The sequence below is a fragment of the Symphalangus syndactylus genome, chromosome 3 (genome assembly GCF_028878055.3).
Source record: "Symphalangus syndactylus isolate Jambi chromosome 3, NHGRI_mSymSyn1-v2.1_pri, whole genome shotgun sequence".
In the NCBI taxonomy this organism is placed as follows: domain Eukaryota; kingdom Metazoa; phylum Chordata; class Mammalia; order Primates; family Hylobatidae; genus Symphalangus; species Symphalangus syndactylus.
Window position 1 is genome coordinate 139,643,411 of NC_072425.2, and position 493,983 is coordinate 140,137,393.

At 44.1% G+C, this 493,983-nt stretch overlaps 5 protein-coding genes, 2 long non-coding RNA genes, 5 other non-coding genes and 3 pseudogenes across 38 annotated transcripts; 7 read left to right on the top strand and 8 right to left on the bottom strand.

Annotated features, from left to right (window-relative positions):
* Positions 1-14,375: 14,375 nt before the first annotated feature.
* LOC129479897 (U6 spliceosomal RNA) lies at positions 14,376-14,478 on the bottom strand. Its single transcript, XR_008656827.1, has one exon. It is a non-coding gene; the product is annotated as a U6 spliceosomal RNA (small nuclear RNA).
* A 33,371-nt stretch (positions 14,479-47,849) lies between these two features.
* On the bottom strand, positions 47,850-49,136 carry LOC129478414 (glutamine synthetase-like; annotated as a pseudogene).
* Positions 49,137-90,810: 41,674 nt separating this feature from the next.
* On the top strand, positions 90,811-247,857 carry UBASH3B (ubiquitin associated and SH3 domain containing B). 10 transcript variants are annotated; one of them, XM_055273529.2, is made up of 15 exons: positions 137,826-141,684; positions 145,563-145,738; positions 209,018-209,071; positions 209,823-210,009; positions 212,334-212,532; positions 215,885-216,054; positions 221,904-222,112; positions 227,569-227,701; positions 229,055-229,175; positions 229,810-229,932; positions 231,801-231,893; positions 234,337-234,481; positions 239,759-239,865; positions 241,422-241,531; positions 243,122-247,857. In XM_055273529.2, exons 2-15 carry the CDS (start codon positions 145,731-145,733, stop codon positions 243,257-243,259), a joined length of 1,797 nt encoding a protein of 598 aa, XP_055129504.1. In that variant the 5' UTR covers positions 137,826-141,684; positions 145,563-145,730; the 3' UTR covers positions 243,260-247,857. The 10 variants fall into 10 exon arrangements, with proteins under 10 accessions (XP_055129500.1, XP_055129499.1, XP_063492671.1 ...); XM_055273525.2 differs by lacking the exons at positions 137,826-141,684; positions 145,563-145,738 and adding an exon at positions 90,811-92,364 and having other exon boundaries at positions 209,018-209,075; XM_055273524.2 differs by lacking the exons at positions 137,826-141,684; positions 145,563-145,738 and adding an exon at positions 90,812-92,364.
* On the bottom strand, positions 160,035-160,138 carry LOC129479984 (small nucleolar RNA U13). The gene has a single exon (XR_008656898.1). It is a non-coding gene; the product is annotated as a small nucleolar RNA U13 (small nucleolar RNA).
* Positions 212,480-295,516, bottom strand: LOC129479800 (uncharacterized). 2 transcript variants are annotated; one of them, XR_008656796.2, is made up of 3 exons: positions 294,152-295,516; positions 293,129-293,217; positions 212,480-212,565 (listed from the first exon to the last, which is right to left on the bottom strand). It is a non-coding gene; the product is annotated as an uncharacterized lncRNA (long non-coding RNA). The 2 variants fall into 2 exon arrangements; XR_010120118.1 differs by lacking the exon at positions 212,480-212,565 and adding an exon at positions 245,457-245,539.
* CRTAM (cytotoxic and regulatory T cell molecule) lies at positions 267,692-301,877 on the top strand. The gene is made up of 10 exons (XM_055273534.2): positions 267,692-267,785; positions 279,192-279,335; positions 280,812-280,964; positions 283,088-283,231; positions 285,141-285,302; positions 291,844-291,924; positions 293,908-293,991; positions 296,979-297,125; positions 297,587-297,673; positions 300,486-301,877. The coding sequence occupies exons 1-10, from the start codon at positions 267,740-267,742 to the stop codon at positions 300,614-300,616; spliced, it is 1,179 nt and encodes a 392-aa protein (XP_055129509.2). The 5' UTR covers positions 267,692-267,739; the 3' UTR covers positions 300,617-301,877.
* Positions 301,878-312,720: 10,843 nt separating this feature from the next.
* Positions 312,721-404,882, top strand: JHY (junctional cadherin complex regulator). Of its 16 annotated transcripts, none has more exons than XR_008656792.2 (12): positions 312,721-312,881; positions 315,701-316,131; positions 333,833-334,352; positions 351,112-351,225; positions 360,647-361,293; positions 373,238-373,532; positions 383,197-383,277; positions 384,058-384,186; positions 390,702-390,770; positions 392,042-392,171; positions 403,090-403,142; positions 404,480-404,882. XR_008656792.2 is itself a non-coding variant. In XM_055273519.2 (9 exons), the coding sequence occupies exons 2-9, from the start codon at positions 315,788-315,790 to the stop codon at positions 386,161-386,163; spliced, it is 2,304 nt and encodes a 767-aa protein (XP_055129494.1). In that variant the 5' UTR covers positions 312,722-312,881; positions 315,701-315,787; the 3' UTR covers positions 386,164-386,441. The 16 variants fall into 16 exon arrangements, 13 of the variants coding, with proteins under 13 accessions (XP_055129494.1, XP_055129495.1, XP_055129490.1 ...); XR_008656793.2 differs by having other exon boundaries at positions 392,064-392,171; XR_008656794.2 differs by lacking the exon at positions 392,042-392,171.
* On the top strand, positions 353,235-353,374 carry LOC129480028 (U4 spliceosomal RNA). Its single transcript, XR_008656921.1, has one exon. It is a non-coding gene; the product is annotated as a U4 spliceosomal RNA (small nuclear RNA).
* On the top strand, positions 386,521-389,841 carry LOC134736224 (ATP synthase F(0) complex subunit B1, mitochondrial-like; annotated as a pseudogene).
* On the bottom strand, positions 404,517-408,792 carry BSX (brain specific homeobox). The gene is made up of 3 exons (XM_055273535.1): positions 408,368-408,792; positions 406,207-406,403; positions 404,517-404,838 (listed from the first exon to the last, which is right to left on the bottom strand). Exons 1-3 carry the CDS (start codon positions 408,627-408,629, stop codon positions 404,596-404,598), a joined length of 702 nt encoding a protein of 233 aa, XP_055129510.1. The 5' UTR covers positions 408,630-408,792; the 3' UTR covers positions 404,517-404,595.
* A 32,552-nt stretch (positions 408,793-441,344) lies between these two features.
* On the top strand, positions 441,345-442,336 carry LOC129478415 (SUMO-activating enzyme subunit 1-like; annotated as a pseudogene).
* Positions 442,337-482,198: 39,862 nt separating this feature from the next.
* HSPA8 (heat shock protein family A (Hsp70) member 8) lies at positions 482,199-487,006 on the bottom strand. 2 transcript variants are annotated; one of them, XM_055273537.2, is made up of 9 exons: positions 486,730-487,006; positions 485,789-485,998; positions 485,290-485,495; positions 484,814-484,966; positions 484,171-484,726; positions 483,762-483,964; positions 483,329-483,527; positions 482,953-483,185; positions 482,199-482,625 (listed from the first exon to the last, which is right to left on the bottom strand). In XM_055273537.2, the coding sequence occupies exons 2-9, from the start codon at positions 485,991-485,993 to the stop codon at positions 482,440-482,442; spliced, it is 1,941 nt and encodes a 646-aa protein (XP_055129512.1). In that variant the 5' UTR covers positions 485,994-485,998; positions 486,730-487,006; the 3' UTR covers positions 482,199-482,439. The 2 variants fall into 2 exon arrangements, with proteins under 2 accessions (XP_055129512.1, XP_055129513.1); XM_055273538.2 differs by lacking the exon at positions 482,953-483,185 and having other exon boundaries at positions 482,199-482,534; positions 483,464-483,527; positions 486,730-486,861.
* LOC129480036 (small nucleolar RNA SNORD14) lies at positions 483,612-483,698 on the bottom strand. Its single transcript, XR_008656926.1, has one exon. It is a non-coding gene; the product is annotated as a small nucleolar RNA SNORD14 (small nucleolar RNA).
* LOC129480035 (small nucleolar RNA SNORD14) lies at positions 484,037-484,124 on the bottom strand. Its single transcript, XR_008656925.1, has one exon. It is a non-coding gene; the product is annotated as a small nucleolar RNA SNORD14 (small nucleolar RNA).
* A 43-nt stretch (positions 487,007-487,049) lies between the features above and the next one.
* On the top strand, positions 487,050-487,900 carry LOC129479803 (uncharacterized). Its single transcript, XR_008656798.2, has 2 exons — positions 487,050-487,363; positions 487,707-487,900. It is a non-coding gene; the product is annotated as an uncharacterized lncRNA (long non-coding RNA).
* Positions 487,901-493,983: the final 6,083 nt, after the last annotated feature.

The following is a 493,983-nucleotide window of genomic DNA, read 5'->3' on the forward strand; positions in this document are numbered from 1 at the left end:
CTGCTTTTTCTCCTTTGGCTGCAAGCACGCGTTCGCCATGTTGGCCACGCTGGTCGCCAGCTCCTGACGCCGAGCGCTCTGCCCGCCTCAGCCTCCCAAGGTACTGGGACTGCAGACGGAGTCTCGCTCACCCGGTGCTCGGTGTTGCCCGGGCTGGAGTGCGGTGGCGTGGTCTGGCCTCGCAGCAGCCTCCACCTCCCAGCCGCCTGCCTTGGCCTACCAGGATGCTGGGATTGCAGCCCCGGCCCGGCAGCCGCCCCGTCTGGGAGGTGGGGAGCGTCTCTGCCCGGCCACCCATCATCTGGGAAGTGAGGAGCGCCTCTGCCCGGCCACCCACCGTCTGGGAAGTGAGGAGCGCCTCTGCCCGGCCACCCACCGTCTGGGAAGTGAGGAGCGCCTCTGCCCGGCCACCCATCCTCTGGGAAGTGAAGAGCACCTCTGCCTCGCCACCCATCGTCTGGGAAGTGAGGAGCGCCTCTGCCCGGCCACCCCGTCTGGGAAGTGAGGAGCACCTCTGCCCGGCCACCCATCGTCTGGGAAGTGAGGAGCGCCTCTCCCCGGCCACCCATCGTCTGGGAAGTGAGGAGCGCCTCTGCCCGGCCGCCCTGTCTGGGATGTGAGGAGCGCCTCTGCCCGGCCACCCATCGTCTGGGAAGTGAGGAGTGCCTCTGCCCGGCCACCCATCGTCTGGGAAGTGAGGAGCACCTCTGCCCGGCCACCCACCGTCTGGGAAGTGAGGAGCGCCTCTGCCCGGCCACCCACCGTCTGGGAAGTGAGGAGCGCCTCTGCCCGGCCGCCCCGTCTGGGAGGAAGTGAGGAGCGCCTCTGCCCGGCCACCCTGTCTGGGAAGAAGTGAGGAGCGCCTCTGCCTGGCCGCCCCGTCTGGGAAGAAGTGAGGAGCCCCTCTACCCGGCCACCCCGTCCGGGAAGAAGTGAGGAACGCCTCTGCCCGGCCGCCCCGTCCGGAAGAAGTGAGGAGCGCCTCTGCCCGGCCACCCATCATCTGGGAGGTGAGGAGCGCCTCTGCCCGGCCACCCATCGTCTGGGAGGTGAGGAGCACCTCTGCCCGGCCACCCATCGTCTGGGAAGTGAGGAGCGCCTCTGCCCGGCCACCCATCGTCTGGGAGGTGAGGAGCGCCTCTGCCCGGCCGCCCCGTCTGGGAAGTGAGGAGCGCCTCTGCCCGACCACCCACCGTCTGGGAAGTGAGGAGCGCCTCTGCCCGACCACCCACCGTCTGGGAAGTGAGGAGCGCCTCTGCCCGACCACCCATCGTCTGGGAAGTGAGGAGCACCTCTGCCTGGCCACCCCGTCTGGGAAGTGAGGAGCGCCTCTGCCCGGCCACCCATCATCTGGGAAGTGAGGAGCGCCTCTGCCCGGCCGCCCCGTCTGGGAAGAAGTGAGGAGCACCTCTGCCCGGCCGCCCCGTCTGGGAAGTGAGGAGCGCCTCTGCCCGGGCGCCCCGTCCGGGAAGAAGTGAGGAGAGCCTCTGCCCGGCCGCCCCGTCCGGGAAGGAGTGAGGAGCGCCTCTGCCCGGCCGCCCCGTCCGGGAAGAAGTGAGGAGCACCTCTGCCCGGCCACCTATCATCTGGGAAGAAGTGAGGAGCGCCTCTGCCCGGCCGCTCCGTCTGGGAGGTCTACCACGGAGGCCAGAAGCAATGTGGGGGCTGGACGTGGTGGCTCACGCCTGTGGTCCCGGCACTCTGGGGGGCGAGGCGGGTTGATCACTTCGGGCTAGGAGTTCGAGACCAGTCTGGCCAACTTGGCGAAACACGAAAAATACAACAGACAAACCAACCAACCAACTCAGTGACAACAAAACAGGTCTACCCTGGAGTCATACTCTAATTTTTTCTATTTTCCTCCCTTTCTGATCCTTTATCCCACTTTCTTTTTCTTCCTCTTCCTTCTCCCTCTTCTTTGTCAAATAGAGGATTGAGTTATTATCACTGATCCATATAAAGTCCCTCTCTCATTTATTTTAACTCCCACCCCCCATTTCTATTCCCCAACTTCCCATGTGCAACCTTCCTAATATGTTTGATACGCATCTTTTTGTTTGTATGTATTTTTAGAAAATGTTTATTGTTTTTGTGTGCAAAAAAAATTAAAAAATAAAAAAAAAGAAACATCACCATGTACCCCATAAAGATGTGCAATTATCATAAGTCAATTTTTTAAAACCCCAGGAATTAAACAAATAATAATAACTAAGGAAATTAGCATATGGTAGAAAAACAAAAAGGAACACTTATACACTATTGGTGGGAATGTAAATTAGTTCAATTTCTATGAAAAGCAGTGTGGAAGTATCTCAAAGAACTAAGAATGGAGGCCGGGCGCGGTGGCTCACGCTTGTAATCCCAGCACTTTGGGAGGCCGAGGCGGGCAGATCACGAGGTCAGGAGATCGAGACCACGGTGAAACCCCGTCTCTACTAAAAATACAAAAAATTAGCCGGGCGTGGTGGCGGGCGCCTGTAGTCCCAGCTACTCGGAGAGGCTGAGGCAGGAGAATGGCGTGAACCCGGGAGGCGGAGCTTGCAGTGAGCCGAGATTGCGCCACTGTACTCTAGCCTGGGCGACAGAGCGAGACTCCGTCTCAGAAAAAAAAAAAAAAAAGAACTAAGAATGGAACTACTGTTTGATCCACCAGTCCCACTACTGGCCACCTACCCAAAGGAAAGGAAAGCATTATATAAAACAGACATCTGCACTCAGACATTTATCGCAGCACTAAACACAATAGCAAAGTGTTGGAACCATCCTAAGTGTCCACCAATGGTTGATTGGATAAAGACAATGTGGTATATATACACCATGGAATATTACACAACCATTAAAAAAGAATGAAATCAGCCTGGTGTGGTGGCTCACGACTGTAATCCCAGCACTCTGGGAGGCCGAGGCAGGTGAATCATGAGGTCAGGAGATCGAGACCATCCTGGCTAACACAGTGAAACCCCGTCTCTACTAAAAATACAAAAACAAAATTAGCTGGGTGTGGTGGCGGGGGCCTGTAGTCCCAGCTACTCAGGAGGCTGAGGCAGGAGAATGGCGTGAACCCGGGAGGCGTGAACAGTGAGCCGAGATTGCGCCACTGTACTCCAGCCTGTGTGACAGAGCGAGACTCCGTCCCAAAAAAAAAAAAAAAAAAGAGAATGAAATCATGTCCTTTTCAGAAACATGGGTGGAGTTGAGGCCATTATCCTAGGTGAACTAATTCAGAAGCAGAAAGTCAAATATCACATGTTTTCACTTATACAATGATTCTCACTTAAACAATGATTACAGGCTGGGTGTGGTGACCCATACCTGTAATCCCAACACTTTGAGAGGCCGAGTGGGAGGATCACTTGAGCCCAGGAGCTTGAGACCAGCCTGGGCAACATAGTGGGACCCTGTCTCTACAGAAAAATACAAAAATTCGCCAGGGGTGGTAGCGCATGCCTGTAGTCCCAGCTACTCGGAAGGCTGAGGTGAGAGGGCTACTTGAGCCCGGAAGGTTGAGGCTGCAGTGAGCCGTGATGTTGCCACTGCACTCCAACCTGGGCAAGAGAGTGAGAACCCGTTTTAAACAAAACAAAACAAAACAAAACAAACAAAAAAACACAATGGGTACACATGGACATAAAGATGGAGATAATAGACACTGGGGACTCCAAAAGAGGGGAGGTTGGGAGGGAAGTGAGGGTTGAAAAATTACCTGTTGGGTACAATATTCAATATTTGGGCTATAGGTGCATTAGAAGCTCAATCCCCACCATTACGCATGTAATACCCATATAACAAGCCAGCAAATGTACTCCCTAATATAAAATAAAATTGTTGTAAATGGTAGGACAAATAATCAAATAATTAATTGAATTTTAAAAATTATACATTAGGAGGTTCCTGCTGGTAGGTCCTGAGTCAACAAATGAAAATTAGCCTTGGCCAGGTGCAGTGGCTCATACCTGTAATCCCAGTACTTTGCAGGGCCGAGTAGGGAGGATCACTGGAAGCCAGGAGTTCAAGACCTGCTTGGCCAACATGGTGAAAGCCCGTCTCTACTAAAAATAAAAAAATTAGCCAGGCATGTTGGTGGGTGCCTGTAATCCCAGCTACTCAAGAGGTTGAAGCACGAGAATCACTTGAACCCAGGAGGTGAAGGGCAGATTACTTGAGGCCGGGAGGTCAAGACCAACCCGGCCAATATGGTGAAACTCCATCTCTACCAAAAATACAAAACTGAGCCGAGCATGGTGGCACGTGCCTGTAATCCCAGCTACTCAGCAGGCTGAGGCATGAGAATTGCTTGAACCTGGGAAGCAGAGGTTGCAGTGAGCCGAGATCGCGCTACTGCACTCCAGCCTGGGTGACAGAGTGAGAGAGTGAAACTCCGTCTCAAAAAAAAAAAAAAAGTCGCTGCTCTAAACGCTAGGTGAAATCGTGTGTATGTCCAAAAATGTTCAAATATTCAACCTCATATGTGGGGAACTGTCCTATCACAGCATCCTTCTGTTCTTAATCCCTTGATGTTGCCCAACTCCACTGATGTATTTGCAAATCTCTGACTCTGATATGCTTCGTATACATTTTAGCCAAATCGGATTTGCACACTGTTCTCCAAACATCGCAGACTTCCTTGTCTCTGCTTTTCTTTATGCTACAGCCTCTAACATTTCTTCTCTCTCTCCTATATCACTCCTCTGTATGGCAATGAACCTGGAAATCTACTATCAGTACACTCAGATGTGAGCTCGCTTATTTTATGCCTTACTGATCCAGTGTTCTCACAAGCCCCTACTCAGTGGCTAAGTAGGAAGGAAAGTCTGCCTAGATTTAGTTGAATTCAGTGCAGTAATCTAAATTGTCCTTTAGAACACATTTAGCCTTTATGTGGAAACCTGAATGCCTGTCCCCTCAGAATGGCCATTCTCCTGCCTGCCTCTCCAGCTCTCTGTAGTGACATCTGAGCATGCCATGGGGAGGCAGGAGGGGAGGCTTGCTGGATCTCTTGGTGGAAGTGAAGACTGTGGGATTCTTGAATGTCTCAGCCTCAAGGGGGAGAGAGAAAATGAAAAGGTGAAATCTACCTTTCCCATAGCCCTCTCTCTCTCTTCCTTTGCATTCCTTCTGTAAGAATCCTAATCCAGGCTGGGTGTGGTGGTTCACGTCTGTAATCCCAGCACTTTGGGAGGCCAAGGCAGGCAGATCACTTGAGGTCAGAAGTTCAAGACCAGCCTGGCCAACATTATGAAACTCCATCTCTACTAAAAATACAAAAATTAGCCTGGCACGATGACAGGAGCCTGTAATCCCAGCTACTCAGGAGGCTGAGGCAGGAGAATCACTTGAACCCGGGAGGTGGAGGTTGCAGTGAGCCAAGATTTTACCACCGCACTCCAGCCTGGGCAACAGAGCAAGGCTCCATCTCAAAAAAAAGAAAAAAGAAAAAAAAGAAAAGAAAAAAGAATGCTAATCTACCTCTAGGTAGATGGGTACCTAAGACCAAAAAGAAGAAGATCATGTGCTGAGAGTCCAAAAAGAATAAGAACCCATGCCGAAGCCCCTTCCTAACTCCTGCGTTACACATTTACCATTGGCCATTCTATGTCGCATTGTTTCAGTGGTTCTTGTATCTCTTAGGGAAAGACTTAACAAGATAAAAAGCAAGGGAAAGGAGTGAGCCAGGCCACTCCAGCAGGGACTGAAACAGGTGTGACAGGATGGGGAGAAGAGCGGAAAGTTGGTTGACTACAAGTTTCAACAGAAGAAATTGAAATAACAGATGAAGCAGAAAGCTTTGTTAGAAACAGCGCCAGGTGAGGTGTCTCATGCCTGTAATCCCAGCACTTTGGGAGGCCAAGGTGGGTGGATCACCTGAAGTCAGGAGTTCGAGACCAGCCTGGCCAACATGGTAAAACCCAGTCTCTACAAAAAACACAAAAAGTTAGCTGGGCGTGGTGGCGAGCACCTGTAATCCCAGCTACTCGGGAGGCTGAGGCAAGAGAATCACTTGAACCCGGAGGATGGAGGTTGCAATGAGCCAAGATCTCACCATTGCACTCCAGCCGGGCAACAGAGCAAGACTCCGTCTCAAAGAAAAAAGACAGAAAAAGTACATCCTCCAGGACAGCTTCGCTGATTCTCTAGCTTTGTGCTGGATGCCTCTCTTACTGTGTTGCCACTGTGGTAAACCAACAGAGGCTGGACCCCAGGCAGTGAAGTCTAAAGTTGTGGAAAATTTTCCTAGGTTCTGCAGGTAGGATGGACACAGAAGGGTAATGGTCCTAAAGGGACAAATTCATAGCGACTTGGGCCACTCAGCAGACAATGGCTGACAATCATTGACCAGAAGGGCCTCCCCAGTGGTTTAGCACTGGGTGACCTTTGTGCCTTTGTATGTTCTTGGAGACAGGAGCTCATATAATGACTGAAGTTTAATTTCCTGCCAGCAAATTGGTTATTTTGATTCCGATGCAATTTTCTAAAGGAAATGAAGAAATTTGATATGCTTTGCACACCTGGGTTTGTACACTAAGATCTGTTCCCACTATAATAGCCTAGCTTATCCCAGGGGAATTTGAACCTGGAGGTGAATCTGTGCTTGCAGTCTTTTAGTTTAAGACCTTATGCTCTCCACCCAGTGTCCAGTCAGCTTGGTTGGTCCAGTTAACTTGGTCATGTGCCTAGGCCACTCTGACTATCTCATTATTAATAGGTAATGTGAACCTGACACCATGATAAACCACAGAATATTCCGATTCTTCTCTTTTAAGGTTCACAATTCATGCTAGGAGATATATATCATATGTACATATATGTATAGATACATATGTATAGATATTGTATTGTATTGTGTGATGCTATTTTATATCTATATAAAATATATTTTGTGTGATACTACTTTATATCTATCTACCTATCTATAAAATAGTATCACGCAGTATAATGTCTTGCCCGTTTCTAACAGTGTTGAAGAATTCATTGAGCTTATTCGTGAGCCATAAGCATCTTCATCAAGTGATTCCTCTCTTTTCTCCCCCAGCCCAATCATCAGGTTCCACACATCCATACCCTGATTCAGGTTGCTGAATATATATGTTAGACAAATGTGTTCAAAACTAAAGCCCTCAGAGGTTCCTAAGACTCTAGGCATCCTAAGGCCCTTCTCATTCTGACTTCAAATTACCTTTTAGGTTTTGTCTTCTAGCACCCACTTGCTGTGTGAAGACACACACACACACACACACACACACACACGCAAACACTACAATTTAGCCATACCCAGCAGATTCCCTTTTTTGAATGTGCCATAGTCATTTACACCTTTGTGTCCCTACACACACACACACTATTACCTCTTGGGAATGCCCTCCTGTTTCTGTCCCCCTCCACTTGATTAACACCAACTGAAACATCAAGATGCATCTCAGATGTCCCTCCCTCTCCTGACTCAGGACAAGCTAGCACTCCCTAGTCTCTGGGCTTGGAGTGTTTAGAGACCACTTTGTTCCGTAGTGCATACATTTTTATAGCAACTGGTTTATCTGCCCAGTCATTAACCCATCAGCTCCCACAGCGTGTACTGTGTGTGTGCATCTTTGGATTCCTAGTTGATTGCAGTATCAAGCACAGAGTAAGCACTTGATATGTATTTCCTATATAAATGAATGACTAATAAATCAATGAGGTGATCAGGAAGTCAAAGTGATTACATTGCCCACTACAGAAATCAAATGAATTTGGACGGGATGCTCAATTCAATCCTATTTTAATATATTGCCAAATAAATTTTTTCTTTATGTTTTTCTTTTTTAATTAAAAAAAATTAAATTTAATATAGAGATGAGGTTTTTCCATGTTGCCCAGGCTGGTCTTGAACTCCTGAGCTTAAGCAGTCCAACCATGTCAGCCTCCTAAAGTGTTGGGATTATAGGCGTGAGTTACCACCCCCAACCCAAATACATTTTTAAGTGGATATTTTTCATCTACTGATGCCATTCTTGGGCCTTATCCTAAAGAAAACATTTTAGATGCATTTAGGTGTAGCATGGATTTATTTCATATATCACTCTTGAGTATAGGAAAAAACAACCTACAAAATTAATCAAGATATTTTTTAAATTTCTTGTTCAGACTGCATCTGTTCAGAATACCTCAGAGTTGTTGATATCTGTATTTTCCCACATACTATTTATGGCGTTATGTACCATCAATGCCATTAGTCATTAAATGCTTTTAAAATGACATAATAACTTGTAAATTTTGCCTGCATTTTCACTTCTATGATCTTCAAAATGCTCACTGCACTTGCATTTGGAGAGTATTGTGACCTACACATTTTGTAAGCACATGCTGTTCACTTGAAAGCCTGGTTATTCTTGGCCATTGCAAGTAAGCAATTTTCTGCTTTTGTAGCACCAATAATAATTAGCTTTTTATTTTCACCATTAAGGAGCCTCATACACTTAAATTATCACAGACGTTTTGCAAAGAAACAATTTCACAGATCTCTTTCATTGTGTAGTGAAGAATCCGGTCGGAAGGAATAATATTCATCTTCTCCAATACCAAATCTAAGAGTCAGGGTTCTCCAGACAGACAGGAGCAATAGGATATATACACAGATAGATGAAAGAGGGTCTATTAGGGGAATTCATTCATGTGATTATGGCGGCTGAGAAGTCCCATGACAGGCTGTTTGCAAGTTAGAGACCCTGGAACACTGGCAGCATGGCTCGATGGAAGTCCAAAGGCCTCAGAACCAGGGAAGCCAGTGGTGTAACTCTTGGTCCAGTGCTGAAAGTCTTAGTACCCAGGGGTCCCCTGGAGTAAGTCCTTGAGTCCAAAGGCCAGTGAACTTGGACTTCTGATGTCCAAGATAGCACCAGTAAAGTCTGTCCCAGCTCTCAAAGAGAGACAAATTCGCCTTCTGTATTTGTTCCTTCTGGGCCCACAGCCAATTGGATGGTATCCGCCAGCACTGATGGCAGATCTTCCCCCACCTACTCCACTCAGACCCACACACTAAGCTCCTCTGGAAACACCCTCACAGGCACACCCCAACTCATGCTCTGCCAGGTTTCTAGGTGTTCCTTTTTCCAGTCAAGTTCACACCTAAAATCAAGTTCACAAATCCACCCCTTGTCACCTTGACACTCATATGCATCTCCTTCAACCATACTTGATTTCCCAATAAAGGCAATAACAGGGTAATAGTTCCACCTAACATAACACAAGTGTGATTTTGGTGATTTTAGATGCTAGGAATTTTAGATTTTATGAATTTTAATTTTTAGGGATTTCAACATTTGGGATTAAGGCATTTGGGACTGTCTTTCGGGATTATGATCCAAACTCAAGCCAGCACATATAAGGAATATGGCAGTGTGCAAAATACTTCATCAACTGTGATTTCATTTGATTCTCATAATATTCCTCTGAGACTTGATCCTTGTAAAGTTCCTGATGCTGGTGATGGAGCCAGGATTGAGCCACTGTGAACTAGATCACCAGCTTTCCTCTTTCTCACTGCTTCCAATATTAGGCATTGTCCAAAGTCCTGGACTGTAGCAGACACTCCTGAGATGTCTTTGAGATCATTATTCTGATCTTGCTCCAGTTTTCCCTCACATTTATTCACCTGAGTTTTTTTCTGATACTTCAAATCGTGGCGATAACTGAGCTCCTCATTGGCTGCCACCACTGCCTTCTCTGTCTACTATTTCTATTCGTGGGCCCAGCTCCCTTCCAGTTAGACAAGTCAGAGTCTCTGTCCACTTTCATTCTGAACCTTCCTTAACATTCAGCTCCATCTCCACACCATGTCTTGTATCCATCTCCATTCTCCTGCTCTGGGGCAGGCTCCTAGGGCCTATACATACATAGATGAAAGAGGGTTTATTAGGGGAATTAATTCATGTGATTATGGCGGCTGAGAAGTCCCTCTTCCATTACGAGATTGTCCCAACGAACACCCCTCCAACCCATCCTGCCTGCTTGCAGGACCAGACCCACGAAACACCTGGGGGCTCCACATTCTCTACTGAGTATCTATCGGCTCTTTGTCCTAAATCCCCACTGATTTGTTTTCTGATGAGTTATGGTCAAGGGCCAAATGCAACCCCTGCCCCCATCCTCTCAAACCTGCTCATACCCGGAGGCCCCTTTCAGAATCTGTGTCTTTGTCAGAGGTAGCAAACTACAGCCTGTGGGACAAAGTGGCCTGCTGCCAGAGCAAAGGATGGCTTTTGCATTTTTAAATAGCTGAAAAAAATCAAAAGAAGAAAACCATTTCGTGACACATGGGAATTAAGTGAAATTCAAGTTTCACTGTCTATAAACAGGGTTTTAGGCCCGGCGTGGTGGCTCACGCCTGTAATCCCAGCACTTTGGGAGGCTCAGGCAGGTGGATCACGAGGTCAGGAGATTGAGACCATCCTGGCTAACACAGTGAAACCCTGTCTCTACTAAAAAATACAAAAAATTATCCAGGTGTGGTGGCATGCACGTGTAGTCGCAGCTACTCAGGAGCTTGAGGCAGGAGAATTACTTTACCCTGGGAGGCAGAGGTTGCAGTGAGCCGAGATCATGCCATTGCACTCCAGCCTGGGCAACAGAGCGAGACTCCATCTCAAAAAAAAAAACAAAACCAAACAGGGTTTTATTGGAACACAATTATGCCTGTCTGTTTACCTGCTGCCTATGGCTACTTTCATGCCACAGTGGCAGAGCTAAGGAGCCACCACAGAGAATGCACAGCCCACAAACCCTAAACAGTGACCATCTGGTTCTTTACAGAAAAGGTTTGCCAATTTCTAGTCTATGCTATGATCTTTCCAATCTTGATGACTACACTTGTTTTTAAAATATTTCTGATACATATTGTAAATGTTGCTCAGTTTGTCACTTCTGATGTTAATTGCTTAATGTCTATACATTTTTACTTTTGTGAGATCAGTTCCATCTTTGTGTGTATTTATGATTTGCCCTTCCTTTTATGCTATAAAGGTCTTACCTGTGTTGATGACAGCAAAATACTCATATTTTCTTCTAAATTTTTTTTTTTTTTTTAGAGATGCATCCTGCTATGTTGCCCAAGCTGGTCTTGAACTCCTGGCCTCAAGTAATCCTCCTACCTCGGCCTCCCAAAGTGCTGGAATTATAGGTGTAAGCCACTGTGTCCAGTCCTTCCAATTTTTTAGTGATTTATTTTCAATCTTTTAACTTTTTCACAAATATGGGATTTCTATTGGTGAGTGCTATGAATTAAAGAAACTTAGCTTTTTTTTTTTTTTTTTTTTTTTTTTTGAGACGGAGTCTCGCTCTGTCACCCAGGCTGGAGTGCAGTGGCGCGATCTCGGCTCACTGCAAGCTCCGCCTCCCGGGTTCACGCCATTCTCCTGCCTCAGCCTCTCCCAGTAGCTGGGACTACAGGCGCCCGCCACCACGCCCGGCTAATTTTTTGTATTTTTAGTAGAGACGGGGTTTCACCGTGGTCTCGATCTCCTGACCTCGTGATCCGCCCGCCTCGGCCTCCCAAAGTGCTGGGATTACAAGCGTGAGCCACCGCGCCCGGCCGAAACTTAGCTTTTATTCACATCATTATCCAATTGTCCTAGCACCATTTGTTAGATATATTTTCCTGATGATTTGAAAAACTGCCATTAAAATACACTGGGTGCCAAGTGCAATGGTACACACCTATAGTCCCAGCTATTCAGGAGGCTACGGCAGGAGGATCACTTGAGCCCGGGAGTTCAAGGCTGCAGTGAACTATGATCACAACACTGCCCTCCAGCCTGGGCAATAGAGCAAGTCTCTGTTTCTAAAAAAAATGAAATGAAATGAAATGCAATAATAAAATAAAATACAGTAAGTGCTTTGGGTCTTGCCTGTCTCTGGACTCTCAATTTGTAGCCACCTGACGGGTTCCCCTTGCCCACTGTCTAGACAGAGCTGATTTATGAAGACAGGGGAATTGCAACAGAGAAAGAGTTAAATTCACTCAGAGCCAGCTGTACAGGAGACCAGAGATTTATTATTGCTCAGATCAGTTTCCCCAAAGACTTGGAGGTTATGGGTTTTTCAAAGATAGTTTGGTGGACAAGGGAGTAGGGTAGGGGGTTGGAGATGAAATCATGGGGAATTGAAGCTGTCTTCTTATGTTGAGTCAGTTCCTGGGTGAGGGCCACAGGACTGGTTGGCAGATCCAGGTTGGCCCATCCAGTTGCCAGAAATGCAAAAACCTGAAAAGACGTCTCAAAAGGCCAGTCTTAGGTTCTACAATAGTTATCTTCAAGAGTAATTGGGGCCAGGTGCTGTGGCTGACACCTGTAATCCCAGCACTTTGGAAGGCCAAGGCAGGCAGATCACTTGAGGCCAGGAGTTCAAGACCAGCCTGGCCAACAGGGTGAAACCCCATCTCTACTAAAAATACAAAAATTAGCTGGGTGTGGTGGCGCATGTCTATAATCCCAGCTACTGGGGAGGCTGAGGCATGAGAATCGCTTGAACCCGGGAGGCGGAGGTTGCAGTGAGGCAAGATTGTATCACTGCACTCCAGCCTAGGCAACAGAGCAAGACTCTCTCTCAATCTCAAAAAAAGAAAAGAGTAACTGGGGAAGTTGCGAATCTTATGACCTCCAGAATAATGGGTGGCACTTATTTAGAATTCAAGCCCCTCTCATCCTAACTTGGTGGCCTTTCATTAGTTTTACAAGAATAGATTAGTTTGGGGGAAGGGCTGTTATCATGTAAGCTATAAACTAAGTTTCTCCCAAAGTTAGCTTGAACCACACCCAGGAATGAGCAAAGACAGCCAACCTGTGAGGCTAGAAGCAAGATGGAGTCAGCCATGTCAGATTTCTCTGTCATCATTTTCTCAGTTATAATTTTTCTGCAAAGGCAATTTTATATTTTGTGCCGCTATTCTATTTTGGCAGCTCTACATATGTTTTAAATGTAGTAGCATTAGATGTTTTACTACCTGCTTAAGAATTCCCTTTATTGCTCCACTTTTCCAATTATACTTAACATTTTCTTCTGTTCTTTCTGTTAGGTGAAGTTTAGAGGTGCAAAACAATTGTTTGTGCTTTTGATTATCTGTTAGTTTTAGAAGAATTGCCATCCAAACATTATATAGTTTCCCCAAAGCTAGGCATGTACTAATACAATTAATGTCCTAATAATCCTATTAGGCAAATACAATTATGAATTCTCATTTTACAAATGAGGAATCTAAGTTACCACAGTACTACAGTTCAATATCACAGACCCCATGGGTTAAGAAGCACAGATTCCATTAATACTGCTCTCGCTTCAGATGACAGTCACAAGTTCAGTGGTCCCCAGGCCACCCATATTCCTCTGACCAACTGAATACAAATTCAGGGGTTCCCACAACCTTCTCAGGTTTGATAACTTAGTAGAATCACTCATAAAACTCAGAAATACACTGTATTTGTAATTACAGTTTAATTGTAAGTATACAAGTCAGGACCAGTCACATGAAAAGACCATAGAGCAAGACCTGGAAGGGTCCAGAATGCAGAGCTTTTGCACCCTTTCCCTGTAGAATTAGGATGTGCTACCTTCCAGCACATAGATGTGTTCACCACCCAGGAAGCTCCACTAAGCTTCAGTGTCCAGAGATTTTATTGGGATTTCCTTACATAGCATGATTGATGGATTCATTGGTGACATGATTAAACTAAATCTCTAGCCCCACCAAATCTCCTCAGAAGAGGTCAAACAGATATCACCCCACTGACAGCTCAAACCCTCTAGTCTCATGTTTGGTCTTTCTGACATGACCAGCTCCCAACCTGAGTCATCTCACTGGCATTACTTTGGGTATGGTCCAAAGGGTTCATGAATAACAAGGGCATTTCTATTGCTCAGGAAACCCAAGGATTTCGAATCTTATTTTAGCAATCAGATACAATGGTCAGTCCAATTTTTTATTATAAAAAATGGGCACAAAAAGATTAATTACCTTCCCAAGGTTATATACTAAATTATTGAGATGGTTTCAAACTCAAAAAATGTGATCCAGAGCTCACATCCTTTTTTTTTTTTTTTTTTTGAGAGGGTGTCTAGCCTTCTCACGTAGGCTGGAGTGCAGTGGCGCAATCTTGGCTCACTGCAACCTCTGCCTCTCAGATTCAAGGGATTCTCATGTCTCAGCCTCCCGAGTAGCTGGGATTACAGGCGCCCACCACCAAGCCCAGCTAATTTTTGTATTTTTAGTAGAGATGGGGTTTCACCATGTTGGCCAGGCTGGTCTCGAACTCCTGACCTCAGGTGATCCACCTGCCTTGGCCTCCCAAAGTGCTGAGATTACAGGTGTGAACCACCATGCCCAGCCGCACTTTTTTATTTGTTAAAAAAAAGACACGGAACGCTTCACAAATTTGTGTGTCATCCTTGCACAGGGACAATGCCAATCTTCTCTGTAGCATTCCAATTTTAGTATACGTGCTGCTGAAGCACATTATGCACTTTATAAGGACACACATACGAGTGGTAGGTGCCCAAGCTTAATTTGTACAATCAACGGTTAGAGACACCGTAAGAAACATGCAGTCCTCAAGACTCAGAAACAAGTGAAATAATGACAATTTTTAATAAACAAAATAATTGCTTTAAAGTGGGCCCTAAAGGCCATTTTGAATACAGTGCTTTAACTCCAAGTCCCTATGCTGAAATATTTCAGGGTTCTCAGATATTTATAAAATATTTGCATGAAGTCTTTTAGACCAGTAGTTCTCAAATGTCAATCGGTAGACCAGTACCTAACCTTGATAAATTTTTCACCCCTTTGTAACAAAATTATAAAAATAAGAAAGACGTAGGCCGGGCGCAGTGGCTCACGCCTGTAATCCCAGCACTTTGGGAGGCCGAGGCAGGTGGATCACGAGATCAGGAGATCGAAACCATCCTGGCCAACACAGTGAAACCCCGTCTCTACTAAAAATACAAAAAATTAGCTGGGCATCGTGGCGGGCGCCTGTAGTCCCAGCTACTCGGGAGGCTGAGGCAAGAGAATGGCGTGAATCCGGGAGGCGGAGCTTGCAGTGAGGCCAGATCGCACCACTGCACTCCAGCCTGGGGAACAGAGCGAGACTCCGTCTCAAAAAAATAAAAATAAAAATAAATAAGAAAGACGTAATGATCATTCCATTAAGCTAAATATTCAGTTAAAAGGGTTGTCCTTTTTATCTCTCTCTCGGGGAAAAACAAAACAAAACACTTTCTCTTTCGCTTTTGGAGCTTCCATACACATGTTCTTAGGAAGTTATTGTCCTTTAGAGGTAAGAGGATGCCAAACATAGATGCAACCATGCATTGTCTTTATTTATTTATTCAGGCTGTTAGATATAAGTTCTAAATTTCTCTTCAAAGAATCAATATATCAGTATGTTCAATTCTTTGCCTTCTACTTTTAACTTCCTTGTAAAGCAACCTTTTTCGATTAACCACTTCACCCTGACTCATTCTGATTACCTAGTCCACCCTGACTTATTCCGATCACCTGCTCCACCCTGACTCATTCAGATTACCTGCTACCTGCTCCGCCCTGACTCATTCTCCACCCTGCATAACCATTTTTTTCCCGACAAAACACTCACCCCGTTACTCTCTTTAAATTAGCCAATCGGAATTAGTTTAGCCTGTGCGGTCTAACCCTAGCCAATACAGGAACGACAGAGCAGCAGAGGCCACGTGCGTCAGGGATAAGAACTCTTTCCCCTCCCTTGTCCAAGTGTGCGCTCACCATTGCTCTGCTGTAAGGGCACACCCTTCTATAGAAATACCTTGCCTTGCTGAGAATTAAAAGAAAATTTTATATTCGAGTGTTATTTCTTTTGCGGCACCGAAACTTTATATATAGCAGGGATTTTATTGGGTTTTTTGTTTGCTAGTTTGATAGTTCTCTCGTTTTGTTTTATAATTCATAAAAATCTTGATCCAGGTGAGGTGTTGAAAAAATTAAAATTAAAAACGTAAAAATCTCGGGAACCCTACAGTTCGGTTTGCAAGCTGCAGGTGCCCCTTTGTCCACCAGATGGCAGGGCAGCTCTGCAGGTAACTTCTGGCGCCGCCTTCTGCTGCCTCTGCCTTTGCCCTGATGTAGCAGCGCCAGTTCATATTTCAAACAATACGTCCCTTCTTGTCTTTAGGGTTTTTCCCCCAAAGAATATTTTCAGCAGAAGTATTTTACATCTCAGCCTAGAAATGAACTTCCCCAAGAGTGTTGTGTGTAGGCTTGCAGGTTTTTTTTTAATTATTGTTATTCAGTATAAATCTTTATTAATAAAGATTTAACAAAGACCTAACCCAGCAGTTCAGAGGTACATATAAAGTCGATGTGAGGAAAGAAGACGGAACTGATCCTAAATGTTTATTCCTCTCCTAAATCACCACTGACAACGACAACCACACACACACACACACACACACACACACAGACACACAGCTGACGCTCAGAATGCGTAGGGACAGAGACACAGGGTGCAGGACAGGAAGGAAAGGGTAGTTATAGACTGGACGGGAGGAACATGGTTCCTTAGTAAGTCTGCAAAATACAGTATTGCCACTTAGGAAAAACAAAGAGGCGTGCCATACTGCCACCCAGTGGTGTGAACTGTTTCTTTCCAGACTTAATGCAAACAAAACCCTTCTTTTTATGCTTCTGATGGTGGCTGAGATCTTCCTCCCAAAGAACTACATTACACACTACTGCTTGCTCCTACCAGTACCTGACACGGGTGTCAGGCCCAACCACGTGCTCACACACCTTAGTCACGGAAGCAGTCTTGTCCGGATGCACAGCATGTGAGGACTTGCTCTCCAAACTTACCATCTTACAGCTCCAGTTAATACAGCAGATCACTCATGCATCTAGGAACCAAAGAATTACCCTAGGGCCCTGCTATTATTTGGGCAAGAGACTTATAATGACCTTACTTGACTAGCTGCATAAAAAGTCCCAAATCTTCCTGCCATTCCTTCCTCGTCTTGGCCTCTGGGCCAGGAGCACAGAGCCTAGGAAAGGACCCGGGGACACCTCTAGGTGCAGAAAAAGGAAATATCAAGGCACTGTTTTTCCTCCTACCTCCTCAGCTTGGCCTAAGGAAATTTTCAGAGTAACTGAGCTAAGCTGCAGCATCCTCTTCTCTTCTGATGTGGTTAGACTTTGTGTCCCCAACCAAATCTCATCTTTTGTTTTTCTTTTCAGCCACTCAGAGAGATATGTATAACCTCTCCCCCCTTTTTTTTTATTTTACTTTAAGTTCTGGGATACATGTGCAGAACATGCAGGTTTGTTACGTAGGTATACATGTGCCATGGTGGTTTGCTGCACCTATCAATCCATCATCTAGGTTTTAAGCCCTGCATGCATTAGGTATTTGTCCTAATGCTCTCCCTCCCCTTGCCCCCCACCTCGAGACAGGCCTGGGTGTGTGATGTTCCCCTCCTTGTGTCCATGTGTTCTCATTGTTCAGCTCCCACATATGAGTGAGAAGATGCCGTGTTTGGTTTTCTGTTCCTGTGTTAGTTTGCTGAGAATAATGGTTTCCAGCTTCATTCATGTTCTGCAAAGGACATGAACTCATTCTTTTTTATGGCTACATAGTATTCCATGGTGTATATGTGCCACATTTTCTTTATCCAGTCTATCATTGATGGGTATTTGGGTTGGTTCCAAGTCTTTGCTATTGCAAATAGTGCTGCAATAAACATACGTGTGCATGTGTCTTTATAGTAGAATGATTTATAATCCTTTGGGTATATACCCAGTAATGGGATTGCTGGGTCAAAGGGTATTCCTTGTTCCAGACCCTTGAGGAATCGCCACAGTGTCTTCCACAATGGTTGAACTAATTTACACTCCCACCAACAGTGTAAAAGCGTTCCTGTATCTCCATATCCTCACCAACATCTGTTGTTTTCTGACTTTTTAATGATCACCATTCTAACTGACATGAGATGGTATCTCATTGAGGTTTTAATTTACATTTCTCAAATGACCAGTGATGATGAGCTTTTTTTCATATGTTTGTTGGCCGCATAAATGTCTTCTTTTGAGAATTGTCTGTTTATATCTTTGCCCACTTTTTGATAGTGTTGTTTGTTTTTTTCCTGTAAATTTGTTTAAGTTCCTTGTAGATTCTGGATATTAGACCTTTGTCAGATGGATAGATTGCAAAAATTTTCTCCCATTCTCTAGGTTGCCTGTTCACTCTGATAATAGTTTCTTTTGCTGTACAGAAGGTCTTTAGTTTTATTAGATCCCACATGTCAGTTTTGGCTTCTGTTGCAATTGCTTTTGGCGTTTTTGTCATGAAGTCTTTGCTCATGCCTATGCCCTGAATGGTATTGCCTAGGTTTTCTTCTAGGTATTTTATGGTTTTAGGTTTTACATTTAAGTCTTTAATCCATCTTTAGTTAACTTTTGTATAAGGTGTAAGGAAGGGGTCCAGTTTCAGTTTTCTGCATATGGCTAGCCAGTTTACCCAGCACCATTTATTAAATGTGCTGGGAAAACATCTATTAAATTATTTCACCATTGCTTGTTTTTGTCAGGTTTGTCAAAGATCAGATGGTTGCAGATGTGCAGTGTTATTTCTGAGGCTTCTGTTCTATTCCATTGATCTATACATCTGTTTTGGTACCAGTACCATGCTGTTTTGGTTACTGTAGCCTTGTAGCATAGTTTGAAGTCAGGTAGGGTGATGCCTCCAGCTTTGTTCTTTTTGCTTAGGATTTTCTTGGCTATTTGGGCTCTTTTTTGGTTCCATATGAAATTTAAAGTAGTTTTTTCTAATTCTGTGAAAAAAAAGTCAGTGGTAGCTTGATGGGAATAGCAATGAATCTATAAATTACTTTGGGAAGTATGGTAATTTTCATGATACTGATTCTTCCTATCCATGAGCATGGAATGTTTTTCCATTTGTTTGTGTCCTCTCTTACTTCCTTGAGCAGTGGTTTGTAGTTATCCTTGAAGAGGTCCTTCACGTCCCTTGTAAGTTGTATTCCTAGGTATTTTATTCTCTTTGTAGCAATTGTGAATGGGAGTTCACTCATGACCAAATCTCATCTTGAATTGTAGTCCCCATAATTCTTACATGTCAAGGGAGAGACCACGTGGAGGTAATTGGATCATAGGGGCAGTTTCCCCCATGCTATTCTTGTGATAGTGAGTTCTCATGAGATCTGATGGCTTTGTCAGTGTTTGGTAGTTCCTCCTGCACTCATTCTCCTTCCTGCCACCTTGTGAAGAAGGTGCCTTGCTTCCCTTTCCCTTCCACCATGATTGTAAGTTTCCTGAGGCCTCCCCAGCCATGCTGAACTATGAGTCAGTTAAACCTCTTTGCTTTATAAATTAGCCAGTCTCAAGCAGTTCTTTATCAGTGTGAAAATGGTCTAATACACCTTCCTCTTGTGTTTTTCTTCTGCTTCCCAGAGCATCTCTCTTCTAAACTGGGGAATTTGACAATCCTGAGTTCAAATTCAGATGAACTCCCCCGATAGCTGGGTGACATTATACATAAGGTTTCTTGACCTGATTTCTCATCATTAACATGAAGATACTAGAACCTCACCAGTGCCTCTTGAGGGGCTTCATCCTCTGAAGTCTAATCTTTTCATAAAAAGTACCCCCATACTTCCAAATTGCATGCTGCATTCCTGCATTCCAATCAAAACTCACTTTTCTTCAATACCAGGCTATGTCAGTTTTCAGGAAAGCTAGTTCATTGAATTAATTTGCAGTAATATGAAAATGATTAATAACAGCCTCTCCATCCTAGGGTCATATAATCCCATCAGAATTGTAGAACTACCGCCAGGCATGGTGGGTCACGCCTGTAATCCCAGCACTTTGGGAGACCAAGGCAGGTAGATCACCTGAGGTCAGGAGTTTGAGACCAGCCTGGCCAACATGGTGAAACCCTGTCTCTACTAAAACAATACAAAAATTAGCCAGGTGTGGTGGCAGGCAGCTGTAATCCCAGCTACTCAGGAGGCTGAGACAGGAGAATCGCTTGAACCTGGGAGGCAGAAGTTGCAGTGAGCCGAGATCGCGCCATTGCACTCCAGCCTGGGTGACAAGAGCAAAAGTCCGTCTCAAAAAAAAAAAAAGAATTGTAGAACTACCGAACATTAGAAGGGGGTGGCCCATAGAGGTCATCTTGTTCCAATCCCATATTCTCCAGGTGACTCGTCTGAATCCTGAAGACACTAAGCAGATGGCCCGAACCACAAAGGATTTCATAGAAGGGCCCAGATGAGAAGAGGACAGATGCAGGGTACTGATCTCTGCACTAGAATATGTGCAATCTTCTGCACTGCTTTGGGGATTCTATTCCTGCCTATTATCCTTGGCTTCTTCCCATTGTCCACTTCTGAACCCATAAGCACAAATTTCCTCTCCTCTCCCCATTCCTAATTATACCCATCTCATGTGGGTGGCAGAAAGTCTTCACATTTTCCAGGCTTCATGGCTTAGGACTCCTTAGGGAATGGTTCCATCCAAGATAAGTAGGTATGCAGTTATTTTGTAAGACCAGGACATTTCTGGAAGAGAGAAACCATGCGCGCAAAGGCAGGCAGGTATGGAGTGTGCACACCAGTGAATCTAAGACTGTGCAAACTGCATGAATACCAAATGAAAGGAAACAGAGCAGGCCTAAGTTTCAAGTGTGAGAGTGGCAAACAACCTGTTACCTATATCAACAGTTCATTCTTTTTTCTTGCTGAGTAATATTCCATTGCATGCATGCACTACGGTTTATCTACAAACCTGTTGAGGGTTATGTGGGTAGTTTCCCGGGTTTGACTATTACAAATAAAATTACTATAAATATTTGTGTACTGGATTTGTGTACACATGTTTTAATTTTTCCAGGGTAAATATCCAGGAGTGAGAATTATGGGGCATATGGTGAGTGTATAACAATTTGCAAGAAATTTTCAAGACAGAGCACAATGGCTCATGCCTGTAATCTCAGCACTGACAGGAAGAGGCAGGAGAAAGGCTTAAGGCCAGAAGATCAAGATCAGCTTCGGAAACACAGTGAGATCCCTTCTCTACAAAAAAAAAGTTAAAATTAAAGTTAAATAATTTTCCAAACTTTTTCCAGAGTGGTTATATCATTGTTCACACCTACCAGCAATGTACAGACGTTCCAGTTGTTCTGCATCCTTCTCAGCACCTAGTATTCTCAATATTTTAATTTTAGCCTCTCTAGCATGTTTACAGAGATACATCACCGTGGTTTTACTTTGCATTTTCTTTTTTTTTTTTTTTTTTGAGATGAAGTCTTGCTCTCTCGCCCTAGCTGGAGTGCAGTGGCATGATCTCGGCTCACTGCAGCCACTGCCTCCTGGATTCAAGCAATTCTCCTGCCTCAGCCTCCCGAGTAGCTAGGATTACAGGTGCATGCCTAGCTAATTTCTGTATTTTTAGTAGAGATGGGGTTTCACCATGTTGCCAAGGCTGGTCTGGAACTCCTGACCTCAAGTGATCCACCTACCTCAGCCTCCCAAAGAGCTGGGATTACAGGCATGAGCCACCACAGTAGAAAATGCCTACTTTGCATTTTCTTAATGGTGATGTTGAACAGCTTTTCATGAGCTTATTTGCTACCCATATATCCTCACTGATGAAACATCTGTTCAAGCTTCTCGCCATTTTTTAATCTGCTTATCTTACTGATGAGTTTTGAGTGAAACTTTATATATTCTGGATACAAGTCTTTTGTCAGATACGTGATTTACAAATATGTCTCCTAGTCTAGAACTTGTCAATCTCTTAATAAGTTCCTTGCTTGTTTAAATTTTACCAACATAGGCCTGGCGCAGTGGCTCACCCCTGTAATCCCGACCCTTTGAGAGGCTGAGATGAGAGGATTGCTTCAGGCCAGGAGTTCAAAGTTGCACATCTACACTCCAACCTGGGTGACAGAGTAAGACCCTGTCTCAAAAAAAAAAAAAAAAAAAAAAAGAAGTTTACTAATACGTAAGTCTCTTTACACACATACCTTTAAGTCATACTTGTCTTGTATATTACATTTACATGCATTGAAACTCCATCAAACAATATTGTGATTTTTGCTTTTAAACATCAACACATCGTAAAGAACTCAAAAGGAGAAGAATATTCTCTTATACTTATCTGATAGTTATCATTTCTTCATTTCTATTTCCTCTTCCTTCGTTTCTTTGTTTTTTTTTGTTTTTGTTTTTGTTTTGATTTTTTTAGATGGAGTCTCACTCTGTCCCCCAGGCTAGAGTGCAGTGGTGAGATCGCAGCTCACCGAAATCTCTGCCTTTCTGGTTCAAGCAATTCTCCTGCCTCAGCCTCCTGAGTAGCTAGGATTACAGGCATGCACCACCATGCCCGGCTAATTTGTGTATTTTCAGTAGAGACGGGTTTCACCCTGTTGGCCAGGCTGGTCTCAAACTCCTGGCCTCAAGTGATCCGCCCACCTTGGCCTCTTAAAGTGCTGGGAATACAGGTGTGAGCCACTCTGATCCTTGCCCTCTTCCTTCATTTCTGTTGATCCCAAAGTTCTGGTTATTTTATTTGCTTGTTTAATTTTGTTTAGTTTTGCTGTCTAACAAACTTTATTTAGCAATTCTTTTAGTATGAGTCTGCTGGTAATGAATTCTATTCTATTCTATTCTATTTTTTGTCTGTGAATACCTTTATTTCATCTTCATTTCTGAAAGGTACTTTTGCTGGATTTGGAACACTGGATTTACAGTTCTTCCCACACTTTAAAAGTGTGTCATTTCCATGTGCCCCACGGTTTCTGATGAAAAATCTATAGTTGTTTAAATTATTGTTTCTCTACAGTAACATGTTGTTTTTCTCTGGCTGCTTTCAAAGATTATTTTTTTCTTTTCTTTTTTTTTTTTTTTTTTTTTTTTCGAGACTGAGTCTCACTCTATCGCCCAGGCTGGAGTGCAATGGCGCGATCTTGGCCCACTGCAACCTCCCCCTCCTGGGTTCAAATGATTCTCATGCCTCAGCCCCCTGAGTAGCTGGGATTACAGGTGCCCGCCACCACACTCAGCTAATTTTTGTTATTTTTAGTAGAGACAGGGTTTCACCATGTTGGCCAGGCTGGTCTTGAACTACTGACCTCAAGTGATCTGCCCGCCTTGGTCTCCCAAAGTGCTGGGATTACAGGCATGAGCCACCACACCCGGCGAATTATTTTTTTCTTGTCTTTAGTTTTCAGGAGTTTGATCATGGCCTGTCTAGATGTGCATTTCTTTGGGTTTATCGTGTTTGAGGCTCACTGAGTTTCTTGAATCTGTAGATTTACATTCTTCACCAAATTTGGGAAGTTTCCAGCCGTTAATAAGTCAAACATTTTTTCAAGCTATACTTTTTTCTCTGTCTTTCTAAGACACCAATGACATAAATGTTAGACTGTTTTTGTCCCAGAAGCCCCTGAAGCTCTGTTCTTTTTTTTTCATGTTTTTCTCTATGTTGTTCATATTGTATAATTTCTATTGATATATCTTCATGTTTATTGACTTTTATTTGTCATCTCCATTCTGCTATTGAATCTATCCAGTGTTTTTAAAATTCATTTATTATATTTTTCCGTTCTAAAATTTCTATTTGGCACCTGTTATGTCTTCTATTTCTTTGCAGAGGGTTTTTACTTTCTTATTCATTTCAAAAGTGTCCATGATTGCTGTCAAAGCAATTTTGTAAAAGCTGCTTTAAAGTCTTTGTCAGATAATGCCAACATCTGTGTTCTGAGCATCTCAGCATTGACATCTGTTGTCTTTTCCTTGTGCATTGAGATTTTCCTGGTTCTTCATACAGCAGGTACTTTTAAATTATATCCTCGACATTTTGGATATTATGTTATCAGGCTCTGAGTCTTGCTTAAATAAAGTGGAGAAAGTTGACATCTTTGTTTTTGTAGGCAATCAAACCAGTTGGGCTCAGGTCATAAGTTCCAATCTACCCTTTGTGGGCTACAGTTCCTATGTCGTTTCTGTTTTCAAAGCCTTTAGTATAATTTGGGCCGCTTTGTGACTGAGACCTGGGCAATTGCTTATCTGTTAGTTCAATTCTCAGAATCTTTGGTGTGCTAATTAGGATCAAAAACATGCATGTGCACCTAGGAGTTGAGCCCTGAACTTCATGAATAACTTCACGGGGTCATCTTCCAAAGTTTTCTCTTTCCATGATTTCTCCAGTCCTTTCTGGTTTTCTTGGGCTTTCCTCAGTCACTGATCAGAAAGCCAGCAGTTTAGGCTGGATGCGGTGGCTCATGCCTGTAATCCCAGCATTTTGGGAGACTGAGGCAGGTGGATCACTTGAGGTCAAGAGTTCAAGACCAGCCTGGCCAACATGGTGAAACCCCGTCTCTACTAAAAATACAAAAAATTAGCCGGGCATGATGGTGGGTGCCTGTAATCGCAGCTACTTGGGAAGCTGAGGCAGAAGAATTGCTCGAATCCGTGAGGCGGATGTTGCAGTGAGCTGAGATCATGCCACTGCACTCCAGCCTGGGTGACAGAGTGAGACTCCAAAAAAAAGAAAAAGAAGAAAAAGAAAGAAAGAAAGAAAGAAAAGAAAGAAAGAAAGAAAGAAAGAAAGAAAGAAAGAAAGAAAGAAAGAAAGAAAGAAAGAAAGAAAGAGAGAGAGAAAGTTTAATTACCTAACTCAGCTGCATATTTCTGTCACCGTGCTTACATCTTGGGCAAACAGTAGAAAACAGAGAGGAAAAAAACGCAATGAGAGTTTGCCTCACCCTCACGGAACCACAGCTCCACCACCCAGAGAAAGTCCTGCTTACTCAGTGTTTCGGCTCTACAGACTCCTGTTGCTGCTGCTGTTACCAAAACAGGATTACTTGGGTGCTAGAGTTTGAGAGGACAGAGATGAGAAAAAAGCAGGGGGGAATTTCTTCATTCTCTGGTTGTTAAGTTGCCTGCTCCTCAAACCAGAACTAGGACACTTCTCCTGAAATTATTTCTGCAGTCCTGTGCTCACTTTTGGGCTCGAGGCTGTGTTGGGTTCAGGACAGAGAATACTGCAAGAAAAAAAATAGCAAATTCACTGCAGGTTCAATGGTGCTTCGAATTCTGGTCTTCATCCCCAATTCACCCATCACTACTTACTTTTCAGAGTCCTTAAACAGCTGTTCCATGCATCCTGTCCAAGGTTTTAGACATGTTCTGTACGGGAGGCAGGGTAAAAAAGGTTTACCCCGTCTTACCCAGAACTAGTACCCCTGGCTGTTATCGAAGCACCAAGTGATATCGATATGCATTCAGGGTGAAAATTACTGCCTTCCACTGCTCCCTTCATTTTCCTACCTATTCTTATAAGTATTGTGCTGATCCTTGGAGGCCAGGCTCAAATATCCCTTCTTCCGAGATGTCTTCTCTGAACTCCTCGCCAGAGCCAATCTCTTTCCCTCTTCTGATCTTCCACAGCGTTGACTTGTGCCAACATTACAACATCTGTCCATCTTCTCCTCTAGACTTTTAGTGGCTTCTTAAAATAAAAGATACTGGCTGGGCATGGTGGCTCACACCTGTAATCCCAGCACTTTGGGAGGCTGAGGCAGGCGGATCATGAAGTCAAGAAATGGAGCCCATCCTGGCCAACATGGTGAAACCCCATCTCTACTACAAATGCCAAAATTAGCTAGGCCTGGTGGTGTGTGCCTGTAATCCCAGCCACTCAGGAGGCTAAGGCAGGAGAATCACTTGAACCCAGGAGGCGGAGGTTGCAGTGAGCTGAGATCACGCCACTGCACCACAGCCTGGCAAGACTCCATCTCAAAAAAAAAAAAAGAAAAAAGGCTGGGCACGGTGGCTCAAGCCTGTAATCCCAGCACTTTGGGAGGCCGAGGCAAGTGGATCACATGAGGTCGGGAGTTCGAGACCAGCCTGACCAACATAGAGAAACCCTGTCTCTACTAAAAATACAAAATTGGCCGGGTGGTGTGTGCCTGTAATCCCAGCTACTCAGGATGCTGAGGCAGGAGAATTGCTTGAACATGGGAGGCGGAGGTTGCAGTGAGCCAAGATCACACCATTGCACTCCAGCCTGCGCAACAAGAGCGAAACTCTGTCTCAAATAAATAAATAAATAAAATTAAATTAAAAATGCTTTGTTTTAATCTTCTTGACTTGCTCTCAGTCCTAGGCCTGGTGCTCAGAACATAGTAAGCAGCTATGAATTCAATAGAATTACTGAAGCACTGGCCAATTTTTTTTTTTTTTAAATGATAAAGGAAATCAGGACTTCTGGTTATAACATGGTCTAGAGTAAAGATGCATTTCCCTCTTTTCTTCTTGGAAATTATCCAAAGGTAACTAGAGAATGTGAAGTATTTTTAATAAAAGAAAACCTGAAGGCCGGGTGTGGTGGCTCACACCTGTAATCCTAGCACTTTGGGAGGCCGAGGCAGGCGCATCACTGAGGTCAGGAGTTTGAGACCAGCCTGGCCAACATGGTGAAACCCTGTCTCTACTAAAAATACAAAAAATTAGCTGAGCATGCTTGTAATCCCAGCTACTCAGGAGGATGAGGTAGGAGAATTGCTTGAACCCAGGAGGTATAGGTTGCAGTGAGCTGAGATCGAGCCATTGCACTTCTGCATGGGCAACAAGAGCGAAACTCCGTCTCAAAAAATAAAAAAGAAAACCTGAAAACACTTGTGTAAAATAGAGGGAAGAGACTCAGTAAACAGTCTCGCAGCTGCTAATCTGTTGATTATGGAAACTTAACATTGAAAGAACCCACTCGAATACAACATGGGGTTCTAAGGAAAACCTGCCTGAAACAGGGCACACTTCATCTTTCATATAGTTTGTATCAGAATACTTTATCTCATTCAAAGATGACTGATAAGTAAAAAGAAGAAAGAAAAAGAAACCAATAGATGCTTTGTTAAAGATACACTACAAAATAAGGAAAACAAAAATGGGAAAATAAATCACAGAAAACACTAAGGAGGGAAAAAAAATCCTATTCTCTTAACCCTTGGGTCAAAGAAGAAACTATAACTAAATTACAAAACACTTTAAAATAACAATAATGAAAATGTCACATAGGAGCAGAAGAAGATATTATTTATAAAAAAAGAAAACAAGAATTAATAAATTATAAAATGGGGAAAAATTATAGAATTGATAAATAAACCTAAGACCTTGTTCTTTGAAAAACATCACCATCAGGCCGGGCGCGGTGGCTCACGCTTGTAATCCCAGCACTTTGGGAGGCCGAGGCGGGTGGATCACGAGGTCAGGAGATCGAGACCACGGTGAAACCCCATCTCTACTAAAAATACAAAAAAATTAGCCGGGCGTGGTGGCAGGCGCCTGTGGTCCCAGCTACTCGGAGAGGCTGAGGCAGGAGAATGGTGTGAACCCGGGAGGCGGAGCTTGCAGTGAGCCGAGATTGCGCCACTGCACTCCAGCCTGGGCGACAGAGCGAGACTCCGTCTCAAAAAAATAAAAAATAAAAAAAAAAACTACTTTGCTCAAGACTATGTGTACAATTTTGGGAAACTGTATGAAATGGTTGACTTTCTGTGAAAAGATTAATTACCTAAATTAGCTTAATAAGAAATGGGTCATTGAACAGATCAATTACCATTGAAGGAGTCAAAGTTTTTTTTTTTAAGTATGAACTCCAGACCTAGAGGTTTGACAGAGGACTTCATCAAACATTTGTGGAAATCGATGGATCCTCTGTAAAAGTGGTATATCAAGTAATAGACAGCCGGGTGCAGTAGCTCACGCCTATAATTCCAGCACTTTGGGAGGCTGAGGCAGGTAGATCACTTGAGGCCAGGAGTTTGAGACCATCCTGGCCAACATGGTGAAACCCTGTCTCTATTGAAAATACAATAATTAGCTGGGTGTGGTGGTGGGCACCTGTAATCCTAGCTACTTGGGAGATGGAGGCAGGAGAATCGCTTGAACCTGGGAGGCGGAGGTTGCAGTGAGCCGAGATCCCGCCACTGCACTCCAGCCTGGCGACAGAGCAAGACTCCATCTCAAAAAAAAAGAAAAGAAAAGAAATATGGATGTAAATAACAGAAAAGCAGTTGAAAGAGTTCAATGAGCTTCTTCCCTGGTGTAGGCAGGACTCTTGGGGAAGGAAGGATAGAAATGGGAGTTGGCCTTTATTTTCTTTTTCATGTGGGGACTGGTCATTTTGACAAAGCTTTTTAGAATCATTCGTTTTTTTAAACTATGGATATGTATTACTTTGCTAAAAATAAAAAGTAATTAAATGTTTTAAAGGGTTCATGTGAAACAGGACAGGTAGTTGGGTTATCTGTTGTGCTGGGAGCCTAGTGAAACACTTGGGGAGGTCAGATCCCCACTGTTTGAGATTAAGCTGACTCTCGTTCAGAGTGTGAATGACTGCCCGAATTCCTACAGACACCCCTTTGCCTAGATATTGATGGCACTGGGCTTTGCAGCCCTCCTGACAGCCCTAATGTGGTCTTCATTCTTCTGTCCTCCAGGTTCCCCGCTTCGGCCAGGTTAACTTATTTCTCCTACCCCTGGGTGTCTGACTCATGGGTCTTTCTGAAATACTATCCATACCCAGAACATTTTCCCCGTACAGTTCTGTAACAGTATTCATAAACCACTTTACCTAGTTGACTTCCATTTGTCTTCCTGTCTTATTTCACTTCTCAGCATCTTGAGGTTGCAAAAGTGAGTATCTCATCTGGGGCTGGATGCATTTCTGCTGGGAACAAAAATGGGATTTATTAGCAGATAAGAAAAGGTAAATGGATATTGCATAGGCAAATAATATGGTCTGCAGTAGAGAGTAATGGAAGGAGCAGGAGAAATCCACCCTTTCTCCCAGAAGGACAATTCAAGGTTCACGTGCACTTAGATGTATGTGCTCATGAAATAGTTAAATTATAAAGCAGCAAGGAGGCAGAAATTAAAATGTCTAAGCGCAGCTGTGGCAGAGGAATAGATATTTGAGAGCGAGACATAAGAAGCAATTGTGGGGTAAAGGGTTTATCGTCGTAGGATGAAAATCTCTCAGGAATTACTCAGCTGGGAAGTTGTTCTTTCTCTGACAAAATTCAAACATTCTGAAAATCTCACTTCACAACCGCAGGGGGTATTCTCATGAAGCTGGAACAAACCTATTTGCATCTAAGCAGAGTATGCAATCAGAACAGAAACTGCTAGGGAAATGCAAATCCGGCAGTGAACTTGAACTTGAAGCAGTTTCAGAATGAAAAACCAAGAACCCTTTGCAATTAGTATGCCAGAAGTGACAATAAGAGGGAAATGGGTACTGCTGCAGCACACAGGAGATATCAGAGAATGTCCACAAAAGGGGAGGTGGGAGCCGAAGACCTTAACTAGAATCAAAACAGGTTGTTTCCCAGTCATTCCTGACAAGAGTTTCACGAATGAAATGGGTATTTGTATAAATGAATGACAAGCAGGTATGGACCAGAATCACTTCATTACTATTGCTGTGTCTAGTAATTGTTATTGAGCACATTCTATGGCCAGGATGAGAACTGCATGCTTTATTCTCACAGTAATTTTGCACATAAATATCATTTTTCACCAGTATGCAAATAAAAAGAGTAACATTGAGAAAGGTTTAGAAACGTGCCCGGCCGGGTGCGGTGGCTCACGCCTGTAATCCCAGCACTTTGGGAGGCTGAGGCGGGTGGATCACGAGGTCAGGAGATCGAGACCATCCTGGCTAACACGGTGAAACCCCATCTCTACTAAAAATACAAAAAAAAATTAGCCTGGCATGGTGGCAGGCGCCTGTAGTCCCTGCTACTCCGGAGGCTGAGGCGGGAGAATGGCGTGAACCCGGGAGGCGGAGCTTGCAGTGAGCCGAGATTGCACCACTGCACTCCAGCCTGGGTGACAGACCGAGACTCCATCTCAAAAAAAAAAAAAAAAAAAAAAAAAAGAAACATGCCCACACCCAATTCGGTAGTAAGTGGCAGATGCAGGATTCTGACTAAAACCTGTACGTCGCCAAAGCCCAAGCATTTCCACTCTACAACAGAGCCATCTTTGGTCACTATGACACAAGCAAACTGTACTCATAATATTTTCTTATTTGCAGTTTGTTGAATATATTTTAACTGCTTAGAAAATTCAGTTCAATCTAGTCTTCAACACTTTACCATGTGATCCTTTTACTTTTTAACTGAAAACACTCTAATGGCATAACAACTTATTAGAGACCCTAAGTCAGATCCTAAAGAACCTTATAGACAGGTTTTGATTTGATGACTGACAGATATTATGCATTGCTGTGGTCTGAATGTTTGTATCCCCCATCATCCTGCAAATTCCTGTGTTGAAATCCAAATCCTCAAGATGATGGTCTCAGAAGGCGGGGCCTTTGGGAGGTGATGAGGTCATGAGGACCGTGCCCTCATGTACCCTTGTAAAAGAGCTGCTTTCAGCCCGGCGCAGAGGCTCACGCCTGTAATCTGAACACTTTGGGAGGCCAAGGCAGGCGGATTACCTGAGGTCAGGAGTTCGAGACCAGCCTGACCAACATGGAGAAACCCCGTCTCCACTAAAAATACAAAATTAGCCAGGCGTGGTGGCGCATGCCTGTAATCCCAGCTACTCAGGAGGCTGAGGCAGGAGAATCACTTGAACCCGGCAGGCAGAGGCTGAAGTGAGCTGAGATCACGCCATTGCACTCCAGCCTGGGCAACAAAGAATGAAACTCTGTCTCAAAAAAAAAAAAAAAAGCTTCTTTCCCCTTTCTCTTATGTGAGGTTACAGCAAGAAGGTGCCATCTTTGAACCAGGAAACATGGCTTCACCTGGCACTGAATCAGCCAGTGCCTTGATCTTGGACGTCTCAGCCTCTAGAACTGTGAGGAATAAATGTGATTTATAAGCTGCACGGTTTAGGGCAATTTGTTATAGCAGCCCAAACAGACTAAGACACTCATCATCTTGGTTACTAAGATCCCTGACCAAAGTTTTGGTTGCTATGGCTCTTTGGGGACCTTGGGATGAGTTAAAAGACCAAAACTATTAAGTCAGAAGAATTATGATATTGTGTTGGTATGACTTTCTGTGCAAATTAGGTAAGATTTCCATTTCAGCCTGAATTACATAGTTTCCAAAAGATTTTACATTAACTCCCCAGTGCTCTCCCTAATGGTACCTCCTATCTCCATGGAAGGGGGAAGCCGTGAAGACCAAGTGATACCACCGGATAACAGTTCTTTGTTCTCATGAGAATCGGGCAAGATGAACAGACTCGGACAATTGTCTGTTCTTCTTAAGGAGAGTACTGGAAGGATCTGTGTGTGATTTTCCAAAAGAGAAATTGCATATTTGCTACAAAGGAAAGAACATACTATGTTTTCAAATTTCCTGTGAAAAGGTCATCTTTGCCCAGAAATGATATTTATTTGTTTTCTGGATATTTTATTAAAGAATATAGAGAGAAAGCCTCTCAGTGTCCAAATGACATTTTTAAAAAGCAAGTTGGGATGGGATGTCCCTATAAAATTTGTTCCAAATTATGTAAGAGACTTATATTTAAATAATACAATTATCCTGCAACTTCTGCACTGAAAAAGACAATAAAAGGGGTTAGAACACTTTAAGGTGGTTGGGTCTGGTGGCTCACATATGTAATCCCAGCAATTTGGGAGGCCAGGGAGGGATAATCACTTGAGGCCAGGAGTTCGAGACCAGCCTGACCAACATGGTGAAACCCCATCTCTACTAAAAATACAAAAATCAGCCAGGCATGGTGGCAGGTGCCTGTAATTCCAGCTACTTGGGAAGCTGAGGCAGGAGAACTGCTAGAATCTGGGAGGTGGGGGTTGCAGTAAGCAGAGCTCACACCACTGCACTACAGCCTGGGCGACAGGAGACTCCATCTCAAAAAAAAAAAAAAAACCTTAAGGTGGACACCTGGTTTGGCAGCTGTCCCCTCTGTCATCTGCTTTCAAAGACTAAGTAAATTGAACTTATTCTGGAGTCCTGAACCACATGGATGATCAAAGACATTTACCTTCAGAAACAAGGCAGAAACCGTGTATATAATATACAAGTATTTCTTTCTCTTTTTTTTTTTTTTTGAGACAGAGTCTCGCGCTGTCACTCGGGCTAGAGTGCAGTGGTGCCATCTCTGCTCACTGCAACCTGCACCTCCTGGGTTCAAGTGATTCTTCTGCCTCAGCCTCCCAAGTAGCTGGGATTACAGGCACCCACCACCACACCCAGCTAATTTTTTGTATTTTTAGTAGAGATGGGGTTTCACCATGTTGGCCAGGCTGGTGTTGAACTCCTGACCTCAAGTGATCTGCCTGCCTCAGCCTCCCAAAGTGCTGAGATTACAGGAGCCACCGCACCCGGCCAGAAGTATTTCTTGACACTACATTTTGATGTCCTAACATTTTCAACTCATTAAGAGTAAAAAAATCAAATTATGATTTGGACTAAACAAAGGAGGTGTCATGTTTTGGGAGACCCTAACACAAGCCCATATACGAAAGAGGCGGAAACAGAGGTACTTATTATTGTTTTATCTAGGGGTCTTGTCTTGCCCTTTGCTCTTCCAAGATTTATGAAGTGACCAATAAATTCAGTTTTTAAAAAACCTAGTTCCTCTACATTATTATAGGTGAAGCTGGTTATTTATTTTAAAAAAAACTGGAGAGAAAAAAGTAATATATAGGGACAAAAAAGTACCTTGAAGAACAATAGAAAGTGTATAATGTAAATGTCTAGTCATGGATATCCTTTGTTCTGGAGGAGCTCAGTAGCAAACGGGTCTGAAGGAAGGCATGAAAGCTTTCTGCTCCGATGATTTATCAGGGTTCTTTATTAATTATTGGATATATTCTAAGTATTAATATTGCTCAATACTAACATAATGGCAATCAGAATCACAGAATATTAGAACCGCAAAGGTTCTCTCAGTCTAGTATTTTTCAAATGTTATTTAGCTATAAAGCTCATAATGTTTAATAAAGGAAGGAAGGGAAGGAGGGAAAGAAGAAGAAAGGAAGGGAGGGAGGAGGGGAGGGAGGGAGGGATGCAGAAAGGGACGGAGGAAGGGAGGGAAGGAAAGAAAAAGAGAGAGAGAGCAGCCACTACGTAATATGTAAAGCAGATAAAACAGGAGTAGCTTTGCCCAAAGAAATGAAGAGGAGGGCTTACTAGCTTCCGCTTTCTTCTCCATAGAGTCCTTCAAAACTTCTAGATAATTCTTTAGTCTTCTAGAATACAGATTTTAAACCAATCATTCTAGCCCAAACTTCTTTTACAGAGGAAAAAATTGGGGTCCCACTGGGGGAAATCATTGTGCAAAGCCATAGCTAGAATTCAAATCTTCCAGCATCAAATTCAGATCACAGCTAGAATTCAAATCTTCTGGCATCCAATCCAAGACTTAGAGAAAGAAATTGTCCTCCTTCCAACAGCTGTGATGGAAAGATGAGCCCCAAAGATGTCTCTGCTGAGCCATAGCTCATAGTTTCCTGATAGAAAACATGAAGTGAAATCCAAGCCTAGAAGCCATCAGGAAATTGATCTTCATAACAAGATAATGAGCCTGAGAAAATGTGGTTACACTTTGCTGACAGCTCCACGTGCGGCTGCCAGAGTGAGCTGCAGAACCAAAGTGGCAGTGAGCCCATCCACCTGCCTTGAGTGTAAGTCATATATGATGCTATCCACAGTTCAATCTAACCCACCCTGCAATTAGAGAAAATTTTTCCATTTTTCTTTCTTTCTTTTTTTTTTTTTTTGAGACAGAGTCTTGCTCTGTTGCCCAGGCTGGAGTACAGTGGCACGATCTCAGCTCACTGCAATCTCTGCCTCCTGGGTTCAAGCGATTCTCCTGCCTCAACCTCCCAAGTAGCTGGGATTACCACCACGTCTGGTTAATTTTTGTATTTTTAGTAGAGACAGGGTTTCACCATGTTGTCCAGGCTGGTCTCGAACTCCTGACCTCAGGTAATCCGCCCGCCTCAGCCTCCCAAAGTGCTAGCATTACAGGTGTGAGCCACTACACCTGGCCACATTTTTCTTTCTTTCGAAGGAACAGTATTGGCCCATCAAAACATAAGCAGTGTTAGCACAGAAAAAATCATGGCTAGACTACGGCCTTCTGTGCCTTGTTTTTATGTCTGAGAAACTCACAATGATACATCAAGCTTAGTCCAGATAGCTCCACTGTGATTTGTTTAAAAGGAAAATGTTTGGAAGCTCAGCTGAAGACTGTGGGAACGCATGGAAACTTGTAGAGGGGAACCACTGCAGGTTTGCAGGGAATGGGGTTGGTGGTGAACTCCACCTACCCATGGAACAAGAACTGCTTACAGTGGTCACACACCAAGTGCCCACTTAGAGCAAGACCCTCTAAAGCACTTTACATTGAGTGTTTCTAATGGTCACTACACACCCCCAACATGAAGGGTGTATTGTTATCCTCATTTTTCTTATTAAAAAATAGGCCAGGTGCAGTGGCTCATGCCTGTAATCCCAGCACTTTAGGAGGCCAAGGCAGGGGGATCATCTGAGGTCAGGAGTTCGAGACCAGCCTGGCCAACATAGTGAAACCCCATCTCTACTAAAAATACAAAAAATCAGCTGGGTGTGGTGGCAGGCACCTGTAATCCCAGCTCCTTGGGAGGCTGAGGCTGGAGAATCGCTTGAACTTGGGAGTTGGAGGTTGCAGTGAGCTGAGATCGAGCCATTGCACTCCAGCTTGGGCAACAACAGTGAAACTCCATCTCAAAAAAAAAAAAAATAGCTAGAGTTCGGAGAAGGTTAGTAACCCAGCCACGTTTATTTACAAGTAAGCTGGAAAACCAGTATTCATTCACTGAACAAATGTGGAGTCAGCACCTACAGCATGGTAGGTGCTGGAGAGTCAGTGGGGAATGAACGAGAATAGCAATATCCACACTCATGGGGCTTATAGCCCAGGGAGGACACAGAGAAGGGAACAGCCACACTGGAGTTTGGGAAGCGCTGTGCTGGTGGAGGCACAGAGTGTCTGTGAGTCACAGGGGAACAACCAACCCAGATGTGGGGGTTGCCTGCTTGGCTTCACAGCCTCCCATTCTTATTGACACTGAACCTTTCATGAAGAAAGCCAGTGTGACCTCAGATAATCTCCCCAGAGCACCTAATAGCCTTCTCTCTGAGCCTCTCTGCAGAAGAGCTTCAAGTTCAAGCTGTATAAGCCTTCAAGTAGAAAGAAGCAATTTTGTCTCTCGGTTTGGGCAACACAAGTGCCTGGGGAAGGGCATCGTTAAGCACACTGAATGCTTAAACTTTTATTTGTCTACTATTAAGTTGATAAATTGCACCTGGCATACAAATTTCACTTGAGGAACTTATGCAGTGTGGCAGAAGGATTCCCTTCTCTTAATTACAAAGAATGAGTCCTCCAGCAAAGAAACCTCCCCCAGGAGATGCCCACAGTGCAGCAATGGATATTTTTACCTGTCACACACCCACATCCCACCATATTTCTCAGGGATGCTGTTCCCCTCCTAATCCCTCCCACCACCTTCTATGGCATCACATGCCCTTTAGCTGAGAAGGCAAATGCACCCTTTTATGACAAACCCCTGTGAAGTTCTCCCCTTCCTTTTTTCCCTCCCTAGGTTTCCCCCCATCACCCCCTCCTCTTGTATACCTTCCCTAATCTTAATCACCTTCCTCATTCTGCTTTCTCTGGCTTGTATTATTTGTAGCTTTTTTTTTTCTCTTTTTCATCATCTTCAATAAGATCAATCCAACGGGGAGGTAAAAGACGGGCTAAAGATACCATTCTGCTTCGCTTATGAACAAGGAGCCTGTCTTCTGTCTCAATGAATTACAAACTTGCTGCACACTGAAATCACCTGGATCTTTAGGAAACCCTGGTCCTGACTCCCACCCCAGACTTTCTGGTCTCATGGGAAGGGGTGCAGCCTGGACATCAGGAATTCTAAAAGCACATGGCCTTCTGAGTGGCAGACCTGGGCATTTGGGGTCAATGGAAGTCCATTTTTAAGATTCACAGCCAGGCTGATCCCTTCAGAACAGAGCCCTTGTCCCTTTTGCCAGTCTCTAACTCAGACTGTCATCCTGCAGAGAATATAAAAACAAGCATGGTTAAGTCAAAGCTAGAAAGAGCCCTGAGCTGCTCAGCAAAAAAAAAAAAAAAAAAAAAAAAGACCTTAACTAATGATTACATTAGTCTGTCAAGCACAATCTTGAAGCCAATTTATTATATATACAGGAGATGTCGACTTCAGTCAAAACTCTATCATTCTCTCTAACAGCTCCTCTTCTGGAAGGCAGAAGTGGAATCTACACTCTGAAAGTGATCGAGCTGGAGCCTAGGAAGGTGGAAGCCTCATCCTAGGGTCACACGGTCAGTTTATGGTGGACCCAAACCAAGGAGAATTCAGGTGATCTATGCAAATGGTTAGGGCCAAGCATGATGGTTCATACCTATAATCCCAGAACTTTGAGAGGCCAAGGCAGAAGGAGTTTGAGACCAGCCTGGGCAACATGATGAGATGCCATCTCTACAAAAAAATAAATAAAAACTAGCTGGGCCTGGTGGCATGTGTCTGTAGTCCTAGCTACTCAGGAGACTGAGGCAGGAGGATCACTTGAGCCTGGGAGGTCAAGGTTGCAGTGAGCTATGATTGTGTCACTGTACTCCAGCCTGGGTGACATAGCAAGACCTGGTCTCAAAAAAAAAAGAGAGAGAGAAAAAAGAAAAAAGAAGGAAGGAAGGAAGGAAAGAGGGAGGGAGGGACGGAGAGGGGAGGGGGGAGGGAGGAGGGAGGGAGGGAAGGCAGGCAGGCAGGCAGGCAAGAAGGAAGGAAGGAAGGGACTTAGGCAAATCAAAATTGCCATCAAATTCTACTAACATTATTAGTATCATATTAATACATCATTACTACCACTAATTTTACAGTCATAATTTCGTTTGGCTCTAATACTACCCATAAACAACAAAATGATGATAACTTCTAGACAGCATCTCTCCACGCTTGTGTTAACCTCCTCCATCTCTACCATGTTCCCTAGAGTGTCTGACTGGGTTTCCTGATGATGATACCACAAGCTTTTTGCTGAAAAGTGATGTATTAGCCTGAGTGGGTGGTCCTTGAGAACAGCCACGAGAGTATGCAAGGTCATTTGGTTTCAAGCACAGTCAGCTGCCCAGAGAGAAAAAAGCTTGTGCTGCATTACCTCAAGTTCCTAAACAGTGATTGACAACCTGGTGTAGAGAAAGGCACTGGGTCAGGGATCCCAAGCCATGAGTCCCTGTCCTGGCTCTCTACTGACAGGCAGGGTGGTCTCAGACAGCCACACTGTTCCCATCTGGAAAAAAAAGGACCTTGGGCTGAACCATGTTGAAAGGCCCTTCCAGCTCTCAGATCCATGGATTTCATGATCTGACTCACAGAACAGCAATGCAAGAAGCTGCAGAGCCAGGCACACATGGAAATCTGTAGCTCCCTGGAGTTCCGTAACCTTAACTGAATAAGCTTCTTGGAGTGAACTCGAAGTTGTGGGAATTACATGCCTCTTCTGATGACAGAGCAATCTGTGTGTGAGCAGACAGGTAGCGTAATTATAGAGAAACCAAAGGTTAAGATTTTCTAAGAGATTTCACATTTTAACTGCTTAGTCATCCCCATAAACACATTTGAGTTGTGCAACTATAGTCCCTGATAGTTAGACAAGAAAGCACAGTTTCTATTGGCATAAATCTTTTAGGCCTTTACCAAACACCAGATTCTGCAATTCATCCTTGGCTTCCAACAGAGCAATATGCACAGTTCTTGTTCTTTGGTTTTATTCTGGAGAGGTAAAAAACATTTATGTCTTTTGCGTCAAAATGATGCTACTTTATAGAGCACTTTGCCACGTGTTATCTTTTTTTTTTTTTTTTTGAGACAGAGTCTCACTCTGTCACCCAGGCTGGAGTGCAGTGACGCGATCTTGGCTCACTGCAACCTCCGCCTCCCAGGTTCAAGTGATTCTCCTGCCTCAGCCTCCCAAGTAGGTGGGATTACAGGCACATGCCACCATGCCTGGCTGATTTTTGTATTTTTGCGGGGTCATGCCATGTTGGCCAGACTTTGAACTCCTGACCTCAGGTAATCTGCCCACCTTGGCCTCCCAAAGTGCTGGGATTACAGGTGTGAGCCACCTCACCCAGCCCATATATTATCTTTATTTATGGATTCGGAGTCCTTGTCCATCAATCCTTCAAGATAGGTGGTATGGCATATTGCCCTATTTGATAGATGATAAAACTGAGGCCCAGGGGGATTAAATATTTTGCTAGTAAATGTCAGCATCTCTGCTAATTCAGTTCTAATCTTCCAACTTCATTTCTTGTTCACTTTTAGTTCAGAATGATAATAGCCTCTACCCTGAGGAAACTTAGGGTAGAAACTGATTTGGGTTTACCCAAACTTACAGTAAAAACTAATTTGGGGTTTGCCACTTGATTTGGGGTCTGGGATTTGTCAGTTATGAAATAGGCTTATTTGGCCCATTGTGGTGGCTCACGCCTGTAATCCCAGCACTTTGGGAGGCAGAGGAGGGCAGATTGCTTGAGGTCAGGAGTTCAAGACCAGCCTGGCCAACATAATGAAACCCCGTCTCTACTAAAAAAAAAAATACAAAAATTTGCCGGGTGTGGTGGCATGCGCCTGTAATCCTAGCTACTCGGGAGGCTGAGGCAGGTGAATCGCTTGAACCCAGGAGGCAGAGGCTGCAGTGAGCCGAGATTGCACCAGTGCACTCCAACCTGGGCAACAGAGTGAGACTCCATCTGAAATAATTAATTAATTAATTTTAAAAAAGAAATAGTCTTACTAGTATGAGACAAGGATCAATACTGGTTCATGGTCAGAGTCGATGTCTATAGACTACACTGGAAGGCTCAGAGTCCAACTCTGGACTGGGCAAGCAGGCCCAATGCACAAATAAGCCCTGGGTCCACAGATGCTTACCTTTATGAACCTCTACCACTTTATTAAACAACTAAACATCGCTATCAATAAAAGAAGACGGCATCATGTTGGAAGCAGTAGTCTTTGAGACTGACTCAAAATGGCATTGGTCTATTTTCTTACTACCCAACTGGGATACAGCAGCACAAGTGTCACCTGAGAGCTTGTTAACATGCAGAATCAAAGCCAGGTGCGGTGGCTCATGCCTATAATTCCAGTACTTTGGGAGGCCAAAGCAGGAGGATCACCTGAAGCCGGGAGTTTAAGACCAGCCTGGGCAACATACTGAGACCCCTGTCTCTACAAAACAATAAAACTAAAAATGAGTCTAGCATGGTGGTGTGCACCTGCAGCCCTAGCTACTCAGGAGGCTGAGGAAGGAGGATCACTTGAGCCCAGGAGTTCAAGGCTGCAGTGAGCTATTATAGCACCACTGCACTCAAGCTTGGGTGACAGTGCAAGACTCTGTCTCAAATAAATAAATACATAAATAAATGAAATGAAGAATCTCCACTCCCTCAGATGCACTGAATCAGAATCTGCATTTTAACAAAGGCACCAGGTGGTTCATGTACACACTAAGGCTGAGAAGAACTTCTCTGAACTTCCTACATTCTTGAGGTTCTAAAGACAATGATTTTATAAGTGCAACTTCCTGTTCATGCTGGCAAGTGGGGTAGTTAGAGCAAGCCCATGGCTGGGATCCTGAACACCAAGTGTTCACATATATGGGTCAAAAAAAGCAATTATAATAACTGAAGAGGCTGAGCGTGGTGGTTCACACCTGTAATCCCACATTTTGGGGGGCCAAGGCGGGCGGATCACTTGAGGTCAGGAGTTCGAGACCAGCCTGGCCAACATGGTATAACCCCATGTCTACTAAAATTACAAAAATTAGCCAGGTGTGGTGGCAGGTGCCTGTAGTCCCAGCTACTCGGGAGCCTGAGGCAAGAGAATTGATTGAACCCGGGAGGCGGAGGTTGCAGTGAGCCGAGATCGCGCCACTGCACTCCAGCCTGGGCAACAGAGCAAAACACTATCTCAAAAATAAATAAATAAAAATTTAAAAATAACAACTGCAGAGCATTTAGCATCATGCAAGGTGCATGGGAGCCACTTAGAAAGTTGCTTGTTGGTCCATTTTATGGGAAGAATTGTGAGATTACCAGGCCTCCTCACTTTCCTCAATTTGAACTTAAGAAGGTGAGAATTGAGATTTCAAAAACTGATGTCGCTCTCTTTCCCTCTCACCACCTGGTACAAAGAAAGCTGGTTTTCTCCCTCTGCCCTCTCGTTGGCTTTTCTCTGTCTCTCCCTGGCTCTCCTCCTTGTTTCTCTTTCTTCCTCAATGCACTCCCGTGCCCCCAACACACCCCCACACACAAACAGTTATATCTTCAAAGTTGAAGAAATGTGAAGATCCATCTCTTTTGATTAGGGCCCAGGAGAGAAGTTTCTGCAAAGACATTTGCATTAATTACCACATTAATTTCTTGTCCCAGGGCAAGTTCAGCAAACCCGAAAGCCTTCCTGCAGGCAAACACCTGCAAGACCCGGCAGTGGGCTGGGGGTTCAGGGTTAGTGAGGTAGCAATGACAGTGCTGGAAAGGAGTCGGCTAATGTCTTCCGCACAGGTGTTCAGCATTATAGGGTGCTAATTGGGTAACAGGTGGAGGCACAGAGGGTGGAGTGAGCAGCAGAGTGAATAGGGCAGAAACTGACTGCCATAGCCTAATTTCAAACAGAGTGGAATTTTCCTTCTCCTTTAGAAAGCTCAGCCACAGTAGAACTGAACAGCACATCATCATGTACAACAACTAATATTTATTACTGCTTTCTAAGTGCCCAACACTGAGCTAAGTACATTACATGCTTTATCCCTAATCTGCAAGGCAATTCTACAGAATAGGTATGAGAATCTTGGCCTTAAGAATGCCAAAGCCAAGGCTCAGAAGAAGATGAATAATTGCTCAAAGGCACACAGCTAGTATGTTGCAGAGCTAGCATTCTCTGCTGCTAAATCGTCTGTGTACCATCTTCTATATCTTTGTTCTTCTTATGAGAGGCAACAAGCCTGTTAGATGCATATTGGTCACCCTCATCTGGAGTGTTGTCCTCCAGATCAATCCTCTCAACTGATGAAAGCCTAGAAACCATGTGAGAACTGGCTAAATCCGAGATCGTCAAACTACCACCCAAATCCAAGCCTACCCTGTTGTAAATAAAGTTTTATTGCAATACAGCTATATATTTAAATGCTGTCTGTGGTTCCTTTCATGCAACAATTGCAGAATTGAGTGGTTGCAGCAGAGACTGTATAGCCCACAAAGCCTCAAGTATTTTATACTATCTGGACATTTACAGAAAAAGACTGCCCACCACCACCACTGGGCTACATAAATCATTGCCCTTGAGCATAATTGCGGAGACTCTGTTCTGAATCACCACTCAGCGCTGCCAGAGAAATTGGAAGTGTTTGGCCTGAAACAATGAAAACTCAAGGCACATACTTGACATCATGTAGAAGTGGATTTGTTTGCAGGCCAATAGGTAGAAATTTCCAAGATGTGGTTTTTGGCTCAACCTAAAGAATTATCTGTTCCTAATATTTATAAATTAACTTATAGGGCAATGAGTTCTTCATTGTTGTATTTAGTCAGATGAGCATCCATCAGAAATGTCATAGAGGTTGTCCTTCATGACCCCTATGATCCTTTACAACTCCTGTGATCTTATGACTTTGTGAGTTTCGATATGCCTAATGAGCCATGGGAACTTTTTTTTTTCCCTGAGTCTCTGTGCCCTAGTCTACCAGATTAGATCCCAGCTACTTGGGAGCCTGAGGCAGGAGAACCGCTTGAACCCGGGAGGTGGAGGTTGCAGTGAGCCAAGATTGCGCCACTGCACTCCAGCCTGAGCAACAGAGTGAGGCTCTGTCTCAAAAAATAAAAAATAAATAAGAAGAATTATGGTAGGGGCTTGAACTTTGGTAAAGAATAGGCATAGTTCAACAACAACCTATCATTTCGTAGCTTGCTTTTCCATGAGTTGTTTGCTGCTCTGGAGTCACATAACTGGGGGGGTGGTCACAAAATTTATAATTTCCCCAACTACTCCTATAGATAACATCACTATTGTGAAATAAAGGACTGGTCTTTGAGATATTTTTCAGATTTAACATTTCAGCAGACCAACAGATGCTACTGATCCTGAGACCCTGTCCCGGGAACTGAGTCAACTACACAAAGACAGTGTAGACACCCTTGCGATTGCATCTCCAGACAATTGTTTCAGTTCCTGAGCTCCCTGCTTATCAAAGTACCTTGAAAAACTCTAGCCTCCAAAATCTCGGAGAGGCAGATTTGGGAAATACCTCCTATCCTTTGGCTTGGCTGGCCCTGCAGTTATGAAACTCTTTCTTTGCCACAATATCTGCTGTTTTCAGTGCATTGATTTTTGTGGGCAGTGGGCAAAAAAGAACCCATCAGGTGTGACAGTGCTGGAATTACAGGCATGAGCCACTGTGCCCAGCCTGTATGAGACATTTTAACTCTGTGCAAGATAACATATAGCCAAGCACTAATGAAAATGGCACAAGGTATAAATGGCTTAAAAGAATTTAAAAGACAATAGAAAATATTTAAAATTTTATCAAAGCTTCCCATTTAAAAAGCAGTAGATGAGTGGGAGTGTAAATTAGGATAGCCATTAAGCTATATGCAGATTCCTCAAAAAACATAGAGTTACCAAATGATCCAGCAGTCCCACTTCTGGGTATTTACCCAAAAGATTTGAAATCAGTTTGCCTGCACTCTCATAGTCATTGCATTGCTGGGCGTGATGGCTCACTCCTGTAATTCTAACAATTCAGGAGGCCCAGGTAGGTGGATTGCTTGAGCCTAGGAGTTTGAGACCAGCCTGGGGAACAGAGCAAAACCCTCTCTCTACAAAAAACACAAAAATGAGCCTGGCATAGTGGCATACGCCTGTAGTCCCAGCTACTCCGGAGGCTGAGGTGGGAGGATGGCTTGAGGCCAAGAGGTGGAGGTTGCAGTGAGCCGAGATTTCGCCACTGCACTCCAGCCTGGGTGACAGAGAGAGACTCTAGAGACTCTAGCTAAAAAAAACCACACACACACACACACACAAAGAGAAACAAAAACAAAACATGTTCATTGCAGCACTATTCCCAATAGCAAAGTTATGGGATCAAACTTAGTGTCCCATCAATAGATAAATGGATAAAGAAAATGTGGACATATACACAATGGAATACTATTTGGACTTTAAAAGAAGGGAATCCTGTTATTTGAGACAACATGGATAGAATTAGAGAACCTTATGCTATGTGAAGTGAGCCAGGCACAGAAAAATAATACCACGTGTTCTCACTTATATATGGAACCTAAAACAATCAAACTCAAAGAAGCAGAGAGTAGAATGGTGGTTATAGAGGCTGGGGTATGTGAGGAATGGGGAGCTGATGGTCAAAGGGTACAAAATCTCAGGAAGAATAAAGGTTTTTTCTTTAGCTCTATTGCACAGCATGGTGAATATAGTTAATAATAGTGTATTGCACACTTCAAAATTGCTGAGAGAGTAAATTTCAAATATTCTCACCACAAAAAAATGGTAAGAATTTGACGTGATGGATATGTTAGCTTGATTTAATGATCCCACGTTGTATTTATAAATCATAACATCACTCTATACCTCAAAAATACATATACCTCTGCCGGGCATGGTGGCTCATGCCTGTAATCCCAACACTTTGGGAGGTCAAGGTGGGGAGATCACCTGAGGTCATGAGTTCAAGACCAGACTTGTCAACATGGCGAAACCCTGTCTCTACTAAAAATACAAATATTAGCCGGGCGTGGTGGTGCACACCCATAGTCCCAGCTACTCAGGGATGCTGAGGCAGGAGAATCGCTTGAACCTGGGAGGCGGAGGTTGCAGTGAGCCGAGATCGCACCATTGCACTCCAGCATGGGCAACCAAAGCAAAACTTCATCTCAAGTCTAAAACTAGACTTTTAAAATAATAATAATAGTTCCATTATAAGGAAACAACAACATATTTTTTCCTACTAAACACCATGTTTTCTTCCTACTAAGTAAAAATCATCTTTCCCTACTTGCAAGCTAAAAATTTAGTCTGCCACAATTTCATGGATGTTGGCAGAGACATAAGACTCCTTCGTCAGAAACAAAGGGTTTTGTTACAATAATTACAGTAGTCAGACTATTAGCATTTTCTTGTGACAATTTCCTAAGCTCTAGTTTCTGCAAGGCAGGGCAAAAGAGGGCCAGGTGACACCTGCACCTGCAGTGGTCTGCACTGCAGGATGAGAGGCCTGAGTTCAGGGAATCTGAATATTTTATACTAGACCTTAAACATGCCTGCCCTCTGCCACTAAGGGAGATGCTAACTCTATCTTTTAAGTCTGTTTGCTATACGGAACAAAGGCAGAAAAACACAAGACGTGAAGAAACAGGAGAGCCCCCTGGAGAATTATCTCCCAACACTGCTTAGAGAAAACTTTAAATGCTACTTGGGGCCTGGCGCAGTGGCTCACGCCTATAATCTCAGCACTTTGGGAGGCCGAGGTGGGCAGATCATCTGAGATCAGGAGTTCGAGACCAGACTGGCCAACATGTCGAAACCCTGTCTCTACCAAAAAAAAAAAAAAATTAGCTTGATGTGGCGGTGCACACCTGTAGTCCCAGCTACTCGGGAGGCTGAGACAGGATAATTGCTTGAACCTGGGAGGTGGAGGTTGCAGTGAGCTGAGATCACATCACTGCACTCCAGGCTGGGTGACAGAGAGAGACTCCATCTCAAAAAAAAAAAAAAAAAGAACGTACTTGGAGTGTAAATGAAGATTCCATAAATTGGAAGATCTACCAATAAATATAATGAAAAGTCCAATTACTCCTAAATTAATCTATAAACTTAATGCTAATCCAATTAAAATACCCATAAGTGGAGCAACAGGAACTCTCCTTCATTGCTGGTAGGATTAGAAAACAGTGCAGCTACTTTGGAAAACAGTTTGGCAGTTTCTTAGAAAGCTAAACATTGTCTTACCATGTGATCCAATAATCATGCTCCTAGGTGTTTACCCAAATTAGCTGAAAACTATGTTCACACAAAATCCCAAACATAAATGTTTATAGCAGTTTTACTTATAATTGCCAAAAATTAGAAACAACGAAGATGTTCTTCAATAGCTGAATGGATTAACTGTGGTATATTTATATAATGGAATATTATTCTGTAATGAAAAGAAATGAGCCACCAAGCCACAAAAAGACATGGCAGAAACCTAAATGCAAACCGCTAAGTGAAGGATGAAAAGGCGATATGCTGTATGATTCTAACCATATGACATTCTAGAAAAGGCAGAACTGTGAAGATAGTAGTAAGATCAACTGTTGTCAGGGATTCAGCAGAGGACCAGGGAGAGTGGGATGGATAGGTGAAACATGGGATTTTTAGGGCAGTGAAACTACTTATTCTGGATGATATTGCAATGGTAGACACATGACATTATGCATTTGTCAAAACTCTTAACACAGACAACCCAAAGAGTAAACCCTAATATAAAGTATGGCCTTCAGTTAACAATAACATATCAATACTGGCTCATCAACTTTAATTACAAGGTATTAAAATACAGGATATTAAAAATAGGGAAACCTGGCCAGGAATGGTGGTTCATGCCTGCAATCCCAACACTTTGGAAGGCTGAGAGAGGAGAATCACTTGAGCTCAGGGGTTCAAGCCTAGCCTGGGCAATATAAGGAGACCCCCATCTCTACAAAAAATTTAAAAATTAACCAGGCATGGTGGCACCCACATGTGGTCCCCGCTACTCTGGAGGCTGGAGTGGAAGGATCATTTGGGCCCAGGAGGCTGAGGATGCAGTGAGCCGTGATCATGCCACTACACTCCAGATGGATGACAGAGTGAGACCCTGTCTGAAAAAAAAAAAAAGAAAAGAAAAAGAAAACTATGGTATGGGAGGGGGAAATATATAGAAACTCTGTGCTTTCTGCTCAGCTTTTCTGTAAACCAAAAACTGCTGTAAGAAATTAATCTATAAACTTATGTTAAAATACCAATAAGCATTTTTGTTAATATAAGACAAGCTGATTCCAAAGCTCACATGAAAAGGCCGGACACGGTGGCTCACACCTGTAATCCCAGCACTTTGGGAGGCCAAGGCGGGTGGATCACGAGGTCAGGAGTTCGAGACCAGCCTGGCCAAGATGATGAAACCCTCTCTACTAAAAATAAAAAAAAAATTAGCCAGGCATGGTGGCGGGCACCTGTAATCCCAGCTATTCGGGAGGCTGAGGCAGAGAATTGCACGAACCCGGGAGATGGAGGTTGCAGTGAGCCAAGATCATGCCACTGCACTCCAGCCTGGGCGACAGAGGGAGACTTATTATTAAATAAATTAATAAAATTATCTATTATTAAAATAAATAAATAAGAAAAAATAATCATAAAATCCTGAGAAATAACACCACCTATTAAAATACACTATAAGACCACAGTAAATGAAGTGATTTCGTATTGATACCCAAATAAGGAAGTAGATCACTAGAACAGTATAAATTATAGAAACAGACTTAAATGTGTTGGGTTATCTGGAACGTGAGAAAGGTGTCATTTCTAAGCAGAAAAGAAAAGGTGCTTTTGAAAACAGCTAGCCTCTGGAAAAACAATCAAGACAAATCTCTATCTCACACTGTACACAAAAATAGAATCTAGATGAGTCACAAAGTTATATGCAAAAATGAGACAAAAGGTAACTTGGAGAAGCATAGGAAGTCACATCTTAATCTTTCTAAGCAAAAATCAATCCCTAGAGCTTTAACTTTTTTAAATAATAAATTTTACATTTTAAAAAATCTGCATCCAAAAAATACCATAAAGTTGAAAGGCAAAATATAGCTGGAGAAAACTATTTTCAATTTTTATCATCAAAAAGTTTAATTTCCTTAACAGAAAATGGACAATGGACAAGCATACAATTATAGAATTACTACAAATGCCTTTTAAGTATTTTTAAGTATTTGTATTTATTTAAGTACTTTAAATATATACAGAGTAAAAGTATTAGGGAGCGCTGTGCTTGTATAACTGTTACCATATTATCATCTTTCCAAATAAAATAAATGCAAATTAAAATCACAAGACACCATTTTTTCATTTGTCAGCTTGGCAAATATCAAAAATTTGCATAATACTATGTATTGTCAAATGAATGGGCATTTCTATACTTTGTTGTTGAGAGTATAAATTGATACAGCTTCTTTGGAAATAAATTTATCAATATCTATCAAAGACTTAAAGACAGGCCAGGTGCGGTGGCTCACGCCTGTAATCCCAGCACTTTGGGAGGCCGAGGCAGGTGGATCACGAGGTCAGGAGATCGAGACCATTCTGGCTAACACGGTGAAACCCTGTCTCTACTAAAAATACAAAAAATTAGCCAGGCAAGGTGGCAGGCGCCTGTAGCCCCAGCTATGCGGGAGGCTGAAGCAGGAGAATGGCGTGAACCCTGGGGGGCGGAGCCTGCAGTGAGCCGAGATTGCACCACTGCACTCCAGCCTGGGTGAAAGAGCGAGACTCCGTCTCAAAAAAAAAAAAAAAAAAAAAAAAAAAGACTTAAAGACATGTATCTCATCTGTAAAGTGAGAATGAAAAAAATCCCTTGATTCAGCTATTTCCTTTTTCTTTTCTTTTTTTTTTTTTTTTTTTAAAAAAAACCTTGATATTCCACCCTTCGAGTTACAACTGGGACAACTGGGAGAGGGGGAAGAGTTGGAGTGGGATGAAGAACTAGGAAGGGCTCAGCAGCTGGAGGTCTAGTCCACTTAATTTTTGTACTGGAAGGGCTCATCACCGGTTTCATTGGGAAGACACGTGCGGATGAGAGCTTCTGTCACCAAAAAGGGGTCGCAGTTGGCAGAGGGGCAATGATCTTCAAAGTAACCCTTCTCCTGGCCGAGAGTCTGGGGAATGTGTATGCTAGCACTACGATTGGCTACACCAGCAGAAAAGTCGTGGATGTTGGAGGTTTCATGGAATCCAGTTAGGCGTCGGGCATTGTCCAGGCCTCCCTTGGGATCATAGGCACAGATGTGGTACTGGTGCCGCTTGCTTAGTTTCTTGATGGCCTTCTCAATGTACTTCAGGCCATTATCCTCCCACGTGGCCTTGGTGCTGAAGTTGGTGTGGCAGCCTGCACCCTTCCAGTTCCCAGGAATGGGATTAGGATCAAAAGTTGCTATCACTCCAAAGTCTTCACGTACACGATGCCAAGATGAAACGGGGCACCCAGAGATGATCTCCCATGCTGATTCCTTCACAGGATCCAATTTGAAATTCCCACTGGGCAGGCATGACCTCGGCATTAGTCCCTGCAATCTTGACTCCAGCTTACAAGCAGGCCCCGTAATGGGCCTCCACGATGTCCCTGCCATAGGTTCTGTCTGCTCCCACACTGCAGTAATATGGATCCTGGGGTCCCCGGGAAGCCGTTGAAGGCCAACCAAAGGGGTGCCCATCTGCCCCCATGAGGGTATATTCCTGCTGCATGGCAAACCAGGGGTGCTTGTTCCTCACCATGTCCATTACCCATTTACAGGTGTGCCTCAAATTGGTCTCTGCAGGCTTTCGATTGTACTTGAAAACATCACACAACACCAGCTTGTTAGGGTCCTTACGGAAGGGGTCCTGAAACATGGCAGCAAGCATGAGATACATGTCACTGTTCAGACTGTAAAGTACTAGAGCCATCGAAAGTCCCCTCAGGCAACTCTTCCATACATTTGGGCTCACTGTCCGGGGTCCGGGTCTTGCAGCGCAGTGCTTCTCCAGTACCATCGATCCAGATATACATGGCCTGGACTTTCTCAACCTGAGGCAGGGACGTGTACACCTGCTTGATGCCTTTATTTAAGTGGGAACTTGCTGAGGTGGTCATGGTGGAAGGTGTTCTGGGCGCCGAGCAGGCGGGGGCGGTAAAGGTAGGCCGCGAGAACGAGGTGAGGAGAGGAGAGGAGGCCGCTGTGCTGCTCACACACTCTGCTCTTCTCCCACTCTTGACTCTCTTTCTCTCTCTTTTTTTTTTTTGAAAGACAAAGTCTGGCTCTGTCACCCAGGCTGCAGCACAGTGGTGCAATCTCAGCTCACTGCAACCTCCGTCTCCTAGATTCAAGTGATTCTTCTTGCCTCAGCTTCCCAAGTAGCTGGGACGACAGGCATGCGCCACTACACCCAGCCAATTGTTGTATTTTTAGTAGAGATGGGATTTCACTATATGTTGGTCAGGCTGGTCTCAAACTCCTGACCTCAGGTGATCCGCCTGCCGCAGCCTCCCAAAGTGCTGGGATTACAGGTGTGTGCCACCACGCCCAACTAGCTATTTCAACTCTAGGCTTTTACTCCTCACAACTATATGTGCTCATATATATGTACATGAATACTAATTAAGGCATCTTTTGTAATATAAAAGACTGGAAATAGTTATATAAACTGTGATACGCCCATACAATGAAATACTATACACCTCTTAGACTGGGTGTGGTGGCTTATGCCTGTAATCCCAGCATTTTGGGAGGCCGAAGCCAGCAGATCACTCAAGGCCAGGAGTTCGCGACTAGCTTGGCCAACATGGTGAAACCCCATCTCTACCAAAAATACAAAAATTTGAGGGACTTGGTGGTGCACTCCTGTAGTCCTACTACTTGAGAGGCTAAAGCAGGAGAATCATCTGAACCCCGGAGGCAGAGGTTGCAGTGAGCTGAGATTTCCACACTGCACTACAACCTGGAAGACAATGCGAGACCCTGTTAAGGAAGGAAGGAAGGAAGGAAGGAAGGAAGGAAGGAAGGAAGGAAGGAAGGAAGGAAGGAAGAAAGGAAGGAGAGAAAAGAGAGAGGGAGGGAGGGAGGGAGGGAAGGAAAGAAGGAAGGGAGGGAGGGAGGGAAGGAAGGACTGTATAGCTCTTTGAAAGAATAAGGTGGTACTATAAATATGGCCATGGAAAGATTTTAAAGGTGTAATTTCAAGGAAAAAAATACAGACTGTGCAAAATAGTACCATTTATGTAAAGGGGCTGCATATATGTGCTTACCTATATTCATAAGAAATATCTATGGAAGGAATGAAAAAAGAACCAGTTATTGTGATTGACTTTCAGAAGTGGTGGGGTGATCCAAGAGTCAGGGGTAAAAGACTCACCTACGTCTTTTTACTACGTGCATTTATTATTTGATTGAAAGAGAGAGAAAGAGAGAAGAGATGCTTCCTACAGTCTGGAGTGGTTTGGGGAGGTCCCCTGGAGGAGGTGAATTTAAACTATGTTTAGAAGAATGGGAAAAACAGAGGAAGCGTAAATGAATTTGAGTTATGCAGCCTGAGACACAGGCATCAGCTAACTAAGGATCAGGTAATTTCAAAACACAGACAAGGGGCCCCCAGTTCCAGAGAGAGACCTGCCTACATGCCCAGCTGAGCCTCCTGGGTTCTGAGAAAGCAAGGGATTGGCCCTGCTGCTGGATGAGCAGGTAGGACTGCAGAGAGGTTACTACTCAGAGGACACACAGGTAAAAGGAACAGAACTTCCTTCTACTGAAGGTCCTTACTAACAATGAGCACCTGGTCAGGCATTCATCCATTCAACCGATCAGTTTATTTATTTCCATTTATTTCAATAAATACTGGGTGTCTACTTTGTCCAAGGGTCTGGAAAAGCAGTTATAAGGAAGAAAACAGAGATCCATACAGCTGATAGTCTAAGCAGAAAGACCAATATTGAGCCAACAATTATACAGTGTGTTGCAAAAAGGGTGCTGTGGGAATAGATAATCAATGAAATAGGTATAACCCTTAGTCCACATAGTCGACAGTACAAGAAATGCTGACTTGCCGTCCTCTATCAAAATCAAATTAAGACTTGTAACCAAGCTCTGCTGGGAAGTGTCTAGCAAGCCGCACAGCTGACTCAGACAGGTGCATCTGGGGAGGCTGTGGTGGCTGTGTCTGTCCCTGAGTGCCTGCCCTCTTTGGAAAATAAGGACATCCTTCATCAGCCCAGGGCCCCGCTTAGCCTTGGAAAACAACTAGGTTTCTGGTCTGTGCTCGTTCTCCTTGGGGGGCTAGCACATTAGAACAATAAGCCCCATTTTCTCCTTCCATCTTACATTGAGACTGAGACTTCCCAGGAGAGCCTTGGACCTCTAGTGGCTTTCACTATAAACCTGGGGGCAGCACGTTGCTGTGTGGAAGATGCCTCCTCTCTGAGGACTCCTCTCATGAGCGCTTCCTCCTCCTGCCAGCATTTCTTGGACTCCAGCATAAGCTTCCCGTTTCTGTCCCCCTTGGTTCCTTGATGTGGCTGAGCATAGCCAAGTACTCAGCTCTGTCTCGGGATTCTCAGGAATCCCATCAGCCTCATGGCGTTCCTTTTTCCCTGCTCCTGGAGGCAAATTATATGCAACAAAACCTAGAACTCGTCTTGTGGATTTTCTTTGGTGGAGGAGCATAGACCAATGGTTCCATGTCCAGGCTCCAGAATCAGACAGAACTGGGGTCACACCCTGGTATCACCCCTCCCTGGTGAGCCTGTCTCCCCAGCAGTGAAATGAGGGTAATATTCCTCCTACAGAGTGTGGGGTGGTGGGGGTCTACATGAGGTGGGCATGTGTCTGTACAAACGTGTTTATCATTGCCAGCCACTTTTTTTTTAATAGACACGGGGTCTCACTATGTTGTCCAGGCCAGTTTTGAACTCCTGAGCTCAAGTGATCCTCCTGCCTCGGCCTCCCAAAGTGCTAGGATTACAGATGTGAGCCAACACACCTGGCCACAAGCTGCTTCCATGCAGGTGTCAGATACGCTGCCCTAACAGTGGAAGGTGGTTTGCTCCTTTCTCCTCACATACACAGTCATAAATGAGTCGTCAGAGTTACCCCAAAGGCAAATGGTGACATCTCCCTACAGAGAAAACTAGCACAGAACTTACGGGCCTCATTGAACTGTTACCTGGATTGGTTGGACAGAAAAATATTTGCTCAATTTTCAAATACTAAGGACCGCTTATTTCAGGAGTCCCTTCTCTTACTTTGTTGAGGGGAGGTGTCAGAGCACACGCTGGGGAGAATAGGCCAGAGAAGCAGGCAGTGGTAACATGGGACATCTTGCACATGGTGGAGCATGCCACCATCTTTGCCTTCGCCCTGGCCGAGCTCTCCGTTTAATGGGGAGGTGAACTTGGACATGGACAACAACCAGGCTCCGTCAAGGGGGTTTCCTTACCAGGACTCCTTTCTCGTTTCCTTTCACCTACAATATGGTCAAGGGGCAAAAACCCCAGAGGCCACATAATGTATTTGTGGAAAGAGAAAGAACAGGACTGCGTAGCCAAATCTATCTCACTAGCTTTTGTGAAAGTCAGACTGGAAAGTGCTTCCAGCCACAGAAACAGGCTGTGGGTGTAAATATTAACCTTGGCCATCACAGAAGTAGGCAGAGAGTGTGACTCGCCCTCTCTTGGTCTTCCCTCAAATAGCAGGGTCAAGAACTCCTGGTCTGTGTTAGCCACGTGGTTTACAAAAACAATGACATGGAGGAGGGAATGGTGGGACTGGCCAAGGGGATGGCTGTCTTCCAGCCGTTTATCTCTGAGTGTCCTGTGTCCTGTGTCCTGAGCAGAGCAAGGTGCAAGGCCCTGGACCGGGCACCTAGCAGAAACTTCCGAGAAACTTGACTATGAGGAAGGATGCTTACCTAGCAATTGGTCAGATGAAGGGCTACGTTTGATACTTCCTTCACTGTGGAAGGAAGAAATTTGTAAAAACTATTTCCAGAATATGCACCCATTAAAAGTTTATAAACCTGACCTTTCCTTAGTAGAAGACACTTAACAAGAGAATACTATTGGCTCTGGGCACTAACCATTTGGGCTGTGGGACCCAGGGAATCTTTCTATTAAGTATCATCTTTAGTGGGTGACTCCTGGTGGCCCTCCCGGCTCTGGTGGTGCTGTGGGGACCTGCCTTGGAGATGCCTTGGTACTGGTACCTTTTGTGTACCAGGCCATAAGCCTAGGGCACAGGGCCTCTGACCTACAGATTTCAGGGAGGCAGCTGTGTCATGTGAACCAATATGGCCTGCCAACAATTCTGTCCAGAGTGACTGTCGTTGTCATTGTTAGCGTGTTGCCTGAAAAGACTTGGGGTCTGGGGGCTGACACTGAAGCTTTTTTTCCCCTCTGGCCTGGTGATGTCCAGCATTACCCAGAACACCATGGAGGACCAGAACGCCACAACCGGGACTCCTGTGATGGCTGGGGGGGCTATGGCTCTGACAAGAGGATGAGCGAGGGCCGGGGGCTGCCTCCTCCTGCCAGGGGCAGACGTGACTACTGGGGGAACCATGGCTGACGAGAGGATGACCGGGCATGGCAGGGCACAGGTGACGGGGGCATGATGGTCAGGGATCACAAGAAGCGGCAAGGTGGTGAGAAAAGCATGTCCGGTCACTCCGGGCCTGGCCACGCGATGAACTGAAAAGGGATGTCAGGGCGCGGCAGTTTTGCCCCAGGCGGGCCCTCCTGGGGCCACCCCATCCCACACGGTGGCATGCATGGCGGGTTTGGAGGCCAGAGCTGGGGGAGCAGGCCCAGCAATGCCCGCTTCACTCGCTGCTACCGAGTACTTGGAATCCTGTGTCCTGTCAAGTGGCAACAAGGCTATGCTCTGTTAGGAGTTATCTTAAACTGTGTAAAAATATTTTTCTTTAATCCGCTGCCATATTGTAGCTCAATACAATGTGAATTTGTTTTTCGTTTTGGGTTTTCTTTTTTTTGTAATAAAGGTGTTATGGGAACAGATAATCAATGAAATAAGTATAACCCTTAGTTTCTGTTCACAGACCCTTTAAAAAAAAAAGACTTGTATCCAGAATCTATAAACTCTTACAACTCAGCAACAAAGACAAATAATCTTAGTTTGAAATGGGCAAAAATTTTGAATAGATATTTCTCCAAAGAAGGTATACCGTCAGCTGACAGTGCATTAAAAGACATGCTACAACATTACTCATCAGGGAAATGCAAATCAAAACCACTATGAGATATTTCTTCATAAGCACCAAGACAGCTATAATCAAAAAAGACATACAATAATAAGTGTTGACAAGGATATAGACAAATTGGAACCCTCATACATTACTGGTAGGAAGGTGAAGTGGTATAGCCTCTTTGAAAAATAGTTTTGCAGCTCCTCCAAAAGTTAAACATAGAGTCACCATATGGCCCAGCAATTCCACTTTTAAGTATATACCCAAAAGCACTGAAAACCTATATCCACACAAAAACTTATTCAGGCATGTTCATTACAGCATTATTCATTATACCAAAATGTGGAAATGACTCAAATATTCATCAGTTGATAAACTGATAAACAAAATGTGGTATATCCATACAATGAAACATTATTCAGCCATAAAAAGGAATGAAGTACAGGTTAAGTATCCCTTATTCAAAATGCTTGGGACCAGAAGTATTTCAGATTTCAGATTTTTTCAAATTTTAGAATATTTGCATTATACTTATGGTTGAGCATCTCTAATCCCAAAATCCAAAATCTAAAATGCTCCAATGAGCATCTCCTTTGAGCATCATTTCAGCACTCAAAAAGTTTCAGATTTTGAAGCATTTTAGATTTCAGATTTTCAGATTAGGCATAATAAACTCGTACTGATACATGCTACAAGGTGGATGAACATTGAAAACATTACACCAAGTGAAAGAAGCCAGACATTAAAGGTTACATATTACATAATTCAATTTATATGAAATGTCTAGAATAGGCAAATGTATAGAAACAGGAGGTAGATTAGTGTTTGCCAGGGGTTGGAGGGAAGAGAAGAATGGAGAGTGAACACTGATGTGTATGGGATTTCTTTTGGAATAATGAACGTGTTCTAGAATTAAATAGTGTTAATGGTTGCACAATTCTGTGCACATATAGAACTAAAAGCTACCAAACTGTATACTTTAAAAGCATGAATTTTGGCCAGGTGTGGTGGCTCACACCTGTAATGCCAGCACTTTGAGAAGCTGGGTGGGAGGATTCCTTGAGACCAGGAGTTCAAGACCAGCCTGGGCAACATGGCGAGACCTCGTCTCTATCAAAAACAAAAATAATTCAGCTGGGTGAGTTGGTGCATGCCTGTTGTCCCAGCTACTCAGGAAGTGAGGTGGGAGGATGGCTTGAGCCCAGGAGGTCAAGCATACGGTGAGCCACACTCATGCCAGTGCACTCCAGTCTGGGCAACAGAGTGAGTCCCTGTCTCTAAAAATAATAATAATAAAAGAATGAATTTTATAATATGTGAATTATAACCGAAAAAAAGTGGATGAGAAATAAATTAGGTCAAATCTGACTCTGACTTCCCATCTCACTAGGCTGGTGGGCGTTCAATCTCAGGCATTCTTTTTTTGTTTGTTTGTTTGTTTTCTGAGACAGAGTCTTGCTCTTGTTGCCCAAGCTGGAGTGCAATGGCCCGATCTCGGCTCACTGCAACCTCTGCCTCCCAAGTTCAAGCGATTCTCCTGCCTCAGCCTCCTGAGTAGCCAGGATTACAGGCACCTGCTACCACACCTGGCTAATTTTTTGTATTTTTAGTAGAGAGGGGGTTTCAGCATGTTGGCCAGGCTGGTCTTGAACTCCTGATCTCAGGTGATCTACCCGCCCCGGCCTCCCAAAGTGCTGGGATTACAGATGTGAGGCACCGCACTCGGCCTCAATCTCAGGCATTCTTAGGACTCTTTCCTTCCCCTTAAGGTCCCCAAGAATCCAGAAAGCTGACATAGACCAAGAAAGAAACTTCTGTATTCACTTTATAACATGGCTGTTAATGTCTTCATTGTCCCAACCCCCACCGTACTTTGAAGTCTTCTGGCTCTCATACTTAAATGCCGTACCTGGGTGTCTATGCTACAGCCCACAGTGCATCCCCATCCTGCTCTAAGTTCCTTATAACTCCATAACCCCCAAGATAAGGAAGGTCTCAAGTCTCCATTCTATGAGAAGAAATGGACCACTCTCTGCTCCTGGGCTTGAGATGTCCTGTGCTTGCCCTTCCCTCTTTAAAACACTGCTCTCTCTCTCTCAGAGGCATCTAGCATAATGAGTCAAAATTTTCCCAAAGGACAGGATGAAAGGATGTTTTCAGGCAGCCTCTGCATGCCCTGGAGTCCCTGTCTTCCTGCTTAGAGTGGAGGAAATAAAATTTTCTGGGAAGAAAAGAAATTATTATCTCAATATTCAATTCTAACATACCCACACAAGGGCTATAAATTGGTGAAGAATTGTCCTCTCCCCAGTACACTGATTCTAACCTGAGGCCTTGCATTCGGAGAGATAAACAAAGATCTAGGTCTACTCTCTCAGAATCATAGCTGACCTAAGCTAATGACTTCAAGCCCAGGTAGGAAAGAATTATGTTAGTCCAATCTTCCAAGAAGCAGATGCCAAGACAGGATTAAACCTAGAAACGTTTTTGTTTTTATTTTAAGGGCAATACTTGTAAAGAAAACAGCAGTGGGGAGAGGAAGGGCAGCGGAGAAGGCTAGGAACACAGTCAGATCATGATTTAAGAAACAGAGAGAGCAGGGCACGGTGGCTCCTGCCTGTAATCCCAGCACTTTGGGAGGCCAAGGCAGGTGGATCACCTGAAGCCAGGAGTTTGAGACCAGCCTGACCAACATGGTGAAACCCTGTCTCTACTAAAAATACAAAAATTAGCCGGGCATGGTGGCAAGTGCCTGTAGTCCCAGCTACTCGGGAGGCTGAGGCAGGAGAATTGCTTGAACCCAGGAGGCAGAGGTTGCAGTGAGCCAAGACGGCATCACTGTACTCCAGCCTGGGCGACAGAGCGAGACTCCATCTCAAAAAAAAAAAAAGCAAAAGAAACAGAGAGAAGTTGGGGCACTATGGCTCACACCTGTAATCCCAGCACTTTAGGAGGCTGAGGCGGGCGAATCATCTGAGGTCAGGAGTTTGAAATCAGCCTGGCCAACATGACAAAACCCCTTCTCTACTAACTAAAAATACAAAAAATTAGCCGGAAATAGTGGTGGGTGCCTGTAATTCCAGCTACTCGGGAGTCTGAGGCAGGAGAATTGCTTGAACCAGGCAGGCAGAAGTTGCAGTGAGCTGAGATTGCACCACTGCACTCCAGCCTGGGTGACCAAGTGAGAATGAAAAAAAAAAAGAAGGAAGGAAGAAGGAAGGAAAGAAGGAAGGAAGGAAGGAGAGAGAGAGAGAAAGAAAGACAAAAGACAAACAAACAAACAAAACAAAACAAAAAACACAGAGAGGTAGAGAAGTTTGGGTAGAAATGTCCTAAACTGCCATGCAGTTAAGGGAAGTTTCAACAAGACCATCCAGAGGCCTTGAGCCAATCAGCAGACAAAAGAACTCCAGGTCTTCCAGAAAGGGATCTGCTTTAGTTAGTATCTCACAACACTCACATCAGTGGTGAGAGAGTTTCACACATATATGGCAATGGGGTTTCAAGGGCAGCAACTGAAAACGTGGGTCTCTTACGCTGCTCCCCACAGGAGGAGGCCAGCAGGTACCTGTGAGAGTTCATGAGAGCTGGAGAAAGCACAGAGAAGGCTTTCCCTCTATATGCATCTCATTTAATAGGAAAATAAAGACAATCTGGGTTTTAAGGGTCATTTTAAGAGGCAGCTCAGGGAAATAGAGAGACTGCTGGTTTGGCAGCTGACAGAGCTCCTGAGAGGGGACATGGCAGTACCATGCTAAAGTAAGAAATGTCCTTTCTTCACTTTACTACTCTTTAAGACCAAGGATTCCAATACCCTTATGCTCCAAACATTTTCAGAGTTGTTTTTGTGCTTGTTTTTGTTTTTGTTTGAGAGGGAGTCTTGCTCCAAGCTCTATCACCCAGGCTGGAGTGCAGTGGTGCCATCTCGGCTCACTAAAACCTCTGCCTCCTGGATTCAAGCGATTCTCCTGCCTCAGCCTCCCAAGTAGCTGTGATTACAGGTGACTGCCACCACGCCCGGCTAATTTTGTGTGTGTGTTTTAGTAGAGATGGGGTTTCACCATGTTGGTCAGGCTGGTCTCGAACTCCTGACCTCAAATGATCCGCCCGCCTCAGCCTCCCAAAGTGCTGGGATTACAGGCGTGAGCCACCGCGCCCGGCCATTTTCAGAGTTTCTGATAAAACTGTTCTTTCTGTGTTGCGTCGCCTGCAGGTCCTGTCCACTCCTCTGGTCCCCTCCCAGGATATGGAATCCGTGGGGTAGGGCGAGGACAGTTAGAGTGGTGGCCCACTTCTCCATCTGTCTGCCTGCCACCCTGCTCCGTCGGGAGAAGTTCTTTCTCAGGAGGGTCCTCAGCCTCTCATGCAAACACGTCCCTGCGGGTCAAGCCCCCAGTCCTCTAGGCATGAACCCACGTGTCAGAATCCTAGGCCAAGGGCAGGTGTCAGAATCCTAGGCCAAGGGCAGGTGAATATAACTCAACTGTGTATCTTCTCTACATTTCTCTTCCAAAGGTGCCCCCTTTTGCCTAAGAATCCTGTCTTCTCATGGTAAGATCCACACACATTAATGCATAAAGTGTGCTTTCTTGAGTGTAAAGGAAGCTGCTGTAGTACTGTGGGAATCTTATTATATAGCAAAGACGAAGACTACGAACTCCAGAAAATATACATGTTTTTTGTTCTTTCCCTCTGTTTTGTTTTTTGAAACAGTGTTTCACTCTTGTTGCCCATGCTGGAGTACAATGACGTGATCTCAGCTCACTGCAACCTCTGCCTCCTGGGTTCAAGCGATTCTCCTGCCTCAGCCTCCCAAGTAGCTGGGATTACAGGCATGCACCACCACACCTGGCTAATTTTTTAGTTTTAGTAGAGACAGGGTTTGACCATGTTGGTCAGGCTGGTCTCAAACTCCCAACCTCCGGTGATCCACCTGCCTCGGCCTCCCAAAGTGATGGGATTACAGGCATGAGCCACCACACCCAGCTTTCTTTCCCTTTGTTTTGTTCCAAACTTTGGCCATCATGCACCCCATGAAAATGTGAAAAAATTCATGTGGAATTCTGCTGAGTGTCCTTAGTGGAAGGCAAGAAGTCCGAGAACCCAATTCTCCATCTAATAGGAAGAAAAGACTTGCAGTGGGAAGAGGACCCTTCCACACCAGCCACTCATGGGTAGCCTCTGGGTCCCCTGAGAACCACTTGATTCTTTCTGAAGTCAACTGGGAGTGAATTTCCAGGCTAAGCCAATATATTGCATAATTTTAAAATGAGAAGAGGCCTTAGATATTGTATCATCTAGAAGTTTCTGTACATTGGCCATGACTTGGATTAGCTGTCTAAATTTCACCCTCTGTGTGGAGGTAGGTGGGGGAGACATTAATATGCAAATTCCTGGGTCTTGCCTATAAGGATTCCAGTTCCATAGATCTTAGGAGACACCCAGTAATCCTTCCTTTAAAAAAGTTCCATGGGAGCTTGGGGGATTTTTAGGGTAGTGAAATTATTCTGTATACTATTATAATGGTGGATGCATGTCATCACACATTTGGCAAAACCTATGGAATGAGCTGGGCACAGTGGCTTAAGCCTGTAATCCCAGCACTTTGGGAGGCCAAAGCGGGTGGATCACTTGAGGTCACGAGTTCGAGACCAGCCTGGCCAACATGGCAAAACCCTGTCTCTACAAAAAAATACAAAAAATTAGCCGGGAATGGTGGTGCATGCCTGTAGTCCCAGCTACTTGGGAGGCTGAGGCAGGAGAATCGCTTGAACCCAGGAGGTAGAGTTTGCAGTGAGCCAAGATTGCTCCACTGTACTCCAGCCTGGGTGACAGGGAGAGACTCTGTCAAAAAAAAAAAAAAAAAAAAAGGAATGTACACCACCAAGAGTGAACTCTAATGTAAACTATGAGCTTTGGTTGATAATGTGTCAATCAATGTTAGTTCACCTATTGTAATGATGTTGATGGTGGAGGAGGCTGTGTGGGTGGGTGGGGGATATGTGGGAACTCTGTACTTTCTGTTCAACGTTGCTGTGAATTTAAAACTGTTCTAAAAAAATACTCCATTAGAAAAATAAAAGCTCTATGGGTTTATGAAGCCATCAAAGAAAGAAAAGAAGAATCCTGTCTTCTAAAGTAGAGAGATGGGGCCGGGCGCGGTGGCTCACCCCTGTAATCCTAGCACTTTGGGAGGCCGAGGCGGGCAGATTGCCTGAGGTCAGGAGTTCAAGACCAGCCTGGGCAACACGGCGAAACCCCTTCTCTATTAAAAATATAAAAATTAGCCAGGTGTAGTGGCAGGCGCCTGTAATCCCAGTTACTTGGGAGGCTGAGGCAGGAGAATCGCCTGAACCCAGGAGGCGGACGTTGCAGTGAACCGAGATGGTGCCACTGTACTCCAGCCTGAGTGACAAAATGAGACCCTGTCTCAAAAAAAAAAAAAAGTAGAGAGATGGACAATCTTTTAACCAGAGTCCCCTGTGTCACTTTAATGAGCCTTGACCCCAGAAGCTCTCACTCCCACGTGCTGGAGGGTGTTGAGCTGTGAGAGTGTTGCTTCTTCCCCCGGCGCCCTGGAGCAGCACACATCCGTGTCCATGAAAGTCCTATTTCTGAGCCTCATCCACCTCCCACCTCAAGCATAACACACTCGGGGTAGTCTCTTCCTGACTCTGAGTAACTTCCTTTGAGATTCTGTGGCCTGAGGGTTGATACTCTTCATACAGTTTAGCTCAAGGTTAACAGCTGGACCTTAAGCTCCAGCCAGCTAGGCATGCTCCTTCTCCTGCCCATATCAGCAGCCACATCAGAGTCCAGCACAAGCCAGGGCTCCAGCCCCCAGCTGGAGAGAGTAGTTTTCTGCCTTTTTACAGATTGCCACCTTCCAGCACTAAGTATTCCAGAAGCTCCACCTCACATTACAGGGTGCAAAGGTGCCAGGCTTGGAAAGGCTACAAATGGTTTAGACATCTGCTTTCACATGCAAAAGTGACCTGCCCCTCTGTTTTCCACACTGCATTTGTTCTTATTTTGCTGCAAGAAGCTAGAGTCTTCTCTTACTTTTTCCAAAGTCCCAAACACTTCACTAAGGGAATCTCCAGTAAGAACCTATTTGAAGAGAACCTGTTCCACTGCCCCATTTCTGTGACTTTCTGGAACAGAGAGGAAAGAGGAATTGGCAACATCCCCTCACAGTCCCGTACCTCCACCAAAGTGAGACTCTGAAGCCAATTGACTTATTAAGGTTCATTCCCTGAGAAGTAAGAATAGAGAACCATTCAAAGCTAGTGTCAGTTTTGTTTGTTTGTTTGTTTGTTTTGAGATGGAGTCTCACTCTGTCGCCCAGGCTGGAGTGCCGTGTCACGATCTCAGCTCACTGCAACTTCCACCTCCTGGGTTCAAACAATCCTCTCACCTCAGCCTCCCAAGTAGCTGGGATTACAGGCATGCACCACTGCAGCCAACTAATTTTTGTATTTTTAGTAGAGACGGGGTTTCACCATGTTGGCCAGGCAGGTCTTGAACTCCTGACCTCAGGAGATCCACCTGCCTTGGCCTCCCAAAGTGCTGGGATTCCAGGCGTGAGCCACCAGGCCCAGCCTAGTGTCATCCTTTTGTGATGTTGCCAGGCCTTTCCACTGAAACAGAAAATAAAAGTCCCAAAGGCTTTTTAGTATTATAACAAGGACACTTGTTTAAAAACAGTCACAGGCCGGGTGTGGTGGCTCACGCCTGTAATCCCAGCACTTTGGGAGGCTGAGGCGGGCAGATCACGAGGTCAGGAGATCGAGACTATCCTGCCAACATGGTGAAACCCCGTCTCTACTAAAATACAAAAAATTAGCCAGGCGTGATGGCACACGCCTGTAGTCCCAGCTACTTGGGAAGCTGAGGCAGGAGAATTGCTTGAACCTGGGAGGCAGAGGTTGCAGTCAGCCGAGATAGCACCTCTGCACTCCAGCCTGGGAACAGAGCAAGACTCCGTCTCAAAAAAAAAAAAAAAAAATACAGTCACAGAGCCTTGCTAATGGGGAAAATATCCTTTCCCAGGTATGGATTTGGATCGTATAGTCTCTAGGAAATACCTAATGTTTGTCTCAGAGATGTGTTATTATTTAACAGGTCAACCAGTAAAGGAATCAGCTGTAACAATTCTACCTGTTGGGAAGGTTGGAAATAAATTGGCTCCAACATTCACAACCAGTCATAACACCCAAGCTCATCCTCTCTGCGGAATATGCGATGCAGACAGACTCCCTGCCCATCTGGCAGAAGTCCAGAGTGACACAGAGACTGCATGACTAAGGAAAGAGCCAAGGAGTGAGACTCCCTTCTCTGGAATGGACTGGGCTTTCCCTAATGGATCTTAGAACAGTGCCTTTAAAGTCCCACACACATCAGCTGGTTCTAATCCTGGGAACAATGGCAGATCACAGCACCAGAATTCATAATGGACCCAAAGAAAATAGCAATATTTGTTTTCTAAACTCAATAACGGGCTGGGTGGGGTAACTCACCCCTGTTATCCTAGCACTTTGGGAGGCTGAGGCAGGTGGATCATTTGAGGTCAGGAGTTTGAGACCAGCCTGGCCAACATGGTGAACCCATCTCTACTAGAAATACATAAATTAGCCAGGTGGTGCTGGTGGGCACCTGTAATCCCAACTACTAGGGAGGCTGAGGCAGAAGAATTGTTTGAACCCAGGAGGCAGATGTTGTGATGAGCTGAGATCACGCCACTGCACACCAGCCTGGGCGACAGAGCTAGACCCTGTCTCAAAAAATTCAAAAATATTAAAAAATAAACACAATAAAGGGCCAAAAAGAAAAATCAGGGCCCAATAAAACACTTCTGACTTTTCTGCATCACTTAGCACAGTCCTTTGAATATAATAGACAGGCAATAAATATTTGCTATCAATTTCAACTAAATAGCTTCCACTATCATTGAACATTAGTTTATCTGGTTTCATCCTTACAGCAGACTTCCTCATTTAAAAGTCATGAAAAACTATTTAAAAATGTAAGCATCATTAAAATTTCACCCCATTGCTTTCAACTCCCCGAGGTCAACAGTGCCAGTATTTTTCATCTGCTCAAGTACAAATCAGCTCTTAGATCAGATGGCTGCTGCAGGCCCGGGCTCTTCTTTTCCAAAATAGTTGTTGCACTGTGATTGGAATAAGCACAGTGGCTGCTGTTGGAAGGGGAGGGATGCGGGGAAAAGCTGTGAGGAGGCTTTGTGGGTTGGCAGATGCTACGATTTTCCTCTCGGTGCAGCAGTTGTGTTGAGCTATATGTTTTTGCATAGACACATTCCTTTGGCAAACAGACTGTTCTTTTTTATTTCTGCTTCCAACAGACTGGTGGCATCCTGTGCAGTAAGGCAGGAGGAGGTTCCTCCTCCTCCAGGAGGGGGAACCCAAGGCTGGCTACTCTCATCAGGGCCAGCCCTAGGGATGCAGGCCCCAGGGAAAGCCATAAGGGGTCGCGTCTGTGCACGGGTGAAATCCGGTTTGAGAGACAAAATACCATTGTCAGTGGATGGGCAAGAAGGAAGCTGGAGATGGCGACTGGAGTTGTGAAAAGGAGAAATTACTTGTAAATTGACCAAGCCAACTCAGCAACACACAACTCCTGGGTCTTTTTCAACAGGTGAAAATTAGCTGCTGTCTTCCAACCTTGTGACCAGATTGAAATGAAAATAAGCCCCGAGTCAAATATGTACAAAAAGTTATTAAGCAAGCACTTCTTTGCAAACTGGCAAAGAACAGTACATATAACCAGTTCTTTTGTTTCTTTGTTTTTTGTTTTTGTTTCTGTTCTTGTTTTAAGACCGAGTCTCACTCTATTGCCCAGGCTGGAGTTCAGCGGCACAATCTGGGTTCACTGCAACCTCTGCCTCCCGAGTTCAAGCAATTCTCCTGCCTCATCCTTCTGAGTAGCTGGGATTACAGGTGCACGCCACCACACCTAGCTAATTTTTGTGTTTTTAGTAAAGACAGGGTTTCACCATGTTGGCCAGGCTGGTCTTGAACTCCTGGCTTCAGGTGACCCACCTGCCTCGGCCTCCCAAAGTGCTGGGATTACAGGCGTGAGCCACCACGCCTGGCTCTTTTTTTTTTTTCTTTTTGAAACAGGGCAAGCAGAGATAATAACAGGGTCATAGCCAAGAACTGTGGGAATCACCACTATTTGGTCACCCAGCTGGTGTTGCTGATACATAGTCTCCCAAGGAGACTGGCAGTGGGAAAGGCTCCCTTCCTGGTGTGAGCCAGCCCCCAGGGGAAGGATGTTTTCTGTAAATCCTGTTCTCACACATCCCCACTCCCAAAACACACACAGACACACACCACTCCCTCGAAACTACCAGAACACCTTCACCTGCACTGTGATGAAGAGCAGTGATCTCAATCCTCAGTCCCCCACTGAGATGATGGTTTCCACACATGTGGACCCAGGAGCAGACAGAAAGGTTGGAAGGCAATGCCAGGAATCCAGGGCTTTGGACTTTGCTGCATGATGCTGAATCTTTCACCTTTTATTCTTTCGTGTGGTATAAACTTAGAATGAAGGTTGGTTTGTTTTTTTAGGAACTAGTCAGACAATTGACAATGTGATGTATCATTTAGATTTCCCAATACCCAACTGCCCCCCAGCAGAAGATCATTGTGTCTACTCAGGGTTTTTGAAACAATTTTTGTATTGAGGGCATCAGAAGCACCTGAAACTCGCAATGTTAAAATCATTGTCTGTAGGCAGGCCTTAAGGTATTGTGGTGGTTTGTACTGTCAGCTGAGCTCAGCTGGAACTACGTTTCCAGGAATCTCCTCTCTATATGGTCCTGGATTAGGGTCAGCCTCTAAGGAAATGTGCAGGCAATGTGGAAGCTGAAAGGGGCACAGCAGGAATTACCTAGGAGGCTTGGGTGAGACTTCGGGTGATGCCCCAGTTGGCAGGTCATCGCTCATGGGGCTGGGAGGGTCATCTCTTCAGCACGAGACCATCTCAGGACAGGATCATGTTTGCAGTTCCTCCAAGTCCTGCTGGATCTCCCACTTCAAGTTCTACAAGTCCTCCGCCAGGCATGTCTGCAGTTTTATGGCAAAGAGCACCAGCCTCTTCCCATGTCATTGGGATTAGTGGCAGTGGGAGGTGGATGTGGATTCTATGTTGTCCTTAAGAGTAGCCTCCAAGGCCAGGCACGGTGGCTCATGCCTGTAATCCTAGCATTTTGGGAGGCCGAGGCGGGTAGATCACCTGCGGTCAGGAGTTCGAGACCAGCCTGACCAACATGGCGAAACCCCATCTCTACTAAATACAAAAAATTAGCCGGGAGTGGTGGCACATGCCTGTAATCCCCGCTACTTGAGAGGCTGAGGCAGGAGAATCATTTGAACCTGGGAGGCAGAGGTTGCAGTGAGCCAAGACCGCAATGCACCATTGCACTCCAGCCTGGGCAAAAAGAGAGAAACTCTGTCTCAAAAAAAAAAGAAAAGAAAATTATATCATGTAGTGAACTGAAGTTTTTATCATAGAAAAATCATATTCAAAAGTTTTTTTTTTTTTTTTTTCTGATATGGAGTCTTGCAGTGTTACCCAGCCTATAGTGCAGTGGCTGTTCACAAGCATGATCATAGCTCACTCCAGCCTCAAACCCCTGTGCTCAAGCAATCCCCTTGGCTCAGCCTCCCAAGTAGCTGGGAACATAGGCGCATGTCACCATGTCTGGTTCAAGAGCTATCTTGAATCTACAAAGAGCTTGAATATATGATGGGCTGTCATGTAGAAAGCAGGTTTAAAAGAGTTTTCAATTCCTCCAATGTATAGGTTTTAGATCTAAAGGGACAAAAACTGTAACCCCATACAAAGATTTCTGGGCCAGGCACAGTGGCTCATGCCTGTAATCCCAGCACTTTGGGAGGCCAAGGTGGGAGGATCACTTGAGGCCAGGAGTTTGAGACTAGCCTGGGCAACATACTGAGACCCTGTCTCTATACACACAAAAAAAATTAAGATTTCTGTCTGAAATAGCTGCCTTGATAAGTGTTGCATTCCTCAGAACTACAGTTGCCCTGGCACATGGGGAATGACGTTTGGCAGGGTTGTTGTCAGCAAGTTCAGTCCTGGACTGGATGCTTGCAAATTAAAATTCTAGTCGGCTTTGTTCTATTGCTTACTGTGAATATTATCAAAGATGTACTGATCTTCTCGAGAGCATCATGGTGGGTTAAAAAGAGGAAAAAGGGGGTACAAAGAAGAAGAGAACCAAATTTCTTTCTTTGAAATATTTCCAATATCCTCAGGCAAACAAGATACACAATTCAACTTAATACAATAAATATTTACTAAAGCTGACTTTGTGGTCAAGCCTAGGCTTGTTGTCAAAATTCAAAGAGGAATTGAGACAGCCCCAAGAATCCTGGAGAGGTATATATTAGAACAAGTAGTATAAACAACAAGATGGTGTATGCTAAGGGTTCAATGAATTTTTGCACTGCATGTCTCATATGAATTCAGAGGAAGGAGAAATCCTTTATTTTGAGCACAAGCATAATTATGTATAATCAGTAGTGCCTTAGCAAATACTTTGTACATACAACTTGCCCTACTAATTGCAATAAAATATGTTTATATCTTGACCTGAGGACTTGCTACAATCAGGGTCATAGGACAGAAGCAGCAAGCAGGCACTTGCCAGACTTCAACCACAAGAAGAAAAGCCAAGACCTTCAAAGCCTTCCGGAGTGGGGACAGTAAAGGAAGGAAGACAGGAAAACAGGATGTAAGCAAAGGGGTCCTCTACTGGGCATAATGATGGGCTAAAATGATACTTTGACTAATTTGTCATTTTTAAAATTTTGCTTTGTCATTATGTGGGAAGCTTAACAATTACTCAATCCTTTGATAAGTTCACAGCACATCCAATTTGCCTCAATCACATCTTTACTCACTCTTTTCAAGAATTTCTGGGCCAGACGCAGTTGCTCACGCCTGTAATCTCAGTACTTTGGGATGCCGAGGAGAGCGGATCACCTGAGGTCAGGAGTTTGAGACCAGCCTGGCCAACATGGCAAAACCTCCTCTCTACTAAAAATACAAAAATTAGTCGGGCATGGTGGCAGGTGCCTGTAGTCCCAGCTACTCGAGAGGCTGAGGCAGGAGAATCGCTTGAACATGGGAGGTAGAGGTTGCAATGAGCTGAGATCTTATCACTACATTCCAGCCTAGGCGATGGAGCAAGACTCCATCTCTAAAATAAAATAAAATAAAATAAAATAAAAATAAAAAAGAATTCTGTCTTCCTTAGAAAAAGAAGAAGTGGATACGAAAGGAAGTACATTTTTTAAGACTCTACATCAGACACTTTATATACATTCCTATTTTCTCTTGAAAATGAGTATTCTATAGCCGGGCGCGGTGGCTCACGCCTGTAATCCCAGCACTTTGGGAGGCTGAGGTAGGCGGATAACGAGGTCAGGAGATTGAGACCATCCTGGCTAACACGGTGAAACCCCGTCTCTACTAAAAATACAAAAAATTAGCTGGGCGTGGTGGTGGGGGCCTGTAGTCCCAGCTACTCGGGAGGCTGAGGCAGGAGAATGGCGTGAACCCGGGAGGCAGAGCTTGCTGTGAGCCGAGATTGTGTCACTGCACTCCAGCCTGGGCGACAAAGCCAGACTCCGTCTCAAAAAAAAAAAAAGAAAATGAGTATTATTATCACCTCTACTTAATCAATGCAGAAACTAATACACAAAAGTGTAATTAACTTGCGCAAGGTAATATCGCTGAGATATTTGTAGCCAGATCCATCTGGCTACAAAGCACATGGTTTTAAACTACCCTACACTGATTTCCCATTGTCTTCTGTATGTACACCTAGCTATTGATGGTGATGATGATGGTGAGGAGGAGAATATTGATTGCAATATGCTAATGAACTCAATTACAGAATCAGGTTCTCATGGTTCTAGAACAGAAGCAAGACAATGTTAACAATCAACACAAGAGGGACCTGTAACACCAGACTATAGGGAAATAGTTTCTAAAGCCAGCCTGCCCATGCCTGAATCCCAGGATAGAAGCAGTCCTCGAAACACTGTTGCTGTTTCCAATACACAGAGTTCGATATTGCATTTTAATCCTTGACTGATTTAAAAGTCAACGATTATCCTTTGATTAATTTTTAAATTTTTTTTTATCTTTATTTTTTTTTAGAGACAGGGACTTGCTATATCACCCGGGCTGGAATACAGTGGCGTGATCACAGCTCACTGCAACCTCAAAATCCTGGACTCAAGCAATCCTCCCGCCTCAGTCTCCTGAGTAGCTGGGACTACAGATGTGTCACCAAGCCTGGCTAATTTTTTAAGTTGTCTGTAGAATCTGGGTCTTGCTATATTCCCCAAGCTAACCTGGAACTACTAGCCTCAAGTGATTCTCCCACCTCAGCCACCCAAAGTGCTGGGATTACAGGCGTGAGACACCACATCCAGCTATTTCATTAAATGTAAATGAGTCTGTTAATAAGACATTCAGAGGCTGGGCGAGGTGGCTCTTGCCTGTAATCCCAGCACTTTGGGAGGCTGAGGAGGGGCAGATCACTTGAGGCCAGAGGTTCGAGACCAGCCTGGCCAACAAGGAGAAACCCCGTCTCTACTAAAAATTAAATAATTAGCCTGGCATGGTGATGGGTACCTGTAATCCCAGCTACTCAGGAGGCTGAGGCATGAGAATCGCTTGAACCTGGGAGGTGGAGGTTGCAGTGAGCCGAGATTGTGCCACTGAACTCCAGCCTGGGTGACACAGACTGTCTCAAAAAAAAAAAAAAAAGATTTTAAGATGGAATTTTACATGGATTTCAACAAAACTACATGTGGCTTCATCATATGTGGCTTTGTTTATTTTTATTTTATTTCATTTAGATTTATTATCTAGATTAAATATGGAAACAATTTTTATGAAAAAACATTTTTAAGTAAACAATCCAAGGCATCTATTTTGAATGGAAACAAGGAATTTTCTAATTTAATCCCAATAGCAAATCCAGCATTCTCATTAAAGAAAAGATAGTCACATAAGGTCACTATGCTCCTGGCTGAACTGTGTGTTTTCAGGAGTGGGAGAGAGTGAGAGAGGGAGAGGATCAAATATAAGAAATCCAGAGAAGAGAGGGGAAATAGAATGAGAAACAGATGGTCTCAGATTTCCAAACCGGAACTTTTTTTTTCTTTTTGGGGGTTGGTTATTTACCATTTGTAACCTGAACCAAAAAGAGGAGGCAGTTACAAGTGCCTTCCAGTGACAACTCACACAGCTGGTGGTGGCTGGAAGTCAGGCCAGCAACTTCCTGGAAGCAGGGTAAGGCTAGCTCCAGGCCCTTTGCCCCACCCCACACGCGGTGAGGGCTACTGTTGCTACCGCTCATGGTGCCTTCCAATTTAGGGCTTGGTTCAGGCTGACTGAGAGAATCTCTGGTCCCACGGAGCCATCCTTGGTTTGGGCCCTGTGTGTGGTTTGTTGTTGTTGTTGTTGTTGTTTTGTTTATTGGTTTTTGTTTTTGAGAGAGAGTCTCCCTCTGTTGCCCAGGCTGGAGTGCAGCGGTGCGATCTCAGCTCACTGCAACCTCCACCTCCCAGGTTCAAGCGATTCTCCTGCCTCAGCCTCCCTAGTAGCTGGGATTACAGGCACGCACCACCACACCTGGCTAGTTTTTGTATTTTTAGTAGAGACAGGGTTTCACCATGTTGGCCAGGCTGGTCTCGAACTCCCAACCCCAAGTGATCCACTCACCTCAGCTTCCCTAAGTGCTGGGATTACAGGTGTGAGCCACCGTGCCCAGCCCTGTGTGTGGTTTTTATACTCAGCCCTATCCACAGTGTGCTGAGCACAGAGGCCCCCGGTCCAGAGTGTAGTAGGGTATATGGTGTGTCTTCGGTTCGAAAGAGAAGCACTTACATCTATCAAGTCCCACTTTCATATTTCCAGTTTGCTGCCATGACACTTTTTTCAACATATCCGAAATAAATTTAGCAAACCCCTCTCTTCCTGTCCTAAATAAGCTTCTCTTCTTGAATAACCAGTTTCTGAGAATGGCATTACCATTTTCTTAGTCCTGTAGACTCAAACATTTCTCCTTAATGTCCCATATCTAAGTTGTCTCAATCTTCTAGAAAGGGTGGATTTACTTCCAAAGTATCTCTTTTACCTAATTTTTCATTTTTAACTGCTCTGCCAACATCCTATTCAAACAATTTCTCAACATCAAAAGTCAGTCCTTCTATATCCCCAAAAACGTGCTGATATTTTCCTTCAGAAATGGATACCATTTTTAAGTGGAAAAAAAAAAAAAAAAGCCTGGGTGAAGTGGCTCACACACATGATTCCAACACTTTGGGAGGTTGAGGGCACAGGATCCCTTGAGACCAGCCTGGGCAAAATTGAGAGATCCCATCTCTGTTAAATAAATAAATAAAGGGGGAAACATTCTATAGCCCTTCAGTGTTGATGTAGCTCATTTTGTATTATGATATTATTTAAATATATACAAAGGCCAGGCGCAGTGGCTCACGCCTGTAATCCCAGCACTTTGGGAGGCCAAGGTGGGTGAATCACCTGAGGTCGGGAGTTCAAGATCAGCCTGGCCAACATGGTGAAACCTCATCTCTACTAAAAATACAAAAATTAGCTGGGCATGGTGGTAAGCGCCTGTTATCCCCACCACTTGGAAGGCTGAGGCAGAATCACTTGAACCTGGGAGGCAGAGGTAGCAGTGAGCCGAGATCATGCCACTGCACTCCAGCCTGGGTGACAGAGCGAAACTCTGTCTCAAAAAAAAAAAAAAAAAAAAAAGGGCCTGGTGCGGTGGCTCACGCCTGTAATCCCAGCACGTTGGGAGGCCGAGGCAGGCGGATCATGAGGTCAGGAGTTTGAGACCAGCCTGACCAACATAGTGAAACCCCGTCTCTACTAAAAATACAAAAAATTAGCTGGGCGTGGTGGTGGGCGCCTGTAATCCCAGCTACCCGGGAGGCTGAGGTAGGAGAATTGCTTGAACCTGGGAGGCAGAGGTTGCAGTGAGACGAGATCACGTCACTGCACTCCAGCCTGGGCGACAGTGAGAGACTCCATCACAAAAATAAATAAATAAAAATAAATAAATAAATAATAATAATAAAAGGCTGGGTGCAGTGGCTCACGCCTGTAATCCCAGCACTTTGGGAGGCCGAGGCAGGCGGATCACAGGGTCAGGAGTTCAAGACCAGCCTAGCCAACATGGTGAAACCCTGTCTCTACTAAAAATACCAAAAATTAGCTTGGGGTGGTGGCAGGTGCCTGTAACCCCAGCTACTCAGGGGCTGAGGCAGGAGAATTGTTTGAACCCAGGTGGCAGAAGTTGCAGTGAGCCAAGATCATGCCACTGCACTCCAGCCTGGGCAGCAGAGGGAAATTCCATCTCAAAAAGAAAAAGAAAGAAAAAAAAAAAAAAAGAAAATATTAAGCATACACAAAAGTAAGGCAAATGGCACCATGAATCTCTTTGTACCCTTCACCAAGCTATAGCAACAATCAGTTCCTGGACAATCCTCCTTCATCTATATCCTCAGCCACTTCTCTCCAGTCACTACCCCACTGGACTATCTTGAAGCAAATCCCAGATTCCATGTTAGCTCATATACAAATATTTCAGCATGTGTCTCTAAAAAATAAGAAGTCCTTTTAAAGCACAACCATGATACCATTTTTATTTTATTTTATTTTTGAGAAGGAGTCTTGCTCTGTCACCCAGGCTGGAGTGCAGTGGTGTGATCTCAGCTTACTGCAACCTCTGCCTCCTGGCTTCAAGTGATTCCTGTCTCAGCCTCCCAAGTAGCTGGGATTATAGGCATGTGCCACAACACCCGGCTAATTTTTTTTTTTTTTTTTGTATTTTTAGTAGAGACAGGATTTTACATGTTGGTGAGGCTGGTCTTGAACTCCTGACCTCAAGTGATCCACCTGTCCTGGCCTCCCAAAGTACTGGGATTACAGGCATGAACCATTGCACCCGGCCCCAAAAAATGCTATTTAAAGTGGATTGATTTCTGGATAGTTTAGCTCACATTTGTTCTACTGGGCTCCTCCAGGTCATATAGTGAGTTTTCCAATTCTGTCCTTTTATCTGGGATAAAGGAAGGCACTACCACAGTGGGGCCTGGACTGGACTGAGAATGAGAGCTAGACACCTTCATTGAACAACCATTTGTGAGGAAGCTGGCCTAATGGGAGGGGATGATAGTCTTCTTTATTCTACCACTCCCTTAGCGGGTTCTCTCCCTCCTCCTGTATTCTGACATTTCCCTCCAGAGTATCCATCAACCCACGCCATCCCCCACCAGCTGCTGCTCTTCTTATGACCACGAAACACTTCCCACTCCACATCCTTCCACAGATGTACAAGTGCAAAAGCATCACCACAACAGGAAGCAGTTAAAGGAGCCAATCCCTCTCTCGTCTCCATCCCTTTTGTCTTCTCTCCTCTCTCTCACCCTTCCCTTCCTCTGTCTGTCCTCCACTCCTGTCTTGGGAATACAGCATGCCTTTTATTTAATATTGAGACCAAGTCTTGTTCTGTAGCACAGGGTGGAGTGCAGTAGCTTGATGTTGGTTCACTGCAACCTCTACCTCCCAGGCTCAAGCGATCCTCCAGCCTCAGCCTCCCAAGTAGTGTGTGCCACCACAACTGGCTAATTTTTTTTTTTTTAGATGGAGTTTTGCTCTTGTTGCCCAGGCTGGAGTACGGCTTGATCTCGGCTTACTGCAACCTCCGCCTCCTGGGTTCAAGTGATTCTCCTGCCTCAGCCTCCCAAGTAACTGGGATTACAGGCATGCACCATCACACCCGGCTAATTTTGTATTTTTAGTAGAGATGGGGTTTCACCATGTTGGCCAGGCTGGTCTTGAACTCCTGACCTCAAGTGATCCACCCACCTTGGCCTCCCAAAGGGCTAGGATTACAGGCGTGAGCCACTGCATCCGGCCAGCTTGCCTTTTAAACCCCTTCAGACTAACAGCAAAGGATAACTACTAGGGGTTTCTTGAACTGGCTTCTGTCCGCTCTGATGGGCCTAGGAGATTTGAAGTTGTCAAGAATTTCAAGATATTCACTTATTTTCATTCCTTACGGATCATTTCTACCAAACTAGCTCTAGCTCTCATTGTGTAGTTGTTACCCCTGGGATATTAACAATAGGCAAAGAGCTGTCCTCCCCAGGTTTTAATGAGTAGAAATAAGGAAACTCAGGGATTTGGAGGTAGATGAGCCTGGACTGTATTTTCACCTGTACCTATTTTGTTTTCCCTTTTTCTTTCCCCCCTCCCATTCTAATTCCAGTATTACTGGTAGTTAGCAAGTTAGCTAGACCCAAGCCCATTGTAAGAATGACTTCTCCTTTTAGCAAGCAAGTCCATGCTAGGGACAGTCCAACTTTAAATATTGCATCTTATTGTCAGGTGACATGAGCTGAGGTTTGCTTCAGAAAATATGGTAGCTTCATTTTTAAGTGGCCGCACACCTTCCCCAGGGAAGGCCTGTTTCACACCCCTTGTTTCTTAAGGAAGAATGCCAGCCAGACTGCAGCCATCTTGTCTTCATTTTTATAGTGTGTGCTTAACACCTCATGAGAGCTTGTAGGGGCTCCAGCAATGTAGAGGCTAACAAGATGAAAGACACCTCAATGAACATCCTCAGTCAGAACCCTGATGACATCCTTTCCCTCAAGGTGTTCTTACCTGGCAGTGGAGACAAGCAACTACCTTGAATGTAGATGTTGTCACTTTAGCCGTGATCATTAAAAGCGATTCCCAATTTCTTCATCTATGAAATGGCAACAGTTCTGCCACCTGCCCAGGACTATTGATGTTATAACTGTAGAGCCCCACACACGAGAGCTATTCCAAAGCCAGTCCAGTTTCAGGCTCATCAACCCTGCATAATGAATGAGGAAATAAAGGAATGTATGCATGAGAGGATGATCAAATGGATACAGTGGTTTATTTTCAGTATAAATGGAGGGATGCACTAGCTCAAAGTTTGTAGGATTTTGCAGTCTGCAATGTACTTTTTTTTTTAATTTTTGAAGACTGGGTCAGCCGGGTGTGATGGCTTACACCTTTAATCCCAGCACTCCAGCACTTTGGGAGGCAGAGGTGGGAGGATCGCTTGCGCTCAGGAGTTTGAGACTAGCCTGGGCAATATATCGAGACCATCTCTAAAAAATAAAATAAAATAAAAAGACCAGGTCTTCCTCTGTTGCCCAGGCTGGTCTCAAACTCCTGGCTTCAAGCGATCCTCCCGCCTCGCCCTCCCAAACTGCTGGGATTTCCAGGCATGAGCCATTACACTTGGCATTTATGTAGCATTTTTAAAAATCTTTTTGCAGACCAGGAATATGAGATTCAGAATTGCTTAAAGTGAACTAGGTCAGAAGTAGAAGAATCAGAACTTGAACTCAGGTCTTTTCCAGCTAAGCCTGACATCACTGTTATTTTCATCTGGTATGTCTACCTCCTGCTGAACATTCAGACCTCAGCTTAAATATCACCTCCCTGCTGCCAGCCTTCCCTTCCAGCCCAGCTAAGGTGCCCTTTTCCCCTTCACTCTCTTTCTCATTCACCCGTTTTATTTTCTTCATTTATCACTACCATGATTTGACGTTGAGAGGTGACAGCCTGCTGGAAGTCCTCACAGCCCTCGCTCGCTCTCGGCACCTCCTCTGCCTGGGCTCCCACTTCGGCGGCACTTGAGGAGCCCTTCAGCCCACCGCTGCACTGTGGGAGCCCCTTTCTGGGCTGGCCAAGGCGGGAGCCGGCTCCCTCAGCTTGCAGGGAGGCGTGGAGAGAGAGGCGTGAGCGGGAACTGGGGCTGCGCGCGGCGCTTGCGCCGGCTGGACTTCCGGGTGGGCGTGGGCTTGGCCGGCCCCGCCCCCGGAGGAGCCGGCCGGCCCGGGCAATGAGGGACTTAGCACTCCGGCCAGCGGCTGCGGAGGGTGTAGTGGGTCCCCCAGCAGTGCCAGCCCACCGGCGCTGCGCTCAATTTCTCACCGGGCCTTAGCTGCCTTCCCGCGGGGCAGGGCTCGGGACCTGCAGCCCGCCATGCCTGAGCCTCCCACCCCCTCCATGGGCTCCTGTGCGGCCGGAGCCTCCCTGACGAGCGCCACCCCCTGCTCCACGGCGCCCAGTCCCATTGACCACCCAAGGGCTGAGGAGTGCGAGCACGGGGCGCGGGACTGGCAGGCAGCTCCACCTGCAGCCCCAGTGCGGGATCCACTGGGTGAAGCCAGCTGGGCTCCTGAGTCTGGTGGAGATGTGGAGAGCCTTTGTGTCTAGCTCAGGGATTGTAAATACACCAATCAGCACCCTGTGTCTAGCTCGAGGTTTGTAGATGCACCAATCGACACTCTGTCTGGCTGCTCTGGTGGGGCCTTGGAGAACCTTTGTGTCAATACTCTGTATCTAACTGATCTGATGGGGACGTGGAGAACCTTTATGTCTAGCTCAGGGATTGTAAACGCACCAATCAGTGCCCTGTCAAAACAGACCACTGGGCTCTACCAATCAGCAGGATGTGGGTGGGGCCAGATAAGAGAATAAAAGCAGTGGCAACCCTCTGGGGTCCCCTTCCACACCGTGGAAGCTTTGTTCTTTTGCTCTTTGCAATAAATCTTGCTATTGCTCACTCTTTGGGTCCACACTGCTTTTATGAGCTGTAACACTCACCGCGAAGGTCTGCAGCTTCACTCCTGAAGCCAGCGAGCCCACGAGCCCACTGGGAGGAACGAACAACTCCAGACGTGCCGCCTTAAGAGCTATAACACTCACTGGGAAGGTTTGCAGCTTCTCTCCTGAGCCAGCGAGACCACGAACCCACCAGAAGGAAGAAACTCCGAACACATCCGAACATCAGAAGGAACGAACTCCGGACACACCGCCTTTAGAACTGTAACACTCACCGCAGCTTCATTCTTGAAGTCAGTGAAACAAAGAACCCACCAATTCCGGACACAAGGTCATTTCATTTTTTGAGTTGAAGTCCACAAGGTATTCTATGTGTTGGTTTCTGTGTTGGACTTGACTTCCATTATTTAATAACATAATCACACAGCCTTATGAACATTGTCTCTTATCTCTGTTTTACCTATACAGAAACTGAAGTTTGTAGAGTTTAAGTTAATGTCCAAGTTTATTTTTTTATTTTTATTTTTTTAGACGGAGTTTTGCTGTTGTTGCCCAGGCTAGAGTGCAATGGCGCGATATCGGCTCACCGCAACCTCTGCCTCCCAGGTTCAAGCGATTCTCCTGCCTCAGCGTCCCGAGTAGCTGGGATTACAGGCATGTGTCACCACGCCCGGCTAATTTTTGTATTTTTAGTAGAGATGGGGTTTATCCATGTTGGTTAGGCTGGTCTCTAACTCCTGACCTCAGGTAATCCACCCACCTCGGCCTCCCAAAGTGCTGGGATTACAGGCGTGAGCCACCACACCTGGCAATTTCCAAGTTTAAACAGCAGTAACAGTGTTACTCTAAGTAGAAAGGCTCTGATATTTAATTGCAATGACCACACTTTTAAATACTGTGCTAGCCTCCTAAAAGTGTTATTTGATTACCTTTCAAAATACTGTTTTATTTTATTTTTTCAGAGTTGATGTATAGTGTCTACATCTCTTTTTTTGTTTTGTTTTTGAGACGAGGTCTGGTTCTGTCACCCAGGCTGGAGTGCAGTGGTATGATATCACTGCAACCTCTGTCTCCCAAGCTCAAGGGATCCTTCCACCTCTTGATCCTCTCACCTCAGCCTCTCGAGTAGCTAAGACTGTAGACACGTGCCACCATGCCTGTCTGAATTTTGTATATTTTGGGGGGTAGAGTCAGAGTTTTGCCATGTTTTCCAGGCTGGTCTTGAACCCTTGGGCTCAAGCGATCCACCTGCCTTGGCCTCCCCAAGTGCTGGAATTACAGGAGTGAGCCGCTGCTCCCAGCCCTACAACATCTCTTAAGAAAATTGGTGATATCCTGTTATCTATTGATTTCAGAATGATTGAGAATGACCTAAATCAATGATATATCTGATTGCTACAATAAAGGAATAATTCAAGTTTATTTTTCAAACTAACAGAGACAAGCAGCAGTATGGGCTTCATTAATATCTGGCTTGAACCGGGCGTGGTGGCTCATGCCTGTAATCCCAGCACTTTGGGAGGCCAAGACAGGTGGATCACGAGGTCAGGAGATCGAGACCATCCTGTCTAACACGGTGAAACCCCCATCCCTACTAAAAATACAAAAAAATTAGCTGGGCATGGTGGCAGTCGCCTGTAGTCCCAGCTACTCGGGAGGTTGAGGAAGGAGAATGGCGTGAACCTGGGAGGTGGAGCTCGCAGTGAGCTGAGATCACGCCACTGCACTCCAGCCTGGGCGACAGAGGGAGACTCCGTCTCAAACAAACAAAAAAAATCTGGCTTGAAAATGATTGTTCTTATTCTCAACAAATTTCACTGAAAACCATTTCACCAAGAATATGTGCTAACTGGTGAGGAAAAGGAGATAGCCCAGATGTGTATTTGGGGATGAAAGGACTATTGACCATCATGTATCAAGAAAATAGTAGAGTTGACTATAAATTGCTGGAGATGGCAGACAACAGTGGAAAAGGTGTGGATTTCGCTTCTGGTACTTACTAACTGTGTTTGGGTAAATCTCACCTGAGTCTTGCTTTTCTCATCTGTAATATGGGAAAAATAGAACTTTAGTTACAGGGATGTTATAAGGATTAAATGAAATAATTCATATAAACGACCTGATATGCACTTGGCGATAAGTTAACTTTATCTTTTTTATTTCATTATTATTTTTTAAGACGGAGTCTCGCTGTGTCGCCCAGGCTGGAGTGCAGTAGCACAATCTCAGCTCACTGCAACCTCCACCTCCCGAGTTCAAGCCATTCTGCTGCCTCAGCCTCCCGAGTAGATGGGATTACAGGCATGCGCCATCACGCCCGGCTAATTTTTGTATTTTTAGTAGAGACGGGGTTTCACCATGTTGGCCAGGCTGGTCTCGAACTCCTGACCTCAACTGATCCGCTGGCCTTGGCCTTCCAAAGTGCTGGGATTACAGGCGTAAGCCACTGTGCCCAGCTAGTGACAAGTTAACTTTAGTCTCTTTCCACTATCTCTTGTTCATAACAATTTACTGCTCCATATATGAGATGTGATTATGAAATAAAGAACAAGATCGATATTTCATGTAACTATACTGAAATGAAAACATCTAAATCCCTGCCATCCCCAGCATAGCAGTACATCTTTGGAAGCTACCCACTTGGCCTAACTCCACTCACTGTGTTTGCTCAAAACATATTTGGAATGCTTCTCTCTGCCAGTCAGAGCCCCATGCAGAAGACATTCACAGGAAATGAAATCAATGATTTACTATTCATCCGCCATAGACTGTTACTCATCCTGAACAAGTGAATGAGTGATTATTTTCAAAACAGACGAACAGATAAGAGCAAGCCACAACCCTCACACCACTTCACAGAGTGGCCATTCAGCACTCAGACCAAGTATCCCTCAGCTTCCCAGAACTTTTTCCAGATATGCTCAGAGAAGCACTTGTTGGCAACTTCACCAGGAGCTGCTTTCTAAATGGGGAAGTGATTGGCTCTGAGGAACAGCATGGATTAGTCACAGGAGGCGAGGGATGGTGACATTCCTGAAAACAGAGGGGACCAGAAATAGAATTACACACGTCTAGGGCACTCTTTTCTCTAGAGATAGGTTTAAAAACACTGGCTCTAATGAGGGGTGGGTGGTATGTAACAAGGGTAACGTGGGAGAGAGGCAAACCCATTTCAGGGAAAAGCACTTCCCTGGAGACGTTCTCAAGAGCCTTTATTTACAGAAAAAGTTGCGTGACCTTGAGCATCCTGAAGAAGAACCACCTTCCTCAGATTTCAAAGGCCAATCATGTTGATGCTCTTAGCCAGTGATTACTAGCTGAATCTGTGGATTTGTGAGATGCCTGTGTGGTGATGTGAAAACGGAAAAGTCCAAGAACCGGAAGCCAAGCAGCTTAGATGGCTCTGTAGCCTTGGGGCCAGTGCTAGGCACTCAGAGTGAAACCATCCCCTGCTCAGGTGAGGCGTCTTTCCTGCAAGGGTCTACAACCACTGGAGAGAGACCCAAGGTCCTCCGTCATTTGAAAGGCTTAACTGCAATTTCTTTTTTATTTTACTTTATGTCTAATTTTTAAAATAGAAACAGGGTCTCTCAGGCCAGGCACGGTGGCTCAAGCCTGTAATCTCGGCACTTTGGGAGGCCAAGGTGGGTGGATCATTTGAGGTCAAGAGTTCAAGACCAGCCTGACCAACATGGTGAAACCCCGTCTCTGCTGAAAATACAGAATTAGCCAGGCATGGTAGCGTGTGCCTGTAATTCCAGCTACTCAGGAGGCTAAGGCAGGAGAATTGCTTGAATCTGGGAGGCAGAGGTTGCAGTGAGCCAAGGTCACGCCACTGCACTCCAGCATGGGCAACAAGAGCTAAATGCTCTTGTTGTTCTCAAAAAAAAGAAAAAGAAAAAAGAAACAGGGTCTCATAATGTTGCCCAGGCTGGTCTCAAACTCCCCGGCTCACGTGAGCCTTCTGCCTCGGCTTCCCAAAGTGCTGGGATTACAGGTGTAAGCCACCACACCTAGCCACAATTTCTTTCTGTTTTTTTCTTTTTTTTTTTTTTTCCTCAGACAGAGTCTCCCTCTGTCGCCCAGGCTGGAGTGCAGTGTCACGATCTCGGCTCACTGCAACCTCCACCTCCCAGGCTCAAGCAATTCTCCCACCTCAGCCTCTCCAGTAGCTGGGATTACAGACAGGCACCATCATGCCCGGCTAATTTTTTGTATTTTTTTAAGAGACAGGATCTTGCCATGTTGCCCAGGCTGGTCTCGAACTCTTTGACTCAAGCAATCCTGCCCGCCTCAGACTCCCAAAGTGCTGGGCTTACAGTTATGAGCCACCATGCTCAGTCACAATTTCTTAATTTGTTGTTTTAAATTGAACATTTTTATTTCTTAATTTAAAAAATTAATATTTTAAAACACCCAGAAAATTGGAAAGAATAATACAAAGAGAATAATACAACAAATCCTCGTATGTTTTCTTGCCTAGATTCACCAGCAGCAGGTTTTTGCCATATACACCTTGCTTCACTCTTTCTACTCACACACACTTCTCTTTAGCCAAGTCATCCAGAAGGCTGCCCATATTATGACATTTCACCCCTAAAACTCCAGCCTGCATTTCCCAAGGGCAAGAACATTCATAATCACAACACTAGTATCACATCTAGGAAAATCCACATTCATACAAAAACAGTATCCAACACTGTGTCCACATTCAGATTTCCCAAACTGCCCCAAAAACGTCCTTCGTAGCTGATTTTTTTGGGATTCAAGTACCAATCAAGGATCTAGCACAAGATATTCTAGGCCCACCTTGTGATTGCCCTGCCTCTGACCTGGAATCAGCATCTCTCCATGAAGCTCTGGCTCCTTTTAGTAGAAAATGATACTTAGAACTCAAAATCTAGGTGCCAAGTATGCTGTCTGCAAATTTTCTTTTCTTTTTTGTGGAGATGGAGTCTGACTATGTTGCCCGGGCTGGTCTCAAACTCCTGGGCTCAAGCGATCCTCCTGCCTTGGCCTCCCAAAGTGCTGGGATTACAGGCTAAACCACCGCACCTGACCTTCACATTGCTTTTTTTTTTTTTTTTTTTCCGAGACAGTGTCTCGCTCTGTCACCCAGGCTGTAGGGCAGTGGCGCCATCACAGTTCACTGAAGCCTTGACCTCCCAGGCTCAAGGGATTTTCCTGCCTCAGCATCCTGAGTAGCTGGGACTATAGGCATGCGCCACCATGCCCGACTAATTTTTTGTGTGTATTTTTTGTAGAGACGGGGTTTCACCATGTTGCCCAGGCTGGTCTTGAACTCCTGGGTTCAAGCAATCCAGCCACCTCAGCTGGATTGGGCTGGGACTACAGGTATGAGCCACCACACCTGGCCCACTAAAATTTTTATTTTTACTTTATTTTGTTTGTTTGTTTGTTTGTTTGAAACAGAGTCTTGCCCTGTCACCCAGTCTGGAGTGCAGTGGCTCGATCTCAGCTCACTGTAACCTCCACCTCCCGGGTTCGGTTCAAGTGATTCTCCTGCCTCAGCCTCCCAAGTAGCTGGAATTACAGGTGCTCGCCACCATGCCCCGCTAATTTTTCATATTTTTAGTAGAGATAGGGTTTTACCATGTTGGACGGGTTGGTCTCGAATTCCTGACCTCAAGTGATCCACCAGCCTTGACCTCCCAAAGTGCTGGGATTATAGATATGAACCACCACACCAGGCCTGTATATGTATGTGTGTGTGTGTGTATTTTTTTTTTTTTTTTTTTTTTGAGACAGGGTTTCACTCTGTGGCCCAGGCTGGAGTGCAGTGGTGCGAGCTTGGCTCACTGTAACCTCTGTCTCCTGGGTTCAAGCGATTCTCCTTCCTCAGCCTCCTAAGTAGCTGGGATTACAGGACCTCGCCACCACGCCCAGCTAATTTTTGTATTTTTGATAGAGATGGGGTTTCACCATGTAGGCCAGGCTGGTCTCGAACTTCCGAACTCAAGTGACCTGGCCACCTCAGCCTCCCAAAATGCTGGTATTACAGGCATGAGTGACCATGCCTGGCCCACTGCAATTTTTAAATGCAGTTTGCAATCAATAAATTTCCAGGTCACTGTTACTCATCCCAGGCATTCCTGAGACATGATGAGGGTTATTAGCAATACAGTATGACTCCAGAGGACAGTTCAACCTTCATCCTGAGAGAATTTCTATTTTAGATGCCTTTCAGAGGCTGAGGGAGAGAGTTAAACCTTCAGTTGGCCTCACCTGAAACATTCGTCTTCACTGCTTTAAGAAACTTGCCCTTTCCTCCTAAGAGCACCAAGTCATAAGACATTTCTAGACCCTGCTCAAGAAAGAAAGAACATTAAATGTATAGCTTTAATTTCAGAAAACCTGCATTTCAACACTGATTTACCATCTTTCATCACTCTATTATCATGGGTTAGTCACATAATTTTTCTGAGCCTCAATTTTTTGTTGTTGTTCTTCCAAAGAAAAATGTATTGAAGCAACTTTCCCATGTTGTTTTGTTTTCTTAGGTGAATAATAATTAAACAAGGTATTATGCCCGAAAGTGCTAGGAAATTGTAAAGAGCTATGTAAACACGATTACTAAAGAGGAACAAGAGTGTGACATTTTAGGTGGGCTGAAACGGCACAGACAATCAAAGGCCAGGAGCAGTCTCAGTCCCCAGCTCTTCAATTAAAGCCTTGAGCTAAGAGGTGGATTGGGGCTTGCTTTTCTTCCCCTCTCTTAGTTTCCCTTAACAGAAGCTGCTAATAGAGGAGCAGGCCCTGAGGAAGCTCTTAGGAGGCTCCGTCCAGGCTCACCTTGGACACTCAGCCCCAGGAGCACCCATACACAGTCTGGTGGGAGGGCAATGACTAATGTAAAAGTCAGAGCCAAGAAAGTGAAAGAACTGTGCCTCCTGTCGTCTAGAGACGTGTTTTCCAAACCACACTTCCCATGGAACATTGGAGATTGGCTAAAATATCATTTCTCTTGCTGGTTCAGGCCAGCCCATTCTAGGAGGGTCATTTTCCCTCGATGCTCCCCTCCTCAAACTTCCAGTTATCCTTGCTCCACTTTCTGTGTGTGCCCCTTAGACAGACCCTTCAGGGACTGCCTTTAAGGAGAATCCCCTTGAGGTTACTCATAGCACTCTGTGCACCAGAGACATGAGCTAGGGATGAAGGTCTGTCTAATCACCAACAAAATCAAGGGAGGGAGAAGAAAGGTATGACCAGGGCTCTGAGCCAGTCCAGCCAAGGTGGGGCTATGGGGTGGAAGAAAAGTTGTTGGCTTTGGTCTCAAAACCAGGGAAAAGAGAAAATGCAACTGTACTTGTGCTATCAAGACGCCTCTCAGCTGAAATGCAATTCAAGTCAATTCAACATACATTTATTAAGCCCCTACTGAGGGCACAGCTAAAGTAAGACGCATGGAGCCTTATGGAGCTCCCATTCTACCCTGGAGATAAGCACTTAAGCAAATGAAATGCCCCTCATTGTGCTTGGTGCTTGATAAAGGGGGCACAGAGGACAGGATATCCACTTCCTCATGAAATCAGCCCATTCCTTTTTGAATATGTCTTATAATTAGGAAGTATCTTTTCTCTGTTCCTTCTCCCTCTACCCTCCTAGCCCTTCCTTCCTCCCCTCCTCCTTCTGTTTTTCTATTTCCCTTTCCTCTTCTTCCTTCTGCCCTGTCCCTCTTTTCCCCTCCCCTCCCAGGTCCTGCCAGCTCTGAGAACCTGAGGTCCTGCCTCCCACCCTCTCTGCCCCATCTATGCAATGTGGGCAAAGAAGGGAAGTGAGGTCAGGCAAGACCTCTTAAAGGAGGCCAGAAGAAGGAAGAATTCCAGGCAGAGGGAACAGCATAAATTGAGAAGTATGGCCTTTCCCAAAAGGCTTGGGGAAGTATGATTTACTTACTCATTTCTTGTCCCTCTCCATAATCTATCTCTTCCCCTTAACCTAAGTCATGAGGCTGAAAAAGCTTCTCCTGAACCTTGAAGCCCATTCAGCCTCAAAATTAGCTACTCTAAGGAATACTACTATGATAGGTGAAATAATGGCCACCTGGAGATAGCAAGTCCTAATCAGGGTTTTTGGAGATGTGATGATATTAAGGATCTTAGGCCAGGTGTGGTGGCTGACACTTGTAATCCCAGAACTTTGGGAGGCCGAGGCAAGTGGATCACCTGAGGTCAGAAGTTCGAGACCAGCCTGGTCAACATGACAAAACCCAGTCTCTACTAAAAATACAAAAATAATTAGATGGGTGTGGTGGTGCATGCCTGTAATTCCAGCCACCTGGGAGGCTGAGGCAGGAGACTTGCTTAAATCCGAGAGGCGGAGGTTGTAGTGAGCCAAGATTGCGCCATTGCACTCTAACATGGGTGACAAGAGCAAAATGCCATCTAAAAAAAAAAAAAAGAAAAAGAAATCGAGAATCTTGAGATGGAGAGAGTATTCTAGATTATCTAAGTGGCCTTAAATGCAACCACAAGTGTCCTTATAAAGAAAAGGTAAAAAGAGCAGGGCGCAGTGGCTCACACCTGTAATCCCAGCACTTTGGGAGGATGAGGCGGGCGGATCACGAGGTCAGGAGATCGAGACCATCCTGGCTAACACGGTGAAACCCCGTCTCTACTAAAAATATAAAAAAATTAGCCGGGCGTGGTGGCGGGAGCCTGTAGTCCCAGCTACTCGGGAGGCTGAGGCAGGAGAATGGCATGAACCCAGGAGGCGGAGCTTGCAGTGAGCCGAGGTCGCGCCACTGCACTCCAGCCTGGGTGACAGAGCGAGACTCTGTCTCAAAAAAAAAAAAAAAGAAAAGGTAAAAAGAGCTGTCAGAGAGATGCACACAGAGGAGAAGGAGAAGGTGATGTGAAGACAGAACAGGAAGATTTGAAGATGCTGCCTTAAAGACTGGGGGAGGCCAGGCGCGGTGGCTTACGCCTGTAATCCCAGCACTTGGGAAGGCTGAGGCAGGCGGATCACGAGGTCAGGAGTTCGAGACCAGCCTGGCCAACATGGTGAACTCCCATCTCTACTAAAAATACAAAAATTAGCCGGGCCTGGTGGCGTGTGGCTGTAATCCCAGCTACTCGGGAGGCTGAGGCGGGAGAATCACTTGAACCTGGGAGGTGGAGGTTGCAGTGAGCTGAGATCACACCACTGCACTCCGGCCTGGGCAACACAGCAAGAATCCGTCTCGGAAAAAAATATTAAATTATATTTAAAAAGACTAGGAGGATGTAGTGACAAGCCACGGAATTCCAGCAGGCACCAGAAACTGGAAGAGGCAAGAAATAGATTCCCTTCCAGAGCCTCCAGAGGTGCACAGCCCTGCTGACACCTGAGGTTAGCCCGGGGATTCTGATTTAGAGCTTCTGGCCTCCAGAATTGCGAAATTAACATTTCTAATTGTTGTAAGCCACCCAGTTTGTGGTCATTGGTTACAGTCACCACAGGAAACTTGTACAATCAGATTCCTCCAGAGATGAAGCATCTCTTTTGCCTAGGAGTCTTTTGGAAGGAAGGAGAGAGGAGAGAAAGGGTGACCTGTCCATTCCTTGCTTAGATGCTGGCCAACACTGGTGGTCTCCAATCCAGAGAGCCACACTTGTACAAAGATTTGTCCTGGATTTTCTTTGTTTGTTTGTTTGGGGTTTGTTTGTTTGTTTTCAGACAGAGTCTTGCTCTGTCACCCAGGCTGGAGTGCAGTGGCGCAATCTTGGTTCACTGCAACCTCCACCTCCCAGGTTCAAGCGATTCTCCTGCCTCAGCCTCCTGAGTAGCTGGGACTACAGGCATGCACCACTAAACCCAGCTAGTTTTTGTATTTTTAGTAGACACGGGATTTCAGCATGTTGGCCAGGCTTGTCTCTATCTCCTGACGTCATGATCCTCCCACCTTGGCCACTCAAAGTGCTGGGATTACAGATGTGAGCCACCACACCTGGTCTGTTTTTTTTTTTTTTTAATTATTTATTTATTATATTTTTTTGAGACGGAGTCTCCTTCTGTCGCCCAGGCTGGAGTGCAATGGTGCAATCTCAGCTCACTGCAACTTCCACCTCCTGGGTCCAAGCACTTCTCCTGCCTCAGCTTCCCAAGTAGCTGGGACTACAGGCATGCGCCACCACGACCAGCTAATTTTTGTATTTTAGTAGAGATAGGTTTTCACCAGGTTGGCCAGGCTGGTCTGAAACTCTTGACCTCAGGTAATCTGCCCGCCCCAGCTTCCCAAAATGCTGGGATTACAGGCATGAGCCACCGTGTCCGATCTATTTTGTGTGTGTCTGTGAGACGGAGTTTTGCTTTTGTTGCCCAGGCTGGAGTGCAATGGCGTGACCTCGCCTCACCGAAACCTCTGCCTCCCTGGTTCAAGTGATTCTCCTGCCTCAGCCTCCTGAGTAGCTGGGATTATAGGCATGCACCACCATGCCTGGCTAATTTTGTATTTTTAGTAGAGACTGGTGTTCTCCATGTTGGTCAGTCTGGTCTCGAACTCGTGACCTCAGGTGATCCGACTGCTCAGCCTCCCAAAGTGCTGGGATTACAGGTGTGAGCCACTGTGCCTGGCCAGTGCCAGGTCTATTATTATTATTTTTAATAGAGATAGGGTCTCATTATGTTGCCCAGGCTGGTTCTCAAACTCCTGGGCTCCAGGGATCCTCCTGCCTTGGTTTTCCAAAGTGATGGGATTAGAGGCATGAGTCACCACATCTGGCCTAAATTTACCTTTAAAAAAGTCTATTCATCTGGGAGAGGTGGCTCACCTGCCTTTAATTCCAGCACCTTGGGAGACTGAGAGGAAGGCAGAAGGATCACTTGAGGCCAGAAGGTGGAGACCAGCCTGGGCAATATAGCAAGACCTTATCTCTACCAAAAACAAAACAAGTCTATTCAAAATTAGATCTTGAGGCCAGGTGTGGTGGCTCAATCCTTTGAAGGGTTGAGGCAGGAGAATCAGTTGGCCTGGGCAACACGGCAAGACCTCATCTCTACAAAAAAAAAAAAAAAAAAAAAAAGAAGCAGTTGGGCATGGTGGGACACACCTGTAGTCTCAGTTACTCAAGAGGTTGAGGTGGGAGGATAGTTTGAGCCCAAGTTGACACCACTGCACTCCAGCTTGGGTGACAGAGCGAGACCCTGAAAAACACAAAGCAAAACAAACAAAACAAAACAAAACAAAAAAGGGGAAAGGAAAAAAAAACACTTAAAAAAAATTAGATCTTGACCAGGCCCTGTGGCTCATGCCTATAATCCCAGCACTTTGGGAGGCTGAGGCGGGCAGATCACTTGAGGTTGGGAGTTCGAGACCAGCCTGGCCAACATGGTGAAACCCTGTCTCTACTAAAAATGCAATAATTAGCTGGGTGTGGTGGCACATGCCTGTAATCCCAGCTACTCGGAAGGCTGAGGCAGGAGAATTGCTTGAACCTGGGAGGCAGAGATTGCAATGAGCTGAGATCGTGACACTACACTCCAGCCTGGGTGACAGGGAGAGACAAACAAACAAAACAAAAAACAAAAAAACTCCCAACATATAAAGCTGATAGACTTACAATGAAAGAACAGAGGATACCACACTACCCTCTTAATCCTCAGTTAGGTAACCCCAACCCCTGTCCCTCAAAGTTCCTGGGGGTCCCTTAACAAAATCCTAGCAATCCCTAGGCTAAGCTAACCCCCTCATTTGGCAAGCAAGGAAGTTGAGGCCCAGAGAGGGGCAGCACATGGTTTCAAAATCTTCTGACCACGAAGGATCCCCTTAAAGTGTGGGGGCAAAAGTCATTCCCAGCAGTTCCAAAGCTGCCTTTGTTTGGCAAGGCAACACCCCAGCCCTTAGGATTTGAAACACTGGGCAGACTTTACTGCCCATTTTTGTTGTTGTTGTTTGTTTTTTGTTTTGTTTTGTTTTGAGATGGAGTCTCGCTCGGTTGCCTAGGATGGAGTGCAGTGGCGGGCGCGACCTCAGCTCACTGCAACCTCCGCCTCCCAGGTTCAAGCAATTCTCTGTCTCAGCCTCCCGAGTAGCTGGGATTACAGGCACCTGCCACCACACCCGGCTAATTTGTTTGTATGTTTAGTAGAGACAGGGTTTCACCATCTTGGCCAGATTGGTCTTGAACTCCTGACCTCGTGATGCACCCGCCTCGGTCTCCTGAAGTGCTGGGGTTACAGGCATGAGCCACCGCGCCAGGCCTTGTTTGTTTTTTTAACAGCATCTCACTTTGTCACTCAGGCTGGAGTGCAATGGTGCCATCTTGGCTTGGCTCACTGCAACCTCGACCTCCCAAGTTCAAGCAATCCTCCTGCCTCAGCCCCCCAAGCAGCTGGGACTACAGGCACGCACCACCATGCTGGGCTAATTTTTATATTTTTAGTTAAGATGGGGTTCACCATTTTCCCCAGGTTGCTATCAAACTCCTGAGCTCAAGCAATCTGCCCACCTGCCTTGGCCTCCCAAAGTGCTAGGATTACAGACCTACTGCATGTTCTTATTGTTATTACTTGACCATTCCTCAAGGACAGAGTGAAGGAGAAGGAGAAGACATAGGACATGCTTCAGAAATTATGAGTGCAGCCAATTGGGCCCATCCTGGGTCTCCCTCCGGCCATCTGAGAGGATGTACCATAGCAAAAACGTGGCAGGGGCCAATGAGGGAGGGTTAAACATGCTCACATGAACACAGAGAGCTTTGTGGTCCAGGGTGGATTCTGACATGACCACATACGGGGACATGTCAACTTGCTTTCCCTTCTGAGGGAGGAACTTCATGCTGATGTGTCAGCTCTGTCCCTGTGCAAGACTCCTACTCCCATCTCACCTCTTTTGGCCACTGTAAGATATACTGCCAGGGCCAGGCGCGGTGGCTTACGCTTGTAATCCCAGCACTTTGGGAGGCCGAGGCGGGCGGATCACGAGGTCAGGAGATCGAGACCACAGTGAAACCCCGTCTCTACTAAAAATACAAAAAATTAGCTGGGCGTGGTGGTGGGCGCCTGTAGTCCCAGCTACTGGGAGAGGCTGAGGCAGGAGAATGGCGTGAACCCGGGAGGCGGAGCTTGCAGTGAGCCGAGATTGCGCCACTGCACTCCAGCCTGGGCGACAGAGCGAGACTCCGTCTCAAAAAAAAAAAGAAAAAAAAAAAAAAAAAAGATATACTGCCAGATGAATAGTCATTTCTTTTATTTATTTATTTATTTATTTATTTATTTTGAGATGGAGTCTTGCTCTGTCGCCGGGCTGGAATGCAATGGTGTGATCTTAGCTCACTGCAACCTCCACCTTCTGGGTTCAAGCGATTCTCCTGCCTCAGCCTCCCAAGTAGCTGGGACTACAGGCACGTGCCACCACGCCCAGCTAATTTTTGTATTTTTAGTAGAGATGGGGTTTCACCATATTGGCCAGGATGGTCTCAATCTCTTGACCTCGTGATCTGCCCACCTCATCCTCCCAAAGTGCTGAGATTACAGGGGTGAGCCACTGCTCCCAGCCCCCCCTTCTCTCTTTGTAATAGAACAATGTAGACATTTATGAAGCTTCTCCTAGCTTTTCAACGTCAACACAATTAAAGCACAATGCATCTGAATTGCCAGCCCCCCAACCCAGTGCAGAACAAATGGCAGGAGTCCTAAATAAAACAGGGGTTGGCACTGAGCTGAAAACAAGTGAGGAAGCCAAGCTGGGATTTCTGTAAAAGTGTCCCAGACAAAAACAGTTTGCATCTCAGGTGCCTAGTATTCCCTAGTGCTTTTTCCAGTCTAGCTAAAACTATTTTTGTATGCATCATTTCCTTTATCTTACAGTTTGCCTAAAGACAGGGAGAAAGACAATTAATTCAATTTTTCTGGAGAAACAGAGATCCAGCAATCCTATGTCAAGGGGCACAGGTGGAGTCAAAAAACTATCTTAAAGGCTGGTGTCCTTTTATCATCATAACAATGGTCATAAGTAGTTGTTTGGCCAAATGTTAAGAGTTCAAATCTTGGCTCTGCCATTTACTAGCCATGTAACCTTGGACAAGATACTTGACCTCTGTCTCAGCACCTTCATTTGTAAAGTAGTTCCTAGTTCATAGTCTTGTCAAGGAATTGTTTGAGTCACATATGTAAGAAGCAAAGAACAACACCAGCATATAGTAAGTACTCAATAAATTTGAGTTATCATTTATGTAACGCTTTATGGTTTACAAAGCGCTTTCACATACATTATTATCTCTTGACTAAGATCCCGATCATTTGACTTTCAGCCCAGGCATTTGGAAAAAATTCAGAATACTGGGTAAAATCTAGCATGTTTTACTGAACACGTCCAAGGAGGCTAATACTAGGTATGGTGTTGCCAGCCCAGTCTTGTCTTTTTGCTCCGTGCCCTGGAAGAGCATTCTGCAAGGTCTCCAGGATATCCCCTTTGCTCTGGAAGAAGCTCCTACCCAGGAAGCATTAATTTTCCCTCATCCTTTGTACAGCAGGAGGGAGAATTAATGCACATTGTTGCTTAAGCTCCAGCGTCTTATCTCCCTGCTTCCAAACACCACTGGCTATTATTTAGGAAACCAATTCCGGGCTCAGGGAGTTACGCTGTATCATTTCCCCTGGTAAAACCTTTAGAGGCCTTATAAAGCAACCTCCAAAAGCCACTCCATGGGTGCAAGTAACCATCCCTCCCCCATATTCCAACCAGGGACAGGCCCGGACTGACATTCCTGGAAAACCCAGTGTGTGCAAGGTTAGGTTACCACGGTCCATACAAATGAGAAAATTAGGCTGTAGAGAGGAGAAGTAACTTGTCTAAGGCACCGCAGTGGATACAAGTGCTCTAGCTACGCACTTACCAGCTCTATGATCTTCCCCAACCTCTCTGAGCTGAGTTTTCTCATCTATAAAACTGGGATAATGATTAAATACACTCCTAGGGTCAGTGTAAAAATTCAGCGAGTTCATTCATTCATTACGATTAGCACAATGACTGGCACATACAAGAGCCCAATAAATGTTAGGTTTTATTATTATTATTACCCAAAAAAGACTATCAGTTAGGGTTTATTCATTGCCTCTTTCATTATAGCAAGTGGGACCCTTGTCCCTGACTGAAGACAATGACTTTGTTTCCAAATGAAAGAGGGTTAGCATCCCTCAGCCAAATTCACCAGGTGGGGTATGGGGCATCAATATGGTTGTGACTTCCACCATCTTTGCAGTGGGAGTAGTTTTGTCCAACCTACGATACAATTACTTATTATTGTGCAGTGGTGATTCAGTCCTTCTTTGAATCCTTTTATTGACAGGATATCCACTCCCTAATGAAATAAGCCCATTCCCTTTTGAACACCTCTTATAATTAGGAAGTGTCTTTTCTCTGTTCCTTCTTCTCCTCTTCCTTCCTCCTTTCTTTTTCCCTTCCCTCTTCTTCTTTCTGCCCTGTCCCTCTTTTCTTGTCACCTCCCAGGTCCTGCCAGCTCTGAGAACCTGAGGTCCTGCTCCCCACCCCCTCTGCCTCACCGGGTAGGCACTATCCAGTCACTGACCATAACCCTGCAGAGCGCAGTAGGTCTTCAGTTGCAGCCACTTGGCCGGCTGATTGGGAACTCAGCCTCCGATGGTCCTAACAACCCTTTGGGTTTTGCAGGATCTTTGAGAAGCAAAACCTTTTACCTAGGCCTTATGGCTTGGTCTTCTGGTCCATTAGTATCATCCATCAGTTCACCCGATTTCCATTAATAACCGCATCTAGAACCACATGAAACTTGAAATGGGTTGATCTGCTGTCTTGAGGCCCAGCTGGGCGGGTATACCAGCCAAGGAGAGGGCTGGGGCGCCGGGGGTGACTCTCAGGAGGTGAAGCACACAAGCAACCCATAAGGTTGGGATCCTCCGCCTCCAAGTAGCGCGGCTACAGCCTTTGCCCGCACGGAGCAGCCTCGGACAGCGCGGCCGCTTTAAGAGAGGGGCGGGGCCCGGGTACAGGCAAGTCAGGGCCAGCCCACAAGGCTCCTTTTCCTTTTTGATCCATTCAAAAATTACTCATTGCAAATTCCCGGACTGCTAGGCGAGGAGAGGGAAGGGGGTGGAGGAGACAGGGCTACTGCAGGCGCAGCGCTGGGGGCAGCCGGGGGCCCGAGTAGCTGAGGCTGGTCCCGCAGCAGCCGCTTGCCGCCGGCGTTCTGGCTCTTGTGGCCTCACCAGGAAGCGTCAGAGTCTCGACACTGGGGAAGCTCGGAGCGCCGCCTCCGCCGCCGCCGCCGCCTCCTGCCTGGCTCTGGGTCCCCGAGCCCCCTCCCCTGGCCCAGCTCGACTCCCTCCTCCTTCCCGGACCATCCGGCTCGGGCTCCTTCCCTGGCAATGGCTGGCCGCTGAGCCATGGCTCAGTACGGCCACCCCAGTCCGCTCGGCATGGCTGCGAGAGAGGAGCTGTACAGCAAAGTCACCCCCCGGAGGAACCGCCAACAGCGCCCCGGCACCATCAAGCATGGATCCGCGCTGGACGTTCTCCTCTCCATGGGGTTCCCCAGAGCCCGCGCGTAAGTGGCCGGGCTCGCAGCCCTCGGCGACCCCTCCCGCGCGCGCGGCCGGCCCTCGGCTTCGCTCCGGCTCGCCTCCCAGCGCCTGCGGGACAGGCGGCGCGCTCCCCGCTGCCCGAGACCTGTTGGGGGCAGGATGGGCGCGCTGGCAGCCCGGGACTCTGCTCCGGGCCGGGGTGCCGGGGAAGACGCGGCGCGGGGGCGTTGGGCCAGGGCTTGCCGTGGGATGCCTAAAGGTGGGGGACGAGGGCGCGGGGTTCGAGTCCCGGGTACGGTGTCCAGCCTCCGCCCCACGCGGGTGGAGCTCAGCGTTTCTCTCGCGCGCTCCCCTAGGTCTCCAGCGCGGAGCGCCTAGGGAGGCGGGGCCCTGCGGAGGACTCGGGCACGCTCTCTGTCTGGAATACTGGGCTGGCCTGGGATCCTCCGGTGTCTGGGAAAGGGCGAGAGACTGCGGGGCAGGGAGGCCGGCGCCCCCGTTGCAGCGGCTTCCAGCTCCGGATGTCGCTCTCGGGTTCAGTCTCCCCCTGGAGTAGGAGGAGCGGGAGCGTGGGTGTTGCTGCGTGTTCATTGATGGGGAGGATGGAATTAGAAGGAGAAGCGATCCCTCCAGGGGACCTGGGTTCTCGTCAGTGGTGACGGCAGCTCAGAAATCTGTGGGTGCCTGAGAGTAAGGAGGGGGAGCTGTTCTCCTTTATCCTTCCTCTAGGAGAGTGGGGTAGGGGAGGGCAGGGAGAGCGCAGGTGGCCGCCCCTGGAGCCTGCGGGGGAGAGGCCTGTTTGCCAGCATAGGGCGGCGGCGGCCGGAGTCGTCTTAAGCCGGTCGGCTCAAGTCTCAGGGGCTGGAACTCTGCCTAGGAGGAAACCAAGGCCCAGCGGCCAGGCCCTTCTCCCCTGGTTAATCCCTGGGGTGCAGATTTCTTAGGTGGGGACACAAGGCCTGGGGTCCGGACTGGGCGCAGCTTCTTTTCATCTTTGAATTAGATCACCTGAACAGGAGAGTTGACCAAACTTTATCAGTGAGGGCCGAGTAAATGAAAGTCCTTTTTATTTTTTTCTCTTCTCACTTTTTTTTTTCAGGTGATAACTTTATTTATTTATTTTTCTGAGATGGAGTCTCGCTGTGTCACCAGGCTAGAGTGCAGTGGCGCCACCTCTGTAACCTCCGCCTCCCCGGTTCAAGCGATTCTCCTGCCTCAGCCTCCTGAGTAGCTGGGAACATAGACATGCGCCACCACGCCCGGCTAATTTTTGTATTTTTAGAAGAGATGGGGTTCTGCCATGTTGGCCAGGCTGGTCTCGAACTCCTGACCTCAGGTGATCCCCTCACCTCCCAAAGTGCTGGGATTACAGGCGATAACTTTAGGTCTCCCCTCCTTTGTCCCTGGGCAAACCTTGTTTATTCTTTACTAACTTGGTTGTAATCTCTAAATCAAAGTAGACCCTTGAATTTGTTATTCTCCAGGCTGCTGGGACACGTTGGAGTGGCCTTAGAAGGCTGCAAAATGGACTGATGGTTTCTGCCTTCCACTAACATCCCAATATGACTTCCTAATACTAGGGCTCCAGTTCCTGATACCAGAGTTACAGGGAGAAAATGTGGGTTCTGCAGGGGTGTGTCAGGTGTGGACGCTTCAGGTGAAGTCATCAGTGTGGATGATCAGTGTGCACAGCTCTCCTTAAAAACTGGAGGTGGGGCTGGGTGTAACCACAGCAGTTTGGGAGGCTGAGGCAGCCGGATCACTTGAGGATAGGAATTCCAGACCAGCATGGCCAACATGGTGAAACCCTATCTTTACTGAAAATACAAAAATTAGCTGGGTGGGGTGGTGCATGCCTGTAATCCCAGCTACTTGGGAGGCTGAGATAAGAGAATCCCTTGAGCCAGGTAGGTGGAAGTTGTAGTCAGCCAAGATCGCGCCACCGCACTCTAGCCTGGGTAACAGAGCGAGACTTCATCTCAAAAAACAAAAAAAAACAAACAAACTGGAGGTGGGAATGGGGAAGTCAGCTGGGGAATGCTGCAGAATTAGCATAGTCTCAGGCTACTGCCTTTTTTGAAATGAGGCCAGCATTAAAAACCTAAATTGCTTAATTAAGGGAAGAAATACTTAACTCCTCAGTCATATTTGAGATTCGAATTCAAATCAGCTTTAAAGGGACATCTTTTCTCCTGCACTGAGTCCAGGAGGTCTTGCCATGTTTTGACAGATTAGCATAAGGGTCATTTTTGGCTTGCTCAACCCCTGAGATCTCCTAATAGCTGGCATGTATTGAATACTTACTCCATACTGTTCTAAGTACTTATATCTTTATTACCCATTTTATTCTCCTAGCAACTCAATGAGGAAAGTACCACATGCCCATTTTATGAATTGGGCAACTGAGATTTAGAAGGGTTACATAACTTGCTCAAGGTCACAACAGTAAGCAATGAAGCTGGGATTCAAACCCAGGTATTCTATCTGTACAGCCCAGGCCTCACACCATCTAGGGCCAGTAGGGCCAGGATAGAAATGATTTAATGTGGGTAAAATGCTGAGAACAGTTCCTGGCACATAGTGAGCAATCATAAAGTGTTAGTTACTGTATTAGCTTCCTATGACTGCTGTAACAAATTGTCACAAACTGAGTGGCTTAGAACAGCAGAAATTTATTCTCTCACAATTGTAGAGACCAGGAGTTGAAAATCAGTATCATTGGGCTGAAATCAAGGCATCAGCAGGGCCGTGCTCCCTCTGGAGGCTCTGGGGGAATCCACTCCCTGCCTCTCCTACCTTCTGGTGGGGGCTGGCGTTGTTTAGCTTGTGGCTGCGTCAATCCAATCACTGCGTTTGTGGTCAAATTGTCTTTGTTTTCTGTCTGTCCAATCTTCCTTGGCATGTCTCTTATAAGGATACATGTGGTTGTACTTAGGGCCCACTTGGATAATCCGGAGTAATCTCCCTATCTCAAGATCATTATCTGCGAAGTCCTTTAAAAAAAAAAACATACAAGGCGGCATTCACAGCTTCTAGGGATTAGGATGTGGGTGTCTTTTGGGGGATCATTACTTAGCCTATCACAGCTATTATTATATTACTACTAGCACTGCCCCTCTTTACCAAAGAGGTAACAAGAGTAGGCCTGGAGAGAGGGAGGTTGGGTTTGCTGCTCTTTTTCTTAAATTCTCTGCCTGGAAGGGAGTGAAGCTCTTGGAGGTCACCTGATCTAGTCGGACTCTTTGCCCAGGCTTCCTTCCCTCCTCTACTTCAACCCAGAAAGGCTGATGCGGTCGGCCTTCCCCCTAATAACTTAGACCAGTATGAAAAGGGGCCATCGGCAGCTTCAGAGAACAGGCATTTAACTTCATTTTTGAGAGTTGAGAAGAAAGAGCAAGGGCGTCAGGCTTAGCTCATCAGAAGCTTCTCTCTTGAGCTTTATGCCTGGAGGGCTGAGCATAATGAAAATCCAAGCCCCAAAGAGCAGTGATGGTCTCCTGGGTCTAGAAGACTTGGATGTGATGCTTTAAGAAGGGGTAAGATGGTTGTCTCAAACCCGGCCCTTTTGACAGATTGACATTAGCCAGGGCTGACAGCTCTAGGCACTTTTGACAGAGTGACAGCAGCCAGGGCTGACAGCTCTAGTTTCCCCTATGGGTGTAACTGGGGTCTGGTGGTGTGCGGCAGCAAGAAGGGGCACTCCGGCCAGGCTCTTGGTGGGCTGGCAAAGAGGGTTGAGGCCAGCAAGGCCGGATCCCACCCAGCCTGTGCTGGGCTGCACTGTGCTGTGGTCTTGCAAAATTCCCTTAGTCCCCTCAGGGCCATGCTGTTGCCCTCTGAGGGGAATGCAGTTAATGACTACATGCTTGTTAAGTGCTTGAGAAAGCTAAGAGGACCAGAGGGCTGCAGGGCTGGCTCAAGCAGGGTGACCTCAGGGTGTGCTCTCTCTAGCTCATTACTCCCTGGAGCTGGGCTAGGTTTTTTCCATTCTGCTATATGAACTTCAGTCAAACTTAGACACTGCTATAGGAGAATTTGCCTCATGGAGAAGGACTGAGAAGTGGCAATTTCACGGTGTGTGTGTGCGCGCTCGTGTGCAAGTCCAAGTGAAGGAGGTGTTAGGGAGGCATCAGGAAGGAAACCTTTCAAAGGTCAAAATGGCCAATCGCTTCCTTTTTTCTATGCCCACTAGCACTTCCCTGTTTTAAGGGTTCTAAAAATAAGGGTCCAGCTTCCTTGAGGCTAGTGAGGTTGGTTGGAAGGAAAAGAAAGAATGTATTGGGGGCAAAGACCTGAGGAAGAGGAGGCCTCACAGGCCAGGAGAGGGTCTGAGCCTAACACCAGAGAAGATGGGACAGGACTCAGATCAGAGCCATCACTTTGCACAGCCGGACCTGATGTCAGAGCACTAACATCCCCCTGCTGACCTCTGGTTTCTGGGCAGACAGGCTCTCATCTCTTCTGTAGCTTGGGGCTGATGCTGGGCCTTGGAGCAAGTCACTGAATAATTGAATTGGAGGAATCCTTGCTGATACAACCCTGACTGGTTTTTTTAAATTTTTATTGTTTGAAGCTGCCGGTGGCTGGAACTTTGTCTACAGCAAATGGCTTTCTAATGTTTCCAATGAATTGAGAGATAATAGTCTTGGGAAGGACACTGTGGCAGGGGTCAAAGGTCCTAAGGTCTGGTCTAGCTTCTGAATGACATCTGCACCTTTTAGGTCTTCTATTTAACCTCTTTTCCTTAATATCTTCACCAGCTACTGTGCATGGCAAGACCTGTCATGTGTCACGGGGCTTTGCAAAGACAAAATGAGATAATGGACAGAAAAGAACTTGGGAAAGTTAAAGATAGGATCAGGATGCAAGATGTGATTGTGGCATTATTGTGTTGGATTGGAAGAAGGGAGAGGAGGTGAGATAGTGGTTGAGGTGTCTGGCGAGGATTTACATGTATTATTGGATTGTCCTTTTTTTTCTACTGAGAATATTTGAACAATGCCAAATTAAAGAGCAAGGCAGTGGCAGAAGCAAAGAGCTGGAATGAGCGCCTTTGACTTGGCTTCGGACAGTAAGCTGTGTTAGCTATGCCTCACTGCCCAAAGATAAAAGCAGCTCCAAGTTGGCTGCATGAGGAGTTGAGAAGCAGCATGTGGAGCCCATGAATTAAAGTATCTGGTTTCCTTGGCTTTTTCCAGCTTACCTGTTGGTTGACATTGGATCCTCTGAGAACACTTGGCCAACCCAACATCTCTGAATGTAGCTGACTCTGGCGTGGGGGCTGCAGCTGCTTTCCCAGCCTTGGATAGACAGAAAGAGGAAAAGCTGGAACCCACGTGGAGCTGAAGGGCTCTTATAGGTGGGCAGGGCAAGGAAGTCTCTAACTACCTGCTGTGACTGTGCACCACACAACACGCCCTTCTATTTATGTTATTGTACACTGTAAAAATTGCTCTTATGTGTATTAGATACCCCACAGCAGTCTTGTGAGGTAAAGCACACAATATATGCTTTGTTTTAAGGTGAGACTGGAGGCTTAGAGGAGCTCAGGATATGTCTAGCGTCACACAGTTGGTATGCAGGGACTGTATTGCCATAACGGCCTCAGGCTAAACTGCAAGTCTCCCGAACTTTCCAGGCTACAGGGGGTCCTGGTTCCAAAAAACAAAACAAACAAACAAAAACACCTTGATATGCTTTTTTTTCTTTTTTTAAGACAGAGTTTCGCTCTTGTTGCCCAAGCTGGAGTGCAATGGCGTGATCTCGGCTCATTGCAACCTCTGCCTCCTAGGTTTCAAGTGATTCTCCTGCCTTAGCCTCCCAAGTAGCTGAGATTACAGGTGTGCGCCACCACGCCCAGATAATTTTGTGTTTTTTAGTAGAGACACAGTTTTATCATGTTGGTCAGGCTGGTCTCGAACTCCTGACCTCAAGTGATCCACCCGCCTCGGCCTTCCAAAGTGCTGAGATTACAGGTGTGAGCCACTGCGCCCGGCCAGCCGATGTGCTTTTTTTAAAAAAAAAAAAACTTTCTTGAGTTATAACTTATGTACAATCAGCTAACCCTATTTAAAGATTGATACATTTTGACAACTTTACCTATGTGATCACCTACTACAGGACACAGTACATTCATTGCCCCTAAAAGTTTCCTTTGTACCCCGTTGCCGTCAGTCCTCCCTCAACCCCCAACCCTGAGCAGCCACCAGTCGTTTTCTTTTTTTTTTCTTTTTTGAGATGGAGTTTCGCTCTTGTTGCCCAGGCAGGAGTACAATGGTGCGATCTCAGCTCACTGCATGCAACCTCCACCTCCTGGGTTCAAGTGATTCTCCTGCCTCAGCCTCCCGAGTAGCTGGGATTACAGGCATGCACCACTGTGCCTGTCTAATTTTGTATTTTTAGTAGAGATGGGGTTTCTCCATGTTGGTCAGGCTGGTCTCGAACTCCCAATCTCAGGTGATCTGCCCACCTTGGCCTCCCAGAGTGCTGGGGTTACAGGCGTGAGCCACTGCACCCAGCCCAGTTGCTTTCTTTCACTGTACATTAGTTTGCATTTTCTAGATTTGCATGTAGGTCATACAGTGCATACCCTTGTACTTGGCTTCTTTTCTTCAGCATATTTTTGAGACTCATCCTGCATGTATCAATAGTTTATCTCTTTTAATTGCTGAGTAGACCTTCAGGTATTTGGGTGTGCTGGTAGGGCAATTATAACTCCTTGCACACAGCTTCTATGAAAATTCCCTTACGCCGTAATTTCTTTTTTTTTTTTTTGAGATGTAGTCTCACTCTCTTGCCCAGGCTGGAGTGCAGTGGCACGATCTCGGCTCACTGCAACCTCCGCCTCCCGGGTCCAAGCAATTCTCCTGCCTCAGCCTCCTGAGTAACTGGGACTACAGGCGTACGCCACCATGCCCAGCTAATTTTTTGTATTTTAGTAGAGACGGGGTTTCACCGTGTTGCCCAGGCTAGTCTCGAACTCCTGAGCTCAGGCAATCTGCCCGCTTTGGTCTCCCAAAGTGCTAGAATTACAGGCATGAGCCACCACGCCTGGCCTTACGCCAGAATTTCTAATATTACCTTAAGTTTTTAGACCACGTTCGAGCTTACAAAGCAGAGTGACATACATAATCACTATCAAGTCTCAGACATTGATAATTTAATGAGGAAACTGAGGTTTGGAAGATTAAGTGCTACAGAGATCGAAGAGTATCGTGCCTCACTGTTCTATCCTGTGGCTTTGATCACCACCTGCTCCCCACCCTCAGCTGCCTCAAACTCCAGCTCCCTTTCAGGGAGTGGACAGTCATTCACAGAGCTAAAGGCGTTGCTTTTCACAGAGGCAGCCAACCTAGGGAATCCTGTGTCTCCCGCCAGCTTTGCTCCAGCTGATGATGATGTGGTGGTACTATCAGTGCCTCCCCGATCCCAGCAGGCATCAGCCTGTGTAAGAGTATCTCCTTTCTTGGCCATCCAGAAGCTGAAGAGACCCCATCATTATCTGCCCCATCCATCCTGCCCTGATAGACAGAAGTCTGAATTTGTGGCAGCCTGGCTTTGAATTCCAGCTCTGCCCCTTACCAGCGGAGAGACTGACCTTGGGCAAGTTGCTGAACATGCTAAGCCTCGATTTTCCTGTCTGTACAATGCAGACAATAACAGCACTTACCTCGAAGGACCTTTGTGAGAGAAGGGTGCCAAACCACGCAAATAGCTGGAGAGCACCTGGCATTGGGCACACCCTCAGTAATGAGGTCGGTATTAGTGCCACTCAAGTGGCGATGTTACTCCACATGGCTCCCTCTGTGGTTTGGTTCCTGGGTCGCCTTCCACTCTTACGGTTCTCTGTACCTCTCTGAGCTCTCGGCATAAGGCAGTAAGGTGGGGCAGAGGCCAGTGGATGCTTTCTCCGTGATAACTGCATTCTGCTCTCTGTGCCTCTCTCTCTAGAGTGCCCAGAGGGGTGCGGGGCCTGAGAAAAAGCAGATCCAGGGCAGAGAGAGCACCACCCAAGCTGCTGACTATAATAAATGGCAGGGGTTGGGGACTGGAAGGGGCACCATATGGTTGTCTTCTGATTACTTTCAAATGGAATCAGACTCAAGCCTGAGAGTGGGGAGAAAAAAACCACACTCAAGAATGAATCCTCTCTGCACGGTGACAGACTTAGCCAAGCAGAAGGCAGAGCCATTGCCAGGAGAGTGAGATGACTATGATCCTCATTGAACTGAACACTTGTCATTTTCATGGATGGATTCTCCCAGGGGCCACTTTGTATTTGCCCAAAGGCTTATGGAGAATCTCTGGTTTTTCTCTTTTCCCTGGAGGATGGGTGGGTAGATGTGGCAGTGATCACAGTCCTCTGGACACTGTGCCCGGGGCCCTCGGTATGTGATAGGTGATCCCTTTTCTTGTTTCATCTTGCTCACATCCCTGTTTTCCTGGTGACTTTGCAGTCATGCTCTTTGCCACCTACTGTCTATGATGGTGAGGCCTATGGTGAAGTGTCCTAGATGAACATCCAGAAACTGTCTGAGCTCTTACTGTGCATACAGCACCCTGCTAAATTCTGTGCAGTTCTCCAGAGGAAAAGGTAAATGTCAGGTTTTTCCCATCTGGCACTCTGAAGTCAACTGCTCTTTTGAGCTGGCTGCACATTCTCCACAGTGACCCTCAGAGGGCAGGCCTGCCTTTTTTTGTTTGTTTTTTTTTTTTTTGAGACGGAGTCTCGCTCTGTCGCCCAGGCTGGAGTGCAGTGGCGCAATCTCGGCTCACTGCAAGCTCCGTCTCCCTGGGTTCACGCCATTCTCCTGCCTCAGCCTCCCGTGTAGCTGGGACTACAGGCGCCCACCACTACCGGCTAATTTTTTTGTATTTTTAGTAGAGACGGGGTTTCACCGTGTTAGTCAGGATGGTCTCGATCTCCTGACCTAGGCCTGCCTTTCTGAGGCCTGCTGGGATTACAGGTGTGAGCCACTGCGCCCGGCTTGTGTGTGTTTCACTCTGTCTCCCAGGCTACAGTGCAACAGCACGATCCTAGCTCATTGCAGCCTTGAACACTTGAGCTCCAGTAATCCTCGTGCCTCAGCCTTCTGAACAGTGATAACTACAGGTGTGCCCCACCACACCTGGATAATTTTAAAATTTATTTTATTTTTATTTTTGTAGAGATGGGGGTCTCACTACATTGCCCAGGCTTATCTCAAACTCCTGGGCTCAAGTGATCCATTCATTTCAGCCTCCCACAAGTGCTGGGATTATAGGCATGAGTCCCTGCGCCCAGCCTGGACCAGTGTTTTTGGACAGCACGAGGATGCTCTCACTGCTTCATGGGTATGCTTCTCTGTTCCAGAGCATTTGGCTTTTCTGTTCCTGTTTTTGTTTTGTTTTTCACAGTGCTTTATGGTCAAATTCTTTTCCTCTCCATTTAAAGAAAACTCTTTAGGACTTGATATTTTAGAGAGTAAATAAACGGAAAGGAAGAAAGATATGAGGCAATTACAGCGGTGGGGAGCCGTTTACTAGTATGCAATAGTATAATTCTCAAATAGGTACAAAACAAAAACAATTTGTTTTGTTTCAAAATACAACCAAAGTGCAGGTTAAATAGGAGGGTAGTGCCTTGAGCCCAGCACCTGAGGCAAATAGATTGCTCAGGGGCACCTTTTAAATTAAAGGGACATCTTCCCTTCTGTGGAGTCACCCGCTGTTTGTGTGACACTTCCCGTTGTGCTCTCGGCCTCTGTGGAAGCATAAACATTCTTGTACATAAAGCAACTGTGGCAATGAACTCCACCAGGACCAAGGCTGTTCTTGTGCAGAGTGGGAAGCTGAAAGAACCACCGCTGTAGCGGTGTCTCTTACGGCAGTCTGGAAAATGCCAGGGGGAAGCCGACCGCACAGATGGCCAGAGGCAACTGAATGCTTCCGATTTCTTTCAGGTTTTGTTGGATGAACCTTCTCGGTGATTCAGGTAGCAGGATTGTTTAGAATCCTACTTCCATGTTGATGGTGCTCCTTTCAGAAACATTTACTGAGAGCATTCTCTCCCTAAGTGTTTATTCCTTTACCTTGGGAAGGAATCTGCCTCACTGGCCGCTTTTGTGTACAGTCTATTTAGACACAGACATGTGGAACGATGCAGGGTCGCTGGAGTTCTCAACCGTGGCATCTGCAGTTTCGTTTTGTTTGTTTGTTTGTTTTTGAGACGGAGTCTTGCCCTGTGGCCGAGGCTGGAGTGCAGTGGCGCGATTTCGGCTCACTGCAACCTCCGCCTCCCGGGTTCAAACAATTCTCCTGCCTAGCCTCCCGAGTAGCTGGGATTACAGGCGCGCACCTCCACGCTCAGCTAATTTTTGTATTTTTAGTAGACACGGGGTTTCATTCACCGTGTTGGCCAGGCTGGTCTAGATTTCCTGATGTTGTGACCCACCCGCCTCGGCCTCCCAAAGTGCTGGGATTACAGGCGTGAGCCACCGTGCCCAGCTGCAGTTTCGTTTTGAATCAACTTTTCCTTGAATTGCCTGGTTGCTCATATTTTTCTCCTCTTTTTCCCTAATCAGATTTTACCCATCCTGGAGAACTAGTTCCACTGTAATGCATCTGGCTCCTCTTCCCTTCTTTTCACTTCCTCTTCCCCTCCTCTCTCACTCCTCATCTCTTCTGCCATAAGCCTTATTAAGCTTCACACCCTGTGAAGCAAGCCAGGCTAAGGGGATTACCCCAAATCACCTACGAAGATGCACAGTGATCTGCCCAGGGTCCTCAGCCACTTTCTGCATGACAAGTCCCCTGGTAATGGCATTTTTTTTTTTTTTTTTTTTTGAGAAAGAGTCTCACTATGTCACCCAGGCTGGAGTGCAATGTCACGATCTCAGCTTACTGCAACCTCCGCCTCCTGGGTTCAAGCGATTCTCCTGCCTCAGCTTCCTAAGTAGCTGGGTTTACAGGCGTGCACCACCACCACACCTGGCTAATTTTTTTATTTGTAGTAGAGACGGGGTTTTGCCATGTTGGCCAGGCTGGTCTCGAACTCTTGACCTCAGGTGATCACCCACCTCAGCCTCCCAAAGTGCTGGGATTACAGATGTGAGCCGCCGCGCCCGGTCCATTCTTTCTCTCTGTATATGTATGTATATACTGTACAGACACTTCACACATTTATGTGCAACTATAATATCCTATTATAACAGGAGTTCAGAGTATAAAGATAATTAGCTATAATCTCCACCCTCAGGAAACTGGCAATCTAGGGTGGAAGATACACAATTATGATAAAGCATGGTAAATGCGAGGCAAGAGACAGAAGACAGAAGACACATCAGTGTGGGAGAGTGCGGGTCATAAACCTGACGGGGAGCACACGATTACATCTGAAGCACCAGTAAGACATGAGCAATACTCTTCAGTTCGAGAGGAGAGGAAAAAGTCTGGGAAGGCCAGTAGACAGTTCAAATAATTTAATATTATGCCTCAGGTGTAAGATCCTGCTTGGAAGAAACCTCCAGAGGTGGACGCTCAGAAATCTCTAGCTGGAATTGCTAGTAGGGCTCATCTAGTCAAGTACCCTTTTTCTTTACACTTAAGTAAGATGAGACCAGAAAACGAAGTGATATTTTCAAGATCCCACACGGCTAGTCTGTGATAGAAACTAGAGCTTAGGCCTGCTGATCTCAGTTGAGACCACGGTTTCTTTTTTCCACATCAGGCTACTTCTCTGAGTCCAGGCACCTAGAGACAGCTTTCTTTTGTGCTTTGTTTTTGAGATAGAGTTTCATTCTTGTTGCCAGGCTGTAGTGCAATGATGCAGTCTCAGCTCACTGTAACCTCTGCCTCCCGGGTTCAAGCGATTCTCCTGCCTCAGCCTCCCAAGTAGCTGGGATTACAGGTGCCTGCCACCACACCAGGCTATTTTTTTTTTTTGTATTTTTAGTAGAGTTAGGGTTTCACTATGTTGGCCAGGCTGGTCTTGAACTCCTGACCTCAGGTGATCCTCCCACCTCGGCCTCCCAAAGTGCTGGGATTACAGGCGTGAGCCACCACGCGTGGCCGAGACAGCTTTCTAACAAGGTTTTGGCTCTGTTTTCCGGAGGAATGGGAGGATCTGTTCTCTGAATTAGCCTTTTCATATGCTTTTCTCTGTCTTTTCCTTTTGCTTCTCTCTTGCTTCCGGCCTTTTGTTTGCATCTCAGCCTGTTGAAGACAAAGCTAACCTGTCTGTAGGCCATGGGAGTGGGCATCTCTCTAGGTGGGTGGGATGCTTGGGTGAGAAAGTGCCACTTGTACCAGTGATAGGATATTGAAGGGATAGACAGTGGTCTCAGTCACCCATCCATGAGGGTAAGAACAAGCAAGGTTCTGCTACAGCAGAAAGAAAATTGGCTTTAGTGACAAAAGACTTGGCTCAAGTCCTGGATCTGTCACTTTCTGAGGATGTGGTTTTGAACGTTATTTCTATAGGTGGCTGCATCAAAATGAGGCAGTGGATATAAAAGTAATAAAAACCACAAAAAGTCATGCACATGCAAAGTGATACTATTATTTGTTACCAACAATTGGGTCCTGGTACTTTGAGGCTCTCAAAGTACTGTGAACTGTTGGTTTTGTGTGGTATTTAGTGGGCTATTCTAGTCTTCTTCCTTGCCAAGCACCACTGTTTCAGAGAGGCTAATTCCGTCAGCGTGAGGAACAGAAGGAGTCACTCGAGAAGCCATCTCCACCAAAGTAAACACATCCTTCTGGAAGCTTAAATTTTCACTTTATCTCTTGGGAACTAGGGACATGAGTCATAATGAGTTAGCAAGTGGCTTTTGTGAAATACAAGAGGCTTTGTGAAATGCAGCAAATATAGCCAAAAGCATGTGTAGTAGCTTCCTATGGCTGCTCTCACAAATTACTACAAATTCAGTGGCTTACAACAACACACTTGCATTCACATTTATTCAGTTGGGAAGTCCAAAGTCTGAAATGGGTATCATAGGCTAATGTCAATGCGTCAATAGAACTGTGTTCTTCCTGGAAAGAATGTGTTTCCTTGACTTTTTCCAGAGTCCGCCTCCATCCCTTGGCTAGTGGCCCCTTCCTCCTCCATCTTTAAGTACATCACTCCAAGCCCTCCTCATCATCATCACCTCCCGTCTCTGTCTCTGACTCTCCTGCCTCACTCCCTTCCTTGTACGGGCCCTAATGATTGTATCTTCCCAGCTCAAACTCCTCAGCTGAATCACATCTGTAAAGTCTCTTTTGCCATGTAAGGTCACATATTCACAGGGTCTGCAGATTAGGACATGGACAGCTTTGGTGACTATTATTCTGTCAGCCACAGCATGTGTGTGTATAAGCGCTTGGTCTGCCTTTCCCCTGAGTTCATGACATTTCTGTTACTAACTTGTCACCCTTACCATTTCCAACCCAAGCACCAGGTAGTCATAGCTAACCTTCACTGGGTACCTACTGTGTGCCAGACAATACTTTAAATACCTAACATATGTATTATTTTGTTTTATTCTTCATAACAACCCTATGAGATAGGAACTATTATTATACCCATTTTACAGATAAGAAAACTGAAGCACAGAGATTTTAACTTGCCCAACATCACACAGCTAGAAAGTGGTAGAAACCAGGATGCAAACCCCAGGCAATCAACTCCACACTCAAGAGTTCTTAGCCAGCATCCATGGTATTGGCATGTAGCTAGTGTTCAGTAAGGTTTGATGAATAGCAGAAGGAAGGAAACTTGAGATCCAAATAAATGATATGAAGTCTCTAGATTACACGGAACTGGGGTCAAGAGGGCAACCCAACTTGCCCATTGGTTTATTCTTGGACTTGGCCCCAGCTAAATGCAGTGTGGTTGGCTGTCTAGTGATGTGGTCTGGAGTTGGAATGGTTATCACACTTTCTGGAATAGTGTGTGTGTGTATGTGTTTCTGAGTGTGAATGTGTGTGTGTGTATATACACTGCCCATCTCGGCTCCCAGCTGTGAGAAGATGGGGACAGGATTGTACTTACGGGTCACAGAGCACCAAGTCTCTGCCAACCACCTATCCCAGCCTCCACCTGCTGCTGCCGGATGAACCTCTGTGGTAGAAATAGGAAGCATGTTCCTATTCTTGTGGCCTCAAGAAAGGGCTCCTGGGGCAGAATGCATAGTGGTGTGTCTGGTACTTGAGTGTATGATCAGACTGATGTACGTTCAAATTCCTACTCCACTTAGGTTACCAAATCCCTCTAAGCTCAGTTTTGTCTTCTGTTAAATGAAGGTAATAGTCTGTGCCTCAAGGAATTGTTACAATGATTAGATGAGATAATACATATAAGAATGGTGAGTGCAGAGTCTGACCTTAAGTGCATGATAAATGATAGGTATGGTGGTTGGGCTTACAGTGTTGAGTACAGAAGGGGACTCTGGGTATGTTAATAAACCATTCTAAGTCTTTTGGTAAGAGTGTGTTTCTGTTTCCTCCCCAGCCTCCTCAAGACCTGGCTGGAGCCTAGGAATAATTTATTATTTATTTATTCATTTATTTATTTATCAAGACTGAGTTCTGTTGCCCAGGCTGGGGTGCAATGGTGCGATTGTGGCTCTCTGCAATCTCCGCCTCCTAGGTTCAAGCGACTCTCCTTCCCCAGCCTCCCCGAGTAGCTGAGATTACAGACGTGCTCCACCACGCCCGGCTAATTTTTGTACTTTCAGTAGAGATGAGGTTTCACCATGTTGCCCAGGCTGGTCTCAAACTCCTGACCAGAGGTGATCCGCCTACCTCGGCCTCCCAAAGTGCTGGGATTACAAGCGTGAGCCACCACATCCTGCTAGAAGGAATAATTAAAATAGCATTTAGTTTGTATGAAGAGTGTTCTGGGGAGGGGAACAGAGATGCGGGGAGCTGGCTTAGGAGTGTGGAGCAGTGCTCCTCCTTAGTGCGCAGTGGGAGCCACACCACTCCTGCCTTCTGCCTGGCCTCGCAAGTTCAGAGCTGCCGTCTTGTCAAGAAAAATCCATGGGCCAGGCGCAGTGGCTCATGCCTGTAATCCCAGCACTTGGGGAGGCTGAGGCAGGCGGATTGCTTAAGGCCAGGAGTTTGAGACTAGCCTAGGCAACATGGGAAAACCCCATCTCTAAAAAAAATGCATAAAAATTAGCCAGCATGGTGGTGTGCACCTGGTCTTGAAAATCCACTGAGCAATCAAGATACCCTCCTGGGACGTCAGGCCTCAGATCTGCAGCAGCTTTTCTACATCAGGTTGGAGGAGAATATTTGAAGAGCTTATCTTCCTCTAAACGTAAGACCACAGGCCCACAAATGGAAGACTGAACAGACAGCGGTGTCCCCTTGCTGTCTGGCCTCCTCAGGCGCCACAGATCTCCCGGTATCACTTTATCCATCAGGCCTCGGCAGGGAGGCCCCAAGTGGGCTGTCTTGTTCCGGCCTGTGGCTGCCAGCCCTACAGACCAGTGGAGCAGGAGAGATGCGCCTCGGAGGAAGAGCGGTGGGACACCAGGAAAACTGCCTCGGCGAGATGGCCTGCATCGTGCGTGACTGGTGAAGACTTCCGAATGGGATGACTCCCAGGGGGCGCTGAGTAAACAGACGGTTGCTGTTTGCTGTGCAGCTGGCTCCGAAGGATGTGGAGGATGGAATCTCAGTATGTGAAGTTTTTTTTTTTGTTTTTTGTTGTTTGGTTTTTTAATGTTCCTTTTCCATCTTCTGCATGCTGGGGCACCAGCCGCTGCCCCAGAATGGGTTGTCCTGGGAAACAGGTCGTGCAGGGCTACCGATGTTTAGTCTGGAAAAGACATGCAGAGATAAGGAAGATGCTGAGGCAGGACAGAACCAGGCTCCTGTTAGTCCAACAAAAATTTACTGAGCAGTGACTTTGTGTCAGGCACCTGGGAATTGTGCCGCATTCTGAAGGTACAATCATGAATAAGACCCTGACCACAAGGAGCCCCCAACCTCTTGGAGAAGACACCCTCAAGCAGATGACTTCAACATAATCTGATATGATGGAGAGGGAGGGAGGGTATCTCTCCTCTAACAGTGAAAGGGCTGTCATCTGAAAAGCGGATGCCTATTTTGTGAACTTTTTTTTTTTTGAGATGGAGTCTCCCTGTCACCCAGGCTGGAGTCCAGTGGTACGATCTTGGCTCACTGCAACCTTTGCCTCCCAGGTTCAAGCGATTCTCCTGCCTCAACCTCAACTTCCCGTGTAGCTGGGATTACAGATGCGCACCACCATGCCCAGCTACTTTTTGTGTTTTTAGTAGAGACGGGGTTTCACCATGTTGGCCAGGCTGATCTCGAACTCCTGACCTCAGGTGATCTGCCTGTTTCGGCCTCCCAAAGTGCTGGGATTACAGGCGTGAGCCACCGTGCCTGCCCTATTTTGTGAACTTTAATGAGTGGTTATAATTGCTGGTGACAGGGTCAGATTTCAGTTCACAAGAAAAAACAACTTTTGGAAACCATTGGCCCATGTACAGATGCTCGACCTCCTCAGGGAGTGTTTTCTCTGGTTCTGGGTGAGCACAGCAGAGCTTCCTGATTAGTCTCTTCAGAAGGACCCAAGCATTCTGCTTTGGAGTCAGGAGCATACCTGAAGTCCCTGGGGGACCAGGTGGGCCAGCCTGCAGTGGGGTCATGCCCTCTAGGGGTGTCCTTTACGGATCAGCTTCTGGATAGCAGCTTTCATGGGCATGATTCTCAGGTTGGTTAGGGATGGATTATCCATACCTCAGGGCTGAGGGGATGTGCAGTGATGAACTGATGGAATTGAGCAATGGCCTTAGGAAAGATGAGCCCTCAGCATTCGCTGGTTGGGCAAGCATTCACTGGCCAGCCACTGTCTGGCCTCTGGGCATGTGACAGTGAGTTGCGCTCAGCATTCTGGGAAGGGGTTAGTGCTGAGAGAGGCCTCAGCAAAGGAGATGGGAAGCAAGTCCAGTGTAACCAAGCCAGGGCAAAACAGCCACCTTAGGAGGAAGGAAAGGAACTGTGGAGCTGGGAGTGCAGGCGCTTGAGACTCAGGAGGATTTGAATCTGTAACAGTTAGGAGGCTGAAGTTTTTAGCAGTAAGAGGAATAGCCTTAGCCAACCTTGAACTCCTTACCATAGAAAGTTCCAGGGCTGGGCACGGTGGCTCATGCCTGTAATCCCCGCACTTTGGGAGGCCGAGGCAGGCGGATCACAAGGTCAGGAGATCGAGACCATCCTGGCTAACACAGTGAAACCCTGTCTCTACTAAAAATACAAAAATAAAAATAAAAATAAAAATTAGCCAGGCATGGTGGCGGGCGCCTGTAGTCCCAGCTACTCGGGAGGCTGAGGCAGGAGAATGGCGTGAACCCGGGAGGCGGAGCTTGCAGTGAGCCGAGATCGCACCACTGCAATCCAGCCTGGGCGACAGAGCGAGACTCTGTCACTTAAAAAAGTTCCAGAAGGCCTGGTGCTCTTTCTGTTGTCACTGCAATTTCTGATGATGGAGAGAATGTATATTGCAACCGTTTTTTTTGCTGAAGAGTCTAATACTATCTCCTTGTTTGGTCCTCTTTGCTCTGGAATTGCTCTGTCTGCAGAGGGGATTTTCTAGTTTAAAAGAAAAAGAAGATCATGGTGAGGAAGGAAGTACTCTCAAATTTCTTCAGCCTTTCTCAGCTTACTGCTGGACTCCTGCCAGAATATTAGAGTATCTTTTTAGAGCTGCATATCTAGGGTTCAGGATGCCTCTTTTTCTTCCTTCCACTAATTTCCTGTTAATAGGGCTGTGTTGTTGTTTTTCCCACACACATTTATTAAGTGTGTGCTCTGCTAGGATCAAAAGAAACAGATATGGATAGAGAATGAGCTGCCACCTTGGTGCTCCCAGTCTAGTAGGGAAAACAAAAATAAAAATTAAAATAAAAAAAAGAAAACCAAGTAAGTATATAGTAGTCTGCTAAGTGCCCCCAAACACAGAGATGTAAACAGTGCTATGGAATCATGGAAGAGCTAGTGAAAATAACTCTAGTTGCGGCCCCTCGTTCCTCTGAAAAGCTGGATTTTGTCAAGTGGATTCATATTAGATTCTCAAAGGTGTTGGAGGTAAATACCATTCAGTCATCTCTTATGTGCCAATCATAAGCCATGGCACCTTACAAACATTGTCTTTTTTTTTTTTTTTTGGGACGGAGTCTCGTGCTATCGCCCAGGCTGGAGTGCAGTGGCGTGATCTCGGCTCACTGCAAGCTCCACCTCCCGGGTTCACGCCATTCTCCTGCCTCAGCCTCCCCAGTACCTGGGACTACAGGCGCCCGCCACCACACCTGGCTAATTTTTTTGTATTTTTAGTAGAGACGGGGTTTCACCATGTTAGCCAGGATGGTCTTGATCTCCTGACCTCCTGATCTGCCTGCCTCGGCCTCCCAAAGTACTGGGATTACAGGCATGAGCCACTGCGCCCAGCCCAAACATTGTCTTTCTTACTCAGCACAGCAAACCTCTGCAGTTAGTTTTTTTTTTTTTTTTTTTTTGAGACAGAGTCTTGCTCTGTGGCCCAGGCTGGAGTGCAGTGGCACAATCACGGCTCACTGCAACCTCCGCCTTTTGGGTTCAAGCGATTCTCCTGTCTCAGCCTCCTGAGGAGCTGGGATTACAGGCATGCACCATCACACCTGGCTAATTTTTGTATTTTTAGTAGAGACAGGGTTTCACCATGTTGGCCAGGCTGGTCTCAAACTCCTCACCTCTGGTGATCCACCCACCTTCGCCTCCCAAAGTGCTGGGATTACAGGCGTAAGTGCCTGGCCTGCAGTTAGTATTAATAAACCCATTTTACAGATGAGGAAACTGAGTTTATGAAACATGCACCATGATTAAGTGGCAGAGCTGGGTCCCTAACCCAAGTTTTCCTGGCTCCAAAAACCTTTTATTAGACCCATGTTTACGGTGCCTCGGTTTCTGCTTTGCTGGTTTATTTTTGTTCCTGGATCACAGCTTTAAACTTGCACACAGAGCTCTAGCACCCTGACTGGCAAATAAGCATTACTGGCAATGCAGCCAGCTGCTGTTTCCTGTGTTTAGAGACCACGTTGCAGGAAAGTGTTTTAAGAGTTGTTTTGAGTGTTGGTTCTGTTCCTCTGTGTGAAAGTGTGGATGCTGTTCTGAGAAAGAGAAAGGTGACACGGATGCTCAGTGTTCTGTGGCAGTTCCCATTTGGTGGGGATTTGGAGAGGAATTGATATGTCACTGGATGAGATCAGAGTCTTTCTTCTGTTTGGTCTGAGACCATGTGGCATCATGAAATCAATGGACTGTGAGGTCAAAGTTCTAGAACTAGCCCAGCCACTGTTCTGTCCTGTGACTTTGGGTAAGACAGTTTATGTCTGCTTTGCCCATCTGTGCAATTTAGTTCTTCAAAGCTGCAAGGAGCACCTCTGATGAGCCAAGCACTTTCAGTCCATGGCCCCAAGAGATAAACAGGATGTAATCCTGGCCCCAGTGAATTCCTGAGATTAGGAAGGAGATACACACGTACACAGTAGATAATCACAAAACAAGGAGGTACCTGCAGAAGGCGGAGCCCATTTTCCTCCAGTTTGCAGTGGACCATCTTGGAACTGCAGGGTATTTGGAACTTCTTTATAATTAAATAGAGAGAGAGTGAGAGCTTACATTTGTTCTGAACCTACTATATGTAATTTTACTCTTTTCTCAATCCTGAGGAAAGTAGTAAGCAGTACTTCCATTTTACAAATGATTTGCTGCATAATCCTGGGCAATTCATTTGTTCCATTCCAAATAACACTCATTATACCCCATGATGTACCAAGAACTGTGCTTGGCTACTGGATATGTAGGAATAAACAAGGACGCCTCTGCGTTTAAGGGCCGTAGTATCATAACCATGTAATTCAGGCTGCGAAGAGGTCCACGAGGTACTAAGAGACCTCACTAAAAGCCACGTAGCCCAGAAAGCACAAGACTCACAGGATCCAGGAAGGATCCACTCTAAGGAGGTGCCACTGGAGCTGAAGTTGGGAAGGCAGGGAGTTGGGCAACTGGACATGTTGAGGGTGAAGGGGTGGGACGAGGAGGGGATAGGGTAGGTGAAGAGGTCAGTGCATGCATAGGCATGATGGAGGAGAAATCCTGGTGCACCAAGGCAGTGTGTTTGAGGCAGCGGAGCTGGAAGAAGCTGGCGACAATCACATGGTACTAGGGAGTCTCAGTTTATTTTGAAGGCCCCGGAAAGGCACCAAAGGATGGTGAGCAAGTTCACGACGTAACCAGATTTGTCTGAAAGAGCCTAGCCTCACCACTCAAAATGTGGTCCTCAGACCAGCCCTTTTGGTACCAACCAGGAGCTTGTTAGAAACATAGAATCTCAGCTCTACCTCAAACCCACTACATTAGAATCTCCACTTTAATAAGATCCTTAGGTGATTGGTATATACACTGAAGTTTGGGACACCTTGATCTATAGTAAGGACCAGCAAACTCTATAAAGGGCCAGAGAGTAAATATTTCAGGCTTTGCCGACCATATGGTCTCCATGGTGGCTACTCAGCTCTGCTGTTTTGCAAAAGCAGACACGGATGATATATAAACAAATAAGCATGGCTGCGTTCCAATGAAAGTTTATTTGTGGGCACTGAAATTTTGATTTTATAGAATTTCCATCAGTCACAACATGTCACTCTTCTTTTGATTTTTTTCTTCTTTTCTTTTCTTTCTTTTCTTTCTTTTCTTTTTTTTTTTTGTTTTGTTTTGTTTGAGATGGAGTCTCTGTCACTCAGGCTGGAGTGCAATGACACAGTCTCGGCTCACTGCAACCTCCACCTCCCAAGTTCAAGTGATTCTCCTGCCTCAGCCCCGAGTAGCCGGGATTACAGGCGCCCACCATCCGACTGGCTAATTTTTGTATTTTTAGTAGAGATGGGGTTTCACCATGTTGGCCAGGCTGGTCTCAAACTCCTGACCTCAAGTGATCCACCCGCCTCGACCTCCCAAAGTTTTGGGATTACGGGCGTGAGCCACCATGCCTGTCCGTGCTCTTCCTTTATTCTATGCATAACTGATTTGAAAGGAGAACCAGAGTCCTATCTTTTCTCCTCCACAACAGAGCAGAGTAAAGGATGCATAAAAGGCAAATTAACCTTTTTTCTGATATGTTACAAATGGTTAGTTAAGGGCTTTTTAATGTCAGAGCTGCTGTGTCAAAGCCAAAATGCTGTGAGCAGCCTGTCCCAGGGCAATGTGTTGTGCAGAGCAAGACCCGAGGCATTTCAATACCTGAAATAAGATACCAAAACTCTTTTGTATTTAGCAAAATAAAAGTTAGATTAGGTGCTATTCCATAACAAATGAAGTTTGGCTAGAAATTATTTAATTTATTCGTATTTGTTTTTGTTGAAACCTTGCTCTTAGTAATTAATGAATCATTCATTGTAATAGTTACTTAAAAGCGTAACAGAATGAATCAAGCATTCCATTTGTTTTCTTATCCATAACTGTAGGATGTCTAAGTGATTTTTCTTGTGACAAAATCCAAGACATTGTTGATTTCTTTAAATCCACCCAAAATTTCTATATACATAGCCGCAACTCTGGCCCTATTCTTGTTCTAGCCAGATTCCTCAGTCAAACAGCAACAGTGCTCACAGAGGAAATGGAGTCTTGCCTTCTGGTACCTCTGATGCTTTGGTTTTGGACACAGAAAGGCAATGATGAGATTGAGAATGTAAGTCCCAGACAAGCCACACTGAACAGTCCACTCTGAAATCATGTATGTAGGAGGTCCTCGGGGAACATGGATAAGCTTCCCTCCAAAGAAAGCTGAGTCCTGGGAAGTAGGGACTTCAACTGTTTGAATGTCCTGTTCCTTGTTCTTTCACCATGACACTGGGATAGCATGCTGTCTGCAGGGGTAATAGGCACAGGTTCATATGCACTCTTCTGTACACACACACACACACACACACACACACACGCACATGCATCCAAACCCACATGCTTACCCCCCTGGCTTGCTTGATCCCTTCAGGGTTTGAAAAAAAAGATGCTTCTATTTGGAGGCTGGTAGAAGTCTGTTAGGTTACTGAATACTTTTGGGGAAGGGACACAAACAGACAAGTCATCTGTTGCCATCACACAACTGCATGGTCAGCGCATCTGCGATTCCACGATGCTCTGCCTGGGTTTGGGAAGCCTTGTGTGCTGAGTGTGGCAGCAGCAAGGCTGACTCATCACTGCCACCCAGGGTGGCCCAGCTGTCAGAACAAGATGGGCCCATCTCCTCTCTGTTCTCCCTGCCTTGTCAAAAAAGCACCAGTCGTGAATCATCTGCCCATGTACAGCCACTTGGAAGCTCCAAGGGATCACTGCGAGGATAGCGAGTGCAAATTCTCCTGTGTAGTACCTTGCTGACGCACCATGAGGCCTTGGACAAATTGCTTTTTCTTAAATAATTAATTATAATAGTTTTCATTTATTTAGTAGTTGACTGTGTGGATGGTACGACGGAGCCACCATCAGATGCAAGTCTGACCCACGGCACCAAGCTGCCTCTCACCGTCCAGTATGAGATCTCATCTCATCTTCATGGCAGTTCTTTGATATGGACGATAGTTATTTTCCCATTTTTATAGATGGGGACGCTGAGGCTTTCACTTGTCCTGAGCAGTTCACTTGTCCCAGTTGTGGGGCAAGGAGTGACTCTAACCTTCTGACTCCAAATTCCATATTCTTTTCAGTCTGCCTTTCCCGAGTTTTTATCTTTCCGTGTAAAAAGTTGAGAAACTCTTCTTTCTCCTTCATGTGGTTCCTGGAGCCTGAGATGCACATCTCTTTCTAACCAAGAGCTTCTTTGAGGAAGATGGTAATTAGGACACTAGGGGCCAGCTCTCCTCATTCTCTCCTGGCAGGGCTAGAGGACTAACCCAGCTCTGGGCTGCCTGTAGCCTCCCCTCCCCTCCAAGAGGGAGCTGCACCAAGCCTAGCACTGTCATGGGTAAGCTTGCTCTGTAGAATTCACCAGCCATCCTACAGTGATTATAAATATAATAAACTAGGGCCGGGCGCGGTGGCTCACGCTTGTAATCCCAGCACTTTGGGAGGCCGAGGCGGGCGGATCACGAGGTCAGGAGATCGAGACCATGGTGAAACCCCGTCTCTACTAAAAATACAAAAAAAAATTAGCCGGGCGTGGTGGCGGGCGCCTGTAGTCCCAGCTACTCGGAGAGGCTGAGGCAGGAGAATGGCCTGAACCCGGGAGGCAGAGGTTGCAGTGAGCCGAGATCGCGCCACTGCACTCCAGCCTGGGCGACAGAGCAAGACTCCGTCTCAAAAAAAAAAAAAAATAAAATAAATAAATAAAATAAATATAATAAACTACTGATTAAAAAAATTTAATGGAAATTTTCTAACTTATCCTAAGGTAGTAAGAATAGTATAATGAAACAAATGCATCAAGCAATTCATCCTTGATCCTATTTCATCAATACCACCCACTTCCCCACCCTCCCCCATATAATTTTGAATTAAATTTTAGAGTGAGCCATGGTGGTTTACACCTGTAATCCCAAAACTCCAGGAGGCCAAGGCAGGAAGATTGCTTGAGCCCAGGAGTTGGTCTTGAGGCCAGCCTGGGCAATATAGTAAGACCCCATCTCTACAAAAAATAAGTTACCCAGGCATGGTGGTGTGTGCCTGTAGTCACAGCTGCTTGGGAGGTTGAGGTGGGAGGATCCCTTGAGCCTTGGAAGTCGAGGCTACAGTGAGCTGCCACTGTACTCCCACCTGGAGACAGAGTGAGACCTTGTTTCAAAAAAAAAAAAAGTCTTAGATGTATCATTTAGTCTGTATTTCAGTTTGTATCTTTAAAAGACTGTGACTATTTAAAATATGACCACAGGGCCTGGCATGGTGGCTCACACTTGTAATCCCAGCACTGTGGGAGGCCAAGGCAGGCAGATCGCTTGAGGTCCGGAGTTGGAGATCAGCCTGGCCCACATGGCGAAACCCCGTTTCTACTGAAAATACAAAAATTATCCGGGCGTGGTGGCGCACACCTGTAATGCCAGCTACTTGGGAGGCTGAGGCAGGAGAATCACTTGAACACGGGAGGTGGAGGTTGCAGTGAGCTGAGATTGCGCCACTGCACTTCAGCCTGGGGGACAGAGCAAGACTCCTCCTCAAAAAAAAAAATAAAAAAAATAATAAAATAAAATATGACCACAGGATCATTATCACACCTGAAAAATAATTACTTAATATTATCAAATATCTAGTCAGTGATCACATATCCTCAATTGCCTTATAATTAAAAAAAATTTTGTGTGTGTGTGTGTGTGTGAGCCAGGTTTCAAATAAGATCTATACTTGAGATGGAGGGTTGTGTCTCTTAGTGTAGTTAGCTTCACTGCCCAGTCTTTTCTGATTTTTTTATTTGTCATTTTCTTGTTGATGACCAGGTCAAATGTCTAAAGTCTCCATAGTCCGGATTATGCTGATTGCAGCCCTGGATGGCAGGGAACATCTATTTCTTGTAGTTCCTTTAGGTTGATAGTTAAGTCAAGAGGAAACTATTAGTTTTTAATATAGATCTCATTTGGATCAAAAGCTCACTTGACCAAAAACTCTTGATAAAACATCAGATACAGCACACATTCTTATAGAAAAAAATGGGAAAGTCAGCTGAAGAATAGACTGAGACGAGACATTTTGTCCTATTATACGCATTTACAAGGCTTATCCTGGAGTCTGTGTTCACATTCAACCCATCTAATAAATTGGCTGTAGAGACAAGATTGATCGATGAGGAGTGATCTAGTGAATAAGCATTTATTGAGCACCTACTATGTATCTGCCTGATACTAGGTGCTAAGAAGTCAAAATCAAATAAGGAAGGCCTAGTCCTGGCCTGGGGATGCTTATCTTCTAGAGAGGGACAAGCAAAAGTTAGGAATGGTGGTATATTGTGAAAATGCTGTGTGTACTTATTCACAGATAGCAAGAGCTGCAGAGAAGAGTGTGTGTTAACCTCACTAAAGCAGGTGAAGCTCCCTGGAAGGGGTGACATATTATGAAGGATGAGATATCAACAATTTTAGAACAGAAAATATTTGGTTCAGTTTCCTGAATTTGGATAAGTAAAGAGGAACTCAAAGTGATGCAGGTTTGTGTTTGTTGTTGTTGTCGTTTTGAGACAGAGTTTCGCTCTTGTTGCCCAGGCTGAAATGCAATGGCTCACTGCAACCTCCACCTCCTGGGTTCAAGTGATTCTCCTGCCTCAGCCTCCTGAGTAGCTGGGATTACAGGCATGCGCCACCACGCTCAGCTAATTTTTGTATTTTTAGTAGAGATGGGGTTTCTCCATGTTGGTCAGGCTGGTCTCGAACTCCTGACCTCAGGTGATCCACCCGCCTTGTCCTCCCAAAATGCTGAGATTACAGGCATGAGCCACCACGCCCAGCCTGTGTTTATTTTTTAAGAGAGATTTTCAACAAGGCTTCCAACCAGAGGCTAGAAATCCTTACATAACTAATAAATCATTTGTCCAGATGTTTCATTCCTTCATTCTTCTGGCTCATCAACATATCTTCATGGGCCCCAGGTCTGAAACTGCAGTATCTTGCCCCCCGGCAAGACGAAAATACTATCTTTTTTCCACCAATTCTGGGTCTTTTCCTTGGATTATCACTGAGTTTGCAACTGATGTTTCTGCAGCCTCAGAATAGGAAAATATGGTGAAAGTCCATTGTATCTTCAGGGGAAGGACAACTTGCCTTGTTTTTCTTCTTTATTTGCTTATTCTCTGTCCCATATCCCCACCCCCGGGATGCAGCTTTTTGAGAGCAAAGACCTTGACTGCCTTATTCATTACTCTGATTCTCCTGCCCGGAAGAGTGTTTGCCACAGAGCAGGTGCTCAAGAAATACTGTAGAGCAAATTAATTTATCTTTGTCCTTCTTACCTAGGGTAGGGTTTCCCTCTGAGAGTGTCTGCCTGTGAGTACTCCAATTTATAGGCAGAGATGGAGTTTTCAAAATATAAAGTGTTTTAATCCGACACATCCTCGTGATAATGAAAATACTTTTTTTACTATTATTAATTTTTTGTGTTGCTCTGTCGCCCAAGCTGAAGTGCAGTGGCGTGATCTCAGCTCACTGCAACCTCCGCTTCCTGGGTTCCAGCGATTCTCCTGCCTCAGCCTCCCGAGTAGCTGGAATTACAGGCATCCGCCACCATGCCCAGCTAATTTTTTTTGTATTTTTAGTAGAGACGGGGTTTCAGCATGTTGGCCAGGCTGGTCTCGAACTCCTGACCTCAGGTGATCCACCCACCTTGGCCTCCCACACCCGGCCAGCACCTCTCATTTTTATAGCTCGTTACATTTTCAAAGCATTTTCACCTCGTGGGGTCTTCCTCGAGCTTCATAGCAGCCCTGTTTGGATACAGGCTGAACAGATGATGTTATCACCATTTACTGAAGAGAAAACTGAGGCGCTGAGAGGTTAAGTTGCATAAGCCCACATGGCCAGGGAGGAGCAAAGCAGGTACTGAACCCAGGCCTGCCTGGCGCTCTTTTTGCAAGACCACCAGGCCCTTCTCTCTCTGCTCACGGAAAATAAATACTAAAAAGAGCAGGTTTCTTTCCGGGTCACGTCCTCCCTGAGGAAGTCCAGTCCCAACTATGGCCTTAAGTGGTTTGGAGTCCTTTGGGGAACGTGATTATTTGGGGCTGCTTAAGTGCTTAGCAAAAAGTCTGCCAGACAAAGTCTAAGTGGAGCTGAGAGAAGCAGATTTTTTCTCCTATGAGCTGAGTCATGTCGAGGAAGAGACAAATGGCTACCAAGGAGAAATATGTAAGTAGACTGGTCAACACGCATGGTCGAGCATGAGACAGTAGACTCAGGTACAATTATTCTGGGAGGAAGCACAGGGCTTGACTCCAGGGTGTGGATCCGGAAGCAAGCGTTCCTCCTAACCGGGACCCAAGGATGGTGTTGACAGTGGAGTGGTAGATTTATAAGAAAGGTGGAGATGGTACTGAGATGGTCTTAAATGTTAAGAAAACAACCATAGGCCGGGCGCGGTGGCTCACGCTTGTAATCCCAGCACTTTGGGAGGCCGAGGCGGGCGGATCACGAGGTCAGGAGATCGAGACCACGGTGAAACCCCGTCTCTACTAAAAATACAAAAAAATTAGCCAGGCGTGGTGGCGGGCGCCTGTAGTCCCAGCTACTCGGAGAGGCTGAGGCAGGAGAATGGCGTGAACCCGGGAGGCGGAGCTTGCAGTGGGCCGAGATTGCGCCACTGCACTCCAGCCTGGGCGACAGAGCGAGACTCCGTCTCAAAAAAAAAAAAGAAAGAAAGAAAACAGCCATAAAACTTGTTTGGGGGCTGGATCTGTGCAGGATGAGTTAGGCTCTTGGCCGTGGTGTGCAGGGAAAGAACATGGCGCTGGAGGAAAAGCCACGCAGGCTTGTTAATAGAGCTCCGTGTGCAGGCGTTTGGGAGGAGAATGGAGGCTAGAAGGCACTGTCTCTTCTTCCTACCCTACCATAAATGCCTTAGGGAAATACCTAATGCAGGTGTTGACTTTTTCCCTTTCCTAATCCCTTTCTTCCCCCACCACTATCCTATGTGCCAGCTTATCTCAGACAAATCAACCCATCTCTCTAAGCCCTGTTTTTCAGTAAGTAAAATGAAGGTATTTCTTTTTTTTTCTTTTTTCTGAGACAGAGTCTAGCTCTGTCGCCCAGGCTGGAGTAGAGTGGTGCGGTCTCAGCTCACTGCAACTTCCACCTCCCAGGTTCAAGCGATTCTGCTGCCTCAGACTCCTGAGTAGCTGGGATTACAGGCATGCACCACCCCACCCAGCTCATTTTTGTATTTTTAGTAGAGATGGCGGGGCGGGGGAGGGTTTCACCATGTTGGCCAGGCTGGTCTCGAACTCCCGACCTCAAGCTATCTGCTCGCCTTGGCCTCCCAAAGTGCTGGGATTACGGGTGTGAGTCACCACACTTGGGCAAATGAGGCTATTTCTATTCTGTACCTCCAGTAAGGTGCAGCAAATATGAAAGTAGAAAGTCTGTCATAAGCCACAAAAATGGTAGATGATTTTGATGGCATCATGGTAGACACTTTAGGAGTGTGTAATACATATAAGGTCATGGTATTTCCAAGTATGAAATAGTTGGCAACTTGTCCTCTGCTTGGGCCGCCTGCCTGATTCTTATTTAGCAGTGATGACTGATGAAATGACTTGCCCTTTGATTCAAACCTTCCACTTAACGTGGCCCCTCACAGCACTGGGCCTCCAGTGAGAGGTTTTATGTTACTCTTCTGCAAAGGGGAAAACTTTAGAACTTGAGGAAGATGGAGAGCAGGTGTGTTGTATTGGGGGGGGGCAGATGAGTGAGGAGGGACCACGAGAAAGATATTAAGCACCTACTGCATGTCCTCTGCTATGCTTCTACTATGTGTTTTGTATGCTGTATTTATTCCTTTCAGCAGCCTCTTTAAACCCATTTTACAGATGAGAAAGTTAAGAATTTGCACAGTGTCACTCAGTAAATGGGATCAGCATTTTAACCCATGTGTGCCTGAAGGCCAGCCCCTGTATTTCCCCCACCACACCTCTGAGTCTTGCTATTTCTCCATGATCATCTTCTTCCTGGTGCTCCCGTGTCTCCAAGATGAGAGAATTTGCCAAGTCATGAAGCCAGTTCTGTCGTTATCTCCCTATCCTGCCATCAGTGCCTCATTTAAATACCTAATAATAATGATATCATAATAGTTGAGCAGAGATAGATTATACATAAATTTTGTTTTATTAAGTGGTTTTATTTTTGCTTCTCTGCCTGACTTCTTTAGAACATAGGGGTCTGGGCCAATTGGCATGGCAGGTGCCCCAGCCTTGGAGAAAGAACTGTTCAACTGCCTTGGTTTCCCACTTACTTCCTGCATACCTCAGGAACAAAGGGAGAAGCTGAGGGGACTTCTTGGTTTTAATTGGGGAGATGACAATTGTATAGAATCTGAACCTGTTAAAGCACTTCCTCAGGATCCAGACACCGAGAGGGATGGGAGTTTGCCTTTCTTTTTCTTTCTTTTTTTCTTCCTTCCCTTCCTCCCCTTCCTTCCCTTCCTTCCTCCCTCCCTCTTGCTCTGTTGCCTAGGCTGGAGTGTAGTGGCACGATCTCGGCTCACTGTAACCTCCGCCTCCCTGATTCAAGCAATTCTCCTGTCTCAGTCTCCCGAGCAGCTGGGACTACAGGCACATGCCACCACACCGCTAATTTTTGGGTTTTTTTTTTTTTTTTTTTTTTGAGACGGAGTCTGGCTCTGTTGCTCAGGCTGGAGTGCCGTAGTGCAATCTCGGCTCACTGCAAGCTCCGCCTCCCAGGTTCACGCCATTCTCCTGCCTCAGCCTCCCGAGTAGCTGGAACTACAGAGGCCCGCCACCATGTCCGGCTAATGTTTTTCTTTCTTTTCTTTTTTCTTTTTTTTTTGGGGGGGATGGAGTCTCTCTCTGTCCCCCAGGCTGGAGTGCAGTGGCGCGATCTCGGCTCACTGCAAGCTCCGTCTCCCTGGTTCACACCATTCTCCTGCCTCAGCCTCCTGAGTAGCTGGGACTACAGGCGCACGCCACGACGCCCGGCTAATTTTTTGTATTTTTAGTAGAGACGGGGTTTCACTGTGTTAGCCAGGATGGACCTCGTGATCCGCCCGCCTCGGCCTCCAAAAGTGCTGGGATTACAGGCGTGAGCCACCGCGCCTGGCTAATTTTTGTATTTTTACTAGAGACGGGGTTCCACCATATTGGCCAGGCTAGTCTCGAACTCCTGACTGGTGATCCACTTGCCTCGGCCCCTCAAAGTGCTGGGATTACAGGTGTGAGCCACCGCGCCTGGCCAGCTGTTGGTTATTTCTGATGGGCTTTTAAATAGCCCCACAATGTAAAAAGTAATGTATGTTTATTGTGTAAATTTTGAAAAATATGGAAAAACCCAAAGAATAAGCAAATACCATATTATTTATAATTATATTTAAATTAAACAAAGTTGAGGTTATTACTTCACAATTTGCTGTCAATTGTTTGTCTAAACATTTTTCTGTTATTTGTCTAAAATGATTCCTCCTGCATTTCTAGTACATGAATATACTGTTTAATCAGTTCCCTATTTTTGGAAAACTAGGTCATTTTATTTAGATGAATATTCTTACACACGAATTTTTGTGTCCTGAATAGCAGAGTGGGATTAAAAGCCTTTAGTTTGCTCTTTTGCAAAATGGAGGTTGTTTCCAGAAAACTCTCAAACTGTGTTTTTCCTCTGCCCTTACACCACAACAGCAATCATCAACATCGAGGAAGCCTTCTATGAACACAGGTAGAGGTTCCCCTCACACGGCCAGCAGTGGACACTAGCTAGTATCCTCCAATTCAGTTCCAACACTGTCTACCTGGAGATAGCCTCAGATCCCACAGTGGGAGGGCTCAGGCCCCAGACTGCCCCCATCCCCACCAGTTGCAAGTTCAGGCTTCTGGAACTTCTGACTGACTGCCTTCAAGTTGGAGTTACCCCAACCCCCTCTTTTGGTTCAATTAATTTGCTGGAGCAGCTCACAGAACTCAGGGAAACACTTTTGTTTACTGATTTACTATAAAGGATACTGCAAAGGATATAGTTGAGGAGATGTGTAAGGTGAGGTGTGTGGGAAGGGGCATAGAGCTTCCATGGCCTACCCTGGCACCGCCCTCCAGGACCCTCCACGTGGGCAGCCCACTAAACCCCGCTTTTTTGGGTTTTCTTGGAAGCCTCATTACCTCAGCATTTCTTCCCCCAGGGTGGGACATTCTCTGGGGAGGGTCTTATGACCCACAGTCAGAGGCCTGCTTTGGAATATTAAAGTCCTGCCTTAGGGCAGGTGAATGGTCAGAGAGATTCTGTTTCCTGAGGCCTGCTCCCGAGGCCTACCCCACTCAACATTGTAACAAAAGACTGAAGGGCGATGGGAGTCATGAGCTAGGAACCATGGAGGAAAACCTGTATATATATAACCAATTATATATATATATATATATATATATATATAAAATGAGGATTCTATATTATAATACATGTAGAGTTCTTAGCACAGTGTTTTACCTATAGTTAGCTCTCCATAAATGGTAGCTACTATTCTGAACTTACTTTACACCTGACTTTTGGTTTTAGTAAGTTAAATGCTAAGTAGAATTATGTTCTCATGGTTGTGAAGGGTGTGTGGTTGCACTGTGTTACCCTGTCTGAAGTTCAGGTAGCCTCTGTGACGTCTCAGCTGCCTCAAAGATGGGGTCCTGGCAGTCAAACTGCTGCTGTCCCAAGGATCCCTTGCCAAGATCTTCTGGCCTCCAAATCCACTGCCTGTCACGAGCCCAGCAGCTGCTAAAGTTTAGATACATACGCATGGAGAGCCAGTGAGGGGCATATAGCGCTGTGCTCCCTCCAGAACTCACCCTTGTTGCCTTATTTCACATCTTTGTACCTCGGTTGTGGGAATGATGGCTGAGGGTGGTGTGCGCTCCTATTGGAAGAGGATTCTCCTTAGGGTACAGCACCTGGGAGAGTTGAGTCAGACTTGTCATCTTGCGCTCTGTAATATGCTACTAATATCATAGTATTTCCGAGCTGAGGAATTTGATCACTGGGCCTGATCCTCTCGCTTCGTGAAAGGCTGAAGCCCAGAGTGCTTAAATGATTTACCGAAGGCCATGAAGCAAATTAGCGGCAAAGCCAGAACCAAACCCTGGGTCTTCCGGACTCCTCCCCTATGCAGGATTCTCCCCCTGGGTTATGCTCATTTCCAGCAAATGAAAGGTCATGGTTAACTTGTTGTCCAGATATGTTTGCCTCTCTCCAAAACGGAGTGTTTCTCCTGAGAGGTTCATCACTGGAAAAACGAAACCACATGGCTGTGTGTTCTGCTCTGTGCCTCTGCCGGGCCTTTCCTGCAGAGAATTCTGGTAACATCATCAAGAAGCAGGAAGGAGCTTGTACAAGGTGGTTCTGATTCCTCTTCTTTCCTCTCAAATTTTATACAACTATTTGAAGCTGGCTTTTGTAGGTTAAAGTCACTCTTTTCTGGACAAATCTTCTGCAGCCAAGCAGCATTTCTCTGACTTCCTTGGGTGCAAACTAGAGGAAACTGGCCTTTGTTAGCTCAGATGCTTTCAACACAGGCCTGTGAGTGAAGAAAGAGCAGCTGTAACCCCTTTCCTCTCGTGCAGGGAATGCAGTTATAAAAACCAGGCCAATGTTTTCTCCCACTGGGGTGCTGCTGGACTCTCACTTAGCTCCTCAGTCAATTTAAGGCTTAAAATCTTTATTGAAAAGTGTTTTTATTCAGCTTTCAAAGATACCAGTTCATCTGTTATTGCTGTAGCCACCCACCACTTGCGGGAAAATCCCAAAATGTGGGTATTTTACAAATGAAAAAGAGACATTTCTGGAATCAATGAAAAGGCTGCTTTGCCTGGCCTTCTGCTGGGTAGGTGTGGAGCTGGTGATTTTGCTGAGTCCCATGGCTTGAACAAAAGGCTGTGATGGCCATTTGTGACGGGGTTCTGTGTTTTGGGCAGGGTTTGCTTGGTGGCTTAGCTGGGCTCTCAAAGGACACAATCAGTGCTACCCCCAGGCAGGCCCAGATCCATCTGCCCAGGATCTGGCTTCTGATCATGAAGGAGGGCGGTAGGTCAGACAGGATAAGCTCAGAGTCCAGGCCAGAGTGGTCGTTAAGAACACTGGAGCTTTTCAGGCCTCATTCCATGTGCTGTATCTGCTACTTATAGACCCTTGGACAAGTGGTTTAATCTCCCTAAGCCCAGATTCCCTCCCTTGGAAACTGGCATCAATAGAAGTACCTTCCTCACAATATGGGGATAATTAACTGAGATAATGTTGGCAGAGTGCCTGGCAGATAGTAGGTACTCCATATAAGTCAGCAATAAATTTAATATTTTTATGGTTTTACTGACCTCAACTCCAGGGACTTTTGGGATTGCTAAGAGAAGAAAGATGAATATTTTCTTACTAAACATGAGTAAAATATTTTCCTGCTAAACATTCATTCTTTTCTTCAGACAGTATTTCATATCTATTGATTACTCACTGTAAGATGCCAACCACTCTCTAAACCTTGGGGACACAAAAACAAGAAGCTCATAATTTACTGAATTACAGCAGCATAGAAACAAAGAATTGCACAGATGTGGGATACACCCTACAGTAAAGGTGATATTCAGGGGGTATGGTGGGAACAGAGAGGAAGGAATGCACCCTTGGCTTGGAGAATGGGCCCCGCGAGCCTTCTCAGCAGGAATGTGGAAGAGAGTTTGCATACTGCCGAGGGCATGCTGGTCAAAGACACGGTATGTGCTAAAACTCAGAGCAGAGAAAGACAGGGTTTGTCTCATATGATCAGAGAATATGGGGAAATAGCCAGAGATGCTTTCATTCCACACATATCTATGGAGTGTCAACTAATGCCAGGTACTGACAACAGAAATAGAAGACACATTCCTCCCCTCAAGGAGTTTAGAGACTGGGAGGGAGAGAAAGGACAGGTGCATTTGTGATTATAGTGTGATAAGTGTCCGAGTGAAGAGACCACCAAACAGGTGGTGTCTGAGCAACAAGGCTGTTTATTTCATCTGGGTGCAGGTGGGCTGAGTCTGAAAAGAGAGTCAGCAAAGGGTGGTGAGATTATCATTAGTTCTTATAGGTTTTGGGATAGGCAGTGCAGTTAGGAGCAATGTTTTGTGGGCAGGGGGTGGATCTCACAAAGTACATTCTCAAGGGTGGGGAGAATTACAAAGAAACTTCTTAAGGGTGGGGGAGATTACAAAGTACATTGATCAGTTAGGGTGGGGCAGAAACAAATCAGAATGGTGGAATGTCATCAGTTAAGGCAATTTTCACTTCTTTTGTGGATCTTCAGTTGCTTCAGGCCATCTGGATGTATACGTGCAGGTCACAGGGGATATGATGGTTTAGCTTGGGCTCAGAGGCCTGACAGTAAGTGTGTGGTGGGCACACTGAGAAGAATGTCTATTCTCCATCCAGAGTGGTAAGGAGAAACCATCAAGGGAAGATCACATACCCTAAGACTTGAAGATTTTAGAGTTGACCAGTTGGAGGAAAAGTAAAACATTCCATGAAAGGCACAGGATGGACAAAGTCATGGAGAGATGAGTGGGCATGGGTCATGGGAGGAAAAATAAGCCTGTAAATGAGGCTGAAATAAAGAATGATGGCCGAGCGTGGTGGCTCATGCCTGTAATCTTGGCACTTTGGGAGGCTGAGGTGGGCGGATCACTTGAGGTCAGGAGTTCGAGACCAGCCTGCCCAACATGGTGAAACCCCTTCTCTACTAAAAATACAAAAATTAGCCAGGCGAGGTGGCACATGTCTGGATTCCTAACTACTGAGGAGGCTGAGGCAGGAGAATCGCTTGAACCCGGGAGCTGGAGGTTGCAGTGAGCTGAGATCGCGCCACTGCACTCCAGCCTGGGCGACAGAGTAAGACTCTGTCTCAAAAAAAATAAAAAAGAAAGAATGATGAGGCTAAGCGATGCATCCATTCATTCAGTCATTCACCCAGTTGTGTTGTGTGCCTACAATTTTCCTATGTGATATTCGAAGCTCTGGGGATGCAATGATGGAGGCCCAATCATAAGGTCGACTAGGGAGTGTAGGTGGTATCAGGTGGCCCATGCAGCCTGATTTGGGTGATATGTAGACGTGACATTAAGAAATGATGAATCACATAGTGAACAATTTTTCTTTTTACAGTTCTAATTACAAAGGGTGAGGGGCTCAGTTCAGAGCCTATTATCTTTAAAACCTCTCTAGTACTTGTTAATCTCTTTTTTATGAGAGCTATAGGCCTCAGGTTCAGAACACTGGCAGGGAGGGGATGTAACAAGAATTTAGTAAGATTCCTTTGTTTCCTTTTTTGTTTTTTTTTTAATGGCAAGTGGTACTAGTTTTCTGTTTATGGTAAAAATAACATTTTCTTCAAAAGTTATTTGAATAAAAGTAGACGAGTTATTTTAATGAAACTTACTTAGGCCAGCATGGTGGCACATGCCTGTAGTCCCAGCTACTCAGGAAGCTGGGGTGGGAGGATCGCTTGAGCCTGAGAGTTGTAGGCTGCAGTGTGCCATGATTGTATGTGTGAACAGGCACTGCAGTCCAGTCTGGGCAATATAGCAAGACTCTGTCTCAAAAAAAACTTGGAAGGAAGGAAGGAAGGAAGTTACTTAAATATAGTGCAGTGTAGATATTGATATAGAAAAATTAATGAGTTGATGATAGAAATGGCTGAAGTCTTGGAAATGCTGTTATTGATAATCGGAAGCCAGTGGAGGGAGTTTTAAGTTTTAAGAGTTTAAGCACAGGGCAAGGAAGAGCTCCTGAAACAAGCCTTGTTTGGACTGTGGGTTCCTTGAGTGTCAAGATTTAGTGTGCCACATTGGATTTGAAAACCCTAGCTGTTAGCATGGAACACTTAGCCTGTGCTTAATTTGAGGTATGCCAGGGTATGCCATTCACCACTGATCTGCTTTGTTTTTATTTTATTTTATTTTATTTTATTTATTTTTCTTTTCTTTCTTTTTTTTTTTTTTTTTTTTTTTTGAGGTGGAGTCTTCTTCTTTCCCCCAGGCTGGAGTGCAGTGGCACGATTTCAGCTCACCACAACCTCTGCCTCCCGGGCTCAAGCGATTCTCCTGTCTCAGCCTCCGTAGTAGCTGGGATTACAGGCGCCTGCTACCATGCCCGGCTAATTTTGGCATTTTTATTAGACACGGGGTTTCACCATGTTGGCCAGGCTGGTCTTGAACTCCCGACCTCAAGTGATCCACCCATCTTGGCCTCCCAAAGTGCTGGGATTACAGGCATGAGCCACCGCGCCCGGCCCACTGATCTGCTTTAAAATTCAAAACCTTGCATTTATTTCTTTTTTTTTTTTTTTTTTTTTTTTTTTTGAGACGGAGTCTCGCTCTTTCACCCAGGCTGGAATGCAGTGGCGCGATCTCAGCTCACTGCAGGCTCCGCCCCCCGGGGTTCACGCCATTCTCCTGCCTCAGCCTCCCGCGTAGCTGGGACTACAGGCGCCCGCCACCTCGCCCGGCTAATTTTTTTTTGTATTTTTAGTAGAGACGGGGTTTCACCGTGTTAGCCAGGATGGTCTCCATCTCCTGACCTCGTGATCCGCCCGCCTCGGCCTCCCAAAGTGCTGGGATTACAGGCGTGAGCCACCGCGCCCGGCCTGCATTTATTTCTTCTATCCACTCCTGTCATCACTCAGTTGCATGGATGCTTGGAAGGAGCTTGAAGCTCTGGCGTGATCTGATCAGAGCCTGCGGATGGGTAGGAGTTTCCAGTACTCGTGCCAGCAGGCTGGTGAGCATATGCATCCGGCTCCTCCTCTGCAAACATGCTGAGTCCTCCCAACCTTAATAATGCTTCAGCCCCTTCTGGGAATGTCTCCTTGGGTGGTGAATGCTAATAAGTGTCTGATGCTGTCGCCATTTCAGTAGCTCTTAGCAGACTCTGTAGTTTTCTTTCCTTTTCTTTCTTTTCTTTTTTACTTTTTTCCTGTTATCCATCAGCATTTATGCACATCGTGTTTTATGCATTGTGATCCTCTTAGTGCCTTGGATATGTTGTTTGGACCTTCAGTTACACTGTGCCTCACTCCCTGGAGGTCTAATGATGCTCAGGAAAGACAGAGAAAAGAACTGCCTTGCAGCATTTTTGCATCAACACATTGATTCCTGCATCCCAGCCATGCCCAAAATGGTTAAAAAAATGAAGTTTTCATTTAGAGCTACAGGTGGTAGTTTAGAACTGTTGGAAAGTTACTAAATAGTCACATTGAGCTTATGTTTCCACTCAGCCTGATAACCAAATAGTTTTTTTATTTTTTTATTTTATTTTTATTTTTTGAGACAGAGTCTCACTCTGTTGCCCAGGCTGGAGTGTAGTGGTGCGATCTCTGCTCACTGCAGCTTCCGTCTCCCAGGTTTAAGCGAATCTCCTGCCTCAGCCACCTGAGTAGCTGGGATTATAGGTGCCCACCACCATGCCTGGATAATTTTTGTATTTTTAGCAGAGATGGGGTTTCACCATGTTGGCCAGACTGGTCTTGAACTCCTCACCTCAGGTGATTTACCCACCTTGGCCTCCCAAAGCACTGGGATTACAAGCATGAGCTACTGCGCCCGGCCCCAAATAGTTTTTAATTTCTCAGTAATAAGCCGGCAGAATTTTAACCTTAATGAGGATTTCTTCAGGGCCCTACGTTTCTTTTTCTTTTTTCTTTTTTTGTTTTTTGTTTGTTTGTTTGTTTGTTTTTGAGATGAAGACTCGTTCTGTCACCCAGGCTGGAGTGCAGTGGTGCGATCTCAGCTCACTGCAACCTCTGCCTCCCAGGTTCAAGCGATTCTCCTGCCTCAGCCTCCCGAGTAGCTTGGATTATAGGTGCCTGCCACCATGCCCAGCTGATTTTTGTATTTTTAGTCAAGACAGGGTTTCACCATGTTGGCCAGGCTGGTCTCAAATGCCTGACCTCTGGTGATCCACCTGGCACTCCCAAAATGCCAGGATTACAGGAGTGAGCCACTGCACCCAACCAATACTACATTTCTAAATCTATATTTTCAAAGACTTTAGCTAAAGACTAGAATGTGTAAGTTGCATGTATGTCCGAGCTATGCCCACCCCTTCCTGGGCGGTGTTTAGTACCTCAGCCACATCAGAGCAGAATTGCAGGTGGCTAATGGCCCCTGCCTTCCCATCTGTACAGAATACACGGAGAGCAGCCCAGTTCTAGGGCAGGCCGGAGTCTGTTGACAGACATTTCTCCTTATCTTGTTTTCACATCAGCTGCAGCACGATTTCTGTTCAGAGCAAGCGTGGGTGGGGGTTCCTCCCGCCCTGCCCTGTGCTAGCTGTTAAAATAGGAGGGTGGTTTACTGTATTGTTTTTCAAGTAAAGATCAGGCCACCAGGAGTTGGTGACTCCAGTGGGTCACTGGCGGTATTTGTTCATAGCAAAGAAAATTCAGCCCAGCTTTTTTGGGGGATACATCAGTAATCTGCATAGCAGCCATTTGATTTTGAAGATTAGGGCTGGGGGACGTTTGAAGTTTTGTTTGACTGCTAAGAGGAATTAGATAGCTCTCAAAACACTGCTCCAACTCAGGTAATTGGACTCTCCAAACAACAGGAATGGTGGCATAACAGACCACTAACATTTCAATTGCACTTTCCAATGGACAAAGTACTTTTACATATGTGATTATTCCCTTTATTACAGAAGAGAAAACTGAAGCTCAGAAATCCAAAGTCATGTGTCTTATAGCTAGTGACTGAGGGCACTGGAATTCGAACCCAGATCCACTGCCTCCCACTTCTGGATCCTTTTTCCTCCACCATCCTCCCTCACACTTGTTTCCATCTTCTTGTCCAACTTGAATTGTTTATTTGCTGCTTCAGCATACAGCACCTCAGTGCCTTGATAGTCAAGACTTAGGTTGGGCAGGATAGCCACATTAAATAACCAAGGATTGAGTCACTGCATTGCACCACAGATACATAGGTTTACAGCAACTTAGAATAAAGAAAAGAGGAAGCAGCTGCTGTGCTGGGAGCTTCATAGACCTGACACTGTCCAAGGGGGAGTATATTTATATACCTCCTCATTTAATTCTCAAACAGCCTCCGGAAACACATTCTCTCATTTCATCTGACAGTTAAGAGCACTGGGGCGTGGCGATGCAAGGAAACTTGCCGAAAGTTGCATAACAAGTCAGTGGTGGAGCCTGCATTTGAACCTAGATTTGTCTCATTCCAAAGCCAGCCCTGTCCAACCCGCACATTCTCTCAATGAGGAAACCAGGGTGGTACAATGACTGCTCTGGCAAATTAATGGCAGAGCTGGGCTCGGCCATGTAGTCTCAGTGTTCTTGCCAGTATACCTGGCAGATCTCTTAGAGTTGGAATTCTCCTCTGTCCTATTAGATGAAAATTTGTCAACATTGCAGATGACCTCCTCTCCCCCTACTCATACCCTCATAGTCGCGCCAAATTTTTGTTGCAATTCACACCAGGCATGGATTTCTACCTTTTGTTGCTCCCCACCTTCCAAAATCTTCCATGCCCCTCTCCCAAGTAACACTATGTGACCATTTGAATTTTACATTTTCCCCCTACCTTGCAACAAGGCAGGAGAGAATGGCTTTGGAACTATAGAAAATTAGGATGGTGTAAGGCTAAAGAAGAACAAGAAGATGGATGCATTATGTAATGAAAACTGCACTCACGGTATGGGAGAGCCTGGGGCATATGTTTGGTAAGGCAGGTGCCAGCTGTGAGGATACTAGAAACCAGGTGTGGAAGCATCCTGGGTGCCGTGTATGGAGGCTCACTGAGTTGCTACAATGGTCAGAACCTAAAGCTAGTCCCCTAACTCCCAATGATCCCACAGCCCCCACATCCCATCCGCCTGACACCCAGCACTCCCCATGCCTCTGGAAATCTATTTGCTTCGGTACGGTCATTAATGTTCACTTTAATCTGAAGTTGTGGGTATAAATGTGTAGTGTGTGCAGACCATATACTGGGATTTTATTTATTCATTTGAGATGGAGTTTCGCTCTTGTAGCCCATGCCAGAGTGCAGTGTTACGATCTCGGCTCACTGCAACCTCCACCTCCCAGTTCAAGTGATTATCGTGCCTCAGCCCCCTGAGTAACTGGGACTGCAGGTGCCCAGCACCACACCCAGCTAATTTTTGTATTTTTAGTAGAGACAGGGTTTCTCCATGTTAGCCAGGCTGGTCTCGAACTCCTGATCTCAGGTGATCCACCTGCCTTGGCCTCCCAAAGTGCTGGGATTCCAGGCGTAAGCCACCGCGCCCAGACTGGGATTATTTTTAAATCTTTTGGCCCCTGATGGAGGAGGGGCATGGGAGGGAACTGGTATCTGTTAGGTGCCTGGTATACCTACGTTATTTTATTTAATCCTCATGGCAACACTCAGTGTCTTTTTTTTTTTTTTTTGAGACGGAGTTTCACTCTTGTTGCCAGGCTGGAGTGCAATGGCACGATCTCGGCTCACCGCAACCTCCGCCTCCCAGGTTCAAGCAATTCTCCTGCCTCAGCCTCCCTAGTAGCTGGGATTATAGGCATGTGCCACCACGTCCGGCTAATTTTTTGTATTTTTAGTAGAGACGGTGTTTCTGCATGTTGGTCAGGCTGCTCTCGAACTCCCGACCTCAGGTGATCCGCCTGCCTCGGCCTCCCAAAGTGCTGGGATTACAGGCGTGAGCCACCGCGCCTGGCTCAGTGTCTTACAGATGGAAAAATGTGACTCTTCATCTTAGAGAACTCACAACTCAGAGGAGTGTGGCACGTGGAGTCACAGAATTGAGTTTGAATCTTAGGAAGCTGCTATGTGTTCTTGGCATTTCCTGCAACCTCTGTGCTATCTCTTCTGTGAAATGCCTGTGGATAATATTATCCACCTTCTAAAATTATTGTGAGAAACACATCAGATGACTGATTTTTCTTTTTTTAAACTCTTTCTTTTTCTTTCTTTTCTTTTCTCTTCTTTTCTTTTCTTTTCTTTTCTTTCACAGGGTCTCCCTCTGTCACCAGGCTGTAGTGCAGTGGTGCAATCTCTGGTCACTGCAACATCCACCTCCAGGGCTCAAGCAATCCTCCCACCTCAGCCTCCTGAGTAGCTAGGACTACAGGCAAACGCCATGACAGCCAGATAATTTTTGTATTTTTTTGTAGAGACATGGTTTCGCCATGTTGCCCCGGCTGGTCTTGAACTCCTGAGCTCAAGTAATCCACATGCCTCGGCCTCCCAAAGTGCTGGGACTACAGGCATGAGTCACCATGCCCAGCCCAGATGACTGATTTTTCAATGTCTTGTAATCCATTAAGCTTTACATAAATATTATTGTTTAGCTTTGGAAATCGATCAAGGAATTGACAATGGTACCCAGAGCCCAGCAGTGGAACCAGAGGTAGTGTTGTTGGTGGTGCATTATTCACTTGGCCCCATTCAGTGGGTAGGTGTGCAGCATGAGGCATCATGTGTGGGTACTAGCCAGAGACCCGGCGTGCTGCACATCTGAGAGGCCAAGAGAAACTGAGGTAACCATCATTCCCCCGGGAGCAGCCCTGCTATTGGAGTGAGGAAGAGGTCAGTCTCTTATGATTAGGTAGAGATCCAATTCCTCAACACTTTAAACTAGCACAAAATCCCCAGTGCTGAATGAGATGGGCTGACATCGTAAGCTTTGTCTCCTCCTTTGTTTAGGCCCTGACCAGAGTTACACATGGTGAGTGCACTTTTTAAATTCATTTCCCAAGTTTAGGATTTTGTTAAGCTTTATGGTTTAGTGGATACAGTTAACAATTCTTTTCCAAACATCATTACATCTTAAATTTTTTTCATATTTTTCAATGTAAATGTTCATATGTTCATCTTACTCACTCTCATAGTTTACTTCTGATCTTTTTTTTTTTTTTTTTGAGATGGAGTCTCGCTCTGTCACCTAGTCTAGAGTGCAGTGGCATGATCTCGGCTCACTGCAACCTCCACCTCCCGGGTTCAAACAATTCTCCTGCCTCAGCCTCCCAAGTAGCTGGGATTACAGGTGCCCACCACCACACCCAGCCAACTTTTGTATTTTTAGTAGAGACGGGTTTCACCATGTTGGTCAAGCTGGTCTTGAACTCCTGGCCTCAGGTGATCCACCCTCCTCAGCCTCCCAAAGCGCTGGGAATATAGGCGTGAGCCAATGCACCTGGCCTACTTCCGATCTTGATGTTAACAGTAGCAGATGCAATTTGTAGAGGAAGTGTGTTTCTGACAGGTGAGCGAACACTTCATGTAGGGTGAACAGTAAACTGTCCCAGACAGGGATGTGCTATGTGGACGAGCACTGGGAAGCCTGTGTTTTCTCAGCGCTCCTGAAGACACCCTGCGCCACGTTAAACCAGAATCATCATGTTTCATCACAAAAAGAACATTAGTGCTATGGGATATATTTTCTGTTTCGTATTAAAAATTCCCAACCCCCAGCATTCTGACCCTGTCAAGCCCATGGGCTGCTACTAATTTGCATGGTTGTGTGATTTCTGTGATTCTGCTCCATCTGCTTTGAATTTCTTGGCTTCTTTGTCCAAGACGTTAATAACTCTAGTCATTTCTTGTGAGGATTTAAGGATGTTATTGATTGATTTTGGATTACAAAGAAACAAAAAGACAGTGGGCAATGTTCTAATTGGGTCTTCGTATTGTGCACTGTAGCCTGAATCCCCCCAGGGTAATTAATAGGAAGTGCAAAAAGTTGAATGTTCCAGTCTAAAAGGCAGTGGGAGAAATTACATAGCATGGAAACAATAAAATGAACCTTATTAATGAGAACGAGGCTTTTGCAGTGGCAAGTTCTGCTGGTCACCCGATGGGGATGGGAGCTTTTCAAGCTTCTTTTTGGGTAATACTCACAGTTTCCAACGTCTGTGTACTTTTCAAAATGAGCTTGTTCTTCCTTCTGACATTCATCTCAAAGCTCCATGGTGACGCAGAGGTCTGTTGAAGGTCACAGGGTCCTCGCTTGCATTGGCATACGGTCCTGTAGCATCACTTGCTAGCCCACTGCTACTTGAAGGAACTAAGAGTATTCAGGGATAGAGAGCTTAAAATAGGATTAATTCTTTCCTTTTGACTCTCCCCTCAAGACGTCCTTGCTTTGGTCTGAAAACCTCTCCTGACAACTTTTGCCCAAAGCAAACCATCTGCCTTTTCTGAACTCTGAGCAAATATATTAGCATCTTCCCTTCTGAGCCCTCGTACTGCCATGTTTGTTTGTTTCCAAGAAACTGTGTCTTGCTCTGTCACCCAGGCTGGCATGTAGTGGCACGATCATGCTCACCGCAGCCTCAAACTCCTGGGCTCACGTGATCCTCCTGCCTCGGCCTCCCAAAATGCCGGGATTACAAGTGTGAACCACCACGCCCAGCTGTAATGCCACGTTTCAATCTTCACTCCCAGTGAAGACGACCGTTTCTTTGACGACAGATGCTGTGTTCTTTACTTCTCTATGTCTCCCTTAGTCCTAACATGTGGCTTCCAAGTAATGCAGCGTATGCTCAACCAAGAGAGATGGTCAGCAAACAGCCCATGAGGAAAAGTAGCATTTGTTCCTAGGAAAACTGAATTATTTGCTTTAGTAATGAATCCAAGTCCAACATAGTTACGTGCAAGGAAACATTTCATCCAGAATACTAATGACATCAGCGTGGAGAGAGAAGAGTCTAAAATAAAGATCTTTTTAAAGTACTTAAAGGAGGCCAGAGAATATAATCACATAAAGTATAATATAGGACCCTACCCCTTCCAAGCATGGAGATCCCTTCCCTTCATCGTTCAAGGTCAGATTGGAGATTTCAGAGAACGCTGGGTTGCAAGAAATGTGTTTGGGGTTTGGGGGAACAGATAAAACAGTAAGCAGTAGGAAAAAAAAAATCACCAGATTTTTTTTTTTTCAGATAGAATTTCGCTCTTGTCGCCCAGGCTGGAGTGCAATGGTGTGATCTCAGCTTACTGCAACCTTTGCTCCCGAGTTCAAGCGATTCTCCTGCTTCAGCCTCTCAGTAGTTGGGATTACAGGCGCATGCTACCACACCCGGCAAATTTTTGTATTTTTAGTAGAGACAGGGTTTCACCATATCAGCCAGGCTGGTCTCTAACTCCTGACTTCAGGTGATCCACCCGCCTCGGCCTCCCAAAGTGCTGGGATTACAGGCGTGAGCCACCGTGCCTGGCCAGATTTTTAACTCAGGAAAAATGTATATTCTCCTCACTCATCTTTGAATTATACTAATACCATTAAATGAAGGAGTGTAGTTGCTATAAAACTTACTACTAATCCTGATTCTGCATTCACTCATCATTTGTTTTCTCATTTATTCACTCATTCTATAAACAAATTGGATACTCCCTGAAGATCAGTGCTGTATCTGGTTCCTTTTGAAATGTCCTCTTTCCTCTTTCCCCCAAGCCTCACCCACAGCAGGTACTTAGTAGATGTTTATTGAACCGGGTTGGTGGCAGACATGCCACTTCTTTGAAATATTTTTTTTTTTGCCCGGGCACGGTGGCTCATGCCTGTAAATCCCAGCACTTTGGGAGGCTGAGGTGGGTGGATCACGAGGTCAGGAGATTTGAGACCATCGTGGCTAACACAGTGAAACCCCGTCTCTACTAAAAATACAAAAAATTAGCCGGGCGTGGTGGTAGGTGCCTGTAGTCCCAGCTACTCGGGAGGCTGAGGCAGGAGAATCGCTTGAACCCAGGGGGCGGAGGTTGCAGTGAGCCGAGATTGTGCCACTGCACTCCAGCCTGGGCAACAGAGCAAGCCTCCGTCTCAAAAAAAAAAAAAAAAAAAAAAGAAAGAAATATATTGTTTCTCCCCTCCACAGCCGCTTTTCAAAATAAATAGTGTCAAATGATGCTTATTCCCTTGGAAATATGGGGGAAAATGCCTGCAAGTCATAGATTAGGTTTAGAAACTGGGGCAGTTTATTGATTTCAAAAAGAAGTGTAGATCATGTCTGAAATAGAAACTTTTAGACATTGTGAATAAGTGGGATTGTCTGAGACTCAAGGGTTAAACACAAAGTTCTTGGCATAAATATAATGTATTGTTTTATTGTACTTAAAGCCCCTTGTTTTTTGAAGACAAGCATCTCACGTCCCATGACACAGGAAATGACTGGGATTCTAAAAGCAAGAGAACATGGCACCCTGATACTGGTTTAGTGGTTAGTGGAAAGATGCATTTCTCTAGGGTAGGAGAGAGATGAGCATTTTTCTAGGGTAGAAGAGAGACAGGTGATGGCATAAGCCGGGGATATGCACTCTAGGGACCTGGAACTCTTCGAATGTGACCTGTAGGCATTGGAGGGGCTGTCCTTCCCTATCTTAGTGGACAAGATCTCTTGGCTTGGGGGACACTGTCTCCAAAGTGCTAATAGTCAAGGCCTCAACAATGACTCACTGGGACTCGGAAACCAACCTAACTTACTCAGGGTGCCTGCGGCTGTGGGGCTTTTGTAGACCAAAGCCAAGTTTTGCCAAAGGCAGCAAGTGCTTTGTAAGTTGAGTGGGGAACTTACAGGAACGAAAACTGAGTGACCTTTTATTTATGGGCTGAGTCCTTGGCTTGAAACCTGCCAGTTGAACAGTCTAACTTGGTGTCATATGGAGCGTCTGAATCACAGCCTCTTGGGTCTTCCTCTGAGAAGGTGGCTGGAAGAAGTTCACATTTCTCAGCATTGAAAACACCCTCTGCTCTTTACCTCTGTTGAAGATGGCCTTATGAAAGGCTACACGGGTCAGCCGTAAGTAGAAGAGTAGTTTCCAGGAGTGCCTGAGCATGGGGGAACCGAAGGGCTTTAGTTGCAGAAGATAAGAGAATTCCCCGTGTTGGGTTGGTGGCGTGTTAGAGAGGCCACTTTCCTCAGAGAGGTTACAGATGGGTGTCTCTGGAAACATTTTTTTTTTTTTTTGAGACTGAGTCTCACTCTGTCGTCTAGGCTGGAGTGTAGTGGCGCGATCTCGACTCACTGCAACTTCTGCCTCCCAAGTTCAAGCGATTCTCCTGCCTCAGCCTCCCGAGTAGCTGGGACTACAGGCATGTGCCACCACGCCCAGCTAATTATTGCACGCACCACCATGCCTGGCTAGTTTTTGTACTTTTAGTAGAGACAGGGTTTCATCATGTTGGCTAGGCTGGCCTTGAACTCCTGACCTCAAGTGATCTGCCCTCCTCGGCCTCCCAAAATGCTGGGATTACAGGCATGACCACCGTGCCCCGTCAATTTTTTTTTTAATAGAAAACTTTATTATGGGGTTTCTTTAAGGGCCGCACTTTCTCGAAGTGGCATTGGGTGAAAATAGGCAATTGTCTTATGTTTTCCTTATTTGGGGGTTTAGAAGAAAAGAAGGTCACTCTGATAAAAAGACCTATGGTTAAAGAAGGATTTGTTTTCAGGCTCTAAGCCTAGTTACTGTAACTATGGGAGGGAGCAGGCACTAACCTGGCCAACATAATATGTTTGGGCCTTGGCTCTGCACAGAGAGAAACCATCCCTGTGGACACAGTTTGCCCTCCTGGCTGCCAGCCGGTCTCATGAGTCCCAGAGCTTTGAGGTTGCAGCTAAATCTAAAATCCTGGCTGGGAGCGGTGGCTCATGCCTGTAATCCCAGCACTTTGGAAGGCTGAGGCGGGCGGATCATTTGAGGTGAGGAGTTTGAGACCAGTCTGGCCAACATGGTGAAAACCATCTCTGCTAAAAATACAAAAATTAGCCGGGTGTGGTAGCATGTGCCTGTAATCCCAGCTAGTCAGGAGGCTGAGGCAGGAGAATCGCTTGAACCTGGGAGGCAGAGGTTGCAGTGAGCCAAGATCGCACCACTACCCTCCAGCCTGGGTGACAGAGCGAGACTCTGTCTCGAAAAATATTTTTAAAAAAAAATGAAAAAAATAAAAAAATCTAAAATCCCTCCATTACTGACAGTCAATCCAAGAATCCACTACCCACTGCCCGAGGGCCAGCCTTCCCTTTACACGCCATGACAGTGTCTCACAGAAGTTGTTGAAGCAAGACCTGCTCTCTAGCCCTAATGAAGGAGGACTATTTCCCCAGGCGCTACCGTCACAAATGTACTTGTGGCTTCTGGGCTTCCTCACCAGGGACCTTAAATCTCACCAACTCATGGGGGCATCCACTGCCATCTACCACCTCATGTAGTTAATAGGGAGGCTGAGGGGCTTTGAGAGTAGAAAGAAAATGGCTGCCAATGGATTTGCTGTCCTCCCATCTTCGTTCAACTTTATCACAGGACTTCGTTCCACCCTTGCTCTGACTAACTCAATCCGCAGGGGGCTGATGCCCTTCTTTTGTGAGGAAAGCTGTTGACCAGGCTCGACTTCTGTGATCACAGGTGTGGCATCCACTCCATGAGTCACACGGAGGCACTGGGACACACGTGGGGGCTGCCTGGGTCTAGCTCTCAGGCCACCTCAAGTCCATTCTGAAGGGCTCAAAATGTTCATCATGAAGAGAGAAGCCAAAAACATTCCTTCTTTATTTACCAAAGCTCTAATTCTTTTCTTTCTTTTTTTTTCTTTTATTTTTTGAGATGGAGTTTCACTCTTGTTGCCCAGACTAGAGTGCAGTTGTGCGATCTCAGCTCACTGCAACCTTCGCCTCCCAGGTTCAAGCGATTCTTCTGCCTCAGCCTCCCAAGTAGCTGGGATTACAGGCATGCGCCACAGAACTCTAATTCTTAATGCCACCCCTAGATTCAGATCTAGGGCTTGGGACTTTAGAAAGTGTGGCTTATTTGGAAGAATCTCTCTCCATTGCTATACACTTTTGCTGGCTTCTATAATCCAAGCTCTGAAAGGCACTCAAAGGTCTTGTTTGCACATCTGGCCATCTGTGGGGAGGTTCCTCCCATAAAGGTCTGGAGAAATGGCTTTGTTGCTAACAACTTGTGTTGTTAAGCTAGAGAGTGTACGTTCTGCATTTTACTCCAGTAGCCTAGATGCGAGATTCTTTTAGGGAGTTGCTGATTTTCTGAGGGTGTCTGTGGAAGGGCTCAAGGATAGCCTTTAGAATGATGAGTTTGAGGCTTGCTGATCTCCTGATGTTGGAATCTAACAAGGAGTGGACTTGTAGGCTTTTAGAGGAACTATGTAGATGGATAGTTATAGAAATCCTTGGCTAGGAATATCAAGAAGAAACATATATGTATGCAGTCACATACTGAAAAGGGAATATAAGATGGAGAATTTCAGCTGCACATTTCTGTAGATTAGCATGTTTATATGGCAGAAGATTGCACCATTCTAGGTAAAAGAAAATTGTTTGTCTCTAAATCTATCTGGGTTAATGGGCTACATTCTTCAGTCCTGACTTTGGACCTAAATTCTGTTGTCATTAGTCCACAATGAAATGAGTCAAGTAAAAAAGAATGCCGGTGGAAGACTGGTAGATGATCTTCCTTAGAAGGGAGTTCCTTTTATTCTGAGTTGGTACCCTTTCTACTTTGTGATTAAAACATCCTTACTTTTATGAACTGATGGTGGTAATTGATCATGGGGATTTCAGATGCAGATTTTTGCTGGAGAAAATTAAACATTAAATCCACACAATCCACCCCCGCCTACCCCATAGACCCCTCTTTTTCAAAGGACATTGGCCCATAAAATCCAAGTATCTGGGACCAGCTGACCTACTTACTTTCTTGGAAGCCATTAGGCAAATGACACTCTCCTGTCCCAGAAGAACAGGCTACAACCCTACTCTGCAGGCTTTTCCAGTATTTTCCTCTTGCTTTTGACGGGGAGTGGTAACCTTTTCCTAGCATGTGCCTTCTCTGCATGGCGCCTCTTCTACTCTTTGCAAGAGAACAAATTTGCCTCTTCCTCCTCTGGGCTGCTCAAGCACCTTGTTTGTACTTTGCTTAGCACTTGCCATGATAAAAGACAATTATTTGAATGAGCCTTTTTTCTCACTAAGCTGTGAGGTTTCTGACAGCTTATCTTTTCATTTTTTATTTTTTGTCATTACTAAGCACAATGCCTGGTAAATATATATTTGCTGAATGAATAAGCATCCTAAATCTCAGGTTGCAGTTAAAGGCTATTGTCTCCTTTGTCTCTTCCAGTAGCAATAAACAGCTAATCTAATATATAATTTTTATTTTTATTTATTTGTATTTTTGAGATGGAGTCTCGCTCTGTTACCCAGGCTGGAGTGCAGTTGAGCAATCTTGGCTCACTGCAACCTCCGCCTCCTGTGTTCAAGCGATTCTTCTGCCACAGCCGAGTAGCTGAGATTACAGGTACGCGCCGCCACACCCAGCTAATTTTTGTATTTTTGGCAGAGATGGGGTTTCACCGTATTGGCCAGGCTGGTCTCGAACTCCTGACCTCAAATGATCCGCCCGCCTCAGCCTCCCAAAGTGCTGGGATTACAGGCATGAACCCACTGCACCTGGCCTCTAATGTATAATTTATGATGCCTGAATACTACGTTAGAGTTCTTCTTTGGCTGTCTCTTCTCCTGACATCATAATACTAGGAAACACACCGAGCTTTAGTTCCGAGCCACTTACTCTTTGGAGACTCAGTGTCCAAAGGAAAGGAATTAAGAGCAGGTTCTCGCCATCTTCAACATGCTAGAGAAGACAGGCTAGGAGGGATTGGTCCTCAGAGGTGAGATGCTGACTATTCTCCAAGAAGTTTTGCTAAGTCATTTTGAACTTTGGCTTTTTTTTTTTTTTTTGAGACGGTGTTTCACTCTTGTCACCCAGGCTGGAGTGCAATGGCGCAATCTCGGCTCACTGCAACCTCCACCTCCCAGGTTCAAGCAATTCTCCTGCCTCAGCCTCCCGAGTAGCTGGGATTACAGGCGTGTACCACCACACCCAGCTAATTTTTTTGTATTATTAGTAGAGACGGGGTTTCACCATGTTGGCCAGGCTGGTCTTGAACTCCTGACCTCAAGTGATCCGCCCATCTCGGCCTCCCAAAGTGCTGGGATTACAGGTGTGAGTCACTGTGCCCGGCCTTCTTGTTTAGCTTTTGGTAACCTATTTATTCATTCATTCTTCCAAAAAGTTTTGTTGCCAAATAGACAGCACCATTCACTTGTATCCCTCAAAAAGATTCACGCAGGTTTTGGAGTCAGGCATCTCTAAGTATGATGTTGGCATGAGTCTTGGCTTTGTCTTCTAGGAGCCATATAATATGGGGCAAGTTCCCATTTTAGGTTTCAATTTTTCTCACCAGCCGAAAGCGTATAATAATCCTTCTGTCACAGTTATTGAGAAATGAGAACATGTATATAATGTATCTAGCCAGTGCTCAGTACATGGTCATTTCTCATCACCTCCCCTTAATGCAGAACTCAGCCAACTTAAGCATGATAAACTCATTCATGGCCAGATATGGTGGTACATGCCTGTAACCCTAGCACTTTGGGAGGCTGAGGCTGGCAGATGGCTTGAGCCCAGGAGTTCGAGACCAGCCTGGGCAACATGGTGAAACACTGTCTCTACAAAAAATACAAAAATTAGCTGGGTGTGGTGGCACATGCCTGTGGTCCCAGCTCCTCAGGAGGCTGAAATGGGTGAATCACTTGAGCCTGGGAAGGCTGCAATGAGCCATGATCACACCACTACACTCCATCCTGGGTGACAGAGCAAGGCGAGACCCTGTCTCAAAACAAACTATGTTATTAGAGACTTAGAAGTCTTCACTTTCCCATCCCCAGCCCCACCTTCATGTCTACGTTGTAAAAGAGGCTGCAGCAAGAGGGCAATACCAATATCTATTCCAGGGGAAGAATTTGGTAATGATGGGCTTTCAGGAATAAAGGTTTGGGGGAAAAGCTGAGATTTCATCACTTACAAGTGAGCCGCTGTAGAAGCCAGTCAAATGTATTGCGTGGTAAGCGAGCTTTGACTTTACTAAATCAGAAGGGGATGGGGAACATGTGTGGGTGTTGGAGTGATTAGAGATTCAGCGTGTTTGTGTCCTGCCGCTTTGATTCCCTTATTAAAGAGAATGAAAATAAACCCAGCAGCTGCTGGTTAACTCTTTCTGGGTGTAGGCCTACAATCAGCAGAAATGCTCCAAGTCATCAAGCATTCCTGACATCCTGGGTGGAATTATCTAATCTAAGGCTTTTGCAAGGGAAGAATTTGAGTCCCCACCTAGCCTTTTCTCCTAGAGGTCTGGAAGAGATTATCACACGGTCTCAAAAACTAGAGCTCTAACCTGTTTTTGGTTTATGTGTTTGTTCATTCATTTGCCTAGATCAAAAGAGCATTCTCGAGGCCAGGGGCTGTGGGTCACGCCTGTAATCCCAGCACTTTGGGAGGCTGAGGCAGGCAGATCCCTTGAGGCCAGGAGTTCGAGACTGCCTGGCCAACATGGTGAAACCCCATCTCCACTACAATTACAAAAATTAGCCAGGCATGGTGGCGGGCACCTATAATCCTAGCTAGTTGGGAGGCTGAGGCAGGAGAATTGCTTGAACCTAGGAGGCACAGGCTACAGTGAGCTGAGGTCATAACACTGCACTCCAGCCTGGGCGACAGAGTGAGACTCTGTCTCAAAAAAAAAAAAAAAGTATTCTCAGTCATGGATTTAAGATAATCATAATAAACAACATGGTCTAGCTTCCAGGTTCTCACAACAGAAGAAAGATAAGGCCAACAGAAGTACAGTTAGAAGACAGAGGTAAATGCAGTTTAGGAAAGGCATTTAGGAGGAGGAGAAAGAGCAAGTCCCAGAGTGTGCTGGTGGTTGGAGAGATGGTGGGGCCACCATTGTTGTGCACGCTTATTATATGCCAGGCACTGTGCTGCCGTCTGCACACATTATCTCTGTATCATCACAACCACTCTGCAAGGCAGGTCCAGTCTCATCCCATTTCTTGAAAAGAAGGCTTAGGGACATGATCTCCCCAACCTGAAAAGTGGCAGAGCCAGAAGTCAAACATTCATCCGTCTGGTCGTGGTATCCTCAACCTCTGCCTCCAGAAGCATGTGATCTTGTTAAATCATAGCTAATGCTAATGTAGCCAAAAATGGACAAATAAAGGCACCAAAGTAGAAGTAGTATAGGGGGTGGAAGCTGCCCCAAAAGGGCCTGCTGGGGAGAATCAGGGAGGGGGACGGGGCAGGTAGAATTGGTAGGCAGTGGGAACACAGAAAGCCCATGCTGCATACCACTTCCCTAGAGCTTTTGCACTCTCATTCCATAAGGAGAGGAACCCCAGGTGGTTAGGCTTTGTCCTGGGGGCAGGGTGGTGGGGGTGGAGATGGTGGAGCAGCTATGGGAACATCAAGGCATATACCCTGGATTTTCAGGGATAACCATAATTTTCAAATCATCCCCTTTCATTTACAGGCCATAGATGAAACACTGGTCTTGACTCTTGTTTCAGAAAATAAGGTCCCAGCAAAGTCAATGGGTTAGGAAGTGTGGGAGCCCTGTTCTCTGAGGACTGTTGGAAACGAGATTCACTGAAGGACGCCTGGGCTCTCCTGACTTTGTTCTTCAGTGTCCAGGCAGAATCTCCTCGGTTAATTCTCCAGAAGAGAGCCCCCACCCTTCCTCTTTATACACTCTGGCAAGGGAGCTCCCAATCTTGCAGTCCCAGGCTCCCAAAATCTCCGTAGCAGACATTTTTGGGGGTCCCCCATCTCCTGTCCAAACCTTGGAATTTGTAATCATTTTAGTGCTTAGGGAAAGAGAGGAGAGGAAATTAGATCCTATTCAAAATGCATCTCTTCCCTTCCATTTTTCTTTCCTCACTCTCCAGCCATGTGGGTCCCATCACAAGTCATCAATAACAAGATGGTCACCCCCGAGTCCAAGGGAGGCTCACAAGACTCAGGCAGAGTGAAGCTGAGCACAGGGCAGGATGTGATAAGCGGGCCTGAATGGAGCCGAGGAAGGCCGGGCACTGGCAGCCTTTAAGTGCCTTGCAGGGACATGTGCCGGGAGTGTGTGTATGCCTCCAAATCTCCTGAGCATGCCCCCGGGCACTTCAGCCTGGCCTTGGCCTCATTACTACCTCATTGTGTGTAACGGGCACAGGTTCTGATAGAACCAATTTCCTTTACTGGAGTTTGCAAATAACCTGCTGTCCTTGGGCCTGTGTTTTTCCATCTCTAAAATGGGAATACTAATCCTGCCTTCGATGTCCCACTGACCACATACACCCCTCACAAAGATACTGTGAGGATGAGTGAGTAATAGCAAACAATCTTAAGGCTAAAAGAACCCCAGGGTTCATTTTTTCTATCCCTCTACCTCCAGCCAAGTTCTCTACACAATAATACCCATACCAAACAAAGGAATGTACCGGGCATAAAGACTATCTAGAAAGGACAGCCCGCAGCTTCCCCTTGGTTTGAAGCCAAGTTGGAAGTTGTCATGCCAGCTGCATTTTTTTTTTTTACTGCATTGCTGTTCATCAAGTAATTCAGGGCACTGGGGGGGGAAAAAACTTCTCTGAAAATGAGGGAGTGATTTGCAGCATCTGTTATTTCCTCTTTAATTGAATCTGTTCTTCTCAGATACCAGGAGCAAGTGCCAAAGTCAGCAGTAGAATTCAGCTGTGTACATTTTGAACGAGCTGGAAGATAAGTTTATGAGCACTATACGGATGCAGATTGTACAGAAACCAGATGGCCAGATTGTCCTCAAAGTCCTCTGGAGGGCGGTAGCTGACATGAAGCTCCAGCATGAGGAGGTGGGAGGTCTGCTGACTTTCCTAAGGAGCTGCTTGGGTAGATACACACCCAGGGTGGACTTGGATGCTTCCTTGGTGGGGGACGCATGTCACACGAGAGGGGCTTTCTCAGCAGCCCAAATGGACCCAGGGGCTCTCATGCTTCCTTCCATCCTGGCCCTGAGTAATAGGCATAAGCCAGGGTCCCGTTGGTGCTCGCTCTTTTTCCCTCACATTCTGCATCCTTGTTGAGCACCAGGAGGGTCACCAAGGGAAGCTAGGGAATTTCCACCCCAGAAAGTACCCAACAGCCCTGACTAGCTGGGAGGCAAGAGGAGAACTCCATGGGTTTCACAGGTACCTTCCTGCCTGTGGTGTTGCACAAACAAAAGCAAACGCCCTGAAGTATATAGAACTCCACTACCAAGTGCACCTTCTTAACAGCAGTTATGTTTGCAGGAGAAGTGAGGATTTCGCTCCTGGATGAATGAGGAATAGTGGTACAGGGATGTACATCTCTGAGCTGAGCCCCAGGAAGTTGACTGGACATTCATCTTTCTTCTCTGTTTTTTTTTTTTTTTTTTTTGAGATGGATCTCGCTCTGTTGCCCAGGCTTCGGTATAGTGGCATGATCTCGGCTCACTGCAACCTCAGCCCCCTGGGTTCCAGCGATTCTTCTGTCTCAGCCTCCCAAGTAGCTGGGATTACAGGCACATGCTACCAAGCCCGGCTAATTTTTATATTTTTAGTAGAGATGGGATTGCACCATGTTGGACAGGATGGTCTCGAACTCCTGACCTCAGGTGCTCCGTCTGCCTCAGCCTCCCAAAGTGCTGGGATTACAGGTATGAGCTACCGTGCCCGGACTGCACCCAGCCTCATCTTTCTTCTCTGAAAGGCCTACTTTCCGAGCCTTTGTGACCACAACTTGGAGACTGACTTGCCAATCTCTCAGCCCGTGTTTGTTTTTCTTGTGCCCCGAGACTAGACAAAGTAGCTTGGTATTAGTGTTCCTCATTTTCTTTCTTTCTTTTTTTCTTTTTTTTTTTTTTTTTTTGTGAGACGGAGTCTCGCTCTGTCGCCCAGGCTGGAGTGCAGTGGCACGATCTGGGCTCACTGCAAGCTCAGCCTCCCAGATTCACGCCATTCTCCTGCCTCAGCCTCCCAAGTAGCTGGGACTACAGGCTCCCGCCACCACTCCTGGCTAATTTTTTGTATTTTTAGTAGAGACGGGGTTTCACTGTGTTAGCCAGGATGGTCTCGATCTCCTGACCTCGTGATCCGCCTGCTTTAGCCTCCCAAAGTGCTGGGATTACAGGCGTGAGCCACCGCACCCGGCCCAGTGTTCCTCATTTTCACACAGAGGAGTTGAGGCTCACATGGGATGAAGCTCTCTTTAGGGCACACAGGAGGTGCACTGTAGATCCCAAGAACAGCCACAGGACGAAGAGAGGCTTTTGTTTGGGAAGTAAAAAGCCATGTGGTCAGCTGACTCTGCGGCATCAGACAAATGCACGTGAAATCATGGATTTCACCCACCTGAGGAAGGTGGAAAGTTACATCAGTTGTGATAATAGATCTGTAGATGCAAAAGCCCTTGAAAGGAATATCCTATGGAAATAGAAGATATATCATAGCTTTAGCCTCTTAGGAGTGTATGTGATTTTCCCAAAAAGATAAGCTTTATGTTAGCAATTATAAAGAAACTGTAGGCATCTTGCATTTTTCTGAGAGCCATGGCCAAATTCTTGGTAAGAGTTTTTTTTTTAAATCATAGTATTTTATTTTGGGGGCCCTAAAGTTTATTTATCTCAACCACTCCCAAATCTGGCCACATGTCAATCATCTCCAGCCTGGGCGACAAAGTGAGACTCCATCTCAAAAAAATATATGAATGTTCAGGGTCATCCCTGAAAATCCTGATCAGTAGGTCTTGGGGAACATGGGAATCTGTATTTTTACTGAACTCCACCAGTAATTCAGATATGCAGCTGGCTTTGTGACCTCATCCAGTGCAGCCTTCCATCAGATGTTTATATCCAGGTTAGAAACCACCTCTGGATAACTTAAGGAGGAAACGAGTTTAGGTGGCTCACAGAACTGATCAGGGGCGTGGATGATCAGACTCTGGAAACAGGCAGGAGTCAAGGACACTGCCGCAGACACTTGCCTTGACCCCTCCACTCTTGGTCACTTGAGGTTCCAAAGTCTTTCACGGGAGTAGTTGATTGCCTTCATCTAGTCATATGCTGGCCATCATCTGTCAGGAAGCTGAAAGAGAGAACATCTGCCCCATCAGCTTCTTTAGCGGGGCTCCCCCTTTGCTCATATTGGGATTCCCCTAAATAAGAAGAGTGCTTAGATACTGGACAGCCAAAACAACAATTGCTGTCTACAGTGTTGCCACAGTCATCAAGACTGTGCTTGAACTCCTCCATTCTCGGGGAGCTCACCACCTTACAAGGCCATCCAATTCTCTCTAAATCAGCCTTCCTGAAATTGCTACCTATTGGCACTTAGGGTCAAGCCTTTCCCAAAATCTCATATTTAGGGGACACTGAAGAAGAACACCTTCTGAACTTCTGCCTTTACTTTAAAACCTGAAGCAAGTGAGAGGCAGACCTCTTTTTCCAGGTATTTGGCCCAGAGGCAGCGGGGTAAAATGGAGAGAGTGAAGGATTGAACTCAGTCCTGGTTCTGACTCCTGGTTCTGCTGCTTCACGGTCATGTGACTTTGGACAGATTGCTTCACAACTTGTGACCCTCAGTTTCCTCATCAGTAAAACTGAAGATACTGATGGTGAGAATTAAGCCTGAACACTTTACAAATGCGCTTCCTCTTTCCATCTTCACACAGAGTGAAGCAATGTCAGCTGATGATGGGAAGGCAGGGTAGGATGGTGCTGAAGAACAGAGGTGTCTAGCAAGCCTGTGTCTGAGCCCGGGACACACTCATTATCTGCATAACCTTGTACAAAGTATTTACCTTCTCCTTTGCTCATCTGTAAAGTGAGTGCAATTATAGTACCTATGTCATAGAGTTGTTCTGAAGACTAAATGAAATAAATTTTTCGTTGTTGTTCTTGTTTTTTGAGATGGAGTCTCGCTCTGTCACCTGGGCTGGAGTGCAGTGGCGCGATCTCGGCTCACTGCAAGCTCCGCCTCCCAGGTTCACGCCATTCTCCTGCCTCAGCCTCCCAAGTAGCTGGGACTACAGGCGCCCGCCACCACGCCTGGCTAATTTTTTGTATTTTTAGTAGAGACAGGGTTTCACCGTGTTAGCCAGGATGGCCTCGATCTCCTGACCTCGTGATCTGCCCGCCTCGGCTTCCCAAAGTGCTGAGATTACAGGCGTGAGCCACTGTGCCCAGCTGAGATAAATGTTAAATGCTGACACAGTGCTTAGTATTTAAATAACACTTAAGATATCATGTCTTATTATTGATTGGCGGTTGAGGTGGGACTTCATGGTCTGGACAGACCTTGCATTGCTGCCGTCAAGGGAAAGTTGCCTCCTTCAAAACAGTTGTAGCGCTGCTGTCAGTGTCTGTTAAGAATGAGGTGGTGCATATGCTACGGCAGAGACAATCCAGAAAGCTTCTCAATCAATAGAACCTCTGAGGCTGCTGTAGCTTCGGCATAGCTATCATCTTTTAGGGCCATTTACCCGATCTGTCACCAAAGAGACACAGCAGAAACTGCTGGAGAAACACGGATCTGAAAGTCCAGTAATGATGGCTCCTCTCCTCTTTCTATTCTCTCCACCCATCTGTTCCCCTACTTCCTTCAAAGCACACATAGACACACACCCCTTTTTTCTCTCTCAAAACAGGGGATAATTAAAAAACCAAAATCCAAACATCCAGCAGAAGTTTATGCTTGAGTCTCAGAACACAACATATGGCTTCCCAGCCATTGCCAGGTTCTATAACCACAAAGAGAGAGGTCTCCAGCCTCCACCGTGGCCCCCTGGCTTTGCCACTATTTGCTGACAGAGGCAGCACCCCTCCCCCAAGGACTAAAGGGTCATGGTGTTCAACCCCTTGAATTGTAGTCAAAATTACATTTTCCTGTCATTTGAAAATGCTCCAGAAACAGAGGAGATTCAAATGCTTCCTTTCCTTGTCCCTGTTTCAGCTTTCCGTTTCCAGTATTGGATTAGAGGCAGCAGGGACTGTGGAGAGAGGACGAGGAGGTGGAATTTCCTGATCGTGGTGCAGTGTCCCTCTGTGGGGGCAGAAAAACTGCACGGTAGTAGCAGCAAGCTGGGGCTGGTGAGAACCCCGAGAGGAAGAGGGATCTCAGCTGCAGAGGAGAGCTCTGAGACAGGGTCTCACTCTGTTGCCCAGACTGGAGTGCAGTGGCTCAATCATGACTCACTGCAGCCCCAGCATCCTGAGCTCATGTGGTCCTTCTGCCTCAGCCTCCCAGGTTGCTGGGACTACAGGCATGTAGCACAATGCCCAGCTAATTTTTTTGCATTTTTAGTAGAGATGGTGTTTTGCCATGTTGCCCAGGCTGGGTTATTTTTTATTTCTATTGCCCAAGTCACATGGAGGAATTGTGCCAGATCGGAGTAGAAAGAGGTCGATTCTACCTTATCCCTCCCTCCACAAAACACACACATGTGCTGAGAGTTAGCTTTTCGTCTCTGCCCCTCTCATATCCCTTGTGTGGCCTCTTGCATGGGGAATCGCTCTCCACCCAGAGGCTTGGGACATCAGGATGTCCTTTCACCTCCCGAGGCGAGGTTGCCTGTGGGAGACCATGCTCAGAGCTTTCAGTCTGCACTGCTCTGTAAGGAGGTTTGGGTTGCAGACATATCCTCTTTCCACCTGAGGGCAGGTAATGCAACCACAGTGTCACCCAGTTCTGTAAAATTCCTGTCTAAGGAGTCCAGTTCAGTTTTCTGAATCTTGAACACCAGACCAGGCTAAAGAGGGGAGCCCCAGAAAGCTTTGCTGGAAGGAAGAGAGAGACAAAAGCCTAGCCTTTCCTCCCAGTAGAAGCTGTTGGCCATGGCTCTTCTAGCCTCATAATTTGGAGATGGTAGATGGAATCATGACGATTATAGCCTCATCTCCCCTTCTCCCATCCTGTCCGAGTAGTCACACAGATTGATGCCTTAATTTCCCATAGCACAGCTGAGGCCAAGGTGTAACAAACTGAACAAGACTTTACTAGCAGCTCAGGTTCAGGACTACGCTTAGGACTAGCCCATTCTCAGGGGGTTCCCTCAAAGCTACCACTGTATGACAGAGACCCCTGTCCTCTAGCTCCCAGAAAAGTCCTCAAGTTTTGCCAGACTCCCAGGAGTACTAGCATAAGAAAGCAAGGCCCAGAGACATGGAGATTCTCTCTTCTCCCACCTAAGGCCTTCCTTCCAAATCCTCATTGCCTGTCCTAAGAACTGCCACTTCTGGACTAACCGATAGCAGAAGGGCCAGGTTCCCTCTCTGCCCCTGGGGAAGTGATGCTACCCCACAGTTGGAGGAGATAATCACATCAGAATATATCAGACCTGCAGTAGTGTGAGAGATTTCCTGGCAGTAAGAAGGGGTAGGGAGGAGGGTGTCCTTGTCACACCCAGGCTGCCTGGATCCTGTGGCCTCCACCACATGCATTAGGTGTGGCTGTGGCCACAGATCAGTAGAGGGAGAAGCACTGCACACAGCACGGATACTTGTAAATGTCAATTGCCCTCAGTGGCTATAATTAGTTTCTCTGGTACCTTGTGTTCAGCAAAGTGGGGAAACAGCCCCTTAGAAAGTGTATATTTTCCACCGCTGTACCTCGTGATATCACCACAGGTGCCTTCTGGCTGACCCCAAGTTTCTCGTTGTTCTCCAGGAACTGCTGTGACTGTTGGTGGCAGTTCTACAACTCTGAGAAGTCACAGGGGGCCTGGTCAACCACCAACAAATGACTTCCTGTTCCCTTCCCCTACTGTCCGCCACCCCCCATGACACTAGGCCAGTCCTTGCCTGTTGAGAATAAATTCAACTGTACGTGGATTCCTCACCCAAGTTTCTTTCTTCCTTTTTTTTTTTCTTTTTTTGAGACAAGTCTCACTCTGTCACCAGTCTCACTCTGTCACCCAGACTGGAGTGCAGTGGCGCCATCTTGGCTCACTGTAACCTTCGCCTCCTGGGTTCAAGCAATTTTCCTGCCTTAGTCTCCCAGGTAGCTGGGATTACACGCACCCGCTACCAAGTCTGGCTAATTTTTGTATTTTTAGTAGTAGAGACAGGGTTTCACCACGTTGGCCAGGCAGGCTTCGAACTCCTAAACTCAAGTGATCCTCCCACCTCGGCCTCCCAAAGTGCTGGGATTACAGGTGTGAGCCACCATGCCTGGCCTCACCCAAGTTTTAAACACATCCAAGAAAGTGGATGCATACCTACCTAGTCTAATGTTTAAAATACATTTCGGATGAAGCGTTTCTTGTTCTAAAACTACTTAACATAGAGCCCTAGAGCCTCAGATTCCTTGTAAGTCACTAAGTCAGTGCATGGCATTGGGTACTAGTGTTATATTATTGGGCAGACTTGTGAGAGGATGTGGAGTCTCACAGACTCCAGGTTTGTATCTGCCATCTCCAGCCGTGTGACCGAGTTATTTAACCTTTGAGCACTGGCCTCTTGATCCATCAAATGGGATATTTAGGGGGAAAAGTGGGACAGTTAGGATTGTGTGAGGATTAAGTATGATGACATATGTAAAAGCAAACTAACATTGCACCCAGCAGCACCTCAATTATAGTACTTTTTATATTAATAGTATGGAATAAAGAAAAGTCTTTTTGATTGGAGCCCAAAAAAAGGGATATTAGAGGGTCAGAAATGAAAAGCTAACTCATAGCGCATGTGTGTGTTTTGTGGCGGGAGGGATAAGGTAGAATCATCCTCTTCTTACTCCAATCTGACACAATTCCTCCACGTGACTTGGGCAACAGAAATAAAGAATAATCCAGCCTGGGCAACATGGTGAAACACCGTCTCACCTAAAAATACAAAAAATTAGCTGGGCATTTTGCTACATGCCTGTAGTCCCAGCAACCTGGGAGGCTGAGGCAGGAGGACCACCAGAGCTCAGGAGGCTGGGGCTGTAGTGAGCCATGATTGATCCACTGCACTCCAGCCTGGGCGACAGAGTGAGACCGTCTCTCAAAAATAAATAACACTTATTGAGTATTACCATGTGCTAGCTGCTGTTCTAACAATCTAAGCATGATTACGTTAGATTGGTGATGGGTATTCTTACACTGCCAATTTACAGATGGATTAACTAACATGCTGAGGTTAAAAGTAACTTGTCTACACGGCTAATAATTGGGAGTGCCCGGAAGTCAATTCCCTTCTCTAAGCTTCAATTTCCTCATCAGATGGTTGGTTTAGACACCCATGTCCACCAGTGCTCAAAATTTTACATCTGTGCTAAATTTAACCAGGAAATTTGGGAGTTATGTTAGTGATGTTTGCAATGGAAAAGAAATGGTTTAGGAAACTTAACATGGCTTGAAACTCTTTAAAAGTCTTTCTTACAATTTTTCTTGTCCCTTTCTTTTGTTACTCTCTCCTTGTCTTTTCCCCTTCATCCTCCTTAAAATAAGTCTCTGAGAGGGAAAAACCTGTGGTTCACATCATGAGTTCATCAGAACCAGGCATCTATGTATCCCATCACATAGGTCAAGGAGCCTCCCAGCAAAGGTAGTAATAATCAGCCTTAGTAGCTGGAAAGATCATTTCATCTGTTTCTCTTCTTGCAAAACCTAACGTGTTAAATCAGATTCTTGAACAGTAACACTTCTCAAACAAGTTGTCTCTACTGGCTGTTTCCACTTCCTGTCCTCCTCTTTTCTCTTAAACTTATTTCAATCAGGCTTTTCTCATGCTGCCCCCCAAAGCTGCTGTCATCAAGGTCACTAATGGCCACAGTAGTGCCATATATTATGAGCAATTCCATCCTCCATCAGCAGCATTGGATGCAGGCGATCAGTCCTCTCTCAATGCTTCCTTAAAGACCCTTGGCTTCTAGGAGTTTCTTCTCTCTTGGTCCTCCTACTGCAGTGCCTGCTTCTGCTCCAACTCCTTGGCTGGCTTCCTCATCTCCTCACCTATAAATATTGGAGAGCCCTCAGCTGAAAACCACGGACCCCTTCTCTCCTTTGTCTAAACTCACCCCCACAGTAGTCTCCAAACTCCTGGCTTTATGTACTATCCATATGCTGACAACTCCTGCACTTACATCCCCCACCCAGTCCTCTCTCCCATTATCCAGACGCCGTACTCAACATCTCCTGTGGATGTCAAATAGGCATCTCAAACATGGGTCCTCCCACACAGTCTTGTCATGTCCAAGCAGGGTAACTCTTTCTTCCAGATGTTCATTCTAACGCCTTGGAGTCACCCTTAGCGCCTCACTTTTTCCCTCATCCAGTCCATCAGTGAATCTGTCAGCTTCGCTGCTTCCACAGATCCAAATCCCTGGCATTCTCTCTTGCTTGTTATTGCAATTGCCTCCAACCTGGTCTCCCTGTTTTGGCTTTTGTTTTCCTATAGTGTCTTCTCATCAGAATAGCTGGAGATCCTTTTTTTTTTTTTGAGACGGAGTCTCGCTCTGTCGCCCAGGCTAGAGTGCAGTGGCGCGATCTTGGCTCACTGCAAGCTCCGCCTCCTAGGTTCACGCCATTCTCCTGCCTCAGCCTCTCAAGTAGCTGGGACTACAGGCGCCTGCCACCATGCCTGGCTAATTTTTTTTGTATTTTTAGTAGAGACGAGGTTTCACCGTGTTAGCCAGGATGGTCTGGATCTCCTGACCTCGTGATCCACCTGCCTCAGCCCCCCAAAGTGCTGGGATTACAGGCGTGAGCCACCGCGCCCGGCCAGGAGATCCTTTCAAAGTGTAAGGCAGATGGAATCACTCCACTGCTCAAAATGCCCCAATGTTCTCTGTATCACAAAGTTAAATCTAAAGACTTCCTATCTCTCGGGTGTTCCCTTGCTACCTCTCTGAATCTATTTCCTAGCATGCTCCTCCTTGCCCATTCATCTGAAGCCACATGGTCTATTCTTTGTTCCTTGAATATACTACACACGCCACTGCCTGGGGCCTTTGTGCTTGCTCTTCCAGGAAGGCTCTTCACACAGCTATCCACAGAGCTCTCCCTCCATGACTCATTCATTACCTTTATCTAATCTTTCCATGCAAAATAGGAATCCCTTCCCACCCTTCCCTGCCTTATTTTTTCCAAAACGCTTACTATAACTGTCCTCTCCCCTAGAATATAAACTGCATGAGGTCAAAAATCTTTGTATTTTTTTTTTCTCTGCTATATCCCCAAGGCTAGAAAAATGTCTGACACATAGTAGATGTTAAAAGAATGACTGACTTGGCCAGGCACGGTGGCTCACGTCTGTAATCCAAGCACTTTGGGAGGCCAAGGTGGGCAAATCACAAGGTCAGGAGATGGAGACCATCCTGGCTCATACAGTGAAACCCCGTCTCTACTAAAAATACAAAAAATTAGCCAGGCATGGTGGCGTGTGCCTGTAGTCCCAGCTACTCTGGAGGCTGAGTCAGGAGAATTGCTTGAACCTGAGTGGCGGAGGTTTGCAGAGCCGAGATCACGCCACTGCACTCCAGTCTGGGCAACAGAGCAAGACTGCGTCTCAAAAAAAAAAAAGAATGAATGACTCTAGGTCAGTTTCTACAACAGATTCTGAATGACCAGCCAAGCTCTTTATGGAATTCTGTTCACTTAGAGTAAGCAAATCTTCCACAACACTACCGGGGGTGGGAGTGGGAGTGTGGTGGCCGGGAGGACCACTAAATCTTTTTTGCTATAAATTGCTTTCCCATATGATGATATTTACCATACCAGGATTTCAGCTCTAGCTCAAAGCTTGCTTAAGGATATTTGTCAGGGTGAGCTTGCCTGAGAGTTCAGTAATTCTCGAGATGGTTTCTCTGAAAGAATCCTTGTTCAAACACCATCCCTTTAAAAGTCCTTAATCCAGACTGCCTGTTCTGCAGACATTCTCAGATGCATTATTTAAAGTTATTTCCAGTGGTGCGTGGGTGGGAGGTGGGAGCTACATTTGTTACTTAGTGGTTTCCAAAAGCCTTCCAGGATCTTTCCTTTTTACCCCAGTGAGGTTGCTCACTTTTAACCCTTCTTTTCGAAGTCTCCTAACATAACCTCTTAGGCTTAGTAGCTTATCGGCAAATCCGTTAATGCATTTCGCTGCTATTGGGTGAAATTTAGAAACATGCTACTCTGTTCTTTGGGGATGCCTCTTAGCAGAGAGAGGCTTATTTTTCTTAAGGAGTCAAAGAATGACATTCATAGAAGACACTTTATTGGATGAACAGTTATACGGACTTTTTAATTCTTGGGAGAATATTCACATCTGTGGTATAATGCATTAGTCATCATACTTTTGAAGAATAAAGACATCACATGGTATTTGCCCTCTCCCAGGGCCCTGCAACCTTTTGCATCTGTTATTTTGTTTGAAGCTCACAAAGCTTCCTGCAGTAGACAAGTTGTATCACATTTTGCAGATGAAGACAGAGGACAGAGTGGGTAGTGACCAGCTGAAGGCTGCCCTTGGTGGATGGCCCAGTGGGACCTAGAGCTCCGCCCTCATGCTCTCTTGCTTCCTCGCCTTGCAAGACTTTCACTTAAACATTCTGCCTCTCCTAATTACTGATAGGTGTCCTGGTTCTCTCCTGCACTCCAGGAACCCAAGTACTGGTCTCAAACACTTGAAGATTGTCTTTTGCTGCACGGGTCCATTTCTAACTTGCAACATGTTTTTTCTGGTTCTCCTGCTTCTGCCAGATACTGAGAGAGATGGGAAATGTCTGTGTGTCTCTGGATATTTTGAGACTGTTCTTTGTCTAGGAGAATGCTCAATGGCAGAAGGAACCGTCTAGATATCCAAGGAGAAAACTGCCCTTCTTGACTTCTTTGGTCTCTAAGCTCCAGCTTGGTAGAGAATTGGGCTTCTTTTCTGAATATCCATAGTGAAGTCACATTCCTTAGAAATTCTTCACATGAAAGTCTGACAACTCTAGGGGGTTACCCTTTAAGCATAATATTCAGACCTGGTATTTCTTTCACCATGGGGCTATAATACTGCCAGCCTTTGCACAGAGCTTTAGAGTTGTCATTATGCTTCAGAAGCTCCCAGAAAGTTTCTGAAAATACAGACTCCTGGGCTCCTCCTGGCAATTTTAATTCAGTAGGCTTAAGAGGATCAGAAATCTGTAATTTAAAAAAAAATCCTTTGGCAATTCTGACAATTAACCAGGCTTGGAAACCACCGTTTAGATTACAAAGCCCTTTTGTATATAATATTCCATTTGTTCATCACAACACATGAGGAAGCCGTTAACCTCCTTTGCAGATGTGACTCAAATATGGTAAGTAACCTAAGTCCTTAAGTTAGTGAATAGTAGAGCCAAGTCTCCAGCCTAAAGCCTTTGTCTCAAACCTGATTTCATTTCCACCATAATCTCCCTTGGAGACGCATTCTCCCATCTATCCGTTGCCCCGGGGGTGTAGGTTTCTTCTCATACTCTGCTTTGCTCACCAGCAAAAGGCCAGATTGATCTGTTCTTCTCTGCAAGCAGCTGTAAGCAGATTTGGAGAAGGTGGTGGAAAGGCAGGCCCCAGGCAAGTGTCTCAAAGTATCCATCCTTGTCAGTTATCTGGGCCCATCAGACAACAGTGGCAGGCAGGCCCAAGGGACGTTTCAGCCCAGTTCCAAGAAAGAGTCCCGAAGAGCACAGGGCAGAAACCACAGGCCGGTGGCTTAGAGAGTTAGTGGTAAACCTTTCCTGTTTCCATGTGCATTGTGTTTTGGAGCTAGATCATCATGAAGAAACCTCAAAAATCTCAAGTTTCATTGTAATTTAAGGAAGGAGGCAGGGTGGCCCTGGGGGTGGCTATGGGAAACTTTGAGTGGATTTTCTGGTGCTTCTGGGTGAGGCTATGTCCGCGTGTGAAAGTAACTTGAGAGCAGGGCTCTTTTGTGCTAGCTGGTTCTGTGTCACTGGGAGCTCCCGGAGTTGAAATGCTTATGTGGACTTTGCTGGGTTGTCCCCTCATCCCAGATTCCCAGTGTGGTAGCTATTCTTGGGATTTTAGAAATTGGAACCTGGAGGACCTTTGCCTTAGGAATGGGAGTTTGATTTCTGGTTATTTCATTCATTCATCTATTGATAGATATTATTACGTAGTAGTTAAGAGCCTAAGCTCTGGAGACAGACTTCCTGGATTCCATATCTGGCTTTGCCACTTACTAGCTTTGTAATTGTCACTGTGCCTCGGTGTACTTATCGGTAAGATCATGATGACACTGGTAGCTACTTCTTCAGGTTTTGGCGGGGAGCAGATGAATTATTACGTGTGGAATGCTTAGAATCAGGGCAGGCACATAGAAGTTGCGGCATAAGTGCTAGTTTCACTGTTGTTTGACAAACATCATATTCTGGGTCCACCACTGTGGCATAGAGGGCATAGAGGCAACCACCAGGGTTCCACCTTGCAGGAGTTCACAGTTTACTGAGGACAGGCATGAAAACAGACCACTGCCATGTAAAGTTGCTGTTGACATGGGAAATGCTGTAATAGAGGAACAATCAGAGGACTGTGGGGACACAGAGGAGCGGCCAGCTGTGTGCCATGGATGGGCTGGGCCAGGCCTGAGCTGGCTTCTTAGAGGAGGTAGTAGCATTTGATCTTAAAATGTCATTAGCAATTCACCAGATGGGGGAAAGGGGAATGGCATTCCAGAGAAAGGAAACAGCACACACAGGGCCACAGAGGCATGACAACTCCAGCATGTGCAGGAAATGACAGAAAGTGGGGAATATGCTGCATGAAAAGGAAGTGGGAGGTGAAGTGGAGAGTCCAGTGAGCGCCATCCTAAGATCCTAAGAATCATGAGCCCCATGCCAAGGGATGAGGACTTTGCCTGGAGGAAAGGCACTTGGGACTCACTGGGAGTGTTCGAAGAACAGGCTCAAATTTGTATGTTATTTTATTTATTTATTTCTTTTTGAGACAGTCTTGCTCTTTCCCCCAGGCTGGAGTGCAGTAGCACGATCTCAGCTCACTGCAACCTCCCACCACCCCCCAACCCCCCCGCCCCCCCCCCCCCCGGTTCAATCCATTCTCCTGCCTCAGCCTCCCGAGTAGCTGGGATTACAGGCACCCGTCACCATGCCCAGCTAATTTTTATAATTTTAGTAGAGACAGGGTTTCACCATGTTGGCCAGGCTGGTCTCGAAATCCTGACCTCAGGTGATCCATCCACCTTGGCCTCCCAAAGTGCTGGGATTACAGGTGTGAGCCACTGTGCCCAGCCTCAAATTTGGATTTTAATAAAATCACTCTGGTTGCTGTGATGAGCATAGCACCATAAACAAAAAAAAAAGAGAGAGAAGGAGAAAAGAAAAGGAACAAACTCAATGACTTGAGTACCTCACCCTTGTTAAATGTGAGTGTAAGGTATCTACCATTTCAGAGAGGGCCCAACCTCACCCGTGGTCAGGAGGCAAGGGTTTGGAAAATGTGGTGCTGATTCTGCCCACGATGTTCAGGGGACCTCGGAGAAGAGCCCTTCCAGTGTCTGGTCTCCCCATCGTTCTGTAGGTGCAGTAGCGATATCATGCTCCCTCTCCATAGCTCATCTTTAGACAGTGTTGGAGGAGCATGCTGTACTGGATTCCCTGCAAACGTAGCCTACTCAGGAGGAAAAGTGGGGCTCCATTGCTTGTTTCATTTTTCTTTTCTATTTTTATTTTTATTTTTATTTTTTTGAGACAGAGTCTCACTCTGTTGCCCAGGCTGGAGTGCAGTGGCTCAGTCTTGGCTCACTGCAACCTCCGCCTCCTGGGTTCAAGCAATTCTCCTGCCTCTGCCTCCTGAGTAGCTGGGATTACAGGCATGCACCACCACGCCGGCCAATTTTTTTGTATCTTTAGTAGAGACAGGGTTTTACCATGTTGGCCAGGCTGGTCTCAAACTCCTGACCTCATGATTCGCCCACCTCAGCCTCCCAAAGTGCTGAGATTACAGGCGTGAGCCACCGCACCCGGCCCCTTGTTTCATTTTTCTATAGAATATATTTGCACTGAATTTTATTATTTAATAGGAAACATGCTCATGGTTCAAATAACAAAATGATAGGAAGGTTTACACACAAGTTTGCCCTTCCCTCTGTGTTCATCGGCCCTGTTGTCCCCACACCTGCCACAAGAAACCACTCTTATTTGTTTCCAGCATTTCTTTTTTTTCTTTTCATGTCAGATGGGTAATATACCGACATCGTAACAAGGTTCAAGGGTGGCACATCTCAAACACGCACATGAACACCCAGTCATTACGCTTATGAACTATAAAAAGATCGCCTTCCAGCATTTCTTTCTTTTCTTTTTTCTTTTTTTCTTTTTTTTTTTTGAGAGTGAGTTCTTGCTTTATCGCCCAGGCTAGAATGCAGTGGCGTGATCTTGGCTCACTGCAGCCTCCGCCTCCCAGATTCAAGCGATTTTCCTGCCTCAGCCTCACAGGTGTCTGCTACCGTGCCTGGCTAATTTTTGTATTTTTAGTAGAGATGGGGTTTCACATGTTGGCCAGGCTGGTCTCGAACTCCTGCCCTCAAGTGATCTGCTCACCTTGTCCTCCCAAAGTTGCTGGGATTACAGGCCTGAGCCACGGCGCCAGGCACCAGCATTTCTTTATGCAACTATGAGCAAATGGGGTCATAGATTCTTACCGTTTTCCCTTTCATTTGTAGGATGTATCGACAAGGTCTTTGAAAAATAAAAGTCATACTCTTTAAGGGATTTCTAGCTAGTCCAGTTATTCCTTCCAGAGTGAAATAAAGGAAAGCAGAAGCTTTGCTGTGACTTTGTCTCCTTGCTCTGTAAATGGGGGACAGTATTGTCCGCCCTGAGTCCCATGTGGGAAAGTAATAAGTAATTTCAGATTTATCAACTGTTTTGAGCTTTCTGGCAGAAGGGATGCTCAGAGTAGTGCTGTTTTGATGGTTTCTCAGCAAAATACTTCCCTCTTGTCCACAGGTCCCAGGTCTTATTTTTAAAAAAGGATTCCGATTGCTAATTGTTAACAAGTTGCTGGGTTTTTTTCCTCCCCTCCAGCTCTTCCTTTCAAAACTTCTGAGCCTTAATTGGCAGCTCCAGTCTCTGGCTGGGCCATGTGTGTCTGATTTTAAGCCGCGTCCTGCCGGGGACTCCTGCTGCACACATGTGCCTGCAAGTGCTCCCCCAGTTTCTGTTGCAGAGTTCTTTCAATTTTTTTTCCACCACATGTGCTGAGCCACACAGAAGCTTTAAGACTCCAAATCATAGCGCAGCAGTGAGCCAGTGTTGGCTGTAATTAGCTGGAATTGCAAACTCCTGGTCATAAAGACATCATGTCTTTGCTTACTGTGGTGAATTTCCTGCGTTCTCTAAGGGTGGCTGGAGAGGCTCAGAGGAAGGAAGTTGTCTGTGAATTGAGGGAGGGGCAAGACTAGATGATCCCCAAGATGCCTTCACTTCTAAAATTACACTTTAATGACATCTTCTCCAGGGTGCGCCTGTCCCCATGTAGGGAGTGAACTACTAGGCCCAGCAAGCCCCATGGAGGCCTCCGAGATGGGCACCAGGATACAAGGACAGCGAGGCTGTCGTCTCGACACCACGGGACCTGGTTACTGTTTTGAAAGGGATTTGGTTTTGTTTTGCTGGGATGCTTCCTGGAAGTCTTTTCTTGAGGTAGTGTGTTTATCCGGTTTCTTAGGTAGAGCATAAGGCTGTTTTCTCTCAGATGTGGATTTGGCAGTGCGGAACTCAGTTCTGGGCTGTGATTCAAAGCCTTGCCAGCTTTGTGAATTCAAGAAATCCTTGTTTCCACCCAAAGACCCAGAGAGACTTTGAACAGTCATTTCACCCTCCCCGCACAGCTGGGCGGGACAGCAGCAGTGGCCCAGTCCCTATCCTGAAGGCTCCTTACCTAGAGGAAATCCACCTCACTGGGGACCTTCTCCTGCCCTGTAGTTTTAGCCCATCTTATCATCATCATTATTATTATTATTATTATTATTATTAGAGATGAGGCCTCCTGTGTTGCCCAGGCTGGTCTCAAACTACGGAGCTCAAGCAGTCTTCCTGCCTCAACTTCCCAAGGTGCTAGTATTACAGGCACGAGCTACCACACCCGGCCTTAGCCCATCTTGAGGTGAAACTATGCAGTTGTTCTGGGCGGATCTACATGCCTGTCCTCCGTGAGGATGCAGAGTGGTTGAGTTTACGTGGGGAATATTTAGCCATCCACATCGTTTCTGTGGGCTTCCCTAGGCTGACCCTGGAAAGGGCTCCGGATGCTACTTGGGAGATACTCCTCTTTGCAAATTGGCACAGACATCTTTCTGCCTTTTCTTTGTCCTAGGACCACTCTTTATGGTGTTGCTGTTGAAGCAGGTGGGTGGATTGGGAATTAAGCGTAGCTGACAGGGTAAAATTTGAGGAGCAGGAAGCTCATAGATGGGGGCCACCAGCCCAATTTCTTTATCTTAGGTTAAGACCCATAGCTACTTCTCTTATAATTATCAAACTTTTCTTCTCCACTGAACATCTCCCTATTTAAATATTAGCCTCTCCAGGGAGATCTTTGTGATTTCCCAGCCTAACATGGTGTTTGGCTCACTGTAGATGCTCGAGAGTTGGTTGTTGGATTGGGTACCCCATTCAGCAACATTTATTGAGTGCCTAGAATGCGCTTTGTGCCGTGCTAGAGTCTGGTGATGACAAAAGCTGATAGAGCCCCTCCCCTTGAACAGTTTATCATCTAGGAAGAGAGACATCAGTGTACTTCCAACATCTAGCACAGGGGCAGAAACAAAGTCATTTGGTGGCTTTTGAGCTTAGAGTCATAAAATGTCAGAGCTAGAGGGTCTTAGGGATTGTTGAGTCCCTCCCTCTCACTTTGGAAGTAAAGAAACTGATTGGTCAGAGACTTGCTCAAGGCCACCCGGTCAGACAGGGACAGAGAGAGTGCTCAGCCTGCCGTCCCTGCTTTCAGCTCTTTCTGTCACCCCATGCAGCTTGTCTTTGGCCTTTAACTAGAAAGATCAAATCATGAAAAGTAGAGGCGGTACCAGAGAGAGCAGGAACCCACTTTCATTGCAGGTCTACTGTGGCTCAGTGACCTAAATCCTGGGAGGACTGGGAGGCTCTGGACAGTGGCTCTCGGCCTAGGACTGCGGAGTGAGTACTCCAGTGCCACAGGGGCCAGCTCCCTGCAGTTCCCACTGAGACTTACTTCTCCAGAGGCCAGAAAGCCCAGAAGATGAAGCCTTGTCACTTGTGGTCTTGTGGCCCGGTTCAGCTGAGATGCCACGTGGTTCTTGTTGAGGGGAAGGCGTGCGAGAGGCTCTGGCGCCTGAGCCACACACTGGGGCTTTCCATCCTGCTGAAGTCAGGACCTTCATTGGCCCTGATTCAAACAAACTGATTGGAAAAAGACATTTTTGAGACCATCAGGGGAAAATGAATGTGGATTTGATATTCAGTGATATTAAAGAATGATTATAAATGTTAGATATGATAAAGGCAAGTGATTATGTTAAAGATAAAACAGTTCTTATCAGTTAGAGATGCATGCTAATGTCTGGGTTGTTTTAAAATACTCTAGGGAAAATAAATCTTTATGAGTATTTTGGAGTAAAATGATGTGATACCTGGGATTTGCTTTAAAATGTTCTAGGCTGGGCACGGTGGCTCATGCCTGTAATTCTAACACTTTGGGAGGCTCAGGTAGGAGGATCACTTGAGCCCAGGAGTTTGAAACCAGCCTGGCAACATAGCAAGACCCTATCTCTACAAAAAAAAAAGAAAAAACCTAAAAAGTTACCCAGGCAGTTAGCTTCATACCTGAGGTCCCAGCTTCTTGGGAAGCTGAGCTGGGAGGATCGGTTGGGCATGGGAGTTCGAGGCTGCAGTGAGCCATGATCATGCCTGTACTCCAGCCTGGGTGACAGAGTGAGACCCTATCTTAAAAAAAAAAAAAAAAAAAAAGGCCAGGTGCAGTGGCTCACACCTGTAATCCTAGCACTTTGGAGGCCAAGGCAGGTGGATCACTTGAAGTCAGGAGTTCAAGACCAGCCTGGCCAACATGGCAAAACTCCATCTCTACTGAAAATATAAAAATTAGTTGGGTGTGATGTTGTGTGCCTGTAATCCCAGCTACCCGGGAGGCTGAGGCAGAAGAATCACCTGAACCCAGGAGGTGGACGTTGCAGTGAGCCGAGATGGCTTGGTGGCTGTGGAAGAAGTGGCTTCCACAGACATGACAGGGTGTGGGTGACATCACACAGGTCCTTGAACAATTACACTCACATGGTGGGGGGTTTCCTGCCTTTCCATGTGTCCCCTAAGAGACCCAAGGACTTGGCCGGGCACAGTGGCCAAGGTGAACTCCATGCCATCCTTGGTATTTTCCATTCACATTGCCAGACCATCTCTGTTTCAGGTCAGCCTCCTCAGACACCCAGAGAGGCCTATCCTAAGCCAAACTCCCTCACAGAGGTGTAGGGCCAACACTGCACATCGCTGCACAACTGAGCTTGCCTTCTCAGCCCACTGTGATGCAAATATTTGGATTCTTTTTTTTTTTTTAATTGAGACAGAGTTTTGCTCTTGTTGCCCAGGCTGGAGTGCAATGGCACGATCTCGGCTCATCGCAACCTCTGCCTCCCAGGTTCAAGTGATTCTCCTGCCTCAGCCTCCCTAGTAGCTGGGATTACAGGCATGTGCCACCATGCCCGGCTAATTTTGTATTCTTAGTAGAGACGGGATTTCTCCATGTTGGTCAGACTGGTCTTGAACTCCTGACCTCAGGTGATCCGCCCGCCTCTGCCTCCCAAAGCGCTGGGATTACAGGCATGGGCCACCGCACCTGGCCAATATTTGGATTCTTATTCACCTTCTGTCCTTGTCTTGCCGTCTTTCCTTTCCCTCCCTGACAGTGGAACTTTCACTACTTCTACCCGCTAAAGGTTCTGCCATGTCTGCAATCCCCATAGTCTCTACAATGTGATTTTCCTATTACAGTGGCCCCTCCTTATCCTTGGGGATACTCAAGACCCCCAGTGGATGCCTGAAAGCGCAGATAGCACCAGACCCAATTGTGCCAATCGGATTCTGTTTCAGGTCATGTCTTCCACCCACACATTTAACACTTTTTCCATGCTAACTAAGCAATTATCATGCACTTTGGCTATAAGTTTTGCAGTTTGAGGTGTGGCAGCAAAACCAGCACAAATTTCTTCTTCCTGCTTCACAATTTCATGGATGGAAGATGAGTTCTTACTGTAGACCTCAGTGACTTTGGCATGCAATTTTTTTTCTTTCATTATTAAGTTGAGAACTTTCACCTTTTCACTTAAATGGAGAATTTATGTCTTCTCTTTTGGGATATCCAAATTGCCAGCCTTACTACTCTTGCATTTTGGAGCCATTATAAAGTAAAATAATGGTGATGTGAACATAAGCACTGCAATACTGGGACAGTTGGTCTGATAACCTAGACGGCTACTAAGTGACTAACAGGTGGAGAGTGCAAACAGTGTGGATTCACTACTGCATCCACAGTCTGTATCCAGACTAGACGAAGGGATGATTCACATCCCTAGTGGAATGGAGTTGGATGGCTCGAGATTTTATCATGCTACTCAGAACGTCGCACAATTGGAAACTTGTGAGTTGTTTATTTCTGCAATTTTTCACTTAATATTTTTGGACCACAGTTGACCACTGGTAACTGAACCCTTGGAAAGTGAAACCACAGATAAGGCAGGTCTGCTCTACTAGTTTGTTTAAATGTTTACTGTCTTGTCGCACTCACTACTGAGATTTTTGTACCCAGACATGTCCTAGCCTAGAGCACTCCATTCTGGTCTTCCCATGGCCACGTTCTTTAGTACAGAGTGAAGAGTTCTTAGTTCCAAGGAGATGTGCATACCCTGGAGCCTATGTGTCTCCCACCCCGACGACACACACACACACACACACACACACACACACACCATGCTCTGGATATTAGGAACACAAATGACGAGGAACCTGCTTCCGGGGTCTCTCCCCCATCTCCAGCCTCCCGAAGACAGACAGCCCTAGCCCTGAGGATGACAAAGGAGCTTCTGTTTGTGGGGGTGTGGACACAACTTTGACATCTTCTTGGGGTGCCCATGTGCATACATGTGAGGACCGTCCTGGTACCCCCACAGAAGCCAGTGTCTGAGCTAAAAGCAGATGGAAGCAGACCACAGGAGAAGAGATCAAGGCCGGCTGGCTGCTGGCTCTTCCCAGGCTGCCATACCCTGGCACACAATGGCAAGAAGGCTGAGCCTCTAACCAGGTTGTTATGAAGGTATACTAGCCAAGGTTGGAGGCTAAGGCATATTTATGAGTTGGTTCGCTTGATTTATTATTTGTAAACATTTAGACATTGGCATATGTGGGCCTCTCTTTACACTCTTGCCCAGGCCCTGCACGTTGTAAGTCTCTATTTCCTAATGGAGACACAGGAATTTTGCTCTGGGCTGGACTTCATCTTGCCTTAAGGAAGGCTTGTGTTCTTCCATGGTATTTCCTGCAACTTGTAAAATACAACTTGTAAAGTCCTATTGTAGCCCCACGTATTTCCTGTGTTTATAATGGAGATGAAATCATGGTTTGTCTTTCCACCACCCATCTTTCCACCCCCAACAACCCTCAATTACATAAACTAACAAGCTAATTAAAAATAGCCTTAAAGTAAGGACACTTGTGTAAACCAACAACTTTATCAGAAAAGGTTTTCCCTGGAATTTCCCATCCTCATTCAAAGGGACAGTCAGTGTTCTGGATTCCAAACAATAGATTCTAATCAATAGCTCCTCCTATTCAAATAGTGGCAGAATCCTACCTGCCTTCCCTCCCTCCGGTGGAATGTTATTATCTCTCTCAATGAATCATTGAAATTCCTGGCTTGTTATGATGTACCCATCACTATACCTACATAATATCAAGCAGAAAGGTTTTGAAGGCCTTTTGGGATAGCAGAGCAAGGGTCTCCCCACCCAACTGGTCATATAATTGGCTTTTCTGTCTTTAAAGACTCGAAGCCTTTTTGCTAAACAGAAAATGCCAAAGGTCTTTGGATATGGGGAGTCCAGTGTAGAGGTGGGGTGTTGGCTTCATACACAGCAGAAAATGTTTCCCTCCTTTGCCGTAGAAGACTAACCTTAGCAGCTTCCCACTCACTCCATCTCAAACCCAATTAAATTTTAATTCAGATCATCACGAATACAAAGTGCTTTCTTCAATCTCTATTATTTCTGGAGTTCCCTGGTGTCCAGTTTAATAAATTCTTCAGGGAAAGATATCTGGCAGTGATTGGATGAAGGTATTGACTTTGGAAAGAGGAGTCTTAACATCAACAAGTATGTCAACGATAAGTCACTAGAAACAAATCCCAGCCATCCAGTTTGCTTGTTTATGTGGTTCAAGTGCCTCACGCCAAAGCGTGGCCCAGATCCAGGTTTCACATCAGTAATTCCTGCCATTCAACATGTTTAGCTTTTGTTTCTTAATGGGTGTTGACAGACAATCTACTTCCCATAATCCTCCATTCGCAGCTGCCTTCATTGATATATTCATTCCACACATGTGTTGAGTAGCCCTGGAATTTTTGCTTTACAGACACCCATGGATATGTCAACAGATTATTACTGTAATGATAAGAGTATATGATAATAGAGGTATGTATAGCACTGCATGAACTCAGAAGACGTAATGTCTTGTCTTATTGAAGAACTAGAATATCTTAGAGGATGACAGTTGACTTGTATCTTGAATGATGCACAAGAGAATTTACAGCAGATTTGAGCAGTCAAAATTTAATGTCTCCTCTCTTTTTTTTGTTTTGTTTTTGAGACAGAGTCTCATTCTGTCGCCCAGGCTGGAGTTCAGTGGCATGATCTCAGCTCACTGTAAACTCTGCCTCCTGCGTCCAAGCAATTCTCATGCCTCAGCCTCTTTAGTAGCTGAGACTACAAGTGTGCAACACCACACCTCAATAATTTTTTGTGTTTTAAGTAAAGATGGGGTTTTGCCATCTTGGCCAGGCTGGTCTTGAACTCCTGACTCCAGGTGATCTGCCTGCCTCAGCCTCCAAAGTGCTGGGATTACAGGCTTGAGCCACCATGCCCAGCTGAAATTGAATGTCTCCTCTCTTAAGATTTGTACTTCAAAAGCTTTTGGTTTTCATGAGCACAGAAAAGGGGCTGGTAGCCTGGTGATCAACTGTGGGCCTTATCAACAGCTACAGTGAAGAGAGAGACATTGAAAAGAGCTTGACATGGCTGAGCCTGAGGAAAGGACTTGGCCTGAGCAGACGGGGATTCCCAAGGTGAAAGGAAGAGGCTCAAGGTCTGAAGCCACTGTGCTCTGACCCCATGTCTTTGCTTGAATTGTGTTCATAGATTTACTAGTTGTTGATGGCTTCCAGTATACCACTGGGGTGGGAACTGGCTGTCCAGAAAAGCCATCTGGGAGGGACACTTGGTGAGCACACTGTAATCTGGCTTAGCTGAACATCCTGAAGATGTGGTGTGCTTCACAAGCAAGCCTCACTCCAACAGCCGCCTTGGTTTACATCTTGAAATAAGTCCTCATCACTGGATGAGTATTTTAAGACGCAGCTTTCATCAAGATGGTTTCATTAAGGCAATTCCAGTAGAGTGAATAATCATTTTCCCCCCTCATCAGATGTGCTTAATCTTATAGAATTATGATGAGTTTAATCCTCACTTTTTAAGCTGTATCTTAAAAAAAAAAAAAAGGAAAAGAAAAAACCCTTAGAGAAATGATCCTGCATCTGTGTCAAAACGTTTCCCTCTGCATTTTCAGATCCGTCTTTTCTAGGTCACCATTGCTCTTTATGGCTTTCCTTATCACAGTTTTTTCTAACTTCCTGTTTCCTAGCAAACTTTATATAAACTCATTTTATTTTTACTTAAGCCATTCAGGAGTGAACTTTTCCCCTTTTTGGAGGCCAGTACTTTTTCTGCACCTTATTATTATTGTACACATGAGGGTCAGAGTTACTTCAAATGTTTTGACAACCTTCAATTATTTGCACTTAAGAGGTTGAGTAGAGAAGAAGAACTGCATAAATTCCAAGCAAAATGACATTAGAACAATCACATGGATAATACCCAATAGCATATAGTTCTCGTTTATTTGCCCTTGGAATGTACTTAAAATAGTATTTTTAGCACACTAAACTGCTTCATTTGCAGTTCTTATACTAGATGGGCAATGAAATTTACAGTCCCCAACATGTGGGTAACAGAAAGCTAGTGTAATATAACTCTTTCCTAACAAGAACAGCTTGTCACAAAGACAGGCTAAATACACATTCTTCTAGTTAAGGAAAGAAATGCAATGCTAGATGAACAGGAAGGCCTGTTCCACCAACCCAATTCACAAAGACCTAGACCTCATTCCTTTAGTTATTAAACATTGGTTGAGCACCTAATATGTGATAGAGGCGAGAGATTCAAAGAAGAAAAAGACATTGCCCTGTCTTCTTTGGGTTCGGTAAAGGAATACACAGTGTGGGAAATGCCCAGAGAGATCTGAGAGTCCCTGGTAGCAACAACTAATTCCACCATATTTCACAGAGAAATATTTGATCTGGACATAGAAAAGTATGTAGAAGACATCTATCTACTTGTCGAAGTGGGGAAGCCAAGTTCTAGGCAGAGGGTCCAGCATGTGCAAAGGCAAAGAAGAAAATGAGGTCGTGAGGGAGGGAGAGTTCAGAGTTGTGGGATGTAGGGGGCATGAGAGCGAAGTGGCGGCTTGAGCCTAGAGAGATAGATTTGGGCACCATCATGGAGCACCTTGGACACTATCTGAAAAGGATTTTACCTGTAGGTAACAGGGAGTCCCTGAAGGTTTAGGCAGAGGTAATATGGTTACATCTGAGCTCTAGAATAACTGATAGCAATGTGGATGGTGTATAAAATGGGAGAAAAGACAGGAAACCAGAGCAGACTTGCCAGGTAAGAGATATTCTGGCCTAAGACAGCGGAGGTTCAGAAAGGGGAAAGGCAGCGCAGTTCAGCCTCACTTAGGATGCCTCGGTACCTGACAGAGAAAGATAGAGAAGTTAAGAATGCTTCCTAACTTCTTGTTATTTCAGCTTTGTGCCAGTTCTCCAAGTGCACAGATAAAAACTTCTACTGCTAAAGTCCAACTCCCTCTGCTTCTCGGTGTTCTTCCATTTCTTTTCAGAACTGTGTAACTCATCCCTAGAGTTTTTTTGGACACAACCTCGTTCTATATTCTGATGCTTTTAGGTCTGAGAACTACAAGTTCTCAGCATGGGCATCATGCTAGAAGTTAAGGCATGCAGAAAGGAGACCTGGTCTTTTTCTCCAAGAAAGTCATAAGCTTATGGAGGAGAGAAACAGATAAAACTCTAAATACTAATTCATGCAGAATGAAAAAAAAAGAGCTAGGGGAACACAGAGAGAAGGCTGGGAGAATTCAGGAGTTTATGTAGAAGGTGGGGCTTGAGCGAGGCTCTTCATTCTTACTGAGCATCTACCTCATGGCCTGTACTACACTTAGCACTGAGAACAACAGGCTAACACGCACACATGATGAGAAGGAAAACACACATCAAATAACTGTTAGATGTGTTATTAACTACAAGCAGAATGCATGCTGGGAAAGAAATGCATGGTGTCATGAGAATGTGTAACTGGGAGATTTAAGGATCAGGAAGCCAGGCGTGGTGGTTCACACCTGTAATCCCAGCTACTTGGGAGGCTGAGGAGAGAGGATCACTTGAGTCCAGGAGTTTCGGTCCAGCTTGGGCAACACAGTGAGACCCTCTCTCAAAATGAAATGAAATGGAATGAAATGAAATGAAATGAAATAAAGCATCAAGGAAAGCAACATAGAAGATTTAAGCTCAGACATGAGAGGTGGGCAGAGATATTAGTGTAGGGAAGGGAAAGAATGTTCCTGAAGAAAGAATGCATGCCCACTGCTCAGCTGTGAGAAAATGTGGCACGTTCAAGGAACTGAAAGCTGGAAGAGGGTAGCCTAAAGTAAACCAGGGAAGGGCCAGAAAATAGAGCATGCAGGCGGCTTAGCCATGTCATGTTAAGGTTCTGGAACTTTACCGTAGAGGAAATAGGGAGCTACTGGGATGTTTTAAGAAGAAGAGTGTATGATTATTATTGTATATTTGGAGAATAAATTGGAAAGGGCAAAACTGGAAGCAGGAGATTTGTTAAAGCTGCTGGACTAGTCAAAGCGAGGGGTGATAGGGGCTTAACACAGAAAACAAGGGATCAAAGAGAACCAGTGTCCAAGAAATTTAGGAGGCACACATGGACAGGACTTAATGATGAATTAGATAGGAGAGGTGAGAGAAAGAGAGAAGTCAAGGACGGATCTTAGGTTTCTAACTTGGGAAATTGCATGGATGCCATGCCCTGAGCCAAGAGACTCTGGAGAGAAGCAAAATTGGCGGGGAAAAAGGCGAGTTCACTTTTTGAACACATGATGTTTAGTGCAAGCAAGATATTCAAGTGGAGATTTCTAGTAAGGAATAGGTCAGGACGCCAGAGGGTTGAGCAGGAGAAACTGGAGGGACCTGGAGACTAAGGGCATCCTTAGCTTGTAGAAGCCAGAGGTATGGCCCAGGGAAGAGCTGAGATTACCCGGAGAGAATGAGTAGAATGAATGGAGAAAGACTGGACAGATTCCTGAGGAATACTAGCAATTAAAGTGCCTGTAGAGAAGTCAGAGTTTACAAAGGAAACTGAGAATAAGCCACTAGAGAAAAGGGCAAAAGACAAAGCAAAGGGGCATAATCAGGAAAGTAAAAGTAGAGAACAAAGGGAGGACTCGTAATGGGAAACGCCGTTGAGAGGTCAAGAGACAAAAATTCCATTGAATAGAGTGTGGTGACTCAGATTCTCACTGTTACTTACTAAGTGACCTTAGACCAGTTATTAATTTTACACTGAGCCTCATCCATCAGTTGGAACGATTGCATTGTATTTAGATTGGCATCTTAATACATGTTCAGTAAATCTTAGCCATTATTATTCAATGGCATGAATAACTATTAGGGACTTTGTTAGTGGGGAAGTGCCAAATTAGAGTGACTTTCAGCTGAAGGGGAAAGTGCAACTGAGCAGTTGAGAGAGGCTGTTTAAATGCAAAGAAGCAGTTTCAGGGAGGAAGAGATAGAAGATAGAGGAGAAGACAGGCTTTCAGTGGGAATAAAGTAAAGCAACACAGAAGGACAGGCGTGGCAAGAAGCCTGAGGCATGGGGTTACACAGCATGACAACAGATGTAGTCAAGTGCAATGGTCAGGAAGAGGCAGGAGGAGCTGCGGTGGGAGTTAAGCCTGTAAAGAATGTTACATTCGTCCAGGCACAGTGGCTCATGCCTGTAATCCTAGCACTTTGGGAGGCCGAGGTGGGCAGATCACCTGAGGTCAGGAGTTCGAGACCAGCCTGACCAACATAGAGAAACCCCGTCTCTACTAAAAATACAAAATTAGCCGGGCGTGGTGGTGCATGCCTGTAATCGCAGCTACTTGGGAGGCTGAGGCAGAAGAATTGCTTAAACCCGGGAGGAGGAGGTTGCGGTGAGCTGAGATCGCACCACTGCACTCCAGCCTGGGCAACAAGAGTGAAACTCCATCTCAAAAAAAAAAAAAAAAGTTACATTTATGAATTTGAATATTTGAATTTTGCTTTGTGGATATAAGGGAGCCACGGACAATTTTACAGGATTGGAAGGGTTTTGTTTTGTTCTGTTTTGTTTCGTTTTTGAGACAAGGTCCCACTCTGTTGCTCAGGCTGGAGTGTGGTGGCACGATCACGGCTTACTGCAGCCTCAAATTACAGGGCTCAAGGGATCCTCCTGCCTCAGCCTCCTGAGTAGCTGAGACTACAGCACATGCCACCACACCCGGTTAATTTGTCAATTTTTTGTAGAGACAGGGTCTCACTACAATGCCCAGACTGACGAGTGGAAAGTTTTAACTCAACCTGTTTTAGAAAAATTTTTCTAACAGTAGAGAGAAGTATGGATTATAGAGGAGGAAGATTTAGATAAGAGCCGTCCACAGTGTGTGGCTGGTGGAGGAATTTTAATACAGAGCAAAAAAATCACTTGTAAGCATTTAACCTTGTCTAGGTCACTTAACCTCATCAAGACTCAGTTTCTCCACTAATAAAATGGAAATAATATTTATCTCTGAGGTTCTTTTGGGCATTACATTTTCTATCAAGTAACTACTGTAGTGCTTGGCATACAGTATTCTTCTCATGCTCTATCCTCCTCCTGACGGCTCCATGCTCTTGGTGGGATCCGTGGTCGGGTATCGGAATGTCTTACTCTCCTCTGATTTTCAGGAGACATAAATTTGCTTCCTAACTTTGCAATACTGGAGGAAAACAACAGTCTTCTGAAAAGTTTCCTTCCAAGTGCAGGGCTAAATTTTCATCTCTGCTCACTCTCTGATTTGACAAATTGACATAGCTCATTTGCTATGTACCAAATTGTCTTGATGCAAGAGTTTTTACGTTCGGGGCTGGGCAGTGGTTCAAAAGTATTACTTTCCCATTAAGCTTTACGGGATTTACCTGCAAGATGGGTAACACATCCTTCGGACAGATGGCACAACCCTGAAGCCATTGCCTAATTTCTTCTTCAGTGTTCTCCTTTTATCCTGTCTTCTATGATAGCTGATTTCCTTACATTCATGTCCACCCAGAAATAACTAGTTTCTGGAAAAGCTGTAATATGGATTGTATTTCTGTAAAGCCATATGTTCCATACGTCCTGACATCCTCGCAGATGCCATTTGATTCCATTTTGTCATATTCATTTAATAAATATTGAGTGTCTGCTTGGTGCCTGGCATCTGCAGTGCAAAGAGGAACAATATTCAGTTCTACACGCTGAAGGATCCCATATTTTGTGGCAAAGCAAGATCTAAAGACATAATTTAAGTAGACTGTGAATAGTTTAATTTGGAGCTACTAACTGGCTATCATGTGGTTGGGAGTTGGGAGGTCACAAGAAACTTTCAGCAAATCTGGCATTTGAACTGCACCTTGAATTGTGAACTGAATCTTCCCAGGTGAAGAAAAGGGGATGGGCTTTCCTGACATACTTCCTGATGAAAGAGCATGTACTTGAAAGAGAATGGCTGGCTCTGTAAAGGGTGAACCGTGTGTTGTCCCAGGATTAGGATGCCAGCAGCTGTTTACTGAAAGCACAGTATGTGTTATGTGCATGGTGCTAAGTACTTGTTTTATTTCACTTGATGCACACGGCAACCATATGAGGCAGGTCCTAGTATTATTCCCATTATACATAGGATATCACCGATGCTTAGAGAGGTTGGATAACTTGCCCATAACAGAGTGATAAGCTATAATTTGAATATAAACCATCCTGTACTCTCCTGGGTCTGTACTTGCAAGCCACCCTGCCATACCAGATGTGTGCAGGCCATCTGTGTGCATGTGTGTGGGGCAAGGGGGCAAGCTGAAGGCAGAAAGGTCAATTGAGGCCAGCTTTGAGATACTGAACACCAAGATAGAGGTTGTTGTAGACAAACATCTCTGCATGTTCATTTTTTATAAAAATTCACTATATTACTTTTAAAGTGAAACAGAACCCACTATTTAGAGCATTTTTTAGCAAAAGTCCTGCTTTAATGGGACATAATGTGTACATAAAATGGGGACTGAGGTTAGTAATCTAAAAACAAATCGTTCTCAGGGATTTTGATTCCTTCTTACTTCAAAGTGCATATTGACATATAAATGAATTCTGTCCTCAAGGTAAGCTCCGATTATGTAAAAGTATTTCCAGGTTATTCACTCTTTTCACCTTAAAAATGACCGTTTATTTTTTATATAAAAATTGAGGAATTCAGAACTTAACCTCTCAGCTAGTTTGAGGACTAAAGCCGTGATGTGATTCAGATTTTATAAGATCTTCACAGAATAAAATATTCAATTTACTCTCAGTTCATAGAATATTTTCATGTTCGGCTCTTTTCCTTCATGATGAATTTTAAAAATTTTCAATTTGATCTTAAATGAGATGTATCCCCGAAGTGTTTCAAACAACAGAAACAAACCCAAACCCACAAAGATGTAAATCAACAAAAATAGCACTCTTTGTGTTGGCTGTTTACCAGTAAATGAACATTCGGGTTCATGTTAGAACTCAGTGAATGAGCAAAACCAGAGGTTGTGTTTGCTTCATTTCAAGCCCCTCCCTTTAAGATCTAAGTCAGTTCACATAGTGGTCAATGAACATCCCACTCCACAGGAACTGCGTGAGTGATGGAATACTCTAAGCCTGAAATCCTCGCGGGTCCCCTGGTGGGAAGGCCGAGACATTTGCGTTATGAGGCCCCGTGATGCTTTGCCTGGGAGAGCACAGACCTGTAAGCAGCAAGGCATCCAGCTGCTCCTCTTCCCTCCCATAAGGCCCTCACGACAGCCAGGCCCCAGAAAAGTGAACTTTCTGAACTTGGGTGGCCAGGCTGCTTCAGAGCCTCTTCTGGAGTCAGCAACCCTCCTTTGCTCTTCCCCCCTCCCTCCCACGGGTTCTGCTTCCTGGACCCTTCTGCTGACCAAGGAAACCAGCCTTGAGCAATTCCTAAGTATTTCACTCAACCCCGAGCAGTCCAACCCCCCTAGGACGACTCCCCTCTCCTTTTGCCAGATCTCTTCTGGAACCTGGGTCACTCTCACTACTCATGAGATGAGATTTAGCCTCTCTGGTCTGATGGTGGAGCAGAATCCTGAGAACCCCTCCCTACCTCCCCACAAAACTAGCTCAGCAGCAACGAAATCTGGAGTTGGACACAGTCCAAGGTCATATCAGGGATCCGCTTCCTCCAGGAAGATTCTTCCTCACGTGTCAGTCAGCGAGACTGCGTTGGTCATAGTCTCTGACCTCAGGGATTATTCAAGCCTGGAAGGGTCGGGAGAAGCTTTTTAGAAAAGGGTGGGACATGGAGAAAAAGAGATTTGGACAGTATTGCAGACAGGAGAAGCAAACAGAGCCAAGAAGTGGAAGAAACCATCCCAAGTACAGGCGTCTCTCGTTTCAGTCTTGAAGATCTCCAGGAAAGGAAGTTCCAGGGCTTCCCCTGAGTCTAACCCATCCTTTTCCCTGTGACCTCTGATGCTCCATTTTATGGGTTCCGGCTGTTAAATATGTAAAACCTAAAAGGAAGAGGGCCAGGAAAAAGAGGCCATGGGCTGCTACAGAAGTGCTAGCCTGGGCGGAAAAAGCCAGTCTGGGCTTGTTTTGCGGTCCACTCTTGTCTCCTTTCAGCCACACGTGTGACATCACTAGGCCTTCTGTTAGGCTAGTTTGGGAGGGCAGCCTGCCGACATCCCCACTCTCCCCTCCAGAACCCCCTTTGTCAGGAATATAGCACAAAGGGTTCCCTCTCAGCTGCCTGGCATTGAGGCCATTTTCCTTTGCAAGGGCACTACTGTGGGAAAATGTTTTAAATCACTTTTCCCAGAGAAAGGGAAAAACTGAAGTTCCGGAGATGTCATTCACCCCCAGAAATGTCGTACTATGACTTCCCCTAATCTTTTTCTCTGTATGTTGTGGAAATCAGTTCCAAGCCACTCCAGCAATTCAAGTACGTACATGGAGTGACCCCACCTCCTGAACACCGCCTGAGCTTGAGCCTGGCTGGCTAGAGTTTATTCGTGAGTGTGTGTGAGTGTGTGTGTGTGTGTGTGTGTGGTGTGTGTGGTGTGTGACAGATGGGATAGAGTGAGTGCCTCCATGGCCCACCTGGCCCTGAGTGCCCCCTCCCTGTGGCAGCTCTCTGTTCCTTCTCTCTTTAGTCTTCTCTGCTTTCAGCACCCTTGTTGCCATCAGTTTTTGCTCTGGCCGTTCTAAGGTACCTTAAGAGCCAGCGTGGGAGATAGGAGTTATGACAGTCTTGAAAATGGAAAGTTGGGATCAGAAAGTCTACTTCTGGGACCCTGGAACAAGTGACTTAATCTCTCTCTCTCTCTCTCTCTCTCTCTCTCTCTCTCTCTGAGGCAGGGTCTTGCTATGTTGCCCAGGCTGGAGTGCAGTGGCATGATCACAGCTCACTGCAACCTCCAACTCCTGGCCTCATGTGATCCTCCCACTCAGCCTCCCGAGTAGCTGGGACTACAGGCATGCACTACCATGCCTAGCTAACTTTTTTACTTCTTGTACAGTTGGGGGTCTCACTATGCTGCTCAAGCTAGTCTCAAACTTCTGGGCTCAAGTGATCCTCTTGCTTCAGCTTCCAGAGTTTCGGGATTACAGGAATGAACCCACGCCTGGCTGACTTAATCTCTTGCCTTCAGCTTCCTCATCTGTAAGATGGGTATGCTATTAGCCTCATGAAGCTGTCTTGAGGATTGAAAGAGATGCTAATTATGAAAAAACTGTAAAACACAAAGTGCTGCAAGGATATGAATATTCGAAAGCAGGTCCCTGGTCTCTTTCACTTTGGAGTGGGGTTGGGGTAAGGCACAAAGCAGAATGTTTCCATCGCAAAGGAGCGTGATGGAGTAAGCGGCAGAGGGCCTGAGGGGCAAGGTAGTGTGGCAGGCACCAATAAGTCTGGAAGGGCTCTTGGAAGAGGCAGTTTCCAAAGGAGAGGGAGACAGGAAGGTGCAGGGTGCTCCCTTCTTCCTCACAGAAAACCCCTGGCGAGGAAGAGGTGTGATTTGATCAGGGTGGCTGCATCAGACAGGCGTTCAGTACCTTCCCCGCCAGAGCTGGTGCTGCTCAGGAGCTGAGCCAAGTCAGGGCCTCGCACAGCCCAGCTCTCCTGCCTGTGAGGGAGACCCAGGCACCAGTGAGATGTCCCTTTTGAATCCAGCCCATGCACCTGGGCCCCTTTACAGCGGTTCTCACTTCACCAGCACCTCCCCTTCCCACGCAGGCTTCCTGTTTTGAAACCACCAATAGATGGAAAATGTGAGTACCGCCGCTTGAATGGCTCAGGCTGTGTGTGTCTGGGTGTGTGAGGTTCTGTGTGAGTTTGTGCTGTGTGAGCCTGTGTGCGCACATAAATGTGTATGTGCAAATGTGAACTTGAGCGTGATGGTGTAGGTGTGACTATATGAGATGTGTTTGTGCATGTGGGTGAGCGTGTGACTGAGTGGTTGAGTACATGGACACGTGTTGTGTAGATTTGAGCATGTGTATCTGTGTGTGGCTGTGTGAGTGCCTACATAAGTATATGATCACGTACGTGTTACTGTGTGTGTTGCATGAGCATGTGTGCCTATCTATGAGCTCGTGTTGTGACTTCGATCATGTGATCATGTCTGTAAGAGTGCCTGTGTGGGTGTGTGACTATGTGTGACTGTGTGTGAGGGTGTTTGTGTGCATGTGTTGTATAAGAGTGACCATGTGTGTGACAATGTGAGTGTATGATCAAATGTGTGTCACTGTGAGTGTGTGTTGTGGGTGTGATCACATGTGTAACTGTGTGTGTGACCTGATGTGAATGTTTTGTATGTGGTCAGTGTGTATTTTGAGTGATCACACGTGTGCTGTATGAGTGATCACGTGTGTGACTGTGTGATCGTGTGTGATTATATATGTGTGTGACCAGGGGAGAATGTGTGTTGAGTGTGATCACATGTGTGACTCTGTGTGTGTGTGTGTGTGTGCACGCGTGCACATGAGTGTGCCGCACAGCCCGGGGAAGGGCAGCTGAGGCAGAGGACTTTCCTTGCAGGGGACCAGCCTGGTCCGGGGTCTGGGGAGAAGGTGTTGTTGAGGAGCGATGGTCCTCCCAGGGAACCTGTCTCCCTGCGTGGCAAGAGCGAGGAGCAGGGTTAACACTGGCATCTGCAAGCATGTCCTGGAAGCTGCCTGAGGCCTTCCATCCACACCGAAAGACTCACCTCTCAGCTTGTATCTTTTTTTTCCCTCAAGCTTTAAAACAAATAATTTCTTACCACTCCAAAAATGCCTTCCTGAGAAACTGGATCACATAACAAACAGATCAGACTGTCAGCCTTCCTAGCTGGATGGGCAGGCAACACGTCTAGTCCATTTTCCTATTCGCAGTACCTAGCACAGTTCCTGATAGCTGGCAGGGGTCAGTGCATTCACTCAGCAAGTATTTACGGGGTGCTTACCATGTGGCAACACAGATCCTAACAAAGTCTCTGATCTCAGGGAGTGTACAGCGCTGGGGGGCATGATCACAGTCCCATGAATACATAGGTACATGTGACAGGTGCTGGAAATCTTGGATGAAAGAATGGATTCCATTTCCAGCTCTTTCCATAGCTTTGTAGAAGAGACTCTGGCTTTTTCTGGCTATTGGAAGAGGCAAGGCCATAATCAATATGCCTTTCTTCCTTTACAAAGATATTATTGACCCACAGGCTTTGAAAACAAAAATTTTCCCCTAGTGAGAAAATATAAATGGATAAGCTTCGTCTCCCCTGCCATGCCCTCTCTCACTCCTGTGACCACCTTGTGGCTTCTTGGGTCCCTTCCCCCGTTGCACCAGCTGCTCCATCATTCTTGTCTGGGTAGCAAAATTCCACTTATCTATCAAGGCCCAGCTCAAATCCTGTCCCTTCTGGGGCAGAGTTCATCTCCCACTAGGTGACCCACCTGCGTGCTTTAAATGACTGGGGGAGCACGTATATCACAGCATTACGATTATTTGCTCTGTGTTTGTTTTCTGTCTCAGCTGAGCTCCTTGAGGCCAGATACTTTTGTTTTGTCTATTACTGAAGTTCCCAGAGCCTGGCACAGGACCTCGTCCTTCTTAGATGTTCAACATGTGTAGGATGGATGAACAGATGGGTGGGCGGGCAGACGGATGGTTAGATGAAGGCTCCGTGCCCGCCCTTATGTCATGAAAGATACACACTACAAAGATGACAGCCTAGCAATGAGCTAAGGCCCAGGGACCATGCAAAGATCGTGTTTCAACAGTGGCTGGCATTGAGTAGGGCAGCTTTTACATTTTTATAAATAACCTGTAAAAGGAAGTTCAGACTGAAACTCACACGTCTATGGGTGACACAGAGCTCTTTCGGTAGGGAGGTTCCATGCCAAAAGGGTAGAGGAGGGGAGGATCCCCTAACATATGAGTGGGCGGACAAGTGGAAGGTTGCTTCACCGTGAACAAATTCAAACCACTGTATTGACGTGGAAGTTATCTGAAGTATAAGATAGTGCCTCTTGACAAGAAAGAGTCACTTCATTCAATCAATAAATTAAACACCTACTATGTGCTGGGCTTGGTGCTCAGGCCTTTACCTCCTACCCTTAAAGATCTCAGAGTCTAATGGAGAAGAATGCTTCTAATGTAGTGGGAAAAATAGACATAGAAGGAAATAATTAGAGATAAGACTGGAAGGGCTAATAGAAGAATGGTAGAGAGTGCTATGAGACTTCCGAAGAGTGCTGCTGTGCTATCTGTGGTGGGGAGGTCGGGAGGATTTATTCATTCTGTACTTACTTCATGGATATTTCGGGGCATTTACCATGTGCTCAATTTTGAAGGCACCAAGTTAAACAGATATGGAGTCTTATCTCCAAAGAGCTTACAGTACATTAGGAGTGATGGATAGGTAAACTGTGGGAGGGGCCGTGAGGGGGGATTTGTGATTCAGAAAGGATTTCACTGAATGGTGAAATTTTGACCTAACGTCATCCTTTAAATTCATTAGGCAGAAAAGGGGGAATGTGGACAATCCCAGCAGAAAAAGCAAAGTGGGCAAAGGTTCAACAGAGAGAACACCAGGGTGTGTTTTGGAAACTGCCGAGGCTCCTGGCTGAAGCAGAGGCTGCGGGGTGGGGGTGGCCACAGGAGAGGCAGCTGGGCTGACAGGGGCCGGCATAGGCATGGCCAAGGATATGGGGAGCCTCTGCAGGATTTTCAGCAGGACAGTGATGTGATCTAGATTAGTAGTTAAGAAATATTATTCTAGTCTTGGTGGAGGGTGGACTATAAATTGGAGAATGAAAGGGAAAGTGAAACCAGCAGCCAACAGGACCCCTAAAATCGTCTTAGCAAGAGCTTATGCACTGAGAACAGAATGAATTAATAGACCCAGAACCAGTGGAGTGGAATTGTCCTGATGACACCAGCCAAGGAGTTTGGGGAAATGTCATTCTCTCACTGTGCATGTAAGGCACCCTGTGGGGACAGTGCTGAGCTTAGGACCTAGAGGCAGCCTCAGATAGGAGGGGAGAAAAATACACCAGAGTCCTGGGAAGTCTGGGCTGGGCCATGGCTCTGTGTCCTTAGAGAGTTATCAGACTTGTCTGAGCCCCCGTTGGGACTGCTGTGAGAAAGAAGCGGGATAACATATTATAAACAATAACATCTGCAGCTGGAGTGATGTTGGGTGGTTTGGGTTCCTGTACATTTGGAGACACAGTCAAAGCTGGGGAACGTCTTTAAGCTTCTGAAAGCTTTCCTTATAGAGACGCAATGACAATATTCGAGCTGTTCTATCTGGAAAGTACAAAGGGAGGATGCCAAAGTTTAAGGAAGCTTCATAGCACAGGCATGGAGAGGAGCTCTAGTCAAACTGCCTGTGTTCAAATCCTGCCTCTGTGACCTAAGATCCATCTATCCCCTTGAGTAAGGTATTTAACCTTTCAAAGCCTCTGTTTCCTCATTTGTGTAACAGGGATAGTAATGAGCTGACTGTTGTGAGGGTTAAATGATACGGTGCAGGTAAAGAGCGTAGTACATACACCACGTGACACATGATAAGCTCGTAAGTAGCAGCAGCTATGAAATCATTAACTGGGACAAAGGTCTGCACACTCAGTCCCCCGATCCTGCAAAAGGAGAGCAAGAATACCTCCCTTGTGTTGGAAGAAACACATTGTGGCAAATAAGAAAAGGTGGAGCGACTTCACGCAGTGGTTTAAAACTGACGAAATCCATCATTCCAAAAAAATCGGTGTGGACAACTTCAGACAGTCATTCTGCCTTTCAGCTGTAGGTGGGAGTTGAGTAGCAGCTGCCGCCTTTCTTTCATTGTTTTAACTTTTTGGAAATTATCAACATTCACAAAAGCAGAGAGGATGGTGGAATGACCCCCCCATGTATCTTCATCCAGATTCAGTAACGATCAACATACCTGCAATCTGGTTTCATCCCAGCTGCCCCTATAGACAGGCACGCACCATCCCAGCTCCCTGTGCACTCGGAGAATTCTCTTCCTCACTTGCTTTTCCCTCAGTGGAAATGGAAAACAGCCTGTTGTTAAATGTCATTTAATCTCAGTTTAGCTTTCTTTACATTGGGCTAAATAATTTACGTTTATGCAATTTATTATCACAAAGCATTTCTTGACATTTTCATCTTCTCCTTGATTCTTTGAATACTTCCATTTCCTCCCTGCCTACAGAAGATTGTGAACCCAGAGCAAGACACAAGAGCTCTGTGAGTGTCCATCCAAGGGTCGCAGTGACATGAGGCTAAATGCAAGGCCTGCTTCCCACCCAACTCTAAGCGCCTACCAACCCCAAACTGTGTCACAGTCCCTGGGTCTCTTGCACACGCTTGTGCTTAATACTGATTTGCCACTTAACAAGTCCCTTGGATGTCAGCAAAAGAGTGAGTACACGGAAGGAAAGAGAGCCCTCGTTTTTTCTTTTTTTTTTTTTAATGAATTTTTATTTTTTAAAGAACACATCACCTCTGCCAGAACCCTACATGGAGAATGTTTTCATGGCTAAGACAGTCCACGACAGCTGTATGTTCTCCTGGACCTGGAGAGGTGCCAGCACACTGTGTGCCCCGTACTACACATAGCAGTATGTGCATCATCACCGTGAGAGGAAGAGCCTTCTGCTGACACATCGAAAGTACTCAGATTGGATCCCTTGTGGCTTTGGCTGTCATCAGAAGCCCGCCCCTGAGATACAGCTGAATCATGTACTGCGTCTCTTTAGTTGGTGTCTAATTTGTGGGGCTGGCAGCCTGGAATGTAGTTATTGCAAATGATACTAATCTCTGAGCTGCATTCCAGAGCGAAACTGCTTCTATGGATGCTATAATTAGCACAGACTTATTATGCATTTACTATATGCAAAGCACTTCATGTATTGGCAACACTTGCCTAAAGCCTAGAAAATAATCACAGTTGTTTGCATTTGCATTGTGCTTTGCATCTTACATCTGTAATATTAACAAAGAAGGCTTATTGGGTGCCAACTGTGCACCAGGCATTGAGTCTGTAAAAACCTCCAAACAACCCTCTCTGTATTGTTCCATTCTCTATTGTCAGAAGCTGAGGGTTAGCTCTATTTAGTGAATTGCCCAAGGGCCTCACAACTAGTGAACAATGGAACAAAATTCAAATCCAGGACTGTGCATCAGTCCATGGGTCTGACCACTGCACCACACTGTCTTCTAACAGAGTAATCGCTATTTGAGAGGTAATCATTCTTTGTTTTATTTTAAGACAGAGTCTAGCTCTGTCCCCCAGGCTGGAATGCAGTGGTGCTTTCTCAGCTCACTGCAACCTCCGCCTTCTGGGCTCAAGCTATTCTCGTGCCTCAGCTTCCCAAGTAGTTGGGATTACAGGCACGTGTCACCACATCTGGCTAATTTTTATATTTTTAGTAGAGATGGGTTTTTGCCATCTTGGCTAGGCTGGTCTCTAACTCCTGGCCTCAAGTGATATGCTGGCTTCGGCCTCCCAAAGTGCTGGGATTACAGGTGTGAGCCACTGCTCCTGGCCAAGGTTATCATTCTTAAACCACTTTTATAGATGAGATACCAATGCCCAAAGAGATTTTCTTCAAATCCTGCTGATAAATAGCAGAGCCAAGGCTCAAAGTCAGATCCTGTGACCCCATATTCAGTGTTTCTGAGTGCAACACCTGTTCCTCAGGCCGATGCTGCCGGGCTAGGGGAACAGCTCATCACCACTGGCGTCCTCCCACTGTTGAGATAGGGCTCAGTTGCAGGGCCCCCACCTTTCTTCTTTAATTCTGGCATATTGCTCAGGCTGGTTTGGAGGGACAAGTCTAAAGAACACATCGGCTGGGTGGAACTGGGAGGGACACACTCACAGTTACAATGTACCCTCAGTTACCCCCACAGAATGTTGTTGTGATTTTGACCCAAACCCCCAAAGCTACAACAACTTCAACTTAGCTTACTGGCACACTAGTATTATGTGTGTTAAGGGCAAGTGACTAATTATTTTACTCTCCATGAGGTAAGGAACCAAATTCTATCCATCCTAAAGAGAAAGGGAAAAAGAATTCTTTCCAAAGGATCCTCATGAAATGAATCTGGAGAAGCTAAGAATCCAGATACTGCCTGCCTCGCACCTGATGGTGGTTAATAGCCATTTTGCATCTCCAGAGTCCATTTTTCACAATGCATTGAAGGCTAACCTAGTAAGCTCAGAGTGACAATCCTAATTGCTTGCGTTTTAAGATCCTAGTCCAAGCTCTACTTCTGTCATGATAGGGAAGCTGGGGACAAGTCACTTGAACATAGAGCCCCCTCCTTCTCCACCAGGAAGACGCAAATGCTCGCCCCTCTTGTCAATCTCTTAGGAAGGCTGGAGAAACAGGCAGTCGTGTGAATATGCCTTGAGATCCTTGACGGAAGGATACAGAAACTCATTTTATTATCATTATCCCTGAGAAAGGTGCGTTGAACACTGACAGTGGGATCACTGAGATAGGGTTCAGCGAACGTCAGCATTTCGGTGCCTGACAAGAGGGATGTGCACCTGCAGGTAGGCAGAAAGAACCGTACCACGCACCTGGATTTTGGGCCATGTTGTTCACAGCGCTTCCCGGCCTCTCATGTTTTGGGAAAGTGCATAATTTATTGCAGTGCTTTGGCCAACCACAAAGAGCTTTTTAAGTTACACCTGGCAGCATTTATCTTATCATAATGGAAAAATTAGATATTATAGATATTATTTTACTCTGTGGATGAGACAGTCGGGTCCTTAAAATGTGAAATTCCAATTCTCTTGCACTGAGGAGTGTGTTCCCAGAAGCCTCCTGAATGCTTCTTGGGAGAATGCAGTCCACCCCCTAGGAGCTAAAGAAGAGTGAGGTGTGTCACACTCTTTCTCTGCCCTCCCAACTCTGTTGTCATCTGTCCACTGGAGGCTCATTCCAGTCCGAAATTGGATGTGGCTTGTCAGGGAGATGCTGGCAGCCTGGCCAGCAGCTGGCTTCAGGGCCACCAACAGAGCCCACCTCCTGGCTCCAGCCTACCCTATAATTAGGTGTTTTAATTGGGTGCTCTGTTTATACTCGGCCAGAACTGTTGTGCTGGCTGAGGCCTCACACAGGCAATGCTGCCTGGCTGCAACCTGTTCTCCCCTGGGAAGATGGTGTTTATTATGAAGGGAATGGAGTCTGGAGCCACACACCCAGGCCTTCTGCAGTGGACTGGGAGCCTGGCTGATTTTCCTAGAGAATCCTGGCTGACCATAGTGCTCCACTATTCATTAGAATGCTGATTTTAGGAAACTGCTCCACATCACATCCGTCATTGTATCTCATGTTAGCTCCAGCAGCCTTCTCCAGTGAGAAAAACCTCTAGATGAGTCATGGAGGTTTGATCTAGGGTGAGACCAATTGCTACAACCCAAAGGAGTCAGATCACCAAAGAAGAGCCACGAGTAACTAAAACTCTATGTCCTTTTGGCTGGGCTGGAATTATATAAACCTAAAGTATAAAAAAAGGGAAAATTAATTATTATAACTTAATAAACACAAGGTATTTGAAATTTTTATACTAAAACAGGGTTTTCATTGAAGGAATAGTATAGTCCACCTGTATAAAGCTAAACTGTCTTTTCAAACCAAATTTTCTTCCTGTCTTGCCTTTCTGTCCCTATCAATCTGGCCCCATCTAACCCCAGCCCTTCAGGGTCAACCATCCGTCCCCATCCCTCCCCATCCCTTGGTACCCCTAAGATGCCAAGCACTACCTAAGCACACTCTCTTTGAGTGTTGTCTAGTGTTATTGAGGAGGTAAGACACACAAAACAACCAGAGAAAAAGTCCACATGGGAGAACATGTTATAATGTGCAAGGCCAGGTGGGCATTAAGAATGACAGGGTTATAGGGGGCGCGAGTTAGAGACAGTGAACTCAAGGGACCAGGTGCAATTTGCAGAGATAGAAGAAGGAAAGGCATGGGTGGGACCTGGGTCACACTTGTAACAGGAATAAGGCTGCTTGCCTCAGGAAGCTCCTGCAAAATGAAGTAGCAGCTTCCCAAGCAAACAGGGCACGATGCAGCAGCAAATACGAGAAGGAGTTTGGTCTTGATCTTCCAGGCAGTAGGGATCCATTTTTGTCTTTGCAGCATTGGCACATGATCCTAGTGGTATTTTAGCAGAATTATTTTCTTGGAGGTATGCATGATGGATTGAAGTATGATCCCAAGGCAGGGAGAGCAGTTGAAAGAGGCAGCAAAAATATTCTCAAGGATTATGACAGTGGGACTCGAAAGCGACTTGAGGGCAAGGTCAATAACACAGACATCTAACTCTTGATAGTCTCCAGAGTGTGTTCCGTTATATTTTCATGTGATTCATACAAACAACCAACCCCTGAGGATAGTATTATTACTCTCATTTTACCTACTGACAAGACTGAGACTCAAAGGGGCTGATGGTCCTCACCTGCCCTTCTGTTTGGAACCCGTGCTAGAACCTGGGTCTTTTCTTTCCCAATCCTCTGTTCCTCCCAGTACATTCAGCTGCCTCTTCTCTTATTGTTGTTTTTCATATTCCTGGTAGCACTCAGCCTAGGAAAATACAAATGAATTCTCAAAAAACATCTTGAAGTATGAACACTAGAAAAAAAAAAAACAAAACTCGAGTTTCTGTCCAGGCACTGTGGCTCACGCCTGTAACTGCAGCATTTTGGGAGGCCGAGGCGGGCGGATCCCCTAAGGTCAGGAGTTGAAGACCAGTCTGGCGCCTGGCCAACATGGTGAAACCCCGTCTCTACTAAAAATACAAAAATTAGATGTGTGTGGTTGCGTGTGCCTGTACTTCCAGCTACTCGGGAGGCTGAGGCAGGAGAATGGCTTGAACCCAGGAGGCAGAGGTTGCAGTGAGCCGAGATTGTGCCACTGCACTCCAACCTGGGCAATGGAGTGAGACTCCGTCTCAACAAAAGAAAAGAAAAATCCCTGAGTTTCTTTTTTCTTTTATTTTTTTTTTGGTGACGGAGTTTCACTATTGTCAACCAGGCTGGAGTTCAATGGCGAACCCAGCTCACTACAACATCTTCCTCCCAGGTTCAAGCGATTCTCCTGCCTCAGCCTCCCGAGTAGCTGGGATTACAGGCATGCACCACCACACCGGCTAATTTTGTATTTTTAGTAGAGATGGGATTTCTCCATGTTGGTCAGGCTGGTCTCGAACTCCTGACCTCAGATGATCTGCCTGCCTCGGCCTCCCAAAGTGCTGGGATTACATCGTGAGCCACCGCACCCCACCAACCTGAGTTTCTTAAAAGAAACCTGCTGCATAATTTTGAAGGATTAACATGCCTTCACCAGGGAATACTACAGTATTCCCTGCCCTATCTAAACTGCCTATCCATGAAATTAATAAATGCATTCAACAAATCAAGTGCCTTCCCTGTGAAACTCCTAGTGCAGCAATGTCCAGCCGAATGTTCTGTGATGATGTGAAGGTTTCATATCTGCACTGTCTGACATGGTAGCCACTAGCACCTGAAACATGGCCAGTGTGATGTGGAACTGAATGTTCAGTTTTATTCAGCATATGGCTAGTCGTTAGTATTTTGGCCGCTGCACGTCTAATGGAATGGTTTTACAGTCAATAGTGAGGAGAACTCCAAAGGTTACCCTCAATTGCTAACAAAGACAAATTACAGGGGAAATGAGCCTTTTCTTAGGAAAAAGGGAGCCTGCCTTTCTGGCTTATCAATGCCACTCCAGAAGTGAAGACGGATGTTTCGGGCTTCTCTGTCTTCTGCTCAAGGAAACTGTCTTTCTGATGAGCTAAAATTGGTACCTCATTTTCCTGAAGAATCATTCTTTTGGGGTCTTTACTAGTGAACACAGAATAGTAATTGGACGATCCCAACCTGTGTTGCATCTGGGAGGACATCTGGATGGTCAATCTGTGCATGAGTGGCTTGGAGAGTGAGTGTCTGGTATCTTCTAGCTGGGATGAACAGCATTAGGCTTGAGGCTGCCACCTGGAAGGAGGTGCTAGAGTTTGAAATGGCTGCTTTATGTTGCATTGGGTATTGTGAGTGTGATTCTTGCTTTGGTATCTGGCCTTGGTTCCCACTGAGGATTCTCCATGAACCCCTTACTCCCTGAAGGCTGCTCTTCATCATCAGCCCACACCTCAGCCACTCATTGTGATCTAAGGTTAAGGAAACCGCCCAACTTCCTCCCTCTGGTGGACAGAAAAAGAAGAGAATCCGCAGCACACAGAAACTCATAGGCTATCAGAGCTGGAAGGGGCCCTTGAGATCCATGTAAGCCCCTTTTCATTTTTCATGACCCCTGGAAGGTTGGAGGACTTGCCCAAGGTCATACCGCTAGTGACAGAGCAGGACTAGACCCCTGGCTGTACCGCCAGCTCGGTCCTCCTCCTAGAGCTGCACCACAGTCAGTCAAAAGGGGTGGAAAGAAGGCTCACGCTGGAGTGATGGAATGGGCACGTGACAAGGACTTACAAAAGTAAGATCTGCACCAAGTCACTATGACCTTAAAGAAGCCATTGTTCTCTCTAAGCCTTGGTTCCCTCCACCATGCAATGGAGAAGTCAGACTACATGGTTCTCCCTTTTCATGGTTCAATGCTGAATAATCTCTGTGTGGGTTTCAATGACGCCCCAGAGCTCTTAAGCATATTTAGTGAAAGCTAATACCCACTGTCATTCTCACATTGCACGTCACCAGGAGTTCAGTTTAATACATGAGCACAAGGACGTGCACCTCCACTCCCATCTCTCAGAGTCTCAGTTTCCCACCTCACCCATGCAGAAGGCTCCGGTAACCCACATAGCAGTTGGCCTTTTGGCTTATAGCCTTCTGTGGAAAAGACTTGAACATTTTCTTCTATTTTATGGGAAGTGAGGATCAGGTTATTGCTTTGGCAAGCAGAGGGAACAACTGGGGCCGGAGGGTGTGGCCACATGGAGTGCCGGTCTGACACCAAGGAGCTTTGCCTGGCCAGGTTCAAAAAAGCCTCCCCATGAATGAAAATGGCTCTGCAGGGAAAAGGCGTGCTCTCTGCTCCTGTGTTGTACCAAAGTGGCTCTCAGCCCTGAGCTGCTTATCTCTCCCTCCCACTCCGTGAGGGAGGCCGTATCAGTAAGGAGGAAGCAAGGCAGGGAGAATTGACTCATTTAGGATCCTCCTCTGAACTGGGGACAGATGTCAAATTAGGCTTTGTCAACTCAGGCCCGAGGTCCTATAATTTTAAGATTGGGTATCTATTTAGATAAAAAAGAAAACGTATGGCTAAAGATAACCCTGGTATAAACATAGGTAATTAATTATAATCTGCTTTTTTCCCATACTCACTGATTAATTTGATTGTCTGTTTCCTGAGGCTTAGAGCTAATTACAGGAGTCTTTTGTACCTAAACATTGCAGTGTTCCTCTCCTCGTTACCACGGAAGGCACTGAACACAGGAGTTCCTGAGCAATTCATGAGCTGGTTATGGAAGAGGGTCGATTAATTAGGACGGAAGGAATCCATCCCGATTTAGGCATAAGCACTAACACGTGTTGGCCTAACAGGAATCAAGGCTGACTGTATTCAGGGGCAGCATTTGAGTGTGGCAATAAGAATGAACTATGAGGAAAATTCTCAAGAGCTTTTGGCCTTGAAAACCGTGGAGAGTTACCTGGAGCTGAATTGAGTCCTCTTTGTACTCCAGAAATGTGAAACTGACTACATCTTGATAATTAGAGCCAGTAACTGGATTCTTACGCTTGCACATTTGTAAGCTGAACCCTAATACTGCCTCTTTATTTAAGCCTCAGCTTCCTGGTCTTTAAAATTTGCCTTCAAGGCCTGCCCTGAGGATTAAATAAAATATTGCTACATGAACAAATGTGCCTAGTACAGTGCAGATACACAGTCCTTCTTACACTGCCTTTTTTTCCTGCCTCATCCCCTCTACACCCCATTTATTTCCAGTGTCTGGTTCCTAAATGACAGGGAAGGGGCCATTTCTGCCTCTTTCACATTACTGATGGTTCTAGCTTCTATCAAAGGCTGTGGTGCCCCAGTGTGGAGGGCTGTGGTAGGCCCTGGGGGCAGCCACTGTGGAGGAAGTCGAAGGAGGAAGTTAGACCTCAGGCAAGGAGGGCTAAGCTGTGAACAGGAACAACCCATCTCCCCTGCCATGACCATACTGCAGAGCCAAAGGCAAGCTGAGGGGTCATCTCTTAGGCTGCTCCCTATGAAGGGGGTCCTCAAGCCTCTCAGCAAATTAACACTGGACCAAAGAGGTTGCACTCGATCCAACGGAAATCAAGAAGCACAGTCGAAGCGAAAAAGACAGAGACTCAGCATGGTAATGTGCCAAGAGCACAATTTGGGGAGTTAAGAGACCTGGCTTCCTGTCCCCGTCAAATCACTTGCCTCTGTGGATCTTAGTTCCTCATCTGTAACGTGAGAGGATTGAAGTAAGTGATCTTAGTCTCCAAGGCCTGAAATCCTGTGAGCATCGTATCCTAAATATCGTATCTTAATATATATACTATTATTCGATCCTAAAATCAGAACCTAAGTATCTTTGCCTACATGCACATACACTTACTGTCACACCCAGGGATGCCCCAATGCAGTACTGGGCATGTTACTGTAGATATTATGGACTCAACATTTGTGTTCCCCCCAAATTCATATGCTGAAATCCTTACCTCCAAGGTGATGATATCAGGAGGTTGAGTCCTCACGAACAGGATAGTACCCTTGTCAAAGAAACCCCAGAGAGCGCTCTCCCCTTCTTTTCACCATGTGAGGCTATAAGAAGTTGGCAGTCTGCATCCTGGAAGGGGCTCCTCCCCAGAGCTCAGTCATGCTGGCACCCTGAGCTCGGTCTGACAGCCTCCAGAACAGTGAGAAATATATTTCATGAGCCACCCCAGTCTATGGCACTTTGTTGTAGAAGCACAAATGAATGAAGACAGCATATACCTGATAAATCTAGATATTTCGTGCTGTGTCGTGTTAGACAAATGGGCTATATATTCTCAACCCATAGTATAAAATTCATAATCACCTTTCAGTCCCTGTTTTCCTCCCTCCTAAGGCATTGAGGGAGGAGGGTCCAGGAGGGGTAAGAGTTCTGAGTGCTCAGAAGCCCAATGGGAAGACAAGACCTTCTTTTTCTTTTTCTTTTCTTTTTTCTTTTTTCTTTTTTTTTTTTTTGAGACGGAGTCTTGCTCTGTCGCCAGGCTGGAGTGCAGTGGTGCAATCTCAGCTGACTGCAACCTCCGCCTCCCAGGTTCAAGCAATTCTCCTGCCTCAGCCTCCTGAGTAGCTGGGACTACAGGCGCATGCCACCACACCCAGCTAATTTTTGTACTTTTAGTAGAGACAGGGTTTCACCATGTTGATGGTCTCTATCTCTTGACCTCATGATCCACCCGCCTCGGCCTCCCAAAGTGTTGGGATTACAGGCGTGAGCCACCGCACCAGGCTGACAAGACCTTCTTTAAACACTCAACGACTCCTTTTGAGTCGAAGCTTCCTGGGGCCCCTTCATCTGGCAAGGGCTTGGGTGTCTTTACCAAGTGCCAAATTGCCAGATTCCCTGACCTCTGGGAACTGACGCACAGAAGGAAGGCGAAGATGTGGCCAGGGGTGGGGCTGGTCTGGTGGGGATCGTAGTTGGGCCAGCAGACACATGGCTGGCTACAGAGTTTTGGACCCCTCTCACTTCCTGGCGTGTTTGGTCAAGTCCCATTTATAATATGTAAAGTACTCCCATAAAAGGGGATGCAGTAAATAATTTCAGGAAATTGAGCGTAACCTTTTTTAGCAGCTTAGCAGTGGTGGAACTGGCAGGGTAGAATTTCCTGAGATTTCAGCTGCAGAGTAAGCCTCCAGAGCATCTGCCAAGAACTGTTTTACCAAAAGATTCCCTCCAGGAGCTTCCCAAACAGGCCTAGCCTGCTTAGAGTCAGGACAGCTGGAAAGGCAGTCAGTGGTGGGGGCGGAGGGGGCACCCAGTGGCCGTAGAACACCGACCCTGTGCCAAACTCAGAGGTAAGCATGTCACATAACCCTAACAAGCTGGTGTGAGTCTCCTTTCACTTACATATGTGGGGACTGAGATTAGATGGGTTAGGTCTGTGCGATTATAAGTAGATGCACCTGCCACTCCACGCCACTCTACTCCCTCCCTTAAGTTGCCAAGCTTTAACTCTCAGCCTAGAAGGACTTAAATCAAGTTTTAACTGATGGCAGGAGTGAAATGCAATGAATTCAGATCAGCAATTTCCACTGGTTATTGGATCTTCCATCTCCTGCATTAAATGCCTAGGTTACCCTTTAGTGCTGCGCTTGGTCTTACCAGCTCATTTCAGCCAATGCTCAACTCTTCCTTTCCTATTTTCCTCTTCCTAAAAAGCTAGGTGTTTTCACTTTTTATGACTCAGCACTCTAACTTTAGTGGCTTAAAACACACATTTTCCCAGTTTCTGTAGGTCAGGAGTCCAGGCGTGGCTTGACTGGGTTCTCTGCTCAGTCTTACAAGATTGCAGTCAAGGTGTTGGCCAGACCGTGTTCTCACCAGAAAGCTTGACTAAGATCCACTTATAAGCTCACCCACATTGTTGGCAGAAGTCATTTCCTTTTGGTTGTATAACTGAGGGCCCCAGCTTTTTGTTGGATGTTGGCTACAAGCCACTCTCAGGTCCTAACGAGGCTGCCTACAGTTCCTTGCCACGTGGCTCTCTTTTCATAGGCAGTCCACAGCATGCTGCTTCTCCTTGGCCAGCAGGAAAGTGAGTCATTTAGAGCGGTGCTCCCCAATCTTTCTGGCACCAGGAACCGGTTTTGTGGAAGACAGTTTTTCCACTGACCCTGGTGGTGGTGTGATGGTTGGGGATGATTCAAGTGCATTACATTTATTGTGCATTTTATTTCTATTATTATTACATTGTAATATATAATGAAATAGTGATACAACCAACTCACTGTAATGTAGAAATGAGTGGGAGCCCTGAGCTTGTTTTCCTGCAACTAGACGGGACCATCTAGTTGGAGACCCCTGACTTAGTTGGGACCATCTGTGGGTGATGAGAGACAATGACAGATCGTCAGGCATTAGATTCTCCTAAGGAGACTGCAACCTAGAGCCCTTGTATGTGCAGTTCACGGTAGGGTTCGTGCTTCTGTGAGAATCTAATGCTGCCGCTGATCTGATAGGAGGTGGAGCTCAGGCAATAATGCTCACTCGCCTGCCTGCCTGCTGTGCAGCCTGGCTCCTAACAGGCCACGTACCAGTACCCATTTGTGGCCCAGGGGTTGGAGACCCCTGACTTAGATGTGTCTTATGTGTGTCATAATGGAATAGCACAAGTGATTCCATCACCTTTGCCATATAGAGGTAAGTCATAGGTCTCACCTACACTTGAGGGGAGGGAATTATACAAAGGAGTGAACACCAGAAGTTAGGATTACTAAGGTGTCACCAAGGGTCTGTCTGCCACACTGATATATATACCTTTAACATCTTCATGAAGTTCATATTTTTTAAATTTTAACACCTACTATGTGCCAGCTACTAGAGATGCAAAGAAAACAAGAAATGGTCTCTGCTTCAAGTAGTTCATGGTCTATTGCAAAGACAGATCATTTAAATATAATTTGGAAGGTGCTATGATACAACCGCCTGGCTGGTAAGGGTGCCCAGACAGGTAGGGACCACTTCCTGGAGGAAACGAAATTCAAGTGAGTGTTACAGGATAGGCAGGAGCTAGCCAGGTAACTGAGGGTGGAGTTAGCCTTGCAGGAAAAGGAACCAACAGAGAAAGTTTTTTTTTTGTTGTTATTGTTCTTTGAGATGGAGTCTTGCTCTGTCACCCAGGCTGGAGTGCAGTGGCTCAATCTCGGCTCACTGCAACCTCCGCCTCCTGGGTTCAAGCAATTCTCCTACCTCAGCCTCCCAAGTAGCTGGGATTACAGGCATGCACCACCACACTTGGCTAATTTTTTGTATTTTTAGTAGAGACGGGGTTTTACCAGGTTGGCCAGGCTGGTCTTGAACTCCTGACCTTGTGATCCACCCACCTTGGCCTCCCAAAATCCTGGGATTACAGGTGTGAGCCACTGCGCCCAGCCCCAGAGAAAGGTTTTAAGTGTGAGAGAAGAATAAGGGAGCAGAATGTTTGAGGGTGAAGCTGAAGAAGGAGACAGATGTGAGGCCATGGAGGGCTCAGCATGCCATGGTAAGGAGTCTACACATGTTTTTGGAGGTGAAGAGTTTAAAAAGTAGGATGGGATGCTTTATGTTGAATCCTGGATGGCAGCAGTGTAAACTGGAAATCTCTTTTTGTCACACCATATTCCATACCTAACTATTCTGGTCATCTCTTCATACCATGAACCCCAAGACCATCCAGTTGTTTCTCTATCCTGGATTTCAGTCTCCCTGGAAAACTCTTGAAATAATGACCAGCAGGGTGGGTTTGACTGCACAGGAGTTTTTGCCATGACAGTATTTCCTTTGGTAGAATCTGACCTATAGTCTGGTTTGGAGGAGTTTCAAATCTTCACGAGAGTGTCAGTCGACAGAGCTGAGCTGAGAGAGGAGGGCTTCTCTTTAGTGGCATCTCCCCACTCTCCTTGGAAGGTCTTCTCAAGAATCTCATGATACTAACCCATCCTCCTGGTAGAAAGGCCTCAGCTTAGTTATCCAAGTCCGTGACTTCTTTGTGTTTACTCATGTATTCTTTACCCCCATCTCTACCAACAACCAAAAAAAAAAAAATAGCCTGGCATGGTGGCACACACCTGTAGTCCTAGCTACACAGGAGGCTGACACAGGAGGATCACTTGAGGCCAGGAACTCGAGGCTGCAGTGAGCTGTGATTATACTGATGCACTTCAGCCTGGGTGAGAGTGAGACACTAACTCCAAAAAATAAAACATAAATAAATGTTGCTAACAAATTACTTACCAAGAAGAGTTACAGAAGAGTGACAGTGGCTCTGTCTGGTCTGTGTACATTTTCTCTGACCCATCAAAGCCGTTAGCCAGAGTCTCCTATGTAGCTTTGGGCGGAAATCATTTCAGAAGGACTAAAAATTACCCAAGTTTAAGTATTTTTAGCTGATTCTAGTGGTTTAGAGAGAAAAGGGGGTGGAAATTGGAGAAAAAACAACTAGTCTCTGTTGTCATCTGCAACCTGAAATCACTCTTCATTTTCATTTGTTTCTCCCAGATCCGTTTTTTTTTTTTTTTTTTTTTTTTGAGACAGAGTCTCACTCTGTCGCCAGGCTGGAGTATAGTGGCATGATCTCTGCTCACTGCAACCTCTGCCTCCCGGGTTAAAGCGATTCTCCTGCCTCAGCCTCCCGAGTAGCTGGGACTGCAGGCATGCACCACCACGCCCAGCTAATTTTTGTATTTTTATTAGAGATGGAGTTTCACCATGTTGGCCAGGCTGGTCTCGAATTCCTGACCTCAAGTGGTCCGCCCACTTCCACCTCCCAAAGTGTTGGGATCACAGGCGTGAGCCACCGCGCCCGGCCGGTTTTCACCATTATCTTCAATTGCAAAAACCACAGTTACTTTCGCACCGACCTAATAACATCTGTGACCTCATTCTGGAATCACCGTGCCCCCCCGGCTTGCTGTTGTCCTTGGGTAAGACAGGCTTCTGATCCTCTGTTTCTCAGGAAATGATAATAGTTCACTGCATACAATTGAGAGAGCTTTTGAAACTTACTCCCTCCAGAGATATTCAGACGGGCAGTGATGTTACTACTCTGCCAACTGGGGAGTAAAGGCTTCAGGCATAGCGCTAGTGACTTGATCCGAGGATCTGCGAGGAGGAAGGCAGCCCTGGCCAGTCTCTCCGCAGAGCCTGACTGTGGACACTGGCTCAGGGCTATCAGTCTTCTGTTAGGACACCTCCGCTCAGCAGAAACGCACACCCTCGCTTGACAGCCTAGAAGACAACAGACAGTGGGAAATGTTGCTTTCTTCTTCTCCACGCCTGCTGAGAGTTCTCACTGACTCCCCACTTTCTTCCTGATCAAATCTAAACTCCCCTGCCTGGCTCCCAACAATCTGCATCCTGTGTCCTCTTCAGTAGACTCCTGCCACCGTCACCCATTCCCGGATGGTTTCTACCTCTGCACCTTTCCTTATGTTATTGCCTTACTGAGGAGCTCTTCTCTCTCCCTGAATCCCATACATTCCTTAAGACCTTACCACATGGTTGTAGATTATTTTAGCAGAGAAAGAATCTGGGTCTTCTGGTCCCCAGTCTCGAAATATTTCTATTAGCATGGAATTTACAGACATTTATTCCAGGAAAATTGCAAAGATTGATTAGATAATAATGCACAGGCGTATGTGCAAAGGTTATTTCTCTTAAGTACCTAATATATGCCAAACGTTGTGCTGAGCTCTTCAAATACATTATGTGATATTAATCATTATTCTACCCTGTAAGGCAGTTATTACCGCCATTTAAGAGATTGGGAAAGTGAGTTTTAGGATAATTAACTTGTCCACAGTCCCATCGCTAATGAGAGTTTTGTTCCCAAGAATGTGCTCCCACCTGTGCCTCTGTGCAAAAACTCATTGATCTTGGGGAGCAGAAGGGCATTGTCTAGATGCTAGAGGGACACATAACAGAGGCAAAGAGAAATGTGTCTTATTATATCACCACCCATGGTCTGATGGCTGGTTTCCTAATTACAAACTGCTACCTCCCTACAGCAGAGGCCAGAGTTCCAGCCCCTTTTTAGCAAGAACAAAACAAGGCCTCCTATATGGGCTGCTGGGCCCTGCCACATAAAAACATCGGGAAACCTAAACAGCATTTTCCCTGCTAACCACCCCCTAAGGAGGGCTGCCTAACAGCCTCTTCATGGGTTGGAAAGCAGAGTTTTGTCGATAGGAGAGAAAGGCCTCCCCCACAGGTTGGAGGCCTTCAGCTGAAGACTTACTTAAGCCCCCAAATAGCTCAGGAAATTTTTTTTGCCTTTCTCTGATTAGCTTTATAAAAGAAACCCAAAGCTTTTTTCTTCCCATTGGCTGGCCTTGGTGGTAATGTCCCCAGCAGGCTTGCTATCCCATTGATTGTGGGATGTGCAGCTCTCACACTGGACAACAGCTGAAAGCAGAGGCCATTAACCCCACCTAACTGAAAGGGTTCGCTACCAGGAGACTGATTCTGAAATTGAGTCTTTGTGATCAATATATCTTTCTCCATTAGTTTTGTTTCCTCTGAAGGAAATGGGTAGAGCCATTATGGTTGATATTTACTGACAGGCTTCTCTACTGCCCTCCCTCAGCCTCATGGGGAGAAGGCTAGGGGAGAGGGGGCAAGACTTTGGAGATGAGATTGTTCAACTGAACTGCCCAGGCTCTTTGCAAGCCTATTTTACTGGCCTTGGTGATAAAAAGTAGCTGGACCTCCTTGTATGAAAGTGATAGAATAAATAATCTTACTATGTAGGAAAGAGTGACCAACTCTACTGGGTACAGAAAAGGGTGGTGTAAGTTTGAGTGTTGTTGGAAGGAGTTTGGACACGTAGAAAAACTTTCTGAGTGCAAGGGCCATTAGGTAACCAAGAGACATTCCTGGATCTCCTATTCTTAATATCCATGAGAAGAGGAAAAATCATTCAAAAGCCATGGATGGTCTAAAGTACAGTCTTATCTAGCCATAAGGAGAAATGGGCAGGATGGTCCTAAGATCCTTTGCAGCCAAGGAATCACTATCACTTATGGTTGCTTCTGAGGACCTCAAAACACTTTATCGATGTCACATCTTTCTCGATCTCCCTGTGGGCTTGTAATCACCTCCTTTTTGAAAATGAAAAAAACGAAAGCACTAAGTAAGAAATGACTTCCTTTGGGAAAAAGACACCTACCCATGTTACAGCTCCTGCGAGAACCTGCTAGAGCAGCTGTATGTGGCCAGTCCCTGATTTTGCTTTAGCCTGGAAGGCTCGGCTGAAATACCACTGCTTCCCCTCCTTAGCTTGCGCAGCTCTTAGCTATTCCCCCAAGGCTTCCCAACACTTACTTGACCTCTGTTGATTAAAGGTGGGACTGAATTGCGTGGATCTTATTGGCCACTGGTAGCTGAAAGAGTGATCACATCAGAAATTGAAGTCTCAACTAACAGACAGTGGTAGATGAGAGGTGCTGTAGCACGTGAATTCAGGGAATTAGGTTGGTTACTCTGCCAGCATCTTCCATCCCTGGTCACTGGAGTGCCTGGAATCAGGCTGGCTCTAATTCTGCCCATCCTCACACCCAACTGCTCTGCACATGGAGTAGACTCCATTCCTGGAACCAGCCTAAGCCAACAGAAGAGAAGAAGGAAGCATGCTGATTTTAGTGTGGGGTGGAACTGAACCTTTGCCAAAGAAAAAAGGTAGAATCCAAGAGGAATGGGTATTTAGCAAAAGCCTAGAAGCAAGTCAGTTCTGCTGCATAGAAAAAAAAATGTAGAGGGAAGCTATCCTTTTTCGATTAACAGAATTTTTTGTTTTATAGTCATAAAAGCCCTTTTTTTTTTTTCATGTCTAGACTTGCACCCACAGAGACTAGGTTCAGTTCTATTCATTTTTGTCTTTGGAAGATAAGAAGGAAAGCCTCTGCTGATTTAGCTAAGGTAAATGTCAGGGGCACAGGCCCTAAAACAGAGAGGCAGACACTGAAATTCTCAATATCCTCAACTTCCTCTAATGCCAAGAAGCCCATTCCAGCCTGGAAGGCACCAAGGGTGTGGAGTAGAGCTCCATGATTGTGCCTAAGGAGAGGCGTATTGGCCAATTCTCCCTGGGTTTCCAGGGAAGGACGGGCAATTGCGACACTTCCCACTGAGCCCTGGGCTCAGTGCTTTGACACTGGAGAGTGGGACTCTTTCTTTGACCTGAGACTCAAGGATTCCAGCTCATCCAAGTGACTTAGAGGGTGAAGGGTAAGAGAGTTGGCCTGGCTGCTTGGCTCACACTCCTCCATGACAGGACACAGCAGGTACATCAGAAGAAGAGTGGCAACTTTTTCATAGGGTGGAGGAAGAAGTTTAGCAGACTAGAAGTGGTTTATAATTAATTAACCACTCTGGCAACCACTGCCTGATGGATCTCTGGCTCTCAGCCCATTGGGTTACTGGATGCTTTGTGCCTAGCCCTTATCTCCACATAAGTTTTGGAAGCCTCATGCCTGGGAGCTCACGTATGTATAAGTCCTGGACCTGGTGCCCAGGCTGCTCCTGGGCTGTGATTGTGGCTTCAGTGTCTTCACCCTCCCTTTACACAGCTTCATGTAACATAGTCTCACTCCCATGCCATTGCCTGTGGCCACTCTACACATCATTTCCTGCTCAGCTTAAAATTGTAACAGGTTAGGCCTTACCTGAGGTATGCAGTCTCCTGTATGAATCACCCAGCATGGCTGGTGCACTGCAGAAAAGTGATGGCCTTTCACTAGGCCTTGAAAGCTGCCTGTCCTAAGGGAAGAAGCGAAAGGAGAGGGGCAGGATAGCGGCTGTGGATACCCAGGGTCCTTCTCAGCAGAATGAGTTGAGGGAGAAGCATCTCCAAGTGAAATGGAGGCCTCCATGAGTCAAGAGCTATCATGAACTGCCTATCTTATCCTGCCAGGAATATAGATGTAGTTGCCAATTAGGAGAAGCGGCACAAGTGACATAAAATAGGATATAGTGGCCGGGCGTGGTGGCTCACGCCTGTAATCCCAGCACTTTGGGAGGCTGAGGTGGGCGGATCACGAGGTCACGAGATCGAGACCAGCCTGACCAACATGGTGAAACCCCGTCTCTACTAAAAATACAAAAATTAGCTGGGTGCGTGGCACGCGCCTGTAATCCCAGCTACTGGGGAGGCTGAGGCAGGAGAATTGCTTGAACCCGGGAAGCGGAGGTCGCAGTGAGCTGAGATTGCGCCACTGCACTCCAGCCTGGTGACAGAGCAAGACTCTGTCTCAAAAAAAAAAAAAAAAAAAAAAAAAAAGTAATCTCTGATAGTAAAGGTTTCTTTTTGTTTTGTTTTGTTTTGTTTTTGAGATGGAGTCTCTCTCTGTTGCCCAGACTGGAGTGCAATAGCATGATTTCGGCTCACTGCAACCTCTGCCTCTAGGGTTCAAGCAATTCACCTGCCTCAGCCTCCCAAGTAGCTGGGACTACAGGCATATGCCACCATGCCTGGCTAATTTTTATATTTTTTAGTAGAGATGAGGTTTCACCATGTTGGCCAGGATGGTCTTGATTTCTTGACCTCGTGATCCACCTGCCTCAGCCTCCCAAAGTGCTGGGATTACAGGTGTGAGCCACCATGCCCGGCCCCTTATGCTCTTTTTGTATTTCAAGGGAATGCTATCGGTTAAGGGACAAAACTTTACCACAGAGAGGCAAGCTCGCTTTTCCCAAGCCACACAGCACAGAGGACTAAGGAGATTTTCAAAGCTCTGACTGCAGTCAGGTCTCATTGGGCAGCATTCACAGAGGAACAGAAGCAGCCAGATGGGACAGGTACTGTAGAGACAGGCAGGGTGGGCAAGAATGTTGCTGTGGAGTCAGAAGCAACTGAGTTACAAACCCGGGGACCTTCACATAGTGCACTCCTCAAGAGCAAGGCCAATGTCTAAATGATGTCTCTGTGTTTATTTGGACCTTAAACATGGACCTCAGGTGCTGAACAAATGACTCTTGACTTGTAGCGGTTGACTTGCATGACTGTTGTGTGGCCTGAAACCTCAGTTTCCTCATCTGTAATAGGATAAAAATGACTGCTAGCCTGGGAGCCCTCCTGAGTAGTTTGATATCTGGGATGATTTTCATGCATCCTTCGTGGGAGAGATTTGTCCCTCCACAAATCTCAAGCTGCCTTCAGTCCTGCTGCCACATTGCTTAACTGAGAAAGTACAGGGAACAGAGAAATAGATATCCCAGATCTGACTGGCTCCATTTGGTGACTAGATACAGATACAGTGTCCTTCCCACCACCATGGCCAATGACTGTCCTATCAAGAGGGCGCTCTGTGGAGAAGCAGAAATGCTGTGTCTGTGAGGGCTGTCTGGATGGCATGAGGATTCAAATACCATCAAAGAGCCGTATTGTAGTCAGGAGTTTTGGGTACTGAATCATGTATTCACTCATATATATGTGAGTATATTAAAAAAGAAAAAAAAAAAAAAATATATATATATATATATATATTTGAGACTGAGTCTCACTCTGTCACCCATGCTGGAGTGCAGTGGCACAATCTTGGCTCGCTGCAACTTCTGCCTCCCTGGTTCAAGTGATTCTCATGCCTCAGCTTCCCGAGTAGCTGGGATTATAGGCACCCACCACCAGGCCCAGCTAATTTTTGTATTTTTGATAAAGACAGGGTTTCACCATGTTGACCAGGCTGGTCTCAAACTCCTGATCTCAAGTGATCACCTACCTCGACCTCCCAAAGTGCTGGGATTACAGGTGTGAGCCACCACGCCCAGCCTATTTACTCATATATTTACAAAACAAAATTAAACATCTGACCCTCTCAAGATTGACAACTACTCAGTACACTGATGTATGGACTTTTAATCACAACTTCTAAAACCAACCCCTGTTACGGGACAACCAGAGATGACTTGACTGCTGGTCACTCAGGGCAGAGCCACCAGGTGCATGGAGGTTCCTAACAATACCAGCTTCATAAGTTTGTCATGAGGTAGCTTAGTCCATTTTTATTACTATAAAGGAATACCTGAGGCTGGGTAATCTATAAAGAAAAGAGGTTTATTTGGCTCTCAGTTTTGCAGACTATATGGGAGGCACAACTCCAGCATCTGCTTCTGTCAAGAACCTCAGGAAGCTTCCACTCATGACAGAAGGCAAAGGGAGGAGACATACGGAGAGAAGAAGAGAGAGAGAGAGGGGAGAAGCTGCCAGGCTCTTTTCAACAACCACCTCCCATGAAAACGAAGAGTGAGAACTTACTCCCAGAAGACTGGCTCCAAGCCATTCATGAGGAATCCACCTCCATGATCCAAACGCCTCCCACGAGGCCCCACCTCCAACACTGGGGATCCAATTTCAACATGAGACTTGGTGGGGTCAAGCAAACCATATCCAAACCATGCCATAAAGGTTTAAAGTCTGAAGTGCCTGGTGCATAAAGGCCCTCAATTATGATAGACTCCCTTATCCTCATTTTTCTTCTACTAGAGAAACAAATAGATGGAGAGTCACCTGTGTGCCCTCTGTTCTCAAGATGGCTGCCAGCCCCAGGCACTCTGTTGAGCAGCCTCAGAGCATCCTGTGCGGATGTTCAGTACTGATTCAGCAATTTATAGAGCACAAGAGGCTGTGGTATTTCTACCTAAAACTACTTTATGAAAAAGTGTTGTTTTCCAAATATACCTCAAAAGAATACCTCCATCTTCCTTTGTGGCAACAATGACCACGGTGTGGCTGGACTCTTCAACCAGGGAAAAGAGGAGTTGGGTTCTGCCTCAGTTTTCCTATCCGCCAGTTCACTGCCAACTTTTAAACTGATTTTGAGGGAGGAGAATGAGGCATCTGATTAATTAGGTCATCTTTTAATTGAATTCAAACTGTTAGATATGGAAAATTTAACAACTGGTATCCTGGAGGTTGAGAACATTTTTTAAAATATTATAGTTAGTATTAAATGTTTCCAAATGTAAGACCATCTTAGCTACGTGAAGGAAAGATATAATTTAATTTTGGTTGCATAGGGAATTTCATCCACTTGAAGGATTACATACTTGACCCTGTGCCTTCCCATTTCCTAAGTGAACAAGTCCTTGGTCACAGAGAACCAATGCACGGAGCAGGTGCGGTGCCTGCCGCCATGCGTGTGAGCCCACCAGCAATGCGAAGCCAAGGACAATACAGCTCCAAGTAACTGGAAAGCTCAACCAATTAGTTTTCTACTTAATTGAATCAAAGTCTTACTGTTTTGAGGGAATACGTATTTCATTCCGTTAGCCTATATCTTGTCTCTTGCTTTTTACTGCAGGTGTCAGATATTTGAGTTTTATCAAGTGGCAATAAAATAGGGGAACTGTCCTCTGAAGGCATATGCTGAGCACCCCTAGAGAACCTGCTGGTCTGGGCTAACCTATCCCTCTGAGTCGGGGATGTCTTAAGTGTTTTTTTGACCATAGCACTGAGTGATTTGGGAGCAGAAGGTATTCCTTAGACAGGAAATAGGAGCTCAATAAATGGCCCAAAAGAAATATCTGGATTACAAATGCAAAGAGACAAAGTGCGGTCAAGCCAATAAAGAAAACAACAGCTAACAAGACTGGTTGTCTCTCTTTAATGATACCTGGTCTCACTATTCACCTGGAACAATACTAAACTCACTGTCACTATCACCCCCAGCCCCAACTTGTTTCTACTCCTGCATTTTCATTCAGAGGGTGTCTCCACCACCCACATAAATATTCAAGCTGCAGTGCCAGATCAGTCTCGGCTTTATTCAGTCAACCATCTAAACATCATTGCCAATATCCTCATTGTCACTGCTTCAGTTCAACCTCTCAATGTGTTCTTCCCATCTATTGTCAAGGCCTTCTAGTCTCCCAGTATCCAGCTTATCTCTCTGAAATTTATCCTTCAGTGCAAGCAAATCTGATCATGCCTCTCTCTAGCTTAATTTGAGATCAGGTCCAAGCTCGAAAGTGGCGCATAAGGCCTTTGCGAGCCCTCTGCTGCCTACGTTTTCGGGTGTCTGCAAAGGCCTTTATCTTTACCCTCTTCCACCTTTACAATTTCGGTCCTAGCATTACCAAACTCAGATTCTCCTGCGCATGCAGTGCTGTCTCTTGCTTTCATCTGTTTGCTGGTGCCATTCTCTCTACTTCAGATGTCTTTCTGCTTTCCTTTCTTTCTCTAGTCAGCTCTTACTTTGCTTTTTTTTTTTTTTTTTTCCTGAGATGGAGTTTTGCTCTTGTCGCTCAGGCTGGAGGGCAATGGCGTGACCTCGGCTCACTGCAACCTCCGCCTCCCGGGTTCAAGTGATTCTCCTGCCTCAGCCTCCCAAGTAGCTGGGATTACAGGCACCCGCCACCATGCCACCATGCCCGGCTAATTTTTGTATTTTTAGTAGAGACGGAATTTCACCGTGTTGGTCAGGCTGGTCTTGAACTCCTCTCCTCAGGTGATCCACCCGCCTTGGCCTCCCAAAGTGCTGGGATTACAGGCTTGAGCCGCCGTGTACAGCCTCTTACTTAGCTTTTAAGGTCCAGATCAAGCATCATTTCTTTTAGGAAAGAGTCCTAAACTTTCTCAGCCCACAACCCCTTAGTGTCCAATAATTTTTACATAGAGCCTGTGGGCCAACATAAATACCAACAGTTCTGTTTATTTAGTAGTTAGATCTAAACACCTTAATAAGTATTTATGTCCTGACAACTTAAGGGCTGTGTCAAAACACACACACACACACACACAAATTGAAAGAATAATCACATTTTTATTCTTAAATAACCACAGCTACTTACTAGTGGGATGTGTGTGTCTGTGGGGCACTGCACAACTGCCCCAGCCTTAGGATCAGATGGGGCACTGCCACTCTTATTGCCTGTTCCACATTGATTTTCACTGGGTACTTGGTTTTTATTACAACAGTTGCTAAAACTGCAGCTTCACCAAGATAGGACCTCAAGAATGCAGCCCAGTCTGATATTGTGAACTCTTAACTACCTCAAGCTAGAAGCTTATGTGGTGTTCAACAGATGATGAGTATTGCTATGTTTCCCTTATAACATTTAAAATATCCAGTGGCACCTCTTTGAGTTTGCTGTGGCGTTCTGACCTAGAGTAGCTTGGTGTACAATTTGAGAATCTCAGGCTTGGGAACTCCCCACGACAGAGCTGGGCCCACCGTGAGCTCTCTTAGCACCCTGCACGTCTCTGTCATGGCCCTTGGCATACTGCATTGTAAGAAGCTGCTTTCGTATCTGACTCTCTAAGGCTGTGAGCTCGCTAAGGGTAGGGACCATGCTTTCCTCCTCTTTATACATCCCGTGATAATTCAGGGGTTTTGTTTTTGGTTTTCATTTGGTTTCCTGGTAAGAGTTCTTTAGGAGTAGAAGGAAAAAAAGAGAGTAGAAGGAAAAGAAAGAAGGGAGAGGAGGGAGGGAAAGAAGGAAGGAAGAAAAAGAGAGAGGGAAGGAGGAAGAGGAGGGAGGGAAGGAAGAAAGAGAGAGAGGGAAGGAGGAAGAGGAGGGAGGGAAGGAAGAAAGAGAGAGAGGGAAGGAGGAAGAGGAGGGAGGGAAGGCAGAAAGAAGGAAAGCTGCTTTGTCTCAGGCAGACTAACAGGAAAGCGATTTTTCCTTGCAAACCTCCTTCAAGGGCATGAGAGATATCTCTGTGACCTTGGGGCCAGACCAACCTCGAATTCAAAAATCCTCCAGGCTGAGGGCAGAAAGCAGGAAGAATCCCGCCCCAGTGCTGCTCTTCCCTCCCCTGTGGGAAGGACCACTGCTCACCTGGGTTTTTTTAATTAGCCATTGTGTTTCGTTTCTTTGTGCTGTTCTTCTCCATCCTTAGTAGGCAGGAGAGTTTTTACACTATTTCTTTTTCGTATTCTGCTACAAATGAGCCCTGCACATCATCAGGAAGGTTAGGGCTAGGATCAGAAGTCAAATTTAGGTTCACACATGACAAAACTTCAACAATTCCCATTTCACCAGTTCTAACCAAGAAGGTTCCATTTAAATCACTGATTGCTGTAATTTGTTGCTATCATCCAATGGGTGCATTTTAGTTTAGAGGGATATGCCTCCTTTATCTGCTCGAGGTCTCAGACAGTGTCTGAGTAAACTCTCTGCCAACTCCTGAGTCACCCTGAGGACAGCAGATGCGCAGACTCAGTCTGGGGTTTAGGGTCCACCCCACATACTCCCACTTGCCCTTGGCATTGGCCCCGTGGGTGGACCATGGAGGTGGGTGCTCTACGGCCACAGTCATTCCTCAGCAGAGTGCAGAGGGAGAGATGTTCTGCCACGCCCATATTCAGTCTGTTCTGTGGGCAGAGTTGTAGGAACACACTTAGCCCAAATCGATGTCAGCCTGGCAGTGGGTGAAAGGCCAGCAAGGTTTGTCTATGGCTCATGACCTTAGGGAAAATGAGATTTTACTCCTCCTGCAACCTCCTGCCTGGAGAATTGCACACTCCTGTTTCAGATAGGTAACAGCTTTCTCGAAGCTTTCAAAAATAAAGATAAAAACTTTAAAGTACATGGCTGCCAGAAAGTCCCTCCTGGTAGGTAACTTGAGCTCTTTGTGCTTATTTTATCTTGGCCAAGCCTCCCCGGAGCATGTGCACCAGATACGATAACCTTCCACCAAACCGGAGACCTCTCAGATCTCAGTTTTTCAGAACAGAGAATTTGGATTTCCTTAGCCTTTCATCATCATCTTATCACCCAAACCTTTCATTATCTTTTTCAATTTTTTCTTTGAACTCTTTCAAAAACTTGTCTTTTGAGTTACAGAGACCGTCACTTAATTAGATCTTTCATTTCCAGAGGATACTCCTAGTGCCTAGGAAGAAATAAATTTCAGTCGGATCTATTTCATTGGGGGAAGGGGGTAGAAAAAAAGAAATTGAATTCCTTATATAAATAGCACATTGTCTGGTGCCACAAATGCGTTTTCCTTTTCCCAGTTGTTTTTGGAACAATGGGTCCTTTTTTGGTGACTTTAATTCCTCAGAGATTCTAACCTCTAAAAGGTCATGATTTGTGTTGTTTTGTGCATACACGGCTTCTGTACTGAAAGAAAAATGCGAGATGTGTGGCCTTTGATTGTCTGGTAAGTCGTGAGGAAACAGACAAGGCCACAACCCAGCAGCAGTTGAGCACCTTGTCAAAGTGTGGGAATGAGCGTGTGTGGGTCTCTGTGCTTCCAGCCTTTTCTGCACCAGCTGTTCCAAGCGGAGCAGAGGGGTCTGTCTTGCTTCTCCGTAACTTCATCAACCCGTAAGTAGGCTTGCCTTTTACAATGCTGTTCTCATTAGCTGTGCAGACTTCCTTATCCTGATCATTTGGTATCTGTGCGCAGACTTTCACAGGGGAAGGGGATAGTTTTTAACTTGTCTTTCTGTGGAGCAGAACAAGAGTCTGGCCTTTGCTCAGCCATCACCCCAGCCAGGCTGCTTTAAGCGCATTTCATCACTTCTTTCCACCTGAGTTTTTCTTTGTGTCAAATGAAGAAATTGGGTTCACACATGACCTCTGAGGTCCCTTCCAATCCAACCCTGCGATTCTCACAGCATCGGTCATTCTAATTGCTCCATAGAAGGGTGGGACAAGGAAGGAGAGGGTGAGTTTAGCAGCCAGTTGGGTAAAGGATGCTTGCAGAGAGTGTCAGTGTAACTTGGATTCCCACTCATCTCTTCTCTCTCCCAAGGATCCTGAATCAACGTAGTGTGAAGGGGCAAGAAAGAGCACCTATTGATCACCTATGATAGGTCAGACACTGTCCAAGGCTCCTTCTCTACACTGGCTCATTTAATGTTTACATCTCACTATAGAATAGATGTACCAGGTGTTTTCCACATCAACGACCACCACGCGCCCCATCCACCCCACCCAGATGTGTCTACACCCTCCGATTTCACTTGAAATGTTCCATCCTTAGTGCAGCCTTCCCCAGCCCCTCAGACCAGGTTAGATCTCCCTGTCCTATGTTCTTGTGTCCCCTATGCTTTCCCTCCATTGCACTTAACACCAATTAATTAAATCATTATCTGTATAATTAATATTTACATGCCTACTAGACAGAAAACTCCTTTAGGGCAGGGATCACATAAGTCTTGTTCATTACTGCATTCCTAGAGCCTAGCACAGTGCTGACAAAATAGTTGAGATTCAGTAGATGTTTGCTGAATAAATGTAAGCATGAATGCATGAATGAATGAAAGGATGGATGAATAGCAAGGCTAGATACAAATCCAGAACTATCTGGCTCTTGGAGACCTGTGTATAATTTCAGAAGAGCTCCACTTGTAAGTTTGTACACAGGGCTTCACTGCTATAACCAGCCTATGGATACTTAGCCACAGTTAGTCATGCTTTGAGTTGTTTCTCCAGAAGCGAGAATGATAGCTGCACTGCTCTGGCCATTCCCTTTAATCCAGTGATACTCATCCTCAAAGATGTCTGTAAAATACTTGGAGATGATGGATCCAGCCTGGTGGTGGTTGGAAGTGGGTAGAGGGAGGCAGTGAATTGATCCAAACCAATTGTCCTTGTGAGCTTTTAGCCCTATGTCTTAATAATAATCAGTACCAGCCTGGGCAACATAATGATATCCTGTCTCTACAAAAATAAAAAATTAGCCAAATATGGTGGCATGCACCTGCAGTCCCAGCTACTTGGGAGGCTTAGGCGGGAGGATTGCTTGAGTGCAGGAGGTCGAGGCTGCAGTGAGCCACGATCATCGTATCACTGCACTCCAGCCCGGGTGACAGAGTAAGACTCTGTCTCAAAAAAAATAAAAAAGGAAACCATCAGCACCACTTCTAATACTTTCTGCCAAAGGGGCTGAAAACAAGAATCTGCTGTCAGGGATCTGGGTCAGTAAGAATGAGTGGGTGAAGAGGAAGGAGGAAAAACCAAGACATGACAACCTTTAGAGAAGCAAAAATAAAACTCTAATGTGGAAACTGCTGAAAATAGACTGCCTGGGCTGTCAGACTGCATGCAAATCTCATGCTAATCACATGGAAATTAATTACAAGTCCTAACTTCCATATGTCTCGATATGACCCTTGGGGGAAATCCTGCTGCAAGTGTCTACTCCCCACCACAGAGGAGCGAGTGGAACACAGGCTTCGATGTCGCCTCCTTCATACTCAGCTCTTGCCACTGCAGTGAGAGGAGGCTAAAAATATTAACAATAGAAATTTGATTTCTTCTTTCAGACAAAAAGCCTTGGCATCCACGGGAGGAAGAAGTGTTCAGGCAGCATGTGACTGGTTGGTATGAGATAAATAAATTGAGAAAATAGCATATAATTAACTCTAGGCACATGTGGATGAGTGGGGAGGTGCAGACTTTCTCTAATGGGCCCTTCCAGAAGAGACAGGAGCCAAAAGACTGTGGCAAGTGCATTTATCAAGTCAATTGCCTCCTCGGCCCTGGCCCCAGGGTGTGTTTCTCCTTGGAGCTGTTTAAAGAAAATTCTAAGTAATTCCCAGATAGAGCCTCTCTCATGAGATCTGTCCCCGCTCCAGTCACTTAAAGATTCATTTTAAGGGTATGGATATTGAGCAAATCAATTTAGAAAAGTACCCTACTTACCTTCCAGGGTATCCCTACCCAGGGTGGATCCCACAAGGTTACCTTTCTGGGAGCTTCCCTTGTCTTTGGAGGGACATGGGTTTAATTATAGGCTGACCTGAGGGACAGGCTGTGTTGGTCCTAGTGGATTGGGAAAGGATTTGGAGTTGATCCAAGAATGCTTCCTGGAGAGCGGTTTTAGGACTTTTTTAGGGAGTTGTAGGATGAGGAGGCAAAATGACAAGAAGGAAGACAGAAGTGGCTGCATCAGAGAGTTGGTTATGAAGTGTGAGTTTCCAGAAGTAGATTTTTAAATCATGAATGAAAACCCTTCCCCGTGCTGTGCCGGGGATTTGGAGCACATGGAGGGTCGATCTGTCTCTCAGTCCTTTTTTCCCCTCCCATTATTCTCAAGCGACACCTCGTTGGCTTACTTCTTTCTTACAGGTTATTCTCCCACGTCGGTGACCCCTTCCTGGATGACCCCCTGCCCCGGGAGTACGTCCTCTACCTCCGTCCCACCGGCCCCTTAGCACAGAAGCTTTCCGACTTCTGGCAGCAGTCGAAGCAGATCTGCGGGAAGAACAAGGCACACAACATCTTCCCACACATCACACTCTGCCAGTTCTTTATGGTGAGCAGCAGCGCCCCCACCCCTGGGAAGCCTGGCTCCCAGGATCCCAGCCAGCCCTTTGGGACCTGGAGCAAAGGGGGGCCTCGCAGGAAGATAGCAGGAATAGTCAAGGGCTCCTACAGCTGGAGGGACCTTCAAGGGATCAGTGAGGTCCACAATGAGCCTCTCACCCCAACGCTTCCTAGTTTTATCTGCTGAGTCCCAGGAGCACCCCAGGATGGGGGCTGCACCAGATTGTAACCCTCTATGAGAGACACATTGGTCTGGCTGCTGGAATAGAATCACTGATCTAGCTTCACACCTGTTTGCTGTCTACCCTCTCCACTCTTATGACAAGCAAAGAGGAGGAACTAAGAGCAGGGAACAAAAAAGGCAGTTTATAGACAGAGAAAGCCATTTCCTGTCCACAGGTTTTTCTTTTTTCCCACTATATATTTCTAGAGAATGCAAAGATATTTACTTGCCATTGTTACCTAGCGTATAATCCTAGCTGTCAGAAAGCTTATGTACTGACCAATTTTTGTTGTTGTTTTTGTTTTTTGTATTTTGTTTTTTTTTGTTTGTTTTTTGTTTTTTTTGAGACAGAGTCTCACTCTGTCACACAGGCTGGAGTGCAGTAGCATGATCTCAGCTCACTGCAACCTCCATCTCTCGAGTTCAAACGATTCTCCTGCCTCAGCCTCCCAAGTGGCTGAGATTACAGGCATGTGCCACCATGCCCGGCTAATTTTTGTATTTTTAGTAGAGATGGAGTTTCACCATGTTGGCCAGGCCGGTCTTGAACTCTTCACCTCAAGTGATCCGCCCACCTCGGCCTCCCAAAGTGCTGGGATTATAGGTGTGAGCCACCACACCCGGCCTCTACTGACCAAATATAATCCCCCTCACTATCACACATGTAAATACATTTTGTCTACTTTAGCTCTCTGTGTTAATAGAGAAGAGTTGATTTATCTCCATATATTCAAGACCAAACAAAGTGGTAGCATTTTAAAACATTTTTATAAAAAATATTTTGCTTTTTTCCCCAGATATATTCTCTCTCTTTTTCTCGCTCTCAGGTAATAATATGTTCCTAACACCTTCTCTTTTACCATTCACTCTGAAAATTAAAGTGACTATCATTTCCTCTTAGTCATCCCAGGATCTTTCTCAAAACCCTTCAGAGTTTGAGAGACATTCATTCTTTTTTCCAATGCTGTCAGGAAGGTAGGAGGATGATGTCACAGCTCTCTGGGACTCATTCTTCCCAACGATCATGAGGGTGGATGTAGAGTCAACTTCTGATCATCTAAGAGGAAAAGAAAAGGTACAGATGATACAAAATAGTAGAAAACACGCAGCTTCTCCTGGGATGCTGCACTCTCTCCTGTCACATTCCTTCATTTTTTTTTTCACAAGCAAGGAGAACTTTGATTTTTTTTTTCTTTTTCTTTTTTTTTTTATTGATATATAGTCTCCCTCTGTCACTCAGGCTGGAGTGCAGTGGCGTGATCTTGGCTCACTGCAACCTCCGCTTCCCGGGTTCAAGTGATTCTCCTGCCTCAGCCTCCCAAGTAGCTGGGATTACAGGCGTCCGCCACCACATCTGGCTAATTTTTGTATTTTTAGTAGAGATGGGGTTTCACTATGTTGGTCAGGCTGGTCTCAAACTCCAGTCCTCAAGTGATCTGCCCGCCTCAGCCTCCCAAAGTGCTGGGATTAACAGGCATGAGCCACTGCGCCCAGCCTGATTTTTTTCTAATTGATAAAAATTATATACATTTATTGTGTATAACATGATGGTTGAATATATGGATGCATTGTGGAGTGCCTGAATCAAGCTAATTGTACATGCATTGCCTCGCATGCTTATCATGTATTTGTGGTGAGAACACTTAAACTCTACCCTCTTAGTAACTTTCAAGCATACAATACATTATGATGAACTATAGTCACTGTGCTATACAATAGGTCTCTTGAACTTATTTCTCCTAAGTGAAGTTTTGTGTCCTTTGACCAATATCTCCCCAATCTCGCTCCCCTTTCTTGCTTTCGGCTCAACCAGTCCTGCAGCATTTTGGCTGGGTTCACGGGGGCCACTTCAGAGCAAGGAAAGGAGGGAAGAGGTCGTGTGTTCCCCACATTAATCCACCAGTTGGGTAATCTGTGTCTGAATAACTGGAAGTCTGCAGTTCCTCTCTCTCCCCACAGACAGGGGTGGTGGTTAAGTAATTGCATTATCAGCCTCCTCCAGTCTCTGGGGAGAGGATGCCAATGTTAAGTAGCAGCAGACTTCCATCTCCCCTTGTCTCTGAGTGAAGACTACCTGTTTTCCCTGCCAGTGCGAGGACAGCAAGGTGGATGCCCTGGGGGAAGCTCTGCAGACCACGGTCAGTCGCTGGAAATGTAAGTTCTCGGCCCCGCTGCCCCTGGAGCTCTATACGTCGTCCAACTTCATCGGCCTCTTCGTAAAGGAAGACAGTGCGGAGGTCCTCAAGAAGTTTGCTGCTGACTTTGCTGCAGAGGCTGCATCCAAAACCGGTGAGCAAACAGCTGCCAGGCCAGCCCTGGGCCCTGTCAATCAAACAGTTGGAAAGGAAGAAGGATAGGAAATAGTGGTAGAGGAGCAGGATGGGGTCAGGAGGTGGAGGACCCTGCAGGAATGGACGTGTGACAAAAAAACAGAGCCTTTTCCTGCAGCACCCTACACCTTTTTGCTCCCTTGTAAAAATGTTCAACTCCTCTTCTGCTAACCTGGAGAGACCGTCTAAGGCTTATTCCCTAACACCCAAGTTGAAGTTTCACAGCTGACTTCCATACTGAACTAGAAATGTATTTCTTTGTAGTACCACCATCTCCTCCTAATTCAGAATTAAAGAAACATCCTTTCTCCCTCCCAAGCTCCCGCCCATGTAGGTGTTTATCTGGGTCTCTTTGTTCACTCCATGACAATCCAGATCTTTTCTCAGTGGGTAGCAGAGGATAGAGAGAAGAGTGGAAGCACTTTGTATTATACACAATAAAATCCACTGAGCCAATACCCTTCAACTTGCTGAAAACCATTAGACAGGACCCCAAGCCCCAAGAGTCTGTCTAAAAATGTAACCCCTTCCAAATGTCTCCTGTTCTTCTCATGGGAGCTCTTAGTTCAGGATACCTGAGATTTCCTGTCAAAGGAATTAGCTTAAAGGGGTACTCAAGGCAGGAGACACGATGGAGGTGAAAAGAGGGAGAAGTTTGCAAAGCTCTGCTGTCTGACTACAGGTGTGGACAAGCTCACCTACCTCAATGACAGCAGGGAAACAGACAACCTGGTGGGGGGAGAGCCTCTTGGCTCGCTCCAGCGTGAAATCACAATTGGCAGGTACTTATTAGTCACCTACTATGAGGATTCCTCCTACATGAGGAGTGCAACAGGGAAGAGAACAAGAAGTGGTTTCTCCCGGCCAGGCCCTGTGTAACATCAGCTCTGAAAGGGGTGGTTCCACCTTCACGGAAGGAAGGAAACTTGCCCTGGGACAGCGTTGATCAGGACAATGGAGGGAAGGCCTGCAGGCGGGCAGGTGGCAGGAGCACAGGCAGGCAGGCATGAGACGGTGTGAGCAGAGGGCAGTGGGGAGGCTGCCCGGACCAGAGTAGACGGTGCAGGATGCACAGTGGAAGCCGAGTGCTGAGTGCAAAGCTGGAGGAGACCTAGAATTCCCCTGCCCCTGATTTTATGGCGTGCCAGAGAGGGAGAAGACCTGAGCAAAGCCGCACAGTTTGCTCCTTAGCCTTTTGGCCTTTGGCCTTTGACCTATCCCTCACCTGCCATTGTTCCCTGCTGCTATTTTCATCACCATCTCAGGCCCTTTGTTCCATATTCCTCTTTACCAGAAAAGCACCACACAGGGCTTGGGACCTATGAGTGTGATCGGGACTCAGCATCACTGCAGGATCACAGCGCTCTCGGAAGGAACACAAGGACCTTAAGACCCCTCTGTACCGGGGGAGGGGGCCTCTTTAGACTCTGCAACCCCCACCCCCACCTCTTCCTCTCCCTCAGCGACGGGACTAGTCTCTGGGTCCTGACTTCAGTGAAGCCTGACATTTCATAGCAGCTTGATATTTCAGAGAAAGAGCATAACTGAGAGGCAAATTATTTCCTGTTCTTATCCCTCAATCTCAAGGAAATGGCTTTCTCTCATCCCACAGTAGTAATTGTCAGAACCACTAAATCCCCACAAGGACCAAAACTAATGTCAAAGCCGCAAAACCCAAATCCTTCACAAATGAGAAAAGCAAGCCTCAGCCAGGGCCGCAGCAGATTCTTGGAGTGCATACTGAGTGAGATGCAGTCGAAGCCCCAGCTTTCCCCTTGGGACACGGGTGGGGCCAGTTCCTCTCGATCCTGCTGTCATGAAGAACTTGGCCGGCTTCGTTTCTCTGCCGTTGTGTGGCCCCCTGGTGGGGATGTGGAGAACTGGATGACCCTGCACAGCTTAGCCGGTCCCGCTCCTTATTACCTAGCATGGAAAGCCGGCCACCATGTCTTTGCCCTGGAACTTGGTATTCTCCAGTTGTTGGCAGGCCCAGATATCATCAGGTAGATTTAGTGTCATCCTCCATTTGAAGTGGTCAAGGGAGATTCATTCGTGTGCATTTATTCATTTAACAAGTACTGAAAACCTGCATGATATGCTGAGTAAGGATACAGTGTAAGCAAGAGACAAAAACCTTGTCTCATGGGGCTTACACCAAAGAAAGGCAATGCAGTATAAAAGAAAAAGTACTTAAAACCGAAATGCTCAATTTCTACTTCTATCTTGGACCACTAATTCTCTGTGTGACTTGACCAAGCCCCTTAAATTCTCAAATTCCCTAATTTTTTCTAGTTGCAACTACTTCATTATTCTAGTTTGTACAGTAGATGCTTCTCCCTCATTGTAAATACAAAAGAGGCCAGGCATGGTGGTTCACACCTGTAGTCCCAGCTACTCAGGAAGCTGAGGTGGGAGCATCACCTGAGCCCAGGAGGTGGAGGCTGCGATGAGCTATGATCATGCCGCTTAACTCTAGCCTGGGCAACAAAGCAAGACCCTGTCTCAAAAAAAAAAAGTACGAGAGAAAAAAAAAGCCATTCCCTCCTGTAGGTAGGGTTGTTTTGTTTTGTCTCTTGGGGTATCTTAGAATAACAGTCTGTATACTTTAAGCCAGTATGTCTCAACTAAGGGTGATTTTGCCTCCTAGGGTACATTTGGCAATGTCTGAGGTCATTTTCAATTGTTACAGCTTGGAGAGGGCTGCTGACGTCTTGTGGGTAGAGGCCAGGGATGCTGTTAAACACCCTATAATGCACAGGACAGCCTCCCCAAAAAATAATTATTCAACCCAAAATGCTGTTGAGAGAAACCCTGCATTAAACTTTGAAAATATCCATCTTTTCCCCGCATTTCTCCGTCAATTTCCCCCAGAAGCTAAGAGACCTGATTCCAAAATGAAGGGAATCTAGCCTTGGGAGTCACGCAGCTACAAAACATGCTTTGTATTTCTACACAAATTATTTCATCACTGTAGGTCATAGTGCCCTCGTCTGAATGATGGTGCTGGTGACCATCAACTGGAATGGTTGTGAGAAGGACTTAACTAAAAGGACTGCCTTCAGCCGACCCGTAGCTCCTAGAGGAAAGCCATATGGTGGCTCTTTATCTCTTGAACAGTGGCTCGATTCGGAATCTCTTGCCGTCCCCTTACCCCCTTATTCTACTGCTGTGAAGGAGAGAAACGTCTTTTGTCTTCTTTGTTATGTGGGAAGCAGAATTTCTCAGGGTACCTTTCTATGCCTTTCCTTAAGTCTTCACCATTGCTATGATCACCACCTTTTAATTACTGACCTTTTCCTTCCTTTTTCCAGAAGTGCATGTGGAACCTCATAAGAAGCAGCTACATGTGACCCTGGCTTACCACTTCCAAGCCAGCCACCTACCCACCCTAGAGAAACTGGCCCAGAACATTGACGTCAAGCTAGGGTGTGACTGGGTGGCTACCATATTTTCTCGGGATATCCGATTTGCTAACCATGAGGTAATGTCTCACTGTGGTTCCAGAAGCTACCAGGTGCAGGGATGCGATCAGAATCAGCAGCTCGCTGCTGCAGGGAGATGGGTACCTACAGGGGAAAAATGGAGCAAGCACCTAACAGAGAGTCCGTTGGCCTAGGATTGTGTCCAGCCTCTGCTTGGCTCACTGGGAGGCTTCCAGCATGCCTCCCTCCTCTCTGGGTCACAAGTGGTTCATCTGGGTAACATCCCCATAGTTCTGTCTCCCCAGCCAATCCTACTCCAGTGAAAAAAATGAAATGGGAGAGAATAAATAAAAAATATTGGAAAATTTTAAATATTATATAAATTTATGGTGTTAATGGAAGATATCATTTTGACCTTAGGTGAGTTGAAAAACACATAAATACCAAACAAAACAAAATAAAAAACAAAAAAACCTTGCAAAGACATAATCAACAGATATTTGCTGTGTATCTGTATCATGCAAAGTACCATGGAGCATACTGGAATTTTTAAATGTGGTCCTGTCCTCAAGGAGCTTTGAGGACAGACACACATGAAAAGAAAACTCAAGCCACCTGTTGTGAGAGTTTGTGCACATCCCAGTGGGAGGCCTGAGTGAGAAAACTGAATTCCATCACAAGAAGAAAGATTGGTACACCCCTAGCATCCTTCCTTTGAGGGAATCAACATTGCCTTCTAGACAAGTATGTGACATCTTGGAAGCATAATATTGCCTTTTTTTTTTTTTTTTTTTAAATGGAGTTTCACTTCTTATTGCCCAGGCTGGAGTGCAATGGCACGATCTTGGCTTACTGCAACCTCCGCCTCCTGGGTTCAGGCGATTCCCCTGCCTCAGCCTCCCAAGTAGCTGGGATTACAGGTGCCCGCCAACACACCGGGCTAATTTTTTGTATTTTTAGTAGCGCCAGGGTTTCACTGTGTTGGCCAGACTGGTCTCGAACTCAGGTGATCTGCCTGCCTCGGTGTCTCAAAGTGCTGGGATTACAGGCATGAGCCACCGCACCTGGCCCATATTGTCTTTTTCTATCCTGAAGGAGAAGCTGAGACACAAAAACATTAGTGTCTTAGTAATTTAGGGCCAGAGATGAAGCAAGAGCCCATGTATTTTGACCAATAAAGAAGGGCAACCTGTCTGCAACAAAACTACGTCGTAGCCAGGCATGGTGGCTGTCACCTATAATCCCAGCACTTTGGGAGGCTGAGGCAGGAGTATTGCTTGAGACCAGGAGTTCCAAACCAGCCTGGGCAGCTAGCGAGACTGTATCTCTACCCACCCACAAAAGACCTCATCGTTTGTTAATAATGTGCCTTCCAACTTAAGTACATTTATTAAGCAATTCTTATATTTGTTTCCCAATTTTTCAAACAGCCAAAGAACTGGTATTTTTGTTAGTTTACATAGCCTTTTAACATCTCTTTTAGACTTCTTTAAAAAACAAAACACGAAAAACAGTTAGAACCCCGGGGCTGGGAGCAGGCAAGCTCATTGTTTTGGAGGTGGTAGAAGAGCCAACCCATGAGTGAGAGGTTCAGGGCCAAGCATGCGGCTGCGAGTGTCAGGGGCATGCAGTTTTGTCTGACTCTGCTGATGGGAACGTGACGTCCTCCTTTTGAGTCATTTGATGCAGCTTTCTGTAAGATGCCTTGAGCAGACTGGGGCTGATCTTATTTAAGAATTCTGACATCTCCTAGAGTCACACAGAACGAGCCCTGAAGATAACAAGGGAGGTATGGCTGGTTGGACTCCTTCTGAGGGCAAAGAAAAAAAAAGTCAAGGGTTGCATGCAGATGGCCTCTGAGAAGTCACCTTTCTAAGAGAAGGAAGGTGGCAGTGGAATTTTACAAGGAATATCCTCTAATCAACACTGCCCTCCAGTTAACTCAAAGGGTAATTGCTTTTCTGCCTGACCCACATTCTGCTCAATTGGCATGGAAGGAAAAAGGCAGCAAGCGCCCACGTGAATTATTTTCTAAAAATAACTTGGCCTCTTTTATCTCTTATTTGTAAAAGCTCATTTATTACCGTTCGTTCCGCTAAAGCTCTCCTCGGCCCCTTTGGACTGGACCTCTCCTGTGAGGTCTTTCGGTCCTACCTGAGCCGTCTGCAAATGGAACCCTCTTCTTGCCTGCCTTCTTCAACGTGCCCCCAGGAGGCAGTTTTGATTGATTGTTCCAGTGAGGGAACAGATGTCCAGAGAAGGAGAGTGGTTTAGGCAAGGACACTCTGGCAAGGCACCGTGATGCTCAGGAAAACTCCAAGGCCTCATCCCTCTGCTGTTTAGATTCTCACTCGATTTGGACACACAAATTCCCATTTGTATTTCACATAGGCTCTTCCATGTTAGTGATTAATTACATTGGGCCATGCCAGTTTAATATACCAACCAACAGAAATCCAGAGGAAGGACCAGGTGACCCAAAAAGCATCAATTTTGTAGTCTAGCACACTTGGCTTCAAATCCTGGCTCCATCACTTTAGCAAGGGTTAAATTCACTTTGACAACTTATATAAATTTCCAGTCCTTAGTTTTCTCATCTGTAAAATGGTGACAATGTTTTGCTAGATGGTTATGAAGACTAAATAAAGAAGATGTATGGAAAGGCTCTAATGTCATACCCAGCACAAGGTGGGTGCAACAGCAACAAAAAATTGCTGCAGCTATTATTGTGAGTGAGAATAAAAAGGGCTCCAAAGACAGTTCAGCTCTTGTATTCACACAGGGCTGTGGCTGCCTTTCATTCAGCAAACTGAGTTCCATCCCATTGTAGTAAGGAGAAAAAACATGCCTGAGGTGGATTCAAGAAGTTTTTTTTGAGACGGAGCCTTGCTCTGTTGCCCAGGCTGGAGTGCAGTGGTGCAATCTCGGCTCACTGCAATCTCCGCCTCCTGGCTTCACGCCATTCTCCTGCCTCAGCCTCCCAAGCGGCTGGGACTACAGGCGCCCACCACCACGCCCGGCTAATTTTTTGTATTTTTAGTAGAGACAGGGTTTCACCGTGTTAGCCAAGATGGTCTCGATCTCCTGACCTCATGATCCGCCTATCTTGGCCTCCCAAAGTGCTGGGATTACAGGCGTGAGCCACAGTGTCCGTTCTGGAGTCAAGAGTTCTTATGAGTACAGGCCAGGCACAGTGGCTCACACCTGTAATCCCAGCACTTTGGGAGGCCGAGGCAGGCAGATTGCCTGAGGTGAGGAGTTCAAAACCAGCCTAGCTAACACAGTGAAACCTCGTCTCTACTAAAAATACAAAAATTAGCCAGGTTTGGCAGTACGCACTTGTAGTCCCAGCTACTCGGGAGGCTGAGACAGGAGAATCTCTTGAATCCGGGAGGCAGAGGCTGCAGTGAGCCAAGATCATGCCACTGCACTCCAGCCTGGGCAACAGAGTGAGACTCCATCTCACAAAAAAAAAAAAAAAAGAGAAGAAAAGAGTTCTTACAAGTAGATGGCAAACATGAAACAAAAGAATAAGTAGAATGTAATATAAATTAGGCATGTGTTCTCATATCTTTCAAACTTAGGCTAAGGTTTTGTATCTGCTTTTGGTGAGTGAGAAAGGGCAGTGGGGACATGGGTCCCAGTTATAATTTTAGATTTGCTACAATGCCTTAATTCTTTTATTGTTCATTCAATAAATCGAAGCTACTTATTGTCCAGCTTCCCTATGCCTAGGACATATTGTCTGTAACCTTTGCTGTGCCTCAGTTTCCCTGGGGATAACCTAGAGATAGAATGAATGCCCACCCCCGCTACATGATAGAACAAATGAGGACTTCTCTGAAATCGCATTGAGTTTCTCAAAGGAAAGGCACTACTGGGCCAAAGGCATTAATAGCCAAGACCATGCCGTGCTTGAACAGTTAAGGAACACAAGTTTAGTCTTGTTTCCCTGTGACTCAGTGCCTTTCTCCACCTTGTCCCAGAAAAAAAAGAATGTTCCTTTTCATGGGACGTCACACATTTAGCTTTGCAGTTTATGAGATTTCGCGTGAATTATTTTTCCCTTTAAGCTGATTTAACAATCCCACAGAAAACCTTCATGGCTTGTTTGGAGAGGTGGTTTGAGTGTGTATGAGGCAGAGGGACAGGAAGAATAAATAAGGAGGCAATCGGAGCAGGGAAGATCTAGAACTGAAAGATGCTGGAGTCAGAATTGGGGAAACAAACAGGTGCCCTACATAAAAGGAAAATGGGAAATGCAGCGGTGCAAATGAGCTCTCTGCACAATCACTCTCATCCTCTGAAAAGAATCACACCTCTACTGGCTCCTTTCTTTAGAGATTTCCAGAAGGAAATTCTCTCTTTATAACATGTTCTGGTGTATCACCTTGAAATCAACGAGCCAATTAGTTCACAGGCCTACCCAGCACAGAGTCCAGGGATCAGGGTCGGCTGGAAGGAAGGATGTGACCTGGGAGATCAGGTGCTCTGGTTCTGTAGAAATAATTATGCCCCTTCAGTGCACAAGGCTCTGTCCTAAGGTGTTTTCTTAGGTTGTCTCATTTAACTTTTATAGGCTTAAGTGTTATTTTACAGATGAGGAAACTGAAGCCTGAAGCCAAAGTCAGAAACATGCAAGTGGAGACCAGAATACTTAGCCTCCACGGCTTTGAGACCCTAGAAAACAGTAAAAGCTGTTAAAGTTTTCTCCATCTTTGTGTCCCCTGTGAAACAAATAAGATAGGAAATATTTTCCTTACTGTTGAGGTCTCCCACCATGAGTAACAAAAAATACTAAAATAAATGTTTTCTACAGTACCTACATGCCTATACCTGTGATGTTAATACATACCAGGAAAGGAAGGCAAAAAGAAATAAAGAAAAAAACAGCCAACTGACATGGCCTGTTTTTGGCCTGGGGGCTGTTTCGGAGCCCAAAGTAAGAACGTTTTCTCCATCTGATGAAAGCTGGCTACATGCTGACATAGACACTGATGTCTAGACGTTTTTCTTTCAGGATCTTTGTTAAAACTATAGGTTTAAAGAAAGCTCCTTTAAGTCAAGAACCATGTCTGGTTTAAAGAGCTAAGTTGGCCGGGCGTGGTGACTCAAACCTGTAATCTCAGCACTTTGGGAGGCCGAGAGAGGGGAATCACCTGAGGTCAGGAGTTCGAGACCAGCCTGGCCAACATGGTGAAACCCTGTCTCTACTAAAAATACAAAAATTAGCCAGGTGTGGTGGCGGCCGCCTGAAATCCTAGCTACCAGGGAGGCTGAGGCAAGAGAATCACTTGAACCCAGGAGGCGGAGGCTGCAATGTGCTGAGATCACGCCATTGCACTCCAGCCTGGGCAACAAGAGTGAAACTCCATCTCAAAATAATAATAATAATAATAGTAATGCATAAAGAGCTAAGTTACACAGAAAGGGGGGTACTTATTCCCTGAGCCTTCCTGGAGGAGACACTCCACCTGGCCCCTCTGTAACCCCCGTATGGAAGACTGGCTTTCCATGAGCTGGGTTTCAAGTGTCTATCATGGTGACTATCAGACGAAGCAAGGGAAGCTTGGTCCAAATCCATTTATATAGCAATTGGCCAGAGAGCCTACAGGATTTCAGGTCAATTTCCAAAAACGATACTTGAATCCTGATGGGAAATCTAGACATGCCTGAAGAAAAGTATGGAACCATTTCTAGCACCAGGCATACACCTGCAATACCCTGAAGAGAGAAGTGCTCTCTGATAGGAATTCACATCTACTCAGGGCCTGCAGACCCCAAGGGCTCCTGGGCACATCCCACTCTGGAGGTGTGCAGTATTAATGCAGAACACACAGTCCTGCCCTCAAGGCACTCAGGAGAATGGTGAGGCGTGGGGCTCACTCACCCTTTCTTCCTTTTTCAGACATTACAGGTCATCTACCCCTATACCCCACAAAATGACGATGAGCTGGAGCTGGTCCCCGGGGACTTCATCTTCATGTCTCCAATGGAGCAGACCAGCACCAGCGAGGGTTGGATCTATGGTACATCCTTAACCACCGGCTGCTCTGGACTCCTGCCTGAGAATTACATTACCAAGGCTGATGAATGCAGCACCTGGATATTTCATGGGTAAGCAGACACGAAGACCTTTATGCCATTTGAAGAATGTTGCTAAGGCAGACTGGATCCTGGATACACAAGGCAGCAGGAAATGGAGTCCATGGGAAGAAGGCCCTGTGGATTCCAGAATTCCAGGAAGGGAGCTGACTTGAGGCATGGGAAAAATGCGAAATGGATTTCTCTGCTTCCCTCTGCCTGCCCCATTTGCCATAGTTGTCTGCTTGAGTTCCTGATCAGAGACTAAACTGAAGTTGCTTGGGGTCCATCTCTTCTGGCTGAAGAGTGGCATCATCCCAGTGCTGCGTCTTCACTGCTTTAGGCTTCTGTCCACCTTGTCCTGGGTCATGACTCAGGGTGGTCTGACTCCCCGAAGCAGCTGGGCAGATTACTACCCTGCCAGCCAGACCAATAGAGAAGGGGGTTTCAAGAGGCAGGAGCCCTAACTGTATCCTTGATTTGCTAAGTGACCCTGAGCGAGTCCCCAGACACAGCCTGTGCATGCCTAGACAACAAAGACCGTGTCTAAGGGAACAGGCAACTGCCAGACTGAAAAAGGGTCCATTTCCCCCCTCCCCTCTGCCAGTCTTCTTTAGGGTAATAATAACTTTCCACCCATCCCTCATTACTATTTTGCCCCCATTCCATACTGGTACCGCATTCAGTGGCCAACTTTGTCCCAATAGATAAAATAGAAACAAAAGGCATCTTCTCTTTCTTAGTTGGAGCAGCTCAAAGCCAGCGCTTCCCTGGCACACCGGGGCATCTAGCCAGGGTCTGCGTGCTGGTTTGTTTTCCTCCCTCTTGTTTTTGTCATGTGGCAACATGGCTGAGAGGCAGAAGCCCTGAGCACCAGCTGCTTGGTGGCTAATATTGTTATTATTGCCATAAAGGAGAAGCAGAGAGAGATGATTTCATCAAGTCTTTTGCCTGGAAGGAGAAAATAAAGGTCCCCTACCCTAGTGAGCCACAAACAGACAAACCACAAATCCAAAGACGGAAAAGAATATTTGCTTCCTCAATAACCCCACCCAGCAATCCCTTCCCCTCTCTCACTCTGCTCCCACCTCAGTGCAGCCCATGAGCCTTCAGAATTGGATGGCACAAAATTAGAGGTCAAAGCTGTCTCATGTTCCCCAAACATTTTGCTTTTTCAGAAATGCTTTGGAAGATCAAAATATATAAGTTAGGTTTCCAAAGTCTCCATTTTAATCCCTATAACAACAAGTAAAGCAAAATATGCATGAATAAACTGAGAACTAAAACATTATTTGCCTGACAAAGCACAGTTCTCAGATCTGTTATTTTTTATTTTACAGTACTTGGAGTTGCTGTTTTATCAGATCTCTTCCTTAAAAGTGGGTGTATGGCCAGGTGCGGTGGCTCACACCTGTAATCCCAGCACTTTGGGAGGCCAGGGTGGGTGGATCACTTGAGGTCAGGAGTTCAAGACCTGCCTAACCAACATGGTGAAACCCCGTCTCTACCAAAAAAAAAAAAAAAAAAAAAAATCAGCTGGGCATGGTGGCACACACCTGTAGTCCCAGCTACTCAGGAGGCTGAGGCAGGAGAATCACTTGAACCTAGGAGGTGGAGGTTGCAGTGAGCTGAGATCACGCCACTGCACTCCAGCCTGGGCAACAGAGCAAGACTGTCTGAAAAAAAAAAAAAAAAAAGTGGAGGTATGTGAGAAGCAGTGCTGATCTCTTAGAGTTCACTCCATCCAAACCCACTCTTCCCTAAATTACAGCTCAGGCCAATGTATAGGTGAACCTGAGTGACTTCAGTCAGGGCGTCCCAGGGGGGTCTTTGTGTCATCTTTTATACGAGAGATTACTAATGATGTCATGTCTGTGAGAACAATGTCTGAAATTAAACTAACAGCTTCCACAGCCAACCCTGCTCAAAGTAGGGAAATAAGTTAGGCATTAGTTTATTGTAATTAAGAATTTGAGACTGGATTCCAATAGTCTTGGATTTAAACGATAACTCTCCCACTTACCAGCTGTGTGGCCTTGGCCAGGTTGCATTACCTCTCTGAGCCTCTGATTGCTCATCTAGAAAATGGAACTAATAGTTGCATTTACCTCATAAGGTTGTTGTGAAGACTGCAGTACAGAGCTTAGCTTTACATGGTTCAGAGTCTGGTGTATAGCGGTGACTATAAAATCGCTATTTGCATAATGATGATTATTCTCTTTTTTCTATCTTGTGTTTGCCAGTCATCACTTAGTGCTCATCAAAGGAAATGTGTCTTCCATAAAAGCAATCCTGTAGAGGAACTGCACTTTCCTATTTAACCCCAGAGGCCAAATGACTCAAGGAGGCAGAGCCCAGCTTCCTTCTAAGACAGATACAGACCTTCTCTCTCTCCTAACCCAAGATAGACATCAGGAGGTAGAGCCCCAGGGGGATGTCAAGCATGGCCTGGCTGGCATGGTGGGAGTTGCCCCGGGGATCCAGGCATGATTGGGGGTCAATGATCCAAGTCATGATTGGGGGTCAATGATCCAAGTCATGATTGGGGGGTCAATGATCCAAGTCATGATTGGGGGTCAATGATTTTGACAACAGTCCCTGCCAAGTGCTTCTCAGTTCTCTCCACACTAACTGGAGATGATGAAGCCCCCTTGTGTTCTCTGAAGCTGGGCGAGCTGCCTGGCCGCTTGGGCTTAGCACAGGCCTGGTGTGTTGCAGGGAGAAGCCAGCTCTCCCGATGCTTGAGATGTTCTGGATGTCAGGCCCGGCTTCCTCCCTCCACTGTTCTGAGCAAGAAGAATCTGACTGTTGTCTTACTGGAACTGGCAGCTCCACGCTGTCTCAGAGTGAGTCAGGTCCTTTGATTATAATGACAGTTAAGAAGGGAAAGAGGCTGGCATTCGTCTTGCCATGGGAGACGAAGGAGGGAGAGAAGGGATCCTATCAGTATCTTCACAGCTGCGATAAAGAAACAAACAGACATGTACAAGCAAAATGTCAGCACGATTCTAGGTAGCCAGACATTTCGCACCCTGAAGCTTTGATGAGTCAGACAATAAAACTGGATTTTCTTTTTTCTTTTTCTTTTTTCTGAGATGGAGTCTCACTCTGTCGTCCAGGCTGGAGTGCAGTGGTACGATGTCAGCTCACTATAACCTCTGCCTCCTGGGTTCCAGTGATCCTCCTGCCTCAGCCTCCCGAGTAGCTGGGACTACAGGTGTGTGCCACCACGCCTAGCAAATTTTTGTATTTTTAATAGAGACGGGGTTTCACCATGTTGGCCAGGCTGATCTCGAACTCCGGACCCCAGGCGATCTGCCTGCCTCGACCTCTCAAAGTGCTAGAATTACAGATGTGAGCCACCGTGCCCAGCCAAACTGGATTTTCTTGAACTGTGTGATGTTTGGGAGGGTCTTAGTTTAAAGTAGAATAGCTGGTCTGTTATACTGTGTGAACGGCACAAGATTTCCTTGGGCTACAGTTACTTAAATTTTCCCATAACAGGTTTCACTTGGAAACATATTCAGATGGACTGATGCTGCTTTGTTGAACTGTAGGTTCCTGGGTCCCACCCCTGACCTACTGAATCACAATCTGTGAGGAGCAGAACCTCAGCATGAGTGTTTTTTTTTTAAAGTCACCTGGTGATTCTGATATGCACAAGGGTTCAAAATCAGTTTTTCAGGGCATGAGGCTTCTGAGACCTTCGTTTATAAGTAGATAGAATGAGTCTATCATTTCTAGTGAAAAAGGAGCCACTTCTGAAAGTGAGGGGGTTTTAAGATAGTTAAAATCGCATAATTTTTTGGAACAAAAATTTACTAACAACCAGTTTGCTGTATTATATTGGTGAATATAAAAAGTTGTTTTCAAAAATAAAATTCTGGGCCAGGTGCGGTGGCTCACGCCTATAATCCCAGCATGACTATGGGAGGCCGAGCGGGCAGATCACCTGACATCGGGAGTTCGAGACCAGCCTGGCCAACATGGTGAAACCCTGTCTCTACTAAAAATACAAAAATTAGCCGGGCGTGGTGACGCACGCCTGTAATCCCAGCTACTCCAGAGGCTGAGGCAGGAAAATTGCTTGAACCTGCGGGGTGGAGGTTGCAATGAGCCCAGATCATGTCATTGCACTTCAGCCTGGGCAACAAGAGCAACACTCTGTCTCTAAAATAAAATAAAATTCTGATAATACAGTGTTAAAAGTGAATAATCCAGAACAAGTGGTAGCCTAGACAGGTTGCCTCATCAACAAGTGCAAGCCAGGAGTATGTGGAGCAAACTGGGATGGATGGCTACCCAAATTGTAAAGAAGCAAGAAATCTGTAAGATTTAAATGTTTCCCCTGTACTCTGCTCAGTGATTCCAAAGATGTTCACTGGATTTGCGTAACAACTATATTTACATTGCAGTGTTTATTAGATAAAGCTTTGTGGAAGTCTTACTATTGACAATAATTTAAGCTTGGCAGGTTTTGACTGTCTTTGTTTCAGCAAGACCTCTTTTAGGCTTCTGTAGCTATAGTGTTACACTCAGAAATGACAGTTCTTGGCTCACAGCTCTAAACATCTGGTGAGAATGGTCTTCTCTGAAATAATTCTATTTGTAATCATCTTGTTGGAGGCGTGACTGAGGGGGAGATAGGGTGTGGAGACTGAAGAGGGTAGAATAGGGCACTTTGGCACAAAGTTTCTTTGACTGTTAGGAGCCACTGGCTAAGAGGTGGAGATGGTGAAAATACTCCCCATCACTCCTCACTTCAGCTGGAAATTACCACGGGAAATATTAAAGGCAACAGGGGTCGTAGATTTCTTTTGAACCAGAAAAATAGCTGCAAACAGATAATTGATACGTTGTTATTCTTGAACTTGTCTTTGGTGCCAACCATGCCTGACTACGAAATCACTAGGACCCATCCCTGCCCAAAGGAATGAATATGTCTGTCCTCAGTGCAGAAATCCATCTACCTCTAATTTATTTATTTACTTATTTTTATTCTTATTTCTTTTTGAGATGGGGTTTCGCTCTATCTCCCAGGCTGGAGTGCAGTGGTGCGATCTTGGCTCCCTGCAACCTCCACCTCCCAGGTTCAAGCGATTCTCATACCTCAGCCTCCCTAGTAGCTGGGACTACAGGCACGCACAACCATGCCCAGCTGATTTTTTGTATTTTTAGTAGAGATGGGGTTTCGCCATGTTGGCCAAGCTGGTCTCAAACTCCTGACCTCAAGTGATCCGCCTGCCTCGGCGTCCCAAAGTGCAGGTGTGATCACCACACCCGGCCTACCTCTAGTATTAACTGCAAGACTTCAGTATAAAACAAGGTATTTTTCCCTTAGGAATGGGGCCACTCCTGCTCAGCTTCCCCCATCATTGTGCTACCCACAGAGGGCTTTGAGTTAATTCCCACACTCCTGTTGAGCCCAGGAGGAAGTGCTGATGACTGCTGGCCAGAGCAGTTAACACCTTCCTTATCTTCCTCTGCAGTTCTTACTCAATCTTAAATACATCATCATCCAACTCTCTCACATTTGGGGATGGAGTATTGGAGAGGCGGCCATATGAGGACCAGGGGCTCGGGGAGACAACTCCTCTTACTATCATCTGCCAGCCCATGCAGGTAAGGTTGATTGTTAGGGTCACACCCCCAACTCAGGGTTCACTGAGAACCTATTTATTAAGTATGAGGCATTGCCCTTGCTGTCTCCAAAGGTTCCATGATCTCTCAGGAAGAAAGTACACTGAATTATAAGAGATATACAAAAATTCAAGGCTAGGAAGAGTCAGATGAGCAGTACTGACAGTTACCTCCAGCATTTGAACCTAGGCTCATAAGGAAGGTTGTTCCACAGAGATAGGAGATTTTATCTCTAAAGTAGGAATAATGCCCATAGTTGTATCTGTTTTGTAGGTTGTTACAAAGATTAAAGAAAATAATAAAATAAGGCTCTTAGCACAATAACTGGCATATAACGAGCGCTCAGTATGTGTTCACTTTTTCAAGAAAGTTTGGAGATGGAAGGAGGCAGGGAGTCGTTGTTGAACAGTACAAATAGAGGCAAGCTGAAAGTTCAAGCATGTTGAGGGTCAAGAGAGTAGACCATTGTGGCTGGAGCCCAGGATTTAAATTAAGGAACAATAGGAAAAGAGATGGGAAGGATCATGCCACCATTCCATGCATTAACCATGTCAGGGCAACTAGAAGCAAATGTGAAGTGCTGGCCAGTGCTAAGGAAACTGGAAAAGCTGACTGTGTCGGAAAGACGGAATGTAGAAACACCTGTAAGGTTCCATCCAGCAGTTATAGAAGCCAAAGTCATTTGGACAAGGCTTTGACTAGATTTGCCTATGTCATCACCCAGAGGTAGCAGCTGTCTCATTTTGGGGATCACCAACATAAATGTAGTCAGATAGCAGAGCCTACATAGTGATTAGAATAGGAAAACAGGGTCTCATTGCTGGAGCAGACCATGAGGACCATGTGGTCTGGCCACACACTTTAGAGAAGAGGTAGACACATTTGTGATCACAGAAGTCCTCACTCCCTGAAGTTGATGAATCGCCTCTTTTGGGGGGAAGGTGTCCCACTAGATGGCTCTCTCTACATGAATGGCTAGTTTTACTTCTGAGCTATAACTTAAAGTGGACGTCATGTTTTAGTAATGGCCAAACACTACTCCTACAAAGAGCAGCCGTAGCAACAATAATGCCCTTTTCATAACCGTTCTTATTTTAGAAAGCACATGCAGTTTATCTTGTTCGAGCCTCAAAATAACTTACGAGGTCTGTAGAATGAGTCTTACTGTCGTCATTGTACAGATATGCCGACCTCAATCCAAGGCAGTTAAGAGGTTTGTCCAAGTCATACCTTGGCAGAACTTTGGTAGTAGAGCTCAGCTCACCTGGCACCTGGCTCCAAGACATGTCCACTTTGCCATGTGTGTCTTCACTAATCGCCTTTCTTTCTCTGCAGCCACTGAGGGTCAACAGCCAGCCTGGCCCCCAGAAGCGATGCCTTTTTGTGTGTCGGCATGGTGAGAGGATGGATGTTGTGTTTGGGAAGTACTGGCTGTCCCAGTGCTTCGATGCCAAAGGTGAGTTGTTGGTGGGCCTGCTCAGCACTGCCATACCCATAGTGGCCTCTAGGGGGCACAGTCAAGCTACAGTTATCTAGATGGAGTCATTTATAGTTTTGTGTACTATAGAAAATGTCTGTCATCCATAAGCCCCTCCTGATTGTCTTGAGCTTTAGGGAAGAAGTAAGTGTTCTTGTCCCCATTCTATAAACTGGGATACCAGGGACCAAAGAAGACAGATGTCTTGCCCTAGGTCATATGGCAAAGTCAGCAGCAGAAACGTGCCCTGATCCTGTGGCCAGAGTTCCTGCCATTAAACCTCCCTGGCTCGCTCGGTTCCATTTTCAGTTGAGTGGCATTTGAAGATACAGAGGGTTGCTTAACCAGGGAATCTCACCTGCTTTAGAGTGTCTGGTTATTACCTTCACTGAGAAACTACCTCATGTCACTTTTGTCAGTAGAATGGAAAAGTGGATTCCAAGTCACTTTATGAAACAAAATGTCAGCCTTGATATTTTCCATCAGCTCCAGAGAGCTCAATGTGATCTCTTTGGCCAAAAAGGAATGGGGGTGGAGAGTGTCAGGATCAGTAAGGGAGTCCCAAGTAAACAAGAAATGTACGTATCCTCTGTCTAACCTTTTTATTTTTCAGGCCGCTACATACGCACCAACCTGAACATGCCTCATAGTTTACCTCAGCGGAGTGGTGGTTTCCGAGATTACGAGAAAGATGCTCCCATCACTGTGTTTGGATGCATGCAAGCGAGACTAGTGGGTAAGTATCCTAGAGGGACTGCACTCCAGGCATTTCTTGCCTGCTCCTTCAAAACACTGGTACCATGGATATGCAAGACACTTCCTGCGGGTTTCTATAACTTTCCTACGAGTTTCCTCAATTCAAAAGGAACTTACTACACAACCATTAAGTTTAGGACACTGTGCTCAGCCCTGGGTTGGTTGACCAAAGTGAATGAGGTGTAGTCCTTATTGAGGAGCACGTGATCCAGTAATGGCTTGGGTTACTGTGCTCACTGTTGGATGTAGCAGACAGGTCAGCCTCTAGTTCAAGACAGCAGCATCTGCCAACATGGCTATGGAAGAGGACAAGAGTGAAGAAGACGGACCCTGGACTTGCTGAATTTATAAAGGCCAACTGATCCTTTGAAGATGCCTAGCTCTTTGCAAGCCCATTCCATTACTGCCACGGGGAGATAGTACTTTCTGTTCAGTCACTTAGCAGATATTTAGTGCTCACTTACTTTGTGCAAGGTATTGGACTAGGGGAACCCAAGTGTGAGTCAGGGAAACAAACTTAATGTGTGGATAAATATCATACAGTATGATATACATAGAGCTATGCACGGTCACAGGATATTATGGGAACACAAAAAGACATCTAAGAGTGAAGAGGTGAGCTGGGAGCTGAAGTGGAAGTTAGCTGGGCAAAGAAGGAATAGGAGTGAGGAAATGGCATTCTCAGTGGGAGGGACCACATAAACAGTCTTAGGCTTAAGAAACAGCCTCAGGAATGCAGGGGAAACAGAGTGTCTTGTGTCTAGAGTATAAATTGTGAGGCAAGGCAGAGATGAGGCTGGCAAGATGGATGAAGGCAAGTTCATGGAAGACCTTGGCCACCATATTAAGGTGTTTGGATTTAATCCAGTAGACAAAATAACTGGATTCCAGGCCAGGCCTGATGGCTCTCACCTATAATCTAGCACTTTGAGAGGCTGAGGCAGGAGGATTGCTTGAGACCTAGAGTTCGAGGCTGCACTGAGGTATGATCACATCCCTGCACTCCAGCCTGAGTGACATAGCAAAACCCTATCTCTAAAAATTAAATTAAGAATAATAATAAATTTTTTTAAAGAAGTGGATTTTATGAGGATAGCATTAAAGTATGAGGTGTTGGGATTTATCTCTGGTATCTAAGAATATGACATGTTGAGATTTTGGTTAGCACAGAATAAAATTAAAACAAGACCTAATATTCATAAAATAAATCCTCTTTCACAAACTTGAAGCCAAAGTATTGTCCTGTTTCTAAATATCTCCTAGCTAAAGCCTTTACCACTTGTTAGCACCAGAGGGAAGGGAAAGAAAAGACAAGAAGGGGCCGGGCGTGGTGGCTCACACCTGTAATCCCAGCACTTTGGGAGGCCGAGGTGGGCAGATCACGAGGTCAAGAGATCGAGACCATTCTGGCCAACATGTTGAAACCCCATCTCTACTAAAAGTACAAAAATTAGTTGGGTGTGGTGGTGCGCACCTGTACTCCCAGCTACTTGGGAGGCTGAGGCAGGAGAATGGCTTGAATCCGGGAGGCAGAGGTTGCAGTGAGCCAAGACTGCGCCACTGCACTCCAGCCTGGTGACAAAGCGAGACTCCATCTCAATAAAAAAAAAAAAAAAGAAAGAAAGAAAAAAAGAAAAGACAAGAAGGGCTCTGTCGCTTGCTCTCATAGGAACACCAACAAAGGGTTTTGTTAGAAACTAACAAAGGCTGAAACTACTGGCTCTATGTGAGCCTCAGTTAGGAAAGAGGGGTTTACAGGAGCTTACTGCTTGGCCCCCTCTCACACTGCGGGGGGAGGTGAGACTGAGTAAATCCATCGGACTGATTCTTTTGTGGTTTTCTTTGCAGGTGAAGCCTTATTAGAGAGCAATACCATTATCGATCATGTCTATTGCTCCCCGTCCCTTCGCTGCGTTCAGACTGCACACAATATCTTGAAAGGTAAGACTTGCAGGTTGACAAAAACAAGTAGTCCATCCCTCTGTTTCCAGGCAGCCCCACACATAAATTATCTTAGAGTCATGGGACATTTGCCAGTTGAAAGCTTTGAATCTGGAATGAAGTGAGGATTCTTTCAGAAGGCGATCTTTGCACAAGTTACAAAAACACACTCTGGGCAGGGTGCAGTGGCTCACGCCTGTAATCCCAGGACTTTGGGAGGCTGAGGCGGGTGGATCACCTGAGGTCAGGAGTTCGAGACCAGCCTCAACATGGAGAAACCCCGTCTCTAGTAAAAATACAAAATTAGCCGGGCAGAGTGGTGCATGCCTGTAATCTCAGCTGCTTGGGAGGCTGAGGCAGGAGAAGTGCTTGAACCCGGGAGACGGAGGTTGCGGTGAGCCGAGATCGCGCCATTGCACTCCAGCCTGGGCAACAAGAGCGAAACTCCATCTCAAAAAAAAAAAAAAAAAAAAAATACTCTGGCAGCCTAAGCAAAATAAAAGGAAGTATACTAATGTTTTCCTTGAGAATTTAAAGTGCTCTTGGATGAATCCTAGGCTTGCAAAATGTTTAGAGCTTATAGAGTGTGATCCTTTCTTTACACTTAATAGTCAAATAACTTTCCTGTTTTGATCTGTTGTTTGCCTCCTGTTTACAGCAGCAAGGGTCCTCTTAGGAGCCTCAAATCTTAATCATCATTTTTCTCTTTACTTAATTAGAAAGACTTTAAAAGCACCATTGCTACCAAAATACTCAACTTTCACCCTAAAATCTGTGGAAGCGTGAATTACAGGTATCTCCATTCTCATTTCATGGGAAGGAAAACTAAAAGGAACAGGGTTAGACTGTTTACTTCTACCAAAGAAATGAATGAGCCAGAAATAAACAAGCCAACAAAGAATTTGACACTACATCTGAGTCTTCTGTCCTTTAACCTTAAGTAAACCTCTTCACTACCAGAAGGCATTTATGTATTAAATTTGCACAGAACAACTGGACTACATGCAATATGAAGATAACTAAGCAGGGACTATTTCTAGGAAGCCAGTTACACTACAGTAAAACAGAGGACTTCTGCACTGCTACTAGTAAATGTTCAGCATTAGATTTTCTGATAGGGAAAATGAATAATTTACATGATATTCAAATACGATGTTGGATACTCAGAGACTATCTGAAGTTTCTTGGTAAGACCATCATGGAATTTGCTTTAGAAAGAGGAATTATGGGGGCCGGGCACGGTGGCTCACTCCTGTAATCCCAGCACTTTGGGAGGCCGAGGCAGGCGGTTCACGAGGTCAGGAGATCGAGACCATCCTGGCTCACATGGTGAAACCCCATCTCTACTAAAAATACAAAAAAAAAGAGCTGGGCATGGTGGCAGGTGCCTGTAATCCTAGTTACTCGGGAGGCTGAGACAGGAGAATTGCTTGAACCCAGGAGGCGGAGGTTGCAGTGAGCCGAGATTGCACCACTGCACTCCAGCCTGGGTGACAGAGCAAGATTCTGTATGAAAAAAAAAAAGAAAGACGAATTATGGTAGTCACAGAATTGAATAAATTTTTCTTTTGTTTGTTTGTTTTTTGAGATGGAGTCTTGCTCTGTTGCCCAGGCTGGAGTGCAATGGTGTGATCTCGGCTCACTGCAACCTCCATCTCCTGGGTTCAAGCAATTCTCCTACTTCAGCCGCCTGAGTAGCTGGGATGACAGGCACGTGCCACCACACCCAGCTAATTTTTGTATTTTTAGTAGAGACAGTGTTTCACCATGTTGGCCAGGCTGGTCTCGAACTCCTGACCTCAAGTGATCTGCCCACCTCAGCCTCCCAAAGTGCTGGGATTATAGGCGTGAGCCACCGCGCCCGGCCTAAACTTTCTTTTTTTGAGATAGAATCTCGTTCTGTCACGAAGGCTGGAGTGCAGCGGCACAATCTTGGCTCACTACAACTTTCGCCTCCTGGGTTCAAGTGATTCTCCTGCCTCAGCCTCCTGAGTGCTGGGACCACAAGTGCATGCCTCCACACCCTGCTAATGTTTGTATTTTTGGTAGGATGGTGTTTCACCATGTTGGCCAGGCTGGTGTCAACTCCTGGCCTCAAGTGATCCGCCCTCCTCGGCCTCCCAAAGTGTTGGGATTACAGGCGTGAGCTACCACACCCAGACTTGAATAAATTATATGGATAATGACTTGTGGCTTTTTTCCTTAAGTCAGATATGACTTAAAGCCAGCATACATCCTGGGAGTACGGCAGGAGTATTAAACTCATGTGTTAGTAATGCACAAAAATTAAAAACCTTGTCCAAATCCACATGCTTCCACTTCTGTTTAGCTATATATAGCAGCCAGTAGGAAAGAGAATAGCTGATTTATCAGAATTTTTATAACAATTTAGCCTGAGAATATAGAGGCACTTCCTTCATCTTCACTGTATTTTACCCCTAAGGTTTACAACAAGAAAATCACTTGAAGATCCGTGTAGAGCCCGGCTTATTTGAGTGGACAAAATGGGTTGCTGGGAGCACATTACCTGCATGGATACCTCCATCAGAGTTAGCTGCAGCCAACCTGAGTGTTGATACAACCTACAGGTAAGCCTCGGAAACTGCTGCTTACTGAGGCCAGTGTGGAAGTGCTTTCTGCACTAGCACTAGGCCAGGTTCATGAAGGATCCAGGGCTGGACATCACCTACAGGCAGTTGTCCACAGTGGTGGAAAACAAGCTATGATTTTAGAAATCAAAACTGGAGAAAAGCCAGCATGTTTTTCATATTTGGCATTAGTGTGGATTAGATTCTCCAGCCTCACCCCTGTGTTGGATTTTTCTGACTTTATTATACCTGTTTCAGTGTAATAAAACCATTTTGCATACCAGCAATAAGCACCAGCTAATCATGATGCAGTTGAGAAGATTGGAGCGATAAGGGAGATGACGATGTCTTGTCTTACAGTTTCTACATTTAATTTTTCAAAGCATTTTTAAATCTCTGTATTATCTTTGTTTATTATTGCTATATCCCCAGAATGTAGGTAAACCATTTTTATATATGAGAGAGTTCAAATAACTTGCCTAAAGGTATTTATACATTTAGTGACCACACATAACAATAATAAACTTTATTCATCATTTTCCACATGTCCAGCACCATGCAATCTGCTGTACAGTCATCTCATTCCTGTTCCTTTCCTTTTTCCATTAGACCCGACTGTGCTGGGATTTTAAAAAGTGTTTGTAGATTGCTTACAGGTGAATAATCCGCATGTACACAATTAAGAATTAATAATAGGGCCGGGCGCGGTGGCCCACGCCTATAACCTCAGCACTCTGGGAGGCCGAGCCAGGCGGGTCGTGAGTCAGGAGATCGAGACCAGCCTGGCCAACATGGTGAAACCCCGTCTCTACTAAAAATACAAAAATTAGCTGGGCGTGGTGGCACATGCCTGTAGTCCCAGCTACTCAGGAGGCTGAGGCAGGAGAATCGCTTGAACCCAGGAGGCGGAGGTTGCAGTGAGCCGAGATCACGCCACTGCACTCCAGCCTGGTGACAGAGTGAGACGCTGTCTCAAAAAAAAAAAAAAAAAGAATTAATAATAATATAGTTACCTTAACTATCAAAAGTCTACTCAGGTATTTGTAAAAATATCTTTAAAAAGGAACAGATAGTCACAACCATTATAATGGGGAATTAAGTTCATATTTCTTAAGGCAGAGTTTGTAACAAGTGGTCAGTATAAGAACTTTCTTATGTGGTGTCTGTTGACCTTTCATTTCAAATACCGACCCAAACCACAATTAAAGGAATGTGCATTTCTGGCTAAGGTAATAGAGAATATTTTCTTTTTCCATACTCATTTTTTCTGCTCAGCAAATAAGACCTCAGATAACCCCATTAATTAGTTATGTGCCGCTGCTTCTTATCTTAAAGGAATTAGCATTCCTCAGAAATAAAATTAGATCGATCAACAGGATCCCCCATGAATACACTTCACATTTTATTCTATCCCCGCTTTGGCCACTGTTTTGCTGTTCTTTGCAGGGAATTAGCAATAAATTATTGTCCCCATGCAACAGCCAGCATCCCTTTGGCCTGGAAAGAGGGCGAGTCACCACCAACATTGGTTAAGTGACTTTCATCATTTACCACCAGCCCCACCTAGACCAATTTGGGTCAACTATGTCTTTGATATTTCCTCTAGATGTGTTTTGCCCTTGCCTCCCAAGCTGCCTTACGAAGGTCTCCAGAATCGTCCTACCCAAGCCTGTCAATGTACACTCAGACACACACCCCACCAGCAGTGTGAGCAGAAGGATGAATGCCAGGAGCTTGGGGATCAGGACACAGTCCTTATTCCAGATTGCCTTTTCCTCTCCAGCAAATCAGAATTCAATTCAACCATTTTCTGTTTGGCGAGGGAATTGGGGGAGGAGATGAAGCCTCTAATTTGAAAAATCAGTTGAGGAAGCCAAAGTTGAAGCATGTGAAAGGGACAGCCCTGGAGTTTAATTCCCTATGAAATTAATGATGCCAAATGAACAAGCCTTTGGAAGCAAGGAAGTGGTGCCCAGATGATTGAAGACACATGGTGACAGGCAGAAGGGCAAGCCCTGAGAGGCCGGTAGTGTGAGTCAGGCAGCGTCTGCTGAAAGAGCCCTCTCACCTTGCAACAGGGGTAGGAAGAGAACAGGAGGGAGGTGGAACTGAAAGCCGAGTTAGGGAAGCTAACCAGGCTGGTGACTAATACTGAAGCATCATCCACAGGCAGCAAGACCAGCCCAGGGCCTGGGGGGTTGAAAAGCAACCCCAGCCTCGAGGAGCTGGGCCAGAGGAGCAAGGCAGAAAAAACATCCAGACTAGCTGGGTGGGGCTTCAGAACAGAGCCCTGACTCAGAGGGCAGGGGACTGGGGGAGGGCATGGATCTGGAGTGTTAGAGGGGAAACAAATCAAACTTTGGTGTGAGGCTCAAAGCAGAGGCCTGTGCTTACAACCTGGACCACAGCAAGGTGGGGAGCAAAGAGTATATGGGGGAGGATGCAGTTTCAGGGATGCCACCTGACTTCCAGAGCACCGTATTCCAGGTTGAGTGGGTGGTGGGAAGGCCACCTGACTCTAAGGACAGTACAGGGCCTGCAGGTGTGGCTAGCGGCATGACGCGACCTGCTGACAAGGGTGAGGAAGCTTTGACTCAGGCCAAGCCCATCAGGGCTCCAGACACTGGAGTCATTCACAGGCTCCACTTTAAGGTGCTGGGAGAAGCCATAGGCAAGAACTGATCAGGACGAACCAGATCCCAGCATGTATCCCGCTCTTCACCTACATAAATCTCACACATTACATGGTCTCACCCTTGAAATGACTCCCTGGGCCATACAAAGTGGCCTTTTGTGACTGTGGGGAGGAGATGGGCCTGGGAGATGAGGTGACATAAATGGTGATGGAACTGGGTGAGAGGTGGGGATGGGGAGAGAAAAAGAGGAGAAAGAGCTTGCTCCAGAACAATGAGGTTCAGCCCCAGCAAGTGGTGATTCAAGTCTCTACCTGTCCCCCAGGGTGTTGTGAGACTCAGAAGGCTGTTTCCTAGGAGAAACAGGCATGCTGAGAGAATGCAGGATAGGAGCAAGTATCCTTCAAGCAGAACAGAATCCTTCCTCTCTGGACAGTAAGCTGGTGTGCACAGAAGGCAAGGCTTAACAAGGGCACTGTCAGAAGCTGTGTGTGGAGGATAGGCTCACAGGCCAGACCCCAGACTCAGATTCAAATCCAGATTCTTTTTTTTTTTTTTTTTTTTTGACAGAGTCTTGCTGTCGCCCAGGCTGGAGTGCAGTGGCGCGATCTCGGCTCACTGCAGGCTCCGTCCCCCGGGGTTCACGCCATTCTCCTGCCTCAGCCTCCCGAGTAGCTGGGACTACAGGCACCTGCCACCTCGCCTGGCTAATTTTTTGTATTTTTAGTAGAGACAGGGTTTCACTGTGTTAGCCAGGATGGTCTCGATCTCCTGACCTCCTGATCTGCCCGCCTCAGCCTTCCAAAGTGCTGGGATTACAGGCATGAGCCACTGCGCCCGGCCTTCAAATCCAGATTCTAAGAGTTGCTAACGGTGTTAGCATAGGGAAGTCAGCTGCAGCCTTTCTGAGCTTCTGTTTTGTCATCCATAAACAGCATTTATGAAAGCATTGCTGGGAGGATTAGACTGAAGGAATGCAAGTAGGACACTTGCACAGAGCCTGACACCTATGGGAACCTCGGTAAATATTTTCAGTGCTAATAGTAGCGGTAATAGTATATTCTGATCAAGAGGCCATGTGAATTCATTTTGAGAACTTAACCACACCTCCACCAGGCACTAAACACCCAGCAGTGAAAGACAAAATATGAAAACTGACAAAATAAGAAAATTGAAATGATATAGTTGTACCCAGAAAACAAGAAAAACATCTTGTGGACCAGAAACAGCACAGAAACTCTACATAGTTAAGTGGGGGTGGAAGCAGGCAGAGGCGGACCCCAAGGGCATTGGCGACTAGGTTTGAAGACATGCAGGAGCACCAGGACAGGAAGCCTAGCTTTGATCATCCTCTTCCATGCTGTGTTAGTTTGTTTTCATGCTGCTGACAAAGACATACCTGGGACTGGGCAATTTACAAAAGAAAGAGGTTTAATTGGACTTAATAGTTATATGTGACTGGGGAAGCCTCACAATCATGGTGGAAGGCAAGGAGGAGCAAGTCACGTCTTACATGGATTGCAGCAGGCAAAGAGAGAGCTTGTGCAGGGAACTCCCCTTTTTAAAACCATCAGATTGGCCGGGCGCAGTTGGTGAAACTCTGTCTCTACTAAAAAAAAAAATACAAAATTATCCGGACATGGTGGCGCATGCCTCTAATCCCAGCTACTTGGGAGGCTGAGGCAGGAGAATTGCTTGAACCCACGAGGCAGAGGTTGCAGTGAGTTGAGATCAAGCCATTGCACTCCAGCCTGGGCAACAAGAGTGAAACTCCATCTCAAAAATAAAACAACAACAACAACAAAAATAAATAAATAAATAAAAATTTAAAAAAATAAAACCATCAGATCTCATGAGACTTATTCACTATCACAATAACAGCACAGGAAAGACCTGCCCCCATGATTCAGTTACCTCCCACCAAGTCCCTCCCACAACATGTGGAAATTCAAGATGAGATTTGGGTGGGGGACACAGCCAGGCCCCCAGGCCAGTGGGGGACACACAGTATCACATGCCTTTGTAGATTGTATAGTAATTATCATTTACATCAATAGCCTCTTCACCCCAACCACAGGCAGAGAACTTCTCCAACACAGAAATTGAGTGGTCTTCATCTTTATGCTCTGCACTTCTTGTGCCAAGTGTATGGTCTGTGTTCAAAATAAGAGAGAATTAAAGGAAAAGACTGGTGAAATTTTATAAACTCGCAAAGAATCAGATGGACCTAATATCTGCTTTTAAAACCTATCCTTGCAGCTCTTGAAGAGAGGTCTGGGAAATCCCTGCTGACCTAAATAGGTTGAGGATTCCAGCTCTGCTTTGTTTTGTATTAGCTATGTGACTAGGACCATCCATCAATGACTTATATGTTACCCCGTGAGTGAAACATGCACTGAATGTCTCATTTTTCACCTGGTCACCGTGACGCCATACACATAGCTGTTAATTTTTGTACATTTCCACTCCATGTTCATATAGTGGAAATGCCCTTCCCTGTACCTTTCTCCTTTCTAGGGAAATGGATAAACAAACAGATCTATGGGATCTTTAGAAAGGTCTTGAAATAAAAGTTTAGAGCAATATCTTCCTTTGTCTCAAGATCAAAATGTTTTCATTTCCTTTGTTCATTTTTCTATTATAGACCTCACATTCCAGTCAGCAAATTAGTTGTTTCAGAATCCTATGATACGTATATCAGTAGAAGTTTCCAAGTAACAAAAGAAATAATAAGTGAATGTAAAAGTAAAGGTAAGTGGTATTATTCTGAGCTCCATCTTTACGTACGTGATTATTTCTCTGTAATGGTTAATAGGCTATTCAAGATGTTTCAACTTGCTTTGGCTAACCAAAGAATGTATTTCCAGATTTTCTTCCAGATACTTTTACATTAAGTTTGTAATATTCTCTGAGTTCCTAAAATGGTAGATATTCCAGGGGTTTATATCAGACTTAGTTACTATTCTTAATAACTTAAATTCTGCATTATAGCTATTCTTCTTGAACCCTGTGAAATAGATTCCTTCTTAAAATTTCCAAAAGCTCTAGCATGCCACTGTTTTGCCTATAATTGATCCAGCAGCATGCACACCTACACACAGCACACCTACACAAATACACGCACCTTCCCTGCTATCACCAAGAGTAGTGTTCTATAAGGCTCAAGTGTGTTTGCTATTGAATTTTCTAAACATTGAGCTCAAATATTTAATATGTAAGACTGTTCACTGTAAATTTTTTAGTGAAAAAGACAGGTTGCAAAAACACTATGGACATTCCCTTCATCTCTTTTTTTTAAGTTAAAATACTTAATATTCAAACAGTAGACAGCCATGAGCAACAGCATTATGAATGATTCCCACCTTCCAGTTTTCATTGATTAGCCACTCACTACGATAAAGGTACACAACATGTTCTATCAACCAGAAAGTCTCAAATGCTCACAGTTCTACAGTAGGAACATTTAAAACTATATTAGAAGGAGTAGCACAGAGAGACTTATGGACATACAACAGTCCTGTATCTTGATTGTCATGGTGTTACATAAAGCTACACATGATAGAATTGCATGAACTGTATCATCACATACGCACAAACGACTTCTTGCATACCTGCTAAAATCTGAATACGCTGTGTATATTGGACCAGCGTCCATTTCCTGGGTTTGATACTGTACCATAGTTATGTAAGATGTTACCATTGGAGGGGGCTGGGATGAAGGGTTCTTGGGACCTTGCTGGTATGTATGTATATGTATATGTATGTAACCCTCCCATAAATCCATAATTATCATTATTATTTTTTAGACAGGGTCTTGCTCCTGTCACTCAGGCTGGAGTGCAGTGATGCAATCATGGTTCACTATAGCCTCAGTCTCCTGGGCTCAAGTGATCCTCCCACATCAGCCTCCCAAGTAGCTGGGACTACAGGCACAGGCCACCACACCCAGCTAATTTTAAAAAAATTTTCTATAGGGACAGGGTCTCACTATGTTGCTCAGGCTGGTCTCAAACTCCTGAGCTCAAGTGGTCCTCCCTCCTCGTTCTCTCAAATCCCTGTACTGGGATTACAGGGATGAGCCACCACACCCGGCCCCATAAATCTGTAACTATTTTAAGATAAAATGTTTTCTTTAAAAAAATTAAGCTGCCTTATCAATAACAAAGCACTTTCAAAATATTGCTTAGGCAAATGGTCTTCTTGAGTGTGTTTGCTCCCCTGCAGAGCATTTAGTTAGCTTCCAGTATTCGCAGAGTTTCCATGTCTTTATAGAAACAGTCTTCCCATACCTTGCCATTTTGCCCCAGGAAATAACATCCTGATTGTGGCCCACGCATCTTCCCTTGAAGCGTGTACCTGCCAACTTCAGGGCCTGTCACCTCAGAACTCCAAGGACTTCGTACAAATGGTCCGAAAGGTAATTCATTCTTGCACTTTGGGGTCTGTGGTGGCTAGCAGTTTGAAGTCAGTACAGTGACTGGCTGATTACCAAGTTCTTTGAAGCATGTGTTTATGCTGAGCTGGGAATATTCATTTATTGATTCACTCAACCAAGATGTATTGAGTGATACTCTGTGCAGGGCACTTTATTAAGCCTTGTGTTAGAAAAACAATGTATTAGAGCTAGTTCTAGCTTCTAAGAGCTAAAATGTAGGAAGCAGCTAGGAATTATAAGCAAATTGTCTGGATTTCCCTGAGGGACCTTCTTGAATTCCCCTGAGGGAACTTGGGTTGGATCAATAGAGGTCAGTCCAAAAGACAGCATCCGAAAGCTTAACTCAAACACAGGTCCTTGAAGGTAGGCCGAGGCATGCAGCAGTTTAAAACGAGGAGGCTAAAAGGCAAAGCCAGGAACAAGACAGCAAGACAGAAAACCCATGAGGCTGACCCACACATCTGGAGTCTTCCTTTCTGTGCCTGTGGGAGAGGTTTTCTGGTCAGCTGCCTCCCACACACTTCCCTTCAGGCGAATTACATACTTCCTTTCTCTGCCGCCAGAGAACCTGGTTCAAACTCAATTGCAATTTTTTTCACATTTTTGCAAAGTTTATTTATGCATCTGTCCTCATTTGTAAGTGCTGGAAGACAGAGAATTTTGTCTTGTTTGTAAATGCAGCTCTGGACACAGACAAAAATAAGTTTTAAAATTGCTGTGACAACTTTAGTGAGGGAGAGCACAGCTTCAGCTCTGAATGTTACAGAGACTCATAAGGAGAAAAAAAAAAAATGGGTGAAACAAATTTTTTAAAATTGAAAAATCTTTTCCATTGGGTCCAAGTATAATTTCAGAAATGTTTGAGGTTTGAGCTGCCTTTTTCTTTTCTTTTTTTTTCTTTTTTTTTTTTTTTTTTAGAGAGCCTTGCTCTGTCACCCAGGCTAGAGCGCAGTGGCACAATCTCGTCTCACTGTAACCTCTGCCTCCTGGATTCAAGCGATTCTCCTGATTCAGTCTCCCAAGTAGCTGGGATTACAGGCACACGCCACCATGCCCAGCTAATTTTTTGTATTTTTAGTATAGACGAGGTTTGTCATGTTGGCCAGGCTGGTCTGGAACTCTTGACCTCAAGTAATCCACCCGCCTCAGCCTCCCAAAGTACTGGGATTACAGGCGTGAGCCACTGTGCCCGGCCGTGAGCTGCCTTTTTAACTTGACTTGCAATTGGGAATTAACTCCTGGCATTGTAGCCTTATGTATTTTGGTCCTCTTTTTCTGCCACCCAATTAAGCAGCAATCTATGAACAATAACTTAATTACTTTAGGGGAGGTCACCATTTAGTGGATTCTTCTGATGAATCCTCTTGCAATGGAAATACTCTTCTCTCTAAGTTACCAGTTTTATCCATTTTATTTTATTTATCGATTTTTGAAGGGAATGCTTTCTACAAAGCCACTATCCATTCCTGACTGCAATTCTCTAGGGCCACATGAATATCTTTGTATCTAGGTAAAAGTTAAAGCATTAAAGCTATCTCCTAATACCCCCTTTCTTTACAACTCTTACTTCAGATCCCATATCTGGGATTTTGTTCCTGTGAAGAATTAGGAGAAACTGGAATATGGCAGCTGACAGATCCACCAATCCTTCCTCTTACCCATGGACCAACTGGCGGCTTCAACTGGAGAGAGACCTTGCTTCAAGAATAAACCACACCAGTGAACGAGAAGGAAAGGCCTTTTGGAGCGTGTCTTTTTGTGTGTTTAAAAACAGTGGGAAAATCCACACCACATTCTAAGTGGACAGCTCAGAATAATTTAACATATTTCCTTTCACACTTAAAGTTCTTAAGATGAGACTGTGTAAATGAGAGAAAGACTTGATTCAGAGGAAAAAAAAAATGTGTTCTCTCTGGACTCTTGCCTAGCTCACAAGGCTTTGGAGAATTGTCTTCCTAAATCGGGGCACCTGCTACAGAAGAGAATGTTTCGTTCCCTCCGGGTATGCACAGCTAAGGGGCCTCTTTCCTCCCAGAGGGAGCTGCTGGCCCGCTCTAAGGGGTGCAAGAGGAAGGAGTGTGCCCAGACCAGCTGGGGGAGCATTGAAAGGGCAGCTTGGGGATGGAATTTTTTTTTTTTATTTCCATTTTCCAGTTAGGTAGAGCCAAGCTGAGGAATCCTTTTAAGATTATTAGAAAACATGCCCTGAAGAGAGTTGTTCTTAAGTTACACATGAAATCCTACCGTCACTAGCCCCCATACACCAGTGTTGCTGGCTGAAAACACCCGCTTAAGGATGCTAACATTTGCCCTGGTACTGCCACATTTTCTCTAGAGCAGCTGGCCCTTCTTGCTACAGCCTTTCCCCGCCCTTGCTTCTGTGAAATGGGGAGACAAAGCACTTCTGCTCTCCAAAGCACTTTTGGATACTCAGGAGGAAAGATATAAGATACATGTTTGAAGTATTCAATCATAGGAGCAAAGAACTTGCAAAATATCAAGTGACTTGGAATTAACCGTGTTGTAGCCTAATGTGCTACTACTGCATTTCTAAATCATCAATATTTGCTTGTCTTTGCCCCTAGACTCTAGACTGTGTTAACTAGTTAAGGATGTTACATTTTGAAAGGATGTTACATTTTGAAAGGATGTATGTTAGATATATTATTTGCAGCAAGAAGTTCATTCTGTGCAATATGGACATGTTTTCAAACCATACCAAGGGTCAGGTTGTTGTACACTTACAGTACATGTCAACCATAACTGAACATCCCCAAATGCATCAATTATACCAGGGATGTATAGTAAGTCAGGGAACTAATATAAATGATGACAGTCATGGCTGCACTGCTACTTGTGCTGTCGTTTTGTTTGTTTTTCTATGATAATTTAAAATATATAGGTAGGGCTACTTGAGGAAATTTGGAGAGCCACATTCTGTGGTTTCTCATTATACTTACTTCCTGCATTTAGAGGAAGTTTATTTAAAAGAAAAATAAATGACAATCAAACCAAATCATCAGTTATCAATGTCTGTTTAATTGTGTGACTATCTGACTGTTGATGGCCACAGACGATGGTCTCCTATGGTACAGTTCACTCTGTAGAAGATGTATGCAAAGTGAAATGCTAGCCCTTTAAAGAAACATTAGTTAGTATAAAATGAATCTTTATATGTTGCAGTAACATTGACTATGTTTCAAAACTCAGATGCATAAAACATAAGGTATATAAAAATAGATCTATGCTTGTATTTGAAACTACAACTTGATAACCCCTAGAAAGAAGAGGACATGAAAGGATGCTGGCTGTATATGTTAATCAGCAAAAGGATTATAGTGTTTTGTTTTGTTTTTAGAGGCAGGGTCTCACTAGAATGCTTAGACTGGTCTTGAACTCCTGGGCTCAAGCGATCCTGCCTCTGTCTCCCAAAGTGCTAGGAATTACAGGTGTGAGCCACCACACCTGGCCCATAGTTGTATTTTTTTAGGCCACTTAGAAAAATATGTCATGTATTTTACATTTTGAGAAACAAATCATGGTTTCTTCTAGCATTGCACAAACACTGACCCAGCTTCTGGGTATGGAGATAACCCTGTGGTGATATGTTAATATAAAATGTGGGGGGAATATTCCCAATAAAGGTCTTAAAAGAAAAGTCACATTACAACTAATGTCGTGGCTCTACCATTCATTCTTCTCATATTTGTAATGAAGTGAATCCACTGTTTAATCAGATCCATAATCTTTAACAGATTCATCACAAATTTTCATGGGCGTTGAGTGCTCAGAATAATGCTTGAACGCCTCACCTTGAAACTGTAGCAGTGTGTTCTGGGCAGTATCTGTAATTTATGAAATAGAGTCTGGAATAGGTTATCCACTCCATCTTCTAGGTTATCTTAGTCGTATGATGAACTGATAAATCTGTCTGACTGGGCTACAATCCATTGTTCTTAGTCCAATATGGACACTGCTTTAGGCAGTGGTCTATATAAGCAAAAGGAGATAGAGATCTGAAATAATTTTCCAAATAATTTAGGTGGAAAACAAGAAAGAGTGTATTTCTCTGCTTTCATTTCAATTTAATTATTTCAAATTGCTTGTCAAAATGGCCCAAAAGATCTGAATTCACATTAAATTCCCCTTGCACACACTTATTTAAAAAACTAAACTTGCACTGCAACTGAGAAATTATTTGGAAATCACGTGGAATCTATGTATAATAAAAGAAACAGACAACTATATTACTGGATTTCATATACATCCAAAAAGTATAGGCTAATATATAACCTGAAGTTGCAGCTGATTCTTTTTGATCTGAAGCTGATACTTATTAGAACAAATGATGTATGGGGAGAGGAGAAGGAAGGAAGGGCAAGGAAGGAATTGACAGATAAGAAGCAAATGGTTTCTTGCACAGAGGAATTTTGTTTTAACGTAAAAAGTTATTTGAAATAAACTAGGTGAAATGAAATTAACTAAAGGTTTTAATCTGGGATTGAAAGCCTGAAACCATTTCCTGCTTCTACAAGTGTGCCACATCAATCCGGTAATGCCCCAGTGTTATTCACAGATAGAACTTTGTTTCCTGTGATTTTAAAATACCGCATCTGTTCCTCCATGGACCAGAGTAATTGGCACATTTTAATGCATAAGCTGGGGGTTTCATTTTCCCAGGCTCTCTTCACCATCACTGCATTGGTAGCTAGGAGCTTATTGCTTCACCCCAGTATGGAGTTCAGATTACAGTGTTTTCCATTACATTTAGATTCATAGAATCTGAATGGCTGATTAAATGGCCATCTGATGGCTGAAAGGGGGGTATTTTTCACTCTGTAGTGAAAGGCTTGGAGGAGTTTCTACTTTTTATTTTAATTATACTTTAACCAAAGAATTATTTTAAAGTAACCTTATATTTGAAAGATGATTTTGCAAAAAATAAAAAATAAAAAATATGTCTTCTGGAGTGATGTCTGTTTGGTAAACCATTGTTGATAATTTCCTTGTTAGTGGTATTTGGAATGCATATAGATTGTCTTGTCATTGTGCTTAACATTACCATAAATGTATCTTTTCCACTCAACTAGCTGTATTCGTATTAAAATGAAGTCTCTTATTTCAATTACCTAGTGTTGTTGGAAACTAATTGAACAGCTACAATAAGAGAAGTTCCTATCTCATTGCCTTTGTGGAAAGGCTTCCCTATGTGGTAAAAGGAAGGCATTCCTCCGTAACCTAGGCACTCCGCAAGTCCAGTGTTTAATTTCAAGGCAGTGATGAATTGCTCTTTTGAAATTACTCTAGTGTAATCCATGTGCTAGAATACAGATGAACCTCCGTTTGATTTCACAGGCTTCAGCACAGACAACTGTTACTGAGTCTGCACGAACTTAGATAATGAGGTGCAGGGTTATTTGCATTTAAATTGTAATCCAGCACACGTGTGAGAAAGAAGAGGCGCTAGTCTAAAAGGCTGCATTGCGGGGAGAGATGAGACCGGCGGAGGAGGGTGGGGTAAAGAGTGATTTAACGTCTATTTAGGTTAATGTTCACTTTACAAAGGTGATGGGGGATATTTTGTTAGGTGATAGCAGATGCTTTTCATTTTTAAACATAGGATTAAAATTGGATTTGCTTCTCTTTAATACTTCAACATATTGAATTTTCCTAGGAAAGTGACTAGCTATAATGAAAATTCAAGGGAAAAGGGAAAAAGATTGTAAATGCAGATGAAATAACTTCATTTTTAAGTACAAATAATAGGATTGGTGTGTGCAGGTTTAAAATTATAGTGATGAGTAGTCGAACTTAATATACAATCAGTTCTTACAAATACTTTACACTTAGCTGCCATTACACAACAAATTGGAATTTTGCAGCTGTTCAACTATCATGGACTCTGTACGGGATAGATGTGTATAATGGGAAATATGTACTGCTTCTTTCTTTGATTGCCACTCAAGATGGAAACACCATGCCAAGGCATTTTGTTTATACACAGATCATTCTAAACCTGTTATTTTGGAGAGGTATATTGGTTTCTTTCTCATTTATAAGGCTATTGTATTTTTTTTCTATGTGATTCAGGTGTATTTATTTGAAGAATATTTGTAATTGTAGGAAAACCACACCCACCTGTATTGCCAAATTCTTTGTAAACTCTCCGTGGCATTTGTGCTTTCCTGGCTGAGAACTCTCCCCTGTTGATACAGCTATGGCACCATTGTAATTACAGATGCATCTTTCAGGAGCATCTCCATTAAATTGTTCATAGATGATTTAATAAAAAGAAACTTCTTAGTTGATCCAGAGCAATGTCATTTTAAATTCTGAGTGGTCTCTTCCTATCATGTTTTCAGATGCTACTTTGTTAATTATTATTTCATAAATGTGCATTCAGAGTGTGATTCTGTTTTCAAAAGGCCAGAGGGCACTTTCTGCGGATGGAAGGGGAGGATGCTCCAGCAGCACTCTGTGTCTCTGCACCCTTCTGACCAGGCATCAAGCCTCCATGCCATTCAGACTGGGGAGCTGAACACCCACTCTGTGTGAAAATAGCAAGCTTCAAAATGCTTCCCCTGCCCTATGTGCAAACTAGGAGACAAAAAATATCTTTCCTTCTACCTATCCTAGGTTCATGGCTGAGGCCCCTATAACAAAAGATAGATTAACAAAAGAAAAAGCATACAAGTTTTTCATGTCTTGGGAACAAGGGAAAGCTTCCCCTCTGCCCTCTGAAGGTTCACTGAAAATGACTGACAAGAGGCAGATTAATAGAAAAAGCATATAAATTAATACTACGTGAGCATGTAGCGTATCACAGAGTGCCCAATCTCCCAACGGGGTACAGATGCTTATATACCCTACATCTTAGGGGAAAGAGAATGGGGAAGTGTGGGTGATTTTAGGTAGATAGTAAATGATTTTTAAGGAAATTCAATGGACTTGAAGAACATACAATGGTCTGGGACAAAGTCGGTTGGGCCTACAGAGTGGACAGTCATTTGGGACAAAAGTCTGTCCAGGTTTGTTGTCAGACTTTAGTCTTCCTTCCTGTGATGTGAGTTCAGTCAATGAAAACTCTCAGAAGAGACCAGAAGTAATTGTTTCCTTCTTTGGTAGGTGTGAGAATAACTTCGTCCTGTGCTTTGGGACAGGTAGAGGACTGACAGACAGGGGATAGAGGAAGGAAAAGCAATTGTTCTCCTTGGTGGGTCTGTCCAGTCTTTATGTAGGTAGGGGAAAGGTTTCTTTTAGCATCTGTTGATCTCTAAGGGCCTTTAATTCAAAATACTCAGCAGGATGTAGTGGCTCACACCTGTAATCCCAGTACTCTTGGAGATCAGAGCCGGAGAATTGCTTGAGCCCAGGAGTTCGAGACCTGCCTAGGCAACATAGCAAAACCCTGTCACTACAAAAAAATACAAAAATTAGCCAGGTGTGGTGGTGTGCACTTGTGGTCCCAGCTAATCAGGAGGCTGAGGTAGGAGGATCGCTTGGGCCCAGAATGTCTAGGTGACAGTGACCATGATCATGCCACTGTACTCCAGCCTGGGCAACAAAGCGAGACTCAAACAAACAAAACCCCAAGATGTTCATTATACCAGGGAGCCATATTTGGGGGTGAAGGTCCCTGTCTTCCTTTACATGACACAAAAGCTTTCATAAGGAAATGAAGATTTGAAGAAAACTAGTTAAACCTGAATATTTCTATGCAAAATTTGATGAAGAGTAGACAGTCATGGAGAAACATGATAGAGCTAAGAGTGTGATCTAATGGTAATAAACTGGGAGGACTTAATGAGGCCTGTGTGTTCAGATTCCCCTGGGTGTCCCTCTGTCTTCAGAGATGAAGGTGCTCATTTTCTCCGGCTCTAGGGAAGGCACCTTTCACTTGAAGTTCTCATGACCTGCTTCAGGAAAGGTTAGAGTCCTTCCTAGGTTTTATCACTTGATTCAGGGGAGAAGGGTGGGGCGGGGGGGAATGGTCAAAGTGACCTTCCTGCTCCTGTTGTTTTCTCACATTCCTTCATCTTAAACTATTCAATAAGCTGAGATGCAATATTTTTGGTTATTGTGCCCTGAACTCCATGTCACCTTCATGGCTTACTACTACCCACCACCCACCTCAAGGAGTTGCACCAAGAATGATCCAGAGAGTGAGAATTTGGGTAAGAGAGAGGGCACATTCAGCTCAAACTAGGATCTGCACTTCTAAAAGCCATAGACCGTTTTTTGTTGTTGCTTTTTTTGTTTTTGTTTTTCTTTTTGTTTTTAGATGGAATTTCACTCTTGTTGCCCAGGCTAGAGTGCAATGTCGCGATCTCGGCTCACTGCAACCTCTGCCTCCCAGGATCAAGCAATTCTCCTGCCTCAGCCTCCCAAGTAGCTGGGATTACAGGCACCCACCACCACTCCCAGCTAACTTTTTTTGTATTTTTAGTAGAGACGGAGTTTCACTGTTGGCCAGGCTGGTCTCGAACTCCTGACCTCAGGCAATCCACCCGCTTTGGCCTCCCAAAGTGTTGGGATTACAGGCGTGAGCCACCGCACCCAGCTGACCCTATTTTTTTTGAAGTAATTATATGTTAGGCTAATAAGATCTTAAAATAAGCCTTGAATGCAAATTTGTACCAAGGACATGAATACAGATTTTCATTAACACAACTGTCTACTACCTTGGCAGGGTTTACTTCCTGAGGAAACATAACAGCTAATGTTCATATCTGACAAAAGACCAGACTATATTTAGCCTTCTGGCTGGTTCTCAACCGTTCTCTGCTTGACAGATTCCCAAACTCATTCTGCTCTTTTGTGATGTATGTAAAGGCTGCCTGCACATCCAGAGAAAACGAATAGTGTACTTGGGATTTGTTTAAGCTTAAATCAGCAAAGTGTCTGTTTTTGGTTTTTTGTTTTGGGGGCTTTATTTGAAAGTTGTTTGAGGACCAAAAACAATCTTCTTCCTGAAGAAAGAAAATACTTCACTCTGCCAGAAATAAACATGTAAAGCCCAGATGGCTTGGTTCTGGCTATGTAAAGAGGTAGGGGCGTGAAGGGGAACATACCGAGGAAACTGGGTGGAAGATCAAAAGTGGTAAAAGGAAGGAAAGACAGAAATGGTAACTGGTAAAACAAGTTTTAGAGGAGCCAGTTTGGAAGTTTTCCCAAAAGGCCAATAAAGTTCTAGTTAGCAAAAAGGAAAGAGAAAAAAAAAAAAAAAAAGGCCAGGAACAGTAGCTCATGACTGTAATCCCAACACTTTGGGAGGCCAAGGCAGGTGGATCAGCCGAGGTCAAGAGTTCGAGACCAGCCTGGCCAATATGGCAAAACCCTATCTCTACTAAAAATACAAAAATTAGCCAGGTACGATGGTGCATGCCTGTAATCCCAGCTACTTGAGAAGCTTAGGCAGGAGAATCGTTTGAACCTGGGAGGCAGAGGTTGCAACAAGCTGAGATGGAGCCACTGCTCTCCAGCCTGGGTGACAGACCAAGACTGCCTAAAACAAACAAACAAACAACAACAAAAAGTGGGGAGTGTGGGATAATTCGGCTGACTAAGAAGTTCTCATGGGAGAAATAAGATCCCAACAAGAAGAGAAAAGCCTTAAAAATATATATAGCCTGAATATCACCTTTTAATTAAGCTGACTTCTGAGAATAATGCTCTTTTAAAAAATCTTTTAAGTATATCATTAGCAGTTTTGGGCAAACAGCAAACATTCTCATTTCCTGGCTTTTCTTTCCCTGAAGTTTGCATTTTAAGAGGGATGGTTTCTTAGGTATGACAGGGCAGAGAATTGACAGGTACAGAGAAATACTGAAAGTTTTTAGAGGTTCAGGATAATTAATAATCAAATTTTTCCTTTTGAGTATAAAGTACCTTTTTAGCTCAAATGAGAAGGCAGAAAGCAAACCAACAAAACAAAAAAAATGTTTTTAACATGCTCTGAATATAAACCAAAATTTTAATCCAAAGGTATATTCAACAAGTGACTCAAGAATCAACTAATAAGCCCCTTTATGGCTTTAACCAAGGTGGCCTTTCCAAGATCCAGACCACTCTCACAGGACAGCCAAAGGAAGGAAAGCTTAGCTAGCCACAAATAGATGTGAACCCACATTTTAGTTCAGCCATATTCTTGAGGCTCTCAACTTTTTGTTTGGCTGCCTGCAGCAAAGAAAGGTGGGATAACCTACATGCCCCTGGTAAATGGAGAATCAAAAAGAGAGAACAGTCAGTAAGACAAAACAGGAAAACAAAAGTTGTCTATAGCAGTGAAACCACCTTTGCAAAAATTATGACTGAGCAAATTATTACAGTGAAAGAGATCTGACCTAACCAAATTTGTCTGGCTTCTAACCTCCAAGCTATCCTTGTTCATTTCTAGGGGTAGGCCAAACTAACTTGGGGGGAACTTAGTTTATAGTTTAACTTTGAAACAAAGACAATAACAGCCTTCTCCAAAAGCAAACCCCCTTCTTGTCAGGGGACTATACTGCCTTTGTAGAACTAACAAATTAGCCACAGGATTAGAAATTATGGCTTAGGAGTCATTGCTGTAAAATCTGAGATCAGTGTTTGAGATATTTTGCAGACCCTGCATTGATTGATACACCAGCTGATGCCACCCAAATTGGTAAAGTGGGTCATCTGATTTTGTGTCATCCACCCAGGAACTGACAGCACAAGAGGACAGCTTCAAACCCCTATGATTTCATCTTCGACCTGACCAATCAACACTCCCTGCTTTCTGACTCTCTACACACCAAATTATCCTTTAAAACTCCAATTCCAAAATTTTGGGGGAGATTGATTTTAGTAATAACTTTGTCTCCCCATGTGGCATGGCTGGTCTCACATCAATTAAACTTTTTCCTGACTGCAATGCCATGGTTTTTATTTGTGCAGTGGGCAGGAAGAACACATTGGGCAGTTCCAAATTTGAGGGCTCATCCAGGATCACCCTTGTGACTCCTGCTTGTGGTTTGGTAGCCCCCTCTCCAGCGATGGATCTAGAGGCCAGCCCAAGAGGCTGCCTAATTCTCTTGGACTGGAGGCTGTCTCTGGCACTGTTTCTACTGGCAGGGCATTGCCAATCCATGGTACATGGATTTCATTGCAATGGAGAAAAAGTCCTATAACTGTAACCCCATCATTAGGTGTCTGTCTGTGGTCCTATCATGGGTTGTCTGATTTGGTGCATATTCTAAGTGCTTCCAGCACCTCCTTTCTTCTCCTGATTGGTTTGGCTTCTTCCGGGGTCTTGGTTCAGCTCCTTTAAAGGGCTTGGCTGAATCTCCCTAAATAGGAGGAAGAGTCTTGGTTCAGGAGATTTTTCCTCAATCAGGAAGATTTTGGGGAGATTTCTCAGGAAGAGAGTAGGTGGTTAGTTTGGAAAGAATACTTAGGATTATTGGTTAGGGATCTTTGTTTAGAAGGTCTTCTGTCTGTCTTGTGTTTGTTGTGTTTGTGTTTGTATATGTGGAGGTGATCTCTGAAGGAAATGCTAATGGAAGTCAAGCAGGCGTAACTTGGAGAACCCTCCTTATTTGGTCACATTAGGTAAACCCTGAAGCAATTGTTAGCAGAAGCTCCACAGGTCTGACACAGGGTGACCATCTGCTCTTCATCTTGCCCACAGATCACCCACTGAATTCTCAGTTGAAGGTCATCTCTCCCCACCTGGAGTGGATCAAAGATGACAGGGATGAACAGGGGCAAATTTGAGCCTTGCCAGGTCAATACCAGGTGCTGAGCAAGGTGACTAGTGTCTATTTTGTTATATCTATTTTGCTTTGGCTGGGATGGAAAATGTTCATTTGTTCCCCAGGCAGTCTGTTGGGCAGCATCTTGCAAAATTGAAAGACTTTTGCCTATGGTTTTATGAAACAAAAGGAGATGATTTTCCCTTGTGATGCTTCTTGGCTCCCATGGTCCTTGGAATAGAGGGGGAAAAAACAAATTTTCAGTACTTTCATGGAGAGCTAATATATATATTCATGAGGTTTGCTAATTCAGTATCAAGCAGAACAGGAGTTAATGTATGGACTGAACTAATAGAAGACTGAAATTATCTCTTATGATTTTTTGTTTAAAACATTTACTGATTCTTTATGTTTTGTTTTTAGAGTCAAGAAAAATTTTTTTCTTTTGAGCTAATTAAGGCTTTTATCAATCGAGTAAAGTATACTCTGTGAGAAAACCTTGGAGTATATTTCTTTCTCTCTACCTGATTTGTCTGGAATTTGGAAACTATTTGTGAGTATTCTTAACTTATGGCAGTATAGTTATTTGCCTACATGTAATAACAATGTTTGCTTTTGTAACAGGACATCGCTGGAGACACTGATTATTTTACCAAGGTTTTGACTGCAATGGCATACTTTCGTATACAAACAGACTGCTTTAAGGAATCAAAGTTGACTTATAGGGCCAATAAAAGCCCCTGGTAAAAACTGGCCTCAAACCTTTTCTATGCAGTCCCTGTCCAGGATTCTCAATCTGTGGTAAGTGAAGAATGTCACTTTCTGACAAGCCCAGGAGCCCCAAGTTATCTTGGAACCTCAAGGAGAGGAATTCACCCAAGGTCATACTGATATTTGCAGGCACAGATAAATCCATGGCTGGGCTCAAGGCTTTGAAAAATCTAAGCTGAGATTCCTTATGGAATAAAGTTCCATTAAAGCCAATTTTCAAAAAAGCCTATATGGCAAATAACTATTCTTGCTGACTTTATGCAAATATTCATGCCAAGTATGATAAGACTAACACTTATTTTGCAAGCAAATTTGTTTTTAGTAAAAATGGGGACTGGAGAGAGACAAACTGTATTTCAGAGAAAGCTATAGTACCTCTGTTGTTAGATTCTAGTCTTGTCCACTGTTTTTTTTTGAGACGGAGTCTCGCTCTGTTGCCTGTCCACTGTTTCTGAGTTTTTATTATTTTCTGCAATTTAGACTGATTCCTGAATTATTTCTGGATTACAAGTCCCAAAACTAATGCTTTCAAATCTTTCTTTCATTTTTCTGACTTGAACTCAATGAAATTGCTGCTACATCTTCCCTGAGGCCCTGAAAGCTGAAGCTTATTCCTTGTGGTACAGGCAAGAAAAACATGTCAGATTGCCACTGCCTTCCTCCTCTATAACTAAAGATGCTTTGAGTCTAATGTTTCAATAAATTATGCCCAACATTAACCTTTGTTTTTCTTCTGTTTCCACAGAAATGCCTCTTATTAAAAACTTGTTTGCTGTCATCACATATAGAAGCCTAGCCCATTTGCACTGCCACTTCCTGATATGGTAAACAGCTATTTAACTGAACTGATCTAGTCTCAGGACTAGGAAACCAACTAAAAATATATGGGCTGGTATATTTAAATTTGCCCTTCCCTGTCTATCCTAATCAGTCTTTCTAATAATCTCTGACCCAAATATCTCTCTACTAGAGACCCCATTTCTGATTGATTATCCACACTATTCACCTGGATCCCTCAGAGCTTCAGATCAGTTCTACAAAGGCTTCTGAAGCTAGGACTCTCACTCCTTACCCTAGAACTCATTATTTACTTTATAGCTCATTTAAATGCTGTGCTGAAACGATAGAGAAGAATACTAATGCCTTTGTCATGCAAGCCTTGAAACCCCAATTAGGCACCCTGAGTGTGTGCAGACAGCTGCAAGGCAGTTCCACTCCTGTTACCTTGGAGTCAACTCCTACTCCCATCATGCCACAAGTCAGCAAGAAAAAGCTAGAGTGGTCATTGCGCTTTTTGCATCTTCATAGCCCACATCTTAAGAATAAGGTGTTATAAAACCCAAAGAGAGAGATTGAAACTGCCTTTGCAAAAATCACTGAGAAAATTATTACAGTGAAAGAGATCTGACCTAACTGACTCCATCTGGTTTCTAACCTCCAGACTGCCCTTGTTTGTCCCTGGATGTAGGGCGAACTAACTTTGGGAGGAACTTAGTTTATAGTTTGACTTTGAAGCTAAGATGATAACAGCCTTTCCCAAAACAAACTCCCTTTTTGTCTGGAAACTAGACTGCCTTTGCAGGACTAACAAATTAGCCACAGGATTAGAAATTATGGTTTAGGAGTCACTGTTGTAAAACTTGAAATCAGTACTTGAGTTTTTTTTTTTTTTTTTTTTTTTTTGCACTCCCCATATTCCCATATACCAGCTGATGCCACCAAGATTGATAAAATGGCTCATCTGATCTTGTGGCCTCCACCCAGGAACTAACTAGCACAAGAAAACAGTTTCAACTCCCTATGATTTCATCTCCAACCCAACCAATCAGCACTGCCTACCTTCTGACTCACTACTCACCAAATCATTCTTTAAAACCCCAGTCTCCAAATTTTGGAGGAGATTGATTTGAGTAGTAACTCCATCTCCCATGGTGGCATGCCTGGCCAGCCTGACATCAATTCAACTCTTTCTTTATTGCAATGTCATGGTCTTTATTTGTGCAGCAGGCAGAAGAACCCATCAGGCAGTTACAGCAGGGGGAGGATCATTAAGGAGTGTCCAGAGTCATACAAATAGCTTCCAAACCTCTAAAGGTATTCCTACCTCAATTGTGACTCAAAATCAGTAAGAATTTTTATGACTTAAAACCAATAAATGTAAGAACTGAGTTTTATGGAGGCTATATGCAGTCCCTCTCAAGATCTAAAGTCTCTTTCAAAGATAGCCTAAGACAGCAAAGATCCACATTGTTAATAAGACAATGAAGTTTAAGACAATTAAGACAAATTTTCTTGAGAGCTGTCACATTCAGATAAACAGACATTTTGGACTCTCAGCCAACTGGCTGCCTGCCTGGCATAAAGCTGATAATTTATTCCTTTCGAGGTAGCACCTGAGAATAAATTCGCTGATTACAAAGCCAAGTTTCTCAAGACATAAAAACAAGACAAAAAGATAATCTTATTATGGTTTTCCTCCTTATGACAAACCACACCAAATACAAAAGAAGAACAGAGACCATTTATAGGAGTTTATAGATCAATAATCAATAAGCCTAAGCTAAGTCTACAAGAGTCACAGATTCAAAGCACTAATTCAAAAAAAAATTCTCCTATTATTTTAATTTTGGAAAAGAAAAAGAGACAAGAGGTGACTCTTACTGTCGGCTCAACTGGATCCCATAGGTAAAGATCCACAGGACTGCCTGATAAGAATTTCTTAACCTTTTCCCAGCTTCATCAGGTCCTAGGTTCTCTCAATTGTAGCTTCCAGAGGAGCAAAGAAGTTTTAGTATCCTGCCAGTTATGCCAAATCTGTAAAGCAAAGAGAACTTCCCACCTCCTCTGAAAGTTCAAGTGTGCTAAACAAACGGACAATACACAGATTAACGGAGGAAAGGCATACAAATTAACTAACCTCAGACATAGGAGTTCCACAAATATACAACTCTAAGAAGGGCCAGATTGTTGAGGCTTAAATACTCTCTTTATAGGAAAGAGAGAAATGACAGTGTAGGCAATTTTGAGGGGTGGTAAGTAATTTTCAGGAGAATTAAATGGGCACAAAGAGCCAAAAATAGTTTGTAGGTGATTCTCTTTTGAAACAAAATGGGATCAATAAATTATGGAAAGGTGAGGGGCAGAATTGCTCTGCAGACAAAGGCTGCCTTATTATGCAGATAAAGTCTCCTAGGTGATCTCTCAGAGCTGTCCTTAGAATAACAGATGAAGAGTCTGTCTGGGTGTAGTAACAATTTTTAACCTCTTCTCTGGTGGTTAATCTTGCCTGGTTATTTGATGAGATACTTACAGAGGAGGTCTTTTATTATTATTTTTTGAAATGGAGTCTCACTGCAACACCCAGGCTGGAGTACAAAGGCATGATCTCAGCTCACTGCAACCTCCGCCTCCCGAGTTCAAGTGTTTCTCCTGCCTCAGCCTCCTGAGTAGCTGGGATTACAGGCACCTGCCACCACGCCCAGCTGATTTTTGTATTTTTAGTAGAGATGGGGTTTCACTCTATTGGCCAGGCTGGTCTCAAAGGTGTGAGCCACTGGGCCCGGCCCAAAGGAGTCTTAAGACAAATTGCATTTCTTTTGAAAGGAACTTCCAGAGAGAGCCCCTCTCTGGACTTGGGGGAGAAAAACAAGAGAAGGTTAGAAAGCCCTTGGTGCTGAGGCAGCTTCTCAGACCTTCCCAGTTTCTTTAATTCAAAAGTGTTCAGCACCATATTTTGGAGTATTGTTCTCTGAGTCACGATAAGAATGGTAAAAATTGATGTGTTGGTTGACTTCTGTAACTTGTCTAAGATGTTGCTGTCAGGCCTCTGAGCCCAAGCTAAGCCATCATATCCCATGTGACCTGCACGTACACACCCAGATGGCCAGTTCCTACCTTAACTGATGACATTCCACCACAAAAGAAGTGAAAATGGCCTGTTCCTGCCTTAACTGATGACATTGTCTTGTGAAATTCCTTCTCCTGGCTCATCCTGGCTCAAAAGCTCCCCTACTGAGCACCTTGTGACCCCCCCACTCTGCCCGCCAGAGAACAACCCCCTTTGACTGTAATTTTCCTTTATCTACCCAAATCCTATAAAACGGCCCCACCCTTATCTCCCTTCGCTGACTCTTTTCGGACTCAGCCCACCTGCACCCAGGTAATTAAAAGCTTTATTGCTCACACAAAGCCTGTTCGGTGGTCTCTTCACACAGACATGCATGAAATTTGGTGTCGTGACTCGGATCGGGGGACCTCCCTTGGGAGATCAATCCCCTGTCCTCCTGTTCTTTGCTCTGTGAGAAATGTCCACCTACGACCTCAGGTCCTCAGACTGACCAGCCCAAGAAACATCTCAGTAATTTCAAATCCGGTAAGCGGCTTCTTTTTACTCTCTTCTCCAACCTCCCTCACTATCCCTCAACCTCTTTCTCCTTTCAATCTTGGTGCCACACTTCAATCTCTCCCTTCGTTTAATTTCAATTCCTTTCATTTTCTGGTAGAGACAAAGGAGACACGTTTTATCCATGGACCCAAAACTCTGGCCTCGGTCACAGACTAGGGAAGGCAGCCTTCCCTTGGTGTTTAATCATTGCAGGGATGCCTCTCTGATTATTCACCCAGGTTTCAGAGGTGTCAGACCACGCAGGGACGCCTGCCTTGGTCTTTCACCCTTAGCAGCAAGTCCCGCTTTTCTGAAGGAGAGGCAAGTACCCCAACCCCTTCTCTCCCTGTCTCTACCCCTTCTCCACCTTTCTGGGGGGCAAGAAACCCCCAATCCCTTCTCCTTCACTCTTAGTGGCAAGTCCTGCTTTTCTGGGAAAGGGTCAAGTACCCCAACTTCGTATCTCTGTGCCCCAATCCCTTATTTCTGCACTCCGACCTCTTATATCTCTGTGCCCCGATCCCTTATTTCCATGCCCCAACCTCTTATATCTCTGCACCCTGATCCCTTATTTCCACGCCCTGACCTCGTATCTCTGCACCCCGACCCCTTTCCCGCTTTTCTGGAAGGTAAGAAACCCCGAACTGCTTCCCTCCGTGTCTCTACTCTCCCTTTTCTTTAAACTTGCCTCCTTCACTATAGGCAAACTTCCACCCTCCATTCCTCCTTCTTCTCCCTTGCCTGTGTTCTTAAGAACATAAAACCTCTTCAACTCTCGCCTGACCTAAAACCTAAATGCCTTATTTTCTTCTGCAATGCCGCTTGACCCCAATACAAACTCGACAGTGGTTCTAAATGGCCAGAAAATGGCACTTTCGATTTCTCCATCCTGTAAGACCTAAATAATTTTTGTCAAAAAATAGGCAAATGGTCTGAAGTGCCTGACGTCCAGGCATTCTTTTACACATCGGTCCCGCCCTACTCTCTGTGCCCAGTGCAACTCGTCCCATATCTTCCTTCTTTCCCTCCCACCTGTCCCCTCAGTCCCAACCCCAAGCATCGCTGAGTCTTTCTAATCCTCCTTTTCTACAGACCCATCTGACCTCTCACCTCCTCCCCAGGCTGCTCCTCACCAGGCCGAGCTAAGTCCCAATTCTTCCTCAGCCTCCGCTCCTCCACCCTATAATCTTTTTATCACCTCCCCTCCTCACACCTGGTCCGGTTTACAGTTTCATTCCGTGAGTAGCCCTCCCCCACCTGCCCAGCAATTTCCTCTTAAAAAGGTGGCTGAAGCTAAAGGCATAGTCAAAGTTAATGCTCCTTTTTCTTTATCAGATCTCTCCCAAATCAGTAAGCGTTTAGGCTCTTTCATCAAATAGAAAAAACCCAGCCCAGTTCATGGCTCGTTCAGTAGCAACCCCGAGACGCTTTACAGCCCTAGACCCTAAAATGTCAAAAGGCCGTCTTAATCTCAACATACATTTTATTACCCAATCTGCTCCCAACATTAAATAAAACTCCAAAAATTAAATTCCGGCCCTCAAACCCCACAACAAGATTTAATTAACCTCGCCTTCAAAGTATACAATAATAGAAAAAAGTTGCAATTCCTTGCCTCCACTGTAAGACAAACCCCAGCCACATCTCCAGCACACAAGAACTTCCAAATGCCTGAACCGCAGCAGCCAGGCATCCTCCAGAACCTCCTCCCCCAGGAGCTTGCTACAAGTGCCAGAAATCTGACCACCAGGCCAAGGAATGCCTGCAGCCCAGGATTCCTCCTAAGCCGCGTCCCATCTATGCAGGACCCCACTGGAAATCGGACTGTTCAATTCACTTCGCAACCACTCCCAGAGCCCCTGGAACTCTGGCCCAAGGCTCTCTGACTGACTCCTTCCCAGATTTTCTTGGCTTAGCAGCTGAAGACTGACACTGCCCAATCGCCTCAGAAGCCTACAGGACCATCACAGACACTCTTAGTAACTCTCACAGTGGAAGGTAAGTCGGTCCCCTTCTTAGTCAATACGGAGGCTACCCACTCCACATTACCTTCTCTTCAAAGGCCGGTTTCCCTTGCCTCCGTAACTGTTGTAGGTATTGACGGCCAGGCTTCTAAACCTCTTAAAACTCCCCAACTCTAGTGCCAACTTGTCAATACTCTTTTAAGCACTCCTTTTTAGTTATCCGCACCTGCCCACTTCCCTTATTAGGCCGAGACACTTTAACTAAATTATCTGCTTCCCTGACTATTCCTGGACTACAGCTGCATCTCATTGCCTCCCTTCTTCCCAATCCAAAGCCTTCTTTGCATCCTCCTCTTGTATCCCCCCACCTTAACCCACAAGTATAAGATACCTCTACTCCCTCCTTGGCGACCGATCACGCACCCCTTACCATCTCATTAAAACCTAATCACCCTTACTCTGCTCAATGCCAAGATCCCATCCCACAGCCATGCTTTAAAAAGATTAAAGCCTGTTATCACTAGCCTGCTACAGCATGGCCTTTTAAAGCCTATAAACTGTCCTTACAATTCCCCCATTTTACCTGTCCTAAAACCAGACAAGCCTTACAGGTTAGTTCAGGATCTGTGCCTTATCAACCAAATTGTTTTGCCTATCCACCCCGTGGTGCCAAACCCGTATACTCTCCTGTCCTCAATACCTCCCTCTACAACCCATTATTCTGTTCTAGATCTCAAATATGCTTTCTTTACTATTCCTTTGCACCCTTCATCCCAGCCTCTCTTCTCTTTCACTTAGACTGACCCTGACACCCATTAGGCTCAGCAAATTACCTAGGCTGTACTGCTGCAAGGCTTCACAGACAGCCCCCATTACTTCAATCAAGCCCAAATTTCATCCTCATCTGTTACCTATCAAGGCGTAATTCTCATAAAAACACACGTGCTTTCCCTGCTGATCATGTCCTATTAATCTCCCAAACCTCAATCCCTTACAAAACAACAACTCCTTTCCTTCCTAGGTATGGTTAGTGCAGTCAGAATTCTTACGCAAGAGCCAGGACCGCACCCTGCAGCCTTTCTGTGCAAACAAGTTGACCTTACTGTTTTAGCCTATCCCTCATGTCTGCGTGCAGCAGCTGCTGCTGCTTTAATACTTTTAGAGGCCCTAAAAATCACAAACTATGCTCAACTCACTCTCTACATTTCTCATAACTTCCAAAATCTATTTTCTTCCTCATATCTGATGCACATACTTTCTGCTCCCCGGCTCCTTCAGCTGTACTCGCTCTTCGTTAAGTCCCACAATTACCATTGTTCCTGGCCCGGACTTCAATCCAGCCTCCCACATTATTCCTGATACCACACCTGACCCCCATGACTGTATCTCTCTGATCCACCTGACATTCACCCCATTTCCCCATATTTCTTCTTTCCTGTTCCTCACCCTGATCACATTTGATTTATGGATGGCAGTTCCACCAGGCCTAATCGCCACACCAGCAAAGGCAGGCTGTGCTATGGTACAAGCCACTAGCCGACCTCTTAGAACCTCTCATTTCCTTTCCATTGTGGAAATCTATCCTCAAGGAAGTAACTTCTCAGTGTTCCATCTGCTATTCTACTACTCCTCAGGGATTATTCAGGCCCCCTCCCTTCCCTACACAGCAAGCTTGAAGATTTGCCCCCACCCAGGACTGGCAAATTAGGTTTACTCAACATGCCCTGAGTCAGATAACTAAAATACCTCTTAGTCTAGGTAGACACTTTCACTAGTTAAGTAGAGTCCTTTCCTACAGGGTCTGAGAAGGCCACCGCAGTCATTTCTTCCCTTCTGTCAGACATAATTCCTCAGTTTAGTCTTCCCACCTCTATACAGTCTGATAACAGACCAGCCTTTATTAGTCAAATCAGCCAAGCATTTTTTCAGGCTCTTAGTATTCAGTGAAACTTTTATATCCCTTATGGTCCTCCGTCTTCAGGAAAAGTAGAACGGACTAAAGGTCTTTTAAAAACACACCTCACCAAGCTCAGCCACCAACTTAAAAAGGACTCGACAATACTTTTACCACTTTCCCTTCTCAGAAGTCAGACCTGTCCTCAGAATGCTACAGGGTACAGCCCATTTCAGCTCCTGTATAGACGCTCCTTTTTATTAGGCCCTAGTCTCATTCCAGACACCAGACCAACTTAGACTGTGCCCAAAAAAAACTTGTCATCCCTACTATCTTCTGTCTAGTCATACTCCTGTTCACCGTTCTCAACTACTCATACATGCCCTGCTCTTGTTTACACTGCCAGTTTACACTGTTACTCCAAGCCATCACAGCTGATATCTCCTGGTGCTATCCCCAAACTGCCACTCTTAACTCTTGAAGTAAATAAATAATCTTTGCTGGCAGGACTGTGCTGAATCTCCTTAGGCACTCTAATCAGATGTCCTGAGTCGTCCCAATTCTTAGACCTTTTATACCTGTTTTTCTCCTTCTCTTATTCCATTTAGTTTTTCAATGGAAAACTAATTAAAAGCTTTATTAGTTTTCACACTAATACAGGATACAAGGGCAGAGTTGAGAAGTAAAACTATTTTAAATGTTTATACTTGGCCCCTTGCAGAAAAAGTGTGTTGATCTCATCATAGACCAGGGTGAAACATTTGGATTTTATTCTAAATCCGCAGAATCCAGCACAAAAACTATTTTACCTGACATAACAATTCATAGATTGGTGGCATCCAGTGGCCGGCAAAGTAACAGCCAGCATTTGAGTGCTTGTATTTATCAGGCACTTTTCTAAGTACTTCACATGTGTAGGCTTTTTAAATCTTCTCACCAACTCTATTCGGTAGAAACTATTATTCTCAATTTATGAAAGAGGAAGTTAAGTCTTAGAAAGATTCAATAATTCACACACAGTCACACGGCTCTTGAGTGTTAGGGCTGAGACCAGGACCATGTCAGCCTGGTTCTAATCATGGAAAATGTTTTTTAAAAGAAATTTCAATGAAAATATTGCAGAAGCCTGAGGTGTCTTGGGGATACTTGGGTTCTTCAGAATACAGTTTGGAAACCACAATTTTCATCTAATCTCATTTATAGATGAAGACGCCAGGGCTGGTCACTTATCCGGGCAGAGCTCCATGAGCTGGGGCCTGAAGCTGGCCCTTGCTATCCTGTGGTATATTCTCCAAAACCACAATTGCCTTCTGAAATCAGCTCATATTTGGGTTGTTTTCAGAATGATCTATTTCACTAGAGTAAATAAAGTTTCTACCCTCACGAAAGCCCAGGTTCACAATGGTAGGTTTTTTAGGCAGAAGCCTTAAGAACAAAAGCTGAATGATTCCTTTCCTCCTCCCAGCACACCTAACCTACCATGGTTCCTGTGGGGATGAGATGCTGCTCCAGCCACCTGACGTCTGCAGATTTATGGAGGATGTTTTTTGTGCCAAGATGCTGGGTGCTCTGGGTATTATTATATTTTTAATTTAACCCTCCATGAGTGCCCCATGAAGAAGGTGTGGCCCTGGGTGAGCTGGTTCTCTTCCACTGAGGGCAAGTATAAAAATTTGAAGTCCTTCGAAGGAGTCTCATAGACAAAGAAAAATGTGTGTGTGTGTGTGTTTGTGTATCACTGACTCACTGTGTCACTTCAGGCAAACTTCTTAATTCTTCGTTTTTTGTTTGTTTGTTTGTTTTTTGAGACAGAGTCTCGTTCTGTCACCGAGGCTGGAGTGCAGTGGTGCAATCTCAGCTCACTGCAACCTCCGCCTCCCAAGTTCAAGCAATTCTCCTGCCTCAGCCTCCCAAGTAGCTGGAACTACAGCTACTGTAGTCTGGCTAATTTTTCATATTTTAGTAGAGATGGGGTTTCACTGTGTTTCCCAGGCTGGTCATAAACTCCTGAGCTTAGGCAATCCACCCATCTCGGCCTCCCAAAGTGCTGAGATTACAGGCATGAGCCACCACGCCCGGCCAGTTCTTCATTTTTAAAAATGCTACAGTCGAACTTTCTCAGCTCCTGCCTTATGATTCCTGGACAGTCACCTCAGGCTGTAATTATTCTTCCCATTTTACAAGTGAGGAAACTGATTCCAACAGGCAGGTAATGTGCTTAAGGCTACACAGCTGCCAGTGACAGGGCCTAGGGGATAAGCCTGGGCCTGTCTGCTACTCACTCCCATGCTCATCCCACTAAGCTCCTGCTACTCCTAGGAAACTTCTCTCTGAATCAATAATTAATTTCAAAGCCTGCTGCTCTGGCTTAGAAACTCTACAGTCACTTTGTGCAAGTTTTACAACAGTGCTCAGAAAACCTCAACACTTGGTACGAATTATCTGAGGCATCTTCGGGGAGATGCAGGCGAGTCCACCTCTTACTCTGACCTTGGGAAAGGCCACGATTCTTCACAGGATCTGTGAAAGGTCAAGAAGAAAGTGTAGGCCCCTTTTGTAAATGCAACAAAAAACCCAGTGGCTTCTAGACATAGGGAAATCCCCTTTTTTCTGACCCTTAAAACAGTTCATCTTTAGCCTATTTAATAAATGTCTTCTTTTTCATGTTTGCACCCCCCTCACCCCCAAAACTCAGGTTGACAAGGGTGATGATGAAAAATAGAGAGGATGTTTGTTTATTTCTCCAAAATATGTCCCCCCTCTGCCACCCCACCAAATGTTACTTCCTATCAGTATTGAAACATAATATGAAGATTTCATAAAACGGAGATCAAAATGACAAACCAGCTATCAGTTGTGAGGTCTCCCACATACAAGGTGGTCAGTAGACTCTTTCCCATTAGAAAATAGGTAGACCACTTATTACCCTCCAACCTCATCTTTTTCTCCTAATTCACTGAGCAGCCACAATCTACTGCCCTCTCCTGTTGAATACTACATGAGCTGCAGGCTGAAGTGGGGGTAATAAGAACAGGGACCCTGGAAAGCACACATGTACGTCGTCCACCAGTTCACCTTGTAGCATTTCCCCCACCAACCATTCTTAATGTCCGAGTCCAGTGGACTATTGTGACATTTGTCAAGGTTTTCAACCAGTTGAATATGGCACCCGTGGATGAAAAGGATACACTCACCATTGTCCAAAGTGCAATTTAAAGTAAGCTCTTCTTTAATGCTCTGGGGAAATTGTAAGTCAAACATCTTTTTAGACTTCAGAGCAAAAAGAGTAGCATTTACATCTCAAATAAAGAGTCCATTTAGTCTTTCATTCGCTCACTCGTTGACAACCTCTGTCAAGTGTTGTTCTGGGTCAGGTTCCTGGGAAACAGATGCTGAGATAGAGATCTGTGTGCAGAAGTTTATAGACAAGTACTCTTGGTGACAAGAAGGAAGCAAGATGGGGAATCAGTAGAAGATGGACTGAGGTGCAGTTACAACAAAGATCTCAGCTGATCCTGATCCCTTGGGGAGCTTCAGAGTTGCTCCACCTCAAGGCAAGGGAAAATAACCTTGAGACCCCCTCATGGATGCCCTAGGGAGGAAGACTGACCCTGGGTAAACTGTTCTCTTCTACTGAGGACAAGTATAAAAATTAGAAGTTCCTGGATGGAATGTTATGAGCAAAAGGGAAAAAATTAAAAAATGAAAAATTTGAAAGACAAAATATTGTGTTTTGGAGTTTTTTTATTTTTATTTTTTAAGAGAGGGTCTCACTTCGTCACCCAGATTGCAGTACAGTGGTGTGATCACGGCTCACTGCAGCCTCAACCTCCTGCCTTCAAGCAACCCTTCCACCTCAGCCTCCCAAGTATCTGGGACTACAGGCATGCACCACCATGCTCAGCTAATTTTTGTATTTTTTGTAGAGATGGGGGGAAGTCTCACTATGTTGCCCAGGTTGGTCTTGAACTCCCGGCCTCAGATGATCCTCACACCTCAGCCTCCCCAAATGCTAGGATTACAGGCATGAGCCACTGTGCCCAGTCAACAAAATATTTGAAAGACACTTTTGATGAGTAAGACTTTTCCTACCCAAACTATCATCAAATTTATCAGAATATTAACACTAATTTCAATTAGAATCAGTAAGTAGTGTTTCCTTTCAATTTTCCAAGCATTGCAGACTGATCTTTGTTTTCTAAACATAAACTTACTAATATTTTGCTGTGTGCCCCTGGAAAAACTACATTAAATCTATCTCAATTTGTCCAATTAATGAAAATTAAACACCAGAATTGTTCATATGTACATTGTCTCCCCCACTAGATTATATTCTCCTAAAAAACAAGGAATTTATGTTTTTTATTTGAGCATGTCTCAAAGTAGTGCATACTAGATGCTGTATAGGTGACAAGATGAATGGTGGATAGAAAGAAGGATGGATGGATGGATGGATGGATGGATGGATGGATGGATGGATAGATGGATATATGTATAGATAGACAGGTGGGTAAATGGATGAATGAGTGGGTGAATGGATGAATGGGTGGGTGGACAGATAGATGGGTGGTTGGGTGGATGGATGAGTATATGCATGTATAGATAGATGGGTGGGTGAATGAATAGGTGATGGACAGATGGATAGATGGATAGATGGATGGGTGAATGGATGGATGGGTGGATAAATGGATGGATGGATGGATGGATAAATGGATGGATGGATGGATGGATGGAGAGATAGATGGATGCGTGGATGAATGGATGGATGGATGGATGGGGAATGAGTGGGCAGGTAATACATGAGTGAGTGGGTGGATGGAAGGATAAATGGATGGGCAGATGGATGTGTGGGTAGATGGATGGAAGGATGGATGGATGGATAGGTGGATGAATAGATTTGTATTTGTGAGTGGGTGGATGAAAAGATGGGTGGATGGGTGGGTGGACAGATATATAGATTTCAAAAATGAGTATATATATGAATGAATGAATTCCTCCCCTGACAACAATTATAAATTGATGTCAGCATTAGAAATAAAATATTCCCAAAGGTTGAGCAAAAATTGTCTAATTGTATTTATCTAATAAACTAGAAAAGTAAAAATAAGGATGACATCACTACACAGGGACATTTTACAGTATTTCTCCCACCCATCCTCCCTCTAAAAACCTTGCAACTAGTTGATTTACCAGTACTACCCACTTGTGGTAAAACAATTTTTGTCACCAACACATCACTCACACCTCACTACCATCAAGATAGTACATGTGGTCCCCAAAATGTTCCACCAGGAGGTGTTTTGGGGGCAGCTAACTAAGAGGGGGCTTCCAGACAGATGGAGGAGTTGATACACATGAGGTCACTGATCTACTGCCTCTCCCCCTTCAAAAGAAACTACTCAGCTCCATTTGTCTCAGAATCTAGAGGAAGTTGACAAAGGTGCCACAGCAGCACAGCACAATATGTGGTGGAGAGTTCTCAGCTTGCTGGCATTGTTCCCCTTACAAGGTAAGGACTTCAGAGTTATTTTTGTTGTTGCTCAGCTGACCTAATGTTTTGCCAAATCTACCTATCAGTCAGTCAACTGCATTTACAGAGGAGCCGCTGTAGAAGACAACCCAGGTAAATGCTAATACTTTCCAAGCCATGCTCAAATCAGGCATCTGAGGGATGTTACTGCATTTGTTTGATCTCTTGTTCAATGGCTAAAGAGTATAGAAAGGATCATTACAGTGTGTGCCTCTGTGGGTCCTAGTTATGGCAAGATGAAACAAGCCTATTAGGCTCTGTCTTTTAAGGGCATACTAGTTGAAGCGCATCTGTATTGAATTTTATTTTATTTATTTATTTATGAGACATAGTCTCGCTCTATCGCCCAGGCTGGAGTGCAGCAGTGGCGCGACCTCGGCTCACTGCAAGCTCCGCCTCCCGGGTTCACACCATTCTCCTGCCTCAGCCTTCCAAGTAGCTGGGACTACAGGCGCCTGCCACCACCACGCCTGGCTAATTTTTTTATATTTTTAGTAGAGACGGGGTTTCACCGTGTTAGCCAGGATGGTCTCAATCTCCTGACCTCGTGATCCGCCCACCTCAGCCTCCCAAAGTGCTGGGATTACAGGCGTGAGCCACCGCACCTGGCCTCCACGTTGAATTTTAAAATTTCCTTGCTGTATAAATCTTAGCCAAATGATTTAATATCTTTGAAACTCAGTTTCTGCATCTTAAAATAAAAATGATCAAAACGTTTGATCCACCAAACTCCCTGGATTGTTAGAAGGATCAAATTTCAAATGTGAAAGCACTTTGAAAATGATAATACGCTGTGCAACACTTATTTAGCTCAGAGGTAATAATCAGACCAATGAAAACTTCGTGTTTATTTTTAAAGAGTAAGTTATACTTTACATTTTACTATAATTTTCAAATTTGGGTTTTAGTGCTTAATCCTAATGTAGCATTATGAAAATTAAGGATAGAAACAGTTACCTTTTTGGAGCAGGTCAAATTATTTTCTACCCAAAAGTGGGGGCAGGGGTGTAGGAAGTGGCTCCTGTTGTCCCTCAGTCTCTGATTACAATTGTATCAGATTCATGCAAAGGACATCACTCGTAAATCCACTCAAAAATTTTGCTTTTTGTGTGTTTGTTTCCAAATATTGAATCTGTAGTTCTGTTTCATGAAATGCACCTATCCTTCTAAATCTACATTTAATCTAGAATGGCATCTGAAGGATGCTACTTTAAAAAACTCGATTTCCTATTTTACATAGTACTTCAATTCCCTATTTTATATACTTCAATTAATGCCTTCTTTTTTTGGTCCCTGTACCCTGAGGCACTTAATAAGGATTCAATTTTGGTAATGAATAATATTAGTTTCTTCAATAAGTGGCTTAAAGAATAGCTAATACATTCAGAAAGAGTCCATTTAGACAGCTAAAATTAGGATGATTTCAATTTTTCCAGAGTTTAAAGCCTTTCACTGACCTTAACTTTTTCAGGCTTTCAGTTATTGCCTCATAAAAAATAACTCATAAAAATACATTTTTTAAATAAATAGCAAAAATTATGTTTCAAGGTAAACCTAAATTACTTAAATACTATTTATATAGAGAGGAAAAATATTGTTTCGAGTACTCTATGTTAATTACACTTAATCATAGCGGAAGTACTGAGGTAGGTACTAATATCCCCAATTTAAAGATGAGAAAATAAGTTATGTAACCTGCCCAAGTTTTAATGCTAGAATATGACAACATAAATACCAGCCTATAAAGCACATGGTAAAAGTATTTATTTCAAGAAACTTTTAATTAATGTGTGTGTGTGTGTACTAGGTTGTGACAGAAAATGTGTTTATTAATGTGGATCAAAATTTGGAAAACCACCGACTTTCACAGTTTGGAGGATTCAATATTAAAAAGTTCTATTTTGGCCGGGCGCGGTGGCTCACGCTTGTAATCCCAGCACTTTGGGAGGCCGAGGCGGGCGGATCACGAGGTCAGGAGATCGAGACCACGGTGAAACCCTGTCTCTACTGAAAACACACACACAAAAAAAATTAGCCGGGCGTGGTGGCGGGCGTCTGTAGTCCCAGCTACTCGGAGAGGCTGAGGCAGGAGAATGGCGTGAACCCGGGAGGCGGAGCTTGCAGTGAGCCGAGATTGCGCCACTGCACTCCAGCCTGGGTGACAGAGCGAGACTCCGTCTCAAAAAAAAAAAAAAAAAAAAAAAAACAAAAAGTCCTATTTGAAAACTCGTTCAAGGGGCCACCCGAGGGCATCTAAGCTCAATGGCATTTGAGCAGTGGCTGCCACCCCTGACCTAACCTTGCTCAAGGCCGTCCCAGATGTAATTAAGAGAGGAGTTGACCATGTTGCTTTCTTGTCAGCAAAAAAGGCAGCAAATCATCAGTTTTGGCAAAGCTATAAACTGTCAGCTGATTTTAGCAAATTAAATTATGGGAAGATCACTGTGACTACTTCTACAGTGTAACTTCTGTGGCTGCCAAAAATTTATGGAAAAAAAAAGTCACATAATCTCAGAGCCTGCCCTCTTTTCAAGGCCACTCCTAGAATAAATAGTCTTAGGATTGGTAAAATCACAATAAAAATGAAGCATTTTTCAAAATTCATCCCATTAAATTACATTGTAGGCAATGAAAATGTCAAATCCAACAAATTTTGAACCCTCTATTTTCATTGTTTTGTGGAGGGTAGGATGCAGAAAACAAAGGACAATTGCAAATTGAGTAGTTCTTTTCATACTTTCTTTGCCCAGGAAAAAGTCACACGTTAGATGACATGTTGAGACAGCTTCTTTAAAATGTACTAAAAATAATCTGATTCTGACAAGTCTGATTTATTTTTATACCTGCAATTTTCTCTATTGATTCAATCTAAAAATAATAAAAATCTTTTTTTGTAATGATCTGAATTAAAACACATTTTTGCTTAATACCTCATGACAGTCATGTAACTAGGGCTCTGATCTGAGAATTAATGCAGTGCATGTCTCTGGCTTTAACTTAGCCCTAGTCTTTATTATTTGATATAACAGTTAAAGAGCAAAGTTAGCATCCTATTATAATATTTATTCCTAAATATATACATTTACTCTTTTTTTTTTTTTTTTGAGACAGAGTCTTGTTCTGTCGCCCAGGCTGGAATGCAGTGGCATGATCTTGGCTGACTGCAAGCTCCACCTCCTGGGTTGATGCCATTCTCCTGCCTCAGCCTCCTGAGTAGCTGGGACTACAGGCGCCCGCCACCGCTCCCGGCTAATTTTTTGTATTTTTACTAGAGACAGGTTTTCACCATGTTAGCCAGGATAGTCTCGATCTCCTGATCTCGTGATCCACCTGCCTCAGCCTCCCAAAGTGCTGGGATTACAGGTGTGAGCCACCGAGCCTGGCCTATTTATTCATTTTTATCCACTAATTCAACCAATATCTAAAATTTTACATGATGCTAAAATGAATGGATGGCAAACAACTTTTCCATGAGGAGTTTGTAATCTATCTACAGAGAAACACCTGCAACCAAATAATTATAAAATAATGTGCTAAGTGCTATAATAGAAGTATATCTCAAGCCTTTGGGAAACTAGGGGAAAGACATTATGGGGAAAAGGGAGGCTAAGGCCTGTTTTGGAAGTTTTGACAAAAGTTGTGTAATTTGAGTTGAGTCCTTGAGTCTTGAGTTGGGTCTTAATGTTGAGTCTTGAAGGAGATGAGAAAGGCATTCCAGGCCAAGAGAATATCATAGACAAAGACAAACTATCTTCTGGAGCCTGGGACTTTCTGGAAACAGCAAGTGGCCATGTACAAGGACTATCTGAGAAGGAGTATCAAGACATGACAAAGGAGGAGAACACAGGAGTCAAGTCGGCTGGAATTTGGGCCTGATTCCTATAGGCAACGGAAGCCATAGCAAATACCTGAATGAAGGAAGAGACATAATCAAATTCATGGGTTATATGTTTGTTTGTTTGTTGAGATGGAGTTTCATTCTTGTTGCCCTGGCTGGAGTGCAATGGCACAATCTCGCTCACCACAACCTCCACCTCCCAGATTCAAGTGATTCTCCTGCCTCAGCCTCAAGAGTAGCTGGGATTACAGGTGCCTGCCACCATGCCTGGCTAATTTTGTGTATTTTTAGTAGACATGGGGTTTCACTATGTTGGCCAGGCTGGTCTCGAACTCCTGACCTCAGGTGATCCACCCGCCTCGGCCTCCCAAAGTGCTGGGATTACAGGCATGAGCCACCACGCCCGGCCTCAAATTCATGTTTTTAAAATGTAATCCTAGAACCAGATGACGATGATGAATAAGAGAGAAGAGAGACTAGAACTAAGTTATTACAATGGTCCAGGAAAGAAATGATGGAGTCCTTAACTACGGCAGCAATAATAGTGACAAAAGAGGACTAAATTGATTAAAGAGATGTTTTGGAGAAAGAAGAATTTAGAGCACCTCTCAAATATCTGGTGTGCAGTGGTTGGTGATGACATTAATTTATATAAGGGAACTCTAGAATGGGGCAGGTGGTATATCTGTGTTAGACATGAGTGGAGCATGGGGACAGTAGAGATAACGAGTTCCAATGGGACAAGTAGAGTTTGGGGTCTTTGCAGGACAGGCTTGCTCTGCTCTGGTTTTAAATTTATTGCACGTAAAAACTAGGCTATTAAGGCAAGAAAAGGAAAGAATATTTTATTCTTTTCTCAGTCTACGTGATAACCTATAGTAGAGGTAAAGATTACACATGTGAACTTCCAAAATCTTGGGAAAGACCAAAGAATCTTACGAACTGCACTGGTTTTGTCTATGTGTACTTTGGTAGGTGGCTGTTACTGCTGCTTGTCCTTTTGTTTGGGAGTAGATCACATGTGCTTTGGTGTAAAGCCATCCACTGATAGGACAATTAGTTCATGGGATTTGGGGTGGTGATGAGGGTGAAGGTCACAGGTTCCATTTCCATATATAAAGCAGTCACGATCTACAGCCCCAGGATTTGGCTAGCAATCTCATAACATATGGCCATGCATGGATGGATGAATTCAGTCACGGAGATAATGACAAAGCCCAGAAGTCAATAATCCATTCCGTAAACATGACCTACCAGTAGGAAGTGGTGACCTCACAGGAGAAACACCACAGTCACTCATTGTCAAGCTCTGTATGCTCAGCATGTGGGGAGCCATGCAGGGCTAATTTGCAGATAAGAACTCTGAAGCTCAGATAGGACTGGGAAGTGGGTGTACGGCACTCGGGGTCTAATAAGAAAGCTTACAGGTGAATGGGGATGTGCATGTCTCTAGAGCCTGCACAGGAGGAAGTGGTAAGCAAAGAAGATATCGCACACCCCATCCCTCTGACAACAAAGGTGAAAGTCTGACTCCAAACTTAGGTGAAAGAAAAGTCAAAAGAAGTTCTAATTTAGTTTCCAATGGCAATGAGAAGACCATGGGGAACTTGTCCTTGGAGAATGTGCCACCAAAACTTAGGCACGACATCCTGCTCTTCCACCTTTAACAAAACTACAGACGTTGAAACATATTTTTAAGCACTACAGTCTAAGCAAAGCTGAGTGGGTCTGTGGCTTCTCACTGGGGCTATTCTTCCCTTCTACAGTGATTTCCTGTTTCTAAATCAAACATGGGGTCTACATGATAATACTGCAAGATAAGCAGACCTGTAAAGCCAAAAGCGAGGCTTGGTGCAAACAGTAAAGGACACAGCTAATATTCTATGCCTCAAACACAGCCCTTTCCATATGAAACTCAGGCATCTATAGTGTGGTCAGTCTGGTTAGCAGCCTGATACCGAATTCTCAACAAGTGCAAACATTAATCTTAAGACATACAGTACTTCAGCGCATAATAAAAAGCCAAACTATATTTCATCACAATTTTTAAAATGTTGTAAGGGTTAAATTATACTATTTAATTCATAAGCATGCATCCTAAGAAAGAGAAAAATGATACATACAACCTTAAAATGGGAGACATTTATTCCTAAACAGGCTGCAGATAAATCTCACCACTCCCATCTTACCCAACGCAGGCTTTCTGTTTAGACCATCATTTTACCAAAGGTAAGAACATTGGCAAAACTTCTGTCAATGTCTAGTCCCCAAGGATGAAATTAGGGCATGTTTCTTAACACTAGTCTTTATTCTATCATTGACTCAATGTGTAACTTTCTTCCAGTAGCTTCCTTCCTGTTTCTCAGTATTTGTATTAACAACAGGAGAACAAAGGCATCTGTCAATCACCTACATTATAGTGCCATCATGAAAACTAGCATTAAGCCAGTACTTTTCAAGCTCACATTGTAATAGTTTCTGTAAGGAATGAATTTTAGAGAAATAGAAAAGATAGTCATTGTCCTCTAGAAACTTCAGTCTGTTTATAGGAATCAAGGCAGTGCACAAGAACTAGTGAGTAAAACAGGAAGCATCACAATGCTATGGAAGTTAGACAGTTCTAGATTCAAATCTTGGCTCAAAGGCTGCTTAACCTCTGAGCTTTGATGCCCTCATCTGTGAAACGGGAATAACAGCTTCTTTACAGAGTTATAGGTTTTGGGCCTAAGTAACTAGGCTATTTGCTGGTGGTGAAATCTAAAATAACACATTTGGGGGAAGAGAATCAAGAGTTTGTGTTGTACTTGTTATGCTTTCAGACTTCTAACTGATCATCAGAAAAGGGATGAGGCCAGATGAGATGACCTACGGAGTGAGTATAGAGAGAGTCTATCCAGGATCTGACCTCCGTTGTGTGGAGGGCAGATTGATGAGGAGAACCCAGAAATAGAGCTGAGGAGCAGCAGCTGCCAGTGAGTTAGGAGGGGAGTCAAAGAGAGACTGACATTTAGGGAGCCAATACTAAAAATACAAAAATTAGCCAGATGTGCTGACAGGTGCCTGTAATCCCAGGTACTCGGGAGGCTGAGGTAGGAGAATTGCTTGAACCTGGGAGGTGGAGGTTGCAGTGAGCTGAGATCATGCCACTGCACTGAAGCCTGGGTGACAGAACGAGAATCTGTCTCAAAAAAAAAAAAAAAAAAAGAGGGACATAGGGTAATATAGGATAGTAGCTGGAAGGAAATCTGACATCGTTTTGTTTATGCATTTTAATATGGGAGAAATAGTATATATTTGTGTGCTGATGAGAATGACAGTTTTTTTTTTTTCTTAATTTTTTGTAGAGACAAAGTCTTATTATGTTTCCCAGGCTGGTCTCAAACTCCTGGCCTCAAGTGATTCTCCCACCTTGGCCTCCCAAGGTGCTAGGATTACAGGTGTGAGCCACCACATCTAGCCAGAGAATGATACAGTTAAAGAGAAAGAAAAACAATGATGGTAGAATTATTTTTGTACCAAATCATCTTTTGAGAGATGGAGCAACACAGAAGGGAATTATTTGCGTAAATAAATGGGATGGAACCTGGTGCCCAAGTGGAGATACTGGGTACCCACTCCATTCACAGCGATGTGGGGCAGGCCAAGTATGCAGGATCTAAAAGCAAGTAGATGTGACTTGGGGATGACATTGACAAATACATATGCAAATAAGTTAGTGTTTCAATAGCAAACAATTTATGTGATGAAGAGAGGAGAAAAGTGGGAAAACATGTTATTATTTAATTTAATTTAATTTATTTTTGAGATGGAGTCTTGCTCTGTTGCCCAGGCTGGAGTGCAACAGCATGAACTCGGCTCACTGCAACCTCCTCCTCCTGGGTTCAAGTGATTCTCCTGCCCCAGCCTCCTGAGTAGCTGGGATTACAGATGCCCACCACCATGCCAGGCTAATTTTGTATTTTTAGTAGAGACAGGGTTTCACCATGTTGGTCAGGCTGGTCTCAAACTCCTGACCTCAGGTGATCTGCTCACTTCGGCCTCCCAAAGTACTGGAATACAGGCATGAGCCACCGCACCTAGCCATAAATTTTATTATTTCACAGGGTTCTAACACCTCTGTCTGTCTGTCTGTCTCTCTCTCTCTCTCTGTCTTTTCATCAAATAATGATTGTGTACCATGAACTGAGTAGTATGATTAACTACACCCTTGGTTGGAATCTAAGGTCTAAAATGAAAAGAACTCATTATCACCATTTGCTCCTCAAAATCTTTAATCCTCCTGAACTGTTCCAATTTAGATTTACTGCGACTGGAACTGCTTCTTCCTTAATACCTACTAGGACCTAACTGCTTCTTCCTTAATGTCTACTAGGACCTTAGAATGTTTAATAATAAATAGTCCTGTAACATTGGGGAAGGAGATCCCTAGTGAAGAGCTGCAGAGCTACAAGTCTTTGTCTTTTGACACTGACTCTTTCCACTTTTCTTTGTAAAGCAAGAGTCAGTTCAGCTCTTCAAATAATTATTAAGCACTACATACCAAGTAAAAGCAGAATGTCATGCTTACTATGGACTAAGTACTATACTAGGTTCTTTACATATATTTTTAAATTGTCTCAATGACTGTATGAGATGAATACTACTGTTTTTCCTGTTTTTATGGTAAGGAAACTCACACACATAAATTGCCCAAGTTTGTGCTGTTAGTAGTGGAGGAGCCAGGATTCTAACCCAGTCAATTTGACTAGTGTGCATGTGTGTTACCATTGCATCATATGCCACTCAGGTTAGGGACACAGAGATGATTATAAACAGCTCCTCTGTGCAACAGGTTCAGATGGTACAAAGCCTAGGGGTCTACTGACAGGTAAGACAATCAAGAGCCAGAATGTTCTCAGAAAGCTTGAACCCTCACTCCAAACCTACCAAATAAGACTGATGTAGGGAGAATATGAAATCTGAACTTTGGTTCCAAAATGAAATGCATCATCAACACAGGATAGGGAGACGTGATGTGACACAAATTCTCTGAAGGAGATCTGGGTGTTTTGGGTGACTGCCTCAACAGGAGCCTAGTGAGATGTTACAGCTCAAGAGTGAAACCCTGGGCTTAATAGAACAAGGAAGTCCAGAGGGTGGGTGGTGATGCAAGTGAATGTCCCCCTATGCTCTCGCCAGCTCTGATGACACATGAGTCCCCTGTCCCATGCAAAGAGGCATATTTTTGGAGGAACATTGACAAACTACAGTATATTCACATGTGGCTGTTGGCAAGCGGTGAAGAAATGATAATGAAACTAGAGCATAGCTTCTTTAATTATTTGACCATATGCTATGGAAAAGACATTTATCTTCAGAAGACCCAGTCCAACTAAGGGCATAAGGGCTTGCACACAGTGGTATGGTAGAATGTCTTCTGGAAGTCTTTGAAAGTGAGATTGATACTCATCTTCCTGTTCCATGTGGTTTTTGCAGCAGCAGAGAGTTGGTCCCAAGTATCTGAGGAGCAGCCACAGGGCTCTGGAATTTTATTCATTACACTGCAACTATGGCCTTTGGGAACAGGATGCTCTGAACACTCAGGCCGGGGGTCAGGAGAACTGATGTGTGGGCCCCACCAAGAATTCCGAGTTAATTAGTAGTGAATGAGGCCAGGACACAAACTCCCTGAGTGAGTCTAATGTACTGCCAAGGTGGAGGACCACTGGCTTTCCTACCTTCTTAATATGGATGTCATGAAGACACAAAATAGGGACTCAGTGGCTTCTTAATCTTTATTATCAGCAAAAATCCCTTAGAAGAAATTCTATTGTCATTCTCTATTAATATCATCCTTATTACTCAATTATGGGTTGATGTCACAGAGGAGAATATTTCCAAATGGCCAAACCTAAGCAGAATTCTGGCCTTATGCCCCAGTGCTTTTTTTGGAAAGCACAGATCTCTTTTTATTACCTCCCTGTTGTTCATTATGGTATTGGTGGATGATATGGGTGTTTTTCCATTAGAACTCCAGCAAACAGTTTCCCGTGAAAGCTTACATGAATACAATACAATAATTCTGGGTTATTTCTGCTAGAGGCTAGATTCAAATTAATGACCTAGGAATGGAACAAACAAAAAAGTAGACACCAATTAATTCCCAGAGCTCTCCAAAGCACTTTTCCCAATACTTGAAATTTATCACAAGAAAATAAACCCTCCTGGCTTCTTTTCTGTTGTTTTTGTTAAGGTTTAAGATGATGCAGTAAAACTTGCTACATTTGCTATTCGTAATTTATAACCCCATGGTATTCTTCTGTTTATAAAAGTGTTTTATACCTTCATTGATAAGAATTGCCTTTTCCTCAGGAAAAATAATTTAGTTTATAATATGAAGGAATAATGAATGGCAATAAGCATGCCAAATCAGCAGGAATGTCAGTTTATTTTTCCATCCATTTCTTTTTTGGGGAGATAAATTGCAGCTACTTAGAACCAATTGTTCATCATTCTCTGGCGGTTGTGATTCGGAGAAATTAGACTTGTGTTTGTCTGGAGACAGTTCGGCTGTGGAATACTGAACTGAATGAAATCTTAGAACATCCTCCCTCTGGTGTAGAAACTCTTGGAAAGGTGAGGCTTAGCTACTTGCCCTTAAGGGCAACTCCGCAGTTCACCAGAGCACCACGATTATAACATTCTTTCTTAGAATCCTAGACACACAACTTGAAGGTATAAGCTGAGGCCAGAAAGGTTGCATTTTCTGGGGCCTTGTGGCTTAGATAGGCTGACGTAGTTACATAAGCACGGCCTTTGCCATCCATAGCCCTGGGTACAGATCCCAGCTCCATGACCCCTGTGATCTTGAGCCTCTATTCCCTCGTCTGTAAAGTGAGCACAATTCTTCCTTTCTAGGGTTAGTTTGAAAATTAAATTCCGGTCGGGTGCAGTGGCTCACACCTGTAATCCCAGCACTTTGGGAGGCTGAGGTGGGCAGATCACTTGAGGTCAGGAGTTGAAGACCAGCCTGGCTAACATGGTAAAACCACGTCTCTATTAAAAACACAAAAACTAGCCAGGCGTGGTGGCACGTGCCTGTAATCCCAGCTACTCAGGAGGCTGAGGCACGAGAATCACTTGAACCCAGGAGGCAGAGGATGTAGTGAGCCGAGACTGTGCCACTGGACTCCAGCCTGGGCAACAGAGTGAGACTTTGTCTCAAAAAAAAAAAATTAAATTCAATACAGGTAATGGCCTGGCACAGTTCCTGGCATATGGCAGAGCTAGTGCCCAACACCTGTTGAACTGTAGTTTGACCTTCCCTGTCTTCTGTCAAAATCTTGCCTCTTCCTTCAGACCTGGTTCCAGGGTCCCCTTCTTCAAGAGACATCATTACTGCTCCTACTCTCAGTTCTTGCCTCTTCCCTCCCATTTTGTTTGTATTTGCTTATTTTTTGGTTTCTAGAAGAAATAGATAATACGTGATTGAATGAATGAATGATACAAAATCCCTGACACAGTGTGGGCCCCCCGGCCTGATCATCCTCATTTCTCTTCCTCCACAGAGGCCTCTCTGACTAACCACACAGAAACCATCACTGTGGAGGAAGGCCAGACGCTCACGCTAAAGTGTGTCACTTCTCTGAGGAAGACCTCCCTTCAGTGGCTGACCCCCTCAGGGTTCACCATTTTTTTAAATGAGTATCCTGGTAAGTGACAGAAAGAAAGAAAAATGCCACCAGACCTCAACCTGAGGGATTTTCCAGCCGGACAGGTTGGTGGGACAGAAAGCCTGCATGAGTCACCCAAGGGGTGGGCTCAGCCCACCTACTGTTACACGTGAATCATGCCTCCAAAGCCTGTTGTTTTACACGCAGTGGCTTGCTGGGGGCAGGAACTGTGAAATGGAAACCCCACCAGAATGGTTGTTAAAGGGGATTCAAATTGCAAAGCACATTTCCATGTCCCCACCCCACACTCACACCACTTTTTCACTCTCAGTAACTATCACACAACCACAGCACAATGACAGACAGGCAGCCAACTGACTGGGAGCCCGGTCCTCATGCAGCCACCACCACCCCACATAGGAAGCCAGCTGCTTTGTTTTCCATCTGAGCAATCCAAAGGCACATTACAAAGCACCTTTCCAGATAGCCCTTCTTCTCCTGTTGGTCTTAACATAAAATCAAGATTTTTAAGCAATAGAAATAGACAGGATGTATTAATTTGGAAACAAGGGCAGTCATTTCTCTTTTCACAAACACACATGAAGAAAGCACAAGATGTCTGAGATGGAAAAAGACTCTTAAGAATCTCTTGGGTTCATCTCTTTGACATTAGGCAGGGTTTTACTAAACCCTAGATCATTTTATGTCTCCATTTAGTATTGCTAACTGCCAAATACTTGGAAAAGTCTAAAACACATTTCAGTCTTATTTACAAAGCAGAGTCTCTTAAAACATATCATGCTGGCTGGGCATGGTGGCTCATGCCTGTAATCCCAGCACCTTGGGAGACTGAGGTGGGCAGATCATTTTGAGGTCAGGAGTTCAAGACCAGCCTGGCCAACATTATGAAACCCTGTCTCTACTAAAAATACAAAAAATTTAGCTGGGCATGGTGGAGCACTCCTGTAATCCCAACTACTGGGGGAGGCTGAGGCAGGAGAATCACTTGAATCCGGGCAATGACAGTTGAAGTGAGCCAAGATAGTGCCACTGCACTCCAGCCTGGGCAACAGAGCAAGACTCTGTCTCTTAAGAAAAAAAAAAAAAAAAGTGTTATGCTTTGAAAGCATTATTAGATACTGAGGTGTTAACATAAAGAAATATATTATTTTAAGCTAAATCAACTAGAAGTAAATACTAATTGTTTAAAGTTCTGAGAGAAAAAAAATTTTAAATAGAGATAATTCTGTTACATAATGCTTTTTTGTTTCTGGTTTTGGTAAACTGGGAGAAGAGGGACACTCTCGGATTTCTGCAGCAGAATGGCTTGATCTAGCTCAGTGGTTCCCCACCTGGAATGATCTTGCCTTCCAGTGGACATAGGACAATGTCTGGAGATAGTTTTGATTGTGCCAAATGTAGAAAGCAGGGCAGTGCTTCTGGCATCTAGTGGGTAGAGGCCAAGGATTCATCGGACACCTTTCCTCATAACAGCTCTATTTCCCTCTTGTACAGCTTTTAAAAATTCCAAATACCAGCTTCTTCATCACTCGGCCAATCAGCTCTCCATCAGTGTGCCTAACGTAACCCTGCAAGATGAAGGCGTGTACAAGTGCTTACGTTACAGCGACTCTGTGAGCACAAAGGAAGTGAAAGTGATTGTGCTAGGTAGGTACCTGCAAGTAAACCCAGTAGGGGAGCAATATGGATAGGAATACGATATGTTGTTTTCAAACTGAACCTTTTAGTTTAAAAATGTTGCCTAGAGCAAGGCATTGCCTGGGACACTTCTGTCATCTCTCATTGAAAGGAAACAGAAGAGAGCATTTTGAGAAGCAAGCCCTACATTGAACTGTGAACTTGTGAAATTTGTCTTTGACAGCAACTAAATTTTCTCTCCAGGGAACTAAAAGAAAAGAAAAATTAATATTTGATGAGCTGCGACTATGTGCCAGGCACCATGTGAGGCTCTAGGGAATCGGAGATGAATTAGGCACAATCTCTGCCCATAAGGAGTTTGCGCACCAGCTCAGGAAGCAAAACATGTATGCAAATCAAGTGGAACCTCATGACAGCAAATCCTAAGATAGAATGAATTCAGATGTAGCTGCACTGCTTGATCTGCTCAAATCCTCTCTGCCAAACAAATCCTCTTTTCTGTAGGAGGGCGGGATTGGGAGGTGCAGATAGGAAGTGACAGCCTCCCAGTTGCCTAGGACTTACTCAGTTCTACAGATGGTCAACTGTGTCCAGTATGTCTATCTTTACTTGTTTTGTTTTTTGTGGCAGAAGAGATCGATTAAAAACATTGCTTTTTATTGATCTCTAAGTAACATCATCTCACATATCACACAAATGAATGTCTTAGACTTCTCTTGTTGAATTACTGCAGTGTGGTGCCTGCCATACGGTAAAGGCATGATGGGAAAGTAGCTGAGAAGGAGTGGCTCTCGGGGGTTGGGGGGTTTGAGAACCATTGTGACTCAGCTCAGTGTTGTCTTCTTGTAAGGGAGCACGCATCCTGGCTCCGCTGCTTGTGTGCCCTTCTGGGCTCTCATAGCACCCCATGTATACTCCGTCATTGCTCTCAACACATAATCTTTTCATTAACAGTTTAGGGGCTGAAGCCACCACCAGACTATTAGCTCCTTGAATCATACCTTTTTCATCTTCGTATTGCCAACAAGTAACACATTTAATGTATATTTGGAGCTAAGAAGTGCCTTTACAAGGTCTTGATGGCAGATGGGTGGGTTAAGTAAATGGGGAAGAGTTCAGTTCTGGACTGAAGTGGAAGTAGAATGGGAAAGAGGAAGAAGCAAGCCTAACTAAAAAGTATTTCCAAGACAGAAGTATAAAGAAAAAGGACGAACGTGCCCTTTATAAGATAAATGCACCTTTTTTTTCTTTTTTTTTTTTTTTTTTGACGGAGTCTTGCTCTGTTGCCCAGGCTGGAGTGCAGTGGCACATTCTCGGCTCACTGCACGCAAACTCCCCATCCCGGGTTCAAGCGATTCTCCTGCCTCAGCCTCCCGAGTAGCTGGGACTACAGGCGTGCACCACTATGCCCAGCTAATTTTTGTATTTTTAGTAGAGATGGGGTTTCACTACGTTGGTTGGCCAGGATGGTCTCGATCTCCTGACCTCATGATCCGCCTGCCTTGGCCTCCCAAAGTGCTGGGATTACAGGCATGAGCCACCTCGCCCGGCCTCATATATCACATTTTAAGAATTGTAGGCTACATTGCTTGTTTGGGAATTTTCAGAGACTAACAACACACTGAGTAATACACATTCTGGCTTCAGCCAAAGTAGCTTTGCAAGCACATAAAAGCCCTTTAACATGACTGTATTCTGGAAGAGATTAAGTTAAAAAATATGGGCCGGGCACGGTGGCTCACACTTGTAATCCCAGCACTTTGGGAGGTGGAGGTGGGCAGATCAATTGAGGTCTGGAGTTCAAGACCAGCTTGGCCACAGAGAAATCCCATCTCTACTAAAAATACAATAATTAGCTGGGTGTGGTGGTAGGCACCTGTAATCCCAGCTACTCAGGAGGCTGAGGCAGGAGAATTGCGTGAACCTGGGAGGTGGGGGTTGCAGTGAGCCGAGATGGTGCCACTGCCCCCCAGCCTGGGCGACAGAGGGAGACTAAGTCTAAAAAAAAAAAAAAAAGCCCATTAATTAGAGTATACCCTACAACAATCACCTACAGATTATTAGGCTCCGTGCTTTGTTGAGATATGCAGACTCTTATCTAATTAAACACAGAAAAATCCATTTTGTTCTAGCAACTCCTTTCAAGCCAATCCTGGAAGCTTCAGTTATCAGAAAGCAAAATGGAGAAGAACATGTTGTACTCGTGTGCTCCACCATGAGAAGCAAGCCCCCTCCGCAGATAACCTGGCTATTTGGGAATGGTGTGGAAGTCTCTGGTAAGGGGAGAAATGGTTCTCTTCTTTGTCTTCCTTCCTACTCAAATTTCCAGAGGATTTTTAAATGTTTTGGCACCCTCTAGTGGCAGAAGATGCCAGAAGACATCATTTAATATTTCATTAGTTCTTTTCCAGACAAGTTATTCTTACAATCAATATTATGCCTTAATCTTGAAAGGCTAATCACAGATAATGAAAATGCTTTTGTTTAAAACAGGTAAAAATCTAAAGTGAACTATAATGACTTCTTAAAATTTCACAAAATTTTCTAAAATAAGTATAATATAGAAGTATATCTCAGGCGGGGCGCAATGGCTCACGCCTGTACTCCCAGCACTTTGGGAGGCCGAGGTGGGCGGATCATCTGAGGTCAGGAGTTCGAGACCAGCCTGACCAACATGGAGAAATCTTGTCTCTACTAAAAATACAAAATTAGCTGGGTGTGGTGGCACATGCCTGTACTCAGGAGGCTGAGGCAGGAGAATCGCTTGAACCCAGGAGACGGAAGTTGTGGGGTGAGCCAAAAATCACACCATTGCACTCCAGCCTGGGCAACAAGAGCAAAATTCCATCAAAAAAAAAAAAAAAAAGAAAGAAGTATAATATCTCTGAGCATAAACTTTTTCCCACATATAAAACCGAAAATAGGCCGGGCGCGGTGGCTCACGCTTGTAATCCCAGCACTTTGGGAGGCCGAGGCGGGTGGATCACGAGGTCAGGAGATCGAGACCACGGTGAAACCCCGTCTCTACTAAAAAAAAAAAATACAAAAAAATTAGCCGGGCGTGGTGGCGGGCGCCTGTAGTCCCAGCTACTCGGAGAGGCTGAGGCAGGAGAATGCCGTGAACCCAGGAGGCGGAGCTTGCAGTGAGCCGAGATTGCGCCACTGCACTCCAGCCTGGGCGACAGAGTGAGACTCCGTCTCAAAAAAAAACAAAAAAAACCGAAAATACATTTAACATAATACATATAATTGGAACAGATATGATCTTCCCTATATTGTATAGTACTATATTGTGTCATACCCACAAGGACAGATTAAAAATATTCTTGTAACAAAGCATCTAAAGGTTGAGCCTTTGAAACAGAATAACTAATTAATTACGATGCCTGGGTACTGTTTATAGTTTGCTGACATTTCAACAGACATTACCTTTGATATCTATGCAATCAACAATCTTTTTTTTTTTTTTGAGATGGAGTCTCACTCTGTCTCCCAGGCTGGAGTGCAGTGGCGTGATCTCGGCTAACTGCAACCTCTGCCTCCTGGGTTGAAACGACTCTCCTACCTCAGCTTCTGGAGTAGCTGGGATTACAGGTGCATGCCACAACACCCAGCTAATTTTTGTATTTTTAGTAGAAATGGGGTTTCACCATGTTGGCCAGGCTGGTCTTGAACCCCTGACCTCAGGTGTTCCACCCGCCTTGGCCTCCCAAGGTGCTGGAATTACAGGCGTGAGCCACTGTGCCTAGCCTGTAATCAACATTCTTAGAGTTGCAAAGGACCCTTTACAGTGGAGAACACTGAGGGCCAAATGGAGTTCTAGAGAGAAAAGATCTAAACCCCAATCTGAATTCAACTTCATTATAAGACTTCCCTTTAATTCGCCTTATTCATATAACCAGAATAAGGTCTTGGATCTTTGTGTTTCATAAAAACATCAAGCTGTCCTTCTTAAGCTTTGAATTTTTTTTTCCAGTAGTGAAAAGTTTGTAGAAAACCATTATCTACTCTCATTCATCTGTTTGCCTTTGTGACCAGAACCAAGCCTATACAAGGGAACTGGCTGAGGCTAGAATGAGGTTAGAAATCTAATGTTTGCCATGAAGTCAAGGCCACTGGCCTCTAATAGAACCAACCTCATCCAATAGCATTAAATAGCCATAACCTCTTTAAATTGCTACATAGGTGGAACCCAGCATGAATTTGAAACTGATGGGAAGAAATGTAATACTACCAGCACTCTCATAATCCACACTTATGGCAAAAATTCAACGGTGGACTGCATTATCCGACACAGAGGCCTGCAAGGGAGAAAACTAGTAGCACCCTTCCGGTTTGAAGATTTGGGTAAGAAGAACTAATGATTCTCTTTAATAATTTTTGGTTTACTTTAATATTACACTATCAAACAAAATTAAATGAAGTGGGCAAAGTCCTTCAGAGTACGATTACTGCCAACAAAGCTTTCCTAATAGCAAATTCCTGTACTGATTGAAATTTCTCCAGGTGATCGACGGAATTTCAACTATTCTAATGTTCAAAAGAACACCAGTTGAGCAGAAAGCCTAGCACAGCACCATATGCAAATAGTGTCATGCTTGCTTTTTGATAATGACTTTAAATAGTGTTATTGCCATTGTGTTTTTGGAGCAATCATATGAACCATACTACATCTTTGTACTTGACTCAGAAGGAGATAATATTGGCTGAAATAAACCTAAATTGTCAATATCTTTTTATGTGAATATGAAACACACAGTTACCTGGAGACATAATTCCTGTTTAGATTTATTTTATTGTTATAATTGCTTTGAAGATTTTAGTTTAACCGTGTTAATATTCTGAGTTGAACACCATTATAAACACCCAATATTAAATGTGAAGAGGAGTTGCCTCCATTCTCAGAACCTCTAGTCTATGATTCTTTCCCCAAAAGTCCAAGAAATAATTTTAAAACTGTACACAACTCTTTGAGCCAAGAGGTATGCTTTAAGATTCATGAGTCCTATAAGAAGTCTGCAATTAGTAGGACTCTGAGTTTCACTGTTTTACAAGGTACTTCTCTGTGTAATCAAATCCTGAAGTATAAGGAATTACATCAGTGAAAGAGGAAACTGTTGGATGACAATGCATTTATTGAAAAAGCTCTTTTATCAGATGAAATCGCTGATGCTGAAACGCAAGCTTGCTTAGGAGAACCTCACTGTGGGAAAGCTGCCATGATGCCCCATGGGGGCTGTGGCTGCGGTTAACAGGCCCCCTCTGACTACCACAAACTTTCCATGGGTCACTTTCTCACCAAACCAAAAGTATCATTGCAGAAGCTGCACTGTAAGACTCATGGACCCACAGACCGAGCTGTACAGTAACCTTACACAACCACCCCCGCCCCTCTGTGAGTCATCCCCACCCCACGCCTCCACCTCCAGCAGTAGAACCGAAGCACGGGGCATGTGGGGGATGAGGCTGTATCTAAAAGCTTCCTAAAGACATTCAGGTTCTTCAATAGGAGAACCAACAGTGTTGAAAAAAAATGCATTCTTAATTTTCAGCAATTGTTCAAGGCATCTACAACAATTACTATGAAGGGGAAAATGGCAGTTCTCCTCCTTTATAGCTATAGCTCTACATGACTCAAAATTATAGCTAAAGATGTTTTTAATAATAGGCTAAGGCCAGGCATGATGGCTCACGCCTGTAATCCCAGCACTTTGGGAGGCCGAGGCAGGTGGATCACCTGAGGTCAGGAGTTCAAGACCCATCTGGCCAACATGGCGAAACACCATCTCTACTAAAAATAAAAAAATTAGCCGGGCATGATTGTGGGTGCCTGTAATCCCAGCTACTCGGGAGGCTGAGGCACAAGAATCGCTTGAACCCAGGAGGCAGAGTTTACAGTAAGCTGAGATCACGCCACTGCACTCCAGCCTGGGCAACAGAGCGAGACTCTGTCTCATAATAATAATAATAATAATAGGCTAAGACTTAATTTTTGTGATCTATCTATTTGCTGTACTCATTGCCAGATCTCCAAATAGTATTCAAAGAGAAATGTCAGCATCAGCTGTTGATAGCTTCCATTAGTTCATTGTTTTTTCCATTTAGCTAGCTGCTACTATATTGACATACAGATGTTACAAACATTTTGTTCACCCAATTAGGTAAAAAAAAATTACTAGCTGAGGATGCCTTAAAATACATTTACACATAAGGGTTCTGACCCCGTTCATTCCTATGCTCTGCATGGAAGGACCTGGGGAAAGTGAGTGTCATGCCAGCACCAGGACTAGGGTGGTCCTGAGGAAAGAAGTACCTTCCTCTGAAAAAGCCACAGTGTGATGCTTTGAGAAAGAGAGTAGAGCAACAGGAATAGATTTTTGAATAGGCTATCTTTGGTTTTTTGTTTTGTTTTGTTTTTTGAGACAGGGTCTCACTCTTTCACCAAAGCTGGAGTGCAGTGGTGTGATCACGGCTCACTGCAGCCTCAACCTTCCAGGTTCACAATCAGTCCTCCCACCTCAGCCCCCCAAGTTGCTAGTACTGCAGACATGCACCACTACATCTGGCTAATTTTTAAATTTTTGTTGAGACAGGGTCTCCCTATGTTGCTCCGGCTGGTCTCAAAACTCCTGGTCTGAAGCAATTCTCCCTCTATAGCCTCCCAAAGTGCTGGGATTACAGGCATGAGCCACCTCACCCAGATTTCAGAATTATCATTTATTTATTTCTTTTCTTGAGACGATCTCACTCTGTTGCCCAGGCTGGAAGGCAGTGACACAATCTTGGCTCGCTGTAACCTCTGCCTCCCAGGCTCAAGTTGATCCTCCTGCCTCAGCCTCCGGAGTGGCCGGGAGCACAGGCATGAGCCGCCACGCCCTGCTAATTTTCATATATTTTGTAGGTATGGGGTTTTGCCATGTTACTCAGCCTGGTCTTGAATTCCTGAGCTCAAGCAATCCCCCAACCTCTGCCTGCCTCCCAAAGTGTTGGGATTACAAGCATGAACCACCACACCTGGCTCTTTTTGTTGTTGTTGAGACAAGGTCTCCTTCTGTAGCCCAGGCTGGAGTACCGTAGTGCAATCATAGCTCACTGCAGCCTCTACCTCCCAGACTTAAGTGATTCTCCCACCTCAGTCTCCTGAGTAGCTGGGACTACAGGTGCACACACCACACCTGGTTAATTTTAAAATTTTTTATAGAGACAGAATCTCATTATGGTGCCCAGGCTGGTCTGAATTCCTAGGCTTAAGTGATCCTCCCTCCTCAGCCACCCAAAGCACTGGGATTAGAGGCATGAGCTACTGCACCTGGTTTATTTCATCTTTTTAGTATTTAAAATGAGGAATCTTGGTTTTCTATTACTTACCTGGGGATAGGATTTTTTAAATATTTGAAGAGCAGTTCTCAAACTTTTGATTTCAGGACCTCTCTACACTCTTAAAAATAATTGAGAACCCCAAAGAACTTTTACTTATGTAGGTGATGTCTGTCAATATTTACCTATTAGAAATTAAAACTGAGAAATTAAAAAAATATGTATCTGTAAATTTATTTTAAAATAATAAATCTACTACATGTTAACAGAAGTAGCATATTTGTTTTATTTTATTTTTTGAGATGGAGTGCCCTTGTTTTTTGAGATGAGTGCAGTGGCCCGATCTCAGCTCACTGCAACTTCCACCTCCTGGGTTCCAGTGATTCTCCTGCCTCAGCCTCCTGAGTAGCTGGCATTACAGGCTCTTGCTACCACACCTGGTTAATTTTTTTGTATTTTTAGTAGAGATGGGGTTTCGCCATGTTGGGCAGGCTGATATTGAACTCCTGACCTCAGGTGATCCACCTGCCTTGGCCTCCCAAAGTGCTGGGATTACAGGCGTGAGCCACCACACCCGGCCCAGAAATGACATATTTTAATGAAAAAAAGAGTATATTTTGTAACACTGAAAAGATTAGTGTGAAAAATGTCATTTTTTTACATTTTGAAAATCTCTTTAATGTCTGGCTTAATGGAAAACAATTAGGTTCTTGTAACTTTTGCATTCAATCTCTTCCAAAATGTTATTTTGCTTTAAATAAATATATATAAAATTCAATCTCACACAAATATATAATTGGAAAAGGGTAGAGTATTTTAATAGCCGGCTCAGATAATTGTGGATATTCTTCTTTGATGTTACACCAAAACTCAACAAGTAGTAGTTTCTTAAAGATTAGTTGCTATATGGACTCTGGGCCCATGTCAATGAACTTTTCATACTGTTATATTAAAACCCACTGAACTCTCTTGCACTTTGAATAGAACTTTTACCCAGGCATGATTTTGCTAACATTATGTTTTAGTAATTTGGAAAATACCGATTCACTAAGTTCTACAGAACTTTCCAATGTCGACATATTTCAGCATCAAAATCACATGGATTAATATCATCACTGATCTCATCAGAAGTCTTTAAGCGTTTGGAGGTTGTCAAGCTCACAGTGGTGGATACAAGTTGTCCAAAATTTGAACTTTAAGTGTGACTATTGCAACTGAGGAGCTATTTTATTTTTTGAGATGGAGTCCTGCTCTTGTCGCTCAGACTGGAGTGCAATGGTGCTATCTCAGCTCACTGCAACCTCTGCCTCCCAGGTTCGAGCAATACTCCCGCCTCAGTCTCCTGAGTAGCTGGGATTATAGGTGCCCACCACCATGCCCAGCTAGTTTTTGTGTTTTTAGTAGAGTCAGGTTTCACCATGTTGGCCAGGCTGGTCTTGAACTCCTGGCCTCAGGTGATCTGCCCGCCTTCGCCTCCCAAAGTGCTAGGATTACAGGTGTGAGCCACTGCGCCTGGCCTAAATATTTAATTATTTTCATTTTAATTAATTTTAATTTAAATAGTCATTGGAGCTAGTGCATACCATATTGGATAGCAGAGGTCTACAATATTCTGACCAACTAGGGAGGTAGATCATCATGTGCCAGTATCCACCTAATCAAAACAACATTCAGTCTAAATGCAATAGTTTGCTAGCTTGTTAATTAACAAGATAAAATAAATACAGAATCTAGTTTTAAATATGTATAGATAAAACTTGTTCTGTACATAAACATAATTTTCTGAATTCACATAGTATATACTATGTTAGAAGATTTAAATCACTATTGATAAATTTTATTCTATTTGTCCCCAGTGATGTTCTTCTTCTTTTTTAAAATTTTGAGACAGGGTCTCACTCTGTCACCCAGGCTGGAGTGCAATGGGATGATCACAGCTCACTGCAGCCTCAACCTCTCTGGGCTCAGATGATCCTCCTACCTCAGCCTCCTGAGTAGTTGGAACTATAGGAGTGCACCACCATGCCCAGCTAATTTTTTGTAGAGAGGGGGTCTTGCCATGTTGCCCAGGCTTGTCTCAAACTCCTGGGCTTAAGCAATCTGCCTGCCTCGGCCCCCTACAGAACTGGGATTACAGGCATGAACCATTGTGCCCGGCCCCATATTCTTCTTAAAATTTATTCCCAGTACTTCTATTTGACTAGCATTCCAGCTTTTCCCTCTTTTCATTGCCAGCAGCTCTCCTCTTCAATTTTCTCTGGCACCTGTGTGGTCAAAGTTCATTTTAGCCGTATAGTCTATACTACTATCTCTATAATGTTTCCTTAGTAATTCTTTCTTTCCTCAGAGCCCTTACACATAATTCAGGTATTTTTATATTTTTCATACATTTTGAATTTTTGATTAACCAGATACGTTTCCAAACCATGGAAAATTATTTGATTAAATAAACAGCAAGAAGCACTCACAAATTTTATAAAAACATGAACCACCTGTGACGTGTCAGTATATATATACACACACACACACACACACACATATACATATATATATATATATATATATATATTTTTTTTTTTTTTTTCTTTTTGAGAGGGTCTCCTTGCTCTGTCACCCAGGCTGGAGTGCAGTGGTGCGATCTTGGCTCACTGCAACCTCTGCCTCCCAGGTTCAAGCAATTCTCTTGCCTTAGCCTCCCAAGTAGCTGGGATTACAAACACACACACACCACCACGCCCGGCTAGTTTTTTGTATTTAAAGTAGAGATGGGGTTTCACCATGTTGACCAGGCTGGTCTTGAGCTCCTGATTTCAGGCGATCCACCTGCTTCAGCCTTCCAAAGTGCTGAGATTACAGGTGTGAGCCACTGCGCCCGCCCAACATGTCAGTATTAGTATTTGTAAAGTGACAGGCACAGTTATTACATGCTTCCCGGATGTGGGTCTGTTCAATGACTGGTAAAATCTATACCAAGCTGACCCTCTGGAAACATCCCTAAGCATTGATTAATGTTATACAATAACATTTAGCATTGTGCTTAATAAATAGCTAGGCATTGTACTAAACATGTTATAGAAATGAACTTACTAATTCTCACAAAATGCTCAAAGAGGTAAATGCTGTCAGTATCTCCATTTTACAGATAAGAGAAGAAAAAGTGTTAGAGAGGTCAGGTATCTTGTCCAACTCATTCAGGAGCAAGTAAATAGCACTGGAATTCAGCTCAGTCTGAGGCTGATTCCAAAGCCATGTAATAGGTAGATAGATAGGTGGATGGGTAGATAAACAGACAGAGGGATTGATTGATGGATAGAAGGACACAGATAGAAACTGCCACCACACAGAGGTCCAGCATGCTGTGCTTTAAGCCAGGCAGGTGAACAGATGGGCACTCAGTGGGATACAGATTCAAAAACCAGAGCAGGAGCTGCAGAACACACAGTTCTGGGGTTTCTGCACAACCTCTACAAGCAGGTAGCCACCAAATATATTCTCCAATCTCTTTTACTGAGCACAATGTGGGTAAAACTGCTCTCTATAGTAGCAGAATTTTGTTTTTCTCCTTTCCTAGTTACTGATGAAGAGACAGCTTCAGATGCTCTGGAGAGAAACTCTCTATCCTCTCAAGACCCACAGCAGCCCAGCAGTACTGGTAAGTGTCAAAATCATTAAAACTTGTTTTTAAAAAATCATGCTTCCTTGGGAAGGTTATTTTTCTCATTCTAAGTTTTAAGAATATTTTTTGTTTTAATTTTTACTAAGACCATACAGGCCCCCTCCAACTGGCTCCAGCTTCGTAGCATCCTAGAGTAGAACCACATCAGGCATCGGAATACTTAGTGGTATGGGCTTCAGGCTGACATAAAGCCTTACAAGTTCAATTCTAGTTTGCCTGAGATAGAGATGTACACATGTACACACACACATTCACGATTGTGACATTTGAATTTCCTCTGCAGTAAAGGACAAAGTTGAATTCATTTATAGAGAGACTCGTTTCTTTGTTTTCCCATCTAAAGCACACCAAACACAAAACACAGACTTAGTATCAACAAAGAGAAAAGCAGCAGAAGCTGGAGGTTTGGTGTTGTCATTGAATAACAAAATCATCTTTGAAGACACATCAATTACTTGATTGTCAATAACTCAGGTCATTTTTGATGATGGGATTGAACTACAAATGCAGAATAATTTAGAAAGCCTGGATTATAATTCCAGTTTTTAGACAGCAAACTCACTAGAGGTTAACCCAGATCAATGATTGTATATCTAATTTAACTTTGTATTTTACCTAGCATAGTATCCAGCAATAGCAGCTTCTCAGAAAATGAATTATGAAAGAAAGAGAAAGAAAGAAAGAGAGAGAGAGAGAAATAAATAAATAAATAAATTGGTTATGGTGCTTTGAGCAAGACTATTAGCCTCATCCAGAAAGGCATAAATTCCTACATATTCTCTTTCCATTTCATGTAGTGTGTCAATAATAATTTCATTTGTTGGAATAAGGGCTTTCAGATCATTATCATGTTCATAGTTCTGAGTATGAGTCACATTTTTAAAAATGTGTATCCTAAATAATATTTAAAAGGAAATGTTTGGGATTTCTAAACACCGATAAATACAACATGTACCATACAATTTTTTGAAGGACAATGGAAATTGAAAATATTATGAAGTGTAACAGCCACATCACTTGTTTTAATAATCCAATATTTGTAAACGTGTTTAGAATCTAGTAATCTTTAATGGCTTGCTACTGAACAACTTAATTTTCTGCTCTGCTTTTTCATGTATAAGACTTTAAATATATGGTTTCTAAAATTCCTTTCAGCTTTCCATTTCTACGATTTTATTACCTTTAATATCCATTTTCAACAGAATGGGAGGCTTCATTCCCCTCGGGGTCCACATAGTGGCGCTGTGCAATGGACTAAAAAGCAGGAAACTGCAGGGGAATAAAAGGAAATTGGAAACATAAGCAGTAAAATCTGGGAAAAAAAAAACACAGTTTCTTATTTTTTATAATTTATCGTATCTAGAAAAAAACATCATAGTACATCCCACTTCTAATGGGGAGGCAAGCAGAAGTTTGAATAACTGAAGCTATATTTCAACATAAATTTCAGGCTGTAGGTTTTCTATAATTAAAGCTTGGAATGCCATTCCTCGGTATTCAGCTGTTATCTTGAAGCATCCTAAAGACCTTCTCCCTAATAGGCCTGATTCAGGATGGAAGTATGAAATAATGGTTTAAATGCTGGGTTCTAGAGTTAGGTAAAACAGAGTTTATGTATTGGCTTTGCCACTTATTTGCTACAGGACTTTAGGTACTTTACATAACTGCTCTAAACCTCCGTTTTCTCAGAGCTGTGGTGAGAAATAATATATACCAAGTGCTCAGTTCAAGGCCAGGCACAGAGTAAGTGCTCAAACATTTACCTTAAAAAAATAAGGCAAAGTGAGCCTAGCCATTTGCAATTATGTTTGCAAGAAATCCATAGTTCAAAAATGATCTCAGTACTGTTTTTAAATTTGGCTTCCCAAGCTGCTCTGGGAAGACTTATGTAACTACAGTTGTATATAGTCACATGTATGTAATGTATGCATAGCTCATGTCTTATTTCTTTCACTTTAGTCTCAGTAATGGAAGATTCTAGTACATCGGAGATTGACAAGGAAGAGAAAGAACAAACCACTCAAGATCCTGCCTTGACCACCGGTAAGTGCCACCCACTGCATTTAGAATAAACACTCGACATTTTAACTTCTTAATCGATAAATTCAATGGCCTTTGTCAGTCCTCCCTTTTCTTGACCTTTCTGCCCTTTTGGACATGATTGGTTAATCACTCCCTTGTCCTCCCTCCTTGATTTAGTTACCTCTTGGCTTCTTGACATACTTTTCCTGGTTCTGTTATTTGTTGCTCACCACTGCTTCTCTGTATCCATCAATTAACTTATTTTCCTCTTCTGACTTCTTTTTTTTTTTTTTTTTTGAGACAGAGTCTCGCTCTGTCGCCCAGGCTGGAGTACAGTGGCGCGATCTCGGCTCACTGCAAGCTCCGCCTCCCGGGTTGACGTCATTCTCCTGCGTCAGCCTCCTGAGTAGCTGGGACTACAGGCGCCCGCCACCGCGCCCGGCTAATTTTTTTTGCATTTTTAGTAGAGACGGGGTTTCACCGTTGTCTCAATCTCCTGACCTCGTGATCCACCCACCTCGGCCTCCCAAAGTGCTGGGATTACAGGCGTGAGCCACCGCGCCCAGCCCTGACTTCTTAAATGTGTATGTACTTCTGATTTTACTTCTCCGTCTTTTGTTCTTCCCTTTTTTTTTTTTTTTTTTGAGACAGAGTTTCGCTCTTGTTGCCCGGGCTGGAGTGCAGTGGCGCAATCTCAGCTCACTATAACCTCCTCCTCCCGGGTTCAAGCGATTCTCCTGCCTCAGCCTCCCGAATAGCTGGGATTACAGGCATATGCCACCACCCCGGCTAATTTTGTATTTTTAGTAGAGACGGGGTTTCTCCATGTTGGTCAGTCTGGTCTTGAGCTCCCGACCTCAGGTGATCCGCCCGCCTTGGCCTCCCACAGTGCTGGGATTAACCGTAAGCCACTGCGCCTGGCCGGTCTTCCCTTATTTTTTAAAGAGTTTACTCATTCCCAAGATGGTTCCTGTTACCACTAGGCAAAAGATTTCTCTCTTTTTCTTTTCTGGTTTTGTTTTGTTTTTAGAGACCGGGTATCTCTCTGTCTCGCAGGCCAGGGTGCAGGAGCACGATCGCGCTCACTGCAGCCTTGAACTCCTGGGCTCAAGAGATCTCCTACCTCCACCTCCCAAATAGCTGGGATTACAGGTGTGAGCCACTGTGCCCGGCCAGCAAAACATTTCTACACCTAGATTTCCAGAACATCCTCCTTAGCATTGGTTCCAATTTCTTTCCATTTTCTATATATCTGTAGCTGAATTTTCTGCGATTTCCTCAAACTCAACATTGCTAAATACCAAACAGCACCTTCTCCCACAAAATCAGCTTGTCCAAAGCATCACACAGGCCCCAAAGCATCACATAGGCCCCAAACCTTGGTGTTACCTATCACTCCTGTGTATGCGTACAAATATATCTACGTGTATATGTATATGCATGTGCACACACATGTATATAAAATCAGTCAATTTCCAAGAACTTTTGAGTCTTCTCTTTCAGGTATTTTGTCCCTTGTCACTGTTAACGTCCCAATCTGGGCTCTCATCATCTCCTGCATGGAGTATTATAACTTCAGTTTCTCCTCCTCTGGTTCACTTTTAGCACCCTACCATCAAAATATCTCTTTACACTCTGCATACCTGTGTTCTAAAACCCTTTATGGCTTCCTGAAGTCTACAACACAGAGCATGAGTCCCAAACAACTCATTAGGTGCCATCTATTACCTACTTCTGCAGTCTCATATCTACAAAGTCCTTACGAGATATGTATTTTTCTCTGAAAACATCATCCCTTTTCAATTGCCCTGCCCTTGTTTATCCTCACTGCCCCTGGTGGAAGAGGAGACCCCCCTCACCTCTCCTGACTCCCCCTTCAAGGCCAATATCGTCACTGAAAACTTTTCTGACCAACTCACCCCTCAGAGACCATTCTTGCCTCTGAACCACTGAACACACTATGATATAAATACATATGGATCCAGAATTTGACATATCTTACTTTTGTTTGTTTTTATTAATTTGTTTATATATAAAGAGAACTAATCCCCAAAGCATATGAACTGTGTCTTCTGTAGGTCCAAGCACAATGTTCTACACATAGCTGGCACTCCTTAATTATTCGTTGGTTGATATGAGGTGACCAGGACATTTAGCAAAACTACAGCCCATAGAATGAGAATTCTAGGTTTAGAAAGCCTTTTTTTTTTTTTTTTTTTTTTTTAAAGAGACAGGTCTCACTTGTCTCCCAGGTTGGAGTGCAGTTTCACAATCATAGCTCACTGTAACCTTAAACTCCTGGACTCAATTGATCCTCCGCCTCAGTCTCCCAAGTAGCTAGGACTACAGGTGTGCACCACTGCTCCTGGCTAATTTTTATTATTATTGTTATTTCTGTAGAGACAAAGTCTTGCTATGTTGCTCAGGCTGGTCTCAAGCTCCTGGCCTCAAGCAACCCTCCCATCCCAGCCTCCCAAAGTGCTGGGATTACCGGCATGAGCCACTGCACCTGGCTAGAAAGATTTTTACGAGCTCATCTGATTTAGCCCAAATGCCTTCCTGTAGGGCCACATTTAACCTAACCAAGATAAATAAATTTTCATTTTATTTGGATAGTTTTTTAAACTCCTTAACAATCCCTCTTGCTACTTAATTATATTTTGCTAAAAATCATTCCTAAAGCTAATTTGAATCTCCTGACTATAATTTAAGTCGATTTTCTCGTATGCTTTCTCTAGAAATAAAAAATAACTAGCCCAATAGCTATGTAACTTAAAAAATCTTTTCAAATCATCATACATAATTGCCTTGTTTGTTGTATGCCTGTTTGCTTGTTCTCAGAGAATGAACAATGTAAGTCTCTTTACCTTCAGGGGTAAGCTCTTTCTCATCTCTTCATCTGAGCTGTCTATTGCTTATATCACATTGTAGAAGTATTGTTACATATTCTCCAGTGGCAAAAAAAAAAAAACCAAAGTATCTAAACTCCTTTTTCATTTTCCTTATAGAAGCAAATCCTCAGTATTTAGGATTGGCAAGGAAGAAAAGTGGCATCCTGCTGCTCACGCTGGTGTCCTTTCTCATTTTCATACTCTTCATCATAGTCCAGCTCTTCATCATGAAGCTGCGGAAAGCACATGTGATATGGAAGAAAGGTCAGTGGGCAGGGAACCTGACGGAGGCTATAAGACGCCAGAGCAAATGGCTAAAAAAAGGGAAATTCTGTCCATTAAAGCTTTCTGTCAGACACTACATAATCTATTTGATAAGTGCTGTCACTCAGATAAGCAATTGTTTGTTTTCTAGTAAACTCGGGTGTGAATCTCCAGGGACTATAGTCTAAGAGTGTATAATCAATAGAAACTAGCATAGCTCCAGAAATTGGCATTAAATGATAGACACTTCTATTCACAGAAGGATAAAAATCCCAGGACTGCCTAGCACAGTGCCTACAGGAATCAAAAAACTATGTGTTGAATTAATGAGGTATGAGTTATGGGAGGGGCATGATAAGTCTACTGTTGCACAGTAACAGAGGTATTATCTCTTATTCAAATATACATTTCTACATGTCCATGGCATCAGAAATTAGTCACTTGATTTTCTTTTTTTGTAGAAAACGAAGTTTCAGAACACACACTAGAAAGTTACAGATCAAGGTCAAATAATGAAGAAACATCATCTCAAGAGAAAAATGGCCAATGTAAGTCAACGGTATGACCTGAAATCTGAACAATGAGGTTCATTAATGTATTAGTCAGAGTTCTCCAGAGAGACAGAGACAACAGAAAAATATCTATATATATATATATAGATGTGAGTGGGGATTTATTAGGGGAATTGGCTCATGAGATTATGGAGGCTGACAAGTCCCTGGACAGGAGGTCTGCAAACTGGAGACCCTGGGATGCTGGTAGCCTGGCTCAGTCCAAGTTCGAAGGCCTGAGAACTCAGGGGACCGCTGGCGTAAGTCCTGAAATCCAAGGGCCAAGGAGTCTAGAGTTCTGCTGCCAGGAGAGGAGGAAGTGTATTCCAGCTCCAGCAGACAGATAAACACATTTGCCTTCTTTCTGATTTTGTTCTTTCCAGGCCCCCAACAGATTGGATGGTGCCCACCCACATCGAGGGCAAATCTCGATGCCCACCTACTCCACTCAGACTCACACACTAATCTCCTCTAGAAACAACCTCATAGACAAACCCAAAAATAATGCTCTACCAGATTTGAGGTATTTCTTAATCCCCCCAACTTAACACTTAAAATTAACCATCACAATTAAGTAGTCACCTTTAAAAAGAAGGAGAAAAATCAAAATTTGATTTTTTAGCACTAGAAAGTCTCCTAAATCATCCTGTAGAGCTTAAGGAGACTCATCTGCAAAAATAAATAGTAGCAGTTAAGTCATGTAGCAGAAGGCTTCCTTTTGGGAAGCCATCCTTGACTCTTTGACATCACACACAGGGATACCCGAAGACCACCAGAGGATCCTATGACACTTCTGTCATAGAAGCACTTCTTCCTCCATATTGTAATTTTTGGTGTTTTTATATAGCTACTACAATACTCCTTTAGGTGGTGAGTAATCAGATTTACTCTGTATCCTCAGATTCTAGCACAGGGTAGTTGATAAATTTGTATTAAATGAATGACTATAGGCTCAATTAATTCAAGAAGGCATGTGTCGGGTCGTTTGGATGACTTCATTGCAATTCCTCAGACAAAATATGTAAAGAGAATGAAGAATCGGGATGGGAAGGAGATTGTGTATGCGAAGTGGAGGCTGGGGATTGTATTCTTGATAAAGATCTGGGAGGCAGAAGCTAGGACTATAGAAAAACAAGAATATTCCACCTTCCAACCATATTATTTCCTCCATGCAAACTAACTTGTTCTACCTGCCAGGAGCTGCGAGAAATACAGCGAGCTTTGCCGCTCTATTCTATTGGTTTTACTGAAGTTTTTTTAGGAGGCTTGTCTTTTATAACACCTCTGCCTCTTTAGGTTTTGACGTACTAGAGCATGAACTGAAAAGAACGAATAGATGTACTAGCTGGGAAAGGAACACAAGAGAATTGACTGTGTGAAAACTGGGGGTGGGAGGGGAAAATGTGTGTAAACAACATCCATCAATTGTGTTGCAACACCTGTTTCTAAATGCCAGTCATCACATACTCACCTGGCAGATAGGAAAATGATGTTAATATCATGTGTGAGTTGGGTTGCTCCCTGAACTGTTTTTCCTAGGCAAGAAGAACCAAAACAGTCGGAGTAGAATTATGTCTGTTAGCTGGAAAAATGGAAGCCCTTCCAGTTCAACTTTTAAAACAATTTTTTTTTCTTTTTTTTTGAGACAGGGTCTCTCACTCTGTTGCCCAGGCTGGAGTGCCATCGTGCCATCATAGGTCACTGCAGCCTTGACCTTTCGAGCTCAATCAGTCCTCCCACCTCAGCCTCCCTAGTAGCTGGGACTACAGGCACACACCACCACGCCCAGTTAATTTTTGTATTTTTAGTGGAGATGTGGTTTCACCATGTTGCCCAGGCTAGTCTTGAACTCCTGGACTCAAGTGATCCACCCACCTTGGCCTCCCAAAGGACTGGGATTACAGGCATGAGCCACTGCGCCCAGCCAACTTTAAGAAAATTTAAAATGAGTACCGGCACTACTCAGGGGCTTCCTCCCCAGAAAAGTACATCTTCAGGGGTTTGCTGGGGGTTTCACTTTCTCCCGAGCTCAGCCTTCATTTTCATCCTCCTTGCCTTAGCACCCTCAAATCCAGCATTTTAATTGTGTTGTTTTGCCCATATTAAAAATATTCTCTGGGGCCATCTCTAGTCTCTTTGTACAGAGTTGCATAGACTTTGAGTGATCTGCCCCGACCCTATTTTTGCAGTAAGCCCTGTTATTTTTAGTGTGCAATTTTGCTAAGGCAATATGATGTGTTCAGCAACAGATTATGTTACAGCAGAAATATCTGTATATTTTATTTCAGGTTTACCAGTATATTGTTTATATAGTAAGACTTCTTAAAAAATTATAGTATAGACCAGTGCAGTGGCTCATACCTATAATCCCAGGATTTTGGGAGGCTGAGGTGGGTGGATCATTTGAGCCCAGATGTTTGAGACCAGCCTAGGCAATATAGTGAAACCCTGACTCTAAAAATAATTTTAAAATTAGCTGGGCATGGTAGTGTGTGACTGTAGTTCCAGCTACTCAAGAGGCTGAGGTTAGAGGATCACTTGAGCCCGGGAGGCTAAGGCTGCAGTGGGCCGTGGTCACACCACTACACTTCAGCCTGGGCGACAGAGTGAGAGCCTGTCTCAAAACAAACACGAAAAACAAAAAAGAATATAATAATGCGTTCAGACCATTTATATGCATCGATAAGTTTTAGGTTTTTATAAAGCAATACATAAACCTAAAAACATGATATCCAATCAAAGTGTTTCAAGTAAATGGGTGCAATGTTATTTAAAATAAGTATTCATCTTCAACATGTTTTTCTTTCAGCTTCCCAGCCTATGCGTTGCATGAGCTACGTCACAAAGTTGTACTCAGAAGCAAAAACAAAGAGGAAGGAAGATGGACAACATTCAGAATTAAAAGAAAAGCACACCCAAGTACCGGAGAGTATTGTGTAGTGCTCTCTGCAATAGAACATGTGATTTCAGGGTTGCCGCAGTGTCACCTCAGTGGACCAGCCTGGGGGAAGGAACTTAATTGCTGAGACATTAACAATGACCTCTCAGTGCAATGCAAGACAGTGTCCTCCGATAATGATCTGCTCCGGAGCTAGGGCAGCAACATGAGGACCAAACCATGCACATAAAGCTTGTAGTTTAGAAAAGAAAAGCAAAAAAATAATTATGCCTGACACTACTTCAGAGCAGGAGGATTCTGTGAAGCCTTGGGGATCAGGGTCAATGTGACCAGCTAACATCCTACCTCAAATGGAACAGGATTTTTTAGATGCTTTGCTCTAATGGAACTGCTTTAAAAATTTTTTTTTTTCATTTTCATAATTTCTTCTGGTCACAAAATAAAGAAATTTGGGATGCAAAGTACCTAAAGATCTCTGATCCTAAGAAGTTACTTCTGGCCGGGCGTGGTGGCTCATGCCTGTAATCCTAGCACTTTGGGAGGCTGAGGTAGGCGGATCATTTGAGGTCAGGAGTTCGAGACCAGCCTGGCCAACATGGTGAAACCCTGTCTCTACTAAAAATGCAAAAATTAGCCAGGCGTAGTGGTGCGCACCTGTAGTCTCAGATACTTGGGAGGCTGAGGGTGGAGAATTGCTTGAACCTGGGAGGCAGAGATTGCAGTGAGTCAAGATCTCACCACTGCACTCCAGCCTGGGCGACAGAGGGAGACTCTGTCTCAAAAAAAAAAAAAAAAAAAAAAAAAAAGTTACTTCCAAGACAACTTTTAAGATGTAACCAGCACAAAGCAATGTCAGGGAGGAGTGATACATGACAATAAATGAGTCAGATGGGCATGAAGGCTCCAGAAGCCATGCCCCAAGGCACAAAGAGGAGCTCAGGGTAGGCCCAAAGATTCGAATTTCTTAGATTACTAAATCACATGAGCTGACCTTGTCTGTCAGACAAGATTTTTACCTGGAAATTCCATGACCAATACACGTGCAGAAGAAAATGATGGGTTTAATTTACTGATTATTGACCTAATGGATGGCTTTTTAAAATGTTTTAATAAAAAGCAGAATATATATTTGTTTTTCTAGTGGTTGTACCAAGTTATACTTCGTGTTTTCACATGTGAAAGTAACATGGGACATGCCTTTCTTTTTTGATCAGTTTATTTAAGCTATACAGCAAACTTTGGCATTTATGTGGAGCATTTCTTATTGTTGGAATCTGAATAAACCAATTACAAAATAACATACACACACATTGTAAGTCTGTAATTTGTGATAGGGGCCAGATCCAACCATGCCGATTTTTTGTTCTCTTGACAAAACTGTTTTGGACAATCACAACATTACAGAAAAGTATAGAGATAGAACAAAGCACTTTTCCCCCTGGAATCATTTGAGAGTAAGTTGACACAATACCCATCACCCCCCAAATCCTTGAGTGTGTGCTTCCTACAAATAAGAACACTCTCCTTTAGAAACACAATGCAACCATCAAAAGTGGGAAATTAGCACTGTTCTGCTTCCACGAACAGTCCTCAGACTCCATTCAGGTTTCTCCAGTGGTCCCAAAGGATCCAGTTCAGAGTCACACTTCATTTTAGTCTCATTCAATTTGTAACAATTCTTCAGTCTTGGCTTGACTTTCATGACCTGGATATTTTTGAAGATTACAGGCTGGTTATTTTCTAGATCGTCTCTCAATTTGGCTTTGTCTGCTTCCTCATGGTTAGATTCAAGTTATACAACTCTCATAGGACTGTCACAGAGCGATGTTAAGTTTATTTCATTGGGCCAGGCACAATGACTCATGCCTGTAATCCCAGCACCTTAGGAAGCAGAGGCAGGTGGATCACCTGAGGTCTGGAGTTCGAGACCAGCCTGGCCAACATGGTGAAACCCCATTTCTACCAAAAATACAAAAATTAGCTGGGTGTAGTGGTGCATGCCTGTAATCCCAGCTACTCTGAAGGCTGAGTCAGGAGAATTGCTTCTACCAAAAAATACAAAAAATACAATCCCAGAGTGCTGGGATTACAGGCATGAGCCACTGTGCCCAGCATATAATGGGGTTTTGACCTGGATGAAATATAGTTCTATTTTTCAATGTTGTACCTTCCAAGAGAGAAGCCCTCTTCCTTCCTATAATTGCTTTGAACAAATTTGTTCAAGAGCAAATTTGTTATAACTGATAATTTCTCTAGACATGTTGAAATATGTTAATTTTTAGGCCAGGCGCAGTGGCTCACACCTGTAATCCGAGCACTTTGGGAGGCTGAGGTGGGTGGATCACGAGGTCAGGAGTTCGAGACCAGCCGGGCCAAGATGGTGAAACCCCATCTCTAACAAAAATACAAAAATTAGCCGGGTGTGGTGGTGGGCGCCTGTAATCCCAGCTACTCGGGAGGCTGAGGCAGGAGAATTGCTTGAACCTGGGAGGCGGAGGTGGCAGTAAGCCAAGATTGCACTACTGCACTCCAGTCTGGGAGACAGAGCAAGACTCTGTCTGAAAAAAAATTTTTCTTTTAAATGTTAATTTTTTCTTATGTTTTCTGCTCTATGTCTTGTTTTCAGTTAGAAGCAAACCAAACTAAGGCCACAAAAATGTCATTATTCTCCCCAAATGCCATCTTGCCTAGGTTGATCTCAAACTCCTGGGCTCAAGTGATCTGCCCACCTCGGCCTCCCAAAGTGCTGAGATTATAGGCATGAGCTGCCAACCTGGCCCACACACTTTTAAACAACCAGATCTCGGTGAACTCAGAGTGAGAACTCACCCATTAGCAATGGGATGGTACCAAGCTATTCTTGAGGGACCTACCCCTGTGATCAAAATACCTTCCACCAGGCCCCACCTCCAGCATTGGAGATATATTTCGGCATGAGATTTGGAGGGAACAAATATCCAAACCACATCAACGAGGCTAGAACATTTTATACTAGAAAGAAAGGAAGCTATCAAAGACTCTTCTGGGACTGTGTTAAAGGGCCCAGAAACCAATTTGTGTACACCCTCCAGGAACTGTCAGTGGCCAAAGATAGGATAACCTGAGCATTAAAAAAGAGTAGTGATTGGGCAGGGCGTGGTGGCTCATGCCTGTAATTCCAGCACTTTGGGAGGCCAACGCAGGTGGATCACGAGGTCAAGAGACCAAGACCATCCTGGTCAACATGGTGAAACCTCGTCTCTACTAAAACTACAAAAATTTGCTGGGCGTAGTGGCACGCACCTATAGTCCCAGCTACTCAGGAGGCTGAGGCAGGAGAATCGCTTGAACCCAGGAGGTAGAGGTTGCAGTGAGCTGAGATTGCACCACTGCACTCCAGCCTGGTGACAGAGCGAGACTCTGTCTCAAAAATAAATAAATAAATAAAAATAAATAAATAAATAAATAAAGAGTGCTGATTGAAACATGCTAAATACATTAAAACTCATGAGTTTTTACAATACTTTAAAAATGTACTGATCAGCTTTAGAGATTGCTCAGACACTAGTTTTTAAACTGAAATTTGAAACATATCATTAAAATAACAATGTAATAAAAACAGCCACGAGCACAAGAAAAGATGGGAAACGCAAATCAAAACTGGAATATGACGCCACTTCACACCCATAAAAATGGCTATAATAAAAAAGAGAAAATAACAAATTTCGGAAGGATTATAGAAAAATGAGAGCCCTCAGACATGACTGGTGAGAATGTAAAATAGCTCAGCCACATTGGAAAACAGCCTTGTGTTATTCAAAAAGTTACACATAGGGTTACCATATGCTTCAGCAGTTCTACTCCTAGAGGGAATATACCCAAGAGAATTGAAAAATATGTCCACACAGGCGGGGCGCGGTGGCTCATAGTGAAACTCCATCTCTACTAAAAATACAAAAATTAGCTTGGTGTGGTAGTGTGAGCCTGTAAGCCCAGCTACTCGGGAGGCTGAGGCAGGAGAATTGCTTGAACCTGGAAGCCGGAGGTTGCAGTGAGCCAAGATCGTGCGACTGCATTCCAGCCTGGGTGATAGAGCAAGACTCTGTCTCAAAAAAATATATATCTATATCATCTATCTATCTAGCTAGCTAGCTATATATATATATATATATATCTCCACACAAAAACTTGTACAGTAATTAATATTGGCCAGGTGCGGTGGTTCATGCCTGTAATCCCAGCACTTTGGGAGGCCAAAGTGGGCAGATCGCTTGAGCTCAGGAGTTTGAGACCAGCCTGGGCAATGTGGCGAAACGCCGTCTCTACAAAAGATTACAAGAAGGAATTAGTGGGGCATGGTGGCCCTCGCCTATTGTCGCAGTTACTTGGGAGGCTGAGGTGGGAGGATCACTTGAGCCCCAGAGGTCAAGACTGCAGTGAGCCACGATAGTGCCACTGTAGTCAAGATGACAATGAGACCCTGTCTCAAAAAAAAAAACAAAAAACAAAACAAAACAAAAAAACCTTTTACAGGAATGTTAATAGCAATATTATTTATAATAGTCAATAGTGAAAATAGCCCAAATTACCATCAAATGACGAATGGGTAAATAATAGTGCCACTGCACTCAAGCTGACAATGAGACCCTGTCTCAAAAAAAAAAAAAACCTTGTACAGGAATATTAATAGCGATATTATTTATAATGGTCAAAGGTGAAAACAACCCAAATCGCCATCAAATGATGAATGGGTAAATAAGTTGTGGTATATTCATAAAGTGAGGCTGGGCATGGTGGCTCATGCCTGTAATCCCAGCACTTTGGCAGGCCAAGGCGGGTGGATCAGCTGAGGTCAGGAGTTCGAGACTAGCCAGACCAACATAGAGAAACCCCGTCTCTACTAAAAATATGAAATACAAAATTAGCCGGGCATGGTGGTGCGTGCCTGTAATCCCAGCTACTCAGGAGGCTGAGGCAGGAGAATCAGTTTAACCCAGGAGGCAGAGGTTGCAGTGAGCCTAGATCACACCATTGCATTCCAGCCTGGGCAACAAGAGCAAAACTCCATCTCAAAACAGAAAAAAAAGTGAAATATTATTTGGTAATAAAAAGAAATGAAGTACTGATACATGCTGTAACATGGATGAACTTTGAAAACATTATGCTAAGTGAGAAAAGCCAGACACACACTCACAAAACACATATTGTATGATGCCGTTTATATGAAATGTTCAGAATACACCAATCCAAAGAGACAGAAAAGAGATAAGTGGCTGCCAAGGGCTGAGGGAAGTGGGGAATGAGGGGTGACTGCTAATGGATATGGGGCTTCCTTTGGGGAGACAGTCTGGAATTAGCTGGTGGTGATGATTGTGCAACTCTGAATATCCTAAAAATTACTCAATTGTGCATTTTAAGAGGATGAATTGTGTGGTATGTGAATTATACCTCAATAAAGCTGTTATTTTATTTTGAGACTGAGTTTTACTCACTCTGTCACCCAGGCTAGAGTGCAGTGGTACAGTCTCGGCTCACTGCAACCTCCTCCTCCCAGGGTTCAGGAGATTCTCCTGTCTCAGCCTCCCAAATAGCTAGGATTACAGGCATGCGCCACCATGCCCAGCTAATTTTTGCATTTTTAGTAGAGACAGGGTTTTGCCATGTTGGCCAGGCTGGTCCCAAACTCCTGGACTCAAGTGATCTGCCCACCTTGGCCTCCCAAAGTGCTGGGGTTACAGGTGTGAGCCATTGCACCCAACCAAGCTGTTAGCTTTTAAAAATCACTTTGTAGAACTTGTTTGGGTCTGATTTAAACCAACCAATTATAAAGTCACGTAGGAGACAGTCTGGGAAGTCTGAACACTGAGGATTAGACGATATTAAGAAGTTATTACTAATTTTGTTTTAGATGTGATCATGGTGTCATGGTTATTTAAAAATGATCCCTTAGGGACACATCATAAGTACTTACAGATTAAACCATGTGATAGCTGAGATTTGCTTCTAAATAATTTAGTCAGGGAGGAGCACAGTATGTATAGAAACAAGGTTGGCCGCGTACTGATCTTTGTTAAAGATGAATGAGAACAATGTGCCCATTCATTATACTTTTCTCTCTACTGTTGAATATGGTTTCAAATTTTCATAATGAAATGTTTTAAAATTATTTTTAAGAAAGAAAACCAAGGACACAAAAAAGGAGAAAAAAGTCTGTCATTAATAATCTGTTCAAGCCGGGCACGGTGGCTTACGCCTGTAATCCCAGCAGTTTGGGAGGCCAAGGCAGGCGGATCACGAGGTCAGGAGATCAAGACCAACCTGGCTAACACAGTAAAACCCTGTCTCTACTAAAAAAAATACAAAAAATTAGCCGGACGTGGTGGCGGGCGCCTGTAGTCCCAGCTACTCGGGAGGCTGAGGCAGGAGAATGGCATGAACCCGGGAGGCTGAGCTTGCAGTGAGCCAAGATTGCGCCACTGCACTCCAGCCTGGGCAACAGAGCAAGACTCTGTCCCCCCCACAAAAAAATAATAAAAATAATAATCTGTTCATTTGCATTCCTAAGAGTCATCCTTCCAGATCATCTATTTCCGAAAGCTGATCCCAGCCAGGCTGAATTCTCTTCCTCTGGGCTTCCCTGGCACCTGGCTCGTTCTTCTAGAAGGGTGTCAAAGTTACTCATATTTCTGTCTGTTGAGTTTCATTTTCTGTTTAAACATATATTTATACCATTTCAGTCCTCTAAAATTCCCAGGGCTGACTCTTTCTAAGTAAATACTTTTCTTTTGGATAATTGAGGTTTATCTTTTGAGACGTTAAATGTTTTAATATTTTGGACAGAAGTCTTTGTAAAATAGGTTACATGACTTTTACCTTTCTAGTCAATATTTATTAAGCTGACTTACTCTATATGAGTTTCAAGAAGTTAATCATTATGAAAATTAATCTTGGCACTTGCCATAATAGTGTGATTCTCACACAGGATATTCAGGAATAAGGCTGTTTGTTCCTTACACCAAATGAACCCAGGTTGCTTTGTTTGTTTGAACATCTCTTGCTTTTGTGGTATTTTGGTCACTTCTCTTGCTGGTACTGTCCCTTCTTTCTGCCCTGAGAGTGCCCTCTTTGATCCGTTTGCTGCTTCTGATTTACCCTACTTGTGAAGAAACTAGACAATTAAACTTATTACAGTTATATGTAGAATGACTACACTGCCTGGCTACCTAGGACAATTTCAGTGTATAGCTATTGTCCCAGTGTAATTAATAAATAGCATCCTTTAAAAAATTCTTGAATGTATCCTGGCTTTTTTTTTCTTTTTCTTTTTTTTTTTTTTTTTTTTTTTTTTCACTCTGTTGCCCACACCTCAGTGCAGTGGTGCAATCATAGCTCACTGCAGCCTTGAAATCTCGGGCTCAAATGATCCTGCTGTCTCAGCCTCCTGAGTAGCTCGGCCTCCAGGCGTGTGCCACACACCTGGCTATCCTGGATTTTAATAAATTATCTGATCATCCTAGTTATTTGCCAAATATGAGTATATTCTTGTTACAAGGTTTGACTGGCCACTCTTACCAGTTCTATTAAAGGGACTGACTACTTATCTACTCCCCAGTCAGGTGCTGAAGTTTAAGGATATTGTGGATTTTTTTCAACATTTACTGAGCATTTATTAGGTGCCATTCACTACGTTTGTCCTTGTTCTCTGGTTCTCTGGGAGCTTATTGTTTAGTAAGGAGAATACATAAATATAAACATGTAATTTCAATGCAGTGTTGTACAAGCATACGTATAAAGCTAGAGGCATGCAGTTGGGTGCCTTGAGACCACAGACCAAGGGCCATTAGCCTAGCACAGAGTTTGTCAACCTCGGCATTATTGACATTTTGGAACACATAATTTTGGCAGGGGGGTGGGGGGACTGTCCTTTGCATTTTAGGATGTTTAGCAGCAACCCTGGCCTGTGTCCATTAGATGCCAGTAGTACTCCCTTAAGTCATAACAATAAAAAATGCCTCCAGATATTGTCAACTGTCTCTGAAGGATAAAACTGCTCCAGGTTGAGAAGCACCCTGGTCCAAGAAGCATCAGACAATGTGGGGAACTGCCCCAAAATTCCTGCTGGAGGAGACGGTGCTGAGCTAGGCGTAGGTCAGGTGGACTCAGGAGGGGTAAGACCAAAAAGGGAAATGGAGTAGAGGAAGGACCTCACGAACAGAGCATGAGTGATATGTAGGAGAGGGAAACAGAAAGAAGGGAGTTGCATGAATGGGTGGCATGGGGTGGAAAAGGAGTAAACTCAGTTCAGTATTACTAACCTATGTATTTAAGTGCTTTTTGATTTGTTTTTCCTATTCTGTGTATTTTGGTTAGTTCAGGGTCAGGTTGACAGCTGAATTCTAAAAGATAATATATGCAAAAGCACTTTGCAGACCCTGTGAAGTGCTATTCATATGTAAATTATCAATGTTATTACCATTAACAGCAGATGAAAACAATGCACTTTATGGTTTTATTTTGTTTGTATGCACGCTATAATCCTTAAGAATTCTGAAAAGCAGAGCATTACTGTGCTGCTTGTTAAACCATTGTCTCTCAGCTTCACTCTCATATACTCTGGTCGTGATGCTGGGTCAACCCCTACAAACCTCATTTTTCTTTGCCAGCCGGCTCCTTGTGGGACTCTGCCAGGAGCGGACAGTAGAGGGAGACCCCAAGCCTGGAGACTGGAAAAGGGGCTGCTCCTTCCTTTCCCTCTCAAGGTCACCTTGACAACGTCTCTTCACTCCAGCAGCTCAGTTGGTTTCAGTAGCAGTAGTTGATTCCAGTTTTCCCAGCACTCTCAGAACCAGCTTCATGATTCCTTTTCAAAGACACCAGCACCCACTAGCTTGGGATTTCACCCTCCTGAGAGGCCTGGGTCCCAGCTCTAAGTGTTAGTCATTTCAGTGTTAATACTTCTAAGCGTAAATAATTCTTTCCTGTGATTCCCCAGCGGTAGAGGTGGAAGCTGCTCCCTGTACTTACTACCCCTATGACACTTGGGTTCCCTTTTCAACTTTTCGGTTAATAAATCTTCATACGAAATTATTTCCATTATAGTAACTGGCATGGTTTCTGTCTCCTTACTGACCCTGACTACCACTCGTGTTGGTTATTCCACCCTTTAGTCATGCCAAATACTCAGGACAGCCATTACAAGGGCAGAAAGGGGAAGATCAAGCCCAGAGTGTCCCACGCTCTATGTGTGACTAGTCTCTGCGAGTAGCTGCTGGATTGACAGACTCCTGAATCACGTAGGGACCACTAATTTTTGGAAAAGCCAGTTAAAATCTCTTCTGGATAGTGCAGAAAACACTTGAAGAGTCTAAAGAACCACAGCATCAAAAGTAGACAAGTGTGAATGACTCAGCATTGATTCTCTAACATATTCTGGAAGCCACTATTAGGACTAAATCCTTTTGCTTGAAATTTGCTTGCATGTTTGCAGTTGCTATAATAATACCTTGTATAATATACTGGGCAGAATAACACTAATGGTTTCAGCTACCTTGCTTTTATTTCTTCTACAGATATTGAGGTCCTACTGTGTACTCATAAGACAAGGTCCCTGCTGCCAAAACAGTAAAAAAAAATAAATAAATAAAAAATAAAACTAACTCAAATAAAAAACAGAATAAAAAGTGCTAAAGCTGGGTAGTAAGGACATTTTCCAATTTCCTACGTTTCCTGTCATTAATGAGGCAACTGGTATTGAAGCATTCTTTTTTTTTTTTTTTTTTTGAGACAGAGTCTCGCTGTCGCCCAGGCTGGAGTGCAGTGGCACATCTCGGTTCACTGCAACCTCTGCCTCCCCGGTTCAAGCAATTCTCCTACCTCAGCCTCCCGTGTAGCTGGGACTACAGGCGTGCACCACCATACCCAGCTAATTTTTGTATTTTTAGTAGAGATGGGGTTTTGCCATGTTGGCCAGGCTGGTCTCAAACTCCTGACCTCAGGTGATCCACTCGCCTAGGCCTCCCAAAGTGCTGGGATTACAGGCATGAGCCACTGTGCCTGGCCGAAGAACTTATTTTTTTTTTTTTGACAAGGTCTCACTCTCACACAAGCTAGAGTGCACTGACACAATATTGGCTGACTTCAGCGTCAACCTCCTGGGCTCAGGTGATCCTCCCACCGCAGCCTTCCAAGTAGCTCGGACAACAGGCACACACCACTACGCTCAACTAATCTTTAAAAATTTTTGTAGAGACAAGGTTTTGCCATGTTCCCCAGGCTGGTCTTGAACTGTTGGGCTCAAGCAATCCTCCAGCTCAGTTTCCCAAAATGCTGGGATTACAGGGTGAGCCACCGCACCTGGCCTCAAACCAATCTTTGAAGATAGTTATTCAAATCTACTTGTTGTTTTAATGTGAAGATAATTCCTAATGCTTCCTTTCTTTATTCTTTTTTGAAACCTTTTTTAATAGTGAAATATTCTACCCATACATAAACGTACAGCTCAATGAATTTTTACAAGATGAACATCTATATAACCACCATTAAGGTCAGGAAATACAATCTCAAAAACATTCTTCTCCCTACCTGCCAGAACCGACCACAATCCTTCTAACTTTATGGGAATCACTAAGTGGGTAGTGATTCCCATAAAATTGCTTTTTTGCCTTTTTTCATAGTTTCCTCCACTAAATATGGAGCCATAATCATTGTAGAGTGCAATTTAGCCTGTCTTTAATTTATATACAAAAATCATACAATATGTATTTTTTCTGAGTTTTTGTTGTTGTTCAAAATTGTGTTTTTAGTATGCCTCCATATTGTTACACGTAGTTGTATTTCATTCATTTTTTTTTTTTTTTTTTTTTTTTTTTTGAGACGGAGTCTCGCTCTGTCGCCCAGGCTAGAGTGCAGTGGCGCGATCTCGGCTCACTGCAAGCTCCGCCTCCCGGGTTCACGCCATTCTCCTGCCTCAGCCTCTCGGAGTAGCTGGGACTACAGGCGCCCGCCACCGCGCCCGGCTAATTTTTTGTATTTTTAGTAGAGACGGGGTTTCACCGTGGTCTCGATCTCCTGACCTCGTGATCCGCCCGCCTCGGCCTCCCAAAGTGCTGGGATTACAAGCGTGAGCCACCGCGCCCGGCCATTTCATTCATTTACAGTGCTGTGTAGTATGCCAGTATAGGGAATAGCATAATCTAGTTAACCATTCTTTTGATGGATAGCTTAGTTATTTCCAGTTTGCATGCACAGGAGCACTCACTTCTTAGGGTAAATACCTAAAAGTGAAATTGCTGGATCCCAAGGCATACATATCCTGGCTAATGTCAAGCCATTTTGCAAAATGGTTGGTTGCATCGGTTCTCACGTCAGCCCGCAGAAGGTGAGGGTTCTTTGTACTACATCCTCCCTAGCACCTGACGCTGCCACACGTTTCAACTTTGGAATTTTCAACTCAACTTATGATGAGTGTGGTATTACTCGCTGTGGTTTTAATTGGCCATCTTCTGATTATTATTATTATTATTATTATTATTATTATTATTATTTGAGATGGAGTCTTGCTCTGTCGCCCAGGCTGGAGTGCAGTGGCACCATCTCTGCTCACTGCAAGCTCCGCCTCCCGGGTTCACGCCATTCTCCTGCCTCAGCCTCCTGAGTAGCTGGGACTACAGGCGCCCGCCACCACGCCCGGCTAATTTTTTGCATTTTTAGCAGAGACGAGGTTTCACGGTGTTAGCCAGGATGGTCTCGATCTCCTGATCTGATCAGCCCGCCTCGGCCTCCCAAAGTGCTGGGATTACAGGCGTGAGCCACCGCGCCCGGCCTCATCTTCTGATTATTAATGAATTAAAGCACCATTTCAATAAACAGATATTTATTGGCCATTTAGATTTCTCGTGTGTTTGTGAAATACCTTTCCATTTACCCATTCTTTAATTGGGTTCCTTTTCTTCTTGATTTGTAGTAGTTCCTCGCGTATTTTAGTAGTTTTATTTGTGGCAAAGATCTCCTCCCCCGGGCGGCCTCTGCCCTCCGGCGCTGGGAAGTCCGAGCGGCGAGGCAGCCTCTCCCGGGGCGCTCGGGCTCCTCCGGCTCTGCCCGGATGTCGTTATTACGGCCGTTTGCAGCCTCCGTGCCAGGGCCGGGGGTGCGGTTCGGGACGCGGGATCCTAGGTCGGGTCCTGCCCCGCCCAAGTGGCGCCGGCGTCTGTGTTGTCTGCGGTCTCCAGGGCAGCGCCGGGGCGCGCGGGGGCCCGGGCGGCGGCGGCGGCGGCGGCGCGAGAGGATGCGGGGCCGCCCGGGTCGCGGCCGCGGAGGAGCGCCGGGCAGGTGACGGGCGGTGGCCTCCCGGATCCAGGGTGGGCGGCGCGCCCGGGGAGGGAAACGGGAAGGGCTGACTGGGGATGGGTACGGCAGGAAACCACCTGAGCAAGCTGGGGAGGAGCCGGCGCGGGAGGCTTCGGGACGGAGTGGGGAGCGACAAGGGGGCGAGGCCGCGCCAAGGGGCTGGGGGGCCGCGATCCGAGGCTTCGGCGCCCGGGCACCCAGAGCAGCCCTGTTACCGGTCAATTAGGACCGGTCCCGGGCACGAGGCCCTCCGACTCGTCACTTCCTCGACCTCCAAACGCCGCTTGTGACGGGCCTTGTTCCTCAGGAACAAGCAAAGGTAGAAAACAAACCGAACGCCTCTAGTGGGCAGCTTCCGGCCTGTTTCAAACCAGGGTTCGTTCCTTTTTCTTTCAGGGTTCGTTCCTTTTTCTTTACGATTCATCTTGGTGAGCCCAAGCAGGGCTCCTTTTCCCCTCCAGGAGAAAGTTCGTTTGCCCCATGCTAGTGGACTAGACCCACTGCAGGGATCCCTTGGGAGCTGGCCGCTTCTTAGTCCCTAGGTGCCATCGGATCTATCTCTGTCTTGTTTATTCAGGAGACTGATCACCTCTCTTGGTCAGAAATTTCAGCGGCACAACCTTTTTTTTTCCACTGGACGGGAGAAGGGAGCCACATTCATGAAATTTAAACGCCCACTTTCTAACTTATTCAAGCTGTCAGCTGTTCCTTCTTCAACCCCATGTTTTCGTAAGATCAGGCCTCCACAGAAAACCCAGCTTTTGTGGCGTTTGGCTTTGCTCTTTGCATACTTTAGCAAACTTCAGGAATCTGCTAACATCAACGAAATTATCTTCTGTGGTTACTGTTTTATTATTTATTCATTCCAAGAAAGCTTAGCCTATTTCATTTAAGAAGAGAAGTTCAAGGAACTGAATTATTTTAAGAGTAATTCTAAGTTGCACCATAACGCTTAAGTTTGCTCTTCAGGATCTCAAATTCAGTGACCTTAGCTCTTCCAGTAAAACCGGTGTTAAACAAGCTCTTTTAGTTAAAATGTGTTAGTATTTGATAGATTTGCTGCTTTCTTGGCACATCCTAAAAAAGCAACAATTAAAATAATAAGGCAGAATGCAATATGTATTTTAAAAATAAGAGACAAAATAATACAACAAACCAGTCTGTAAAATTAGAGAATAATATGTTAGTCTACCAACAGGGCGGACTTTGAGTTCAATAGAAAACTCACTTCGTGTGTATTTACATATGAACGTTCCCTTTTGCCTGTTGTTTGTTAAGGTGCTTTCCTCCAAGGATTTGATGATGCTCCTTGCAAACATTAGCAACAAGGTCAACATTATAAGCAGTCCTAGGAATAAGGTTGTGTCATTTAATTAAAGTTAGGATTTGCCAAAAGAACAAGAGCAAGCCATTAAGACAAATTTTACAGTAATTTCTAATGGTAAATGTTTCTGTTACCTGACTCACAGAAAAAAAAAAAAAAAAAAATGGGTATAAAGGCAGTGAGATAGAAAATAGACCAAAATAGAAATGCTAGGTAGAGATGAAAGGAAGCACAATCCAAAAACATCATGTCCGTTCGGTCCTACATGAACTCAAAGCACCCTTTCCATGGCTCTTTATAATGACCCTTAGAGACAGTGAAGGTTCACTTGAATCACACTCGTAAGTGAGTTGGAAGGGACTCCAGCTAACTCCTAGCTGTAATTCAGGCCAATCTCCCACCCACTCAACTTTCCTCAGGATAGCATCCCGTTCAGTAATGTAGACCTCCAGGCTCTGCTTTGAATCGCTCAGTGGCAGAATTCACAAGGCCACTAAATCTTTTGTTGAACAGTTTTATTTATTTTTTCTGATAGGGTCTCGCTCTGTTACCTAGGCTGGAGTGCAGTGGCACACTCTCGGCTCACTGCAGCCTCTGCCTGCCCGGCTCGAGTGACCCTCCCACCGCAGTCTCCTGAGTAGCTGGGACTGCAGGCCCATCCCACCGTGCCCACTAATTTTTTGTATTTTTGTATTTTTTTTTTTTTGTAGAGATGGGGTTTTGCCATGTTGCTCGGGCTGGTCTTGAACTAACTAGACTTAAGTGATCTGCCCACCTCGGCCTCCCAAAGTGCTGGTATTACAGGCGTGATTGTTGAACAGTTTTAATTGTTATTATGGGTTTTAAAAAATACTGGATGAGGTTGATCTCCATTTATATCCACCTAAATTATATGTTCCTATCTAGTCACAACCTGGCTATCAGAAAGTCTTTTCCAAATGATGTTGCCAGCCCAAATAGGTCTAGGAACAAAACAGCTTCCCCATTTATAGTTCCAACTATGGAAAGCTACACTCTTCTTTCTTCTTACTTTACTTTCCAAAATGTAGCCCCTGAACCTGTTTTACTCTATCTATGAATAACTACGAACCGTATTTATATTGCCCGTAGTTATTTGGGCATTTGAAATAAGGCTATCAAAGTACTGTCCATAATTAACCATTTGTCTTGGTCCAGGCTTGTCTGTAACAAGCCCTTGGAAGCTAGAAATAGGAATCCACTTCCAAGCAGCCATTTATTTCATCAATAAAACTGCATTCGATTACTCAGGCTGCTTATGAGCGCTACATCAGATGTGTTTCTGCAGAGAGAAAAACAATTGTTTTTCTAATAGACCTTTCTTATACACACAAAAGGGTGCATACAAAAGCCTGCACATAATCTAACAAGGTTCTCTTACTCATTTAAATATTTGATTAACGTTGACATTATTGAGATTTTAGTAGTCGCAGAGTAACATAAATATAATTTTTTTTAGGTAATGCCTTTGTGAACCACAACTTTAAATATCAGCCAACTGCTCCTATCAACAAGAGTATCCCGTTAATTTTTTGCATTTTTCAAGATGAGTAAAAGTAAACTAATTCCCAAGCTCTCTATTCAATCTCCTGTCCGTCATACCAACTTAAATGTCCAGTCCACACACCCACCTTTGAAGAAAGAAGACTTACATCGGATTTCAAAAGACTCCTTGGAATCTGATTCAGAAAGCCTCACTCAAGAGATTATGTGCCATTCTGAGTTTGATGATCGAATCCGGGACAACGGTTTGGAGCCCGACAGCTTAGACGAGGAGGAAAGCCCTCGACGGGGAAGCCTGCATGAGACGGAAGAGGAAGCAAGTGGAAAAGCAGCTCAGATGGCTTGCGAGCAAAACCACCATACCTGGGACCAAGGCGCCAAAAACAGGTAAGGAATTGGCTTGTGTAAGAAAATAATGGGCTCTAAAATTATTATTAAGTAATTACTGGTGTCATTCCAAATCAGAGTAAGGGCAGGTTGCCCTAATGAGCGCCGTATGTGAGACAGGTCTCCAAGCAGCCAAGGATAGCTAGGCACCATGTTTTTTCCATATTCAGATTCTTTTTTAATTAGAAAGTGCAATGGGTATTAATAAGGGCATTTGCATTTCTCATACCATTTATTTCCTGTCCATATTCCAAGCGTCTCCACACTAGAACCTCACCTAGGAGAAATTCTAGAAGGCTGGGTATGGAAAAGGATGTGGAGTCAGGTGGACTTGATTTGGTCCAGGCATTACTGTTTAGTGTATAATCTGGAATAAATTACTTAACTCTTTTTTTTTTTTAAATTTTATATAGTATTAAATATTTACAATAGAGATGGGATCTCACTATGTTGGTCAGGTAGGTCTTGAACTCCTAGCCTCAAGCAATCCTTCCACTTCAGCCTCCCGAAGTGCTATGATTACAGGCATGAGCCACCATGCCTGACCTACTTAATTCTTTTTTTGGCTCACTTTTTCAGGTCTGTCAAATAACCTGACTCGCCTATCTCACAGGATTGCTATGAATGTCAATAAAGTACAAATAATTAGGGGTAGAATCTTACTTGGCCCATTCAAAGCTAGTAGAGGTCTACTTCTCAGGGCTTGTATGATCATATAAAGATTTAATCTAATAACCAGAATTTAAGGGATTTAACCTTGGGCTATGAGCTACCAAAAAAAAGTAAGGGAATATAAAATAATGTGTGATATCACTCTGTTACAATTGAGGCACTGAGGATATGATAGAGTACAGAAGAAGGTAAAAGCTATTGATTAGGAGGAGGTTTTAGTGTGATGGTGAAGTACATGGTGTCTGAAGCAGACCATTTGGGTTCAAATAGTGGCTCTTCCACTTACTAGCTGTATAACCTTGGCCAAGTCCAATTATGTTTCTGTGCCTCAGTTTCTTCATCAGTAAAAATGGGATAATAATAATAGTTAACCAGTTATTATGAGGCTAAAATAAATACATATAAATTGTTTAGAATAGTGACTGGCTCCTTATAAATTATATTGTGTTAGATTTTTTGTGTGTGTGGGACGGGGGAGGAGTCTCGCTCTGTCATCAGGCTGGAGTGCAGTGGCACAATCTCAGCTCACTGCAACCTCCACCTCCCGGGTTCAAGCGATTCTCCTGCCTCAGCCTCCCGAGTAGCTGGGACTACAGGCGTGTGCCACCACGCCCAGCTAACTTTGTATTTTTAGTAGAGACGGGGTTTCACCATGTTGGCCAGGATGATCTCGATCTCTTGATTGTGTGATCCGCCCACCTCGGACTCCCAAAGTGCTGGGATTACAGGCATGAGCCACTGTGCCCGGCCGATTTTTTTTTTTTAATTCAGGCTGAAATATATTAAGGAAAGTTTATTGGAAGGCCTAGAACTTGGACAGGGTCTTGAAAACAAGCTAAGATCTGGATAATAGAACAGAATGGGAGTGACATGTTTGTGGCACATTAGAGAGCCCAGCTGGATTGTGGAGGATTTGTTTTGAGTGTAGGGAAAATAGACTGAGTAGGGGTCTGATTATAAGGGGGCCTTAAAAATGTGCTTATAGTATTGGAAGATAAATTTTCAGGTCTTGAAGTGTAACCATCCTACCACAGATGAGGATATTGAGTCTTACAGAACTCAAATGACTTGTCCTTGGGATACAGTCACTGCAAGGGCTCGTGTGGGAGCGAGAAGTAGAGCCCAGTCCTGAGTCTTTTCTTTCTTTCTTATCTTTCTTCTTCCTTCCTTTCATCTTCCCCTCCCTTTTCTTCGCTGGGGATATCTAGTTGAATCAATCTCATAAGTGTCTTAGTGATATGTCACAGTAAAAGTGGTAAGAGTTGTCACCAAGGTGCTAGAGGTGGAAGAGGCGTGCAGGACAGCTTCAGAGAGACAGACACCCTTGATTGGACTAGGCTGAGAAAGCCAGGCAGAGAGAATACAGGTTCTTGGGGAGGGCAGTGAGATGCAGCAGCATTTAAGGAAGATTATTATGCAAGCTAGTGCATTTTGAATTAGAGACTAAACACTCAATGGGCAAAGAGACTGCTGGATGGATATGACAGTAACAATGACATCACTTTTTAAAAGCCTATCTTAGTTTCACTCAGTTCTCCATCACAATCCTGCAGGGAAGTTGCTGCTTTTCCTATTTTACAGATAAGGAAAATGAGGCTAACAGAGATGAAGAAACTTGTCTAAGGTTATAGTGCTTGGAGGATGTCCTCGTTTTGTTACTGATGCTGTTTTTTTTTAATCGTGCAAAAATTCTAACCTATAGAAAATTACAGAGAAAATACAGTATAACCCTTACTGCCATATTTGTTTCAGACATATTTTTAAAATTGTAAAAATACAGATGAAGTTTTCACGTACTCCTTCTCAAACTCATTCCCTTTTCTTCCCCCTCAGAGGTAATCAATACATACTCTTACATGAGTGTGCATCCTTCTCACCAATCTTCCATTCATTTATTTCATAGGTAATCTATAATTAGTGGATAAATATGTATCTATATATGGATGCATGATGCCCATTTTGTTCAGTCAACATTATGTTTTTGGGATTTGACAATTATGCCTTTGAACTAAGACCATGGTCTTGGTTGAATATTGGTGAATATTTAGTTTTTTTCCAGTTATTGTTATTTCAGACAATGCTCTGTGCATGTCCTCGTATGCCTCCTTGGGTACGCATGCAAGAGTTTCCTTAGGGTATAAATCCCCAGGAGTGGAACTGTGGTTCATGGGTGACTGGACATCTTCAACTTTACTCACAAGTGCCTGCAAGTTACCAGTCCTCAGAATTATTGTCTTTTTAACTTTTGCCACTCTGATGGGTTATAAAATCCTGTCCTATTATAGATTTAAATTACTTTTCTCTGATAACTTGTGAGCTTGAAAATCTTTTTACATGGTTTTAACCAAATGAGATCGATTTAGACATCCTCTTTGGCAACTGGTTATTTTCATTTAACAAAATACCTTTGTGTATCTTGGGTATCTTCCTGTAGAGTTGGCTTTCCGTATCCATGGCTTTCGCATCTGTGGATCCAACCAACCACAGATCAAAAATATTTGGAGAATAAATGGATGGTTCAATCTGTACTAAACATGCACAGAGACTTTTTTTCTTGGCTTTATTCCAGAACAATATAACAACTATTTACATAGTATTTACATTGTATTAGGTATTATAAATAGTCTACAGATAATTTAAAATATATAGGAGGACATGCATAGGCTATATACAAATATTACCCCAATTTATAAAAGGGACTTTCTCATCCCTGGATTTTGGTATTGGCAGGGAGTCCTGGAAACACTCCCTCACAGATAACTGAGCGATGATTATATTTATATGTTCATAGTACATATGTACAAGGTACATAGTATTCTAATATCTGGAGGTGCCATTATATATTTATTCAGTCACCCAAGGGTGGACTTTGGGATGTTCCCAGTTTGTTTGTTTGTTTGTTTTGGAGACAGAGTCTTGCTCTGTTGCCCAGGCTAGAGTGAAGTGGCACGATCTTGGCTCACTGCAACCTGCGCCTCCCAGGTTCAAACGATTCTCGTGCTTCAGCCTCCCGAGTAGCATGCGCCACAACGCCCGGCTAACTTTTTCTACTTTTAGTAGAGATGGGGTCTTACCACATTGCCCAGGCTGTCCTTGAACTCCTGAGCTCAGGAAATCTGTGTACCTTGGCCTCCCAAAGTGCTAGGATTACAGGCGTGAACCACCACCCCCGGCCCCAGTTTTTTTTTTTTCCAACAAAACTTTAACTGAAATTATATATACATAAATGAAAGAATTGACAGGGTTTGGTGACAGATTAGATATGAGGATTGAAGGAACAAGAGAAGCCAAAGATTAGGGTTCCTATAACAACAGCTAGCATTTATAGAATGCTTATTATGAGCCCATTTCTGTGCTAAACACTTTACATGTATTATCTCATTTAATCTTTATTGCAACCCTGGTAGATACTATCATGATCCCATTTTGAAGGTTGCAAATGAAGCTTTAAAAGTTTATATTATACCCATTCATTGCATCTAGTGAGCGGTGGAGCAGAAAACTCACGCAGTCTGACTCCATGGCTCCAAACCCTGTTTTTATCCTGGTTCTAAGAGATTTATAGTCTCCTAGGTAATAAATGGGAGTAGTTTTAGTTATAGAAATGGGGCCACTGGAAAGGAAAAATCTCTTGCAATGGATAGGTATTTTTGTCTGCATTTTTAAGATGAAGAAACCAAGATAAGGATCCATTAAGTGACCTCATTTCCCCAATTGTTGGGTTTTTTTCTCCTTTTGTCCAGTGCTCAGGCACCTGACTTTAACCCTTGTTCTTACCAAAGGACAGTTTAAATACAATCTAATATATTTCAAAATGAAGAATAATGCTTACAAAAATCAAAATTATGGTTAGATTCTTGGTTTTCTCATTCAGAGATCCTCAAATAATGCTGTTTTCCTCAGATTGATTTGCCTTGGACATTTTTAATGATGAACTGTAAACCCTAGGGTTAGAATAGGTTATAGCCCTAGTCATTGTTTGGCTATATAGTGCTTCATACACCGAAATTAGGATAACCAGTTCTCCAGTAAAAAGGAAAACAGAACTGAAGCATTTGGGCAAATAATGCCTCGAAAATATTATTCAGGTGAGCGTTTCATTACTGGTCCCTTTCCCTGCCTCATGTTAGTCTTCGAAGCCTCTGCTAGGCACACTCTTGCTTGGATCTGAGTAGTTTATGAGCCATGAAATAGACAAGGAAATTGATCTCAGACTCTCAATATGAAATTCAAGTAGGCTTTTATTTCTGTAAAGTAGATGGCATTCTGGGAATTGTAGTTCAAAAAAAAAACTGTCAAAGCTTGCCTTAAAACCAAGGAAAATTTCTTTCTTCTTGCTTTTATAATCAATAATTTTAAAAGCTGCCTGACAAATCACTTGAGTCCTACACTTGTGTTTTGATGTTACTAGAACCTCCTCAAAGCAATTATTCCCTTGTATCTGACCAAAGTCAAGCCATAGTTCAATGTATATGGATGAGGGAAAACCTTTTACTTAATGGAATTTGGAGCAGCATTGACTGTAGTGAATAAATGAAGAGTGGAGAGGGGATCTTCACGTGATAATCCTTAAACCCCACTCCAGAACTGGCCTTACGACACTCAGCACTCACGAAGAAAGAGATCTGTGTAATTCCTAGAGCATTAGAAACAACCTCTTCAGTCCTGGGGACTTCTGAAACCTTGTATATTAAAAAAAAAAAAGAAAATCAGAGAGCAGCCATACAGTACTTTATGTGTGTTTAATAAGGTCTTGTTAACAGGAATATTTATATAATTAGCTACCATTTGTAAAACTTTTTGCTTTATATATACAGTCTCATTTATCCTTACAAGAGCCTCTTGGATAGGCATTATTATCCCCATTTTGCAGATAAGGGACTGCAGATGTGAGAGCTGTATAGGTATACGTAATTACTAGATAGTAGAGCCGGAAATTAAATTGACCTCTCTCCAAACGCCAAAGCCTGAGCCACTAATTACAAGTATTTAGATAGGTAATCAAGGATTGAGCTGATAAAGGATTCTATTTCACCATCTAGTAAAAATTAAAACTATGACAATTTCAATATAGATTAAACTGAGGCCAGAGTAAATATGCATGTAAAATGATAAACTTTAGGAAAGTAATAAACATTTTTAGAGGATACTGTGACCTCAGAGTAGATAGACATGAATTATATTTTCCTTTGGGCTGGGAGGTCATAGTAGCCATTATTCTTCAGCACTTGTCCTGGGAAACAAATGTTTTCATGCAGTGAGGTCTGCAGTGCTTTCCTGTCTGATCACCTCGGACCATAGCCTCCACAAAAGGGCCCATATTCTGTCTAAGAAACCACCTTGTATTATAAATTAATAGGAGGGAGATAGGCACATGAGGAATTACTAGTTAAATTGAGTATCCAGATTGTCTGAAAGTTAAAAAAAAGCGACTCATAATAATCTGCATTTTTTTTTTTTTTTTTTGAGATGGAGTCTCGCATTGTCGCCCAGGCTGGAGTGCAGTGGGGCGATCTTGGCTCACTGCAACCTCCGCCTCCTGGGTTCAGGCAATTCTCCTGCCTCAGCCTCCCGACTAACTGGGACTACAGGCGCGTGCCACCACACCTGGCTAATTTTTTGTATTTTTGGTAGAGACAGGGTTTGACTGTGTTAGCCAGGATGGTCTTGATCTTCTGACCTCGTGATCTGCCCACCTCGGCCTCCCAAAGTGCTGGGATTACAGGCGTGAGCCACCGCGCCTGGCCAATAATCTGCATTTTTATTTTTGTATATAATTGTTTCTCTCAGATGCTTTCATGTGTGTTGTTTCTGATTAATAATACGAGAGTCAGGTGAAGTATTGAATGATGACTTCTAGGGCTTGAAGAGTGGCACTGTATAACCAAAAGAGACCACAGGTAGAGAAAGACTTAGGGAAGACCAAAACTCAGGATTTTCATTTCCCCCAAATTTCCCAGGCTGTTTTGTAGAATGCATCTGGAATATTTAGGCTGAGACTAGACTACTGTCTCTCCTAGGTGGTGTCGAGATTTTTTTCGTACTGGTTAGGAGATTAAAGAAGCATCTGAAGTTAGGTCTAATATGCTAGGACTATTGAGAACATTCTAGGAGCTTTCAGGAGTCAACTTTCATTCCCATTGCTTTCTAGCAACATTCATCCACGTTGTTTTCTGTTGCCTTTTATTAGATTTTCAATTTAAGGCCATTGTTTTGCCAACCTCTTCCAATACATTACACCACCTGCCATGTTCTAGAGGTTTTCATGCAGTATTCTGGGAGTAGCTACTAGCATTTATTTATTTATTTCTGATCACATGGGAATAGTTATATCAGAGGAGTGACTTTTTGTTGCAGGTATTAGTCATTTCAGTTTTCTGTTTATTCATTTACTCACAAACTATGCTTTAGTTAAACCCCGACACACTCCTCAGAGCAGGCATGGTGCCATCATAACAGATGAGCAGTCATAGAGGGAAGTAAAGGGCGTGCATGGGCATGAATTGTAGCTATTAAAGGCTGAGTCCCCGCCAGAAATGCTAACGCCATGGTGACTCCTGAGGCTTGTTGCCCCCGGAGACAACCACTAGTTCCTTTCTAGGTTATTTCAAAACTGGGATGCATTATTGTGTTAAAATAAGTACATACATAGTGAGTTCAAAACCTCATAAAGTGTGATTTATTTAAATTTAAATGACCTATAACGCTGTGAGTTTATCAAGAGGATCAAGAAGATTGTAACGAAATTACTAAAGGGATGCTTTAATTCATGACCTTTGCCTCTTCATTTATTTCTACTCCCTGACAAGTTTGAAAATATAGAAAACTTTAATATAATTTTTTAATATATGGAATTAAAAATAAATGATTTTCCCAACACTTCCATATATTGCTAGGTTTTGCCTGATAGGCCCAATCCAACTAATAAAGTAATGGATTATTAGAGCTGTTAGGGCTCTCAAAGGTCAGCCCATTCCCTTTATTTATTGTACAGAGGGGGAACCCAAGACCTAGAGTGGTAGAAAGACTTGCCCAAGCTCACATGGTTAGTTAGTGCTTGGACTAGACCCCAGGTGTCAAGACCACTCCATTGCCTCCTTATGATATCACAGCTGCCTTGCAGTTTTAATGCTGCTAAATCTGGCATTTAAAATATAAGAAACTTGGCCAGGCGTGGTGGCTTACGTTTATAATCCCAGCACTTTGGGAGGCTGAGGCGGGCGCATCATTTGAGGTCAGGAGTTCGAGACCAGCCTGGCCACCATAGTGAAACCCCGTCTCCACTAAAAATACAAAAATTAGCCGGGCCTGTAATCCCAGCTATTCAGGAGGCTTAGGCACAGGTATTGCTTGAACCCAGGAGGCGGAAGTTGCAGTGAGCCAAGATCACGCCATTGCACTCCAGCCTGGGGACAGAGCAAGACTCCATCTCAAAAAACAAAACAAAAACAAAAACAAAAAGCCACATAAAAGAAGAAGAAGAAGAAACTCTACCTAAAGAAAGTGTAAGCACCTGCACATTTTATAAATCTAGGTCTCTGTCTCTTAGCTATTATTTTGGAGAATGAAAAAAACACTCGAGCCTTCCTTGGAAAATGTCTGGCATTAGCACTGTAAGCTGTCATTGAATGAGAGGAATTATGTTTCTAAATACTGTATCATACAGCATTTCCCTTGTGAAGATGCAGCCTTGCTTTCACATGACATAATCTTAATAGAAGTGAGGTACTAGAATTTTACATTGCAATTACAAACATGTCTTCTTTAGACATTTTTCATTTAACTCACAGATTGTTCTTGAATCAAGACTGGTACTATTAGGAACCCAGGAGAAATATCTGGTATTTTGCAGTCACAAGTCTGTTATCAAAGAAAAAAAAAAGGACTTTGGTTGGAATTATCCAAATTATGTATTTTTATAAATAAAATTCACTAAATAACAATCCAGCCTCTTTAGTGTGTTCCTATAGACAGTCTTTGACCTTCATTTCATTAAAGCATCATTTTTTCTATTAAAATGCTTAAATTTTTAGCAAAATAAATGCCTGCATTAAATAAAATTTTCTGGATTGCAAATAACCTTCACAAAGCATTTCAGCATATTTATGCAACTGTTTTATTTCATATTTACAGAAGTGAATTTTTAATCTTTTGGATTTATTTCATTTTATTTACTTAAAAGCTATTGATAAGAAGATTAAGGTGAGCATAGAATTCAGAAATCCTTGGAAACAATGATCAGTTTTATAGTTCCTTAAAGAAGCATTAAAAACTTTACACTTAAACAAAAATTGAATTTGCTGTTCATATGCATAAAAGATTTAATGGCATATAAATTGGGAATAATTATTCTGTTTAAAAGGATTAAATTAAACCTAAATCAATAATAACATGTGCAGTTTCAATTTAACTGCCTACTTAAAATTAAGTGACAAATAAATAACAGCTAAATGATTAATAGCAATGCTTTTATTCACCTCCTCAAAAGGCAAAATGGCCAGTTATTGAATATTTTATTGTGAGTGCAAAGGATGTTAATTGTACTAGAAACATGCTCTAATTTTAGTAATTTTTTGATTGAATACAATATTGAATATGAAGCTCTTCATTAAATGGAGACTTTATTTTATTTGGTTTGAAGTTATCACAGTAAGTACTCAAATATGGTCCATTAAAGCCAGCAAATATCATGGCATATGCATGTGAAACCATCCCCCACTCCCTTCCTCTCTGCCTCCGTTTCTAACCTAGGCATCTGAAGAGCAGACCCTGCATCTGCTGTCTGAACAGTGACAAAAGAGTTGTGTACTCATTTTCTGTGTAACCTTTCTATCAAATGGGGAGGAAAAGAGGTGCATGTTTTGTGTGCAGATGATGACTAATGAAAGGGCACTTCACACTCATTTTGTCCCAGTGTGTTGACCTGGACCACAAAACACAATGGAGCTTCCAAGCACACAAGCTCAGTACAATGGGGTTCTTCAGTATCATGTTCTATTTTGACCATTAGATTTGTTTCTGTGAAGTATTACAGCTTTCCAGGCTCGTGATTTTGCAAAACATAACCTCCTATTTGTCTCTACATATGGTTTCCATCCAGAAAGGGGAGAAAGGGGATGTTTTAAGATAGTCTTTTCAGGTGTAGATGGTGCAACATAATTCAAACTCTTATAAGAGCCACGTCTTCAGGCTCTCCCCTTATACATACACATTCTTAGAGTTTCTCTGATTCAAAAACATTTTTCTCAGCCAGAGCAACTCATTTACTCTGGCGTGTTTCTAAACCCTTTGTATTTTCTAGGTTCCACTCAAACCATCAGTCTTTTCTGTAGTGGGTGATATTGGTTCTACAGCCATTTAAGAATGGAAATTTGGCTTGAACCCAGGCGGCTGAGGTTGCAGTGAGCTGAGATCGCACAACTGCACTCCAGCCTGGGCGACAGAGTAAGACTCTGTCTCAAAAAAAAAAAAAAAAAAAAAAAAGGAGGAAATTTGCTGAGGCTAGAAATTACAGCTTTTTCAGAAGGTCTAAAATAATTTAATTCTTGGAGTTTTACCTTATTCATCATCTTTCAGCAATTGTTAAAATGTTTCATTATGTGAAAGTACTTAGGTTTCTTAATCCCATTCCCTAAATTGTGGTTTGGCCATTCTCCACCGTGCTTAAGTCGTGATTAAAAACTGGATTTTTAAAGATGGGTGTTAATTCTTTCAGGCCATTAGGGAACCACTTAGTGTATCACAAGACAACTTTGTGCCCTGGAAATAAGTTAAGCCCTGGGGAGAGAAGAATCCCTTGAGATCCATCACCAGAAGGATAATACACAACAACGGTGTTATATCATGGGGACTGAATGTGATGCACAGCAAGCAAGGCTAGTGCTGGAGCTTCCTGACACGTGCTTCCACAGCTAGTCCTCATGGATCCCTTACTGTGTGCCAGGGACACAGTTCTATGCATTTAGATGGTTTTTTGTTTGTTTGTTTGTTTTTTGAGAGAGTCTCGCTCTGTTGCCCAGGCTGGAGTGCAATGGCATGATCTCGGTGCACTGCACCCTCTGCCTCCCGGGCTCAAGCGATTCTCCTACCTCAGCCTCCTGAGTAGCTGGGATTACAGGCACGTGCCACCACGCCTGGCTAATTTTTGCATTTTTAGTAGAGACGGGGTTTCACCATGTTGGCCATGCTGATCTCAAACTCCTGACCTCGTGATCCGCCCGCCTCAGCCTCCCAAAGTGCTGGGATTACAGGCGTGAGCTATCGCACCTGGCTGAATTTAGATGTATTAATTTGCATAGTCCTCTCAATAACACTATTAGGTAGGTACTATTTTTTTTTAACTTATTTATTTTTATTGAGACAGGGTGTCGCTGTGTTGCCCAAGCTGGAGCGCAGTGGCACAGTCATGGCTCACTGAAGGTTCGACCTCCTGGGCTAAGCCAACCTCCTGCCCCAGCCTCCTGAGTAGCTGGGACTACAGGCACATGCCACAGTACCTGGCTGATTGGTTTTGTTTTGTTTTTTGTAGAGACGGGGAGTTTCTCTGTGTTGCTCAGGCTGCTCTCAAACTGTTGGCCTCAAGTGATCCCCTTGCCTGGACCTCTCAAAATTCTGGGACTACAAGCATGAGCTACCACACCTGGCCAGTACTATTATTATCCCCATTTTATTGATGAGGAAACTGAAGCACAGAAGTTAAATAACTTGCCCACATTCACATAATCTGATGGCACCAGGAAATGAATGCAGGTAGTCTAGGACCTTTGTTCTTAGAGGCTCTGCTGTACCATTTCTCAGAACCAAAATAATCCATATTATCATACAGAGAAACAAAGCACCACAATATTACATATGATGGAAGGAGGTCTATAGTCATGACTGTAGAAACTATGCCCTTATCAGCTGATGCTGGTTAAATACCATGACCAGTATGAGTGCACCAGTTTTCTTAGCATAACTGCAGAGATGGAAACCAGGAAATCTGTTTCCTTAAACTGAAAACTACCTAATTTTTAAAAATAGTGGGCATTACTCAGTTATTGATTCTTTCATGAATCTATCATAGGATCATGGGACAGTGGAGTTGGAATGGACTTTGCCATATCATCTAGCAATTGAATGTGGAAATAAGAGGCTAACATATTTTTGTGATAAGTCACATCCTCCTGTTTTAAATACCCATAACGTCCTGTATTTCTTTACACATCGAATACATTAGTTGATTACTGTATTACAGTTGGTGCATAAAGCCTGTCCTCATTGAAGGGTAAGATCCAGCAGGGTAAGATGCTGCTGTATCTTCTGTGCCTAAGATTCTGCCTGTATGTAGGGAGGTGCTCCATGCTTATCTGTTGACTGGCTGATCCATTCGCTGATTCACATAAGGCAGACACTGCAACCCACTTTCTTCACTGTCACCTATGGGAATAGCTGCAGGATACAATGCAACATGATGTGCAGGAGCCCGATCCAGAGCAGACTGCCCGGCTCTGTGACCTTGGGAGATGTACATAAGCCCTCTAAGCCTCAGTGTCCTCGTCTGTTAAATGGGGGTAATAATAGTACTTCCCTTAACATTGTTCCAAGGAAAAAAAACTGAAGACTCACAACAAACATTCCCTAGATCATCAAACAGTAACACGTGCTCCCTTTCCACATCCCGCTCCTGAGTGAGTAGCAGAACAGTGATCCCCAGTGTTGTCACCTGTGAAAGGTGGCCAGCCCTGCTCTAAACAGTACAAAGTAGAGGATTACCTGTTCTAAGCTTTCCAAAAAGGACTTCATAGCCTCTGTAGATAATCCCTTCCAGAAACTCCTCACTTTGGCTGTCCAAATGTATTTACATCTTACTAAAATCTTTGCTAATCAACTCTCTGGTTTACTTTGTTAAGCCCGAGCTGCTTCAAGAGTTTGCAACGTCCCTCGAGATCTGACCTTTGCTTACCCTTGAGCTGTGCTCCTCGACCTGCCCTCCTCTCACCCTCTGTTTTGTCCACACAGAATTTATTTTATGAAAGCACCGCATTGTCTCTGCCTCCACTCCTTTTTACATACTGTTCCCTCAGCCTGGCGTAGACTTCCTGCCCTTCTCAGCCTTAGCTCTGAGCTACGCCAGCACTTCCTCCAGAATGCTTTCCCTGACCTCCCAAGATAGGACTGGATGTCCCTCTGTGTCCCGATGGCCCAGTGCTCCTCATCACAGCACACATCACTCCAAAGTGTCGATTACTGTTTCCCGGTCTGTATCCCCTACTAGGCTGTGCATCCACTGCTTCACCATCTACCACTATTCATGTAGCTTCGTAGGGGCTCGATAAATAAATGCCTACTGAATCAATGAATGAGCAAATGAATTAAGAAAGTTAAATTCAGTTTTTTTCTTTCAGCACAGCATAAATATGGGAAAATAGCACCTTTCTTTACAAAAAAAAAATCTGTATTTACTTGAAGATAATAATTGAGCTTTCTTCCCCACCTAAACAACCACAGTTGAAACTTATGTTTAATTCAGTACCAGATAAGCCCTAAAAATCATTCCCTAATTTGGTCTAATGCAAGAAGCCTTTACATGTTTAGATTCTAATTTATTACTATTGATTTTTAAAAATAAATATGCTGTATTTGTGTTGACTAGAATATTTTTAGAAAAGGAGTTATTTATTCAAGAAGTATTTATTGACTCTTCTGTCCATAGCACAGTGCAGCGTACTAGGGCAGAAGTTAGCAAACGAAAGATCACCTGCAGTCCCTGCTGCCTGGGAATTTGTCTAGTGAGGAGACAAGATTACCACAGTGAAAAATTAAGTAAGCACAAACACAGAGCACTTTAAGACACACTCTCTCATGTTGATCCTCATTCAGTCCTGAGAAATAAAACAAATAGAATTTATCCCGATTTATAGATGAGAAAAACTGAATCAGAGATGACTGATTTGCCAACCAGTGCAGAACAGGTAGTGACAGATGGAGAACCTGAGCCCCAGGTCTGTGCCCTGCCGGACGCTGCTGGACCACCCATGTCCCATATCCCTGCCCCATGATGCTTAAGGGTCAAGTGAAAGGCAGGGACAGGAAATACTGTGAGTTCCTAGGGCAGTACATCACTTGGGAGAAACCTCCCCATCAAAGCCCCGAAGGTAGGTGACCCTGCAGTGCAGGGAGGTTTTGGGCGTCCCATTTTCTAACAAATGTGGACCATTCCCATTTTGCTGAAGAAGAGCATCTCTCTTCACTTGTTGGAAAAGGAGGTGCCACTTATTTCAAGAAGTTCCTCATCATAATATGTGAACTAAAAAATTCAAAATGACAATTCAGCAAGGCGTGACAGTTTTGGCTTTTTGCTCCAGTTTTTGCTTTACATCAAATCAAAGAAACCTGGGTCCACATTAAGAAAAGTAAATTAACATTAGGGGGACCATTAGTTTGTTTACCCAGCATACAATTATGTCCTCTCTAAATGGGAATATCAAATAGCATAAAAAGCCTGGGTGATTTACATTTTCTTTTTGATTAGAGGGTTGCATCTACTGTACTCAAGGAAGGAAAATCTCTCCCATTTAGCTTTTGAAGATCAAAGAGGCCATTAAATATGCCATATTACCAGCTTTTTTTTTTTTTTTTTTTTTTTGGTTAAGACTGGAGGTGCTTTACAAATTGAGATTGTCATGGGGAAAAGGGAGACTTTATTTTGGGTCACATGAACTGATGATAGGCTAGTTCGTTTTTCTCAGGCAGGACTGTATGCTTAACCATTTATTCAAATAGACCCCTCCTGCAGTGTCAAGTGCATTCTGACCTATCGACTGCGCTTCGTGTGAATAGCTGACAGCCAAGAGGCTATGAACCTTTCAGTGAGCTGCGATCTGGTCTGATCTGAAGCCTCGGGGATCTCTCTGTAGTACATTAGATACGCTCTACAAAGACAAAATGAAGTGAAAAGCAAAATCACTGAAAAGAAGCATGAACCTACATAGGTATGCAGTCAGGATAAAACCATGCTTTCCCCCAAAAAGGAGCAGTCCAAAGCAAATGTTGTCTAGGCAACAACTCACCGTTCTCTTTCTAAACAGCCAGATGTCTATACAGTCATGCATTGCCTGATGACAGGGGTACGGTCTGAGAAATTTGTGGTTAGGTGATTTCATCATTGTGGGAACATCATAGAGTGCACTTACACAAACCTAGATAGTACAGCCTACTACACACAATTTGTACAATGTGTTACTTTACTAAGCACTGTAGGGAATTGTAATACAGTAGTAAGTATTTGTGCATCTAAACATAGAAAAGGTACAGTAAAAATACAGCAGAAAATTTTTTAAATGGTACATTTAAATATATATGGCCAGGCACGGTGGCTCAAGCCTGTAATCCTAGCACTTTGGGAGGCCGAGGCGGGTGGATCACGAGGTCAGGAGATTGAGACCATCCTGGCTAACACGGTGAAACCCCGTCTCTACTAAATACACAAAAAATTAGCAGGGCGTTGTGGCGGGCGCCTGTACTTGGGAGGCTGAGGCAGGAGAATGGCGTGAACCCAGGGGCGGAGCTTGCAGTGAGCGGAGATCCCGCCATTGCACTCCAGCCTGGGGGACAGAGCGAGACTCCGTTTCAAAAAAAATAAAAAATAAATAAAAAAAAAAAATATATATATATATATAGGCACTGACCATGAATGGAGGTTGTAGGACTGTACGTTTCTCTGGGTGAGGCAGTGCGTGAGCGGGAGTGAATTTCAAGGCCTAGGACATTACTGTAAGCTACTGTGGACTTCAGCAACGCTGTACACTTAGACTCCTCTAAATTTATTTTTTTAAATATTTCTTCATTAATAAATTGACCTTAGCTACTGTAACTTTTTTACTTCACACACTTTTAATTTTTTTTTACTTTTTAACTCTTTTGTAATAACACAGCTTAAAACACAAATACATTGTACAGCAGTATAAAAATTCTTTATATCCTTATTCTGTAAGCTTTTTCCTATTAAAAAATTTTTTCTTACTTTTTAAACTTTTTTGTTAAAAACTGAGACACAAACACACACATTAGTCTAGGCCCACACAGGGTTAGAATCATCAATATCACTGTCTTCCATGTCCATACCATGTCTCACTGGAAGGTCTTCAGGGGCTGTAACACATATGGAGCTGTCATCTCCTAGGATAACAAGGCCTTCTTCTGGAATCCTTCCTGAAGGACCTGCCTGAGGCTGTTTCACAGTTAAGTTTTTAAAAAATAAGTAGGAGTGCACTCTAAAATAATGATAAAAAAATATAGTATAGTGGCTGGGCACGGTGGCTCATGCCTGTAATCCCAAAACTTTGGGAGGCTGAGGTGGGTGGATCACAGGAGGACAGGAGGTCAAGATCAGCCTGGCCAACCTGGCAAAAACCTGTCTCTACTAAAAATTTAAAAAAAAAAAAATTAGCTAGGCGTGTTAACACACACTTGTAATCCCAGGTACTCAGGAGACTGAGGCATAAGAACACTTGAATCCGGGAGGCAGAGGTTGCGGTGAGCCAAGATCACACCACTGCACTCCAGCCTGAGCGATAGAGCAAGACTTGTCTCAAAAAAAAAAAGTATAGTATAGTGTACTAGCCTGTTCTTGCATTGCTACAAAGAAATACCTGAGTGAGACTGGGTAATTTATTTAAAAAAAGAAGTTTAACTGGCTGACAGTTCTGCAGGCTCTACAGGAAGTATGATTCTGGCATCTGCTTGGCTTCTAAGGAAACCTCAGGAAACTTACAATCATGGCAAAGGCAAAGGGGGAGCAGGCCTCTTACAGCAGAGCAGGACCAAGAGAGAGGGTGGGGAGCTGCTATGCACTCTTAAACAACCAGATCTCACCATAACTCACTCACTACTCAGAACCAAGGGTGGATGGTGCTAAGCCATTCATGAGAACTCGTCCTCATGATCCAGTCACCTCCCACCAGGCAGGCCCTACCTCCAACACTGCAGATTACAGTTCGACATGAGATTTGGGTGGGGACACAGATCCAAACCATATCATATAGTAAATATAAAAGCCAGTAGCATAGTTGTTGATTATCATTATCGAGGATTATGTGCTATATATAATTGTATGTGCTATACTTTTATAGGACTGGCAGTGCAGTAGGTTTGTTTATACCGGCAGCACCACAAACATATGAGCAACATATTGTACTATGATATTCCAAGGGCTACAGTGTCACTAGGTGACAGGAATTTTTCAGCTCCATTACAATATCGTAGGACCTCAGTCGTATATGTGGCTTGTCCTTGACCAGAACATTGTTAGTCAATGTATGAAATGTATTACCAGCCAAAGTGTGAAACACAGTTTTATCTTCACCAGCTGAAATACTGAGTCATTGTTGGTGTACGTAAGTAATCGCATTCATTGAACCACAGTGATCATTGGTTTAACATTATAGACATTTGTTTTTCAGTTGTTTTCTGACACTTAGAAATTAATTATCCCCAATTTTTATTCCATATTTCAATGAACTTGGATAATTATGGCTTTTCGCCCTTATGTGTAGTGTGTGGGTCTAATTTGGGCCTGAGATCTGTCTTTATGTTTATTAATTAACTTATTTATTTAAGAGACAGGATCTCACGCCGTCTCCCAGGCTGGAGTGCAGTGTCGTGATTATAGCTCACTGTAGCCTCTAACTCCTTAGCTCAAGCAATCCTCCCGCCTCAGCCTCCTGAGTAGCTGGGACTACAGGTACAACACCATAGTTAGCTAATTTTTTTTAAAAAAATTTTGTTGTAAAGATGGAGTCTCGCTGTGTTGCCCAGGCTGGTTTTGAACTCCTTGCTTCAAGCGATCCTCCTGCCTCAGCTTCCCAAAGTGTTGGGATTACAGGTATGAGCCACTGCACCCTGCTGGGATTTGTGTTTAACATACAGATAATAAAAGGAAAACTATAGGAGAAAGACTGAGATTGATTTCAAATAAAATGATCAACTGACTATAAGGAGTGAATTTATTTTAACTAAGGACTTGACATTTTTCTTCTGCTTTGGGCAGGCAACAACCAATAGAAGACAAATATTCAGACCTCCGCTATGACCCGAACTGGAAGAGTAAGAAGGAGGAAGGGCAGCTGCTGTCTGTGGAAGCGTTGCCGGAGTCCACGGACAGCTCTTTAGAAAATCTGCCTTTGGCTCCCCTCTACCCTTCCCAGGAGACGTCAGTGGAACTCTCCGGGGGAAAAGGCGAGCAGAAAGAGATTCCACAGAGTGCAGCCTCTTTACTTGGTAGTGAATTTTTAAGTCCAAACTATGAGCATGGTGCCCGTCGCAGCAAGTCGTTTTTAGAGCCGAGCGACAGTGACCTGGAGGAGAAGTCGAGCAGCCTTTCTCGGTACGTGAAGAGCTCAAGTTCACATAACGAGGTTTTCCTGCCGGGATCACGTGGCCCTCGGCGAAGGAAGTCCAAACAACATTTTGTGGAAAAAAACAAGCTCACTTTGGGATTACCCATCCCGAAAACGGGCTCTTATCTCCAACTTCACAATAAAAAAAGAGGGGAATCTCATCCAGAACAGGTACGTAGTGGCTACTTTAAAATGTCTTCTGAAACATTAAACTAGAATTTGCATTTGTTTGAAATGTCTATATATCACTTCCTTTAGGTTGACGATGTCATAGCAGTCACCTAGCTGGGCATAATTCAAAGATGAGTGAGGAGAATATATATTTTTCCTGAGTTAAAAATCTGGCCAGGCACAGTGGCTCACGCCTGTAATACCAGCACTTTGGGAGGCCGAGGCGGGCCGATCACCCGAAGTCGGGAGTTTGAGACCAGCCTGACCAACATGGAGAAACCCCGTTTCTACTAAAAATACAAAATTAGCCTGGCATGGTGGAGCATGCCTGTAATCATAGCTACTCGGGAGGCTGAGGCAGGAGAATTGCTTGAACCCCGGGAGGTGGAGGTTGCAGTGAGCCGAGATCACACCGTTGCACTCCAGCCTGGGCAACAAGAGTGAAACTCCATCTCAAAAAAAAAAAAAAAGTGATTTTTTTGCCTCACTCAGACCAATTTAAATCTCTGAGAACCTGAGCATCAGTTTTTCTTTTTTGTAAAGCTCCTTGAGTATTTCTAATGTGAAGCCAGGTTTGAGAAGCATTGTTCCAGACTCGAGCAGTGGTTCTCAGCCTTGTTTTCACATTGGAATCATCTGAAGAATTTAAAAAGTATTGATTCCCTGGATGAACCACTGAAATTCCAATTCAGCTCATCTGGGCTGCACTCTAAATATGGGGAGTCCGCCACACTCCCCAGATGATTCTAGTATTTAGCCAAGATTGAGAATCACTGATCTAGAGCAGTGGCTCCTAAACATTAGAGTGCACCAGAATCATCTGGAGGGCTTATTTAAAAAGCTTGATGGACCTCATCCCCCCAAATTTCTGATTCAGCAGGTGTAGGGTGGGATCCAGGGATCTGAATTTTCTGCATGGCCCCAGGTGATACTGCTGCTGCTATCAGGCCTACACTTTGAGAACCACTGATCTTTCGCTTCTCACAATTTAAAGTGCTTATGAACCACTTTAGACTCTCGTTAAAATACAGATTGTGATCCAGTAGGTCTGGGGTGAGATGCAGAGTGTGCATTTCTAACAAGTTCCCAGGAGATGCAAGGCTGCTGGTCCATGGACCACACTTTGATGAGCAAGGGGTTAGAACAGAGAACACAGGTTTTATCAAAATCTAGAAGTCAGAGTTGTGTAAGTCATTATCTGCAGAGCACTGATGTTTTCCATGGCTGATAGGATTATTCAGTTGATTTGTGGGTAGGAGGCGGGAAGCTTGGGTACCAAGTGTGGAGGCACTTGGTTTGGTTTGTTTTGGTTTTTGTTTGAGACAGGGTCTCACTCTGTGGCCCAGGCTGAAGTGCAGTGGCGCGATCTCAGCTCACTGCAGCCTCCGCCTCCCAGGTTCAAACGATTCTCCTGCCTCAGCCTCCAGAGCAGCTGAGATTATAGGCACCCGCCTCCACACCTGGCTAATTTTTGTATTTTTTGGTAGAGATTTCAGGAAATCCTAGAAATCAATAAGAAAAAGACCAAATTCCAAGGAAAAATACACAAAAAGTATAAATGAACAATTCACAGATTGTTCCTCTCATTACTGTTAATTTCCAGAGCTTTCTTTATTATCCTTGCTTATTCACAGATTGTTCATTTATACTTTTTGTGTATTTTTCCTCGTCAATAAAAGTTAACAAAGAAAAGTTAATATATATGGCTATTACACATATAAGAGGTTACCCAATCTCAGCCTATTAGAGAAATGCAAATTAATACTATAATGGGATTCCATTTTTCGACTATAATTAAACTATCAAAATTCTGTAAGTTTAATGACCCTGTGGGCAAAAAAGTACGGTCAAGCTGGTGAGAGAATAAATTAGTATAACCAGTATGGAGGACAATTTGTTAATGTCTACATAAAACACAAATATACTCCTTGAGAAAGTAAAACATAATGGCTAAGAGTATGGACTCTGGAGCGAGGTTGGTTGGCACTGCCACCTGCTAGCTCTCTGACCCTCTGCAAGTTACTAAACCTCTCTGTGCCTCAGTTTCCTCATCTTTAAAATGAGGACAATAATAGGACTTTCCTCATAGGCTTATTAAGAAGATTAAATAAATGAGTTAGGCCACGTAAACTCTGCACTTTGGGAGGCCAAAGCAGGCAGATCATTTGAAGTCAGGAGTTTGTGACCAGTCGGGCCAACATTGTGAAACCCGTCCATACTAAAAATACAAAAATTAGCTGAGCATGGTGGTGTGTGCCTGCAATCCCAGCTACTCGGGAGGCCGAGGCAGGAGAATCGTTTGAACCCAGGAGGCAGAGGTTGCAGTGAGCCGAGATTGCGCCACTGCACTCCAGCCTGGGTTACAGAGCAAGACTCCATCTCAAAAAAATTAAATAAATAAAGAAATAAATAAATAAATAAATAAATAAATAAATGTATAGAGAGTGCTAAGATCAGTGACTGGCCCATAGCAAGTATATAGGTATATATATAAGTATCAAAGTGTTTGAAATTATTTTTATTTGACTCAACACATTTTGCACCTAGGAATTTATCCTAGATATTTGTGTGCAGTTTTGAAATTACATCTGTACAAAATTGCTCATTTCAGCCTTATTTATAATAGCAAAAGATTGGAAACCACCCAAATATCTGTCATTTGGGGAGTAAATAAGTTATGGTACATCCATACAGTAGAGTACACTGCAGCTGTTAAAAAAAAATAAGGACACTCTCCATGAACTATGAGGGATAACTTACCAGGATTTCTTATTAAGAAAGAAATTCAAGGTGCAGTATGTTAAAAGTGGAGAGGGGCCAGGCGTGGTGGCTCATGCCTATAATCCCAGCACTTTGGGAGGCCGGCGGATCACTTGAGGTCAGAAGTTTGAGACCCGCCTGGCCAACATGGGGAAACACTGTCTCTACTAAAAAATACAAAAATTAGCCGGGCATCGTGATGGGTGCCTGTAATCCCAGTTACTTGGGAAGCCCATGAGAATTGCCTGAGCTCGGGAGGAAGGGTTTCCGTGAGCCGAGATCGCACCACTGCACTCCAGCCTGGGCGACAGAGTGAGATTCTTGTCTCCAAAAAAAAAAACAGTGGAAAGGAATAAAAATATATATTGTATTTGCATGGCATGCATAAGAAATTGTGGAAGGCTACAAAAGTAGTTAATTGCAAGAGGTGGAGGGTGAATGGGCGGGAGCACAACTTTTTACTGTGTACCTTTTCAAATCTCTTAATTTTGAACCATGCTTATGTATTATCTTTTAAAAATTAAAATGGAAAAATAGCAACAAAAATAAGGGGAGACATTTATAATATAAATTTTGTAGTAACCCATATAACTTCACACCCCCGATTGCTCACCCCCCTAAATTGCATTTTATGCTTGTAATTAATGGCTTAGGGTAGAACTATTGATTTTTAAAGTCAATTTTCTGCAGTCTTTTTGCCATTTTGCATAGATCTGCTGATTGTACATTAAAATACATTGGAAAAATCACCTTTGAATACATGACAAAATCTTAATCACATGATGTGTGAAGTGAGGAACCGATGTAAAAACCAACACACACTAGAGGGCACCTAAGTATCACGGTCAGGCAATAACTTTGCTGGTGAATAATCAGTTCTTACTTTTATTCATGATTTGTTCACTAGCCTAAAGTATTTGTCTGAAACTCATTCCATTTTGAGTCCATTTGTAATCCACCGTTAAAGGAAACTGTGTTTTGAAAAATGAACTACCTTTCTATCTCGATTCTAATGTTACTTTAAAGACTGATGAAGGTGAAATTTAGTATGGGTTCAGAAAAGAGTTAGAAATGCTCTATACATGTTATTCAACTTTTTCCTTGTAATTGCTTGGAAAGAAATTACAGATAGTTTACAAATGTGATATGGTTATTGAATGGCCTATAGTCAAGACAATATAAAGTCACAAACAATTCACAGTCCCACCTTCAATTAACACATCTTTGTGGCTGTTGCTGAGACAGCAGGTCAGTCAGCCAACAGATATTTATTGAGCACCAAATATGTATTAAATATTAGGTACTCTTCTCAATGCTGGGATATTAACAGAAAACAAGACAGGCAGAGCACCTATCTTGAAGGAGTTTACATTCCAGTCATACGGCAAAGATAAGAACCATGTAACAAAATAATTTCAGATACTGATAATACCTCAAAAGAGACTGAATAAACTGTATTTAAGAAAGTGATGAGAGTGGGCGTGGTGGCTCACTCCTATAACCCCAGCATTTTGGGAGGCCAAGGCAGGCAGATCACCTGAGGTCAGGAGTTCGAGACCAGCCTGACCAACGTGGAGAAACCCCATCTCTACTAAAAATACGAAATTAGCTGGGCGTGGTGGTGCATGACTGTAATCCCAGCTACTCAGGAGGCTGAGGCAGGAGATTCGCTTGAACCCGTGAGGCGGAGGTTGCGGTGAGCTGAGATTGCGCCATTGCATAGCCTGGGCAACAAGAGCAAAACAACGTCTCAAAAAAAAAAAAAAAAGAAAAAGAAAAGGAAAGAAACAAAGTAATGAGAGGGAATAAAGTGCTTTATTTAATAAAGTGATGACCTTAATAAGTAAACTGGGGGTTGGTCGTGGTGGCTCATGCCTGTAATCCCAGCACTTTGGGAGGCTGGGGTGGGTGGATCACCTGAAGTCAGGAGTTAGAGACCAGCCTGGCCAACATGGTCGAATCCCATCTATACTAAAAATACAAAACTTAGCTGGGCCTTGTGGTGCGCACATGTAATCCCACCTACTCAAGAGGCTGAGGCAGGAGAATCGCTTGAACCTGGGAGGCGGAGGTTGCAGTGAGCCGAGATCTCGCCACTGAACTCCAGCCTAGGTGACAGAGTGTGACTCCATCTCAAAAAAAAAAAAAAAAAAAAAAAAAAAGGTTAAACTGGGATGCCTAGCCAGGTGCTTGGGGAAGGTCTCTCTGAGGATGTATCATTCAAGTGGAGGCACGAATGGATAAGAAAGAGAAAAGTATGCAAGATCTAGAGGAAGAGCTTTGGTTGACCCCATCCCTGGTAGCAGCGTTTTTGCTAGGGAACAATGAAATATTGAGGGAGAAAAACTAAAACCAAAACAAAATACTTATTTGAGAGTCAATCATGGATTAAATCCTGGCTCTTCAGCATAACCCGTATTAGCTCAACCTCGTCTCCACCAAAAAATGCAAAAATTAGCTGGCCATGATGGGGCACGCCTGTAGTCCCAGCCACTCCAGAGGCTGAGATGGAAGGATCACTTGAGCCGGGAGGCCAAGGCTGCAGTGAGTGGATCTCACCACTGCACTCCATCCTGGATAACAGAGTAAGACTCTGTCCCCCCCAAAAAAAGAGAAAATAGTCAAAATTAAGAATAAATAAAAATAAACCTCACCTCACCTTCCTCATCTATATATGGAGGAAGCAAACGAGGAATATAAATATATATCATATATATATGTTTCTGCTTTGGAGGGCTATTTGAAGAATCTATACAAAGCTACGGACTCGGGGCAGACACTCAGTGAAGAAAAGCTATCGTTACCACTAGGGACTCCTTACACCACGGGAGAAGATTCCACCCAGGGAAGAGGCCCTTCTAACCGGCTTTCTCTTTTTTTAAGGCTACATTGCCTCAAAATGAAAGAGATATAACTTCAGACAGAGTAAGAACAAAGTGTAGGCAAAACAATAACATTCACATGCCCTAGGAGGCCATTCGATGGTGAGACTCTCAAAAGACTGCCTACAAAGGGGGCCTATCCAGGCACACCCCACACTCGCCATGCTGTCTCTTGAGGGTCCGCAATCAATCAAACACTGTCCTAGGGATTACAGAACGCTACAATCTTGTATGCAACTAGTTGACAGTATTTAACAATTGCACGTGGTCTCAGATACTGTTTCAAATATTTACACTTTAAAATAAGGAATTTATTAATAACTCTGGATCATGTATTTGGTACTTTAGTTTTGAAGTACAATTTCATAGGGTAATTCTTTCAACACTGCTTAATGTGATGCCATGTTACCTTCAAAATAAAACTCAAACTCTTGAGTGGTACGAAAGGCCCTTCCTGACCTGGCTCCTTCCTGCTCCTGTAGCCTCATCCTTCATCACTCCCTACGTATGTCAAACACCCGGCCATACTCCAGGAACTCACAGAGCCCAGACCCGGCATTTCCTCTAGCCCCTTCTTTGTTCATGCTGATGGGCTACTCTTGCCCTGGCTTGTTTGCTTAGGAAAACCTTATCCTCCTTTTGAGATTCAGCTCATATGTCTCTGCCTTTGTAAAGGCTTTCTGAAGATCCTCCTTCCACTACCTCCCTCATTCCTGAACATCTCCTGCAGAACCCATAACCCCACACTGCACTGTCTTCATCATGTAAAGATGACTATCTACTCCTTACGATCATGGAATTGTTCATCTTTGAATTCCCAGATCCTGGCATACAGCAAGCACTAGCTAAATATTTGATGAAGAAATGTAATTTTTAAATACTTTTTCTTTGGTTCAAAATTTCATTGTTTTCAAAACAAAAAAAAAAAAAGCGGAGGGGGGATTAACAAGAACTTGTGCTGTTAAACACTGGAATTTGAAGTCAAAAGACCTGATTTGAGTCCCATTTGGAGCCATTTATTATTTTGGCAAATCACAAACTCAGTTACTGAGTCTTATTCTTCCTCATTAAAGTAAAATTACAAATGTTTGCCTTACACTACAGACTCAGAATTATCGAGATGATCAAATGAGATATGCAATGTGAAAGCTTTTTATAATCTTACAGCCTTATATAAATAAAAGTTGTATTTATTATTGAATGTTTGGTTTAAATTTACAGTCTCCTAATGTGGAAGGTTACCACCTAAAGGATATATTGCTCTTTTTCATAGTTTTAAATTTAGTGAAACTTTTGGTTGTCTATAAGATTAAGCTTTACCTTTATTTAAGTTATGGTCATCTTTTTGTAATTATATTTGGTTAGAAACATAGAATTATTTTCTTATAGGATTCTTCAGATTGGTGGTGGTGTTTTTTTTGTTGTTTTTTTTTTTTTGTTTGTTTGTTTTTTTGAGACAGAGTCTCACTCCGTAGCCCAGGCTGGAGTGCGGTGACGTGATCTCCGCTCACTGCAACTTCCGCTTCCCTGGTTCAAGCGATTCTCCTGCCTCAGCCTCCTGAGTAGCTGGGATTATAGGCGTCTACCACCACGCCTGGCTAATTTTTCTATTTTTAGTAGAGACGAGGCTTCACCATGTTGGTCAGGCTGGTCTCGACCTCCTGACCTCGTGATCTGCCCACCTCAGCCTCCTAAAGTGCTTGAATTACAGGTGTGAGCCACCACGCCCGGCCTGGTGGTGCTTTTGAGTCCCACCTATCCTATTATACATGTGAAAATTATTCTTCTACAGAGTAGGAACTCCATAGATGTTCATCGATTGATAAATTTTCTTATTTTGCCCTCTGCTATTACTATAAGAGCACTTACTTATGACAGCATAATTTCAATTGAACTTTATGATTTTTTTCAATACGAGCCATTTTTAAGGCCTCTTTCTTGTGTGCACTGTTCAACACTTAGCTGCTTAAACTACCAATTTGTATGATCTATAGAGTGACACTTCATTAATTTGACATTATTGAAGAGGGATCCATAAGAAAAAAAATTTTCCGCATAACCAAAGCATGCCCCTTTGAAAACCAGAAATTTAACATAAATTTCTATCATTTTTAAGGATAGTTTTCAAAATGTACCTGCCATACCTGATAATTCTATGCTGCCTTACACAGGTCATATTGCACCATTCTGTAGTAAAGTACAAAGCTGTGGCAATGTGATCGCTTCTTTGCCTCTTTGTTAAATGACCCAGACTGCTATGAGCCTGCAGTCATTTTCTGCTGCTGTCTGTATCTGCTGTTAAGGAGCTTGTGGCAGAATGGGAAGCAGACATGTAAACAGTCAATACCAAGTGAAAACTGCTGTGCTAGTATCAGATAAGGTCCCCAAGAACCCGGAAGAAAAGGTGCCTGACTGTCCAGGGAAGTCAGAGGGGGCTTCACACAAGAGGCAATCATGGAACTGATTCTTTAAAATGAAAAAGGGTAATTTTTTGTTTTTATTTTTGTTTGTGTTTTTTGAGACAGAGTCTCGCCCTGTCACCCAGGTTGGAGTGCAGTGGCGCCATCTCAGCTCACTGCAACCTCTGCCTCCTGGGTTCAAGCAATTCTCCTGCATCAGCCTCCCAAGTAGCTGGGATTACAGGCACCCGCCACCACGCCTGGCTAAGTTTTGTATTTTTAGTAGAGGCAGGGGTTTCACCATGTTAGCCAGGCTGGTCTTGAACTCCTGACTTCAAGTGATCTGCCCGCCTCAGCCTCCCGAAGTGCTGGGATTACAGGTGTGAGCCACAGCACCCAGCCCTAAAGAGAAGTTAACAGGTGGAAGTGGGTAGTAAGGGCACTGCAGGCAAAGGGGGCAGGAGCAGTGGCATCAAGTCATGAAAGAACACTATTTAAGTAGAAAGCTGTCAGTACAGAAAGAACTTCTATACTGCTGGTCAAGAACTGGTAGTTGGTCAATTAAATCAAAGATTTCATGGAGGTAAAAGGCAGAATGATAGTTACCAGAGGCTGGGAAGGGTCTGGGGGGTAGGGAAGATGAAGAGAGGTTGGTCAGTTGGTAAAAACATACAGTTAGATAGAATGAATAAATTCTAATATTCCATAGCAAAGTTAGGTGACTATAGTTAGTAAAACTGTGTTGTATATTTCAAAGTAGCTAGCAGAGAGCATTTGAAATGTTCCCAATGCAAAGAAATGATAAATACTTGAGGTGATGGATACCCCACATAATCTTGTTCAATACACATTCTGTATATATAACAAAATATCACATATACCCCATAAATATGTACAAACATTATATATTAATAAAATTTTGTTTTTAAATTGGTTAAAGCAGATATGAAAAATGATAACTATATACCGTAATTACTTGACTTTCACTTAACGTATATAAATATACACTAATTCACCAGTTTTTTTTTACCAAGCGGCCAAGGTCTTTTTTACCAGTGCAGATTCTATTGTTTGGAGTTTCATTGTTTTTCTTGCATCAGTTTGTTTCTTGCATCAGTTTGAGAGCATCTATGATTTGCAGTTTTGATTTCTTGATAGCAAAGTACAAACTTAAAAAACCTTAAGAAACAATTTAAGAACATAATTTCTAGGTGTGTTTTGGTTTTTTGTTTTTTGTTTGTTTTTTTTTGTTGTTGTTTGTTTTTGAGATGTAGTCTCCCTCTGTCAACAGGCTAGAGTGCCGTGGCACGATCTTGGCTTACTGCAGCCTCCACCTCCCAGGTTCAAGTAATTCTCATGCCTCAGCCACGGAGTAGCTGGGATTACAGGCACTTGCCACGACGCCCAGCTAAATTTTGTGTTTTTAGTAGAGACAGGGTTTTGCCTGGCTGCTCTCAAACTCCTGGCCTCAAGTGATGCTCCCACGTCAGCCTCCCAAAGTGCTGAGATTACAGGCGTGGGCTACCGCACCTGGCCATAATTGCTAGGTTTTTGTGAATGTTTCCCCTAATCTTTTATATTTCCCCCCGCCCCCAAAATGTTACTTTGCCATTTGCTTTATTGGGTCATTCTAAATCATTTAACTAAGTTTTCATGAACATAACACCTCTCTATTCATGCTCAGATTTCTTCAGGTTATCTAATCTTTAAATACATTTCCTAATTTTAACAACAGGTACAATAGGAATAAACAGGTTTGGGAACAAATGGAAAAGACCCTTGGTAAACATACAACTCAACAAGGGGAGGTAGAAGTACCAAGGTGTACCAGAGAGAGCCTAGCAGCCATAAGCATTTAGCTATGGCCTCAGGATATCTTCAAGACTAGAAAACGTCACTTCATCCAGTGAGTTAGTTAAGGAGAAGGTGGATAGTGCTGTAGTTGTATGTGGCTAGATTGTGAGGATGAGAATGTGGATATTTAGGTTAGAGAAATCGTCAGACGTCTTTCCTGCAGGCCCTTGTGTGTCATTTTAAAGCAGAAGCTCTCATATTGTGTTCCTCAGACCAGGAGCATCAGCATCACCTGGGAACTTACTACAAGTGGAAATTCTTGGGCCCCATGCCAGACCTCCTGTGTCAGAAACTCTGGGGTGAGGCCCAGCAATCTGTGTTTTAACAAGCCTTCCAAGTGATTTTGATACATGCTCAAATTTTAAAACCCCTGTGTTCAAATGTTAGGCCTTTCCTCTAAGTCATATGAATTCATTTAAGGATTTTAGTAATGGAGCAATTTCAGTGCAATGTGTGAGCTTTGTGATTTTTTTTTTTTTTTTTATCGCTAATGTGTCCATTCAGAGGTCATGCTTACATATTCTTAGTTTGTTATGGAGAGTTCAGATTGCTGGATAATCAATCTTTCTGTAGGTTATATGAGATAGTCCTAAAAATCTCTTTCACATTTTTAAAAATGGCCATTATTCATTTAGCATGTATTTATTTATTTTATTTTACTTATTTATTTATTTTGGAGACACAGTCTCACTCTGTCACCAGGTTGGAATGCAGTGGTGCCATCTCAGCTCACTGCAACCTCTGCCTCCTGGGTCCAAACGACTCTCATGCCTCAGTCTCCCAAGTAGCTGAGATTACAGGCGTGAGCCACCACACCCAGCTAATTTTTGTATTTTTAGTAGAGACAGGGTTTTGCCATATTGGCCAGGCTGGTCTTGAACTTCTGGTTTCAAGTGATCTGCCCACCTCAGCCTCCCAAAGTGCTGGGATTACAGGTGTGAGCCACTGCGTCCAGCCTAGCATGTATTTATTGAGAGATGATTATGTGTCAGACATTGTCATAGGTGCTTGGGATACATCCCTGAACAAAAACAGACAAAAATCCCAGGCCTCCTGAGGAAGGAGATGGACAACAGACAAAATAGATAAATCAGTGCATTGGTGCATGGTAAGTTCCATATTTTAAGGATGTAAGGAGACAAATAAAGCTGGGCAGAACTGCTAAGGATTGCTGAGGTGGTGGGAAATTACAACTTTAAATGGGCCATGAGGCAGAGTCTCCCTGAGAAGATATGGAGGAGGCGAGAGGGCACGCCATGCGAATATTTGGAGAAAGAGGATTTCTGGAAGAGGGAGTAGCAAATGCAAATTTCAGGAACTGAAGCTGGGAACAAGGGAGAGTGGAATGGAAGATGAAGTTCTAGTTTCCACCTTATTTTGTCAATAGCCGGCTACCTGGCTTTAAAATAAACCACACTTCTAACCAGATAAACAAGTAGAGTATACGTATTCTGATATAAATGCAAGTTCAGTGAGCAACCCAGATTGATCTTTTCATGCCTTTGTACTTATTGACCATCTAGATGCCAGGCACATTCGGAGCATAGCACAGGTGAGTAGTACCCCTAGAGCTATACAGCAAGACAGCCCTGCACATGGTCCGTCCTTTTTCCTGCCTTCCTGGAATTTACAGTCCAGAAGTTGGGGGCGGGGAGGGGGGGAAACAGTTACCAGGGTGATACTTGTTACAAAAGGAAAGTACAGAGTACTAAGGCCATGCGCTCAGATGCAGCTGTTGTAGCCGCCTCTGGGGTGGCAAGGAAGGCTTTCTGGAAAAAGTTATATTTCAGCCAAGGCTGAACAGTGGACGGGATGGGTCAGAATAAGTGAAGTGGGCCGGGCACAGTGGGTCACGCCTGTAATCCCAGCACTTTGGGAGGCTCAGGTGGCAGATCACTTGAGGTCAGGAGTTTGGCACCAGCCTGGCTAACAGGGTGAAACCACATTTCTACTAAAATTACAAAAATTAGCCAGGCATGGTGGTGCACGCCTTTAATCCCAGCTACTCGGGAGACTGAGGCAGGAGAATCACTTGAACCCGAGAGGCGGAGGTTGCAGTGAGCCAAGATTATGCTACTGCACTCCAGCCTGGGCAACAGAGAGAGACTCTCTCAAAAAAAAAAAAAAAAAAAATGTAAGTGAAGTGAAGGGGCAAAGAAATTCCCTAAATAAGTGAATTTCCAGGCAAAGAATGGCATATGCAAAGACCTAGAGACAATGGTGCCCCTGGCGCATCAGCAAAACTGGAAGGTACAGCAGGAAGAGAGCAAGGGGCCATGGCTGAGGAAGTAGACAGGAACCCGAGGCCACAGGGCCGTATAGATCTTTGAAGGCTGAGGGTAATGGAAAAGTATCGAAGAGTTTTTAAGTAGGTGACTGACCATTAGCTTGGGGCTTTTTAAAGTTCAAATATCTTAAGCTGAAAATGAATGTAGAAAAAAATATATTCAAAGGTTTCATGTCCAGGCATAGTGGCTCACACCTGTAATCCCAGCACTTTGGGAGGCTGAGGTGGGCGGATCACTTGAGGTCAGGAGTTCAAGACCAGCCTGGCCAACATGGCAAAACTCCATCTATACTAAAAATACGAAAAAAAAAAAAAGCTTTCAGTGCCATCCAATTCTCACTGAACGTGTGCATGCTAAATACATTATGAGGTAATCTATAGGAATGGAGACTGTGGCCAAGAGCAGAGCCAAAATATTTCATGTCTTTTGCCTCTAAACAGCTGAATAACACAAACCTTTGGATAATGGAAACAGCTGTGCTAAATATCAGGGTTGCAGCCTTACAGTGGCAGACTGGCAGACAATTTCTATCATTGTGTCTCCACCTCTTTTGCTGGCTGTGTATAAACACAGGCGGCAGCAGTGCTGGCATGAGCAGGTGTGAATTGACACACAGCAAGGTATATTAGAAACAGGGTAGAGAATTAAATACTTCAGCTCACTCCTTAGCCAAGTTAATGGAGAAATGCTCACTGAATCCAGTATTATGCCTGGAAGCAAGGAATTGAATAATAGGTGTTGGAATGATGGTAAGCTAATACTACTTAAAAAATCAACTCTATTTAATTTGGATATGTGCTAGTTGTCAATACTGTCAAAGAATGAGAGTAACAGAGAACCCAATAAATTAATGTGGGGCTCCCCACAACATCTAAACATAAGGTCAGTAGTAAAAACAGAATATAAAGGAAAAAAGGCAAAACCTCCAGTGATTGCAGAACTTAACGGTAACATCCTTATTTAAACATGTTTCAGTGTGTCTTTACGCGGATTCACTGACTCACATACAGCTCTCGGTAAAGCACCAACTTTTTTTGTAGTGCTCTCTGATTCTGTAAGAACCTGATGAGTTTCTTTGAGCAAGAAGTAGCAGCCCAATCTAGCTCAGCTGTACTCAATCTGAGTTGCTTTCCTACCTACAAACCCTCACTTCAAAGCAAGGAACATAATGTACAATTTTTTAATGGCTCTAGACCCAGGCACTCAGCCGCTCTGCTCTGCGCCTTACCTCAGTGTAAACACCTCATCAAGATTGCCTGTGCTTCAACAATAGCAGCCAAATGCAATTCGAGAACCACAAGCCTTTGAAGTCCTCCCTGCAAAGGCCGGTTTTCTAGTCCGGGATAATGACAAGCCATGATTGCTGTCTTTGTTGTATCTTTTCAGTAGAGAAGCAATTATAGGCCCCAATTTAACAGAATAGACATTACACAGCTTATGATGCTCAAAATGCAATTTCATTTGATCATTTTCTCGATTTGATTGGTATTAATAGAATGGTTCACAAAAAAAAAAAAAAAAAGTAGCTGGCAGAGGTTGTGTCCCATTCCACTTTGAAAGAGATAATGTAGAAGTATGCTTTACTTGCCCAGGGATCTCACTGGGGTGATTCAGCCACTGTGTTCTACCTAAACAGCCTGTGGAGGGAAATATTTTATATCCTACCTTTTCTGGAAGAGGAAGCATGGGACACTGTATTTTTAATTTATAAACTTTTCACCAGTGCTATATAAGAGATTCCATCATTGTCAATCAAACAGTATCAACAGTAATAACCTGAATTAACTAAACTAAGTCCCCTTTATTTCTTAGACACTTAACAAAAGTCAGGGAATCAGCATCTTCATGGCAGATCTATGAAAGAGTTCAACTTCCTTTTTCCCAGGCTCCAGACGACAGTTTCTCTCAGTCATCCCCACTTTGAGGTTTGAGAAGGATGATTTCCTTGCCTGCTAAGTCAGCTTAGTTAGTTTTTTGACTCTTGACCTTCATTTCTCCTCCAAAATAGAGTTGATTTTTCTTTTAAATGAGCCATGTTTCTGTTGAACATCATGGTCATATGGGATTGAAACCTTTGCTATAACGTTGAGAAAAGCTATGAAATCTAATACTTTTATAATGATCTAGTGTTTCCTCTTGAACTAGCACGGTGAGAGGGACTGAGATAGAAATATGATAAATAGCTGGCCTTGGTGGCTCACGTCTGTAATCCCAGCACTTTGGGAGACCGAGGCAGGCGGATCACGAGGTCAGGAGATCGAGACCATCCTGGCTAACACGGTGAAACCATGTCTCTACTAAAAATACAAAAAATTAGCTGGGCGTGGTGGCGGGCGCCTGTAGTCCCACTTACTCAGGAGGCTGAGGCAGGAGAATGGCGTGAACCCAGGAGGCAGAGCTTGCAGTGAGCCGAGATTGTGACACTGCACTCCAGCCTGGGCGACAGAGCAAGACTCCGTCTCAAAAAAAAAAAAAAACAGCAGAGGGGAGATCTGAACACAAACAGGACAGATCCCCAAACCCAAGTTCTTTCTAGTCACACACCTTGTTGCTTCTCCACTACACAGCCCGCCTGCCAGAGGAAATGTAACAAAACGCATGTAAAGTCCTAAATCTAAATTTTAAAACTAATTACATCAGTTCAGAAGGGAGAGACTTGACAGCACTTCCTGGGAGTGGAGCAGAGAGTGGGCAGAGGAGGCTGACCTGAGTACTGCAGCACAGGGGAATGAGACAGTCGGTCCTCTAAATAAGAGCAGGCTCACAGGAGACCAGGGTCAGCTTCTACCCATGCAGAGCTGTTGTCTGAAGAAGGGATTAGTCTGTTCTGTGTTATTCCAGAGGGCAGAGGGATAGAAAATACAGAGACATATATCTGCTCATATGAAGAAAAGCTTTCTGGCATTCAGGTTGCTCAGTTAGGGAGCAATATGTTCATCATGCATAAAACAGATTTCTTTTCTCCTCCTCAACTCATAGAAGATCTTTAAACATATACTAATACTGACAAACAGGTAAGTCTTGCCAGGAAATGGGGCATGAATTTAGGCAGACAGCGAGTAAACATCTACCAGGGATGGTGTGAATGTACTGGAGAACTGGATTATCTCCGAAATCTTTTCCAGCTTTAAGATTGCATAAGTTTAAGTTTGCTTCCTGCAGTACATCCTGATGGCTAGAATGCCACATAGCACAGACACTAATTTCTTGATTTAAAACAGGTAACTAATGGAGGCAATGAAGGGCCCTTAAATAACTTAGGGACCTAAATCTTGCGTAGCTGCCTTCATTCATGGTTCCCAAACCTGGCTGCAGATTAGACCTACCTGGGGAGCTTTTTATTTATTTATTTATCTATTTATTTATTTTTATTTATTTATTTATTTATTTATTTATTTATTTATTTATTTATTTTGAGATGGAGGCTCACTCTGTCGCCCAGGCTGGAGTGCAGTGGCATGATCTCAGCTCACAGCAACCTCCGCCTCCCAGGTTTAAGCAATTGTCTGCCTCAGCCTCCCAAGTAGCTGGAATTACAGGCACCAGCCACCACGCCTGGCTAATTTTTTTTTTTTTTTTTTTTTGTATTTTTAGTAGAGATGGGGTTTCACCATCTTTGCCAGGCTAGTCTTGAACTCCTGCCCTCATGATCCATCCACCTTGGCTTCCCAGAGTGCTGGGATTATAGGCGTGAGCCACCGCACCTGGTCTTTTTTAATTTTTTTAAATAGTAGATAGGGAACTTTTAAAATATATTGGTATCTGGGGCCACCCCCAGAGCTTATGATTTAATGGGTTTGAGGTGGGATCAGGGCATTAGTATTTTTTTTAATTTCCTCAGTTTTTCTAATATCTAACTAAAGTTGAGAACCACCAACTTTACATTATTCAAATTCTGAGTACCAAACCTACTAATTGTGTAGATCTAGGATATTTCTAATAAGTTAGTCAGCAACATTGTTGGATGTGCAGGCTCCGGAGATAGACCACCCAGCTCTTCTACTTACTAGCTGTTGATCCTGGGCAAATTACTTAACCTCTCTGTACCTTTGTTTTCTCATTTGCAAAAAGGGGGTAATAATATATGCATACCTGATAAGGTGGTTGTGAGGATTACCTGAGAACATTGTATGCTAAGGGCCTAGGACAGATGCTGGCACACCGCGAGCATTCCATGTGTAGAAAACATTGTTACTTCTGTTGTCGTCATCATCTTGGCGTATAGTGTTATTTCATAGTGTTTCTATTGGCGTGATCAAACGTTACTTGCTGCATCCAGTTCAGATAACTGTACTAAAATTGGGTCCCCGAGTATGTATTGAGCATGTAAAGTAAGTAATAGTTTGACCTTAATGCACCATTTTTCTCTCCGTGTCTGCAAGAGAAAACATTGTTTATTCCCATTTTCCTTGAGAACAATCAGGTCCCTGAGGACTGATGAGATGAATCCTTGAAATTAACTGAAAATAAAACCTAGCCCGGCAGGACCATTTTCTAGAGTGCACAGACTTGAGTCCCATGGCTCTAAGACTAAAATGAGTCCAGTTAACATGCTGTATGTGTTTTACCTACCTAGATCTCCTACCCCATCAGAGTCACAGACAAGACTTCTATTCAGAATGCCAAGGAAATTGAAAATGCTGCCATCGATCCTGAAGACAAATGGCATCAAAGAGCACAACAGCTAAAGGTTACCTGCTAGATTGCATTTTAAGTGTGTTTCAAGCGATACTGCTGAATAGAAGTAATGATCGTGACTGAGTTCTTATCACTTAAGGGTTTATTTTTATGCCTGAGAAGAATTACCCACTTTCCTACGGGTAAGACTGGCTTCTGCTCAGAGGAGCCATTGCCTGCTCAGCCAGCCAACCCTACCTGTTTTTCCAAGGGTGCTGTTTGCTGGAAGAAAATAATCATATCACACTTCCAACATACTGAGTTAGAACCCCACACAGAAGGAAGGCATGGAAAGACATGCAGGAAAAACCACAGTTCCAAAGAATTGTCCAACTCTGTGCTGCTCCCAAATCTGATTCCTTTTGGAGTTGGCAGTTACTTATGATTCCTAGACAATGGTGACACTATTCCTGAAAACTGGATGGGAATTCCCAGAGCTTCACCAAACCCTCATTTTCAGAATATAAAAGCTTACCAACTGGTCATTTAGCATGATGACATCCTTTTTGGCCATAGGTTTACTACTTTGACATCATAAATGTGATTTCAGGGAAGATTTTTCTGAAATTGTCCACACTGTTTTTCTAGAAGAAACAGAAAAAGATCAGGCACAGTAGCTCACACCTGTAATCCCAGCAATTTGGGAGACCAAGATGGGTGGATCGCCTGAGGTCAGGAGTTTGAGACCAGCTTGGCCAACATAGTGAAACCCTGTCTCTACCAAAAATACAAAGATTAGGTCAGGCCCGTTGGCTCACGCCTGTAATCCCAGCACTTTGGGAGGCCGAGGTGGGTGGATCACAAGGTCAGGAGTTCGAGACCAGCCTGGCCAATATGGTGAAACCCCATCTCTACTAAAAATTACAAAAATTAGCCGGGCGTTGTGGCAGGAGCCTATAGTTCCTGCTACTCGGGAGGCTGAGGCAGGAGAATCGCTTGAACCTGGAAAGCGAAGGTTGCAGCGAGCCAAGATCGTGCCACTGCACTCCAGCATGGGTGACACAGCAAGACTCCGTATCAAAAAAAGAAAAAAATAATAAAAAAGGTTAGCCAGGCATGATGGTGCTCACCTGTAGTCCCAGCTACTAGGGAGACTGAGGCAGGAGAATTGCTTGAACCTGGCAGGTGGAAGTTGCAGTGAGCCAAGATTGTGCCACTGCACTGCAGCCTGGGTGACAGAGTGAGACTCCATCTCAAAAAAAAAAAAAAACAGAAAAAGAAACAGAAAAAGCACTAGAAGCTCAGGTTTTTCTTGACCCGTGTATGTGGAGCCACCCTTGGACCAGGCTTTATCCCTGCCTAAGAAGAGATGAGTCCTTTGAAATTACTGAACCTATAGAGCGTGTTGACATCAGTTAAAACTACATACAGTGATAAACATAGTAAAAATAATAATAAGTTTTACCCCAGCTTCAGAGAGGTTAGAAAGAAGGGACAGCCTGAATCATCTCTTTTCCTCCCCAGTGGCCTCCAGGCCGCTCTTAAGAGTTGCAAAAAAAAGAAATAAAAAGTCATTCACCCAAAGCTTCCTGAAAGTTGATGCCGGTGAGGCCATACCTAGAAGTTGAGAGGATGGGGACTGAAATGTCTCATGGCTGTGGGATGTAGAGGACAGGATCCACTACCAGGCATGATAGAGAGCCAGGGAAGCTTGGTCAACAGGAACCAGGCACAAAGGAAATAGCGTAAGATTTGCTATGCATTATGGGTAATGGGCTGGGTCACGAGAGATGAATTTCTGGGCCTCAACCTGCTATTTACTTGATGCATGACTGGGCAAATCTCAACTTTTTCAAACCCTTAAATTTCTCCTTTATTAAATGAAGGATTAGTCTAAATGACCTTCAAGGTCCATCTCAGCTGCAAAATGCTAGAACTCTATGACCATGTATTTCTAGTTATTTAAATTATTATAGAAAATACATTTGAAGCATATAAGATTATTGCAACCTGTAGCTTTCATAATTGTCACCAAGGAAAACCATAGGATTCTCAGCTAATGATAAAATGATCGAGGTAAAAAGCTTTTCCCAGTGGCAACATCATAACCAGTGAGGTTTATACAAGGTGCAATTATTGCTAACTGAAAACTTTTCCTAATACTCGCCATGATGACTTGAAATATAGTCGGCATTGGCAATTTTGGATAGTCTCTATGGAGACTGAAAAAAAATGATAATAATCAAGGTAAAATCACAGTGCTTGATTTATGGCAGGACCTTTGACAGAGGCAGTAAAACTTTTGTATGGAAGAAAACCGGAAGAAAGCCAAAAGAATGCTTTTTATTCCCTGAGTGTACTGTAATTAATGCGCTTATAACCCATTCCTGAATGAAGACATTGTGGAGCAAAACATCTAAAAAGTGTTAGACCTAAAATGACAACAACAATGAATGGCCTAAGGGATGTTTCCCATTCTTTAGGTGGAAAGGATTTATGGGCTGCCCACTGTGTGCTACACACCAGCCCAGCATTCTGGGACACAGACACTTCAGTCTGCCTTTCTTTTTCCTCTTCAACTACCCAAGTCCAATGCCTTCTTTTTAGTGCCTCCTCAAGGGCCACCTCTGCATGGAGATTCCCAGCCTCTCCCACCCCGCTCCTCTGCCTTCAGCTCCTACTGTGTCTGTAGTCTGGATCACTGGCTCAGGGCCTGCCGTATTTGGCTGTGTCTCATTAGCTGCTGCCCGTGCGTGTTTGTTTGTTTGTTTGTTTGTTTGTTTGTTTGTTTGTTTTTGAGACGGAGTTTTGCTCTTGTTGCCCAGGCTGGAGTGCAATGGTAGGATCTTGGCTCACTGTAACCTCCGCCTCCCAGGTTCAAGCGATTCTCCTGTCTCAGCCTCCTGAGTAGCTGGGATTACAGGCACCCACCACCACACCTGGCTAATTTTTGTATTTTTAGTAGAGACGGGGTTTCACCATGTTGGCCAGGCTGGTCTCGAACTCCTGACCTCAGGTGATCCGCCCGCCTGCGCCTCCCAAAGTGCTAGGATTACAGGCATGAGCCACCGTGCCTGTGTTTCTTTTGTACCCACTACACTACAAGATCATTTAAGGTACCGGTTGTATTTTTCTCTACATCCTCTACCACAATGCTTTGCTCAAGGCTGATGCTCAGTAAATATTTACTGACTGATTAAAGAAACATTTAAAGATCATGGGCCAGGCACAGTGGCTCATGCCTATAATCCTATTGCTTTCTCGGAGGCCAAGGAGGGAGGATTGCTAGAGGCCAGGAATTCGATGTTACAGGTGCCACTGTACTCCAGCCTGGGCAATAGAGCAAGAGCCTGTCTCTAAAAAATACAAAATGTAGATAAAAAGATTATTTAGTGTATCTCCAGGGGAAAATGGGTCTCATTTGAAAATTTTTTCTTGAAAAATGACTTTCAAAGTTTCATAAACCTAGCCTAACAACAATAACCTTCACTAATGTGAAATATCTTTATGTAAAATCAAAATATTTCACACAACAAATATTTATTGAGTATCTACTGCATTCCAGGCACTGTGGATTAGGTGCCTGGCCCAAAAGATATGGGGAGAAAAAAAAAAAGACAAGCAAACAAACAACAACAAAAATTCTTTAAAACAATAAATAAAACTTGAAGAAAGGTTGTTTTTTGTAGTTGTTGGGCTTTTTTTGTTTTGTTTTGTTTTTTGAGATGGAGTCTCGCTCTGTCACCCAGGCTGGAGTGCAGTGGCACAATCTCAGCTCACTGCAAGCTCTGCCTCTCGGGTTCAAGCCATTCTCCTGCCTCAGCCTCCTGAGTAACTGGGACTACAGGCACCCACCACCACGCCCGGCTGATTTTTTGTATTTTTAATAGAAACGGGGTTTCACTGTGTTAGCCAGGACGGTCTCAATCTCCTGATGATCCACCCGCCTCGGCCTCCCAAAGTGCTGGGATTGCAGGCGTGAGCCACTGCGCCCGGCCCGTTTTTTGTTTTTAAGGCGGAGTTTCACTCTTGTTATCCAGCCTGGAGTGCAATGGCACAATCTCGGCTCACCACAACCTCCGCCTCCCAGATTCAAGCCTCCCAAGTAGCTGGGATTACAGGCATGCGCCACCACGCCCGGCTAATTTTGTATTTTCAGTAGAGATGGGGTTTCTCCATGTTGGTCGGGCTGGCCTCGAACTCCTGAACTCCGGTGGTCTGCCCGCCTTGGCCTCCCAAAGTGCTGGGATTACAGGCGTGAGCCACCACTCCTGGCCAAGGTTTGTTTGTTTTTTTTTTTTTTTTTTTTTTAAATCAGTACCTCTCCTCTAGGAGTTAAACACTTTAGTGGGAATCATTATGTAATCATTATAATGCAGTAATATGGACCTGGGTACAAAATGCAGTGGAACTAAAAGAGCACCTAATTCTGTCCTAAGAAGACAGAAAAATACCCCCCATAGGAGTCAGTATCTCAGCTGCCCCTAGAAGGACAAATGCGGGCAAAGCTGTGAAAGTGGGAGGAGGAACGAGGAACCATGACAGCTCTGGCTGCTGTTTGTATGGTCTAGGGAGGGAAAAGTTGACATAGTTGGTAAGGGCTGCTGTCTGCCTCAAGCATCCCAGGACTCAGACTGGAGAAGAGATTGTTCGTAATCTAAGCAGGTACCCAGCAGTGAGGTGCCGTGCAAGGGACATTACACATGCAACTCATATATATGGAAGGCTCCATGGCTTGAAAAAACTAAATACCAAAAATACAAACAATAATAATTGCATATATGTAGATAGATGTATATTTGTGTGTTTATGGGTGGAGTGACAGAAAAAATGATGAAATGTGACCAAATGTTTAAAATTGTTCAATCTGGATAAGAATCCTTTAGAGTTGTCCGTACTAGCAATTTTTCTGTAAGTTTGAAATAACTTGAAAATAAAAAGGTCAAGAAAAAAGTGCCCACAGGATTTGGTGACTAAAAGTTTATTGGTGGCCTGAACAAAGCAATTTCAGCGGGATGGGGAGAAGGAACACTCTATGGCAGGGGACAGAGGTCAGCATGAGAGATGGGGAGCAGAGACCAGTGCAGTCTATGCCATCAAGATGCCTGGCTGTGAACTGAGAAAGGGATAGCTTTTTCTTTGCTTTTGTTTTTTGAGACAGGGTCTTGTTCTGTCACCCAGGATGGAGTACAGTGCGGTGATTTTGGCTCACTGCAACCTCTGCCTCCCAGGTTCAAGAGATTCTCCTGCCTCAGCCTCCCAAGTAGCTGGGATTGCAGGTGCATGCCAACACGCCCAGCTAATTTCACCATGTTTGTCAGGCTGGTCTCAAACTCCTGACCTCAAGTGATCCACCCGCCTCTACCTCCCAAAGTGCTGGGATTACAGGCGTGAGCCACTGTGCCCGGCCAAGAAAGAGATAGGATTTAACCAGAGAATGTATTCAAGTGAATGTTTCTTTCCTTCTTTTCATAGGAGTGACTTAAATACATTTACATGCTAGAAAGAACGAGAAACCAGAGAGAGGGCGAGAAAAGAGAGAAGATATGCCTGAGACCATTTCAGCCTATGTATTTTTACTTTAAAAATACTGAGAATGATGGTCATCATCATATTCTATGTAAAAGTCTTATCCATGCCTAGAGTCTTCACTTGAAGCCAAGCCATCATCATATTCTATTTAAGTGTCTTATCCATGCCTAGAGCCTTCACTTGAAGCCAAGTAATCTCTCTTCATTTAACCTTTGCCACATAGGCCTTAGCGTCCTGAATCGCTTTGCGCATGCCTGTGAATCTTTACGGGTTTTCCGAATCCTGCTTAGATTGTGTGCCCAGGCTGAATGCAGTATGTTCAAGGCTCAGGACTCTTGCTGGGCAGTGTGAGGGGCACATTCCCACTGGCAGAAGATCTTTCCCAGATATCTTAGTCTGTTTGTGCTGCTATAACAAAATACCATAGATTGGGTGGCTTAGAAACAACAGAGGTTTATTTTTTTCACAGTTTTGGAAGCTGGAAGTCCAAGGTCAGGACACTGGCAGTTTCTATGTCTGGTGAGGATCTGCTTCCTGGTTCATTGGTGATGCTTTCTCACTGTGTCCTCACACAATGGAGGGGGGGAATGAGCTTCCTTGAGCCTATTTTATAGGGACACCAATCCCATGCATGGGGGCTCTGTCCTGCTGACCTAGTCACCTCGAAAAGACCCCACCTTTAAATAGCATTACCTTGGGGGTTAGGATTTAACGTCCGAGTTTAGGGAGGACACAAACATTCAAACCATGGCACCAGGAAAGCAACATGTCAGTAGAAAAAAATTAAAATTTCCCCAATTAAGTAATGTTTCAAAAGGATAAATAGGATGTTTTCTTTCTTACCCCTCTAAAATAACTCTTAGCTTTCCAGGCAAAGAAAAGGTAATGATAGTATTAAAGATATGTAGGACCTTTTACTAATTAATATGAAAGCCCTTGTAATCAAATCCTGATTAACCTTTCCAAAAAGCTGTTAATTTGGTTTTGCCTCCAACACTGTCAATAGATCTATGCTTCTTCTATTCATCTGAACACAGAGTTCTTCCTTACCCACAGAGAAAATTAGAGCCAATTAATATTTTTGCTTGAGATTCTCTTAATATTATCACATGGAATTTGCATCTCAGGCTTAAAGTACTCATGTTTTATTGTTCATAAACACAGCAGAAAAGCAGAACACAACAGAAATGTCTCCACTTTAGAGCTGATCTCAGAGCCCAGGCACAACTCTCGGGACTCCGTGGTTGAGTCAGGTTAACTAAGAGCAGGGGTGGCTTTTGTGTTGAAACAGATGAACTTTCTGGTTGAGATCAGAGCAGGCATTGTCCCGTCTGCTTATGACACGTGAACAGGAAAGCCGTAAAAGAGAAACAACCAGGTGCTGCCTTTCACAGGGTCGGGGACAAACTTCTCTTGGGTGGCACAGTATGAATGAGCATTAACTAATAACTAAGGATGAGTCCCACTAAGAAATTATCATCCCAGCATTAGGCATCAGGATTGCCCCATGCTAACACTCCATGTGTGACACGAAAACCTACTGCCATTAAGCAGTTATTCTAAGTGCATGGAGTATGTACTGATTGCGGGTGTTGGTAACAAAAGAACCCCAGTGAGAGCATCATGGAATAGAGGATTTCAGTGCTGATGGAGATTAAATCATCTGAGAATGGCTTTGTATATTAACTTCAGGGAACTCAGGTCTTGCCACCTAAAGAGTGACACCTGATGCCCCAATTGTAGGGTAATAAATCTTCAGTAAACCACAGATCTCAAGTAGGCTGCTTGGAAGGTGAGAAAAATCGTATCAAGCCCATAAATGGCTTCCTTTCTGGGGACTGAAATGCCATCTCTGGGCACTTATATTTATGTGAATAGCAGATTTAACACTTGAGACAATTGAAGTTTCATAAAATGATGGGTCCTTGGCCTTGTTGTCAAAGCGCCCTGTGAAGAGTACTATTGTGATCTGGATTGTCGGCAGCAAAGGTAATAACCCGATTAAGATCAAGTGGTAACCCAGGATTTCAGATCTAGTACCCAAGAAATTTCTAAGAAGTATTTTCTTTTTTGGTGAAAAGAGAGAAAACTAGGAAAAGTACATTTAGATGGCAGCATCCCAGTTACTTCTCTAGCAAGTTAAAGGCTGAACAAATATTGAAAAGAATGACATTATCAGCATCAATTAATATTTTTAGGTCACAGTCAAGGGGGGCATTTTTGACCTTCACGAACAGTGCTGCCAGCCATAAAAAGAGCTTCTATGTTCCACGACCACACCTATAATATTGTAAAATAGCAATTATTTTCTGGATCCATTACAAGAAAGGATTTTCTTAGAGCTATGGATTTGCAGAGCCTTCCTGCCCACATTTCCCCATGCAGCTCAATTTACTGCATGGAAGGAATACCTAGAATTTACCTGGAATACAGAAAAGAAGCTTTCCCGTTTTGGGGAGCACCACAAGTAAAAATTTAAAGTATGTAGGAACTAATCAGAGCCTGGCCAATCCCCCAGAAAGCTCAAATTCTCATAAGAACAGCTTCTAAATTTCAAATTAGAAGTCATTATTTCTTAAAAATATAATATGATAAGTAACATTGTATATTACTGTTTTAAATGTAACAATCTCAACATTATTATAACGTGATTTCACTAGAAATAGAACACTGCTTAATATTATACAGGAATAGGATGAGTCTTAGTGGTTGTATCAGAATGTATCAGAAAAGAGAAATCAAAGCTGAACTCTTATCACAGTAATTTGATCATTCTTTCTAGCAAGTTAAAATAATCATTCATCCAACTGTTGCATTTTTCAGTTAATGTTTTATAGATATAAGCTAAAGAGATTTTTTAGTATATGTGTTCAGAAAGGAAGAAATATGTTGCAGTTATATAACACACTGATGCATATGGTCATCCTGCTGTTTTCAATAAGCATTTAATCATTCTTTGCAAAGGCCTCTTAACTCAGCTAGTTTTTCACAAAGTAATGAGTGCTTTATTCCTTGGAAAATATTTCTAAATGGCAATAGCACAATATAGTTACATAGTGTATCTATTATACCAGGAGTACATTTTGTTGTTAGCAGACTTTGAAAAGCATAAAGACTGTTCTGAAATTGAAATATTTCCCCCAGATGTTTGATTGCCTGAGCGCAGGCTATATTAAGGAACAGAAGCAAAACAGCCCTTGTGGCTTCACAGATGTCCTATCACAGCACAGGCTCTTTTATAATCCTCTGAATAAAATCTAATTTGTTTCATCTGGTGAAGAGGTCATTTCTAGCTTCTGACCAGCATGAGTAAAAGATCTGATCATCTGAATTGTATTTAATATTAGATTTGTACTTGGTTTGTAAAGCAAATTATTAGTGTTTTCTGGTTAAGATTTTTAAAAATATTCATGTTACTTAAAATAAGCTTGTATACTGTGATGTAGATTCGCATTTGTACTTTCTCCGTATGTCTCAAAGTAAAGCTTCCCCACCCCATCCCCCAAGTTGGCAACACTTTTGAGTCAAAGACTTAACTTTTAAAAGTTAAACTTTGAAGCCAAAGACTTGCCCTTAGTATAAAGGCCCATTCTAAGCTTTCTGTTTCTTTCTAGGCTTATAATCCTAAATTTCCAGGAGGAATTACTCAGTTATTAACTCTCCAATTTCCTGAAATTAGGAAAAAAATCCTTTACTTTTTCTTTATCTGCTTTCAGTTGTATGTTCACCTTCCTAGAAGTCTTAACCCCCAATTTGAAAAACACTAATTTAAAATTTGTGCGCTGGGGCAGGAGAATGGTGTGAACCCGGGAGGTGGAGCTTGCAGTGAGCTGAGATCGCACCACTGCACTCCAGCCTGGGAGACAGCGAGACTCCGTCTCAAATAAATAAATAATAAAAAAAATAAGATTTGTGAAGAGTGCCAGTCTTCTAATTTTACATTAACCAAAATATCTCTTTAGAATTACCAGGAACACTGGTCTCAATATGAAAGTACAAAATCAAGCAATGTACCAAGAGGGCAACCTTCCGACACGGTGAATGACCATCAACCTTCCAGAAGACCAGCCAAGCTCAAGATTCGAAAGCACCAGAATGGCTTGAAGTCTTTCACAACGGAAGAGGTGACTGCCAGTCAGGGGAATCAGAATAACCCTCCCAGGCAGCAACAAAACCAAAATAAGCCTCTTAATACTTCAAGAAAGCCTGAATCCATTGTCATTATGCATGCCTCTAACAATGATGTACAAGCCTCAAGGACATTTAGGAGCCAGAATCTCAAAGAAACCTCCAATACATTTGCTCCGCCAAAACAGGCTTTTGACAAGGTCTTACATAAAAACTCTACTGGATATGACTCTGGGCTGAATGTTAATAAAGAAAGAGGACACGAAGACCAAGAAGAGAAAAGATGTTCATATCAGCAGCTACACACCCTTTCTGACATGGATTTGAACCACCTTAATGAACTTTCTAAGAGACATGTGCTCCTGAGCCAGAAAGGCTCTCAGTTTGTTTATCACGTAAATACTCATGGATCAACTGAAAATAAGAAACAACCCAAACAGCCTTATACAGAGACAAAATACAGGAACTTAGAAATGTTATGGTAAGAATTCCCTTTTCTCGAGTGGTTTTCTAGAGGAGAAAGGAGAGACTGCTGCAGAAAGACGGGAGATGGAGAAGGGGAAGAGGAATCCATAAGGATGGCTAGGTGAGAAGAAGAGTTCACCTAACAACTTCCTTAACTCTGATTCCTGCCTCAAAGAGTCCACTTTTTTTTTTTTTTTTTTTTGGACAGAGTCTTGCTCTGTTGCCCAGGCCGGAGTGCAGTGGTATGATCTTGGCTCATTGTGACCTCCGCCTCCCGAGTTCAAGCAATCCTCCTGCCTCAGCCGCCCAAGTAGCAGGGATTACAGGTGTTCACCACCACACCAGGCTAATTTTTGTATTTTTAGTAGAGACAGAGTTTCATCATGTTGGCCAGGCTGGTCTCGAACTCCTGACCTCAAGTGATCCACCTGCCTTGGCCTCCCAAAGTGCTGAGATTACAAGTGTGAGCCACCGTGCCCAGCCAAGAGTCTACTTTTGATGGATTTCTTTTCCTCTTCCCTGTCTCCTCTGTTTTTCCACTGTAGTTAAACTAGAAGTTGGAGGGAGAGGAGGACAGAGGGACACAGTCAAAAAACATCCGTGTGTTTTGAGGGTCGCAAGTAATGTTTGGAGGAAACAAATGATCTCCAACAATATCATGACCTATACTGAGAAAATAATCTAAAATACAGAAAAATATGCACATACAAAAAAAATCATCATTTATAAAGTGACCTAAAAATCCAACAATAGGGAATGTTTAGGTAAATTATGATATTTAGTATCATGGAACCACTAAAAATTATGGTTATGAGGAAATGCTTCTGTAGGAAGAAAATAGTAAGGTACAAAATTACACCTTGGGTTGAATGACACTGGTGGAAAAAAAAGTACATCTCAGGAGTATGAGTTCTACTGTGTTAAAATATGCACAGAAGAAAAATTCACCAAAATGTCAATAGCGGTTATCTCTAGCGAGAGAGATTGGGATTTTAAAAATGAATTCTTATATTTTCAGAACAGTTCAAGTTCCCTACAATGTATAACTTCTATAAACAGGAAAATGAAAGTTATTTTAAAAATTACTTCAGGCACTATTTCTTGGTGTTCTTCGATCAAACGTCCTTTCTACATACCTAACATGCTGAATATAATGCTACAATGCTAAATGCTGTACAAGGTACAAAAGAAGTATGGTGTGTGAGGCACCTTCAAGGAACTTAACTTTCAAAGTAGGGAGACAATTATTCCCTTGTGAGTTGATCAAAGAACATTTAAGTGCTACACTTGGTGGTATGGAATGCAGATTTAATAAGATTTAAAGTTAGCTTCCTAGAAGAGATAATGATAAATAGCAGGCATCTTTGTCTTTTTTTTTCCTGATTTTAGAAAGATTGTTTCTAACACTTTTACCATTAAAAAAAAATTTAGTTTTTGGTAATAGATAGATGATAGATAGGAAATTTCCTCCTATTCCTCTTTGCAAATAACTTTTATCATAAATGAGTATTTGATTTTATCAAATACTTTTTCTGCATTAGTTGAAACATTTCTCTATTAATCCTTTAATGTGATGAAATATGTTAACAGATTTTTCTGATGATGCACTATCCTTTTATTCCTAGGGTTAACCCAATTTGTCATAGTGCATTTTTAATAAGTTGCTTGATTTGATGTGTTAACACTTTGTTTAATATTTAACATTTTCATATACATGAAGTGAAATTGGCTTATAATTTTCCTATCTGCCACTGGCCTTGACTGGGTGGATTATCAAGAAAATACCAGCCTTATAAAATGAGTTGAGGACTATTTCCTCTTTTTGCATCCTCTGGGACACTTGATATACAATTGGCCTTATCTGGGCCGGGCGCGGTGGCTCACGCTTGTAATCCCAGCACTTTGGGAGGCCAAGGCGGGCGGATCACGAGGTTAGGAGATCGAGACCATGGTGAAACCCCGTCTCTACTAAAAATACAAAAAATTAGCCGGGCGTGGTGGCAGGCGCCTGTAGTCCCAGCTACTTGGAGAGGCTGAGGCAGGAGAATGGCGTGAACCCGGGGGGTGGAGCTTGCAGTGAGCCGAGATTGCGCCACTGCACTCCAGCCTGGGTGATAGAGCGAGACTCGGTCTCAAAAAAAAAAAAAAAAAAAAAAAAACAATTGGCCTTATCTGTCACTTGAAGGTTTGATAGGATTTTCCTCTAAAACTATTGGGCCATTGGTGGGTTTTGTTTGTCTTTTTGCTCTTTGTGAGCAGATTTTAAACTCCTGATGCATTTACTATAATCATTGTAAGACTTTGCAGTCTTTTCATTTTCATTTTAGTCAGTTTAATACATTATATTTTTCTAGGAAAAATTTTCCTTTTATGCCAAGTTTTAAAATGTACTGTCATAAAGCTTTTTTTTTTTTTTTTTTTTTTTTTTTTTTGAGACAGAGTCTCGCTCTGTCGCCCGGGCTGGAGTGCAGTGGCGCAATCTCGGCTCACTGCAAGCTGCGCCTCCCGGGTTCACGCCATTCTCCTGCCTCAGCCTCCGAGTAGCTGGGACTACAGGCGCCCGCCACCGCGCCCGGCTAATTTTTTGTATTTTTTAGTAGAGACGGGGTTTCACCGTGGTCTCGATCTCCTGACCTCGTGATCCGCCCGCCTCGGCCTCCCAAAGTGCTGGGATTACAAGCGTGAGCCACCGCGCCCGGCCTGTCATAAAGCTTTTTGTAGTATTTAAATAACTTTAATATTATTCCACCTTTATTATATCTATAATCATGTCCCTGTTTTCATTTCTTTTTTTTTTTTAATTTTTTTGGCAGCCTCAACCTCCTGGGCTGCTTTTGCTTAATTTTCTCTGTACATACAGCTAATCGATCCTACACTTATGAGTAGCCTCTTAGTATAAGTTTCCATAAGGACAACCCCATCGGACAATTTCTCAATTCTTGTCTCTTTCTTGGAGCCAGACTTTCTAGACACCTTTACTTTCTTTCTCTTTCTGGACTTGCTATGCAGCTGTCCTGCTGAGGATTCCCTTTGCCTTTCTTCTGATAGGATTCTCTTTTTCAGTATCTCACATTTTCCTTTGTTTGAGCACCCCTTCCGGCATTTTTTTCAGATTGAAAACAAGGACAGGGGACAGTGTGATGGGCAGTTCTCAGCGTGCCAGAGTCTTGTGCCACACTTGTTTTCTGACTGCATTCCGCTGTTGTGCTCATATTATCCTTGAGAATCTCCATGTCCTCATGGAGAACCTCTTCACTCTTCTCCTTCGTCACCCTTCCTGTTTTTTCCATCCCCGTTCTTTCTTAGTTTCCTCTCTAATTTTGATAGAGAACATCCTCCATTTCTTGAGAGGTAAATGTTTTGAGATCTTGCTGAAATTATCTTTCTTCTGCCCTCACCCCTGATTGGTAACTTGGCAGAAGATTGTAGAATTCTAGATGGAAAATCATTGTCCCTAGAATTGCCTTCTTGCATCCAGTGTTGCTGTTGAGAAATCTGAAGCCACCTTATTCCTGATCCTTTGTGTATAACCTGGTTTTGTTTTGTTTTGTTTTGTTTTTTTTCTGGAAGCTTTAGGATCTTTTCTTTTTCTCTACTGAAGTGAAATTTCATAATAGTGTGCCTTCGTATAGGTCTATTTTCATAGATTGAGCTGGGGCTTTTAAACCTGAAAACATATGACCTTCAGTTCTGGGAAAATGTCTTGAGTCATCTTATGGGTAGTTCCTTTCAACCATTTTCTGTTTGCTCTTTCTAGAAACTCCTGTGATTCAGATGTGTTTTTCCAGGACTGTTATTATGATTTTGTTTTCTCTTTCGTTCTCCATTTCTTTGTAATTTTGTTCTGCTGTCTGGGAGGGTTTCTCAGTCCTAGCTTCCAGCCTTTCTACTGCTATCATGTTTGTTAATTTCCAACAGGATTTTTTTGTTGTTGTTTCTGTTATTGGTTTCTGAGTGTTCCTCGTTTTATAGCCTCATGTTTTGGTTCGTGGATACAACATCCTTTTTTCTCAACATCTTCTTAGATTTTCAACGAGGGCCCTTGTGACTGAATTTTTAAGTGTTTTTAATTCCCTGCTTTGTTTCTCTTTCCTCTAGGTCTTTGTCAGTGTTGTTTGTTTCTCTTCTCCTATTTTGCTGCCTTCCACCTTAGGGCTTGTGTCAGATGTCTGGCAATTCTTGATCGTCTTCTCATGATCAAGTATGAGGGACTAGAAAGCTTATTGGAAGCTCTGAGTGACAGCGCTTGTTGACTTTGAGTGCCTATAGAATGATCTGTGAGGGCCATGTGATAGGAAGCCCTTCTTGTAAGTTTTAGGTCTTTTCTCTTGGTGGTCAGATTTATTATCTGTGCTTAGTGCTTCACAGGCAGAAGACTCGTTGGCTTCTTCAGAATGAAAACCTCCAGTGAGCTGCGGAGAGAGGGAAGGGACAGTTGCCTGGGTGCACAAAATGGAGAAGATGATCTGGAGATCTGACTGCTTCTTTTTTTTATTTCCAGAGACGGAGTCTCACTCTGTCGCCAGGCTGGAGTGCAGTGGCACGATCTCAGCTCACTGCAACCTCTGCCTACCGGGTTCAAGCGATTCTCCTGCCTCAGCTTCCTGAGCAGCTGGGACTACAGGTGCTCGCCACCACTCCCGGCTGGTTTTTGGATTTTTGGTAGAGACACGGTTTCACCATGTTGGCCAGGATGGTCTCGATCTCTTGACCTCATGATCCGCCCACCTCGGCCTCCCAAAGTGCTGGGATTACAGGCGAGAGCCACCACTCCCTACCCTGACTGCTTCTTAAACAGACTTTCAACCAAATCTTTTTAAAGTAACTCTCACATAGACTTTCACCACCACCACTCCCACTTGCAGCTCATGAGCCTTACAGGATTCTATGGTGTAAACTGTGGCTTCTCTGCTTTACATGCTGCTAACTTAGATTCCACTTTTTTGAGTCTGCTAAGACAGTTACCATTCAACCATCTGCTTTCTGCTTCCAAAATATTTGCTCTTTTTCCCCCATTTTGTTCTTTTTATCTTTGTGGGTTGACGTCTTTTAAAAATCTCTTTATATATAATTTTGATTTGCATTTGAGAGTTAAATCACATGTTTATTCTGCCATGTTTTTTCTACCACCTTTTCATTTTGAAATTGTTCACACCTAGTAAAAACTTGGGGGAAAATATCTACAATAAACACCTATAGTGCTTCATCTAGATTCACCAGTGCTAAAATTTTGCCACATTTGCTATCTATTTACTGAACTATTTGAAAGGAAGTTCAGAATCACAATATTTTATCTCTAAATATTTCAATATTCAGCCCCTAAGAATAAGGACATTGTCCTATACAACAGTCACACCATTATCACATCTAAGAATATTGACGTTATTATACACAATATCATGTATGATAAGTACATTTTTAAATTGTATTACTTGTCTCCAAAATGTCTTTTACAGCTTTTTTTAAAAAATTCCTGATCCAGTATTCAGTGTTCATACATTTAATTTGCTTTTTGTCTCTTTAATTAAAAAAAAAAATCTAGAACAGACTGGGCATGGTGGCTCACGCCTGTAATCCCAGCACTGTGGGAGGCCAAGGCAGGTGGATCACTTGAGGTCAGGAATTCGAGACCAGCTTGGCCAACACGGTGAAACCCCCACTCTACTAAAAATACAAAAACTAGCCGGGTGTGGTGGCAGGCACCTGTAGTCCCAGCTACTCGGGAGGCTGAGGCAGGAGAATCTCTTGAGCCCCCGGAGGCAGAGGTTGCAGTGAGCTGAGATCATGCCACTGCACTTCAGCCTGGGCAACAGAGTGAGGCTCTGTCTCAAAAAAAAAAAAAAAAAAAAAAAAAAATCTAGAACAAATTGTCCAATGCTCACTTTTCATTGTTTTCTATAACAATGCCTTTTTGGAAAAAATTTATTGTTTTTGGATAGTTATATTTAGGTTGAACATTTCAGGCAAGAATACTGCTTAGGTGATTTGGTGTACTTTTTATTGCATTATACCAGGGGATACATACTATCAGGCTATCATATTATTGGTGATGCTAAGTTAAACCTTTTGATTAAGGTAGTGACTACCAGATCTCCCCATTGTAAAGGAACATTTTCCCTTTATAAGTAATTAATATTTGAGACAGTGTAAATATCCTAGTTTTCAACAGCTTTTTGTACAGTGGTTTTAGCATCCACTGACAATGCTTACCTAAATCATTCATTACATTTGGGTTGCAAAATGGTGATTTTATAATTCTATCAATACCTATACATTCATTACATGGCTGTTGAAATAAGACCTTTTCCTCTTCCTTTTTCTCTCTTTCTTTCTTTCTTTCTTTCTCTCTCTCTCTCTCTAGTATCATTATGGGCTCATAAATCTTTTTCTATAAAAATGTTAAAGTCTATTACCATCATTATACTGTATATGTTGTCACTGTCTTGGATTTGAGCAGTGGGAGCCCCTTCACTCCAGCTCCTGGGTCCTTTTGATGTAACATCTTTTGCCTTTGAGCACTTCTTTGTTTTCCGGCATAGTAATATGTTCTAGGTTTACCTTTGGACTTTCCCTGAACTCATGCGGAAGCATCAGTTTCTCCAAAAAGCCCTAATTCTTTTTGGTAAGGAATGGAATTTAGAAACCAAGATTTGAGAGCTATGTGTTCTCATTGCCACTGAAATGTTATTGCTTCTAGACCCAAGATCTCAGCAGTTAGAGCTAGAAAATACCTGTACCTGAACCTCTTTCTATAAGTATGCCTATACCAATACATATTTCTGTATACTATTGGGGTCACACAGATACCTCAAATCCAACAGCTCTGGATTCTTCCTCATGCTTCTCCTTTTCCATATTTGTATCTCATTTTTCCAACAGTGAAAACCTTAGTTTACCAAAACATCAATATGTTAACACACTTACCCTTCCCTACAGTATATGTACAAATAGTTTTATAATTACAATGCCAGTACCACTACCAAACAGTCAGTCTAAGTAAAGCTCATGATTTCTTTGCCATTCTTTTTCCTCCCTCTATATCCTTCTAAGGGTGTACAACCAAACTACGTTGACTCGAAATTACTTCAGAAATTATTTCCTTTCTCTTGGTAGCGGTAATCAGTTTAACATACAGTTAGATTCATTTGTTTTGCTTTGTAGTCAGTGTTAGGATTTTCTTTTCTTCTCATTGATTTTAAATTTTATTTTATTTTTTGAATATGTAAAACATTACATGGTAACCAGCTGCCTGTGTGACTGCAGGTCACTGTGGGTGCCTCCTGTTTGGTAAGGACCATGACAAGAAATAGAAATTCCCTTTTTGTTGTTTTAGGTTTTTTTTTTTTTTTTTTTTTTTTGAGACAGAGTCTTGCTCTGTCACCCAGGCTGGAGTGCAGTGGCACAATTTCGGCTCGTTGCAACCTCTGCCTCCCAGGTTCAAGCGATTCTTCTGCCTCAGCCTCCCAAGTAGCTAGGATTACAGGCACATGCCACCACGCCCGGCTAATTTTTATATTTTTAGTAGAGACAGCATTTTGCCATGTTGGCTAGGCTGGTCTCAAACTCCTGACCTCTGGTGATCCACTCACCTCAGCTTCTCAAAGTGCTGGGATTACTGGCGTGAGCCACCACACCTGGCCAGAAATTCCTTTTTCAAAGCAGAAATTTATTCTGTCCTTCTAACTCAGAAGAAACCACCATAGTTTATTTGTGTTTTCTCTCTCTTTTTCTTCATCAGCCTCACAAAAGGATTGTCTATTTCATCTGTCATTTCAAAAACAACAACTGTTCCTCTATGTTTTGGTTTTGTTTTCTATTTTATCCATCTTTGTTCTCATATATTTACTTCCTTTCTTTGATATTGCTTGAATTTACTTCAGTGTTTTTGACTTCTTAACTTATGTTATTTATTTATTTATTTATTTATTTATTTATTTACTGAGACAGAGTCTCACTCTGTTGCCCAGGCTGGAGTGCATTGCTGTGATCTCGGCTGACTGCAACCTCCACCTCCCAGGTTCAAGCAATTCTCATGCCTCAGCCTCCCAAGTAGCTGGGATTACAGGCGTGGGCCACCACGTCCAGCTAATTTTTATATTTTTAGTAGAGACGGAGTTTCACCATGTTGGCCAGGCTGGTCCCGAACTCCTGACCTCAAGTGATCCACCCACCTTGGCCCCCCAAAGCGCTTGGATTACAGGCATGAGCTAACATTCCCGGCCCTTAACTTCTGTTTTAAATGCTTAGCTCATTACTTCTAAGGCATTCTTCTTTTCCAATATAATTTAAAATTATAAATATTCCTCTAAGTATGTTTTAGTTGCTTCCCACATGTTTTAAAATGTAGTATTTTTATTTTTGTTTAGTTCTAAGTATTTTCTTCTCTTTTTAGAGGCAGGGTCTCACCATGTTGCCCAGGCTGGAGTGCAACGGAGTGATCCTAGCTCATTGCAGCCTCCACCTCCTGAGCTCAAGTGATGCTCCCACCTCAGGCTCCCCACTAGCTGGGACTACAGACAGCCTCCACCACACTCAACTAATTTTTAAAATTTATTTAGAGACAGGGTCTCATTATGTTGCTCAGGCTGGTCTTAAACTCCTCGGCTCAAGCCGCCTTCCTGCCTCAGCCCCTTGAGCTGCTGGGATTACAGGCACAAGCCACCTCGCTCATCTAGTTCTAAGTATTTTCTAATTCCATTATAATTGCCTCTTGGATGATCAGTTATTTGGAAGTATGTTTATAAATTTCAAAACATATAAGGTTATTTTAGATATTTTTATTGTTATATATCTAACAAAACAATTATTGTCAGAAAACATCATTCACATGATATCAAGTTTTTGATATTTTTTGATACTTGTTTTTGGCCTAATGTTTTGGTCAATGTAACCAAATGTTCCTCATTTGTTTTCTGCAGTTGTTGATTACATCATTCTATGTACTTACATTCTATGTACGAGTAGGCTTGTTGAATAGGTCTTTTAAGTCTTCTATAGCCTAATTAAGTTTCTCTGTTTGTTATATCAGTTACTGAAACTGTTGAGCTGGCATCTCCCTCTTTAAGAATTGTCAGTTTTGCCTCACAATTCCATTAATTTTTGCTTTATGTATTTTGAACTTATGTTATTAGGTACCTGCAGATTTATAATTGACAAATCTTCCTGATGAATTCTTTTAATCCTGATGTAATCAATATTTTTATTCCTAATAATGCTTCTTTCTTAAAGTTTATGCTTTCTGATACTAATACAGCTACACCAGCTTTTCAGCATTGAGTCTGGTGTATTTTTTCCATCATCTTCAAACTTTTCAGTCTTCTTATGATTTAAGTGTGTCTCTTTTAAATAGTATGTTGGATTTTGTTTCTTTATTCATTCTTAAACTCACTTTTAACTAGTGACTTAAAACTATAGGCCAGGTGCAGTGGCTCACACCTATAATACCAGCACTTTGGGAGGCTGAGAAGGGAGGATCGCTTGAGTCCAAGAGTTTGAGACCAGCCTGGATAACATGGCAAAACCCTGTCTCTACAAAAATTAGCCAGGCATGGTGGGGTGCATCTGTGGCCACAGCTAATCAGGAGGCTGAGGTGGGAGAATCACTTGAGCCCGTAAGTCAGAGGTTGCAGTGAGCCAAAATCTTGCCAGTGCATTCCAACCTGGGTGATAAACTGAGACGCTGTCTCAAAAAACAAACCAACCAAAAAAACTACTTACATTTATTGTGGCACTAATACCTTTGAATTTATTTCTACCATCTTAATTTGTCCTTCCGAATCACCCTACTTTCTCTGTACTTCTCTATTTCTTTTATATCCTCTATTAACCTGATAGAATTTTCTTTATTTTTCCTTCTACTGATTTGCAAATATATATTCTCTTTATATTATTTTATTGTAACTCATGTACTTAACTAGTCTAGCATTAAATTCATATTCCCATTCTCCTCTAGAACATGTTCAAAATTATTAGATTGTTTTAATCCAGTCACCTTTCCTGTCATACATATTACTTTGTTCAGCAACTTTTCTATCACCTTGTGTATTCAAAATTAGTCACTGCTTTTATTATTGTTGTCTAGAGTTAATACTGCATTATATTTAGCCAATTGTTTATTAATGTCTTTGCCTCACATCCTTTCTTCCATGTTACCCTTTATTCCTGAAGTAAATCCTTTAGAAGTTCTTTTAATAAGTATGGTAAATTTACATGAAAACTTCTTTATTTTGCTATTTTGAAATATAGTTTAATATTGTGAAGAATTCAACTATTTGAAAATATTACTTTTCTGTCTCCTGGTTTCTGCGTTGCTTTGAAAAGTCTTTTGTCAATATAATTAACATTTGTTTTGTTTTTATTTTCTCTTACTGGTTTTTAAGTGTTTCCTCTGTTTTTGGTGTTCTGAAGTTTCAGTGTGATATGCTTAGGTATGAAATTTTTAATTCTGCCTGAGACTCTTCTATAATTCCTAAATCTTAAGATTCATCTCTTTCATAAATTCTGAAAAATTATCACACATGTTCCCTTTGAATATTATGTCTCTCAAATTTACTCTGTTTTCTCCTGTAGGAACCCCAAATAGCTGTATATTAGATTGTCTATTCTAGACTTCGTGCCTTTTTAACTGTTTTTATTTTACACCTTTTATTTCTCAATGCTTCTTTCTGAAAAATTTCTTCAAATAAGTTTTCCAGCTTAATAAATCTCTCTTTACCTGTGTCCAATATATGCTCTTTAATGTATCCACTGAGTTTTAAATTTCAGTGATGGTATTTTCCATGACTAGAATTTCTATTTGGTTCTCATTAAAACCCCTCTGTTCTTTTTCCAAAATACAGGATTTTTAAATATGTTTCTCAGGTTCTTAACTTCTTTTCTCATGTCTTTACTCATCTTAAACTACCTTATGAATGTTATCTAATATCTCTATCATCTGAAGTTCTTGGAATTCTACTGTTGCTATTCGTATGTGTGTGCATGTGTGTCTGCTCACTCTCATACTTGGTAGATTATTTCTCTTATGGGCAAGGACTTTGGATTGTGAACTTACATTTAGCCACCTTTTCTGTGGAAACCTAGGCAGGCTTGGGTGGGAGTGTATTTCTCCAGAGAAGTTTTATATTTGCTTCTGCCAGATACTACAGAAGTATCCCTCATCCAAGATCATTGTTATATTAGTTTCTTCATGTTGGATTTCCGTGATTTTGTGGGTAAGGTAAATTTGAAATCCGAATATTGTCCTATAGATATTCACAAGAGCTTGTTGTTGTTGTTCTTGGGTTTTTTGAAGGGAGTGGGGGTTGTTTTTCTATTCAGAGCCCAGAGACCAAGACAGACAGACTTACTTGTTGTTTCTCATGGCTGGTGAATGGGTTTTTAATTAATGTCGCTTTTAACTGAGGATGTAGCACCTCAAGTTATAGTCTTCTCACAGTGATCTTTGTTCTGATTCCCTGCCTCACACAGTACCAAGATCTTGCATATCCTATACCGGCATTAACTATTAAAACTCAAGCCTGTAGACCCAAAACTCTTGTAAAGAAAGCTATAACTTCAGCTAATCTAAAATCTGCTTTGGTTTTTATTCCTTTTGTTCGTTTTGGTCTTTGGAGATTTCTATTTATCTCACCAATTCAACTATGTATTTAAAGGATGTTTAATGTAATGCAATATTTCTAGGTATTTTGCAGTGGGAAGGTCTTTGATTTTTCAAAATGGTGTTTTTTCTATTCTGAATGCACTAAACGAAAGTTCTAAATAAAATGTATACTGTCTTAAAGGAAAAAGAGGAGGAGTTTAAGATAAATAAGAAATTAATGTATTCATGATAAGATTAAGCCAAAGGTCATTGATTTGAGAGTGATAAATACATCAAATTAATGGTTCATAAAGACTTGTAATGCTAGATGTCTTATGTATTTGGATTTTATTAATAGATTTGTGCCTTTTTTTTAATTAAGGAAATTCCATTCTTCTTCTGACAGCCAGCTGGTTAGAGCTTCTCCAGATTCATGGCTCACCCAGATAATGGAGCAGCATCAGCAAGCCTTGGTGCAGCTGACCGACGTGCAGCCCAGTGAAGGGGCCTTATCTAGAGTCACGCTTCCACCTATACTGTCAAGGGTAGAAAGTGAATCCCAACTCAGTTCAGAGAGAAGCCAAAGAAACCAAGTGAAAATTAGCCGTAGCAATTCTGAAGGCTATCTGTTTCAACTGGAAAAGGGAAAAAAGCATAAGAAAAGAATCAGCAGTAAGGTAATAAAAGCGCCATTTTACCAAGTAACCCTTCCATTTTGAGAATACAGATGGACCTTGATGTAATTATAGCCCTGGAACAGGGATGGTCGTTACTGAGTTGCTGCCACACTGGGTGGCCCAGAGTCCTAAGGAGTGTCTTACTCCTGCCCCTGCTACTCCCTGGGGTTTCCCTCCGCTTCTTTCTAGAAGTTGTTTCTGCCAGGGATGCCCATTTCTCCCTCCTGTTCAAGTCATCTTCGCAAAACTCCTCCTTTCATCCCCAGCTGAAACATCCCTTCCTCAGGAAAGCTTCCATACTCCACCCCAAGCCCCATGCTAACCTGAGTCTTCATGGTTATTAAATTATTTCTTCCCAGGTCATTCTCATATCTTAAAAAGTAGAGAAAGTAGGGCTGAGTGAGTGAAAGCTCCTGTTGCCATTGCATTTTCCCACCATCTGCCACCATGAGGACTCATCTTGGCCCTAATCTCACCCCAACTTCTGCAGTAAAATACCTGGGCTGATCAGTGATTGAACTTTCCTCTCAAACATTAGCTGACCTTTACTGAGTTCTTTGTCTTAAATAAATTCACCATTACTAGCACCTTTGTGCACTTAAATCTTTTTTCACAGGGCCTACATGATTTAACAAGTAAAATTGGGGACCCAAAGTAGAATGTTTTCAGTAAGAAATGAAGGAGCCTAGGAAGGGGATTTTTTATGTCCTGTGTATTTCTCTTCTGTCACTGGCAATAAAAAGCCCTCAGGAAAGGTCACTTGCTTCCAGTGTCAAATAATAAGAAAAAAGCTGGAAATGCATTCTGTTTTACAGGCAACAGGGAAAGGCCTGGTTGAAAGCAATAAGCCTGTGGTGAGTTGGGGTTTCAGGGAACAGACTGAAATGGAGATTTGCATGCAGGAGGTCTATAGCGGAGCAACCTGGGGGACCTCCCCTTTAAGGGAGTGAGGGAAGCAGGGCTGGGCAGAGATGTGTCTGCATCACAGCCATAGCCTTGGCCAAGGTTCTGAGGGTTCTAAAGTTGGGATGGCCCTTCAAAGGCAAGGGACCCAGGCTTTTGTTCTCCCATACCAACCTGCCATTGGATAGTGACTGCCCCTGGGGAAGGGTGGTGACTTTGGGCACAGCAGCTCCATGTGGCTGAGGCAGTTTTTAGGGAGGAACTCAGCTGTGAGCCATCAGCAGACAACACTCCCAGCATCTGGGGAAATGAGTGCCTCAGTCCAGAAGGGCCTCCACTCTAAGACAACTTGAGAGGAATTAAGCAAATCATTCCTAAATTCAATTCAGTTTGTTATTAAATAATTTCTAGGCCGGACGCAGTGGCTAACGCCTGTAATCCCAACACTTTGGGAGGCCGAGGTGGGTGGATCACCGGAGGTCAGGAGTTTGAGACCAGCTTGGACAACATGATGAAACTCCGTCTCTACTAAAATACAAAAATTAGCCGGGCGTGGTAGTGGGTGCCTGTAATCTCAGCTACTGGGGAGGCTGAGGCAGGAGAATCACTTGAACCCGGGAGATGGAGGTTGCAGTGAGTCGAGATTGCGCCGCTTCACTCCAGTGTGGGCAACAAGAGCGAAACTCTGTCTTAATAATAATAATAATGATTTCTACCAGGAACTTGGAAGGTGCTGGGATATAAAGATGAGCCATGACCCTTTCAGAGGAAGCTTCCAGTTGCATGGAACTTGAGAAGGCAGACGTGTAAATGCTTATTATGTTGCAGTATAATGTTGTAAGCAAAAAACAAATAATGATATTAATTAATAATAAAAGTAATAATAATAATGTAGGCATGCATGGGGAGCACAGAGAAACATAAAGGAAAACCGATATCCTGATCTGGGGTCAGGGAAAGCTTCAGAAGATAATTCAGAACTGCATCTTAGAGGGTGGTGAAGAGTTGGCAAAGAAGACTGCAAGAGCAGGCCGGGCACGGTGGCTTATGCCTGTAATCCCAGCGCTTTGGAAGGCTGAGGCGGGCGGATCACAAGGTCAGGAGTTCGGGACCACCCTGGCCAACATGGTGAAACCCCGTCTCTACTAAAAATACAAAAATTAACCGGGTGTGGTGGCAGGCACCTGTAATCCCAGCTACTCGGGAGGCTGAGGCAGGAGAATTGCTTGAACCCGGGAGGTGGAGGTTGCAGTGAGCCGAGATCGCACCACTGCACTCCAACCTGGGCGACAGAGTGAGACTCCATCTCAAAAAAAAAAAAAGAAGACTGCAAGAGCAATTCAGGCTGGAGTACCAGCACGAACAAAGGTTCTGAAGCTGTAACATGGTGCATGCTGGAGATGAGAGCATTTCAGGTCCTTGTGACTAAACCTGGGAGGCAAGGAGTGTTGAAAGATGGGAGCGGAGTGGTGGATAGGGGCCAGGTCTTAGAAGATCTCATTTTCCATTCAAAGAAGTACTTTATTCTGTAGGACAGGGGGGATCATGGAGGAATTTTAAACATGGTCGGATTTGTATTTTAGAAAGGCAGCTCTGGCTATGGTGTGCAGGGCAGATGCAAGACATCCCGGAAAGTGATGGAATTATGAAGTCTGTGGATCCTCAAGTGGGGCCTTTAGAGAAAAAGATAAGGGGCGGCTTCAAAGAGAAAGTGAAACTGGCCTGGAACAGGCAGCGAGAGATACTAATGAGAAGAAAAGGAGGATGTCTTAGGGCTGAGATATGACCCCAGCCCAATCCCGCAGCTCCCATCTTGAGCCCCTCTGTGTACCCCGGGTCTTCAGCTCACAACCCTAGAGTTCTTACCCCAGCTCCTTCACATACCCCCACCTGGGGGCTCTTTGAACTCCTCATTCCAACTTCACACTCTCATGTCCTCCCCTCTGCTGGGGATGGGACCCTATCCGTGCCCACACTGTGGAATCCGCAACTAGTGACTTGGAGCTGGGAGAATCCCTGGTTCCACTGTAAATAAGGAGAAAGGTGTTCCTTTTTTCTTTTCTTCTCCTTTCTTTTTTTTTTTTTTTTTTTTTGAGACAGAATCTTGCTTCATTGCCCAGGCTGGTGTGCAGTGAAGCAATCTCGGCTCACTGCAACCTCCATCTCCCGAGTTCAAGTGATTCTCCTGCCTCAGCAGGAGTAGCTGGGATTACAGGCGCTCCACTACACCCGGCTGATTTTTGTATTTTTAGTAGAGATGGAGTTTCACCATGTTGGCCAGGCTGGTCTCGAACTCCTGACCTCAGATGATCCACCTGCCTTGGCCTCCCAAATTGCCGGAATTACAGGTGTGAGCCACTGCACCCAGCTACAAATGTGTTTTTGAAATCGCAGGTAACTTCTTTTTCCACAGAAACATCATTACATGGTAGTTAGGCTGTAAGGTACTATTAGTACTGTTTTCTAGAGTTTTGTGAATAAAGTAGGTTTTGAAGACTTGACTAGGAAGCCGGACATCATCCGTATTATTTCTATAGGGACATGTATTCAGAACACATTTTTGAGGTGAGGACAGCCTGTTCACTGCAGTACACATAGATTACCAGGGACTAAATTTAGCTCAAACACACTAGCCCACAAGAGAATCTTCTAGGTTGGGGTTCTTGCCAATGATGGGTTGTTGCTGAAAATGCAAGCTTTTGAACTCAATTCTCACTCGGCAAGATTTAGAGGAAGCCATGGACCCATTCGTTCCTAGGTTCTCATCTCTGTTCCCAATATCTCTTATGACTTGGGCAAGTTATTAATTCACCTGAGCCCTCATTTCTTCATCTGCACTATCAGAATTATTCTTTCTTTTTGTAGATTTGGTGTGATATTAAGTGAAATAATGTATTAAAATCATAGCTTAGTCCCTAGCAAAGAAGAGACATCAACTAAATGTTAGTTTCCTTTTCTTTTTCCTTTCCCCTTCTTTTAATTAATTGAATTTATGTTTTACTGAGAAAAGTAGAGGAAAGTACTCCGACGACAGTGTGTGTCACCAGAAATCTAAGCACATGGAAGGTCAGGGGAGAGGAAGGAAGATTCTCAATTGCTGCCTTCCCAGCCATCTTTCCAACTGGGGACATCCCCCTTCCTGCTTTCTATCAGGAATGTTACAATCTATATATCCATTTTCTCAATCCTGCACCTTCAGCTTACATCTGAAAAATTCACAGAAGTGCTCTTTGTCCTTTAAGCTATTCCAGAAGCTAAAATGACTTAGAAATGAGCTATTTGTATAGGACAGCAGGTAGTCCAGGCACCAGACAGAGGGGATCATTATCCAGGTCATGGCCATTTGCTGGTCACATCAAATCTTTTGGTTTCCAAGGGAATCGCCCTGAATCACATTAAAACTTGGAGGATTTGTAAAGATAATAGGCCCAAGCACCCTTCCTCTTCTCCTGACAGTTCTGTTGTAATTGAGTTCTGAATGCCAGGCATTGTCCATGCCATGAAATCTAGACGTCAGGCAGTCAGGGATCAAGGGATGACAAATAGCATAAAAATATCTGTTGCAACCCACCACAAAATGACTGCTTCAGGAGTTTGCTGACAGCTAACTGTGCTGAGCTGAAGTAATTAACTCGTGTTTGTTGTCACAGACAATCTGGGCATTGCTGCTTGACTGCTTCTAAGAAGGGGTTTATTTGGATTAAGTTTAGCAACTGCAGAGCAAATTTCCTTCACTTGCTGTTCCACAGTATTTGAGGCATTGTTTTTTGTCATGTTTTTCAGTAACTTTCTCACACTTACACATCTGAGGAATTTTCTGGAGAATAGCTCTGCAGTGGCCCCCACAGCAGGGTACCACCTTTCAGAGTTGAAACAGGTCCTCACAGAACAGTCAATGTCATTTCCAGTCGGGACACACTGTGTCCCAAGTTTACAGTTAAAAACTCTGCTGTCTTGAGAAGAACTGTGGTTAATTCCTGGTACAAACCTTACATCAGGAAAGTCCTATGCCATTGTCCACTAAAGCGATCAAGTGTGAACACCAGTGCAGAGGGGCTGGTCTGGCCTTAACGATCCTCAGATGGTGCCAGAGTCGGTCGATGCCAGCTCGTGTGCATCTTATGCAAAGACTAGCAGCAAATCTCATCAGGGATTGGTTGAGAGCATGCCTGTATTTTCCAATTTGTTCCCCTTGTGTTTGGAGACTTAACAAGACTATCATTGTTGATTTACTTTTTTTTTTTTTTTAGTATTGTGTTACTATGACCTTTTAGTCTTGTAACAGCCATGGAGAGGTAAATCAAAGTAAATTCTGGGGATTATTTTTACTATAAAAGACTTTTGAAGAGCCAGAAAGTAGATTAGTGGTTGCCTAGGGCTGGAGGTGGAGGGGGCAAAGGGAGTGACTGCTAATGGGGACAGGATTTCTTTTCAGGGTGATGAAAATGTTCTAAAATTGGAATGTGGTGATGTTTACACGACTTGGTGAATATACTGAAAACCATTGTATTGTACAACTTCAAGTGGGTAAATTTTGTGGTATGTGAATTATATCTCAATAAGCTGCTAAAAAGACTTTTGATGGAGAGAGATCAAACAAAATTGCACCTCTGAGAACAAATCAAGATTACTTGCGCCAACCTTAAGTAAATCCAAGATTTTTCATTGCCAGTCACCCAGAACAAACTCCGTTAGGAGCCATCACCATCCCTTGAGAAAGGTCCTGTTGCTATAAGCACTTCATCCATCCTGTAAAGGGATCAGCAGCACTTGGAGATCACCCTCTGGGCCACACTCTGTCCCTTCATATCGAGGTGTAATACTAGACCCTGGCTCTGTTTTTCTGTGATAGCCAACATGTTTATTGGAGGTGATAGTAAGAACTGTGGCTGGGGAGTACTGGGCAATTATTCATGCTTCACAATGTGTCTTTTGTAAGTCTGTGGAATGATTAGAAGTTAAGCTGCTTCAGACTTAGGATGTGATTTGTGAGCACTGATCATTTCTTTCTCATCATCTTTGGACAAATTGGATTTATGACTTGGACATGAGCAGGGTTTTTTCCTTCCTTTTAATCATTGGTTTACTTTGGCAAATAGATACTAATTCAGTGACTGCAAAACAACCATACAGATGGCATACAGTGAGAGAAAGAACAAATTTGCAATTGTGAAATATAAGTTGTCTGAGTTCATTCACCTATTGAAAATTGGTAAAGGTTTAAAAATGTGAAAATACCCAGTATAATCAAGGTTTGGACAAAAAGAGCGATCTTATGGCTCCATTGCTAATGGAAGTGTTAATTGATGGCCTTAAACATATTCATTTTATTTCAATAATTCTACTGCTATTAACTTATCTCAAAGGAATAATCAAAGTAGCCCAGAAAAACAATGCTTACCCTGGGACATCTTAAATGTTCAACATTTAGAGGAATAGCTAAACAGTCCAACAAAACTAGACAATAGAATGTTATGCATAAAACTCACATTTAAAAATATATATATATACTGACAGAAAAAATGTACTGTAGTACTAAAATGCTTAGAAAAAATAAGAATTTGGGCTGGGCGTGGTGGCTCACTCCTGTAATCCCAGCACTTTGGGAGGCCCAGGCAGGCAGATCACCTGAGGTCAGGAGTTTGAGACCAGCCTGGCCAACATGGTGAAACCCTGCCTCTACTAAAAATACAAAAATTAGCCAGACATGGTGGCAGGCACCTGTAATCTCAGCTACTTGGGAGGCTGAGGCAGGAGAATCGCTTGAAACTGGGAGGTGGAGGTTGCAGTGAGCCAAGATCGCACCATTGTACTTCCAGCCTGGATGACAGAGTGACACTCCATCTCAAAAAAAAAAAAAAAATGAAATGAAAAAATAAGAATTCATAGTGAATGGACAATTGTATAAAAGTATGAACAGACAGATATAATGGAGAGGAAGCAGCTATCTTGGTTTTGCTGAGTAGTGACTTCTGTTTTCTTAAGGGAATTGTATGATTTTGAAATACCCTTCAATGAACAGTGTGTATTCTGCATACTTTAATGTTACCAATTTTTTTAATGATTTTAGTTCAAAGGCTTCCTTAAGAATCTTGTTTTACTTTTTTGAATTAGAATTAGAGTATTGGCCATAAATGTTTTAACATTATAATGGGGCAAATTCTATTTACAGAACTTTGAAACCTTGTAGTGTAGAAGTGTTGCCTATGTAGCACATCATTTTGGCCCTTTTAAATTATTAATGCAACATAAAAGTGCTGAGATGTTAGGAACATTGCCTTCAGTGGGCAAGTAACACAATTACCATTTACAGTGATTTCTGAAATATGAGTTCATTCTTCTTACATACAATTAATCCACAAGTAGGTGATTGCTAGCACTGGTGGTTCCACCGCTCAGAACATCAGAACCAGTATTGTTGTGATTCTCTTTTTTCCTGGCTACAAAATTGCTGCTGCAGCTCCAGCTCCAGGAATCACATCCTTATTTGAGCCAAGAAAAAAGGAAGGGGAAGGGGCTACCACAGCCTTAAAGCTTTCCAAATATACACTGTAGCCCAGCAAACTTTCGCTTAGACTTCATGGGCAAGAGCTCAGGGCTGAGGAGTCAGTGCTGGAGAATGTTTGTCTTTTGAACATCTACAGTGGGAAGTGGCAGTGGAGAGGTGCATTGGGATGACTCTGGGTGCTCAGTAGACCACAGTGAGTAGGACATGTTCCTGTGGTGGTTGACACAATGTGTTTACACAAGTTTTTAAGATTGGAGAGTTACATGCAATAATTATATCTAATATGAGAAAATGTCCTATTTTGAGTCTCTGGACTACCTCTGCTAAATTCTGTCTTAGAAAAGGACAAGTTAGATGTATATCTTAGGACTTAATACTTAACAGGAGCTCAGCTGGTCACAGTGACTCAGACCTGTAATCCCAGCAGTTTGGGAAGCTGAGGTGGGTGGATCACTTGAGGCCAGGAGTTTGAAACCAGCTTGGCCAACGTGGTGAAACCCCATCTCTACCAAAAGTACAAAAATTAGACAGTCTCATAACCTAGCCTCAAACTAAATAAACAGATAAAATTTTTAAAATGAAATAATTAACAGGAGATTTCAACATTGATAAAAATCCTGTGCTTTGTCATTAACATATAGACAGGGGCTAACATCCACAGTTACGTACACAACAGCTGCTTCTTCAATGTGGCTGATTTTTCTCCATTTTAAGTAGTAACTTACATGTGCCCTAAGAAATTACTGTTATCCAACCACCTTTTTATATTGTCTTTCCTATCCTTCCCAAAAAGGAAACCAAATTAATTAACAAACTGAAATTTAAAAAGGATGTGAATTCCATATAAGGGGAAGTAGCGAGTCTAAACTTCAGGGTTTTTTGTCGTTGTTGTTGTTTTTGTTTCTTTTGTTTTTTTAAACAGAATCTCTCTGTGTCACCCGGGCTGGAATGCAGTGGTGCGATCTTGGCTCACTGCAACCTCCGCTTCCCTGGTTCAAGCGATTCTCCTGCCTCAGCCCCCCGAATAGCTGGGATTACAGGTGCCTGCCACCATGCCCGCCTAATTTTTGTATTTTTAGTAGGGACGGGGTTTCACCATGTTGGCCAGCCTGGTCTCAAACTCCTAACCTCAGGTGATCTGTTCACTTCAGCCTCCCAAAGTGCTGGTATTACAGGCGTGAGTCACCGCGCCCAGCCTAAACTTCTGTTTTAATTTTGAAAGCAGTGGTTTGGGGAATATCTTAATCTATCAGGAGACAGATAGGCAGTAGAATATTAGGGGGTTTTCCTGCCTATTATTGTGCTCAGGTGCCATAATCTAATCAGTCAGTTGTCTCGCTTTCTTGCTGTCAGTCCTTTTAAATGGGCAATACTAATAAGAGTTGTCATATTAAATTCTATGTGCCCTTCAAAATAGCTGAAATCACACTGACTGAACAAAATGAGTTTCTTAGTGAGTCTTGCCAAGACTCTCAAACCCTTACTTTTCTTTTGAATATTACAAATGGATTATCATTGTTTTTCCCTTAAAATTATCTGTTTCCCCCAATAATCAATAGCAAAACTTGAAAGGTTGCTACCTTCTTCACTTCTCTTCTGGATTGTCTCTAACGGGTAATGCTGTGACATCATTGGACACGGTATTCTCTTTTTGAAGCACTGTGTTTATCTGATGCGTTTAGATGCCTTCTTCCAGGGAAGTCATTTGGCTCAGCAAACTGTCTAAGACTGGACAAAATGATAATAGGAGCAGTGGCAAAGTAATAACATATATGTTGTGTTAAAAATGTTAATAGCAAGGGCCAGGTGAAGTGGCTCACATCTGTAATCCCAGGGACTCAAGAGGCTGAGGTGGGAGGATCACTTAAGCTCAGGAGTTCAAGACTAGCCTGGGCAACACAGCAAAACCAGGTGTCTCCAAAAAAATTAAAATAAAAAACATTCATAAGAAAACAGGACATCACTAGATTGAAAACTTTTCTTTGTAATTTCAGAATTTCAAGTTTCTTTATTGCAGAAGTGGAAAAGTGAAAACATGTTAGCTAAGCAGCTACAAATTACCAAAGAGACTATTACCAATAACTACCATGAAAATGGAAGCATTGTCAGGAAATGCAGCCATTCTCTGACAGTGTACACAGGCTTTCATTATTTTCTTTCTTACTTTATGTGGCTATGACACCTTACAGGGTGGTAGGAGTGCGGGGACACACAAGTCCTTAAAAGAAACTGTTTCTGTGGTTGTATTTTTAGAACACCAAGCTGAAAGGTTATCAGAAAAGAGACGTGAAGCTTGGAGGCCTTGGACCTGACTTTGAGTCCATCAGAGACAAAGTGAGTGAGATGCACATACAGTGTTTCCAGACCTAACTCAGCCCATCTGTCTGTTGGGAAACTTTATGAAGACGCCCCCCAGAATTAAGCCCTAATTCAAATGTCTCACTCTGAATAGAGACCTTCTGAAATAACATGGTATAGAGACCCGGACACGTGCCTTTTGCCTTAAAATAAAAATATTTAGCCTGTGTTGTTATGTGTATCTGTCTTTCAGTTAGTTTTGAAGGCCTGCATGGAAAAGTGGGGCACATGCACATGACAAGAAATGTGTATGTTATGTGGTTGTTGGTCTTTCCCACTAGAGTTATCTTGATAATTGTGAAGAGTGGCCACAGAGAAGACACTCAGGGGAAGAGTTTCCCAACCCCTGAAAAGTGCATCCACTTTATTCTCTCTCCTCTAGTGAAAGGAGATCTTCATTTAATGTGTTTTAACTGCAGTTGCACTCAAGGCATAAAAAGAGAGTATAGTTCAAAGTTGGAAGTAAAAATGAAAATAAATTGGGTAAATGCAACAAAGAAGGTTCTGAATGTGATTTAGCCCCTGTTAAGGGAATACTGGGTGTGCTATTGCAGTGATGTGCCTCCTCACAGAGAGACTATTTCAAGGAGAAACAATTAACCATTTCACTGCTGCCACCTTACTCAAGGTGATCCCATTGCTCCTGTACAGCTGATAAGATATGCCCAGTATACTGAAACCAGGGCATTGCTTTAAATAGAGAGCAGAGAGAACTAGCAGCACCTGGATTCATCATAACTTTGTTTCTCTGAACAGACGCAAAAATTAATACGGCAAAAGGAATATGCAAAACAAGTCAAGGAGTACAACATGAAGACACTATCCATTCTATCAAAACCACAAACAGAAAAAACTCAGAATAAATCTGCTATCGCTCGGCAGAAGGTAAGAAATTCTCAACAAGGTATTTATTTTTTCAATCAGAATTAAAAGGAAACTTTTATTACCGCTCTTTTTTTTTTTTTTTTTTTTTTTAATTAGCAACAGAGTCTTGCCGTCTTGCCAGGATGGTCATAAACTCCTGGGCTCAAGCTATCCTCCAAACTAAGCCTCCCAAAGTGCTGGGATTACAGGCAGAGCCACCACACCCAGGCTGTTTTCTTGTAACTTAAAAAAAAACCTTCCCATATTTTTTGGAACACAGGAAGTGTTTTAGCTACTTCCATTCCTGTAGCTACCCATCATTCACAGATAGCAATGCAATAGTGACACACACAGTCACACACACACACATACACACACACACACACACGATGCTGTAAAGTTAGCCTTTGTTTTTCCTGAAGTTACTGTCTCCATGTCTTTTCTTCCAGGAACAGTATTTTAAATTTGTCACACATAAAAATTAAATAATAATGTGATTTCTTAAATAAGCAAGCTTCATCATCAATTTTATTTTGTATCATTAAATAAGCTTTAAGGCAGTTGTCTTCTTGCTGCTTATATGTCGAAGAAAAGACATATAATCACTGTTTCTCTCAACTTCATTCCCCTACACTTTCCGTAGAGATTGTAATATATAGGTTCCTCTATTGAAGAAAAATGATTTCATGGAATACAGAATGTTCTCCCTCTCAGATGGCATCAACTATGAGTCGTGATGTGAATGAAATATGTACACAGAGCTTTGCAGTACAAGTCTCTGCCTCAATTGATCTGTCCAGTCCCTGTAAGGACACGGGACCCTTTGCGTGAGGAACAAGAGATCCTTTGGTGCCTGCAGGAATTTGTACTTCATGTTCTCTTTCACAGACCATCATATTTTCTATTTATTGCCTTTCTTCCTCAGACCTTGAAGACCTCAATCCACTTGATTGAGTTTCTGTGGTGCTACTTTTTCTTTTTTCTCCAATCCATTTTTTTTCATCAAGAGTTTCAAGGCAACAAACCTGTAATTAGAAATATCTGTAGCATTCACCTACATGCACTGAGAAGTCTAGACTTTTCTTTCCTACATTTTAGAGGGTTTTTTTCCCCCTTGCAGGACTGAAAGCACACAATCCATTTGTATTTCAGCTATCAACAATCTCTTACTAAAATGCAAAACTGTTATAAAGGCAGGTTTAGGAATCATATTTAGCGATCTCATTTTTATTGTAATGCCTTTCAGAACTGACATCACTGAGAAAAAGGCTGCCTTTTTCAGCATCTAGATTGCTATAGAAAGAAAAAAATTTCAACCTCAAATACTTTCTAGATGCTAGGAACAAGAAGAGCTGGTATAATGATGGGAGCTCAGGTGTATGTAAACTACAGTGATGTCTTTGGTCTCAAGCTGTAACAAGTCTTCTTTGGATAGAAAGGTCTATTAATAGCTCCTTAATAGAAGTTTGGTTTTACTAAGACTTCCAGAAACTAAGTAGACCAAACACATAAAAAGGAACACTTGAAGGAAACTCACTTTTATGACAAAAGCATCTAGAGGACACAACTGTATGTATTATTCTTCAACGTCTTTTTTTCCACAATATATTGTTTTGTGGCTAATGTATTTTGTTTAAACTGTGTGTTATATTGCATTATGTGATCTCCATTTCCACCAATGTCTTAGTAAGTTATAGGGATAGTCTCCATTTATATTATAAATAAACATTTCCTAGATTTAATTTAAGGAATCCAGGCTCACTTCCCATTTCAAATAAAATTTCGTCTTTATGCGTTTAGGCTTTGGAATACGCTAAGACCATCCCCAAACCCAAACCATCAAATCTGACTCATCAAGCATCAAAGGAACAAAAAAATCCAACCTATGCTGGGAAAGAGGAAAGTTTACCTGAAATCTCACTGCTGGAAATACTGCAGAACAGACACGAAAGGGAAAAACAGGCTGTGGCTGCTTTCAAAGTCCTTCACGTCGTGTAGACAACATTTGATAGGAAGGAGACCAAAAATGGTCCAGGAATGGACGCGGAGAAAAGAAACGCCAACCACCTTCTGTGCATTGAGATTGATGGCCTATTATTATCATCTATCTGCCGTCCATATTTGCTTTCTGCAGGATTTAAAATATGAGGCCCAATTGGATTATGGTGCCATATTTTACTTTCTAGGAAGAAAATTTTTTTAATTATTTATTTTCAAATCAGTTAGAATTGGAGCTGAATAATAACTAGAGAATAAAGCTTTTGGTTTTATATTGATCTTTTGATTCTTCATCTCTACCCCATTCCTTAGCATAATGGAAACCTTAAAGTTACCCAGAAATAAACGTAGCTGTGTTTCTCTCTTACCTTCCTAGTAAGAAAAACAAGTATAAACACTTCAGTTTCTCCTAAAATGAACTCAGTCATCCATAAATTTTGTGATAACGTTTCAAAATATTACTAAAATCTCCAAGTTTGGCAAAGGGTTTATATATATAAAGTTGAGGCCAGGCATGGTGGCTCACGCCTGTAATCCCAGCCCTTTGGGAAGCAGAGGCAGGTGAATAGCTTGAGGCCAGGAGTTTGAGACCAGCCTGGGCAACATGGTGAAACCCCACCTCTACTAAAAATACGAAAATTAGCTAGGCGCGGTGGCGCATGTCTATAGTTCCAGGTACTCAGGAGGCTGAGGCATGAGAATCGCTTGAACCCCGGAGGCGGAGGTTACAGTGAGCCGAGATTGTGCCATTGCACTCCAGCCTGGGTGACAGACCAAGACTCTGTCTAAACAACAACAACAAAAGTTTCCTGCCCTGACAGATTGTCTGGTCGGGGTCATAGGGGTGTTAAGACAGCTGGCTGCCTGGGTCTTCGCTGACCATGCTGTCCTGGGTGGCACTGTCTGCCACTGCCACAGTGGCCCCCCTCTCTGTAGAATGCAGCTTTCTTAGGTCCAGGGGTATTGCAGGCAACAAGGACCTTTCACACAGGGCAGCCACTCCTTGCCCCTCTACCACCTCTTCCTTCCTTTTCCTATAGAGGAAAAGTTCGTTTTGGGCTGATCCCTGAGGAATTCTTCCAATTTCTTTATCCTAAAACCAGTGTAACAGGACCCTATGTGCTCCAAACCGGGCTTATCTTGTATGCTTTATCCAAAGAAATATAGATGATTACCCCAGAGACCTTTTCTACTATATCAATAGTAGGGTTACTTGTCTATGTAATTTAAAAATATGGTGCCTCTATTGGAGAATCTGCTTATAAACTCAATGAGCAAAACAGTGCCCAAGTAGAAGAGGTGAAGCAGGCTTCCATCAAACAAATCCGGATGCAATTGATTTGGAGAAGTCGCAGCGCTCACTGGTTCAGAAGCGCCATTACCTTTTTGATGTGCAGAGGAATCACGTTGCTATGGCTTTGGAGGTTACTTACTGGGAATGACTGCATAGAGTGTATAAGGAAGTAAAGAATCGCCTGGACTATCATATATCTGGGCAGAACATGATGCGTTGAAAGGAACAAGAGCGCATGATAAATTGGGTGCAGAGCATCTCTGCACAGCAGGAAAAGGAGACAATTGCCAAGTGCATTTGGGACCTAAAGCTGTTGGCAAGGAAGGCTCACACACAGCCAGTTATGTAAATGTACCTATCCCAATTGAGACAGCCAGAAACAGTTGACTGACTAAATGGAAACTAGTCTATGTGGCAAAATCTTTCTGTATTGCCGTCTACTGAAGTAGATAGTTTATATCTCCTAAAAATGAAACGTGTTCCCTATACTGAGAGAACTCAATCTATTGGCCAATCAGATGTTTCCCGTCCTTCTTACTCAGCCTTCGAGTTGTTCCATGATCACTTTTTATTGTTGTTTTGTTGTTGTTGTTGTTGTTTTTAGACAGACTCTTGCTCTGTCGCCCAGGCTGGAGTGCAGTGGCACAATCTCGCCTCACTGCAAACTCCGCCTCCTGGATTCAAGCGATTCTCCTGTCTCAGGCTCCGGAGTAGCTGAGATTGCAGGCATGCACTACCACACCTGGCTAATTTTTATACTTTTAGTAGAGACAGGGTTTCGCTATGTTGACCAGGCTGGTCTTGAACTCCTGATCTCAGGTGATCCACCCACCTTGGCCTTCCAAAGTGCTGGGATTACAGGCGTTAGCTACTACGCCTGGCCCTATGATTGCTTTTGAATAAGCAGTTTGCCTTTATTAAATCTTGGTGCCTGACTAAAGATTACCGGGTTATAGTTTAAATTTGTAATTAATTCTACCATCTTGCAATAAAGTGACAATTGAATGGAACACAAATAAATAAAGAATAAAGTTGAAAAAAATGAAGGCACATCTGGCTGTGCCTGCTCAGATAGAACAAATCCTAGTGTTGTTCTAACAGAGCATCAAGACATTAGTTAGAAACCCTCTAACAAGTCCAGAAACACTCAATGCAGGCAACTCTGAGAGACACACTTTATCAAAGCTCCTTACTCCAAGTACATAAATTTGCTGGCCATCTTGCCATCACAAATACCTTAAAATATTGTCAAATGTGTGTTTTCACACACACAAAAATAGATAAGGCAAAAGCATTCCATAGTTTACTACTGAATACAAATGTTAATAAATATTTTTTAGTTTTTTAATCTTTTTTAATGTTGCAAGAATTCCCAGTCTTAAAATAATTACTGGAGAGTTTAATTTTTACTTCCTTCCTTATATTAGATGGACATTACATTTTTAGATAGGCATATCCAGAAGTGGATAATTTGAACATCAATTTGGGGCAAATCTGTTTATCTATACGTGTGGTGTAAGGACTAGCTTTGGAAATTTACTCCTATGTTGTATACATTTTACATGTACCAAAATGTAGCATAAAAGGTGCCTATATGAAACCTTCTCCTAAAACTGAAAGCAGTTAGAATTGAGAGTCTGCAAAGATAACAAGTATCTGAAGATAAACAGAAAACTGGTGAATCATGTTTCAATGGGATTTGGAAAATGTAATATATGAGGCATTAGACTCAGGAAAATCACAGGCCAAAACTACTCCTAAAATGTATTTATAAGAAAAAAGGCCTCTTCTGGGTGCATGAAGACACTTCTAGAAATATGAGGTAGAACGAATAACCTTCATTAATTGTTTCCGAAATGGCATTAAATTCGAACTTAATCTGGAAGAGAAAAAGAATGCATATAGAGACATTCATATTTAAAGGGACAGGGTAAAATTTTTAAATATTCCATTTGTATTAGAATATCTTAAAATAATTTAGAGCTTGGAAAGAGTTTATCACATTCAACTGCCAGTTTTTCAGAAGAGGAAATGGAGGTGAAGAGAAAGGCTACGTGACTCAGAAGTGCATCAGTCCTACTGAGGGTAATGGGAGGGTAGCCAGGTCTGAATCTCCCATCTTTCAACACCAGGAATAGCTGTTTATTTGTCTGTGGAAGGAGGTTGTCCTTGTTTCTCTGTGTGGACAAGCAATATACAGGTGCTGTGAATTTCTATTTTGGACCTGAATTTCCACCAAGTTCAATTTTTAGAAATATGCATTACTACGTACCTAATAGTTTTTTAGCATGTACAATCTGCCAACTTCCTTACAACATTGATAAAATTAGAATACACATATAAAGCAACTCAAACTCAGAAACTGACCAATAAAAGAGACACTATTTATTTTCTTTTTTTTCCAGAACATTTCAAAAACTTCCCATACTGTTTTTCTGTTAGCTTAAGCATTGTTAAATCCCTCACTTTCACACCTAGTGTGAAGAACCCAAACTTAGCTGAAGCAGCTTAAGTGATTCAGTTCACGTCAAACAACATTTCACAGGATTCTTACCCTCAAGGCAACTCTTTACTATCCAGTACATAAGACTCTAGAACATTAAAATTCTTTATATAGTGCCTTGTGGCATCTAAAATCACTTTGGCTAGGAAATAAAACATATTTGCTGAAAGTTTGGGGTTGAAATCAAAGAATGGATCAAAGTGGCCCTTCATTTGGCTCCACGTCATCTCACAATAGTGAAATACAGCATAATGTCACTAAACTACCATAAAACTAAGGGGAGAGATTTTGCAAAAACAGGGAACGACAAACATGTTTTTTGCTCCTGTTTTAAAGTAAGTTGTACTAATGACAACAATAGTGATCTTTTATAGGCCCAAGTTGGATCAGTGATCAATTTTATAGCATTTCTGTTTCAAATATTCAAAAGCAAAAAATAATCTGCCAATTAGAAAACAAAAAACTTCAAACTTGAGTGATGTAATGATGGAGCACCTGTATTTGACTAGATGTTATACACATGCCATTGAAAGACATAGTACCTAATCTGCCTAATGTCTATAAACTGGTGCAAATAAAAGACATTTAAACCATGTGTTCTCTCTTATTAAAGCCTCCTTTTAATTGTGTTTTTCCATCTTGAGTTTCCAACAAGAGCATCCTCTTAAAGGGAGCTTTTTTTTTTTTTTTACAAGTAGCTGAATTTAATGACAGCTGTCTTCCTGATATTGTTTTGTATAGTAAGGAGTCTCTTGGGAGTTATCCAGAAACCAAGTCAAGAAAAGACAATATTGAGGAACAAAATAAAAGGTAAGCCTAGCAAAGGCACTGATGCCTAATGGTTCCAATTGGGGCCTTATTATTGGTTAATGAATCATTGTCAAAACATCACAGCAAGCATGAACGTGCACAGTCTAGTCTATAGTGAGAAAATGACTCTTCATCCCAACAGTTATTAACTGGGAGTTGTTTGAAAACACGTCCGGTAATTATAACAACACTGGAGCTAATTGAGAACTTTGAGTTGATAGCAAACGGCCCACAATAGCAGACTAGATAACTCGGGGGATTCTTCTTTAATTACTTATTGAAAAATAGCAGAAAATGAATTGGATGTGGGTGATAGTCTGCAGATATCAAGACAAGTTTCGCTAATTCTATCCCAAGATATGCTTCAAAATGTATCTGTTACCATTATATTAGAAGTAGCATTGGAAAATGTGAAGTTCCTAAGTAAAAATCAGGGTTGCTTTCCTAAATATGCCTTTTTTAAGATTACCTTTTCCTATTAGAGTAAGAATCAGACTTGAATAATATACATTTCATTCTAACAGTCAAATATTCATAGGACGACTATAGGAATTCTCCCTAATGCTAACTGTGTTTCCACAATTGCTATTCCCAATGGGTAAAAACAGGGAGACACAAAGATACAGAAATGCTCCATTTGCCTCTTTAGTTGTTTTCCCAGTCAGGAAAGGATTTAAAACTGTAGCGTGAAGTGAAATTTTTGAATGACTGTGGATTTTGTTTATCCGTTGTGCTTGTTCTCCCTACATCAGTGATGATAAGATATTGTCAAAATAATATTATTTCCATACTATAAAGGCAAAATAAAAGCAAGGACATATGTTCTAATAAAAAGTTATGTTTAGATGTTTATTCCACTTTTTTGAAATATATTGAAGGAGGGTCCCAGAAGCTGAAAATCTGATGCTCAGCACTGTCCCCCCACCCTACTGCCTCCAGACTAAGTGCAGTGTTTGTTTCTACACACCCTCTAGCTTCGTTAAGCAAAACCACACACCTGTCTCACAAAGAGACAGAGCAAATGTAAAACATCCCAATTTCCTAAGCAAACACCTGGCCAATGGAAAGCAAAAGGCTTCGGATGGAAGACTTCATTCGTTCATTTGTTCATCAAACTCTCTAAATTACTTCCTAGTGTGAAATACTTTCACTTTTCATGTTTGGTTATTTACTTTTGGCTCAGTAAAATAATTGGAAAGTTGATACTTTTCCAGAATGTTAGACAACACATTGCAAGATACAATAAGATACAAAATGAATAATATTTTCAGCTCTCTCCACCTCTCAATATAGGGGCTCTGAAAAATATGAAGAAAGGGAAAAAGAATTTGGTGAACAGGATTTCTCTCCCTTGCTGCCTCTCCATTGCCTTTTCATTTCCCCCTTGCAAACCTGGGTAATGTATGTAATTAATTTTCAATAAGCTGAATAAATGGTCTTCCACTATTAAATAGCTCTAACAGGTTGAGAGGTTTACAGTGATGTGAGCATTCCAGGCAAATGTATTTAGTGAAGCCTTGGAAATCTCTGATAAGATTTCATAAATACCCTTTGCTGAACTGGCAGCTTGTAGAGTCCAGCACTGATACTGGGGCTGCTAAATGGGCTACTCAGGGCATGCTCTGTCACTAGGGTCTCAAGCTTTTGCAAGAGAGGTTTTAGTGCTAGATATCCCTATGGTTCAAATTTCATAGCAGGGGAAATAACTGCCCAAAATTTAAAACCCAGAAAATATGATCAGCTGTCCTTTGGGAAGCTGTCTAAACAGAGGAAGGAAGTCAAGAACACACTGAATAAAACCAAATTCAGATCTCTATGTTTTACTCTTTCCTCTGTGGCAAAATCATCTCCCAAATTAATCTTACACTTTATTTTTTTACCATCCAGACAATTATCAAAATCATTATCATGAAGCCTGGTTGGCCCTGCCTCATATCATATCTCCACCCTGTCACCTGGCAGTGATGTCTTTTCCCACTTCCCCTGCTTCCACACAATGGTGACACTTTGAAGCAGTGCTGATGAGGTTCCCAAATCTGTTGTTTCTGCTTAAAATTGATAATCTCCTATGATACAAACCTCAAGCATCTATTTTTAATGAAACCTTTAGATGAATATCAAAGAACTATTTAGCCATGCCTAATATTTTAATTAGATTATATTCTCAATTTAACCCATTAAACCTCCTTTGATGATCCCAATATTTAGTGTTTAGCCTCAGATGCATGAGGTAATGAATACTGGACCTTTTGATTTAATGAGAATTTCAGCTCTTCCAGCCTGCGCCTCTTTGTATACCTTTTATTTTGCTGGCTATAGAATTCAGTTAATTGAAGGAGTCTCTTACCATCACACATTAAGGAGTATAAATTAGCATCCCTATTCTGATTGGCAAATGCGAGCAGACAGTTTTGCTTTGATCTGAGGAGTGAGCTGCAGAAGCCAGCAGCCCTCTGAAAATGAGCTGATGGCCCTTGTTCCCAGGGCAAAATGCAGATGCATCCATGTGTCACAAAACACTTAATGTCTTAATTGATCACCTCCCAATTCTTCCTGTCCTGTGTGCATCATTCTCTTTAGAGACTTGTATATGCGTGTGTCTGTATATGTCTATTTGTGTATCTGTGTCTTTGTCTTTCTTTCTCTGTTCATCCTTTCTGTTTCTCCCCTCTCCTTAGGCAGCTAGGGACCTAGGTTTTAAATTAATCTGAGACAAAGAAAAATGAAATAATATAGATTCCCTCACCTTGAAATGTATAAGACTATCTGGTAGAGCTATTCAGAACCTTCCACAAACAAAGATTCTTAAGAACTAACTCTAACTTCCAATGCTCTCAACCAGGTGGATCCCAAGCCGTTGGTACTGCGTCACTTAATATGAAGTAAATAGGCTATTCTGTGTTTTGGCAAGGAAATCAGCCTTCTAATCTGTTCCAGTGATAATGCAATTCTCCTGTACCTCAACAAGTCAGTTACATAAAAGAAATGTCAAGGTAAAAGATCAACACCTCCATCACTCACTGTAAATGCCAAAATAAAATAACAGAAAATTCAAATTATAGGGCTTCTGGATAAATATGGTATACTGAACACACACACACACACACACACACACACACACATCTATTTCATTCCCTTGACAAGTCCTACTAAAATAATAGTAAGGGTTTTTAAGTGGCATAAGTATATAAGAACAGGAAGAACAGGAGGAGGGACAATAGTAACAACATTTTGAAAACTGGAAAGCACATGAGTTGTTTAAAAGAATTAGCAGACTCAAAAAACACTAAATTCTTTTTATATTTTCATAGAATATGAGATTTCTCCAAAATACTAAATTCTAAGCTAGCAATAGGAAAGCCAAGAATCAATCTGACTTACACTCTAGAATACCCAAAATGCTCAGGAATTAATGGTGTCAGTTACCTCTCAAAGTAGGAATGAATGGAGATGTGGGGCAGGGGGAGCTAATGAAGGGTGACTGCATGAAAGTCAGTTTAGGAGCAGTTACACCTGTAAATCCTTTCCTCAATTCCCACGCAGCCAAGCACAGCCCTTCCACTGCCCCAGTAAAAGACACTGCCCTAGTATCTTTGGAGTCAGGGACAATTGGTTCTATTGAGGATGCACAGTAAGTACTGAAAAAAGAGTCAGTAGTGAACATGTGTACTGTAAACATAGAAACTTCTGGTCGTCCATTTGGCTCCCAGAACGTTGGGACTTTATCCTACAAGCAGGAATTTGGAAGGAAAGTTCTTCTCTGGGGAATCTGACCAGCCTAAAAAAAAGACCTAAAAATCCTGACTTCAGAGATTCTCCAACTAAAGACCCCAACCTTGTTATCCTACATTTAAACCTCACAATCAACAAGTCCCATCCGTGTACTCAGTTTCCTATCAGCTTTCTGGCCTCTCACTTAAATATGAGCAGACAACCAAGAATTTCCAAACATCTGAGGATATGCCACAGGACCATTTTAAAAAGGAACGAGAAAATTAAAAGAGATCTTGGGAATCCGAATTAGAGTCAAAAAATTAAAAACACAAAAATAAGGTTAGAAGACAACATTGAGGAATTTTTCCAAAAATCAGAGAAAAAAGGCAAAGGGATAGAAAATAGGAGATAAGACATTAGAAATTTAGAGAATAAATCCAGGGGGTAAAAATCCAAATAACAGGAGATCTATAGAAATCATTAAAGAATTCAAGAGTACTCCCCATAACTAAAAAAAAAAAAACATTTTCAGACTTAAAAGAGTGTATTGAATACCTGCAACAATGGATGAAAATAAACCTAAAGCAAGGCATATAATTGTAAAATGTCAGTATACTGGCTACAAAGAAAGTATCCTAGAAGCTTCCAAAAAGGAAAATAAATGAATAAATAAAACAAGACACACATAAAAAATCAATCGAAGTCGTTTTAGACTTCACAATAGCAATTGGAAGCTAAAAGTCAGTGAAGTGATGCATTCAAAAGTATTCAAAAATGATTTCCAACTTAGAACGCTATACTTAGCCAAATTACTAATAAAGCATGAAATTAGGATAAAGATATTTTTAGATAAGGAAGATCTCCAAACATTTACCTCTAATGTACCAACTGTGAAGAAACTGTATTAAACTGTGCTCCACCAAAATGAGAGAGTAAACCAAGAAATTAAAAAGATATGGGAAACAAGAGTAAAATACAATGAAATTAAAGGAATCCCCAGGATGTTGGCAAGGGAGAGCCATTTACATAGAATCCAGAATGGAGCAGATCAGAAGGCTCTGGGAGAGGTGTGTTGGGGAAAATGAAATGTTAGGAAGTTATGAATATCTTGAGAGTGTGATACAGACAAATGGCAAAGAGTTTGGGAATAAATTAGTCATAAGTACATTAAAATTAAGAATAATAAAATAAGTGTTAATTCCAAGGAAAACAAAACGTCTTGCAGAAAAGTTGTTGATTACCTGGCTTAGCTGAGAATTGCATGTACACATCATCACAATGGTCTAGGCCGAGCGCGGTGTTTCACTCCTGTAATCCCAGCACTTTGGGAGGCCAAGGCGGGCAGATTACTTGAGGTCAGGAGTTCGAGACCAGCCTGGCAAACATGGTGAAACCCCGTCTCTACTAAAAATACAAAAAAATTAGCCAGGCGTGGTGGTGGGCACTTGTAGTCCCAGCTAGTCAGGAGGCTGAGGCAGGAGAATGGCGTGAACCTGGGAGGCGGAGCTTGCAGTGAGCCGAGATTGCGCCACTGCACTCCAGCCCGGGCGACAGAGCGAGACTCCATCTCAAAAACAAAAACAAAGAAAACCCTCATAGAACTATTTGTCTCTTTAAACAATGTTCATGGTGATAAAACCCTAATTAAAATTAAAAATAAAGGACTTAGGAAGGGAAGGAGAAAAAAACAGATGGAAAAAGAGCAGAGCACGCATACGGTATTCGTTTTTTGCTCATAGCATGTAAATTATTCTCATTTGAAACTCAGGATGAGGAGCACCCGTCTATCCTATACCCATTGTTTTCCACAGCCTATTTCCAAGCTCAAGTCAAGCACTGTGGAAAAATAAAAACAATTTAGCCATTCTTTAATTTCCAGCTAGAATTTGGCAACTATGCTTAACCACTCCATCGTCTATAGCCGTGGAGACTAGGGTAACAATAGATGTTAGGAATGTTCAGCTAAGGCCGGGCGCGGTGGCTCACGCCTGCAATCCCTGCACTTTGGGAGGCCAAGGCAGGTGGATCACAAGATCAGGAGATCAAGACCATCCTGGCTAACACCGTGAAACCCCCGTCTGCTAAAAATACAAAAAATTTACTGGGCATGGTGGCACGCGCCTGTAATGCCAGCTACTTGGGAGGCTGAGGCAGGAGAATCGCTTGAACCCGGGAGGTGGAGGTTACAGTGAGCCAAGATGGCGCCACTGCACTCCAGCCTAGGCAACAGAGCAAGACTCCGTCCCGGAAAAAAAAAAAAGAAAGAAAGAAATGTTCAGCTAATTCCCAAAGTTTATATTAGTCAATATTTTTAAACAACTTATTCTTGTCATTAAGAGATATCCATCATGGGTTTTTTTTTTGTTTTTTTTTTTTTTTTTGAGACAGAGTCTTGCTCTGTTGCCCAGGCTGGAATGCAGTGGTGAGATCTTGGCTCACTGCAACCTCCACCTCCCAGGTTCAAGCAATTCTCCCTCCTCAGCCTCCCAAGTAGTTGGAATTACAGGCATGCACCACCACTCCCGGCTAATTTTTGTATTTTTAGTAGAGACGGGGTTTCACCATGTTGGCCAGACTGGTCTCGAACTCCTGACCTCAAGTGATCCACCCACTTCAGCCTCCCAAAGTGCTAGGGTTACCAGTGTGTGCCACCGCGCCTGGCTCATCATGTCTTTTTTTTTTTTTTTTTTTTTTTTTTTTGAGGTGGAGTCTCGCTCTGTCTCCCAGGCTGGAGTGCAATGGTGTGATCTCAGCTCACTGCAAGCTCCACCTTCCGGGTTCACGCCCTTCTCCTGCCTCAGCCTCCCCAGTAGCTGGGACCACAGGCACCCGCCACCACTCCTGGCTGATTTTTTTGTATTTTTAGTAGAGATGGGGTTTCACCATGTTAGCCAGGATGGTCTCGATTTCCTGACCTCGTGATCCGCCCATCTCGGCCTCCCAAAGTGCTGGGATTACAGGCGTGAGCCACCGTGCCCAGCCCATCATGTCTTCTTTTTTTTTTTTTTGAGATGGAGTCTCGCTCTGTCGCCCAGGCTGGAGTGCAGTGGCGCAATCTCGGCTCACTGCAAGCTCCGCCTCCCGGGTTCACGCCATTCTCCTGCCTCAGCCTCTCGGAGTAGCTGGGACTACAGGCACCCGCCACCACGCCTGGCTAATTTTTTGTATTTTTAGTAGAGACGGGGTTTCACCGTGGTCTCGATCTCCTGACCTCATGATCCGCCCACCTCGGCCTCCCAAAGTGCTGGGATTACAAGCGTGAGCCACCGCACCCGGCCCATCATGTCTTTTTTTAAGCTAAAAAGTTCTGTAAAAACTTCAGAAGAAATCGTGCCTTTTCCCTGGTAGATTCCATACTGGAATCATAGGCAAGTCTTTATCACTTAAGAGGGTTCCCATGAATTTGAATTCTAGCTTCTCTCCCCACATAGCATTACGTCTGTCACCAAATAGGATAACAGAAACTCCGGGGCTGGATGAGTGTTGGATAAGTAATGGAGGGGGAAAGGACCCTTCTAACGGAAACATCCTCAATGAAGGCTCTGAATCCTATTTCATTCAGGGCTTACACATCCTCTCTTAGCCCAAGAGGTAGAACAATGACAGACAAAGAGAGAATAAGATGAAGTTATTTTAGAAAATAAAATTTCTTTGAAAGAGACATAACTCCTTTGTAATGATGTGGTCAGGCCCAAGACCAATAACTTTTAGTTAACCATGTTGTAACAGTTGGGTACTATGATGTTTGGAACATATCATATTTATCACTGATATGTTCAGATCTGTATTGTCATTCATTATCTTCCTCTAGCTCTTTTCATCCAAGATCTCACAGTAGGTACTTTCATAGTTCTTATCTCATCCCGTCACCATTCTAAACTGATTCATAGGCACTAACCTCATTTTTCAGATGCCAAGTTAGAGAAATAATGTTATCATTGGTAAAAGTAAAATTAGAATTTAAGCATCGGCCTGGCACAGTGGCTGACACCTGTAATCCCAACACTGTGGGAGGCAGAGACAGGCAGATCACATGAAGCCAAGGGTTAGAGGCCAGCCTGGCCAACATGTTGAAACCCCATCTCTATCAAAAATACAAAAATCAGGGCCGGGCGTGGTGGCTCACACCTCTAATCCCAACACTTTGGGAGGCTGAGGTGGGTGGATCACCTGAGGTCAGGAGTTTGTGACCAACCTGGCCAACATGGTGAAACCTAGTCTCTACTAAATATATATATATACACACATACACACAAAATTAGCCAGGTGTAGATTCTGTGCCTGTAATCCCAGCTACTCTGGAGGCTGAGGCATGAAAATCACTTGACCCTGGGAAGCAGAGGTTGCAGTGAGCCTGGCTGACAGAGTAAGACTCTGTCTCTAAAAAAATAAAATAGGCTGGGCATGGTGGCACACACCTGTAATCCCAGCTACTTGGGAGGCTGAGGCAGGAGAATCGCCAGAACCCAGGAGGCAGAGGTTGCAGTGAGTCGAGATTGTGCCACTGCACTCCAGTCTGGGTGACAGAGTTAGACTCTCTCTGTCAGGAAAAAAAAAAAAAAAAAGACTTTAAGCCTCTAAGTCAAGCCATTCATCATGCTAAATCTGATGTGGTTACCCAATACTATAAAGAGAGTAATGGCTGGGCGCGGTGGCTCAAGCCTGTAATCTCAGCACTTTGGGAGGCTGAGGTGGGCGGATCACGAGGTCAGGAGATTGGGACCATCCTGGCTAACATGGTAAAACCCCATCTCTACTAAAAATAAAAATAAACTAGCTGGGTGTGGTGGCGGGTGCCTGTAGTCCCAGCTACTCTGGAGGCTGAGGCAGGAGAATGGTGTGAACCCAGGAGGCAGAGCTTGCAGTGAGCCGAGATCGTGCCACTGCACACCAGCCTGGGCAACAGAGCAAGACTCCGTCTCAAAAAAAAAAAAAAAAAAGGAGGGTAATAAGAGAAGACTCGTGGAATTCTTATCAATGAAATCATAGAGGAAAGGTTATCAGTGTACACACCGGGAATTCTCACAGAACAGGCATAAATGAAATGGAAAAGAAATGTGTCATTGGGGGTGGGTTACAACCAGAAAATACAAAAGGAGAGAAAACACAAGAACCATTCTGAATTTTCATCTCACTCCTAAATATTATTGGAATTATCTCTGACTGTTAGATGTATTAATTTCATAACTTGCCTGGTAACAGGCTGTATAATTTCAGACAAGTCAACATCTCGGACTGCCAGTTGCCTCATCTGTAATTAAAAGAGATCAGGTCAGAATTTTTATAGTAGAGAAATGTAGAAATTTAAGATAGCTAAGAGATCATCTAGCTCATCCTATTGGATATAGGACTACTTTCTAAGTAGGCTTCAATGAAAACAGGGCTAAGGAATTTAGTACCTTCAGGAAAGCTCATTCAACTTTCAGATGGCTCGTAATCAGAAGTTTTTCCAAAAGTCGATCTAAGATTTTACTAGATAATTTCTACCTGCAGTGTTAAAAACTTATATCCAAAATTGCTGTGAAAATCTTCTCCTGCACATGCTACAATGACAGTAGCTCCACAATCACTTTTATCACAACATGAGTTATTTGTAAGGTAAGATAATTAACATTGGCTTCTAGTCTTAATTCCGCCACTGTCTATGTGACTTTAGCAAAGCACTCACCACTATATCTGGACCTTAATTTCTCCAATTTATAAAATGAAGGGCTTAGATTTTGTCAAATGTCTCTTCTAACACTGACAATTTCCTCCTGACTGTATCTTTGTCCTTGACTTAGTGGAACATCACTTTGTTCTCGCTGACTTTCTAGAATGAGGTGTTGGAACTTCTTCAATAAATAAAGAAATATCCTTTTCCTCTCTTTGTTGTTTCCCTTAAAACTTCTAATTGCTGTGGATATATGTGTTTAAATTAAAATATAGAAACTGAAATCTTTGTGAGATAAAAAAATTAATAACTTGGGACTTGCAGTCCCTTTCCTACAATAAAAAAGATAGATTAGGATCTTAACAGTTAGAAAGAACCGTACAGGATATCTAGCCCCATCTCCCACTACTGGAGAAATCTGTAATAGACAAGCCCTTATGTTTTGTCTTCCAGCTTCTGGGATTTCTAGTGAAAACGTACTCAATGTTTTGTGGACTTATCCTGTTCTATTGATGTACGACACAGTGCCTGTCTTCGAATGTTGTTGCAGAATCTGCTTCCCTGGAACCACCCATCGATTCTGGTTCTATCATCTGTTAGCATGGCAGAATAGATACACCTCTTCATGCTTAATAGCCCCATTCAGATTCAACTACCATAGCTGAACCTCCTTCCCCACTTCTCCCCCAAAGCTTTGCTCCTCCAAGCTAAAGCTCACACTTCTTTAGTTGTTGTTTTCCACACCTTTTACTATCCAGGTTCCTGCAGACTGGATAGTTTTAGCTTGTCTATATTCTCTTTAAAATGTGATGCCAAAAAGATAAACATATAAAATACGTCAATTAACTTGTTATTTTTCACATATATTGAACCCAATTCAGGAAGACCAGGGAGTCACTACTTCAACTAAATATGTTTATTGCACAATTCTCTTAGCACCAGAAAGCATTCTGCTTGCTCTGTGCCTTCACATCTCTCTCTAATTATCAAATACATTGATGAAAGCCAGCCTTCTATCTTTTGAACTGGTGTCATGGACTCCAGCTCAGCATTTCTTAGTGCTACCGTCAGCTAAAACTGGGCTGTATGGTATGTTGTCCCTTTCTTACGATCTCACATCATGTGAGCAGAAATATTATCAGGAATCCCTCTCTGAGAATCTATGAAATGAAGTCCATCAGAAACACAGCATTTGAACAAGTGCAGAACAAATTGTTTATGACACGTGGGATTAGATCTAAAATGACTTCCCTACCTTGGCTATTTTGTGATATTTTTGCTTCTTCAAAATTAGACCTCTGAATGTCTTTTTAAAAATATATCATAATAAACATAGTTTTGTCAGATCTTTACCACAAGTGAAACTGAGTTGAGGCAAAAGCCTGGGTTATTCAGACAAAATACTTTTTCAGCCTATGGAAGGTTTGATCAGTACTGAAAGCCAAAACCAAAAAGTGCTGTCGTGTTACATTAAATCGAGACTAAATTGTGCCTATCCTCTACCACTATCACTAACTCACTATATAAAAATAAATAAAACTAGGAGAACTTTGCTGTTGGATTGTTTGCCATCAATTTCAGGGAATTTTTTTATGAGAAAACTGTGCCATAGTTGGTGTGGCTGGTGCCACAGTTCTCACCTCTTCCCTTGCTACCTAATCCAACAAGAAACCACCACAGGGGAGGACCAGGGTAAGGAGGAATGAGTATCTTCCCAAGTTTAATGCTCATGAATTATAGACCCAAATAGTCCCTGGGCTCCAGGACTCATCCTGCCTCCAATCAGGCAGAGCTGTGCATATACTAACAGCTTCCCTATTTACCTGCTTTTCCAAGACAAAAAGGTCATGAAATACACCCAATCCACACCTGTTAGACTCAGAACAAGCCCTTGACAAATTATTGTGAAAGCAGAAGACAGAAATGCCTGGTGCTTTTGAGTTTGGGTTCACCATCTAATTTACACACACACACACACACACACACAGACACACTTTTGCCCAAATACAGTTTTTCTACTCACTTTAAAGATTCTTTCGAACTCCTGTTTAGTAGTTGTTCTTCCTGGGATTAGAAGAATTTGATTTTTCCCTTAGCTCCATAATCTTGTGTAATAGTATCCCTATACACAAGGGATACACACTTTCCCTTCCAAGTTACCAAGAACATTCTCAGTCACAAATCACTTTTTTTTCCCACCAAGTCTTTTGTCTTATTGTAAAGCATTTGCCAAAAACTTCTGCCTTAAAACAGTACTGTCATTGTCTGAACATGGGAGGGAGGAGAAAAATCTGAGCATAGATTTGCTTTTAATAGCCACAATCTTCAGGTTGTGTAATCTAAAGAAATGAGAGAGGTGTTCTTATAAAGTGATAGAGACAAAATGCCAATCAATGCATTGTTACCAAGAAAAATAAATAAACTGCATGAGAAAAGAAGTGAACAGGGAGACAGAGGAGACATTTTTTAATCCTTCCTTGGCTGTTAGCTAGTCCTGATTTCATTAGTAAATCCTTCAATCTTGCTAAGCCTCAATTTCCTCATCTAAGAAAGGGAAAAATACCCATATGTCATCTGAGACTCACAAGATCATTGATTGATTACAGAGCACTTTGGAAAATCCAAAAGGCTATACAATGTTTATGTTTTAAAACCAATAATTTTGCCTCCTAAATGATGCACTTGGATAAGCTGTCACTCTGACACTTATCTTTACCTGGGATAATGTTTCTCCAACAAGCCTATTGCAGAAAAATGAAAAGGCCTCCTGCTACATTCACATAAGGATAGAACTTAGACCTAAAATGATCTTTAGGATTCATCCCCATATTGGAAAAATAAGAAAACAAAAAGATTAACCCACGCTCACACCCACTGTAGTTTTTATAATTATTATTAATCATTAGAACCTGAGGGTCAGGATTCCACTCAGTCCTACTAATTCTTTTCCAGCCTTCCGGGACTCACTTACCTAAAGACACAACCAGAAGCGAAAGAATCAGAAGGTGAGAGTGCCTCTGGCACAGCTGCTATATTTATATGTGTACTGAGTGTGTAAGTTCATCACACAATTCGGTAGTATAATTTCAAACTCCAAATATCAATACATCTCTGTCTCTTCAGCATTTCAGAACCACAAAATACCAGAGCCACTTTTCCACGTAGGTGGAACTCAAGACCATTAATCAAACGATTAGAAACAGAAAATTTGGAGTGAGAAGGAGGGGATCTGTTAATGAAAGGTTATTCGCAAGTTCATTTCTACAGGGACTAGGAAACTGCCTAGGGCCGAGGGGAGGGGGCGTACGCGCAGGAGAACGCGGTGGCAAACCATTCCTGGAAACGCGTGATCATTCCCAGTTTTGCCCTGCGAGCCTACAAACCCAGTAAAAGAATAAGAGACCTCCCAGGGGAAAAGGAGAGCGGTAAAGCGCAAAGTCAATCAGACCCCCGCCCCATCTAGTCCCCAAACAGGTGCACGCCCGGAACGCCTTTAGCCTTAACCCTTTGGCCTTCATCTTGATTTCCTAAAATGCACTGAGAATGAGTATTTCCACACATAACCCGAGGAACACTCACTTTTAAAATATCAGTAGCCCGTGGAACGTGGAAGCGTTGCGGGACAGGAGCGCAACAAGTTCGGGAAGCAGAAATTGCTCTAGGGGTTTTCTGTGCCCAAGTTTCCCGCCGCGCGCTGGCGCAGCGGAGTACGCGGGAGGCAGGGCGTAAGGGGCATCTGCGCCTGGGGGCTACAAACTCAGGAAGGGTGTCAGGATGCAGAACCGCGAGCTCTAGAGGAGAACAAGGACGGGAGAGGATGGAAGCGCCGCCCAGAGAAGGAGCGAGTAGACTTAGTATTTGAGTCAGAGATGGGACTCCGGGGATGGGGGATGGGGGCGAGTGGGAGGTAAGTGACGAGCCGTGCACGAGTCTGTCCTGACACTGGACGTTTTAAAGATCAGATTGTGGTTCTATCTGGATCCCGGCGGAGCGGAGGCGCCAGAGACCTGGTGCCTTTGCAGCCAAACGGACTGCCCAAGAAAGGGCGAGGAGTTGGCGTGGAGAGGAAAGAACAGAGCTAGGGACAAGTTGCTGAGAGGCGAGGGAGAAAGGGGTCTATGATCGGAGAAAACAGAGCCGAGAGCTGAATTTCCAGTCTAGGACGCGGTACTTGGGCTGGTCCCCGACCCCAAGGACGACGGACGCAGGAAAATGGGCTCCGGGGCGCACACTCTTCCGTGGCTGGGACCGGGAGGGCTAGAGGGGAGGCGGGAGGCCGGGCCGCGGGCCGCGCTGGCTCCGCACTGGCCTGGAGGACAGGTGGGTTTTGTTTGTCTTCCAGGAGCGGATCTCCAAGGCCCGCCACGAGACTGGAGTCTGAGTCTTCCGGTCCGGGAGGGAACCGCGCTCGGCCCCGCAGTCTCCTCCCCTGCCTACTACCCTCCCCAGCCTGGCGGCTCAGAGCACGTGCGGCCCTGAGCCCAGCTCCCCCTCGTCTCCAATGTCCACCTCGTCCTCTGGCTCGGTCAGCACGAAGGGACCGGCGGGCAGGCCCAGCCGAGCCTCGGCGGCGGCGGCGGCCTCTGAACCGCGGGGACTGCCCTCGGGGCTTTCTGGCCCGTCTGGTGCTTTGGGTTCGTCTTGGCTTTTCCGCAGTTGCTTTTTATGCTTCATCCGCCGGTTCTGGAACCACGTTTTCACCTGATTTCGGGGAGATAAAAATAAAATCATGTCATTCCTCCAAATCTGAGCCATCGCTGGGGTTTAGGAAAATGGGCTGCAGTCCGTTGACGAAGTATCCAAGAGCGGTGATAGCCTCAACTGCTCATAAGGTATCACCTTAAGCCGACTGAGAATCGAACAGTCTGAGGCTTTCAGGAGTAACAGTCCCAAAATAATGATGAGGATTAACATGGGTGGTTAGCAGTTATGCATACTGTTATGAATTAGAACTACTAATAGTAGGTGCTGCGTGGGTAAGTCTCTTTTACACTCAGCTGATGTTCGTCTGATTGAGACATCTAACCACCTGATCCGCAGGACTCCTGGACAGGAAGATGAGAATTGAACCTCCTGGTTCTCATCGGAGAGAAAATCAGACCCGGGCCTGGCAGAGCTAATGATTTCATAGCAAGAGGCGTTCCGGGTAGAGACTATGAAAGATGGGGAAGAGACGACGGGGTTTTGAGGTTGCAGGTGAATAGCGCCTAGAGGAAGATAAAAACCGTTCTTCCACTCAGGACAGAGGAACAGGGAGAGGACTTAAATCATAGTGTGTGTGTTGGGGTTGGAGCGGAGGTGCATGTGAACATTGGCCGCTGTGAGAGAGATTGAAGTGAGAAAGGGGAAAAAAATCTCCTTGTGTGGGCTTCTCTCAGGACAAGAACTCGCCTAAACTCTTACCGTTTACCTCTGACCCGGGTTCCTAGCCTAGTCGGAGACGAGTGAGGAAGGCATACGAATAAGAGTTCTTAACCCGGAGGTGGTCATCAGAATTACCTGAGCAGTGTTTCCTTCCTGTCCAGAGCCCCGCTCGAGAAATTTTGCTTGGGTAAGTATGACGTGAGGTTAGGGTATCGGTACTTTTTTTTTAATCTTTTTTTCTTTTTCTTTTTCTTTTTTTTTTTTTTTTGAGACGGAGTCTCGCTCTGTCGCCCACGCTGGAGTGCAGCGGCGCGATCTCGGCTCACTGCAACCTCCGCCTCCCGGGTTCAAGCGATTCTTCTGCCTCAGCCTCCCCAGTAGCTGGGATTACAGGCGCGCGCCACCACGCCTGACTAATTTTTGTGTATTTAGTAGAGACGGGGTTTCACCATATTGGTCAGGCTGGTCTGGAACTCCTGACCTCGTGATCCGCCCGCCTTGGCCTTCCAAAGTGCTGGGATTACAGGCGTGAGCCACCGCGCCCGGCCAGGTATAGGTAATTTTACGAAAGCTCTTGGGAAAGGCCTAGAATAAGCGTCAGCGGAGTCTATTTCTACTCGAACTCCACAAGGTCCCGAAGGTATTAAGACTTGAAGGGAGACAGGAACGAAGCAGAGATCAGGGCCTCCCTCTCCTCCCGCCCACCTGCGTCTCGGACAGACTGAGGGCCGTGGCCAGTTCCACTCGCTCTGGCGTGGACAGGTAGCGCTGGATCTCGAACCTCTTCTCCAAGCCTGAGAGCTGCGAGTCAGAGAAAACCGTGCGGGCTTTGCGGCGGCGACAGTGCTTCCCCGGCAGCTCCGCGTGCTGCGGGTGCGGGAACAGCGCTGGGACGGGCATCCCTGCAGAGAGAAGAGCAACCAAGTGGGCAGAGCCTGGGTCGCCAGAGAGCAATCTCCGCTCTCCTCCCCTAGCTCCCAGTGCCTTCCTCCGCCCCTCGCCTCCGTCAGTCTGCTCGCCCCAAAGCCCCTGAAGCCTTTCTCTCAGGAATCCAGGGCAGAGGAAGAAAAAAAAAATCCGCAAGAATAGTGCTTGGAGATCTTTATCTGTAAAGTCATCTAGAAATACAAACAACAAACAGTAAATAAAACAGAAAAGAAAATCGGAAAATAGATCCGGAGGCTGTTTAAAAATGTCTTCTTGGAGAGACTTCCGTAAGGTCGGCCAGCGCGGAGTCTTCAGTTGCTCCTGGCCAAGTTTTTTGCAAACCTCAAATGGCCCAGGAGCAGTCCTGTCCCCAGCCCCCACCTTATCCTCCTAGACCCTGATGACACTCAGTGCTGTTCTGGGGCTAGTAGATGCATGGATATAATCTTGCCTCCAAACCTTACTGAAAAATACCTTTCTGTTTCCCAAGCCACCCCTATCCCCCTGCAGCGAAAGGGAGAGCAAAACTGCCTTATCCAGAGGAGCCCCGGAGCCGGAACAGAGGAGCATCTCTCGCCTCTCACGTCTCCTCGTCCGTTTCGGGGTCGAGCTAGGGACCCGGCTATCTAATATGGTCCTCATTCTTTTTCTCATTCTTTCCCTCTCACTCCAAGCCCAGCGAAGCTGAAGGGTTTGAGGCGCTTTTCCATGGCCGGGTCCGGGAAAACTTGTCTTTCCTGACCCTCGCAGGCTTGACTCTGTCTGAGACGCACCAAGCAGACAGAAGCTGCCACAAGCAACATCGGCCAATCCCAGGGAAAATAAACAAACATAACAACAACCAGTGCGGGTACTTCGGGCTTTGGCCACTGCTGTATGGGTGGACCACCGGCGCAGCTGAGAATAGATTGTCACCGGCGCGTGGTGAAGCCAGTGCAGACATACGGACCTGGATTTGCAAACACTTTTAGCTTTGTTCTGGATTCCAGCGCCCACAAACTGCCTCCTGTCTTGCCCCCAGCCCCTCCACCGATCATGGTTGTTGCCACCTCTGAGCTATGAGTCTGGACTCAACGAATTATTCTATTCTGGCTGGATAGAAAACGCCAGAGAAAAAACCATGGATGTGGCCTTTCAGAGGGAGACAGAAAAAAATCTGGGTATTTCCCCACATCCTCCTGTCCCAAACAGACTTTGCTAGTCCTTGCTTTTTGTCAGACCAGAGAAATCAAAATACTTTAGCACCCGGCTCCTGCAATGCTGGCAGCTGGGGCAGAGGATGGTAGCCCAGACTAAGATTGTGAGATAAATGTTAGATGTTGAGGGTGAGGAGGGTTAAAGAGCTGCATCTGCCCCTACCCCCCTTTTTTCTCACCCTTTCTCTCTTATTCAGGCTAGCCCAAACCTTTCGTTCTCAGAGAAGCCCAAACCTTCATTCACTTCTATGCCCCCAGCAGTATCTGCAAATGCTCAGTGCCTGGAAAAAAGAGAGCTGGCCTGGACAGAGTGTTTTGAGTTTCTGTGCAGGAAAAGTTGTGTCCATGGGGTGAGATGGTCAAGGGTCTCCCTCTGAGTGGGCAGAGGCGGAGAATCAGGATTGAGAGATGGACCAAAGTGGCCAGGAAGATCACGAGCAGGGAGACTGAGCACTGCCTACCAAGAGTATTGTCAAACCCTATACGCTGCCTCTTGACCAGGCACCTAACCTCTGCTATAAAGAGTGCGGAGGGATCACGAATTATCCCCGTGGGTTGGCATGCCTCTAGGGAGCTCCGCATGGCCTCAGCAGTATCCCCAGCCTTCCACTGTCACTTAGGGAAAGAGGCCACCAAGCCAGGCCGAGCCAGTCTGGCCTTTCCTTGGCTCCATCACAGGCTTAGGGTCTGTGCTAGAAGCCCGGCTCTCTCACTGCCCATACCTTGAGGTTCCTGTTACTTACCCGAGGTGGTGAGGAAATAAGGATGGTGGTGGTCTCCCTTCTGCAGAGGGTGATGGGCGTGAGGAGCCAAGAGGGTGGGTGTGGGCATGAGGGGGTAGCCATAGTCTAGCAGAGGCACCCGAGAGGCCAGAGAGCTGGCGAAATGGTCTGGGGCCACCTCTCTCAGCGGCTTGGGCTTGTGCAGCAGGATGTCCTCGATGAAGAAGGATGTGGGCCTCTGAGAAGACGCCGGGTGTAGAGGAGAGGTGAAGTTGAGATTCATCTTGAGCGGAGCACCTGCCACAGGACAAGGGCCGGGACGAAGCGGAGGACGCAGGCAGAGTCTCCAAGCCTGCTCGAAAGCCGGCAACCACCCTCCAAGGCTCCAATCTCCGCTGCTCTCTCCCGGGCCTGGGCTATCCCGGGCGCTGGAGAGGCAAGAAGACAAGCTCCTGGGTAGGTTAGGTCTCTGTGAGGGAGAATTGGCAGCTTGGAGAGGGGAGCCGGGAGAGCCAATGACGAGGCTGCCAGAGGCAGAGGGGAGGGTGCGGGAGGCTCGGGGCGGGGCGGGGAGCTGTCCGCGGTGCTGAACACCACTGGCCAAGCCTGGGAACAACAGAGCCCGCAGGGTTCTTGTTCCTACCAGGTTTCTCGACCTCAATTTCTGCCCCGTCACTGCAGGGGCTGCTTTGTTCCCAGTCGTTTTTAAAAGAAAGCTAAAAGGAAAAAGTCTCTGTTGTCCGGCAAACTCCTCTTTACAGAGGAGAAGGCACTAAAAGGGTCCCAAAGCAATATAGATAAAGCACTTATTCAGGCATTTAGGCCTGGGTTTTAGGAGTTTCCATAATTTTGGTGGCAAAAAAAGAAGGGAGGAAGTGAGGAGAAAGGGCATCTGATACTTCAAATTGCTAGATTCTACTTAAGTTAATGGCTGAGGAAGACTGGACTATTAAGATAAAGAAAGAAAATGATGATGGTCATCATAACAGTCTTTATACCTCAGTTATAGGCAGTGGGCAGGAGAAGGATTATGTCTACATTAGTCAAGCTATTTGGTCTGTGTAAATATGTCCAGAGTCACCTCTTAGTGCCATCCTCCATGTCCCCTCAAATCTTTACTTTCTCCTCATTTCACTCACACGGTTTGCTATTTCTGCTGTTACTTTTTCAACCCTAGCCCCCCGAAATAATTGTACTAGGTTCTTGTTTCCCACTCCTTTTCCCAGCCTCTTTTCTTTCATTTCCGTCCCTCCCAATCTTTTGTTTTTTCTGTTTGTCTTTTTCTAATCTGTCACATTTATTTCCCTGGAGTCAATTTGCTAAAATTAGGGTGATCATCTACAACACAGCAGGGGTAATTTCAGCTCACATCTCTGAAAATTGCTCTAATTATTGATGTTAAACTCAGGGAAATTAAAAGAAGCCACTTCTCTCCCATCTCCCCATTTTTAAGCTCTAATTTGTTGAAATCTAGTCGTCATCACAATTCCAATCACTACTGCTAATAGTCAAAGTGTTTTAATAGAGACTGAGTCCTCACAGCCCATGCTATTAGATAATTAGAGGAGGTGTTAGAAAGCCAAGTGCTAATCCTGGGGCGCATGGGTAGGATTTCCATCTGATCTAGCAGGTAGAACAAATTAATTACCAGAATCAATTAGGCCCCAAACTACAGTGCACCAGGAAGTGGGAGCATTCTATTCCATACGGATGAACTGGTAAATGGTAGATGAAGAGCTTGAGAGGAAAGAGGAAGGGATGTGGGGGAGACTTTAAAATAAGATCTTGGCAAGTAGGCATCTAAATGAAATCAGAATGCTTTGATCTGAAGTCCAAAACATGATTTTTAAAAAATTCTAATAGTAGTAAGAACTGAAGAGGCCCAGCGTGGTGGCTCACGTCTGTAATCCTAGCACTTTGGGAGGCCAAGGCGGGAGGATTGCTTGAGCCCAGAAGTTCAAAACCACCCTGGGCAATATAGTGAGGCCCCATCTCAGAAAGAAAGAAAGAAAAAGAAAGACAGAAAGAGAGAAAAAGAAAGAAAGAGAAAGAAAAGAAAGAAGGGAAGGGAAGAAGGAAGGAAGGGAGAGAGAGGAAGGAAGGAAGGAAGGAGAAAGATAGAAAAGAAAAGAAAAGAATCGAAGAGAAATGAAAAGAAGACCTGAAAGCAGGTGGCTGTGGAGAGCAAGACAATAGACTTCCCAGAAGTCCTTTCCTAGCGCTAAGCCCTGGCCCATCGTCTCCGTGGGGCTGGAGGGAGACGGAGGAGACTGGTGAGGAGGGGCCGGGGGTGACGGTCCACACTTTACAGACGTCCACGTCCACCCCCGCTTCCACTGTGAGCTTACAGCATCAGCAGAGTATAAATCAAGCCGTTCTGTCTCCCCACCCTACAGGCCGAGTGGCTATGGAGGGCTGGACCGGTGTACGACCAGAGTGTGGCCTGTGCCTGAGGGCGCCCTACACTCCAGCCCAACACAGAGCGCAGATTTGCACCCAGCCTTGGGGGCGGGATTTCGGCTTCATTCTGGGGAGGAGACCAACTTTTTTCGCAGAAGCAGTAGTGATTATTGAATGTCCCTTTGAGAGCAGGGACAGTAAAAACGTCTTCGAGTGACAGTTACCTTTGAGCCAAGGCACTGCAACCCCCCCGTCAGAACTTACACACCTCTCAGAGTGTTTGCGGGATCGGGAAGGGAGTGGGGGGCAATGTAGACCGCCTCCTCCGTCCTTATCTTTCCCTTGTTTCGTAAGCCCTGAACTCAGAGTCCTGCTTTCCCCCAAAGCTAAGGCAATCTCCCCAGGCCCTGCTCTCAGGCGGAGAAGCCAGGAGCGATGAGGGGCGGGGCGTCTCCTGGCGCCCTCTTTTCCAGCCCCGCTCCCGCGCTGCCTGCCCGAAGCCCGCGCTGACGCCGGAGAGGGACTCGGGGCCCAGCCGCCCCGCCTCTGCCGGGACCCCAGGAGGAATCTAAGAAAGGAGAGATGGACGGAGGAAATGGCATCGCTTCAGGAAGGGGCAGGACCTCCAGGACCGAAGGCGTTTTCTTTCTCTTTCCTTTCAGCGACACTGGGAAACAAAGCTCCGCGGCTGAAAGGACACCACAGGCGGCCAGGACCCGAGCAGGGCGCTGGGGCGCTTAGCGGGGGGAAAATGGGCATCCGGAGTGCGGGAGATTCCTCAGGGCCGCCCCCTTCTCCAGGGGTGCCCAGAGGAACCGCGGCGGGGACTCGCCGCTGGCAGGCTGCGGGTCCTGGTGCCAGCGCGCATGGGCGGGCTGTGCGGACGTGGCTGGTCCTCCGAAGGTTTCAGACCCCGTCCGGGCCCCGCAGTCCCTTAAAGCTGTGTCCCAAAGCCTAGGGGAGATAGCGAGGCTGGGGAAGCCGGGAAGTTTCTCTGCGGTGTGGGGCTCCTGAGCAGAAACGCGCGGGGGATTGTCAGGGCTGCAGAAACTTTGGCTCGAGGCGGTGGCTGGCCCGCCTTACTTCTGTGGTGGGGTTAAGGAGGCCCCTCTGAAATTCAATCTTGGTATTGAATCTGGTATCTTCCTGTGGCAGGCAACGCATACCAAAGGCAGCGGCATCACCTTCCTGCCTGCTCGAGCCCTAACCCCCACCCCACCCACCAGCCGCGGGCCCCTGGGCTGCCCAAGGAAGGAGTACATTTTTAGACATTTTTAGATAGCTTGTAAAGGTTGTCTGTGGCAGGGAACGGGGACAGGGAAACTATCTTCTCTTTAAAAGCCGGGTTTATCTCTGAAGTCTATACCAGTGCTTCCAATAAGAATAGAATGCAAACCACACAGGTAATTTTACATTTTCTATTAGTTACATTTTTTAAAAAGCAGAAAGTCACATTTAAAAAGTAGGAGAAAACAGGTGAAATATTAATGTATTTCACTGAACCCCAGCATATCGAAAATATTATTTAACATGTATTCAATATAAATATTACTAATGAGATTTTTGTATTCCTTTTTCATACTAAATCTTCTAAATCCAGTGTGTATTTTACACTTTCCACAGATCTCAGATTAGTCATATTTCAGGTGCTCAATAGCCACACAGGGCTAGTGGCTACCGTGTTGCACAGCACCTTTAGTCAATTGCCATAGTCCCTATTACCCTCTCAAATATCCACAGATACACACAGAACATGGAAATCAGTTGCAGAAACCAGCCTAGCACATTCTCCAGACTTGCCCTTCATCCATTCATTATATTCGATTATTCTAAGTATTCATTGAGCACCTACTATATGCCAGGCTCCTTGCCACACACCTTCCCAAGTCTTAGGAGATTAAGTAAATACACCTAAATTATACTTACTTTTGATTCTTACTTGACTAGAATCTGTCACCCAGGGCCAGCAGGCTGTATCTCTCTGCAAAGCTGACACATAAAGCCCAGATCCTACACAGTGCCCAGAGTAAAGAAATAAAGATCAAATGAAGCCACCTCCCCAAAAGTACTCTGTTTGTGGTTTCAGCTGAAGAATTATTAAAGAAAAAAAAACATGCCTTTCAGAGACCTAATAATTAAACAGTCCCTCTCCCTTTCATGTCAGCCTCAGCTAAAATGGTCATCTGAGCTGGGACTTAGTTTCCCGAAAAGATAACTCTATTGATGATCAAAGGAAGAGACTGGTTCCATTAGCTAAGTTGCCTATACCGTGGCCTTCAAAATAAAGGAAGAAATGTATTTTAGAAGTATCTGAGTAACACATTTTACTCATAACATTTTGTATTATATTGCTTGTTGTCTGTTGCAACTTACCTTCTATCTGAGTACTTTATTTTAAGCACTACCGAAGTGGATGACACGTCTACAAAAAGAAAGGGAGTTGCCGGCTGCTTCTCACAAATGCGTCTTCAAAAATAATGTGTTTGCAGTGGAAATTAGGGTGTGAACCCACATGAGAACAACATGCTTAAGGATGTGGTATTCAAATCACAGTGTTCCTAATATAAGAAGGACTAAATCCATCCAATTTGCTCCTTCAGGTTGGGTCAGTCTATAGGGTCAAAAACTCATTTCATTTCTCTCGAAGTTCTCTGTTCTGCCTTTGATATCTCAATTCAAAGCGTATTTCATGAAGTGATAAAGAGAAAAGAAGACCTTTGAAGCATGAGAAAATTTATGCCACTTTTTTAATCCTCCAAAAGATATATGGTGGAATAAGAATGCTCTTTCACCAGCCTTTTGTTAGTATTCCACCAGTTTCTCCATTGTATCCCAAAAGAGTAGCCAAATATATTACTAGGGAAAAAAACCCAATAAGCTAACAAACATGCCTTTTGAATATTCTTTTCTTCCATTCTAAACCATTCAAATTCTATGATCAAATTTAAAATAAAATTTGACACAAAAAACTTCAGTTATACCAAATTAAGATGCATACTTTTGAAAATAAAAGGACATGAGAGTTATTACCATTGTATGTTGGGAGTACCTGGTGTTAGAGATTATAAGACCCTATCAAATTGTATCATGTGGTATGGAGATGAGCCTGTAAACATTTCTCAAAAGGACTTTGTGTGTAGAGCTAAATATTAGGTATATGTTTGTTAAAGTGCTGTTTTGTTTGAAGATACTTTTCATGAAGCCAATTGATTTTTATCTTCTAACTCCCATTGATAATGCAATCAAGTTATGAACAAAAAAATGGAAGGTACAAATGTTGTCACTCCAAAGGGATTTGTCTTACAATGATAAATAATCTTAAAAAGAAACAGAAGGAAAAAATATTGAAAAATACTTTTAAACAAATTAAAATAGGAAAGACCATTCTGTGTATAAAATAAAAGTTTAGAAGTCATAAGAGAAAACATAGACAAAATTAACTATGTTAATTTTTTTAATTCTGTAAGGCAAAAATTATCTTAAGCAAAATAAATATGAGAAACAACAAACTGGGAGAAAATATTTGCAGTTCATCACAAACAGGGATAATTTGTTATATATAAAAAGTTTCTACAAATCAACAAGGTAAAAAACGAAGAGCATGATTTTAAAATGGGCAAAGGATAAAGAGAAACAGCTCACAAAAAAGAAATTATAAGGGACTCTTAAAAATTTGAAAAGGTGCAAATATAAGGCTAACACAAATTTAACTTCACTGAGACAACATCTTTCATTTATAGAATTAAAAGACCGAAAAATCTAATTACCCACTCTGTTGGTAAATCTGTGGGGGAAGAATAACTCTCATCTATTGATGCAAAGAATATAAATTTAGACAACCTCTATGGAGAGCAATTTGATAATGTCTATCAAAATTACAAATGTACATTGAAATTTATGCAACACATATACTTTAAATATCACAGCTAAATTATACACACTCAAAAAAGGAGCTTTAAGATACATTGTTAAGCAAAAAAAGCAAAGTACAGAAAGGTAATATTTCTGATGAGGGAGAAAACGATATACATTTGATTGTCTATGCATACCTCTGGAAAGATACATAAGAAACTCACAACATTATTTGCCTCTAGAGACTGAAATGCTGGGCACTTGATGAGAAGGAGATTTTTTTTTTTTCCCTGTTTACCGTTTTGTACCTTTTGAGTACAAATCATGTAAATGTAATATTTATTTGTAAATAAATAATATTAAATTTTCAAACATTGAAACACAAAGGGAAAAAGAATGATTTTGCTTCAACACAAAAAATGTCCAAATCAAATTCGCTAAATTTTAAAATCATAACTTTAGCTTTTCTCCATAAGTTACTGAGCCCAAATTGCACATAGTTCTGTTTGACATTTGCCTATAAGGAACATCAAACTTTTATTTCTCAGTAAAGATTGTACAACTGTTTCTTTTCTTTTCTTTTTTTTTTTTTTTTGAGACCGAGTCTTTCTCTCTGTCGCCCGGGCTGGAATGTAGTGGCGCTATGTCAGCTCACTGCAACCTCCGCCTCCCAGGTTCAAACGATTCTCGTGTCTCAGCCTCCTGAGTAGCTGGGACTACAGGAATGCGCCACTACACCTGACTAATTTTTATATTTTTAGTAGAGACAGTGTTTCTCCATGGTGGCCAGGCTGGTCTTGAACTCCTGACTTCAGGTGATCCACCCAAGTCAGCCTCCCAAAGTGCTGGGATTACAGGAGTGAGCCACCACACCCAGCCTCACAAACTGTTTACTTTCATACAAATTACATGTGGTTTCAAAAAGTTAACACCTAACCCCCATCTAGAAATTACAGATAATATCTATTAATTACCTAAAGTCTTTAAAGAATGCTTTTCACGATTATGATGAGGCTTTTTAAACGAGGTGGATTTCTTGCATTTATATTATATATCAAATATTTTGCTTTGCCTTTTTATTTGAGTATCATCACTTTTCCATTTTTACAGATAAAGGAAGCAGGGGAGTCACTTGGGTAGAGTCGTGAACTTCAGATTACACAGTTTCTATGCCAGGATTTGAACTCAGGTTCATCTGACCTCCGAGTTCATACTTTGTTCACTCCATCACATCATCTTTAAAAAATAAATAAATAAAGCAAGAATAGAGTTTGCTTATTTCTCGTCTTGAATGCAACTTGAAACTATAGCCTTTGATTTAAGAGGCCAGTCTCTCCAATTCTTCTTCTCATTGGATGGTTTTATAAATTCATATCATGACTTGTACTAACTAGAACCTAAATGCTAGAAAGGTTGTTTTGAGGTTTTCACTTTGGAATGAGTTTGTGTGTGCACATATTTGGAATAGATGTGTGTGTGTATATATGTGTGTGTGTGTGTACATACATATACATTCCAAAGTCAAAACCTCAAGAAATCCTTTCTACTCACACAGATACACACACATGTCTATCTATCTGTCTGTCTATCTATCTATCTATCATCTATCTATCTATCTATCATCATCTATCTATCTATCTATCTATCTATCTATCTATCTATCTATCCATCCTTACCATCTTTACAACAATGCGATGAAGGCAGTATATATTCCCAGTGATGAATAGAACAAAGTCTGGAGTCAGACTTAAGTTAGAGATCTGGCTCCATCACCATTATATACTAGCTATATGACCTTGAAAATTTTAACCTTTCTAAGCCCTGTTGTCCTCATTTGTAAAATGAATATAATAACATTTCTTATCTCACAGGATAGTTTTGAGGAGTAATTAAGGTAAAGTATGTAAAGCATTTTGCTCAGCACCAGGCACAGAGCCAAAGCTCAATAAGTAGCACTGCTGCTCTTGTTGCTGCTGCTGCTGCTGCTGGTGATGATAGTGGTGGTGATGATGGTAGTAGTGGGTGGTGGTGATGATGATGATGGTGATGGTGGTGGTGAAGGTGATGGTTATGATGGTGATGGTGGTGATGGTGGTAGTGATGGTGGTGATGGTGATGATGATGGTGGTGGTGGTGATGGTGATGGTGGTGGTGGTGAAGGTGATGGTTATGATGGTGGTGGTGGTGACGGTGGTGGTGGTGGTGGTGATGGTGGTAGTGATGGTGGTGGTGGTGATGATGGTGTTGGTGATGGTGGTGGTGATGGTGGTGATGGTGATGGTGATGGTGGTGGTGGTGGTGGTAGTGATGGTGGTGGTGGTGATGATGGTGTTGGTGATGGTGATGGTGGTGGTGATGGTGGTGGTGAAGGTGATGGTTATGATGGTGGTGGTGGTGGTGGTGGTGGTGGTGATGGTGGTAGTGATGGTGGTGGTGGTGATGATGGTGTTGGTGGTGGTGATGGTGGTGGTGGTTGTGGTGATGATAGTAGTGGTGATGGTGTTGGCCATGATGGTGGTTGTAGTGGTGGTGGTGGTGATGGTGGCCTAACTAGCCAATAAAAACAAACCCAGCTGGGTGCGGTGGCTCACACCTGTAATCCCAGCACTTTGGGAGGCCCAGGCAGGTGGATCACGAGGTCAAGAGATTGAGACCATCCTGGCTAGCACGGTGAAACACTGTCTCTACAAAAAAATTAGCTGGGCGTGGTGGTGGGCGCCTGTAATCCCAACTACTCTGGAGGCTGAGGCAGGAGAATCACTTGAACCCGGGAGGCAGAGGTTGCAGTGAGCCAAGATTGCACCACTGGTCTCCAGCCTGGGTGACAGAGCAAGACTCTGTCTCACAAAAAAAAAAAAAAGAAAAAAAAAGTTATGAAGTGATATATCTTGCCCTTTCCCTCTCTTCCAGCCACCCAATTCACCTTTTGGAGGCAGCCATTGTTATTATTTTCTTGGTAGCTTTCTGGAGATAGTATAAGTATATTTAAGCAGATAATGAGGGACAGCTGTATGTGTGTAAGTATATATTCCTCACACATATGCACATTCTTTCTACCTCTTTTTACATAAAGGATAATGTACTGAGTAGTCTTTTGCACATTGATTTTTTTCTTAACAACTTTTAAAAAATGGATAAATCGTGATCTATTAACTAGTCCCCATTTGATGATAATAAGATATTTAGAATGTTTCTAATCTTTTGCTATTGCAAACAATGCTGTAATAAATTATCATATACATAATTCATTTTGGAAATGGGCAACTATATCTGTAGGAATTCTTAGAAGATTAATTGCTGAATCAAATTTGTAATTCGCAGTGTAGCAATTTGAAACAATTTGAACATGGTATATTTGTAGGATACTGAGAGTAGATTAAGTAGAGGGGATACTTTGAGAAGTATTTGGAAGTGTGCTCAGGATCTTAATAGTGAGTATTTTGAAAAATAGTCAGAAGATTGTTCTTAATATTGAGGACAATAAAGTGGGGGTAGAGGCCAATGAAGGTTTTTTTGAGCAGAGTTGTGGCCATGAATGGTAGTTTTAGGAAATTTTATCTGAGTCTTTATGCAGTAGGAATTAGAGGAAAGTCACTGGAAAATCCAGAATGTAAATTATTGGTGTTTCCAGATGTAAGTCCACTCAACAAACAAATCATTCCTTCATTAATTCAACAAGTATTTATCAGGCACTCTCTATGGATGTCAGCCATACCAGTATTAGCTGAGAAGATAAATACAACATGGTCTCTGCTTTTAAAGCTTTTTTTTTTTTCGAGACGGAGTCTGGCTCTGTTGCCCAGGCTAGAGTGCAGTGGTGTGATCTTGGCTCACTGCAACCTCCACCTCCCGGATTCAAGCAATTCTCCTGCCTCAGCCCCCTGAGTAGCTGGGATTACAGGTGCCCTCTACCGTGCCCGGCTAATTTTTGTGTTTTTTAGTAGAGACTGGATTTCACCATCTTGGCCAGGCTGGTCTCGAACTCCTGACCTCATGATCCACCCACCTCGGCCTCCCAAAGTGCTGGGATTACAGGCTTGAGCCACCGCGCCTGGCCAAGACTTTTAAACCTCATGATAATGGCATGATCTTAAGTGCCATCAGTCTCTCTGTTCCTCTTTTGCCACTCCCTTCAATTCTTCCTTCACTAGCCAGAGGGATCATTCAAAAATGCAAATCTGATTACATCAGTCCATGCTTAAGATCCTGTGGTAGTATGTTATGTACATTTTACTACAATAATTTTTAAAAGCCTTTAGTAGTTTTCCAGTGCTCTAAACTCTTTCACATATCATATTATCTCTCATCTTTGAGTCTTACTTAGTATATGCTTCCCCCTCTTCCGGGAATACTTACTGTTCTAGCTACCTCTCACTCTAACACTGGCTTACTTCTACACAGTTTTCAGCTAAAACATCACTTCTAAAAGGAAAAAAAAATCACTCCTTCCTATAAGGCTTCCTTGATGCTACCAGATCAGCTAGGTGCCATTCCTCTGCATTATCACATACTTCTGATATCATCATGGTTTTTTCACTGTACTATAACTACCTCTTTAATTGTCTTCCTGTTTAGACTGCAAACTCTACATAAAGAGGACCAAGTATATCCCAAGCATCTAGTGCAATGTCTGGCACATGATAAAGTCTCAATAAACATCGACTGAGTGAATGAGAGAATAAATAAATAAATGCATAGGTGAAATAGCCACTCAAATGATCCAGCCTAGAAGATTTTACTTTGCTTGGGAAAGAAGCAAGTGTTTTCCATCATTTATAAAATGACATGAAGGCTAGTCAATTTCTGGTCACCTTTCCAACTCAATATCAAATGGGGCAGAAATCCTAGGCAGCGATGGAGTTGGAAAGGCTGGTTATCAGATAACAAGCTGTGGGGAGGGTGGTTACTATGACAACCTTTAAGCTTATTAAACACCAAAAGACTATAGTGCACAGGAAAAACCCAGGTTCAAGTGGTTTTTAAGATCTGCAGGCTCCAACTCTCTGGTTTATGCAGTTATTTGGGGTGCTTTTTGGAATCCTAGAATGCCAAAGCTGGTAGCGTCTTGGAGATTTTTCCTTTTTGTATTCCTTACGGTACAAGTAGGTGCCAGAAAAGGCAAGAGATTTGTCCAAAGTCACACAGGAAATTAGGAACAAAGCTAAAGTTAGGAAACCTGAATCTTCCCACATCCATTGAAATGTTAGCGTTTCTTGATTTCCAAAGGTGCTGGAACTTTCACAAACGTATCAATCAAAAGTAGGTTTGCAGGCCAAGTGTGGTGACTCACACCTGTAATCCTAACAGTTTGGGAGGCTGAGGCAGGTGGATCTCTTGAGGTCAGGAGTTCAAGACCAGCCTGGCCAACATGGTGAAACCTTCCATTTCTACTGAAATACAAAAATTAGCTGGGCATGGCGGCAGGTTCCTGTAATCCCAGCTACTTGAGAGGCTGAGGCAGGAGCATCACTCGAACCCAGGAGGCGGAGTTTGCAGTGAGCGAAGATAGCGCCACTGCACCCCAGCCTAGGTGACGGAGTAAGAGTCTGTCTCAAAAAAAGAAAGAAAGAAAGTAGGTTTGCAGAGTTTCTCATTATATTAAATTTTTAAATTTAGTCACTCAAAACATTTTGCATTCATTCGTTCATTCATTCACCCTTCAACCAGTATTTACTGAATGTTACTATATATCTTGCACTATTAGGTACTGCAGAAAATAGAAAGCTCTCTAATGCAGGATCCCTGGCCCTCATTTGATTTTGGCTGTGAAATGGGGGAAACTGAATTTTTTCTCAGTGTCAAATTATCACCCTACAGATTACTTGCTGTTTATAAAAAAGAAAGTATAACTTTTATATAGGGCAACCAGGCTGTCCCCACTTTAACCCAGTAATGGATATTGGTATAGCGAATGGTGAGACAACTAAATATTATGCGTGCCCCCTGTTGTTGTGCTAACTGAAGTACTTGTAAAGTATTGGTACCAAAATGTTTAATCTGAATCCAATCAGGTTTAGACCTAACTTCGAGTTACAGAAAAGAAAAAAGATAGAAGAGCAAGCCAAACTACTCTGCATGGAAACTGTCAGACAAATCCAAAAGGTCCAACAGTCTGTGGAGGCAATTCCCCATTTCCCTCAACGAGGCAATGTTAATAGGAAGTTTTTTTTATTTTTTTTTTGAGACCGAGTCTCACTCTGTCACCCTGGCCGGAGTGCAGTGGCTTGATCTCAGCTCACTGCAACCTCTGCCTCCTGGGTTCAAGTGATTCTCCTGTCTCAGCACCCCCAAGTAGCTGGGATTACAGGCATGTGCTACCACGCCACCTGACTTTGTATTTTTAGTGGAGACAGGGTTTCACCATGTTGGTCAGGCTGGTCTTGAACTCCTGACCTCAGATGATCCGCCCGCCTCAGTCTCCCAAAGTGCTGGGATTACAGGCGTGAGCCACTGCACTCGGCCTAGGAAAATTTTAAAAAATTAAATGATGACTAAAGACCTAGACAAAATTAAACACTATTTGTGGCCCTTGATCAGATCCTGCTTTGAACAGACCAACCATAAAAGATACTTTTGAGAAATGGATAAATTTGAATATGGACTGGGTATTAAATGGTGTGAAGGAATCATTGTTAATTGTATTAGATGTGATCATGACATTGTGGTTATATAGGAGAAATGTCCAAAAACAGAGGTGTGGTGGGGTGCAGTGGTTCATGCCTATAATCCTAGCACTTTGGGGGTCCAAGGTTGGAGAATCACTTGAGCTCAGGAGTTCAAGAACAGCCTGGGTAACAGTAAGACCTCGTCTCTACAAAACATTGAACAAATTAGCCAGGTGTTATAGCAGACGCCTGTAGTGCCGGATACTCAGGAGGCTAAGGTGGGAGGATTGCTTCAGCCCAGGAGGTTGAGACTGTAGTGAGCCAAGATCGTACTCACTGCACTCCAGTGAGTATTTATTTATTTAAATAAATAAATAAATGTGCATTCTTAAGTAATTAAAGTGAAAGTTCTTGAAAACAGAATTTACTGTAAGTAAACCTCAGGGGGGTAAAAATAAATATGACAAAAGGTTCACAATAACTGTTAAATTTTGGTGATAGATACGTGGGATTTCCTTTTACTATTTTCTTTGTTTTTCTATTTGTTGGAAGTTCCCAACCATGCAAATTAAAAGAAAAAGAAGGGAGAGAAAATACCACTCAAGCTAGAAAGAAAGTTGAACAATGGCAAAAGTGAGTGTATGATCAGCCCTCTGTGTCCAAAAAGTAGCACAGACCAAAAAGTTTCTAGAAGTCTAGAGAAAAAAAAGATCTCTTGGCCTGAGATGGGCAAAGAATAGTTCGTGGAAAAGGTGACACTCAGATGCATAGAACTGCAATGTGCATTGACAGAGCCAAGCACTGGTAACTATAGAAGGATCGAGAGAGTTGCCAGTTTACAAACACATCCCCAGCCGCGCAGGGCGGCTCATGCCTATAATCCCAGCACTTCGGGAGACCGAGGTGGGCAGATCACCTGAAGTCAGGAGTTTGAGACCAGCCTGGCCAACATGGTGAAACCCAATCTCTATTAAAAATACAAAAAATTAGCCAGTCATGGTGGCATGTGCCTGTAGTCCCAGCTACTCGGGAGGGTGAGGCAGGAAGATTGCCCGAACCCGGCAGGCAGAGGTTGTAATGAACCGAGATCACGCGACTGCACTCCAGCCTGGGCGATAGAGTGAGACTGTCTCAAAAAAAATAATACTCCCCTCCCACTGTGGGCTGCAGAAGGAAACCTGGCAAGTGTAATCCTCAGAGATACCAGGCCTCATTGCTTAATTTGGTATTAAGTCCACTCGCTATTGGTCGATGGGTGAACCCTGAGCCTGACCTGCTGTGCACCGCTGTAAGCTCCCAGCCAAATAAATCAAAGCTAATTACAAACACAAAGGGATGCTCATTTGCAAAGAAATGACCTCCAGCTACTTGTTGCACCAGTCAGAGGCCATCTCAGTCCAACCCAATTAGCACTTTCCCAAGAGATTCCTTTGACCCTGCTCCCACAACAGCAGGCTGTAGTTCCAGCCCCAGAAAAACTACCCAGAAGCCTTTGAAAGGCAGAGTCTCAAGCGCAATGTTGACCGTTTTACCTAACCCTTATCCTTTAAGAACAAATTCAGTGAGTCTACATCAAACAAAACAACAGCCAAATGGATGATGTTGCCATTTATAAGCTCTGACTAATGCAGCTCCTGATTTCCCTTCCAAATTAAATGCCTTTCGCTTAGTACATTTTCAACAGACGTTACTCATCTGCTCAATTAATGAGTTTGCTGTGAAAGCGTACTTTGGTAGCAATTTGAAACAAAAGCACCTTAACGTGACTGAGGCTTTGCTTCCCGTTCTCTTTCCATCTCAGCCTCTCTTCCTCCCTCTCCCTCCCCAGGGCAAATGCATCACTGATGTAAGGGTGGGGACGCTGGAGTCGCCAAGGGTTCTCTTCTGTGTCACTACACTACATTAGGAATAAAACCTTCCACTTAAACACTTAAATGAAAACATCGAGAAACTAATTTACTATTTGCAATCACATGACTTAAACAGAAGCTGCCTTAATTTCCTTCCCATTTTGCTTCAAATTCAATGTGAGCGCACCCTAGATTGGTCTATGAAAAGGCTGTCTTCGAATCACAACACTTAAGGCCTCTTTCATTTTCTTTTTGATTAAATAATTGAAATTCCTGTCAGGGCCTGCACTTTACTGACGCACAGATTTGGTGTGTGAGGATAAAGACCACTTTTTGTTTGCTGCCTGGGTCTTAAAAGCCAGAGGGCTTTACTTCATTGAGGGGCTGATCAAAATGGACCCATGCTATTCACCCATTTCGCAGAAATTTCCTGCATGCATTAAGTGATTGTTTGAAGACAAATTACGAAAAGCATGTCCCTCTCATTTAGCCATCCTTGTTCACCTGGAGGCTCCTGCCTGCTGAAAGGAGCCCAGCGACTCCAATGCCAACGTCATTCATTATGAAAACAAAACCGAAGACTCGCATGCACATATATGTACATACACAAAATGCACAAATAGTGGAAAGAATTATTGTAAGTCTTAAGTCACAGAAAATTTGATTTGCTTCAACTAAAAAACCTGAGGATAGGCCGGGCGTGGCGGCTCACCCCTGTAATCCCAGCACTCTGGAAGGCCGAGGGGGCTGGATCACCTGAGGTCAGGAGTTCGAGATCAGCCTGGCCAACATGGTGAAACACCGTCTCTGCTAAAAATACAAAAAATTAGCCAGACGTGGTGGCAGACCTGTAATTCTAGCTACTCGGGAAGCTGAGGCAGGAGAATCTCTTGAACCTGGGAGGCAGAGGCTGCAGTGAGCCAAGAGCACACCATTGCACTCCAGTGTGGGCAACAAGAAAGAAACTCCATCTCAAAAAAAAAAAAAAAAAACCTGAGGATAACCTGAGGTCATCCCATGATGGACCATGGTAAGAGAAACCCAGGTGGATGTCATGATCCTGTATCATCATGGGCCCCTAAGCGCCTGGTCATGAAGGAGGCAAGTGGATCTTAAAGGAGACAAGGAGAGGCTTTCACTTAGAGGAGAAGCTGAACTCCCCCTTCTCTAGTCCCATCAAGGGATGAGGAGTGGTTGAATGGGGTGGCTGCAGGTATTTATGTGCCTCTGCCCTTTGACACTGGTCTCTAACACCTGTACAGTCTTAGAATGTGTGTCTGTGTTTGAATACAAATCATGCGTTCTCCTTAATAAGCTGATCATCAGATACTCCAGGATATACCTTCCAACTCTACCGAGCTGTGTGCCTTTAGGCATATTCTCTGTGGCCTCTCAGAGCCTCTGTCTTATCTGTACAACGAGGACACTAATAAATGGCCCCTACCTCCTCACAGGATGGCTGGGAGTTTTAAATGAGACAATGCGTGGAAAGTGCTTAGGGCAGCATCTGGCACGTGGTAAGTGCTTAATAAAAATTAGGCAAATACTGCTGCTATGTGCTCATATATCTTTACATGTGCATCTTCATGTGGACCACGTTCACATTCCCTCAAGTACTGCACTTGCAGAGGATGATCTTGGCCACATTCTCCCCCATTAAAAAACAGAAACCTTCCTGGGTACGGGAGAGCCTATATTGTATATAACACATGCATGCACACACGCATACACACACACACACACACAAAATATAATATTATAGCAAAAAGGGGCCTTAAAAAATATCTGGCCCAGCCTCTACCCAAAGTGGGCCTCACATTGAAAACATCTAAGACAGTTTAATGTCTTCCTCATTGGACGCCTCAATTTACTTCCATGAAACCTCTACTGCTGATCCCTATTCATATCTCTGAACTCATGGAAGAAAGCTCACTGCCAAGAAAAGCCCTTCCAATATTAAGAAAACAAAACAGCTGGACGCAGTGGCTCACGCCTGTAATCCCAGCACTTTGGGAGGCTGAGGTGGGCAGATCACGAGGTCAGGAGTTCGAGACCAGCCTGGCCAACATGGTGAAACCCCATCTCTACTAAAAATACAAAAATCAGGCAGGCGTGGTGGCACACACCTACAATCCCAGCTACTCAGGAGGCTGAGGCAGGAGAATCACTTGAACCCAGGAGGCAGAGGTTGCAGTGAGCTGAGATCATACAACTGCACTTTTATCTGGGCAACAGAGCCAGACTCCATCTCAAAAAAAAAAAAAAAAAGAGTAAGATATGGTTTGGATCCATGTCCCTGCCCCAATCTCATATCAAACTATAATCCCTAATGTTGGAGGTGGGTCCCTGTGGGAGGTGATTGGTACATGGGGGTAGATTTCTCATGGATGGTTTAGCACCATCCCCCTTGGTCCTGTCATTGCAATAGTGAGTTCTCCTGAGATCTGGTCACTTAAAAGTGTGGCACCTCCTCCCCCCACAACCTTGCTCCTGCTCCTGCCATGTGAAATACCTTCTCGCCCTTTGCCTTCCGCCATGATTGGAAGCTTCCTGAGGCCTCCTCAGAAGCGGAAGCCGCTATGCCTCCTGTACAGCCTGCAGAACCATGTGCCATTAAACCTCATTTCTTTATAAATTACCCAGTCTCAGGTATTTCTTTATAGCAATGCGAGAACAGACTAATAGAGAGTGCATCCCTGCAAGGGCCAAACGGAAAGATGTTGGCATTAGCCACTGCTTTTATTATCACTTAGTTGCCTTCCTTCTGTGTAGTAGAATAGTGATTGAGGTAGAATTCCCTCATGAATGAAGAAAACTGAATGCATTATCAAAGTCAGATTTGCAAATGTACCACAGCCAACCACTGGAGGTGAGTTGGGAAGGTCATGTTTAAAAGCAGGCGTTTAGATGGAAGAGCCAGTCTCTACAGCTCTGGACAAAGGAAGTGGAGCCACCGGCAGTGATGCAAATACACCCCCGCCCGGAGGCCAAGGGAGAGACGTGATGTCTGTTAAGGGTCCCAACCAGCCAGAATTCCCTTTCTGTAAAACAAAACTAATTAACCATATTCAGACAGAGTTGAGAAGGCTGTTAAAGTAGGACAAGGATCCGGCCTTCTCATCTCCACATTCAGGATCTTGGTGGCTGGGAGAGCTAACAGAACAGTCTTCTAGCCTTGACTTTCAACTCCTACCAGAGCCCCTGCTGCTCCCGCCTTGCTCTTATCTCTTTTTTTTTTTTTGAGATGGAGTCTCGCTCTGTCACCCAGGCTGGAGTGCAGAGGCATGATCTCAGCTTGCTACAAACTCCAACTCCTGGGTTCAAGTGATTCTCCTGCTTCAGCCTCCCGAGTAGTTGGGATTACAGGTGCCCGCCACCACGCCTGGCTAATTTTTGTATTTTTAGTAGAGTCGGGGTTTTACCATGTTGGCCAGCTGGTCTCGAACTCCTGACCTCAGGTGATACACCTGCCTCGGCCTCCCAAAGTGCTGGGATTACAGGCGTGAGCCACCATACCCGACCACTCTTACCTCTTTCTTGAGCTCTTTCTCTGGTATAATCTGTCAGTGTTTGAACATTTTATTTCCATTTATTTCCTGCTGGGCAGCTCAGGAAGGAAGAGATATTAGCCATGCAAACTTGTTGCCCTGAACTCCCAGGGGCACATACTTTGGGCAAAATGGGAAGGGTGATTTTGAAGAGTTGGAACTCAAATAATCTAGGGGGAAATCCAAGCAAGGTTGCTCTTGTGGGGTCGTGGAGAATATACTTCTGGCCTTTACTACTCTGAACAGACATGACTCTGAGTTGTCCAGTGAGCAGATCCATGGATAGAGGCATAAGAGCTGGGTTTTGGTCCTCAAGCCATTGCTGCCTTCCCAGGTGACCTCCCATAGCTCAGTTTCCCTCTGTGTGGAATGAGCTTAGCCTCCCAGGCCTGCTAATGAGCTACAATGATTGCCAGATCAAAGGGTGTTTGGGAACATTTCCGGCCTTACCAGTGAGGTGGAGAAAAAGCAGGCAAAGCAAGGTGATTTAGAAAATGCCACTTTACCTGTTGAACCAAAGAGCCAGAAGTGGAACTCACAGAAATCCGACTGAGATTACCCCGTGGTGCACAGTAAATAGTATAATTCATTTATCACCCAGGCCACCAACTCTTGTCCCTAGGAGAATCCAGATTGCATCCAAATTTTGTTCTGATTTCCTTCCATCTGTGACAACGTCGTTGTTCTGTCCCTGGAAATCAGCTAGATCCAGAGTTCCCAAATGCTGGTCTATGGACCAATGCTGACACATGACAAGGTTTTTATTAATTAAATGAGAACAATAAGGACACTGTAAAGAATCTTTCAGAGTTTAATTTATTTCATTTAAAGGGCTTTTCTTCTGAGATGATAGCATTGGAATGTAAGCTCCAAGAGGGTAAGGAATTTGATGATATTCTTGTTCTCTGTTTTCCAATACCCAGAAGAATACCTGTATGTAAGGGGCACTCAATCAATATTTGTTGAATGAAGAAAGGAAAAACTATTTTCTTTCTATTTTCTTGGGATTAAAATATCCTTTCTTTAATGAAATGGTATCGAAAGTAAATGGTAGGAGGTTTTGAAAACTTTTTTCCTATGGAAAAATAAAAGTATATAATTATTTTTAAAAGGTTATTGATCTTTAATGTCTAAGTTTGAGAATTTCTAGACCAGATGATCCATTAAGGACCATTTCATCTTATGATCCATCAGACATAGAGTGGGAACACATTCAAGGCCCTTTAGTTAAATCAGAGCAGGCCACACACAGCCCCAGCACTTTGGGAAGCTGAGGCACACAGATCACTTGAGGTCAGGAGTTTGAGACCAGCCTGGCCAACATGGTGAAACCCTGTTTCTACTGAAAATACAAAAATTGGCCAGGCGCGGTGGTGTGCACCTGTAGTTCCAGCTACTGGGGAGGCTGAGGCAGGAGAATCACTTGAACCCAGGAGGCGGAGGTGGCAGTGAACCGAGATCTGGCCGCTGTGCTCAGCCCAGGCGATACAGCAAGACTGTCTCAAAAAACAAAAAGAAAGAAAAAGAAAAAGAAAAAAAAAAGAAAAAAAATCATGACAGAAATGTTTCCCCTCTGAAGTCTTAGAAGCAGAGAGCTGAGTTAAGATACTGGAAAACACATATTAGCCATGTAACATTTGGCAAGTCATGAAAGCCTAGTTTTCTTCTGTAAGATGGGAATAATGCTACCTCAAAGGATTATGGTGGCTTCAAATGAGAGAGCAATGTATGAAAGCATGTGAGGACTGGTTGTTTATTTTTAAAGTCTGAAATTAATAAAATTTAAGGTTTCCACAAAAAAAATCCTGAAACCTACACTACTGTTTGAAATTGACCCAAAACAACTTGATTATGTAGAAATATTGCATTCTTTTTTCTTTCTCAACTTTTCTTTTAATCTTTGGATTCTTTTTGATAGCTATTAGTAACCTCCAAGAGTGGAGATAGAAAAGGAATGAACTTCTCCACAACTTCATTGTCCAGTTGTCTATTTACAGAGAAAGAGGCGCAGCCTAAAGTCAGCCACACACACAAACATTAGCAGTTAGTTCTGTGAGCTCAGTGAAGTTGAAGCTCTGTCCTTTCCCACCGTTTCTAAACCTCAGCACTCTTGACATTTTGGAATGGGCCAGTTTTGTTGTTGTTGTGGTTGCTGTCTTGTGCATTGTGGGATGTTTAGCAGTATCTCTGGCTTCTACCCACTACATACTTACACACGTACATGCTTATAATTGTGACAACCAAAAATGTCTCCAGACCATTGCAAATGCCCCCCAGGAAGGGTTGGTGGGGAAAGCAAAATTGTCCCCAGTTGAGAACTACTAACTTGCAAGTATCTTGCAAGCAAGGTTCACTTGCAGTGACTTCAGATCCTTTCTTATTTAAAGCCAGGCAATCAAATCCTGTATAAGCTTCCTAAAACATGACCAGGCAAAATTCTAGGCCTAGGGCACTATTCCAAAGGGTTAGGCCACTAGGCAAGCTTACAGCAAATTCCCTGTTCATTCATGAGTACCTTGTCAATATTTCTAACCAATCTATATATCTTGAATACCATTCATTTCACCAGTAAAAAATCCTTTCTAACACCAATTGTGCACATTAACAAGACTCTGATGTTAATAGGAAATAAAGATTATTCAAGTGCCTGATAGTAGCCACTTCAAGGGTATGGACTTTTGATTAGAGACACTCAAATGCTAACTAACCCACCCCGAAGTGTGAGAGATACACCACACTGTTCATACAGAAGTAATTTTAAATAAAGGCAATATAGTAGCTTAAAATAACAGCTATTTAGACATCCCAAATCTTTATGTCATTATTATTATTAGTTTAGAGATGTTATTGGTCCATGAAATCCAAACAGCTGAAAACCATTGTCCTGGCCAAACGTGGTAGCTCACACCTATAATCCCAGCACTTTAGGAGGCCGAGGTGGGCCGATCACTTGAGGTCAGGAGTTTGAGGCCAGCCTGGCCAACGTGGTGAAACCCTGTCTCTGCTGAAAATACAAAAATTAGCTGGGCGTGGTGGCGCATGGCTGTAATTCCAGCTACTCAGGAGGCTGAGTAGGGAGAATCGCTTGAACCTGGGAGGTAGAGTTTGCAGTGAGCCGAGATGGTGCCACTGCACTCCAGCCTGGGCGACAGAGCAACTCTGTCTCAACACAAACAAACAACAACAACAACAAAAACATTGCTCTGCATTGAACTGGTTCTTTGTGAAAGGCTGTTCAGGTGGGAATGTTTCTCTCCAAAGGAACCCTTGCGCTCAGACTGATCCTGCATGTGATTTGTAGCCAAATTTTAATGAAAACCAAGGTCCCCAGCCACTTTTCCCAACTGATAGTGAGGCTGGTTTAGAACAGAAGTCAACCTGGAGTCCATCTTGGGGGTGAATTGCATGATTGCCAACCAGAGTTTGTTTCTCGGTGAGTTTGTGTGTATAAGAATGCACAAGTTGCAATTAATTCCCAGCGAAGTCACTCCTCAAGTTAATTAGAAATGCAAAGTGTGAGTCTAAATGTTATGAGATTATAAAATGGCTTAATAATGGGAACAATGAGATTGAAGCATATGCATTCTGGCCATGTAAATATTTCATAACAGTGCCAATCTGATTTCATTTGCCTAATCATGCCATTGATATGCAGCCGCCAGCCTGCAAATAGAAAGGCTGAATTGCAGCAGATCACCCTTCTAATGTCATAATTATTAATATTGGAGGGAAATGGAGCTGCTACACTCCGAAGGAAGCTGCTAGGCCTTTTGAATTGAGATGGGGACGGCACTACTGGGGAAAGAGGAGGAAGGTGATACACCAGCCCCAACATCCCCATTCTGCTTGTTGGCCAGAAGTATTTAGGTAATTAGGCAGCTCAACAAATTAAAGCGATGAGAATGCTGAAGAGAAGAGTTGCAGGGCATCAATTCCCCAGTCCTCAATCAAAATCTTAATGAAACACACACACACACACACGCACACACACACACACACCCTGGAAAAAAAAAAGAAAAAGAGATGTTTTGCGGCAATGAAGGATTCTGTGCATGAGAGTTCAGCTCATTGCTGGATGGTGTTGAGGGGCCGAGCAGGGCAGCAGCCTCTCCCTTCTGGCTTCCTCTGTTTGGTCAGCATGTTTCATAGAGTACTTCATGCACAAATCCCTTTTATTTGCATAGAATGTGACATTCCCATTGACACTTGAGAACTGTTTTCCCTTCCTTTCCAATTCTACCGCTTTGAAACATTTCTTCTCTCCTTAATTCATTTCCCCATGTGTGTTTTGTCTCTCCACTTTGAGCATAGGGAATGTCTGGAATACTCTCTATATCCTCCCTACATTTAGCATGATGTCATAAATTCGGTGGCTTGACTGATTCCACTGGTGGTGACACCAACCCCTCCAGGTGGCACAGTGAGGGAAACGCTGGCCCTGCACTTGGCTGTGTCAGCTTGGGCAAGTCACCTAACCCCTCGGGGTCTCACCTTTTCCATTTATAAATAGGGATTATTATGCCTATCTCACAGTACTGTTGTGGAGGGTGTTTGTTTGTTTGTTTGAGACGGGGTCTCGCTCTGTCACCCAGGCTGGAGTGCAGCGGCGTAGTCTCAGCTCACTGCAACCTCCACCTCCCAGGTTCAAGCAGTTCTCCTGCCTCAGCCTCCAGAGTAGCTGGAACTACAGGTGCTCATCACCACATCCAGCTCATTTTTGTATTTTTAGTAGAGTCGGTGTTTCACCATGTTGGCCAGGCTGGTCTCGATCTCTTGACCTCATGATCCACCCACCTCGGCCTCCCAAAATGCTGGTATTACAGGTGTGAGACACTGCGCCCAGGCTGGAGGGTTTTTTTTTAATGTGACCTCACTATTGATTTAGTTATACGTTGCCTTGTTTCAAAAAGGATCTGGAGCAACAAGAAAGCAGTGTAATAAAATATTAAATACGATCCAAATGTTTTTTTTTTTTTTTTTTTGAGACAGAGTCTCACTCTGTCGCCAGGCTGGAGTGCAGTGGCGTGATCTCGGCTCACTGCAACCTCCGCCTCCTGGGTTCAAGCAATTCTCCTGCCTCAGCCTCCCGAGAGTAGCTGGGACTACAGGCGCACGCCACCATGCCCAGCTAATTTTTTGTATTTTTAATAGAGACAGGATTTCACCATGTTGACCAGGATGGTCTCAATCTCTTGACTTTGTGATCCGCCCACCTCGGCCTCCCAAAGTGCTGAGATTACAGGCATGAGCCACCACGCCCAGCCCCAAATGTTTTTAAAATGCACATTTTCTTTTCTTTTTTCTTTCTTTTTTTTTTTTTTTTTTGAGACTGAGTCTCGCTCTGTCACCAGGCTGGAGAGCAATGACATGATCTTGGCTCACTGCAACCTCTGCCTCCTGGGCTCAAGTGATTCTCCTGTCTCAGCCTCCTGAGTAGCTGGGATTACAGGCACCCGCCACCATGCCCGGCTAATTTTTGTATTTTAGTAGAGACAGGGTTTCACCATGTTGGCCAGGCTGGTCTCAAACTTCTGACCTCAAGTGATTCACACACCTGGGCATCCCAAAGTGCTGGGATTATAGGACTGAGCCATTGTGCCTGGCCCAAAATGCACACTTTCAACGATGAGTTTCTGTGCTTCCTTTTGCTCCAAACAGTCTTTCCCTAGCAAAGGAGTTATCACCTGGAAACAAACAATAGTAGAGTTTCCCTTTAAAGAAGAATCTTGAGCTGGGCATGGTGGCTCACGCCTGTAATCCCAACACTTTGGGAGACCTAGGCAGGCGGATCGCTTGAGGTCAGGAATTCGAGACCAGCCTGGCCAACATGGTGAAACCCCGTCTCTACTAAAAGTACGAAAATTAGCCAGGCATGGTGGTGAGCGCCTGTAGTCCCAGCTATTCGGGAGGCTGAGGCACAAGAATCATTAGAATCTGGGAGGTGGAGGATGCAGTGAGATGAGATCGCGCCACTGCACTCCAGTGTGGGCGACAGAGCTGGGCTCAGTGGCTCACACCTGTAATCCCAACACTTTGGGAGGCTGAGAGGGGTGGATTGCTTGGGCCCAGGAGTTCAAGACCAGCCTGGGCAACATAATGAGACCCCCATTTCTACAAAGAATACAAAAATTAACTGGCCAGGCACAGTGGCTCGCACCTGTAATCCCAGCACTGTGGGAGGCTGAGGCAGGTGGATCACTTGAGGTCAGGAGTTTGAGACCAGCCTGGCCAACATGGTGAAACCCTGTCTCTTCTAAAAATACAAAAATTAGATGGGCATGGTGGTGTGTGCCTGTAATCCCAGCTACTCAGGAGGCTGAGACAGGAGAATTACTTGAACCTGGGAGGTGGAGGTTGCAGTGAGCTGAGATCACGCCACTGCACTCCAGCCTGGGTGAAAGAGTGAGACTCCGTCTCAAAAAAAAAAAAAATGAATGACTTAACCAGGCGTGGTAGTGTGTGCCTGTAGTCCCAGCTATTCAGGAGGCTGCGGTGGGAAGAGATCACCTGAGCCCAGGAAGGTTGAGACTGCAGTGAGTCGTGATCATGCCACTGCATTCTAGACTGAGCGACAGAGCGAGACCCTGTCTTAAAAAAAGAAAAACAAAGAATAATCGTTATCTCCAGAACTTCTTGTCCATAAATTGATCATTATTGGACAGGATTATATTTTATTTAAGCAGCACATTTCTACATGCTTTAAAAAAATTGATGAGTAACTTCTCTAAACTTCAGTATCCTCATTTCTAAACTAGGGATTAGTGTGAAGATTGAGATAACATATATAAAACATTTAGTATGCTATCCGATATATAAAACATTTCCTATACTATCCAACTCACAGAAAGCTATCTCTAGGTTGTTTATTAGTACTACTATTATTCCTTTAAATTCATTTTATTAGTATTATTCATATATTACATAGTAGGCTGGGCATGGTGGCTCATGCTTTTAGTTCCAGCACGTTGGCAGGCCAAGGTGGGAGGATTGCTTGAGTTCAGGAGTTCAGGACCAGCTGGGCAATATAGTGAGACCTCATCTCTACCAAACAAAAAATTAATTAATTAATTAAAATATAAAAAAGAAAATATATTGCATAGTAAACAATATTATGTTGTTACTAATTATTTATGTGTTATTATTAATTACAAAACGAGAAATAAATATATAAAGGTAAACTCCAGAAAACCCAGGAAGTTAGAGATATTGCCACAAATAGAACTCTTGAGTAGCTCCTTGCTGCCACACTATACACAGAATTATAGACTGTTATTATATGTCTACAGCATCCAGAACTGTGAAATGTGTACTATAGAAATAATAATTGCTAGGCTGGGCGCAGTGGCTCACGCCTGTAATCTCAGCACTTTGGGAGGCTGAGGTGGGCGGATCACGAGGTCAGGAGATCGAGACCATCCTGGCTAACATGGTGAAACCCCGTCTCTACTAAAAATACAAAAAAATTAGACGGGTGTGGTGGCGGGTGCCTGTAGTCCCAGCTACTTGGGAGGCTGAGGCAGGAGAATGGCGTGAACCCGGGAGGTGGAGCTTGCAGTGAGCCGAGATCACGCCACTGCACTCCAGTCTGGGCAACAGAGCGAGGCTCCGTCTCAAAAAAAGAAAAGAAAAGAAAAAAAAAGAAATAATAATTGCTAACATTTTACATGTTACCAAAATATGCACAAGGCACTATTCTAAGCACTTTAGAGATAACTCATTTAATTCCTACAAAGGCTTTAATGAAGTTTGTTCTATCATCATCCCCATCTTGCAGATAAAGAAACTGAGGCAGAGGAAGGCATATAACCTGTCTAAAGCTATAGAGCCAATAAATAGCAGAACTGGGATCAAAATCACATAATCTGTCTCTGGAGTCTATCCATGTCCTTACCGTGTGGGGGGACCACTCTCTGCTACTTCCTACTGTCAAGAAATGCACAAGAGGTCAGGTGTGGGGGTTCACACCTGTAATCCCAGCACTTTGGGAGGCTGAGGCAGGTGGATCACTTGCAGCCAGGAGTCGAGATCAGCCTGGCCAACACAGTGAAGACCCATCTCTACTAAAAACACAAAAATTAGCTAGGTGTAGTGGCATGTGCCTGTAGTCCCAGCTATTCGGAAGGCTGAAGTGGGAGGATCACTTGAGCCCAGGAGGCAGGGGCTGCAGTAAGCCAAGATATCGTGCCACTGCACTCCAGCCTGGGTGACAGAGTGAGACCCTGTCTCAAAATAAAAAAAAAAGAAATTCACAGGAAAAAAGAAATTCTGGGTCCACTGTCATTGCTCCTCCCCCTTGAAGGTAAGAGGCTTGTAGTGATGGAGCCAGAGGGTCTTGCCTGGTCAGCACAGCATTATCAAACACTTTTTCTTCTGAAAGCCTTTAGGGAAAACATATAAGCCACAGGTTAAGGCAGACTAAACCATTCACTGCTGGATTATACCTCCATTGTTTGTATGTTTTACCTGCCTGGCCCCCTGAGGACATTTGAATGTGTAACCCTAAGCTCTAAGAAATGAAATCTGACATTTGAATCTGAACCCAAGCAGTTTTACTCCAACGATGGAGGGTGTCAGGCATTGCCAGTGGAGTTAGAATGAGAAGAAGCTGTTACTTGAGAGGAAAATTTCATCTTTGTCTTCATCCAAGGTGAGAATTCCAAGGCTGCAGAGGCTGGCAGAGGCCACCGCGGGAGAGGCCTTCAGTGCTTTACTCAGGAGTCTGGACTTTGGGTTTCAGACAGTTTGCCCCTGATGGCAGACGTCAACTTGCCTTAGCTTATCTCGATATTTACAAATATTTCCCCATTAGGCCACGGCTCCCTGAAGGCTGCTTGTCTTTCCTCTGCATCTCCCCTATTGCAGCCAGGTCAGAGTCTGTAGTAGGCGAACACTCCCTCCCTGGTGCACATCATGGCTTTCCCCAGATAACTGGAAGATCACAGAGAAAGAGGCTTGTTGGTTTCTCAGCAGGAGTTTTTGTTTTTTCTCTGCAGCACCGCTGAACTTGAGTCTTTGCTCCAATGTTGCAATTGATAACTTAGCTCCTTAAATATAGCCAATGGGCTGGCTGAGGAGCTAAGTGGTTATGAGCACGGGACAGGCAGGTTGAGGCCCAAATCTTGGTTTCCCTTTCTTTTTTTTTTTTTTTTTTTTTTGAGACAGAGTTTCGCTCTTGTTGCCCAGGCTGGAGTGCAATGGCACAGTCTCAGCTTACTGCAACATCCGCCTCCCAGGTTCAAGCTATTCTCCTGCGTCAGCTTCCGAAGTAGCTGGGATTAGAGGTGCATGCCACCATGCCTGGCTAATTTTTTATGTTTAGTATAGACAGGGTTTCACTGTGTTGGTCAGGCTGGTCACGAACTCCTGCCCTCAGGTGATCCACCCGCCTCAGCCTCCCAAAGTGCTGGGATTACAGGTGTGAGCCACCACGCCCAGCCTTGGTTTCCCTTTTTATCTAGTTATGTCACCTTGGGCAAGTCCTTACCCTCTTAGTGCCTCTGTTTTTCTCATTTTTTTATTTTTTAGTTTATTTTTTAAATATTTTTTCTCATTTTTAAATGGGAAATAACAGGGAGAGTTGTGATAATTCTGTTAATCCATATAAAGCATTTAGTATAGTGCCTGGTACATATTACGATAAGTATTCAAGAAACATTCATTTGTATTGCTTTTCATTGCATGTAAATCAGCCACTCAGTGTCTAGGCAGTTCCTCCATCATTGACCTGTGATCCCTTTGGCCAGTCACCCTCTCTGTCTTCCACTGGGCTGGAGACAAAGGAAGACAGAGGCTCCTCCTTCCCTCCCTCCTTTACTCTTCTCTCTTGGGGCTATAATGAACAAATGATAACAGCACAGGTTTGACTCAATTAGGATAAAACCCCAAAGCAGATGATGCTTGTGTGCAGAAGATGGAGTAAAAGAATTGGCTCCAGAAGGCTTGGGACCTGCTTGTAGAGGATGCTAATTGGTTTCTTGCTGGTAATTTTTCACCCCTAAGTGAACAAGAAAGAGGGTATCTCAGAGGCTCATCTGCCTTGCAGGTTCATTGCAGGCAAATGAATATCTGTGTCCAGGGAGAGATGGAGATTGTCCTCTCCAAAGAGAACATAATCTCATTTGTCCCAAGCAAAGATTTCATTCCTGGCAGGTCTGCAGAGGTGGAAGGGGATAAAGGTCACCTCCAAAATTGCATGGGAGCTCTGCCTCTTACACACTCTCAGTAAGTCCAAGGGTCGTGGAGCTTGGGTAGATTTAATCCTCATTTTCTCACCGAGTAGTCTGGGGAGAGGAATGGGGATGAAGCATTAGCCTAGGAAACTGTGAAAAGAGCTCTGCTCTCAGTGGAAAGGATAAGGCTGAACAATAGAAAAGGTAACTGTAAGAATCCCTCCCCTTTAGAACTTTCTGTCCCTTGCGTATGCATCTATTGTTGCAGTGTCCTATATGCATCCTATTATCCAACTGTGTCCTTGAGGAGACAGGCTTTATATAACATTAGCAAACACTTACCAATCGCTTACTATATGCCAGGCATCGTTCTATTTGCTTTCCCTATATCAACTCATTTAATCCTTACAGCAACCTTGTAAGATAGGTGTGTTATTATTCCCATTTTATGGTTGATGGAATCCAAAAACAGAGGTCATATATAGATTGAAGTAGGAAGCCAGACACAGTCCCACACCTCTGCTCGTATATCTCAAACCCTAACACAGTATGGGCTTAATGCATTTTATTGAACTAAGTGCAAAAAAAGTGACGATGCTGATGCTGTGAGCCTATAAAATACTAAGTGTACCAAAAATACTTGCTAAAAAATTACTCACCAGAGGCTCTGCCAAGAAGATGACTGGTTTAAAGCAATCCTACCACAGTTGCTGCCACCCACCTGGAGATAACTCTAGGAAGGGGGAGGTCACCATAAGAGCGATGCTGCCTCATCTACTTGTCACTGCAAATTTATCTCTGAACTTTAATTTGGCTCCATTACTTGGGGCAATTGAGTTTCTTCTGACATCATGACCTCCTTTCCATTCTTATTGTTATCACCTGTTTAATGATTGGTTATTTCCTCCTCAAATGATGAATTAATGACACTGGTCCCATCTCTGTGAACTCTAAACCGCCCTATACATTGCTGCTAATCTTTCTGGCCGGGCGCAGTGGCTCACACCTGTAATCCCAGCACTTTGGGAGGCCAAGGCGGGTGGATCACCTGAGAGCGGGAGTTTGAGACCAGCCTGGCCAACATGGAGAAACCCCATGTCTACTAAAAATACAAAATTAGCCGGGAGTGGTGGTGCATGCCTGTAATCCCAGCTACTCGGGAGGCTGAGGCAGGAGAGTCGCTTGCACCCGGGAGGCGGAGGTTGCAGTGAGCCGAGATCGCACCGTTGCACTCTAGCCCATGCAACAAGAGTGAAACGCCACCTCAAAAAGAAAAAAAAGAACTTTCTAAAACACAATTCTAGTATAGTAAAAATTTTGCATTAACCAGTGCCTTTCAAATTCAAAGTTCTCAGCTCAGCATTCCTGGCCTCCCACACTAACATGACTTGCAGTCTCCTTCCTCTCTCTCCCTGTGATCCATGCACGCTGACCACTCCCTCCTCGCAAACACACTTTTCCATATTCACATCTTATCTCAGAGTTGTTCAACCTAGTGTCCCTGGCTCTAGACAACTCTGGTGGAAGAGACTTATAGAAGAAAGAAGACAGACCTAGCATTCACACTTCTGCCCTGTCACTCAGTGTAGCAAGAACTTGGGCAAGTTATTCAACCTCTTTGAGTCTTAATTTCCTCATCAGTAGAAAAAGAATAATCATATCTATCATGCAGAATCGTCGAGTGATAATTTATTTGGCCAACAAACATTTGTTGAGCACCTATTATGTGGCAGGTATTGTCAGCCCTAGAGATGTTGAACAAAACATGGAGCTGGCCTTCTAGTGATGGTGGAAGAGAGACATGAAACAAATAAGCAAGTATTTTTAAAGTGCTCAGTGCATGTCTGGCACATAGTTCTCTCTCAAATGAATGATTGTTTTTCCAGATATTGCAAAAGGCCTAATAATAGATGTATGTTTATCTACCCTAGAGTGTGCTGAACAGAAATGTCTAGTGTTTTGGGATTCAACTGGAATACTCAAAAAATTTCATGAAAGAAGAGGCAGTATCTATCAATGTACTATCAATGTATTTCAATTACTGGGCACAGCACCATACAGACAGCAAATACTAAATACTTGTTTATTGAATAAATGTTGGCTAATGCATAATGATCAGGACCTTTAATCAACAGTTTTATTGCCTTTAATTATAAATAGATGAGTAGATTGCTTAAGAAGTCTTGGCTGGGTGCAGTGGCTCATGCCTGTAATCCCAGCACTTTGGGAGGCCGAGGTGGGCAGATCACCTGAGTTCAGGAGTTTGAGACCAGCCTGACCAACATGGTGAAACCCCTTCTCTACTAAAACTACAAAAATTAACGAAGAATGGTGGCATGCACCTGTAATCCCAGCTACATGGGAGGCTGAGGCAGGAGAATCGCTTGAACCCGGGAGGCAGAGGTTGCAGTGAGCCGAGATCTCACCACTGCACTCCAGCCTGGGCGACAGAGCGAGACTCTGTCACACACACACACAAAAGGCTCCAAAACCCAAATGTCATTCACCACCTGCTGGCTGGTGCCTGAAGTCCACACAGTTAGAGTGTAGGTTTTGGTATGAGTCCTGCTCCCCTACTCACTAGCAGTGCAGTTTGAGGTAAGTCTCTTAATTTGAGATTCTATTTCCCATCTTTAAAATGCAGATGGTGGAGATAATATGCTCCTTTTAAGGACATTGAAAGGATCAAATACGAGAATACATATAAACTGCTTAGGATAGTGCCTGCTACACTGTAAACGTCAGTAAATATCAGAATTAATGGTGTGGCCACCACAGCTTCATCTCATTGCCAAAGGTTTTGTCCATTTGTTCACAGCAAGGGAAAGATAACTTAGTGGTTATGGTCTGCCATGTACCCTACAGTGAGAATGACTCTTTGATTCCACCCTATTAGAGGCAGGAACCTGAAAGCAGAAATGACTAAGACATGATTCCTGTCTTCCAAGAACATTCGACCTGGTCCAGTGAATCCGGTCCCCAATGGCTAATAACAGTACAAGAATTTCCCATTTACAAAGCACTTTCTCATATACCATTCTGTGCATCTTCACAACTCTGTAAGAGAGATGTTACCAGCCCAGTTTCGAATTGAGGAAACAGGTTTGCTCAGGGTATGTGCCTCACAAAGGTCACAGAGCTAGTGAGTAGCTAGGTCAAGATCAGAACGTGTGTTCTGTTCACAAGGCCATTCCTATGGGACCTGAGAGAATGGATTTTGATAGGTGGAAGGGGACCAAGGACCTGGGATTCCTGAGGGAGCTCAGAGAGTAGAAGGAGTAAGCTGGATGCAAGTAACAACGTCCTCCTCCTCTGTCCCACCAGCAGTAGAAGGCAAGTGACAGTTATGAGAGAAATTGTGGGGTGGCGGGGAGAGCTCCCTGGGGAAAGGTCTTGTCTGCAGGAGTCTCCTTTGATTACTGGCGTCTCCCCATCCCTCCCGCTGTTTTCCCACTGCCTCAGTTTTATCAAACGGCAATTAAGCCCCTTTTTCTCAACTGTCTAAGGGGGCTACATTTGTCACTCAGGTCTTTTCAGTTCTGTCTTCTTCTCCTTTTTTTTTTTTTTTCCAACTAATGTGTCCTCTTATAATTAGAGTTTTACAGTCACTTGTAATTAGGCCCATTTAGTGCTTCAGAGTAGGATATTTTTAACCTATTTCACCTTGCAATTAGGGACCCCCAGCCAGGTATACACACCCAGGAAGCAGATACGGATAAAGGGAGAGGGTAGGGGCTGGGTCAAAGGCACACGTGGATATATGTACACACAAGCACACACATACACACAGGACTGCATGCTCGTTGGGTCCGTGCGTGGGGATGTCTGTGAGTGCAGCAGATGCACTGTTGCCTTTGTACAAATGCTGGAGCCATGTGGTTGTAAGGAGAGCATTTGGTTGTAGGTTCCAGTATACTTGGGAACACAAGGCGGGTATGGAGGGAGTTCTAGCTGCTTGTGAATGTGTTAAGGGAAGGGAGTAGGCAAGCTGAAAATTGGTCAGCTCCTATAATCTCCATCGAAGGAAGGAATTTATTTTTAACAGATAATACATGGCACATGGTTCCAAATTCACAAGGTACAAAAAGCTATACAGTAAAAAAAGCTCTCCCTCCTCCCCATCCCCAACTATCCAATTCTCTTCTCAAAAGGCAATTTTGGGTCAGGTGCCGTGGTTCACGCCTGTAACCCCAATACTTTGGGAGGCCGAGGCAGGTGGATCACTTGAGGTCAGGAGTTCGAGACCAGCCTGGCCAACACGGTGAAACCCCGTCTCTACTAAAAATACAAAAATTAGTCAGGTGAGGTGGCTCGCACCTGTGGTTCCAGCTACTCAGGAGGCTGAGGCAAGAGGATCGCTTGAACCCAAGAGGCAGAGGTTGCAGTGAGCCAAGATCTCACCACTGCACTCCAGCCTGGGCGACAGAGCAAGACTCCATCTTAAAAAAAAAAAAAAAATGGGTTGGTGGTGAGCGGGGCTGGCGGGCAGTTGGCATGAGCGGGACCGGCGCTGAGGCAGGAAGAGCCCGCACCACTGTGGAGAAGGAGGAGGCTGGAGGCGGCATCAGTGAGGAGGAGGCAGGCGCAGTATGACCCGCAGATCCGCCTGTGGGGACTGGAGGCCCCAAAACGGCTGCGGGCCTCCCAGGTGCTTCTCGTCAGCATGAAAGGACTCGGGGCTGAAATTGCCAAGAATCTCATCCTGGCAGGAGTGAAAGGACTGACCATGCTGGATGACAAACAGGTATCTCCAGAAGAACCCAGAGCTCTGTTCTTGATTCGTATTGGGTCTGTTGGCCGAAATGGGGCTGAAGCCTCTTTGGAGCGAGCTCAGAATCTTAACCCCATGGTGGATGTGAAGGTGGACACTGAGGATATAGAGAAGAAACCAGTCATTTTTCACTCAATTTGATGCTGTGTGTTGACTTGCTGCTCCCGGGATGTCATAGTTAAGGTTGACCAGATCTGTCACAAAAATAGCATCAAATTCTTTACAGGAGATGTGTTTGGCTACCATGGATACACATTTGCCAATCTAGGAGAGCATGAGTTTGTAGAGGAAAAAACTAAAGTTGCCAAAGTTAGGCAAGGAGTAGAAGATGGGCCTGATACCAAGAGAGTAAAACTTGATTCTTCTGAGACAACGATGGTCAAAAAGAAGGCGGTCTTCTGCCCTGTTAAAGAAGCCCTGGAGGTGGACTGGAGCAGTGAGAAAGCAAAGGCTGCCCTGAAGCGCACGACCTCCGACCACTTTCTCCTTCAAGTGCTCCTAAAGCTCCACACAGATAAAGGAAGAGATCCCAGTTCTCATACATATGGGGAAGATTCCAAGTTGTTGCTCCAGATATGAAACGATGTGCTTGACTCACTGGGTATTAGTCCTGACCTGCTTCCTGAGGACTTTATCACGTACTGCTTCTCCGAGATGACCCCAGTGTGTGCGGTGGTTGGAGGGATTTTGGCACAGGAAATTGTGAAGGCCCTATCTCAGCAGGACCCTCCTCACTTATTCTTCTTCAACGGCATGAAGGGGAATGGGATTGTGGAGTGGCTTGGCCCCAAGTGAACCCAAGACTTGGCAGCCCTGGAGATGCCAATTGCAACATGCCCGCCTGTATTCCCTGTCCCCCTCCTTCATGAAGGCATCTCCAGGCAAGGAAAACTGAAGTCATTGGCCCAATACAAAACATTTCCTGAGACGAAGGAGGTGGTGCCATCATGCTGCTTCCCATCATCAGCAGCTGCTCGACAAGGGGCGCAGGGCAGCTGTCTTTGTTCCAGCACTGTTCAGACTGCCTGCCATCCTGGCCTGCCAGCTCTCCTGAGTGATAAGCACTTCCAAGCACCCCTCTGCCCCTTCTCTCTCCTTATGCTGTCACGGCCTCGCCAGCCCTCTGGAGTAGTGTGGGAGATGCCCGCCAGGAACGAGCATGCTCTGTTGCTTAGGAGCCTCTTGCCACCTTCTTGGACTTATTCCCCACCTGATGTCTTACAGACAGGAGCGTGACTTCAGGTGGAGAGTAGGCCCAGGCCCCATGAGGCACCAGTGGAAGCACAGCTTCAGACACGGTGCCCTTAGAGAGGAAACCCATGACAGGCAAATGCATTTCCTCAGGAGTTTGAGACCCTGACAAACAACAGGTGGCATCTGGCTTGCTGTTCTTGAGTTTTCGTTTAGGATTAGTTGAGTTCCAGCTGGGTTTTGGGAGAAAGGAGATGTTTCCAAGTCTTGGATGTTAGGGCGAGACCCTGCAAGTTGAGTATTAGTGGGAAAGCTTGTCTTTCAAGGCAGGGTCCTCGGGCTTCAGGGCTAGGAGGCAGGAGCCTGCCCTTTTAACACAACCCCAGTCACCCATGCGGCCCAGGCCACTCAGAGGCTGTTGCATTTCAGGGCTGTGTTGGTCCTCTGTTTACCTCCTAAACCACAGCTATTTGTGTTTCACATATGTTCTGAATTTTCCTTGGTTCTTTTTAAAGGAATGATAATAAAGTTACTTGCTTTAGGAAAAAAAAAGTCAATCTTAGGTAACAAGAAAAACAAAGGCAATCCTTATTACCAGAGATATTCTAAATATAGTTTTCCTAACAGTTTGAAACATTTTGCTTTTTTCATTTAAAAATATATCTGTTGTCTGTTATTGTTAACAGTCTTGGTCAGTGTTCCACATCTGTCTATGCAGAGCTTTTCTCTATCTTTTTAATGCCTGTATCGTGTTTTGTGTTCAAACCACTTTTGCTTAATTTACAACACTCTTGTGAAGTAAAAATGTTTTTCCTCATTTTAAGAAATACATTTTTCTCTCTTTTTCTTTTTTTTTTCTTTCTTTCTTTTTTTTTTTTTTTTTTTCTTTTTTTGAAATAGAGTCTTGCTCTGTTGCCCAGGCTGGAGTGCGGTGGTGCAATCTTGGCTCATTGAAACCTTTGCCTCCTGGGTTCAAGTGATTCTCCTGCCTCAGCTTCCGGAGCAGCTGGGACTACAGGCATGTGGCACCACACCTGGCTAATTTTTTTTTTTTTTTAGCAGAGATGAGGTTTCACCATGTTGGCCGGGCTGGTCTTAATCTCCTGACCTCAGGTGATCCACCCATGTTACCCTCCCAAACTGTTGGATTTACAAGTGTGAGCCACTGCACCCGCCTTCTCTCATTTTTATGCTAAGGAAACTTAAGCATGTTCAGAGTAACTCGGGCAAGTCTAGACCCTGAGAACCTCAGGCAGGAATTCCAGCAAGGACTTAGGGCAGGAGGGAAAGGTAGTTAGGTAAAGGATCTGCCTTAGTGAGGATGGGGCTGCAGGTGTGGTTGGAATTCTGAGACGCCAGACATCAGAGGTGCCTGAAATTTCCCTGCTTGGCTATAATGCCCTAGGGTGGCCAATCAGTCTGTAAACACTTACTGAGCACTTATTAGTGATCTATTGCTTCATAACAATTTACTCCAAAACTTAGTGGCTCACAACAATGATAATCAATTTTTATCTCTAATGATGTATGTGAATCAGGAATTCCAAAGCAGCTTGGTTGGGTGTTTCTGGCTCAGACCTTCTCATGAAGTGGTGGTCAACATGTCAGCCAGGCCTGCAGTCATCTGAAGGCTTGACTGGGGACAGAGATCCATGTTTTCAAGGTGGCTCACTCACATAGCCAGCAAGTTGGTGCTGGCTTTCAGCAGGAGCCTCAGTTCCTCTCCCTGTGCGTCCCTCCACAGAGCTGCTTGAGTGTCTGTATTTGCTTTGAAATTGTTGCATAGAAAATTACCACAAACTTAGTGGCTTAAAACAGTACCCATTTATTATCTCACAGTTCTGTAGGTCAAAAGTCCAGGCAGGTTCAACTGGTCTCCCTGCTTCCAAGGCCAAAATCAAGGTGTCAGCTGGTCTTGGTTCTCACTGGGAGGCTCTAGGGAACATTCTGCTTCCAAACCCATTGAGGTTGTTGCCAGAATTGTTCCTTGCAGTTATATAGGGTTGAGGTCTGCATTTTCTGGCAGGCTGTCAGCTGAGGGCTGCTCTTAGCTTCCAGAGGCCACGCTCAGGCCCAGGGGCTCCCTCTATTGTTATATCAGCAGCAATGCATCAGGTCCTTCTTGAGCTTTGAATCTCTCTGACTTCCTCTTCTGCCCCCAGCTGAAGAAAACTCTCAGCTTTTAAATGGCTCATAGGATTAGATTGGGCCCGCTCAATCTTCCCATTGTAACATCAACTGATTAGTAAACTTAATTACATCTGCAAAATCCATCTTGCCATGCAACATAAGATAGTGATGGGAGGCCAGGCATGGTGGCTCACACCTGTAATCCCAGCACTTTGGGAGGCCGAGGTGGGCAGATCACTTGACGTCAGGAGTTCAAGATGAGCCTGGCCAATATAGCAAAACCCCATCTCCACTAAAAATTAAAAAAAAAAAAAGCTGGGCATGGTGGGATGCACCTGTAGTCCCAGCTATTTGGGAGGCAGAGGCAGGAGAATCGCTTGAACCTGGGAGGCTGAGGTTGCAGTGAGCCGAGATTGTGCCACTGTGCTCCAGCCTGGGTGACAGAGAGAGACTCTGTCTCCAAAAAAAAAAAACAAAAAAAAGTGATTGGAACACACTGGAGTGCAAAGATTACAGGGGCCAGCAGGGTATGAGATTTCCAATTCTTCCACATCTTCACAAACATTTGATAGTATCTTCTTTTCTCATTTTTGCTATCCTGGCTGGCCATTTAATACCATTAATTCAGCAAACATTTATTAAGTCTCCACAACTGTGTGCTGAGTGCCTTAAATCACGTAAACATGAATCAAGTAGGTACTCAATAAATATTTGTTGGCTGATTTTCCAGATGTTGGAGACATAAAATTAATTAGACATGGACTCTGCTCTCAAGGAGCTTAAAAGTAAATATGTAGAGAAAGACTGATGACCAGCACATAAATGACACAGTAAAAAAAAAAAAGCAATAAGGACCAAAAGAAGGGGAATTCAGAAGAAAGAGAAAATGTCTTTTAATTTAGAAAGACTCAAATCAAGGGAAACATCCTTGAGTAAGTGGCATTTGAGTGGGTTTTGTAAGAAAAAATTAGGATTTAGATATGCAGAGGTGATGGAGAACAGTGGTAGTGGCCAATATTTCAAACAGATAGAAGAGCATAAGTGAGGCTGGGCACGGTGGCTCACAACTGCAATCCTAGCACCTTGGGAGGCTGAGGCGTATGGATTGCTTGAGCTCAGGAGTTTGAGACCAGCCTGGACAACATTGTGAAAATCCAACACTACAAAAAAAAGCACAAAAATTAGCCAGGCATGGTGGCATGTGCCTGTAGTTCCAGCTACTTGGTAGGCTGAGGCAGGAGGATCCCTTGAGCCTGGAAGATCTAGGCTGCAATGAGCCAAGATTGCACCACTGCACTCCAGCCTGGGTGCAGAGTGAGACAGAAGGAAGGAAGAAAGAAAAGAAAAGAAACCTCAGTGATAAAGATTCTCCAGTCTAAGAACTGCACACTAGGAGCTTTCTGAACACTTTCGACGCCCAGACGTATTTTGTTTAGTCTTCTCAATCTTTTTTAAAAATTTAAATTTGAATGCATTTCATAGAGCATGCATTTTGTAATTCTAGTTTAGTCAATACAAGATCCTGTTGTCCTAAACCCCTCTTCAGCCTCTTCATAGATTTATGGTATCCACCTGGCATCTGAGGGATTTGTATTTGAAAGCATGGAGTTCAAAACGTTTGTTTTACACATAAGAAAACTGAAGCTCCAAAAAAGCTAAATGACTCAAGGAAGTACTGAGAGTCAGTGGTGGAGTTTCTACCTCGATTCCAGCCTCTTGATGTCCTGTCTAAGCTTCTTTTGCAGAGGCTGAAAGACCAGGGAGCTCAGTCACTCTTAGATAAACCCACTTTGGCTGTCAACAAATATGTGTGTTTTTCCTTTAGAGAAGTTTTATAAAGGAAGAGGGAAGGAGTTCAAGATTCCTAGGCAAAGAAGAGGACAGAGGCTGAAATGTGCTTCCTTTTTTTCATTTTGCTTGGACATAAATGGCAGGATATTTCTTAACTAAAATTAAAAGGCAACTAGAATACCTCTTCCCATCTCATGAATACATTGCTTTCTAAAGTCAACCGAATCCAAGCAGCTGACTTTCAAAATGGGGCCGAAGGAGACTCTAAAGTGCCACCTGGTGGCCATCTTCAGCACGAGTGAAAAGGAAAAGAGATTGCAGTGAGATCTTTGATCCAGGCAGGGCTGATAGCGTTGAAAACTCCCCAGCGACAAAAGTGGTATTAAAAGTAACAAAAAAGGCCGGGCGCGGTGGCTCACGCCTGTAATCCTAACACTTTGGGAGGCCGAGGCCGAGGCCGAGGCGGGCGGATTGCCTGAGCTCAGGAGTTCGGGAACAGCCTGGGCAACACGGTGAAACCCCGTCTCTAATAAAATACAAAAAATTAGCTGGGCGTGGCGGCGTGCGCCTGTAGTCCCAGCTACTCGGGAGGCTGAGAAGCAGAAGAATTGCTTGAACCCGGGCGGCGGAGGTTGCAGTGAGCCGAGATCTTGTCACTGCACTCCAGCCTGGGTGACAGAGTGAGACTTCGTTTCAAAAAAAAAGGAACAAAAAGGCTTTATTTGACCTGCGGCCATGATAAGTTCAGTGGAGGTGGGTTAGAGTGAAGTTCAGGACTTTTAAAGCACTTGTGAGAATGTCTTCCCATAGGACTAAGGAAACAGGTGATACAGAAACAGATAAGGACATCCGGTGAAAGGAGTAAGGTAGGAAGAGATGAGGGTTCTAACCCTCCTACAGGCTTGGGAGTACTTAGCCTGGAGATATTTCTCCAAGCCTTCAAGTTGTCTGCAAGAGAGACAGTTCCATATATACGGTGTTTGGTGTTTTTCAATATATTTTTACCAATACTATTTATGTTCTAAAATATGCATTGAATATGGAGAAACACCACCTCTACTAAAAATACAAAATTAGCTAGGCTTGGTGGCGCATGCCTGTAATCCCAGCTACTTGGGAGGCTGAGGCAGGAGAATCGCTTGAACCCATGAGGCGGAGGTTGCGGTGAGCCGAGATCACGCCATTGCACTCCAGCCTGGGCAACAAGAGCGAAACTCCGTCTCAAAAGAAAAAAAAAAATGCATTCAATTTATTACAGGTTTTTAACATAACCACAATAAAAGAGTGAGAAAAAATAATTAACTTTGGACTGTTATCTAACTATGTACTCTAAAGGTAAAGAGCACACAATATTTTACTGTATTTAGTAAATTTGTTTTTCACAAGGCTGTAGGTTAGAAATTCTAAAACTGTTTTATGTGTAATCTAGTGTTGAACAAATAAGTAAATATATTGTAAATAATAAACACCGAATATTTTACTGTCAGAGAAAGGAATTAAAAACAAGAAAGGGAAATAATAGAATGAACCCTGAGAGCTGGAATGGAACTGGAGGTATCAATATAAAATCATAGGTTTTTTTTGGTTTTTTTTTGTTTGTTTTTTCAGACGGAGTCTCTCTTTTGCCCAGGCTGGAGTGTAGTGGTGAGATCTCAGCTCACCACAACCTCCATCTCCCGAGTTCAAGCAATTCTCCTGCCTCAGCCTCCCGAGTAGCTGGGACTGCAGGAGTGCTCCACCATGCCCGGCTAATTTTTGTATTTTTAGTAGAGACAGGGTTTCACTATGTTGGCCAGGCTGATCTCAAACTGCTGTCCTCGTGATCCGCCCGCCTCGGCCTCCCAAAGTGCTGGGATTAAAGGCGTGAGCCACTGCTCCTGGCCAAGTCATGGTTTTTAATAGAGAGAGAAATAAGTAAAGACATGTTTAAGTGTACACATACATATATTTCCTAGCCCTGCTCACTGAGTGAGGAAACAGTGACATCCCAGTAGCAGTAAGCATCTAGTGCCCAGATCTTTTTTTTTTGAGACGGAGTCTTGCTCTGTCGCCCAGGCTGGAGTGCAGTGGTGCGATCTCTGCTCACTGCAAGCTCCGCCTCCCGGGTTCACGCCATTCTCCTGCCTCAGCCTCCCGAGTAGCTGGGACTACAGGCGCCCACCACCACACCCGGCTAATTGTGTGTGTGTGTATGTGTGTGTGTGTGTGTGCGTTTAGTAGAGACAGAGTTTTACTGCAGATATTTCTTTCTAAATATTATTCTCCAGTAAAAAGGAACCCGGTCTACTTAAAGAGATAGCTGATTATATGGCTGGGACAGAGAAGAACAGAATGAACTTAGGGCATCTTGTAGAGCTAGTAAATAAGGAAGTGCACAAAAAATGATGGACACATGTTGAAATGACACAAGCCAACTTGGTAGGACTCCTAGATCTGGGACAATCTGAACAACAAAAATGTTTAAAAGATAATAATAAATGTTCACTCACAGATTAAAACCAATATATGAGCCTATACTTATTTAAATAAAAAATTGAATAAACAAATAAATGAGGAAGAAAGGAAAGTTCTTTCTTACTGTAATACTCCAATTAATAAATGCAGAAGGAGTGATGCAAATAGAAAGTCACCAATTGCAAAGATCACAGTAAAAATTGTTTTTCAAGACAGTGTCAGTGGATGCTAAAATTCATGGATGAAATTATTACCAGAAACATATTTATATAGTCTCTAAGTATTCTTCCATGAGATGCTTATTAATTACAGTGGAAAATGTCATAACTTCACAATGTAGAAATGTGGCATATATAGCCTTAACCAAGATTAAAGCTTATTGTGTGCTTCCTGATATGATGCACTGAGAAGGACATGGCATCCCTTATGTGATATCCTTACCAAAAATGCATAACCTGAATTTAATGTCTGCAAGGAATGCAGACATACCCAAATGGAGGGATATCCTACAAAATAACTGAGAGCTGCTCTTCAAAGGTGTCAAGGTTGGGAAAGATAAAGAAAAACTGAGACATCATCCCAGCTTAAAACAGGCTAATAAATAAAGGCAATGTGTAATCCTGATTTGGATCATGGATCATAAAAAGGACAGTATTGAGGCTGGGCGCAGTGGCTCACGCCTGTAATCCCAGCACTTTGGGAGGCCAAAGCAGGGCAGATCAAAGGTCAGCAGTTCAAGACCAGCGTGGCCAACATGGTGAAAACCCATCTCTACTAAAAATACAAAAATTAGCCAGGCATGGTGGCAGGCTTCTGTAATCCCAGCTACTTTGGAGGCTGAGGCAGGAGAATCACATGAACCCGGGAGGCAGAGGTTGCAGTGAGCCGAGACCACACCATTGCACTCCAGCCTGGGCAACAGAGTGAGACTCTGTCTCAAAAAAAAAAAAAAAGGTCAAAGGACAGTATTGAAACAGATAACAACAATTAAATGAGATAGTAATGAATTAAGTAGTAATGTTAATTTCCCAATTTTATCTTTGTACTGTTACTATATCATATGTTAACATTTGGAGAAGTTAGGTAAAGAGGATATAGAAATTCTTTGAACTATTTTTCTAAGTCTTACATAATTCACAATAAAAAGTTTTAAAAAACTAAGCAAGAGGCCGGGCACGGTGGCTCACGCCTGTAATCCCAGCACTTTGGGAGGCCGAGGCGGGCAGATCACCAGGTCAGGAGATTGAGACCATCCTGGCTAACACGGTGAAACCCCGTCTCTGCTAAAAATACAAAAAAATTAGCCAGGCGTGGTGGCAGGCGCCTGTAGTCCCAGCTACTCGGGAGGCTGAGGCAGGAGAATGGCGTCAACCCAGGAGGCGGAGCTTGCAGTGAGCCGAGATGGCGCCACTGCACTCCAGCCTGGGTGACAGAGCGAGACTCCGTCTCGAAAAAAAAACAAAAAAAACTAAGCAAGAATTATGAACCATCCATTGTGTATAAGGCACTTTAACCAGAGTATAATTTCTCAAGAAATATGTATCCTGTATATTAGAGAACTTTTAACATAATGTCAAGTAGTTAATGAGAACATTGTCCTTCTATGAACTAGAAATCCAATAACTTTCTTCTTGTACATCTCATCTCACATATCTCTATCTTAATTAATTAATTGATTTGTTCTTTTTTTTAATTAAAAGACTATGGGCTAGGCCTCATGCAGGGAACACAATAATGAATAAGCCAGACATAATTCCTACCTTCTATAAACTAAAAGTCACATGGAGAAAAAGAGTCAGTTACAGTGTATAATAAGTGCCATGATGTGTTAAGCAATTTCAGGCCACAGAACATGGCAGTTAGCACAAATTCTAGAGCCATATTGTCTAGGTTCAAATCCGTGCTCCACCACCAGCTGTGTGACTTTGGGAAAGTTACTTAACCTCTCTATGCCTCAATTTTCTCATCTGTACAATAAGAATAATAATGGCATCTATATCATATGGTTGTTGTGAAAATTAAAGGAGTTAATTTTATAAAGTTGCACTTAGAATGGTGCCTGGTGAATCGCTTGAGCTCAGGAGTTTGAGACCAGCCTGGGCAACATAGTGAAACCATGTCTCTACAATAAAAGAAAAAAAAATGAGCTGGGCATGGTGGCATGCACTATAGTTCCAGCTACCTGGGAGGCTAAGGCTGTGGGACCAATTGAGCCTGAGAGGTCAACGCTGCAGTGAGCCATGATACCACCACTGCACTCCAGCCTGGGTGGCAGAGTGAGACCCTATCTAAAAAAAAAAAAAAAAAAAAAAAAAAGGTGAAAAGGTGCCTGGCACGCAGTAAATCTAGGAAATCAATGGGCACACATCAGTAGGGGGGGGCCTCTACTGTGCGAAGAAGGGGAGTATTTAAGAAAAAAGGTTCCAGAGCAAGTGGCACGTAAGCTGAGACCCAAAAGGCAGAACAATCAGACTTTGCAAAGGCCCGGAATTGAGACAGGGCAAGAGATTTGCAAAATTGAAAGAGTTAGTGGCCCAAGTGATGAGTGGTGAGAAATGAAGTTAGGGATAAGTAGGGACCAGATCATACAGGGCCTTTTCAGTGGAGTGAAAGAGCCTGGACTTCACTTTTAAGGCTGTGGGAAGCCATGGTGAGATGGAGGGAGGAGAAGCATCTCAACTGGCCCTTTAGAAAGATTTCTAAGGCAGCAAAGTGGAGATTTATAGAGGAGATTCACAGCGGGCCACACTGGAGCCAGAAGAGGCGGGAGTTTTTTGTGGTGATCCAAAGAGGAGATGGTAACGTGCTGGACAAAGAGAAGTGGACAGATTGGAAAGATCCTTAGAAGGTTGAATCCTTTTGCTTTCCACTAAGATATGAGCACTATGAGAAGAGAATTTTTCAACAGCTTTATTGAGATGTTAGGCACGTACCATACAATTCACCTCTTTAAAATGTACAATTGAATAGCGTTTAGTATATCCACAGTTGAGCATCCATTGCCACACTAGATTTTAGAACATTTTTGTCAACCACGCAAAATCCCATATCCATTAGTAGTCACTCCATATTTCTCCCCAAACTCCCTCCCCCAAGCCCTAGGCAACCACCTGTCTACTTTCTATTTCTATACATTTGCCTATAGACATTTCATATAAATAGAATCGTACAATATAGTCTTTTGTGACTGGCTTCTTTCACTTGGCATAATGTTTTCAAGGTTCTTCTACGTTGCAACATGTATCAGTACTTCATTACTTTATGGCTGACTAATATACCATTGTATGGATATAACTCATTTTATTTATGCATTCAATAGTTGATGGACATTTGGAGCATTGATACTTTTTGGCTATTATGAAGAATACTGCTATGAACATTCATGTATGCATTTTTGTGTGGACGGGTGTTTTCTTTTCTCTTGGTACATACCTAGGAGTAGAATTTCTAGGTCATATTTGGTAACACTATGTTTAACTTTTTGAGGAATCACAAAGTGACTGCACTGTTTTACATTCCTGCCAGCAGTGTATGAGGAGTTCAAATGTTTAATATCTTTGCTAACACTTATTATTATTAGTCTTTTTTTATTGTAGTCACCTTGATTGGTGTGTAATGGTATTTCATTGTTGTTTTGGGTTGCGACTCCCTTATGGCCAATGATATTAAACATCTTTTCATATGCTTGTTTTGAAGCCCACCTCCTGGGTTCAAGCGATTCCCCTGCCTCAGCCTCCTGAGTAGCTGGGACTACAGGTGCCCACCACCACACCTGGCTTGTTTTTGTATTTTTAGTAGAGACGGGGTTTCACCATGTTGGCCAGGCTGGTCTCGAACTCCTGACCTCAGGTGATCCACCCGCCTCAGCCTCCCAAAGTGCTGGGATTACAGCTGTGAGCCACCACGCCCATCCTATGATGACTATTATGAATGCCTGAAGTAGAGCAACTGGTAATTACTGTGCATCTACTGTGTGTCAAGAGCTTTCATAAATGACCTATTATTTATTCTCTTCAATCACCTTGTGTCTACAGCACTTCCCTGATGAGCCAGTTTGATCACAGACAAAATGGAAATTATACTTCATTCTAAATAAATGACAAACCTATTTCAAAGTCTTACAAAACATTGTTTTTGTAATGTATTCTGGAGTTTTGCCATGATCAATTTCAAGAATACTGGTCTACACTTTCCAGAATTTACTTCTCCCCTCCCATATGTGCCTGTCTTTCGTTTTCTGGCCTAATTTTTTTTTTTTTTTGAGATGGAGTCTCCCGCTGTTACCCAGGCTGGAGTGCAATGGTGAGATCTCAGCTCACTGCAACCTCCGCCTCCCAGGTTCAAGTGATTGTCCTGCCTCAGCCTCTCAAGTAGCTGGAATTACAGGCACCTGCCGCCATGCCCAGCTAATTTTCATATTTTTAGTAGAGATGGGGTTTTGCCATGTTGGCCAGGCTAGTCTTAAACTCCTGACAGGTTATCCACCTGCCTCAGCCTCCCAAAGTGCTGGGATTACAGGCATGAGCCACCGCACCCAACTGTCTGGCACTAATTTTGCCCACAATTTTTTTAGCTAGAACTAACACCATTTCCATAATCAAGTGAATTTGAGTTTATAGTTTCAGAAATACACATGACCTAGAATAAATGTCCCTGTGTCTTTCTTTCTGTGTTTCCACCTGCCTGTTACTTCCTGTAGTATCAGCTGAAAGGACACAAATGTCGCTTCATAGACAACTCTTACAGAGGCCCCTCAACTTCTTCCTAACATTAAGCACAGCTCGACACAAAACCAAGGGAAACTGAGCAAATTTTATTACTGGGCAAATTTTATTCACTGCCCATTTTTCCATTTCCTGAGGCCCACTGGTATTTAAATGGGGTCAACTCTGATTACCTTTAGGCATATGGGTGCAGGGCTAATTTTCTGAACTTATTTTCAGCATAATAGGGCATTCTCATTTCCAACAAAAAACCCCATCATGCTTTCTTCACCTGCTCAAAGATGCAGCCCCACCATCCCCATCTCCCTAAAAGCTTTCTGCAGCCCACTAAAAATATCCAATGTTGACAGATGCAAGCTATCAATACAGAGACTCAAGATCCCAGGGTGAGAAGTGGCCAGAGGTGAAGTCTTGATAAACAGCTCAAATTGGCTCTTACTCCACAGGTGATGCCTAGTTTATCTGGGTAATTGTAAAGGGCATTTTTACAGCAAATCAATTAAATGAAAATCTTTTAAACCCTTTTTAAATGGGGGGAGGAAGGGGAGGGTGGAGAGGGCCAACCTTTGTAAGCTAACAGGTGATTTTAATTGGAACCAGCAGCGTTATACCATGTTTTTGACCCATTCGGTAAAGGCAGAAAAAGAAATCAATAAATTTCCATCAGCATTTGCCCTCCTGGAGTCGTATAAGTAGAATGGAGACACGAACCCCAGTTAATGGCTTCATCAAGCACCTCACTGATTCTCTAACAGAATTAAATAGGTTGCAGGTCTCTCCCCATTGTCCTCTGCATTGAGATTCAAAATGCCCCAGTCTGCTGGGTGCTCCTAGGTGACACATGAGTTACCATCCTCCTCATTACAAGCACAGCTAACCACCCCGAGGCCCAACCATGACAGATGAAGCAGTCCTGTCTCAGAGATGGGAATCCACACACTGACCCTTTATTAAAAGCAAAACACAGGAGCTCCAAGTTTTACTCCTGGAAATAGATTTATGGAGAATCCACAGGGCCTAACAGTTGGGCAGCTTGACTTCAGTCACGTATTAGTTGTGTAACCTTGGGTAAATTACTTAAACTTTCTAATCTGCCGTTCCCTCATCTGTATACAGGGAATAATGATGCCAACCCTCATTGGCTTGTTTTGAGATTAAATGTTGTTGTGTGTCAGTATACTTAAAGGTACATCCAAAGATTTGAATAGGCAGTTTACAGCAGAAAAAAATTAAAATGGCATCCAACACATTCGAGAAGCTACACTGTCTCACTCATAATAAGAGCAATGCGGCCGGGGGCGGTGGCTCACGCTTGTAATCCCAGCACTTTGGGAGGCCGAGGCGGGCGGATCACGAGGTCAGGAGATCGAGACCACGGTGAAACCCCGTCTCTACTAAAAATACAAAAAATTAGCCAGGCATGGTGGCGGGCGCCTGTAGTCCCAGCTACTAGGAGAGGCTGAGGCAGGAGAATGGCGTGAACCCGGGAGGCGGAGCTTGCAGTGAGCCGAGATCACGCCACTGCACTCCAGCCTGGGTGCCTGGGTGACAGAGCGAGACTCCGTCTCAAAAAAAAAAAAAAAAAAAAAAAGCAATGCAAAATAAAACCATACTGAGATGCTACTTTTCATCTGTCACTGGCAAAAATCCCATGATTTGAGAGTATATTCTATTGATGAATTGATGGGGAAACAGGCACTCATTCATTGTTGAGGACTCAAAACAGGATCACCTTATTAGAATGGAATTTGTAAATATCTGAAAAAATTATATATGCATTTACTCATTGAGCTAGAAATCTAGGAATCTATCCCAAGATACAGGAGCAAAAATTAAAAATGACTTATATGCTTGGTAAATCTCTGTACCGTTATTTATAATTGCAAATGTATGGAAATAATTCAAATGTCTATCAACAAATTGAATAAAATATGGTTACATGGATGCAATGGAATACTCTGAAGCTGTAAAAGATAATGAGATAGAGCTGTATATGCTGATGGAGAGTGGTATCCAGGATATATTAAGTGAAAAGAAGATGTGGAATATATATAGAGAGAGACAAAAGGAATCATACCTTTTGTGTAAAAAAGAGAAAACAAGTGTAAATATACATATGTGTGTGCTTATATTTGCAAAAAGAAACATTGGAAAAATTTTAAAAAGCTAATAAAAGTTGAGGAGGATCAGCAGGAACATAGAAGCAAGATTTCTTTTTTTTTTTTTGAGACGGAGTCTTACTCTGTCACCCAGGCTGGAGTACAGTGGCACAATCTTGGCTCACTGCAACCTCCGCCTCCCGGGCTCAAGTGATTCTCCTGCCTCAACCTCCCGAGTAGCTGAGATTACAGGCATGTGCCACCACATCCAGCTAAATTTTGTATTTTAGTAGAGACAGGGTTTCGCCATATTGGCCAGGCTGGTCTCGAACTCCTGACCTCAAGTAATCTGCCCACTTCGGCCTCCCAAAGTGCTGGGATTATAGGTGTGAGATACTGCGCCCGGCCACAAGATTTCTTTAAACATATTTTATATAATTTTGATTTTGGAAACATAGAAATGTTTTCTATGTTCAAAAATTGTATTACATTTAAAAAGCAATCCCTAAACATTAAAAATGAAAAAAAAAATTACTATGAATTAATTGGATATGTAAACCCTCAGGGAAAATAGTTATTTCAAGTGACTTTAGATCACAGTAATAGAGGAATATATTCTTTTTTTTTTTTTTTTTGAGACGGAGTCTCGCTCTGTTGGCCAGGCTGGAGTGCAGTGGCACGATCTCGGCTCACTGCAAGCTCTGCCTCCCGGGTTCACGCCATTCTCCTGCCTCAGCCTCCCGAGTAGCTGGGACTATAGACGCCCGCCACCACACCCGGCTAATTTTTTGTATTTTTAGTAAAGACAGAGTTTCACCATATTAGCCAGGATGGTCTTGATCTCCTGACCTTGTGATCCGCCCACCTCGGCCTCCCAGAGTGCTGGGATTACAGGCGTGAGCCACCACGCACAGCAATAGAGGAATATATTCTAAATACAAATGAGGCGAGGTGTGGTGACTTGTACCTGTAATCCCAGCCCTTTCTCATAATGAGGCAAAAGGATCACTTGCTTGAGGCCAGGAGTTCAAGACCAGCCTGGGCAACACAGCCAAGACCACAGTCTCTACAAAATAATAATAAAAATAATAATAAATTAGCCAGTCAGGGTGGCTGAGGTGGGAGAATCATTTGAGCCCAACAGTTTGAGCCTGCAGTAAGCTGTGATTGCACCACTGCACTCCAGCATGGCCAACAGAATGAGACCCTGACTCTTAAAAAAAAATTTTTAGGCCAGGTGCTATGGCTCATGGCTGTAATCTCAGCATTTTGGGAAGCCGAGGCAGGCGGATCACCTGAGGTTGGGAGTTGGAGACCAGCATGACCAACATGGAGAAACTCCGTTTCTACTAAAAATACAAAATTAGCCGGACATGGTGATGCACACCTGCAATCCCAGCTACTCAGGAGGCTGAGGCAGGGGAATCGCTTGAACCTGGGAGGTGGAGGTTGTGGTGAGCTGAGATCGTGCCATTGCACTCCAGCCTGGGCAACAAGAGCGGAACTCCGTTTCAAAAAAAAAAAAAAAAAAAAAATTTAGACTTTATTTGGTAGCTTAATTGTAGTCATAATATTTGTTTTATTACTTTAAAACTATTTTATAGCCAGGTGAGCTGGCTCCCGCCCGTAATCCCAGCACTTTGGGAAGCCGAGGTGTGTGGATCAAAAGCTCAGGAGATTGAGACCATCCTGGTCAACATGGTGAAGCCCCAACTTTACTAAAATACAAAAAATTAGCCGGGAGTTGTGGTGCACGCCTGTAATCCCAGCTACTTGGGAACCTGAGGCAGGGGAATCACTTGAACCTGGGAGACGGAGGTTGCAGTGAGCCAAGATCGTGCCACTGCACTCCAGCCTGGTGACAGAGCAAGACTCCGTCTCAAAAAAAAAAAAAAAAAAAACTATTTTATGTATTGTAGACTAATGCAGTAAGTAGTAACAGTGTCAGGAACCAAGATTTTCAATGTAAGAAAAAAGACATAAAGGATAAATTTTAAAATGTTAAGTAAAGATCTTGGCAAATAAAAAGAGATTCTGTAGTAAATCTTAACTTTTTGTTTTTGTTTTTTGGAAAGAGACTCTCCATATGGGGAGGGTGCCTGACCAAGGGGTCCAGAACACCCTGAGTTTCTTCCTTTGGCTTGGGGCTCTCTTAGATGGTCTTAGCTACAAGCAACAGAAATAGGTACTCATTGACTTGAGGGGAAAAAAATGACTTGTTAGGAAAAACAACCTGTTAGGAGCGTAGCCAGAGAATCAAAGGAAGTGCCAAACCATCACCCACCGTGGGAGGGCCCTGCGAGCTGTTTTAGTCAGCTATTGCAGCATCACAAAACACAGCCGATTAATACAACAGCAGTGTCCTGTTTCTCAGAGTTGTGTGGAGGGACTCGCTAGAAGTTCTTCTGTTGGTTCCTTCTGAACTCACTCAGGTGACAACATCCAGCTGGTGGAGATACTGGGGCAGGACTCAGCTAGGAAAGCTGTGAAGATGGGGCCATTCTCTCCACGGGGTCTTTTATCCTCCAGGAGGTTAAACTGGGCTTTTTCCCATCACACCGTGGGCAACGGTCCAAGAGAGTAGGAGTGGAACTGCAAGGCCCATCCTGGCAGCCATACTACAGCATCGCTCCCACCACGCTTTGCCGGCCAAAGAACATCATCAGGACATCCCAGATTCAAGTGTTCATACTTCACCTTTTACTAGGAAAGGCCGCAAATAACTTATATCTGCTTTTAATCAGCCACAGTCCACCTATAAACAATGGTTGTCACTGGTAACAATGATTGGCAGCTCCTTCCATCAAGAAGTAGACCCCCTGAATCTGGACCAGCCTTACGAAATGTTTTCAATGATGGAATGCTGGAGAAGACGTGGGCCACAGCATCCCAGAAAGGCCGTATTTTCTCCCTCCTGGAACACTGCTTTTGCCGTGTGAAAAAGTCTGGTCTAGACTCCAGTAGGATGCAAGACCACGTGGAAAGAAAGCTATGCCAGGCTTCCGGCTAAGCTCAGCTCACAGTCAACACCACATGAATGTATCTACATGAGTTTGCCCACAACAGGCCAAAGGAAGAACTACCCAACCAACTCACAGAATCATGAGCAATAAAGTTGTGGTTTCAAGCCACCACATTTTGGGGTAGTTTGTCACACAGCAGTAGATAACCACCGCCAGGGCTCTCAGCGTCAGGAATTGTGCAAAGTCTCTCTGAATTTGTTATTAACATAACTGCTCCTAAGTCTGGTGCCCTGGCCTCTTGGCTGCAAGATTGCCAACTTTAGGTTAAGAGTCTACTTCTGAACCAACCAGCTATGGCAGAAAAGTGAGGGGCTGAGTCACTTAGCACAGACAGAGGTCCTGAGGGTCACCCAAGCTGATATCTCCTGTTACCTGCACACTGCATCCCAAGGAGTCTGCTATTTCTGATCTCAATCTTCAAAACCCTAGCCCATTTCTCCACATCCTTGCCAACGTGTATATTATCTTTCATCTTTTTGATACTGCCATTCTGACATGTGTGAGGTAAGAACTCATTGTGGTTTTAATTTTTATTCTCCTAATGATTAGTGATGTTGAACATTTTCTCATATATTAGTTGGCATTTGTATTTGTTTGAGATGGAGTCTGTCTCCATCACCCAGGCTGGAGTGCAGTGGCGCCACCTCAGCTCACTGCAACCTCTGCCTCCCGGGTTCAAGTGATTCTTCTGCCTCAGCCTCTCGAGTAGCTGGAATTACAGGCGTGCGCCACCATGTCCAGCTAATTTTTTGGATTTTTAGTAGAGACAGGGTTTCACTATGTTGGCCAGGCTGGTCTCAAACTGCTGACCTCAGGTGATCCACCTGCCTCGCCCTCCCGAAGTGCTGGGATTACAGGCATGAGCCACCGCACCCGTCCTGTTTTCTTTTGAGAAATGTCTATTCAAGCTCCTTTGCCCATTTTTTAATGGGAACCTCTCTCCACTCTTGGTGGGAATGTAAACTACTACAGCCATTATGGAAAATTGTATGAAGTTTCCTCAAAAAAACTAAAAATAAAATTGCCGTATGATCCAGAAATCCTACATCTGGGTATATAACCTAAGGACTTGAAATCAGTATGTTTGCTCTTCCGGGGACGTGGTCTAGAGGCACTCAGAATGGTCCAGCATTTGACATACTGCTGTAGGATTTCCTACAGTTCAGCCTCTAACAAAACTAGGCTGTCCCTAACACCTGATAATAGAATTGTTTACCTTTATACCAGGAAGGTTGGGAAAGCACCAAAATCTGCATGTGGGCATCTGTCCAGGCAGACTTCATTTTGAAGTTTGTGCTGTGAGACCTAAGGTTCCTATGAGATTGCCCCAAACAAAAAACATGTCAGCAGGGCCTATGGTGGTTCTGTGTGTGCTAGATGTGTTCATGACAGGATCAAGAGTGATTTCCTTATCGAGCAGCAGAAAACCATTGCGAAATTGTAGAAGGCACAAGCACAGTCAGAAAGCTAAATAAAAAATGAAGCCTACAGCCGGGTGTGGTAGCTCATGCCTGTAATCTCAGCACTTTGGGAAGCCAAGCCAGGCGGATCACCTGAGGTCAGGAGATCGAGACCAGCCTGGCCAACATGGTGAAACCCTGTCTCTACTAAAAATACAAAAATTAGCCTGGCATGGTGGTGTGCACCTGTAATCCCAGCTACTTGGAAGGCTGAGGCAGGAGAATCACTCGAACCCAGGAGGTAAATGTTGCAGTGAGATCATGCCACTGCACTCCAGCCTGGATGACAGAGTGAGACTCTGTCTCAAAAAAAAAAAAATGCCAGGCGTGGTGGCTCATACCTGTAATCCTAGCACTTTGGGAGGCCAAGGCGGGTGGATCACCTGAGGTCAGGAGTTTGAGACCAACCTGGCCAACATGGGTCAACCCCATCTCTACTAAAAATACAAAAAATTAGCTGGGCATGGTGGTGAGCACCTGTAACCCCAGCTACTCAGGAGGCTGAGGCAGGAGAATCAATTGAACCTGGGAGGCAGGGGTTGCAGTCAGCCAAGATCGCACCATTGCACTCCAGCCTGGGCAACAAGAGTGAAACTCTGTCTCAAAAAACAAAACAAAACAAAACAAAACAAAAAAAGAAGCCATTTGGAGTCATAATTTTTAAAAAAAAATCACTATGTCAAAGAGCTATCTGCACTCCATGTTCATTACAGCATTATTCACAATAGCCAAGATATGAAATCAACCTAAGGCTTCATCAAGGGCTGAATGAATAAAGAAAATGTGGTACATATAAACAATGGAGTACTAAACAGTCATTAAAAAGAAGAAAATTCTGTCACTTGCGACAACATGAATGAACCTGGAGGACGATAAGCTAAGTGAGGCCGGGCGTGGTGGCTCACACCTATAATCCTAGCACTTTGGGAAGCTGAGGTGGGCGGATTGCCTGAGCTCAGGAGTTCGAGATCAGCCCGGGCAACACTGTGAAACCCTGTCTCTACTAACACAAAAAAAATTAGCCGGGCGTGGTGGCAGGCGCCTGTAGTTCCAGCCACTCAGAAGGCTGAGGCAGGAGAATTGCTTGAACCCAGAAGGCAGAGGTTGCAGTGAGCCGAGATCAGGCCACGGCACTTCAGTCTGGGTGACAGACCGAGACTCTGTCTCAGAATAAATAAATAAATAAATAAATAAATAAATAAATAAATAATAAATAAATAAATAAAAATAAGCTAAGTGAAATCAGCGCAGAAAGACAAAACCCTCATATTTTCATTTATCTGTGAAATCTAAAACAATCAAACTCAGACCAGAGAGTAGAATGGTGGTTGGGAGGTGAGAGGAATGTGGAGATGTTGGTCAAAGGGTACCAAGTAGCAGTTAAACAGGAGGGATAAATAAGTATTTAAGGTAATGGGTATGTTAATTATCTTGATTCAATCATTCCACACTGTATACGTAGATCATAACATCACTGTGTATCCCATAATTATATGATTATAATTTGTCAAAATTAATGCTAATTAAAGAAAAAACAAGCTCAGGTAGGATGCTTCTCCTTCCTTGTTTCTCTTTAATGCAGCTGAAAAATGCTGAAGCTTTGGGAGTTTGGGGAAGCTGATAGTTAGCCAAGATCTCAAAGGGAACAAGAGTCCTAAATAAAGGAAAAGAAAATGTATAAAATAATTTAAATAGCAAGATTTCAGATGTGTGCTAGCTAGGCTGTGATGACAGGCATGATGAACCTTTTTTTTTTTTTTTTTTTGAGACTGGGTCTCTCTCTGTTGCCCAGGCTGGAGTGCAGTGGTGTGATCTGCACTGCAACCTCCATCTCCTGGGTTCAAGCGATTCTCCTGCCTCAGCCTCCCAAGAAGCTAAGATTACAGGCACCTACCACAATGCCTGATTAATTTTTGTATTTTTAGTAGAGAAGGGGTTTCACCATGTTGGCCAGGCTGGTCTCAAACTCCTGACCTTGGGTGATTCACCCGCCTCGGCCTCCAGAAGTAATGGGATTACAGGTGTGAGCCAGTGCACCCAGCCAGTCCTCCCCTCTTATATGCTGAGGGTAATTTATTTATTTATTTATTTTCTTTCTTTTCCTTTCTTTCTTTTCTTTCTTTCTCTCTCTTTCTTTCTTTCTTTCTTTCTTTCTCTCTCTCTCTCTCTCTCTCTCTCTTTCTTTCTTTCTTTCTTTCTTTCTTTCTTTCTTTCTTTTCTTTCCTTCTTTCCTTCTTTCTCTCTTTCTCTCTTTCTTTCGTCTTTTGAGATGGAGTCTTGCTCTGTCACCAGGCTGGAGTGCAGTGGTGCGATCTCAGCTCACTGCAACCTCTGCCTCCCAGGTTCAAGAGATTGTCCTGTCTCAACCTCCCAAGTAACTGACTACAGGCACGTGCCACCACGCCCAGCTAATTTTTGTATTTTTAGTAGAGACGGGGTTTCACCATGTTGGGCAGGATGGTCTCTATCTCTTGACCTTGTGATCCTCCTGCCTCGGCCTCCCAAAGTGCTGGGATTACAGGTGTGAGCCACCGTGCCCAGGCATGCTAAGGGTAATTTTGTTGCTCTTGCAGATCCAAAAGAGTATCAATACCTTGACACACAATACACAAGTCTATAGAACATGGTCTGTTCTGGGAACTTCCCATTTACAAATTCCAATGGGGTAAATTCTGTCCAGGTATAGTGGCTCACACCTATAATCCCAGCACTTTGGGAGGCCGAAGCTGGTGGATCACTTGAGGTCAGGAGTTTGAGACCAGCCTAGGCAACATGGCAAAGCCCCATCTCTACTAAAAATACAAAAAAAAAAAAAAAATAGCCAGGTGTAGTGGCGCATGGCTGTAGTCCCAGCTGCTCAGGAGGCTGAGGCAGGGGAATAGCCTGAACCCTGGAGATGGAGGCTGCAGTGAGCTGATATTGCCCCACTGCATTCCAGCCTGGGCAACAGAGTGAGACTCTGTCTCAAAAAAACAAACAAACATACAAATTCCAATAGGGTAAGTTCTATATAGGGAGATGGTACGGCATGGTGCTTAATATTATGGATTGAAGAGTCAGACAGAATAGTCTCCTCATTTGTTAATGGGAATACAATGTAGCTTACCTCATAGGATTATGGCAAGGATTAAATGAAAGAAGGCATGTGGAGTATTTCACATAGTTGGCAAATAGTGTTTTATAAATGCTGGTTATTAATAAGAAACTAAGAACAATTTTTTGCAGGAAGTTCACCTTTGTACCCTTTGTACCCTCTATCATACTGCCTAGCGCCTATTAGGGGTTCAATAAATGTTCACCAGGCCAGGCATGGTGGCTTACACCTGTAATCTCAGCATTTTGGGAGGCCAAGGCAGATGGATCACCTGAAGTCAGGAGTTTGAGACCAGCCTGGCCAACATGGTGAAACCCTGTCTCTACTAAAAATACAAAGAAAACAAAATTAGCCGGGCATGGTGGCATATGCCTGTAATCCCAGCTGCACAGGAGGTTGGAGCAGGAGAATCACTTGAACCTGGGAGGCAGAGGTTGCAGTGAGGGGAGATCATGCCACTGCATTCCAGCCTGGGCGACAGAGCGAGACTCTGTCTCAAAAAAAAAAAAAAAAAAAAAAGAAAAGAAAAAGAAAAAAAAGAAATTCAACAAATGAGTCACTGTATCCAGGGGCCAGAAAGCATAAAGACACCCAGGAATGAAGTCATTTGCCCAAGGTCACCATGCCACATGGCCACTTCGAAGCAGACCTTATAAATTTCTACAGTGTGGGTGCCCTGTAAGTCTCTTGTGCCCTAAGTGTTTGGATGATACCTGACTGAGCATAAGTCTTGGGGAGAAAGATTCAATCAAAGTTCCAAATCTGATTCTATTCCAGCCAGAGCTGAGTGAGTGTCTGTCTCTCCTTTTCCCTGGGCCTGTCACAATCTCAACAAATAGGCTTTTAAATTAAGTAGTGATTTGGAATGTAAGTGAGTGCATTTAAGATGATAAGAGACGGAGAGATCCTAATGGCTGAAATATTTGTCATATCACAAGTAAACGGAGTGTTTCGGGGAGTCACTAATATAACTAATTTTTTCCGAATCCTTCTGTGCTCTGTGTGGGAAGATGAGGTCAGTGCAGGTTGAGCCAGCCCAGAGTGAGCAGCTGCCGGGGGACTGAAGAGAATACTGATGGAAGGCTGAGGCGCCCAGACAGTTCGCCTCAGGAAACCAGAGCCCACTTGTTCAAATTAAGCTATGGATGCCCAACAACCGGTGGCAGGCTGCCGTGAATGAAAAGGTGGGGAAATGAATGCACAGCCCAGGCCGCCTCCCCCAGAGAGTGGAGCTGTGCTGCAGGTTCAGGCTTGGCCCTTACGCCGCTGGGGGTGGGTGTCTGAAAGGAAGCTGGAAGTAATCTAACGCAGCTCCCTCCTCCTCACACCCTGACACCCCATTTTTGAATCTCCTCTGCAGCAAGCCCAAATCATTTTAGTCAGACCTCTTCTTGGTGGCTCCTGAAGCCTGGGATCTCACTACCTCCATGGCAGCCCACTTTCCTTGGCACAGCCCAGAGGTCTCCTCTGCTGCAGCCAGGAGCACATTTTGCCTGTGTTAGCGGTGAACTGACAGCTGTAGAATATGCGAATATTCGGCACTCACTGTCCAAAATCAATAACCCCCTCAGTTAGGCTTGGTGTCTCGAGTGTTTTGGCTTACAGCCAAAACCCAATTTCCAGTCTTTTATTTATTTATTTATAAATTTTAAGTTGTCTATTTATTATTTATTTTTTTATATTCGTTTATTTTTGAGAACGAGTCTCACTCTGTCGCCCAGCCTGGAGTGCAATGGTGCAATCTCGGCTCACTGCAACCTCTGCATCCCAACCAATTTCCACTACCAAATTTGCTGCGCAGCCTTCAGGCGGAAACAATACCTTTGCTGAAACGCTTTCTTGGTTTGTAAAAATGGGAATGGCATTTAAACCATGGCTTTTCACAATGGCAAGTGCTGGTGGAAAGAGAGAAGTGGTCATTTCACCTGAACCTCACGTTAATTTGGGGCCTCAAGTTTAGATTTTGACGTTATCTTAAAATAAATACATATTCAGGCCAAGCACGGTGGCTCACACCTGTAACCCCAGTACTTTGGGAGGTTGAAGTTCCCAAAATCATCCCATGTTTGGGAGGCTGGTCAGAAGTTCAAGACCAGCCTGGCCAAACATGGCGAAACTGTCTCTACTTAAAATGCAAAAAATTAGCCGGGTGTGGTGGCACGCGCTTGTAATCCCAGCTACTGAGGAGGCTGAGGCACACAAATCGCTTGAACCCGGGTGGTGGAGTTGCAGTGACCCGAGACTGCGCCATTGCACTCCAGCCTGGGTGATAGGGTGAGACTCTGTCTCAAACACACACACACACACACACACACACACACATACACACACACACACACTCAGCCAAAGAGAAATACTGATAAGACTAAAAGGAAATGATCAGCCGGGACCAGTGGCTCATGCCTATAATCCCAGCACTTTGGGAGGCCGAGACTGGTGGCTTGCTTGAGCCCAAGAGTTCTAGTCCAACCTAAGCCACATGTCAAAACCCCATCTCAATTAAAAAAATAATAATAATAAGAGATTTTCCTCATTGGAAATGTATGAGTCATTTTTGGGCCACCCCTTCTGCAGTACACACTAATGGAATTTTTAAAATACATTTTTGTCTAGGATGAGTATTTAGCATTGCATTTTTTAGGTAGGTTGTTTGTTTGTTTGTTTGTTTTAAGACAGGGTCTCACTCTGTCATCCAGGCCGGAGCACAGTGGTACAATCACAGCTCACTGTGGCCTTGACCTCCTGGGCTCAAGCCATCCTTTCACCTCAGCCTCCTGAGTAGCTGGGACTACAGGCACATGCCACCACATTTGACTAATTTTTAAAACTTTTTGTAGAGATGGGCTCCCACTATGTTGAATTCCTGGGCTCAAGTGATCCTCCTGCCTGGGCCTCTCAAAATGCTGGGATTACAGGCAGGAGACACCACACTTGGCCAACATTGCATTTTTGTTTACTTTTTAAAAATTTTTTTGTAGAGATGGGATCTGGTTTTCTGCCCAGGCTGGTCTCAAACTCCTGACTTCAAGTGATCCTCCTGCCTCTTCCTCCTAAATTGCTGAGATTATAGACGTGGACCACCATACCTGGCCAGCATTGCATTTTTTTTTTTTTTTTTTTTTTTTGAGACAGAGTCTCGCTCTGTCACCCACGCTGGAGTGCAGTGGCCCGATCTTGGCCTCCCCGGTTCACACCATTGTCCTGCCTCAGCCTCGCAAGTAGCTGGGACCATAGGCGCCCACCACCACGCCCGGCTAATTTTTTTGTATTTTTTAGTAGAGTCGGGGTTTCACCGTGGTCTCGATCTCCTGACCTCATGATCTGCCCACCTCGGCCTCCCAAAGTGCTGGGATTACAGGCGTGAGCCACGACGCCTGGCCCAGCAGTGCATTTTAAAAAGCATTCACTCTTCAGAGAAATGTGAGAAAAAAAGAAAAATAAATAAGTAAATAAAATAAAAGCATTCACTCATTAAATATAAAGTTTTAAATATATCACAATTTTTATACTTGGTTTGACATTTCTTAATATCCTAAGAGCCTAAAAAAATGTAAATATTCCAGGTTTCTGTCTAAGAGGTTCTGTCCTTGCCTCCTTGTAACATTATTGTTGCAATCAAATAAGATTAGAAATGTAAAATCAAGGCCAGGCGCGGTGGCTCAGGCTTGTAATCCCAGCACTTCGGGAGGCCGAGGCGGGCGGATCACGAGGTCAGGAGATCGAGACCACGGTGAAACCCCGTCTCTACTAAAAAATACAAAAAAATTAGCCGGGCGTGGTGGCGGGCGCCTGTAGTCCCAGCTACTCGGAGAGGCTGAGGCAGGAGAATGGCGTGAACCCGGGAGGTGGAGCTTGCAGTGAGCCGAGATTGCGCCACTGGACTCCAGCCTGGGCGACAGAGTGAGACTCCGTCTCAAAAAAAAAAAAAAAAAGAAATGTAAAATCAAGCCAGGCGCAGTGGCCCACACCTGTAATCCCAACACTTTGGGAGGCCGAGGCAGGTGGATCACCTGATGTCAGGAGTTCGAGATCAGCCTGGCCAACATGGTGAAACCCCATCTCTACTAAAAATACAAAAATTAGCTGGGCATGATGATGCGCACCTGTAGTCCCAGCTACGTGGGAGGCTAAGGCAGGAGAATCACTTGAACTTGGGAGGAAGAGGTTGCAGTGAGCCGAGATCATGCCATTGCACTCTAGCCTGGGTGACAGAGCAAGATGCTGTCTCAAAAAAAAAAAAAAAAAGAAATATACAATCAGTTTTTCATAAAAAGCTTCTGTATATTATATAAGGTATTTAAAATAGTCAAAATCATAGAAACAAAAAGTAGCATGGCAATTGCCAGGGACTTGGGGGTGGGGAAACTTAGAATTTGTTTAATGGGTTCATTCTGCAAGATGAAAAAGTTCTGGAGATGAGTTGCACGATGATGTAAATATATTTAACACTACTGAACTGTACACTTACAAATGATTAAGACGGTAAATTATATGTTATGTGTGTTCTACCACAGTTAAATTTTTTAATCTTAAAAATTTTTTTAAGTTGTCTATAAATTAGTTGCTGCTGCTATTTTTTATTAATACTACTAACAGTGATTATATACTGTCTTTCTTTAAATATGTATTGAGTATTCACTATGTGTCAGGTGCTGTGTAGACCCTAGAGAGCTTTTTAACTTAGATGGTGAATAAATATAATATGATGGCCAGGCACAATGGCTCACGTCTATAACCCCAACACTTTGGGAGGCCAAGGTGGAAGGATTGCTTAAGGCCAGAAGTTTGAGGAGACCAGCCTAGACAACATAGTGAGACCATGTCTCTACAAAAAAATTAATAAAAAACTTAGCCAAGTGTAGTGGCACACACCTGTAGTCCCAACTACTTGGGAGGCTGAGGCAAGAAGATTGCTTGAGTCTAGGAATTTGAGGCTACAGTGAGCTATGATCAATGACGCCACCGTACTTCTGCCTGGATGACAGAGTGAGCTCTTGTCTCTAAAAAAAAGAAAAGAGGGTCAGGCACAGTGGCTCACGCCTGTAATCCCAGCAATTTGGGAGGCCGAGGCAGGTGGGTTGCTTGAGCTCAGGAGTTCAAGACCAGCCTGGGCAACACAGCAAAAACCTGTCTCTACAAAAAAAAAAAAAAAAAAACATTAGCCAGGTGTGGTGGTACACACCTGTAGTCCCAGCTACTCAGGAGGCTGAGGTGGGAAGATCATTTCAGCCTAAGAGGTAGAGGTTGCAGTGAGCTGAGATCACACAACCGCACTCCAGCCTGGGTGACAGAGTGAGACCCTGTCTCAAAAAAATAAAATAAAATAAAATAAAGATACGCAAGATTTCTTCATTTTAAACTACAAAACACTGCTGACAGAAATGTTAAAAGACCTACATAAAAGGAGAGATATGCCATATTTGTGGATTCAGACTCAATTTTGTTAAGAGGTAAACTCAATTTGATCTAATAGAGTCATTAAAATCCTAAGAATAAGTCAAATTGGTTATTTTTGTGGAAATTGAGTTGATTTTTAAGAATTCTGTGAAAAAGCAAAGATCTAGAAGAACAAAAGCAATCTTGAAAAAGCAAAACAGCTGGGCGCAGCAGCGCATGCCAGCACTTTGGGAGGCTGAGGCAGGCAGATTATTTGATGTCAGCAGTTCAAGAGTGGCCTGGCCAACGTGGTGAAACCCCATCTATACTAAAAATACAAAAATTAGCTGGGCATGGTGGGAGGCGCCTGTAATCCCAGCTACTCGGGAGGCTGAGGCAGGAGAATCACTTGAACCCAGGAAGCGGAGGTTGCAGTGAGCCAAGATTTGTGCCACCACACTCTAGCCCGGATGACAGAGCAAGACTCCATCTCAAACAACAACAACAAAAAAAAACACACCAAAGTTGGAGAACTCATTACCTGACTTTAAAACTTACTATAAAGCTTAATAATCAAGCTTAAACACAAATATTACCAAATCTAACTGTTCTAGTTATTTATTATTGTGTAACAAACTACCCTAAAATAGTGGCTTAAAAACAATAACATGGCCAGGCACAGTGGCTCATGCCTGTAATCCTAGCACTTAGGAGGTGAAGGTGGGAGGATTGCTTAAGGCCAGGAGTTCAAGACCAGCCTGGGCAATATAGCAAGACCCAATCTCTACCAAATACAAACTAACAAAAAAATAGCCAGGAGTGGTGGTACATGCCTATAGCCCCAACTACTTGGGAGGCTGAGGCCAGAAGATTGCTTGAGCCTAGGAGTTTGAGGCTGCAGTGAGCTATGATCACCACTATACTCCAGCCCGGGTAACAGAGGGAGACTCTGTCTCAAACAAACAAAACCCAATAACATTTATTTTGCTCATGAACCTGGGGGTTGACCGGGCTCAGCTGAACAGTTCTCACTTGGGTTCTGCCATGAAGATGCAGTCAGCTGGTGGCTGGGACGAGTCATCTCTAAGGCATCCTCACTCACATGTCTGGCGCCCAAGCCAGGACCCACTCAAACAGCTGGAGGCTGGAACAGCTGAGGCCCCCCAGGCCCCTCCTCTCTCTCTATGTAACCTTTCCAAATATGGGCCTCAAGGGGACCAGACATCCTACAAGGCAGCTGTAGGAACAGTGAACATCCAGAGAGCCAGATGGAAATAACATGGCTTTGATAATCTAGACTTGGAAGTTACCAAGCGTCACTTTCTCCTCATTCTATCCATTGGAAGTCAGTGCCTGAGGACAGCCCATATTCAAAGAGAGAGGAATTAGACTCTGTACATAAAAAAAAAAAAAAAAAAAAGGCACAGTGGCTCATGTCTGTAATCCCAGCACTTTGGGAGGCCAAGGCGGGTGGATCACAAGGTCAGGAGATCGAGATCATCCTGGCTAACATGGTGAAACCCCGTCTCTACTAAAAAAAACACAAAAAATTAGCCGGGCATGGTGGCGGGTGCCTGAAGTCCCAGCTACTCAGGGGGCCGAGGCAGGAGAATGGCATGAACCTGGGAGGCGGAGTTTGTAGTGAGCCGAGATTGCGCCACTGAACTCCAGCCTGGGCGACAGAGCGAGACTCCGTCTCAAAAAAAAAAAAAAAAAAGTAGCTGGGTGTGGTGGCGGGTGCCTGTAGTTCCAGCTACTGGGGAGGCTGAGGCAGGAGAATCGCTTGAACCTGGGAGGTGGAGGTTGCAGTGAGCCAACATGCCACTGCACTCCAGCCTGGGTGACAGAGTAAGACTACATCTCAAAAAAAAAAAAAAAAAAAAAAAAAAAAAGGCCAGGTGCAGTGGCTTACGCCTATAACTCCAGCACTTTGGGAGTCCAACGCTGGTGGATCACCTGAGGTCAGGAGTTCAAGACCCGCCTGGCGAAACCCATCTTTACTCAAAATACAAAAATTAGCTGGGCGTGGTGGTGCATGCCTATAGTGCCTATAGTCCCAGCTAGTCAGGAGGCTGAGGCAGGAGAATCGCTTGAACCCAGGAGGCGGAGGTTGTAGTGAGCTGAGATCGCACCACTGCACTCTAGCCTGGGCGACAGAGCAAGACTCCATCTCAAACAAACAAACAAACAAAAAAGACAGACATATTTTTAAACCACGCTGGGAACCAAAGAAATGAAGAGCCTGAAATAAAAATCACTCTTGGCCTAAATGAAATTTTGGTCCAAACAAGAAGGCACCTGGTAAAATGGTGGGAAATGCATCTGAGACTCTTTCTGAGCTTTCTTAAGGCTCCAGGTGAGATTTAGCCACAGTGGGAGGTGGGTGAGAAGGCAAGAAACCTAAGTGACGGCTGGAACTTTTCCCCACCTCATATAAAGTCTGAGCCTTACTTGACTGGATGAGGTTGTGCCGTCTGGCCTTTGCTTCTGTGCCTTTGGAACATGCTGTTCCCACTGACTGGGCTGCTCTTCTCCTCTCTCATCTGGCCATCTCCTGCTCATTCTTCAGGCTAAGCTTAGGCATTTGCTCCTCCAGGAAGCCTCCCTCCATCCTCAATCCTGGGTCAAGAGCTTCTTCCACTGGATTTCGTAACTCCCTGTCCTCTGCCCTTTCTCAATGCTCATTGGTGTCTGTCTCATTGCTGCGTATTTACATGTTCATCCCTTTTCCTCTTACTAAAGTCTAAGCTCCTTGGGGGCACAAGGCAGTGTTTTTTCTCCTTTGTATACATAGCACCCTAGTAAAGATGATGGATGATTTAAGCAAGAGGATGGAATATTCCTGAGCTATGTCAGGACTCAAAGCCGCACAAGGAAGCAGCTGCAAGATCTCTCACTTTGTCCCAAGGTCTCTGGCATCACCTCCCTGCACAGGCAAACCAGAGCTGGGCAAAGCACATCTGACGGTGTGATTAGTAGTTCCTTAGTGGGAGTAACCAACACTGCAATCTGCTCAATTGTGGCCTCCCCTCCAATCTCCCCAAATCAGCCAACTCCTCTTCCCAGTTCCTCTCTGGGAGTAGACTGACCTGCTTCCCACTAAAACCACAGACTCGATAATAGGAGAAAAAAAAATAAGGGTCGAGAGTAGGACAACTGGTGGCAACGAGATGAACACAGATTAATGATGCAGACCTCGCCCTGGCCTCCCCAGCCTAAGCTGGGGAAGGTTCATAGTTGATACCCATTAAAGGGCTTAATGAAATAATTATAATTCACACCCCAGAGCATCCGAGAATCAATACTGGGGAACTTTGAGCCACTCTGGGGGTGGCACCCCACTGGCTGCACAGTTCAGCGCAGCAGGCAGAGCTGGTGGAAGTAAATGCAGTTGACACGGAAGTTGCATTAAAAGAGGGCAATAATAGATTAAAAGCTGCCGGGATCCTGGCGACTGGCCGTCGATATCCTTTATTCCCTATCTCGCCCCAATTCTGCCCCCTCTGTGCACTATTAGCCCAAATCGATGGGCTGTCAATTGACATCACTGGCTACAGCATTAATGCAAGCTCACAAAAGAAGCCTGACCCTAGATTATCACTTCTCTCGCTTCCAAATTACCACATAATGCAGGCTGCGGGCAGCTTGTGACATGTTAACACTATACACGATTTGTTGGGATTGGACTAAACATTTCATAGCTAAAGATTTCATCAGAGACTTGATGACAGGAATAAACTGCTGCCCACGGGGAAATCACTGGAAATAATAGAATTAGGCATTGTTTGGGAATCCGGAGGGACGCCGGAGAGACGAGGAAGGATGTCAGGGAGCAGGACCTACAGCTGGTGGCCTGCTGTGGGAGCAGCTTCAGGGAAAGAGATGGCAATTAAAAGGCCTTTTTGTTGGTCCCACTAAAGGACAGGTATTTGGATCTTGTCTAGGGCTTACTTACTTTCTATTTTTGTGCAAAAGCTGGCAAGGGAATTTCTCCTCAGTGATAACAGAGAATATAACTGCTGTGGGTCAAATTGTGTCCTTTCTCCCTGCAGCCCACCCAAATATGTTGAAGTCCTAATCCCCAGAACCTCAGAATGTGACCTTCCTTATTTGGAAATGGGGGTCTCTTACAGAGGTAATCAAGTTATAATGAGGCGCAGTAGGACATGTGTTCCTATAGAAAGGGGAAATTTGGGCCGGGCATGGTGGCTCATGCCTGTAATCCCAGCACTTTGGGAGGCCGAGGAAGGCAGATCGCTTTGAGCTCAGGAGTTTGAGACCAGCCTGAGCAATATGAAGAAACCCAGTCTCTACAAAAAAAAAATGTTTTAAATTAGCCAAGTGTGGTGTCTCACGTCTATAGTCCCAGCTACTTAGGGGGCTGAGACTGGAGAATTGCTTGAGCCTGGGAAGCAGAGGTTGCAGTCAGCCGAGACTGTGCCACTGCACTCCAGCCTGGGCAACAGAGTGAGACCCTGTCTCAAAAAAAGAGGGGAGGGGAGTGGCGGGAATCTGGACACAGAGACAGACAGGTACAGAGAGATGATGTGAAGACACACAGAAAGAAGACAGCCATGTGACTGGAGTGATGCAAGAAACACCTGAAGCTACTAGAAGCTCATAGAGAGGCATTGGACAGTTCCCTCCCTCATGCCTTTAAAGGAAGCATGGCCCTACTGACACCTTGATGTCAGGCCTCTAGCCGCCAGTAGATTTCTGTTGTTTTAAGCTACACAGTTGTTGGAACTTTGCTACAGCAACCTTAGGAAACAATACTAATTATTATAATCTAATTAATAGTGATAATAGCCCCCATTTATTGAGCATCTCTGAGAGTCTGGCACAGAGACTGGCTAATTTCGTCCTCATAACAAACTAATGGTGGAGTATTATAATCCCCATTTCTTTTTTACTTTTTTTTTTTTTAGACAGAGTTTCACTCTTGTTGCCCAGGCTGGAGTGCAGTGGCACCATCTCGGCTCACCGACCTCCACCTCCCAGGTTCAAGCGATTCTCCTGCCTCAGCCTCCCAAGAAGCTGGGATTACAGGCATGAGCCACCACACCCAGCTAATTTTGTATTTTTAGTAGAGATGGGGTTTCTCCATGTTGGTCAGGCTGGTCTCGAATTCCCGACCTCAGGTGAGGTTGGGAGTTGCCTCAGCCTTCCAAAGTGCCGGGATTACAGGCATGAGCCACTGTGCCCAGACAATTTTAATTTTTTTAAGTACAATTCCTATTTTATTTTTCTCCAGAGAATAATCCATCTTCAGTCTTTTTTTTTTTTTTTTTTTGAGACGGAGTCTTGCTCTGTCGTCCAGGCTGGAGTGCAGTGGCATGATCTCGGCTCACTGCAAGCTCCACCTCCTGGATTCACACCATTCTCCTGCCTCAGCCTCCTGAGTAGCTGGGATTATAGGCACCTGCCACCATGCCTGGCTAATTTTTATTTTTTTGTATTTTGAGTAGAGACGGGGTTTCACTGTGTTAGCCAGGATGGTCTCAATCTCCTGACCTCGTGGTCCACCCGCCTCGGCCTCCCAAAGTGCTAGGATTACAGGTGTGAGCCACAGTGCCCGGCTCGTCTTCAGTCTTTAAGGACTCAGCTCCTTATATGGGCTTTGGTGGGGGTCATGGGGCAGCACCCACGGGTATAAACGGACCTTGCTGGTGTCATGAGATTAATTCCTGACTACTTTGCTGTGAATTGCACAACTCACACAGTAATGTAGCTTCACATTCAGCTTGGAAAGCACATAGGTATCGAAGACACTTGCTTCAGAAATGTCCCTGATTGCTGCAGCCTCCACTATGTTTCAAATGACAATTTTTTTTTTTTTTTTTGAGACAGAGTCTCACTCTGTCACCAGGGCTGAGTGCAGTGGCATGATCTCGGCTCACTGCAACCTCTGCCTCCCTAGTTCAAGCGATTCTCCTGCCTCAGCTTCTCGAATAGCTGGGACTAAAGGCGCTCGCCACCATGCCCAGCTAATTTTTGTATTTTTAGTAGAGATGGGGTTTCACCATGTTGGCCAGGATGGTCTCGATCTCTTGACCTCGTGATCCGCCCGCCTTGGCCTGGCAAAGTGCTGGGATTACAGGTGTGAGCCACCATCCCTGGCCAAATGATGAATTTCTTAATGGCCTTATCCTTGGGCACGCATCGGGCACAGTTCTTGCAGTGCATAGACTGCACATGGCCACAGCCCTTCTTGGCACGACCATTGTTCCTTCTTTTCTTTCTTTCTTTATTTTTTTGACAAGGAGTCCTGCTCTGTCGCCCAGGCTGGAGTGCAGTGGCGCAATCTCGGCTCACTGGAACCTCCGCTTCCCTAGTTCCAACAATTCTCCTGCCTCAGCCTCCTGAGTAGCTGGGATTACAGGCATGTGCCACCACACCTGGCTAATTTTTGTATTTTTAGTAGAGTTGGGGTTTCATCATGTTGGTCAGGCTGGTCTTGAACTCCTGACCTCAGGTGATCTGCCTGCCTCAGTTTCCCACAGTGCTGAGATTACAAGCGTGAGCCACCGTGCCCATAAGGCCACAACCCACCTTCTTTTCAGTACAATCTAATATTTTCCCAGCTCCTAAGTGGACCTGTATCCACTTGGTTTGAGTGCCCACAATGTCTCAAATGAAAGTGTAGAAATTTTTGGCCTCCTGTGGGAGGCCAAGGTGGGTGGACCGCTTGAGGCTAGGGGTTCGAGACCAGCCTGGCCAACATGGCAAAACCCTGTCGCTACTAAAAATACAAAAAATTTAGCCAGGCATGGTGGCGCGTGCCTGTAATCCCAGCTACTCCTGAAGCTGAAGCCGACAATCCTTTGAACGCAGGCAGTGGAGGTTGCAGTGGGCTGAGATGGCCCCACTGCATTCCAGCCTTGGCAATAGAGTGAAACTCTGTCTCAAAAAAACAAAAACAAAACAATTTGGACCCGGCAGAATGGCTCTTGCAGAGAAGGGTGGTGAGAGGGGCCATTTTGCCATCAGCGGAGGTGATCATCTGAGACTGCACCATCAACATTTACAAGCGCATCCATGAAGTGGGCTTCAAAAAGGGTGCCCCTTGGGCACTCAGAGAGATCCAGAAATTTGCCATGGAGATGGGGACTCCAGATGTGCACATTGATATCAGGCTTAACAAAACTGTCTGGGCCAAAGGAATAAGGAATGTTCCATACTATATCCATATCCATGTGCACAGAAAACATGAAGATTCACCAAAAAAAGCGCTGTACCTATGTACCTGTTACCACTTTCAAAAATGTATAGACTGTCAACATGGATGAGCGCTAACTGCTGATTATAAAATAAAATCACAAAACTACCAAAAAAAAAACAAAACAAAACCCAGTAAACCCAGCACAGCCATGATTATTCCATTCTTTGAGAGTAAGAATCTTATTTTTTTTTCTTTTTCCTTCTTTTTTGTGGAGTTGGGGGGGAGACAGAGTCTCATTCCATCACCCAGGATGGAGTGCAGTGGCGCCATCTCAGCTCACTGCAACCTCTGCCTCCCAGGTTCAAGCCATCCTCCCATCTCAGCCTCCCAAGCAGCTAGGACCATGGGCATATGCCACCATGCCCAGCTAATTTTTGTATTTTAGTAGAGATGGGATTTTGCCATGTTGCCCAGGCTGCTCTTGAATTCCTGGCCTCAAGCAATCCACCCACCTCAGCCTTGAGCTGAGCAATATTGTTCTTCCTCATCCATGTTCCCAATTACAATGGTAGGCCTTTGTCTCTTTCTCTGTCTCGCTTTCTCTTTTCTCCTTGCAGGGGAAACCAGCCCTACGCCTCTTTCTTTTTTGGTTAATGTATGTAAAGCTTTATTGAGATCATACAGTTCACCCATCTAAAGTGTATAATTCAATATTTTTAGTTTACAGAATTGTGCAATCATCATCACAATCAGTTTAGAACAATCTGATCACCCCAAAACAAATATCCCATACCCTTTATCACTCTGTATTTCTCCCCGACTGTTTTTCCCCTCAGCCTATGCAACCATCAATCTTTTTTGTCTTAAAAGATTTCCTATTCTGCACATTTCATATAAATAGAATCATATGTGTTTTTTTTTTGTGACTGGGTTCTTTCACTTACCATAATGCTTTTAAGGCTAATCTATGTTGTACCACATATCAGTACTCAATTCCTGTTTTTTTTTTTTTTTTTTTTTGAGACAGAGTCTCACTCTGTTGCCCAGGCTGGAGTACAGTGGCGTGATCTCAGCTCACTGCAACCTCTGCTTCCTGGGTTCAAGCGATTCTTGTGCTTCAGCCTCTGGAGTAGCTGGGATTACAGGTGCACACCACCATACCCGGCTAATTTTTGTATTTTTAGTAGAGATGGGGTTTCACCATGTTGCCCAGGCTGGTCTTGAACTCCTGGCCACAGGTCATCCACCCTCCTCCTCAGCCTCTCAAAGTGCTGGGATTACAGGTGTGAGCCACAGCACCCAACCCCATCAGAGTGTTTTCCAAAATGGCTATACCACCAACAGTGTACGAGGGTCCCAATTTCTCTACATTCTTGCCAGCTTGATTATAGACATCCTAATGTATGAGCAATTCTATCTCTGTGATAACTTGCATTTCACTGGTGGCTAATGTTGAGCATCTTTTCATGTGCTTATTAGCTATTTGTCTATCTTCATTGAAGAAGTGTCTATTCAGACATTTTGCCCATTTTAAAAAATGGGTTGTCTTTTTGAGTTATGAGTGTTTTTAAGATATTCGGGGTAACAGTCCCTTATCAGATATATGATTTATAAGTATTTTATCTAGTTTTATGGGTTTGCCTTTCACTTTCTTGATGGTGTCTCTGACTTTATCTTGGCAACATGGCAAAACCCTGTCTCTACACAAAAAAGTACAAAATTAGCTGGGCGTGGTGGCATGCGCTTGTGGTTCCAGTTAGGAAGAGGACCACTTGAGCCCAGGAGGCGGAGGCTGCAGTGAGCTGTGATCATGAAACTGCATCCCAGCTTGAGTGACAGAGCAAGACCCTGTCTCAAAAAAAAAAAAAAAAAAAAAAAATGGGCTGGCTGCATGCTCTGAATGTTCTGTGCTGTGGCCCAGTGTTCTAGGACAGGCCCCATTGCTCCAGGCAGGCCCTGACAGTCTTCTCATACTGCAGACTAGCTACACTGTCTCTGCTCATCCCACTGACTCCACATAGTGCCCAGATCTCAGGGGCAATGTAAAGACACCAGGTGGACCTTTATTCCAGTCAAGATCTTGGCAATTCTGTTATTGCCAACTTTCCTTTACCCAAAGCTGCTCCAGGTTTGATCACTTCCTTCTCATCGCATGCAACTCTAATGTTGGCTCCCCACCCTGCAAGGAACAGAGAGTGAGTCTGAGCTCATCCAGCAACCACCCTCCCACTCTTCCAAGAGAGATGATCATGAGCAGACTATTATAAACCACAAAGGGAGCACATTCTACCCTCTTGGGTACCTGCTTCACCCACCCCTTTTTATTCATTCACTTGACAAATATATGCTGCTTATGTGCCAGACACTGGGAACACAGGTGTGCACACAGGTGTTTCTCCATTCTTGGGTGAGCTTCGTGAGGAATTTAAGCATTTCACCAAAGTGTGTTGAGAAACCCAGAAGCAGTTCAGGGGGATGAGAGAAATAACATGGGGACTTAAACTAGCCAATGTGGCTCAGTAAAGGCTATATTCTCTGAGCTTTTTCTTCACCTCACCCTCCGTATTCTAAACCTGTCTGTATTACCCGTCCCCCCACACCCATCACCCAAGTATCCTGAGATCTCAACTCAAGCCATTACTTCCACCTGAGCAGGCCACTTGCTCAGTTGAGAATGCTGGGCCAGGTGCAGTGGCTCACACCTGTAATCCCAGCACTTTGGGAGGCTGAAGCGGGCGGATCACCTGAACTCGGGAGCTCGAGACCAGCCTGACCAACATGGAGAAACCGTGTCTCTACCAAAACCACAAAATTAGACGGGCATGGTGGTGCATGGCTATAATCCCAGCTACTCGGGAGGCTGAGGCAGGAGAATTGCTTGAGCCCAGGAGGCGGAGGTTGCAGTGAGCTGAGATCTCACCATCGCACTCCAGCCTGGGCAACAAGAGTGAAATTCCATCTCAAAAAAAAAAAAAAAAAGGAAAAAAGAATGCTTTGCCTCTTTGCCTGGAAGGTAATTGTGGATATTTAGAGCTGACTTCCTTTTCCTTCTTCATTATTTGCTGTACTTCCAGCTAGAAAGCACAACAAACAGCACAGACAATGCTACAGCAGCTTCCCCCGGGGTACTTTGATAGTTTTATAGCTACTGCCATCTAGTGGACAAAGATAACTACATCAGTACGGAGACCCACAGAAATGGAAATTCTCAGCGTTTCCTATTTATGTACTACAACCACTTCATCCCACCTTAACGGAATCGAAAAGACCACTTTTCCTTTGAGAGCCTAAAGCCTGGAACATTATACGTACTCAATATTGTTTGGACAAAGGATTTTTCAAGGGCATTGTCATTTTTTAATTTTACATGTAACAAAAATATTGCAGTAATATTGTTGGAGAATTTTATTGCTGTGGCTTTAGACTATTGCCTTCGTTTAAGTGTATTAAGGGCCAGGCATGGTGGCTCATGCTTGTAATTCCAGCACTCTGGGAGGCGGGCAGATTGCCTGAGCTCAGGATACTGAGCCTGGGTACACGGTGAAACCCCATCGCTACTAAAATACAAAACATTAGCTGGGCGTGGCAGCGTGCGCTTGTAGTCCCAGCTACTCAGGAGACTGAGGCAGAATTGCTTGAGCCCGTGAGGCGGAGGCTGCAGCAAGCTGAGATCACGCCACTGCACTCCAGCCTGGGCAACAGAGCAAGACTCCCATCTCCAAAAAAAAAAAAAGAAAAAAGAAAAATGTCTATAGTAATAAAAACACATTTTAAAAAATAATCACATTGCCAAGTTCACCAGAAACCTGCATGTAACTCCTAAACTGGACCTAGAGATTAAATTTATTGGCCTGTCTTCCCAGTCCAGTCCAGTAGTGCCCTGTGCAGCAGGGACAGAACCATCTAGGTCTTGGAGTTTCCTCTTATAAACTAAAACCTCTTTACTGTAACTTGCAAAAGCAAATTTTGCCACCGTGTAGATTTGTGCATGCAGTCAGAGCATCCAAACATCCCTCCATTGTAAGGTTATTTGGAGAATCAAATAAGGAGAGGAGCAAATGCTATTAACTCGAAATTGAATGGGAAGTGGTAGACATTGCTGTCCCTATGGCTACCTTCTCTTCCTCTAAGCCTTACCAAATAAACAGCTAATTAGGCATTTATAAGGTTTAAACATCTCTACTGGCTTTTTAAACTACTGGCCCACAGCAGAACCCTAATTACAAACAATAGGCCAGGCGCAGTGGCTCACACCTGTAATCTCAGCACTTTGGGAGGTCAAGGTGGGGCAGACCATTTGAGGCCAAAAATTCAACTAGCCTGGGCAACATGGCAAAACCCCCGCTCTATAGAAAATGTAAAAATTAGCTGGGCATGGTGTCCCAGCTACTCGGGAGAACGCAAAGGTGGGAGGATGCAAAGGTGGGAGGCAAAGTTTGCAGTGAGATCGCACCACTGCCCTCCAGCCTGGGTAAGGGAGGCTGGAGGCTGTCTCAAAAAAAAAAAAAAAAAATCCATTTCCCCAGATTAGACTATGTGATGACGTTAAGTGTCCACCTGAGCCTCAGTGTCATCTATAAACACATTCTGGTTTATAAATAGATGAAAATACAATGCAAATAACTGAGAAAACCTAGCAAATATTCTCACCTTCCCAGGCCCCAATTCCTTACTATACATGTCCAACAAGGCATCTGTATAGGGGAAACACTGCCATATTTACTCCTCTAATTTTGTGTTTCGTTAATGAAACATTAAACTAACATTAAGTTCAAAAATTTGCAGTAACAGCTACCACTGAAAACCTTCCATATAATTTTAAGATTCCACGTGAAACAAGATAAAAATGTATTTACCCTTTAATCTCATTGAGTCAAGACATCAAAAAAGTTTGTAACTTCTCAAATACATGGTATGGCCATGTACAGTGACATACGCCTGTAGAACCAGCTACTTGGAACTAAGGCTGGGTGACCACTTGCACCCAGGAGTTCCAGTCCAGCCTGCAGAAAACACACCCCTATGGAGAACTGAAGCCCAGGTAAGATTCTCACCCAAACAAAAGGAACATGCCAAAAACGTGCATTAGTGTCAGGCACGGTGACTCACGCCTGTAATCCCAGCATTTTGGGAGGCTGAGGCAGGTGGATCACCTGAGGTAGGGAGACCAGCCTGACCAACATAGAGAAACCCTCTCTACTAAAAAATACAAATTAGCCAGGAGTGGTGGCACATGGCTGTAATCCCAGCTACTTGGGAGGCTGAGGCAGGAGAATCCCTTGAACCCGAGACAGGGGTTGCACCACTGCACTCAGAGATCCAATGAGATCGTGCTATTGCACTACAGCCTGGGCAACAAGAGTAAAACCCTTCAAAAAGTGTACTGCTTGTCATTTTTTGTAACCTTGGAGAAAATACGGAATGAGAAGTGTATCAAATCGTGCTATAAATTCCATTAAGATATCTAGACATTAGTACATCTTCAGTACCAAAGGGAAAAAAACCTGCAGCTCCTTCATGAATTAGCTTTTTGGCATATGCTAAGATTAGCTAGTCCACTGAAATCTGTCACCTACGTAATGACAGTTAACAGCCTACTCCCCTAGGCTACCACAACTCACTGTTGGAACATTAATTAACCAGGTGGCAGGTTAGCTCCATCCCCTTAGCCTTCTGCATAATCTTAACTCAGGTAGAGGAAATAGAAGCCCACAGGGCAGTGACTCATACAAGGGATTGAGATTTGAAGATACCTCTGCCATGTAGCTTAACATTCACTGCCCAGTATTTGGTTCTGATCTCTAAATTCTTACTCATCTAGCACAACTCTCCAGTAAAGTAAGCCTCTGCTCCTAAGACAGGCTTACACACAGAATAGGTTTCAGAAAACACCATTAAGTCAGCTTTCTGCCTCTCTAGCCTAAGGACTAAGGTTAGTTTGATCCAGATCCAATTTCTCATGCTCCCCTTCTCAAAGCTCTGAATTCTAAAACGTACCATCCACAATGCTCTGAAGGACAACTTGCCACCCAGCCCTTGTTAACTCAAGCTTAAGAGGAAGGGGGGGAAGGTAGTAAGATTCACATAATCACCTAAGCCTACTTCTCCCACACCACCTGGCCTGGGAGGTTATTTAAAGACTCAAAACAATTGTATAGTGCCAATTTTAAATAGTTTTATTTAAGACATTGCATTTTCCACTTACAATACAGTGTTTATAAAGTGCAATGTTATTTCCTTCCCGTGCATATGTTCCATATTCAAGTATTGAGAATGCCCAGTAACTTACTATAGCAGCTTAACTTTTTAAAACTGCCACAGAATTTGCTACAAATTTAGGTCCTTCAAATGTTTTAAGTGTGTGGAACAATGCTACATCTACACTTGGGTTGGCTTAATCAACCTCTTCAATGGTGGGCCCTGAGGAAGCACCACCAGAGGGAGGAGCTCCACCACCAGGGAATCCCCCAGGCATTCCTCCTGGCATGCCTCCTGCACTCTGGTACAGCTTGGTGATAATGGGGTTGCAAACTTTCTCCAGCTCTTTCTGTTGATGTTCAAATTCTTCCTTCTCAGCAGTCTGAGGAAGAGAAAAAACAATTACTAGAAGTTCTTTTAATGTTAATAACCCTTCTTTAACCCTGATGCAATCTGATACTGAAAGCCTGGCACAAACTCTTACAAGAGGGCCACTGCCAACATTAAAATAGGGCCTTATTCTTCCTTAATATCTTGGGTCACTCAGACATCCAAGGAAGGTAGTTGCCAACACCTTGAATTCTGGTGGAAACCGCAAATGTTTTGGACCATTCATCATCGTGACCCTATACTGAAATCCAGCCCAAGCTTGGTTTACCATCCCCTTTTCCCCTCCATTGAGTGTGGGGGTGGGGGAGGAATCACAAACCTGATTCTTATCAAGCCAGTTGATAATTTCATTACACTTGTCCAGAATCTTCTGTTTGTCCTCATCATTAATCTTGCCTTGAAGTTTCTCATCTTCAACAGTTGCTTTCATGTTGAAGGCATAGGACTCAAGTGAATTCTTGGATGACACCTTGTCCCTCTGCTTCTCATCTTCAGCTTTGTACTTCTCAGCTTCCTGGACCATACGTTCAATGTCTTCCTTGCTCAAACGGCCTAGTAAAGAAATTAAAAGCCTTAAATTACCTGTGTAACTCTAGTTTCTCTTAGCTAGATGCCCTTAGGCACCAGAAACTCAATTGAATACCATTATGATCCCTGTGTCAAGACCAGATGACAGTGCCTATGTGCCTACTTACCCTTGTCATTAGTGATAGTAATCTTATTCTCTTTTCCTGTACTCTTGTCCACAGCAGAGACATTGAGGATACCATTGGCATCAATGTCAAAAGTGACTTCAATCTGAGGAACACCTCGGGGTGCCGGAGGTATGCCTGTGAGTTCAAACTTGCCAAGCAGGTTGTTATCCTTGGTCATGGCACGCTCGCCTTCATAAACCTTGGTAGGGAATAAAACAAATTACCGCAATGGACTTCAGGTCTCTGTGATAGTGCTAGAGTCCTGCTAAGTAAGGAAGAATGGTCGCTCAGACATCCAAGGAAGGAACTGGCCAACATAAGACTTTCTGGTGGAAACTACGAATGGTTTTGGAATCCATCATCACAGCGAGTCAGTCAAGACTTCCCTTTATCTGGTATCAGTAAGCCAAACAAGAGAAGTACAGAAACATACCTGAATAAGCACACCAGGCTGGTTGTCAGAATAGGTAGTGAAGGTCTGTGTCTGCTTGGTAGGAATGGTGGTATTACGCTTGATGAGGACGGTCATGACTCCACCAGCAGTTTCAATACCAAGGGAAAGAGGAGTGACATCCAAGAGCAGCAAATCTTGAACATTTTCAGACTTGTCTCCAGACAAGATGGCTGCCTGGACAGCTAACAAACAAACAAAGTTAACGTTAAAAAAGTTAAAACCCAGTACATAGTTCCTGTTTTAAAAACTATCACTCGCTCAGACATCCAAGGAAGGTGTTGCCATCATTAGCCAAGCTTTTGGTGGAAACTACGAATGTTTAACAATCACTCATCACAGCGAGTCACCTTGGGCCTGCCTGCCTTTAGGGTTGAGATACGATTGTTACCTGCACCATAAGCAACAGCTTCATCAGGGTTGATGCTCTTATTCAGTTCTTTTCCATTGAAGAAGTCTTGGAGAAGCTTCTGAATCTTGGGGATACGAGTAGAACCACCAACCAGGACAATATCATGAATCTGTGACTTGTCTAGTTTGGCATCTCGAAGGGCTTTCTCTACTGGGTCCAGGGTGCCACGGAACAGGTCAGCATTCAATTCTTCAAATCGGGCACGGGTAATGGAGGTATAGAAGTCAATTCCTTCATAGAGAGAATCGATCTCAATACTGGCCTGGGTGCTGGAAGAGAGGGTACGCTTAGCACGTTCACAAGCAGTACGGAGGCGTCTTACAGCTCTCTTGTTCTCACTGATGTCCTTCTTATGCTTGCGCTTAAACTCGGCAATAAAATGGTTGACCATTCGGTTGTCAAAATCTTCTCCACCCAAGTGGGTGTCTCCGGCTGTAGACTTGACCTCAAAGATTCCATCCTCAATTGTGAGGATTGACACATCGAAAGTGCCACCTCCCAGGTCAAAGATGAGCACGTTTCTTTCTGCTCCAACCTGCCATTAAAAACAATCCCATTTAAATTTCTGACGGATCAAATTAATCTTAAAATAATCTGGACTTGCATCACAAATGGTACATACCTTTTTGTCTAAGCCGTAAGCAATAGCAGCAGCAGTTGGCTCATTAATAATTCTAAGTACATTGAGACCAGCAATAGTTCCAGCATCTTTGGTAGCCTGACGCTGAGAGTCATTAAAGTAGGCTGGCACTGTAACCACAGCATTGGTAACAGTCTAGGAATAAGGAAAAGACCACAAATTGATAACTATTATAACTTACATATGCAAACTCCAGCAAATGGATTAATGCTGGTGAAAGAACAGCTGGAGCACCCCCCCAAAATGTAAATTACTGTGTAATTGTCAAGATTCGCTGGTTTCTGGTGTCGACAGACCCATCTACCTAGAGAGCCTGGGGCATTTGTTGGGCACGTGGTCTTAACCCTGAGCTGAGCCCCATCTGTTCCCCTTTCTCTCCAGGTGCCAGTGCCCCCCACAGGAGTCATAGGGCTTTTAACCACTCCGGAACGCACCCCATACTGAAAAACAAACCTCACCTTCCCAAGGTACGCTTCTGCAATTTCCTTCATCTTTGTCAGAACCATAGAGGATACCTCCTCTGGATAAAAGCTTTTAGTCTCTCCCTTGTATTCTACTTGGACCTTGGGCCTGCCAGCATCATTCACCACCATGAAGGGCCAATGCTTCATATCAGACTGGACAACAGCATCATCAAATCTGCGTCCAATCAGACGTTTGGCATCTGTGAAAGGTATCAAATGAAAACACTTTCAATTTCATACCTCTTCTAAAACCCAAGTCCATGATTACTCAAATACTTAAGAGTTCATAGGTAGCAAAGGTTCAAACTTCGACCTCCTACATTATCTAGATTTCGGCCTGAAAGGTCTCTACACCCTGTTTTATAACAGACTTGAGAACAAGTCTCTCAGCTCAGTTTTTCTAAAAACAAAAAGCTCCCCCCTCACGTTTCATAAACTTTTCTGCTTCCTAGCCCTGTTAAATTTGTTCTGTCATTTAAAATTAGTAACTCACCAAAAACTGTGTTGGTGGGGTTCATTGCAACTTGATTCTTTGCGGCATCACCGATCAATCGTTCAGTGTCCGTAAAGGCGACATAGCTTGGAGTGGTTCGGTTTCCCTGATCATTGGCAATTATCTCTACTTTTCCGTGCTGGAAAACACCCACACAAGAGTAGGTGGTACCAAGATCAATACCAACTGCAGGTCCCTTGGACATGGTTGCTGAAGAAAAGAAAAATCCGGTTTAAAAATTCAATTAATCAAAGTATTTCCCTCAACCCTTAAAAAAAAACATAACCAAGAAAAAGGTATGGCCACTGCCAAAAGGTAATAGAGCCCATCACCTCTTGTCTAAGCACGCGGAGGTCCACAACTAGTGCTGCAGTCCAAGTTGCGTGCCAACCGCAGCAGAGCACGCCCTAGATGAAGGACCCATCTACCCAAAGGGCCTGGGGCGTTGCTGAACACGTGGTCTTAACCCCAAGCTGACCACTATCTCTTCCTCTCCCTCGCCAGGTGCCATTGCCCCCCGGAGTCAACGGGCTTTTTACTCCGGAATGCACCCCGATACTGGAAGCACGCCAAGAACGGCTTTGAAAAACCACGGTGGGACTGAACTAAGCAGGGAACCGGGGGAAAGAAAACGCTGGCTCCACTTCCCTGCGCGCCAGACAAGCCGACGCAGCAACCCTCCCCCGCCACGCGGTCACCGGGCGTCTCCCAGCCTCCCCTGGGGCCACTGCGGCCCACTCCCTAGATTTCCGTCCTACCTGCTGCAACCAAACGCCACTGCCATCCCACCGAAAACTGAGGCCCTTTATACCGGTGGAAGGGGCCGCACACTCGCCTCCACAAGATTCTCAGAACCCTCCAAGCCTCAGCAAGCCCAACTGGCCCGTGTGGAAGCTGCAAGCTCCCAGACCCACAACCCAACTCTTTAGCAGAGGTTTTACCTGGCGTCTAGGCCTGGCTCCAATAAAGAAGAAAGCCGCAACAATCCCGAGAGCTGCAGACGAGTTCAATGAGGCCGGTTTCCGCCCGCCACCCTGCCTCTTATACCCTATCTCAGAACCTTCCAGAAGGGGCCCGCCCCTGCTCCCTGTCATTACGGCTTCCCCGACCAATAGACGCCCGGCTGCCCTTACAAGACCCAATCACAAGCCCGGCTCCACTCCTCGGGCCTCGCCCCCTTCCGCACCCACCCCACCGCGCTCCGCCTCGCGATAACGCACTCACCGCAGCGTTCTGGAACTTTCAAGCTCGCCCCCGCTCTCCGGACGGCCCCGGGGAAAGAGAGGGTGGGGCGCAGAGAGCCCGCGCGCGGGAGTCCTCAGTTACCCCGGGCGGGGGAGGGGACCGTCCGCCTCTACGCATGCGCCCCCAGCTTCCGCGGGAGGGAGGGGGCGGAAAAAGGAGGAGGAAGAGGGGCGGGCAAACTTGGAACCAACCAATGATAGCGGCGCTAGCCGGGATCTTGGCCCTCACAGAACTGGGGGAGGAATCGCGCGGGGCCTGAAGGGAGGGGTTCGGGCGCGGGAGCCGGGGCGGAGAAGACGGAAGTGGAGCGAGGACAAAATGGCTACGAAGGTTGTTGCTCCCTTCCCCCACCCACGTCCTCATTCCTCCTTTCCATCCCCCATCTCCATGTTCCAGACGGTCCTCTGAGTGCCCCGGGTTTCGCGAATCTATATTTCATAGCGTGGCTTTGGGCAAGGGCTGACCCCGAGGGGCTGAGGCGAAGGGTCCAGCTTCAGGGTGCTACTGGGGCCGCTCGCTCACGGGCACCCAGGATTGGGATTGGAGGGAGCCGCCAGGCCGCCGCGGGGTGGGGCGGGTTAGCTCGGCAGGCCCTCACAGCACCCACATTTCCCTACGGCACCTGTTGGGAGGCAGCCCCCGACGCAGAGGTTTAGGGGGCCCGTCTTTTCAGAATCGCCTCAGGACGCGGTCGTGTCTGGACCTCTCCGCGGAATAAAAAGGCGAACCCGCTTCTCTGAGCCCCGACCCTTAGGCCCCTTCCCACCTCCGTCTAGAACAGATTCGGCTTCTTGGCTCAGTCCTTCCCCAACTAGCCCAAGCCCTACATTTCCCCGTTGTTTATAAAATAAACAGATTTAGAAGGTGGCGAGTGTGTTCTTGGTTAGGTGAACCAGGCATTAGGAATCATAGGTTCCAGGAGCCGTGCGTCCTTGATTTAGACTTTCTGAACGTTTGTATTTTCAGTAACATGAGGTGGTATCTTTCCTGGTTTGACTTTCATCAAAGATTAAACGACAGACCATGCCGACGCTTTGAAAACGTGACTGAGCTGGTGCACAAAACAATGGTGCCTAGAATTTTAAATTGTGCAATGTTGTGCATGGCCGCGGACATGTGGGGCCTTGTGTGGTTCCAAGAGCCTGTCTCAGGTACCTTGAACACTCCCTGTATCCTTTCAAGCAGGCGAGGTAGCTATTCCTATTTAGTAGATAAATAGGCACCTATGGGGGAAAAGATTTTTTAAGGCTACACCAAAAGAACTTTTAGTAGCAGGGCTGGAATTAGAAGGTCTCTAGACTGCGAAAAAGGCTGTCAGAAGAGCGAGGACATCTTGTCCTTGTCAAAGCCAGTAAAGGGTAGAGACAGACTCAAACATGAAGAATTTCCTTTTCATATTTCCCTTTTGGGGAGGAATGTTGGCTTAGAGTTCATGGAGATACATTCTTAGCCTCTCCCACGTCCCAAGAATTTAATTTTATAAAATGCTTTCACTACATACAAAATGCTTTCATTTGTCATCCAATCATCAACACAATTCTCCTAAGGTGTGTATTATTCATCCCCATATCAGGAGAAAAATGCAGCTCAGAGATAATCATTTGTGGGAAGATAAGCAGCTGGGTAAGCTAGAATCAAATCTGGCTTTTTTTAGGTTCAAGATTTGTTTTATATCTTTTGTTTGTTACGCTACAGTGTGATTTCCTTCCTGGAAATAAATTCAACTCAACTCCAGAAAGAGTTAAGATACGTACTGTGAGCCACTCTGCAGTTTCCTTTGGTATTTGGAACCCCCAGTCCCCCACGCTAACTGCTAATAATATTATCTGGAATCTTTCTTTTCACACCCCAGTGCCTAAAGTTTAACAAGCACACATTTCAAACTACACCCTGTGCTGTATTTTGCATTTTTGTAATTATTTTAATCATCGAACCGGTGGAAAATAGAATTGGGGCGCACATCCACTTGTTTGGGATATCCCATCCAATAGCAGTGATAAAGGAAAGCAGAACAAATAACCTCTGTTTCTGGTTACTCTTAAAACGTGTTCTGGGACTTGGGCTATGTCTTATTAAATGGAATGATTTAGCGTTTATATATTTAAAGCTTAGAATATGATAAAGGTCCTATTTCCACCACTTTAAGCGCACAGGGTTTCAAATGACACAGTTAAGATCTAAAAGTTTGGTTGCATGGGACTGCAGTGGAGTCTAGAGCCTAGGACTTCTGACTGGATAAAAGGATAATGATTTAACATTTTTGTGTGCCTACCACATGCCAACCTTGCCTCATTTAATTCTCACTGTAAATCTAAGTGGTTGCAACTATTATGATCGTCATTTTGTAAATGAGGAAACTAAGGCACAACTCCGTCTCCCAAAAAAGACAGTCTCCCAGAAAAGACGGAGTCTCACTCTGTCCCCCAGGCTGGAGTGCAGTGGCACGAACTTGGCTCACTGCACCCTCCGCCTCCCAGGTTCAAGCGATTCTCCTGCCTCAGCCTCCCGAGTAGCTGCGACTACAGGTGCACACCACCACGCCAGGCTACTTTTTGTATTTTAGTAGAGACAGGGTTTCACTATATTGGCCAGGCTGGTCTCAAACTCCTGACCTCAGGTAATCTGCCTGCCTCAGCCTCTCAAAGTGCTGGGATTATAGGCATGAGCTACCACACCTGGTCTATTTTGTTTGTTTTGTTTTTGTTTTGTTTTGTTTGTTTTTTTTTTTTATGTGGAGTCTAACTATCATCCAGGCTGGAGTGCAGTGGTGTGATCGCGGCTCACTGCAACCTCCACCTCCTGGGTTCAAGCAATTCTCCTGCCTCAGCCTCCCAAGTAGCTGGGATTAGAGGCCCGTACCACCACCACGCCCCACTAATTTTTGTATTTTTAGTAGGGACAGGGTTTCACCATATTGGTCAGGCAGGTCTCAGGCCTCAAGTGATCTGCCCACCTCGACCTCCCAAAGTGCTGGGATTACAGGAGTGAGCCACTGTGCCGGCCTTAGTTTAAGAAGAAATTATTTAATAGTTTTGTGGTTTCAGTTGCTTCTGTTGAAAAGTCTCAACCAGCCTAGGCAACATAGTGAGACCCCCATCTCTAAAAAAATGAGATGGGAGGATCGCTTGAGCTCGGGAGATGGAGGCTGCAGTGAGCCACGATTGTGCCCCTGCACTCCAGCCTGAGTGATGGAGCAAACCCCTGTCTCAAAAAACAAAAAAAATGAAAAAAATTTGAGGTTTAGAATTTAATTGGATAATTTGTATTAGGATTATGTGGTGTACTGTTACTAAATACGCATTTTTTAAAAATTAGTATTAAAGAATAGTAAACTTACAGTCCCTTGCTTCAAAAACTCAAATATTAAAAACAACCCTTCTGTGACCCAGTGACATGACTAAAAGATGCAATATATGTATGCCCCGATTGCCCAAATACTGGAGTGTATGTAGTGCATTGCATCAGGGAAATTTGAAACCAGAATGATGCAAGCTGTTATTAATATTTTGATTTCTAACTGCAGCCATGTATAAATTATTGCAACTGGACAACAGCATACATAAACATAGCCCCAATATCTTTTTCCTGCATTATGCTTTGCCTTACTAAACCAGATTATATGCTTTAGAACATTCTCATGCCTATTGTATTTCTGGTAGTACAGCCCTTGCCATTGATGTTTTATTCAATGCTTTATGCAAGGCACCATGCTAAGCATTTGACATATATTCTCTTACATGATCCTCACAACTATTTTTGGCAGATCATATTGTCCCCATTTTCAGATAAAGAAATTGAGGTTCAAATAGGTCAAATAATTTGCTTAAGATTTCTAGCTGACCCTGAATTTTTCAAAATCAGATTTTATTCCACAGCTTATGCTTCTAACTCAGGCTAGATTGCTTTCTACTTTCAAACTCTTAGTCATCTTGTTTAGCCCCTACACTATGGAGAGGAGTTGCTGTATAAAATGCGCTCTTGACCAGGCACTGTAATCTCAGCATTTTGGGAGGCCAAAGCTGGTGGATGGCTTGAGCCCAGGGTTTCAAGGCCAGCCCGGGCAACATAAGGAGACCCTGTCTCTACAAAAAATACAAAAATTAGCTGGGCGTGTTGGTATGTGCCTGTAGTCCCAGGTAGGAGGCTGAGGTGGGAAGATGGTTTGAGCCTGGGCGGTTGAGGCTGCAGTGAGCCGTGATTGTGCCACTGAGCTCCAGCCTGGGCGACAGAGTAAGAACCTGTCTCTTAAAGAACAAAAAAAGTGCTTCTTATTATTTTAATTTTTTTTTTTTTTTAATCTGAGATGGAGTCTCACTCTGTCACCCAGTCTGGAGTGCAGTGGTGCAATCTCGGCTCACTGCAGCCTCCCCCTCCCGGGTTCAAGTGATTCTCCTGCCTCAGCCTCCTGAGTACTGGGATTACAGGTGCGCACCACCACGCCTGCCTAATTTTTTTTGCATTTTTAGTAGAAATGGGTTTTCGCCATGTTGGTCAGTCTGGTCTCGAACTCCTGACCTCGTGATCCACCCGCCTCGGCCTCCCAAAGTGCTGGGACTCAGGCGTGAGCCACTGCGCCCCACCTATTTTAATTTAAAATTTTTTTCAATGCAGCTTAATTTTTAAGATTTATTTATTTATTTATTTATTTTAGATGGAGTTTCACTTTTGTCGCCCAGGCTGGAGTGCAATGGCGCGATCTTGGCTCACTGCAACCTCCGCCTCCTAGGTTCAAGCAATTCTCCTGCCTCAGCCTCCCAAGTAGCTGGGATTACAGGCATGCGCCACCACGCCCAGCTAATTTTTTCTGTTTTTAGTAGAGACGGGGTTTCTCCATGTTGGTCAGGCTGGTCTTGAACTCCTGACCTCAGGTGATCCACCCGCCTCAGCCTCCCAAAGTGCTGGGATGACAGGCATGAGCCACTGCGCCCGGCTAATTTTTAAGATTTTTTTTTGGCTGGGTGTGGTGGCTCACGCCTGTCACCCCAGCACTTTGGGAGGCCAAGGCAGGAGGATCACAAGGTCAAGAGATCGAGACTATACTGGCCAACATGCTGAAACCCTGTTTCTACTAAAAATACAAAAATTAGCTGGGCATGGTGGCTTGCACCTCTAGTCCCAGCTTCTCAGGAGGCTGAGGCAGGAGAATCACTTGAACCCAGGAGGCGGAGGCTACAGTGAGCCAAGATCACAAAACTGCACTCCAGCCTGGCAACAGAGCAAGACTCCATCTCAAAAAAAAAAAAAAAAAATTTTTTTTTTTTTTCCTTTTGCAGAGATGGGGTCTTACTGTGTTGCCCAAGCTGGTCTCAAACTCCTGGACTCGAGCAATTCTCCTGCTTTGGCCTCCCAAAGTGCTAGGTTTACAGGCAAGAGCCACTGTGCCTGGCCCTAATTTTTAAATTGTTTTACTAATTGAAATCTTTAGCAGAGCTCCTTACAAGTAGCCAAACTCATTGAGTTTTCCTTTTTTATAACTTACTTTTCCATCCACAAGTGGTAACAAAAACATGATATAAAAGATGACAGAGGGCTGGGTATAGTGGCTCAGGCCTGTAATCCCAGCACTTTGGGAGGCCGGCGGATCACCTGAGGTCAGGAGTTGGAGACCAGCCTGGCTAACATGGTGAAAGCCCATCTCTAGTAAAAATATAAAAACTAGCCAGGTGTGGTGGTGTGCGCCTGTAGTCCCAGCTACTCGGGAGGCTGAGGCAGGAGAATCGGTTGAACCCAGGAGGCGGAGGTTGCAGCAGTGAGCCAAGATCACATCACTGCACTCCAGCCTGGGCAACAGAGCGAGACTGTGTCTCAAAAAAAAAGAAGCAAATAATTGTAAACATAATTACTAAACATGGGGTCCTTGAACTGTATAATTTTTTTTTTTTTTTTTGAAAGAGTCTTGCTCTGTCACCCAGGCTGGAGTGGAGTTGTACGATCTCCGCTCACTGCAACCTCCACCTCCCGGGTTCAAGCGATTCACCTGCCTCAGCCTCCCGAGTAGCTGGGACCACAGGCATGTGCCACCACGCCCAGCTAATTTTTGTATTTTTAGTAGAGATGGAGTGTCACCATCATGGCCAGGCTGGTCTTGAACTCTTGACCTCAAGTGATCCACCTACCTCAGCCTCCCAAAGTGTTGGAATTACAAGTGTGAGCCATGGACTCCAGCCTACATTTTAAATAAATTGATATGACTGTATCATATCATCTGGAAAAAACAGTTGAAGAATCAACTGTACCTATTATTTTGTAGTTTCAATGCACCTTATCTTTTTGCCTCTCAGAAGATTGGACAGATTTAATCTTGATGTGCTCCAGATACTCTGTGCTTAACATTTAACAAAAATTACATGATCTAAGCCCATCATTACCATGTAAAGACAAATCAGGCAATTATAAAGTTGGGAATTGTATCTTGTTTTGCAGAACAAGGGAAAACTAAAGGATTTGGACTTGTGGGAGTGAGCTAAGTGTGTCCCAAGTATGGTGAAAAGCTTTAGGTCAAGGAAGAAAGCAAAGAGAAGAGAAAGCCTATAGTTGAGTGTAAAGGTTTGAGGATTTCAGGAGGGAAGATGGTGATGAATCAGGATCTGTCAGTTCTGATGGAATATACTAACAGTGGCTGGGTTTAAATCCTGGCTCCAGGGCCGGGCACAGTGGCTCACACCTGTAATCCCAGCACTCGGAGGCTGAGGTGGGCAGATCACGAGGTCAGGAGATCGAGACCATCCTGGCTAATGGTGAAACCCTGTCTCTACTAAAAATACAAAAAATTAGCCAGGCATGGTGGCGGGCGCCTGTAGTCCCAGCTACTCGGGAGGCTGAGGCAGGAGAATGGTGTGAACCCAGGAGGCGGAGCTTGCAGTGAGCCGAGATTGTGCCACTGCACTCCAGCCTGGGCGACAGAGCTAGACTTGGTCTCAAAATAAAAATAAAAGTAAAAATAAATCCTG

What these genes read in the sequence shown, in the direction of transcription:
- UBASH3B (XM_055273524.2), top strand. Translation starts at nt 92,204, where the DNA reads ATGGCTCAGTACGGCCACCCCAGTCCGCTCGGCATGGCTGCGAGAGAG. An exon ending in CATGCAAGCGAGACTAGTGG is followed by an intron (nt 229,933 to 231,800) that starts GTAAGTATCCTA and finishes TTTTCTTTGCAG; the next exon opens with GTGAAGCCTTATTAGAGAGC. An exon ending in TGCACACAATATCTTGAAAG is followed by an intron (nt 231,894 to 234,336) that starts GTAAGACTTGCA and finishes TTTACCCCTAAG; the next exon opens with GTTTACAACAAGAAAATCAC.
- CRTAM (XM_055273534.2), top strand. Translation starts at nt 267,740, where the DNA reads ATGTGGTGGAGAGTTCTCAGCTTGCTGGCATTGTTCCCCTTACAAG. An exon ending in CTTCCGGTTTGAAGATTTGG is followed by an intron (nt 285,303 to 291,843) that starts GTAAGAAGAACT and finishes CTCCTTTCCTAG; the next exon opens with TTACTGATGAAGAGACAGCT. An exon ending in TCAAGAGAAAAATGGCCAAT is followed by an intron (nt 297,674 to 300,485) that starts GTAAGTCAACGG and finishes TTTTTCTTTCAG; the next exon opens with CTTCCCAGCCTATGCGTTGC.
- JHY (XM_055273515.2), top strand. Translation starts at nt 315,788, where the DNA reads ATGAGTAAAAGTAAACTAATTCCCAAGCTCTCTATTCAATCTCCTGTC. An exon ending in GACCAAGGCGCCAAAAACAG is followed by an intron (nt 316,132 to 333,832) that starts GTAAGGAATTGG and finishes TGCTTTGGGCAG; the next exon opens with GCAACAACCAATAGAAGACA. An exon ending in AGGAACTTAGAAATGTTATG is followed by an intron (nt 361,294 to 373,237) that starts GTAAGAATTCCC and finishes TTTTTAATTAAG; the next exon opens with GAAATTCCATTCTTCTTCTG.
- BSX (XM_055273535.1), bottom strand. Translation starts at nt 408,629, where the DNA reads ATGAATCTCAACTTCACCTCTCCTCTACACCCGGCGTCTTCTCAGAGG. An exon ending in TTATTTCCTCACCACCTCGG is followed by an intron (nt 406,404 to 408,367) that starts GTAAGTAACAGG and finishes TTCTCTCTGCAG; the next exon opens with GGATGCCCGTCCCAGCGCTG. An exon ending in TCAGTCTGTCCGAGACGCAG is followed by an intron (nt 404,839 to 406,206) that starts GTGGGCGGGAGG and finishes CCCCGAAATCAG; the next exon opens with GTGAAAACGTGGTTCCAGAA.
- HSPA8 (XM_055273537.2), bottom strand. Translation starts at nt 485,993, where the DNA reads ATGTCCAAGGGACCTGCAGTTGGTATTGATCTTGGTACCACCTACTCT. An exon ending in CAGAAGCGTACCTTGGGAAG is followed by an intron (nt 484,967 to 485,289) that starts GTGAGGTTTGTT and finishes CCTTATTCCTAG; the next exon opens with ACTGTTACCAATGCTGTGGT. An exon ending in AGCTGTTGCTTATGGTGCAG is followed by an intron (nt 483,965 to 484,170) that starts GTAACAATCGTA and finishes TTTGTTTGTTAG; the next exon opens with CTGTCCAGGCAGCCATCTTG.